At 43.4% G+C, this 505,174-nt stretch overlaps 4 protein-coding genes and 2 long non-coding RNA genes across 27 annotated transcripts; 4 read left to right on the top strand and 2 right to left on the bottom strand.

Moving 5' to 3' along the window:
- Positions 1–25,621: 25,621 nt before the first annotated feature.
- SPIC (Spi-C transcription factor) lies at positions 25,622–36,468 on the bottom strand. 2 transcript variants are annotated; one of them, XM_075082820.1, is made up of 6 exons: positions 36,393–36,468; positions 34,900–34,926; positions 34,178–34,271; positions 32,421–32,533; positions 31,359–31,467; positions 25,622–27,916 (listed from the first exon to the last, which is right to left on the bottom strand). In XM_075082820.1, the coding sequence occupies exons 2-6, from the start codon at positions 34,900–34,902 to the stop codon at positions 27,489–27,491; spliced, it is 747 nt and encodes a 248-aa protein (XP_074938921.1). In that variant the 5' UTR covers positions 34,903–34,926; positions 36,393–36,468; the 3' UTR covers positions 25,622–27,488. The 2 variants fall into 2 exon arrangements, with proteins under 2 accessions (XP_074938921.1, XP_074938083.1); XM_075081982.1 differs by lacking the exons at positions 34,900–34,926; positions 36,393–36,468 and having other exon boundaries at positions 25,646–27,916; positions 34,178–34,328.
- Positions 36,469–59,871: 23,403 nt separating this feature from the next.
- LOC142048087 (protein mono-ADP-ribosyltransferase PARP12-like) lies at positions 59,872–76,335 on the top strand. The gene is made up of 12 exons (XM_075074646.1): positions 59,872–60,315; positions 61,316–61,451; positions 62,561–62,855; positions 63,406–63,504; positions 64,758–64,881; positions 66,533–66,728; positions 67,311–67,431; positions 69,573–69,669; positions 70,667–70,745; positions 72,052–72,182; positions 72,872–73,023; positions 73,854–76,335. The coding sequence occupies exons 1-12, from the start codon at positions 60,002–60,004 to the stop codon at positions 74,126–74,128; spliced, it is 2,019 nt and encodes a 672-aa protein (XP_074930747.1). The 5' UTR covers positions 59,872–60,001; the 3' UTR covers positions 74,129–76,335.
- A 2,180-nt stretch (positions 76,336–78,515) lies between these two features.
- TBXAS1 (thromboxane A synthase 1) lies at positions 78,516–325,283 on the bottom strand. 8 transcript variants are annotated; one of them, XM_075074670.1, is made up of 16 exons: positions 325,126–325,271; positions 323,809–323,892; positions 315,556–315,634; positions 312,438–312,636; positions 259,508–259,601; positions 233,208–233,260; positions 210,670–210,766; positions 183,805–183,921; positions 176,386–176,474; positions 170,730–170,878; positions 168,910–169,040; positions 147,766–148,080; positions 88,394–88,482; positions 85,828–85,965; positions 82,743–82,905; positions 78,516–82,112 (listed from the first exon to the last, which is right to left on the bottom strand). In XM_075074670.1, exons 4-16 carry the CDS (start codon positions 312,533–312,535, stop codon positions 82,038–82,040), a joined length of 1,608 nt encoding a protein of 535 aa, XP_074930771.1. In that variant the 5' UTR covers positions 312,536–312,636; positions 315,556–315,634; positions 323,809–323,892; positions 325,126–325,271; the 3' UTR covers positions 78,516–82,037. The 8 variants fall into 8 exon arrangements, with proteins under 8 accessions (XP_074930771.1, XP_074930761.1, XP_074930819.1 ...); XM_075074660.1 differs by lacking the exon at positions 315,556–315,634 and having other exon boundaries at positions 325,126–325,283; XM_075074718.1 differs by lacking the exons at positions 147,766–148,080; positions 315,556–315,634.
- On the top strand, positions 166,969–170,736 carry LOC142048127 (uncharacterized). Its single transcript, XR_012657413.1, has 3 exons — positions 166,969–167,642; positions 167,834–167,914; positions 169,218–170,736. It is a non-coding gene; the product is annotated as an uncharacterized LOC142048127 (long non-coding RNA).
- Positions 325,284–347,248: 21,965 nt separating the features above from the next.
- On the top strand, positions 347,249–489,552 carry HIPK2 (homeodomain interacting protein kinase 2). 14 transcript variants are annotated; one of them, XR_012657365.1, is made up of 19 exons: positions 347,250–347,825; positions 360,621–360,789; positions 389,529–390,627; positions 443,730–443,853; positions 445,974–446,093; positions 446,821–446,907; positions 447,992–448,176; positions 450,530–450,589; positions 451,976–452,138; positions 454,750–454,969; positions 456,552–456,673; positions 457,809–457,973; positions 461,237–461,379; positions 461,741–461,920; positions 464,589–464,870; positions 474,899–475,146; positions 476,157–476,317; positions 478,061–478,867; positions 486,949–489,552. XR_012657365.1 is itself a non-coding variant. In XM_075074563.1 (18 exons), exons 2-18 carry the CDS (start codon positions 360,747–360,749, stop codon positions 478,526–478,528), a joined length of 3,777 nt encoding a protein of 1,258 aa, XP_074930664.1. In that variant the 5' UTR covers positions 347,249–347,825; positions 360,621–360,746; the 3' UTR covers positions 478,529–489,552. The 14 variants fall into 14 exon arrangements, 13 of the variants coding, with proteins under 13 accessions (XP_074930664.1, XP_074930628.1, XP_074930640.1 ...); XM_075074563.1 differs by having other exon boundaries at positions 347,249–347,825; positions 454,843–454,969; positions 478,061–489,552; XM_075074527.1 differs by having other exon boundaries at positions 478,061–489,552.
- On the top strand, positions 360,813–371,585 carry LOC142048084 (uncharacterized). The gene is made up of 2 exons (XR_012657396.1): positions 360,813–361,272; positions 371,304–371,585. It is a non-coding gene; the product is annotated as an uncharacterized LOC142048084 (long non-coding RNA).
- Positions 489,553–505,174: the final 15,622 nt, after the last annotated feature.

Below are 505,174 nucleotides of genomic sequence, written 5' to 3'. Positions count from 1 at the left end.
TTTACCTGCTCCATCGTACTGAAAACTGTCTAATTGTGAATGCCATATGCAGTGTAACAAACATAAGTTTATTTGGCCCTGATTTGATCTGTTCATTAAGCCTGTGAAATTTACCTCAGAACTTTACAAACAGCACATGATTTGCCCCAGCAGATTATGGTGTATCACGCTGGTATGGTGCCTCCAGCACTGGCCAATGAGGCTTGGGATGAAGAAAATGCCACTTCATCATTATAAACCTAGGACTCTGATCTTGGGTTCTCTCTCAAAATTGCAAATTTTTTTTGTGTTTTCTGATTTGAATATAGCATTTCTCAATTGAACTTGGTGGATTAATTTTAAATTATTTTCAGTGTCTTATTAGAAGTCTGCAGAATTTCAAAAACATGCCTGTAGAATTTTTTCCCTGGAAATTCCTGAAATCCATAACTATCCCAACAACAGCAGAAATTTTCCCAATTTATTTTTTTCCAAGTCTGCTTCCCTCCTGGTTACAACTAGCATGTTCCAGTCTCCATATTCTGCAGGTACCTCTTGTAATCAAAGATGCACACCCTGTATTATGGGAAAACCTAGCACACAGGGGTTCCAAGTAACCTTGATTAATGTTTCTGAGACAGTTTTAGAATTATTGCACTGACAGAGGCAGCATTTGTAATTAGAGCTTATACAATACCAGTCATCTATATTAAAATTGTCACAAGCCTCCAAACTAAAGTACTGGAAATATAGATCAATATTAAAAACTTTTCCTTGGTGTCCTTTAGAATTTTAATTATTGTGGTCTTGCAAACTTTAATTCTTCATAGAGGTAGATAAATATTTGAAACATTCAGAATGAATTAGTAAATCCAAGTGTCATAATTCATCAGCGTTCAAAGAAAAGCATCCAAGTCCCAACCATGGAGGGGCTGAAAATAAAACTTTAAACTTCACTCTATTTATTGCCCTGGAAATGCTGTCAAAGTGGCTGTTAGCAGTCAGATTGCCACCATCTAAGGTCACCTGCACTATATAATGATCACTCTATAGAGGTATTTAACAGAAATACGTTCAATCCACAGATGCCCAAAGGAGTTCATACACATGATCATAAGGAGCTTCCTTAACTGGGGTATACCTCAGTTCTCTTTGTAAAGTGGAGATGATAACCCATCCTTTTACACTATAGCTATCATCATACCTTCTTTGTTTCCTTAGAGAGCCTGTGGAGTGTGCATTAGTACCTATTTGCACAGTGGAACCTTAATCTCAATTACTACTATGATATACTATTACTATTTGCAATGCCTAAAAAATACTGCTGCATATAAATAGATGGAATAAAAAGTATCAAGTTCTGGGGCTGTTATTCTCTTTTATCTATTAAACCACTTGTTCTTAGCATAACTGCAGTATAATTATAACATTATAATACACTGGGTTAATTTGTTTGACATATTAATGGTATGGTTTCCTGACACACGTAATCCAGTGCAGCTGCAGACTGCTGCTAGCAGGATGGGCCCATTCACCCCTTCTTTCTCTCTTCCTCCTCCCTCAGCCAGAAGGTCTTGTTCCCTTCTTGCGTTGGACCTAGTGACTGTGCAGGATGAGTCAGTTCAGCTTACTGATCTGAATGAATCCTACTCATTTGGAGCAGGAGGTACTTTGTTTCTGCTGTCTTAGCTAGCTGAAGCAATACTCTCTAGCAGCCCTGTGATCGCTAGTGATGAGGCAACGGGAGCTCACAGCCGCAGGCGGGGGAGTGGGACTGTCCCTCTTAGCTGCGACCTACACACACATAGTGTTAGGTTTAAGAGGAAATTATATTCTTGTTGTGTCAGAGGTCCACAGTTTATAAACATCCGCTTCCTATTCTGGAAGGTAATTGAGATACGTGTGGAGTACTGCACATTGATCTCTTAATTCCAAAAACGTCTGTTGCGCGGAGATAGATCTTTCTTTAATTTATCCAAATCTTTTTTCCTTTGTATTGGATGAAAAAAATCAAATTCCTTTCAACCTTCAGTGAACCACTGGGAGGTCCCACTGTTTCACTGAGGAGAGTGAACTTGGGCTGCTGGGGACATAGCTGAAAGGAGAGTACCATTCACTGGGAGCACAAAGCAAACCTGCAATAATTAGCTGTGAATCTCTGCTTTGGTGGAGGCCTTTACCTTCTCCCTAAGGAACGAGGGTTGTTCAGTTTTTGTCATTTGCTCTATGAGCCTGACCAGTCCCCATAACTTTGTGGTTCCCCCTGAACTCAATGGGTGCTGAAGATTTACCTTCTTCCTATTACATTATGTAATGAAAGGCATGCCATACTCCCTTTGTGCACTACAAAAAGTAATCTTTTATGTAATATACTTAATATGGATGAATGACAGGAACATGGTGGCACCACCCTAGCTTCGTTTATGAACACCTATTGGCTTTAACATGAATACAGTGCTGGTTTCTACTCGTATTTCCAAATTCTTTGTAACCTCTATTCACTCCGAGTCGGCACTGGACTGGAAATTAGTCATGTTTTTAAAATGAGCTATGAGAAGATTTTCTTGGGGAAAACCCTCTATGTGGAAGATTCTGACTTGAAGATTTTGGAGAACGTCCAGTATAAATTTTAAAGATAGGCTCTAACTCAAAAAGTTACATGAAGTGGTAAGATTAAAGACTAAAAAAGACCGTTAGAATCAGTTAACAAGGGTTTACTGCATTAATTAAGCTTCACAAACAGCCTGGTAAAAGTAGGGTAGAAATAATATTTTATATATAAATGAATAAATGGAGATAAGTAATGGGATTTGAAGATCCATGTGATTTATTGGGTCAAAGAGCAGGACCTCAGATGTATGGTCGTGAGGTTTTGTCCTTGGCTTGTAGCCTAAGTTATATGCTGCTTTTGGGATCTGTGAACCCTGGAAGAGAAATCCTAAGGGGATATATTTCACTTTTGCCATGACTGCACCTATGAAGTTCAGAATAGACACTTGTTTTGACTTTTTGGGTGAGATCCCTTGTGCTTAAGTTTTAGTGAGGGCCGTGCCAGCTTCTGCATCTGAACTTGTCTTTCCCAGCCATGCAGTCAGTGGAGATCTAGTCATCAGGCTCAGTTTAGTTACTTAAAAATGATCACACGCAAGCATCTGAGAGTGACCTCTGCTATCTCTCACGGCCTCCCATTGCCCCTGCACAGCCTGTGGGTCATCAGTAAGCCTGGTGTCAAATCCATCTCTTCCATATGACTAAGTAACTTCAGGCACCTCTGATGGCAGTCCATACATATGTTTAGGGAGCTGAACACTTATCAAATGGGGTTTAGAAGACAATGCAGAAGTGAATTTTAGGATAAGGTAACTCATATCTTGGATTTCAGTGGTGACCACCCCACATGTCAGTGCTCCAGTGTAGACATCCAGAGAGCCCTACCCAATGCATCTGTCACAGAGATTAGTGATTCTGAGAGATTGTTGGGCTCATAACTACAACAATACATTGGATGCCCAAAAGTGCTCAAGCGCTCCCCCCCTCTTCCACAGGCTCCTCTCAGTGGCTGCCTCGTTTACCTGGGCTTGCGCAGCTTCTCCCTAAGCGGCCACAGCAGATCATTTCACCCTTGCAGTGGCTGTGCACCCACAGAATTGCACATTATCCACTCTTTCATCCATGCATATATGACCCACCCAGCTCAATCTCTTTTCCACCACCACGTCTTAGGTATGCTGTTGGCAGTGCAATGCATATGAGTGTACAGGCTTTACAGTCTGGGTTCTGACTATTCCTTTCTCAATTGTACAATGGTGTTTTGGGCCAGTCTTTTTGGTTGAGCCTAAGTTTTACTGTATGGTTTATTTAAAAAAAAAAAAAGTTGGTATTTCAAGCACTCATCTATGGGAAAAAATTTTCTTCTAAAAATAAACCCTTCCTGCTCAAGTTAGAGCCTGAGGCTTAAGGTATTAGCAGTCTGGAACCATAACAATACAAACATATGAGAAGCCCAAATGGGACTGAACAGCATTTATGCACTATGCCATCACTGCTTTCTTATTACCAGTTCAATAACTCTCGTGGGATTGCTTCAGCAGGACTTTTCCCTGCATTTGATCTGCATCTACTGGCACCTAAACAAGCATGACAAACTTTTTTCTTTCATTTCAAGGGCTAAGTTTAAAAAAGTTCAGTGGCTTGAAATGTACCTACAGTAAAATGATCATTTATATGGTTGAAAATGCTTTTTTGTATAAACTTGTCCAGCAGACTGTGGCAGTGCATCCCTTGCCCTGCCCAGCAGGAACCAGCCATGGTCCCAGACTGTCAGTCACAACACTTCTTCCTTGTGAGTCACACAGTGAATCATTCCTAGAGGTATTTTGGCCAAGTCAGCTGGACAGTACTCAACACTCCCTCTACTACTGCCTTCTCGCAGGTATGGGTTAACAGTTGAAGCAGCTACTGTCATCTCAGCTAGTTTCTTCTCACCCTCCTTTGGCAGTTACGGATAGCTTCAGCACTGATATCAGCTAGTGATGCTAACTGCACACTGAAGCGGACCAGTGACACTCACGTTCTGTTGCCTAAAGCTTTGCAATGACAACCTCTCTCTGCCTGGTATTTGGGACTGCCTGAAAATGGCCACTTCTTAAACCCTCCTGTTAGTCTCACCAGCAGCCACTTGGCCAATGTGTCCAGGGACTTCCAGTATATTCCGGGAGAGACTATTAAGTCTCTCCTTCATATTCCTGCTCATGCCTATCTCCTGTCTCAAATCTCTCACCCTCTGTTGTTTCTTTTGTTAGTGTTCTGCAATTATTGTCTGTCATGTGCTTTTGCCAAGGATCAAGCTGCAGAGAACTATAAAAATAGAGGGAAAAAACAAACTATCAGATTTCTGCAATGTCAAAAGGATCAGCTAGTAGGTTGTGCTAAGCACTATCATTTTTCCTTGGCATTAAAATTTATGAATAGGGATAAATGTTACATTAGTGAATGTCACATAATTTCCTGAATATGCTTGTGCCTGGTTTAAAAAATATAGAAAAAGAATTTAAAGGTGACTACCAAACCCAATATTAAAATTTTAGTTTACTTTTCAGGAGCCCTAAATTGTCACAGGGAGCTGCAACCTATGCAGTGCTGTCAAAGTTAGTCACAGTAATCTGAATATGGGGTTAAGAACCCAAGTTCAGGCTCCTAGTTTTTAAAATCCTGGTCTTATTTTACTAAAAATGAGCAGGTATGCCAATGGAGTTCATACTGCTTAATAATGCCTACGCAGACCAGAATTTCTAATCCCATGCTCTACCACTGTCACCCTGAGCAAGACAGTCTCTGCTGTAGTTCTCATATCTAAAGAACTGAGGAATATTAGTGAAAATCTCAATTTCCTTTTGCCAGTGCTAATGAAAATCATTTGGGAGAAGTCCACCTCTGGCTTCCTGGTCACTGAAAGCTGCTAAGCCCACCAACTGGAGTAGACATGGCATCCTCAGGTATTCAGCAAGTTATACAATGGATTAGAAAGTTAAAATCCTATGTATCTTCTCCCTGTTGCTGTGCAGGTCTGTGGCACGCCACACAGGTCAACTTTTATCCTGATTTGGGAGTTGTATAAATGTCAGGATAAGACAGTCTTTGTCCTGATAGTCAAATATCTGTAAGAAGGCTACTGGCACACACAGAGACTTAATTTGGATGGAGTTTTCAGGGCAATAAGAACTTAAGGAAGAATTTAAACAAGAAGATGAAAGAGATATAAACTAGTACTAATTGATAATTAAATTTCTACAGGACACCTCAGAAAAAGAGGGAGTTGTGAAAGAAAACATTTGGATATTGTGATAGGTAGGACGAAAGAGATACATGCAAATAAAGTTAAGGCTGGATTACAGCACCTTCAGGGTTTAGGAGAGTAAGAACATGAAATGCAACTTGGCATCATGAAGAAGGAGGAAACAGTGAAAATATTCAAAATAATGTGAAATACCAAAGAGTAGAGCGATTTTGTTGATAACTTCAGTCTCTTTTGGGTTACAATGTGAAGTTAAAGCACAAAGCGATATTTAGTCTGAAGATGATACGAATGATATGAATAAATGAATAACTAAAATAGCTCTAGTGTAAGCCTTGATGATGCCAGCCAACAGGTTAGATTAGCCATACTCAGTCATACAGTTTTGGTGTATGAACAAACATATTTGCACAGTGGTATGCTTCTCCCCAAGTAGTTATCCTGCTGAACCTAGCAGTGTTCCTCAGTGCAGGTGCTGGTGGGAATGTATGAACAGGCCTCTGGGAATTCAAAGAAAATGCAAAAATCCATAATTCCCTGCGGAAACTCTGCTACCCTCTAGTTAAAGGGTGTCATTTCCTAGCACTTGCAGGAAGAAGGGCAAGTGTGGCTAGCTCTTGATTCTTGCACAGGAAGAAAAGCTTTTGTCAGAACAAATTCAGCTGTCCCTGAAGCTGCCCATTTCTCAGAAGTCTAAATAGTTTCATCCACAGCTGAAAAAAAAAAAAAAAAGAGGGTATATCAGCCATCATGTTTCCGGATGTAAAGGAATACCCAGCTGCCCACAGTTAGACAGACATTGACTTAAACAAGGCTTTAACTCTCTATCTGTAGGATCTCATACTAGCAATCGCTGCAGACTAAATGGCCTCTGACAGGACACAGAGAGTTCCTGTATTCTTAAAAAGCTCGTTTCTAATCCTGTCCTGAACACTAAATTATCCTTCCTGCCCTTAGTGTTTTGCATGGAAAAACTAACTAACTTACTGAGGAAAGGTCCATTGTAAATAATACTAGCCCTGTATTTTGTTGCTATTTAATAAATGGTGCTGCCAGGAGCCAGCAAGCTCACACCAAGTACTATTCTAGTTACTCAGCAAGTGAAAGCATATCAAAGAGCAAAGTGTGCTTGCTGGAGGTGATTTGGGGATCAAAATGTGCTTTCTCCTCAATATCAGCTTAATGCCTAAATTTATAGGAATCCCTAGCTTGGATGCCCTTTGTACAGTTGCATATATATCTCGGATTACAATTATTGAGTTGCTTAGCAGATCGCACATCCCATTTGATAAAAGCTCATAATGCTAAGAACTGAGCAATAATTTTCCAAAACCTCATCATTTTCTAATATTTTCTACATAGCAAAGATTATAGGTTTGTGGCTTTATATTTTCCTGGGTTTAATTCCCTATATGCTGTTCTGTTATTGATGGAATCTATCACGGTTGGTTTTTACACTTTCCCTCCTCTTTTTCGTTAAAGTAAAAAATCTCCATCTTGGAATCTGCTGCCTTGTACGTGCAGCCCACTGCTTTAACACTGTTCATTTGTCTCATTTTCCCAGTCTACCCACATTTCTCTTTTACAACACTATAGGCAGTGAAGCTTCTGGAAGGTGGCACTGGAGGACACATCTCTGAGTCAGTTGGGCCCTTCAAACTCCTTAATCCTGCTACTAGCAGACCCACACGTCTTCGAGTACATTCTCCAGTGAGGGCTGTGTCGCAGGCACGGTCTGCCCATTCAACTGATGAGGCTGACAGTGTCAAACCCAGATGAACAGGTTTAAAGCTACTAACTTCCCTTCTAGGGGATGTAGCTCCTTTCTTGACATCTATCACTGAGGCATATTTTGGCTCAACCTTTCTAGACACCTCCTCTTCACTGTCATTGCTTTCCTCACTGGAGGTATCACGGAGGTTGTATTGCACTGGCAGTATCCCTTGGCACAGGGTCAGTCTGACTCATCTTCCATTTCATTACAGGGTCTGAAAACAGCTGCAGCTGTCAGAGGTTTGTAGTTACTTTGAAGCATTATGATAAAACTATACTTACTAAATTATTTTGGTAAATACAACCTCCATGTTATCAGAAGAAAAGTACAAAAAAATGAAGTCTCTTGCAATGCATTATGGTCACGATTCCCCAGACTTGCTCAGCTTTGAGCAATTGCACAGTAATCAGTAACTGCGAAACAAAAACTAACACCCTGTTGCAGGGTGAAGAGAAAAATAATCAAGACAGAAAATATAATAGTAGAACTGCAAAATATAATGTAGCATAATATCACGCATGGTGTTACGTAGCCATCTTTACAACTTAATCTTTTGCCATTACTTGAATTTATTTTTACTGTGCACTGGGAGTGTCTCACAAGTGTAGCAATTTTTCCTTTAATTTTGTCTTTTTTTTTCTTAAGGGGACAATAACAGGCAACACTTCTTACCTTCTGCATAATTCTTGGAAGCCTTGATACCTTTCTTTTATGTATGGTGAGTACAATTTTTCATATGCATCTAATTTACAGATATGTACCTGCAAAATGCACTCCAAGCACTGACTCTCTCCATTTATTAAGAGGCCCATGCATAATATCAGCACCTAGCAAACATATAAGCATATGAATAACTTGGCTTGCAAGAATAGATCCACTAACTTAAATATAAGTATTTGCACTACAGTGATGAGTGCACTGTAGGTCCTGCCATGTAAGCCTGCCCATTTAAAGGATACCTACCCTGTATTTAAACTGCGTAGTAGTAGCAGATTTAGCTGTGGCAGCCAGGAATACAGCACAGGCTGCTAAACCCATCCAAGAGGTTGGATGGATATTTGGAAGGGCTTTGCAGGCTGCACAGCGCTCCGTGACACTGTGACTATACTACAATCAGTCCTTGAAGTAGTTTTCTTAAAACTGCAGCCATGACAGGTCAGACTTAATCTCTGAATATCCGGTGGTTCAGCTTTAAGCCACTGTTTCTGAACTGTCCTGAGAACGGTCGTGAACCTATTTCCACCATCCCAGCCAGGAACTGAAAAAAAAAGAGATAGGTGTACTGTCAAAGCTAGGAGATAGATTACACCTATTTAAGAGACAATTTTTAAAGCTTGTGTTTTCCTAAGTGCACTCTTTAAAATCAACTGGATTTATCATGTACAATTATTTTGGGATTTTGAACTATGATAATGATGCTGGATCAAACACATCTTTCTGTAAAAAGAACTCATCTTATACTAAATTTTCAAAGGCATTACAGCAATATAAAAAGTCTTTGCTGGAGCATAAAAAGAAGGAGAATCCTTTCATTCAAGCCAAGCCCTGGGTTCCCTTTCTGAAGTTTGATGATAATACAGAGACTGGGTCTCACTTTTTTAATAAGCCGTTTTCCTCAAAAACCAAACAGGGTATCAAGACACCCATTGCAGTGAGGGAGGTAACAACATTTTTTTGTTTTGGTTTGGTTTTTTTTGTTTAGGATTGTGTTATCATCAAACAGACAGAGGTCTGAGACAAATGAATACAGCCTAATGCCAACAACCAGGACCAGCACAAGTGAGGTGAAACTGTCCGGGACCAAGAGGTAAGAATGTATGGAAAATCATCCTAGCAGTGGAAGGGGAGGTGGCACAAGAAATAATAAGCAAATTTCATTTCAGTTATTCCTTGGGTTGCAATATTCTACTTCTATTTAATTTTTTAAAGATATAAGCATTTCAGTTTCCCCACAAAGTTAGAGGCTCAGGGCAATGCTGTTTTCTCTCAGTGTAATAAGTGCAGGCAGCCAGTTGACATTTATGTTGTTTTGGAGTAATATATCACAAGGAAAACAAGCAGTTGTCATTCCTGATGATGTCAAGGCAATGGCATGATGGAAGTCTTCATACTATCCCTGGAATTGCAATACAGGAGGCACTTGCTGTCCGGGCAGCCCTAGGCAAGGGCTACTTTGCAGAGTAGCCACTGTGCTCTTGGAATCGGAGAAAACAGAGGGGATATATCTGAAGTCAGATAAAATAGGAATGGGTTCAAACTTTTGCAACACCCCTTGCTTTCCTACATTCTGTTTTAAAGGTCTTTTTAATTTATATTTATCCCTGTATTCCTCACTGCTGGCTACAGTCAGAGCTCTGGAGGAAGGGTAGCTGTTTCCATCCTCCCTGCTAGAAGCTATAAGCACATACCGTGACAAAACCACAAGACCGACTGTTTCGTGAGAGGTTTCATGATAACTCCAGGCAAGAGGCTGAGACAAGATTTGAATAATCACTGCAGCTTTGGCACTTATGTAAACTAGACACTTCTCTTACTGTCTAAATCAGATTAAATAACTGCTCAGAGAAATGAGAAACCTTTTCCACCCAGCAGGGGCAGTTGGCTCTGTGGGTTCAGATAGCAGGCATCAGTAGGGCCAGCTTGGAGCTGGTGAGTAAGAGACAGGCAATGGTTGGCTCTGTCCCCTCACCACTATCTGCCATGCAGAGTGGCTAAGCTAGTGTGAGAAAGAAGATTAGTAACAAATTATTCCCCTCTTCTCCGTGAGTCCTGGAAGTAAGGATGATGCAAGAAGGATCCTCCTGCTCAGAGGCTCGCCTCCAACTCAGACCGCCAGCTCACTCCTGTCCTAGCCCAGCTTATCCACCACCTGTTCCTCAGAGCTGTGCCTGAAAGTTACCTTCTAGTCCAGTCACATGAAAAAAAGAGGGAGAAAAAGCCAGGGAAACTGTTACATTACACAGGAGCTGGGAAATAGGAAAGGTTTTTGCTGATCTGTAGAGGACAGTACAGCACTGATGCAAGAGGAAAACAGCAACAAGAGATTTAGAATTCATCAACTCTAAATCTTACAAGGGTACAACAATGCAAAAAAGAAGCCAAAGCTCTTATTAAAGAGGTGGGAGCAAACAATTATTCTAGCAACCCTGACACTTCTACACATCTTCAGAAGAACGCTTAAGTTTCTGTAAATTTCAAAAATTTGAGAAGAGACAAAGTGAAAGAACAGAAATGTTGCAATCCTTAAAAAGACTAGAGAGAGAACTGTGTAACTCTAGCTCTGGCAGCCTGACTTCAGTTCCAGGTAAAATATTAGCAAAACCTGAGAGGACAATCTATTTTTAGATGGATAGAGCAGACAAACCTATTGGCTTAAAGCCAAGAGGGATTTGTGAATCAGACAATGCCAAAGAAATCTGATAGCCTTTTTTAATATGGTATCTGAGTGGGTGGGTTTTTATAAAAAAGACCTGTGCCATATGGAAGCAGTTTAAATAATGCCTGGATAAGAATTCAATAAAGTGACAAGCAAGCACTTTACATGCATACCGTGTCCTTACAGAAAGTCCTTGTACTTCTTTAAAGGGCATCCTTTTACCCAGGTGCTTTCTTTACAATAAGGCAAAATGGGGTTTGCTCAATGTAATTCAGAAAATAAACACAAGATAGACATAGTAGAAGACAGCATGCTCTCCCACTTGACGTTTCTATCTCTTTCTTTCCCTCTCGCTTCCTTTCTTGCTGTTTTTCTCGCTTTCACCCCTTCTCTCTCTCTTCCTTTTCTCTCTTTCTCTTTCCTTTTCTCTTTCATTTTTAATTTCTCCCTTCCCTTCTCTGTCCCCAGGTTTCCCTCTCTCACACATACTCTTGCATATAAACACACGCTTTCATGCTTACTGGTTTGTTTGAGATTCTGACTGCAGGCAGTTGAAATGAGCTACACTGAAGGAGCAGACTTAGAAGAACGCAAAAGAAAGAGAAACTCTATATTCAGTGTCTCAAGAGATTAAATCAGTGTGTAATTTACTAATGAATTACACTCAACGGGGTACAAAGTTCACATCAAACTTTTTATTGCAATAAACCCATGGCATTACTGAAGTGACTCAAAACTACATCAGAACAGACAACCTCCACTCCACTCTGTGTGGGATGGGCTCTGTGGGAAGCATTTCTTGGTAAAATCAGAAATTATGTATGTGCCCCTGCATGTGCTTGGACAGAGCTATGGCGAGTTTAGTTTCCTTTTCCTTGTGCATGGGTTTTGAATACAAAATGAGAAACAGACATGGTTCTTCTTGTGTGGGATCAAAAGAAATTCTTCTTTCTTTCCATAAGCCAATAACGCAATGGAATGGCATGGTAATGCCTCCTCTTTTTTCATGTTGGAAGATATTAAAACCACTTTGATTTTTCTTGCAGTTCTAGGGGAGAACACGTTAGAAGCTGCATGCCAGGAAAATTCAATTGAAAAGGAATGTTCTGGCCTCAGCTGCCACCATAGCTCTCCCATGGCCTGGCTAATTTCCCCCTCCCCACTCTCCTCAAACAAAGCTTTATCTATTTGCTGTGGTGGGGCTTCATGCCTCACACAAATCAGTGCGACAGCAGGCTGACCAGGAGGTTGCCATTCTCTCTGCTATGGTCTGCTTTGCTCTCTTCCTACCAGCAATGCAAGGTAATTGCACGTGCATGATCAAGATCCAATACATTTTAGTAAGATTTCCTTGACAACTGAACTTCTCGTATGTCTACAGTTTATCTGACACAACATATTTTCTCTAATACTTTTGCCCAGATAGATTCTGAGATGTATCTCTCTAGGATTTCTGGATACCCGTAATGGCTAGACAGATAGGACCATGGGCGAAATTTCAGGAGAACAGCCATGCTGGTGTTATAGTGCATGTACTCATGTCTCTGTTAGCATACACAGCAGATCCAGACAGAAAGGTTACGGAAATTCTAGAAAACCCCTTGAAATGTCATCATTGCTTATGAATTTGTAGACAGAAATCTAATACATAGAGACTGCCTGATTAGGCATAGTTCTGTGCCTAACTGCTGCCTATCAATTTCTTTGCCCTTTATGATTAAAAAAAAAAAAAAGAAAAGAAATCGAAGGATAAGGTTCTAAAATTGGCTGCGTCTGGCACAGAGAACTTAACCCCTGCTAGCACTGCAAAATTTATGCAGTTACTTCTGTGAGCACTGTGCAGAGCTGCAGAAAGCTCTGAGAAGGAGTTCTCTTGGAAGCATTTCCACCTGCATTGCTTCAAGCACCAGTTTTACTTCCTTGCGGACAATCCTGTGCAAAATCAGCTTTAATGACTCTCTGTGGGAATGAGTACGTTGACTAGAGCAACTGTTTGCAGGATAGTGCCCTCTGTCTTATACTTAATGCAGAACCACAGTATGAGTGGCTGTCACAGCTGTAAGGTATGTAACAATATGTGAAGGAAAGTTCATGCTCTCTGCTCTGGTGTGGACATACAAATGCTGCCTTTGCTTAGCAGTTTTAGAGCAGGACTTGCAACTTAATCAAAATTGAGAGCGACAGTTCAGGCTAGAGGCTGTGGTGAACACTGAATAATTCTGCCGGGGTGGAGATTTTATTGCAGAAGTTGGGAGTGAAGCCAAAACAAGAGTAAGCTGGCAAAAAACATGCAGTTTTTCCCCCTTCTAGGAAATCCTGCAAGCACTTGATTAAGAAAGAATTGTGAACCACACAGGTATGTTGCATTTCCCCTCTCTACCAAGGCCTACTTAATAATGTCTGAGCAGCAGAATCCTTCATTCTCAGCACATTGTCACTTCCAGAGACGACTGATGGAAAATAAATTGTCAAAATCAAGTAGGATCAGGTTGCTTTCTTAGGTTCAGCCTAGCAATGCTTCCCCAAATGACTGAGCCTTCCTCCGCAGCTGATTCCCAACTGTGCCTAAGCAGTTAGAGCCCTGCCAGACTGAACGGAGCCTTCTTTTACATGTATTGCACAGCTAAGTAGAGCAGGGCCTTAGCGTATTTTGAGGACAGAACCAACATTACCCAAATATTCATTTCTCCAGCCTATAATCTAACAATCAGGTTAGTCTCAGAGGTGACTCACAGGGCCTATGTTCATATAATTATGCCCTTACATCCAGGCCAAATAAAGATCCCTATCTATATGTACATATGTTGTATGTGTTGTATGTATATACACACACATATATATCAATGGATGTTTGGACGTGAACAAAAGCACCACTTAATTTGTAATGGTCTCCTCAGAATTTTATTTCAGCTACCTTTGCCTGGATTTAATTCCATTGCATTTAAGTCAGCTACACTAGTAATTTATTTCAGTCTTTTCATATGTTTTGACACTACTTCTCTTGTGCCTAGAGGTTTTGATGGTTATTGATAGTTCCTATCCTGCAATTATTACTATTACTTATTATTCCTCTAAAATATTTACAATAGGAAATGCTATAACAAAAAATTATAAGAAAATAGGGCTAGAAGAAATCTCAAGAGATTGTTTCATGCAACCCCTATGCTAAGGCAAGATCATCTAACCTAGTATGATTCCTGTTTTTTTTCTAACACATCCACAAACACATCCAGGGCTGAAGAATGTGTGCTCTCCCTAGAGATGTATTCCATTGCTTCATTGCCCTCATACTCCCAGAATTTTTCCTAACAACAAAATTGAATCTTCCATGCTAACTATCGGGTACCAGAGAGGCAAATGCTGACTTTTAAGTGGCAGATGTAATAGTTTCAGGGAAAACCTACAGAGGAACTATGAAAGAAAGTAATGCAGTTTTTACTGTATCTCAGCATTTGTGAAATGACTTTTATATACTTTTTATAATGGGAGAAAAATCCTGAAAACCTTCATGAAGATTAGTTTTTCTGAAGTTTATGTTATCACTGATAACATTTAGCGATGAGGTTGGAATAATCTCAGTAAGTCGTGTCACACAAGGAAATTAAAAAGCATCTCCCAAGCTTTTTTATATAAGAACCATCATCTGTTTTATTCCTGCAGGATTTTCAATAGTTATTGTTATTACAGATGAGACCTTGATACTCCTAATAACACCAAATGTTATTTTGGGCATCCATTCACATAATACTTTTATAAGAAAGAGCTATGCCAGATTACCAGTGGGATGTGATTTGATATGAGTTACTTATCAAGAACTGACATCAGTGTTTCTATTTTTATTGCTGAAAAATTTCTATACAAAGCTATAAAACATTCATGTCTAGCAAAAGGAAACAGATGAGGCATACCTTACACACAGATATGTAATGCAGTTACTGGAAAAGTGAAAAGCTGATATGTTAGCATTGCTAGTACACTGAACACTGAGTTGACCTGGATAAAAGGCATGCTAAAACTTGTTTAGGTCCACCCAATGTCAAACATGAACCAATACCATTGAAGGCTGGTAGACAGTGAGACTAGAGGTCTGCAGAGAGAACTTTAGCAAGTGTTGGGGGATGTGGACATGGGACTGGAAAAGGTCAAAGCATGGGAGATGACCAGAGAGGAGGGAAAAGGATGGAGGGAAAGCTGTTAGGAGTAATGTTAACAGCTCAGTGAGCCAAGCACATATTAGCCTAAGGTTCCTTGTAGAAGTGCCATAGGCATGAGCTCGTGGACACAGTTATAACACTACAAAGATTGCTTTATACCAAAAGGGGAGTCTTTCATTCCTATAGATATTTGTGTCCCCAAACCTCTGAAATAAAGCTTTAGCGCTGTTTGCATGCTATCTTTCCTACATACTGGAAATACATTAAAACCAAGGTGGCTGGACAATGGCTTGTAATGGAGCTCTCAGCTCACTACAAGCAGTTGTTGTCAATTAGCTGGCATCTCAACTCTTTTCCTGAAGAGGAAAGCAGAGCAAATTTTCTGTCCGTGTGAGGAAAACAATCTTTTAAAGGTAAAGCTTAAATTGCATACACAAAGAGCATGAAAGAAAAATTATTAGCTCTACTGTGGTCCAATTTTTGCTCCTTATTTGATCATCATTCTGATGATCAAATGATCATTAACCTTTTAAAAAAAAATGAAACTTTAACCAAAAGGATTTAAAGGGGTTTAGTTTGAATTTTACAGACATTGCCAAAGTGTAATCTGAAGTCTTACATTTTTGTTCCCATCTTCAGCATGCCAGAGCTTGAATCATAAAGCTAGCACTCAGCATCTTGGCTGTGGGTCAAGATCAACTGAAGTCACATGCACGATAAAGTGGTGAAGGTGACATTGCTTCTACCTGGCTCGAGAAAAAAAGTAGTGATCCCTGCAGCAACCTGTGAAGGACTTAAGCTCATATGTTTGTGGCAAAGACTCTCTGGTTCCAGTTTTCCACATCTAAATACTCTCTTTAAAATCCAAAGCATGAAAGTGCTAGACAAGACTGGATGTAAATTCATCGCTGACCTGGGACATACAGTGCTGTGGCCTCTGATCATATGATTGACAACTGGCAAGAGCCTGCATTGTTTCTCTGTTACCTAGTGAGTATATTTGCAAGGTATTAGGAGCATGACATGTGTTGGTACAGGGCAAGAGAGAAAAAGGATAAAAAACAAACAGCAATAAATACCCCCATCCAAAAGAGTGCTCCACGGTGACATTAAGCTGAAGAGAGGATCAAATGCAAACACCAATTTTTAATACCCCCCACTCTCATGGAGTAAGAGGGAGGTGGGTCTGAATACAGACTTCACAGTGTGCTCATCCCTTAATGAGCAGACCAAGCAACACCACCTTTTGGAATTTCAAATGCCGATTCTGTGGCTCCTAGGCCAGACTAGTCATAACAAGAGAATTAATCAACTGGGAGTATTCAGATCATGATCAAAGCAGTATATGAAGCCTTTGCGTGCCTCTGATGATGATGAAATGCTCTGATGAAATACTTGTAACTCCTCCAGGACTGGGAAAGAACTTCAACCCTCCAGCAACGCCGTTGCTACCAAACATCACCAAAGAAGAGATGCCCACGAGAGGCAGGCTATCCTCACCATCAACCACTGCCAGCCTTTCTTGCACTTTTCCCCAATCTCTTGGCATAGGCCACTGCTGGAAACAAGAAGCTGAAGCAGCCCTGCCACTTCTCTAATACCCGTCGTGACAGTTGGTTGCAATACGAAGAGGCAGAGTTGCTGACACACAAGAAAAATACTGAAAAATGTCTGTACCCATGTACCCTAACCTGCAGTGACTGACCCCACCAGGCTGCTCTGGGAGCCCTGAGGGTGCTGCTGGGGACTTCAGCGTCCTTCCCCACTCCCATTTCTGCAACCACTGCATGGCAGCCAAGGAGGGGACTTTGCTTGCACAGGTGGATGCATGAAGCACAACAGAATATTTACTACCCCAGGTATTTTTTCCCAAGACATTCCCTGGACTAATAGTTTGGTGCCTACAAAATGCTTAATTAACTGGAGCAAACTCCTACTTCTCTTTTAACTTTTAGTGTGTGAACAAATGTCATTAGGAGGCATTACAGGGTTCAGCTTGCCTTGTCCCCAGCACAGTGTGTCTCAGCACTGCTCAGACCTTTAAACCTCAGAGACACCTTCCCACCTGTGGCAAAGCTGGGATGGGTGAGACCTGTCCCTGCAGAGGTGGGTGACTGGAGTCACTTAGGGGCCACACAGGGCCTGGGGGAACAGGAATTAAACTGGATTTCCCAATGTGATATTAAGTCACTGCTATTTACCTATGTTTGAATCAGGAAATAAATATGAAAACACAAATTTTATTCAGATGTTTTATCTACAATATGATGTAAGTGTGTATGTAAACCTTATGTATGTATTCACTAAAAAGATCCCTTCTATCCTTCATTTAAGTAAAAATATTTCCAATCAATACAAAGCAGCACACTCTTCCACTTCTAGGCAAATATCTAATTATATACTGCTTTATTTCAAACTGCTCTATAAAGCATTTATTAATCTATTATCAAGTATTAGCAAAAGTACTGTTACAAAAATAAAGTTCAGTTGCTTAATTCTTTCTGGTTTATAATGCAAAACCCTCAAAACAATTCAAAGACAATAACTCTGAACAATAGCTCTGTGTGCTACATAAAAGTTGTAATGATAACTGTAGGCAAATTACTGTGTCTCTACAGCCACTCACACCTCTCACTACCTTGAAATTAAAAATTGATCCTGTCAAACAGGCATAAATTATACAAAATTTTAAATAGACTGATTTTCAAAGGGCAACATGATATGAAAAATATTTTCATGAGATACAGTTCACTTACCTGCTGAACTCCTTATATCAACAACTGAATATCAACAATCATATATTATATTAACGGAGTAGAAGTAATTCAAATAGCCCATGCCTTTCTGTTTCAATCTATACAGAAAATTTAAAAATTTACTATAGTGGTGCCCATTTGTGTATATAAACTTTTACGTCCATGTGTATGTTCAGCATCATGCACCACAAATGATACAAATATTCAAAAACATGAAAGGCTAGACAGCAGATGATTGAGTTACACATGCATATATATATATATATATGTATCCCTATCTGTTTGGAAATCTACATATATGCAATAAATGGCATGTTTGGTTGCTTAATTGTATAACTTGTGTATTTCTTGACCTCCTGACTAGCTGGTCTGCATTTAGCCCACGCCGCGGTTGTGGGTGCCTAGATGGATTGACATGAGTGTTACACAATACAATATTAAGACTTACAGACCAAAATCCCTCTAGAACCAGAGCTTAGTCTTCCTTGTCAGGAAGTACTGCATCATTCCAGGCCTCTGAATATCTTTGAACAGCTATTGTTAAAAAAAATAACTATGACACAGTAGTACAAGGGCATGTGTTCATGCCCAGTCCCAGTGCAGGTAGTGCACAATCTTGGCAGATTGAGACTCTGAAATGAGGGCTCCTCTGCTTCCAAATGACTGTGGCCCAAGTCTCAGCCTGATGAAAGAGTCATTTATCTGACCCAAACCCCACATCTGTACCTGGTTCCAGGCCTAAGAAACATACGAAAGGGAGATTTCTTCCACTGGAAAGTAAGAAATTCACCTTCCTCACGGTATATAGTGCTTCTTCCTTCCAACCTCGGAAGACTATTAAATACAAGAGCTTAAGGGAATTGTGAGCACTTCTAGAGGTGTTCGTTTTTCAACTGGGCTAGTTGTTAATTTTTCTTGCAATTAAAATGAATGGAGAGCTTTGCGTGGCAACACCTTTCACACCTAATGCTAGGGAGTCAGGTTGCATGGGTATTTGACTTCCAGCCCAGCACAGGGTGGCAAAAGTCTTAATCTCAACAAAAAGGAAGATTGATGTGGCTTTCCTGGAACACCTGCTGCTGAAGCCATTAGTGTTTGGGGCACTCTCCTGCCTACACTGAAGTTGGTGTGAACTGTCCTCTTGCCCTTCGCAGAAAGAGGATCAGGCCCTTACTAAGCAAGATTAATAGAAGTGAGCCTGCCATTGATTATATGCTGCTGTCCTCACCATGTCAGAGGGCAAGCCAAGGGGTGAATTACAACTAGCTGGGGACTCCAAAACATGAGAAGAAATCAAACCGACAGACACACACTGGAAATTAAAGCATGCTGTATCTGAGAGAAATCAATACAGAAAGCAGAAAGACTTATGTTTCCAGTTACTTGCAGCCTGCAACAGTCCAAATCCTGCAGAGCTGTTTCATTAAAATGTCTCTTTGCTTAGTCCAGATAAGGAAGTGTTGCCACTTATACCACTGACAACTATACTTGTGTAATGCTTATTCCAGAGTAAGTGTGGATTTGGCAGAGACCCCTGAGGAATAACAGCTCACATGAGGAGAGGGGAATACTGGTTTATTGGTTAAACCAATAAACATTGGTTTAAATTCTCAGTTTAGCACATAAGAAGAGAACTTCCCTCTATAGGCAAGAGCTACGTAAGAAGTGGGGGGTTTTTTTGTGCAGAGGTCAGAGAGTGAATTAGATGCTTCCCATATGCCAAACAACACTCTGAAGGACTGATTAGGTACTATTTTCAAGCAATTCCATTTGAGACTGTGTTTCATTACACTTCCCAGGATGTGGTAGTGCCATTCTTTCTTTAGGACTGAAACTTTTAACAGCTTGCACCTCAGCTGCCTTTGTGTCCATGAGCAGCAAAGGCAAGATGCTCCGCAAGGGAAAGGGAGCAGGATGCTGACCATAACAAAGTGGACCAGGCAGAGACCTCGCTGACAAGGGAGCAGTCCCACCACACCCAACCAAGGTGAGCAGAATAGGTTTGGTGACAGTAACCAGGTCAGACACAATCTAGTGATTGCCAGACAAGTCCATAGTGATGAGCAAGGTCTGAGGTAATGTCATGAAGTCAGTCCATGGGTCAGGGTGCAGGTCTGGATCAAGATAGATGGCCAGGCAGGGCATGCATGCAGCACAGCCCAGGCAGGATCCAAGGCAGCCTAAATGCAGCTCTCAAGCAAAGTTGGAGAGCCCCTACAGAGGCTTATTTCAGCTTCTTCTCAAACAGCCTTTTCTTCACATTTTCAAGGCCAGACAGCTGTTTATTGAACATGACCCTGAGCCCAGGCAGTCAAACCCATGGGAGAGGAGGACGTGCACTCAGTGTCCTGATGCTCTGTAGCCAACCCAGCACTTTCCATTTCTAGTGTGCTTTTCACAGGACACAGCAAAATCTCACAGTGACACCAAGCAAACCCTGCAGTTTTCCTGCAGGACTGCTCTTAGTGACGTGCTGAGACCTTCCAAGGTCTTTTGAGATGTTTAAGCCTGATTCTCATCTGTGGACTGTTAAACCAGTGGAATGGACAATTAGACTCTCTGGATTTTGTCCCAGCATGCCGAATACCCTCTAAATCCTTTGCCTTAATCTACAAAGATTGAGAGGCTCTGCAGACCTCAGAGGCCCAAAGTAATCCAGTTGCCTAAAACCAGCCAAGAGGAAACTGAGACAGTAGTAGTTGGGTGAAAATGTGGCTGCCTGTGTGATTGCACAGAATTCCAGTGGCCAGAAACCATCTCACTGCTGCATATTGCTTCCTTCATCTCTGTCTGCAAGTCACTAACCACTTGTAGTTGATGGGTTTGCCTCCATTATGAAGCATGTTGCTGCTTGTACAGAAGATGGAGTCTTCCTCATTATTCTGCATCTCTCCAAATGTGCTGCTTTTTCAACAGCCTTAGCTCTCCCAGTCTTTGGTTCTTGTTTTGAAAAGAGTGTTAGCCTCAACATTGCTGGGTGCAGACTGGAAACCCAAAATCGAGGTTAAAAACTAGGAGGCAAATCAAATCATTCAAGTATTATTATTTTTAAGCCAATCTCATAATTTTTAAGCCATCTCCTGTGCTTTCTGGATCTCAACAAGCCTAATGGGTTTAGCTAAATCTGTAAAGAATTTTGTCTTCTAATTGTGATTGAATTGTGCTCTAATGAGACAGAAAAGTCAACCTAGACCCTTGGACTACTACCCACTGCTAGTACTCCAAATAGATTTGCTGAGTTTTCATTTCCTCTGAAATAAAATATTATATGGCTTCATCAGTGCTCTGCTTGGAGATAGTACTGTAATGATCAGCTACATTCCACTTTAAACTGTCATTAATATTCCCCATATGTAATTAATGCCTCTAATTCTACACAGAGATATGATGACAAACAACCAGCTGTCTGTCGTTTTATTTCATTGTGGTTCTTGAACTCTTGGCTCAGGTTATGTGTTTCTGGAATGTCAAATAAGGAATTTACTTTTCCATCCATCAGTTTACACTCTGTGTGCAGTTTGATGGCATCTTGCTAATACAGCCTGGTTGCACTGTAATTCACCTTATAATCCATTGTATCAACACTGACTGTTCAATGTGCAACTTCCTAACAAGGTGGCTGGTGCTATTAGGCACTATATTGCCTTGGGAGAGTGGTATTTTAAAATGTGTGCCAGGCACCAAGGCTGTCTGGCTTGAAGCTCCCAACTGTCATAATTAGATATAACTTCCTTCACTAGAAAAAAGCAAAAGAAATACTCTGCTCAGGCAAAAAGGTGCTTTTCTGCTTCAGGACTGCCCTTCTGCAGTAGCGCATCCCACATTTCAAATCTGAGGTGTGCCCTTGAGGAATATGAAAAATTTGTGCTGCCTCCAGGCGTGCCTTATGTGTCAGTGGAGCATTGCTTTCTTCTCTTTTGAGCATTTTCAATGCATGGGTTGGATTCTGCTGATTATTTTACTGATTTCTTTGATGCCTCGGAAACAGCAGGAAGATGGACTGGCACAAGGTGGGCCTGGCTGTTGGCTGCAGGACAGGTTCAGGATGCTGGCCTTCTCCTCACCTGCCATTGAGTCCATGGACATCTGACCATAACTCATGTGTGCTCTGCTCTACCTGCAGATGCAGTGGAGATAATGGTACTTTTCCAGAGCCCTTTGGGATATCCTGGTAAAGGTGATATAATAAAAGACATGACAAGACAGCCAGATTATAAGATAGGCACTGTGTTGCTGGTGGTGCACTTTGGTGTTAGAGGTCTAGGCCTCCTTTGAATAAACCAGTGGTGAGTTCATAGGTATTGCTGCCAATTTTTGGTCCAAAATACACCACATGAAATTCACAGCATGTCAGCAGGTAAGACGACTAGAAGTTGGATGAAACAAGGCTCTAAAACAGTGGTAGATTTCAGCAGAGGTCCTTAAACAGGTAGATAGTAACTGCCTGTGAAGTGCTACTTGCAGGAGGCCAGTTGGTAACTCACAGGGAGCTCTTCTGGACCTAAAACCCCAAGAAAACGATGCATTTTGGCAAACGCCCTCTGCTGTCACTATCAACAAGGGATTTCTCTACATAGTCTACTGACTGCAATTTTCCAGGTCTTCTGTAATACATGTGAGGCCTTAATCACATTGTCTAACGGAATATTACAGGAAATGTTTCAGTCTGAAATGCAGAGTCTTTGTAAACCTGACTGAAAGCTGAAAACCATTGTCCAAAAAAATGTTGTTTTATTGTCTCAGACTCTCTCCAGTCCCTCAAGTGAATCTGTTCATGCAAGAAGCAGAAGGCACATGTAATGTTGCCCTCAGCTTGTACACAGGTGTAGGAATCTGCTCATGCAGTTTAGAGAGCCTGGGAATTTGCCTTGACCTTCTTCATAAAAAAAAAGTTTGGAAACTAGGAAAATCACCAAGGTCAGTGATACATAACTAGAAAATAGCCTGAACACCCAACCTGAGCTCCAGTGTTACCCTGATCCACCAGTGAGTGTTTGCAGTCATTCATCTATTAGGCAATTAGCTATGGTTGTTTAGATGTTGCCAGGAATGCAGGGGCAGCTTTTTACCAAAAAAGAAGATGACATAGTTCTGCTAACATCTGGCACTCAGGAGACTTTTTAGGAAATGATCTTTTTTTCTTGCAGAAAAGCCCACCACTTTTTGTAGTATTTTTCATCCTTTTTATGCTCACTAAGCAATGGTAAACCCACACATGCAGCTCTGTGGTATGACAGGAGAAGATCTCAGCCTGTAAAAAGTAGGAATTGGTAACGCAATGCTCTCCATGAGATAACATCCATCTGCACTTGGGATGGTAGGGCAGTCTTACCCATCTGCCATGAGAATGCACGTCTGGTAAGCGTCCGACAAGGTGGAGGCAGGTATTTGATGTGTCTGCAAAGTTCTACCAAAGGGAAAAATTTTATTGGAGCCAAATTAAAATCAAATGAAATAAAATAATTTCTCAGCTGAAAGCTAAGAATCTCTCCTGCTTTTGGTCTGCTGAACAGGATGTATAGATGTAACTATGCCACAGGCTGGGCAAGACGGGGTAGATAAAATATGTTACAAAGATGCTCTAGTTCTGCCTGCTTCACAGGGTCTGTAAGGCTGCCAATGTGATTCCTGCTTATAGAAATTAAGAAGTCTAAATCTGAAAGATCAGCTTTATTTCTTCTTTATTCACCACCCTCAGCAATGTTGGAAGACACTGCAGCCACACTTATTTTGGAGAAGATACTGAGCTGCAGCTGTAAAACTGACTGTTGTCCAGGGTAGTTGACACAGAATTGTGGATCTGCTGACATAATGCATCTGCTTTAATTTGTGGGTTTCATATCATGTTGGTCACGACATTTCCTGTATCTGACACAGCTGGAACTGGCCTGGTAATAATGTCAAAAGGAAAGGTGTTGCTTCTGCCACATCTGCAGCAGCGCTGCACATGCAGATGAAAAAAATTAAACATGGAGAATAAAAAATAAGAAAAAAACAAAAGGGATGTGCAGAGAAGAAATGACCAGAAGGCCTGCAGGCGCCGCAAATTCTGTGTGAAAAGCTGTCCGTTAGTGCCATCTCGTGGGCCCAGGGCCACCCCCGCGCCAAAGAGGCAAAGCTCTTTCCACCATGGTGCAACCCCACCTCATGCCGTCCTGGCCTGTACCGCAGTGACCTTCCATCAGAGGACAACGCGGAAGCTACAGCAGATATACAAGGTGTGATACCTTACCTGTGGTCACCTGAGCAAACAAGAACTGTGTGTTGGGGAGAAACACCAGCCCAGCACTCTCCTGAGACCCTCTGATCTTGTCTGCCATGTATGAACAGAAATCAGGCTGGAAAGTCAGCACACGAGATGAGCAAAGAGACTGCCCAAATGTCTAGCGTCTAGCTACACCTGTGCAAGAGCATTTCTGCCATCCTTTCAGAGGCATACTTCACTCTGAAAGGCCTATGTCCTCATTAAGTGCCTGAAGCACCATGAGGCACAGTATTAGTTACACGCAGGACTTCGGTATGGGATGCCTTGTTCAGACTGGGGTATCCTCTAAAGTGGGGTACTAAGTGTGGAAGCTGGGAAGAACCCAGCTTCCTTCCCCATCCCTAGGTCTTATCCCAGAGCCAAGATGCATCCTCTAAGTCAGAGGTGAATGTGTAATATAAGCAGATGGGTGGCAGGCAGAATGCTTTCTGACCAATTTAGCTGCTGGGGGCGGGGAGAAAAGAGACAGGAGAGAGACAAAGGCAAAGTCAGCAGTGTCAGCAATGGACCAGTTATCAAGAATTATGCAGTTGTATGTGATAAAGCTGCTTTCTTGGGAGCTGCCTTTCATGTTTCCCCTGGGTTCTTGGCACCATCACATCATGTGTCCAAACCTGTGGTGATGGCCGGGAGGAGATGCAACGCAGAGGCTGAGGGTGGGAGGACAGTGATGGAGGGTAAGTTGCGCAGGGGATTGCATTGGGAATCAAAATGCCTTCCAAGAACCTACTGCAGTTCTCTTTAGAGCCCCACATGTAGTCTTGACATTCCTACATGAAGTTACATGACAGGATCCTGCAAATACTGAGACTAGCAGGAGTCTGATTTCCTACATTCAGTCTTGTGGTATGGCTATGACTTTATCGTGATTGTAGATCTTAGGAATTGATATGATCTTGGGTTAAAGATTTGGAGAAACAATGAAACCACCACATCCCTTGGCGTGTTGTTTCAGTGGTTAAACACTCACTCAGTTAAGAACAACTACACCTTATTTCAGACCTCAGTAAGTCTAAGTCTGTGCTTCATATATTTGGTAATCTTGTGCTTCTGCTTATGATTTAAGCATAACCTAGTCTTTACTAGGTTACAGCATTGCTAACAGTCAATAATCTTTTCTGTATGTGAGCCCAATAACAGTGCATTGCACTGTTAAATATCCTTCTTTATAGCCACAGAACTACAGTAGAAGCTTCTAAAATCTCTCCAGGTACATTTGATTGGAAGGGCAAAAGGTGGGGCGGGGGGTCTGGGGGGGAGGGGGGCCAACACTACATTTTTTCAAATAAATATCTTTTCTAACACTGTCAGTCCCCATGGTTACTCCTGTGGCCGAAATATGCCTCTTCCTATCCACAGATATTATGAATCCCTCATTTCTTCTCTGCCTGAATTTCCTTCAGTTCTTCCTACCCCTTATGCTCTTCTCTTTCAGCTCTGTACTGTTCTCCCGGCTACAGCTATAACATCTCACTTGGTTACCAGTTTTATAGGAAACAAATGGTAATGTTTATACCTAAGTTAGCAAGGTAACACAGAATCTGAATAAGTATTTATTTCCTTAACAAGTAGATGAGGCTGAGGAAAGTGAATCTAAACATATCGATAAAGTAAGCATTATACACAAAGCAGACTCTTAACCCGCTCTGTTACCAGCCTTGTAAGTAGCATAAAGTCAGTGTGCAATGGGTGACAGATGTGGAGTAGCTAAACTGTGCAGTTTCTTGGCAAATTTATGTACATTAGGACATTTGAAAAGTTGTCTTTACATATGTGCTTGCATAGTGAAGACTTCCAACTGAAAGACCTCAGTCCTTTTTAAGAGTTGAACTCTCACTGTGTTCAGTGCTACAGCAGGATCCAGATTCAGTTCTGTAAGACCAGAAGCATTCTGGTATCCATTTTGTAGTAATATCTACATTTTACAGGACACTACACTAAAAATGAAATATTAATACCACAGTTATGACCTTCTCATTTTGGCAGATGTTTACTGACTTAAAATCTGGGTCTGTTTTTAGTGCTTTTTAACATGCTTCAGATTTCTAAGAGACACATCTCTCATCTTACTGAAGTGCTAACTCAAAACCTTGAATTTTGCTTGAGCAGAGTGTGTTGCATTGTGTCTATCACATAAAATTATATCCCTGTATAAGTAAGCAGGAGTTAGAGCAAGGGGCAACGATCAAACTCAGTGAATTTCATCAAACATATCAGGCCACAATTTATACCTCTCCATAGAAATTAATTTTGTCTTTATTAATATACAGGCCTGCCCTCACTTGAAGCCAAATGCAGAACTTGGAATTGAATGCGATTGAACGGAAGTATTTTGGCACAACAGCCAACTCATAGGATGGTAAAAGTTGATCAGGTAACAGAAGTATGAGAAGTATGATACCTTATGCCAGGTATCATCCTGGCATAAGAGGCTAGTAATCTCTTTTTAGCTAAATTTAGTCCTTCCCCATAAAGGGCGTGTAAAAGCATGAGCATTTCAGCTACATTTCCATATAGGAAAAGAGCTGGAGAAGTGAAATTGTATTTATATGTATAAAGTTATAACTCCAAAAGAGGTTAAAAATAACAAAGCTATATTTGTTAGGTGAGTACAGAACTGCTGGATAAAAGTGCAGCTTCTGATACTAGTGGGGGAAGAACTGTAAATAACTTCCTGAAAAAGCATAATCCTTCACTAACCCTCTCATGGTATGGTCACTTTCCCAATGAATCCACTGCCAACAGTGAAATGTGCACCTGGCAATGCTGATACCATATGTCGTGATCTGTGCTAAGATATGTTAATTTAAGTGATTAAGGATCAACAACTAGTCCAACAGGTGCACCTTCATGTGGACTCTATCGTTCAGCCAGGCATTCACTCAGAAAATGTCTCTTAACAAAGAACACTGATTAAAAAAGCAGACAGTAGCTTCATGCAGTTGGCAAATCTCTTCCGTTTCTAGTTCACATGCACCCAATTGATAAAGAGCGCATGCACTATGGTACAACAGCATCTAAATTCTGATTGGAAATGTTGGGAACATGCATAAGACATCCAGTGAATGTTGTCAGGATGGGATCTTTGATGTCCACTAACAGACAGAAGCCTTGATCCTGATCTTGGATATACCAGCTTGAATTTGAAGTAATTCCTCTGATTAACATAATGGAGAATAGAGCATGCCCTACAGCTGCTGGTTTTCTTCAATAGTCAATGACCGTTTATCATTAACTTCAAAAGGAACAAAACTAGGCCAACATGATTTTTAAAACCCTCCTCTTCATGTGTTTGTATGATATCTTAAAGGAAAAGCTATGTACAGAGAAGAGTTCCTGTGCTGGAAAGTATTACTAGCTAACAAAAGCCTATTTATGTGAAAGACATACCTAGCTGTTAGCATGCTGTAGTGCATAACCATTGTTATACATGTAATTATTGTAACTGATCCAGTCATCTGCACACTGATATTCTTGATTAGACTGAATGTATGGATGATAAACTGTTTCTTTTCCCAAGAAGTAAGATGGAGCAAGTCTCTGTAAAACAACAGCACTGAATTGGTATGTCAGCTTCCTTCGAATTTTAATGATTTCTCCTGTTCTTCCGTAATTCCTCAGTGCTCTGGCCATTTTCTGATATGTCATGATCTTGCGGTTTCCCTTTCTTTCTCCCCACAGCTCAGCAAGTTTCTCCTTGTTTTTGGAGACAAACTGGAAGACACCATTGGGCTTATCCACCCATTGGATGCAGTTTGCCATAGCTGGGTCATACAGAGATTCATGGAGGTACTCAAACAGTCGAAGTTTTTTTCTGCCTATTAAGAAATAAAGTAGAAAAGGTCAGAACAGTCAGAACAGAACTCATACTCGTTTTAAAAGATGAGCAGTTGTCTTTTTCCTGTAAAAGATCTTACAGATAAAAGCACAGGTAAACCTAATACCCCATCACAAATTAAAAGATCAGCATAAACCATTCAACAGAAGACCAGCAACAGCAAATGGGATGATAGTTCTGAAACATGTACAGCTCTGTGGTGACAGAAAGGGGTTTGGTCATTAGAGTTTCAAGAGCAGGTTACTTGGGGATCATGACAGATATCTGGTGACTTCACGGTGTGGTAGGTCTCAGAATGCACCTTCAGCAGTCTTCAGACACATGCTGTGCAGGTGCCTGGGCCAGGAACTCACTGCAGGAAATTACATCCTCAGACAGTGCAGGGAAGAGGTACTGGAGAGCCAATCTGAATGTTTTTGAATAAATGCTTTCCCTGCATAATCAAAACTCAGAGATTTTGAGATGACTTAATTTTGTCACGTTTGTTTCAGGAACGTTTTGGGGAGGCAAGGCAGTCTCTGATGTAAGAAGCAGTGAGTGGGTGAGTGGGAAGAGCAAGCTAGTTTTGAACAATACACCTCACTAGTCAATAAGAAGCTTGACCCTCTGGTGCACTGTAGTTTTCTAAAAACATGCAGAAATGTCAGCTTGCATTCCCATGCAGAAAAAAGCAAGCTCAGTACTGCAATATTTGTCAGTTAACTAAGGGCTTGTCCCCACAAGCTCAGCTCTCAAACTTAAGTTTACTAGTGAGGCTTATTTAGTTTCACTTAGGTCTTGTGGATCCCTCTCTCTGAAGTACTTCTAGTTCCCTTCACAAAGCCAAGGGTGACCAAGAAGCTGCTGTAAGGAGGAAGAATTGAAGATTATGAGATAAAGAGGAACATTTTGCAGAAAGGAGAGTCTATGCAGAAGAACGGCTTCCACTTTAACCAAAGTGGAAACAAGCAGCTGCACCTAAAGTTCATAAAGTGTTGTCTTGCATGGCTATTTTAAACTAGGAACGGGGAAAAGTGACAGTTGCTAAGGAACACTGAGGTCAAGCCAAGACATCTGTTAGGGATGACAGTAATTCTGCATCTGGTGGTAAGGAAAGAGGAGAGAAGTGACAGTCAGACTAGGAAGAAGAAGAGCCTGAAATCAGAGGTACTTTCCAAAAAATTAATAAAGTTTCATTATCTAAATAAAAATTGGCCTGTAACTAAAAGTATATATTCTATTAGAAATACATATAGTGTTACCAGATAAGAAGCTTAAAACCAAACCAGTGAAGGACACTGCCTGGTCACGGTAAACACTTCTTAGAAGATTACCTCCTTAGGTCCATTCCAACCTGAATTATCCTATAAACCTATGAACCTATGGTAGATCAGGGGAAAATCTGCAGACTGCTGCTGACTGAGTCTCTGCTCTAAACAATAGTGCAGCCATGTCTGCAGCAGCATCCGATTTCATGCTGTCTATCCTCTTAGTTCAGCTGTCATTTCTACCCAAGCTTTTCTTTCTAGACACATTGACTCTAGCTGATGTCTTGGGTTGATAGAGCTTACTGGCTCCTATGTGTTAATGCGGCTATGTTTCTAGAGCCCAGCTGTTATCTCCAGAGTGCTACACAATGTGGACGTACCAGTTCGAGCTGGGGTTAGTTCACAGATATTAGTACTGCACCTCATTGCATGAGCTAATGGTGTTCATTACCAGGCCCTAAACATCAGCCTAAGCTAGCAGGCTAGCATCTGCAGGTCTCTTGTGTGTCCCATGGAGACAGGCAGGTTCCTCCAGAAGATGTTTCAGAGCATCTGCATTAGATTTCTGTGCTGAATTGTCCCAAAGCAGCTTAATTCTCTCTAGGTGCACCTAATTCAGATGCATTTCCAATGTACCTCTCTCGATTGTCTCCACTCACCAAGCTTAAGTTCAGATCATGGAATGGTCTTGATGTGCATGAACTGGACTCCCTTCAGAGGAAACCTACGTCAAAGGCACTTTCCAGAAGCATATCTAAGTCACTGCATCTTTCAGAACTCACAGTCAGCCTAGAGATTGCCCTAAATAAAACCTTGTGAAACACTTCAGACACAGACTTTGGGTCCTCAGTACTGTTAGTTTCATCTACAGATCTGTTCCCAAAGGGCCACACCACTTGCTAGGGTGCAGAAAGCCTCTCATGTTTTAAAAAAAAGCCAAGAGGACGAACTTTATTTAGGTATAGTGGAAATAGTCCCCCAAATCACAGTTTCTGGCAGTAACATCACCATGGACACAAAGAAACCCATAAGAGGAAACAAAAAACCCCATAAGAATAGTCTGTCATTCTGAAAATTTATGCCATATGGCCTTTGGGAAAAGAAGATTGGTAATAATGTAAAAGAAATATGAAATAGGAAATTAAGTTTAACAGAGCAGTAACAACTGATGGTGAATTCAGATACTTACATGTAAAATTCCCCAGTGCTACACTGGGTAAGACTTAGAAAAGCAACATTTCTGGATTGAAAGGTTTTCATTTGCAATGGTGAATTTCAAGTATTAGAAGTACAGAACTTAAAAGGAGAGGTTACTCTTCCCATTGTCCCAAGGAATTTGTGGCGGTAGTAGTGGTAGAAGCTATTAAGCAACAGAAACCGCAGTGTTCAGCATCAATGGGGAGAGATGATACCAAAAACTGACACCATGTGGTTCAAGTTGAGAGAAGGGGATTTCAAAAAGCAACAAAACCAGGAAGCTACTCAAAAGACCCCACAGTCAACAACCCAGAGCGGAAGCTGTGTAAATCTCATCTAGCAGAGTCAGAGAAGGATGCTGAGTCCCAAACAAAAACAAAAAAACCCCAAAGAATGAATGTGATTTAAAAAAAGGTACTGTAACAACCAGTGCCACCCGACCTATTCTTTGCAAAATAGATATCCACTCAAGTAAAGCCAGCCAAAAGAAACACAAAAATAGATATAAAAATGCACACTGGAAGTGACAAAAGCTAAGAGGTGATGTGAAAAGTAAACAAGGAAAGGCATAAAATCAGGTGCAAAAACATTCATGTATGTGAAAAAACCTTCAAGAAAACCATCCCTTGCTGAAAGACATAAAAAAAGTCATTAAAGTGGATAAAGGTGTTATTGATAGCTAGATTTACTTCTCTGCATCAGAATTCATGCCAGACGATTTGGAGTGAAACACGTCTCTGCTTTGTTTTTCCATGTACTAAAAAAGACGACAGAATAAGATAATAGATTTATCTTACCTTATGAGATTTAGCAGTTAGGAATTGAACACTAGCAGTTTTATTCTAGTTACTACTAAGTGTTAACTCATTTTTTTCCTGTTAAAGGTGAAAAAGTTAAGAAAAAGAGAAAGCATGATTTGCCAAGAGATTTTTTTAAAGTAACATAATGTACATATCAAGATATGCTCTTTCTACACACCTTTCCCTGCTTTTGGCTGGGCAGCAGCAGCATGCATCACTTGGCTTTCTGGAGTATTCTGCAGTGTATGGTAGACAGTCTCATCTGCATAAAAATCTGCTGCACTGTTCTTCAAGAATTAAGACAATGAAGAGTTATTAATAGAGTACCTTCTCTGAGGAAAAAGAAACTGGTAGTAATTAGTTGCCTGAAGCCTTCAGAAAGCAACCTGTCATCACCTCACGCATGGAAGACTTCTCAGCCACGAAGGCATGCAGTGTACCGTACCAGTAACAAGCAGCACCAGTTTATGCCCAGTAGGAAGGACTGCCCACCAGGGGAGAAATTAAGAGGGAAAACACAGTAATTTCCTCACTCTGGACCTTCAATCCTTCTGCTAGAAGCAGAGGAGGAAGAGTGGACTTAGTTTCCAGGATTAGCAAAAGACAAGGGCCACCTGGACAGTGGTCTCTACAGATTCTGTAGTTCCTGTGTCACATCGTCACTAATCTGCTGGTTGAAAATGGGCTTTTGTGGAGCCTTAAGTAGACTGAAATTATCTCCCCTGTAATATTCATTTTCCATCATTTTCCATCACTCTTGGGGGCCACACTCCCACTGTTCTTAAGAATTAATATGGACTCTGCGGGCTGAAGCTGAGCTCAGAGTCCAGATAATGCTGGTCTTTCCAGCACTTTTAAAGCAAACTGCTGGAGAAGAAATTAAAGGCCTGGTACTTTCTCACAGCAGCAGAAGCTATGCAGAGGCTGGAAGCTGATGTTCCCTGCCTGTTCCTGGGTAACAGAGAGAAGTCCTTTTCCGTGCTGTACTAGTAGATTTGTTTTTTAGTGGTCATGTTACATGATGAACCATGGAGGACCATGAGGCAAACAGCTAAGATGAATCCTAAAAAAGGACTATTAAACATGTTTTGCAAATATTTCCCGAGGCAGTTTCATTTGAATCATGCCTGGCCAGAATGAGTTTCTGTTAGAATTAGCAGAATGATTCATATTAGAAATCACAAACGGGCAGCCAATTTTCCATTTATGTCTGACTCTTATCAGTCATCAATTCACGTACAATCACATTTCTCCAGCTGTACCCTGGGTCCTCTGTAGATGGTGCTGCAGAGTAGCCGGGACTTGCACGGAGGTGGTGGTGGTGGTTGATCACAGTCAGGCAATTTTTGTAACCTGAGAATTAGGAAGATGGAGCAAAAACTGGGTGAGTAAAAGGGAGAGAAGAGAAACAGCAAACAACTTAATACGCTACGGGGTCTGTCAAAAAGCATGTATCCTGTGGCTGCCTTCTAGATAATAAACTCTTCAGAGCCAAGATGTTTCGTATCAGCAGGTTATCCAACATAATCTGTACTGTTACTGCTAATCACACCCTTAGACTGGTTTTGTTTGCCTTCATGATGAAAAGAAATACTTGTTAATATAAAATGTCAGATATTTCACAGTATTATGAAATAATTTGGTTAATAGAAAAAGGACGGCCAAACAAATCACCAAACATAAGGAATGGGATAATTACAGACTACTGTAATACACCTATTAGAAAGGAAAAGAGAATGCCACTCAGTTCTTCTGCAGGCCATTAGTGCAATGCAAGGAAGAGTCTCCAATCGTGAATGAAGTGAAGGAGCATCAGAGCATCTGCAGCGCTTGAAAAAATGACACAGAAGGAACCCAAGACATTAGGATGTTTAAAAGCAGCAGAGGAGAACGCTGGACTGCGGCACTTGGGGTAACTTACGCACTGCAGGGGGCCGGAAGAAGATTTTGGAAGGTGCATCTATTGCAAGTGGAAGTGTGGGGGCAGCTGTGGGACATACTAAACACTGAGTTGCAAGTGTTTAAAACCTCTCTCCGTTGGCCATAACAACAGATACAGGCAAGAACATTGCACGAAATTATATATAGACCTTCTGCACGTGTAAATTACCAATGCAGCAGAGCCAAGAATTTACTAACAACAGCTAAAGATATGGTCCAGTTGGTCTTATTTGCATTTCAGTATATAATAGATAGTATGTAAATAAACTTCCTTGTATGAAATGCATTCTGCACAGAAGACAGTAGATATTTTGTTCTGGACTTAGACGGTTTGTGATACAGCCTCCTATTTTCTTTTCCTACTATTTATATTTGCAGTGCAAAAACACCAAACATTTTAAATGTGTATTAATAATATAGTAATTTATATAGTCATTTAATTGCCAACACCTTGCCTGAACTGGAACAATTTACAGCTTGCTTGTATTTTAAGTTTTGTAAAGTAGAAAACTCTTGAAACCAAGAAAAACACTTTTCTATTAATTATTCAGACTGAAACTATCATTTCTGCACAAAAATATTTCAAGTTTATACTTTAATGTAAAAAAAGCAATTGTGGAAATTAATTTCACCTGTTGGATTCTTGGTCTTTTAATTTCTTTTGTGTTTTTTTTTTTCCCCCACTGGAATTCATTGTTGTATTAGTTTATTCACAGCATAACAGAAGGGCATTTTTCAATTAAAGCATCAAAACTTGAAAATGGCTGTTGCACTATGGTCATACATCCTCTGATTATAGGAAATCTGATCTCAGTACACCTAATGTTGAGTACTAGGCTAGTACTGGCAGAAGGTAGAGGTTTCCCTATGCTGTGACATGGAAGATGCATGCCCCACTGGGCAGTGCATATTATTCCCCCTTTCATTCTCCCAATGTAACCTTCTGCTGTCCGTTAATCCACCTCTGGGAAATTACTCTCCCACCTACATGTCTTCAGATGTACTTTCCTTAAAAATACGGAATGGTAAGTGAAATGGAATAATGGTCTTTTTTACCTGGTAAATACTGCATTTCTCCGTCAGAGTGCTGCTGCAGTACTTCTAGCGCATCTTCGAAAGCCTGGCCCAGTACGTCTTGGTCAGGAAAACTCTGCAAGAACATTTTTCTGTCAGGAGCCAGGAAAGACCAGGCTGGTTCTTTCAACATTGTCAGTCGGAAAATCCCAAATAAATACAGTGTTTATATAGAATATAGATCCTCCTGGAATATGTATTTTGAAGGCACTGAGGCATTACCATAATCGTTTACTATTATGAGAAAGTTCTCACTCCTTTGAGGAGTCTCTTTGAGGTCAGTGGGACAACTCACACGGGTAACATTACTAACTCGTGCAAATGTTTCAAGGTTCATTTCCTTAATTTGCAGCAGAAGTTTACATAAAGGGTGTTACTGCTATTGGAGTGTTTTATAGTATGTAATACAGAGGTATGTATCACTTGTGTAACATGATTTATGAAGCCAAAGTTACCATTCAATAACATTGAAATGTCAAAAATTATAATGCACAAGTTATGAAGTAGTTATGCAGAGAAAATGCTATACTCTGCCCGTATAGGAAACCAAGTGTGGATTTCCAGAAAACTGTTTATTGTCATTTTAGAGCAACTTGTTCTAAAAAGCTAAAATTTTTCCCCAGAATCTGAGTTTGCCTAAGAGTTTTCTGTAGCAGATTCGATACGCTCAATGATGAAAGAGAAAAAAGCCATTGTAGACTCACCATTCTTTAGATATCAAAACTTGAATCCTGTTTAAAATAAACAGTATTTTAAATTGTATATTTCAAAATAAATGATAATTCACTCAGTATAAATAAAATCAACAAAATGAAATATCTCCACATTATTTCCAGTGATGCAATAAAATATATTTAATAATACAGATAAAAGCAATTTAGGATTGGGAAGTGGTACTTTAATGAAATTGCATAATTGCAACATTGTATTTTGGGGGCTTTTAATTGATACCATTGCTTGTTACTAAAGTTTCCAGTTTCATTAATACTGTAACTTTTAGATTACTATCCACATCTTTGTAAACACATTTTTAAAGACATTATGAAGTGAAAATGTGTTATTGCTGACAGTTGGTCTTAGTTAGCACAACTACTAATTTTCCAAAGAAAGTACTGACCTGAACAAATGAAAGTGTTTAAGTCCTTTTCGTTCTCAGACATAGTTGAAAGTTTTTTTCCATAATAAGGATTAGCATATGACTGTACATTAATATACATAAACTCTCAGACTAATTGTGAGTTCCAGAAGCAAATTTGATTGTTTAATAAACATTGAAAATAGATACATTTTCAGTCAGTTTAATATGGACTATACTTCATATACAACATTACTCAGAAACAATTCCTTAGTACCTCTTTTTTATTTGTTACAGCTTTGTTTGTTAGATTATAATGATCAGTGTTTTTTTTCCTGTTCTTATTTACATTATTATTTCAAAATTGTAACAACAACAATAATAATAGTAATACTACTACTACTAATAATAATAATGTATAATCAGCATTTTACTCATTAAAGGTTTTATTATAATCTATTGAAAATACTGGAAATCTTGTCAATTATTTCAGCAGATGCAAAACTGGTGTCTGTGTGATGTTTTAAAATGCAAAGAAGAGACAAGATACATAAATATAAATATAAATGAGAAAGAATTTTATCCAAGACTCACCACCCCAGATAAGTATGTTCTAAAGTACTGACAAAATTTGTAGAAGTTTTTTTAAATCTTGACCAAGCATAGATGCCTAAAACCTGGTGATTCAGTAAACTGACCTCACTGAATTAGATTTTTCTATTTGACTTCAGTGCAGCAAGTATTTCAATAAACTGACTTAATTTCATTCTAAAACCAGACTGGGCCACATTAATCCTTTAGCTGCAATGGTGGCCACAGATTCTTGGGGTATAGAGCTGTAGAAGTTAAAGACATAAATCTCTTTTGTAACGATCCTCACACAGCGTTCCCCTAATTTTAAGTTATTCACATCTCTTAAATTGCTTTTGTCTAACTCAGACTCCAAACTGATACTTGGTAACCTTGGCAGAACATCTGCAGTCACTGTTGATGCCTTTCAAAGCAAGTACAAGTATCGGCAAGGTAGTGTTGAATGGTCATACCATTTGCACAGCTGAATTCATACCAAAAAAAAAAAAGTCACACCTTAAGCAAGTTTAAAAAAAAAGTCTGAACACTTACCTAGAATTTCAATTCCACGCGCAACACAAAAATCTGTCTGGTTTCATAAATAAATGAAAGACTGAGTTCCCACAGCAATGGGCTGGCAAAGGGGCTGCATTAAATAGCTGATTTTAGGGAAGTGTTTTGGGTAGGGATTTTTTTGAGAGTAAAGGTATAATACACTGCTAGCACAGCCCTTCATTCTGCATGAAAGAAGGGTGATTTATAGTATAAAATAAAATTAAATGTTTTAAGTATTGTCCAAGACATGCAGATTTGAGGCACTGGGAGAGATTCCTTTTGACTATGGCACATCCTAACAAATCTGTCACCAGTATGTATATCTAGGGCAAAAACCTACATCCCTTGTCTGTCCCATATACACTACAGTGGACATTGAGGTTTTATCTGAACCTCCTGCTTAGCAAAGTGTGAGAAGCAGACCAAACTGGACCCCAGAATAAGAGCTTGAGGGAATTTCAGAACTCTGCTTCAAAGCTTATGCTTGTAGCCCAGGCCCAGCTCAAAAGCATTTACTAAATCATTAAGTACAGATTCAGAGAAGCTGTAGTTGCTGATTTGCCACACGCTTTCTGAGCAGTTACAAGCCATGATGTCGCATCCGACAGGATGAGAACTCTTATGTTTTTCTGTACAAAACTTCTTATTGCTGACGTAATCTATCCTGTGCCGTTGCTCTTTGCAACCAAGTCTTTCAGAGGCACATTTTACAAAATCTCCTCAGCATTTGCCATGAAACTGCTGTAAAATAGTAGTTACCTCTTGCAACATTTATATATACTCCCTCAACCAATAACTACAGTCAAGAACTAGCCTGCTATGAATGCTGAGTGGAAGTGATTTGAAGCCAACATTAGCATCAACTATTATCTGCTGGTTTCAGATGCAAGCTGCCTTTTCAAAATTTGGTCCACAAAGTTTCAGAGTATCTTTTTTTTTTTAGTTAAATACATTAATCACGTATGTGGTTTTTTGAACTACAAGTTCAATTTTGTAGCATGGCTGGGGCTTATAAAAGAAAATTAACTGGCAACTGTGCTCTTAAAACATCAAAATGTGACTCTCCTCTGGATTTCAGGCCAAAATACAATTACACAATTCACTTCCTTTCCACATACAGCTACCTTTACTTTGCAACATGAAAAAGCATAGATTTCATGGTTCAGTTCTTTTCTGAAGTAGAAATATGTATCGGATTTAAAATTATGAATGAGCTTCAAGATCCCTCCTGGGTTCCTTCTGATAAATGATGTGCTAATAGGCCGTCTGATGATGCAATCTGACCTGCCTACTCCTGCATCTCTACCTGAAGCTGGGCAGTTACTGTTCTGCTGTCCTGTGCTCCCTACTCATCCTGGCCATGAAATGCAGGGGTGACCTCTCTGGAGGAGGTTAGGGCTGTCCTGTGCTGGTCACAGCCAATTCTAGCTGGCTCTGCAACAGACCCACCATGTGCCAAAGCGGAGCTCATCATCCACGAGTATTGCACCTCTGTGAAAACATACTGAGGAAAGGGCAGAAAATGCCAAGGGTGAAGAGACAAACCTGGGAGGGAACAACAGAGGCGACAAGGAGGGAACAAGGGGACAAGGAGAAAAACAAGGGAATTAGGGACATCAAGGTCAGAGGAGTCGGAGATGTTCCATGACTGAGCAGTCATGCCCTCAAAGGGACTGTGGCCAACTGAGGGCCCACACAGAGGAAACAAATAAGAAGGAAGCAGCAGTAGAAGAAAATGGTGAGAAACAAGGAGAGGCAGAGAGAAACCACTACGTCCTGATCCCAATCTCCTGTGCCACCCATCGCATCACCGAAGGGAACCTGGGGAGATAACAAGAGGGGAGGAGATATGCCTGGAGTGCAGTTGAGCCTGGGAAAGGGGAAGGAAAGATGTTTTAATGTTTGTCTTCTTCGTTTCCCAATACCCAAATCAGCAACTAAATATATTATGGCAATAAATTAACTTACATTCCCAAAGCGCGTGAGCAGCTGTGTGATGTGTGGCTGCTGGCTGGGCCCAACACACCCCAGTAATAAAAGAGGGCGAAGGTTGAGAGATTAAAGCTAATGGTTTTAACATCATTAAAATGATCAATCTTCCTAAATCAAATTGCTCAATCAGAATGCTCTCATCTCAAAGAAGAGGTTACACCATAAGGCAGGTCAGCAAAACATTTGTTTTCAGAGGAAATGGGAAGATGCCATATGTAGCACAAACACACAGCATAAAAACAAGAGCAAATGCTGTCTCAATAGGAAAGATTTAACTCCATAATCCATTTGTACATTGCATCTTTGTCCTGTCACAAGCTCAAAGCGAGGGCTCAAGCTACCTCTCCGGGAAGCCTGTAAGGGTTCGGAAGAGGCAGAGTAAGGTACAGCTCAGGACTGAGCATCAGCTAACACTGACTGCTCACTCCCCAACAAATCACAGCAGTCAAGGTAGGCAGCACATTGGCCTCTGCCAAGAAATGTTATTACAGAAGAAAGCCTGCTTTGATTTTTGCATTGCTTGGGAAGATGGATTCAGATTAAGCCTGAGAAAGAAAACTTGCTATTCACATTTTAATGTCTCAAACAATTGATGTGCCTGATATAAAAATTTTAATATCAGTTAGAAACCACAACATCAAGCTCTTCTCCTTCCCCCATGTTTTAAAAATAAACTTCCAACAACAGAATGATTGTTTAAGTTTCAGAACTTTCTTTTGTCCTTGCTTGGCATTCAAGGCTAGTTCATAGTAATGGTATATAAGAAGCATTTTCACCTCTTTTTGAATAAAAGAACTAAATAATGTATTACAGCACTCTTCAGAGGGCTTGAGAAAGCATAAAGACTCTCACATGAAGCATTGTTTAAATGTAGAATAAAAGCCAGTCTCTCCCTTCCTAAAGGAATGTTAAACTTGAAAGGGCAAGTTTTCTCACCAGGCATTTGTAGCTTTCTCAGATGTTTTTTGAATGACAGGCAATTTGTAACTGCCCAAATAACACAGACAGACCATTCATGACAGAAGGCACTTCATAGGAGAAAAGAAAAAAAACAAACAACTGGTTGTAGAAATGATTTTGTTCCAGGGAGTCATCTGCCCATACAGAACAGTCTGCCTACCAACTCAACAATCTCCAGAAATCAGAAATCGGTGAATGTGATAGCCACAGAGAGCTTCTGTGCTTACATACTTGTTTTGGCCCTTGGCAGACCCCTTTGCCACCCCTCTGCTGGCCATGCAGCTCTGTCATAATCTTTGTCATGAATCCTCATGGGTGTAGGTTCACAATAATTACACAACCACAGATGCTGTCTCCCTGAAAGTGGAAGGGTTGAGAGATTACATGCCTGTGCTCACCTCCTGAGTCTAACCATGTTGCCCAGCGAACTTGCAAATCTCTGCCATTATGATGCTTCTGGTCTGCTCCATTCAAGGTTCAAAAGAAACTGGGAAGTTTCTTGCAGCAAGGATGCAGCCTTTTCTCTACAGAGCAAGAACAGGGATCAACACACGGAGAGCTCTCTTCTTTTACATGTAGCATGCCGTGATAATCCAGGCGTGAGTGTTTCTCAGTGAATCAGTCTGCGATCTGAACTTCAAATTAGTGGGCTCAGAAAATGCCTGAATTAATGTTCCCAGCCCCGGAATACAAGGAAAACTCTCCTTAAAAAAAACAAAAAAACAAAAAACAAACCAAAAAACCCCAGACAAACACAAGAAGGCAATAAATGCTGCTTGGTACCAGGCTAAGTACTATTGTTTACCATGATTTTGGTCAGATAATTTAGTGTAGAATACATACAGGGAAAAAACTGAAAGGGAACATAAAAACCAAAAACACAAATATGGTATCATATCATATAAGCAAATCAGATGATGAAACAGGGTCTAATGATTCCATTTGTGCTGGGAGACTTCAGTCTATGCATTTCAACAAACATGATCATTTATTCAAATACCAGAAGATGAGGATATGTCATAAGTTCAAACTCTTTGCTTGCCTTTACATATCATTCTACAAATGGCAAACTCTCTGCAATGCAAAATATAGACTTCTATTGTAATTGGTGGAGTTATAGTATCAGTTCCTTAGCTGGCGGAAATTGGTGTAGAGCCACCAAAGCCAAAAGATCACTGGTGATTTTACAAACAGAGGTTCTGGCTCATAGTTGACACTAGTATTATTTTCAGAATAGTAAGGGGAAACTTGCCGTGCCAGCACTAATGTTGCACATTCTTCCCTGACTTCCTGATTTGTTTTAATTCTTTGGCTACCTTATAAAGCATTACAGTTGGTTAAACAGATAGAGTGGCATTTTTGCATTTTAATCCTTGCAAGAACTCTTTACAGTTACTTACAGGGTAACATTTTTTTTTAAAAAGAGCTTTGTCCAACCATTATCTCCAAGTACATCTTATGTATGAAGCTTTTTCGCTTCTTAAGGAAGGAAGAAGATATTGAAAATGTTTTATGACTCAAATTTAAGCCTAAAATGAGAGATTATCTCACTCAGACTCATTTCCTTACCTTTGAATATGAAACCTTTGCATATCACATTGGGATTCCCATCTCAGAATCATGTTTTTAATTTTAATATTGCTTTAAAATGCTGTAATCCTTTTAAAATTAATAATTCTCTGGGCTTTATAGGCCCAAAGAAAAAATGTCCTGCTATTTCTTAAGAAGATACTCTCTACTTTTAGATTATTTTGGAATTACATATGATTCTCTTAATGTAAAGGATATAAATGGAACCACTGATATGTTTGAATCTTAATGTCTTTCTGCTTTAAGAACTTATGATCGAATGTTAAAAGATATATTTACTTGGCTAATTTTACATCTGTAACATATTCCACTTAGAACCATCAAATAATTACAGTCATAAAACTAGGTATTTGGACAAACCATTGCAGAGGTTAGGTCTAAACTTTTAATTACCTCTTCTGGGGCCTAAAAAGAGAAGTGCAGCATAAAGGCTGAAGTTGCATGAGTGGGCAGATCAGCTTTTCAATGGAAAACCCACATTTAAAGCCCCCACTTTACAACTCGACCCAATATATTGGTCCAGTTGTCCGTGTCAGCAGGGCTTCTCAGGAAGTTTCTTCTTTGGCTCTATATAACCAAAGGAAGTGACTTTCTGCTGGGAAGCCCCGTGAAGATAGAAAACCAGAAACCACAACAGAAGCACAAGGAACTAATAACAAAAAATGCATTGCAGGGAAAAAACCCACCCTAACTAAAAGAAGATTTTAAAGCAAAATATGAAATACTTACTTCGATTAATGTGCAGGAATAATGAATACTCCCTTAAATATTGGGTAACCTAAACCACCTACAAGCCAATAATAATTCAATGGAAAACTATCAGAGCAAGACAGGAACAATAATATGACAGTATTTTATAAAAATAGCAATGGGTAAAGGAAAGTGTCATTGGTAGGTGAGCCTGATAAAGCATAAAAATGGAAGTCTTTTACTTAAAGAGAAAGCCTATGGAAAGAACATAGTATTTTAATAACCCTCTTAATGGTGAAATTGGGGAAGCCAAATAAGGGCTAATCATTTTCCAAGTAACTGAGCTATTTGTGGAAGAAACACACCTTCAGATTCAAGTGCCATTTAGACCACTCAGGATTCATTCAATACTCCATTCCCCCTAAATCATAAAGCTGAGATTTGACAAATGTTAAGACTAGGTGACAGAGACTTTTGAATTCCAAGGAATGGAAGGAAGAAATTGTGTCTATTTTGGAAAAGCTGAAGAGACAGGCATACAATAGCTGCTGTAGCATCTGCAACCATACTACAACTTAGAAACCCTGGCTTTCCACTGCATAGAATATGGCCAGGCCAATAAAAAGAAGACCTTACAATCAAGGTATGTTTTTGGTGCCTTGTCTCCAGAATGCAATATGTTACTCTCCTTAGGCTCCCTCTGAAGCTTCTGGAGGCAGTTTTGTACCTCAAAATGGAATCGACAGCCACAGCACTGATCACAGGGCTGCCCCAGGCAGTAGTTAAATGGGTTCAGTTCAGAAGTTTAACCCCATGTTCCCCACCATTCAGGGGAAGGCCCTGAGCAGTAGACCTGTTTTTTAAATCCAGGATATGGCACTTCTTCACCTTGAAGCTGTGCCTCAGTGGGACATCTAAATTTGAATCTTCATTAACTATTGAAAGGCTGTTTACAAATCTTTTATTTCCATAGCAAGTGTTCACACCACTGAACCACAACACTAAAAGGAGGCAGCTCTTACCCACATTTTAAAACAAAAAGTGTCTGAAATCACATTAGGTGAAAGGCCTGTTCATTAGCATTAGGAATGATCTTGAAACAGGTGATAGCTTCAGCAATGCAGGGGACCTCAGACAGGAAAAAGTGCAGCATCTGGATCCTGGGCAGCATTAGAAAGAAGGCAGGCACTAGGTCATTTCTAGATATGCATAAAAGCAGCATTGCTTCTTCAGCCCGGAAAAAAATAGAGGGGGGATGGCAGAAATCTGTTAAATCAATATTAACTTAGAGAATATGAATAAAGATATAGTACAGTTCTAATACAGACCTTGTGTTAGAAGGGACACTAAAGGACACCACAGGAGGTAAGTACACAACCAGCAAAGGTTACTGTACTTCACACAATAAATTGTTAATTTACAGATGATACAAGTTATCTACAGGATGTTACAGAAACTAAGAAATAATACCTTTTCAAAAAGAAATTGGAGGAAAAACTTCTCAGGGCTATTAAATATGGATATATTATCAAACTACTTTGTTGCTGTACGCTTCTATGGGAGAACTTATCTTGGGCCGCATATCTCCGGGACACAGGGCTCTACCCACCCTGGGGACAGTGATGCACAGACATCAATATGATGGATACAAAATGTCCGTTTATTTAGCTGCGTCACATGCTTATATAGCTCTTGCGCTTCCTGTTCCTGCCACTCCTATGGGGAGGAGTCTATCTTTCCGTCACATCCCGTGATCTTCCGGTCGCCGATCCCTGTCTATTCCCCTACACTACTTAAGCTACAAATCTTTGGGGAATGCCAGGATGTCTGCACATACTGACCCCTAAGGTGTTTTTTTGTTACATTCAGATCTCTAATCATCTAGAAAACTTGAAAGGCAACCGGAGAGGTGTTGATGAAATTAAATGCTTACGGAGTTAGGCAACTGTAGAACAATGCTTTCTAGCTCAGCTTGTGTAAGATTACAAAACCATTTCCTGACGATAATACTTCCAGGCAGAGCCTAGAAACAAATCTGAGGGGGTCACTCTTTGAGAAAAGGAAATATTCTTGGAATATATACATGCCTTCTAAGAAAAATTATAAAAGAGTGTAATAGTATGGTTGCTGGCTGCAGTGCAAGAATTTGGAACTGTTGGTGGGACTCATTTTGTAGTTCAAAAAACAGAGTATGTAGGGAATGAAAAATGTGTTCCACTTTAGCTGCGAGATGAGGGGAGGTAGCATTTAAGAACAAGGATTAAGAAGGCAAGAATGGCCAAAATGACTCTGACCAAAAGTCCATCCAGCTCAGTATCTTGTATCTGATTATTGCTCACACTGGATGCCTAAGGAAGCACATCAGAACAGAAGCATGGAGACCTAGTTTCCAGCTATCAATTGCACACAGACCTCCTTGTGGCTAACATATTTGCTTCCATGAATTTCTTATTCAAACATTCATATGAAAAAAAGCAGAATAATCACTGATAGCTTTTATCAAGTCTCAGAATAGGTTGACTTTAAAGGACCTGCACCAAGGTTTTGGATACATTGATGATAGTTACCACAAAACAGATGTAATTAATAAAAAAAGAGAGACATTTAAAGAAAAAAGAAAATAAGCTTTTAGAAATTCTGCAGCAGATGAAAAAAACACCCCACTTAAGAGACCAGTAGCAGACTTACATAGAAGCAAACAGTCCAAATGTAATGTAATCCTAACATTTTTAAGACAAGATACATACCAGATTCAGGCAGACAGACCAAGTAAGCATCTCCTGAAGGACCACATCTGTAGGTGAACAAGAAGAAAAATCAACATCTATTATTAAGCAGGCCTTAAATTATCTTTAAATCCTTTGTAAGTTACCAGCAATGGAAAAATATGCCTATAATAAAAAGCAGTGGAAGAAATTCATGGGCCCAGCCTGGGATTCCTAAGTCTGTTGAGCTAGAGACTAGAAATAATGAGTGCACTATTAATGAAAATACTGATGCTTTGCATTACAAGAATACAATGTGCTTTTTTCATTATAAGAAGACAAGCCGACCTGTACCTTAAATGAAATTAAGCTCTCTACAGGATACTAGTATAAGGCCTATGAAGTGTACGCATTTCATTTATAACTTCAAAATAGGCAGAAATAGTTTAAGACACTAAAGAAGAAATAAATTTCCACTTATTATGGGAGGAAAACGTTTTTAACACAAATATGAGTTTTATGCACCACCTTTCATGAAAAATGTGCAATTTCAATGGAAGACCAAGGACTAGAAAAGCAAAATGTATGTTGGCATTAACCTCCTGAAAACTGAGAAGAGAAATCAGTTTGGGCTTTCAACCAGAAGATGTAATGTTGCATATTAATTTTCCTTCAGCTGTTTCTGGTGCAGGTACTTTTGTCTTAAATAATTATAAATAGGGTACCCTGACAGGCTGGCCCAAATTCCTCCATGCATAACAGGAAGGCCAATGTGCCCCAGGCACACTGCAAAATGAATGTGCTCCTATTTTTTCTATTAAGGCACAATGTGGAATCACATTTTGACATCATGCCCATGCAATTTATTACCATACTACATGATTGATACCACAAAGTTAAGAAAATGTTTAAGCGTGCAACCACCAAAAGCACAGCAGTTTAAGCCTCTGACAAAACGTCCATTCTCAGGGGCAGACATCTATATGAAGTCCCACCAAGGAGCTGAACAGATATTCCCTACACAGGGCTGAGATGGAAAAAGTAGAGTAGTGAAGACTTGAAAACAGGTCATCTGAAAGGAAGGAACCTGAATGGTTGGGAGGAAGATAGTAATAAATAGTTGTGAGAGGTAACCGGTTGATCTAGTTCATTTGGAGACGCAAAACCATTTCTGACCTTACAGTCCAATGCTCTGAATAAAAGTAGTTAAAATACAAAAACTATATAAAGCCATTCTTGGTGTTATGATTGTCATATTATAAAAAACCCAAGCATATTCTGACTTTACTGAAGGAGCAGAATGAGGTCAGATTTCTGCCAGAATTCTAGACAACAGAAATACATTTTAAGGAACTGCAGAGCGGTAAAGAAAATTCTTTAAAAATATAATTCCTCTTGCTACTATACTCTGAAGGTGACTAAAAGACAGCTGTCCCAAATAATGGGGCTTTATGCTTTGATGAGGCAAACATTTATGTGGGCATAAAGTGCTATGACTAGCAAATAAATGCTTCCTATATTATCAGGGAAGTGCTGAAGAAGCACTTAGGCTTTGGGGATTTTTACAAACTGGTGTTAAAGAAATCCTGTATCTTGATGGAGGGTAGGAGGCATGTTGGTAAAATTGTTTCCTGGCTTGGAATCTTTTTTGAATGAGAATTTTCTAAAGCTGAGTGGGTTTTGGTTTTAAATTTCACATGAAACTGTCTTTTTGCAATGGCTTCTATTTGGCCACGCTCTTTTTGATTTCTTTTTGAGGTGAAAGAAATTGTAATATCTAACAACTAAGTTGCCTGTGAGGGATTTTTCCCTACGTTCCATTGGGTAAATGTCTAGAAAAGTGAAATATAAGGGGGAAAAGTTATCAGTTAAGATAAAAACTTAGCGGTTTTTTTGGCCACCTTGCCATTCCCACTTCCACTCATCAGTCACAGCAGCCCACAGAATCAAATAAACACTTTAAAATCTAATCCTTTTAAGAGAGGGCTACAACAGAAGAAGGCTAGATGCCTGCACTTAGAATTATCATCAAATTCAGCAAAGAAGCAAGACACCTGACAGTTATGCCACACCTTAGCCTTATATATGTCCTGTAAATGTCTTCCATGGAATTCCCCCAACCCACACCTACAGCATGATCTCAGCGAGTCTAGTTCACTCAAATTTTCTAGGGTGTATCTGATAAAGGTAGGTGCAAAAAACATGAAAAAACACACAGTTAATTGAGAAGTGGAATCATGGCTTTATAAGCTAGGGCTTGTGGTTGCCTGTTTTATGAAATTGTTATTTAGCTGTTGGCCAGCTAAGTGCTTAATTCAGTAATATACAGGAGTCTAGAATAAAGATATGAGAGGTTTAATTTAAAGTGACTTCTTTAAAGATCAGTTCAAACATATTCAGAGCTAGGGACCCAGTTCTGGAAAACATTCAGATATGGTCTTAAACCCGTGTGTAACCAGAAGCACATTTTAACTTAAAACTAAGTATGTGCTTAACAAGCCCGTACAAGTTGAGCTCCTGATTACTGCACAGTAAGAGGTAATGCTTTGTATTTTAATAGCTCCCCCAAAAGATGTCAGACACCTTACAGAAACAAATAGAAAGAGGATTCCAGAGAAGGCAGCTTGCAATTTACATTTTTAACATGATGCAGCAAGGGAAAATGAGAAACATTCTACATCAATCTTCAAATCGAATAGTATTTTTAACCTGTGTCTACTGTACTTTTCTCATTTTAAGCCAAGCTCTTAACATTATCTATGCAAAATATATGTTGGAGGTTTGAACAGCTTTTAGATTCAGGGAATATAGAGCCTACTCAGTTAAATTAAACACAACATAAAAGCTACGCATTTCATAGACGCAACCTAAGACATCAAATTTTACTCCATCCCATGTCAAGAAGTTATACCAATGTGGAGGATGACCTATAATTCTTGCCTGCTTTCAAGGTTGATTCTAAATACACGTTGAGAAAGGTCCATAAATGCAAATCATGACAGAAATAACTGGGTAGATATTATGTTTTTATGCCACTGTGTGCCTCACGTTGAACATTTGCTCAACAGTGTTAGCTTAAATGCACAGCAAGCAGAACTGCATTGTACTTAAAAACCATCTTCAGGACTGTTTAATTAGGCTATTGATCAGACACAGAAAACCTTACAGGTATGATACTGTTTGTGTTGGGGACATGTATTTTTCTGTTCTATAAAAACTCGTCTGAATTTAGATTACATGACAGGCCACTGCAATTCTTCACCCATGGTCAATGAATTTTTATACTTGAGCATCTGAAGCCAGAAAACCCTGGGCAGTGGAGTGTGCTTTGTTCCTTCCCAGCTTCTTCCTAGGCCTGGGACTGTGCATGTACTCCTCCTCCAGCACATGCTGTGAACCAGTGCTGCAGGGGCAAATCAGGACTTGCCTTGTAACTGAAACTTTGTACCAGGACACAGTTGAGCACTAGCAGTCCGAGAACTGTCTTCTCCCTGCTCTTCCAGATCAACTTTTTCTTCTGCCACCACCTGGACAGCACTGAAGCTTCATGGAACAAGCAGCTGCTTGAGTGGAATACAGTCAGAAGAAGGGATGAATTTGGGAGAAAGCAGTACCAGGGACTGCTATGCAGGACTCCAGGAGATGCGTAAGAAGGAAACTGCAATTGGTAATTAGAAGAGCAGAAGATTCTGGGAAGTAAGACTGTGAGCTGGAGGTCATCAGAGATGGAAGGTGGTGGCACAGACACTGGCTCTGAACTCCAGGGTGCTCAGTGGAGTGGTGGAATGAGGTTCCAGAAATAAATTTGACCAGGATTTGAGAAGAGAGGATTGGAACCTATTCGGCAAGAAGGTAAAAGGAAGGCTAAGATTCATAAGAGAATCTGGACTGATTTTGTGGGACCTGGATGAAGAGAGTGGGATTGGGGATGAGAAGCCTGGGCCAACATGTCTTGGGCTGAGAGGGGCAAGAAGAATAGAAGCCAAAGATAGTGGAGAGGGAAGACTGGCTTTGAAAGATAAGGGAAGGAAGGGGCAAACTGGAGGAATGGATAGGGAAAGACCAATGTCATCTTCCTACTCCCAAACTCCCAAGACTGTGGTGGAGTTCATGATTTCACCTGGGCACTTAATGCTTCCCTGGTGCAGCAAATATCTGTGAAATTCTCTGGTGAAGTAGGAAGATAGCAACCTGCTGTTGCCATCAGCTGAGCAAGAAACTCAAATGGTGGCAGACTGAAGGGATTTTTTAATGCGAGGCTTTTTCCAAATATTATTTTTGTTAACTGAGGAATCTGAAAGTGAGGCATGGGGAACCTCTTCCAGGAGAATGTGGAAGCACTCCGAAGACAGAAAATACCAAATCAAAACATAATCATCTCCCTTTCCTCCTTCCTGGGTGTATATTTTATAAATTTTCCTCTGAAGAACCCTACTTTTTTCTGTGCATGGAATAAATCTTGTTCTAATAGTGAACTGGGACTGTTCAGTAAATGAGACTGCCTTTTGCAGAAACCCTGCTGCATCTGGTGCAGAAGTTATAAATTGTCTAGTGAATAAGGAAGAGAGAGGATGCTCTCAAAATTAAAGCAGCTGAATGCTACCCTGGAGAAGTGGGTTCTGACCCTGTCTCTACCACAGAGTTCCCAAATGATGCTAGGCAAGTCCCTTTGAACCAACTTTCACAGGTGGTCACTTACTGTATGTTCCTCATTTTTGGGATTTCTGACTTGAGATCCCAGTATCAGATTTGCAGAAATGCTAAGTAGTACCAGCTGCAACCGTAGTCACTGAGCACTGGCCTGAGCCCACAATCTGCCCACAAATGCTGAACTCTCTAAAACATGAGTTCTTTGGTATCTTACATCAAACACACAAAATTAGTGGGTATTATCTGATTTCATCTCTTTGTGCCTTCATTTCACACCTGTAAAGCAAGGATCATAAAATTTTCTTCTTATCACAAAGCTCTTAGGAATATAAATATCTTCATGCTTATATAGCATTCATATGCTGTAATTGGGGGAGCATAAAAAAGTCCATAAAGAAGTTAGCAATCCTCTTTTGAAAGCAACATCTGACTGGGTAGTAAATAAGGCTCAGGGATGCAATCAGTAATGAATCCCACTGTCTAGTTAGCCGCTAAAAGAGTACTATCCTATACATGTACTGAATAAGGATCTTGTAGCAGAAACTTAATATCCTTTTAAAGGAGTTTTCACTGTGTGCACAGATAGGGGGGTTGCATTTTTACTAGTTTCTTACTTAAGAATATAGTCTCATCTTCCTTTTTTAAAAAAATTATGAACTTCTAAAGGGACTTTTTGATCCTTGCAAGAAGGTGCAGGTATGTAAGTCTTTAACAGCAATTAAAAAATATTTCCCAAATTTTTTAAAGACTTTTGACTCAGATAGAGGTAGTCATATAAAACAACATTAACAAAAATGTAACTAGCTAAAAATTCCTTCCCCTCAATTTTCAGATTCTCAGTGTTCATATCTATTTTAAAAATGACAAAACCCACAAAATCTCAGACGGATTACAGGCACAAAGTACCTACAACATACTTCAGAAAGTTGTGGGAAGGGAAATCTCTGGGAGTGTTTACAGGTCAGAGATGACAATGTTAGTGCCCATTTTGGGAAAGTGGGCTGAGCTTGCAAATAAATTTCTAAGAAACGTCAGCCTCAGCGGCACCACATGAATAATTAGGATTACTAAAGGGCCTCTGTCTTCATACAGACTCCAGCTAGTTATGAGATGCAGTCAGGTCTTGAGATGTGCCTGTGGCTAAGAAGCCACAGCTTTGGCACACCTGTTCTCCTCATTTCATTGTTTCATTCATTTTCTAGTTGTCCATGGTCTTCTAACACAAGCATGACATGAAGATCTTGATAGGTGTAGTGCAAAAATAATGCTTTTATATATATACTGATGAGGAATGAGAGACATCTGGGTTTTTTTTAATAAGCAAAATTTAAAACAGAAAAAAAGCATGGCTATATTTTCCTCCGCATATAATTTCAGAGTAATCAGATTATCTTTTATTCAGTACTATTTGCCTACACTTAAATGTTAAGCATCAGTAATAATAAAACCCACAAGTTGCCTTTTAGAGTTTGTTCTTTGCTATTTCAGTTTACAAAGACTGATGAAAAGACATTTGTTTGTGAAAATGACATAGACAGTAATAACTTGGGAACTGGAAGGAAAATAAGCAAAAAAAAAACCCTCATCAGCTTTGATTAAAATCATCTCTGTTGCAAGTATGGATTTCCCACGAGAATGTTAGGAAACAATTGTAAATCTACTTTCAGAAGACTTATATGACTCAGCATAATGTTTATTACAAATAAGTTCCTCTCTTTCAATAGAACTTGAAACTTGCTAACATATAGTAGCACCATTCTTGCAGAACAAAAGCAATATTTCCACATCCTACATTTCAGCAAACATACTAGCTTTATTTTAAGACTCTTTTGAAGAAGTAAATGCAATCATTACACAAAAAATACATGGAATGTACTTTTATAGAGAAATTTATACAGAAAGGTACTACACAGGTAGATAGCTTGACACATAGCTGGATACAGATAGAGATTTGTGGCAAGAGGGTATACGAGGATAACAGCAATTTGGCTGATCAATGTGCTTGTTCTATGTCAATGTAGAACATTTGCCTTGCACAGATCAATGACAGATAATCCAGATTAGCCAGCCTATCTTGCCTGTTGGAATGGGTATCTGGCTGAGAAACCTCTCTGGTGACTCATCTGACCACAGAACAGAAGATGCAGCAGACTTCTCTGAAATGATGCTGGTTTTCTGCACCAATAGTAAACTGTATTATACAACATATTGTCTTTGGTCCTACTGGAAGTACATTTCTGCCAGAATGCCCTGTATATGGTGAATATCTCTGAATACATTTCCATTTCACTGCTTCAGTTCCAGTTACACTATACACACGTAAATATTATGTATAATTTAGGTCTTCCTTTACCAAGCATCTGGTTTATTTGGGGTTCTAGGTAGCTGTTTAAGACAGTATGAATATATTAGTTATATACCTTAGTATACCATTGCGAGAAGATTTTGAAAGCACAGAGTGTTGCTTGCTTTTGATGACATCCTTTGCTCCTTCTGTTTATCCCCTGTCGCCATAAATAGCTGCTACTGATCTCTGAATCATTTCCCTGACACATTCCAGGTAATGTGTGACACACCACCTGAACGATTGTGCATTTAGCTGATGAACACACAGAGCAGTAAATGAACTCATAGAAGAAAAAGTGACAAGAAAACTTCAGAAAGTTTTCACTGAAGCTAGCTAGGAAGCTTCAATGGAAAGTAGGGTCTAGCAGCTGGGAAATAAAAGTTTCTGATATTTTGCAAAGGTAGGTTTAGGGGGGTTTAATATTTGTTTGAGATGTTTCCCATGTGCAGTTAACTGCTGTCTTCAATGGCTTTGAACAGAATGCCTGAGAAACTTATCAACATCTTTTGAAATCTATTGCCTGCTGCTATGGCTACGAAGATCCTGCTCTTTTCTTGGTGTGTTGAGAGGCTTCAGGTCTTAAATGGGTTGCTAAAGAGCTGTCTGGGCCTCTGGGTGTCTGTTGATCATGCTGTGGATTTCTCTGAATTGGATATCTAAAAAACGAGTTGCTTGTGATTTTGAGTTGAAGATCTGACTGACCCTTTCTGTCGCATGTTCCAAATCAATTTGATGTTATAAAAACACCAATAATCTAGCCATAAAATAGCAAGGCTTTTTTTTTTTTTAAACTACTATGTGCAGACACTGAATTTTTCATTCAGAACTGTTACATGCTGTCATAAACATATATTTTCATACTGCTGGTGGAGACTGATCAGAGGTTAAGTCCTTATCAATGGAATTCCATATTTTGTCTAACTTAGGATGAAACATCGTATGATGAGGCCAACTTCTGCATTGTTGCCGATTGCAGTGCAAAATGAAACATGACATAGGGTTCAATAAGTGTTCTAGTTCCTGACAAATTACATTTTTTTAATCAAAAGAAACTCTGAAAAAGTACTGAGCTTTTAAAAGAACTGTTTGAACTGTTGGAACTACTAGTTTAAATGGTTGCATGTTAACCAAATATTTGTGATCCATAGATAAGTGGTTTGGTGTCAACTCATACCTTAAAGAAAATAGAATTGCTATTCACTAGCTGTCAGCAGGGAGGTCACTCCCACCAGAAAGTGGAAAGCTTAAAGGAGGAATTAACAGACATATTCAGATTCAGTATATTAGGACAGTAGATAATGTAGACAGTGGATAATGTGGTGACAAATGCAAGCAAAACTGTTGTGAGAGAACAAAAGGCTTATAGACTTTGGCCCTCTCTATTTGCATGTTTCAATAAACTTCTTTTAATTTTGGTTGGTCCTGTGCTTCCGCCCCAGCCTTGCACAAGTATCAACCTGAATTTCTAGTCTAACTGAAGAGAAGCAGGAACAAAAAACTTAGCTGAAATCAATGGATTTGGCTTTCTCCCCCATCATAATCACGACACCTTCCCTGTCCTTTACAGGACTGACTTTGTGGGCTAAGGTATTTTCACAGATATAAAAATGGTTGTGGCAAGAAATATAGACAAAACCACCCAGAGCCACTTGTAAGGGCATTCTGTATAGCTGTAGCCAGCATATATATAACCATTCACACAGCTTCTCCATGGGTAAATCAAAATACTGCTGCTCACGATATGGCTCACTTACTGCTAGGACCGTTGTAGTATTAAAGGAGTCATTAACCCTGTTAAGAAGTCCTGGAAGAAAGATGTGCTTCAGAGGCTTAGTTCCAGCAAACACACAAGTTTTAGGGGCATGTCTATATATGAGCACTGCTCTTTTAGCAAGAGATGAGGCCCTAGAAATACTGAATTAGGGAAACAGCCACCAGGAATGAGACCTGTGGCCTCAAAAGTAATGGAAAGATTCTCTTTCACATTTACCCTCATGAGTTTAGGATCAGACCTCTAAATGTATGACTCAGTCCTTACAAGAAAAAAGCGGGGGAGACACATGATCTGTAGAGGAAAGAAGAGTCCAGAAGAGAGGGTCTTAGGAGGTTTCTGAAAGATGGATGAAGCCAGCACAGAACGTAATGGGCCTGTGTGAGTACAATACCTTTTCAAGGGTATGAAGCTGAAAAGAACAAAAGCCTAGAGCTGGCACAATAAACAGGCATCTGCACCCGCACCAGGTAACTAAAATTTCAACAGAATAAAACTGGAGTTATGCCAATGACAAATAACAACATCACTAACTATACTGTGAATTTTCAGCCCCGAAGTTCTTTTGGGGTTATTTTTTGGTTTTTTTTTTTGCTTTGAGAAGCAAGGCCACTTGAAACAAATTAAGCAACAAAACAAACTGTACACAATACAAATTCTTACATACACCATTAGGCTGGCCTATTCTTATAAAATACAGTTTGTCCTATATCCTGTCCAGACTATACTGTTAGTATCTGAAATAAGCTCAGTCCTGAGGTAACAGTAGAAAATGAGGATTTATCCTGCTCTTTGCAGAGGCTACAAGATCTCTGGGACGGCCAACAGCCCCACAGTCTGGTGCTACTCATGTACTGCACCAGAACCAAGTTTCCAGTTTCTTGCTTTTGAGTTGTGGGTGCATGCGTCTTCTGTTGGCTGGTTGATTTTTAGTTTAGTCTGCCATTGGGAAACTCTTTGGTTTGTAGCTGCAAGCTTGGTATGCAGAGATGTTGTCAATTAGTCCAGATTTCAGAAATACAAGTAATAAGTGAAGAAATTAGAGTAGTATACAGGGCTGTGGTATTTCCAACCTCAAGAAGAATAAGATCAGTAACAACTGTGTAGAATTTTTTAGGGGCATTCCCCACAGAAAGCTTATCACTGCATTACAGTTGAGAGCCAATGTCTACCCCACAAGAGAACTTCTAGCAAGGGGTAGACAGGAAAATCAAATTAATCTTGTCAACACTGTCAAGCAGAGAATGATTCCCGTGCACATATTATTGGATACTGTTCAGCAGAACAGGACGCCAGGATTAAAAGACACAATCATTTATGTGAATTGTTGGCTGAAGAGGTGAGAAAGAAGGATTGGGTATTATTCCAAGAGCTGATGGTGAGAGATGAACAGAATGAACTATATAAACCGGACCTGGTATTCATTAAAGAAGGCCAAGCCCTGGTTGTCGACATCACAGTTAGGTATGAAAGTAAATTAACATCTTTGGTGGATGCAGCAGCAGAAAAGATTAAGAAATACCAACACCTAAAAGATCTAGTGCAGGAACTCACTAATGTTAATACCATCAGATTTATGGGATTTCTCCCAGGTGCATGTGGAAAATGGTATCAGGGCAACTGCAAATTATTGAAAGAACGTGGACTCTCTAGTTCCCGGCAGGAAAAGTTAGCTTGTCAACTGTCAAATTGAGCGCTATTCTCTTCAGTAGACATTAATGCATATGTTTGCTAGTAAAGTAAGAACCATTGTAAAATCTTAATGCTTTTTTGTAAATATGTTATATGATGATTTATATATAAACTAACCTTTCCTATCTAAGGTGAGAGCCAGACCCCCCGGAGCTGCTGAGGGTGATAAAAGCTTGTGATAATGAGGGCAAGAGTAAGTAGGGACAAACTGGGTATTGGTATCATGATGTGTCACCATTCCTGCTAAAAAGACAATTATCACTGGTCTTTATACCAAGGTAGATGGGCCACCTATACCTAACCCAGAAAAGGAGCATGTATATAATTATATATGTTTGATAAATAGCAAATACAAGCCATTATAAGCAGACCAGCTGCAGATAAAATTACTGAAGGTTTAGCCAAGTATTTAAAAGTAATCATGTTGTCAGACCATCACTGCGAAAATTATTAGCCCTCCGAACATGCGTTTAAATGTAGGCTGTGAGGCAATCAAAAACATTTGCAAGCAAACATATTACACTTCTAAGCTTCTAAACCCCTGAGAGACAGCAATACAGCTATATCAACCAGAAGGTGAAGTTTCACCAGAGAACATTCTAGCTCAGAACTGTCTAAAATCTGTCTTGCTCTGCCCATCTTCCTTACATCGTCTTCCAGAACAGACAACACAAAGCTATGAGCTTCACCATGCTAGGTACGAGAAGCGATAAAACAGGTGATGGGGTGGGAAGTGGGGGTACCATGCACTATTACGACAATGGATATTTTAAAGATGCAGACAAAAATTCACAGGAAAATCATTAAATTACTATATTTTGAAGATCAATGCATGCATGATTACAACATGATGTCACAATTCAAATTAACACAATTGTCCATCAACTGTTCCTAAAAATAAAGATATTAGTGTAATGATTGACACCTGAAAATTTCTAAAGTTTTCATAGCACAATACATCAGGTGTTAGCAAAGGTGGCTCACTGAAGCTGCAGTACCTGAAGTCCCACAATTATTAAAAATCCATGTGCTCTGACTCCAGCAGCTGTTCAGAAACCACAGGAACTGCTTAAAGGGAGCTTATTACAGGGTCAATGCACAAAGCACTCATAAGCTGTAGGTAGAATAGCTTATATGCAATTATGCTACAACGGTATTTAGGAAAAACAGTTCCAGCCTTACCTTTAATTAGGGTATTTGGGAGATGAAGAGAAGCCACTTGCCTCGTGTGCCCTTGAGGTTTTGTGTAACCCTTTCTTACACTGGAGGTACTTAATTTTACAAATAAGAACTGACTTTTCCATTAGCAGAAAATTCTTCTGAAGAAGGAGAAAATAAAATTTTGCTTATATATAATTCACAGGTGGGGAAGTTCTACCAAATCAAAGAGGTACTTTTTTTCTTCCTGAGGAACATGCCACAAAACAAACTACAAGAAACTTGTGCGAGAAGGAATAAGCTATGATTTACTTCGGTTATGTGTTCAGGGATGGGAAGGTACTTACATTCAAAGGTACCTCAGCAAATCTTCTCTCTGCATCAATCATTGGCTCTTTTCCTAGATTTACTCTTGTTCTCTTGAAAGAGATAGAATGATAGCTCTGCTCCAGAGCCTTGAAAAACTCATTTTAGCTGCAAAGCAGGAACAACGTAAACTTCCTTGTGATACACACACCAACACATTGGAATGAATTGCAGTGGTGTAAAGCTACCTGCAAATACCCCTCCAGCCCTGACCTTATACTGCTGTCCTTTGTACTTCTCCCTCTATAAGGTTAACCTCTGCATTGGCATAGTCGTTCATACCAATTTTAGGACCAAAAAAATGCTGTATTTCTGCCAAATGAGTGTTGTTTTCCAGAAGCATGAGGAAGAAAAGTGTGGAGGGGAGATCCAGTTCAAGCAGCTACCTGGACTGCACAGTGATGCTGGGACTGGTATTTAAGAAGTGAGAGGTTGGGAGCCAGTTAGCTAGGATGGGCCTAGGCCACTGGACAGAAAATGTAAATGGAGGCCTACTGGGAAGAATAGGAGTTGTCTAGTACCATGCTGGGTTCAGCGCTGTTTATGAATGTGGGAGGGTACCCTAAGTGTTGGTTCAGTCAAGATATCTCCTGCTGATGTGTCAGTACATATAGTTATCCAACAATTTGAAAACATTTGACAACATCCAAAATTAGGAGGCTTCCACCCCTGCTATGAACAACTCAGGGAGGAAATAGCTGAATTTGGGTTTGGACCAGATGACATCCTGTGGCCCTTTCCAACCTCAACTGTTCCATGATTCTGTCAATTCTTATCTGTGGTGTGACATCTCTCACTTAGAAGTCACTAGCCACTAGAGGACTTGAAAGTAGCAAATGTGGCACCTGGGTCACAGAGACGATACAGAGAATTGCAGAGCAGGAAGTCAAATCACTGAAACCTACAGTTTGGAACAGAAGGAAACAGAAAATACTAAGGAAAAGCCAGCAAAGTCTTTTTAAATTTATACTTCTGAAACATATTGGAACTATTTGAGGGCATTAACAAGTATGTAGGCAAGGGTCAAAAGAGTTCATACAGTCGACTTTTAGATTTCCAAAAGTTCTCCCCAGCAGAGGGCAGTCCCCCAGCGCACGCCTGCTCAGCCCTGCACTATTCAACATACTCATAAACCATCAGGAGCAGAGGATGAGGCAGTAGGATTTGCCGGGAACACTATTATTTAGGAAGATAGTGATTAAGGCAAATGATAAAGAATTGCTGGAAGACCCTATAGTATACTGGATGATGAAATGGCAGCTGAAATTCAGTGTAGATTTAGACAAGACGGCAGAAACTGTTGTATCTTCATGTGGATGGTGATAGCTTCTGAACTATTAGCAGTCAGGAAGGAGATCTAGGGAAAATGGGGTAATTCTATGAAAACACCAACTTCAATGTGACTGTTCACTTGTACGCTGGGAGCAGCGCCACGCGGTCAAAGCAAAAGCAACGCTAGATAGGACAGGATAGACAGGAAGGTGTAAAGGTGATTATGCAGCTGTTACTACCTGAGGCTTGCTGTCTCCTGCAGCCATCATCCTCTGCATTTTTGTGTATTAATCATCTGGAAGTTTCTTCAGAATCCACTAACTTAAGGAAATGGTACAGATCAAAATTCCAAGCTGGGAGGTATAAATATCCGGGCGGTATAAATACCTCCCAGCTTACCTGAAAAGCTTTTGAAGCTGATCCAACTGCAGCCAAACCGCTGAGGCTTTTGTGCATTCTGGTGTGATACAGGCAACACCCACACCGCAACGAAGGAGGAAGGATGAGCACTCTCACCCTTGGCTAGGTAACTATTTTGCTCATAGTGCATGAGTTACGAGTTATGAATTAAAGAACCTGTGAGTTAGAAACTTCATGAATTAATGAAGTGATGAGTTAGTGAATTCACATTTTAGACATGTCTGTACAAAAGGGGACTAAGCCCTTGTTTGTCTTCTTTCTTAATGAGCTCATAAAATAAAGTTAATTTTACAGAGTATGTTGCCCTGTAAATTTGAGGTATCTAAATGAACTGTAACACTCCAGCCTCAAGAGTAACCAACAGAACTGAACAGTAGGGATTATTAGGAAAGCAACAGAAGACAAAACAAAAAACACTGAAAAGCCACTGTGCACATTTGATGCACTCACTTCTTGTATACCATCTCCAGGTCTGCCCCTTAAGGAAAGACTGTCTTAAGGAACAAAGGAGGATAAAGACAGCCAAAGCTATGGAATTACTTCCGTATAACAAAAGACTAAAATAGACCAAAACTTTTCCTTTTGGAAAAGACACAACAAAGGGCTATATGATCAATGGATATAAAATCAGAAATTGAACCAAGAAAGTGAATAGCACTTTTCCTGTGTTTCAGGAAATCTAATCAGTGGACCCTGGAAGGGAGGGATGAAAGACAGTAACCCACCAGCCTCTCACATTGCCTCCTAGGCATCTGTTGATGGCCTGTTGGAGGCAGGCTACAGATCTATATGAACCTCTAAGTGACCTAGTATAGCTGTTCTTCTGTTCAATGTACTTGTCTAGCTTCTCATTTTGTCACTCCCTTCCTGATCTCACATGGCAAGCAGGAAATAAGACACGACAAGGGGAAAGGCGCAACAGAACCTGAGTGGCAAAAGAAGGAAGCAGGCAGGATTCTTGTTCAATGAGAATCACCATCTGCTTTAACAGTCCCCATGCCTACTGCTGCCAGTCCGACTTAAATAATGGTATTTTACTTAATTGTTTTACCATCATTTAAAGCATGCCTCTGAGACAACATGATGCAGCACCAGGAGCGATGAAATGACCCAAAGAGGAAGGCACTTAAAAGACTGAAAAGGTGGTCCCCCTTCTAAGGAGCTTGTGAGCACCCAGAGGGTGAGCACATAGCTTGGCCATGGGCTGGTGCCGTGGCTGCAGTGCAAGTGTCGTCATGGAACCGACAGAAGTCCAAAACCTTAACTGAGAAGTTTTTCTGGAGCCTAACAGCAGTTCAATTCTCACACTAGCCTTCTTGCTGTAACTGAAGGTGGCAAAGGATACTTGGGAGCAGTCTCTCTTCTCCCCTGGACCACTTATTCCTATAGGAGAGGCGTGAGTTTACAGCTGTCACCCTTTTTGGTCGAATTTCGTTTAAAATGGCCAATATAAATACCAAAAATCAGAAGGAAGAGGGAGTCGAAAGGCCCTCAGGCAGCACCACTGCATATGCCTCACTCTCTCCCTCCAGTCAGGTGTAAAAAACCTCAGAGAATAAACCACACCCCAAACTCCGCTGAAGAGATATCAAAGACTTTTGGGTGACCGTGGGTTTCTGGGAGCGCCTCAGCAGGCGCAGGGAGATCCCGGCCTTGCGGGCAGCGTGGGCACCCCAAGCGCTCGGCGCCGGGCCCTCCCTCAGGACCGTCCCCTCCGGCCGGGGCGGGGCAGTGCGGTGCGGCGCGGCCCGGCCCGGCCCAGCCCCGCCGCCTGGGGGCAGCCCCCGCCCGGGACGGGGCGGGAACGGGCCGCGTCACCGCGACGGGGCAGGAGGGCCGGGAGGGAGACGCCCCCCGCTCCGCCCTCGACCCCTCCCAGGGCCGGCACCACCCGCCCATCCCGTTCGCTGCTGGTTTCGTTTTCGTTTCCTCGCCCCGGGGGCTGGAGCGTCCCCGGGTGGGGCCGCCCGGCGCCGGCAGCCGCGGCGCGGCCATGGCGTTCGCCACCCAAGCGCTGCGGGTGCTGTGCGCTAGCGGCGGCTGCCTGGAGCAGAGCGAGCTCCGGCAGCGGATTCCGGGCCGGCCCACGGAGGAGCAGCTGGCGCTGGTGCTGCGGGACGCGCAGCGCTTCACGCTGGTGCGGCGGCCCGGCGAGGCGGCGGCGGCGGGGGGGGGTGTGGTGGTGGTGGTGGCCACCAGCCCCGTACGGCTGTGCCAGGAGTACGGCGCGGGCTGCGAGGGGCAGTGCGGGCGGCTGCACCTCTGCAAGTTCCACCTGAAGGGGCTGTGCCGCAACCAGCAGGCGAGGTGAGGGGCGTGGGGCGGCCCGGGGCTGCCGGCGGGGGCACCCCCGCCCACCAGCGCTGCCCGGGGCGGGCAGGCGGGGCCGGGCCCCGCGGGGGGCCGCTTGCCCGGGCATCTTGTGCTGCTCCTTGACCCCGGTCGCCGTTGCCGTCCGCGGAGCCCCCTTTCCCCTCGGGGACCGGGGCTTTGGCAGCGCTCAGCAAACGCGTTTCTGAGAAAAAGAAGTGTTTTGGAGGGAAAAGTCTGTGTCTTTCATGAGCCGTGGTGTCGCCGGGTGGGGGCTGCGGCCGCTTCCGCCTCTCCTGGTGCGGGCGGGTGGCGGCCGAGGGCTTGGGCCTGGAGCCGGCTTGTCCTCCGGGGTGAGGGGGCTCGGCCTCGGGTGGCTCGGCCTGGCGCCCCCGTCAGTGAAAGGAGGCTTCTGTAAAGGCCTCGCTTCTCTTTTCTGTGTCGGAAATGCTCCCTTTTCCCCCTTTTTAGTTTCTAAAGGAGAGAGACACGGGCAGTTGTTTGACAGACTTTGGTTTGCAGTGCCGCCTCCCCAGCTCACCGCCCCTCGGGCTGGCGCTTCCCCCCCGCCAGGGCCCCTGCGACGGTAAAAGCTTTGCCCCCTCCCCGCACACTCTCCCGCACGCAGCAAATCTGGGCACACTGTGCTGCTGAAGTTGGGGGATGTGCCACTGACTTCAGTGGCAGGGAGCGTTACCGTGGTGTTTTGGTGCGTTCTCACACATGGTGGTGAGCTGTGGGTCAAAAATGCCGATATCGGCAGGCTACGCTAATGCTGTAACGACTCTAAATCAGAAACAGCATGGCAGTTATCTTCAGAGTAATTAGGTAATCTGCTTAGCAAATCACATCATTGCTTTATAAATGAGTGCTGCAGCTTTTTCTGAAACTAGCTGATTTCTTGTGCTTTTTAAACTGTTTAGTGTAATACCAACGGGGTAGCAAAACAGTGCTAGTCTGTTGTGCTCATTCTGCACTTGGGTTTCTGAACATGTAGGAAGGAATGCAAGTTTGTTCACAACTTCCACTCAGACCACAATCTCTATGTTCTAAAACAAAATGGACTTGAGAAGTTAAACAGCGATGAACTTCGCCAGCTTCTGCTTCAAAATGACCCTTCCCTCTTACCAGAGGTGAGTAGTACTGTGGCAGTTTCTTAGCCTTGCATTCCAGTGAGCATCACAAAGTGGCAAGGCTTGATGATGCTGGCTGGAGATGTTAGGTGTCAGTTTAAGTTGCATAATGCAAATCTAAAACTTCAAATCTGCATCTTCTGTTCTCATCTGTGCTGGATTGACCCCAACTGGCAGATAAGCACTCGCACAGCCCCTCACTCACTCCCTTCTACCATGCCCCTAGCAGGACAGGTGAGAGAAAACAAGAAGAAAGGAAGTGACAAAACTTGTGGATGGAGATAAAGACAGTTTCACAAGGAGTGGAAGGGGGAAGAACACAAGTGTTGCAAAGGAAGTTAAGTTAGTCACCACCTCCCACAAGCAAACCATTGCCCAGAAAATCTCTGATCAAGGGCAACCTTGTAAGAAGGACCCACTCCCTCATCCTTACACACACCCCTTCCCAGCCCTGCCCCCCCCCCCCCCCCCCATTTTGAAGCTTGATATTATATGGCGTGGAATATCCCTTTGGCCAGTTTGGGCTAGCAGTGTCCTCTCTCAGCTTCTTGCCCACCCCCAGCCTACCTGGATGGGAGGGCCAGAGTGGAGAAAAAGAGGAAGCCTTGACACTGTGAGCACTGCTCAGCAGTAGCTGAAACACTGGTGTGTTATCAACACTGTTTTGGTCACAAATCCAAAACATAGCGGAGTATGGTCCGCTATGAAGAAAGGTAACTCCATCCCAGCCATATCCAATACCTCGTACCATCAAATTCAGGTCAAAAAAGTTCACTATTCCAAAACTAGAAAACCAAAGAGTTCGGGTAGTGACACAATAAAATCCATGTTCCTACATTTGTGTGAATTAGAACAAAATCCCATATGCTTGAGAATGTCTGTAAGATGGTGGCTGTCTCTTGAAAGATCTTTCTAGATGTTAGCAGGGAAAAGGAAAAGCTAACAAGTAGTCATTTGGAAAACAACAAGGAAGAAGAAACTTGTGTAAGTCTTTAAAATACAAATGTGGACACGTAGCTGTAAAAAACTAAAAATCGTGAATTCAAACAGTCTATATGAGCACATTGTAATTTAATCTTTAAATACTGTTTTTTTTCCCTCTACCCAAGGTCTGCTTGTATTATAACAAAGGTGATGGACCTTATGGATCTTGTACCTACAAAAAGATGTGTACCAAACTGCATGTTTGCCAGTACTTTTTGCGGGGACAGTGCAGATTTGGCAGCGGCTGCAAGCGATCCCATGACTTACTGAAGTCAGAATGTTATGAGAAACTGGAGAGACAGGGAATAAGCTCAAACATTATTGAGAAACTACCCTCCATTTATAGGAATATGTATGACATAAAAAATGGCAACAGGAGTGTGTATGACATAGAAGATGTCAAGTCTTCACCATGCAAAGGTAAATTATATAATCTTTTGAAAACACCAGAAGAAGAGTCACTATAGTGAATGTAACATTCTCACAGATGTCATTAGGAAAAAGAAAACTGAATTCACATCTTGATGTGTCTTTTAGGAGGGACCTTGCACCTATCTCATTGACAGAGATTTGTGTCTTGCCAGGTGAAGACACAAGGCATTATGGGTTCCTGAGAAATAAAGTGCTTGGTATTATAAAAATTTTTAATTTGGGGTTAGAAAATCATAACAGGAACTGGAAATAGGGAGATCTATATTTTTTTTCTTGGTAAAAAAACATAAACAAGGGTAGATAACTAAGAACTGTATCTGAGGAATTTAGCAGTAACAGGAGGTCCAGAAAGGGTGGATGAAGGGATAGGACTTTTGAGTATACAAGGTTATCAAAGACTTCAGTGTCTTTCTGGAGCTGACTACAGTTATGTAGTTAAAAACACTGTTTTTAGGCATCTTCTCTACCCATAGGTGTACTTTTAAGTGGGCTTGTTGAAACAAAGTGTATTAATTAGTCTTATAATTTCCCCCTCTAGAGAGAAAACACAGTTCTAGCCGAGAGTCCTTGACTACAAATGATGACGAATTGGCACAGATATGTTTATATCATCTGTACAGAAATTGTGGCTTTAAAGGTAGGTTGTGACTATAGCGAGTCAAGTAAATTTTCGTTTTGTCATAAAGAGAAAATGAAAGTGTGAAAGTTTCATAGAAAGGGGAAACTTCAGAGCTTATGTTTATCTTTAGTTAAACGTCATTGTCACCTGGAGTGCTGGTAGGAAAGTGTTTGACCTACCTGGTATACCAAACAAAGGAGCTGTTTTGTTTTACTCTGAAATGTATAATATCTGCCTGTGTTGGAGATTGGCTACTCCACTTGTGTTCACCTAAGGGAGTGCTGAATGATAGCTATTCGGAAATGGGGCAAAAGATACTCGGAATTCTACACTCTTCCTTGTTTCTTCTAGCACTCTTGTGTTCCATCTGTCTGAGCTGTCTTCCTTTCAAAATGTTCCAGCTTGTCCAGGAAAAAGGCTGCTGTGCCAGCTTGCTTGTTGTCCTTTTGCCATCCTTTTCCTTCTTGATGTTCTTGAACTGTAATAGCTCCCTGATGTACAGCACACCTTCTCACATGAACTGTGTGGTGTGGTCTCCCTGACTTTCCCTGTAGTTAAGTTGCCTGTTGTTCTACTATGAAAGCTAGCCTCAAGTTTATGCATATGTGTACTGGTGATGTGATCTTTCCTCCTGTTGAGGAGTGACTGCATACTGACTCTTCGAAAGATTTCTGAGTAACACTTGTGATACCTGGGCCACTGCTAACACTACTCTTGTTCCTGCTGAGGCCTGGACCCTTAGAGACTTCTTGAAGTCTCTAAATGTGAGGTACCTCCTATCCTAAAACTAAGCGCTATTTGGTTTTGTTTGGTCTGTTTTTTTTTTTCTTTTCCCCCCTCAATAATACAACTTTGGGACTAAGTGTTTAAGCATAGATATTTGAGTCTACGCTCTTATTCTATATATGATATAATGGCTTCTTGTGACTTGTGATCATGATTCATTGTAAATTTTTGTCTCTGAAACTGGAAAGACAGAACAGTCCTTCACCACTGAGCTCCTGCTAGCAATTTAGATGCACAAAAAGAACCTAGTAGGTAGGGAAACTGAACTTCTGCCTAAGCTCAAAAATTGATTTTTTGCTTGCTCAACGCTGAAAAATTCTGAACTATTGCTTGTAATGATCCTATAGGTGAAAACTTCCCATACCTACGCATTTGACACTTTCACCAGCTAGGTGTACATTCCTGAAATGTTGGAGTTTTTTCTCATAGCCTGTAAAAATAATGCATCTCTTGCTTTTTTCTTTTTTTTTTTTTAACTTTTATAGATAAGTGTATCAGAACTCATTTTCATTTGCCATACAGATGGCAGATCTCTGATGGTAATACCTGGAAGGACTTGAAGAATATGGAAGAAATAGAAAAAGCATATTGTGACCCTAGTAACACCAGGTATAAACTCTTCTAAAATCTAATTATGTTTGGAGTTTGCTATATTGAACCAGGCCCTTAGTGGCTATAAATTGCTACGATTCTATTGCAGCCATTACATAAGTAGCTTAATTCATTATTCTTCTACTGACCTCACTTTGCTGATATGCTGTTGCTGGAGATCTCATCCACTGTGACTTACACCTGGAGTCTGTATAGGACCCTCTGTGTTACCATACTGGGTTTGGCTGGGATGGAGTTAACTTTCTTCATAGCAGCCCATGTAGTGCTGTGTTCTGGATTTGTGACTAAAACAGTACTGATAATGCACCAGTGTTTTAGCTGTTGCTGAGCAGTGCTTGTGCAGAGTCAAGGCTTTCTCTTTTTCCCACTCTGCCCTGCTCTTCCCTCTCTACCCGCAGCAGGTAGGCTGGGGGTGGGCAAGGGGTTGGGAGAGGATCAGCCAGGACAGCTGACCTGAATTGACCAAAGGGATCTCCCATACCATATAATGTCATACTCCACAGTAAAACCTAGGGCAGAGGAAGAGGAGGGTTGGGGTTTTGGTTTCTCAGGTGGCAGCTATTTGGAGGCTGGCTGGCATTAGACTTCCTGTGGGAGGTGGTGAGCAATTTGCTTTGCATTATTTATTTATTTGTTTATTTACACACACACACACCCCGCTCCACACACCCTTCTTCACCTATTGAACTGCCTTTATATTGACACACAACTTTTCTAGCTTTTGCCCTTCCTATTTTCTACCCTTTGTGCAAAGGAGGGGAGGAAGAATGAATGAGCAGCTGTGTGGGCACTTGGTTGCTGGCCAGGGTCAATCCACCGCAGTTATTGTATGTGACTGACCCATAGATTCTAGTATTCTTTGCTGTGGAAAAATGTATGAATACCTCATACTGCTGCTACCATAGGAAGTCTTAGTCCCCACTAAGAATGGCTGGAAAACTGCAGAGAATGGTGATTTTATCACAAGTACTTGTGGGAATCTGTCTTTGATTAGAGCTTGGCAATACACAGCTTGACCCCATGGTTAGAAGTAACCTTTTCTTTCACCTTTCCAGATGGAATATGGAAAGGTAGCATGATATTTGTCCCTCCTGCCCCTTTTTCCCAGTCCATATTGTGAAACTAGTAGAATACCTTGTGTACCTAGAGAGAGATACTCTTGGGTGCAGAAAACCATTAAGAGTATGGAAATACCTTTAAGAGTTTGGAACTGGTTATGTAGAATAAAGAGGGTATTGGAAGGGGCTCATATCAGTATGCTGTGTCCCATGCTGGAGAATTTACGTAGCCCTCTTATGTTACGTTAGCGGCTCTTTGAAGCCATACTTAAGTTATGACAGTGTTATGTTTAGAATATAGTTGGTTAGCAAGAAGAAGGCAGTGTACATTTTCCACTGTTTCTGTTCATCTTATCTAACTCGCTGATTTACGAGCTGATAATGGTTACTGCACATGGGACCAATGTGAGGCGTAATACTGTAATGCAAAATACGTACAAGTGCAAGACAGAGGAGAGATTGTTGTGGAAACTACAGGTTTGTGTTCTGCTTTTGAGTGATGTTGTCTTTGCAAATTTGTGGTGGGCTTCTGAACCTATGTGTAAAGCTTCACACACAGTTCTGATTTTTTTCTCCTTTTTTTTTTATAGATTTAATAATGGTGTTACTGAAAGTGGCTCTGTCTTGTCATGTATCTGTTTTCTGAATATGTGCTCTGGGTTTGAAAAGGTTAGACGACTTTCTACAGCTTCCTCTGTGACCAAACCCCCTCACTTCATTCTTACAACAGAGTGGATCTGGTACTGGAAAGATGAATATGGCCTGTGGCAGGAGTATGGAAAAAAGGTAAGTGTGGAGAAATGGGGAGACTCTCAATTCTGTGTTAAAAGTGTAGAACTACTGAAAAGTACACAGAGCTTATATCCTCCCTCTCTTCCTCCTTCCCTCTTATACTGTACAGATGGACTTTAGAGGCCTAATGGGATCTTTTCCCTGCAAATTTGATTGGTTCAGGTAGGGGAGTGCTCACTGGTGAGTCACAAATATAACAGATAATTCTTCAGTGAGCCATGTCAGGTAGGATCACATGAATACATTTGTTTCATTGCTCCCGACTAAACCTTCCTTTTCTGAGGCTCCAGTAATACTCTGCATCTTCGCTAAGGTCTAGTTGGTAAATATGCGATCTCAGTAGTTGTGTTCACTGCATGCACCTTGCAAGGTAAGTTTAGGCTTCAGAACACTTCCTGGTTTGTTTTAGTGGCAGTTTCATCTGCTTAATATATGGCTTTTGCCTGAAAACCACTGTCATGCACAAAAGCTGATACATACTGCAGCCACCATACCATATGACAGTTGTTGATTTTTAAACTTACTTGTATATAACAGACCAGGAGACTATTTTTTTCTCTGATTTTGTCCTGACAGGATAATAATCACATAGCTGCCACTATCTCCAGTGATGACCTGGAGAAAGCTTATATAGCCAAAAGTTCTCCAAAGCTGAACTTCAAAGCTGGAAAACATGAATATGAACTCAATTTTGGAGGTATGTCCATTTGCTTTGGGTTTTTTTTGTTTTGTTTTGTTTCCTCCCTCCCTCCCTTTCAGGTATTTTGTGGTTCTAAACTACATTACTACATGAGATAGGAGAGAGAAATTTGAACTTCAAACTGCAAAGCTTACAGAGACAGAGCTTCTGTGAAATTCTCAGAATAACAGCTGTTCACATAAACAAAGTGGCATTCCTATTCTTCCAAACCTTTTATTTTTGCGAAGTTCTTGTGCTAGGTTTCAAAATGTCTGCCAGCAAGTCCAAGTGTGACATGGCCATTGATGCTAGCACCAACACAAACAAATGGTGAGAAACTTCTGGAAGACTTGGCAAGCCAGCTTCTGGTTTGCTTTAATCACTGCCTTGCAGGAAAATGAATACTTGGCAAGGTGTAGGGTCCAGACCGTCCTTAGCATTGCAAAATTTGTGTAACTGTTGTGGTTTAACCCTGGCTGGCAACTAAGCACCACACAGCCACTTGCTCACTGCCACCCGGTGCAGGGGGGAAGAATTAGAAGGATAAAAGTGAGAAAACTTCTGGGTTGAGATAAGAACAGTTCAATAATTGAAATAAAATAATAATAAACATAAACATTGTAATGAGAATGTAAACAACAAAAGAGGAACAAAACCCAGGAAAAAAACAAGTGATCCAACTGCTCACCACCCACCAACTGATGCCCAGCCAGTCCCTAAGCAATGATTGCTGCCCCCCAGGCAACTTCCCCCAGCTTATATACTAGGCATGATGTCATATGCTATAGAATATCCCTTTGGCCAGTTTGGGTCAGCTGTCCTGGCTATGCTGCCTCTTAGCCTGTTGTGCACCTCCTCGCTGGCAGAGCATGGAAAGCTGAGAAGTCCTTGACTTCTTATAAACACTGCTTAGCAACAACTAAAACATCAGTGTGTTATCACATTGTTCTGATGCTAAATCCAAAACATAGCACTATACCAGCTACTAGGAGGAAAATTAACTCTACACCAGCCGAAACTGCAACAATAGCTGTCTTCTTTTCATAGCTCTGCCTGTCTGGAAAGGCTGAGGAAATACCTTGACTACATCAAAGTAGGACGATGTTGTTTCCCAAGAGTTCAGTAAACTTAAGCCATTTGTGATGGCATTGTCCTTTCTGAGCTGTTGCCTTTCCAGGTATCCTTTTCAAAAGTCATGGGGAACAGTAGTGGTGGGAATCAGCCTGCCTAGACTGTCATTTTGTTGTAGTTACCTTTGATCTAACTCTCCATTACTATCCCATTCCTCATGGAAAAAAAGAAAAAACAAATACAGCAAGGAAAGGCATGTGGTATGTTGTTTGTGATTCAATTGAAAGCAATGCTTTAATCTTCTCTATAGGCTGGGGAAACTTTTCTGGCTTAGAAGGGAAAATTGCATAGTAAATCAATCCCTCTTCTAAGGTTTGGGCTTTTTTAGTAACTTAGACAAACATATGCAATGTCAAGGTCTTCCAAAACTTAAGTTTCTAGGCTTGGTGGTGCCAAGAGATTTTCTTCTGTTTGTTTGCTTTCTTCTTGTGTCTCTCCCTGAAGGTGAAGTTTCATTCTCCTGGCTGTTACTGAGTCTTTGTTGCTGGAATACTGTGGCAGTAGCTACAGAGGTTCCAAGATCCAGAAAGAATGTCTCTAAAATTCAGGTTGCTGTGACTTGTAAAAATGTAAAAATGAATGGCCTGTCATAGCTGTTAGGTTGTGTTTATAGGGTTTGAAATCTACAACTACGTGTAGGAAAACAGTATCTTATTGCAAATTGAGGAGGGGATGCAATCCATGGAGCAAAAGTAGATACTTATTTTACAATGATCCTTTTCAGTTAAGTGCGGCTGATGGAACAACGAAGGGAGAATAGCTACTAGTGTCTATCGTTCTTTCTGAAGTTAAGAGCTAAACAGAAACTGCATTGTTTCTTGGTGAGTTATACAGATAAACCATGGATTCCACATCCTGCTCTGACTTCCCTTTACATAGCAAGAAAAAAAGCTCAGTGGCTTTTTGTTAACGTTTTTGATGAAACAACTTTGGGGCAAGTTTTGCTGCAGTGTGAAAGCTTTCTAAAATATATTTCTGATTGTTCAGGGTTGTGTTTTTTTGTTTTGTTTTGTTTTCTTTCCCCCCAGCCATGATTCAGAAAAACCTTCGCTACACAACAGAGAGAGCGATTTGCAGAAGACCTAAATTTGTCTCTCAGACAGAGGTGGAAAAGACAAGAGCCAGGTAAACTGCAACTGCTCATTCTGTGGTGTTGGACTTAGTGCATTGTGAATGCAGTGTCTTCCAGGGGTGTAAATAAAGTGAAGGAGTAGCTGTTAAGGCAATAGTAAAAGAAATTGAGGGGGGAAGGGACATACCTTTCCTACAACATCATCTATCTAGGGCAGTAGTGCGGCCTGGCCAACAGTTTTCAAGCAGCTCGAGAGCTTTGAGGGGTGAAGGAAGTTTCGGCTTGGCCACAGAACATGTGGAAGCATAGAAGATAATTCAACATGTAGCAGTGTTGCAGGGAACGGCTGATTAGAGGGAGCTCTCAGAGCAGCTGATAGATGGAAGCAATAACGTTTATGCATACTAGCCCTTTCTAACATCTGAGATCAGTAATTTTCAAATCTAAGTACAAGTTTAGAAACAATTCTGTTGAGAACAACCGGACAATGTGAGAGAAAAGTAGTAGTTGTTAAAGGTGGAGTAAAAGGTGGGAGTCTGCAAGAGAAGAAGTTTTATCTAATTGCATGTAACAGCCAACGCTTTTTATGCATTCCCTTGCAGCACACAGTGCTTGCTTAAACAACACAGAAAAGAACTGCTAAAAACACTAATTAAAATTGGAATGGAAGTGGAGGAGAGGGCTGTATCTACCCTGTTTCTGACATACTGATGTGATACTAGATGCATTTTTATTTATCTACCCCAGTGTAGCAGAGCTTTTATGTATACATTCAACTCTTCGCAACTAAGAGAACTACTTTCATGTTTAGTTCAGTGTATATCTAATTTTTTTTTCTCATTTGGCATCTTACTTTCTGCCATAAGTCTTGACATGATGATTGAGAACAAATATTTTCATGTACTGAACTGAAAATTTTGAAATATTTCTGAATATGTTGTTGCCTACATTCTCCCTAAACTTGGCAAAAATATTCAGTATCATATATACGTAAAACATAGAGATTTGTTTTGTTTTAATTACCTATTTGTAATGTCTTGTAATGTACAGGGGCTTTAAAAATACAGAGCAGTTTAAGGGCATTCCAGCTCACTGGGACAAATCTGCGCTGCCTGAACTGGGATTCAAGGTTTGGAGCTTTTTGGTTTTTTCTCTCCATAAGTTTTGTCGCATACAGGTTTGTTACATCACAAGTTCAGTGGTTTTTGTGCCTTTGTAGATGACTGTTTTTTATGTAATTTCACACAGAGGTGTTGGTAAATTTGAGCCTGACACCACACTGGGAAGACCTAGAGGTGAAATTAGACCCAAATTTAAACTAACAAATGGTGGCAGTATAACCATTGCAACGTTGACTTTCACTGCTACTATTTATCCCTTTCCTTCGCAAATTTGCCTGAAGCTAATGCCATATTAGAAAGACTGTTACTGGTGCCCAAGATATGTAGTTTTGAAGTCCAACATGTGGTGAAGGATCAGAGATAAGAGATAAATCATGCATCTAAACTCCAGGGTAGCCACTCCCTGAGCTGTGTGTGACTTGTGGAGGATTGCTGAAATCAGCAAGAGTTCAGGCTGGGATCATTTATTAAAACGTGCCATAACTCCAGTGCAGTCAACTTCTTTACCTTTGTAACACACCCAGTTAATATCTGCATGGTTTACCTTTGCTGACTTCCTGCTTGCCTCCACCACCACCTCTGTCAACTCTGGTAACTATACCTACAGAAAAGAGCTTATATGAAGCTTGAAAATTAGTAACTTTCAAAATGCAAATCCTCAAGAAATTGTTAGTAAAAAATAGGGAAGGCTAATGTTGACATTCTTGATGTTCCTAGGGAAAACATGCAAGTAGAAAACTTAGCGTGCTCTCAGGACTGTCATGTAAGGAACTGATTTTTGGCAGTGTGTCCCTATTCTTCCCTAAAATGGTTGATTCAATAAAGCCTTTTCAATTTATTTAAAAACATAACAGGCTGCACAGTTTGTGTTCACTGGCTGTAGGGAGTATAAACTGTAAAGACTTAAAAAGCATGGATGTAGAGGTACTCTTTGCTGCAACATAAATTCTCTGTTCTTTTTTTATGTGCTCGTTTCTACTATGTATTTAGGTACTGTTTGATATATGCATGCAAGTGTATCTTGGCCTAAATATTAAAAGGGGCTGGGTGGCTGCACAAAAGCATGCAGCCCTTTTAATGTCCTGTGAGAGAGCAGCCTGGGTGTCTTAAACCCCAGGAGTTAATGTTCCCTAGGTAAGAGCTCGCTTTTACAGAGCTGAGATCTCTAATCTGCCTTTTTTCCAGGAGTATTTTTGCTGCTCGTACCTCTGCTTCACAGAAAAGACTGTAAAGGTCTGAGTAGTGCACTAGGTGGGGTGGCTTTGTTATGATTTAGTAAAAGATGAGAGTAGCTTTTTAATCTTTTCCTTACAGCTGATTGAGCTTGACAGTTCTTCCGAAGAATACAAGAAAGTCAAGGTGGACTTTCAACGCACCATGCCCAAAACAGTTATTAAAAGGATTTGTAGAGTTCAGAACCCATCTCTCTGGGAACTGTATCAATGGTATGTGTAACATACTGCTCTGGTATGTGTGCATGAAGTTTGTTGTTTCTGCAATTAGCTGCATGCTGAAGATAGACATACTCATTCCTGAAATGCAGCTGTATTTAAGAATCTGCTTCCACTCCTGAACTGAAATCCTAGCCAGGATCAACATGTAGATAAAGAGGTACCAACAAAACCGCAGTCAAGACATGGAGCTTAGAATAGTTAGATGAGCTCTGTGGGAGGAATCCTTGCTCCTGAGTAAGTGGTTCTGACTTGTGCTAGGCCTGTGTCCAAGACAGCTGCCTTCCACTGAAGACTTGAAGCCTGATAATCAGTCACATCTGGAAAAAACACTGGTTTGTAGCTGGTCAAAACTGAAACAGCCTTCAGAACTAGATGCAAAACTCGCTGAGGGAAAGCCTTATTATGAACATGATTTTTTTTAAAAAAAAGATAAGATTCTTCTCCTCTCAGTAGGCAGTGACTGAAACATTAACATATTAAATATCTGGAGGCATTTGCTTATAATGAAAGCATGTTTATATGCATCTAGACAGCAAGATACCCTGCAATTCCGAAGTTTAGGCCTTGACGTAAGGATTTTCAGAAAGTATTCTGTGTAAAATTGTCTCAGTGCTAGTATGGCTGGAACCTGTCTGGGTACAGCTACTGTGGAACTGCAAAGATAGTGGTTCTTATTGCAGGCAAAAGGAACAAATGCAGAAGAGCAATGGTGGAAAGGATGTGGATGAGCGATTTTTGTTTCATGGGACCAGTAAAAAATACATTGATGCCATCTGTCATCAAAACTTTGACTGGAGGATCTGTGGCCTTCATGGGACAGTCTACGGCAAAGGTTTTTTAGCTTTTTCATTAACCCCAGACTTGCTAAAAAATTCTCTAGTTACTCCAGAGGTGTAAAGTTAGAAAGAGGGCACTCAGCCAGTCTAGGGCTTATCTTTGTGGTGATGTGGACAACACAGCTGACTCGGCAATGATCATTTGGAGCTAAGGCGTACTGAAAGGCCTTGGCCTCTATGTTCCACTCTATCCTTGCAAGAACAGACAAGCTTAGGAGCGGCCAGTTCTAGGGACTGTTTCTTCTGGAGTCCAGGCTTACTTCTGTTCCAATTTCTCCAAGCTCCTATGGGAAGGCAACGTGCCATTATTTGGGTTTTTTTTCCAGGAACGTAAATGCCATCCTGTTTACAGGCTTTTTGCCTTGTTAGCAAATTATATTCCTTTACATTGTCCTGTGTACAGGAAAGGATCAACATACCAAGTGGGATAGCCAAGAGACAGGCTGACCCACCTGTTCGACTGAATACTGCTTAACTCTCAGAAATGTTCTAATGAATATTAATTAGTAGCCTCTGTCAGGAGAAGTTGGGCGAGATTGGGGAAGGTGGACATCTAGGGTCAGGAGGAAATCTTCTTGAGGAGTATGTTAACATTTAAAGCACTACTTTTGTGGCTTTTTAATATGTGTGATGTGAAAAATAAAAGTGTAGGTAAAACATAGGGGTCATTTTCACTAAGAAGGACATACAGGGCAAGTAAAGGCTTTGGAAAGGTCATTCATGAGCTGCTTAATGGATTTGCTTATGAATTTGCTTTCCCACTGTCTCACTTCCTTCCCATCACTTTTGGTGTCGTATCAACTCTCTCTTGGTGTCTCTTCTGCAGGAAGCTATTTTGCAAGGGATGCATCTTATTCTGACAACTACTGCTTGGAAGACTCACACTGCAAGACCATGTTTCTGGCACGGGTGCTGGTGGGGGAGTTCACGCTTGGTAGTTCATCTTATGTTCGGCCTCCCTTGAAGGACAACCAGAACTTCTATGACAGTTGTGTGAATAGCTCTTCAAACCCTTCTATCTTTGTCATCTTTGAGAAGCAGCAGATTTATCCAGAGTATCTCATAGAATACATTGACCAGGCATTGGCAAGAATGCTATAGCAGCAGAACTTGTCATCATTATGTTTAGCTGGTACAAACATTTTTTTAGTAGTGGATACAGAGAAAAAAAAAGTGATTTTTAGAAGTTGTGTAATTGGGTAGGTGAGTGTCCAGAAACATTTATTCTCTATCCTTTCTGTGCAATAGAAAACAAGGGGTAAAAATACATGAAGGATGTCTTAAAATTCTTAAAATCCTATGTCTGTCTCCTGTTTTCTAGCAGGTATCATGTTTCCCTGCGTTACTAGGGACTTTTATGCATTTATTAGATGGTTGTAACATAAGGATTGGCTATGACTGACAAGTTTAATCAATATTTAGTTACAATTGTTTCAGGATAGGTCTTTACATGTGCTCATTGGTCAGAGGCTGTATCCTTCTACCTGTTTATCTTTTAACTCAAAATTTTATAAAACCTGCTTTTAAAAATAATGTGTCCTGTAACAGTAGACATTCAAGTGTTTGCAAATGAGACTGTACCATGTTTGTCTCTGTGTGCAACTCGCTGCATAAAATCTTAGCAGCACTGGTTTTTGTCCCTACTTGACCTTCACAAACAAAGCCTCCAAAATTAAACTTGTTTGTTGAAAAGGAACAGAGAGTTATTTTTACCTGTTAATTTTCTCATCCGAAACAAGTACCAAAGACATGAAGCACAGCAAGGGTTGCTTGGTGCTGTGCTACTCTGTTAACTTACTTACTCTGTCAGATAAATGCTGTATTTTAGGTCTGTGAGACCACAAGTTTTTTATGACTTTCACTGTGCCTACAAATGAGAGAATGCTGGCAGGTGCCGGTGGGGAAGAAGAGGAGGCAACTCGCTCTGTCATTTAAGAATATCATACTTAGGAGTGAAATACACTGCTTGCACTGCTTTGTTAGCAATACCTTCTTTTTGTGGAGCGACTTTATGGTTCTCTTACAGCTGTTGGGAAGGACAGTGAGTGACTGACTTCCCTTGGGTGTACTGCCCCTTTGATTGCAGGAGATATGCTGGTTACCTGTGTAATCAAGGTGTCTTTGGACTTTCTTGCAGGAAAAATGTGCTTACCTGGGAGTGGTCTTCAGCCACTGAGCTGAAGATTTAAAAATCTGAAGATTAAGTTGAATATTTCAGTTGTTCCCAGCTGTGATTGTTTTGGCTGGGACAGAGTTAATTTTCTCCATACTAGCTAGTATGGGACTATGTTTTGGATTTGTGCTGAACGCAGTGTTGATAACACAGGAATGTTTTCATTACCTCTGAGCAGGGCTTACACAGAGTCAAGGCCTTTTCTGCCTCTCACCGCACCAGCGAGCAGGCTGGGGGTGCACAAGAAGCTGGGAGGGGACACAGCCGGGACAGCTGACCCCCACTGACCAAAGGGATATTCCATACCATATGTCATCATGCTCAGCATGTAAAGCTGGGGGAAGAAGAAGGAAGGGTAGGACATTTGGAGTGATGGCGTTTTGATGGAGCCCTGCTTTCCTGGAGATGGCTGAACACCTGCCTGCCCATGGGAAGGAGTGAATTAATTCCTTGTTTTGCTTTGCTTGTGCACACGGCTTTTGCTCTACCTATTAAACTGTCTTTGTCTAAACCCACAAGTTTTCTCACTTTTACTCTTCTGATTCTCTCCCCCATCCCACTGGGGGAGAGCAAGCAAGCAGATGTGTGGGTCTTAGTTGCTGGCTGGGGTTATACCACACCAGCAAAAGATGTTATTAATGTTGAGTAGTCAGCATAATTGTATGCAGATGACAAAACGCTTGAACTGTCAAGTATTTCTTAAGAGAGTAAAGTTGCTGATGCATAGGCAGATACTTTATCACAGTTTTAATGCTCCTAAATGAGTACTAGTTATAGTGTACTGCAAAAGCCTTAAGATATACATTGTATAGGACCAAAACCAGCTCATCTCTACCTGTGTTCTAGAAGCACTTCTTTTTAATTCAGCTGGGTGATGACTGACAGGTGTACACTGGATAACTCTCTATTACTTCAGCACTGTGAACCAGAAGCTTAGCCATGTTTAGCTAGAGTAAGGCTGTGCAGAACTCCTTTTTATATGAGCTCTAAAACTAGTAGCACAATATCTGAAGAAAAATACTCCTATTTGTATTTAAACACAGTAAAACACAGGATGTGGAAAAGCAAGTTGGCTGTATTCTTTCTTTTGAAAGATTTGTAATAGAACATACACAATAAATCCTATGTCAGCAAATGAGCTTGTCAGCAAATGCTATGTTCATTGAGGAGGGTAACATTATGTATGAAAGCCTTCATACCTGTGCAGAATAAGATTTTTTCTGCCAAAACAAAACACATGTTCGTTTACATGTTCGCGGCAAATGAGAATACTGGCAGTATGCCTTTCTTCCTCTGAACGTTACCAGCATTTCAGCTAAGGACTGAAATAGCTAAAGTCATGTTAATCTTTTGCCAGAAAATTGAAATAAACATTTTTTTCATGCAAAAAAGTTGAGCTATTTTTCAATAACATTTTTGATGGCTAGTAATATTTTTTAAATCTTTACCTTAGTTCTTGGGGTGGATGTGTGAGTGTGTGTGCGCGCATGCGTAAGTAAAATAAGTGGAGTAAAATGGCTGGTTGTGTTACTTCGTCATCTCTTATTTCTCCATTCACACACAGAAAAGTTACCATGCTTTCCACTTTTGAAACAGCAGTGGTAACTTTCTTGTGCATAGTAGATAAATAGGTATTCAAACCACTTAATTCCTTGTAATGGTTTTCTCTCAATACTAAAACCAATACGTTTCACTACATTTCTGAGTTCTTGGAAACTTCCTTAAAGCTGCTGCTGTTAAGTACCGGGGTCCTGCTGCAGATGTTTGGATTGCATTTGGAAATGAACAGATTAAAGAGTTGATTTGCATTAACTCTAACTTCAGCCAAAAACTGATATTGAACCTTTCTTCTGAGTGAGAAAGCTATCTCTTGGCTATAGGAACAGCGTAATAATCTCTCACTCACTCCTACACCATGTGAGGAGAAAGATAAGCTGTGAAGGCTGTTTCCTTTCTTGATAACAGGTCCATCCTGGCAAGACAGATGGCAAGCCAGCAGAAGCCAAACAACATTGTTATGCTAGTAGTGCAGTATGGAGCACAGTTGTTTATGAACCCCTGATCCCCCCACCCGCCGGTCCATTTAATGAGTTTTACCTGTAATCCGGGTTGTCATGATAGTCTGCCTAGATTTTGTAAGATGTGGGTGTCTATAAGTGGTGGCAGCAAAGGAGCAGCAGTACACTACCCAGTTTGGATACCTGCAGCCTGGCGAATGAGGGGTGGTGGGTAAGAAGAACCTAGGTAGATGGTATGTACCAGCTATGGTAGTGCACTTAGTGCTGCTTGACTTGGAGAAGACTTGCACTTTGCTTCTTAGAAACCATTGCTCAGCGCTGCCTTTGGCTCAAAGGGCAAGAGAAAGTTGTAGAAATGCTGCTTTACTTGGAATACCTCTTCCAGCACAAAATGCAGGAGGATTGCTGTTTTATATGGTCAGGGTTACTGGTGCTTACCTGTTTTACCAGGGCCCAAATAGCTCCCTTGCACTTCTTATTTCAGGTCCGGTCACAGCTTCATCTCTACTTGCAAAAATCCTAGCAACTGAGGGGATTCTGCTCCCTTCTTCACTACTTCCCACTCTACTCAGCGCTTGTCAGGCCACACCTGGAGTACTGTGTATAGTTCTGGTCCCCGCTATAAAAAAAAAATGTGGACAGGCTGGAGAGCATCCAGAGAAGGGCTACCAAGATGATCAAAGGACTGGGAAGCCTGTCATATGAGGATAGGCTGGGAGAAAAGGAGGCTTAGAGGGGATCTCATCACCATGTACCAGCACTTAAGGGGCAGCTACAAAGAAGATGGAGACTCCCTTTTTACAAGGAGTTGCATGGAGAGGACAAGGGGGAATGGACACAAGTTGCTCTGGGGGAGATTCCAACTGGACATGAGAGGGAGATTTTGCACAGTGAGAACTGTCAACCATTGGTATAATCTCCCCAGGGAGGTGGTTGATTCCACCACATTGGACACTCAGCTGGACAGGGTGCTGGGCCAACTTGTCTAGACTGTGCTCTTACCTAGAAAGGTCGGCCTAGATGATCCCTGAGGTTCCTTCCAACCTGGGATTCTGTGATTCTTGAAAGTAGCCATAGCACCCAGATGCAGGGAGCAAACATCTTAAGAGGCTCATCAGACTTTTCACAGAACAAAGAGTGGGCATGTGCGAACCAAGCAATGAAATAAAGTTTGTAAATCAACTTTAAGCTCTTTTAGCATATCCACTACTGTAAATGCACAGAAGAGTCTGGTATTAGGTGAAGCTGTGTCCAAGATAGAAACATCGTTTAACAAAGGGAAATGAGAAGATGGTAATTTCAGGAAGCATGAAATTCTGCAGTTTAATGCCAGGTAAGAATAGATAGTTCAAATTTACAATCAATCAAGCATAACAATTTTTAACACCCAGTTCCATTATTCCGGGAATACTATTTATAAACTACAGAACTGTAAATGCTTTCTAACTCAGCACTGTCATTAAAAATACTACTTTATACTGACAGCTTTCCATAATCATTGCAAAGTCCCAGAAGATGTTTTTAATAGAAGCTTTCCTTTACCAAACAGCGTTTGCTTCATATTGGCTGTCAGAGAATGACTAAAACCCTTTTGTAAAACAGACATGCCCGATTTTAAACAAACCCACAGCTCAGCAATGCAAGACAACACATTTACTGTTTCTGAGGAGAGAAATATTCTAAATCAGCTTCCTTCTTCCTCTCATCTGCTCAGAAACAACTGCTGTTGATTGAAACATGCTGTACCACAAATGCTAACAGTCACCATAACTTAAGGATATAGTTTATTTTGATGGTGCAACTATAAACATAATTACAAAAAAAAAGTTGTATTTTTTAATGAATACTAAAGCCAGATCTGCTCAGGATCAGTTTGGGACTGTGTTATATGGGTGCACAAACACGTGGTGATAAACAGGATATTACCAGTTTCTGGTTTGCAGAGCTGTTGTCAGTCTTCTGTCTTGTTTTCTGCAAATCTGTGCTTCCAGGGGGCTAGAGCGGCGCCAGTCCCTCAGCATGGCTCTTTCTATAGGTATGCTGCTAAGCCCACACCGCCAGGGAGAGTGCCAGCATCATTAAGTATCCTGGTAAAATAGAAGACTGCAGTGTCTGGTGACTCTATCAGCTGCTGTTTAAACAGACTGTTGTTTAGAAGGAAGAAATGGCTTGGGGTTCTTCCTATAGTAATGAAAAGTTGGCAGTTTTTTCTTTGTCTTATATCTCAAGCTGACTCGCTAGGCCTGCATGCAGAATAAGGGATGATGCACTTCTAAAAATGTGGCTTGGCTCACAGCTGCAAAAATAATTCCTCTATTCCATACCGCTACAAACTGACAAGTGAAAATAGGTAATACTTCCTAACCAGAAAACTTTTCGGGACAGTTGAAAAAAACATTAGCTCAGACTCAAACGAGTTTACTCGCACACATACTGTCTGTGTCCAACTTAGAAGCGGCTGGGAAACACTCTTGGTGTAGTGTAGTTTCTAAGTCTGTAAAATGTGATGCACAGCTGCAGCCACCATTTTCTTCCAGTGGAGTCAACATGGTATTCAGGATAATAGTGCTCATTTCAGGCACTGAAATATGCGTTGTTCAACACTCCACACGTTAGTGGCACTCTCTCAGACAAATACTGAGGACACAAACAGCATTCAGACAAGCTGTAGAACAGTTGATACAAAAGCGTATTGAGGAAAGACATAAGCTTGATTTAGTCTTGGAGCATTTGTTCAAAAATGAAGCACATAATGACCTGTTAAGTCATATAAGGAAGAAAAACAGTAAAAAAAAAAATTTGAAGGGACAAACAACCCTGTCACAGCTAACTTCAGACTGGAGTAACCTTCCTGCTCATTCAGGTAGGTGGGATGTTTTTAGGCAAGGCCCATCCAACTTTTTGCCAGTTGTATGGATAAGCTGTACAGTAAATCAGCTGCCAGCACACTACTTTTATGAGGCAAAAATGACGGATAATGTGTAGAGATGAGGGTATATGCACTATATTGCTTTTAAAATAAATAAGAATCATTCCATCAGTAATTCATATAATCGGTGTCTGTAACAGGCCACCTCATTAGCATGCCAGAGATGCTCCATCGAAATAGGAACAATTCCACGACTTCGAGGTCAGTACTTCACCTCTACTCCCTGTACAGTTCTGGTTTAAAAAAAAAAATCCCATGAAAGAGAAAGACAAAATCTTCCAGGAGCAAGAAACAGTAATTTGATCAGTGTTAAGGCAGCATGTGAGAAGAAGGCAGCAAAAGGTGCTTGCTGGAGAGAAACTACAGCTAGGGATCAGTGAGCAGATGGCTCCTTCCAGCAATCCTTGCAGTGAAGCTGAGCAGTCAGTCTCTTCCTACTGCTGCCATGACACTTCCCTGTGCATATCACCAAGAGCGGTGCTAAGGAAACCTCAACCAGAGTATGTCAGGAAGAAGAAAGTCAACGCTTGCAAAGAACTGAAAGGTGCTTCCTTATTCTTATGGTGTGGTAAGAATTTTTGCTATTTATAAAAATTAAAAAAAAAAAAAAAAGAGAAAAAAGAAAAACAAAGGACCCTGAGACTGAGACCATCTTCTCTCATGGTTTTGTTTTACAGCCAACCAGTTTGCAGTGCCCACTGAAGGAAATGCGGTTTTTTTTCAGGTTGAGGAGTAGGAAAGAACATGGAGGGAACAGGAAGTGTGACAGCGCACTGCTGCTTTGGCTGTGAAAAAGCGCATGCACAGCCACACGGCTTGAATGGATCCGTGGTGTTGCTGCAGCTGGCAATCAGACAAGTTCCTTCCGGAGTGGAGTGAGGCACTTGGGACATGATCTGCTCTGAGGTCACATAGGGAATCATCAGAGCCGCTGGGACTGATGATCCTGGATCCCACTCCCTTGCCACTGGCTTTAGTGCATGTAGCACTCGATTTCCTTGAGTCAATGAGCCAGACCAGGATGGTGCCAAGTGCAATGCTTGGAAAGGGAAGGCCTCAAAGCCGTGAAGCAGAGGTTGTACCAACACCTTCTGAATATCCTTAAATTTCCTCTGATTTCCCTGCTTTCATTAAATTTGTATCTTCTTTTCTCCACCTGGCCAACAGCAGTTCAGTAACCAGCAAAACAGCTGCCACTTCATTTCTTTGGTCTTAGCTAATGGAACTTAACTGGTAAATGGGGGAACTCTTAACTCCTTTTCAATCATGTCAATGCAATGTGCCAAGTGCACATTGTTAATCTAAGCGTATTTCAAATCACTTCAAAAGCATGAAGAAGGTGCAACTCCTTCCACTTTACAGACACAGGGATAGGTTAAGCATTGTGCAGGAGATTCCACCTTGATTTTTAGCAGAGTTCAGGATAAAATCCAATGTACTGGATCCCAGGTTGTCTTCTATAACTGTGGTGCCTCTTGGGCTTTTTCTAGAGTAGGGACTTAGAAGTGCATGAGAAGGATGTGTAAGATAATGAATTGAAATTAAAATCTATGCTTAACACCTGTTCCATTCATTGAACTTGAGCATGAAAAAAGCATGCTCAAAGATGAGTGAAAGGAAATGTAATGTAGAAAAGCAAGTGAAAGTGGGATGCTTCTTTACAGATACTATCCACAGCAATTTGAAAACCACCAAAAGACTGTGGAGCCCACATCAAATTTTAAGAAGTGACTGGAGGACCTCCCACAGGAGGGCACTGAGGCAGCACCTACTGACCATCAGTGGGACTTAGTCTTCTACCTGTCTCTGAGGTTTTGAAAAATCATTATACCCAGTGAGTCACTGAAGAAGTGCTCCCATCCCAGAAGTTTTCAGGATGTACATTTTCTTTTAGCGAGATTCTAGTATAATGTAGACTCCATTTTTTGGTCCAAGTGTGGCTGTTGATTTCAGCTGCAAAGGAATCTGAAAAAAAAAAAGAGCATCTTATGTACAGTTGTATGTATTTGTTTATGTGTGTATAACATCCCCACATACAGACAGACCTTTTTTGCTGGGGGGCCAATTCATACCAGGATTACTGTGGAAGCTGTAAAGTACTTGTTTTACAGTCAGCTGTGGTAGTATACTATTAAATAGAATTTACAGCCAGAGGCTGAGGCAGTGGTTGCCCAGGTATATTGTAGATCTGAACAGAAAGAAATTAACTCTGTAAACTCTAGAGCTGCTGAGTAAGTGCCAGGTGCAATATATATAACAGTAGGCATATACTAAAATGCTGAGATCCCATGAAAGATTTATACCCATTCTCACCCCATATAAATCAAGATATTTTGACAGCGGTGTTGCTACACTGCTCTCCACTAAGGCAGGGGTGTGTGACTGTTTGTTTTGCTGGAAGGATCATAAAGGTTAAATCACATTTTGATTAAAACATGCAGTCCAGGCCTCTTATTGCTCTTTATTATGGAAGTGGCTCTAGCAATTTTCTCCAATGAAGAGAAAGTCACAAAGGCAAATAAACTGCCCTGTCTGAGACACACTGCCAACTCACTGAAGTTGACAAGTGTGGCCTTCAAGTCTGCATGTACAAACCTCAGTCTCTGGGCAGGTCTTAAATCGAAACTTCTGCAAAATCCTCAGCAGAGTCATTTTTGTCTCCAGCAAACCCATCTTCATGCCAATGCAGCCACGGGGTCCTGCTCCAAAGGGCAGGTATGCAAAGGGGTGTCGTTCCCTTTTGGCCTCCTCTGTAAACCTAGAAGATGCAGAGATGGAAACTGGTTCAAGAAATGCTTTTTTGCTCCTGATCCCATGTTTTCCATTTACATCTCAAAAGGTGGTTATTTTAATTGGTCTTAATAAACAGGTCAAGGGGACTGTTGAAAGATTATGTCCTGATGGGGCTGACACCCCTAAGCAAACAGATAATCGACTGATGGTCATCAGCCTTTGTCAGCTGGTGATTCCAGGAGAGGACAGACAGACTTTAGTATACTTCCAATCTATCTTCAATGAATTGCCTTCATTCAATGACCATGCTCAGAAGTATGATAACTTCAGGTGCAGACAAGCTAGCTGTGTAGACCTTTGCATGTGTGAGGGAGTGATTACAGCTAAGAGGAACAAATGGGCTGCAATGTGAACTAACTAGAATTAGCAACAGCACTTCCCTGCCGTGCACCACAGAAGCAGATCAATGGGAAGTTCTCTTTGAAGCTTGCAAGGGGAGATGAAATCTGATGGGATTGGACAGGCCATGGAAGACAGCTATTACAATTCAGTACAGCCTTTCTTTCTGCTCTTGGCCCAAAGACACTAGGTTCTCCGTTGGGAAACATTGGAATTGCAGACATTTCTGTTCTTAGAGCTGAGGAACCTCAGTCCAGTTGGAAAGACTGATTAATGTGGTAGTCTGTATGCAGATCTGCATCAACTAGCTAGCTTTAAAATGCTTGATCAACCATTAGAAATTAAGCGCTTTTTTTTCTCATAAGGAAGGAAACAAAATTCCTATTTGAACAGCAGTCCAAAGAAAAAAAAGTAAAATCTCTTTGCCAACATCTGCAAAGATGGATGTATACTGGACAGAGTATGTACAGACAAGAGTACAGAGTATGTACACACAAGAGTACAGAGTATGAGTCAGTACAAGTTATTTGGGCCAATGCATAATCAAGAAGGTGAAGCACACCCTGGCCTGTGCTGAGTCACTGATCAGAGTGGTTCCTTAAAATAAGCAAACCTTTACAGCAGTGGCATTACCCTTGAAATCTACAGAGTCCTCCCATGTAATAAGGTGTTTGGAGCTGTTGTGGTAGTACAGAACTACTTTTCCAGTTCTGTATGTGGATAAAGATTCTGTCCTTCATGTATAGGGTCATCCCTGAAAACCTCTCATCTGTTTGGATACAGGAGTCACCATCCCTGGAGGTATTTAAAAGACATGAAGACGTGGCACTTCAGGGCATGGTATAAGAGATATGGTAGCATTGGGTTGACTGTTGGACTTGATGATGCTAGAGGTCTTTTCCAACCTTAATGATTCTGTGGTTCTATCAACTTTAGACTGCTAAGGCCCAGTGAACTCATGCAGGGTAGAAAGTGATGAGAGGTAATACAGGCTATTTTGAGGTCTGGAAAAAACTAATATTGTGTACTTCTGTTAACACCATCCCCCTGCTTAGATATCCTAAATAAAATTTGAATACTACTGCAGAAAGTACTATAGAAGATTGAAGGACCATTAATTCATGTACTGAGCACTGTTGCATATCCCATGCAAACAGGTTAATGCAATTCTTGTCTTGCTTACCCCCATATATCATTCTGGCAAATTTAAAGACTCCCTCATTATTCCTGAGGCAGATTTCAAAACAAAATATTAGGGGAAAAAAGGCTGTAGCTGACTTAATTTGTTTTTTGTTAAGCTCTTGTTTTATAATTCTTACTAACATTACCAACTGATACAAGCTGGGGAGAGTGTTAGTAATTATGCTTCATTCCTCAGGGAAATTTCAAAAGAGAATTAATCTCAGATACATTACAAACAGCACCATATGAGTCAAGGGGACTTCAGCCCCCACTATCCATTTTACGCTGTAACGTGCTTTCATACTATTGTTAAGTAGTGAATAAACAATTAAGACAGCATTTCTAGATAAGCATTGCTAAAAAAAAAACCCAGACTTCCAGCTCTGGGCCTCTTTAACCCTGGCATTGCTCTTCTTCATGGCCTAAGGTACCTGATAGAGCATATGCCAAGATTTGCTCCAGGAGCATTGGGCAAACCCACCTACACCATACACGTGTTGTCCTGCTGGCAAAGGTGTTTCTGGGCTGCCTGCATCACACCCGGTTTTTTATGGAGGATGCACTTCTTAGTAGGCTTTTTGAATAGTAGTAGCTTAAAATGCAGCCGCCCACAGAACACCTTAAAATGCAGCTGCCCACAAAACAAAATTGTTCTTTCACACAGCACCACATCAGCTGAAACTCTCCCTGCAAGCTCAGCTCAGCACCTGTAAGGTAGGGCAGGGTACATCAACACAACCTGAGAGTGACCCCCTCGGTTGAAGAGAATAAATGCTCCAAGTGAAACTACATCTTGCCAAGCAGAGCCAAGAACCCAGGACCCTAATTTATGGACAGAGAGCAAATTCCCAGTGGGAGATGGGACAGGTTCCCCACTCACAGTGTACCCACACTGTTACAACATCCCAGGTGAAACGGCTGCTCTAAACCAGCCAGGAGCTGGACGAGCCTGTGTAGCTCCATGTCAGTGAATATGCTATCTCACTTCAGAATTTCTGCATCCAGAGGTGACAGTATTTGCAGCATCTGATTCAGAAATGGGTCTGAAAACCTGCACCACATTTCAACCTTGATCAGACCTTATACCTTCTGTGGGATGCGCCACTATCACCACTTGTCTAATTGGGTAGAAATAACATATTTTATGATCTAAATTAAACTGTTTGCCTCTTGGTGGAATATCTGCTTCGGGTGAATAGCAGGTGACTGTGGCTGTGAAGGAGCAGCAGGATCAGGTGTCTCCACTGGACAGGCTGGAGTCTTGTGCCCACCCTAACACAGGAAACAGCATTTAAGGTGGGCCTTTCATCTAAACAGGCCCAAATAAGGACTTCAACCTAAGAATGGAAAGCACTACTCCACATACCTCTCAGGAATGAACTTCTCAGGCTCTGGCCAGAACTCAGGGTTGTGGTGGAGATGTCCAACTGCAGTTTCAATGACAGCCCCAGCTGGAATACGCTGCCCCAGCACTACACAGTCTTTAGCTGCTTCCCGAGTGAACCTGCAACAGTAAGTGTCATGTATCCCAGATGATTAATAAAGGTAAAATCACAGCATGAGGGAACCATAAAAGTAAATCTCTTCAACTGGACCGACCCTGCAATTTCGCGAGTAACACTTTCCCAGAAGATAAATACAGCAACTGTTGCTGATGCTGGTGTCTTCTCAGGTTACAATCATCTCCGCTTAGAAGCACACAGCTCCAACCCAGCCAGCTAACTTTTGCCCTTTTCACAGTAAAGCATTTCTGATTGCTTCAGGTTTTCCAGATTGTTAACTGTTAAACTGCAATTTTGTTGCTAATGTTGGTTTTAGACTCATCTTTTATGAAAACTGCAGATTAGATGTGTCAGTCATCTCTAACAGCAGGCAGAAAGAGTGTTCTAGTTTGCCTTCAGAAAAAAATAAATATAGGTTTTGAGTTTATTTATTTGAGAAGCTCCCCCACGCTGGGACAGCACCTGAAACTTAGCAAAGGACGGTTTTAATGTTAGGGCTAGGTGTTCTGTTGCTGCTACAAAAATACAACCAATTCACAAGCCTTGGAAGACCGCAGCTCGCATATACTCATCTAAGACAGGCATGACGTTAGCAACAAAACTGCAGTTTCCTCCCACCCTGTGGTGACAGGTGGCAGAGTAGGACTGTCCTTAGGAACCTCATTGTGACAAGACGACTGAGAAAAGCCACCTGCCAAAGCTAAGCTTGGGTCTGTAAACTTTGCGGAAAAAAATGGTTTGTGGGTGTGCATGTGTGGTGGCAGATCCTGATTTAGATCTTTTGGTGCTTGGGTGGTTGCTACAGACCCCAAACCAGCCCAGACCCAGGCAAATGCCCTGCTTTCTCAGCCTAGCAGCTATTCCCCAGTACCAGCTGGGAGCACAGGGGTGAGACAATGTGCAGGAGCTCCCTTTGTGGCTCCCCGCGCTGTGCCTAAAAAGTTGAACAAAGATTTCAGTTTCAGGGCTGTCAGTCTGGTATCATTACAGGAACACATTCTTTCCTTGCTGTCACCCATCTCTCTCTTTATCATAGACAAATAAATAACAGAGGCTCCAAACCTGGAACAAAACACTGGCATGCTAAAAAACACATTGACAAGCCATCCTTCTCATCCTTACATGAATTTGGTGATAGTGAAAACATGAGTTCTGGGGAAGAAAGTTCTCTGGGTAGTAAGTTCATTTTTTACAAAAAACAACTCATTTTATAACAGGCTTGGCTGCTACTGAATTTTTCCCTAACTCAGCATTATCCTTGTCATAGGCAATTAGCACCTTTCCGAGGCACTGGGCTCTCCTGTCCATCCCACATCCATCAGAGTGAAAGCCAGATCAATAAACACCACTGACAACGCCAACTGAAACTTCGGAACAACTTTGCTCCATTCTCATTCTGTTTCATATCTGACAAACATTGATTGTTTCCCAGCGTTTCAGCTGAAACTGAAAGATCCCTGACACTTTAACTGGCAAAACAATTTTCATTTGTATACCACGTATAACATAGTAAAGCCCAGTAATCTCATCCGAGAGCAAGTATCTTTGACATTTACTCTCTGAACAATCCTGCAGATGCCCATGGAAAAATCCTGACTTCCAATCTTTGTGAACATACAAAAGATAATATGATTTTAAGCTTTTTTATTTTAAGGTGTTTGCAATTGTGGGGTAAATTTTTCAAAGGCTCTCACAGCAAGCTCAACTTTGGATCCTTTCCAGTCATCTGAATTCTTCCCCTGGCTTCATAAGAAGAAGTGCAACTGGCTGATGGCTTTGAAAAGTTCCACTCTTAACATTTGCCTTTATGCTTGTGATAACTTGGAAATTTGTCAGTCAAACAGTTTTCTAATTTCCTTTCCTCTTGTTTTCAGTTCATCAATAAAACTTAGTAAAATTAGTCTTTTGTGAATTGGGGCAAAACTCCCAAAATTTAATGGATGTAGCCATTAGCTTAGCTATATTAGTGTAACACAGTACTCAGTGCAAAGTGGTAGGGATCCAAGTTAAACACACATGTAAAATACAGCTTTCTGAATGTGCAGCCCTTCCACAGATCAGGGCTGTAATGCCCAACAGGCTATGGTAGGTCTTTGCTCCATATCCCCAAAGCCCAAGGCATTTGGAAGCAGCAGCATCTGGCTCTGTAAGGCCAGTCCTGCTGCAGAATGGCTCCATCCTCTAACCTTGAGGGATGTGAAGAACAGAGAGGAAGCAATCTTGGCCAATCCACTGTAAAAAACTGCTTTAGAAAAACCAGTATTAGCCAGTTTTCTTTCAATAGGCCACGTTATATCTTTCAAATGCACAAGCAGTATTGATGTTGGCACAAAGACCAAGGGCACATTGGTCTTTCAGCAGCAGATTTCCATTTTATAGAGCTAGGGATCTACTCTGTGGAATCAGAAGGGGAGAAAAAAAAACAGATACCTGAAGGCGGGTGGGTACATGCGCAATGTCTCTGCAATCACCATGTCCAGATAAGTGAGCTCTTGTATATTTTGGTAATCAGGGACCATCTGAAAAAGCAGGAAGAGAGGAACAATTACATTTTCTCACATTTAAGTGCCAAACTCATCTCAGATTAGCTTTTAAATCATCTATTTTTTACTGGGCATTTTTCCTGTAGAAGAACTCGATGTCTCATCTAAAACAGTAAATGATAAAATTATACAAAAATGTGGGCAGTAATTAAATGTGTGTATAACATTCCTTTCATCATCAAAATGCTTTGGTGCGCAGCCCAGCTGAAGATATAATAATAAATCAACTTGCTAGGAAGTATTAAAAACAGGGCATTACAGAGAGCATTAATAGCTACAACAGAGCTATTGTTTTATACATCCACCAAAATCTGCACAGGACCCTTGTTTCTTCCCAAAGACAAGAGCGTGGCAGACCACGAGCACTTTGTTCTCAAGAAACAGCAAGTCCTTCAGTCATTCTTGCTGATGTTGGAGCAAACCCTTCACCTTTTCCCAGTTACAGAAATAAAGCAAACTGCTAGTTCTGTAATGCCTGCAGAGGGGTGGGAGACGGCACTGGAAGAAACCAGCACCCTGATGAGGTACGGCACACAGCGGCAAATTGCTCAGCTGAGTAGAGAGGGCTGAAGTATAGCTCAAATCTCACCAGCAGGATTGCAACAGTGCCTGGGGAGAGAAGCCCGTTTCCTCCCGTGCCCACCCCTTGTGTAATGCTGCTTAATTCTGCACGGTGGGAAATGCATGAGTCCACACTTTCATAAGTCTACAAAACCACCCGGCCCTTGACAAGGAGTAGTCGGCACTAAAATCCAAACAGGGCTGTAGCGCAGAAGACTTTGCCCTCTGACAGGCAGCAAACAGACAGCGAGAGACACCAAACCACAGACGACCACCAGCAGCAGTAACATGGCTCACGGTATGGGCAAACGGAGAATTCCTCCCACTGTTAACTTCTTCGGAAAAGGGACATTTTCTCTGTCTTATTCAGTGCTCTCAGCAGAGGGCAGCCAAAGTACATCTAATAACCTCATCAGGAAAGCAGAGTTTTGTTTTAAATTAGAGCATCTCCTAAAAACTGATACAGAGTAAATTGGAGAAAAGCACAGACGTCAGACTAGACTAAACCTTTTATGAAGATTTGGGGCCCCTGCCGTTCACAAAGGGGACTGGATTCTATCCTTCCTTTATTTACTACAGCACTTTTCATGTATAATGCATATTTTATTGAATTTTCATGCAAAAACATATGGTACATACTGAAAATACTAAGCAGAGAACAACTCCAGATGGTATGCAGAAAAGGCGTACAATAGAACGAGGATACCTTGCTGGATTAGGGTATCCCACTTATTCAGCACTAAGCCACCATGCACCATTTCACATTAACTGATCTTTTCTAGGAAGGAAATAGATACATTCTATTATTCCCATTTTTTTGGCTCAGGAAAGAAAAGCAAAACCAGAGAAAGTAATTTGCACAGGCTGAGCAGAACCAGTGTGTCTGCTCCTCTCTTAGGGAAAAAGATGCAACTCAGCTTGTCAACAGATGAAGTATTTTGTCAGTATATGTCAAATATTATCAATACAGGAAGTATAGATTGCAATGACAGCCTTTCAATGCTGCTTTTATATTGCAGTGGTGCCTACTAACTTAAACCTTTGGCTTTGGTCGATGGTTATCAGACAAAGGACGAGGAGACTAAAAGCCACAGACAGCAGCAATGTCACGAGAACCACGGCTGGGCGAGGATCTGTGCTCCAATAATTTGAATAGCTAAAACCAAAGACAGGAGGATGATTCTTATCATCCTCGCTTTGCAGAAAGGGATCCAAAGGCTACCTGATTTTGCACAGGACATCAGTAGCAGAGGCTGGTAAATGAACTGTGATCAGACTCAAATTTCAGGCCTTTGTGGCAAAACTACCCTTCTCCGTGACCACACAGGTGCTCCATGCTTTGATGTAAATACATGCTGTGATCTGTATTAATTTTTTTTTTTAACTAATTTTACATCTTTCTTTCAGAACTTTCCTCTGTCCTTTTTATACTGCTCTCCTGAATCTCTTTGAATCCTTGGTCAGCATCTGAGTCCTGTCCTTGCAATCCCTCCTGATTTCATGGCCAGGCTGGCTGAGGGAAGAGTTCAGGCTCAGAAAAATTGAGTGGTGGAGCCACGAGCACACCATATTTGATTCTCTGAGCCATGCTCTTTCCACTGGGCCTTCCTGTCTCTCTCATAATCCCTCTACTTACTTTTGGAGTCAATAATTAAGATAATTATATGGTAACCTGATATAATAAGTAGCCACTAAATCAAACCATACATCAACAAATAATAAAACACTAAATTATGGGAGCTTTGATTTGCTCTTTCAAATACCTTCTATACCTTCAGGGATTAGCAGTTCAGAAAACAAAACAAAGGTGCAAAAGTAGCTGATTTTCCTTAGAAGAAAATTCCTTTGCTTACATAAAGAAAAAGGGGTTGGTCAAATGGCAGCACAGTGAATTCTGCTATCATCAGCATGGCAGACACATCAGTCATTTCCTACATCTGATGCAACTTAATTATTGGCACTTCCATGCTTTTAACATCAAAGTAGCTGGACCTAATTTAGTAGTTGTTTGCAAGGTCTGACCCAGGGCTGCGTAAAGTAAACACCAGCCAAGTATCTCTATTTAGGAAGGACAGTTCGCTGCTTTTTTTCCCTTTCAAAGAAAATGTTTTCCATTTATTTTTCCACTCCCTCTCTTCAAATTATTCCTTTAGCCAAGCACATTTCAAAGTAACTTAAATATGCTTTTCTCCGTACATGTCCCTAATTATATCTTTCAACTGTTGGCAGGTTTGTGGGGGTGAGGGGTGGTGTTGTGCAAAGATGCCTCTTTAACCCCCTGCCAAAAAAAAAAAAAAGTCTACATCGCCTCTTACTCAGGATTGGGTGTTTTTTTCATTAAGAAAGAGATTCTTTTCTGTAACAAGTACAGATGTAGGGGGAGAAAGGAGGCACCACATTGCATTAATAAAACTTCTTATATTTTAATTTTGCAGCCACTGCTTTGCACAGCGCAAAAAGTGTGCACCTTTGCATGGCAAAAGCAGTTTGTCTTATGCTTTGCATAGCCTTGTAGTATCTTTTCCTGTTGACCTGAAACTGAAATGGCCATGTAACTTCTTGTGGCATTTCTCTGTGTGCATATTTCCCCATTTTGATTTCCAAAGGTGTGGCAGTACGCCCTGACCCATCCCACACTGTTCAATCACTTCTGAGGTCCAGAAATCACCTGGTTTGGCACAAATTCTCCTTTATGACTAACAGCAAATCCCAGGCCTCTATTCCTTAGAAAAAGGTGGGAAATTAATTCTTCACCCCACAGAGTACCCTCAGGTAAAACACCAGCAGTGATTATAAAATTGCCTGTGTGCTACAATGATATGTGTTTTAATCCCCATATAAATTCCAAGAGAGATAACTGCCTTCAGATCCACCTCTGCTTTTCAGTATTGGCTTTAGCATTTTCTAGGCAGGCAAACCTATTTTTTGCCACCACCCTCAGTTAACTTTTAATTCCTCAATGAACACCAAGGGAATCCAAGTGCTGACAGGAGAGGTCTCGCCAATTTTTCTGCTGCAGTTTGAGATGTTACTGTTCCCAGTTGCTCGCTCCTCTTTGCTGGCTGTGGTTAGCACCACCACAGCCAAGTCAGCAGAAGGGAACATATGCCTGCACCTCAGTTGCTTCCATACAACGTCCACTATGAACCCATCTTCAGTGACAGCTTAAGATAAGATACTAACTTTTCCCCAAAGTAGCTGCTGAGTGAGGCACAGATCCCCCTTTACCACCTCTGTTTTGGGAATGGTAATCCAAGTACACATCAGTGAAAAAAAGATTTCCACTTATCCTATTGGTCATGGTCTGGTGGTGCTCAGCAGCCAGAAATGAAAAAAATCAAAGAAAATTTTGTGTAGCTGACAGAGTGTGACGTGCACCTGAAATTGATTTGGAAGCAGCGAAGGCTGCAGAGACCACATTCCTCCATTCCTCATAACTAGCGCTGCTGAGTCATGGGCTGAGACTAAACCGCTGTGGTTTCAGAGAAATTGCAATCCAAATCAAATGCCTCATGGGCAGGTGTGACTGTGACAAAGTCCATGTCAGAGAGATGACGTGCAGATCTGCTAAAGTGCAGATGCAGATCCATGAGTTATCTGTGTGTACGTAACTACACAGCCCACATCAGCTCTCCCCCAAAATGTAGACTTTGGATAGCAATAGGATAGGAGGTGGTGAGTCGAAAGCAAGCCAACATCATCCCCAGTGACTCTTACCCATCCCCCTTTCAATTTGCCAAAAGATCTATTCAGACCACTGCTATAGCTCGGATTCACAAATATGTCAATCACGTTTCTTGATCAAATGGATCAAAAGCTGCTGGTAGATCAAAGAATCTGCTTGGGGTTTTGACCTCTCTTTGGTCACCTCTAGGAGCTGCTCATCCCCTAACAGAACTAGGACCTGTGTGCCATGCTTAGCCTAGGAGAAAGGGAATAAATGCAAGAATCTTGTGTCAAGTTAGGGTTGCCCCACGACAACCTTTCTAACAACCATATCAAGAAAGGAAAGGTTAGAGACAGGACAGCACTCAAGGTGCAGATCAATGAAAAAAAACCAGGTGCGGGGGGGCAGGGGGGATGTGTGGTTCAACAGGCACCTATATTTAACTTGCCTAAAAAAACCTTGCCTCATGTTCGACCACTTCCACAGCAACATGCTGGAATACCTGTAAAGCACCAAAATAAAACCTCCCTACAGTGTCAGGCAGCGAAACAGGGACAAAGTTGATGAAATAAAATTTCTTGGCTTTATCCTCAGAACTTGGACTAAATACTAAAAAAAGGCTTAAGGCAATCCTCAGGCAATAGTTACTGCAAAATATCTCTCTGCTGTCTGTGGTGCAACCTGCGCCTGCCAGTGAGATGTCTCCCTGAGGCTTGGCACCAGGCAGAACCAGCCACTGGAGAAACAGGACCCTGGAGCTCCTGAATCCCACTCATCCCAGGAGGCAGGTCATGGCAAAAGGTCTTGCTTTAAGATACACTGCTTTAGGATAGAGAAGAGCCTATCTAAAATCACCAAGTGTCTGTTGGCCATTTCCAGTGACAGAGGCCTACAGAAGGGTATCTTCTAGCAAAACATTCAGTTCTTGACTATAGAATTGAGAACAAAGTTCAGGAATGAAAAATAGGACAACAAGCCTGATTTCCAGATTAAGATGCAGCAGCCAGAGGCTTCCTGAGCTGCATAGCACCCCTCCTCTTGAATCCTTACAGCACAGCTTGGTAGCACTAAAGCCTCACCATCAGCATTGTGCCTTCTCACATGATCTCAGAAATGAACATTAAAGCAAGTCATCAGCTCCATCCCCTCGTGCTGCTTTCCTCACAAGCAAGCAAAGGCCATCCAAAACATGTACTCCCAAGCTTTCCCTTTACTTCTTTATTCCATGTGGGTTACCGGCCACCTCTCTCATCTGCTTGGGTTATCATTCAAATGGAAATGCAGCACACAGGCTCTCACCCCCACCCTTGGCGGACGCTTGCTGGGTTTGGGAGCATTACTTTGCTCACTGAGGTACTTCCCAAGCTGCAGCAGCACTCAGTGCTTCAGACATCTCAAACAAACACCTCCCAGCTCCTCCTAAAGACCATGTGTGCCAAATAAATTTAGTATTACCGCTTTTTGTTCAAATCACCTGCCATTCACCCTCACACCTCCTCTATACTCCACCCTTCACATTCCCCTCTCACCAGGTCCATCGCCACACAAGTCATGTGAGCCCAGGCAGAGGCAGGTGCTGATTCGCAGACCAAGTTCAGAGGTGGTGGGAAAGGCCAGTGCACCAGTTGCGCGCTGATAACCACATTACACACAGACCTTGCAGCCAAATTCCCTCTGTTACTTTAGTACATATCCATGCAGCTCCCTGGGGTTGTATCAGTGTAAGGGAAAGGAAAATGTGGTTCTAAGTATGTACCCAATAGTGCTGGGGAAAGAGCCAGAAAATATAAGGTTACTCCAATGTCGACTCTCTTTAATGTTACTTTGCTTTTCGAATGAAAGACTTCAGCTCCTGACAGAAGACAGACCTGCAATACCTCCAGTAGCTTTTGTGGTGCTAAAACAAGGTCTTCGTAGCATCGCTGTTCACAAGGAAATTTCTGTGAGATAAAAATACTTCCTGAAACTGAACAGTGCCCCAAATCCAAACAGATAAACACAAAAGCTGCAACCAAAACAGTCAGAAATTCTCTTCCACCTACATTACTACTGACACATGGTGATCAGGAGGAACAGAACGAGTGCCATCAGGTAGAAGATCTGGGAAAAAAAAGGCAGGAAGAGAGAAGAAAATCACTAAAGAAATCCTTTATGAGGCAAGCTACAAATGAAAAGAAAGAAGAAAAAAAAAAAATCTTTCAATCTCGGTTTTGTAAATTTGTCAACTCCACATAGTCCAAGATTCCTGTGCCAAGAGAAGTGGGTGCCCTTAAAAGAAAATTGAATAAAAAACTGGGAGTGAGACAGGGCGTCTGGGGCACTCTGCTGTCCCAAAGAAAGGGGCAGGTCCCCAGTGTGCTGATAGTGCCCAGCCAGGCAGCTTTTAATACACAAGTACCCTCACTATACTGGGCTTTTTTTTCCACTTATATTTGTTGGGGAAGAGTAGCTCCTCTCCAGAAGTGGCTCCCTACCTGTATGCAATGCAGGCCTCGCTGCAGCTATATGTGGATATGATATAATCCCTGGCCATGCATTGTAGCAGGCTAAGCCCATCAGAGGCACGCAGACTGCCCATTTCTCGCCTCCTTAAAATACACTCGGCCCCCAGGAAATCATACCCCGGTTCTCTCCTCTGCCCACTGACGCTCGAAAGTCTCTCTTTCTACACTTGTCTGACACAATCAAAATTTCTACTTGGGTGGCAGAAATGCTGAATGGAGAAGGATCCCGGTGGGAGGGATGCAAGGAGGAAATTAAACAGGAGAAAGGACTGCCAGAGGCCCAAAAGGCTGAAAAAGAGAATTATAAAACTGGGGTAGGTCTGTCCGAAGGGCATGTCACCAGTCCAAAGCACATTAAGCACTGAATTTCGTGCAAGACTTAATCCTTCCTGCTATAGAAGTGTCCCTTGGTGGTTGCTGCAGATCTACAGGAATAAAGAGGAGGGATTTTTTTCCCCTCTCAGCAGACATTCATGGTATCACATAAGAGCCAGATGATTTAATTTAATCATTCCTGCTCCAGCTGGTATTTTCTGTATGGAGGTGACAGTGCTTTAAATTAGGTCCTTGCATATAAAAGGCCCGTGTGTTTAGTTTAATCAAATGTTCATTTCCTCACGTTATGTTTATATTAAAAGGCATCAGCATGAATTTTCATGCTGCAAATAGAGACTATCATATGTGCTACGCAGCGAGGTCCTCTTCGGTCGTTCTTCATCTCTAAGGCCTCATACGCTTGGCAGCCTTACGGACTGAGAAGTGACTCAGACCCAGGCATGCAGTTTGGGGAAATATGCCCTAGAGAGCACGGTTCAATCTATGAGAAGAGCAGAACTTTACACAAAATGAATTACTTCTGTAATTCGCCCTTCTGCAGATACTTAAATATGGGCTTGAGCCAGTGGCTGCTGAAGTCATTGGCTTCAGCAGTTGCTGGATGAGACCTTTTCTGAATTAGTAAACAGGCAAACATTCACAGCAAAGAAATTGCAAGATCCTCCCATCACAAAGAGTAATTATTATTTGCCCTGACAAGGGCAGGCCAGTTTTAATACCATACAACATTTATGTAGTGCCCAATGCCTTGAAAACATTTTATGTACATTAGGTGCAGTACAACAATAATAAAACTTTGCCTTTCCATAGTTGCTTTTCCCCTGAGGCTTACAAAGTGTTTAGCAAACATTAATTAGTTGATCATCTTCCAAATGCATGTGTGAGGTGTTCCTGGTAAATACTCCCTCCCTGTACACAAGGGGCCAGCAGAGGTGCTGAACACTGAGACCAACAATTTACAGCCTTAAGGGTCGAGCACCCACCAACTTGAGCCTTCATAAGTAGCCTGATATTTTTTTTTTAGCCTCAGTGTGACTCCTGTGAGTAAACAGGCAAATGCTGCTCCAAATGCATAGTCTTAAAATGACCAAAAAAGAAAGAAATCCACTGTAAGGCATTTAAATATGTCTCAAACAAAAAGTAGCTTTGTTTGGTTTTAGTTGCCAAGATCATAGCTCAGGGTTCAGCCTGTCCTTGAGAAACTGATGGTACTAAAAGTACAGAAAGTAAAGAAGCTCTTCTAGTGTCAAAGCTCCAATTCTTTGCTGTATACTCCTGCACCTCCTGCCTGATACAGGTAAAATCTTAACCCTTCTCCCCTTACTTTCCCCATAGTGGAGGATCAGAGCCAATGGGAGAAATAATTTTCTAATATATGCTTTAAAACTGATGAGCCACGTGAAGCCTTGGAGCAGAGGACTGCTGGTATGTCCCATCTGCGTGGCAGCTCTTGACCTCCACCTTCCTTTTCTCCCTAATCAGACAGTGCTGGCAAACTTTCCTAAGTGGGACCTGTTATGTGTCCCTCCTGCTTGCTGCCTCATTTCTTGACTGGCAGTGTGGCCTATGCCATGTCCAGTCCTAGCTCTAAATTTTAGCATATGTCCTTTCTACAAGACATGAGGGGAAAGTCTGTTCCTGTTGAAACTTCTTACATTTTAGCTGAAAATATGAAAAATGGAGAAAGGAAGGGGAAAAACTTCTTTTCTGACCAAAGCTATTTAACGACTTTTCTACTCCCTTTAGAAAGTGCTGACTGCCTTGGGTGCAACAAAGCAATTTACAATTGGTATGTGAAAAAACTTGATAGCACTTAAAACAGCTCTTGTGCTTTCTCCCTCCAATGCATGAAGAAGATCTTTCAAAAAAACCTAGTTGCCCGTCCAAAACGCACCACCCCAAGCTCAGCGGGGAGCTGGCTGTGAGCAGGGGTGTCTGCTACCATGACGCTATCCTAAGACAAACCTCTCTAGATATTCAGATAAAGCTGTCTGCGACGAATCCTGGCAGATGCCTATTCAAGTATTTCTTTCCCTTTCTTCCCTTACTCTATCTCTTCTCCATCTGGGAGCACAGAAATTTCCCTAAGCCTGTTCACGCTTAGATTTAGTGAAGCCATCATGGTGTCATGTTCTGGCGCTGTGTCTTTGCTTTCCTCTACCCTTTGTAGAGCAGCATGGCACGGCTGCCCATCTGTTTATGATTTACTTCACACAATGACTTTGTCCCGATTACACTGATAGGCACAGCAGGTTATTTGAGGGCCAACTGGACCTCTGTAACGACACTCAAAGTGTACCCGAATTGTGGGAATGTTTCCAATAAAAAAAGGCTAGTGGAAAAACTCCACTGGCGCCTCCCCCAGGAGAGCCTTCCTGTCCTTAATCCCATGAAGGAAAAACAAAAATTTAGTTTTTTATCTGGAGTTCTGCAATTATCAGTGTCCAAGTGATCCACAAAAACTCAAGAGAAGAGAAACCCAGACCTGGGTCTTTCTGATGTTTAAAGATGCACATTGGAGAAAAGATTATAAAGCACAGCATGCAATTCAGGGGGCCACATCTTTCGTGGTCTCCGTTAGCACAGACCTGTCTGAATCACAGAGTCAGAGGAACTGTACTGATCTGCACCAGCTGAGGATAGACCCAGGAAGCGCAGCCATTTGAGGGGCGTTGCGTCCTGCCACAGGCGGGAAGACCCTCCACGCGTACTGAATCACTGGTCCTCATGAGCACATGGGAGTGAGGGGAAAAAAAGAAACACAACTCAAAAAGCTGCAGGATGAAGTCACAGGGTCAGCAGTGAGAAAATACAGAATTCACTTGTAATCTGAACAAGGTCATTTCTAGCATGTTTTAGGATGATATAAGACTTTATGGGGAAGGCAAATGGAAAGTATTGCTCATGATTTCTTCTGCTTTATGAGTAAGCTGCTTTGGCCTTTATTTATTTATTACCTCACAGCCACACAATGATCCTGGTGTGAAGACCGATTTGCTGTTCTTTCTTGCTTCTCAAGGATATTTTTGCTTCTTGAACCTGACCCTTTCCTGTCTCAGTGTCTGGCCCTCTCTGTATTTCCAAAGACAACCTTATTTTTACAATTCCCCATACCTCACCTCTGTGCTGTCATTTCACTTACAGTCACACTACTTTAATACCCAGTATTTTATCCTTTCTTCTTTGTTTTCAAAGCTCTATCCTGCACCAAGTTGCAAAAGCTCTGGGGTGCAGGGGAACATGGCCAACACAGCAGTACCTACCTGTACTTGAGCCAGCCCTGACATGGAGGCCACTCATTCCAGATGATACTGAGATACAAAGGTGGCACCCAAAAAGTGACATATCTGATGAATCATTCAGCGTGAAAGAACACTTTTAAGCCAGAAAAGTGCATAAATCATAGCATTCTGCAGGGGGTTCACTAGCAATTTTGTCCATATAAAATACCTAATACAAGATGGCATCCTTTGCCCTTTTTAGCATGAGTTGTGGCACAAAGATCTATAGGTATCTATAGATGGGCTAATTTGTGGGGAGGGATTTTCTGAGAGTACAAAGATGGAGCACAGCTGTAGCCTTTTCCTGTAAAGGGCCTGTCACACACCCAAGAGCAGCTAGGCATACTCAGTATATTACCAACCCCAATCACTCAAACATTATGAGCGAGGCCCCAACATAGTTAGAAATTGGCTGGAAAACACATGAGATTTATGGCAAATAATAATATTCTGAACTTCATTTGCCTTCTGGCTTCTGAACTGGGATTCATGTTTTCAGTCTTACTTTTTCAACAAGAAACCTTTTTTCCCTTTTTTTATTGGTTGTTTTTTGTTTTAATAATGAAAGATGAGATTCTGGTTATACACCTGACTTCAGTGTTGAGTGATTTGAGAGAATACAAAACAACTACCCAGAGACTTGCAGTGCGATGGCAGGATGCTGGTAATATTCCATTTACAGAGCACCATGGGCCATCCTTGCCTGCCCTTTGGCCATCTGCTGCTAGTGCTAGGCTAGAATCACACAGACCTTTAAAAAAAAAAAAAAAAAAGAAAAAAAAAAGAAAAAAGTCTGCAAGACCGGGAACTTCATGTGAATAAACATCACACAAGTGTGAGCTGCCCCTCAGAGTGCCCACAGTTTTGTAGCACACGTTTTGGGGTGGGGGGGTGGGGGGATGTTACTGCAAGAGGGACCTTGGGGATTAAGCATCCAACCACCTCCTGAAAATGCCAAACTTGGCAGAGCTTGACACGGAACAACATTGAAACATGCAGACAAAGTAATTGGGGGGGGGAAACTGTGCCGAGTCTATATATAGCATTTGGTTTCTGCTGGGTACAGGGGGTGGTAGGGAGGAGGGAGGAAGTGAGGGGGAGTGAGGGAAAAGAAAGATAAATTTTGGTTGCTGCTGTCATACGCAGATCCACTTATCTATGGCTGAAGCCCAGACAGCTGTGTGACTCCAAATGAGGAAATTTAATTAAAAAGTAAAAAATGAAAATCAGCAAGAAAAAAAAAAACAGAGAAAAAACCAGGACTTCATGCTTCCCACACCTACCCAGATAGAGACTATCTGACTGATGAAGGGTGCTTATTATTTCTTTGACTTCTGTGTGTGTAAAGAAACCTACAATTCTTTCTAGTGAATAAGCAGAATAATCACAAAGCCAATAGCAGGTTGCTGTTATTCCAACTTTGCTGCTCTAGTTTAAATGACATCATGTAACATCTTGGTAGTCCCAGTCATATAATACCTAGGATGCACTAAAAAAAAAATGGGTTTGGATCAATTATGAAGGAAAAGATTTTGAAAAGCAGGTTACTTGGGATCATATTCTGCCTGAGTTACACCCCTTGTAAGAAACACGTTGGGAAAAACTGCAAGTGGATGCGATTCCCTTTTGCACCTCTTGCATACTTGGTCCTGCCTTCTGTCAGTGTAACTTAGAGCAACCTTGCCGTTTTCCCTGCCTTAGCTCCCAAGGCATTTGTGATGCAGCTCAGAAGAGCCAGAGCATCTTGCACTTCTGTCCATACCCACTGCTTTTCCTAACACATTCGCTTCCCATTTCACATTATGGCACAGTAAGAGAGATTGGTATTAGTACTTTTGGCCTCTCTTCATGTACGCACACATGTATGCATGTGTATTTTCTGTAACACATCCATCAATTTGAAATGGTATAAAAATGACTTTAAAAAAAAAAAAAGATCTTTAAATCTCAGAAGATTCAAAGTGTCAGTGCTGCAAAATCAGAAAATTCATTCCAAGTCCTATTTATCTAGGTCAGGATGTGGGAAGACTTTTTTTTTGCATTCTGCATATGCACGTCACCACTTTTGCTCCTTGGTTCTACACAGGCTGGGAGCTGAAGAGCCAGTGAGGTTGACAGTTTGCTCCCTGCTTCCAGTGGACTTGATAGAAAAATCCCTTTTGTGTTCCTTATAATGGAGTCTTGTCTCATCTCCACCACAAAAGACGCTTCGGCCAGTATATTACAAATACCGTGCTGACAGTCAATGCATGTACGTAGCCCTGCCTCAGTGCTGCATCACCACTGCCTCTTCTTTAAACCAGAAGACGAAAGCAGCCTGCAAAGCAACGAATAAGTTAACAAAAGGCTTCATTTATCTCCAGCTGATACCAATGTGACAGCGGGAAATGAGGGGTCATATTCCAGGCACATTATTGCGAGGGCAGGGGGAACGCGGGGAGTAGCCGTTCTGTGGTGAAGCCATGGGGCTTGCAGTCAGGAGGTCAAGTCCTGACGCAGCTTTCCAAGCAAATTTGGAAAAGTATCTTCCTCTCCTCCAGCACTTTTAATAAGACCCATAAACCTTAATCATGAGATTGTGTGGATACTGCTGGCATGCTCAGAGGCAGGCAGCATATGATGCTCCTGTTCAAAGCCTGATCATTACACAGTACTAACAGTAACTCCCCTGCTTCTTTTTTTTTTTTTATTATTTTTTAAATCATGAGTAAGGTAAGTCTTGGCAGTTAATACTGATACTATAAGAAATAAAGGTAAATCTTGAATGGACAACAAAATTGTGGACAGACTACCAGAACAGAAATTTTACACGTTCCGTATGTGTAAATAAAGAAGTGAACTTAACCTGCCATTAAAGCTTTGCTTTACGATGTGCAATTGCTGGGGGAAAAAAGTTGTAATGGGTATTATACACTCACCCACACACCAGGAACAAACACGCAAAGAAACTCATTGTTTGTCTACCTTTGCATGGAAAAAATAGCTGTAATTTGAAGTTTAAGGGATTTGCTTTCAGGGTTTATCTATCTATGATGCCCTTGGGTCCCAAACAGAGGTTGGGATCCATTGCGATACTCCCTGCACCTCTGCCCTCTCAGATTATGAAGAAGGAACTGTGCAGGGAAACTGCTGATGCTACGTGACCTCTGGAAGAGGAGCCGTGCCAAAAGAGCTCCCCCAAGCAGACACCAGGGCAGGCTCCTGCAGCCAGTGTCAGGGTGCAGAAGCCAGGCTGATGCTACCCTCATGTCCCGCAATCCCCAAAATCCAGAGGGGAGACTGTTGGGACAAGGCAACGCTGCTGCACTGCTTGCGGCACAACCAGCCCATTTCTGCCCCAGCCTGGATGCTGCTTCCCTGTTTACTTATTTTTTTCCACCATGCATTTCTTATTTTATTAAGGAGAGTTATTAATCAGGTGACCCAGGAGTAGTGAGGCTTCCCGCAAACCTGGTGTTACCACAGTAAAGGATGGAGCCAGTGCTCTGCTTGGTGTCGGTACGCTCCCTCCTTGCTTGCACTGAAAGATGGCTTGTGTTTAGAGTGCTGCGCACAACCAGGCTCCAGACAGGATGCAGCATGCTCAGCTCGGAGGGAAATGAAAAGGATATATGCTCTTTTGTCAGCTCAACTTGGTCTTAATAATGTTTAAATATCTGAGGTCACTAAATTACAGAGTGCAGAAATTTGGCACAAAGGCCTTTCTCTAAGATTATCTAGGTTTGCTGAAGTAAGACAACGAAAGAGAATAAGCCGAACTGAGCAAACCAACAACTGCTGCTAAGATGTTACTCTTCTCATTAAGCCTATATGCTGAGCCTATAGAGGAGGCAGCATTTCCTGTCCCTCTTGCTGACAGTTCAGTATTAGGGCACAAAGGCAGGTCACTGTCCTTGGCGATACGGTAAACAAAGATAAGAGTTGAAAGCAAAGGAGTATTTTTTTAACCCTGATAATTCACTCAGAATAAATTCCATTGTGGAGAGATTTATTGTTTACTTAGCACTCCTCAAAAAAAGCTCCTCAGGAATGCAATCTCCCATGTGCCAGACAAAAAACACGCATTTCAACTGAAAGCACTGGCCAGGCCTGCTCAGGGCATCTGTTACTCATCCCCAGATTCACGTGTATGAAACGTAAGTGAACCTGTTGGAAAAACGCAGCCCCAAACGTTTGCGCAGATCTGCTTGTTATCCTGGGTTGGGAATTTAAACAGATGTCTTCAACGGGCAGCCGTGCTCATGAAAATGCTCTGCCAAAATGCCGACAAAAAACCCCATTGCTTTCCTTTTCTGCTCGCAAAATGTCTGCAGCAGAGCAGCGCGAGTGAAAAACATTGGTGTATTTTCTGACACTCTTAGTGGAAGAAAGATCAGTCTTCCCTCTACCTGCCCCATTCCCCTCACAGCACATCTCCCCACAGACATACCATCCACCTCTGGGGGAAACATGCGAGGAAGGCATCACTGCCAACAGCAGAGACTGTCTTATCTTTTCCATGTAATGGCTCAGCAGCCTAAAATAAGGTAAGAGTTTAAGTATTTGCTGATTTGGAGCCTAGGGCATCAGGCGAGAATTTGGGAGCTGTGGGGCTGCCACAGAAGTGGCTATTCAGTCCTGACATGGCTCCCCTTCCCACTTGGCAAGCAGCAATAAAAGCCCTCCAAGAGATTGCCTGGGACCTCTCTGAAAAGTGCATTGGGTAGACTTCTCCTAGCAGCAGCAGACATAACTGCAAACCCAACTGGATTAGGTTTAGGCAAACTGTCCTTCAGAAGAGCATAGAGTAGGACTGGAGGAACAACAAGGTATTTCTCATGGTTTGTGTGGTATGTTTGACCTTCCCTACCTTTTCATAGAGCCTCTGGATTTCAACAGAGGCAGGAATCTTTTTTCAGGACACAAGGAGGTTTGTTGCAATGCAGTTCTTAAACATGTGCTTACTGGGGACATCCTAGGATTGGCGGAGATGGATTACCTATGGCCTTGGGCTGCGAGGTAAAGTGGACTGTGAGTTTAAAACGTTTCTGTTTCATTTTCTGAAAGAGCTATAAGCTTAGCTGTTGCTAAAGTTTCCAACAGCGTTCCTGGGGATAGCTTTTGTAACCTGATCTCATCTCCAACGCCTACATTACTCGCCCATTCGGACTAGTCCCTCTATATTTCTTTGAGCAATTAAGAACTCTCTTCGGCTCTCACAGCACTGCAACACCCACAGGAAGTACATGTCCATATTCCTCTTGCATGTTTTCATATCACTACTCCTGCTTGGTGGGTGCCAGTTGCTCTATTGATTGCAGCAGGCATGTACTTGCTCTTTTTCAGCTGTTCTTGTAACCTCTTTTTAGCAGCTCTCTTGCCAGATAATCTGGCAACTCAAAATACAGAAGCGAGTTCTGCTATCTGTTCCAAGGCAAGTTTTTCCAGGGCCACTCAAAGATGCCAAAATCATGGAGGAATTGTTTACAAAGGTTGGTGCATACTGTACCAGCATGCCACCCAGCTTCTGATATTCAGGTCAGTCAGGGTTTATCAACATGAGCGGAGGTTCTTGTTGCAGATATCTTACTGCATTAAGACCAGTCAGCCCAAAAGCAGAAGCTGAGCTCTCATGGAGTCCCGAATAAAACAGCAGTAAAATTAAGCTATTCCTCCGTATTGTAGAGCGCTCATGGAAAAGGAGAGGTATGCCTACCTATGGTCATCACCCCCAAAACACACTGCGGGGCTTATCTGCTGTCTCCTACTCCTCATTTCATGTGCTTAATATCAAACCAGGGCCCTGCACCCACAAACCTATACTCTGTGCTATTTGTATAGCATATAGCACATTTGTATTGATATGCTATTTGACATATGTTACAGTGGTAGGTACTGATTGGTAGAATGTTGCTGGGGCTAAACCTTACTTTCACAGGCGGAGGCAAATTCAAGCATAGTCTACTTAAAAACATTAGATAGCATAATAAATCAGAAAAACCCATGTCAGTACAAGCACACTTTTACTAATTGCTTTCACTGGACCCATTTATCCCAATACAGTGAGAACAAGAAACAATATTACCAGGACACTTTTGCCGGGGAGCTATATCTGTGCTATAATACATCTCAATGCAGATACGTAATAACTAAAGCTCATAAATGAATGCTGGTGGAAGAACCACATGGTACATCTGACCTGTGTAAACATGAGGCTGCTAAAACCAGCAAACAATGTCCCATCCAGATATGTATACGGAACACACTCTACACAAACTAATGTGCTAGGTAGGAGCCTTAGCAGCTGCCACGGGGTATTGCTCCACCATCGCCTACCCGTTCTCATGGATCAACACTGAAACTTGTTGGAGGCCCATGCCTTGTCTGCTATTCCTCAAAAGGTATTTCTTTTTAAAAAGAAACAAAACTTCAAACTTCAGTGCAACATCTGAAAAGAACACAGTAGGTGGATTGATAGAATTTCTCCAACCTGTGTAAGTTATTAGCCTATCTATGCATAGCAGAGAAAAGGAATCAGCCCTCTTTTAAACAGAGGTGACAGAAAAAGAGCCATAGAATACATCCTCTGATGTTAGACTTGCCTGATTTGGCTACTAGACTGGTTTAGAATTTTTATAACTATATTGGATGAGAAACCTTTGTAATTAAACCAAAATTTGAGTATACTAAGATGCTTGTACAGGGAAAAAAAAAGTTAGGCTGATAGCAGTTTTATACTTGTATACTTCCATGTATGCTAGGAAGTTGCATGGCATTAACTGCATTGGTTTCTAAATAAATACTACTATCAGCTCTAGCTATATGATGTGTAGCATGTGTATAGCTATATACACATGCGTACACCCTCTCACATCCTTTTCTCCCTTCAACACTGTGCACAGAAATTTACTGTTCTTTTCTGTAAGAGCAGCCATTTCAGTAATCTGTAATACAGAAAGGGCAATTTATATACATTATTCTTCAACAAAGATCTAATTTGAAAACAAGACCAAAAAACCGATAGATTAATAAAGCACCCATCCACACAGTATTGACTAAAGTTTTCAATCACAAGCCACTTCAGAAATAAGCAACAGAGTCCTACATTAAGACGCACACTCACACAAACACACATGCGTGCACACATGCACACACAAAGGAGAGTCTAATAGTTATTTATATTTCCTACTTTGAGAGACAGGAACCCTCCCTTTGCATCTGCTTTTTTCTCACTAAGAAGAATAATTTTAATTACAGTCACTTGGCAGGAAGCCAATTTTCATTTTTTTTTAATGACATCTGTCTAAGCGTTTTTAAACTTCCTGCTCAATGTAACTTCCTTCATTTTATAGACCAACACCCAGTTACAGCAAAAAAGAAAAGGGAGTAGCAAATGATTTATTCATTTTTCATGTTAACTCTTATCAGGTATATCGAGTGGTTCATTGTTCTGAGAACTCATGGTAGAGAACACAGATTTACAGGGCTAAATTTACAGATTTAGGACTCAAGCAGTCTGGGAAAGGAAAAATAAAAAAAGAAGAAAAACCATGCATGGAAAAAAACAACACAGTTGTAACTTAACCCTAAAAAAACTCAATGGTTCCTGTTCTGTAGACAGATTTTCCTAGGTTTGGCTAGGCTTTTTTTTTTTTTTTGTCCCAGAAAAAAATTGAGGGTTAAGAATAGGGCAAAAGTTGGGGCAACATACTTGAAACTGAGAGCATGTGGTGTCACGGCCAGTGGATGCCGCCTACACCAGCTTAACTCTGGGCAAGTTTCTGCTGCATCAGTGAAGTTTTTTCTGGGTTTGGTCACTGAAAGCAGAAGTAGAGCCTGGACTCAAAGTCTACATCCCAAGCTGGCACAGCCCACTGCTTCAGTCAGGTAACTGGGACAGGAACAAGAACCCCAGAGCCCCTCTAACAAAAATGACTGCAGAAAAAGCAAAAATGTAATTTTCAGATGCTGAGCGTTAAAGCTGCTCTCCCTCCTCTGCCTTTCATTCTGCCTTTAATTGGGGCTTACACGGCTGTATTGCATGGCTTGCTGTTTTCCTCCTGTACAAGGAGTGTGGTGTGCTGAGAGGTGAGAAAGAAGAGGCAAAAACACCACCAGAGAAGCAAAGCTCAATAATGCAAAAGGAGAGAAAAGAGGAGAGCTGAATAAAAAGTGGCTGCTGTGGGATGGAGAGAAGGAGGCACAGACAGAAGCAGTAGTGGATGAAGTGGCAGGGGAGCTACCTCACCAGCGGTCACAGCTTTTCCTTGGCCTTTGGCTGAGATCTAGCAGGGTGCCACAGGTCTGGGGCCCGGGGAAGGCCGGGGGGCCAGGCCATGCCGGGGAGCAGCGAGAGGGAGAGCCAGAGAGCAGCGTGGAGAAGAACATTTTATGTGTCCTTCTGGCCACTCATTCCCTGCTCTGTTGGAGCTCAAGCTACAGGCACGTACCCGCACCTGGCTAACGAAAGTCCCAAAGGGATGGATTTATAACACACATCAGACACGCAGCCAGTGTTAGCTATAAGAGTATCTGCCTCTTGGCTGGCCCCACTGCTGGGACACAGGTAAACCTAAAGAATTGTTAATGCCTTGACACCAAAGCTGCAATTTCATTCTTTGCTCCAGACAACTTAGATTTTACTCTTTTGACTTACACATTTTGTCGAACAGGGTAAATCGTCTTTCAGGATACATGAACAACACAACACAAATGACCTGGGAAAACTAAGTCTTCCTCCTGCACTTTCTGCCTCCATGCAGAACTAACGTGCAGCCATCCTGAAGGCACTGCAAAAGTTTCCATGTGATTTTTAATTTCCTGGTTCTGGCTGGAACCAGAACTGTGAGCGCTGGAAGCCTCTGGAGGAAAAATTGGTATTGTCAGATTCTGCCCTAATTTTCCAAGATTCAGGAGTTTCAAAGGATATCTCAGCTCTTTAAGTGTTTGGAGACTCCACTCTCACAAGTGGCTGACTGCCTTCTGACTTGAGTCAACACAGCTGGAAAATGGAGTAAAAACAACCCCTGAAACCTCACTGAAAACCAGATGTTGCCATTGAGCAGAGCTACTGTGTTAATAAAACACTAGCACCCTGTGCTCCCCGAAACAAAATGAGTAACTCTAATAGATTTCCCAAACTGTGCTTTATGCCAGAAAGAAAGTAGAAGGAAAATATTCTAGGACTTAAAGCAGACTGTGGAGGGGTATGGTTCTGGTGCTGGCACTGGGATTACTGAACAGTAAGAAAGATCTCTATTTTTAGAGTGGACAGGCTGTGTTTGTTATTTGGCAGGAAGCAATCAGGACCACGGATTGCAACATTATTGCTGGACCCGTGGTTGGCTGGATATGAACGATGTGTTATAACACATCGTTTGGTACTGTGGTGCGGAACACACAAATGTTGCTGACATGTGCCCAGTGTCCCATGCCACACAGTTTAAGCAGGGTCAGGAGTTTATGTGTACCCTTGGGGCATACAGTGTTCCCCCAATGGTATTTGCATTGTAGCTGTGAAAGAAACTATCTCAGCATTGTCAGCAGCAAGATTTCGGAGCAGTTTTGCTTAAAAACCAGTGGAATTTCTTTGCATACTCCCATCAAAGATATTTTTCTATATCAACTACATATGCCTCACAGGATGTAGATGCATTATGTGATATGATGCATACACAGCTAAGCTGGAACACAAGCAAGAACTGAAAAACAACAGTGGTTTGTTTAAACACCCTGTTTCATCTCATCCAGCCAGCATCCCATTATGAGCCACAGGGAGCCAGCTTTCTGAGGCCACCAAGATGTCAACAGTTGGAGGAAATGTTCACTCAAATGCCCCTGGGGTTGCTTTGCAAGCAGTCACTGACATGACATCCACAGCCCTCTGCAACAGAAGCAGTGGCGCAGACTTTGTTTGCAGGCTACTTGAAGTTGCCACAAACTAGGGAAAGCTCATGTCTTCGGAGAAGAAAGCTGACCTCTCTCTCGCTCTCCTTCCCATCACACACAACATCCTTATCTTTTCTTCTCCCTCGGCATAGCCGATAAAGGGTCTTTGGAGCCAAGGAAGAGCACAGACAAGATCCACGCACCACGTGTACACAGCCTGTGTGCCTCAGCCACTGCACAAGTAGGCTAATATTGGTTTGGCCTGAACCAGATGCCAAGAGAAAAATGGGTTTCACTCCTCATGCTGCTTTGTTGTGATCAACCCTAAGACCACTGGCTGTACTGACTGGTTATATCACTAAGTTTAGGTTGAATCACTGATATGACTTAGACTACCATGAACACCAATGTCCTTAATCTGTGGGTGGTTTATGTTTAGCAACGATAGCAAAAGTAAAGGCAACATAAAAGTATAAATATGATGAGGTGTTTCAAATGCAGAGCTGTATGTTATAAATAATGTGCTGAATGTGCCCAGTGCTCTGACACTTAACAAAACAAAAATATGACACCTTTCACCTGGTAATCTTCAGCCATCTTTTAAAAAACAGATGGGGAAGCTGACTCATGAAAAAGGTAAAATGTTTTGCGTAAGGTCACAGATCACAAATTCAATGCTAGAAAAGTCAGAGTTCCTTAAGCTAATTCCCTTGCTTTGTCACCAGATAATATTGGCTACAGTACACTTGAGCAATAAATTAGACTTTAAAAAACTCAAGGGCATTAGCAAATTATAATTAAGCACACATTCTGCAATGAGATGAGTTGTTTTTATAATAAGAGGCAGCAAAAACTAGTGCCTATAAATTGCACATTGTAGGAGAACATTGCTCCTTCTTAGAGACAACAACAAATACTTTTGCCAGATTTTGATGACACAGATGTGTGTGTATGCGTGTGCGTGTTTAGAATACAGTAAAAGCAATAACAGCCTGGCCATGCTCACTGCTGTGCACCTTGATGGGGAAGATAAGTGATGCTAGACCCAGAAAACACTTCAGGGCCTGGCTTAATTCAAAAACACACAGTATTTTTTACATTAACACTGCTAAACATGTGACTTGTGTTTCGTGGAGTGGATGATTTAAGCACAAGCCCCAAGGAGACACCAACTGTCTTTGATAACTGCATAAACTGCATTGACACTTAGTTATTGCTTCTTTGCAGTTAGGTGCTGATTACACAATCAGGATGACAAAATCAGCGATGACATACCATATTCAAACTTTGATGCTTAAAATGACATGCCAGCTTAGGAAAACACCCATAAATAAATATTTTGTTTAAAGGGCATTGAACATCTAAAGCTCTCATTCACGTTGGTGGAGAAAGCCAGTGGTAAGGCTTTCTAACGAACTCAGCCATCTATTAGGTGCTTAAATACAGACTTAGGGGCCTAACTTTAGGCACCTGTGACTGAAAATACCACTGCTAAATACTATTTGTGTAGAATGATGCTGAAATACTACTATGAACTTCCCATAATGTCATGAAAATGTAGGAGATATAATAAAATTATAATAATATGTTCTCTTCCCTAATGCTCTTCAGCTGAGAATCTCAAACATCCATTAGGAGAAATATAAGCATGCTCCATTTACCACATGAACAGGCTGTGGTCTTAGAGCAAGTGAGAAGTTAAGAGAAGTCAGAAACAAGGAGTTCAAGTTTGTTAGCCAGCATCCACTCCCCAAACAAGAAATCAGCCTTCCCCATTCTGTTCAGAGGAAGACAAACAGCATGTTTCCTATGGTCCTTCTGAGAAGCCCAACACTGTGGATGCTGACTGCTGTGCCGTAGGTCAGGTCTGAGTGCACGTCAAAGTTGAATCAAAAGGGAACAAGATTTTCAGCTCAGAGTTTGCTAAAAAAAGGCCCCCATACAAATAAAGGAAACAATTGTATTGCTCACTGTGGTCTTTACTGATTTGTTCTCCCTAAATCAGCCCAAGCTACCACCTTCCCCTGGCAGGAGGGCTGGTCAAACATATGCTTCTACAGATGATCTGAGTGCCAGCTGGCACAGGGGAAGAGGGGCAGTCATGCACGAAAAGGCTGGCCCACATCTTCTCCTGACTCTGAAGATGCTGTTATCTCTGTCACCCACTCCAGGTCTTATGTCCTACAACTAAGCCATGGCACAGTGGGTCTGCTTTTTGACTTGCCACTCTTCCATGCAGCTCTTTCTCTTCCTTGGGATTAACCATTTAGCTTCTAGCAGGGTGCAGCATTTAGGACAAGCTTGTTACAGCTTCATGAGCAGTACTGTTGATTAAGCAGTTAAACTACATGCTGTTTTATCAATCTAATAAACAAAGCCCTTGTTGTTCTTTGATATACCAACAGTACCAAGGTGGCACGCATCAGACAGAGAAGAGAGCTAAGGGGTGGCTCATCAATCATTAACTTTATAGCCACACTACTTCTTACAAACTCCAGAACCCTGAGATGCACCTTTCGTTTACACCCCTTGAAACCTTACCCTCTTTCCCCTTGGAGCTGTATGACCAGAGTTTGACTGCCAGGAGCCAACAGCCAAAGCTGCATGCAGGCTCCTGCTCAAGGTCATTGCTGCACCTTCCTTCTGCCAGGAGGAAAGGTTAGGTGCGATGGGCCTCCTGCCTGTGGTCTCCAGGGCTGTCCCTAGCTCAACCTGGGGATAGCCACAGCCCTGCCCAGGCAGCCCTTCTCCATTGCAAACCACCTGGGATCTTCCTGCGGGAGCTTTATCCCTGGCTGGCTCAGGGAGTTAGAAGGAAGACCTGAAATTTTAATTCAGCCCGTTCACTACAGCACCATAGGCCAGAGAGTATTAAGCCCTCGTTCACAGAGTGATGAATACCATCTAATCAGGCAGACCAACAGTGTGATAAACACAAGAAGCTACTGCCTCACTTACCTGTTTTTGCCAGCAGTTGCATTGCTGCTGAGCAGGTCCACTGCCTCTAATAGAAATGGAGAGTCTGAACTCCACAAGACCTGCAGGTGCCCTCAAGCAGCATGGGGAGCGGGCTGCGCACGAGCCCTGGATGGCTCTTGGCGAGCACAGGGCTGCTCCGCACGGCATCTGGCTGCATTTAAAGTGGGGTAGATTGGGATGATGGGGATTGCAGGTGGAAAAGGGTTAGCCCTTCCTTTTCCTCTCCTCTCCGCTCCCCTGGCCTCTTCTGCAACTGCCTATTAACAGCACACACAGCCCCTGCTTAGTGACTGAAACTGCCACAGCAGAAAGATGGAATGAGACAGGGAAAAACTGCTTTTTGCAAATTCAAATACCCGTCTTTTAATAATATAAACAGCTTGCCTTGCTGAAGCAGCAAAGCCGGGTGTTGATGGGAATGTCTTCTTCCATTTCACAGAGGAATTAAAAGATCACTGGCACCACCCTTTGAACAGATGACCGCCTCCTTGTCCACACTGCTGGGGCTGGTACTCTGGGCACTGAGCAGCTGGCACTGAGCTCTGGGGGCTCAGACCCAGGCAACCACTGCCTGACCTGAAAGCTCACCTCACCTGGATCACCCCTGAGCCCCCATATTATTAAATGCTGATAATCCTGCATCCTGCATCCTTTTTCTTACTCCCAGTCTGGATTTGCTCTTACCACCAGCCCCACCAGAACATTACAACCTTCAGTAAAATATCTGTAAGCCCCAATTTCCTTCTTGCTCTGAGTTAGGATGGTGCCCTTGGTAGCACCCAGCCTGGCACCACAACACGCCAGAGAGGGAAGGATGCAGGACCTGTGCAGCATTCCACAGCAGGGATTTCCCAGGCCATTTCCAAGCTTGTAAAGGCAAGCATATGGCGACCTGGGCTGAGTGTAAACCTGGCATGTTGCAAAAAGTTACAAGGTCCTTTACAAGGCAATGAGCTTTTTTTTCCCCTCTGTTTGCCCGTGTATTACAACAAAATACGCTCATCTTGTTTGCACTGTTTGGATAATGAATAACCTGTACCGTTTTTGTTTTGCACAATAATGCTCTCTCAATCCTCCATCACTTTACTTGTGCATTCATACAGACACATCTGCTATAAAATTTTCTGGTGAAATCTCCACTAGTTAAAAATATTAGAGCCACCTCTGCTCCCACATGAACCAGAAAATGTCATATAGGGGTTGGCTCTCCCAGCTGAGCTTTATTCCAGTTGTAAATAAAGTTATTAATACTCCAGACAGCATAAATAGCTACATATCTATTTTTAAATGTCTGTAATTATCAGTCTGCTAACTATTAGTTTGCTTCTTTAGGCTTTTCCAAACGGGCTTAACTATGACACAGGCAGTATTTCTTTCTCATTCAATCCCAGCTATTTCAATTGGAAAAAGGTGGCTGCAAAAAGGATGACTTATCTGCAATGTTACAGTATCTGTCAGAATGACGCTCTGATTTAATATGGAGGTTATAGGGCATGTATGTTTTATTATGGTCTGGCCATTTCACGACACTTGCAATTACAGAATTAATAGTGTTGATGTTAGAAAATAGAAATAAACAATAGTTCATTTAATGATTGATATTCACTGAAAACAAGATTATCTTTAATGTAATTGAATAATTAGTTATTGATGAAGGGCTCATGATTAATTACAATTTACCTGCCTTAGCAGGATTTTAAAGATCCAGTATTCATAATTTTCAATGACAATGAAGAGATAAATAAGGAGAAGTTGCAACTGTTAAATGTCACAATTTCAGCACTATGATTGTTAAAAGTAGTTAAAAGATCTGAAAAACCTTCCTAATACATTAAAATCAAAACCTGCCACAGCAGAGATGGTTGCCCTCTGCCTCTGGGCTACATGTTCCTCTCCATTGTGAACTCTCTAGATTTGAGCCTGGGGCTTTGGGCCAGAGCATCAACTGGCACAAATCAGCATAGCTACTTAGAAGCCAGTGACACAAATAGTAAAAAATTCAATTTAATTGGGTATTTGTACAGGTCACTGAGATACTTTACACTTTGTAAGGACCCTGGATGCTGAAATTGTGGGATCAATTGAAAAATACCAGGTAAATACTTAATAGTCATTGTGTAATCGATCAAAAATGGATGCATAAGGACTGATTTATATGACAACCCATCACAGTATCACAGCTATGTTAATAGTATCCAGGAAGGGCATAAGGAAGCATCCACATTTATGCAAGTAAACATCTTATGAAGACAGATGTTGCTAAAACACTGACTAGGCTTTAGTCCTGTTGCTTTCATTTCTGCTTGCATAAGGGAGTGTGAAGGGACTCTGATACTGGCTGAAGAAGCTGTTAAGAAATTTTTTCAGGCTTACAGATGCTACATGTGCTTTTTTTAAGGCATTCTTTCCTTCATTTTGGCTTGATAATCAGTGTCCCCAGTCTTAATGCTCCTCGATCAGCTCAAAGACCTCAGTGTGTTTTCATGAGAGAGGAGGAAGAATGATAGATGCATCACCACACGGATTTCATCACTGACAGCAAAGCAGTTCTGAGGTGGATCAAATCATTTTAGCACAAAGCATCACTGGTTTTCTGGCTGTATTCAAGAATGCAATGGGTAATAGGATCCCTCACAAGAATATAAGAAATTATCAGCTAGATGGAAAATAAAGGTGCAAACACTATAGGTTTCCAAAAGCACTTAACCTTGCCAACAAAAATAATCCTGATGCAGTTGATCCAAGACCTCTCCTAAAATTCTTTTGTTCTGCATGTCTCCACAGGACACTTTATCCTTACAGAGCCTGCTCTATTCCCTGTATTTGGATGGAAAGGAATTCACTATGCCTCTTTCTTCCCCCCACCCCCTAAACCCTAATTCAGAGGCATACCTTGCCCTTTCCCTCCCCTCTCCTCCCCAGAGCATAATTTTTAAAAAAAAAAAAAGAAAAAAAGAAAAAGAAAATGTAATTTACAAGGTGGAAGTAATATAACAAATGATGCCTTATGGGGAAACCCCACTGCTCTAATAAAGAACTAGTAGGATCTTGGGATCATTCCTTGTTGGGGAGGGTTAATGGAGGCCCTGCTCCTTTGCATCACAGTATTAAGCTTGACATTTTTAAAGGAGAAAACACTCCCCACTAAAACATAAAAGTCTTTGCCTACAGCACTGCCACTTCTCTTACGATGCAAGCTAAAGCATGGGAAGCTATAAACCACTCCGCAGTCACTGCCAGCAGACAAAGGACTTTCTTTAGAGAAAGCCAGAGACTGCAGCAAGAGTTAAAACAAACAGTTAAGATTATACAGCTCACTTCATTTTCCCTTAGGAAACTGAAACATCCCTTTCATTCTACTCCTGCTCCCCCTAAATCAAGTTCAATCCACTCATATGAAAGGGCCGCAATACAATACCCTTAAGGAAAACATATCCCAACTGTGATGTGCACTGTTCCTATCTGAAAACCTTGGAGGTCAGGGCTGTACTAAAAGAGCAACCAAACAACGCATGAGCCTGGAGAAGTTAAGCAAGAATCCTTTGCAGTAGCTGTCTATGGGAATCCAAGGGAAACCTTGCGTAAACTGATGGCTTTGGGGAAGTGACCCTGGATTGTGTGATGGCAGATTCAACCGTTGCCTAATGGGAGCATCCTGAGAAATTCCATTTTCAGAAAAATAAGCACTTGGAAAAGGCCCCCTTGTTATGACTTCCTCTGACATGGTAGGCTGTGAAAATATAATTTCTTTCTATAGTTTAGAAAGATATCATTCACTATTAAAAGGCTAATGTGAAAATGAAAACCATTAAAAAGATATCTGTGCTCACCCATGTACTAATAATTGTTTTGATCATTAAAGATGAGTTTTATTTAACAAATGCCCTGTTACTGCCAGGACTTAAGATCTCGATCTCTCTTTCTTTCTTCCTGTGGTACATTATAATTGCAGCTAGTGATGTTTTAATAGAGGTTTCAAGTTGGCTATGAAGGCCTGGGACACGTTCCATGATCCACAATATGTTGGTAGTGTGTGGAGAAGGTGTTTTGTGGGCCCTTTCAAATGAGACTCCAACCATCTGTCTCCTCATGAAGGTATGTTCTGTGATGACCTGTGTGGCCTCCCTGGGTTCTTAAGAAAGGAGTGAAAAAATCTAAGATTGCACTTTCCCTTCATGCTATTTCTTTAATTTTCTGAATTTTACTCAGAATGGGCAGTGGACTCATTTTAGCAGTCCACGCGCACACAATTGCACCACAGAAGCTGCTGGAAGCAGCTTTATGAAACAGTGCTGCCTTGTGGTAGTAAGCTGGGCAGGTCAGCACATGGCTGTGTTGCAGGCACCCTATGCGTTGTGCCTGTACCTGAGCTGGACAAAGGTACTGCTTCCATTGCTCATCACCACCCTCAAATGCAAGCTACCGGCCCCTCAGATCTTGACAGCAGGTCTGCTCAAGTAATTGCTCTCCACTCATTCAGTCCAAAATCCCTACTACTTTTTGATGAAGTCTTACACTAAATTAAAATTTCTTCATGCTAAAAAGGGTAATTTTGACTGAGGCAGGTGTGTGGGGCAACTACTCGGCCTTGTAGATTTGAAGGGAATGTAAGCTGTGGTACAGTAAAAGGTTGGTTGACCAACTGTTGCTGTCCTCCATCCAACTCAAGGGCATCTAGAGGACTGTATGATCATCGTCAGAAGTTTTGACGGTGACCTTAGGAAACATCCAGCCTCTAGTACCACAGAGGGGATGCTAGGAACCCGAGTACCTATTCAGGGTCCTAATCAGTTCAGTGGTGTTTCACTGAAGAGCAATGGTATACCCATCTGCAGTTCCTGTATTAGAAAAGGAGTAAACGTATCTAACAGCGATACACAACCTTAAATCCACATTGTTTTGTCAGTTTAAGTACATACCACAACCTTTTAAGAATCTATGTCCTATTAGGTTTTTTGAACATCGTATGCCCCAATAAAACCCAGATCTTCAGTGGAAATTTTCAGTGGTACTCTAGCAATAATCACAGGAATAAGGATTGGAGCAACATTCCTTCAGGAAGTCTGCTTTGCTCTCTGGTTCCCATGCAGCAGGGATGTGTAAATTATTCAAATGTACCATGCAGGAAAAGAGGGCTTGTATGAAAATAAGTCCAATTGTTATTTGAGAAGAGAAGGAAACAATGAAGAAGGAGCTTTTTAAAACACATCCGTAATTCTTCCACAGAGCAAGAAGTGGAATTTGTACACAGAACTATTTACTGTGAATGTCTGGTTTGTTTGTTTTCAAAAAACTATATATATTCAATCAGATACACCAGAAACAGGGATACAAAGCAAGTTTGAGGGACTTACAACCAAAATATCACCTTTAAAATATGACAGTAACCAAGAACCCATTCAATTATTTCACTAGCAGAAAAAGCTTTAAATTTAAAAAGTTCAACAAGCTTTGCAAACTTGGGCTCACACCCATGATATGCGTTTCTCTGCTTGTTGTGGCATGCAAGAGAAAAACAGGGAATTACAACTGACCTGGCACAAACCTTCAAACCAAGTTCATGACAGCATTTACAAAGCTAATGCTGTGTGACACGGTTAGCGGGTCAAATGAAAGCAAACGAGCGAGTGGAAGTAAATGATGTAAGAGAATTATGTTTAATTTGGGGAGGTAGAACAAAACTTCAATTGCTGTGTTGTTGCCTTGAAAATAATACCGGATGGATTCAGATCTCTAAATGGAAGAAAAAAACCTGCCAGCGGCAGCTGTACTTTACACTTGAGTAGCCACATGGGGAAACCAGGGGCAGGTCCTCAACCAGGGTAAATTGCCTTAGTTCTGAATGGGACCTGAATTCAGTGGGAGTCTATCTGTTCACCGACTTCAATGAGCTGTGAATTAGACCCAAGAGTGCCGGGTTTCCACAATTTCAGAATGCTCTCTTCCTCATTAAAATGTACTTACTAGTGACAGCAGCCAATGTTAACCTAATGAACAAAGAAGTTCATTACTGACAAAAAGTGCTAATGCATTTTTATGTACCATTCATGACAAAATCATCTTTGAAGAAAGCAGAGCGAGGTCCTCGCCCCTGGCTGGCTTGGACAAATTCCTCATCCAAACACTACAGAAGTTCCCCAACAACTGTCTTGCAAGCCTAAATGCAAGGACTACCTTGGGCTGGGGAAATTTGGGAAGCATCGATCCTGTGAAGAGTTCATCTGACCTTTTCCTGAAGATCCTGCTTTCACTTAAATTTCCCAAGGCTCTCAATATTAAAGGAGGTGCAGCCCTTGCCCCAGGGATGCTGGCATAAGGACAAGGTGCCAACAGGATGTTTCCCAGCTTTTTTACTTTATCATTTTTTAAGGCTCTCCTTTGTCTTGAGAAACCAAGCTTCTCAGAGTAAGTCTACACAGCAGTTAAGGCCACTAACGTGGATGTACCTGGTGAGCTAGCTTCAAGAAAGCCAGGAGTAATGGAAATCACACCACAAGCACAAAGGTCAGTGAGAGCTGAAACCCACCTGAGTAACTAGGTTAATGCTCAGATAATTAATTCATCTGTTGTCTGGGCCAGGGGTACTTAGCCAACCAAAAGCTAAGAAGACTTTGGTTATGCAGCAGCCATACTATCGAACACAGAGTGCATGCACAGCTGGACCAATCCAGCACACTTTTTGTGTCTGGAACTGGTAAAGGTGGGCTCCGTTGAATGCTCCTCACTTGTTCTGTTTGCCCTGTTGACTTCTCATGGCAGACATGTTCTGCCATGAAACCAAGGGTAATGTACATTGCTGGCCCTCAACACACTGCATATGTACCCATAACAGTATTTACACGAGTAGCAGCAAGACCCTTCTGGCTTGTTCAGCAATAAAGCAAGTCAACCAGCCATCTTCAGAAAGAGACTAATGAGGACATTTTGTAAGCAAAAACCAGTATGCAGGTGCCCAGTTTCCACCGAGGGACAGTGAGAGCTAGGCTAGAACATTGCAGGGGATCTTCCAAAGGACAAATGGCAGCTAGCTTGCCCAACTACTACTTCAGCCTTTGAGAAGTAGCTGGCAAAATGTCTGACCTGAACCTTCTCTGTCCAGCACCATGCTAAATTAGTCATGCTTTTACAAATAGAGCATAAAACAAACTGCAAGGTGCTTACCTCAGAGATGCAGAAGAAGGAATTACATAAAAGACAGACCACAGGGCATCAGGCTCACCACCTCTTGAATGGAAAAGGACAGATAACAGCAGGTAGTGAGGGAACCTTAAGAAGAACTTGATTCACCTCAGGACAACCCAATTTGAATGGTCCCTGAGAAGCTGCAGAGTAAGCAAGGATTGCTACATCCAGCCACATCCTTCAGATCTCCAACATGCTTTCAGTACGGAGCACGCCACAGGCAAAAGTGAGGAACAATAGTATTGCACCACACACATCCCACACAGAAGCTGGAGCCACCTTTGAGATACCACTGGCCATATTTTTGGCCCATGTACCAATAATTAAGAATGAAATATAGGACTCTCTTAAATACAAAACAACAAATGCAAAACCCAGCTCCACCCTCCCAACGCCAAACCCTTAAGCAATACTGGAAGTATTAAGAGTGTTAATTGCTCTACAGCTTCAAAAACTCAACCTCCTGAGAGCACTGTATTAAAATATAATCTGGCTGCCATCTCACAGCACTGTGCTGAGCAGGAAAGCTCCATAGTCTGCCATAAATGCAGACAGGAATATAGTATTGCTGTAAATACCATCATGTCTCAGAGCAAAATCATAGTGACAGACACTCTGGTCTGCTGCAGTTTACAATTGCATGAAATAGGGGTGTGGGTAGGGTACAGTAACAAATAACAGGTATAGATTTCAAAACATAGAAACCCATTATTTGTAAGAAAGATGCAGGCAGAAGAACTGGAAGGTGAAGTGTACTGACGGCTCCTTAAGTCTCTGGATGTTGATCTTATTATGCTGAAAAATTACTTACCCCTTTTCCACATTGTCATGTTTACTTAGCAGGCATTAAAAAAGGAGGAGAGGAAAAAGGGTAAAAGAACAAACCCTACAATGACTGAAGCTAAATTTATATGCACAACAGAGATAAAGCATCCCAGGGGAACTTACCAGTTTTACACAATAACCAACAGGCTGTTTCCTGTACACAGCAGCTTAAGGTCGGCGGATGTTTATTAGAGGCAGAGGGGAAAGGAAATGCAGTATCTTTGACTGACACAGCGTGGATATATAAGAAGTGCTATTTATGCTTTTGACTTGAATAAGAACCACAGTGACTCATAGCTGTCTTATACTTAATATTCCAACTAGAGCTCCAGGAATGCTGAGCACCACTGTCCCAAAAATGCGGGGCTTGTTTACTGTTCCTGACAAGAAATATGAGAGGGTAGGAAGAATTTTGGCTTCTTAAACCCATTACCATCTCTCAGTTAAGAACTGCTGGGATAGATCAACCTCTTTCCACCCCCTTTGATTTTTTAAAAAGAGACATTAATTATTAAACATTTGTATCATGTCCAGTGGGAATCCAGTCTAGGTTTGAGGCCACACTAAATACAGCTCTGTGGTATGCTAGAGAAATCAGCTGTCTGTGTGCTAATCCTTTTCATTCCTGGAAGCCGTGTAGAAACATGAGAAGAGAGGTAGGCATTTGGTCCACTGTTTATCTACAAAGCAACCTAACAAAATATTGAATCAGGAGTTTTGGAAACACATCAGGCATGAGGGGAGCAGGGGCAGGGAGCTCTTGTTTAACCATAGCTCTCCCTGCTATCTGGCTATGATGAGGAGCTTTAACCAGAGGTGGGACAGCAAGATGGAAAAATTAGGGACATACTGAGTATTTAATAGAGATCCTTCCCTGGAGAGGCAAACAGGCATTCGCTTGCCATTGTTACACTGCAGTGAGCTCCAAGAGAAGGTCTTCAGGGCTCCATCATGCTGATTTAACTCCGCACTGAGCCTGGGGTACAGCCACAGGTGTAACATTTTGGCCTCAGAGGGGTAAAAGAGCACATGATGGTTCATGTTTCATGAGGAAACAAAGCATGCAGTGAAGCATCTTGGGAAAACAAGGCAACTTGCTTCTTGGATGGAAGAGGAGAGACAAGAAGTTAGTGTCTGCTGGAAACTTTGGAACAAAAGGAACGATATTTCATTCTAGGGAATGTGAACTACCCTGTTGTATGTAACCGAATGCTTCCTTCGCTTTCCCCTCTGGTGTGAGACAGTAAAACATAATTACACTTCTCTTACTTCCTCTCTAAAACAACCATCATTTTCCACAGTGCTGTACATAAAAACAAACAGCGATCACATTGCTTTCAGGGCTTTACCTGCCTTGGCAGAGGAGACAACTTTTGTGACTCCACGCAGAACGGACATAGTCCCTGAGATCAACGGCACACCGGATTTTCTTATTCCCAAAAGCCTTGAGAAGGACACGGTAATGAAGGCAGGGATAAAGGTAAAATGGAACAATCACTCTTCTTCCCTGCCCCCAGGTTTATACAGGCCTCAAAATAAAAAACACTGTATGCCACTCTCAGGGTGGGGGTGGAGGGGGAGCACAGGGGGAGGTGTGTGAAGCTGTACACATTGTACATCATCTGAAGAAAATTGCTGATGATTACTGCTCTCTGCAGAGAACAAAACCCCTCACTCCATCACCCTGGACAAAAGGACAAATATTCACCCTTTGCTCCAATTACCTTTTACCAAAGCTTATGTGTAAAACTGCATAGTTTATCCCTATTCAAATGCATGTTGTTGCAAAACTATCTGCTGGACATGAATCACACTTGCTCATGCCAATTTGGAGATGCATCAAGAGGAGGGAAGGTATAGCTGGACATTTTAAAAATACGCCAAATAATATCCCCAACAAACTGGAACTGAACTTACCTGCCACGCAAGAAGAGCCTCTGCTGAGTTAGGAATAGTGACTTCCAGCGGTAATTCTTCACTATCGATCTGCACATTGTACAATGAGGCTTGGATATTCAGAGGGTTTGATTTCTGTGGTAGGTTTCCAAGGAGAGCTCACCTCCCACCTAGATATCATGCAAGGGACAGTCACACATCTGAGATTCAAACAGCTAGGCATACTGGCATCAGACTGGTATTACTGTGTGCTAGATGCACACAGCTGTCCTGAAAGCATGAGTCTTGGTCGAGTGCCTAAATGGGGAAAACCTTCAGAGGTATCAAGTGCAGTTAGGCACATACCTTTCCTGCTCTGCCCCACAAACTGGACATTGTGTGGGTAAAATGGCAGCAGGAGGAGCTTCAGGCGAGCCTGGAAGCAGCAGTTTGGTTGCTAATGTCTACTCCAGAGATCAAGGACTCTGAGAGGCCCTGCCATCACTCATGCCCTGAAAAGTCCCTCTAGATTCAAGCCTCATTCTATACTAGTGCCCTGCAAGTACTGATTCATGGACACCTCTCTAACATTTAGGCAAGTATTTGTATGATGGAAAGTCCCCAAATAAATGTTTACCAAAAAAATCTATCCTCAATTGCAGATGCCAATCACTGAGTTGAAGGCACCTCCACTGATTGTTTTGGAAAAGGAAGGCAGGTGGAGACCTTTAATTACTGAGAGGTTAACTTCAGCTTTACATCTCCAGCTTTTCAAACAAGGGAGAATCAATGCCTGTCTCGAGCTATGTCCAAGAGCTCAGCCTTAAGGAATACAAGGCAACCAGTAGTAACAGCACTTCTTGCCCCTCACAGGCCTGCTTTGAATAAAAACAGGGATACGCTGAGTTGAAATGATTGAGGTTGGAGATGGGAATGAGTTCACTGTGAATCATATGGCTACAAAAAGGGTATGACATGCACAGCCTTCTGTATGGCACAAGGGAGGGAAGACAGGTGTCTCATGAATTATGAGTAAAGTGGGACAATTTAGGGAAAGTTTTAACTTTAAAAAAAAAAAAAAAAAGAGACCAAAAGCCATTAGATACATAACCTTGTAGTCTAATATGGCCATAAATTAACAGCTGCACTATATTATGTAAATTTATGTTAAATTATTCACTACCTGTCACCATATCCCCATAAAAAATCTACGTACTGACATTTACGAAAAATGACATCTTCTGATAATAGTTTTGCTACATATTTCAGTGGCTGCAATTGCCTTTTAACCATCTTGACTGCTGCTGAGGCAAACACTACTGAAATAGGGATGCTTTAGGAGATTTAATGAATTCATTACTATTCACAGATTCACCCTCCAGGAGGGCACTGTCCATGTAAGCCAGTGTCCTTAGGGCAGTACACTTCTTCCTCTAGTTTCAGAACTTGCTGGAGAGGGGACAGGAAGGATCACACAGGTCCCTGCATCTCTCCAGCTATGAGCTGAAATCAGATACCCTGTAAAGACCCTGGCTACACCCATTAAGGGTTGAATATGCTGGCCACTGAACACAGCAGGGCCATGTTCAAGGGATGCACAGCCCAGCTTGTCCTCCTTCACCTGTAAGGAATCAAAGTGATGCTCCAGTTGTGGAAATCCGAATCAGAGCTCTGCTTGAGATGAGATGCTTCCTGAATGGCACCTGCTTTGAGACTGTCCTTCAGCTTTCCAGCTGTGTGCTTCCACTGACTGTAACTGATATACAAGTGGGACACCACAGCAATCCTGACTGTAGCAAGGCACAGCACACAGGGACACATTATCCACACTTATTCTAAACAGGACATACAGAGAGTTTGGGAACCTGTGCGTCTCATTCTCCACGTCCTCCGAAACAGCAAGGCACATACAGCTTCACGTCATCTTATTTTGGCACCTATGTAAGAAATGCAGCTACCTTAGGCTCCCTTTTTCCCTAGCCCACAGGGAAAGAAAAGTTTGCAGGGGATCATTCAGACCTTAGGACAGGACACATTTCCCTCTACGTGTGTCTTTCCCCACCAACTACAAAGGGAGCCCATGATGTGGGTTCACATGAGCCTCACATGAGTTTACTTGCCCACACTGCCATGCTGCAGAGATGGCGGAGCCTGAAAAGCAGGCTCTAGCTCTTGCCCTCCTCCGTAAGGGCTAGGCATGAAGCTCTGGCTCAGCCCTCCGGTCAAGGAGGGAATCTGACTGGTTTTACTATCCATTTACCAGCTGACCTCTAACATCCATCTTATGCACAAACAGATCTGCACCCAGAGCAGTCATTTGCTAGAGGCAACTGTGTCGTGACTTACTTAAGGTGGCAACAGCAACTGGAGATCACCAAAACACTCCCTCTGATTAACTTTGGGCCAAGCCAAGGATAAGGAAGAAAACTGTGAAGTTCACTGAGAAATGGGAAAGAAGGTCACCTTTTTCTGCTTATTCCTGGTAAATTTTTAGTATAAGCTAAGAAAAGAAGCAGTGGGCAAAAGATAAAAGAAAATTCAGGCACCCTCCTATTAAGCCAAAACCCATGCAATAAACTACTAATGTACTTTGAGGACCACTGTCCCTAATTTGACCTTGCAATTCTGCTCGAAAACATTAAGCCAACATTTCAGAGATGGGAGAATGGGAGAGGGGATATATGTTAAGGAGAAAAAGAACAGAGGGAGGGGAAGGGAAGGCAGAAGAATAAACAATCTTTTGCGACAGCAGGAAGCTCTCTCTTAATTCTGAGATAATGAAACGCTTCTAACCAGGCCCAACTGCTGAATATTACAAGAGCCATCATCTCGTGTGGATTGCATGCAGCTTTATTTTCTACTCCCCTGCATGGAGTGAATATGATTCACAGCACAGTCACAGGAAACAGTCATTACTATTTATTTGGAGCGAGATGAGTGACTGCTCTAAACAGCATCAACTGCACCTGTGATAGTGCAGAGTCTTTTTTTATTAAGCACACCCATGCCCGCTTTTCCCCCCTTCTCCTCTTCACTATTCACTTCACAAAGAGCATTTTATTACAGCACTGGCTGCGTAGTTCAAAAAGGGAAGACACAAATTTACAACAATCATTAGAGAAGATGCAAAAGCGTGGCAGCAAACACTAGCTTCACTACTTTGTGTGCACAGAAACATCCCCACGCCATGCACATTCCACAGAAACAGTATGTACGTGAACATGGAGAGACAATTTATAAAGTACACCCAGTTATAATACAATTATAATCATAAGCCTGGCTGTGGGTGAGCCTCCTTGTCCCCATTTCTTATTTTTGCTGCGACTAGAACATGTCGGAACACCCTGAACTCACTCTGCTCCCAACAGCCCCAAAAAGCAGCTTGTCTCCCTCAACCCCTAGAGCAGCTCCTCCGTTTTCTTTACAAGACACTGCTCACAATTTTGCTGCAGCAATTTATCTCTGGCTACACAGAGAGGTGAGCAGCCTGCTCCCCAGCTTGCTGCTGCTCTTTCTCCTGCTGTACTTTAGCAGCTGATGCTGAAGCCTCCCTGGCCCCCAGAACACTGCACCTATGAGGTGACAGAGCCTCAGCTAATTCCCACCCTACTGTTATTGCCCCCTTCAGCAATCTCTGCCAACGAAGGTATGCTTTTAGACTGCTGTTTTGAATTTAATATACAGCTATAGAAAATTCAGAGTGCTCAAAGCACAGACCTCTCTCCCATCTATAGGCTTTATTGCCCAAGTGCATGCACCTGATGTGCTTACAAAAAATGTCCTTGCTGGCAAAATCTTCTTAAAATGGCACAGCTCTGTTTTCTGTTGGTTTCAGGCCAGCAGTAAGGAGAAGCTAAGACCATTTCATCCCTCTGCTGTAGGTATCAGCGTCTCAAGTACCTGCATCCTGTGATGCCATTAAAAGCTTCAGAGGATTAAAAGTGTGGGTTTACTTGTTTGTCTAACAAAGTAAGGTACTTCACAGTAAAATGGATTGCTCTTGAAAACTAATACTCCTAATAGGAACAGATGCACAGACTGGATTGTTTTTTCTATAGTGAACTTGGGTGTTTATTTTTTGTAAATTGAGGGGCCCCTGGAGCAAGCGTGATTTCAGATCACAATGCTTATGGTAACATCCTATTTCTATATGGTCACTATGGACACTCTATATGGACACATGTGACTGATACAAAGAAAGCTCCCTCACCAAACAAGAGAGGGGTGCAGCGCCCAGCACCCTCATGAATGAGGGACCACAGTGAGACCAACAACACAAAGGAGAGCAAGAAGGAAGTACACAGCGTGGAAGAGGGGACAGGTAACAGAGGGGAGAAGGTGGGGAGCAAGGACTTCGCAGTGACCTGCACTCTGTTTACACTACAGCAGTGTGGTAATCGCCTGTATGTCCAGCATGCAGATGCTAAAGCACCTGATGATAAAAAGATAAAAAGATGGTAGAGAAAGAAAAAGCAAATTAATAGGGTTAATATGTAAACCGCTAAAACCTGCTTTTGACTGGATTACATGACATAAATGTTTCTAGCCATCGCATTGCATGCAATATGCTTTTCCCCAACTGGTTTTAAAAAAAGTCTCTTAATACTGCTTTTCCTACCAGCACCTAGCAAAGGACTATTACAAAACAACTTATTTTCCAACCAAGGGAGGGTTGCACCCACCTTGAGTATCAGCAACTGCAATCGCTGCCCTGTGAGGAGAGCAGCACAACACCCACCATCCACAGTGACAGACTTTGCCGACCAAGAAGTAAGGATTCTCATTTCGTTGCTGCAAGAGTATGTAGAAAAGTGGAAGCAATCTCATATTAGGCAGGTGGGAAATACATCATTCCCAGCACTTGGTCTTCTCCTGATTCCAAAGAGAACATCTTAAAACCCAAGGCAGGAGAACCATCAAAGGCAGTCCCAGTTACGGTCCAGTTCATTTTGCAGCATAGACACTAGCTCTTTAGGACCTGATCCCAAACTATTACCACTTCATTTTTGCCTTTGATAGTCATTAGTCAAGCAATATCTGGGGACAGATTCTCCTCCTGGTTACAGCATAGTAACCCTCTGAGCTGACGAGGTTATTCCATATTTATACCCCCAGAACTGAGAAGCAGGTCTCATACTTTATTTTTTTGCAGCCAGAGGTAGCTGAGGTGAAGGGTGGGAATAGCCTCGCAGAAGCTGTGAGGAAGCAGCCCCTCATGGACAGGAGCAGCATCAGGCTGTCAGTGCTTGCAGGGCCAGGTGGAGAGGAGCTGGCTCTGACCTGGCTGGGGAAGGAGCTGCCCCATGTCCTCAGTGACAGGGACTTCCCAGGTCACCATCATGCCATCACACTGAGGGCTTGAGTGGCCATCGCGCTTGCTGTTGCTGTCAGAGTCCTCCCTCCTTGGCGCCGTCAGCATGGTGCCTTCCCCGCTGAATTATTTTAAGCAAAAGCCAGGGTTTGAGGCAGAAAGTGCTTCTCAACATGTGAACTCTCAGCCTGTGAGCAGAGCGAGAGCTGCGAAAGATTCGTGGGTTCCCCCCTGCCCCCAGTGTTTAAATGATTAATTAACAATTTCTAGAAGCCAATTCACAAAAGGAGAAAGGGCAGATTTTCAAAACTATCAGCTTGTAAATGGAGCAGAGCTGATTCTCTGGCAACTCTTCTAACAAGGTTTCTTTTTTCACAGTATTTGTTTTATGCTTCTTAAAGATCTGTCCCTAGTCTAAATCCCAGCAGGGGGAGATGCCAGCGGAGTTTAATTACATTCCACCTATAGGGAACATTCAAGGAACAGAGCTCCGAAAAAAAGTTGGTCTGAAAAAAAATAAAAATAAAAAAATATTTTAAAAAGGGAAAAAGTAATCTGATTAAAGCAATGATACAAATGTGCTGCGTCTCCTACCCTAGATTTAAAACATTCTCACAAGTCACAAGGCAAAGAGCCAAATTCTCTGCTGAAGTGAATAGGGAATTTATACCATCAATTTACAACAGACATTCATCATTCAGGCCTATGGCTTAAGTAAATAGTTACGAGAAGTGGCATTTTAAAGGGTTTTGGTGTTTTCTTTTTTTTTTTAATTTTATATAAACTAGACATGCCAGGTACTGTGGTGAAAATCCTTGTGATTCAGGACAGGTTATAGCTTGGATATGAACTATTGCTAGTGTTTCAAGGGATTGAAACGGGCCCTGTGCTTTTCTGACTGGGGTGCATGTGTGTACAAGGGGCCTTCGGGGCCCCAAGCAGATGCTGGAGGCACACCTTACCCCGGCCAGGAGGGTGGGCAGGAGCTGAGGACGTGCACTTTAAATGTAAAATGGAGACTCACCGATCCACAGCCATGACATGGGAATCCGCTGCCCTCAGCACAAGTGTGAAGGAGATGGAAAGAAAACTGCAGGCAGCCTCCTCCAGGTATAATTCTTTAAATCTGGAAAAGCCATCTAGCTGAAATATCTTTCTCTGCAGGACTCGGGCAAACGACTCATGTGTTCTGCTGGGACACCTGAATGGTGGACTAGACAGTGGAGGAAAAATACTGCATTCAAAGCTGAGAGGGAAAGCTAGGCTTTTTCACCACTCCCCTTTCTGGTACTCCTAAATCAGCCACCTCACTGTTCTGCAACCAGACACGATCAGACCCAACTTCAGCGCTCATAGAGCCGCTCCCACAAGGGGCTGCAAAAGGGATGGTGAACACCACTTTTCCATTGACTATCTGGAGTCAGTATTATGTCCTGCTGTACACAATGGAAAGACTTTCCACCAGACAAGCACTGAAATATTTAATCATTTGAAACATTCAAGTGCGAGAAAATTATCAATGAAACTAATTAAGAATCTTGAGATAATAAGCACTGATGGCAAAATGTTCCACTCTAGTGCTTGCCATCAGGCAGTCAGGATTTATAATATCTGTCATTTATAAAACTTATACCCTGAAGGATCTCAATATGCTTTCAAAATGTGTGCTTCCGCATACAGATAGTCCTGGTCCCCAAGGTGACTCAAGCTACTCACACACATCCAGCAATGGTCCCCAGACTGGGGGTCAGGACTTCAGAACACAACTGTGGAAATACAAGTATATATGGCACTGCCAGCAGAGAAGCTGGAAAGTGCCAGCTTTGATGTCTGCTGGGCCAGGTCCTGAGGTCTCACCCATCCCAGCTTTATCACGGAGACCCCGAAGGGCAGGCCACAGGAAGGTGAGACGAGAGCACACAGAGCAGACGTGGTGAGGGAGAAGGTCATGGATTCGACGAAAAGCATGGCGCCAGCATTTTACGTGTCGGAATTTTTCAGCAATTTAGGACAGGAAGTGAACCGGTGTCAGGCTGCAGATGGGTCTTTAAGCAGCCAACATGTAAATGGAGTTTGGCAAAGATACCGTGACTAACAGCCTTTTTTTTTTTTTTGTGAGAAATGCCATTTTTAGATACACTCGGAGAAATGTTGCCTTCTGCCTGCTAAGAGCAGGTGTACAGATGTCGACAGCAAGTTCAGGCAAGTGCCAGGTATTTGAGAGTTGTCACTGGGTATGTAAGCTGCCTAACACCATCTCCAAGCTTTTGCAGTAGGAAGGCTTTCATTTTTGCTGAGGTTTCCAACAAACTGCGTCTCTAGCAGACCCTGTCTCTGGGCTCAACAGCTCAGCATAGCCTGGTTTTCATTTTGTCTTTCTTTCTAAGTTAAGCCCTCTACACCAGGCCAACTTCTAAGTGAGGAAAATAGTAGGTCTCTCTGACTCATCAGTGCAGCTCCCGATGAGCTGCCCACGAGACAGGTACAGCTAATCTGAAATGACGCCTGGTAACTGCAACATGTAATTTCAGACTCAAGGCACCAATTTCCCAGTCAGTTTGTAGCTACACTGTGTTACCGTAACGGGTTCTCTGCACAATTATCACAACACTTAGTAAGTTATTCATTTCCAAGAGAGCTAAGAAACGTTGTAAATGATTTTCATTTTAAAGAAGGCAGATATATCCCCCTCTGGAATAAACAAATAGCAAAGTTTGTCCCCCATATTTTGTTTATTATTAATGTTTCACAAATAATAGTATTCCATTATTAGTATTAAAATATCTTTATTTGAAAAAAAAAGACATAAACAGACCAAAATTTAAAGCCCAGGTGTGTGTGCCTTTGTGGCAATGGCACGCATCAGGCACAGGCAGTTTGAATATTTTATACTTCATAATTTTTTTCTTAAATAATTAACTAGCTTTAACTAGTGATTGTCCAGTCCTACCAGTGCTGTGGGTTTAACTGCGCGTTACATCACCGAGTATTCCTTTGGCAGCTCTGCTTCCCCCCACTCTGAATCCAGACAAAATACATCCAGAAGCTCTGCTGGATTTTTAACTTAGAGACCTCTTTTCTACCTCGCTCTGAAGAACAACGTAAATCCATTTCCTACAGCTTTCCATTCTGCAGCAAACCCAGACAGCTCCAGTTAATATATCTTGTGTTCACTGGGTGGACCAGCATTCAGTCCAGTACCTCTTAGCACAGTCGGGGAACCTCCTAGCTCCAGCTGGTAATGTGGGCTCATTTGATTCTCTGTTTGCCCCTTGCAGCCCAGAAATGAAGAGGTTAAAATCCCATAGCTTGGTTTGATTACTGCGTCGCTGACAGTAATGCACAGCTGGACCAGGAGACCAGGCGCACTGCACCACGGACAAGTAGTACCCTTTGGATAACGCATTGAAATTAAACCCTTTCTCCCTATCGCTGGCTTGGAAAAGAAAGTTTCCCCAAGAGTTTTTTCAGAAAAATCTACTACCAAGAATGACCTGGTCTATCATTACCATCCCATAGCACAGCCCTGTGGTGAAGGACATATAAGTGTGTATATATTTAGATGCATAAAGATGCACAAGGGCTTGATAGCATTTGCCAATGCACTGCTTAGAATTTGTATATCTGCCTATGCACAGCAAGTATTTCATGGCTACCACATCTCTTTGCAAAGTCTGAGCATTAGTGGGATTAAAATTATTACATCCTTAATCTGAAATGCTATAACTATAAAAGACAGTATTCAGATTTCAATTTAGTTTCAAGCAACTATTCCAGCAATCAGTTTTGACTTGGTGGGAATCAGGAGGTCTGGTAACACTGTTTTGCTACAAGACAAAACCTTAACCCCCAACTTGTAACAACACTTTACACCTAATTTCTCTTTGTGTATTTGTGGAACTATAGAAACAGGAAAATAATACATTGACAAAAAGATCTAAGAACACTTAGAAACACTTAACTCCACCACCAACTACAAAACTTGACACAAGGGCGCACTGAGCAAAACCAGGCCTGTGAGATAAGGTTGGTAAGATTTCACACACTGGTGGAGATCACTTTTGGAATACTCTATCCAATTCTAATATCCACATTTTCCAAAGGATGTTAAAAACGCATAGGTGAACCTCTGAAAACAGGCACAGATACTGTCCAAATTTAAAAAAAAGAAGAAACAAAAAGAAATAATTTTAGGAACTTACAGTTTTAACACAAGAAAAGAGTAACAGGCGATACCACTGCTGTTTACAATTATAGCACAATGAGGAGAAAATACTCTTCCTACGCAAAGGGTCTTTTGTGCAGCAGTCCAAGAGTGACAGAAGTTCAGGGGACTCAGAGCAATAAGTTGAAAATGAAAACAAACCTAACCTTTATTTAGGAGAAGGATAATTAACTATGGGCAGAGATGAAACAAAATTGTGGTAAATTCACTGTTACCAGAAGGGTTAGGCTAGAAGCAGGAGGTCTCCTTGCATGGCATTCTCAGTCCTGTTTATGCAGCATGTCAGGACTGGTGGCAAGATGAATCCTTACAGCAGGAATGGGGGTGAAATCAGAGCCCAGTTCCAAATGTTGCCAAACATGGAAAAAGTTCACATCTGAATGTTGTGACCTGGATCTATCTATGGTTTTTCTTGTAAAATCAAAGCTAGGAGAGAAAGCAGGATGTTCACTTTACACCAAGTCTCTGTGTCCTTGCATTGTTCTCCATTTAAGTGCACTGCTAAGGCCCCGCTGATAATAAAAAGATTGATTTAAAAGACCATTCTACAACCTAAGCAAACTCTGAGCCTGGTTAATGTTACATATCATATCCTCTTGTCATTTACTGCTACTCCGCGTGTTTACTGTGCCTCTCACTCCTCCTCAGTATCAGCCCCAATTTACAGCAGAGCAGCTGGTCCTCTGGGGCTGAGTATACAACTGTAACCCTGAGCCCAGCAACAGCAGCTTCTTGATTATAAAAGCACAGCACTGATCTACTCAGGATCTGAACCAAAGCAACACTCTCCCAAGGCTTGGGGTCAAGTCTTTGCAGATTTCCTAAATGACAGGCATCTCTATGTTACTACTCTACAAACTGAACTTAATCTCTGGTAAAATCCAAAATTTAATCAAATTATCTGCATTGCTATATCAAGGTTCCTACTTCAGTCCAACAGAGAATATAAAAAAAGGTGGTGTGAACAAAAAAGAATAAAAAAGTTGTTTCCACTCCCACCTTTAACTTTTTAAAGAAAATTATCATTTTGCATGAGATGATACACTTCTTATATCAAAGTCAGTACACACCATGACAAAAACATCCATGTTCTTCCCACTAATAAAGAAGAAAAACTTAATGGAGTGTATCATGTTTTGTCTTTCTCTCATAATTTTCCGAATTACTGATTTGCTTTGTGCTCTTTGCCAGCAAGATGAGTATTGCTCCTTTCCTTTAAATAACTGGATTGCAAGAACAAGAGATATGTCCTTAAAGCCTGATTCTCAGTTGCACTAAGGTCCTACTATGGCAGCATAAACAGGCCTTACCATAGTTGCAAGCGCTTGTTTATATGTTTACAAGAGAGCATCACGCAGGAATGAGGTGATGAGACTACTGCTGCAGATAAAGTGTGAGGATGATGTACACGCACCTTGACAGTCCATTCCCACTACAGCAGTGGTGAAAGAGGGCATAAATGTAAACTGAGAAGCAGCCTCTTGGTTTGCAGTTACCCTGGATGGAGTTTGTAGGATTTATATGTTTAATTAATGCAAAATGTGGAAGGTTCCACAACCCTATAAAGACATTTTTACCCAACATTTCTCGAACAGCGAAACTTGCAAAAATAGAACAAGGATAATTAAAAAGATTACTAAAGCATTTTATTTTGCTTGTTCTTCTTGGGGTCCTTAATTTTCAAAGTCAGGAAAGACATTTTATGGCATCTAATTAAAACAACTGGGAGGGTTTTTTTTAAATAGATATACTAATTTAAACAGAATTAATTCAGTGAAGCCCTATGCCCTTGATTGTACACAAGATTACACTGCACAGAAACAAACTCCTAAACTTAAAATCAACAGTTTAACGAATTTCATAGGCAATACCTTTTTTTTCCTCCTGCAGAATGGAAAGGAGTGTGCTTTGTAGGAACTACTCAAAACACTGACAAAAATACATTTTGAATTTCTGTTCTTGCATAGGGTGATGCATGCACATCCTTTAATTTCTGCACACCAGCAGACCTGTTGACTTCAGTGATTTGGACCTCTGATGAAAACCACTGTATTTTCACTTAAACTCATGGGGAAAACACCAAATTATTTTACAAAGGATTCCTTGTGGGATATAAGTTAACCAGAACATGCAAATATTGCTCGATGAGTTCTTTACTTTCCATGCCAAAACTTTTAAATTCTCTGTGCCTCACCCTGAAAAAGCAGGACCATTAATATTACAAGCCTTGTAGGTACATTTAGAAGTTCGTATTTAGGTATCATTTGGGTGTTATCATATGAGAAGTGCTAAAATAACTTAAAATATTTAGAAAAGATACAGTATCTTGCTCCCACTGGCAGAACGCTGCAGTGCCGAAGTGGCAGAGTACCAAACCTAAAGAAAAGAAAGTCATTCACTTGACAGTCACGGTTTGGGTTAAACATTGTTCAAACCTGTAGGTAAAACAATCACTCGCCCCTCTGGGTCAATTTAAGAAACAGATAAGCTCCATTACAGAATCAAGTAAGGGGTATTACAGCCCCTGTGCGAAGTCACACAGGCGACTGTCGCAATGCAAGATGACAAGCAAGGTTATGCGCAAGGCATCTATGGGCAGAGTGGTTTCTCTGGGTAGTTCTCTGCACAGACCTGTGTGTACAGGAAAGAAGGAAAAGGATCAGAAAAGGAAAACAAAGAAGGAGGCTAGGAAGCACCAGGCATAGTCTCAGAAGTACAGCAATCCTGGCTTGGTGAGGGACTCCCACCTTCCAGGCCGCTCCACAGAGCTGTGAGCGCAGGAACCAAGTCCTGCTTCTCGATTCCTGCTGGGCTGGACAAAAAGTCAGTTTGCACACTCCTTGTAAACAAGTAGGGTCACTTCGAAGGTATTTGGATCCTAGCAGTAAGCCAAACTACCCAAATGCCCTGAAATTTCATCTGGCTGCTCTGCTCAACACAGGTAATCAATGTAAACAGCCAACAAATTATGATACGGCACAAAACCTGACTAATGTTGGACTCTTTCTCAGTTGACGTGGCCACATCTGCAGAGGTATGCCTTTCAGCAACGAAGCTCGCACTTGCACGCTCCCTTGGAGAGGGATCAAGCACTCCCAGTTTGCATCCAAATTGTGCATTTTGTCTCACATTGAGCTTGCTCAGGCGACAGGCAGTATTTTAGGTAACAACCTACTACTTCTTCCTCCTCATATCTCCATAGGAAATTGCTGGTAGTCATGACTTTAAATAAGGTATCAAACACATACAAATGTTTTAAAATAACAAGCCATTGGGGGAAAAACCCACAACCTGTGACGCTATCTGAAGTCACGCATGCAACTGGTGTCAAGCTGTGCCACTTAAAAGCACTTCTGCAGCACCTACCCATGAAAGCCTGGCAGCATGTATTTGTGAATTTCTCACAGGCAGGGAGTAAAAAGCTTTTAAGCATCACCTTATTCCCCCCTGACTTCTCCTCCCAGCAGGGATCTCCACTGGCTGGTTTCTACCAGGCAGGAAGAGCAAGGTCACTTTTAAATAACAATTTCTCCCACTACTTGGTTTCCTCGCCCCAAAGCCTGGGGACATGTGCCTGAGCACTGGGGTGCCAGCACCACAAGGTACCTGCAGCACAAAACCGAATATGCTGGAGTGGGATGTGACACCCCAGGTCACCCCCGGGGTCTGGCAGAAAGTCAGCCGTGGGGTCACCAGAGACTTTGGTGGTGAAATCCAGGGAATCTGGACATTTCTGGAGCATCGACTGCAAGCAAAGCTGCTTGTGAAGACACAATCTTCAAGAGTAAAGGGCAACAGCACAAAGCTGGGAGAGTGCCATAATTTGACAAACCGCAAAGGGGTAGCTAGGCCCTCCTCCTTGGAAAAACAAGGGAAAAACTCACCTTTGGGCAAAGGGCCATTCATACTGCCAGCAAACTGTGAAGTGAAATTCAAGTAAACCCCTCGTGACAACTCCCCCCCCCGGCCCTGACACTGAAACAACATCAGAGCTACCTGCCAGTGGTGTTTAAATGCTTCTGGTTTTCATATCACAGAGGCAGGAGTTTTGGACCCCCTGATTCCTATACTTACATACCTTTGGAAATTAGCATAAACATCTCAGCTGGCTACCGATGTGATTAAGATGTGCCTCCACTTGGCAATTTTTCCTTTGAAACAAAGCAAAGGCTTTCATTTGTTAAGTGAAAATTCCCTGGTGGAAACCCCTCTCTCTTTCCCTCCCAATTCTGACCCCATATTGGGCACTTTAATCTAATTTTGGTTTGAGGTTTTAGAAGCTGAAGGCTGCTTCTGAAGATCACTGAGGGAAAAGAAATCACTGGGAGGAACACCACACTTTGAACTGAACGTCCCTGGCACAATGCACATTGGAAAAAGCACTAAGAGCATTTCCCAATCAATGTAGCTGTATTTTTCACACCCAGTTAGAAGAAATGGAAACCTGTGGTAAATAATGCTGCTTTGCACAAGTCCAATTACCCTAAATGATAAATTGCCTAATTATTTCAGCTCTAGAGTCTCTCCCAAGTTCTTTATCCTTTTCTTTGTAGTCACTGTCTGCAGAACAACAGCATTTGACTGTTACTAATTAGCGAGAGAGAAAGATGCAGGACACTTAGTAAATTCGGTTCCCTTTAAATTCATCTTACAGTTATTTTTCCCCATCATGGAAAAAAATAGTAATAATTTATTTAAAAGCTGCTCTGCTGGAAGAAATTTTTTCTCCATGACTGCACTACGATATTAAAACAGTCAGCTTTTGTTTTTTACATTCTCCAGAACACCAAAAGATTAAAGGCACAGCAAGGTTAGATTAACACCTTGAAATTACCTGTAAGGTTCTCTACTTATCAGGCTATTAAATCTTCATTCCTGACTGCACAAAATCTTCTTCATATTGTATCCTGAGTACGTATGAACTTGACGTATCTTGAAAACAACTTCCAAAAAGCAAGAGCTCTTAAAAGTGTTTTGTTCCAGCTCACAATACGACTTTCTGACATCTTGTTACTTCCTTGTTCCTTCATTTAGATCAACAACAGCAGCAAGAGGCTGTGAATAATTGCCCAATGTTCAGAACTTTTTCACTTCTTTTCAATTTTCTCCTTTAAATTTGAAGTGTAACCTGGAGTATTGAGAAAGATATTAAATTTTATTCAAAACTTCTATTGCCTAGAAGGTCAAAATAATTTTAACATGTTCTTAGTTTTGACCTGAGGGTGTGTTAAGCATTAAAAAAAATTATGTATTTTTTCTCCCACTTATTAACAGAAACTTTTCTGAGATTCAATTTTTGTTTAAGATTCATGTAAAATCAAAATGTTTTATGTTTAAAATGAGTGTTTTGTTGAATTCTTAGAGCACAGATTTCATACAGGTGGAAAGCATTGAGTCAGCAGTACTAAAGAATGAATTCTTCTGCTTGCACAATGTGCCTTAATGCACTATGCCTCAGTGGCAGCCAGGAAGGATAATTCCTAGGACTAAGAAAGTAACTGAGTTTTCAGTCTCATTCCATCTGAGGCCTGACTAAGGAAACCACAGAATTTGGTAACAGTTATTAAATGAATCTTCATTCAAGCACCTATTTATCCACTCAGTGTTGTTACAAATCAGCAGTCCAGTCCATACAAACTCTTGGTGTTTCTAGTGAATAAATGTTCTCAGTCCCCCCTGATCAAGGCCCCAAATGCCTATTCTCAGCATCTGCTACAGCGGTGAAATTCCACTTCTTGCCAGTCCACTTCCATAGAAAGCATTTTGGGGCACTGACAAAAACATTCCAGACATGACTAGTTACACTGAAGTACAAGTTTTTTGGTTGCTTTGAAGGATTTGATTTTGGAAAAGACCCACAACCTTTTGAAATCAAATTAGTTGGTAATACTAGTGAAAAATTGGTATCATCCAGTTCTCTGAGACAGTAAAATCTATTACCTGGTGCGAGATGGAACAGTCTTCAAATAGCATGCATTTCCTACTTTTCTTTGTGTTTTCCTGACTACTCCCTCTGCACCAGTCTTACTATTTGGTTAAGTAAGGAAATGTTCATTCATATCACTGGAAGACCACTACACTTCTAGAGCAAGGGCACACCCAGAAATACCACTTTTTCTTTCTTTCCATATTAAAAGGGAAGCATAAGATGAAGCAGGTCAAAAAAGACAAAAGCCATCTCATGCTGATTAAAAGTAACACACAAACACATTGTTAGAAATGGAAATTATTTAAATACATATGTGCTGCCAGGGTAGTAGAGAAGGAATAAAAAAAGGGGGGGGGGGGGGTCACAAGAAGTTCATTCTACCAAGAACTGCTTTACATAATCATGAAATGCAAACTAGTTTCTATTCTTTCTGGCACAGGCTCATTCTGCCTTCACTTTGAATGCTTATTGACAAATAAATGGACTGGTTACTTCCTATTAACGCTACCTAATTTATGTACACACCTGGAGGAAAAATTCAATTTTGACCTCACGTTCATACAAGATCATTTTTAAGCTATGAATATGTTGAATACAAGCTTAATTTCTTCTTGGTTGCTGCTGGGGATTTGCTGTTTCTTAACAAATTAGGCATGTGTTCTCCTTAGCTCAACTTTCACACCTTATGCATATAATATGTGCAATTCAGGAATCTGTGTTGAACTTTCACATGAAAGACCTTCTTTTTTTCAGCCATGATTCATTCTCTCCCTCCTCCTCACTCTCATATGCAGGCATGTGTGCACACACACGACTTGTTAGTCGTTTCTGTTTTATGAGCTGTTCCCCAATACCTCTCCTTCTCTTCCTCTGCCCATGAAAAATCCTTTCCAAGAAAGTGAGTGATACTTGCTTTCGCTAATCTCAAGAGTTACTGTTGTCCTGACAGGGACACTGCTATTAAAGCAAGATTTTTTACCCCGGAGTCTTGAAGGTATCTCGGAAGTAGACAGGTCAGTGGAGATCCCCACAGCAGACGAGGATGCCAGGGCTGGACCAACATCTTCATCCCCTGAAGAATCTTCCTGTCAAGCTAGGGACATGGAGGGATCTCATTCCACATGGATGTTAACTAACAGAGTTTAAAGATGCTTATTTGTTTAGTTTAGCTTTTATTATTGCCCAGGAGACAAGCTCCTGCCTGATGAATGTGATTGGCTGCTAATACTGAGACACAGCGTGGGGTCCTGACACAGCTGTCCAAGGCCACCCATCTCACTTCTAAGTTCTTTCAGTGCCAGATGGTTTGGTTTCTCTGATTTCTGGCATCTGAGGTTGTGCCTATGGCTGGCTGTCCTCCCTTTCATTGCTAGGTATTTGCAATTCAGCAGCACATACTTTATGGAAAACCTTTTGACACCTAACTTCCATGTAAAAACAAAATATATATATATTTTAGTATAATACCTTCCTGGACTTGACCCCTACTTCACACAGGAGAAAAACTCATGAGTGCTAAACAGACTTCCATCCAAAGATCAGGCACCTAAACCCATGAAGGGCATCCCCATTCCTGAGCAGTCATGCCATGAGCATCTCTCTTCCTCCCATATGTAACTCCTCTGGTAAGATTTGATCTACCAGTTCTACCTGGAACTATGTTCCACCCTGCAAATAACGTTACCTATCTGTAGCTAAAAAGTTAACACTGATACTTGTAGTTAGCATTGATTAACCATTGATAATGATATGAATTTGGTTTCCTCTGTCCCTGGGGTAAGCGTGTTGAGTGCCATGAAATGTCCAGAGTGGTACACAGGAGCAGCTGGGATATGAATCCTGAAGAAAACTGTAACCAGTTTCTTACTCAGCATTGATGTTTTTCCTTAGGTTAAAAGCAAATATGCTCTTTCATCCATAAAAGCCTCAGATGGAAGGCAGAGGGGGGAGAAGGAATAGAAAGAGGGGAAGATGCATCCTTCCCTTTACTTGCTCTTTAAACAAATCTGTCTAATCACATTTAAAGTACTCTATTATTAACATCTTCACCATTAAATGTTCCATGTCACTAGAAAAATTTATTCTTTAACATGAACCCTGTAGCAGTAATAGTGGGTCAATTATTATGAGGATGGCAAAATACCAGGAAAATTCAGGGGTGAAAATGAGTATCTGTCTAGCATATATTACCTAAGACTCAGTTTTGCTCAAGAATAGCAATAAGGCAGAGTCACTGAGCAACATGTGACATTGCAAGCAAAAGATAAATTAGTCTTCATGGGCAAGAGACTGATAAGCTTGAACTGAACAAATGGAAAAATAAAAGTTTTTTGTTTTTTTTTTTTTTACTTTGGTGAAGAGGGGTAAATGAACTCTGCAATGTCAACAACAACAACAAAAGGTTCCTTGGGATATGGGCACATTAATCATCTCAACAACACCTCATTCCAAGCCACATAGAATCAACAGTTCTCCACTGTCGAAGGGATTTCCCCAGAAAAGAAGTGTTTTTCATACCCAGGTTGTCTTTTTGGTACAGTTCTTGGAAAAATCAAGGAAGGGGGACAATGCCAGGATACCACTGGGGTTTAAAACATTGACTTTGTTCCTATAAACTAACAGTAGACTTTTCAAAAAAGAAAGGCCAAAACGTTCCTAAAAGGCATCCTGGACTTACCAGCTGATCGACTCAGCTCTTTCCATATTATAAATAACCTGACTCTCCAGGAAATGCTCATCACCTGTGGAGAGCAGACACCTGTAGATACAGTGTAAGAACTTCAAATACATGGTAGGCAAAAAGAATTGCCCTCATGTGGCTCCTGGCTGGTCACACTCTTCCTGCTTGCCCATGCTTCTGCTGAAGGACAATTGTGGCTGCCTACAAACCACAGCTTCTGTAAAGCGGGAGCAAGCAACAGGGACCATCCAGAAAGGCCTCCAAGACAACTTCTCTGGCTGGCGCTGTGAGGGTGCCTAGAACAGAAGTCAACCCGTGCAAAGAGATGCCTGCTAAGGTTTTCTGAGTGAGCAAACTGAGCCCAAGCTTTCTCCCTAGGTGCTTCCCCTCAGCATTTGTCTCTAGGAACAGGCTTGTGGCAAGGTGGGCGAACATGAGGCAGATTTGGCTCAGAAGCTTTCTCAGGCTACCTCTCCTTGTACAGCAGAGGCACAAGTCAGTAGTGAGACCAAGGGCCCAAGTCTCAGAGGTCCTTAAGTGGTTGAAATTTAGGAAGAGGTAGAAATCAAAATAACCTCTGCCCAAGAAAAGAGACTTTAGGTCTCTGGAGTCCAAAGCCTGCATTCAAATCAGTAGATTCTAGATGGTAAGAGAAGGGGGAAATGAAGGGAAGGGCTTATTGTCCTCTCCTAGCTTAGCAATCTTCAACCTGTCTGTACAGAAGCACCATGAGACAAAGATAATTAACTGATTTCAGACACTGCACAATTGTACAAAGAACTGCAGAAATATAACCTAACAGCATTCAGACTCTATATGCTTAAAAGCAACCTTTCATTTGTTAATGACAAAACTGATTGCTGACAGCTGACACTTTTGAATGATGTGAGGGTCTGCAACATCTTCTTAAACAAATAAAGAAATCAAAGAGGGTTTTTTCCTTCAACAGAATAAACAGCAACACCATACAATATCGCCTGTGCTTACCAGTTTTGTATGTTTTGTGTGTGTATGTGTATGCACATGTAACAGCAATTCTCTTCTGTGGACTTTCTTCTGCAAACTATTTACAATTCAGTCTCCCTTGATAAATGCAAGCCTCCACCGTCAGCAATATTTGCTTAGTGAAGCTTTGACTCTGTAGTTGCAAGCTTCTGAGAGCACAGTGCCTTGAGATACTGCATGAAAGGCACCAAACTCATGCAAATTGTTGTGGTAATTCCCTTACAGTGGCATCTCTCTGACTTTCACCTCTCATTTTCACTAACGCTCAGAGAAAGCAGTCTGTGCTACCAAGGAGATTCTCTGCATAAACAGCTTAAAAATCTGAAGTACTCAATCAGGCACAGAGACACCATAAAAATGGTCCTACCTTTCACTGCTCTCTGGGAATTTTATGGGAAGGGAATATTTTGAAATGGCAAAATCTTTTTACAGTAAGACAATCTCTGTTAGACTGCAGAGGTATTAGTGAAGAAGCTCTTCAATGCGACAAACAGAATCATAAGCCAGTGTAAAATAGTATGATTCCACTCAAGTCAGTGATGGCATGCCACGTTACCCAGATGAGCAACTGCCATACCCAGTATGTTCGATGAATTACAGTGCCAAAGTCCTAAATCATAGAGGAGGAGCTTATCTACCAGTCCGGTTCAGCCCGGCCCATTCACAACTGAGAACACACAGCAGTTAAAATGTAATTAAACTGTACCTTTTCATAAATGAAACTGGATTGCAGTGACTCTGGGCTGGCATCATTCAATATTATTGACATGAAGGAATACAGTTGAAACATAGTCTGGTCAACATTTTCAGTTAGACATATTGAAAATATTCCTAGGCCCCAGAGCAATAGAAAAGCAAATATTTATGGGAACAGGAAAATTTCTTTCCATTAAAGAAAAATTTTGAAATCTCCATTTAAATAGTGAGAGACTTTGGCAGGACTTTGAAGTTTCTTTAAACTTTATGGGCTGTAGCCAGTTTTGAAAATGTTGGTATGTCTCACCAGCACTGAATAGTTATGCTACTGCTTTGTGTGGATAAGAAATTGGATGGAGTAAAGACATGCTGGGGCTTATCCTCCTCTTCATTCCTCCCCAAACTGATGTTCCTAAGTATCATATCAAGCAGTGATAAATAAGAGCTGTACATGGCATTTAAAAAATAGGATGGAAAACCCAGTTGGTCTTGCAGTCTCCAATAAATGTTTAACAGTAATAGCTGCCCTTTAATCTATTTATTTTTATTTACTACTCCTGACTCCTGTGCTCTCCTTCACTTTTGCCAGGGGTCTTGAAAGTATTCCTAGGCGTTAGCAGCAAGGAGTGAGCTGCTACTCTGTCCTTCACCAGACCTCTTCTGGCTAACACAGAGCCCCTGCAGCTTTGTGTATCAGTGCAGCAACATGTCTTAGGTTCTGTAACAGGCACTAGGCCTTTAATGCAATTTTTTCTTGTGGTGCTTTAAGTAATGAGAGGTTTATGTAAATACAAGCTAAAAACCAAAACTTCCCATTTGTTAATGCAAGACACGGTTTTCTATTACTGAAAATGTGCAGTAAATTATTCCTGAAGCTGAGATTAGAATTCAGGGTGCTCCTTGCTCCAGATTTCTCTACGCTCAGCACCTTCAAGTATGCACTTCTTTATTACATGGAGGCAGAGCAGTCCATTCTTATACCTCTCTTGCCCTCCTTAGCTGCCCCGAAGCATACTTGCTTTCCCTCCCTCAAGAAAATGACCTAATTTCAGTGGTTTAACCTGATCTGTTTACTTTGCAACAGATCATGAGCACATACATAGCCACTTATCACATTTCACCAAAGGGCAACAAATAACTTCTTATGAGAAGTTAACTTTATCACCTCTGTTTTTGCAATTTATCTTGTGCCACTCCTCTTCCTGCCTAAAATTGTGCAGTCCAGTAAAACAACAACAACAAATTTATAATTGTAAATGACTCAGGCTTGAGAGGAGGGAGAAGGGAGGGAGGGAGAGAGGTATTTCAATACTGAAAGGGGAAGAGAGGTAAGAAAAAGAGACCTCATATTAAGGGAATTCCCAGCGTGGAAGATGCAGCAATTTTTCTTGCCCTAAGAACTGTGGCTTAGGACAAAACACACAGAGCAGCTCAGTGCAGTGGGGCTCAGAAGCAAGTGTCCATCTGTTCAGAACAAATGAGTGCTGCAGGCTTGCTACGCTTTTGCTAAGCACACACACAAAAATAAATAAAAATCAACTTGCTTTTACAACAAAATAATCAGTCACAAGCGCAAAAACCGTTCATAAATACATATCTTCTGAAGGGCTTTTCAACAACTCCGCACAGGGATCATTTTTGACTGAAATAGAGAGGGCGAAGGCTGTGGGTGTATTCCTTCTCACCTCGTTAATGTGGATAAAAACATCTCTTTCACAACTGTATAGCCTTTAACAGTTTAGGGACGGTTAGCCGCAAACCCTATAAAAATAATCTGGTCTTGAAATAGCAACCTTTTTATTTTTTCCCTTGTCCTCTTTTACTGGTATATACCAGGCTAGCTTCTCAACTGATGCATATCATCATAGCTGCACTAATACCAAACATGTGCCAGTTTACAGCCTTCTGAAGATCTGACCCCTCTGCTGTCCTGGAAACAGATCTGCAGTCTCGGCAGAAAGTAATATTCTTTTATACACACACAGATGTAGGCATCCTGCCCCCACTAGCTCTTATTTAACTCTCTTTTCATCTTGTTTATTTTGTCTTCACAGTATCAAAGCAAGCTGCACACCCAGCAACAAGCTTGCAGCAAATAGGTGCGTCTTATTTTCAGTGGATGGCCCTTCACAGGGCACATACTACACCCTCAAGGGATTAATGAACAGGGCCAGGTCAGAGGCTTTACAATTTTAATTTTGGTTCATCTGTTAGAGGAATAATGCTCAAACTTGTCTTTGCCAGTGCAGATGGAGCAGACACAGGGATTCACAGGTAGAATGAGAAGATGCTGCGTGAGATGACAGCAGATCACCACTCAGTACCCTGTCCCTCTGCTTCCCCAGAGGCGATGAAAATCTGTGCACTCCCTCTCCCTACACCCCAAAGACCCAGACAGAGGTGAGGAGAGCAGTAACCTGTGTGTCCAGCCCTCTACAATAACCAAGGATAGAGGTTTCTCCTGCTTGCCAGACTCTGAAATGGGCTAGATGCCTCTTCTCACTTTCAGGGAAAGAGACAGCATCAAGCCTCCACACTGAGCTATCAGCCAAGACAAGACCTGAAAAGTCCTTTAGTGAACAGATGAGGAAGGTCCTTCAGGTAAAAAAAGGAGATGGCAACCCGTGACTTGCTCCAGGCACTCTTTTCTGAGGACACTTGCCTGGACTTGCCATCTCTACACTGTATCCAGGCAGCGTGGTGGAGAGAGGCAGAGAGGTCTCCCAAGACAGCTCCAAGACAAACTTTGCCGGACATAACACAGTCAGTCAGACCTGCCGCTCCTCTGGGCTCCTGACACCCAGAACAGCACTGGGGCTACACCACTTCCAGCACGTAACCTCGTATTTCTGCACCACACTGTAGCAGCTTGCACAGAGATCTCTAACATAGCAGTGCCTTGGCCTTCTCCTTCATGCTGTCCCGTACTGCTAAGGTAACCACTGTGCAAGCAAGACAGATGAAGATCAGCGCAAACTCAGGGGTATCCTCAAGTACAACACCCAGAGCCAAAAAATACTGCTGTACGCCCAGATAGACCAACCTCCCTCTCCTTACTGGCAATCACAAGGTCACTGTGCTTTGAGTTTTTGACTGGTGTGCCAAAAACCTGGAACTGTGCCTGTCATTTATAGCACCTTCTCTCAGATGGCTCTCACATGTCTTTATAAACTTTAGTAAATGAGTGTATAAATCACTCTGTCCACCACCGAAGTACAGTCATCTCTGGGATGATACACAGCAGCTGCTGTAAAATCAGACCGCAGCTATACACCACAGATTAGGGCAATAAAACATGCTGTATGAGGCAACTGAAAAGGTTGGAGGAAGAAGGGAGGCGTGGTGGAAAGCATTTTGTAGTTATAATTACCTGAGCATAAATTTGGCTGAAGAGGGTACTGTGTTTAACACTTGCATATCTGCAAATCAAAGCAGTCTTCCACCACCTGTCAAAACAACCTCACTGTACCATTCTCCACATTTTGGCCTTCTAAAGTCCTTCCTTTCTGAAAATTGCAAACCACCTTGATATGAGCAAAGCTGATGTGCTGAGCACAAGCAATAAACTAATCAAATTTCTTAGTAACTGACTTGATAACTAACTGTGAGCCCGTAGCTGCTATGCTCCCTCCCTTCCTCTCCCTTGCATGATAACTGAACACAGCATCTATATATTCCTAGTTTTAAAATAGCTTCTGCTCCCGTAACTTGCAAACCGTTCGCATAGATCTTATCTTCTAGGCTAAAAGTAGTTAATTGCAGTCACTAAGGGGACTGAACTGCTGCATCTTTTTCTTTATTCTGGGATGGGCGCCTTGAGCAGTGCCTTGCCCCCCTTCAAATCATGAGCTGTTTGTAACAGGAAATCTTTTGAAGGATGGGGCTGCACAGATGAGATCTATGAATTTACTTGTATCAAGGACAGCAGATGAATAGTTATCCTTCTCTCCCTCTTCTCCTTGGCCATCCAGCCATATATAGATCATCTAAAGCTAAACCTGAAAACTAGTAAAATATGGGGAATTGCTTTGAAAGGTACTTCCAACCAATATATGACACGGGACAGCATGGTTTGGAATGAGGCCACCAGTTTGGGTTGAGGCATCACACAGACTGTGTACAGTACCGACCTGTGAAAATCATTCATTTAATTTGAGTGCCATCTCTCTACACCAAGTTTTAACTTCTCTGCCAGGAATGTTCCTAGCTCCACAACCTCTCCTAGATACTGAAAAAGCTGAAATTATTAGAAAAATATGCCTGTTAGAGAACCAAGAGAGTCAAGCATTATGCATTTGAATTGGATTATTATTGAAATACTACTAATAGTGAGTGACAGCTCAGACAGACTATACACAACCACAGGGTCCACTTAGCTCTCTAGCTTGGATTAGGAGCACGCTGGCATGCACCGGTTCACCCTGCAGTCTCCAGGTGCACAGCAAGGGCTCCTTTACCTGGAACTAAACCAGAAGATTGTCCAGCTACTAAGGGGAATTTGGTACACAGGGCCAGACTCAAACTAACCCAGAATAAACTCCTGAGGTGTGTACAGTGTGCACCCAACAGCCCTCACTACCAACTGTGCTAGGTGATGAATTTGTGTTTACAGGAGCACGCTACTTGCTAACATAGACACAGCTATATACGTGGTCTCCTTATGTGAAATGTCTGCAAGCAATCAGCCAGTTAATGACTGCTTGCAGTCAGCTTTCTATGTACTTACATGGAAAAGTTTACTAATTCATATCCCCATCTACAGACAGATATGAATGACATCGCATACCTATCATATTGGATACCTCTCCCAGCAATTTCAATTAGGCTTCTTAGGCTGTCAGTTTTCAGGAGCTGGCAAATTGATGAACCATATTTTCCTCGAGGCTGCACCATAGGGATTTCTTTGTGCAACCCTGCCACCAGTATTAACCAGTAAACTGTACATACTCCAGGCCAAGTTGCACCTTCCCATCTTTGCAGGCCTTAAGGAAGTCAGCAGAACTAACCAGACCCAAGCGCATAATTAGGTCTGCTGTATTTGAATGAAACAACTAAACACACTCCAGCTGGAGTGTTGTAGAGTTAATAACCTAAGACTATAACCCAAGTCCTATAGGTTAGAACACAACACATCAACGGTTTCATTGTATTAACTCACACCACAGCTATGGAACATGCACCAAGAAAAAGCTCTGCAGATCACACTGTGCAGCCCTAACCTCCACTACTGTCATCCACCTGCACCCTCAGAGCAAAAGCAACCCTAAATGGAGAACCACCATGCTAGGAACCTCACCATGCACGAGAAAAGAAGACATTTTCTGTGTACACAAATCCTGGCTTTTATGTTTGCACAAGCAAAAAGAGGGAAATGGTAGCTTTTGAATGGACACACTTTGCATAGTCGAGAATTTTCTATTACCAGCAAAGCAGAATATTATACAACTCTTTTCTTGTTCTCTAAGTATAACACAAAGGATGGAATGCATAAAAAGTATGAAACTCCCCAAAATGTATAGTTAAGGCTTTGAGCATGCAAATCCAGCAGCTAAAATCCTGCAAGACAGCCATGCCTGGTGTCATTTTATTCCTATTAGGCTTGTGATCCATTATAAAAGCATTCATGAAAAGAAAAAGACCCTCAGTCTGAATTCTCATAACTAACCAGTTGTGCAGAGAGTGTAGGGTGGAAGAATGGCTGCTGCATGGTCTGCTGGATATACAAAATATTGTCAACAGTTATCCAGGAAACATAAATGCCCTTGGTAAAAACAGATAGAGAAGGAGAAGTAATCCGAACATAGTATAAGAGAATTAGATACTGTGGTTGTTTTTTTTTTAAGGTATACACATATATTCTGCTGCTGAAGAAAAAAAAACAGAAGTATGAACATTTAAAGCAAAACTTTGCAGTTTATGGTTTCTAAGAACACTGTTTATCTCCTTACAAATATCAGTAAATAAAACTGACAAATTTTTAAATGCAAGAAAAGTATCTGGGCAAGAGGAAAGAAAGAAATTTATAGTTTTAGAGTCTGGCGACAGCTGGTTTATTTCAATAATGTAAAATATTTTGTAAAGGTTAAGCTTTCACCATGACACAAAGTTTCTGGGCCATCTCTTCAGCTGCTGTAGAGTGACATTATTCAACAGTTTCCAAAAAACCCTAAGCAGTATAGATTAATTTTGAATTTTTGGCTAAAAATATTAATAAACTGTTAATATATGCATACATAACAGAGACAAATAGGGGTCATGCAGGTGCCACAGTGGCATGACGACATTCACATTGCCTTGCTCCCTGCATGAAGCTCCACACCAGCACATTGTACTCACGTGTTTTGCTGAGAACTCATCAACCTCCTGAACCACCTTCTCCTGGCACTCTGGGTTGGTGGCTAGCAAGTATGTGGCAAAGGACAGTGTGCTAGTGGTGGTCTCGTACCCAGCAATCAGGAACAGGAAAGATTGGCCTGCTATCTCATCGTCCGTTAACATCTTCTGAACCTTTTCAGATGAGGTCCTGCCAGCAAGAGGTGTCTCATTCTGACTGGAAGCAGCAGATGGACTGATCACATCAAAACAACCGGCTGCCAGGGAGTCAGCTGAATTGCGAGAGTCAAGCATCCACTGAAGAAAATCTCTGCGCCTCTGCAGAATACAGGATGAGAAGCAGCACAAAGAATGCCTTTACCCATGGGGGATGGAAGGAGAGAGCTGTTTCCTATTTATACTGCCCATTCGGCTCCCACAGAATGGCCACCAGCCTTTCACCAAAAGAGGAGACTTCTATAAATCATCTGGAAATGCCATCACTAAGACCAGGTCACCACTTTCTTCCCAGTGGGATAAGGCTGATCTGCCCCCAATACATAACAGGTACATATATTCACAGAGGATTGCTAATGGCCAGCTCCATAATAGCTTCTTTCATCCTCAGGATGAGTTCTTGGCACTTGCGGGAAGTAAGGCGGTTGACATAGTCAATGCGCAGTCCCACGTGCACCTGCCAAGTGGAGGTGGCACAACTCATGCTTGGAGGAGTTGGCCCATCTGCTTGGAGACACCATCCTCATTTATTCACATGGTCCAAAGACTGAAAGTCACCATCTAGGTTTAGGGTTGCATCTACAATAATTTCTGTGCCAGCTTAACATGACAGGACTAGAAACTGATCTCAGTTAACTGCTGCATCTTTTCCTGCGAAAGTATACTTATGAACACTTGTACCAACATAGCATTTTAATTTTTTTTTAACATTTTCAGAAATGCATTACAACTGTAAGCATTCCTCTACCATAAAACTTGTTTGGGTGGCTTGCCTTTGCAAAATGCCCACTGAATGATTCTACTGTTATGAAAACTGCTTGCTTTCATGTTAGCTTCTGACAGAAAAACTCTAATAAACAGACCTATGGACAAGAGTGAGTTGACTCCAAACCAGTCTGGACAGCAAGCTTGATTAGGCTTTGAAATATAACCCAAAAGGTTCAAATTGACTTTTGGGAGTGGGCATAATAGAATTGTGCTGAACCTAAGCCATAAGGCTATGCGATTGATTTTCAATTCCTCAAATACCAACAGAATACGTGATAGCTCAAGGACTTAGAAAGGACTTCAGTGCCAGAACATGACAACTTGTGCAGTGGGATGGACAAAAGAAGGGACCAAGTCTTTCTTCAAAAGAAAAAGAATGCTGTAAAGCTGCATTTATCTGTTAAAAAGAAATCATTTGAATGATTTTATGGATCCAATGATCGAGAGATAAAGTAGAAAAAGAAAAGCCAGAGAAAAGGACAGGCAAACAAGATAAGAGTAAGGAAGGACTAATTAATTATAAATGTCAAAGGACTTAATCAGATATTTTTTTTTCACACAACATGGGAAAAGAGAGCAGAGAGACGGCAAAAGAGGATAAATACTTAGTGTCCTGCACTTAGCTCTGCTGCCAGCAAACTGTTCTAACCAATCTACAGGCAGAGAGGAATGGTTATTTTGAGGTTTGAGTAATACAAGGGATTGGCACGCTGCCTTTTTAGCAGCTCCTTCCTTCCACCCCGCACAACCTTTTCATTTTGTACGTGTACATTATGCACCTTGTACCCACGACCACAGTGCATCTTGCACCCTGGTACCCCCAAGAATCAATGCTCCAGGAAGTAGCCAGTGCTGGTCGCTGCATGCTGAAGGACTCTACAAATTGGCCAGTCAAACTCCATCACTTCAAAGGCATGGGATATATGCTTTTCCCCCAGTAACTGAAGGCACACAAAGCAACATTATACACATTGTGCTTGGTGAATGAGTTCCAGCTTTGAAAATACTTCCTTGTGCCTAGACATAGGCACAATTTCTGTATTCAAATTGGCCAGGCTTCTTTGGTCTCTCATTTCTAATACAGCAAGCCAAAAGTTGCAACTGTCCTGCCACAGTCATCCTCCTCCAGAGTGATAGGGTACCTCTGCTCTTTTATGTTCCTCTACACCGGAGGAAACAAGACTTCATGCGTACTTCAGCCGAGCATAGCTGAAAATCTCATTTAACTTTTTCAGGTAAGGCTTTATTCACATTCTGGGAGTCCATGTATTGCACAACTCAGAGTCCAAACTCTTCGGTATAGCCTACACTTCAGGGATTTTCCTGGTACATATATTTGGGTTAGGCCATTTTTTAAATAAAAGAAACCACAGAACAGTCCAGTTCCAGTGTTTTCATTAGTGTGTGGATAAACTAGTCCAGTATAGTAATGTACTGCATCCGTACAGATACTCCCTTTTATCCGTAAGACTGGTCATGATCACCTAAACTACCTTTGTAACATAAAAATGTATAATTACATTCATATTCAGTGAAGTTGTAACACTGTAACCTACTATAATTCAAAGGGTATATACCATTTGGTATGGTTCTGCATTCATCCTTCTCTAGCTGTGAATTTTCTTGTAAACAAACCCATTGCTCTCTGAGGGTTTTCAGTTTGCAGTCATGAGCTGTTAGCTGAGCCTGGTCTTATATTTCGGCAACACAGTCTCCAGAGACCCTATAAGATGTTTCTCCAGCCTTAGACAAAATCAGGTCCTGGCCTTATACAAAGCATCTGGTTATTGGTACGATAGTAAAATAATAATCATAATGACTAGTGAATAAAATTTCATTCACAAGAATTTTTGCTGAAAGCAAACTTAATGAATGCTAGCACAAGCGAATATTCCCAAGAATGTGCTCTGGAATGCTTCTGTGGCCATTTTGAGAAGCTCTTTTTATTACTCTCACAATATATTTGGTTAGGAATTTAAAAGCTTTTCTTGTTGCAGAATCTGTTTATAAGGTCACCCTATCAAGAAAGAGCTAGATACCTGATCTGTGCCATGTAATTTGTTCACAGGTGAGCAGGGGTTACTAAGAGGAATGGCTTCATAAACAATCCTTACAAAAACAACATTCATTTGTAAAAACTACTTGAATAATGGGGGGGTGGGGGTGGGGTGGGAGAGCATAAAATTAGAAAGATGGAGCTTTATTCAAGGTTATTCTACACAGTGGAAGGAATTATATTTCTATATTTTAGCTAAGATCCTTCCTTATAGTTCATTCTACTTCACTTTAGGCATCAGTAAAGAATGCAACATAAAAAATCGTCATCAACCCAAGTGAGAGAAAAGATTTCCAGGGTTATAACCAGTCATAATGAAACATATTTTTTTTTCCGCACCATCAGGATGGAAAAATCACTGAGTCAAAAACCTAACAATAGCCACAGAGGCAAACACTAGCATAAAACCAAATATAATTGGATTGTTAAGTGCTGGAAATGAGGAAAAGGTACCTCATGGAAATTCACGGGGGTTTTCTCCACTTCGGTTCACAGCAGGAAAAATAAGAAAAAGGCATTTTTTTAGTTTGACAACAGACCAGGTACTGACAGCGTCACTGCACAAACACATTCTCTGGTCATCACATACTGCTGCTGCCTTCCTTTTTCCATCGGGGACATTTGTTTGATTTTCCTCACAAAAAGGAGAAGCCCATAATAGCCTCTATCCTGTCCTCTGACACTTGCATAGTTATGTTACAATGGCCTCAGAAACAAGTTCCTGCTTCAAAAGAACAGCGTGCCAACTCACTCTTGTTTTGCCCCTGTACACCACAGCCTGTCATTAAGCCAATGAAAATTGAATCGAAAGCTACTATTGGAAAAAATCTAATTTAAATCATGGGACAGGGTGCATGTCTAACTTGGTGGTGACATAGACATCCCCTCTGAAATATATAATAAGACAAGCCCTGCTTTCAGCTTCCCCAAGACAGACACCTTGCAATATATTTCCTGACACCAGTGTTCTGGGCCGTATCATTTCTCTCATTAGTCTCCTTAAACATCACCTGGCCATGCAGAGAAATCATTCTGCACAGAACTGTAACGAGCTGTGCGCTACACACTGGAAGAATAGATGTGTGCTATACTGGGGAAGGCCAATCCGGCGGTATCTATCACCCCTCCTCAAATCACTGCTTTTAAGTTTTGCAGCTGTCAGAAGAAGAGACAGATATCACTCACATGTGTGATGTACCATGACTTTTCTCACAGGGGGCAGGGGTTCTGCGGGGGGCAGGGGATATCTCCAGCTCTTTCCATTCTAAATAGGGAACTGTGTTTTCATATCCAAGATTGACATACTGGCTGACCTTTTGAGAAATTCACTGCTGCTCTGAGGGTCCAGGGGACCCTTGGGTTATGCTTTTGGTAGAGAGATTCAGCCATTCAACTTCTCTGCAAGGTGAAGTCCAAAATTACTTCAGGAAAACTTCCAAATGTATACCAGTTGGAATTTTTGTTCTTAATGCTGTGATTTCAGTTGTGTTTTCTGCAAACTATACTCAAATCTTGCACCACTCTGATCGTTCACCTCCCCATTTTGAGGTCAAAAGAGCCCAGAACTACAAAAAGCAACTTAAACATGAATCAAGGAATCAAACTAGATGACATAGTCGGTTGGTATTCTGCAAAACACTTGCTATGGTGCAAAAGTCATACAAATGTGATGCCGCTAATATAACACCACTCACAAAGTGTGCAGACTCTCCTAGCCTTTCTCAGATGCTCTGATGGCAGCTCAAAAAAGCAGAAGCTAAAGCTTCAGAATCCTTATCTAACAGGTAGAAAGTTCACATATTATTTCAGTTTCCCACAAATGTACTAACGCTGCTATATTAGTTTATATCCGGGTCAGTTTTTGTAAGTTTGGTTTAGCAACCACCTTTTTAGGTGGGACAAACCTGGGTCACCCTGAAGTTATCAGTATCACTGAAGTTATCACTGTGGTAGCTACCCAGATGCTTTTGAAAAAGCAGCACAAAATGCAGTCTCACTAAAACTATCACTTTGGCAAACTGCTTTGAAGGATCAAATTCAACCTCCCCATAACACTTGCAGGTTTCATTTAGCTTCTCGCTGAAATCACTAAAATCCAGTCTCTCTGCCAATACATCCAGTTCCAAAACATTTCAGAGAGAGGGTCCTTTTGCCTTGTGCTGGAACCCAGAAGCTGGAATTAACTGGGAGGCCAGAGCTGACAGCCCTCAAATTTGTGTGTCCAAAGAAGGTTGAGGGCATGGTACCCTCACGGGTGATTTCAGCTCTGGAAGGACCTGGAGTCTGTTGAACTGTAGGGTATGGCCGTTGTTCAAGAGTGGCTGGGAGGCTTTCAGTCCAGCAGAAAAAACTCTTCTGTTTGCATTTGTTAACATCAGCTGGTGAAACCACTGTAACGTTTTTATTGTAAATGGGCTGAATGTCTGAGGGCAGGCATGTCTTACAAAGCAATACAACTTGCATTTAAAATCTGAGTAAATTTAAAGCAAAAAAAAAAAAAAATTCACTGGCTGCCCACTTGGAAAGTGGAGCAGCCTTTTGCCAGCTTGGCCTGATGTTAACATTTGTAGTGAAACCCCAGACTAAGATCATCTTGTATAACTTTGGACTCTTTATGATGTTTTCATATATTATAGTCACTAAACTCTTATGCAAGTTTCTGGCAGCAGTTCAGAGCAATGAGGGAGCACTGTGAGTATTCAATGACACCGTATTTTATGTCAGAAGCCACAGCAATGCCTTTGCTTTCTACTGGAAAGGAAAAAGAAGGGTCCCTACAATAATGTTGCAAAAATGCTACGTGAAATGCTGCGCAGGCCCAGAAGGGGCAGATATGTCAGCAAATTGACGAAAGCACTTGAGCTTGGAAAGTATTAAACACGGTAACAAAACACGTCTTCTATACGTGACAAATGCTATTTTTAAAAAAGTAAAAGTAAAAAACCAAGAGTAAGCATAAATTCAAGTATGACATGGATTTTATTGGCTGAGTTTGCCACTAATCTGCAGAATGGCCGATACAAATTACTGGTTAAAGCACTGACCTCCACAGAATCTGGGATGCTTAAAGCTGCTCTCCCTTTTTTGCCTTTAAAACAGTTATTACTGGTGCAGCTTCTCCATCTGTAAAATCAGTACAACACGCATCAAATCTCATAAAACCCCATGAGGAAAAGCTAATGATGATCTCAGAAAACCCTTTAAGACCTAGGATGAAAACAGATTTACACAGACTCAAAGAGTTTAAGGCAAAAGCACCATCACATGGGGGAAAGAGGCCTGGAAGGAACTCAGCAAGTTATCTACTCCATCCCCTTGCCACGAGGCAGCATCAGCCAAACCAACACTGACAGCTGTTTGTCTAACCTGTTCTTAAAAGCCCAGCCAAACCCTAGCTTCCCACAGCCTCCCCAGGCAGTCCACCCCAGCACTGAACCATTTTCGTCACTGGAGAGATCTTCCCTCCTCCAGTGAGTCACTGCAGATATTGCAGATCGTTGGATTTCACCCATCTATCCCTGTAATGTCTGAGGCTCCACAACACGTACTTGCATATGTGTGTCTACACATATATTACTTCAGTAGGTCTTTAACAAAGTATGCTGGTAACAGAAGAATCATACTGCTGAAAAGTACAAAACTGTTTTCACGTGGTAGTGCCTCTGTTCATGAGGTGAGGGAGAAGAGTGCTCAGGTACTGCTGGTTTCTTCCTCAAAAATTTTGCACTTTTCAAAACACAAAGTTAACGTAAGAGTATTAGTAACCTACAGAGGCATGGGTAAGCCTAATTTGACCTGAAAAGAAAGCTGGGGGGAATTCTTAAAAACAAGATTTTGTTAGGGACCCATCTCCCTTCAGCTTAAACTGATGCAAATGGCACTAGAGAGCTCACATCTTGAAAGACAACAGCCTCCTCCTCGAGATGTTCCCAAACAGTCCAGGAATGAAAATAAATTTGAATTTCAGATCTAATTCTTAGTGAATGGAGAGAGAACAAAAAACCGTTGCTAGTTGGGACAAGTTTAACATAGCTCTTGATGGCTCTTGTAGAAGGAGGCTATTTTTAATCTTAAGTGTGTGGACCTGTTGACTGTGAGCTGCAAAGATCCTAGCCAGAGGCCTAACTTGGCTGAAGTGATATGTAGGATGAAGAGATACTACAATTATAGGAGAGAGAAAATAAGGCTCACACCTATTTGATTGTTTCATTACTTATGTGGGCCCCCAGAGAAACTGAGGGCTTGCCTAGAGAGCTGGAAATCCTTCCAGTAGTTCTTCAATGTAAAACCAAGGGATTGCCTGCAGCCTGGTCCATTTACTGACTCTGGGCATTTTCTTTCCAATACCCGGCTGAGCAGAATGAGCTGGCTGTCTAAAAGGACTAAGTTTCTCCGTGAAATTCAGTGTAATGGCAAACAAGTGTCATGCATTTTGTGGCAGCTGGTTGGCATCTCTGCCCAGAGCACAGCACAACAGTATAACCACAGCTCCCTCCATTGCATGCACACATGGGGAAGGCTCAGAAAACAGTCCAAAATGCAATGGCTAGAGGGTCTCATCCAGCTTTCCCAAACCCTGCATCACGGTGAGCAAGAAACACTAGTAGCAAATAAAGTGGACTGCAACCTCCTTATTCTGTATTTGCAAAACATTTAGGATAACAACACTGCGATAACGACTCCTGGCATTATCAGAGTACAAACAATAAATATTAGATTTGTGTGTGTGGTAGCTGAGCTTCTCTTGCCCCACACGTTTTGCTGCTTGAAGGGGGGAGGAGTGAGGTAATCAGAATACATAGTCGGCAACTACAGCAAGAGAAGAAATAACTGGGGGCTGGGGAAGAACAACAGCTTGGGCTCCCCCTCCCCACCCCATGCATGCCAGTGTGTGGAAGAGTCACTGACTCCCAAATCAGCGGCGAGCTGACCACTCTGCTGCACACTGTATGCACGCATCCTCTCCCAAAGGTTATCTGGCCTCCCAGTAAACCATCCGACACTCCCCCCAACCCCGCTATTTGTGGGAGGAAGGGAGGATGCAGGAAGGGAGTGTTTTAGGCTAAGTGTCTGACACCCAGCAGCTCGACCCTCTGCTGACTCAAACTGCTGACTAAAGGCTGCTGTTGCAGGCAGCCCTCTGTTCCTTTTCTACTTGCCACAGATTATAATTGTATTTGCTTAAATTTAATTCCTGATTAATTACAGTTCTGTTTTTAGCAGTTGCCTGACATTCAAGAAAATGCACAAGAATCTCATTATTGTTTCTTTATCCTTTGTTATTCCTGCCTCATATGCTCTCATTAACATGCTTGCAAAGCCCCACCACCCATTTCGAAGAGCCATCAAGATGTTTGGGGACCATCCTGGGAATTTACTGTTCACATCCTGAGCTCCCTCATCTCTCCCCATGGTTTTTTCAAGATTCTCTCTTTCTGCATCATATTACATATAGATTGCATACATTTTGAGGGAGGTACACCTCATTATTTGGTTTTGTGATGGCTGTAAGTAATTCTGGGTAACCAAAACAAATTTTTTTTTAAACTAAACTAATTATGGCTGTGAGACTGATATAAATGACAGGCACTGTTACAAAGAAAGTACAGTTAATGTTATTTATGTTCTTTATTAACAATATGGAAAAACCACTTGTCTTTTCTATTACTTCCTGAGCAACTGCTCTCTGTCACTGGCGGGCAATCCTACTGCTGGCTTATCCATTCATGATCACACCTGCACCCTACATTAGGATTTATCCTGGATCTTTGGCTATATTAAACTGGCTTTCACCTATAGTACATAAATCACCTCTACATCTGACTCTACTTGTGTGCATGAAGGGGTACAGGTTTCTAAAGCAGTGGGTGAAAGCAGCACTGGGAAGGAAAGGATTATTTTCAGCTACCTGGTGACCAATAACAAATTGTGTTATCCTCTGCTGTCTCATGGATGCTTGTTTCAGTTATGGGTTTTATCCAATAGATGGCTCCTCAGTAGCAGGAAGGATTCTCCCCATGCTCTTCTTTCCTTCACAGAGTTTCAATACGACTTTCTCGTATTTACACAGCTATTATCTTGCAAATATAGGCATTTTGTGCACACTGATCAACACAGAAGAAGCATGTGTGTGTGAAGTAAAGAACGAAAGAAAAATTAGATGGCATTTTATATACTTTGTGCCACTTTGTCATCTGCCAATACAGGCATGCATGAAAAATGACAGTCAGGCAGCCCTGTGGTCTGGAATGCTTCCTAAAGTCAAACTAAAAAAAAACCAAAACACCAACTTCAGAAACACATTAATATTAACAGCATGCCAGAATACCAGATGTCTTTCTCCCCCAAAATAGGAGGACATCTCCCATATCTTATGTATCCCTGACTGAGCAATACTTAAGCAACTTACAGGCATCATTACTCTTCTGTCAACAAAAGATTTTTCACAAGAAAAAAAAAAATCCAATGTGTAATTATTGATATAATGAACCAGGAGAGCTCTGTGTAATAGGCAGGGTGCAAGTTAACATCATTATGAGTAATGCTGCCATTTCTGAGATGGGGAAAGTGAATACGCTTTTGTTGTTTTCCAGAAAAACTTAATCAGAATAATAATAGCAAAACCCGAGACATTAATTACATTCAGACAAATCATGTTTATCCCATATGTGCGCTTGTGACTACTCTGAATCAGAAGAGCAGTTGCCAGTCATTTCTGTCCTGAGATCTACTTTGCATCTTGCTCAGATCTTCTCAAGACCTTGTCAAACACCTGGCAGTAACCCCACTTTGGGGATTGTGACCCTCTGGTCAGACCACATGATCAAGTGGAAAGTGAAAATGCAACACCCACAATAAATAATAAATCTCATAGAAGCCAGACCATGGCTATTTAAATCCCTACAGCTTAACACTTCAGTGGGGCACAACTATAAGCCTACTATACCTGCTGTTAGCATCTAAAATAATAACGTTCCTAATAATAACCTTTACCCTTGAAATATTAAGCTGCTTTGAGAAGGGGGGAAAGGTACCAGTTTACCACAAATATACATCTAAATATATAGCATCTTAACATTAGCACAATTACAGCCATAATAAGTGTCAAGAAAGAAAATAAATGTTTCTTCCCTGTTCAGAGCTGAGCACAATCACTGCTTACATTTCTGTGCTCCAAAAGGACTTGCATAATTCCATACCACAAATCAGCTTTTTGCTAGCTAAAACTTGGAAAATTCGAACCAACTTGCACTTTGCTCTCTCCAAAATAAGCTCATCAGCATGCTTGATTAGGGGCTGTTACACTATTGCTTCCCTTTACTCCTGAGCAGACACCCCAAGCAGTCCTCCAGCCTAATGGGTATTATGCAGAGGAACAGCACATGTAAAGGTAGCTCCGTGCTCTGGTGATGCCACAGCTGGCATAAGGGCCCTTTGCACACCCAAAGAACAGCCACGACATTGCTCTTAAACTGTATAAGGAGCAGATTTAACCCCTGACCAGGCCCAGTACTGGTGAAACACAAAAGCTCCATCTTTCCTCCTGTCTCTCTCTCTGGATGCTGCAGCCAGCAGAACTTACCCAGACCCAAAGCCAAGCCTGCAGGCTTTCACCCACCTCCCCCTTTTAAGGGACCAACTACAAACACACTAAAAATCAGGGTTCACAACTGAAATACTGACAACAATTTTCACTGTGGAGCAGTTTAAAACAGGCAGCAGTGATATTCATTAAGCTGTTAATAATGGATTGTGGCACAAAGCAATTTACCGAGTTTCCATTGTAATTAAGATCACTGAATATTTGGGCACTCGCAATGCACCTAGCTCTCCCTGCTTCTGAAGCTTTACATTTTAATGTGAATTATGGCTTGCTCCCCCGAGAGACCTACTAAAAAGCCCATTTTAATTGGTATGTTTTTAATTGAGATTACATTATTAAAAAGTGTACATTTCTGTTGAAGAGAGAAAGGAGGTGCTCGGCTCCCCTCTAGTCTCCGTCTCTCTTAGATATAGCTTACTTTTATCCCATCAGGAGGGAAAAATGAAGGGTAGTCGCTGTGAAGAAAGTAGAGAAAGCCCCGCACAGTCACAGCCTATGAAGCCAGGGCAAGGCTGCCATTGACTGCTGAGGACACAGGATTTCCTAGGCAGATTTTTGGGGATGGAGAGGAATCGCTGCAGTCGTTCAGGCTGCTCTTTAGCAAAAGGCAGCTGGAAGAACACCATGCAGGGATTCCTGCCTTGCAGCCAGCTGACCTCAAGGGCACACTTTAGAAAGCCTCTCCTCAAGGTATCTAGTGACAGACAATCTGTTGTTTTCCAAAATAAGTAACTCTAATGTTAAATTATCCTCAAAATCCAGATACGGTCATGAGCAGATGGGGTCTAGTGAAGGCCTCTGGCTCTGCTGGCTCCAGCAGACTGGGGGAGGAGAGGCAGCCCCCGGGGCAGCGTGGGCATGGTGGCAAGAAGAAAATTGCCCCAGCAAACAATGTTGGCCACCTTGGTGCATTGAGATGGTCAGACTGACTTGCAACCAGATTCAAAAGAAAAGCAACTTCATGTACTTGGCATCCCAATGCTGGCCACATAAATGGTTCTCCTGTTGGCAAGACAGGCTATCGGTATCTTTTCTAAGTAGGAGTATGGATCTGCTAAGGTAAGCAGACACAAGAGAAAAGGGAGAAATATCAAAGGAGTGCAAAGTAAATACCAACAGTTGAAATAGATCAAGGGAAAAACCTCCAGAGATCAAAACATGCCAACAGCTGGACAAGACGGTTGAACCAGAATGAAATATCATGAAACGGCTTTTTCATAACTGCTTCAGAAAAGGTCATACTGTATTGCAAAAAGAAGGCAGTGCATGGGGCTGAGAGAGGTCACCGTAGGCAAATAGAGAAACAGAGAGGCTAACAGAGACAAATTCGAAGATCACCCACTAATACCACAAAGTGCTGCAACTCCCCTCCTAGTTCTGGGAGTGACTCAGGGAGGAAGGAGGGTGAATCAATAACAGATAAAAGAAAAAAAAAAAGAAGGATGAAATCTGAAAGATAAAACTGACAGAGAAAGGGAAAGCTCTATTATTGCAATTAGGTCAGTAAATCTGTGATTTTTTTCTAAATTAAGAATTTAGATGCTATGCTCTAGTTACATGTGTCAGAAGAAAGTCAGTTTGTAGAGGGGAAAGTACCCAAACATGCTATTGCTCTGAACAGCAAAGTAAAATAAATACATAAAACTCCCAGTCAACAGATCCCTTGCAGATTTAGATCAAGAGTAAGTTAAAAAAAAGGAAAATGGCTATGTAAATGAAGATTAGATCTTATATCACACCTTGGCATAAAAGGCCACCACCCTGTTACACAGAAAATTAATCTCCAGATGATTTCATTTTATGGCAAGATTCCCTGTTTGCTGATTTGAAAACCCCACGCCCTGGATTAAGACCAGATCACAGATTAAGCAGGAAAAAGGAAGGGCTTTCAGTGACCTAAAGTAGGATCTTCTGAGAAACTTGGGAGGGACAGCACGCAAGGGCAATGTAGAGAAGAGACAAGGAACTGCAAGAGAGAGAAGTTACAAAAGAAAGGGAATGTGCACAATTTCAGGGTGACAATTTTTCCTTTCAGCCAAAGGAATGAGTACTGAGATTGTACCATGAAGGAAAGCAAATGACAGGAAGTGGGAAAAGACAGGTTGGAGAATATTTACTTTGTGCTGAGGGAATCACAAAGAGAAACTGCACTTCCAAGCCTACTGGAAAATGACCCTGAAAGACAGACCTCACACTGCTTAGGTTGGATATTTTGCACAGATGAGAACATGCAACACAAAGGCCAGATTACTTACTGATTTGGCATGTATCAACAACAGATATACGACTGCATCAGATTCTGCCCCAAGTGCTAGAAAAGAAAAGCAGCTGGAGATTCTTTACTCCCTTCCCAGAAAACAGATACCTTTTTCTCAGCCCTAGACACAGCAAAGTCTCATTGGGTCTGTGTAACTTCTGTGACCCAACACCCAGGAACATTTCCCCAAAGACACGCAGTGACCCAACAGGTTGCAACAGCCTTGATCCAATTATTTTCTCTGATTGGAGTAGCAGGAGACATGCTAACTAACCAGGGGACAAACTTTATGTCTAAGGTCATGAAACAGCAGTACTGAGTACTAGGTATAAAAAGTATTAAAGCCTATGCCACATCCTCCTCAAACAGATGGCCTTTCAGAAAGGTTTAATCAGACATTGAAATGCATGCTGCGAATACTCATTACTAGCACAGGATCAGGCTGGGACAAGTGGCCAGCACTGACGTTATTGCCTACAGGGAATTATAACAGGCATAAACACTATTTTCAATGTTTGAACTTCACTCCAGATAACAAGCACAGGGTCCCCTTGCCATCATAAGGGAGGGTAAAGCAAAAAAATTCATTATGGGGTGGGCCAGGTCTAGGTTGCAGAGGAGAAGCGAGAGACCCCAGGCCTTTATAAGGAACAACCACCTTTTTTTGGCTTCCTCATCCTCCGGTTTTCACCTGTGCTGGTCAAACCACCACAAAGCTCAGTGACACAGACCCATCTTTGCTGGATCCCACCTTCAAAGCACAATGAGCTCTTGCTGTTCTTATTTTTATGGACATATAAAACAGAACTGTGACATCCCCCCTGCCTTCAGTATGAAGAACAGGAAAAACAGGATATAGCCACAACAACCAGCATCTAGAAAGAGGTGTAAGAGTAGGACTGGCAAAAAAAAAACCCCAAAAAACCACCACCACACCACAAACCTTTGATCTCCCCTTCAATGACAGGGCAGTTTCTTTAAAAAAAGACAAGTTTGCCTTTTAATTTTTTCCTCCTCCAGTTTTGCAGAAAAATTTTACTGTAAACATTATTTGAAAGAGTCCTTAAACTATCTTTTGGCCTGGATTTTTGATAAACAATATTTTAAGTGACTGATTTTACCATTTGAACACAATTTTAAAATGTCACTAAAACCCTTGACATTACCAACAACTGAACATGTGGGTTTATTTATTTTTACTCTGGATGAAAAAGCCTTTTTTCAACACTAAAAATCCCACCCTTCTCAGTTAAAAGATGTTTCTCATATGTTGTAGATCAGCAAAGCCAAATGTGCATCTCCACTTCCTGCACCACCTGGTGAAAACAGAGGAAAATACATGCAAACCTTATTGACAGAAGCATTTAAATCCTCCTTCCCTGTAACTCTGAAGGCATCCTGATGGCCTAATAACTTCCTGGGGATTAACACTGCTATAGGGAGCATCTGAACCTCCCATGCTCTGCCCAGAAAAGAGCAAAAATACCATTTTTTAAAAGGCCCTCTGAAGGAGCTGCCCCACACATCTTTTAGAAGGTGAGGTTAGCTTTTCTTGCATAGATATTCACATTTTCCCAGTCCTGTCTGCAAGATCATTCTTGGCAACTCTGGATACCCAAAAACTTCACCAGCTTGATTAGTATGAACACCCTGGTCCTTTGATTTCACTTCTGTCCTCTGGTACAAGGCTATGTACTTGCAAACTGAAGCACGTGAGCAGTGCTCCAAGAAGTCAATGAGATTGCTCACGTGCATGACAACAGCTTGGACCCCAGATTATAGCTGAGGTGGGACACGTGAACTATGAGATAGGAACACTGCTCCTGTCACCCCCTAAAGAAGAAATGAAGATACGCAGCAGTGGCTGAAAAAGACTAAAAAAGAGAGGGTAGATATGGAGGTATTGGAGAGAGTCCCAGATGCCAAGATTATTTTGTTACAGTTGATGCAAGGTTTGCTGGAGTGGGGCAGATAATATATACATGATACCATCTGTCTGTTCCTTGTCTAGGGTCCATAAAGTACTCAGATCCAAAACCAAGAAGGCAGTAGAAATGGCATGATAAGAGCAAAGGGTGAGTGACAGCAAGCAGACTTGTTACGTGCTTGCTAGCAGCAGGTAACCAAACAGACATTTGCTGTCTTCTTGTGACTGCAGTGCTCATAAAGTGCTGGGCTCACAGGTGTGCTGGGCTGCAGAACTGGGACAGATGCAGCAGTAATGCAAAACTCCTCCTTCTTCTCCATCAACATGCCTCAGGGAGGTGAGAAAGTCACCGCTCTCGTTACTTATTCTGTCCTTGATCTCTTCTGAGCAGAGAGACTGCAGAACTGCATTTCATGATGAAAGCACCTCAGCCAGACACTTCAGCCCAGGCCTGAAACCAAAAGATCACTTTTGCAGGCCTGCAATTCATGGTTGGAAGGATAACAACAGACTGATCAACAAATTTCAACTGGTGACCAAAAGTAAGAGGGATTTCAAGTTCATCTCCATTCAAGGCTTTGAGACCTTGTTATGTTTAAATGCCCACTTAAGAAATCCTGAGGAAGTTATAAAATTAATTACATCTTTAAGAAAAAGAAAAAAAAGCCAAAAAGGATTTTTCTTCAAATGTAGGAAGGAAGGAACACAATTTTAAAAGCAAGTAGTAATGGCTTGATTTTTAAAAGATAATAAATAAAACACCTTTTACCATAAAACCACTTTTTTTTCCCCTTTAAGCACTGTATGCTGTCCAAGCACAAAAACCAGATTTAATGTTCAAAAGATTTTTACTATATACTAGAGAAATTATAACCTTCTGCTTAAAACAGCAGATATATAGGTTTAAGATTTGGGTTCAAACACTATATTTAGCACAAATTCCCTCTGTACATTTAAGATACTCATCTACCTTTCTGGAAAGCCCACTTCACATTTCCTCCTGACAAAGGCAGTGGATAATGAAACGATCAAATCGTGAGAACAGCCCAGAGGAACAGAATCACACCATCCCTCCTACAGACTTAGAAAAACAAAAGGACCAGACTGATCCTTTGCTTTACTGGCTTTATTAATCAGTAGAAATGGGTATTTAATATAGCCATATAGTGTGTATCCTTAAACGGACACCACCTTCTCTCAAATATAAACAAGTTTTGCTTGGTTTTCTACAAAGGCAGGAAAACTGCACACTATTAGAAGGTGTCTAATCCTCCCATCTGCTGTTTCCTTAGAAAAATATTTACTTTTTAACATCTGTACTGCATTTCCACAGTTCAAACACACACATAGCTCCTGGAATGTACATAGTATTTAGCAAAATTTTAACTAAGTTTTCTTAGTAATTGTATAGTTTTCCCCTGACAAGGAGAGGATCAGACTTTTTCAGGAGGATTACCTCTGCTCAACTCATTTCAAGCAGCTCTTGAATAAAATAGTTCATTAGTCCATGAAAAGGAAAAACTCCAGGGAACTGCTGGGGAAGGAAGAGAAAAGAACAGAGTGCCACAGTAATTAGGTTTTCAGATTGTCCCTTATCCTCCAGAATGCAGGTACACACACACATCCCTCTTCCCCTTAGGTAAAGCATTTAGGGGAGCTCATGGCAAGTTTTTCCTTGGAAATCAGTGTTTCAGAGATTAAAGTGGTAACCAGGCCATCATTCCCAGAAAGATATTAAAAGATACCACTTCCTTATACTACATTACTATTGCTACCCTATAGTGAAAGGGCATCTCTCTCCCCTTCACAGTGTTTAAACAGCTTAGTTTCAGCCTTCCTCAAAATTCAGTTTCTCAACCTTTTTAGGCTCCCATTGCTGATGCTAGAAAACCAAAGGATCTCCAGACACCAGGAAGCACTCATGCCTGCTTGGGTGTGCAGGCAGCCAGGGGACAGCAGAGCCCCCTGTGACTGTATCTACCAGGGATGAGGGAAAGGACCAGCGGGAATGAGAATGCAAAGTGGGGAAAACCGGAGGGGGTTGCAGTTGTTCACTGGCAGTTGCTGACCTGAGGAAAGCCTCTTTTGATCTAGACCTAGCACAGTAGAGTAACAGAGCATCCCAGGGCCATACCAATTCATGGCAGGGCAGACGATCACCAGGACTGACAGCACCATACAGCTTCTTCGTGGCTTTACACCACGTGGCTCACAGGCAGCGTGGCTCACTGCAGCACAGCCTTCACAGTCTTCTCCCATTGTTCCTTCTGTCTGCTCTGCACTTACACCAAAAGCATTCAGGTAGTCCGTAGGTCTCCAGACAGATTGACTAAACTGCCAACTGACATGCCAATGAATACAGTTCTGGTGATACTTCTCTGTGCTTTGTCACCCTCTCATTTCAAATCGGCTTGAGAACACCAAGAAACAGCTGGTCATCATGAGAAATATCATCAGGTTACTACCTGCCTGGCATGGATCAGTGACCTTGAATTATGCATTCACAGCAGAGAATATGATTGGAGAAATCAGGAGATGCCAGAAGAACGTGCTGCAGCCTCTGTGATCTCTCCAATTCTCCTTGTTAACAGGGTGCATATTTCAAAAAATTGGATTTTCCCACAGACCTGTTGTGATTTTCCAAAAACATTTTGCAATATCCTTAAATTGTTACATTCCAATTGGTGTTATTTCTATGGATTACAAATAGAATCCCGGCCTTTCATCTGCTGAGGGGGCTTAGTTTCAACCCACAGTTTTAGAAAGAAGTCTCAATTTTGAGCACCATGAAAGACTCCGTCATCTAGATATCATCATTTAAAACAGACTGATGGTTAAGAACTGAGCTATAACATGATAGAAAAACAACTCTTACATGAATAATGATTTGCATATCAGATTATTAAATTAAAATCTATCAAAGTATCATTTATTGAAGTAAACAAACAGTCTATCTGCCCTGTTTCTGGAAACATTTTGCCTAAGGGAAAAATTTAAACCTGGGCAGATAATCAGGATAAGGTATTTGAACACTTACATCCTGCTGGAGTCTTCAAAGTAGGTGTTAAGTGGTGCATTAAATTTGTGCTGGTTCTGCTGAGCAGGGTGAATTTGCTCTTCTGTAAATAGTGGGAAAAGCATTTTACATTTATGCGTGGATTGAAATTATTGTAATATATTAAAATTTCTAAAGTACGACCGCTAAGTGTTTTTGTACATAAGCCAAATGAGTGGAGTATCCAGGACTGAAACTGACTGACCAAAGATAATATATAATTAAAATGACATCTGCAGCACTAACCGATGGGATGAGAGACAGTGACATCACAGATCTCATATAAGGTGCAAGTGTATTATTAGATCTAAACCTGGCTGTAAAATTACTATCTGCCCATGGAATTATGTTTATGCATTCAGAACTATTGTTTCATTTACTGATAGAACAGGGATGATAACAGGCTGACTTTGCTTGTCACGTTGTTTTCTGGCCTTTCTTTATTCTTCGTTCACGTTAGCTGCAGATGAGAGGAAGACAAGCTTCAGCTGAAACACTTCCGTGGAGCTTTTCATTGCTTTATAGTTTGCTCCCAAAGCTTTTTTTTTCCTCCCCCAAAGAAAAAAAAAACAAAAGCAGTTTTAATGGTGATAAAATCAATGAGGAGTAAAAGATGCACACAATGTAACGTCTAGGAATGTGGCAACCTAAGGAATACCCATTGGCCTAATGCAGCACAGGGAGACTGTAAGACTTTGCTTATAGCTCCCATTATTAGCAAGAAGAACCAGTAGCTACCGGTTATATCTTGGCCTCATGAAAATTCAGTGCCAAAACTCCAACTGACTTCAGTGGGTACATTTCATCATTTGTGACCTAGGACACACGATGTAATTCTCCTTCAATGCAGGGCTATCTGGGACACCTAATCTCTACAGATTACATTTCTGCATTAAATTGGACACAGCTGCATTTTGATCTGTTTCACATACCATTTTAATGTTCCTGGCAAATTATTAAGTTGCCTACACTTGTAACGAGACTTGTGTGCCACCAACCTAAAATAGTCAAAATTCTAAGAGCATGTAAGGAGACAGGGAGCAAAAAGGGGGAAAAAAGGAAGCTCCAAACTTTCCGGTCACTTTTGAGAGCCGCATTAATGATCCTGAACCGCAAAGGGGACTTAATGCACTCTCAGAAATCTGTTCTTAAGTGTCTAACTCCCACTGTTTGTAATAGTTCCCATGTGCCAATTTTACAAACTAGGCAAAAGTCCAGGAGCAGGCAGGACCACAGCCAGTCATGGACTTGTGCATACACTGTTAAGGCAAACATGGACCTTGTACTTTCCTCCACACTGCCCTCATACTGGGCAGCTACTGCCACGTGCTATCTCTTACAGCATCTCCCAACGCTGCTTCCAATATAGCCTTAAACTTCTGCTCCATCAACCACTGAAACCTGCAAACAGGCTGCATATGCGGAGAATGCCACCACCTGCTCTTGTCACTACTATCTTGGTTTTCTTTGTGTTTTCTCCTAACCATACACACCTGCTATCCTTTATCTGAGTCCGCAGTTTGACGGAGTGACTCTCTTTAGTATAGTGAGGGATTTAGTCCATGATCAATGCCCTCAGTGCTACTGCCACAGAAACACATCACATTTTATTAATAGTAGTTAATACATTAACTACTTTAATCCTCATTAGATTGTTTCATTGTCCCTTTTATGCTTTTATAATTGATAGACAGAATAGACTTTTCACACAGACCCCTTTGGCATAAACCTTTGATTCTAAACTTTCCATACATACAGCCACACCAGCATGCCATTCGAAGCTCACACTGGACCTGTGCACTAGAAATGAGGTGTCTGCAAGCAGCTTAGATATACCATCCCTGCTAGAAAATATTCCTCCAGCACTGAGCCTGGGCCAGGAACCATGTTTATGAATCATGAATTGTTTATGGCTGGTCAGTGCTGCTTACAATCTTTTGGATGCAACGAAGAACGGAGTAAAGACCTAAAGGCTAGTGGGAGAAAAGACTCATAAAGGTAGGCTGGAGGAAAGACCAGAAGCATGTACCAATAAAGTGCAACTAATAAAGAAGTGAGACTTTACTGCAGAAAAAGTCAAAGAAAAAGAGCAAAACATGCAACAGAGCAAAGAGCAGCAATATCTTTGAAAATAAATTTGATTTTTAAATGTAACATAGGGTAAATCAAAATCCATTTTTTCCTGAAAGGTGACATCCGTGAGAAAAAGTTGGGAGGATCCATTCTTACCTGTGCTATTACCCCATCAAACGGCTCTTCATCTCAAAGTGGTAAGAAACATCTCTTATCTTTCAATATTAACTTCTTAATGTGTACATTGTAGAGTGTTTCATGTCCACTGATATGCAAAACTTGTCTCAGTTACCTTTAAAATGGAATTCTCACTAATGTTCTTTGTTTCTCACTACACATCCACAATTAAGTGGTTAACTTATTTTTAGGGATATTTCGTGCATTCAGAAGTAAAGATTTGTCCAAAAGAACAAGTAGACCTGAAGAACTTTTGTATCACAGAAATGAATCACATGCCTGTATTCCAAATGCTTCATATATCAAAAACAGAGAGATGTTCATAAAAATGCACATGCCTTCCGATACTTTATAGAACAACAGTGATTAAAACAAAACAAAAAAACCCTCCAGAACTGCCTTATGTCCAGATAAAAGAGAAATACATGGGTAACAAACAATTTGCTAATAATGCATACCCATTAGTTTGCATACTTCAGGTAGAATTTACTACTTTTCAGCCATCTCAGTATCAAGTGGCTGCTCTTAACTAGACATTCAGGTTCTTTCCATCTTCAAAAGCAGTAGGAACTGTCACAGGACTGTATAAAACCTAGCTCGGCTCCCAGGTAACGACTGGGTTGAAACACTCAGTGGGGGCTCCCCTTTCTTTGCTCGTTAAGGAAAAGTAGCATAGACAAAACCCCTGATTTCAAGATGAGAAAAAATTCTACAGGGTGAATCCTTCCTTCTCGGCCTAGAAATTGGCTTGGAAAGTCATCTCAGATGTAACATTTTCCGTATCCTTATTGGAACACCAAAACTAAGAGAAGCAGTCTTTCTTGTAATGGGTTAACAATTCTGCATCAACACTAAGCCTGGTTGATAGTATGTAAAGCTAAAAATGAATAAAATCTTTACTAAATTGCATTGAATGTTCAAACAGACTGAGTTTGCTTTCTCAGCTGAGACTTATGCCACTTCCAGTTTTTCATCAAAACATTGACAAAAACATTTATCACAGAAATGGCCTTACCTCAGCTGCATCTTGCTGGTGTCTGAAGACAATTGCATTTTTAATGGTTTGGATGAAAAATCCATTCAGTTCCTTTTGTTTCTTGTTTGGCAAAATCTGGAGCAATGGTATCATTATGAATGGGAAAGAAACTGTAAGAGATTTTAAAGAAGAAAACACAGAATCAGATTGTAAAAGCATATAATGTCCCCATCCTTCATTAATATTATAAAACTCAACAAGTGGGATGTGTTACTTTTACAAAACCTGATTTTTCCCTTTCTCCCTCCCTTCCCCCCTTTTTCTTCCACCCCCATGGGCTGGTAAAGTATTTCCTTTTAGAAATTCCATGTTGGCTGGGACTCCCTTACCAGACGGATGCCTTCCAAGCTTACTTCCACAATGCTTCAGGATTTCAGTTCAGCTTCTTGATGCCACAGAGCCACCACAAAGGGAAGAATTATTTTCTCTGCCTACTCAAACAACTACATACAGAAGATGAGGGACCTTGAACTAGCCTAGCAGCTTATGGCACTGATCCATGAAATTGTGTAGTACTCATTCTCATTTACGCTTCTCAAATATTAGGATATTGGTTTGCTATTTTATTTTGCTTCTCTAAACAGGCCACAGCCTCCTGAAGTGTTATCACAAGGACGGTCTCCAGTTCATGGCCTCTGTAGTCAGGAACTAGAAACCTGAGTGAAGTCTTGCATCTTAGTAAAACCCTTGTTAACTTACGAACAGCTTAAGACAAACAAATCAGTCATCAGAAAACCCCAACAGGGCACTACAGTGTGGAAATTCTGACCACGTAATGTACTAGCAGAAAGAGGTTGACCAAGGAATCCAACCCCAAACCCTACAAAAACGTTCTTTAATGAAGGACATCATCTTAGACATATAGGGGCACATTTCTGCCCCTTCAGAAATTAGTCACAAATCCCACTTTGCAATCAGGTTAAACATTAACCCCAGGACATTTTGGATACACAGAAGGAAACTGTTCATGTGCTGCTAGTACAGGTGCAATCTGTAATGCCAGCAGGATCAGATGGGCACAGGAAACTTTGCCACCTGACACTACTGTGAGCAGGTCTAGATAGCAAGATAGTAAAACCTCAACAACCTCAATTATGCTGTGGCTTCCTCAGCTACAATTCTTACTACCCTTGCATTAACAATGCCACCAGTACCATGAAGCCTTAGCTTTCATGCCCTAGAACCAAATGGCTTTATACCCCATTCCTGCATTCCCTATCTATTCACCTGGAAAAAAAATTTTAAAAAGCATTCTCTTAATGACAGCCTGTGCTGGCACTTACAATTTTTATCCTTTCTAGCCAACTAGTTTGCTGCTGCAATCAAATAAGAATTTGGAGGACTTACACTATCTGCGTATACTTCTCCACCTCTTTCTTTAGTGTGTTATTATCCCACTGTTGTTTATGGGTGGGATTTCAACTTTTACCAAGCAAACCAAATGCACAAAAACTTTATTCTCAGGCTCTGAAGTGCAGTTACTCTGTTTTAATGCAGAAGTGTATTAAAAGAGATACCGTAGAAACTGTAGGTTCCAGAAACCTCCTATTCAGTTCAACCTGGAGCATTACCTTTCCCAGCTCTCAGTTTCTGGAGGAAGTTGCGCTAATGGTGACAAGAGCTGTGGAGGATATGATGGAAATCTCAAGTGTATATTTGGCCTGTAGGTTGCACTCTGAACACCTCTGTAATAAAGTCTACTATACATCTTCCTGCTCCTGCTTCAGCATGTTTTGCAATTTGAGAATGACGTATAGAAAATTACCATAAAGAAGTAGACAAATGTAGACTATACTCACGGATTAGAATGAGGAGAGGCTTAAACAAAGACATTTCAAAGAATGTTCTGCAATTCTCAACAAAGGGGTCATTGGGGTTCTTCTGAGAATCCACCTCAGTACCAAAAGCTACGCTACCAACGACATCCAAGGTAAAGCAGTTGTAACATCTGCATTGAGTTGAAGAATGATAAATCATTAGCTACAAATTACATATCCGTTAATATCTTGCTTCTACAACATCACATAACATTAATTTTTGCCTCTGAATTTCTTTTTGTTTTTACATTTGAGCTTTCCCAACATGACATGTTTCCATCATGCTGACAAATGCTGGTGCTTAATAACAATCACCTTCTTTCCATCCACAAAGTGAACATATTTTCATATAGCTCAATAATTCCACTAAATGTTTATAAAAAATAAACCATTTTATTTGTTATTACCTAGAAATCAAATGCAACAGATCAGAAATTAATAAGCATTTTCTTAGTATGCATCCTAATAAGAGAGATCATTCCTTTCTCATTTTAAACTGCAGAAACCACATCTACTACCAGCCCAGTCTAAACTCTCAGTGACAAGAGGTGCCTAAGTAAAATTTCCTATTAGGGATTTGCTTCATCTTTTTGATAGCTCCTTTGTAACGTAAAATTGTGGCCAAAAACAAAAGGGACCGACACCATGTGAAATCTGTATCTCTGCAGAGGAGCAGCAGATGCTTTGAGAACCACAAATGATCTGTAGACCATGATCTAGAAACTTCATTACTTACTGAGTCTCTCCCCACATATCTAACCGTCTATCCAGTTGTCTCAGAACCTTTATTTCTACTGGCCACCAACAGCCATATTTAGTTTTGAGATAAATGGACTGAGAATGTAAAATATCCTCGGAATTTCATTCTTCTGCTCTGTGGTCAAGGCTGCAATGCCTTTTTTTCTATTTGAAGGGTGAAAGGGATAAAACCAGGCTCACTAGAGATAAGCCTGAGGGCGGCATGCCAATGTTTGAAGGATAGTGGGCTAGTGGTGTCTTTCAGTCTGCTGCCTCAGTGGAGGTAGGGGATGGAGATCCAAGGGTTACGGATGCGTTAGAAACCACAGAAGTGCCTGGGAATGGTAACATTGGAATTAAGGCTTCTTCGCCCCAAAAGGTGGCAGGATCAATAGCCCAACTGAAGTGCATCTACATCAGTGCATGCAGCATGAGCAACAAACAGGAGGAGCTGGAAGCCATTGTGCAGGTGGAAAACTGATATAGCTGCAATGATGGAAATGTGGTGGGATAACTTGTGCAACTGGAGTGCTGCAGTGGATGTCTATAAACTCTTCAGAAGGGATAGGCAAGAAGGGAGAGGTGGTAGGGTAGCCCTCTATTTAGGAAGTGTTTTGATTGTCTAGAGCTTAATGATGATGATGATAGAGTGTTTGTGGGTAAGAATCAAGAGGAAGGCCAAGAAGGCAGATATCATGGTGGGAGTCTGTTATAGACCACCCAACCAGGATGAAGAGACAGATAAAATATTCTACAAGCAGCTGGTGGAAGTCTTACAGTCGCTAGCCATTGTTCTCATGGGGGACATCAAGTTACCAGATGTCTGCTGGAAATACAATATAGCAGAAAGAAAATAGTCTAGGAGGTTCCTGGAGTGCATGTAAGATAACTTCCTGCAGACCTTGTGAGTGAGCCAACTAGGGAAGGTGCCCCACTTGACCTGTTGTTTGCGGACAGAGGAGGACTTGTGGGTGATGTGATGGCTGAAGGCCATCTTGGGCACAGCAATCATGAAATGATAGTTTTTGATTCTTGGAGAAGGAAGGGGGTCAGCAGAACTATTACCTTGGACTTCCGGAGGGCAGATTTTGGCCTGTTTAGGGGCCTGGTTGACAGAGTCCCCTGGGAGGCAGCCCTGAAGGGCAAAGGAGTCCAGGAAGGCTAAACGTTCTTCAGGAAGGAAATCTTAAAGGCACAGGAACAGGCTGTCCCCATGTGCCAGAAGACGAGCCGGTAGAGAAGATGATCAGCTTGGCTAAACACAGAGCTTTGTCTAGAACTTAGGAAAAAAGGAGAGTTTATGACCTTTGGAAGAAGGGGCAGGCAACTCAGGAGCACTACAAGGATAATGTGAGGTTTATAGAGGGAGAAAATTAGAAGGGCCAAAGCCCAACTAGAACTTAATCTGGCTACTCCTGTAAAAAATAGTAAAACAAATGTTTCTATAAATACATTAGCAACAAAAGGAAGGCTGCTGAGAATCTCCATCCTTTATTGGATGCGGGGAGAAACATAGTGACAAAGGATGAGGAAAAGGCTGAGGTACTTAATATCTTGTTTGTCTCAGTCTTTAATAGTAAGACCAGTTGTTCTTTGGATGCCCAGCCCCCTGAGCTGGAAGACAGGTACGGGGAGCAGAATCAAGCCCCCATAATCCAAGGGGAAAGAGTTAGGAACCTGCTACACCACTTAGACACAGACAAGTCTATGGGGCCAGATGGAATCCAGCCAAGGGTACTGAGGGAGCTCACCAAGCCACTTTCCATCATTTATCAGCAGTCCTGGCTAACCGGGGAGATCCCAGTTGACTGGAGATCAGCAAATGTGACACCCATTTACAAGAAGCATGGGAAGGAGGATCTGGGAAACTACAGGCCTGTCAGTCTGACCTCGGTGCTGGGTGAGGTTATGGAGCAGATCATCTCGAGTGCTATCGCACAGTACATACAGGACAACCAGGTGATCAAGCCAGGCAGCATAGGTTTAGGAAAGGCAGGTCCTGCTTGACTAACCCGATCTCCTTCTATGACAAGGTGACCCGCTTAGTAGATGAAGGAAAGCCTGTGGATGTCTACCTGGACTTCAGTAAACCCTTTGACACCATTTTCCATGGTATTCTCCTGGAATAACTGGCTGCTAATGGCTTGGAAAGGTGTACTCTTCACTGGATAAAAAACTGGCTGGCTGGCAGGGCCCAAAGAGTTGTGGTGAATGGAGTTAAATCCAGTTGGCGGCTGGTCACAAGTATTCTGGGATCAGTATTGGGGCCAGTTCTGTTTAATATCTTTATCAATGACGTGGACAAGGGGATTGAGTGCACCCTCACTAAGTTTGCATATGACACCAAGTTGGGCAGGAGGGTCGGTCTGCTTGAGGGAAGGAAGGCTTTACAGAGGGACCTGGACAGGCTGGATCAATGGCTGAGGCCAAGTGTACAAGGTTCAACACGTGCTGGGTCCTGCACTTCGGTCACAACAACCCCATGCAACGCTACAGGCATGGGGACAAATGGCTGGAAAGCTGCCCAGCAGAGAAGGATCCAGGGCTGCTAGTTGACAGCCAGCTGAATACAAGCCAGCAGTGTGCCCAGGTGGCCAAGAAGGCCAACAACATCCTGGCTTGTATCAGAAATAGTGTGGCCAGCAGGACTAAGGAAGAGATTGTCCCCCTGTACTTGGCACTGGTGAGGCCGCACCTTGAATGCTATGTTCAGTTTTGGGCCCCTCAGTACAAGAAAGACATTGAGGTGCTGGAGCGTGTCCAGAGAAGGGCAACAAAGCCAGTGAAGGGTCTGGAGCACAAGTCTGATGAGGAGCAGCTGAGGGAACTGGGGTCATTTAGCCTGGAGAAAGGGAGGCTGAGGGGAGACATTATTGCTCTCTACGACTACCTGAAAGGAGGTTATAGTGAGCTGGGTGTTGGTCTCTTTTCCCAAGTAACAGGCGATAGGACAAGAGAAAACGGCCTCAAGTTGCACCAGGGGAGGTTTAGGTTGGATAGTAGTAAATATTACTTCACTGGAAGGGTTGTCAAGCATTGGAACAGGCTGCCCAGGAAAGTGGTTCAGTCACCATCCCTGGAGGTATTTAAAAGATGTTTGGATGTGGTGCTTAGGGACATGGTTTTGTGGTGGACTTGGAAGTGTTAGGTTAACGGTTGGATTTGATGATCTTAAAGATCTTTTCCAACCTGAATGATTCCACGATTCTGTGTTCCCTTACAAAAGGCTAATATCAGATTCTCTGGTGTTTTAACCTGATTGAGCACATATTAAGAGAAGGACAGGACTCAGGCCCAGTATATCCTTTATATGTGTGTGTATATATATATAGTGAAGCAGCATTTCTAAACTACGATCTTCAGGCACTGTCATTCTGGTGACACCAGAACAGATCTGGAAGATAACAATCAACAGTACTCAAAGCTAAGTAACTTCTTCAGGTTTTCAACTCTTACACACACACACACACAAAGCGTTATTAGAAGTTGAAATGCACTGCAATAACACAATAATTTCAGAAGCACTCGATCATCTACCTCTCCAAGGTACTGAAAAAGCTTAAAAACTAAATTTCCAGTTATTAGCAAAATACAAATCGGCTAAAGGCAACTAACATACAAGATGACAGAAGGTTGCAGATAGGGTATTTACATCCAAAAAAAATAGCTCCCAAGGCAATTCTGGGAAACCGAAGTGCAATGAGAATCACATATATATATGCCAAACCTGGTGAAATGGTAGTATGACATAACAACTGGAAGATCATATTCTGAGGTGGTCAACATCATTCATTTATACTTTTAAAGGGTCTTTTCCAAAGTACCTCTTGAGAGGTGAAACCCTATCATGGATCAATGGCTAGAAGACGAGGCAAAGAAAGAGGACAAATGGAAAAAAGGGAAAAGCCTGGAAGGACTCAAAAGGTCAATTTTCATCAGAGCACTAGGCTAAGCGTAATGATTCTCAAGGTTTCATAACATCTCTTCAGATGTTTAATAAAGACATCTCTGTGTACACACATACACTTGTACTTGAAAAGAGGTGGATGACTTGTGGCTAATATCTATTTCTTTAGATGAAACAAAATTATTTGCTCTGTTCCAGTTTGGGGGAAATCATGAAAAACTTCAGAGGGCACTGACCAACCTAGGAAATGAAGTGTATGCAAAATACTGCCTATTAGAAAGAATGCACTTGAACTACTCATGTGCCATATGGAGTCCTAGAAGAAACGCGTCTGCTTAGAGAAGGGGCTAGACAGTGTTTTGAACAGTGCAGTGAAGACCTCTGCTGAAAGAGCAACAAAAAAGATAATAGGATATTAAATGCATAACAAATGGAAGAAAGCACAGTATGGAAAATATTAAAGTGTCATTTTATAAATCAATGGTGCATTCTCATCTGGATTGCTGATCCCATCGTTTCACAAAAGGCTAGTGTGCCATTAGAGGAGGTTAGGAGGAATGTGGCAAGAATGATTAAGTGCTCAAAAAACCTCATATAAAAAGAGCAAGAGGGTGATGGACTAGAGGGATTTGATACTAGATCAGTTCCTATATTTGTACAGTATTGGCAGACTGTAGAGAGCAGACTGGACAGGGACTGGATGCAGCTTCCCTTTCTGCTTCCAGCTGTTAAACCTTCATTAAACAACAGCTAGAAATACATTAGATGCTTTTCCAAAATTACTTTTCAAGTATGCAATGGCTGCCCCCAGGAAGAAAAGGCATCTATCAGACACATCCTCTATTAAACTACGAGCTCCACTAATAAAAGCGAGGGAGGAAAAAAAAATTATTTCATACAGTAAGCACATATTTAGAATAACTGCTGCTATTGACTTTTTTTTTTTTTTTTTTAAAAAAAATCTGCTACTAATTTCTGGCATGTTGAACATACCTCTGGATATCAAAAGCTTTGCCAGAATCTGCATAGACTTTCAAGTTACACAGCAGGACGTTGCAGGCCTGGTTTATTAGTGGTGTCATCTAGAAAGGAACACATTGTATTGTGAAAAAAAATTAAATGTTAAAAAAACAAAAGTCAATTATTCTAAACTAGTTTTATCCAGTACATGGGACGGAGCTCTCAGGATCCTCTGCAGCTGTGGTCAGGCACTTTTGCACAGGTAAGATGAAATGTTGGGAATATCTGCAAAAAACAGACCTACACATTACAGGGATGCCCTTCTGCAGTTCTGGGCCTAAACACAAGAGGCCCTGTCACTTACCTGACCTTTGGTTCTTGCCCACCTGTGGCTATATACACAGAGACCTATCACGCAAAGACATCCCCTTCTCTTTTCAATCACCCTCTGTTCCAACTGATGATTTATCACAATCTACATTTACAGTACATTACATTTAGGCTACATACGCTCCAGGGCAGAAGGAGTAATATTTTCCACAGTCCTAAAGTCCTGTAAAGATATTAACATCAGAGTAATTCCATCCTGCTGTCCCTCAGTTTGAGGGATTTAACATGTACATTAGAAAAGCACCACATATACCACTACAGGTTGCTGAGGGCAAGCTGTTATTGCTACTAGAGGAACAGGTTTTCTGGAGTGGTGACACCGTTATACGGGCATTCGCGTGAATTTATTCAGCTAATGGTTCTTTCCAGTCACTGACATGTGATGGTCAGGTACACTTACCCACAGCCTGGCTGTAGCTATCAGTGCAATAGTCTCCTTTTTAGCGCTTCATGGAAACCATGACATAGGCAACCATCAACACCTTACTGAAGTCTCTCTCTTTCTCTTTACCTTTTTGCGTATGAAAGGCATCAGGCACTTGCCTTGATTACACCTACCAGGGGGACAGAGGAAGGACGTAGCAACAATTCTCAAGGCATTATCTGCTATGGCTGTTTCGCCATATAGCCTGCCGAAAGATCCTTATAGACTACAATTTAATACCACAGTCTTGCCTCAATAACTACACCAAACATCAGCAGACATACACACTGAAACCTGTCTTTCCTTCCTGAACAACCTCCTTCGGCGTACAGATGTCAGCAAACATGAGAACAGACTTGTCCTACTCTTCTGACATTCTTGTTACCAAAAAAGACTTACTGCAACCTCTCAGCACACTCCGAGAGCTATTAAGCCTGCCCAGCCAAGTCCATTTTGCTTGGCACTTCTACCTCTGTGAAACTGGCATAACACTGTGCACAGGCACGCTGCCATCCTAACACATGGGCAAGACTATACGCAGTCAAAAGGCCAACACAGGAGCATCCAACATGTTTTCCAAAGGCAGAAGTCTGAGTCAAGAATGTGTCTAGCTGCTCTCGAGGTCCCGTACCTATATGGGACGGAGCAGGTTGTCATTATTTCAGTTCAAAGCTGGATTGATTTGGGCTTTGCCACAGTCTCACAAGACAATTCTGAAGCTGGATTAATATTTGGTAAAAGTAGCTGGTATGTGTTTGGGAGGTACACACCATGTTATGTGGCAGTTTTCTTCCCCTTTTGGCTTTCTAAAGAAGGTCCCCTGCAGTGAGCTGCTTCTCAAATGGTTCAACAAAATTAACACATTTCTGTTCAACAGATTGAATCAGGGTGAAATGCTTTATAATCTCTGGGTCCAGCCCCTCCAATGAACTGAACCAGTCAAGGAGAACAAAATGAAAATCTGTATTTTAACAGGTATGATGCTTCCTAAACAGATGGTGATCATTTCAGAATTTCCTTTTATTGCCTTATTTTCTCTTTTATTCTTCATCACATCACCAGACCTGCAGCCACCCAGCTGGTTGGTATTGCTTTCCAACAGCTGGCAGAGATGGCAGACACACACACGCCTGGCCAGGACATCTCATAGCACCTCTGCACTTTCCAAATTCCACCAGCCTTTCAAAATATCATTGCAATTCATTTCTAGCCATAAGATATTTTTATTAGCAAATATAACCAGGAAAATGGGGAGAACGACACATGGATTTGATTTATTGTTAGCATGATAGGACAGAGTCATATCAACAAGACAATTATTTGCATATGAAAGCTATGGGGGATATCTACTCAGGAATCTTGGGTTTGGGTTTGGATTTTTATTCCCCAGAGGGACATAAATTACTCCAGGATTGCTAACTACAAAGACCACAGACCAAAAGATTCTCAAGTCCCTTAACACTTTAAACGTTATTCAATTGTCAAGAAAAATAAAGCAGTGTTGGCGGAGGTGCATTATAAACTTTGAAAACCGGCACAGAAACAGGCATGTTGATCTGCACCACCTTGGGTATCACTAACTTCCTATACATTATCGTTTGCCAGTCAGAATATAAAAGCTGCATAACCTGCCTGAGATTCAGTTCTTGGTGGGTAAACAAACCCCAGCTGCTCTGTGTTCAGATTGGCTGAGAGTAACAGGATGAAGAAAAATCTAAACAATATGGTCCCTGTAAATATTTGATCTGCCAGTTATCTAATAGCAAGAGTAGCCCAGAGTCCAAATTTCTTTCTTTCTGCCAAAGAAGAGCATTTGGGGTTAGGGTTTTCATGATGCCAGGAGCTTTGCTCTATAAATCCTGCCAATATGCTATTTGGCACATAGCAACAATTAGTTTCTGATTCTGCATATGCAGAGTGCATGGGGATGTTTGCGCTCTTTAAAGGCATCAGTGTCATGTTCCTCTAGTTAGATGTGGTCCTAAGTATTCGCTATTATTATTCATCTTATTAGCACCCAAACTATAAAGTAGAGGGCTGGATCATATTCACTGTAGACAGACACATTGAAGACTTTACTGTTCAGATATAGTACGCAGGTGTCATGCTGGGCCTCTTGTCCCACAAATGGGATGAAATATAAAGGAAGGAGAAGGAAAAAGGATACATCCCTAACATAAGAATTGCTTCTGTACTAGATTTCAAGTCCCTGACTAAAAGCAGGAAAAGGACGGAGCATGAGGAAGATGTTTGTGAGAGGATTTGTTTCCATCACCTCACAGTGAGGTCCTGCTATTCATAGGCATAACTTACCAAAGTGAGCAGCTCAACTGGACTCTGACTTGTAGCTCAACGACGTGCACATTTCACATATCAACTTTTACATTAGTGATATGCTTTGTCTCAGGTGAGCACACTCGCTTTGCTAATTAACAGCAATTTCCAGAGACCCTTCCAAAATGCTTCTGGCCAATGTGCAAAAGCAGAGTGAGAACAAATCAAGGAAGCCTCAATGGTTGGAGTGTCAAGTCTTACATCCTAGTGGGACCTGGAAAATCTACATGCCTGAGAGCAACACTAGAGGATTTTCCTGCACTGTTCTGCCATGTTATCACAAGTTCTGCTTTGTGTCTCCCTTTGTTTGAAAGAAAATGCCTCAACACAAACTCAACCTGCAAAGTAATTTAGGACAATGCTACATTATGCTGTACTCTCTTCTTTAATTTTTGTGTTCTGTTTTGTTTTAATGGTTGGTTAATGGAGGAGAGGATTCCTGGCATACTGATAGGAGATGACAAGACTACTGCAGCACAATCAGAATAAATAAAAATCAATAGGTTTTTCTGCTAGTGTTGGCTGTAAAAAGAGAGCAAAGCCATTTATCAAGTCTGACAAGGGGTCCAGAACTGCAGGATCATCACAGGCACCACAGCAAAAAGAAGAGGAACAAAATAAGAAATACTAAATAGGGAATCAAGATCAGTACAGCAAGATCACTAACATATTAGCTTGTTTCAATACATAATAGCTGAGGAGAGCATGACAGAAACACCGGGAAATGCATCTTTTACTTAAGGACCTCCAGGTATATTACTTCACCAGTTCCTCGTGAATTACATCTTGGATCAACTTTCAGTGGTCAGTATTATTCCCTTTTAACAGATTAAAGTAATTTCATACAAAAAGAATTTAAGTAGCTTCTACCAGATTACCTACAGGCAGTCAATGGCAGAGCTGGAAGTGAAGCTTCTTGGGTCTCCTGCCTCCTGTCTCTCATTTCTTGTTCGTAGTCTTCCCATAGCAATGGCACTATAAGGTCCATTCAGGGGTCTCACTGGAAAGAGCTTATTATCAGATCTGCTACCAGCTCCAGTGGCATCTTATGTGGGATGCTACTAAATCTTACACTTAGAGTCTATTGATTTATGTTATGCTCACCACTACAGTATTTGAATTTAATGTTATCTGGAGCCAAACCTTCCTTCAGCTGGAGTGGACTGCTTTACTAATCTTTACATACTCATTAGAAAAAGAAAATTAAAAAGAAAGAACACACAATGTATAGAAATCCATAAAAGCAACAGTGAAATGGTACATGGCTTTTAAAGAGACATTGCAGAGGCAGAGAAAGCTGGAGAAGATGCCAGAATATCTTGAAAAATGTTAGGAAAATTACTCTCTGCATACACACAGCAATCATTACACTGGCCACCCAACAGCTCGGTAACCTTTAGTTTCAGTTAATTGCTCATAACTTTGCAAACTTCAAAATTTCTGGGATCAACTTTTCCTCATTCGGTGACTAGCTGTTGGAGATTTTTGCCAAACTAAGGGGAAATTCCTCAAGCTTAGTGAACTTCTCAGTGACATTACACTACTTCCATGGAGAGACAAGGGCAAAGTACGCCTCTGCCCCCAGCCACAGCACCTAGATGCCTCCTTGGGGCATTACGGGTCAAACCTTAGCAACATACATTAGCTCTGTCTTGGGTTTTGTCCTCCAGCAGCCAGGCTGAAGAACGGATGACCAGCTTCCTGTTGTTTCTAGTGCTGAAGCTGTCCTTCAGCCTAGTAATAGATTCTTGTGCCTCTGAAATGGACATATCAGGAACCTACACTCAACTCTCCAGCCCTCTGTGCATCTTTTATCCGAAGTGATTGCTATGGGGAGCGCAAGGAGTTGTTAACATTTATTGCTCTGTCACAAACTAATAGCTCCCAGTTCTCCCAGACCATCCAGATAGACATGTCTATGAGCAGAGTGGCACTAGGGGCTGTGGTGCTCAAGGGGAATCACTCTCCAAAGACAACATCTGCAGTCTCTCCAGCATCACTTCGCATAGGGGAACTAAGGCAAGGCAGACATCCAGAGTGAACAGAGAGGAAGACTTTGGTGTGGGGTTTTGTAAGAGCTCAGATCTCTGTGGCAAAGGAATCAATGTCTTAGGAGAAGAAATGAGGAATGTGTCTAGCAATATTTACAAATATGTAGAAAACAACATATCCAGGTTCTTATGCAATAAATTAATACCAAAACTAGTTTATTTGTAACGCCTTTGAGGTAGAGGGGAAGAGTTTATTATAAACAGGATGTCTTCTACTTATCTCTGAATGCTCTGTAGTATGGCCAATACTAGAACATGTTATTTTTATTTTCATGCTGTGGTACAGGTTCTGAGAGAGTACTAAATATGGGAGAGTTAAAAACTGAGATAATAGTTAACGAGCACTAACTTCCTTTGAGAAGTATTGATATGGCTTCTAAGTTAAGCAACAGCAAGAGAAGCACATGGGCAAGGATTTAAGTTCCATTAACTTCAAATACCAGGACTGTTCATGCATTTGGGTAGAAAACGAAATGCAAGGCTGAGGAGCGCATCCTTTCAAAAAAGGTTCTTAATCTCACGTGGGCTAACTGCAAGCATCTCTCTGTGTAGGGATGGATGGTTTTCTCGTGAAGACATGGGACAGAAGAACAAACTTGCGCCTTTCAGAGAGACCTTCCCCACTCCTTGTTTTCCTTTCTGTAGCCTAGGAGGAGAAAGTGACCGTTTCCAGGTCACCCTGAGCCCATGCACAAACGCACCCCTTCCACAGAGTTTGGAAGAGGCAGCACAGGGAAAGCTGATTATCAGGCTAAAAATAAGGATCTCAACTTTTGCATGTGAGACAGCTACCAAGCACTAGCCAGCTTCCATTTTAGCTGCTACCACTACCCTCCTCCTGCGTTGCAGCTCCACCAGCAAGCAGTGCAAACTGAGCACCGTGACTTCTCCTCCCACCCTGGTTTAATTGGTCAAACCCTGTAAACCTGTGTGTGCCCAGCCCCAAAGCACGATGACCAGGGCCTCCACCTGCTCACCCTCACCACTCTCCTCTGTCAAGCCTGCCCAGCTAGTGCCGGCAGAGGTTGCTCTCCACAAATTGAGGGGAGCATGGCTTTATCTTTTGTTAGTCCGCCAGCAAAGCGCCGATGACCTGCAGTAAGGCAGATTAATTTGCACTAGGAAAATGCAAAACTCTCCTCTCCCCACAACACCATGAGCAACTAATCGCTTGCATATTTAAACATCCTCGCCTTACTAAAATTCACGATGGAGCTGGTGACAGAGCAAATGTCGGGGCGCATAACCAATGGCATTGTCAGTCGTGATTAATCAGCATCTCCGCCAGGCTGGCGGCCAATTAGAATTTACCATAATAAGGAGGTGACAGCCAGCGTTGCTAAGCGACCGCTGTCTATAGAGCTGGGAGAGCCAGACACATTTAGATGTTACTGTGGATTTCGACAGCGGCATGTCAAAACAACACAAGCGTCTGCCCAGTGGAAAATTTTACAACCCAGGACTGGGCACTGGAGTGAGGCACGGTTCCCTTTCAGAATAAAATACATAAAGGAAGAGGTGGTTTTCTGTTGTAGTGATTGTGGTGTTTTTTAATTTTCCTTGAAAGAAGACTTTAACCAGTCAATCATTTACCTGCATTTAATTAAGAGATATCGTGTCACTGGAATAGGACTTTGTTACCGGTTAATGGGTTCCCATGACTAAGTAAATGCTGGGACATTTATAGGAAATTAGCAGCAGGTCAGCACGGAGACATTTATTTTCAGTCAGAGGTATTTATCTGGCAATGACATTCTGTTCCAGTGACTTATTTTATTATATGAAAGGATTAAAGAATAAAAGGAGGAGGGGGGTGAGAAGATGGAGAAATGAAAATAGACTGACAGCAGTTCCCATGTTAACATGAGAGCTGCTGACTCTGCAGATCACAAAAAGCTATGTTCCAACTGGGAGCAATAACCTTTCCTGTACTTTAGCTTATTCCTAACAGGGCAGGGGGAGGAAGGTGTAAGGGTCCTTTTTGAGTTTGCTACACTTTTATGGACAAACTGGCTTATACAGGGAAAGACAGAGGATCATATCCTCAGATAAGCTATTCTGATTTTCACCAGTCTATAGCCTGGACCACACCGTACTTACGCTCTACTGCACGTGCTCTTCAAGCCTAAATAAACTGGCACAAAGTAGCAGGTTTTACCTATCCTTAATATGGACCTATATAAAATAGATGCCTGCACAAAAGCAAACGATTCTGTCTTCTTAATTATGAAAGCAGCACTGTCTACACCTTACCTCTTTCAGTTTGGTATCACTGAAGACTGGGGTCAGGAGGCTCCGGACGTACTTCCATCTGTCACCACGAAGACAAAGGATGCTGTCAAGCATCGGCTTGGAAATCAATTTCGGCTTCTAAGTCAAAAGAAAACATGATTCAGTTTTAACACAGATGCGACTAGGGCTACTCGAGACTCTGGAACTTGGAAAAATTGGCCGTGAATGGCATTGCACTGTTGTCCCACGACGAGGGAGGTTTGAATTAGTCCCAAACACCAAGCTAAACATGGATGATGCTGGAGAAAATTTCTCTTTTGCTGCATACATTTCCTCTGGGGCTTGCAAAAGCCCCAGGCCAGTCCAGTAACTCCTTGCTCAGACTGTTCTGCTTCTGCCATTCCTGGTGTTGTCCTGCAATTGCTAGTTCTCCTTTGCTGAACCCTGGCTTCTTTCCTCCCTTTCTGAGGTGACTAGCAAGAGGACCTGTCAACACTCCCTTTCCGTGTGACATGAGTGCCAACATACCACACGCGGGTGTCAGTGGGGGACACAGTTTCTGGTGACAGCTGGTATGTCAGACTGTTACATGCATTTTAAAAGCCTTCAGAAAATATGATGATTAAAAAGCAAGTCACAGTCCTTACTCTTTCTATAAGGAACACTCTCACTAAGAAGTTGTGGCCTAGGAACAGCTTCAGCAGTTGGTCAAACACAGTAGTTTAAAGCACTGCCCCATGAAGTTCTGTACCAAGAATACTGCTATGAATTTGCTAAATTTTAATCCCCCCCCACAAGAAATCCCTATCAAGATAGTGATATTCGCCAGGGAGTAAAAGGATAAAAAGGATGAAAGCGGAAGCATGCCAGAAAACAACACAATTACACCTAGAAGAGGCATCAGGAGATGTCCAGACCCATAGCAGAACCTACCTACAACTTATATTATTGCCAGAGAATGTTTCCTAACTGTTCTTGAAGGCCTCCAACAATGAAGAGTCAATAACCTCCCCATGCAAACTCTTCTAGTGCTGGACTACTCTTACCATGGTAGCACCATCTCTCTTGCTGGAACTTAACGGTATTTAGTCTTTGTGCTATCATAGGCATAGAACACAGGTTATTCTCTCCCTCTTTGTAGCAGCCCATATATACAGAAGTCTATAATAACCACTAATCATATTGCTGCTATCTACCCCAAATAACACCAATTCGCTCAATATATACTTATCCGTCATCTTATCTGGGACCATTTGTTTAGTCTTGTTGCTGTCCCTCTGCATAGTCTTGTTGATTTACATCTTTCTCAAGGCATAATCCCTGTGACTTGGTACTGCAGACAGGAAGGATTATTTTTTTTTCATACGTTCTGCAGGCTATATTCTTCTTTATTCACTGCAGAATACTACACACCACAGCACGACAATGTTAATTATGTACTGGCTTGTGGGTCCTGCAACTCAGACTTTTTCCTGAATAATTGCTCCCTAGGAAGTTATTCCCCAACCTTTATCATTGAAGTTGGTTACTCCCAAGAGTGGTATGTAGAACATGTCCTTATTGAACTGCAACCATTCTTTTTATGAGTACTTCTCCAACTGACCAAGACTACTTTGAATTGTAGCCCTTTTTTCATAGCATCTTTCATCCTTGCCAGCTTAGTGTCTTCTACATACATGCCTATCTATCTCACTCAGTGCCATCACCTAAACCATTAGCAAAAGTATAGAATAGTACTAGCAAAGAAGCCACCTCTGGGATCCTCCAAGCTCATGCTTCCCTTCTGACAGTGGACTGTTCTTAAACACTTTCCAAGTCACCTTCAATTAGTATTTCAGGTATTGGTCAACAATGACCTCCAGACAAACCATCCTAAAATTAGTGGGTGGGGGCAGAAGGTGTACATATCTGTAGATATCAGGCCGCACAGAGACAATCATTTATGCATGTGAGATCTGGCAAGCAGGCACCAGCCTACCTGTCCAGGGTAGCAGTGGCATTACAGTCCCTCATGTTATCAGTAGCAGCAGTATCCACCTTACTGGGAAAGACCAAAACAAACCAAAGACACTTTGGCCTTCCCAATGCCATCTGTTGATCCCTTTCACCCTCTAACACTTTCTTTCAGTTCTCTTTTTATTACTAATGCACGTGAAAAGTAAGTTCTTACCACCTGTTACACACCTGGATACTTTCATCCCTTTTGTGCTTCGAGACTGCCGATGTTATTGTCCCTACATGTTATTTTTTTACCCTTGTTTTTGGAAATCTGACCTACTTCCCACTCTAAAAAAAAACAACCAACTTTTTCTCTTCAGGGGCCATGAAGAGCTGACAATTTAGCTACACTGGTCTTCTACTGCATTTCCTTAACTCTCTTCCTTATTGGAAGAGTTTGCACTTAATATCTTTTCTTTAAGGAGCTGCCAGCTCTCCTTAACACCTTTTCCCTTTACACTTGCCAGAATCTTGCTACACCGCATAAGCTTGTAAAATGCAGAAGCCTATTTTATATTGCAAACAGACTAATGGGATAGTTTTACATTCTCAGCAACACCACCCAGTGTAGTAAACTAATGTCACTGAGCTGACACTACAGACCAGTTCTGAGCAAAGATGAGCTGTTTTCAAGTAGAAAAGTATGTAACAGGATATTAAGCTGAAGGAAGAGACTGACTCAGGTACTTTCATCATATGACTACTGTAAGATAAAATATGGGCATATTTTTAAAACATAGAATATCCTATTTCATGCAATAACAAGGAAAATTTGGGACTGTCTATCAAAGCTGAAGTGGTTTGGACTGTTTGAGTATCCTCTTTAAATAAATTATCTTGTTTCTAACTTGCCAGTAGGTATCTGTTCTGAGGATCAGAAGTGCAGCTAGAGAGACCATCCCTCAATGGAGTGCTCCTTCATTTGTTACAGATATTCAAAGGCATAGTAGAATTGGAATAAAGAGGCTCCAGACAACTGGAAATGAGCATCATCCTTGGAGAAAGTACTGTATGCTAGCCTCTGCTCCACAGTTCTTGCATGCTGCTAGCACATAGTTCTTATGTGCTTCTTTGCACTAAATCTTGACTCATCTGGTCACCAAATAAGTACTCCTTATTTCTTTGTTCTTCAGTTTCAAACCAGAGGCCTACTGCGGAGCTCCTGAGCACTCACTAATACCGCTGAAATCGACAACAGGGAATGTGCCTTGATCACACAAAATGCATTAGTCCAAGAAATCAGGTCATTGAACGGGGCCCCCAAATTAGCAAACACTCTCGGTCCTGTGCTTCAACCACCAGTCTTCGCTCCTGATTTATAAAGTGGAGATATCACATCACCTCCTCAGAACTGCTAACGATACAGTAACATTTCTGAGGCACTCAAACTACAGTGAAAAAGCAGAATAACAACTCCCACAAGGAAATAACTGATTTTGTCCTCCAAGCAAGGTTTAAATAGTGTACAGAAAAAAAAAAAGTTAAAAATTATAGGGCAACCACTTGGAAAAGTATTTTGTATCCACTCCTAAATTGAAGGCTGCCCAACCTGTGCACCTCTATAAGACAAATCTTCTCTGGAAGACAAGGCTCCACGTAGATAATAACAGATGTGATATAAATCTGACTGCGTTTGCCTTGAAAGCAAAAACTTTAAACCAAACATTCACCCTAAAAAAATGCTCCTAATTGCATAAAGATTGTATATAGCACATTCACAGAGAGAAGCCCAGTTACTGAACAAAAAGCCTGTTAACTATAATGCTATAACTATGGCACTAACCATAGCGTTGCATTTTTAGCACTCTACTTGATGGCAGTAATGCTCCCTTAACATATTTTTAGTGTGTATAGTATTATATACATATAAATGCTGCAAGGAAGGAAAGACAATTTTGGCCATAGATTATTTTACTCTGTCTCTTTAAACCAAGTACACAAAAACATGTTTGTATTTATTGGAAAAGCATCAGCATGACTGACAGGGTATACGGATTTCATTTATCAGGTTTTCCTTACCGTTTCTGCAAACACTTTCCTCCTAATTGCATAACCTATGTTACAGGTTCATATAGCAGGAATGAAAATGGATTTGGTATGAGAATGATCCTGAAGTATCTTAGTGAAAGATGAAGTGCCACCTCTCTCCGAATGGACAAAGTACTAGCTGTATCTGAGAATTCTTGAGCCTATAAAAATCACTAAAAAATTACCATGGGAGGCAGCTGTAATATTTTCAGGGGTGAGGTTTTGTTTTTTTAGGTGGGGAAGGAGGTTGCTTTTAAGTCAAATACAATCAGACTGATGTTCCATCCAGCATTATCTAAATACTCAACAACTGCTCTGCGCTTCCTTCTCCTGTGTAATCAACCATTTCTGACCACGGTACAGTAATGCTGCATGAAAACTACTGGCAGCATGGTAATCAGCTGCAGCATACCTGCACAGTGCTACCGAGTTCCCACAATCACAGACATGCCATCAGAAACAACAAAGAAAATTGGAGGGATTTCCTTCCAAACAAATCCTTTAAAACCCCAGTGCTTTTAAAACAGAGAACAAAATAATGTTTGCAGATGCGCAGCATCTTTGCAATTGATGCAAGAATTCCTTCCCCATTAAGCTGTTCCTTAGGCTGACTCTTCAGACCCAGTTATTGGCTTGTTTGTCCCTGAGTCAATTTGGATTGCTGTGTATTACTAAATAATTCAGGCAAGAGACTCCTCTCTGGCTTCGAGGCCAAGTGGTACAGAACACCTCCTGTCCCCGAGGTTAAATGACTTTCCCAAAGAGAATGGCCATATCCTAACTGCTTATGGGCGTGGTGCATGTTCATCTCCTGAACTGTGCCCAGACCATGCCTGGGGGACAACTAATCGATACAGGACAAAACCATGCTAAGCAGCATGTCAACGTGGACATCTGTAGGACTGACTCACACACTAATATCCTGTCCCTGCTTTATTCTGGAGTGTAACTGTAACCTTGTGTGATTCATAAATCATTTGCTCCTTTTCTGAGTTTGTCAACTAGCAGGCTAGACTGAACATCTGGCAAGCAGCAATGACTGCCTGGAGCAGAAGGAAGGGTAGCAACACCACAATGTTCCCTCAGAAACCTCTTCTTCCTTTGGTAGAAAAATGAGGGATGAAGGTTTGCAACCAGCAGAAGACATTTAATGCAGCCAACACTCTTAAAATATTCTGAATAAGTGAACCTTCAAAGAATCTAAAAGGCACCTCTAAAGACCTTTAAAAACCTACTAACTCCAAAACCTACAATATAAACCATTCACCTCCACAGAACCAGCTGTTAATCTGCTCCACATGCTTTGACAACACAGCAAGAAATGAAACGCTATAAAACAAGATCTCAGAAATTTTGTTATCTTAGACTTAGACTTAATCATAGCATAGTGCTAACAAAACCAATCAAAAAAGATTTACTTCTCCTGGAGCCAACCCTCAGCACTGAAATCCTGGTGAGATTCAAACAAGGAACTAATCTCTAGAGCACCCAAAATCCCAAATCTTAACAGTAACTCCAACATTAATTCTATCTGTGGTCATACCTAGCAAACACCATTTTCCTTCATGTAAGTCCTTGGCTTTCTTCTAGCTCTGCAGGCTTTGCAGGATCCAGCTTTAAAACTGGAAACCCATGCCCACATTCCCCTGAACTCTAGCCCTACTCTCAACCCTACGACCCATGCTACCAAAAGCCATTTGCTCCTCTCACCTCCAGCCTTTCTTCTGTCCTTATGGGCACTGCAGTATCTAGTGTTAAGACTGGCTCTGGGTTCCCCCCACCCCCACACTTTTCCCTTTTTGGGGAAATTTCTGGGGTATGTTCCCAACGCGAGCAGTTGTCCTCCCAGCCCTCAGGCATGTCATGCAGTATCTGAGAGAGTTCTAGGGGGAACAGGTCTGGGCTTTCTCTCCCCAGGTGAGCTTCAGAAGTGATGAGCAGGCAGCAGCACTGGCACATCAGTGGTTAACTTGTTCATCGTCTTATTTTCAAAGAGGGTTGCTGTTCTTGTCTTGCTAAACGTGCACTTGTGATTAGGTATTGCCATCCTGCTTAAGAAACTGCATTTTAAAATTAAATTTAATGAAATTAAATCTAACAAAAAACACACAAAGTTTGTAGCACAAAGACAAGACTGTCCCCATCCCTCAGAGAGGAATTATTCATAAAATATTTTTATAAGATTACTCAGACACCTGCATGTAGACAACCTTTGTTTCAGTGTAATTCCTCTCCTGTGTGTTTTCTTTTTCCTAAAGCTCAACCTTGCTTGTACCACTTGATTGACAGGTCATCACCACCAGTTCAGCCAGCAGGTGGAACCAGTACGCCCATGAACTGCTCAAATAGCATTTCATCCAGCCAGTGGCGTGACATTTACAGATCAACATAACACTTCCTATTAAAAAAAGTAATAGAAAAAAAACCTACTGAGATATCTCCAGGATCACATCTTACAAAGCCTGCAGGAAGGGGATCATGAAAGCGGGAAGGCAGAAGATGCCTCCATATATGTAGTTTTAAAAATTCCCTGTTGGTAAACTGATACAGAATATTCCTTCAAAATTGCTTGGTGTTTTCTAAGAGGTAAAGTCATGCTCAGCTCTCCTTGCATCCATGACATTCAAAGACACATTGTGTAGTGGCTTCTGGTTGAACCAGGACAGCACTGTGTTGCATGTTATTAAAAAGCAAAACAGAGTTGATTTATGTCATATAGCCTGTAGTTTGTTATCATTTCCACCTAGCAGGTACCTGCTTACACAGCTGTTATAGCTACATCTTTTCAAAACGTGTATCACTTTTATTTTCACAACTCATGATTATGCTGGAGCAAGACTCAACTCCTTACCCAAAGACCACAGCCTTCATGGAGGGCATGGCATTGTGCACTGAGCACCATGCCCCCGTGTGGGAGACCACGAGGTCTGTCTCACCCTTCTCCTCCACCTGCAAGGTGCCCCCACCCATACACCACCAGAGGCGATCGCTACACACAGGTGTTTTATCTCCCAGAGTAGGCTCGCTCTTCATTTGCCTTCCCAAAACTCCATATCCAAGTCCTCAGATGCCACAAACTCCTCACTGCCACTCCCAGGTGACTTAAGTCAGTCCTTCCTTGACCACTAAAACTGTGCACACACATTTCTTCACAAATATTTTCCCAAAAACCCTCCCAGATCACCACGAACCCTGCTGATAGTCTATTACAATTTCTCCCCCCTCTATAAAAGGCCACTTAAAACAAGTTTAACTTTAATATCAATGAGTTAGGACATGTTCTTATGGCTACAGAGGGAAAAAGAAAATCACCGCACTAACTCCAAAAAGTTTATGCTGCTTTGCAATTAGAAGTGTCTAGTAGAAGTTTTTAGCTTAATTTGAAACCAACATGCTTGTGGAGAAGGGGAGAAAATACCCAGGCATTAGCTATTTCATTAAGCTTTTAGGTTCTCCTTGGTCATTCAGATACTTCAAAAATGTGTTACAAGGTAGAATTGGTTTCAGTGATTACAGCAATTGTCTTCCACTCTACTGTGTAGATCAGACTATACAAAAAGGTATCTCCAAGCCCATTCCTTTGTCCTCAAGTCAGGATCTCCAGCAACTAATTGCTACTGTTCATCATTACTCATTGGAAAAATGGCACAGCCAACACCAGCTTACAAGTCAATACTGGATTTTTTCCTCTCTGTGGCAAGCAGCCTGGAAACATCTGTTCTTGTCTTCGCAAATATTCTCTTAACTCATAGTTTTGTCAATAGAAACCAAAGCGAGTCATTGCAATGAGGTAAATTTAACCATTCATAAATGCTAAAACAAACACATATGGCCTCCTGCAGTCTGACCCAGACTGATGCAAGTCACACATCATTCCATTTGTTGGTATAAGCGAGATCAAAATTAAGCCCACGCCTTCATCATTTTGCAAATGGCAGTCAGTTTGCATATTTGGGGTCAAAACAATAAAACCAAACAAAAAAAAAGTGTTTACTATTAATTAATTAGGAGTTTTGGTATTGCAAACAAATTCAGGTTGTACTAGATAACCTGTGCTCTATACGCAGTTTCTGCTGTGCTGAGCAGCAGTTTTTAAACACAATGTTTAAATCTACTTCCCAGCTGACATAACTGGACCTTTTAATATTGGATAAAGTCATAAGACTATTAAAAGCCTCTCTGTTTATGCACACTTTAGCTAGAGGAGAGGTTGAGGACCAGAAGGTTACTTTTACAGATTGTAAGAATTTGGAGAAAAGCAGTCCCCAATAACTTTTGCTACAGATATATTCCCATACTTTCAATCATTGGCTTACATAGGAATGGCAGGCAATGCCCGCAAGAACTTAGGCTAGATCTTTCTGTCACATAGAAATATCATATTCCATAGTCTGCTGATTCAGAGACATCACAGCAGCACCCTTGCAACTTCTAGAGAATACCAAGAGAGATTTAAAGTACTACCCAACCTCCCACTGCCTGTCCCCTAGGCTGCTGACCCCTGTCATAATCCTGTCCCAATTGCCGTGGTCTGCAGTTAAATACCTTAGAAGAGGATTCACCAAAGCTGAGAATGGAGTTGTCCAAGCTGTCGTGACAGCAATGTAGGACGAGTCCCACACCTCCCTAAGGCCCCTTTGCCTCCCTTCTCACAGACATCATAAGACAATGCACTCCAGAATACAGGCCACTACAGCTGCGATGAGGGATTACTCCCTTTATTTCAACTGAAAGGTGAAGGAAGTCATGGTGGTGATGCCTTCCAAAATGTCACTGAGGGAACCTAACCCACAGATGTGAGAAAGTTGTAATTCCTTCCTGGGGAAAAGGATGGGGAGAAGAATAAGAATATAAGAATAATGAAGCAGCAAATAACTATCACAGCAGGAGTACAGGCTAGGGGAAGGTGCAGGGAGGGATAGTCCCAAACCCTCCTGCCCTTTCCAGGGAATACTTTGGAGCGAACAGACTGGACTGAGAGCATTCATTCCGCTTGTGAAATGGGCTAAAGTACCAGTCCCTCTCCAAGGTCTGTTTATATAAAATTATCATTAGATAAAGATATGTAAGTAATTTTTCATAGTAGTATCTGAAACCTTGGCCTTCCTGATCCAGATGACTACCCGATTAAGCTGCAGATATTCACTAACTTTTCTAGCATGAATGCCAATGACCGCATGGAATGTGGAGTAACTTCAACACATAAGGCTGCAAGTGCATCTTCCCCAAGAATCACCTAGAGGTTGCTAGGTAGGGCACTTCCCAGAGAGATGAGATGAGCACCTTGGAATGATTTCCAGGAGAAAAATGCATACAAGCTTTTTTTTCATGCAGTCTGGGCAGCTGCCCTTGTCACCGGGGACTGTAGTGAAGAGGCCCAGCTCCATCACCTTCTTCTGTGACTTGAAGGAACATGCTTGCTGCTGCTATTTTTCCTTCAGCGCCTGAACCATCAGCCAGTTTCAAAGGTAACTGTGAGGTCTGCCTCCTCTTGAAACATCATATGCATAGGTCTCCTAGGCTGAACACAAGGTAGGGCTCAAAATTGCTAAGCACTTTGGCACCAAAGTGCTTTTGATGATGCTTAGAAAAAAAATTGCAGGTGCCTGAAAAATATCAGTGTTGAAATCAGCAGCTCCAAAGGACTCAAGACACTTCCAAGCGCTAGGTATGGCTAAGCAAGGGTTTTTAATCTGTATTTTCAAAATAAGCTCCTCAAACGGGGGTTAAATGCTTAAGACTTTCTGATTACTAGTAGAGGCAAACTAGCCAGGTGAAGGCGAGACTTCTCAATGGCTTAGTTTAAAAATATTACTTGTATGCAAAACTTTTCTTCAGAGCAGAGGATATATTTAAAAAGTCACTTTTTCATGTATTTCATATTTTATTGACAATTTTGGTTTGACCTTTTTCACTCAAATGTTGTAATAGAGAAGTAAAACTATAAACAGACTAGTTTAGCTTAAAATCTCAAAGCACTGAGAAACACAAGTAAATGAGTATGTAGTAAACTATGACCAAAAGCTGAGTCTTCAAAGGGTCTCCATCAGTCTTCCAAGTTCCCATGCAGCACCTAAAACTTGTTGCCTAATATCCCATTTCCTGTGTGACAACATCCTGATAAACAAAATGTATTTCAAACTGCCATTTGTCGTCTAATTTGAAACAGAACATTTGGAATCAGTACTTCAATCCAATGATCTCCAATATGTGTGAAACAACTCAAGGAAAAAGTATTTCACCTTTATTCCCCCGCAACGCCAAAATGGAAATTTGAAAATAACATCAAACTAAGAAAACATAAAATCTACTTTTGAAGACTCCTCATGGTTTTCAAAAATACAAATGGGTTCAAGACGCTATTTAAATCAAACTATTAGAAGAAAAGGGCTATTGAAAATAAAAAACATGGATGCAACCTCCAGCTCAGGAAGTCCAAAAGCCATGAACAGTCAGACATTAGGGGGCTATTCGATAGGAAATACCACTCTGCAATTGCCCTGTTCTGCTCTATCTCCAAGTATATGCTGCTAGGCAGAGACAGAGCACTCCCTGGCCAAATCTGCCTTTTTTTCATGTTAGTTTTCCTTTGAACAGTCATTCAGAAAGAAAACTCCAGGTCAACTGTAATGGTAGCAAAACAAGCTGTCAACAAACCACATTTGCAATATCCGCTTAACTGAAGAGTTTTAATTCCCTGCCTGCTACTTCACAATTGTTTCTAATTACATTAAGTGTATATTTACACATCAGGGAAAAGAACAAACTTCGTATATTAAGATCTCCACATCTATCTGTCAAAACACTAATGCATTTTCCTGATAGTAGTAGCAACTTTCGTTCCTCGTTTATTTGTCCCTCAAGAAGAGCTGGGTTATAAAACTTTGTAAGGAGTTGCATAGTACACTTCCAGGATTTTATCTTCCAAGATTTCATATTTGTGGTTATTTGTCTGGTTTCAATCAAGCAAAAAAAAGAAATCCTAATTTATCAAAGCATGTCAAAACATGCTTATAACGCTTGTATGAAATAGCGTTTGTTCATTTGACTCTCACAAATTAATTTGAGCACATCGAGAATTAAGTGCTTGTCATAAGATAATTTCAACAATAGAGTCCTATTGCGTACAGATAATATTACAGGACTTATCATGAGTTCCCTGGAGCTCGCAATTTCAGTAAACCAGCCTCACTTCTCAAACAACCTGTAACCAGACTGTTCCTCACATTGCTCTTATTTGATTTCTTCCAGGAGAGCAGCTAAAATGCTCCTCTGAGTATCAGCAAGTACCTTGTTCAAAATAAATTAACAGTATCAGCTACTTTTGCATTTGCAAACATATTAGGCTTGTAATACCAAGCAGTATGGATTACGAAGCGTGAAGCACATCACCATATCCTGTCATCTTAAGAGTTCTAGGATAAGATAAAATTTAAAAACAACCAAAAACCCCACAGATTGGAACCCACGCCCCAGAGCTCACCGATCCCTTTCTTGCAATATAGGCCTCCTTCAGGTGACACAGCATTTGGAGGGCCTGTCTCACCACGCCATTGCTTCAGTTTTACTGCGTCGTCACCGTGACATGGAACTAGAGGGATGGGTCAGATCCTGAATTCTCCCCCCTTTATGTTGTCCAAAAAGCCAGCGCTAGCATTTCAGGCATAGACAAGCTGAAAGCTCAGCAAATGTGCACTGGGACAGAGCAGTATTTGGGATTTAGATTCTCTTTTATCGAGTGCCCAGGGAAGGAGCGTGTGCCAGCTGTGAGAATGAAACACCTGCAACCTTTCACTGAGTTTTAACCCCACAACAGCCAGGCGCACATGGAAAAACAATGGGGAACTTGAGTGGAGGTTGCCATAGTCCCGCCTGCTGGGACCTCCCATCTGAAGGAGAAAAGAGGACTCACTCTCTAGACCACACATCCAGGGAAATTGCCAGGCTGCACCTATACTCAGCGTGTACTTGATTGCTGTAACTTGATTGCATGCGCCTAGTATTTTTGCAAGTTATCGGTATCTGCACTTCCAAGCCCAGCTTTACGGGGTGGGTGGGAGAAGGAATAAGGAAGGGGTTTTCATTTCCAGCCATCAGTGCTGGCCAGTGCAGCATCCACTCCTACATCACAAGAAGTCATTTTGCATCTGCACAGCTGCTTCTCCCACATCTGAGGTCGGTGCTGAATCCCTCCAGCTTCCCACAGCCTGATAAATAAAAGGGATCTTGAAATTTAAAAAATAACCCTCTGCAACATGTCTAAAACCCGGCTGAAATTTTTACTTAGAATAAATCTTAACCTTGGGACCAGCCTAAGTTGTTACAGCCAAATCTGACTGTCAACATAATATAAAAGCTACCACAAGCACCAAGGGAGCAGCTGAAAAAAAGTGAGGAAAAGAGACCTGCACCACTTGACCACTGAGGAGGGAAAAACCAAGGCTGCACCATCCAGCAGCTGGGGCATCCAGAGGACATCTAATCTGACGTGCTGAAACACCAATTAGGGAGGGTACATTCCCTCTAACTCAAATGAAATATTAAAAATAATACATCCAGAGCTGGTTAGAGAAACTTAAATAAAGCCATGTGGTTGAGAGGAACTGGAAATACTGCAAAATCAATTTGTTTTTCCAGGTTTTCTGGAAAAAAATGGCACAAAAGTTCCAATATCTTGTTACATAAGTTTTTGGAACAAGATAACGTTCCTTTGCAAAATGAAACAACTTTGAATTTCCATTCGAAGTTGTAACTGAAACAAAACCTTCTATTTAACTTTTTATTTTTGTTTTGGCATTTGACTATTCAAAGTCAGCCACAACATGAAACTTCCATCTTCCACACATTTCCTAATCAATTCTCAGAAAACATTAAGGGCCATGTAAGGTATATATATTTTTTTAATTCTTGATGCTGGTAATATAGCATGCCATCTATTCCTACTGCAGTCAAATACAATTATATTACGATGAAATTATGAGAGCAAGATAAAACATTAAAAGATTTGAAAGTCTTAGACTGAGTGCAGTCTTTGTATCCTAAAGCATATGCAAAAATTGCTCCAGTTCTTCAGTTATGTTACCCTATACTATCCTATTTTTCCCCCACAGGATCTCAATTTGATTTTGCAAATGTAACATTTATAAAGAAAATAATGTCCTGACAGGTTTTAATATTACATATAGCAAACAAAAAGTCTTTCATGTGAAACGAATCAGTCACAAACTCAGGATTCTCAACTTTTAGACATAAAGCTCACATGGCAACTTGTAGAAGAAGTTGGTGATCTGTAGAGCCCTGTCACCAGAGACCGATATTAGCTAGTGAGTTTCCTTGTTCTTTAACTATTTTTGTTGAGTGTGTGTTTACTGAGATTCTTCAGGGGCTTATAAACTTAAGCAGTTTGGTCAGATTTTCAAAGTGGTTTTTCTATGCAGCCCTTACACTAGAGGGAACAAAGCCAAAGTTAAAGAAAAAGACTTTGGGTTTATTTTTCGCCACAATGGATAAATAACCCTATCTTTTTCCTAGGCTGCTTCTGCAAAATAGCGAGACCATTTTGACTGAAAAATTCTAAATGAAAACTATTAATTGAAGTAGTTAAAATGTGAGAATCTACTGAGACGTAAATATTGTAATGGAAGACATTGGGCAACTTTAATTATAGATATCACCATTGTCTCTGCTACTACACGGTTTCTTTAGAACTGATTAAATACCAGTATAGTCCTGACGACATTAAAATGAGACTGAAGGTCAACGACTGGTTAAACTGGGATGTTTCTGAGCCATTGTTAAATTATTCAGAATTATTTTAGGAAAGCTGCATAAAAAGTGCAAGAGTGCAGTTTTAGCTTCATCTAAATGCGCATACTGAAAATGGAAAAGGAAATGGGGAAACTGTCCTTTGCAATTGCCTTGAAAAGGGAAAAAAAGAATATCCTGTGTATCTTCAACTTAAAATTAATCTAGCAGAGGAGAACAGTGCAAGACAGTTCTTGTTTTTACTACGTATTTCCCCAAACCTTTTTCTGCAAGAGCAAGCGTGAAAGGAAAAGAAGAAGAATGGGACATTATTTCAGTAAAGAATGTAGTTATTTTAGTTTCTATTGCTTAACATCAGTGACAGGAGACTGGTAGAAGTAAATAATTAACAATGATCAACAATCCTTTTCTTTTGCTTCAGGATAGCTGTTTCCTGATCTGCGTATATATCTGTTGCTGCGTACATGTCCATGGGGCTAAATGGAGCCTCCTCTAACCGTCATGGAGCCTTCAGAAACAGGTGAATCAACATGAAAATGAGCAGTGGCCAGGTGTGCTCAGAGTAGGGAGCACTTGTTATGCTAGAGAGCTGGGAGCAAGCCATGCAGTGTGAAGACTTGAATGCTACACCCCTCCTCCTCTTCCCTTTTTCTTTTAAGTGTGGGGGAATTTAACGCTGACGAAAAGTCAGCGGCACTGGCAAGTACTCCGCAACTTTCCTTGGTCGTGGTTGGGAGCATTGTGTGCACAGTGCAGCGCTTCCCCACCACCTGCATAACACACTGCAGCATGTTCCCTTCCTAAGGATCAGACCAGCCAACTATTTGCTATCAACTATTTACAACAAATGGTGCCAAGATATGTGGTTGCTATATAAACAAAGAAGAATTCTCACTAGAGACTAAAAGAAGACCTGCCGACTCATTTTTCACTTATGATCTGTAAGATTTATAGCTGAAACACACTGTCTGTTGTAAGGAGCACATAGTCTCTAAACATCCTTTCCCATGGAGGTTTCACCCTTGCAGACTGAACATTACACAGCGTACAATCACAAGCAAAAAAACAGGGTGGCAAAAAATCTTGCTTGAACAAATCTACTGGAATTAATTGCCAGGTAGCTTTGTAAAGGTCAGAATACAACTTTCCAGGCTCCGGTCAGAGAACCACTACAAAAACAGCTGCATCAATTTAAGATGCTACTACCCCATCAGCTGTTCACCACCCCTCATCTGTTGGAGGTTACCACCTTTGAAATGGAGCTGGAGAGTCCATGTGAGCACTCATCATCTGCTTCAGTGCCAAGTCAGCCTGCATAGTTTTGAAAAAGTCCTCATTGGTACGTAAACTAAGATGGATTAGCTTCTGAGCTGAACCAGATGAGGAATGCTCACATGATCCATTCGGTGGGCCTTGCCATAGAAATGGTAAGTCCAGCTAAGACATCTTAACACAAGGTTGTTAGCAGTGTGCTGGATAAGAATATTATCATTACATAAAAAAAAAAAGAAAAAACCTTTCATATGTTTAAGTTCAAATATAAACATAAAGGCAGGTAAATGGATTAAGCTATCTGAATGAATGGCTAAAGAGAGAATTATGCCCACTGCTTCTGAGATGACAATACTCCTTTTAAAACACTTCAGATGAAGAGCAAAGGCTTGCAAGGATTAGTATAATAATGTCCACGTGTATCACATTAACTCTCACTGAAGAGGAATGAACTTCACTTGCACATGCACAAGTCCCCAAATATAACTCCTATCACATTCAAAACAAAAAGGTCATCCCTGAAAAAAAGTCACTTGCTTGTGTAATAGTTAATAGAAAGGATTCAAAAGTGGTGGAGGGAAACTGATTTGTAGCCAGCGGAACCATTAGGAGAAATGATGCCCAGATGCAATCTCTGGCACTGGAAGTCACCGCAGCACCTTTTGCCCGGAGGCTGGGCAGATAAGCCAGAAGGAAGATTACTGTCACTGTTCGTCTTGCTATTATGCTAGTCTTTTGACTTCTGCTGCTGACCACCTTTGAAAGAGGACACTCAGCTAGGCTACACAGATCCTAGGCATGATGCGTGACAACCATTCAAACTATCATATATTGCCATGCCACATCTGCTCCAATGCTCAGTGCTGAACTTCTAGGCTTCGGGGTAGATACATGTAAATCGCTCCTCTGCTGTGAAACATCACTTGCCCAGACCTGAACGGGTTCCTCTACCATCCAACTCTTCAAAAGGACTTTCTGTTTGTGAGCCGGTGAGTTATCTGCAAATGTGGATAAAGACGTGAAAATAAAGCAAAGTACTATGTCTGAACTCTGATTGTTCAAGTATGTAAAAAGGCCAACCTGAATGTTGTGATCTGAGCTTATATCAGTTCTGGAACAAGTGACAAACTAATTACTCTTCTCCTAACAAAAGCAGACTGGGAAAGGCAGGAATCAAAGGACGTGATGCTCTACTATATGTCAAGAGTACGGAAAAGGGAGAAAACTATAAACAAAACAACCAGTCTGCTACTGACAAATAACAGTTTCAGAAGTCAGAAATGAGGGACTGTTGAAAACCTGTGCTATTAGACTGAATAAGCTTCAGAAAAAATATCCCCACAGCATGTGCCCAAAGAAGTAAGATAAGTTGAACTTCCCTTTAAAAAGCAACAAATCAACAGAAATCAAAGGTCAGGACCAGCAAAGACCAGCATGAACTGCATCTCCACTCCACATGCATCACACCTACTCATAACACAGTCAGCTAAGGTCAGGATTAGATAAGGAAGCAATACTGTATTTAAACAGGAAAAAATATTTATCAGCCTTAAGATTTCACATATTTTATCCACCAATAAAACATGTGCTTTAAACAAGGAAGAGAGCCCTGGGAATAGATAGTCCTTTCCTGTCTAGAAGTGTTGTTTTTCTTCAGGGTTGCAGTATTAAAAAGAATAGTGCTGCAAAATCAGTAAATAAATAGCCAATGTAAGTTTGATGAAAGATTGGCTCAGAAGACTGCTTTTGGCCTGAATAGAAAGATATGCTTTCATCCTGTTTTGACTATACTCATACGTTTACCTAACATAATTGGATGTAGTTAATATTGCAGGAGCCTTCAAGCAGCGCACATTTCCCTCATTAGTGGGTTTAAAGCCTTAATGATATCTCCTGTGCTGCAGAAAAGCCCAATGTAAGCTTTAAAAGTGATTGGCAAGTTTCAACAGGAGAAAAACTGGGGGAAGGGAAGGCAAAACCTAATAAAACTCTGACCTTGTTTTCTTCAGTTGTTTAGAAAAGGAAATTTTGCAGAATGATTGAAGAAAGAAGAAAAAGGTGAAGGTAAACAAGCCAAAAAATATAGTTTCAAAAGTTGATCTTACAGTAAGTCAAAAAAAGGTGAAAGAGGCAGAAAGAGGGAATGTCCCTTCACATACTTGCAATGCACTAAGACACATACACACTTAGTCCTACACAAACTCCTCCTGACGCAAACAAGTGCATAGACACAGCATATTGTCAAATCAGCATCTTCCTACACCTGCAGCAAAACCACCTTTTTGTAGTTTCATTATGCAGAAAGTTTTTTCTCCCCTTTTAAGTCTCAATAGAATTGGCAGGGAAGCCTTACATCTAAGAAACAGAATGTCACAATATACCATTAACTAAGTACATGCAAAGGGTTTGGGGTTTTGTTGTTTGTTTTGTTTTTGTTATTGACTAATTTTGACCATTTTCCAGGAACAGAAATTTCACAGGCTGGTTTAGTTTCAAAAGAAGCATAATTATGTACAGCTGTATTCAGGATTTCTTAACTGCCTTGAACAATCAGTGAAAGGGAGATTTGCACACATTATCAGCCACTATCATTAGCGCTTTAAAGTATGTAATCCATCTGGTGTTCTGGTGTCTACCTAGGAGCAGGTATTGAACCCATGATGGCTGCAGTATACTAGCATAAAAAAAGAGCATTAAAAACAAACAAAACAACACAGCAACCCTAGTAATTTCTCTATACCAGACTGTCCTTGTGTTTGTGTTCCCCCATGGGTTTGCAAGCCATTTTTATAGATACAGGCAGAGAGTGGAGCATTAAAAATGTAAAATTCATCAACATGCAGTTCTGCAGTCTTCACAGAGGAAGAGGTAGCAGGATACCATGGTGATGGCAGCACTGCAGCCCATTAATAAACCAGAGAAGGACTCAGGGATAGATTCAAATACTTAGACCTATCCTGAAAAATACGTCTCTTCATAATAAATCCTATAAAAGATAAGATGACTGTGCATCTCAACATCAGCCGTGGTCTCAACCTATTGATTCATCATGTCTTGATGGGGGGCAAGGGAGGAGAAAACTTGTTTTTAAGCCTTCTAGCCTCCTTCAGTCAATTGCATTGCTTTCATATTGCCTAGGTTTATGGCCCATAGCATCTGAAAACAGACAAGCCATGTCTGGAAAAGAGAAAAAATGGGAAGGTTTTATTTTGTATTCCATCTCTGCGTAACCCATCTATTTCTACCATCACTGCTAGTCCTTCATACAGGAGGGATCAGCCAGTTCTATTTACTCTCACCTGGAAATGTAACAAATATTAGTGTTTGCTTACTCAATTAGAGATTCATAAATCTCAAGCAAACAAATTCACATGACCTACCTGGACAACAATACATTAGCCAGTTAAAATAGCACCCTTAGAGGAAATGTGGCTTTCTCCAAGCCCAACTACGGTCTGACTGCTACTGCTGGGGACATGCTGACCTCTTGCAGGAGAGCTCCCTCCAGCCACAACAACACAGAAAACCTTCCTCAGACAGCAAACCATCTAAGTAACCACTCAGAGGAAATAAAACGTCATTTAGAGAGTCTTGTCTTTGAGGATCTTCCCAAGTCAGTCAACTAGACCATCCTCAAACTAATTGGACTCAACTACAGTCAGCATTTTGATATTGATTGCTTGTAAGCCATTCTGTGGCACTCCAAACTATTGTGATTGATATCTTCCTAAACTTTCAGAAGTCTTTATCAAATACTTAAATGTGTGAGAAGGGACTGTTTGCCCTCTTTACCATGCGAGGCAGAGAAAACCAAAGGCTCCTATTTAAGGAAATGTCCCCATTCTGCACAGATTATTAATAAACATACTTAGGTAAATACACACTCGTGGCCCACTGAATTAAATGAGACGTAAGAATGTGCACAGAAGTAAGTAAATGTTAAGATCTTTTTATGAATAGTAGTCAGCAGAGGCAAATGACAGGTGTTCAAGGTAGAGTACAAATGAGCTTTCCCACTTTGCAGGACAGAGATTTTACTTGGTTTCCTGTTCTGCATTAGAATTACAAATAAAAATGACAAACTTGAGAAGATAATCCTCAAAATACACTCAACTGAATCTGTTAATATTAACATTACTATTCAGGTTTTTTTTTTAATACTTCAAAATAGGAAGTTACTGAAAAGGAAAAACAAAAAAAAGCTTTTCAATAAAACTTTTCCCTCTATATTTCTGAAGCTTCTTTTAAGAAAAAACAAAAAGGCCTCCCACCACAACCATTTGAATTAACAGATAAACCAAATCCCAACCCTTTGCCATCAGTTCTGAAGCACTAACATCCACGAATGATAATGTTCAGCTGGAAATTCCCAACATACTCTTTTACATTTGTTAAGGTGACAAAGCACTTCCTAAATGATTTGCCCTTGTGAATACAGGAATTCTGCAGCAAAGCCAAATACTGAGCTCAGAGCTCCTAAATCCCAACCTAGAGCCCTAATCACAAAACCAGACTTCATCCCACTGGGATTCAGAGGATCAGGTGGTTCCCAGAACACAGTCTACTAATATGTCAAGTCTTTCTTTAAGGCTAACTGAAGCCAAAGTCTGATTAATTTTACAGTCAACAACAGTGATCATTTGACAACATTAGTTTTGTGCTATTAGCTTCAGCATATGGGGAATATGGGGCAATTTGTTGTGCATGCATAAGACGACGTACAGTCTGAAAGAAATGACCCCCTCAATATTTATTATTTTAATTTTAAAGTGCCTGTTGCAAGCATATGCACTGCTACTTTAAAACGTTTAAACAAAACTGGATTTAATTGCGCAGAAAAATTAACCAACAAGCTCTGAAAGCAAAAAAAAGGAACGAAAAAAGAAATGCAGAATTAAAAGCTATTTTACCAGGTAAGGAAGACAACAAAATAGTTACATATGCATTGACCAAGCTAGAAAGGTACCCTACTATGTCTAGAAGACAGCCACGGAGGCACACTGGGGGAAGAAAGGAGATACATCATTATGGTTGTTGAGCCTGGGAGCTCCTGCTCTGGCACATCCTAGTGAGAACCATCAGTTCAAGACAAGGGTAAGAGCCCTTGCTCAGCTCCCTGGCAGGGTCTGACACTGGAAAATCGTTCAGGCATCTGGGCTTACATGGCTGTACAACAGCACCCACAAAAATGCAGTTAAACAAATTAATATTTAACAGTTAAGTGCTATACAGCTGAATGCATTCCCTGTTAGCATATTTCCCTTTCTATAATGATGCTGTACCAGCCAAGATTTCAACCAACTATGATCTAGCAGCTGTAGAAAACTGCTAGGCAAAAAAGTAAATCTTAATACATTCACTGCTTGGACACCTTTTCACATATCCTTGTAAGGAAGGATTTTTGGAACCACTGAATATTCTAAGCTCAATGAGACTGAGCCTTATTGTACATGTGGCAGGATCGACACTTACTTGAATTTGTCCTACAAAGGGAGGGAGGGAGGAAGCGAGGGAGGGAGGAGAGAACATCGCAGCTCTGGATCACAAAGAACTGGATGTTCAAAGCACAGCCTGCCATCAGGTGCGATGGTTTTGCTGCATCAAGAACTGAAATGTCACCACGACATGTACAAAGAGGCACATTTCGTGAAGTTCCCATCATAAGATATGGCACAATTGACACCTGCAAGGCTCTAGTGAGGACTAGAGATTCAGCACCTCCTCAAATTATAGAGATGCCAAATCAATATGCGTGCATCTGTATGCATCCATAAATATATACAAATATGCATGCATGCACACATGTAGGTGTAACAACTAATCCTGAGACAAGTTGGCTCCAGAGTGTTATGCTGGTCACCTTCCATGTCCTATGTGAACCCAACAAAAACCAAGATGAAGGAATGGGAAAATGAAAAAAAAAAAACGTACCTAAAAACACTGAGGCAGTGAACAAATTTAAAGCACATTCCTTCCCTCTGCTGCCATAAAAACCAGATTGTTTTCAAAACTAAATAGCACAATCAGATTATTAGCACACACTGGAACATCACTCATGTACTAAACCATCCCAATGAAGAGTCATTTTAAAGGGTGGAAAAATGAAGATCTCATTATATGTATTTCATCCTTTTTTCCTCATTTGTTTGAATCATCTTCCAAATATTGACTTACCCACCATCATACTGTGGGTCACTAGTGGTCCAAACTACACGCCCATGTGGAGGTGAGCCTCTAACGAAGCACACTCATCATCTGTTTACAAACTGAGTTCATCACACTTTGCAACAACAATTTGGAAATAAACTAAGAAATTCACATGAAAGGATGATGATGGCATTGTCACAACCGGAAATAATCCTAGGACATTTAATTTGAAGAAAAGAAACCTTTCTAAGCCAAACAACCAAGGGTACAGGGTCAAGACAGCATGTATACACGTCTTTTGGCAACACTACACAACTTTTCATTCCTTAACTATTTTTACATGATGTGTCTCCAAACGAACATGTTAGTGGGTTTATTTTTCAAAACAATAAACTGCATTTGTGAGAAAGGGACTGAAGAAACTGCCCAGCCCATAAGCTGGATCAGACTATGGGTTTGGATACACAACTAAGTTACCACAGTTTACTGAATGACAGCACATCAGTTGGGCTGCTGCATACAGGCAATGCCTGTACTCTAAAAATCAAGGCAGAAGTCATCAAGTACAACCTTGCTCAAGACACACAACTGACCTTTTATTTGCAAAAGGCCAAGGACACACACCCAGAGTCAGTTCCTGAGGCACCACACTGAGCTGTTTGAAGTCAGTTGTGCATCCCAGCCCCACACTGGAGATACATAATCACTACCAGCCGGTGTAGGGTTGTCTGAAGTTAATGGAAGTAGGCTGATTTATGCTGGCTGAGGGCCTAACCCCAAATTCACGGAATTACAGGATGGTTGAGGTTGGAAGGGACCTCTGGAGGGCATCTTGGATCAAATTTGGGTAGACGTTTTGCCAGAGCAATATACACAGGCATTTTTCTTGCCAGTACTGTGTCCCCTAACAAGAGACCAGGAAGAACAGCCGATTCAGGGGTATGGCAGCCAACCTGGACCACAGCTGAACAAGATGCAGAAAATAGGCTCCTTCCTATTTGATGGCTGTATTTTATTTGTTTAATGCCACAGCTAGGCCTGAAGAATTACAGATTTAACAAATTTTTACAGATTTGGCAAATTTTACACAGGAAAAGAATCATCATGTCCCACACAGAAGAACTAGGAGAAAGGGAAGGGGAAGGACAGACAGAAGCAAAAAGAAAAGCAGCAAGGGCAACTGTCTTTTCCTTCAAGAGGGATACAGGGAATTTGTACTGCCATGTTATATCAGCTTCCATGCTACTCTTTGGTTCTTACTTTTACCACTTTATTATTAGTTGTTGTTAAACCATTGTTACTTTTTCCACCGTAGCAGCAACGCTCCTGATGAGAAAGCAGTGATGTTTCCTTACAGCTATTGGAATTGGTGTAGATTTTTCAAATCTACATCAAGATATCACCCTCCTCCAGCTGGTTGGCATGCAGATTTAAGGATTTGGTCTGGATCAACTACTAGTTTCCACCTGTGATAGCCACATGGATCCTGGCAGAGCACTGACTCCAAAAGCCTGACAAACCTTGACTAGCCAGTACTTACCTTTGCCTTTGGGCTCACTGATCCACATTTTTAGCAAATCTTTGGCCTACAACTTCTCAATTATTTAAATGACATACCAGGTAATATCTCTCTTCACATTGCTCCATCTTAACATTCTGCTCCTACATTTTTAAAAGTATGGTTTGATGATTCTCAAGCACTAATTCAAAAACAAATTTTCAATGCAGAAATCAAAAACAATCTGAAAACAGATTATGTATCATTATCCTGCCTGGCAGAATGCAACAAACATCATAAACCTATCTCACTCACAACACAGTAATGCAGCTAAAAACAGTCTTGATGCTCTTAAAAGAAAACTTCTATTCAAGGGACGACTTACCATAGTTGTGAGAAAAAGGTATCACTTACTGCAGCACAGCCCTGCCTAGAATGCTGGCTGAGGTTTCCATGGTTAACCTAAATTAAAATCAATTCCATATTTTTTGGCAGAAGGTCTATAAGCTAATTTTCATCTTTTCTTCTTCAACGATAATTAAAAACATAGCAAAAAGGCTTCACATGCCTCAAGTATGAAGGTACGTTACAGTAGACATTTTTGTTTTTAAATGGCTACCTTAAGTCAGAATTAAGTGGGGAATTAAAATGTCGTTATTGCCTTCTTGTGATTATACAGTTAACAATAGATGTACCCCATGCCTACAGGGGAATAACACGCTGTGTGCTAGACTTGGTTGTTTGTTCTGAAAGGAAGTAAACCTTAATGCAGATTTGACCTGCAGTCACCATACATTTCTGTTGCAAGAATTACTAATCAGTAACTCAGAAACAGGGGAAGAGGGCAAGGGAGCCTAAATGGCTTTTCACAGCAATATTTGAAAGATATTCATAGTAAAGATGTGAGATGTATAATATCAAAGGGAAACATAATTGCATAAAATTAACAGAAATTTGGCTTCTGTTCACATGCAAAATCTACTTTGTCCATATAATGAGTGAGCAGACAGGTTCCATGTGAGAGAAGTGTACAAGTGGTCCAGGTCTCTCTGGGTGCGGAGACAGGACACAAGATGCTTCCAAAAGGGTCCTCTCAGCACATTAAAACCACCCTGATTCCATAAATGTCTTCTGATGACTCTCCAGCAAGCAGCCAGCAAGTGCACAATCCCAGATTAAGGTCATTCTTCTGAGAGCTCAAAGGCATGACATCACATTACAGACCGCTTTAATAAAAGCTCAGAGTTCACTGAATCATCATCTTATCCCCTTCTATCAAGTACATCATCCACTGTTTGCAACCTTTCACAAGTTCTATTTCCCACTGTCTCTTACTCTAATATATATATTTTAACATTAATTTAAAGAACAGCAAAATAAACATGGTATATAAACTTTTTCTACACCCTAATACACTTAACTTTTAGAATTAGTCCTGCACAGCCTGCAATTTGGTAACATTTTGTTAACATATGATTGCTACAACTGCTACAGAGCGTGGCGAATAATCTCTTTTTGTGGAATTCTGGGTTAGATAACTCAGATTTCACCTCTCGTAGATGAGGTACAAATCTTGATTTTGGAAATGGATTTGGGGAGGTGGGGAAGAAAAGCCCAGTGGTTTCTCCCAAGGCCTACTCAAACCCAGTGGTCTCACCTCCCTTCCTATCCTTCTCACCCTGAAAGACTGACACTCTTAAGGTAAAAAAAAGGCTTTGGGTTGAAATAATACGGATGTGCCATGTCTGGACTGAAAGATATTAGCCTAGCTTTGTGAACAGCACTGCCTCCGAAGTCAATTTTATAACCACTCATCAGTAGATCATCTGGGAAAGGAATGGGTAAAATAAGGTAGGGTGATCTGTTTTGCATTTTTAATTCTCCACTGGCAAATAGAAACCCTCACTTAAAGTAGGGGAGCTTGCTTTGAGTAATTTTAAAATATACAACCAGAAGCAACCCAATTAAAAGTCTTAAAATGACATTTATCCAGTCAATATGAGAAGAGAGAATTCTATTACTTGGAAAGTGCTTTTCTCATTCGCACCCTTCAACCGTTACTCACATGCAACCAAAATCACATCTTAATAAATTCCACTGGCCTTCATTACAAACCATCCAGCATTATTTACTTTCATATAGAATAATTAGTGTACAGGATAGCCAAACACTTTGCTGAGAGAGCTGATTGTGAATTAAAAAGGAGCTGCAGTTTCAAGTGTGAAAAATCAAGAGGGGAAAAAGATCCCCAGGTTAGATGTGGAAGGACCCAGAAACAGAAGGCTCCTTATCTTCAGTAGGTGAAAAGCAATGGCTAGAACAGGGGGAACAAAGTGGAAAGTGAGAAATAACAATGCTCAAAGATTGCAGCTGTGTGAGAAGACCATGGAACAAGCAGATAAAAGCACATAAGATGAAGCAAGTTCATTTGAATTAGACTCATGGGCATTAAGCAAGCCAGAAATAGCAACAGTGCACAGGGGAGAAACTGTTCATTTTGTTAAAGAGAAGGCTAGGGCTTACATTTCCTCATCTGCCACAGACTTTCTGGTTAGTGGCAGGGATGTCACTCAGTCTGTGACTCAGTTCCTCATCCATAAAGCAGGATGTTGTGAGAAAAGCCACAGATGTTTCAGGGGACAGTCAAGTGATAAGGGCAACATATGAACCTACACAGATCCCTGATGGAGAAAAAAAACGGAGAGAGACTGGCTATGGTGACCTGGCCTACCTGAATCTTAGAGAGGAACACAAATGTTACAGACCATGACACATAGATGTACAACCACAAGAGAGAGACATAAACCTCTGACCATAAAAGCCTAGAGAGAAAGAAAAATTTCACCAAACAAGGGTGACAATGCACAGACGTATTCAAATGACAAGGCTGACTAAAATTAAGAGCAGAATGAATATCTGAATGTACCCTCAAAGGAATGCTCTCCGATTTCAGGGAGGTATTATTTGGGCACCAGCTACTGCTATGAATAGTGGGTGCAGTCTATTCCTATCAAAAATACAAGAGAAAAGCATGGGAAAGTTGTAGACAGGAAGAAAAATGGTTCCTGCTTGGGGGTGGAAGAAAGGAAGAGGTGGGGAATTCCCCCAAATACGGAAAAATGGGGAAAAGGCCCTTGCCGCACACAACAACTTCAGCCTCAGAAGCTTGCACACAGGAATTCTTCCATTCAGATGTGAGTTATAGGCAGAACTGGTACAAGTGGTTATTAAATAAGATACAGGTAGTCACAAGATGAACTTCATGTACCAAAAGAAGCAAGCAAAGTTGACGAGCAGTCTGCAAACAGACTGTCTGGTTGCAGAAAGGATCAGAGGAGCAGAGGAGACAGGCAGCTGATCAGAGATGAAATTTTCCCTGAGGGCGCAAACAACCCTCCTGAATACATGTGAGTTTATTTGAGCAGGTTTGAGCATATAAAGGGGCCAGGAGAAAGCAGGGAATGTATGGCACTGAGGCAGCGTGCAGTCACGGTGACAGTATTTCCTTGTAAAATGCTGAGGAACTGCCAGAAATCTTTACTATCCCTCTGGCCATTCCCCCCTCATTATTTGTTCTAACTGGTACATGAAAAAGGGCTTTTTAATATATATATGTGTACATAGATAAGTAAAATAAGTAACTAACAGCATATGTATAAGTCCTTGCTAACGGCAAATTCATTCTTTGCTATTTGTTATCTTCAGAGCGGTAAGTAGGACAAAGCAATGCATGTTAGCTGCAGGGGGCATGTCCCTGTCCCAAGCAGCCCACTCCTGCCTTAGAAAGTCTAAAAACACAAAACTGACCATGGGTGGGAGAAAGCAAATAGCACTGTCCCCACGTTACAGACTGAGAACAAGGAAGACAGCTAGTAAGTGATTTTCCCAGGATTTTGCAGGAGGTCAGTGGCAAAACTCGATATTGAAAGCCTCTCTCTTCAGCATCCATCTGATGCCTCAGTCACAAGGGTGTTGTATCTCTTAAGGACATTCTGTTTCATCCTCAATACATCTTGGCAAGAGGAGTCTTTGAAGTGTATACAGTGAGTTTATATACCTTCAAGTTTAATTGAACCACGTAGTACTTTTTCCCCCTATTTCCAGCACACCTTCAGTCTGAGCTCATACTAACAGTACTACCACCTCCCTCCACAAAGCCAACCTTTCTATCTACTCACAGTTCTGTTGGTGAAGTTACTGAAGTCTGTCACTAAGATTTGCTTGATCATCTCTGGCGTGGAGACCACCACAAACGCCTGGCGACCAATGTAGTATCTACAAGGAAAGAAAGTAGAGGGTCATTTTAGCAGATAACATCAACTAGAGAACCGTCACCTTTCCTAAAATACCTCTGTTGGCTTGAAAACACTTGCCATGAACAAATATCCCAAATATTCCTTTGGGTAAATCAGTATCTTTCCCCATTCCTCTCAACTATTAAATTAAGATGCATGGTCCTGGAATTTAAAGGAAACAGCTTAAAACCTTTTACTGATTAATCGATACTCAGCCAACATTCTAACATACAGTTTACACGCTCTGCGCTCACTGTGAATTCTATACAAAGTGATGTAGTATCACTAACCCAAACTACAAAGGAGCAAAACATTAGTAACCAACAACCCAAGCAATCATGAAAGACCTACAAAATCAATTATCCTGCAGTTAGCCACATGAAATGTCTTTCCAAGGCAAAACCCTCTCTACAATGACCCTTTCCAGAAGTCTGTCCAGCGTGGCTGCAGCAAAAGCATACTTCCACCACTTCTACAAACACTGGAATCAAGTGCATCTCAGACCCCAAGCTCTGCGTTACCACAAACATGACCATCTAACAGATGTCATCTATACCTTACATAAAACTAATGAGAAAAAAAAGAAACAAAAAAGGAAAAACTAAAAAAAAAAGTCCACCAAGTTTAAAGACATTAATAAAACTTTAGAAGAAAACTGGGGCCTCTCACTCTCTGCTCGTACAACCTTTATCTCTCGCTTCCAGTTTTATCTGATCCTTAGAGCCAGCGTCTGTCCTTGGGTGACTTCACAAACTGTGGATGCCGCAGAGGTACTGGGACTCCCCCAACCCCACGATTCCTAGGGGTGCAGAGCTCCCTTCTCCAGCAGCATTCCCCCCAAGGCCCACAGGTGCTCCGTGCTTGGCTGTGCTGCAGGGGGAGGAAGGAGTACATCAGCAAGCAGAGGTCCAGGTCCCTTGCAGTCCCTACCTTTGCTGATTGCTGGACCAGAAAGACTATGCAGGCGGTGCTGCCATTGGTCTGCCAGGAGAGAGGAAGGGGAGGCTGGAGGCAGGCACAGGAGGGCTGGGCAGCTCAGAGCAGAACACAAGAGCAATACCACAGATGCTGTAATACTGTGGAAATGTCAATGCCTAATCATTTTGGTTTGATATAGCTTAGTATCAATATATTGCTTATCACCTGTCTACATTGTAGCAACAGAACAGACAAGCAAACCCTGAGCTGAATTAAATTTAGTAACTGGAGGTTCCCATGGCAATGAAGCTGCAGCAGCACTGATTTCACCGGGGGCAAACAAGTCAGACAAATATCTTGATTCCAAAGCAGGGTTTCGCAGTCCACCTTGACCCCTGTACGACCAAAACTCATAACAAACAAATGGCAGAGAAGAACAGAAAATAATTTTCTTCAGGAAGGAAGACATTTCTTTTCTTCTCTGGTGGGTTTCAAGAGGTAACTGTTATTTCCCAAATCCAACCCACAGGCTCCACTTGAACCTTAGATACAGATTGTACATTCTGTTAAAATAAAACTTTTTTTACCTCTCCCAGCTTGCTAAACCACAGCAAAGTCAAACTTTTCTTCAGAATCCTAATAGGTGCATAAGAAAGAGCTGAGGCCTCTTTTTAAAGAGTGCTTTGGTCGCAAAAGAGGATAATGGCCTACATGCCCCTTTTGCCTGGACTTTGTACAATTTCTCTAGCATTAGAGAGGCAAAGCAAGCTCCCAAGGTGAAGACCTGTGCTGCTCCAAACCTACCTGGGATGATCAGCCATGAATACTGACCTCTCATACTCACACCTTGCTTTTCTCTTCCCCTATCCAAGTTGATCAAGTTCCTTGCCTCATTTAATGGGTAGTGAGCGATGGTCCTCCAACACAGATTTTCATAGGGACCAAAGCCCTAACACCAGATTCCAAATCTGAATCAGAAGCTGATTACGTCTATCCAGACAGCTTAACCCTGACCACCAAGAGGCATCAAAAAGGGCACAGCATGCAAAGCACATGTATATGTGTGTGTGTATGTGTGAGAGAAAGAGAGATACACAGACACACTTGTAGTTTATTTCAAACTTGGGAAGCTGCAGAGCTCCAGCTCCAGTCCACTGGAATAACAGGACAGTACTCTCAGTTGGAGCCCTTACGTCCCAGTGCACTTTGTGCTTGAAAGCATTCAGGACTAAAATTTGGGACAGGAGCATCTCCTACTCAAGCTGCTTTTATGAGAAAGTGAGTCACAAGCCAAGTTTATGCAAACAAATCTATTTATCATCCTCCAACTCAGACCAGGCACCCGAACTCCCAGTTCTGCTTCCACAGCTAAGCTCTTTCTCTTTCATTTACTCTTCTCTAACTTTCTATCTATAGGTACTGTTTTTTCTTTCCTTACCCAGTTATAAATAAGGGCAGAAAAGGAGAAAGAAGAGAAGGAGAAAAAAATCTCCTAAAATTAATAAACTGAAAATACTGAAAAAAATCGTAAACTGCTTTTTAAGCAAAGTTCTGCTTACTTTTAAGGAATGACTGCTGTAAAGCACACACAGACAGCCATCTTTTATTGTGTCCCAAACAGTAGAAGCTCTCTATCTGGCCTTCCTCCATTCTCCTACTTTCTGTATATAATCTTTCTAACCTTTTCTAGTAAGTCAAAATCCACAGGCTAGGAGCATGACTTCCATGATCTTCCCTTGAAGTTAAGCAAAAAAAGGACAAGAACAGCTAAGTATGAAACAAGATCATCTGAGCTACTTCATTTAGCAAACACAGGTCCAGAACCTGCAAAGCCACCAGAAATATGCTTAACTAAGTTTCAACATATTTAAAATCCTTAGAAGGATCAAGGCCTCAGTCACAAACCAAGAAGGTAGCTCCCAACTAGGTTTTTTTTTTTTTACATGTTCCAAAATGGCAAATATCAGATAAAATCCTCCTGAATAATAATCTATTCTTCCCAAGTAAATAACATAGTCACCCCTACCATGTAACTTCATTTTGATTCTGTATTACTACATGTGGATATCACCAGCCTCCCATAGACCTAGATTTATTATTGAACAAAACCTGATATTCTTGTCAGATTTTAATAAATAAGAGTTTGAGAAAAACAAAAGCCTCCCGGCAAGTGCATTACAAATGGATTCATGAATAATTTAGGACAGCACTTTTTAATAACTTTCTCTAGGTTAATCTTTTCACAGGGCTTGTCCACACACAAAAGTCCTACCTTTAACTACAGTGATACAGTACCATTCCACTGCTTGACCCAACCCTTTGTAATATTTTCATGTAGGGCATTCAGGATGTAATACATAAGCTCGTGACTCCTGCCCAGCAACAAGAATGTATGAATGTAGTACGGCATCCTCAGAGCGATGCAACTCTTTTCACGTGGGCACCTGTTGTAACACTGACATACCGGTAAAAATAAATTTCATGACCCACGTATGAGTGTAATTTTCAAGTGTAGATGAGACCTCAGTTATTTAAGCTATTCCATGAGGGCAATTTCTACTAAATTTCAGTTTAAACTGCAGCCCTTCAAAAATAGAGAAAAAAAAAAATCCGCATTTTTACACCAGCAGCTCTACTGGAAGGTGAGGCAGGAAAGACCTGGTACCAGTATATCAGCAGCCTGAGGAGAGCTTCCATCAGCAGTTGAAAGGGTGGACAATGAGCCATCTGCCCAGCGGGCTGCCGGTGCAGAAGCGGGCAGCCGGAGGGCCAGGCAAAAAGTTTTTCAGAAGCATTTGACAGAGGGCATGGATTTGCTCCCACAAGTTATGGGAAAGGCAGGCTGCCCTCCAGTGCGTTTCACAAAGGGCTTGCAGATCAAAGGGGTGGTTAAATTACAGAATATTGAAGAAAAAAAGTCAGTCTATATTCGGAGTGTTTTAATAACAGCACCCAACACACTCAGCTGCAGCAGTTTGGTTCGTAAGAGCAGACAAGCACCACTCTTAGGGCAATCAATGAAAGGGACAGAGACTTCCGCCTCATGTCCAGGTTTCACCCAGGATGTTTTGGTCCCCTCGGCAAATTTTTAGTCACTTAGCAAATGCCTCTTTTCTTTTATCAGCAAGAATAAGCAGCAATCCAGCAATCATTTCTGCTGTTTTGTGTGTGCCCCACCATTGCTTTCTGCAGAGGTGTGGCCCAGATGTCTGAACCCCCACCTTGTGCCTGCCATGGCCATGGCCACAGAAGTTACCCCATGGAGGTAAGAGGTATCTGAGAGATGAGCTGCTGGTCCCAACCATGAGCTGAGGTAGGAGCAGTGAGACGAGAGGCAGCTTGGACTGCCTCATCCCTCCTGCAACACCAAGCACACCATCTCCCTTTCCAACATTTGCCAGGGACCTCCCCCCGACCCAGGAATGCAGATTTCTCTTCTCACGCAATGTAGCAGAACGATCAGCTACTTTTAATTTGAAGGACCAATTTAGCATTATCCTTTCTGTTCCCCCAAGATTTCTCTGGACACACTGTATGGTCATCCGATGCCAACAGCATCCCCCACATCCTGAGCCACGGGCGTGCTCTCTGAGCAAAGCTCACAGCAACGTTGCCTTGCTGCACAGGAAAAGATGGAGCACGCACACTGTACATCATGGCAAAAGGCCATATGTTTTTGTGTAACACCCGTGTGGGAAACACCTGCAAACCTCTCACCTTGTTTATAGTGCTGCTGTCAATTCACAGAAGACTTTGATCTCCCTATCTATTAACAGTCCCATGTATTACAAATACATCACATTAATCATAAAACACATATATGCTGTTAGGCAATAAACAAGGCTTTGTTTTCTATGCTGCAGTCTGGTAAAGTACACAAAGATCATCTGGAAATCTAAATGAAAACAGAAAATTTTATCATCCCTATCTTCCTCAGGGAAAAGCAAGAACAAAAAAAACAAAAACAAAAACAAAAGCAAAACAAACAAAAAAAGAAAAAACCCACAACACTAACACAGGAAAAAAGGAGAGGTATGCAAAAACAGAGAAATACAAGGGAAAAGGCTAATTTTCTTAGGAGATAGTTCCTTAAAAAAAAAAAAAAAAAGAAAGAAAAAAGAGTTTCTCAATCACTCTACCTCTTTTGTTTACAGACACCCATTCACTGCAGGCAGAGAAATGCAAAAAAAGAATAGCACACTGCTTAAAGTTTAAAATAGGACTCAAGCCTGGAATTTCTTGCTTAATTATTTCAGAGATCAGCAAATTGATTTGTCTTGAGCACTGTCCCCTTCCAGCTCTTGCAGGCAATTCAGACTCTGTAGGACTAAGTGATAAGTAACATACCGTGAGTCCCGTTATTATTTGGTTTATACTAGCAGCTAGAGGCCTCCAAGGTCCCCGGGCCCTAATTTGGCAAGAGTTACACATAAGTAAGAGGCTTATTCTAGGCCCGTGGAGCCTACAGTTTAAATAATGTGGAGCAACAACCAGTGGAGAAAAAGTTCTCCATTTTCAGCTGAGGGACCGGGGCACAGGCAGGAACACAGGAGCTGGAGGTTGCCAGCAATCACTTTTTTTTTTTTTCACTCCTTGCGGGAACAGAGCTCCTCAGCCACCATTTACACCTGGAAATCCCATGCCAGCTTTCTTCAGGCAGGGGGAAGTCTGCTGGAAAGTTGGGAGCCAACTCCTCTGCCACTTCTCCTGCGTCCCAGGCTGTGACTCTAGCTGGCAGGGTGCCTTCCTGGACTATTTTTATAAAGCACTGACAATCTGAGCGTCTCCAGATTAGAGAACTGAGAAATGCACATTACTGCTTAAGAGGGAGGGGGAAAAAAAAACCCACCACCAAAAAAAAAATACCCCACAACACCCTAGAAACAGGTGAACGTATTGCACATAGAAATGAAGCCCCAGTAGCACTGAGCAGTCTCAGACACAAAGAACAGTTTCGAAGCACAGCTCTACCAACACACACATATGCCTCAGCCAGAGACTAATCCAACCCATTGTGTAAACTCATGAAAAAGAAGACATGGCCACAGTGATTCCTATTTAAGAATAAATTGTTCCTCATTTCCTTTCTCAGTTAACTACGCTTCTTTTCATGTTGTGAAAGCTTTAAAATAAGCACAGAGAACTATTAATTTAATTCCTGACCGTATTCAAAATATCATGTAACAAGGCGCCCAGACACTCATGCACACTTTCTGTGCCACTCTGTATTGCTATGCATCCACCTTTGTCCACATACCCGGGATTAAAAATGCTATCTTCTACGTGCAAGAACCTCTGCGCTATCTCAAACTTGCACCTTGACAAAAGTCCTCTGCTTTCTGACATGCTTAAGGAAGTATCAAAAAAGGAAGAAAATTCCAGGATTATTTATATTCTCCCCACCACTAAAAGCACAGCTATTTTTAAAAGGAGCTCCTCCCTTGTCAGGTGCAGTGAGAGACTCGTGGTACAAAAGTAATATATTTAGGGTTGACAATAAGGAGAGGGAGGGCTGACTGGGGCCACTACAAGGTACAGAGCTGGTAGAGTCTTTCAAGTACCTTACACGAGGGTGCAAACAAGATCTATTTCTGGGCATCTCTAACCCCAGCTGGGGTTTAGCAACTTGAGGGTGCCACACACATTAACTAATCCCTTCCCCCCCTCCAAGTGAGCAATGCAGGAGACGCAGACTCTGCATGGCTGTGTTAATTCATTCATGAAATGAAGTAGATGACATTTACCCACATATAAGGAATGACAGGGATTAAATTAAGCTCACAAAGTGCCATGAAGAGAAAAAAAAACACCTCTGAATTATACAAGCATATTTGGCAATCTACGTCCATTTGTTTTTCTGAGGAAATCTGAGTCCAGATCCAAGCACAAGTACAGAAACTCATGCCCACATTCAGGGGTTCAGAAGAGAAGCAGCAAAGGGCATGGACATGGATAACAGACTTGATTCTTTTCTTGCTCCAGGTGGGCTGCAGGAGAAGCCGGGCACCAGGGCAGCGCAGAGCCCCGGGATCCCAGGCTGGGCTCCTCTGCAGCAGGGGAGCTGCCACTTCCCAAGGCTGGCGGGGGTTATTTTTATCCTGGCAACTGGGCTAAGATGATTGCCACCACCACCGCTCCGTGTGCTTGCATCACACCGCTAGCGCTGATTAGCTACATCAGTATTCGACTTCATTAATGTGAAACGAAAGCTGTAAATAGGGTACTGCTTTCACAGGATGCTACTGGAAATAAGTAGTACTGTGATATTAACAAGAAACCAGTCGCTCCTCCCGCCTGCGTGTGCGGTGCTATTGCTTACTGGGTGACACTGAGAGTGCTCATAGCTCTTTGCCTCGGCAAGATTACCAGGAGAAGGTTTCTAAATCTTTTCCCATGGTGTTTCCCACCAAGCTTGGACTGCATTAGTCTGTGTTTTGTTACCCATGTTTAGACTGTGACATTTTCACCAAAGCTTGTTTTGTCTGCGCTCATTAAGCACAGTATGCCTGACCGACCTCATGTGATGGTGCAGCAGACGTTTCCTGTGGATTTCAGCATATTTCTGTGCCTGGCCTTTCTGTGGGTTTGCGAGACATGGCGTGCGAGCAGTCTCATCTCGGGCTCTTTGCACCTAGTGCACTACCAATGTACTCCTTTGCCATACACCCTGAGAGAAAAACCACCAGGTTACTATTTCCAGAACACTGGATTACTCTTTCTAGGGAAAGCTACCTCTGGGAGACAGCAAACTTTGTGTCTCCAAACTTTACTTGCTACCGTCTACACAGTGTTCATTTGTATGGATTTGTATAAATCTATTATTTACATTCAACAGTGTTACCTATTTTTATCAGTACAGTGGGAAAAGAAAAAAAAAAAAGGCTACAAGATGGCTGAGGAGGATAAGCAGACAATGTTACTTGGGCTAAACAAGGGCAGCCTTTCCTCTATCTTTTTTTCCCACGCAAGGGAGCTGCAGCTAAGCAGCTTCCCTTGACAGACAGGTAAGCAATTTCTGGGAAACAACAGGCAGTATTACCCTGGCAGGGCTACAGCCATTTCGTACAAGATAAATGGATACAGAGCAGCGCACTTGAAGAAGATGAGGGATATGACTATGATGCTACATCAAATAACGTGGCTGAGAGAACACGTAGAAGAGGGGCATGCAGCACAGGGCTGCTTTCTAGCACAGCAAGGGGGACCCATCCAAACAGGTCACCACGAAGCCAGGGAGGATCCTCAGTGTCCCAGAAAAAAAGGAAAGCATCTGCATGTCATGGTGCATGCTCCAAGGAAAATTTGGGGACAGGGGACAAAAAGAGGAGAGCATATGTGTAACCGTATGGAGAAAATGAAACAGAGGAAGGTCGTCAAAGGATTTAAATATAATTTGTGCTACTATGACATCGCAAGATACAGCATGCTATAAAACAGACTATAATAAAACCACAAGTGTAAGAAAGTTGCTAGTTACATGCCCATCACTAAACTTCATATAAGCAAACACACTTCAAGATGACTACAACAAAATCTGTGTGATCTGAATTCTGCTTCTCAAAGCATTTCTGACCATGATAAAATTGAGGTTTGTATTATTTTTCCTCCCTGAGAGCTGACATCAGGGTACAAAGAAAAGCCATCCATAAGTCTGCATTTCTGCAACCTTCATATCATATATACTTTACTTATCATGGCCAGGACTCAAGTGTGACTAAAGTTTTTCACACCTCCGGTTTTGGTTAGCCATTTTAGCCCTGAAGGAAAGAAAAGGCTTTCAGAAAAGACTGAGTATCTCTATCTGCTGAAAAGTCATGTCCTCACACATCTCTTCAAAAGAGGCATTCAGAACAGAGGCATTCAAAATCAGTAGGCTGTTTCTGTTTGTTTTAAATCTGCACTTTATCTTTGATTTCTTCGTAGGCAAGACAGCTCATCTGCCTCCTGTAAATACAATCAGCAGTGGTGGATGATACCATATTTTTTTTTGCATGTCTTTGAAATAAACATATACATAATTTTCTTTCCATCTACTCCTCCTTACTGGCATTTTGATCTTAAATCAATAAGAGAGTTACAGTATATTGCACACCATCCCTTTTTATTCCTTTGCTCTGTTTATGTTAATGCAGATGCATGCATTTCTGAAATAATACTGTCTTAATATTACAATATTTTAATTCCTCAATAATAGGTAGGACTCAATATACTGGGTTTTTTTGCATGATAAAAATAACATGATGAAATGAGTAAGGCAAACTGAGTTTTGTGTAACTACACACGCATACACCTTTTTGCTGAATAAGGAACAAGACACTTTGACTTGGTCATGGCTACCAGCCTGAAGATATCTGAAGTTTAAGCAAATGAAAGCAGGGTTTCACAAGCGGGAAGCAATGGGCAACCCATTCACCTGGTTTGTATGCAATGAAGACACAGATCACAGCCAGCACAGGACAGCTTTACTCAGGCAAAAAAGGTTTGCCAGGCTGGCCACGAGGGGGACGGTCATTGGGACTCACTTTTCTTTCCAGATCTGCCTTAAAAAAATATGTTGAAACAAAGGAAAAAAGGATAGTAACTACCTACTGAGCTCCTGGGAATATATTTTTTTTTTATGCTACAGCATACAAAATGCACACAGGAAAGATTAATTTTTTTTAAATCCTTGCATATCTATGGTAGTGTGTACTTTTTCTATACATCCTTAAGATCTAGACACATACACAAAAAATAATTTAATTTTGTTAATGCATTATTAAATGCACACTAAGCCCAATAAAAGTCATTTCCCAGCGCTTTATGCATTTATCATGAAACCACTCACAGAATTCTTTACAATAAAAATGCTAGCTGTACACATGACCAAACTAAATTATCTAGGGAAATGGCTAATATCTGACCATGTGGAAACATTAGGAAGCAGGGCTTTGTTATAGGACTAGAAGAAAAAAAATAGATGTATTTTCTTACAGAAGAATTGCAATGATAAAAATATTTTTAATAGTAAAATACACTGCAGCTCCAGGAAATTTTCCTGAATCAATTCAATCTGTGTCATGCCGGACTTTAAAAACCCATTAAAAATAACCATGATAAATTTCCTAACCTCTTTCAATGCACCACGCAGAAGACAAAGGAGACTGCAATTCAACAGAGATAGAAAAGAAAAAAGAATAGAAAAACCTGATAGCTTGTGTATCAGCGGTAACATCCGCGCTAACAACAGGCAAACCTGCACCACAAAGGACAAGAGGAGCAGGAGTGATGTGTACAGCTGACAATAGCACTCCAAAGTAATGATTTCCAGGAAAATCTGCTGTTACAAATGGACGACACGCTGCTGAGAAGTAGTTGAGTCACGACTTTCATAACATGGCAAATTGTTTCAGCCTAAAAATGGATGTACTGAAAAACAGGATGTATACAGTTCTGGTAAGGCAACTATGGAGATAACATCCTACAAACAGCTAATAAACTCACCTGGTTTAAATTACTAATCCTTGCTGAAATCCATGCACATTCAGGGACTTTTCCCAATATTTAATGTGCAGTCATAAGTCACAGATCAAGTTTCAAACAGTAATATTAGTAAGAGCACTGCTTAGTTGACCTATTTTCCATTTACCACATTGTACATACTATGAGTTGTAACAAACACACTTTTGTTGCTCCCTTTTTTGGAAGGGGGAGAAAGGGGCAATTGTATAACAAATGGCACATATGCCACCATATCCTGAAACCCAAACGCCTGAGGATGGAAGAGTACATTTAGCCCTCTCTTCTTCCATGGACATACCATTTCACCATGGAGCAGCAGGCCCTGTTCACCCACCTCCTTCTTCTGACAGCCAGCCAGGGCACAGCATATTATACCGGTGCTGACACCCAATTCCCATGTGCACATCGCACACATTTGAGCTCTCTTCACAGCTGCATTAAACAGTTGTCCTGGGCCCACATCTGGCTGCCTGGGAACACGAGTGAGATGTGGACTGGAGAATTTCTCCTCTTCAGCTCGCTCACAGCTTCTTGGCTAAAGACCTCAGGACTCCCATGGACCTGCCTCATTTCTGAGTTGTCTGAATAAATGTTACCGTCCAACAACGCTTTGCTATGTTACTCCCCAAACCCTCTGGATTGCTGGGGTCTGCTGGAGTGGTTTCCTAGAGCCCTTCTCTCCAAATGGTTGAGCATACACGAAACACCAGCAGTTGTACTTTGGGTTTCTGAGAAGAACATTTCTGAACCAAAAATTGCATTTTTAGTCGCTCAAAGTCTATCTAGAAGAAAGGGAAAACAAGTAGATTTGAAAGCAGACCAATGTAAACACTTTGTATTCCTTCTAAACGTACAGGTATAGGGGCAAGATCAAGCAACTTGATCCCCACACAACGACAGAGGTAGAGCACAGATACAACCCACTAAATCTATTCATAACCCCTATAAACAAAGAAAAAAAAATACCCCAAGCACAACTGTAGGATGAACCATCACTGAAGTAAATATATTGATCTATCAAAAATGATTGAAGTCTGACAATAAAAGGGTTATAAATGCTTAGAAGACAGAGGAAGCAAAACCACAAAACCAACCCATTGAAAAACTCCCACCTGCATTCACAGGGAAAAATGGACTGGAACAATGAAACACAATGGCAGTGTCTGTGTGCCTTTGATAGCTGCCCCTCCCAAAAGCTGGAACAATCCTGCTATAAACCAAGCAAATGAAAATGCAAATGCATGAGCAATCGTCTGGGGGATTCAGATGCTTCGTGTCCTGTAGGCAAAGAAGAAAAGGGAAAAATGTAGGAAAGAAAGAGAAGGCACCACTTTTAATATTTGTAATTATTGATCATTCTCTCCTCACCTGGAGCCTTTTTAATCCAGCAGAGACCTTACAGTTAAATATGCAACGTTGCCTGCATGGCAGTTTTAGCCCTGCCAGCAACACCTGCTTGTCCTCTGACCTCAGTGCAAACCGCTGCCTCGACTCCTCCGGCAGGAGGTGGCAGGCAGGGACAGCCTGTGGATTTTGTGGGTGCCAGCCAGAGCAAATCATGTAAACAGCTGCCTGCAGAAATCCAATATTCAAAATGGCAAGCTCAAGAGAGGCATGGGATGGGGAATTAGGCTGAATGCAACGCAGAGAGAACTCCTGTGAGTAGGTATAAACACAGTGGTGTACCAAAGGGGTATCAGGGTCTACTTGAAGGCTTACAAATATTTTGCTAAGGAAATGAACATGAGGAAAATTACAATAGTTTTACAAACTTGATTCTGTTCTTCACTGTTGATGAAAATCCAATTGCATTAGTTATTGGGCAAAAGCAAATAAAATGCCACTGATGGGAAAAAAGTTGGGTATGTAGTAAGAATAAATTTAGGTACTTCAAGTATTAATCTTCCTGTTTTGCAGTATACTTCTCTGCCTCAAAAAATCAGAATTTAAATTATTGTAATAGAAAATAATTTAATATTTAATGGCTTATGCCTTTCCACGTGACATTTTGTTACCATCTGACCTATTTTAACATTTACCTCTGTGCTGCACTTGTAGACCTACTTTCTCTTTCTCCTTCCCCATGCATAGCTTATATCCTACTGGGCCAAATGGGCAGCCACTGGACATACAAAATTGTTAGGCTGCTTTGGTAATATTTTACTATGGCCCTTCACACAGAGCATTTCATAAGATGTTCCATGTGATAAAAGGTCCCAAAGAAGCAAGATCCTCTCATAATGTCACTTTGAAAGACTCCGCAGCAATTCCCAGTGTCCTTGCCAAGGTCCTTTTTCAATAAAATAGATTCCAACATTGACAGAAAAGCTTGGATTATTGCTGAGTGATAAAATGTCTACTGCTAGCCCTTACAGAGCCAGAACATTGCTCCCAACTCACTCCTTTTTCTGTAAACTACTTTAAGACGTCTGGATGCATCTTAAAATTTGCTGTACAAAACCTAATTTTATTCAATAGGCACCATCATCCAAAAATCGAAGTTATATAACATGAGACACCTAAAAACATTGGGTCAAGATCCTCAAATAGTCATGGCTCTATGCCTTTAATGGAGCTACAGTGAAGTAAACAACAGCTTGAAGGTCCAGACCACTATTTTCAGGCTTGTTTACATGGGGGAGAGAGGAGATTCTGTGAAAAGACATGATTTGAATCTTAATAAAGTTAGACTAGAAAAAACCTCCTATGGGAGCACACCCCTGTAGATACAATAATTGCTGGGGGAGATGGTCAGTTTTTTGCCTGATGTAGTTTGTGTCGTTCCAGAACTGCTGTGTCTGTGCATGGGAGGTTTTTTGACATTACTATAGCCGTTTAATTATACCAGTACAATTTTATCAGTCTGACTAAAATAAATCTTCCTTTAAGACAAACCTTCAGGTTTAGCCACCAAATTTAATGACAGAAAGAAAGATTCACAATCCCCAGGGTAATGGTGGCTCAGCTCATTCCATGCTCCCCAAGCTAGAAAAAAAAAAAGCAGCATAGAATAACAGCTGAAAACAACTTCTTCCTCTGCAGTGGGGTATACTTTTGCCTATTGCCTGATGAAATCAAACCCAGTTCACTACCAGCAGAAGGCCTGACATAAAGCAGACTCTCCAGGGAAAGAGAGGTAGTCAAACAGAGAAAAAGGGTAATTTGAAGATGGTGCCAAACCAACAAAGGAAAAGGAGATATTTTGTTCCCCTTACTACTAATAAAACATAGTAGACCAAAATTGATCCCCAGACTAATAAGGTAGAGGAAATACTAAAACCTATATAAGACAAAACAATAAAAAAGTAATGAAGAGATTTATGGAAGTACATAAAAACCTTGGAATGACGTAAAAATTGTCAGGTCATGTTAGTGTTTTCAGCTCAACATGGATAAGAAAAACAGGGAGGAATAAAAATTAGAGCATGGAAGAAAGAAAGCGTAGGGCTAAAGAGGGAAAAACATCACAGCAAGAAGCATGAATACAAAGCCCACAAGACAAGGTTTTCAACATGAAAAGAAAAAGCAGAACAAACCCCAGAGCCAAAGTGGTGGCACCACCGCAGGACAAAAGGCAGCAATTGATGGGAAGCACCTCTGTAGATTGCTGGCAAAGTGTGGTCATCCTCAAAGAGGAAGATATGACTACTCCTAAGAAACTAAATAAGAGCCATCCCAATCCATTCCTGTGCAACACTTTGATGTCCTAAGGGGCAGAAGCCCCACAAGGTCTTGTCTAAGGACTCCCCCAGCATGGGGAGAGAGGGCCTAAACAGCATCTGCATCCTGGAGCTCTTAGCAGGTGGCATGAGGAGAGGACAGAGCTATGGATGCTCCAGCCTGTGCTAGGGCTCAACAGAGAAAGGGGACATGCAACAGGCTGCTGATTTGCAGTTTCTTCTCTGCAACCTTCCTCTCCAGCCCCCAGTAGGGGGTATGTGGGGGAAATCCCTTTTGCTTGATGCTGCTCATGGCACACAAGAAAGCAGTCACAAGCTGCTTTTGGATTTCTTCGGGCTGCCACAAAGAAGGGTGAACTGGCAGCAGGGAGTCACCTGGAGAGGCAGTAACCTGACTCTCCTGTGAAGCACTGGGCAACCAAGGAGGGTAGGAGAAGCTCCTGAGTTGCAGCATTAGTTTAAAGCTGATCTGCTTCAAAGGCTGCCAAGAAAGGGAAGGGGACACATGCACACATGTTGGGAGGAATGACACATTTTCCTCCCTCTGTGTAGAGTGGGGGGAAATGATTCAGGAACTTCATTTTACAATTACCATGCATGGCACTGGGAACACCAGTGCATAATCACATACATAGCGGATGAAGCCAGAGACCATTAATAGCTACTGAACATTACGTACTGTATGTATCCACTTCAGGTATGCATCAATACTTCTGGATGCTGTCGGAAATTCTAATGAAAGCATTTAATATGCACAGCAAAATCTACAATACTGCTGTTTTCCCATACTTTCTAGTAGGATTGGTATACTGAAATAATTAATACCTCCGATTTTTCAGCCTTTTAAAAGCTCTCAGCCTGCTTCTTCCCAAATGGTGGAAAGGGGGAAAAAAATTACAAGGTGGACTTTACAGACTGTTAAGACAATTAATAAATGCAGGCTCTGGTAGATGGTGAAGAGGGTAGATCAAGGTGAAATTAAGTCTAGGAAACTAGATTTTATAACTGTGGTGTTCACTCAGAATATTTCCTCCCCCTGCCTTGAATTAGGATGACAGTCTGGTATGCAGGTGCTGATGATGATGGTGTTACATGACAAGAAGAGGCAATCTGTTTAACAGTCCCACCCCAAGCCCTTTAAAATTATTATTTTAAGTATTAATTAGCTAAGAAGCAGGCAGTACAGATCAAAGATCACCTGTGCTGTATATTAGGTGTAAAACACTCCTCAGGCAGCATGTTTTCAAAAGAAGCATCAGTTTTCAAATAATCTTAACCTGGAGCTCACAAGGACTATGCTTTAACAGCGAAGTGCAGCACTACTTATGTGCAAGGGAACAGGGGAACGAAGAAACATCTGCCCGGGAGCAAATGGAGGTGGAACCTCCTCCTAGCCAAAGCTGCTACCTGCACGTGCAGAAGCGGTCCAACATTTAATCAGGTTCCTCAAATGCTAAGGTATGGTACAAGGGCCTGCTCTCTGCTTCTTCAATCAATCTTAGGAGCTGACACAGTTCTGGCCTTTCTGTGTCCAGCCAACGCCATCTCAGTGGAGCCGTACCAGGGGATTTCCCCTCTATACAAGCACTAATTTGCTGAAGCTATGACCACAGCAGTTTGCACATGCCGTGAGTACAGAAACATGCATCAGGAACATCAAATCATAGAATCGTTTAGGTTGGAAAAGACCCATAAGATCATCGAGTCCAGGTGACAGGCACTGTCTTTTACTGCCTTGCCAAGAGCATATAAAATGTCGTCTGTCTCATTTGGTTGGATTTCATGCTCACTTTCCAGAGGTGTAAAAGATTACATCAGATCTTTGACTTACGTTGGCTTGAACAGCTGCAGTAGAATCATGGAGCAGTCATGGATGGAAGAAACTTGGAAAAAGTGCAGCAGTGAGCACACGCCTGCAGGTCAGCCACGCCAGGGCAATGTCTGGCGTCTCAGAGAAGAGACAGAGAGCTTTGCACACAGACGAGTTTACCGGTTGCATCAAACATTTCCATCCCAATGGCTTTGCCTGTGCTGAGGGCTGGGACTGGGACATTTCAGTGGGCCTTTAAGTCTCTGTCTGTGAATACCTAGAACACAAGTGTCGCTGGACCTGACTGGGACAGCAAGAGGCTACAGTAACTAATCAACAGCCCTCACAGAGTAGACAAGCTCAAGTTGCATTGCTCTTATGGGAGGTCATAGTCCACACAAGATTTGTCCACGGCTACGAAGAGCTCATTAATGAATACCTTCAACATTACTAGTACGCTAAGCATCAATTTCCAGTGTTCCGAAGACCTAAGTACATTTGAAACGTGCCAGAATTAAACTAGTCAACTAATTTACCATAAATTCTGCCTATAAACTGCATCCCACAGGTCCCTGTATGCAGAATGTAAAATGCTCCATAACGATCAGGCAGCCCACAAGAACTATTACCACTCCAATTCTAAAAACAGTGTGGTATGCCACTTTTTGGGTAAATCTTCAGGCATCAGTCCCATAAAAGGCTATGTTTTTAAGACCAATTAGCTCTAGAGAGAAGGAAGTAAACTGGTGGTGATATACCCATAAGTAACTCACAGGACTTGTTCCAGCAGCTTGATTTAACCACTGGAACTAACAATAACCAATACTGAAGTATGGTTAAGTGCAGGGAGTCAGATGGAAATGTAGCATTGCACCATGACACTACATTTCTGCCAGGAATATTGTTGGGTTTCAGTTCTTTTTTAAAAGACAACTTTCAAAAAAACAGGTTACTATTAACAAATTCTGAAAGTGTTAATTAAAAAAAAAAAAAAAAGAAAGAAGGGGTCTGAAAGTATAATTTAAGAATGTTAAGATTCTCCTATTGTTCAGTCAATTTTTGAGATAATTCTTTCCATTTCGGAGAGAATGGCTAGCACCTTACACCAAGGAGCAATAAAATTGCCTACATGCAAAATGCTGTCAAAAGAGAGAGTGGGGAGTGGGAAGACATATTTTTCTCCCCATTAACTTCTTTCAGCTACAATAAACTTAGGTGTTTATGTGTACCAACAGCAGTAAAAATATTTTTCAGGCACAAATGCAATTGTTTCTTTTATGGCCCTGATTCAGCAAGGTAGATAAACTTCTGCCTAACCTGAAGCATGTTGAGCAATACTATTGACTTTAATGGAATTACTCATGTGCTCTAAGTTAGGCACATGTTTAAGGGTTCTGCTGTACTCTACCCACAGTTTGCAGGTATTTGAAGGAAGAAGAGAACTCATTCACAATAGCAATTCTGGGGCTGATCATCCATCCTATAGAGTCAAAGGACCTTATCACAACACATAAATGAAAAAACACAGTGAGAAGATAAAAATCTTGATGGAATATGAAAGACTTGATGCTGGTCAAAACAATATATTGCTTTTTAGGAAAACAAAAATCAAGGCTAGTGAGGCTACCAAAAATCTTTATCAGGTTAAATGTGAAACAGAAGTTATGAAGAGCTATAAATCAGAAATAGGGAGCCTGTTTTTTCTTTCCTCACCTCCAAGTATGTTTTTCTCTAGTTGAAACATGAAAAGTAAATTGTTTAAAATATCAAAATAAAGGAAGGACCACAGGAGAGGTAGTAAGTCCATTAGACCCCCAGTACAAAAGAGGAAATCAAACAGGATAAGATTGTTTCATAAAACTAAATTATTTCTTTACATGAGCCTTCAGAGACAGAGATGAGAATATCTGTCCTGGGATTGCTCTTTCCACATAAAGCAGAATAAAGCTAGAAACAGAGAGGTTAAAAAAAAAAAAAAAAGCTTGCAAAATTAAAATGGCAATAAGACACTGTTTCTTCAAGTAAATTAACCGCATGATGAAGACATCAGCTGTTCCCTGCAGGAGGAGATCCTACCCCTATCCACCTTAGGTTTGCCCTGAGGTGTTTGAGGAGGGCAGAAGGAAGGACAGGGCTTTGAGAAAAGTTCTAGATGCCCAGATCCAGAGAAACGCATGTCCCTCTTCTGTCCACAAAAGGGGAAAGCCCCAAACCTCCACAGTGACTAACCAATGAGTCTCAGCCCTGATGCAGAAGCCAGGAGCAGCGGTGAGAAAAGCCTGCTTGTTGTCCACAACTGTTTGATTACGGACATATCTACAGAAATGCTAAATAGTGCCATCTGCAGTGACTTTTTTGGGGAGAGGAGAAGTGAAGCGTTAAGACAGAACCAACTCTGGCTGCATAGACTTCTGAAAAGCTGTCAGCTGCCAGCATAGCTTACAATCACAACTCACCCCTGGACGCATTTCAAGTCAGCGACTGGCTCCATGATCCATCCTAATCCTTTAAACCACCCCATCTTGGTTCCAATAATGACTTATTAGGAAATAATTTAAGGACTATTAGGAAGTCGTTAAGGAAAAAAAACCCACCACCCACAGATCAGACATTGAGTAATCCCATAGACACCTTAAGAAAAAATTGCGTTCCAAGTTGCTTTCTGCGTATTACTTAAAAACGAGTTGAAGTAGCCCACTGCAAAACAAGATACTCTTACATGGAAATGGAACTCCATTCACATCTGTGTTTCACAAGATGCTTCAGGGGTGCCTGCACCTTGACGTGCATTCTGTGGTACTGTGCTGATCCTGGTACGCTTATGCTGGAGCCCAGCAGAGGCTCAGCACGGGTAGACGCAGTTTGCTGCTGGTGGTTTTACTAGGGACTGAGAATGGTTTACAACTGGATCTTGTCAGAAATATTCTTATTAATTCCTCCCCCCATTAGAAAATGTAGATTTTGAGCTTGCTGCCTCCCTTTGCCAGTTCACAGCCTGACAACCCTGAGCTCAAACACCCTGACTGTCCACTGCTTCCTAGAGGTGGTTTAATCCAAAGTCCATCCTCTTGCTACTCCTAGACTCATCAGTCAGTCTCTGCCTTACTTTGTTCTTGTCCTCTTTAGCACGTATTCTACTACATAGCTATTCAGACTTCTCACCGCAGGTTGAAGTTGAGAGTTCAACTGAAGGAAGAGTGAAAATAGGGTTTGGCCTGCTGCAAGCTGTTTCAGATCCAGAAGAACATGAAGAAAGAGTGTCACGCTACAAATTGCACTGAATTTCAATCTTCTGTTCCTACTCTTTGATTACACGCAATAAGGTCTATGTTATGAACTCTTACACTCTCACCCACATCCAAATGCATTGCTACAGTTGAAGGCAGAAAAGGTTCATTCATTCCAGAGGCCATCACCTGCCCGCTTGGGTCTGTATCGTATTTTCTGTTCCTTCCCTGGTAGCGTTGTTGGGCCAAGAATATATTACTTATTTTGGCACTATTCTCTAACTCCAAATCAGCCATACATGCTTACAGTGCTGTAAAGCCATAATGACACAATTGCAGTAGAGTGGTCAAATGCATAAGAAGTGTGTATATGAAGCAAAATTTACTCACTGCCTCTACAGCTCTGCTCATGTTGTAGCTGTTGTTTTACTGATTCCATAAAGTATACTCTCCTCCTTTATTTCTCCTCTTCAACCCAGAAGCTTGTTGTTTCTCTGTCTGCTCTTACCACCTATTTCCTATATTCCTATTTCAGTAGCCATAACCTACAATCTAAATGGAAAAAACTGGATATGATAGGGGTGAAAATAAAGTATCAAAACATCCAAATTCATCCAAAAAATGAGTGACTAATTTCCACAGAAATCAGGATTATTTTCCCGCAAAAAACTTATCATAAAAAGGAGACTATTCAGGACAAATCTTAACATATACCAGTACATTGCTTTCCAAATAGTATATTTTTCACTTTTAATTTGTGTTATGGAGAACCAGCATGCATATTTTAGAGGAGGTATTTTTTACAGAAGGTAGTCCAGACTATACCTGAACCAAAGACTACCTCCCTGTTGCACGATGTCTTCAGAAGTCACGTCAGTGGCTGGGATTCCCCCATTGAACAGAAATGCTCCAACTCTGCTTTTGCACCAGAGCTGCTTGTTTCTGCCTTGGCCTCCATCTTGGGCCATCTCTGTATGAAAACAGACAGTTTTCACAGCACACACTCACAACTGAAGACTATTTGCATTGTCTCTCTCTATAAAAGAGTAATACCATCACCTCTCCTTTGGATCCACACACAGGAGCGAAGAAGAAAAAAAAATGCTTTTGTGACCTACAAAAGCCTTACTTGAAATAATTCTCTACGACTTGAGGCCTTTTGGAATGGAAGGGATATATTGTTTTGACTTGATTAAAGCTGAAAAGTTGATTTGACATCCTGTTGTCAAGGAAACCAATTCACACACAAAAGAAAACAGTTGTGATGGTATCATTCAGACTATTCAAGTGACCTTAAAAAGAAAAAAAAAGGCTTCAGTTCCAAAGATTTGTATTCAACTCACTTCACCACTGTAGAAATAAAGATCATTGCTCTTTATGCTTATTGGAAAGCAGTTTTCAATCTGGAAAAAGCAAAATGCCACATCTTCTTCCAACTGCCAGATCCAATACTTTACTGGGACCATACACATAAACGCACCTACCATTTATTGCCTATTTCAAAGAACCATAGAAAGAATCACACGGAAGATGTACAGGGAAGGAGAAGGAATTTCTTTAGTTGACAGGACTGTGATAAATACCCCCTGACACATACAGCACCTATTGAACAGCAGCTCGCGAGCCAGGTTTTAAAAAAATCCTCCTTCAACTACAAATAAAGCTTACCTCAAGCACAGCAATGTTTGAGCCCAGCTTTGTTTTCCTGGGAGATATCAAAAAGCAGCATTTTTTTCTTTGCCAGCCTCCTAGGTCCCTCACTAATTGAGTTCTTCATGCATGTGATAAATGGGATGTAGTTATGCTCGATTTGCTCGCTTCTACCTACAGGATCCCAAAAAGGCAGAACTGTCCTGGCTGACCACTACCACCATCATCCAGCTTTGCAGCCCGTGCAGGTCTCACAGAGGTTTCATTCCCTAACAGCTGTGAGTAGACTGGAAAAAATGAAACTTTCTATCTATCTGCTTGCATACTGTAATTATACATCTCTTTCCCCGATGACATAGCCTCTGCCTGGCCGAGCGAGCAGACAAGACGGCTAAACAGCAACTTGTCTCAAATTCAGCTTAGAAAAAAATAGGCATGATATTAATAAGGAGGGAAATACACTGAGGAATGAATGCCAGTGTTCTTACATTATTGACATTTAAGGGCATCACACCAAAGGTCATGGAGATAATAAGCCTCAGTCATTTTCCATTTGTTACACAACATACAAATTGCCACAGTGTTAATGAATATCTTTCTCCATACCTGGCCAGCCAAGACACTATATCATTTCCTCTTAGACAAGTACCTAACCCTTGGAATTCATTATTTCCATCACTTCTTGCAGCACTTTGTCCTTAGGGCTGAGCATAAATGCCACAAGGCGGCTGTGACTGGAGCATCAAATGCTTCATATGGCTGAGCCTGACTTCTTTTTGATACAGCTTTTTTGCTGGGAGAGCATAAAAAGCATATTTATATCATTTACGATCAAATATGCATGCACACACACATTCATATATGCTCTGTTACAAGTATCTTAAACCCCTTGCAGAACACAGGAAAAAAATTTGACGTCTGTACTTTGTGGATATTGCTTGATACTTATATATTGAAATAATAGTTATGCTAAAAACACCAACTGACCACAACAATAGAAGCTACCATGAAATAACTGCATTTCCACTTAAAATGATGACAACTGGAAAGTAGTTCTTGGAACAGAAATGACATTCACAGAAATGTGGAAGGGCTTGTGTGAAGGGATATACTGCTTAAGCCCTCTTTTCTCCTAATGAACTAAGCACAGCTGAGCTATAGAGAGAGGGGGATGCCTCATTTCTAATGTGTACTTCATTGTATTTTAAGTTTAGGAATTTTGCATAAATATAGATAGCAACAGCTGAACCAAATTCATACTATTTCATAAACTGAGGTTTTTTTAAGATGATAAATTATTATTTCCACCGTTCACCATAAGTATAAAGAATATGCAGATGAAAAGAGAATATTGAAGGCTGGTAGCTTTGTACAGTTCTGAAAAAGACTAAACTTTATGTGCATAATTAAAATTAGAAATGGAAGAATGAAGTCCAACACCAAATGCTGAACTAAAATAAGCCAACGTTACTTTCTGCATGTAATCAAACAACCTCCACCTCTGTCCCCCAGACTGAAACACTGCACTCTGCATTTTGATGAACACCTTATCGTGGCACTTCCTCCTCTCCCACCTAACAAACCCGAACAGCAAGAGCCAGAAAAGAAGAAAGCTGATGGTACCGCTAAGCTTACCCACAAACAGGTCCGTACTCCGTTATGAGTTTTGTGTGGTTTTCCCAAAAACCCTGGATAAAAGAAAAATAACACCATATTTTAGAACAGTACTTAACAGAAACTGTATTACACAGTGTTGCTAACACTCTCACCAAAGCTTTGAACCTCAGCTAGGAGAACCATGGTATTAACTCATAACCTCATCTTTCTCTCATTGTCCAGCTGGGACAGCAGAGTCTAGAAATTATGACCAAAAAAAAATCCCAGCCCCAAGAAACAGCTGGAAAGCCATGAAACATGTTTTCATCACTCACATGTTTCAACACTCCAAAAATTTGTTACCATTTCATAATTTTAAAAAAAAAAAAAAAAAACCAAAACTAATTTCATGATTGGGGTCCTGACTGATAATTTCTTTTCTGATGTGTGTGGATGGAAAAACTGACAGAGAAATTAGTAACAGAATACATATATGACTTACTGTACACAACAGAAACACAGGGAACGTGGAAAGGTTGCCTTGTTTTGGCTTTAGTTATATTCTTAAAAAAAAACCAGACCTGCCAAGTCGGAGTTTAGCATGAGGCGGTCACCTGGGACACCTCTGCAGAATAGTAAGCAGATTTATTTTAACAAACTTTTAGAATTTTTACTGTGTTTCATTTTCATAATTGATGAAAATTGGTATCCATTTATCTAAATAAACCTGCCACTATACTAAACTGTTAGTGTCCTAAATGAATTCAAATTGATTAATCTGAAAGAAGGTGCGCAAAAAGGTATCCCCAAAAGCAAATATATATATTAAAAAAAGTCTGTTTTAACAAAACTGTGATATTTGAGAGTCATACTGCATTGTGTTTGCAACTTGTCTATGGAAAAATAACACATTTGAGTACATTAATCTGCATTTATATTAATCCAAGAAAGACGATTGTGATCTATCTTCATTCTTCAGAGAAAATTCACTAACACAGTAGAATACTTATGCCTCATATTGAATCTTTCTTATTTTTTATGTCATAACACAGAATATTAGCTAGAACAATATGAACTCTTGTAAATACATTAACCACAGACATAAACAGACAAGACCATGTAATGTGTGTATGCTTTGGGAGCATTTTACCACACTAAACAAAAGAAAATTTAGTAATCAAAAGTAGTTACCCTACTTATCACCCAAATTAGCAAAGCACTTGCCACCACCTACAGTCCTCCTATTACAGAGCCCTTCAATTGTTTTTAATTCTTAATACAGTTGTGCCTTTTTTTTTTTTTTTAATCCTGGACTTGCAATATGTTTATTCTACAGGACAATATGTCTCCAGTTAAGGCAAGAACTTTAGGTTTTCCTTATAAAGCACTGGATGGTGTATAAGAAAACACACTAAAGATAAAATTGTGAAAGAGGTGGTTCAGATGATTGCCTGAAAAAAGTATATATTCTCACCTGAAAAATACTTTACTACTAAGGTAAGCAGAAAAGCCTTATCCATTAGCACACAGAAACTGAGGTGGTCAAAACCTTTGTGATACCACAAATACACACAGCTAACTCAAAAAGGCTTTTATCTGCAGACACCGAGGGAGGGGAAAAGGTACACACGCATTCACGCCGACCTGCATTTTAGAATAGAGACACTTCAGCAGTAGCGGGATTTCAGCCTGCAATTGCTATGATTTCAGCATTACAAAGGTTGCCTACTGCCTTCCCCCGCTGATACAAGGCGAAATCCTGGGGCCAAATTCCCCCCAGTGCTATTCTCCAGGCAGACATCTAAGACTCTGTAAAGCAGGCTCAGCTCATCGGAGCACTCTGACCACTTTGCCTGGGAGGGTGACTCCAACCTGCATAAACACAGCTGACATTTACAGCCATGCTGAAACACCAGCGTGAAACAGGGCACTGCTCGAGGTTACCAGGCAGAGTCAAACACAGGGTGCAAAGCACTGCTGAATCACAACGGTATCGGTTGCACGGGGTAGGAGGGTCTTCCAGTCTTGTGAGATGATGCCAAATCAGGACTGCCTTCCAGCCCACTTTCTTCCTAGCCTAAGCTTTCAGTGAGGACATCCCAAACTACAGCCTGAACCTTGACTGCTAAGTTTTGCTTTGGATTGCAAGCACGCACAGAGGTATTGCACTTGCTGTATCCACCAGCTGCATTCCAGGGAGCCAGCAGGATATTAACATTTACAAGAAGCCTAGCCTTTAAATGATTCAGTGAAAAAGCCTTCCAGAAAGTCAGCTTCTTGGAAGCGCTGCTCCTGGCTCACTACAGTAGAGGGGTCAGGCAGAACACATTTCAAATGAGGCCTGTTAACCAATAACTGGTTTTCCACCTCCAGGTCTCCTAAATGATTGCACTGGCTTAAAATTAACCACACTTAGTTTCTCTTCCCAGTGTGAGAACTACAAGCCTGCAGGATAAGGGGAGAGAAGGAGCTGAAAAGTATCTAGGAGAGATTGTGTGAAAGCATCCTCAGGAGTAAAAAAAAAGCACTCGTTCTCTACACTCCGGGACACTTTCTCACATCCTGCACCACCGCACACACATACACACCACTGTCTGCCTCTGCTATCCACCCCCAGGACCTGCTGCTATCCAACATGCCCTTCACAGGTATGGTGAGCACCTGGGAGCAGGTCTCGGTGGGCTGCCTGGGAAAGATGAGCAAACAGCACATGCAGAGCCCTCCAAGGCTGCAGTGGCCTGAGCACAGGAAAGGCACAGGGAATGTGTGTACGCATCCCTTACAAGCCAAGGCACACCCTTCAGCTGAAGGAAGCCAAGGTTGCACAAAGGCACTCGTGTTTCTTCTCAGTAGCCACGAGGAAGGCCAATGAACCTGTGATGGTCTCAGTACATAGTGAGGGGATATGCCACATCCACATAGCTCTGCTAGTTTTGCAGCATCATCCCTGAACACAGCTTCCAGTAGACAGGTACCTTGAAAACATCATCCTCCTCCTATGAGTCACGTTGGAAGCACAGCAAGCCTCATAAGTGTGTCTGGTAACTTATTTACACTAGCTGAGGTCGATCTGCTCCAAGGCTCATTATTGCAGGTTTGTCCAGGTTTATAATTGCAATTGTACTTCGTACTCACAGGATAACTAAGCACCTTCCCACCAGCAGAAACTGTTTTACGAGAAAATGGAGGTAAAGACCCCTCTTTAACTCAAGATCACCCAGTGGGTAAACACAAGGAGAGGCAGCGAACTCAGAAATGGTGCCTGCTGACACATACCCAGTGGCTTAAGCAGCCATAATACAGGAGCTGTAATGAAGCAATATGGGGGTTAAGAAGGGGATGATCGAAGAAGAATGGAAACGTATGTATTCTGATTTTTTAAGACAACCGAAAAGCAAAACAACGCACGGTGTCACGAGATGACACCATGTGCATCAGGAGGAACCGTAGCACATTAAACAGTCACTCATAATGATGAAGCGTAAAAGCATAGTCAGTAATGCTGTTCCAAGTCAAAAAAATCACATAGCTTCTTTGTTTAGAAGCTGTGGAATATGAATTGTCATCAGCAGTAACTCAGAAAAGGGTTGGGGCAGGGGGGGACTTGCTGTGTGTGGCCCCTACAGTGAGGTACCAGCCTGACGACAGCCCATTATCAGACAAGATAATGCAGCAGTATGAAAAGCTTCTTTCCCTGAAGAAAGCATATTTTACAGCATCTGGTACACCATGGAAACAGCAGCTCAAGTGGGCTGACTGCTGCACACCCAGAAGGCTTCTTTGTTTACATGGCTGGCAGTTGCCTCCCTACAGGGAATTTGCATTCTCCCCTTCCTCTGAGTGTGTATCATCAGCTGCATCCGTGGGTAGGACCACTCGGAAGACCAAATCTGCTCTCAGGGATACAGGTGCAACCCCTGTGGAAGGGAACCAGGTTTGGGTCTGCATCAGTCAGAGCCAAGTCTAGCCATTGCCAACCATCTATCTTGAGATATCCAAACGTTAAGACTTCAGCCTGAGCAGCACATACATGAAAGAGCTTCGGAAAGGACTCTGTTGGCTCTATGTATCCCCTTTCCTTTTTTCAATAGATTCTGCTACTGCAAGACAGATCCTTCAGAAATTTCCTCCATGTTGCCTATTCACCTTGCTAGTTCCTCACAGCAGAGAAAAATCTGCAGCAATGTCATCTTCCCTCCTTGCTGAAAATGGGTGTAGGCACTAAGCCAAAGTTTTCAGAAAGAGGCAGTAGTACCATGCATTTCGATTTTTGGGGTGTCTAACATGAGGCATATCCGACCTATTCTTTCTCAATAACTTGCAGATCTCATGGCTGCAAACGGGGACTTAAGTGACTTTAAGCTGAAGCTCAAGCTTAAAGTGGCCCAGACTGCATGGAGGATGCTTTGTAACAGTTCAGGTTGCTGCAGCTGGAAAACAAATCATGTTGTTCATGAACTTAGCTATAGTCTTTAAGGGTCACTAGATAAAATGAAGGGGGCCAAGTAGTTGGGATCCCGCAGATGCATGCTCCTGACAGTAGCTCAAAATTTGGACTCCAAAAAAGTGACTTCCAGAATGTGTGAGGGTAGACCTTGAATTTTGTAGAGTACTGAATCCTACAAAAGCTACTGAGCTGTGTGGAGAGCAATGTGGTGTACCCACCAAAATTCATTTCAAGGGGGAAACATTACCCATGCAAGAACAGCCAAGGGAAAAAGGCTTCTTTTGTTGGCTTTTCTGAAAAGCATCACACATTTACCTGATGTCAGTCACTCACCAAGACAGCCTGGATTCAAACCTGTTACTCAGAAGCCAAAGATGCTACATCCCATCACTAGTCCTATACACGCTCCACCCTCACCACCCTGTAAGTCAGACATGATGTTCTGTTTCACTATGGTATTAATAACCAAAGCATCATTGTTTGAGTGCACACCTCATATCAAGAGACAAAAATCTATACAGTTATTTATGGTACATAATGACAATGAATGATATTTATGGATCAGAATTTTAGTATTCAATGGGCTTCACATATCTTTTTTCCTTAGACCACCTAGAAAAACAAAAACAATTGTTAATAACCTAGTACCCAAATAGATTTTTTTTAATGCATGCTAACATTTAATTAAAGCAACCTTGTATTAGACTGCAGCCCAATTTGAAGGATTGACCCCAGACTACATCATCTCCAGTATAATCCTAGTGAAAACACTAGGATGCCAGCAGACAAGAGGAGGAAAACAGCATGAACTTCTAACCAGCCTGATTCTGAGCCATGTACATAGTTTGTTTCCTTTGATCGTTACCCTTAATTGTTGTCCTCTGTGTGTAATTTGGTTTAATTTATGTGTATGCCATTTCAGATTTAAAAAACACATAGAGTCCTTCCAAATTTATTAAAAGCAGCCTTCCTACCCTTAATAGTTATTAAGAGAGGTTAGTGTTATGTAATTAAGTTAATCCTCATCTGTAAAAGCTAATTAACTGAACACTAATTGAATCTGCATATGAAAATTTGGACAATGTGTTCTCATTACACAATTTTTTAAAAATTACCTGAACTAAATACCAAACAAATTGTAAATTTTTTCCTTCTACCTTTCCAGGTCTTTAATAAAAACTAAGCAGGCAGGTTTATTTCTGTGCGCTGTATTAGCCTCACTGCCTGGAACAAGGAGCTGTCACATCAGTGTGTGGAGAAACTGGTCTTTCCTTGAAAGATGTTCGTTTTCCCTCTTGCATGAGCTCTCCCTTTCTCTCTGCCCTTACTCCAAGCCTTTCATCACCCTCTTCTCCTTTCGCTGCCCATCATCTGCCCCAGTCAGAGAGGGAAGAGGCTCTTGGGACCAAGTCGTATCACACAAAGTATCAGATGGCATTGAGATATCACCTCAACAGATCATACCACCCAAAAGGATCAGATGGCACAATACAATTCAGTCCTGCCAATTCACCACCCCAAAGCCTGCACACAGCCAGCTCAAAGCCACCTGGACAGTTTTCGCAGGGCACTACCCTCTCACCCCCAAAAGGTCACTTCCCAGTGAAATCCTAAGGAGGAAACAGCCTCATCTCATTCTCCTCTGCCTGGGTGTGCCTGCATTACAAAAGCAAGACATGTTTTGGACCCTTTTCAGCCCTTGCTTGAGACATTTACAGTTTAAAACAGTCAGGTTTCCAAGAGGAAATTAAGAAAAGCACATCATCCTTTCTGATATTTACTGTCTCTCCCCATTAACCAGGTTAATGGCCGATTCCAATAGGCTGGTAACTGAAGAGTCGGCGGGAGGGAGGGGAAGCCAAGCAAGTAAATATACAATTGCAAGCCTGACCTCAATAGCACGCAAGATTTCCCAGTGCATGGAACACACGCAGTCCTCAGATTTTTCTCACAAATCCCACCATATGTTTTTAACATTGGAGTCGTAAGCACCAGCACTGTGTAAGTGGCATGGCTGGATAGAGCAGCTGCAGCCAGTTAACAGTCCCTCAGGCACCACTTCTGGCCCACCACTAACAACCTGGCACCCTGCTTCACAGCAAATACCTAAAGGAAAGAGGGTCAGAGGAATGGGAAATGGCATACGCAGCACGTTATCTTTGTTTGGGAAGGTAACACATCTTGTAGGTGAGGGAACAGTGGAAGATGTACGCAGACTTCCGTAATGCATTTGGTCCGGTGGCCGGCAAACAGTCATCATGCCCAAAAGGATGAAGATCAGGATAAAAACCGAGACACAGTAAACATGCAAGCTGTAGGGAAATGAGTATGGACTGGGTTGAAAGAAAAAGTACAGGTATGGAAGGACAAAACCCGTAGATTTCCCAAGGGTCAGTCTTGGGACAAGCCTTGTTCAATGTTTTGAGGAATGACTTTGGCACAAAAAGCAGACAGACTTTAGTGAAGTACGTTCGTGATTTTGGGTTGAAAGACAGATTCTTTCCTCAGCAGGCAGAGAGACTGAGATTGTCATATCAGAAGAATTGGATGACCTAAAGAACCTGAACAACTGCAACAGAGGAGAGTCTTATAATGAAGGCAAAGCTTCATGCTCTGGGAGGGACTATATTAATTCCAAGAATTTCTGCAGTAGTAGATTATTGTTGGAAAATGACAGAAAAGGATAACACCTGGATGGACATATAAACCACAGGATAATGATGAACAACAAGTATGATGGAAAGTACAAATGTAGAATATCTAGGATACACTTTCTCTGGAATGCTGCATGCAAATCTGATGAGCCATGTTCAAAAGGAATGAATTAAAAATGGAATGAGTGGAGAAAAGGGTTATAAGGATCCTCAGGGAACAGAAGACCAGTCTTACAAGTAGTGATTAGGAGAGTTCATTTTAGCAAACCAAAGGTTCATTTTAGCAGACCAAAGGGATGAGATATGCTTGCTGTCTATAAATGTTCTGGGAGTAATCATCAGGGAAGGAAAAATATCTATTTAATATGAAGGTCTATGTTACTAAAAGATCAAATGAGTATAAACTGGCTATGGATAAATGTTGCTAGAAATTAGATGAAAGTTATTGACTATCAAAGTAGTAAAATTTTAGAACAGCCCCCACTATTCTTACTGGAAGGCAAGAATCTCAAGGAGGCTTTTGATGCACAGGGGCTAAGATGTGGATATTTAGAACAAAAAAATGGAGCGCAGGATGAATAACCCAGCCCATCTACGCCAGCCCCTCAAGGTGATACACAGCCATTTCCTGAATGAGAGGGACTCTTCTCTATTGGAAAAGATCTACTGCACTTTCATATGTGCACGCTGCATTGACACTTCTAGTTGATTCACCTTAACTTTCCAAAGCATTCCCACATAGATATGGCCTCAGACGCTAATTTGGCATCCTGCAATGAGACTCTTGCTTTCTTTTCGTCTTTATTTTCAATCTCATTTCACTTTACAAACTTCATTTCCACAACATCTCTGGGATGAAAAATGCCCATCTGTCGCAGGTGGGGAATTGGAAGTACACAAGATTAAGCAGTTTGCCAAATACCACACAAGAAGTCAATGGTAGAGCCAGAGACAAGTTGCAGATTTCTCAGTCCTCCTTCTTGGTATCTTACAAAACTATTCCTTCTCTGCCACAGAAACACAGACAGTATATGAGATAGGAATATCAACAAATTCGATCTATTTCAAGCTTTCAGACACATCACATGCCTGAGGCTTCAGAGAAAGGCAAGAGGAAAACAACCCTACATACACGGTTAACTCTTAAATCCTTTAAATGGAGGTTTCTTCCTCACCCAACTGTTAGCTTAAGATTCAATTACTTTTATCGTGATATGCACAGCTACAAATTTAATTAGTCATAAAATTATCCAGACCTTCAAATAATTCCAGCTGCTGCATTCAACTCTCTGATTCTTGCGATGATGAATTCTCCAGACTGATTGCACTGGCTAAAATAGTATTTCTTTTTATCTATTTGGAAGTTGCCTGCCATTAGCTTAGACCTTGTTTATATCTACTGTAGAGCTATAATTGCAACCTTACTATTTTTATTAGGACTATTGCCTAGATAACACTTAAATCTGCTAGGCCCTTATTTTACTTAATAGTAAATGTCACAGAAGACACCTATTCAGGCTTCTAGGAACCTTTATCAAAAACAGAAAACATGTCATTATGAAGACATGTACAAAGAGAAATACAATTTGTGCAATGTGTGTTCATGAAAGGCTCCACATGAGGTCTTACATACTCACTGCAATTTCTGATCCTGTGATAAACATATATTTATAATAAGTCAAGAAACGAGAAAAAAAGAGAAAGGAATGATGGATTTTTTTTTTACTAGACTATGTGATTTCCACTAAATCTCTTCCAAGTTGTCTTCTTTCCAAACTGAGTATAATTCCCTCCTACAGCACCTCTCTGTACAGCACCAGATCATTAACCATCTTTGTTGCCCTTCTTAATATTACCACATCCTCAAATTACAACAGGAAAAGAGAGAATTACAGTGCTCTCTATAGGAGGGAATCCATTGTGCAACAGAAGACCACTGCAATGTGTATTTTCACTGTGTGTTCAACGTCTCTCAGATGGATTAGCGTAAGCATTCAGCACATCTTACTAATGGTGAATGAATTTTATTACTTTTCTTTGCTGGTCTCCCTTAAGGGAAGCAAAGCAGTAACTGCATAATTTAAAGAAATGGAAACAATTTCTTGTAGGACAGACAGGCATGCTAGCTAGATCTAAGGAAAACAAACATTTTGGTAGTACTCCGACAACACAGCGCTGTTTTAGGGGCAACAAATTGGCATTTGGAGAAATGAAAGTTAACTTCTTCCTCGAGAAAGGGAGACAGGGACTTTTTTTTTTCCCCAGGTGTTCCCCTCCTTCTCGGGTCCATCAACAGTACACTCCTTCAGATCATGACAATGTTGTTTTTAAGTATAAAAGATACTAACCGATCCCATTGCGCAATACCCTCTCAGGTGCCATAGAGCACAAACAGGCTTTGAAATAAGTACTGGAAAAATTACACGTCCATGTGCAAATCTTGTATCTTCACCTACAGAATTAGGATGACAGCGTTTAAGCTTTCTTTTCTGATGCAAACTCTGGCCTATCTCATATTGAGTTAACTCACTAGTGTCTAAGTTGATACTCTTTAGACAGGTGAGTTTCAAGAAAACAGCTTTAGGAAGCAACATTACTCATTCAGTGGGCGACAATGTTCTGGTCTCCTCAAAGACATTTCCCTTGTATAGCGCTAGGGATCTCTACCATTGTTTATGAACTGATTATAAAATCAATGCCCCTGAATTATCTGTAACAACCAAGTTTGAAACTCTGAAACATACATTTGAAAGAACTAAAGATTGTCACAGATTCCATCTGTGTTCATCTCCCAAATTTTGATCTTTTATCCTGACAACATTAAGTCACAAAACAGTGCCCAAATCAAAGCATGCTGCACGCAGAGCACTCTGTCAAGTGAAGAGACCTGGAAAGAGCATTACATGTGACAGACATTAATCATAGAATCATAGAATAGTATGGGTTGGAAGGGACCTTTAGAGGTCATCTAGTCCACCCCCCCTGCAATAAGCAGGGACATCTTCGACTAGATCAGGTTGCTCAGAGCCCTGTCCAACCTGACCTTGAATGTTTCTAGGAATGGGGCGTCTTCCACCTCTCTGGGCAACCTCTTCCAGTCTTTCACTATCCTCATTGTAAAAATTTTTTTTTTCCTTATATACAGTCTAAGTCTACCCTCTTTTAGTTTACAACAATTACCCTTTGTCCTAGGCCCTGCTAAAAAGTTTGTTCCCATCTTTCTTATAAGCCTCCTTTAAGTAATCATGCCACTTAGTGCATTACTGAAAGATACTAGGACTATTTCTGTTAACCTAGCCGGACAAGCCCAGCTTCCTCTTGTCTAATTCCCACCTTGTATGGATGCAGGCTCTCAAGCATGAAAGAAGAAAAATGTCCCTATAGATTGTACTGGCCTCTGATGCAGAACAGAGCATGCTGCTATCTGTAGCATGGACAGGCCAGGCATAGGCCTGACAGGTCCCTTTTTACTACCATCTATCACATGGCACCTCTGTAAAAGCCACAAGGTTAAGAGCAGACAAGTCAGCTTGACACACACAAGCCTTGAGGTGAGCCCATACATTCAGCAGGGCACAAGGGGGCATGTGGCTGCTGAGCTACAAGAATCTTCATCCTAGCCATGTGAATAAACACTCTGTGTGCTTCACCCGGCTCCCAGACCAACATCCCACCAGGTAGGACAGATCTACTCTAAACCACTATGGACAAAAATGTGTTGTGAGATCCTATGCAGAACAGAATAGTTTTATCCCTTCGGGAATAAAACAAGCTGCAGCCCTAACAGCCACATCACACCAGGCAGTTGACTCTTTGCCTAGCTTAAAATAATTATTCCAACAAAATCTCCTTGTTTTCACAAGGTAAGTTACTCTTGATGTTCTGTCCTGGAGCCAAACACCATTTAAGACCCAAGCCACCCATGCAGTAGTTGGTAGGATCCAAGCACGGAAACCAGACACTCCAGAGAACCATATCAGGCCTCGCTGGAACGAGGGATTAGGAAGATGACAGAGAAAAACACATAGTGCCAATGCCTGCATGGGCTGGAGAGAGGATCCCTGAGGGCAGCAGAAGCTGAGGTAGCACAAGGAAACTAAATGGGATGCTGCAGTGGAACAAAAATGTGGGACAGCTCTAGGGATCAGCAAGGCCACTGGCCAGCACTCAGGGCAAGCACAGGGGGTGCCAAGCAAAAGCACAGTCATAGCTTCAATTGTGACAATTTCATAGAGAGGACAGCTTGGTTTTGGAGGTGGGGACTGAATTGGCTCATGTCAGCCATTCAGTTCTGTTTCTAGATCACCAGTCAGGGCTGGATTCTGCAGCAGCATCAGAAACCACCTTGTCAATCCACCTGGACTTTTTTGTTTTTTTAAAATGAATGATACTACGCACCTACAAAAATCAGATATTTTCCAGAGGAACTGATGCATTTAGCTGCCCTTTCATTACTGTATTCATCTGCACCCAGAAAAGGAGAGGGAGGCTTGGCACCCTCATTCAGTACAACAGCTATACAGAACTAGATGCTTTGGCACAAGGCACGAAGTTAAGAGCAACCACTGCTCCTCCCTCTCCCTGTGAATTAACCACATTCCTACGGGATTAGGCCACTGGCAGAAAGTAACCACTGCCTGGGACAGAAAACAACTCTTCTATCACACCCTCCCCATAAAGTAACAACCTGGAGGGACTGCAGAGGAAAACAACAGCAGGGGACAACAGCGCAATCAAGCTCTTTATGAAGACGTCATCTCAAACGGAAAACTGTCAGCACTACTGCATTTCTTATGTATACAGTACCAAAATGCCTACAGAGTTGAGAATTTGCTCATTCCTGGGTCCTAGATGGTCACGTATTGTGAACAGTAGTTCCAAAGCAGGGTCTTTCTCTTGGGGGTCCTCAAAGAAGAGGAAACCCCTATCTGGTAAATCGTAAGAAATCAAATTATGAGCCATTTGAAGGATAAATTCTGTCCAGAAGTAAGAATCAAAATAATATGAAACACTCTTAAGAAGTGGTGCTAAAAGTTTAAGCTGTCTGACATCGCTGTCAGACCAGAGGAGCAACTATGGGAGAATGTGGCATCCACTCCTGCCCACAGAAGTAAAGGGTCATCCCACCATACCACTGGGGATAGTACGGGGCACCCTACAAAAGCTATGGAGAATCTCAGGCCGGTGCAAGATCTGGCAGCAGCCTACTCTCTGCTGGCTGATCTCTAAACCCGGCCCTTGCACAACAGGTACATCAGGAAATAGTGGCATGACCAGAAGGTGATTGGACGCCTGATCACTGCTAGGTCCTTGAAGGCTTTCATAGAGACAGGACAGTTTTAGGGCTGCTTAAACTTCAGGGATTAAACTGGGGTTTCTTGACCACTCTAAAAACTTGGCCTCTCCATCATAGATTTGGGTCAACACCCCTTTTTAATTCAAGATCAAAATTACAGGGTTGGTCTGGAAGTAAAAATAAAAGCAAGACCAAATAAAGAGTGTATATATCTATACCTCTGACTCTCCTGCTAAAATTTCAAGCTAAAAATGTTATACACACCCCCCTACTTATACATAAGGAAAAAAAATTATTTATTTATTCATAACAACCTCAGGTTATTTATATGGCAATGCAGGATGTACAAGAGAATCAGGTCCTCCAAAATACAGGCAAATAGCTCAGCTCCTGAGGAACTGGTCATTCCTAGAGGATGACAGATTAAATTTAATTAAAGGAACAGCTTTGAAGCATTGTCTTTAGAGCAAAGTTCCTCTCTCCCCCACATCCTTAACGCAGTAGCTGGACATGTAGTTTTGTGACACGCCAAAATCTCTGTGCCTTGTAAAGAAAGATGCAGGAGAAGGAATGTTAATGGTCTCTTTTTACAGTAGCCAGTTGTCAGAGAAGGTGGGAGAAAACAAACCACATAGAAAACAAATGCCAATTTGTGGTCTTGACCATTTAAAAATGGATCCCAAAATAGCCTGCTAAATTGTTTCACCCAGAGCAAAATTACCCATGTATACATATGCATGCACACAAAAAAAGCATCTCTTGACGCAGTGCTGATGGTGACTGCAGTCAAGGAAGAAGTGTTATTGCATTCCACGTTGTGAAAAGACCACAATGCAGTAATTATTCTGAAAGGTTTTCACAAAGCACAATTATTAAGCTAAAATTATCCCATTATTGTTTGTTGCTATGGAGATAATATAATCAATATATTTTCTGGATTGATTTTTTTTAATACTACTAGCACGTTGCACAATACAGCAAGATTTAACTCAATGCATTAACTGATTTTAGTTTATGATTGGCAAAGTCTTGAGGCAATAGATTGCAATCCATCTCACGCCTATTATTCTATCAAGACACTTAATGTCAAAATCTCTGCTGCAAAAGCAAGTTTTCCTTGTTGAAAATGAGAGAAAGGATAACAAATTTCTCTGAAGAGAGGCAATATTTTAAGCACGAATTTAACACTTATTCCTATTTTTCCTAAGCCAAACAAAAATTACCAGACTGACTACAGAAGCAGTAGAAAAGCAAGTTGTGTTGGAAATCTCACTTAAGATGCTTATTTATTCCGGTGGGGATGTTCTGAGGCATTATTGTCCTCCACGTACTATAAACTTTTCCTGCAGCAACAGGAGACACTGAGAAGGTGGCAGCGACTGCAGCGCTGAGCCAGAGACCATTGGATACACTTTGCAGCCTTGCCACCACCTCTTGCTGCGCAAGCTTGGAGGAGTCACACGCTACCTGCTGCTGTGCCCAGCAAAGACAGCGGGCACTTGGCCATTGGTCTCAACAGGTGGTGAAGCAGAACGGTTACAGCTGCAGCGCTTAAGTTTCCTTGCCCATAAAACGGCAAGAACACTTCCTTTCTTCCAGGTCTGCCCTTGCAGATGATAAGCTTTTAGCAAATCAAGCGACTGCTCCTGTGTGTGGAAGGTCTGCACAAACCTGAGCCTCAGATCTTTGCAAGACAGCAATAATATATTTAGAGGTTTCAATTCTGACACTGTTGTTTCAGCCTGTTACCTCTCCCAGTAAGTGATGGGCTCATCATTGTGCAAGGTCTCAAAGCCTTTTAACATATATTTGCCATAATTGTCCATAGAAGGATTATTAACAGGTTTTCCCCTCCCATATGGCCATACTGTGGTAAAATGCCTTCACCTCGTTCCCAGAGGTGACCATATTTTGTCAGCATGGTTTATGGTTAGGCCAAAATTTACAAGTGCAGCATGCTAGACTTTGCATAACAAAATAAAAGGAGTTATAGCAACATTTGAAAATGACGACGACTATTAACTCCTGTGAGAATCATACGGTTATACTTCTGGGTGCCGCAGTGTGGCTTTAGCTGCCTTGGGTTAGGCACCAGTATATAAGCATTTTGGCCATAGAATGTACAACTGCTTGCATAAAATGTGAAATTATTAATTTATGTAATCACAGTAATTCTACCTCCTCCCTTCCCTGAAGGCACCAGATTGGGTGGTCTTGTCTTTCATGTAAAGTGGGCTGGGGCCCAGTAATGTAACTCTTGGACTGGCTAAAAGGCCTCTATCAGGAATGATCATTCACAGATTAGACACGTTGCCTATGCAACACATCTGGCCCTTCTGGCCCAGGGGACAAGCAAGAGAGTTAGGAATGCACATTCACAACCCACCCCATGTAAGACTGCTGCACTGCCACTAACCCAAGCAGAGCTAGGGCTAGTTTATAAGCCACCTCCACTCTCCTTGCTCCACATGGTACAGGTAATTCTCTTCCATTCCATTTCTCGGTGATGCCACTTTAATCAAAATGCCTCTGAACTGTTATGTGGGCATAACGATGTGGCACAGCGTTTAAGATAAGCACATACATAGGGTTGCTTGCTTTGTTTACTTGTATGCTATTTTATAAAGGATTTTTCTGCTAGACAGAGCTTAGACAAGTAGCTATGATACTTATTCAAACAGGCTAATGTCACATGTGCAGCCTTAAAGGACACTACCTGCTAGTTCATCAGCACAGTAATGCATTGCTTAATAGACATCACTGTTTCAAATATGAAGAAAAACTTCATTTGTTTCTAACAACAGACTGCGTGCTGTTTACCACAATGCCTTAACATGCAACAGCCCAGAAATTCTGCAGAAATAAAACATCATTTAGCTGCTGTCAGTCAGGGGATATCAATTTTGGTAACATGAATGATACAATTACATTCCTAAGCAATTGGTCTCAATAACAGACAGCACCTCTGGTAAATTGGCTGCAGGCCTGATGTTACCTCTCTCGTTCATACCAAGTAGAGCCTACCAGTGAGACCCCCTTCATTTCAGTGCTAGAGGACTAAGATACCACTTAGCAAAAGTAAAGTAACCAGTGTCCTGCTGCAAAGGTTGAGGCTAATCACACTTTGCTTAGTTACATTCTGTAATTGCTGTGTATCTTCTTCCAGCCAAAGATGACAATTTTCTTTCCTTTTTTTTTTTAATTAATCAAGTCGTTTTAAAAAATTATCATTACTCCACAAGACAGAGATTGAACTTTGCTGCTGGAGGTTGAGCTCACATGTAGCAGAGTGTCATGCAGCAGCAAGAGGCATGGCACAGAGGCACCTGGCAAGGGGGAGTCCTGTCCCCGTGCAGCAGGACTTCTGGCGCTCAGCTTTGCCCACCCCCTGTCCCTGGCTAGTACATTGACCCAGGCTACTATAGGAAGATACTGGGGTCCTACAGCCTCACCTTCCTGACTTTTCCTCACATATACAACACAGCCTTAGTGGGAACAGAGAAAGGACAGTCCTCACATAGGTGACACCATGGTGCAAAAGGCTTTCACAAACCTCCTTCTCTGCTCCCACCACAACTAAATATAATTTAACCTGAAGCAGTTTCCCCTTAATTATGCAAAAAGGTGGATTTGAGACGGGAGGTTGGAGGGGAAGCTGGCACTGCCGTGTGGCAGAGCTCCTTTTGCCGGCTCTGCAGCAGCGCTGTGCTCCGGGAGACGGGAGCTGTTCAAATGTTTTGACAGAACATGCCGATTCCTTGGGAATGTTTTTATTCTAGTCAATGTGCCAGTTCTGCACAGATTTCCAGTGGAAAGCAGGCAGACAGTCTGGGTCTGCTGAAAAAAAAACGACTGCACCCAGAAAGAAGAAAAAGTTGCGTTTTTCAGACTATTTTTACTCAATTCGTGATTGTATTTGTTTTAGTCAGTTTGTTGGATTGTTTTCAACTTTACCTGGAAACTCCATTTTCTAGCAGGCTCTAAAGACAGGCCAAAAAAAGCACCAAAACACTGTAGAAAAATCAAGCTTAAGAGAAAAACCTCAGAGGACTTCTGAGATATAGGTTGTAAGTAAACAGCACTCAGATAAACAGGGAAACTCAGAAAAACTTTACACTGAAGTAATGATGTCCTAACTAAAGCTGCATAGTCTGGTTCTGCAAGAACCCAAACACCTCCATTTTTGCATTTGCGGTTGTCTTTCAAAGGCTTTCTTTTTTCCTTTTGCCTTAGGGAGTTATTTATAGGGCTATTATAATTTGAGGTCTGGTCTTCTCATGGCAGGTCCTCCATCCAGGAAATGAAATAGCATTAGAAAATGAAATCTCGCGTTTATGAGGTCTTTGAGATGGCTCCCTGGAGCATCGGGGGGAAAAAAAAAGGTAGTGAAAAATATAAACACAAATATAACTACAGGATACTTGCATGGTCCCTAATTCTATCTGTCATGAACTATATGAGACTTTTTATTAAAATGGGGACCACTGGTATAAGGTCACCAACTGCAGCTTTTTTCCCCAAAGCTCTCCCATTTCCTCCTTGCATGTGATCAAGCACCTTTTCCACCCCACCCTGGCTGCAAGGGCCTTGTGTCCAAGGCTGTCCACAGATGTGGAACACAAAGAAGGATAACTCAAATGTCACTCTTCCTTCAGCTGCCTTGCCACATGCTTTTCACAACACATTACATATTGCAGCATATTAACTGATCAAGATAGATTTGTTCATCCCTTTGCAAGCTGTAACCTTTGCAAAAATCATATATCAATCACCAATTTCTTGTTCATACCTCTTTGTACTTCTTTCCTAGACTACGCTCCAGAGCCACAAGGTGCCTTATCCTATCCAGGGCTTATCACCTGCTCTTTCCTCTCAACACATAAACATAAAAGCAAATAGAGGCAAATCAATGGAGACTTTGGGGTGCCCCAACCCCTTTTTCTGTGTATCCCTCCAACCCCTGCTGTTGCCATATATCTTTTTGCCCTTTTCTTGAGTGTAACATGATCACCGTGTTTAAAGTTCCACTCAGCTTCCCAGAGAATGCTTAAACTCCTTAACTCATCATCACGTGATTTCTAACAGCTCCTGTAACCCAGCTTTCACTAATCCTATCTAGATCACATCTGGTATCATAGTACCTATGAAAAGTTAACAGCTTTGCATATGCTCATAATTGAAATAAGGCATCAGATATAATGCACAAAAACTACAGAAGTTCATAATATAGTGAAGACTAATTTGCAATTACTTTAATGTGGTTTTGCATCACTTATTATGAAAATTATGTATTTGAGAATATTGTTAACATATATCTATGTTTCAATTTTTTCTCTTGTTTATAATTTTCATTTTTCTTGTCATAGGATAAAATAAAAATCACCGATGTTCAGTAAGTTGGGTTTTTTGCCTGAATATTTTAAAGTGCCCCAGTGCAACTGTCTAAAGAACATTTCACTTTTCTCTCTGCCTTATTAGAAATCATCTAAGATTCATGGAATATTTAAAAATTATTAAATGGAAGCAGGAAAAAACAGTTAATAACAAAGAAACATAATGAAAAGTTAAAAAGTACAAGGACAAGCCAAGACTGTATCATCCATTTTACTGCAATGCATGGTGAAAGCAGAAAGAAAAAACCCAGCAACTTTTGAAATACATGCTTTTAAAGCACACAGGTTTGTTTAAACTTCCTGTTGAAAAACCTTTTTTTCTTTTTCTTTTCTAAAAAAACAAAAACAAAACAAAACAAAACACCGAGCAAACAAAAAAACCCCAGCCAGTTCTCAGACCTGATCAGAATCCAGCACTAGTTGATTCTGGTTTGATATTATCATCTACACTTAGATATATGCTAAGGCCTCTGAGGACATGGAGAATTAGATTAACTTTTCATCTCTGTATCTCTCTGACACTTCCATGTCTTTCTAGGCAACTTGCATTTCTGGATCAAATTGTTTATGTATTTATCCATAAAAGAGTGCTCCAGAAAATAACGTTTCACTTATTTCTGACAGATTAAGAGAATCCCGAGCACACAACAGCTGCTTTACATCTGTCCCGCATCCGCAGCTACTGAAGCCCTCACAGCCTTGTCCCAGTGCCCAATCCTGCAAACCCACACTGACCTTCCCAGCACTGCATCCATTTGACTATGGGCCATGACCAAGACCCAGTTCATACTCAGCCCCTCTTAGAGAAAGTTATATTTCATCTCTACGTCCTGCCTGGGGAGGGGAGGAAGCAGGGGAGAACCCAGACGGTCATGAGACTTGCATCCAGATAAATCTGCCAGGAGGTGATGCCACCCAAGGTGCACCATAGGCAGCCAGAAGACAGCCCACAATGACTACCAGGAATTTAGTGGCATGTGTTTGAACAGGCAGTTCTCCAAAGCCTTCTATTACGCATTTTAATAGAAAGCCTTGCAGAAACCAAGCCTGGCTAGCTGCAGCAGATCAGACCCACAGCAGCTGTACCTTCCTGCTCTCAGAAAGGGTGGGGGAAGTATCTTGCTTGCCACCTTTTCAGGATGACTTGATGTACAGAAGGCCAGCTTCTTATTTGAAGAGACATGTCATGTTGTAAACATTCCTAGTGGAGCTTGGGTTAGCAGCACTTGTAAGAAAACCCTAATGAAAATAAATTGTTATGTATTTACCCATATGCTGAGGAGCATATGGCTAATGCATTTAGACACTGCTAATGAAGTTAAGACTCAGCTAAATTTGTTGGCTCATGGATAACAACTGTTCTCAACAACCAATCTAAGCCTGCTATAATTTTAGCATTACAACTGATACCTGGCCATTATCATTGGTACTGATCCTGCTGACATAAAAGAACTGGTTTTCTGAATATGGATATCTCCACAGCACAATAAGGTGAGCAGCATATGATGCCACTAAACTCCAGATTTACATATAATGTGAACAAGTTACAACTTCATTTAAAACAACAGAGATTGCTCTTATTCATTGTAGCCCTGATTCTATTGCTTTCTTTTCTAATTTCAAGGACTAGAAGATTTTATTTAGTCCAACCCCATTCTCTCCAGTGCCACACTCTTGTGACTACAGCCAAAATCGAACAGAAGACAATCACACCTAAGAAATATTCTTGGTTTTTTAAGTCTATGTGTAGAAGCCCATTAAGTTTACAACAGCTACATGAGACCTCCTGTTCAGTCATATCACTAATGTGCTGCTCTTCAAGGTGAAGGTCCTTCCTTCTTGTGGGAATCCTACTCCTTGTGCATGATCACAGGGATCCTTGAGTTCAATGTAAATTCCAGTTTAAGTGATTACACTGGGCCTATCTGAATGCAACTACCATTATCATCATTCTCAGCCCAGCTACTACACAGTGTGGCTGGTTTATGTTCTCTGTTGCTACATGTCATGCCAGAGTTGGCTTGAATATAGCAGTACATGCTGCTTAAAGAGCAGGCTACATAGCAAATTCCAGAAGGTTATGTGATGAACATGCAAATATAGTCTCCAAAAGGCATGACACACAGCAAACTTCCCCTACACCACTCTTGGAAGCCAAGCGTCATTTACGATGTAGACTTCTGCTCTGATGGATATTGGGTAGCCATTTCTCAGTTAACCCCAAAAACCCATCAAAAAGCAGCAGTTTTGGTCAAGCATGGAATGGAACATCAGAGAAGTGTTGTTCAGTGCTGTTATCTTGGAGACCCACCTTACTCAGACACCTTCATTTACAGACTAGAGCTCAGACCTGGTATTGATTCACAGTCCCACTTGCTCTGTGACTATTGCCAAATCATTCAATCTCCCTCCAGCCTTCAAACTGCTCAGACTATTAAAGACAGCAGTGATATCAGCCTCCGCAAATCTACCAGAGAAAGTCCCCAGAGAAGTTGTTCAAAGTGTTTCACCACAACCTGAAGAAAAAGCAAGACCTATCTATTCCAGAATACCATCTACGTCATTTTGCAGGTGGGTAAAAAGAAGCACAAAGTCAAGAAGCAGAAGAAAGAGATTTGCTTACCCAGAAAATAAGAAACACTTGCTCCACTCAGACTTGCCCATAATCACATTGGGAGCCTGGGGAAAGCTGGAAGCACGGCTGGAGAGTCTCTATTCTCACTTGCTGCACTGCCACAGAGAACATAATCCCTTTAACAGGTAAGGCCCTTCACATACAGCTAATAATTGCATCAGCTGTTGCCTCTGCACCTAATGCAGTGTTTAATAAAGCAAGCAAAAGGAACCACCAAAACATAGCTTAAAGAATATCTCATCAGCGAAGTCTGCACCTCCTTCTAGGGGCAACTGCTGAGGTCTACAGGAAACACCCAACCAGCCCTGAACAGAAAATAGATGTGGGAGCTGCTCTAGGCAGAAGCCACACAGTCAACACACCATTCCTTGGAGTACAAAAGGGACCTGCTTCTTCCCTCAGAGGAAAAGAGTATAGTCCAAAAGACCAAAAGCATCTGTCATGACTACAACCACCTTCACAGCTTGGGTCACCATTATTCACCAGCAAAGCAGCCGGCAATTCACCCCCCTTCTTCAGTCACGTAAGACCTGCCGGTTGCTTTGTGTCACCAGCTTCCATAAAGGTTATTTAGAGTTGACATCACGTATGTTCCTTGCAAACACAGCTATCAGAAACACCGAGTGCAAAAAAGCCAGGGGCATTGTGCCTCTACAGAAGGGTCTCTGAGGAGTACGCTCTGCTCCCCCAGAGGCAGGCTCACCCTGCTGAGACCCCACAAGCTCAGGGAGAAGCTGTGGTGAGCCACAGCACAGCTCCACCCAACACTCTTCTGAGAAACCAGCTGTCCAGCTCTCGCTGAAGAGTGAAAATAGCATTTAGTCAAGTGAGAGTCTGTTAATTGCGATGTCTTGATTTCCTGCATTAGGTTCCCACAGACAGATACTGCACCAACTTTGTCACGGTATCTGACAACACTAACATCTGATCAAAGGAGGTAGCACAGACTATCAGCTGAAACTAGGAATATACACGTATTTGAAGGGGAGAGAAACTGGCTTTACAGAAGTGTGAATATACACACAAAAACACACCTAACCCGAGGTTTTCTGTCATGTTGCAGACTGTGACATGGCTAGGTTTAGATCTGCACCACATGTATTCACGTCACATGAAATTCATGCATAGAAAGGCCCTCCAATCAAGGGAGGTTTCCCAGGACATAAGACCTGTAGCACCCTGTGAAGTCTGTTCAGGCAGTCAGCAGCCCGCGGTGGACACGCACAGCTGACTGGGGGAGATAAAGCCAGGTTGGTTGGCGATGCCACAGCCGCCCTTTCTGGTTCCATGCAGATAGCTATCAAGTGGCAAACCACATGCTCCCTAGCCCATTCCTCTCTTGTTTATCTGTGTGAAGCAACACAAAACCATATGCAGGCTCTCACTGTCAGTGTAAGGCATATTATTCTTGTAATTAAAACCAGGTCCACAGCCTATCTGAGAGCTCCTCTTCTTCCCTTCCTCCCCTCTTCGCTCCTGTCACCGTTTGCCCCTCTCCAACCTTGTTTGGGTTTATATGCTGTGTCATTAAAATCCAGAACAGTAAACGCTGCAGCCTTTCTAAGCACTGACACACTGCTTTCTAGGCTGAAAATTAGACATGGGGTTAATTTCATTCCTGCAAGGACTCCGCCTTTTATTTTTCTTTACGTCCAACTCAAAGGATGCTTTTGGCAAATGCGTAGTGGAAAAAGATCATGTTTGCTCTCTGCTTCCTCCCTGCACTCCCCCCTTCTCCACTCCCACCCATCAGCCATAAAACAACACAGCCCAGCCAGATCCCAAACTGAAAGCAAGACAAAGCAGCCACACAGCCCCCACTTCCACTCAGCAGAAATGGGCCGCGCCAGGGTAGCCCAGGATCTACAAGTAGGCCAGGCAGAAATAAACAGAGTAAACAAAGAGTACCCTGTCCAAGCAGAGAGGGGCTAGAGAGAGTGATGTCTTTCATTAAAATGCAAGGCAGGGATACAAGCACACAGCCAGTCAAAAGCATCACTGGAGCTTGCTAGGAGTAACAGGAGGAAAGCAGCACACGATCACGCCTTTATAAGGACCCAAAGCACATAACCCAACTGTACACAGGGCGCAACTGCATATCCCGCCTACCAAGTACCAAAACAAGGCAGCCAACCACACACGTACCACCACCCCAAAACACCAGAGATGCCAGCCCCAAGGCTGCTGCAGCAGCACAGTGCTGCTCTCCGGAAGGCTGGGCAGGGAGCAGTGCACACAGGTACAGTATCACGCGACCAGAGCCATTCAAATGTCGGAGCCAATGACATTTAAAAACAGCATAGCTGCCTTTTTAGAAAAGGGATGAGAAAGGAGGAGAAAAACACAGTACAGCCATAGCAACAGGTCAAGTGTTTGCTGTGGTTCTTTGGGAGGAAGGGTAATGCAGCACACGTGCCTTCTCAGTTTTCAGAGCATTTGTCACGTAATAAAATCATTAGTCTGGGAACTAATAGGAGAGTTTTGCTTAGTTTTTCTGCAACCTGCTGCTCCAAAGCCCATGCAGATCCATGTGTGAAAGTCCATGCTGTGTATATCCTTGCGTGTCCCATTATGCAGCTACCACAAAAACTCGTGTGTTTCCACAGACTGGTAGGAAAAATGCGGTACATGGAGAGGTGGCAGAACAGTCAGGAGTTTCTAGCAAAACAGCGGTCTGTCTGCTGCAAGTCTGCTCAGTTATTGGGAAAATTGAACATACTGCTTTTTTTTTTTTTTTTAAAATAGCCTAATCATATTTACTATTACATCAGACTTACCCACCACAAATTGTTCTCATGCAATGGATGATTTTTTAATCTAATATCTTGGACTTGGATAATTTCCCAGCTGCAGAACTGTAATAATTTCCTATCTTCTCATTTTTTAGGTAAGCTGATTAACTTGGATATGTTTTAGTTTCAGGGTGCGATTATCTCCCTTTATTGGACTTGAGAGAGAAGGGGTGACTTACAGTAAAATAACTTTGTTTTCCCCAAGTCAGCTCGTAAAGTCTCTTTCTCTGTGATGGAAATAGGTCTTTCCTGTTGCGTTTCCCTTAGCCCCTTAACTTTCAACACTTCCTCTCTCAGAAACAGTATATTAAGAGCAACTCTCATTGTACTCAAAGAAAACACCCTGTTCGATAAATCCCTGAAATAACACTTTAAAAAAAAATCTCCTGGATAAAACATTTTCTTGTTTAAAATACATTTGAAAGTTTATTAGAAACGTCACAACCCAGCATTACTGGTCAAATCCTGCTTGCATTGTTCATTTGCTTTCAGGCACGCTTACAGGGGAAGAATAATAGCAAAAAAGGATGATAAGGCCTGATGCTCTGTTCACATATACAGTGGAGCAAAACTAGAACCTCCGTTCACTTCAGTAGAACTGATTTAAATGCAAGTAAGGGAGAAGACAAACAAATCCTTGAATTTATGCCATTACAGAACGAAAAATACTGCTTATTCCCATAATTTTGTTGAGAGCTTTTAATAGTTAATATATTTTCTTAAATCCCCATGTCCTAGATTTACTTGATTATGTCAAAGGGACTCCCTCTCCTCCTTTGTTTTTTCCTTAAGTTTCTAGAAATCATATTCTAGAATGGAAGCCTGAAACCATGAAATGAGGACACTTTTTGGACTGGAAGGCTGTATATGTTGAAGTGTTTTGATTTCCCTTTCTCTTCTAGATCTCATTGCTCCACAGAGCTTTTCAACCTATGTTATTTTGCAGACCAAATTCAACACTGGTAACCTATGAATTACACATATGCAGATTCCCATACAGCACATATCAATTCATTCCTCTTAGTCACCATTCATTAATTCCTTTGAAATAAATGTTCATGGGTCGGAAACCGCTAGTCTTATGATTTAGTGGGGGTGTGGCTCGTGTTTTTCCCTGTACAACATTGGAAATACCAAGAAGAAGCTGGTTTACTTAAAAGAGAGGCTCTCTAAAAAGCCAGTTCAGTGAAAAGACATGGTTGCATAAACATGCAAGCGCAAGAACTTCTTAACATTACAGATGTAGCAACAAATTAATATTTTACTACTTCCTGTAAAGAAAAAGTAACCCCAGCCCCTACCAAACCACTGCTCATGCACAGCTGTGCCCCTAAAACCATCCCCGTCCCCAGGAAAGTGATGGGCAACCTTTGATTTTCCCCTGCTGGGGAAGGGAAAGTGGAAGTTGTCTTCTACAGACTGCAGCGAGAGCACTTCTCTCCCTGAAAACATTCTAGTAGAGAACAGCCTGCAGTATAAAAGCAGCCCTCCTATTACCGGCACGTTGCTATGGGCACTATTTCTAAGAAAGCAGTCACAGAAGCAGCTCCAGAAAACATGGGAAAATATATGAGGGAAGAAAGGAAAATTACAAAGAGCCTGGACTTATCCCTGCCTGTTCCTACTGGCAGCAACAGGACGGTAGAGAAGACAGACAGTGAAGTGTTATAGTGCTGGACATAGAGCCTGGTGGGGCTTGTGGTTTTCCATCACTCAGCTGCGTTTAACAACCCTGTTTGGAATTCTTATTTCTTGGTACTCTGACCTACAATTTCACAGCTACCTTTAATTGTTGGTTTGGGGTTTTTTTCCTAAAAGTTAGTTAAATCAAGTTTATCTTTTCTCTTCATTAGCCTGCTTTAAGTGTATTTAATGAATGCAACTCTGGTAACAAAAGTTGCCTAACAGATCATAGATAACAGTTCACAAAGCCTTTTCACTTGTACAGGGCAAGCCTATCTACAACATACCAAAATAACTTAGTCTTTAGGCACCTTTTCCTACAGCAAGTGGTAGCAGGTGTCTAATGATAACTGGATTTTGTCACCAAAGAGCTACAGAACTAGTAGCTTCACACCGTCCAGCCAAATTGAAACCAGCAGAGTGAGGGTGAACTGGTTTGTATTCCACACCACCAGCATTCTCCGTATGTTAAAGTCAACCTGTCAATTCCAGTTCAAATTAATCAAGAAAGGATCAAGTCTACCTTTTACGCTATTTTCTAAATGAAATCAGATGTACATGTAAAACTGGTATTTAAATGGGTTTTACCTAATAATGAGTCAGATATTGACAGAACAGTCACAGTGAAGATCAAGGTAAGCGGCACTGTATTCTCATTAATAATTCAAATCTCAGCATGGATATTGATGACCATGCACTTAAAAAAGGAAATTGAGCAGCAGCTGGAGTTAGCCCAGATTCCCTGAAAAGTTCTTGGAACACAAGAGAGATACACAAGAAAGATCCAACCAGAGAAATGGCAGCTCTTGGACCCTCAGAAGCATTACTGAAATAAAGTAAGGAACAAAAACACAGTATTAGCAGACTAAAGAAAGGGGATAGGTGAGAAAAATAAGGGAATGAAATCTGGAGGCAGAATCCCAATACTTCCACTTCCTCCCTCCTCTCAGTGCCAACATTTAGGGCACAGAGCAACAGCATTGAGTGGTACCTAATTCCAGTTACTGCTTAGGAGCAGGCAATGTTACAAGCTTTAAAATAAATGTGTACAATCAGCAAAAGCACAAACAAACAGAAAGGTCATAGGAGCCAAAAGCACTCAGAACAAACCAGTTGGGGCTAGTTACCATAATCTGCTCTATTCACATAACTAAGTTTGTTTCACTGAGGGCATGAACTTTCTTGGAAAAGCTCAAGTAATTAACTGCAGGAGCTTACACATTTTCTTTCCCTCAAGTTTACTTTACCCTGAAATTAGAGCTGCTTGCACACAACTGCTTCTACCAATTCACTCAAAAAGCTGAGTTTTGCTTGTTATTTCTAGGAGGAGATGCTTGAAGAGATGGTATTGCTGAAGTATAGGATTCCCTTCAATTTCTCCTACCTCCTCTCCAGTCTTCCCATCACTTTGGACAGATACAAAGAAAACTCTACCTTACCTCACGGAAAAAGAGCAGGTTTCCAATGAAAGGAAGAGGTGGAGGATGTCGGATCCCTACTTCGCTTAGTTTGGAGAACGCAGAGGTGGAGTACCTGGAAAAAATAAGGTAGTAAGTTAATTTTGGATCTTGTCATGATAGGACTTACCATAGTAAGTGGTTCAGATGAATTCCCTGGATTCCGAGGGAGAAGGTGTTTTCTGTCTTGGCCAAACAGAACTGCCAACTTGACGACATTGCTCAGCAGTTCCTTAGGTCACAGAAATAAATGCAATACAGTTGTGCTTCCGAGGGGGCAAAAGAATAAAGGGACTCAAACACAGGCCTGCAAATTGAGCTGTGGAAATAGAGAGCTGCTTTTCTTCCCACAGAGGGTCTTGTAAGTCAGAAGCTACGTGAGATTATAAACGAGATCAAAATAGGCATTTGGGTTTTGACTACTGTGGCGCAGCTGGGAAGGAAGCAAGATAGATCTTCAGACTATTATTTTCTTATTCTTCCATCACCACTACCTATACAGATCACAGAACAAGAATTCAAACTAGTCTCAGTTGTGCATGAGCCAAGACACTGTCAGTATGTTCAAGTCAAGTCGAGTATTTGGGCCAGATATGCTGATTAAGTGATTTTCCAGCTGCCAGTCAGCAAATTAAACAAAGATAAAAAATACAGGGAAACAAAACCCAGACTGAAAAGCTTCATGCGTCCCTTGTTTCAGATGAAACTGTGGCATGTTGACAAGGACAATACCGGAAAAAAGAAAAACCCAACCCCAAATTCTTTCTCTTTTCCTCCCCTCCCCCTTTCTTAATACAAACAATGGATTTAAGTCAATGGACTTCAATTAGTGAAACCTGAAAGAGCAGGAGCTAACAGGAGCAGCTTTGATTAGCCAAAGACACAATAATGCTGAATACTATCACGCTGAACACTGTCACCAGGAGGACCAGGGCAAAAGATCTCTAAGATTAATAAAGGCTGTTAACCCTTAGCTCAGAGCAATAATACAGTCTTAAAGCTCTCCCCCTGCACAACGGTTCCGTGTCTGGGGCAGTTTTGGCACATGCAACCACACTTTTTTGACAGCAAACTGAACTTGCAGCTCTGCTCAAATCCTTCATCTCTTACCAGGGTAGGTCTGAACTAACAAGCAGTCCTTTAACTTTGAGGCCCAAGTGCGATGAGGCTGTTTAGTCCTGGGCAGCAAATAAAATCTAGCCCAAAATAAAACTGTAAACTGCATATAGTGTACGGGTTGTGAGTCCAACTGCTTTAGTCTATTGAGCCTACAAGTCATCTGAGTGCCGTAACAGACAGACAGCAGAAGCAGTGCTCTCAGATCCAGATGGGCTGACTCCCTCTTAAACCCAGTGTACGGCCTTGCTGACTCTGAAAACTATGCTAACCCATTGCTATGACTTGGACTTCTCCTCCTTGAGGTCCAGTAATCAATACATGCCTCATTCAAAATGCCCCACATCATACAGGCAGGAGTATTCTGGTTTAAACTAATGGGCAAACAGTGCACAGTTCTTGGGGGTCACGGAGGAGTAGGGAGAGAAAAGAAGAGAGAAAGGACCAGGAAATGGTCCTTTCCTCCAGCAGAGGGGGAAGCAAAGGAAAGTACGACGTTGCGAAATGAAATATATAAAATTAAGACAATTAAATCTCACATGACCAGCAAAGCAGAATGAGACTTCAGTATTGGGTTAGTAGCTTTTTGTACTTGTTTCCTGAGAAGATTTCTTGCAGCACTGCACCTATTCTCTTAATAGGTTTTCTTTTGTGATGATATTTTTTAAAAATCATGATCAGAAGATACAGATTTGATAATTTTTAAATAGCAACAATGGGGTCTTTTTTTATGGGGCAGTACAAACCTTCACACACACAAATGCTCTCAGTAGAAATGATCTGTCTTCAGTCTACGCAAGGGCACTATTTCAGTATGACAGGGTATTGTGGAATAAAGGCACAGAAGTTGACATTTATTACACATTTTATACATATTATTGACTTTTTGGTTACTTAACTGCCTTAAAAAATAAGAGTTTTTCTTTACTGAAACTGGTAATACTCCTGGGGAAAAAAAGTGTTTTAACTTCAAAACGACAAACAGCCTACACGATACATTTTCTTCCCCAAAGAGAGGATTTTTTCCTGTTGTTTGAAATCTTCCTAAAGTGTCTTTGTGTCATAGCAAAGTCCTCATCTTCAGTACGTAAACAGTGGAAAAGATTAAAATCTCTCTCAATGGAAACCCGTCAGTTTTATGGCATTTTATCCTGGATGTTTCCCCTGTAAAATACATGGCAGATCACAAGACACCAGGCTGGGGTACAGTCAGCTGCTAATTCCACTGTACACCAGACACTCTGAAGAGTCCTGGTCTTCATGCACTGCAAAGCAAAAAGCGACTGCAACAGAGCCTTACACTACACAAAGTAAACTATGCGATCGCCAAATATTTAAAAAGAAGCAGAACTAATGAGTACAGTGCGCCCAGTTTCACAAGCCAAGAAACACCCAGACTCCGAAGACTATTTATACTAGATGAGCAGTTCATCTTTGTCAGCTTCTGAACATTACTGGCAGCTCCATACAGCTGAGGATTTGCTTTCCTTTTTTCCCCTCCTAACGTGGTTTTCTCTGATGCTTTTTATTCAGTTACATTTGAAGTAGGTTTTCAAAAGGTAAGGAAACACGGTTTACAATGAGATGAGAAACAGAAGCACCATAGTCAAGCTACACACTAAAATATTACAACGAAAAGGTAGCACCAGCAGGAAAAAAAAGAAATCGCATCAATAAACACATCTAGCTCTACCCTATGATTCTACAGTATTTCTGCTATTGTTGAAATATCTGCAGTTTTGCAGAAAAGAACAGTATACAAGTGCTTAAAGACTGACGGTGCTGCATGCGCAAAAGAAGGAAGATCTAACATTGCACAGGTAATCCTGACTTTGGCTATTTCTAACATAACAGCTTACGTTCTGCAACCTTAAATATTATTTTAAGAGCCTTTTCCCCACCTCTGCAATTTTTCAGCTCATTCCCACCATTTTGGGTGGGGGAGAGAGAGGAAGGAGTGACTTGGGGGCTTCTTTTAAAAGAGAAAAAAATGAAGACTGTCCTGTATAACACACAATGAACATCAGCAATACATGAATCTGACAGCTTCATGGCACAAACCTTTGCCTTTTCAGCCAGAAGCAACCGATAACTCGAACAGGCTAATTTATGTGATTCGGCTACTCAGCACGCCCACGACACACACTTGGCCAGTAACTCACAGAGCTGTGTGCTAAGCGCACTGGGAAAACAGCGGCTGGGTTTTGTTCCTGGGAAGGGGAGGTGGGCTAGAAGCTGGAAGAGTGCAAACAGGCCGGGTTGCCTTGCAGGCAGTCACAAGATGTTCATTTGGAAAAGCTGTACATCTAAATGAAACAGTTCTAAGCCTGCCTTATCACCAGTGGGAAGTCTTATTTCTCACTCTGCCACTTAACATGCTTCTGTGTTAATTTATCGCAAAAATTAATCTGATAGCAGGCAGGCTCCTCCTGTTGCTGTGGGTGCACAGTAAGGGTAGAAGACCAGCCAATGGACTAGAAGGGCTAAGTCAAATGCTATCTTGAAATAGAAGAGATACTGAGAGGTGACCAAGATGACCAAAGATATGGAACAATTCTGTACAAGGAACAAGCAAACAGGCTATAATCTTAATCCTGGAAAAAGAAGCAACTGATGCAGGATATGACAAATATATTTAGGATCCTGCATAGCTTAGAAAAAAAAAAATATTACCCGCTATTAAAAAAAAAAATTAAAATCCACCAATGAATATTCAGGTGGCAGGATTAAAAATGAAGCACTTTTCCAAGTGATCAATATACTAACTATGGAACTCCTTGCCATGGGATGTTGTCTATTCCAGAAACCTAAAAAGCTTCACAAAATCATTCAGCAAATTAATGAAAAGAAAAAAAAATCAGCAGGCACTTTTAATTCATGAATTTCACAAACATAAGACACATGGAAAAAATTAAAGGGAAGGAGGGAAAAATAATCAAATTTATTTCCCTAAGCAGGGAACTAGTCTGTAAACTTCCAATGGCAGAATAAGAGATTAGACTGTTATAAAACCTAAAAGATAAAACTTCAGACACTTCAGTTTTCTTAAGCGGAAGAGAGGAAGGAGTCTTTGTGCAAAGGGAGGGGCATGAAAAGGATAAAACTCTGATGGCAGCAATATTTACTGGACAATCTAGCACGTCCTCACTCAAAGGAGAAACATACCCTAATATTTACACATGTAAGGCTTCCTGCTCAACTATTAATTTAAAACCCTGGCATTATATTTTGAACAAAGTGACAAGACATCAAAAGGAACCAGAGGAACAGCAGTAATGAAGTAGATCAATAAACAATTCAATAACTCTTTGAAGACGTTCAAATGGCCTCTCAGAGCTAGATGCTCTCTATATATATTAAACACAACTGTTAAAAGAAAGTTAACATGCCAAATATATTCCCATAGGCCAGCAGGGCAGATTTCAGCTCTCTGAAATATCAACTTCTCTCCACAAAATACCGTGCAAAAAATAAAGAGAAAGAGTTAAAATCAACAGATAATTAACATAAGTTATGGTGGATATATAATCAACAGAACTAGCCATCTGCCCAGCCAGACCAGTGTTGATCACTACTGCAAGAAAAAGTATTATACAGTCTACCATTAAGTGCAATTAATTTGTGTAGCACATAACATTACAGAGTTGCCAATTCTGCATCATAGAGTTCAACATACCACTGAAATTACCCTAAACTTCTCTCCGTAGAGAAAATGCATCATTCTTTCTACATCTAAGTAATGCACAACCTAATAATATCTGAAAGCTATAAACCAGGACACTCAGAGATAAAAACGTGATGTTATTTAATCTCATTGTTGGGAGCTGGGAGGTGCATCATTTTGGAAGACTGAGTGGGAAAACCATGTATTTTTCTGAGATAATAGAAATCATTCCTGCCAAACGAGAGATAATCAACATGCATTTTCACCTATTTGCCTGTATTTACATACGCCCATACCAGATCCCAGTTAACACTGGGATGTGTTTTGCTCACAAAGTAGTGATAATATGCAAAATAATGGTAGCCTCTCCAACATTACAATGATAGCTCATGTAAAAATATACAAGCAATCATGGGAGCACTGCCCAGGCAGCGCAGTCTCACCAAAACTTTGATGATATCCCCAGGCTGGCTACAGAGTTAGACTTTCTGCTCTTGCACCTCTCTGGGAAATTTTGCATTCTGAATACTGCAGCAGGGTCACTGGAAAGTTGCCATCACACAAGTCTTTCCTCTAGCCTGATGCTCAGGATATTTAAGATAGAAAATCATTATCTGGTCCCATTCTGATAGAGGAAATTGCAGAACCCAGGTCTTCCAAGTGACCGAGTATTACAGCCAAAGTGTAGACCACCCCAGATGGATACAACCACCTCTGGTTATTACTTCCAAAAAGTTTACTTACTAAAAGTACAAACAAAACAAAACACAAAATTAAATCAGCTGTCCACCCCCAAAAGACAGATAAGTCCTGAAGCACTCTCTCACAAAGCAGAAGAGAGAAAAAATGGGGAAAGTAAATCCCTCTTATAACCTGTTCTAACCTTGATCAACAAAGGTTACCAAATTGCCCTTTACTGTTACCTAGCAGTACCCCAGTGAAAATGGAGTGTTTTGCTGAAAGGAAGTATACTCGGTTGTGTAGAATACCAGGCTCAGAGTAAGGAATTATTACTATTCCTCAAAAAAAAAAAAAAAAAAGATACAGAATATCCACAAGTATCATTTCAGTACATTCTAGAGGTAAGCTTCAAAAGAGACTTTAGCCATTTCGGGATGAGGCTGTTTGAATAATGCAATTTCATTTTCAAGCTCAACAAATCTATACTTTTTAACTATGAATTTGTAGGGCTGTAATACCAGTTTCAGAGATAATGAGAACTTCCATGTAACACTTGCTCTCCTTAATCACTTGCATGCACTCCCAGTGTTTTAATTTTGACATAATTGCACAAGAAAAAGACAGACATTACACACATTTGCACCATCTGCCTCCACAGAGGCAGATGTTTTCCAGCTGCAAAACCTAAATGACCACAGGATTATTATTTCATTGAAACCTTTGCTAATGCACCAGGAATAATGTGAACAAAAGGCCAAATTATATACCCAATATTAAATTTATACCTCATCTATCTGCTAACAATATTTTTTTAATCCTTACTGTTCTGGCCTGCTGAACAATTTTTTTAGCATCTCTTATCTTAAGAGAGAACTGATAGGCTCAAGGGACTGGTTGTAATAAGGCTGCAGGTTGTCACAGTGTGTTTAAAGTTTTGCTTTGATTTAAAAAAAGAAAAAAATTAGCAGTGAATCGAGGCCAATTAAATGAAAAAGCCAATACAGAAAAGCAACATGCTTCACCATGCTCTAGAGTAGCCCTGGGAGAGACAGATGGCCCATCCAGCAGGCCAATAACAATATTTCATCACCTCTCTCAGAGTGCAGCCCCTCCACACTAGGCGGTCACTCTTCCAAATAAAGAGCTTAAGAACAAGATTCATAAATCTACAGCTTCAGCCCTTCATCATTGGCTCAACACCTTTAAACAAAATGATGGAGGTCAACATCAGCAGAGTCTGTTGTGTCCTTATAGCAACACATATCCTTGGGAAAGGAGGTGGGACCTCCACCCCATGTGGATGTAAAGGGTGGTCTCCTCACCAGGAGAGCCCAGAGCATCCCACTGCGGGGGTAGTGAGCGCGCAGCTGTATGGTCCTTAGTCACCGGCTGGGGTTAAACCACGACCTTGACACAGATATTGTGAGGCACACAGAAAAAAATGGTACCACCTCAAGGCCATGAGTGTTCTTGCTGCAACCAGGAAGACTGAAGCTTGCGTAAACAGGTGCATTGCTAGAAACACAGTTTTCAGAAAACAGAGTACAATTTTGTAAAGTTTTTTTCTTCCTCCCCACATAATTACATCTCTTAATTTTTTAATTGGACATCTTAATTGCGTAATTAAAAGGACATGAAGTTTCAGCTTAATTAGCCTTCCTAATTGTTATGCAAGTTCATAGCCTAGTGATGCAGCTCCATTTGCAGAAAACATGGCACCTCTTTCTGTATGCATCTCAATCATTCCTACATACCAGGAATAATGGTACAGATGAGGGATGTAGTTTCATGTTTAAATTGAGGGAGGAAAATCTGCTTGGGCAGACCTAATGGACACAAGCTGCCCTCAGGAAGATTCTGATTGGGCACAAGAGGAAAATTTCTTACAGTGAGAACAGCCAACCATTGGAGTAATCTCCCCAGGGAAGTGGCTGACTCCACCTCATTGGACAATTTTAAGACTCAGCTGGACAGGGTGCTGGGCCATCTTGTCTAGACTGCTCTTCCTAGAAAGGTTGGAATAGATGATCCCTGAGGTCCCTTCCAACCTGGGATTCTGTGACTAGGAACCTGATCATTCTGACTTTTTATTGCCATAAAGGAGGTACTTACTAGGCCACTGGCCCATTATTTCATAGGGTCAAAAAGGGGTTGTAATGCTATGGTGGATGTAGTCCTGACATGTTATCTAGCATACACATCAAGTAGTGATGCACTGTGCAGGCAAAGCCAAGTTGTATTCCCACTAGCGCATATGTACCTCAGCTGCCTTTCAGTTTTTAATCCATGCAGTTCTGTTCTATCAGACAACTTGCTTGATGTCTCTTGCTGTCAGGCAGCTTGTTTTAGAGTTCAGGTCTTGTACCACATTCCTCAACAGCAACAGAGCCACCCAGTGCTATTAAAAAACAGCTGGCACAAGGGCTGTATGCAGTCACAGCCTGCCAGGGAAAGCCCTAAGAAAGGCAAAATTGCTTCAAGAGGCTCAATGCCTCCCAGTGCTTTTGGGCCTGAGACATCTTCCTTGACTGAAGGTGAGGTGGGGAATACAATCCTTCCTCCTTTTTTGAGATCAGCCTGCCAGTGTACATATGGCAGGGTGGCAGGCACCAAAGCATAGACAAAAAGAGTTACTGGAATAAACCTCCAGGCATCTTCCCCACTTGTAATCTCAAATGAGCGGCTCTGACAAACTGCAGGGACAATTCACCTCCCTTTAGACAGTTCTGGATAAACGCAGACTGGCCTCATGATTACACTGCACATGAAATAATTTATTTATTTTTAAGTTGACAGCAAGGGGCCACCATCCATCCAGGGCATGAACGTGGCAGAGGTCCTGCCAACCAGAAACAGATGTGATCAGGGCACCAGAGATCATTTCATAGTATACAAAGAGCCTGAATTAATAGTCCACAGACCAGCATTTCCTAACTTGTGTGTGCTTGACTTTACAACCTCAGTAATGTGCCTTTAATGCAATTTTCTGTGCAAGTTCTCAGGTTTTTCAAAAACTCATTAAAAATCCATCACATTGCGTCATTTTGCATCCCCGGGGTCATCAAAAGACCCTAGGACTATGGCAGAGACCTTTGCCAAGTGAGCTAATGGCGGATCTGACAGAAAAAGCAGGTTGTCTTACACGCAAGGGAGCTGCAAGACAGAGCCTGCCAGAGGGCCTCTAATACTTTCTAAAAGAGAAAAACTAGCAAAATTTAAGAGTTCCTAAATCAAAATGCTAGGCTCCTTGCTGGGTGCTCACATTTTACCAGTGAGCCTTTGTCTGCTCCTCTGGAAGCACCGCCACATCCCTGCTCTTGCTCATCCATGGTCCTGCCACCACTCCCAATCCCAATGCTTGCTTCTCACTTGAGCAGACCTGCACTGTTCCCCCCACCCAGCCTCTGCCTCACCTCCCATTGTGAGGTCCCCAACTGATCCCTTCCCAGCACAGTCCCATGCTGTTTTGTGTCAGCCATTCACCATCCCCCATGCAGCTATCTATCCCAGGACCACTTGCACAAGTCCTCTCTCCTTTCTTATCACTTCAACACCCACAGTACACAACGTTTTTCTCCTCCCTGGCTGTGCTGCACACAGGTGGTGGGTGAGTCAAGGGGTGCTGGTGGAGAGGTGAGACAGGCCTCTGCAGTTCTTGTGCCCAGTCCTCATTGATGCTATCACATGGGGGATCCATTACACAAATGCTTTTCACAATCCTTGTAATTGGAGTAAGCTGAACTGCTCTGAGACTCTTGCTGCCTGGTCAACCCTCAGCACAGAGAAAGGGTGAGAATATGCTTAGCAAAGACAGAATCAGAAATATTAGCTTAATATCATATATAAACATAAGAGATTCTAGTGAATGTGTGCTAACTTCAATTTTTCAAAGACTTACAATTTGTCCAAGTTTGCCTGAGAAAAGCAAAAATTACATCCACTGACACAAAAGACCTCCCCTCACCAAATACTGAATTCTTGCATCAAAGATAATATAAAAATCAAACACCACTTCTAAAGAGTAATAATAAAAACCAGAAAGATTCCAAATATAAAACAAACCAACTAACATTTTTCTTTAGCCTTTGTCTCAGAAATTATGGAGCTCACTTTAACTGAAATTTTTCAATAATTCCACCTAAGGCAGACACCAGCCCAGGAAACTTCAACCCAGCTGCTTCAAGTGTGATAAAGCAATAGGCAATTGAAAATAGAGTTGTATAATGGGAGCATCACACAACCTTAATTTGTGGTGCTCTCAGACCCGCCTATAATTAAGTATGCCAGATTAAAAATAAAGGAATTGCTGTCTTTCAGTCTGAGAGTACATATAAAATCTCGGCTCATAGCTAGTTATTTTATGCAAGTTCTCATCCATTATAGTGGAGGGTAACAGTGACAATGTTGTCTGACCCTTAATTACAGGAATGATGCTATAATACTGAACATACCAGACAGCCTATGATAAACTTCAAATTAATACTGGAAACTCTGCCTGCTCCCCATGACTTGAAAACTGGGAGTATTCTGATGCCACAAGGCAAAGAATGCCCCCTCATTTTTTCTTTTCTTGCTCAGATTTTCATTCCTTTGTTTGGGAGAATGATGGAAAATGAAACAAAACCACCACAAATTATTAAATTACACTTCACACACACACACACACACACACTGGATTTCCACACCATACAGGTACAAAGGAGGCACAAACACCTCTAGAGGAGTGATCCCATGGCCTGGCGGGTGGCTGAACCAGCCACACGAAGCAGCACAGAAGGACCCACTGGAAGTGAGAATGCTCCAGGAAACAAATGACAATCTGCTACATCACGAAATAGCAGCAGTGCTGGCTGCAAAGCCCCAGAATTAAACAAGAGAAGCTACCATAAATACATATAAATAGTGCAAGTCCAGAGCTCTGCATTTTGCTCCGTGTCTTAATACCACTAGAATTTAAGCAAAGGGTGTCCGGAGCTCCCTTCGTGAAAAGCAGCAAGGTGTGGTCACCAAGGAACATCACTAATTTCTGAAGCGAAGAAGAGACAATCCTTCTAACCTCAAGGCTCCTGCACACTGGAACAGTTACTGGAAGTACAGAAGTGAGTTCAAAGGCTTGTGGAAATACAGAAAATAAACTCAGCCTCCTCTTTTTCTTTGCACCTTACGCATGACTTCTTGAGTACCTATGGACTGACAAGAGTTGAGCCCACAGGAAAGAGGAGTAACTCAGTCCTTTTCATAATGTGAATTCATCTTGTAAGAGACAAAGTAGATAGAGCAAGGAATATGCATAACACTTATTCCCTACCACAGTACTAGCAGAACACCCTTTAACAACCACAGCTATGAGACAGGAAGAGCAGTGAAATTATTTCAACCACTTTTCAGTGTGCTTGAGCAGTCATTCACCATCACCAGCCCAAGTAAGCTATCATGGGCCACTAACAAAGGCTGATACCTACTACAAAACAGAAGGTAGTTGAATAGATGCCAAACAAAGCCAAAGGAAAAGCAGAATTTCAAAGAGACTGGATGAAAGGATCGCAGGAAGCAAACTTCAAGGAGAGTCTCCGAACTCGAAAAACTGCCTAAAAGAAGTGGGCTTAAGTGTTGCTCCCAAGTGCCACCCAGATTAAATGCAAAACAAAAAGCAATCGGGGTTTCCTGGAGCTCTGAATCACACATTCAAGCCATAAAGAGATTGAGCAACCAACTACACACAGGAACAGCAACACTGAGTATTCACAAAGTGTCAAACCCAGAGCAGAATGGACTGAGAAGTATTTTCCTTCTTTAATCACTGAAAAATGCAGTAATACCACACGTTACTTGTAAAACAGAATGTTGGACTGTTCAGATAGAAATATACTTTTTAAGCTGACATGTTTCTCTCTGAGCTTCTGGTTATAAAAAAAAGTGCTTGTTGCACATTATCTCATCTTCAGGCTGCACTTTGAAGTCCATTCTGGTCATTCCTCCACGACACAGACAAATTCCAATCCTTAAGAATAATTCTCTTAACTTTAAAAAGAAACCCTTGTTCAAGTCAGATGATTTTCATGTAGAGGCTGACATGGAAATGGCTTTCCTGGAACAGAGTTGATTTGCATTACTCGGTGTCATAGCACACGACAGCTTACTCTGCAGCCTGCTTTTCTGGATCTTCCATAATCCACACAGCCAGAGTCCTCCTCTCCATGAAGCAGTTGTGCACATGACAGGAAGAGCTAATTTTAATGAAGTGTCTTTGCTCTCATATCAGTCATGTTCTTTCTCGAACTGTTTATCTGGCAGGCTCTTGGACACAATTTGTAATCATTGCTCCCTGCTAACAAAGGAAAGACCATTACTGTTGCCTGTTCTTTTGACTCTTGGGTTTTTAACATCTGACATACTGTTGCACAAGTAATGTTCCGAATTAATCTGTTAAAGACCCTCTTCACAGCATCTCTCAAAGGACCTGCTACTGCACCCCTGTCCCAGCTCACCCTCCCTCCTTCAGTTAAACAGTCTCAAATGCTCCTGGCACATGAAAGCAAAACGCTTCAACGCCTCAACTGCAAATTCACTGAGACAGCGACCATCTTTCCATTATATCGCACAGCCTTCATGTGCTCAGTAGAGTCCTGATCTCTGACAGGGGTTCATAGCTCCTGCTGAAATGAAAACAATAAATAAATCATCATCATGGGGTCCCCTAAAGCAGAGGGAAGTCTGCTCACTGTCATTCGATTACTTTTTAACTACCACAATGAACAAAAATTCCACAGGGGGGTAACAATAGCAAGTCATTGCCATGAACGATTCACCTTCAGAGAGGCAAGAGGACAGCTGAAGCCGGAGAAGCCAGATTTCTTCACCCTCTCTGCCTGGGTGCAGATCAGTGATATTTTCCAGAGGCAGAACAAAGAAACTAGATGCTGATACACAGAGGTTTTAAAAGAGGTTAAGATGTTGATAAAAATAAAAGGACTGACAACAGAATTGGGATTGAGAGCAGAAGAGAATAAGAGCAAAGCACGACACAAATTACAAAAATCCTGGCAGGAAGAACGAGGCTTGTCAAAAGAAAAGGGTCTCTCAGCGAGCTAAAGTTTCAGAGAAGTCAAATACTGGAGATGGGATGCAGGATCCTCAACACTACCTTGAGCCACAAATAAGGAAGAGACCCTAATGCAAGGAAACATATTTGTCAGTTATTACAGTTGGATTTATTTCTTGTGCGAAAATATTTTTTTTTTTGGGGGGGGGGGGAAGCTTATTACAGATCTGCATTGTTATTTTCAGCTTTAATTTGTCTCTAAGGAGCTAACCATAAGACAAAGCTGGAGGCCTGAAGACAAATACTTTTACTTACTGCCAAGCAGTTCGAATTTAGTGCCTGTCCTAAGTGAAGCTAGATTGGAATATCCAGTCGTGGCAAAAGGCAGTTGATAAAATCTTATAATTAGAAGAATACAAAAAAGACACTCAGGAAAGCATTAGCACGATCCAGTCAAACCAAGTAAAGTGTAGTAGTGCACAAATCTTACACACCATGTGCCAGCATGGCAATCTGGAAAAAGGTGACCCTCGCTGGCCACTATCAGAGCTATGAAGATAAGCTTTAATTTTAATGTCTCCCCCAAGTGGTAAGTGAAACAGCGGTTGTAATTTAAAGGCCCAGGTAAGGTGATGCATTCCCATACTGGCATACCAACACTGCATAGCGGCTGCTTTATTTACTTTGTCACTACACTAGGACTAGCTAACTCAAGCTAATGTACTTTCAAATCCTTTAGGAAACCATACTTCTATATTTATGTATACATCCACATACGTCCATTCGTGTGCATGCATATATACACACTAAATCTGTTCATTTCCACAAAGAACAAAATTAATATCTAACAATTTTGTATGTTTCAGATACTGTTCATCTTCCACAAGGGGTTCTGTACATCATGCTTTTGTTCACACTGAGCATCCATCTTTCACAAGCATCTATCCCTTGAAGGTGCATCTGCAGCGGAGGTGAGTTAAGATGACACCCTGCCATTGAGCAGCACCCTTCAGAAAGGGCTGTTTTCCTCCTCCTTGGGAAGCTCCCCTACTGAACAACACTCAGGGAAAGCCTAACATACAATGCTGAAGATTTTCTATGCTACTGATCCACCAGTTGCAGCTGGTTTTGTTTTCTTCTATTGTTTGGGCTGCCTGTTGGAGAACCTAGCCCTCCTCAACTCCATTTACTTCAAATCCCTGCAAAGGGCCAGAACCCACCCATGACTGCCACAGTAGCCTAAGGACCTGCGAGTTGGTGTAATGGCTTTCTGCTGTGGCAATTTCCCTTTCTTTGAGATGAAATACAAAACAATAACAAACTTCAAGGATACTTGGAAGAGGAAAGAGGAAAATGGAAGTTATGTGAGGAAGGAATTGGGTGGCTTCCTACTTGAATGGTTCAGAAGATTGATTGGCTTCACTTTTGCATCCACAGGTATCAGTACTTGGACAAACAATACTCTGAAAAAGCATTTCTTAAATTTAACACAATGGAAAAGGTGCAATTTCTAACTGAAGAAAAGATGAGGCAGCATCCTGCTGAAGGGGAACATTTTGAAAATTAAGTAGTGTCACATAACACATGCTTAACAAAATGGATAAGATATTCTGTGCTAACAATACTGATTTTTAACAAACCCTGGAACACTAGCGCAACTCAGAGCATTTGAAGGATTGCCAGCATAATCCCAAAATGTAAAGGGACAACAGGAAAGCAAAGTTAATGATAAGTCAATTAGCCTGACATCATCCTTACATAAAATAATGGAACTATCAATTTGGGATGCCATCAACAAGGAATTTGGGACAAGCTAAAATTTAATTAATGCCTTTCAGTATTGTCAAACAAGCCTCTCATTTTGGGCTGGGGTGGTGATTTTTGGCAGAGGTATAGGCATGGTTGATAAATACAACTCTTCCAGTAGCACCTACTGGGGCTAGTCTAATGTGCTAGAATCACTAGACCATGTAATGTCTTGCCTAAGAGACCTCACTCTACATGAACAACTAACGTGACACCAAACCAGACAAACAAAAAAGTTGGCTCAATACTTGACCACAAAACATGGCTGATAATGGTGAGGTATTAATCAGAGGGACTCTTACTAGGGGTATTTTCAGGGACAGTTTCTTATTCTTTAATAAAAGGAATCATGAGTTACAAACACTTAAATCTGACCCAGATTTTCTGTGTTAAGGAATGTGCCCACAGGTCTTTCTCTGGCATCCTGCTGCCATAGAGCCGTTGGAGTGTCCATCAGACTTGATGCTTGGAAATCTGTCCCTACAGCTATTTGACAGCTGTTGGGCATCACACACCACCAGCAATGATCTCACCCCCCTGAACTACAACAAACCCATCCTGGCCATGACATTTATATCGGTACAGTCCAGCCACCAGCTTATCTATTTGAGTAGGGCTGCAGGAGGCAGCTGAGACAATCTGAGAGATAACTGTGGCTGAAAAAAGTGGTTCCCTTCCCCCTACCACTCACCTCCACATATTCCCCCTTGCTGCTTTCTCTCTGTTCATCTGATCCCTGCCTGAGCTGATGCAGCCACTAAACCAGCAAACCAGCCCAGCAGAAATGAACTTATTTTGCTGGTGGTTTTGTATCCAAAAGGAGACAGAAGGGTGCCTGCGTAGTTAGCTAGATATGCCCACTGAGGCGTCAAATGAGTGCCAGAGTCAGCACCAGCAAGTGGGTGACGGGAAGGGGAACATCCCTTTTGGCAGCTGCAAGCTATTAGGTCAGCTCAGTCACTATGTGAAACGTTTCCCTTAAACAGAATGACTCTAAAGCTCTTTCCTGGCAAAGTTAACCACTGACGCAAAGACGGGTAGGATAGCACAGAGCAAAAAGGACAGGCTGCAGCTATAGAACAGGGAAGTGAAGTCATTTGGCAGCCTGATGATACATCTAGGAAGCAGAAACAGAGGTCATACCTCCAGGATAGAAGGCTTTCCTTGGAAAGGTAACAGACATGTCCTAGGTCACTGCTGCAATTAGAGCTGGAAGCATAGCTGCTGGGGCTAGAAGCACCAGCCTAATCCCCAGGTGTATCAAAAGGCTATACTAGGCAGAAGTGAGGAAATAACATGTAGTGCATAGGCAAGACAGCTGTCCAAGAGTTGCACACAGTCCTGTCCCACTGCTGTTCAGGAAAGGTGTGGGAATACTGGGTGGAGCTTGAAGGATGCTTGTAGAAAGAGACCTAAGGATGGGAAAGAAAAAAACAGAACAACTTTTAAGCGGGAAGCTTAAGGAGCTCAGCACAGTGTATTGAACAGAAAGCTGAAAGGTGCCTTGACTGCTGCCTGCAAATACTTACACAGGAACAAGCTCTGACAGCAAGCAGCTTTCCATCCTCCCTGACAATGCCAAAATACTCACAGAGCTGCATATAGACATTACAGAAATGTAATCCTGACCCTGAATTCAGATGCCATTTCTTGGGATGGAGGGCATGTAAAGATTAAGACAGTTTACCAGGGAAGTAGGTGGACCCATTATAGCTTTCAGAAGAAAGCTCCCCTTTATTTTTAAAGACAAAAAAGACCCCCAACAAATAAAGGACAACCAAACAAAAACCCACAGCACTTCCCCCTAGAAAGTCTAAAGGGAAACACACAGCCTGAATACACAGGAAGTCAAACTAGATAGAAGCATAGCTCATTCTGGTCTATAAATAAACAAGTGATTAACTATTGCTCTAATTGTTGTTTGCTATTGATGGAAGAAGGACTATTTTCCTCCTCTTCCATCAGGGAGGGATTTGTGCTACCAATAGAAATCAGTGACAAAGTCATGGAACTGGCCCTTTCCACACCAATACAGTCACACAGCTAAAGACAGCAACAAAAAGGCTTTGGTTAGAAATTGCCCACAGCTTATCTGCAAAGACAAATACTTTGCCTCTTTAAATAGGAGCCTAAGCAAAAATACCAAGCCAGGTAACAATTAGCCAAACAGTCCCAGACATGTTTAGGCTTTTCTCTATTAAAAGGTTTATTAGAATCTAGCACTTGGCTTTTATCTTAGTACCTTATCCTACCATGCAGTTTTATTAAATATGTTTTAGAGCACTGAGACTTCTGTCGAAAGACATCACAAAGATCTCTCTGAAGAAAGGCATGTCTCCCTTCCCCATACCAAATAAAGCCTATTTGGGAAACCAATCATCCCATAAGTCTTCCACTTCTAAAAAAATATAAAAAATAATCATCATAATTAAAAAAAAAAAACAGGCAACTATTGTGAACAGTATTCTTTCAAAGAAAGGGGGAAAAACAACAGAAGAAGCTCTTCTACATATGCTTGGGGAATGTCTATTATTAAACAGCACAATCACAGACAGAGATGCAAGACCACAACACAGCCATCATTTTGAACCATACAACTACAGCATAACATCATTAGAGGATGTTGTGCAACCCTCTGCATGTACAGAGAGATGAGCATGTGCGGACATATGAACAACTGTAAAGAACGGTTTCCAACTTATAGTAACTGCCAGGAACCTAAAGCATCTTTTAAGAAAGAAGGAAAAAAGATGCAAAACCTACTGCTTCAAAGTCAGCACACCCAAACACATCCCTGAATAAGTACAGCACTTTTTAAAAAATAGTAACATAATGAACTTCTAACCAAGTCCCCTCTTCAACATAAACTAACAAACAACTCATTTGTCTATCCTGCTCCTAAATACTAGACCTCATAAGGTTTATTTCAACTTGACAACACTCGCATCCAGAGGACACCACATACCCTTCAGCAACAATGCCTGCACTGGTTTACCACTCTATGAGAGGCAGGCAGGATTACTTATTCCATCAGCAACATACAAAGCACCTGAGACTTACTACTATGGGCAGGCCACCTGTGGGCTTAGACTTCCTGAAAATTAAAGTTGTGCTATTACTTTTTTCTCCTGACAGATCAGAGGTAGAAGAACAGCTGCCTTTTTGATTCTGAAGCAAGCATATTTGAATGAAGCTGTATTTCACAGCAGAGCATAGCCTTTTTCAGTGTGTGTGCACAATTTGCCTCCTGTTGCTTGACCACTGGCACAGCCTTTCACATACACCCTATCATAGCTTTTCTACAGAGCAAACCCGTGAGAGACTGACATGTGATGTTAGAAACTAGCATTCGAGAAGGAAGAAGAAAAAGGGAAAGAAAAAGAAGAGTTTGGTGGCAGTACATGGTGATGGGACAAAATTTGGGGACTTAGGTTATCTGAAGTGCTTGTGACCAAGCTTAGACAAAGAGGTTTTTACAGTTATAGCTGCTGGCATGTTGGCAAAAGGGCAGATGAGTCTTTTACTTGCCTGCACCTGGTTGGTGAAACATTGCAGCAAATAGATGGGAGATGACTCAGAGGCCTTATGAAACATCCTCAGACCAGTCATTTGAGGCTACGGTGGTTCCTATTGTTCCATTAGCAAGTTGCAGCTGGTGATAAAATAGGTTGCCCGCCTCTAAAATGGTGTAAGCGTGTCGTAGTTTTTGTTTCTTTTTAAAGATAATTTAGTACTTATGAAAGATGGTATGTGAGCTCAGGCAGCTGAGGCACCCTAAAAACACAGTAATTACAGCACCCATGTTAGCTGCTCAGTCTTCTCCACCTTACCAGTGAATTGGCCATGGTCTTGTTTCCGTTCAAGCAGCAAAAGAGCAGTTCTGCACATAACCAGTACTCCAAAACTCTCAGCTTACAAAGTTCTTAAACAAAACAAACTTTCCTGGATTTAATTAAAAAACAAGAAGTAACCCAGAGGCAGCATATTCTACATCACATTATCCTCACCTATTAGAAACACATTTCAGTGTTTCTCTCATTATAAAGGAGAAAGATTATATAGTTTGCGTCGCTGCCTGCAGCCACATTTTTCAGACTTGGGTGTCAAAAGACAAAGCTCCTAAACCTGCATTTAGCTACTCAAATAAAGGGGTCTATCTTAACTAGCCATTGCACAGAAATCCTACGCAAACAACGTGAAGTGGCAGACACCCAAATTCTTCTAAAGAAAAAGAGATACCATCACATTATGTACACGTAAGTGTCCAAATACGGACACCTGAAGATAGCAGAGGAAAGAAGTTTTGACCACATTGGGCAGAAGAGTTAAGATGACAGGAACACCCAGCTGAAACTGTTTGTTGCTGTGCTAGTAACAGAAGGAAGAAGTAATAGTGTAGAGAAGGAGTGGAAAATAGAAGAAAGGAAGGATGAGATGAACAATGAGGGATTTGTTAAGTGTGCATCTTACAAAGGGGGCCGGGGCTTCGAGAGAGCACAGGGAATGGGATGCCCCATCCCACCGACACACAGACCCATAGGTCAGCCCTGAGAAACGCCAAGTTGGCAAGAAGCAGACTGCTGCACGTCTGCTGTGCGTCTTGCACGGCAACAACTGAACTGCGGGGTTTGCCCTACCTGTTCTGTGTAGAAAATTTCTTTAGCCCTCAAAAGCTGTAATTTGAAGAATAGAGACACAATTTTTACACAGCTAAGACGCACAACTGTCTGTACAATTTTTCTAAGTGTGTGCCCACACAAACCCCTAATTATCTGCACTGTCATGTATAATTAGTCAGTCTGAACATGTAGTAATCGCAAATATGTGAATGTTAGGCACACTTCATACATTCAATAGCACCCTGTGTTTGTACACAGGCAACTCCCAGTAAGTATAACTAAGATCATACCATGAAAGGGGCAAGCAAACAAAAGATTTAGTGTATATGTCATTTATCTCAGGACCTTACATGAAAACAGAAAATTCCTTTCCAAAATAGATAATCAAGCATTTTTTCTGTGTTCTTTCTTTTAAATAATTGGACACAGTGCTTCCATGGCCTGCACTAATGACAGAAATTGAAGCTCATTATTCAAGCTTGCTGTGATCAATATAGAGAAAACACGAGGACAGTCATGAGCAGGCAGTCCTAGCACACAATTTTTGAGGTCAGTGAAAGTTATTGTGTGATTATCTTGAAAAATGGGCATTCTCATAGAAATATAAATGTGGAAATAGAGGAAGGATGCAGTCAAGAAATATCACTGTGCACATCTCAGCACACCTAAACAGTCTTTCATGTAGCTAAGCCTCACATTTGCAAAAATCTGGAACTACTCAATCACGAAACTCTGCATATAAAACAGGGTTAACTTAACCCAAGCATGAAAAGGCTGGCTAAATCTACAACAGCCCAATCTCATCCATCTCTTTCTCTTATTCTAGGTATCAGAAAGATTGAAGTATTAATAGCTGTCTTATTGACTCATTACCTTACAGGCTTTAAAATCTGCATAAAAATAGATTTAAAAAGAATCTCTTATTCAAATCAAGCACATTTGACTGCAGCTACATCAAACAGAGTCCCAGTTTTATCAGAGATATGCTGCTTCATGTCAGTTAGTTGACACAACCACGCATCTGCCTCGGTGCTAAATACATGTGCATGCAGAGAGGAGGGGGAGAGAAAGGAGGAGAGCACAAGCCCGTATGCAAACATGCTGTTATCTATTTTTTTCCAGTTGGAAAAAACTGTTAGCACAGCTCAATCAAATCTATTGAAAAGAGCTAGGGACTCATTCAACCACCCTATTTCAACAAGCTGTTTATCCTGGGCCTTATCCCAAATGTGCTGAAGACCATGGGAGTTCCTTAGCTGACCTCAGTGGGGTTTGGATCAGACCCACTCTGCAAGTAATCTCATTTGATATGGTTGTGTTAATTGGCTGTATTGCTGGAATAAAATGTATTGCAGGCCATGAGAAGGGCTGACAAAATCTGACTTTGGAAAGCAGCAGCAAAGCTTGAGCATGATAAAGGCAATGTAAGGGTTTTGCTCTTGCTGTACAGGCACTAGTATGATCCACGGTAAAGCACATAAATAATTTGCACAACATGAAGGTTATGTCTCAGCTACCAACTAAGTGATTTAACCCTCTTCTTAAATTTACTGTGACAACACTGATCCTGTTCCCAACGCCCCCTCCTTTGTAAATGCTTTAGCCAGATGTAGAAATAGGCAACACCGATTCTCCAGCTTCACTGTCATGCTCAGCCGCATCCCAAATCAACACGAAGAGCTCTTGTAGCTCTGGCCTTCTCTGATGGAGGAACATCACTGTGCAAGACCTTCAGAGCAGTAATGTCTGCAGCACACTGTAGGTTTGCATTAAAAAATGTATTGCCCAAGTTGTCAGACTGTATTTTATCAATTAATTTGCTACATTTGCTGTTTCTAAGGGCTCCATAGAGCAGTGATCTCCAAACCTTTTTGATCGTGCAACCCTAAAGGTAGAATGTTTTTGAGCACACACCCCCCCAATATATGTATATGTACTTATTTATAAATTATACATGTGTACTAATGTACTAATAAATTCTGTACATTACAAAGCATACACAAAAGTAGAAATTAAGAAAGGATGAGATAAAGATGTAGTAAACTTTTTTTTTAATTAATGGTACAAAATATGTTTTCTTCCTTCTCTCTAATGGATTACCTTGTGCATCCCTTGGTGTGCATCCCACTTTGGTGCTATAGAGGACCACTCTATGGAGGTGCCACAGAGGACTCAGATATGTTCCCTTCCTCATTGCCAATGACATTTCAAAGTCTTAACCGCATACATGCAGACCCTGGCCTGTTCTTCAGTTCTTCAGTTCTTCAGTTCTTCAGAAGTGGGCCTGTGAGTGCTGGGCAGCACAACAGATGTTTGCTTTCTGCATCTGCTGGTTGTCACTGTATCACACAACTGCTCAGCACTGCTGCCTTCTGCTCAGTGCTTAAGGCTCTCCCCAAATTTCCAGTTGCAATCAGTCAATGAAAAACCCCCTCACCTTTAAATAGTATTTATATTATGCAAACAGAATTAAAAATTTAAGTCTTCTCATCTTTGTTTTTATGGACTGAGAAGTCGCACAATGCTTTCCTACATCTTTCACTTAGTCTCATTTTGTGTCTCCCCTCCTTTCTGTCCTACCGAAGACATCAGTCTTCCCATCTTTTCTTTTTCCTGTTTTCATAAATATGAGTAAGCCATCCACCCCCTCACCCCTCTGCAAAAGTTTTTCTATAATCTGGCCACCAAGGTGAACTTTTTGGCTCCTTTACTTATTTCCTAACAACATCTCTTACTGGTCTCCTAAAAAAAAATTCCTCAAATTAATGAGTTCTGTGGCACGAAGACCGGCATGTGTTACTGAGCTTATTCACATAGGGGAGCCAAAATCGCCTAATAAGATAGAGCTTTAAAGCTTTATCAGTTTATGAAAAGGCTTAGGGGATAACACAGGTGCATGTGGTCGCAGGGGATTGGGCTCAGCGTCTCAGGAGCCCCCTTTCCAGACTTCGGCTGTCACCCACCTTTGCCTTGCTTTCTTCTGTTTATTGCTGGGCTGCACTATAAGCAGTGGAAAGCAGAAAACATGCCTCCGTTTATTTTTTGACAGGCCTATCCATTCCTGTATTTCACAAGCTGTAAAAAAGCCATGTCAAATTTAGAGCACCACACCTATTATGATTTCCAGTCAAAGGTAGGGCCTCCACGCTTGTCTTCATGCTGACTGCTTTCCCTGTAAGCCATCCCCTTATTAACATCAATTGCAAATCAAACTGTAGAGGTGAAATTCATCACTGTGCAAAGAGTCAGCAGGTATCCTACTTCAGCCCATCAAAACAGGGCTTACATTAAACTCTAAGTAGCGCTTAGGTCTTATATTAAGCCTTCATAGAGGGTGTACTGCACTTTTTCTGAGTTACATTTCATGCAAACCATAACACTAGGAAAATGCACTTCAACACTTAGGCACTGTGCAAATAGATATTACAAGGGAAGAAAAAGCCCTTCAACAGATAGGCTAAGGGGCACTATATTAGGAAACACTTGAATGTTTTTTTTCAGTGCCATTTTATTCTAAGAAATTGATCGCTTTTCTGAGAAAATTATAAGTGATGTGATCTGATAACCTGTAATAAACACATTATGTTCTCATAAAGAGACCTTATCAAGTGGAAAGTACCTTTAAAGCTTCTCAAACTACATGAGATTCAAAATGCCCATCTTTGTTACTGACATACCAACAAGAAAACAATTTTAGGAAGGACCCAGAAAACCCCACTAAAACCAGAAGCCAGTGTTCAAGTATGATTTTTCTTAATAGGATTTTATAGCAACACAGTTCCACTGACTTCTATGGAAAAAAAAAAAAACAACACCCAAACAAACCACCAACAAATTTGTGTTTAAGGGAAAACAAAACCATAACTGCTTCTTGAGAAATGCTACAACCCTCATATTATCTAAGTCACTGACCTGACCAGTCTTTCCTCTTCTGCTGAGGGTTCAACGCAGAACTGCAGCTGTCCTGGGCCTGGGATAGGAGGGGAGGCACCACGGGGCTCTTAAAATGGTTGCATCCAAAAGACTGAAGCTACGCTGTTTTACTGTTCTCCTTCACACAGCCATGGCAAAACTATGACTGTAGTACAAAATCCATACTGTTACCAGACTACCAGTAGAACCACATCAACCACACACGCTGCACTAGCAAAGACGTGCTCCACAGCGGCATAGCAAAGCCATGGTACCCAGGACCATGTGGAGCTCTACGAGTGGAATCAGAGCACTCAAGGCCCTGCCAACAGGGCTGTATGTATCAAGGACCATGCTTCTTCGTACTCCCTGCACATCACCGTCTTGTAGTACAGAGTCATACATTAAGCTCAGTTTATTTCTCTGAGAGCAAGGAAGGAGCATTGCTATGGAAAGGTGGGACACATCCTACCCTGGCCAGATGGTGCTTCTCTTCTGGCAGAGGGGAGAAAAAATCCACAGCTCTTTTAATCACTTCACCTCATATTAAAGTACTCCTCCATCAAAGTTTGAGCTCACACTAGATGGGTGGCACATCACTGCAGAGCTTCAGGCTTGTGCCCAGCTTCCAGTCAGTGGAGGCAATGTTGGCCTGTGTGTTGGCTCTTGGGGATTTCACTACCACAATCCCTCACTGCCCCTTCCAGAAACAGACTCTGCTGCCCAACAGCAGCAGCACCAGCTCTCTCTGTAGAAGGAGAAATGTCCGCAATGGTGCTCTGGAGGATACACAAGCAGGCTGTTTCGTCTGGGCTGCTAACAATCTGCACTGGTTACTGATTACAGAATTACCACCCCTCAGTTAATGAATCATCTTGACTGCAAGCAAGACAATCCCACCAATCTTAAAATAAGGGTTACCTGCAGTAATTAATTCAGTATAAAGTATTAATTATTAAAGTATTAATTAAGTATAAAAACATCAAACTTCCAGATAAACCCGTACAGGTGTGTGTGCATACCTGCAGGAACAGAAAGCTTCCATGAACTATTTTCCCTGTTTACATGTTCCCCTATTTATGTGCCAAAAAAGAAAGAGCAAAGCACAACAAATAATATTACTGCCCTGTTTGACTGCCAATGCAGAAGCATGACTCTGTGCACAGAAAGTCAGAAATAGCGTCCCACCACCACCTCTCTCAAGCACGTGCAGCGGCAGGAGGACAGCCTCTTCCCAGAAGGAACAGGACAGCAGCAAGAGCTGACGGCTGCATTTGCCCTTTACGCGTACATCCAGAGGGGAGCATGATCTATGGGCAAGAATGTGCGTGTATGTGGGAGTGAGTTGCGGTTCGTGGCAGGGGTGAGTGCTTGCCTTCATCAATCAGTAGAAAGTACACAAAAGAGGCCTCAACTCAAAAAATCCCCTCACCCTGCCTCCCGCACTCCTCGTAGTTTCTCCCATAAGCACGCGTTCAGTATTTCCTCCTGCTCCATTTATACTTATTCCTCGTCTCTGTGCCGAGTGCTGCGCAAGCCCATCAGATGAATAAGACCTTTATAAAACTCACAGGTGCTGTTGTGCATTGCTGTTCGTGTAATAAATATGGCAGTAAGCCAGGAAAGCCAAATGATTATATATGCCTTTAACGCATTTAGGAAGGATGGAAGGGTGTGGGAGAAGGGGAAGGAGAGAGGGATAGAAGTTTAACACTATGGCATTGTTTTAATGGCTACTTTTGTTTAAAAAAACCCCATACTGATGTGTATGTGCAACAGAGCAAATGAAAACAAGGCAGGTTTCTGGATTTTTTCAGCACATGATGTGCTAGGTGAGGGTTGACACTATGCATACAATGAAAGAAATGCACAAAAGGATTAATCGCACAGGCAATTGCAAACCAGAGCTCCTACAGCTGGATGACAGCAAAGACTAAATTGAGTTGTAGCAAAAATATGTTAAATCAATATTAACCACCGACAGCAGGAACAAATCTTTATTTGGATACAGTTTAAACAACCCTCCCCACTCTCTCCCTCCACCCCATCCCCCCCATACAGATGCTGTTTCTGAAAAGGTCTCTCAGGACTGTGAGGTATGGCTGGAAGTGTACCACCAGATCCCTCAAAGGGACAGGTGAAGCAGGATTCATGCTGAGCTAGCAGTCACACCACGGTAGTGAGGGACTGATGCTGCTGTGCCAGAGCTGCGAGAGCCAACAAGTACACGGGCACGGCGCAAAGGACACCTTGGAGGGTCTGTGGCGGCTCCGCTGTGCACCTGCACGGCTGAGGAAACACAAAGTGTAGCAGCAAACCTCAGGCCACAGGCTCCTCCTTTTCCCATCGTGGTTCCAGACCACCTCTCCTGGGTACCTGCCCCAGTCTGCAAGGGCAAATAACTGTGTTAAAGCATTCAGCGTGGGGGCCCTCATGTGAAACAAGCTACACAGAGCAGCAGCTGATAGGCAGGCCATCGCTGAGAAGAACAGGAGAAGAAGCTATGTTTTCTCTAACAGTACAGAATAACAGCAGCCATCTAACACTTCAGACTGTCTTTTCAAAAACAGCCCAAGTCGGGCATGAAGTTGTGATGAACGCTGCATATTCTTCCTTGCAGTCCAAGTCATTCATGTAGGAGACCACGTGTGCATCAGGCTAGCTAAGAACTTGGCTTAGTCCACATGATGCAGGGCAGGAAAGGCGCTGACAAACCAAGTCAGCTTTCAGAGAGTTGACAAGGCATTCATTGCTACCACAACTTTCCCCTTGTTCTGTAATCACCGCCTGCAGAACAATTGAAATAAGTTTCCTGGAATTTATTTTAGAAGCTTCATTTTGTTATCAATATGCAGGAAACACTGCAGCTACACTGGGGAGGAGAGATAGTTCCATGGCACTCATTTTTCACACAAGCACAATATAATGCATAAGAGCTAGCACACTGCCAAGACAGCCTAAAAATTTAGGTCCACTCTTAGCTCTGGCATGGACTTGTACACCAGTGGCAAATCATTTCTCTGTGCTCAGGGTCTCCCATCTTTAGATGGGAAAAACAACGCTCTTCCAAGAATTCCAGGTTTGTTTATTGAACAGCTGAAGTCTTAAAGCAAAAGGTGATGCAGACACTGGTATAAGAAGTACAACTCTGTGCTAAAGTTGTGTTGGAGTAACTCCTCTTCCATGAAGGACAGCCACTTCTCTCTTCTTTCTCAATGACCACACTTTCAAACCTGTTCTGTAGTTGATTCAGTTTTTAGGATCAATAACTCGGAACTGTGGATGAAACTGGTGAAGCCTCTTCCTCCATGGATATTCCTCTTAAGCTCTTGACATTTGTCATAAGTATCCATTTATGAAGTGTTATTTAAATGTAGTCTTCTGGTTGGACAAGACAGACTGCAAGCCAGAATCAGACCCAGACAAAGCCTATGCAAAATGTAACCTAGATAGAATAGCGAGTTTGAATTTGGACCTGTTGCAAGGTGGTTTGTTTCTGATGCTGGGGTTTTCTTGGGAGAGGAGAAAAGGTAGTCAGGGAAGGAGATTAATAAAGGTATTTGTAAATATACCGGGTTGCTGGCTTTAATAGCTAAATTCAGGACAACACTGCAACCAGCAAGTCCAGATGACACACACCTGAGCTAACGGAAGGAGTTTTCCACATTGCATTAGTGTCCCAGCTTTTGAAAGCAAAGGCTTGCAGGGGTTGGATTAGCTTGGCTGGCAAAATAAAAGTACAGTAGGAATGTGATTTACTTTTTGGGAAACAGAATTAACTTTAACATACCTCTCTTCATTTGTCAGTGCTTACTAGCAAGCGGTATCTCCTGTCCACCTCACCCTTTCCTTTCCAAGTTGTGCTTCTAGGAAGGCTTCACTGAGGAATGTGGAGGGTACAGATGGATTGCTTCCATGTTTATTCTTTTATTAGGAATTTGTTTCAGTGAGCACTTCTATCATAACACAGTCTGATTTATGCTTACCTTGCAGCAGGAAAGACAAATGCACTAAACTTTCCACAGAACAAGATGATCTCATGCTTTTAAAAGCAAATTTTTAAAGGATTCTTGTAAGGGACAAGACTTTGCCCTTAACAGCAAGCTGCAGCCCAGAACCTATGTCAGTCCAAGTGACTCAATACATTACAATCTACTGACAAATTCTTATTTCAAAGCTCTTCATTTCAAGAATCACCTTTATGGTTTACATATTTCTTGGGGGCAAGCCAGTCACTTCCTTTGGGGCACTGGCAATCTTCATTCCAGCAGGACAAGGTGGCGATTACACTTCATTAAGAGGTGGGATAGAGAAAGAATGCAAAGACTTTTCATTTACCTTTATGTGAGCACCAAGCAGAGGCTTCTACGCTTTCTTTGCAGCAATTGAATTTCAGAGGCGAAATAGATGAGGGAGAGGAACCTGTACTGGGCTGGTGGATCTAAGTTTCGTGGGGGGTCCCAGAGCTACTTTGGAGAAAAGAGCCGTGTTGCTAGTAGGCTCACAGTTAAAGACTGCAATGGAAAATCTAGATCAGCTCCACTGACTGAGGGAATGAATTCTTCCCTACACCCCTCAGCACTACGTGCAGAGATAAAGGTTTGCCCCTTGATGCTTAGCAGAAGTCTGACTTTCGAGTCAAAACAGTACTGTGTCATCTGGCTGTCTGGGCTACACTATACATGTGGCGTCTGCTTGATCTTCTCAGACTGAAGAAATGCTGGAGATAAAGTATGTGCAAATAAAAATAGTTTGAAGAAGAATGCTAATGATAACACCCAGTAGTACCTTGTTGCTTCATGCTTCCAAACGTTCTTAAAGAGTTGCTCATGTTTCACGGGGAAACAGGCAGCGCTTTCTGCTTACAAAAATAACTGACACTCCAAATTTCCTCCTCCCTAACGCTATTAGGGGAGATATTGGCATATAAACAGGATGCAGACATCCAAGAGGCTTTTTGACCGGTAACAGACCCTGATCCCAAGTACACCAGTAGCCCTCGTCCTCCCTTTGTAGCCCAGGCTCTGCAGCAAAGGGTCAAAATGGGAAAAACAACCATCACGATTATCTGTAGCCAAGATGACTGTAAGGTCTGAGGGCTCAGATTTCAGATGGGAAAATGAGAAGTACATGACCCACAAAACCCTCAAGCAGTCCAATTTCTATTTTAAAGAGTGAAGGGGAATGCAGGCTGTGTAGAGACACCTGAAAACTGAAAAGAGGTGCAGTCGGACCCACCTTTCAAGAAAAACAAGAGCTGTGTTGCATCATGTGCAAAATAATGCCTTGCCTGTATAGCCTCCAACACCATGAAGCAATAGAAAGGGGAAAAAACAAACTATCCAGCTACCCCAGTGGAGAAAAATATTGAATTATTCTTTTTAAAGTCTTCAAACACCAAAAGAGCTCAGGTAGGTCAACAGCAATAAAAAATAAATATAGGAGAGAGAGAATCATACGAACCCCTTTGATGACGTGCTTTTCTAAAAATAACCATGGGCACTTATTTTGCCCCCGAACCCAACGAGCTGAATAAGATTGCGTTACAGCTGCAGAGTCACATTGCAAGATAATACAGGATGCGAGCCAGATTCTCACCTCACGTAAATCAGCACAGCGCCACTGGAGTCACTGCAGTTATTTTGAACAGCCCCAGAGGAGGATCTAGCCTCACATTTTTGTGTGATATACACAGCTCACAAGCAGCGTGACCAGCTTTATTAAAGTTCATATTTTTCCAATCACAAGTGTCTCACATGCTTCATTATTCAAATTTTCTATAAAAAAAATTTAAGATCTCAGGGTGCCCTGAGGACCAAACACATTTTAAAGGAAAGCAGTCAGAAGTAAGGCAATGGGTATTTAAAGTTGGGTTTTGTTTGTTTTTTTTTCCCGCTTGTCCTACTTAATGGGTCAGGAGAGCTAGTAGGTTAAGAACAGGGTTACAAAGAGGCCCCCTGAAACTGTCCTTTCTCTTTCTTCCTGGCTAGATCAGAGGGAATCTGGTTTGTTTATTTTTTCCTGTTGTAACATAGGTCAAAGTATTAAAAAGCCTGAGAATCACCGACCTCTTGCTTACAATCTTTGGGCTCACACATATGACAAGACTGGGCAGAAAAGGTTAAGTTCAAAGCAGCTTGGACCTCTAGGGACACTTTGAAGTACTTTAGCATAATCTAAATTCATAAGGACCTCTTTAATGTCTAAGTAAACTAACAAACGCTTTTGGAACAGTCTAGCATCCCCTAAGGAAAAAGAGCTGTGCAGTAATAATCACTGAATTACCCAAAGAGTCTAAAAAAATAGTCTGATAAAAAATCCTATTAGAGCTGGTCCATTCCTTTGGTAAAGGTAATTGCATTTTTTGCTTTCTAAAAACAGCAGCCATCATCTTCATCCCAAACAGAGTTAGTCTTCAAAGAGAAGTGCCATTCCTGATAACTGGTGACAGACCACCGTGAGGAAGTTAACCGTTTAGGGCTGAACTGTGCTCCTACCACCAGCCAGGGATGATGCTGTGCCACCTTGATCCAGCCATCAGAGAACTATGAAGAATTAAAACTCCTCAAGCAGAGTGCACAACCGACGTGCTGCATCCTGGTTTTGGACAAAAATATACTTGAAAAGGAACTGGATAAGCACCTACTTTGAAGGACGAGCTCCTTCAGAGCTTCACTGCTGTGTGCTTTGTACATGCACATTTCTAGAAGCAACGGAGGGCACTCTGTTGTATCTCCAGAAGAGAAACAACAGAATATTTCTACAACCAAATGACCCACAACACACTGCAGCTGGGAATGATGCTTCCACCTCAGAACAAACTCCTCTGATGTTGTCAGTAGTTACTCATAGTTACTAGAAATAAAAAGGGCAACTTCCCACCAACTTGGAATTGCGTTTCTTAAAAAAAAGAGATTACTTTGGGTGTGGAAGTGAAATTAGGCTATCTTATGCTACCACAGGAGCATTATTCTACATCATTAATTTTTTGTCATTTCAGAAGGGATCTACTGACCTGCCAACATGTGGTCAGGAAGGAAAATTTCCTTTCTTATTATGTACAAGTAGAAAGCATAGAGAGGCTTGTTTTTTCCATTTTCCACAGCAGTGTTAATTCATTTAGGATGAGGCAAAGAAGTCATACATCACAGGCTGTTTCTGGGAGATCAGCATGACATTTTCTCACAGCCTCTCTCTTGCTTAATCCAGTATTTACCCAAATTGGATGGATGTCAGTACAGCAGGCAAAGCCTTCATCCAGGACACTGGCCAACAGCTATTAGCTGATAATGAATACAGCAGTACCAGCAGTCCTCTGTTTTAGACCATAGGATCTGCAGACCAGGAAGGTCTCTCTGCTTTGTGCCTTGCATGATCAGACACATGGGGCTGAGAGGATCCCGATTCTTCCCAGGAGGGGCTGAAGACAGCTCTGGGAGCTAGTCCTGTCAGCAGGGGCTCTCACTTGGCCACCTGACATAGGGGACCTTGAAGAGGAGGAAAATACAACAAATAGACTTCCTGTGGCTAGATCATTGCAAAGTGGTAACTAGGGGATGAAAGCAATACACTGATGCCCTACGTGGTGGAGCACAGTAGTGGTGCAGGAAGAGCACATTATGGAGCAGAGCCTTGAGGTGTGAGTGAAACAGAGACACGGAAGTTTTGCTGCTTTCCTCCCTCAGGTAACATCAAGGCTTCCACTCCTTCAGCTGAAGGTGAAAGAAAAGGGGTTGGTAATAATGGCCTGGATCAGGTTCCCGTTTAAAGTAGCCTCTAGAGAAGTACAAGTGTACTCAATGACCAAAGCAGCTGTGGAGCTAATTGCAACACTTTGCCCAACATTTCATCAAGCACAGTAAAGACCCTGTCTCCATATGCCATTAATAAAAGGCAAAAAGAATCAACAATTAGCACTCAAGGAAGTTAACAGCTGGGGGGAGGTATTTTTTTTGCTGGACATAGGGTCCTGGTAAATTCAAGGGGTGGCTTGTAACTAATTAAACGATCTGAAGAGGGAACTCTGATGTAGCCAGAGACAGTGGCTAAATCAGTAGAAGGACGTCTAAGTGTGCCGGGTTTGCGTGCGCGTACAGTAGCAGTCCCCACTGTGCATGAGCTGTTCAAAGCAAGGAGCACAAACTCTGCCAGATGTCCCGTCTGTCCCATGGCCTAGCGTGGAGCAGCAATGTCATGTATCCACAATAGTTGTGCAACTCACACACAGTATCAGTGCTGGAATTACTCCCAGGCTCAGCCCTGGTCATTCATAAATATGGACAGAACCCAAGTCCTTGATTATAAACACTCTTACACACAGTTATGCAAGTGACTGAATAATTCAGGCTTTCTTCCCAGATACGGCATAATATTGAGCTATGTAAGAACACAACTCTGCTCTGGCACAGTCTGACATCTCTGTACATCAGCCCTTCTCTCCAGCACAGCTTGTAAGCTGGCAAAGAGCAAAGCTTACAGAAAAGCTTACAGAAATGTGACCTCTCATGGCAGCACCCTCTCCCTCTTGAGCATCCCCCCCTCTCCTGCCCAGCTCCCATCGTGTGTTTTGCACTTTGCCTTAATGCCTAATCCCAAGAAAAGAGAAACTGTTCCAACAGCCTACTGGGGTAACACAAGCTCCACAGCTGGCAGCGTTACGCCAGAAAGACTGTGGCATTGTGAACTCCAGGGAGAGTTTGAGCAGGAGCGTACCCATATCCAGGTACAGGAGGCAAAAACACAGCCCAGAGTGAGAGGATCACTGTGGGAAAGTGAACTCTAATCCCATAGTCTCCATCACAACCCATCTAATCCATCCCAGTATTACATACGTGCTTCATGGGGTTGCTATAAGAACTAGATAGCTAAAAGTTAAAGGCCTTAAATTTAACACAGTGTTTCCATCTTTAGTAAAGCAGAAAATACTACCATCATTCCCCACAGCTACCTAACCCCCTCTACTGAAACAGCGTTTTCTCAGTGACTTGTTCATGCACCTCAGTATTGACTTCCTTCCTCCTTCCAGTTTTCCCTTGACTAAACCATCTTTAAAATCCGTTTCCTTGACTTGTACTGGGCCACGATACCGTGTGAGACAGACAGGTACCTCGCTCCACAAAAGCTCCCATTGACTCCGGCGAGAGGCCTCCTGAGCAGACCAGCCTCACCCTGAACTGCATCAGGAGCCAGCTCCAATTTCTTGTGTTGCAGAGTTCAAGGTGCTGGCTGATTTAACACGTCAAGAACCACATGTGAAAATGCTCCAGCCATACTTTCCTTGCTATACATATGTGTGTGTTTTCAGTTTGCATACAAGTAACAAAGCAAGTAAATATGAACTGCTCAACGCTTTGCAAAGTGCCTTTCTGGTCCCCTTCAAATTTGGTTATTTCAGAATTTTCTTTGAGAAGTACTCTATTACCTACAAGCATCATATCAGAAGAACAGAAAACAGCTTTTTACAGGTTTAGTTATTTGATCCCTGCAGCAACACACTCCTGACAGAGTTTTATAGCACTCTGTGGAGTTTTCTAGCAATGCTTCTTCCATCTCTTCAACTGACAGTGGAATTGGAGCACACCTCTTGTATGGGTGTAAGCGTGCTTCCAGTCTTTACAGCCAATTCACAGCTGCACAATATTAAACACAAAAGTAAATTATCATTCCCTATTGCATTATATGAAAGGGCAGAATACAGCTAGCTAATTAAGCCTCTGCATAATACTTTTAACCTAGAACAGAGAGAAAGTGCATGCTTTGAAAGCTATTTTTCTTTCAAATATTCAACTAGGTCTTCTGTTCTAGGTGAGTATTTCATACAGATAATGCTAAGCAGCAGAAATAATTCCTTCCACACTTATTCATTATACAAATTCTGATATAAATCCGCATTAGAAATCAACCCGACAAAAGCTCAGACAAGTACTTCACAAATGCTTAGCTGATTTCTCAGATATCCACAATAAAAAAAATATACATATACTTGTTGCCTTACTATGAATTTGGACCATATTTGGCAGTTTTTCTTTGCTGTTGCACTATGTTTAGCAGTTTGGTTTGGTGCTTGATGGGTAACCACAGCAAGGTACAAACACAAACACAAACACAAGAAGAGGAAGACCAGAGCATTTAAATTACTTGGTTTTACCATAAAATATCTACACTCTCATGCAAAAAGAAAAAGCCCCCACATTAAAGTAATTTCTTTTTCTGTGGCTAGGGGACATTCTGTGGCAGGAGGGAAGACATTCCCAGAACTGCTTCTTCCAGACCTTTGTGCTCACAGCAAAAATGTGCCACTGCCTAGAGTGACTGTTCTCCCACTCACCTTTTATGCATGTACTGTGCAAACATTACATACAGAGTTGGAGAGGCAGTGGTTTTTAAAAATAAACAGAAAAATCATATAAAGAAGGTGCTTCAATTCTTCAGTGCGGATGAAAAGTTTGAAGTACTGCCTGTCTTCCTCCAAAGACAACCATCTCCCTACTAATCACAAAACATTCTTTAAGGATCTGAACCTTACTGCTTACTGCACACACGAAAGAGACTATGAACTAAACTGGACTCCAATGGTTTCAAGATTATTAAGCCAGCAAACATCTTCTCATCTTTTGTTCAGCATCCAGTACTGTGGGGCTGGGTTTCTGTACCCCACACCAGTCTCTGTGGAAGAGTGTATGTATGTGGGGGGAAGGAAATCATCATGGGATTATTTCTGTTTGACTTTGTAGGGAGTTGTGGTGCCTCTCTGGATGCACTTTGTATTTCTGATGCCAGTCCATATGTCTAATCATCTCCAAACTTCCCCAGTGCATACTTTTGAATCATGCTCAGAGGGACATACACAGTGGCACTCCAGGCTGCCTTCATATTTATTTTTCAATGCATCTACTCTCATGCCTGTGGAGAAAGGAGACCAGTCAGCATGCCTGCAGAGAGACCGCTGGGGGCTTCCATCCCCTGCTGAGCTCGGCAGCAGCCTGGCTCTTTAGCCTGGCTCCGGCTGAGCTCTCACCATTCACCCTCTTGGAGCGCCGGCTGCTACTGCTTAGCTCATAAAGGTCTCAAATGAAGAGTTAAATGCTGTACAGGAAAGTTGGAGCAAGCCTGCAAAAACATTTTGATAAGCTTGTGTGCAAGTGGAAAGGCAACAGTACACAATAGTCAAGAGCCCACGTGCTCTGCCCTGGGCTAGACATAAATTCTCCATCCCGCTCCTCTGCTCTAAGTGATTCCAGGTCATATCCATACATCACGAAACTTTACTATTGTGCTCACGGTGTTTAAACTTGGGGCAGGAAGCAGCTGGGCTCCAGTGTATGATCTCATACGGATCTGGGTAGGTATTTCCCTGGGAGCATGGTACAGCTTTTAGCAGGCTTAACTTCTGCTCCGTACCTGTGTTTTCCTGCCTGGGGAAGGAAATACCATTGGACTCTGGCACCGGCAGTGGAGAGTTGATGGCAGAGTATCTCCAGAGGGAACCATTGTGTTGCAGAGTTGTTGAAAAACAAACAGCTATCCAAAAGCGAGTGAAATATAAAGACTGGCAAGGTTAAAACACAGGTTCATCCCTGAACAGACCTATACTACGGGCAGTTTTATGCAGAGGCGGAGCCCAGAGCAGACCCAAGTCTCGTGCTGGAGGCTTCACCTTGCCTGCTGAACACTGGTACTATGGGCTGGGATGGGGGAAAGCAGACACCGAGGATTAAGCACTGAGCATGGGAATGGGGCATCAATGAATCTCTTCATGCAAAGCCTATGAGCTAGAGGCTTCTCTTTCAGCACCCACTGCACAAGTCACAGTGATCTGAAGGCACCCATCTGTTAAAAGAAACTTTGATCTAGGGCTAGTCCTTAAGCAAAGCTGCCAGGATTGAGAATAGCAGTAATTTCACCCCCTGTCCCCACCAACACCTTTCTAGAAGACTGTGGAGGTCTTGCTCCATGTCTTATTCAGGAGGATGTTTTTCCACCTTCCCCCATCACCCCCAGGTCAGATGGGGGAGTATGTCACAGACCCTGCATGGTTGTCTTCTTACTAGAGATACCAATGGAGAGCAAAACAGGGCTCTAACAGATAAGGCTGGACAGGTGGGTGATAATAATTTTTATAATTTGACCCTAGAATAATTAAAGTAAATGTCACAAAAAGTTACCCTAACGCCTACATACATACTAACATGTGATATCCAGTAAGCAGCTGTGTTTTCACATAGTTAGATCAAAGGGGCTGCAGAATAAGAAGGTCATGGTTTGGTTACAGTGTCTAAACAACTAAATCAGTGGGTACCACTGGGCCTGTCACTTGATCTCATTACCCTGACCTCATCAGCTCTGGAATTTAGTGACCTTCCCAGATCAATATTTCAGAAATGACTGAAGTTTTAGAGTATGCAGAGATTCTCTCAGTGTTGGCTAGATAATTATATCAAAAGTCCAGGAAAGGGGAAAACTTGTTCACCCTTTCCCGTTAACATGCATTTCTCAATTGCTCTGGAATACAGCACACACCCGGCGGGGAGCAGCAATTTTCCTCTGCAATTTGCATCGGAGTATTTTTTTTCATTAGAACATTTTGGAGATATTTATTTATTTATTTATTTATTTAAAACCAGATTGCTGTTACAGGCTTTCTTACATTTTTTTCCCAGCTCATATTTTCCAGGACTCTGGAAAGCTTTACTCCCCAACTTTTTTGTCATTTTTACCTCTGTAAACAGAAAGCCAAGCTCCTCAGCTGTCAACATTTAATCACGTGCAATCATATTTCCTTTTGCCAGCTTTCATCATCATACTATGCATGTAAGGAGGAGGAAGCAGGGCTCAGTTTATAGCCAACATACTGATACTACTTTGTTTTCTATGCACCTGACACCTGTTTGTCTGGTTCCAGCTCACCAAAAAGCCTACACTGGCCACATGAATTAAATTAAGTTCAATCTCCAAGCTTCGGGTTGTTTTGGTTTTTTTTTTTAATTTTGTTTTTCATAATAAAAATAGCCTACTTTTAAAAACTTGGCTAAGGCTTCTTCCTTAAAGTTTTATTAGTTCTGCTCTGCAAGAATAAACCTGGCAGCAAAATCTCACAGCTTTATCATGAATCCCTCATTATTTGGATTTTTCTGAAAGCATCAGTATTAAAGCTGCATGATTGCCTAAGGAAGTGGTGTCTGGGCATGGATAAAGGGCTCCAGCTAAAACTTACTTCTAGGCTTGTGGTTGCTAGGTAGAACTGAAAGCAATCTCAAAGTCCGGAAACCTGTGAGCAAGTAAAGAGTTGTTTATGGTTATGCTTAAATAGCAAAAGTGAAAGTCATCAGGATTAGGGTTCCCCCCTAAAAAAAAAATTGTACAATATTTTGGAGTTTGAATAAAGCATTTAAGCATTCAAAATCCTTCAGTTGTGCATTCTGCCCATAGCGATGGCATGCAAGCATAAGAGGTTTTCCTAGCCACCTGGAAAGATAACACCTACCCCCAGTACCAATGTGCCACAAACCTCCATCCCTCTGAGATGGCCAGATGGTTGTCCCAGCAAAGAGACAGGTCTCAAAGTAAGGACTTGTGCCAGTGGAAAGTCCCCTATTCTTCGAGAGACACATTTTCTGCCAGAACTGCAAAATGTTCCCCCAGCACTTCTGTTCCCAGCATTCACATGCTGAACAGTAGGGATGACGATTATTTAGGAGGTTTGGCCATTAGCGGAGCATTCTGTGGAAGAGCAGTGACATTTCTACTGCAAAATAAGCTTCCCAAGCCTACCTACGATGCTGGGATATACAAGCCCTGAAATTGATTGAATGCTGGTGATCTTGCTAGGACTGCCACAGAGACTTGTCTTCTTCAAGTGAATTTATTCTGCTCTGTATTTCAGAGATCACACTTCAATTTAGAGCAACTCCATGGAGTTCAGTGGTGCTTCTCTTGCATTACAGCAAGGTAATAAAGATCATAATCAAGCCTTCTATGTTCCTAAGATATTTCTTACTTGGTTTTGTTAGGAAAGGTCTATTCCTCTCATCACAAAGGCATGCATAGTTAGATAGCACATTGTGTAAAGATTATTTCTCCTGATGTGGCTGGCTCTGATTTTAACTGGGTCATTTGAGCACCTTTACATACTAAACATGAACAACAAAATGTTCTTCAGAGACGAAAACTAATTTAAGCATCCATTTACCTTGCATTTGTCAGTTAGAGGAATGCTGTTTGCTTGCTTGCTTTCTTTTAGATAGTGAGGTTAATGGCCCTTCAAAAACAACTCCAAAATATGCTGTGGTGACATACCATACATAGTGAGGGCTAGGAGTTCCTTTTTAAATCCTGTTTGGTAGTTAACAGTAAGGGAAATGGAGGTTCCAGGAACTTACCTCCTCTTCCTCCTCTCGTGCATTGTACATGCAAGTGGCATGCTTGATGCACTAAAGCAAAGCCAGAGCTGTACCCACATTCACCTGTGGTGCTGCTGATCTCCCTTTTCTGCCTAGGGATTCCTCACCCAAATCATGAATATCTAGTGGTTAAAAAAAATCATATGCTTGCATATCTAAGTTTATGAACTCAGAATTAGTCTGTAATAAGCTGTAAAAGTCTGAGGTAAAGGAAATGATGCTATAAATGAACAGCACGACTAAACTAATGAAAAGATACGCTGTTCATGTAAGTGCTCCTTGTAATATTGAAAGAAAAAAAGAAGTGGGCCAACAACCATTTGTTAGAAACGTGTCTGTTAAGAGACACATTTGCAAGAATTAGTATTTTAAACAACATTTTAAGGCCAAATTTCAAGTTTCAGTTTACACGGGCCTTCACTAGGGTAAGACTTCAACCAATCTTCTAAACCATAACTGAGTTTATGCCTTCTTCTGAAAAACAGTCAAGATTAAACATATAATAAATTCAGAAGCTGAAGAAGCAACCAGACAAAAAATGATGCACCAGCTGGGACTTTGGCTGAGGACAATCCCAATTTGTTCTTTGCTTCTCCAAAGAGATTAACTCATAGCTGAAGGGATGGCCCTAATTACTGGGCCTCTTATTTGATTTATTTTTAGATACAGCATGCACAAAAGTATTTTAAAAAAAGAGAGAGAGAGATTTGCTCATAGGAAATGTAAACAACAGCCAGCTAATAACTGGAAGGAAATAAGTGTTTCCGATTATTTCCAACATGCAAATCCTAGATTTAAAGTGAAATTGCAAAAACACAGATTATGGAAGACATGGCTTCTATCTGAGAAAAAGAAGCCAATTTCTCTGAATGTTGCAGTTTCAGAGTTGAGTGAATCCACCTTGGGAGAAGTTGCTAGCCAAGTTGGATCAATTCCCATTGGTCCAACTCAATTGGACTCTGATGTCCCATTCATTTCTGAGGACTGCTAAGGATGCATTTGATCTTCAACCAACTGGTAGCCAATGCACACTTTTGATATAAAATATATTACCCAATTTGAAAACCCCACTATCCTGTGAGATACTACCCTGCACTTTCAACTGAATGAGGTTTCATAAGCAGTTGAGGTAGAGGAAGGCTGGTGTGAAACTAGTTGAAAGGGAATAAAGCCTCTGTAAATAATTAATTACACCATGTAATACCAAAATCCCCTAATAAAAGCAAGGCAGTCAAAATGTGTCAACTGGCTAGAGCAAAGCAGCCAGCGGATACCCCAGGGAAGGATTCTGGCCCCAGGAACTATGGCCTGGTTGCCCAATAGGCAAGTGCTTTCAGATGCTGAGGAGCTGTGCAAGAGGACACGCAGGCATGATCAGACTCTGCAAGATTAGGTCAAGTGAAACATCACATAAACATGATTGCACAAATCACATCACTGACAGTGTCCATCAATTTATCGTCAGCCTGAGCATTCAGAGTTTTGCTGTCCTTGTGCAGATCCCCAGGTGAACAAATAGGCATGACCCACTGAGATACGGTCCTGTGGCTCTAACAGTGCCTGTGTCACCTGCAGTTGCATAAGTGAAATGCTTTTCCCAGGTGCAGAGAATACAGACGAGCACCTACCTTGGATCCTGCCTGGAAAAAACAACCACTACCAGAGGGTTGACTTAGATGGGTTGAAGGTCATTGCCTTACCTCTGCAAATGGAAGCACTGAGCTCTGTGCTTGGGCTGTTTAACCAACCTCCTGCTCAAGCACAGACTCCTAGTTCTTCCAAGTCAGTAGTGACCTAAAGTTCCTGAAGTTTTAATAGCTTGTACAAAAAAAAAAAAAATCAAGCAAAGGTCTTAGCCCACTGTTTAGCACCTGGTTACGCTTTAGCTCAGTTCTAGGCAGAAACTGCTAGGTCAGGACAGACCATGGGGAAAGCCATTATTGATTAATTGGTCTTTTGGAGATCTTTTAATATCCAGGCCCCAGAATGTCTGCAATACTCAGGAGCTGCTGTCTAGATTCAGTGTGACAAGACTCAGTGATGTGCTTTTGTCAATAAGTACATACGCTTCATGCTAAGTTGCTTTATTTAAAGTACGAATCATAAATAGTTGTATGTGACAAATTCCCCAGTATTGAACCTTCACGGCTGCCAAGCAGCATCCTGCAGAACAGAACAAGGAGAGCTATAATTTTCTTTTCTTCGTTTTGTTATTTGACCTTCAGTTTTTCAGTTGTCCTTGGATCAGTCTGGAACTAAATATAGTCCTTTCAGCATTATTTATATGTTTAACCCAAAGCTACCCATGTGTGTCAAGGGACTATCGTAACACTGTTCTAAATTATTTTAACAGCTTATTTTAAATTGGAAAATGTGGTTTTTGAAAAACCATTGTCAATTAATTATGATTCCACAAACTCCTACCAAGTCTCTTGTGTTTTGTAACAATTTGCTCACAGCCTACAAGACAAAGCCTCCAACTTGCTCAGAGAAAGCTCTTGAAACTGTCCAGCCTTTGAAAACGCTGACTGATCTTTAAATTAACACATTGATAATGATTTTGGCCACCAGCTATTTACAAATGCAATGCAATTTACAAATAAAAAACCCCATAGATGGATCCGCTGCATCCTTGGGGATCAACAGTCATCAGGGCTGAAACGTCCCTTAGTGCACTATATCTCTACAAACTCTTTGGAATGGGAACCAAACCCCACCACATTCAACTGAAAGTCCTTAGTGTCTCACTACATACAGCAATATATTCTTCAGGCTTTTTACTTGCTAAGCAAATAAAAGACAAAACAGCCACTGTAATGATCTTCCCTGAAACCTTCAGGAAGGACATGGCCCCTGGTAGTGGTTCTGTGGTACGTATGCCAGCTACAGAGCTAACTAAGCCAACAAAGAGTTGGGTGGGTGGACAGATCGGTGGGCACACATAGGTGCACACAATTTCTACCAAGCAAGAGCATTTTCCCCTCTATCATCACAATTCTGCAAACTGCATCAATTTTCTTTTATTTACATAACCAGTGTGAGCAACTTCAGCGAAGGATTTACGGTGCAGCTTTTGCTCTTTTACTGTATAATATTATGTTTAACAACATTTTTCAGCCAACAAAAGATCCATGTGAAAGTTGAAAGGTGAGAAAATTATTTCTAACTGTTCTCAGGTAAGAAAGAAAAAAAACGAACACTGTTTTATCACTGGTCTAAGCAATGCAAGCCAAATTCAGCCTATGAATTTAAAGGGCTTGCACTAGTAAATCAGCTTAGAGCAGTTATTTAAGAGTTCAGAATTTCTTGGATAATGAATGAGACAAGCTGTCCGCATAAACTTTAGCAAAACGTTTTTAAATTTTACAGTCAGCTCTATAACTTAACATAAAATAGTGTCACACAGAAAAACAACCAGCTGTTGACACCAACAACTGGGACAAGATTTCTGACTGTTAACCACCCCATTTAAAGCCAAATTTTCAAAAGAAATGAGCACCTAAAATATTTTGCTGCTTTGGAAAAAAAGTCAGCTATGTTACAACGCTTACCTTTCATTTCCTTAAAGCTCTGAGTTCAAGCTCCTTAGATGCTACAAGCCTGAATGCTCAGACATAAGCAGATCACCTTGGGAAACCAATACAAGTTTTAAAAAATTGATTCATGTGCAGTTGGCAGTCAGCGAAATTTCTACTGAACTTTTGTTGCTGCTCCCTAACTTTACCAGGCCAATTGCACAAAGTAAATGGAACAGAGTTCTCAAGTGAATTTCAGACCCTGTTTTTTTAATGATAAAGTAAATCCAGGTGTAGAGGAAGAAGCCTCTGTTCAAAACCATCCCAGCCACACCTCCCAAAGCATTGATCTGGTAGAAACATGCTCTGTTAACTCTAAATTTGTTAATACTAAAAAGTGAACTTTGAACCATCAGGTACAGCCTATCTTCTCCCATTAGCATAGTGGAAATGGTATAAATTATTTGTCTTGCAGTCCAATTAAATCAGAACGGTCTCATGTGCCTGGCCCAGTCCAGATCAGATCTGCCTTAGAGTATGATCCAGTGCTGATGAGTGTGAACCTGCAGCCAGAGTGCTGCAATGACAGATATCGGAGTGGTGTGGAGAGACTGCAGTTTTTCAAAAATGCAGAACAACATATCAACAATGGAATGAAGATATACAAGGCAAAGCCAAGGCGGTGTCATAAAAATACATTCAGGGTCAATAGCTAACGTCCCTGTTATAAAAGTCCTATTGGTTTTACCCAAGGTTATTTCCTTAGCTGCCAGAAGTCATTTGGCTAGAGATGGGATAAGGGGGTTGCTTTGGGCGCTGAGCACGATCTGTCCAAGGATCAGATCAGTTATATTCTGCTGCTCAGTTTAGAAGCTGTTTGTTCTAGTCACTTGCTTTGTATTTATGTATAAATATAAACGTATATATATGTGTGTCCATACATGTATACTTACAGTGTGTTTCCTTAAAAGCTCTTGGGAGCTTTTTTGGGTGAGAAACCACAGTATTTTCCTTTTGTTCTACGCCACGCTTTATCAAGACAACCAGAAGAAATGTTACCAAATTTTACTGCCTCCTGCCCCCAATAGCTCCAAGTTTCTCCACGTCTCAGAAGCTACTGACTATTTATGGCAAAAAGACAGTCCATTAACCTAGCAATGCTCAAACTTTTATCACCTTTCCCTGCCCCTGCAAGGATAAATACTACTCCCCCAGGCCCCAGTTTAGGAACATCTGGCTTAGCCGCCCTCCTGTACAGAAGCACATCTCAGGAGGGGGAGATGAGCAGATAGATGCTGCTGAGATAAGAGATACCTGCAGCTGCACCTCTGCCAAGGGCTGACCTGCAACTGTTCCCAAGCATGTAAGACCTCACTTTCTCTACCAGCTCCTAATCCAGCACTGTCTGCTCTTTCCCATGCATGATCTCCTTCCACGGTGCTGGTGGTTCTCACCCCCCACCCCCCTGCACCTTTTGGCCATTTACCTGAGGCTCTCAATGTTCACCAGGGCCAAACAAAAGCAGGAAAGCAAGAACAGCCATCAACGGAGGGCTTCCAACAAGCTGGAGGGGCCATTTCTCATTGCCTTCCACCAGGCTTGTTCCTGCAACAGGCTTGTGCCCGGCCACAAAGCTGCTGCAGCACCGCAGAGGAGCTCTTCACTGACACAGGGACACACAGAAGCACATGCAGAGCAGCAAACTCCAAACAGGCGTTTTGGCTGTACCATCATCCCCCCCCAGCCATGTTTATAATGCACTCAAACTCACTCAGATTATTTCTGCCCCTCATCCTCCCACGACAACAGTCCAAACCCATTCAGAGTGAAGACACAGCAGCTGTGACTGCAGAGCCCCTCCAACATATCTTCTTGCCTTGCTAAGCTATACGCTATTAAACAACCCAACATCTCAACTCTATTAGTAATCTTATTATTACAGCATTGTAAAAGAAAAAATGTGGGTTGTTTTTTTTTTATGAGGGAGCTGCCACTGTCTGGAGGAAACCTGCGTTTTGCACACACAGAAAAGCACACACGTATTTCATACGGTGCACTGCAAGCTGCACAGAATAGAAAGCAGCTGGAGGAAAATGGCTATAGAGAAATGGTTCTCCTGGGCATCATCTGTTGATTTGTTTTGTTTATAGAAGGAATGAGATTTTATCTCTGCTCAAAATATAAAATGCTTCTATGGCACTGAGCTCACTGCTTGGCTACGCTCTCACTCAGGAACGTAAATAAAAAGGGGGGAAGGGGGGAGAAAAGGCTTTACTGCACGGAATCCCTAGAAATGTTAAAAATTAAATAGAAGAATGTCCATCAGTGATACAGTCAAGGTGTGAAACAGGAACTGAGTCACCAGCTATCATGGAAATGAGGGCCTCCTTACCATGCTTGTTAATAGCTTGCTTCTACTAAAGCTGAGGAGGCAGGTTAGGGACAAACTACTCAAATCCCAAGTCTCCAATCCCAGCCTGACTCCTGGCAGGATGAACATCTTTACACTGTAAATACACAAGTCCTTACAAGACACATGGCCAGAGAAGGCACAGATTCTTACAGTCTTTCCACCGTCTTGTGCCCACAGTTGATAATCCAAGCTCTCTCTGCAACCTTGCTCTGTGGAGGCTCCTCACTCCTCTGTGCCTGACACCCAAGACCTGATGGTCTCTTTCATTTAACAACAGGGCTCTGTGTCCTGGAAGGACACCAGACGGCTGGTTTTCCACTCAAGTTGATAGCATTTCCTTTTGTATTAAGCAAAAGTCATATCTCAGGAAAGGAAATAAATTGTGAAACCACTACGTAATTAACTACTGCTAATCATTTTAACTTTTTAAAGTTTAAAAACATAACTACAGAGGCTGGTGTCCAAACTGGGAGAATTGCTTGAAGTCTGTTTGTCTACCAGAAAGTTTCAAAGTTTAAAATACTATTCTTCTGAAATCTGAAGGGCTCAAAACTGATGATCCTTTATCTTTGCACCACCTATTCTTAGCTCTTAAGAGGACGTTAGGGACATCAGCCCAGTTACGTATCTAGAAGTGAAGGCTGCTGAACGTCACTCCAGAACAGCCCAGTTTCATTAGCTACAGAGTGGATCTGGAGTCTTTCTGGAACCATCAAGGGGTGTTTGCTTTTCTTAAAGATGTCTGGCCTGGCTACTGAGGAGACATTTGGGCAACCCGGAGTGCCATGCTGGGTACAGTACATCATAACTTTCAGTCATGAAACCATCCAGAACATTAGTGTTTGTTATACTCACTGAAATCCACCCTAACATAAACATACAGCTTCTCAGTTTTCCTACCATGAAGCTTATGCTAAGGTCTCTCTTGGAGAGATTGCTGCATCTCAACCCGTGACAAGTATTTCAGAAAACGTTAAAACTAAGGTTTGTTAAAGTCTTTGGAGAGCAAACAGACCATATTGATATTTTAAGAGTGGGAAGAAGGCCCTTGCAGTCTTGACCACCATCACTCTCTATCCCTCATGCTTGCACGCAACACACTGAAGATCCTTTAGCTGCTCCTTCCTCTCCCAGGGTGGCTATATTTCACATCTTTCCCACATTTCAAACCACATGCTTCGATGACCTCTTCATCTTGTTATAGCTCTACTGAGAGGGTGTTTGCATAAAAGCGCTTTGGAGCTTTTTGGATGAGAAACTACAAACATGCATGCACAGATTGCATCAGATTTATTGCTACTGAGTAAGTTAAAGGAATACTTAGGGTTGCAGGTTCAAAACCCTGCCAATAGTTCTCATCCAAGAGCATTCATACAGCAGGAGCCTGTGATCATAGTTACCAATTACTCATCGCCTTTAAAGTCCACTGCCTTTTCATCCTTCCTGTACCCCTCAACTCCTAACAACTATCACAAGGTTTCTATTAGCTGAAAGGAACTATTATTTCCAAGGAAGCAGACTTTACTTTGTGTGTCAACCCAAGCATATAGCCACTGCTCCATGCCCTACTCCCAACATATATCTCAGTTCAGCTCCTTTCCTCCAGCCCCAACTTTCCCAAACATACTTGTGTAACGACCCACTTCAAATTCATATGGAGCCATATCCTTATGTCCCCACCTATTCTTCCCAGTCCTTCTCCAGCCATTGCTGGGCATCCAGCTTCTTTGCCTATCGAAGCAACAAACGAATAAAACAGATTTTGCCCTTTCCCTGGTTTGCTGCTTCCTTAATAAACTTCCCCAACAACTCCACAGGTTCTGCAGAACCATGAAAGAAGGGACTGGCCAGGGAAGAAACTACCAAAGGAATGGATATGGAGAATCTACCACACGCTAGATGACCCCTGGATTAAAACACTAGTATCCCGACTGACCTGCACAGTCAATCCAGCCATAGAAAATACATGTAAAATAAACAAGCAGAATTTGAAAGAAACGGTCACAAGTGTAAGCAGTGGCACATAAAGCAAGGGTATGAAGAAACAGACATTGAACATAATTTGCTTAAGCTCCTCCACTATTCCTGTGAAAGTGAAATAAATGCATTTCCAGACCCAAGCCAGAAAATACTCTTTCTGCTGGCTGTTTCTCAGCAGTTAGCACACTCTGAGCTCATGGAACAGTAAACTTTGTTTTCAATGGGGAAAAAAGCCAAAAACAAACGTAGGAAGATAGCAGACAGAAAAATCCATCTAAAGATTTCGGGTATGTCAAGGGGAACTGATAAAAGACAATCTCTCAATAATATGTCAATATTTTACTTTAAAATAGTTGTCAGACATCTCCATTAAATACTGTATAAAACTCCCCTACAGAAGAACAAGGCATGGCAAACAAAGGCATTAATTACCAGTGAGCCAGCAATGAGGACAAAACACACTGTACATTGTTATTGACTAACCCTGATGAAAAGGCAAAAAGGACTGAAGAAGAATAGAGGCGACTTTCTTTTAATGATGGGAGCAGCGGTGAAGGAGACAAGAGAAGGGGGAACACATTTACTTTTCAGCACTCTGAGGAAGTCTAACCTGTCAAAACTGCCCATTGATTTAACTTTCCATTTAAAAAGCACAGCCAGGCTGGCAAGACACTTGGTCCACTATCTGAAAGATGTGGAGTTACAAGTCCACGCCCCTTGGAGAACATGAGGATGCAAAACTAGTCACCCTAGTGCAGGGCAGTCACAGGAACTGTCAATATGCTCCCCTGGGGTTCAGGGTAGAGCAGAGTTCATAGCACTGTTTGGAGGAGTTACAGCAGTCCTGAGAGGTCCCTCTAAGCCTGACAATTAAATGCACAAACACAGCAAAAGACAGCCCGAGCAATGTGATGGACTGCCCCACCACACACACAGGCAGAGCCTTCTCTTTAAGGAAGTTGTTTACATTACCTTCTTTCATCATCTAATTTCAATTCCATTTCATGCAGCGTGTTAAGTTCCTCACGTTCCTCATACAGTCAGTAGATGGAGGCAGGAGCTTCTACAAGCTAATGCAGCACACCCAAAATTAGTTTGCGAGGTGCCTGAATACCCCCAAGATAAATAAAGCAACCTGCCCCACGGCAAACTGCAGATCAGAAGTTAAAACCAAAGTGCTAGTCCAGAAGAGCTGAATGAAGCTCCAGAGAAGACTCTCAGGCAGAAGCTGCCTGATGGAGAAGCCAGAGTAATTCCCCACCCTTGCCAGTCCCTCCTGCCTATGCAACCCAGTCCAGGCCAGATCTAGTCCACTCCAGGCCCTGCAGGACAGGACAGCAGAAAGGGGATTGCTCAAGGCCTGCATCCAGCTCCTGCTGACCTAGTGGCATTTGTGAGCATCAGCCAGCTTTGCAACATTCTCCATTGGACACTAGATCTGGAGACCAGGCCAGAAGATAGGTATATATACTTGTTTCGTGAATAGAAGCTAACATATCTTTATAGGGTCTATCTTAACATACTATTAACACTATAATCTCCATGCACTAAAAACAAATTGTGCTTGAGGGAGAGGCATGAAAAAGTTTAGGGAAAAACAAAGACCATGAGGAATGAATAGGCTGGAGATTTACTCCTTTACACAGAGTTGTTAGGGTAAAATGCACCTTCATGAAAGCAAAAAAAAACCAGGAAGTACTTGAGGATCTTCAAATAAACATGGCTGGCCATGTAATCTCTAAATTTAAAAAAAAAAAAAAACCAAAACCAAACAAACTTGAACATAAGAGGCCTCTGAGTTTTGCAGAGAAGTTCAAGCATGCAAAACCAAAGCTGTACAGCACTAGAGGCTGAGCTACATTTATCAGGATAACCAAGGTGTTGTAACAGCCTCTGAGGCCATCCCAGAGAATTTAACTCTGAAGCTGCAAAAGCAATGATGGAAAATTATTCTACCTCTCCTCAGAAAATAAGAGAACTTTGTTTACCTAAAAGCAGCATAATCAGGGCACTGAGTGAACTTCATTCTGATTATCAGATCTACCTTGTTTTCAGAGAAAGTATTTAGTGACTTGTGGTGTGGCATTTTTCCAAATTATAATTCAGTATCTTACTCTGCTCCTTCTCAGGCTCACCTAGAGATGCTTGATTTAGCTCAAAGAGGAGGCCATATATTGCGCAGCTGTGGGATCAAATTATGTTTGACACGTTAGTGGGAATTCCAGATTTGCTTGATGTAAAGCTGCATGACAAAGACAGTTCTGAATCTGTTAGATTTTTCTGTCATCAACAGCAGTTTGCTGATGTTTCCTGTTGAATCAGATCCTTCCAGCTTTCATAAGCCATTTGAATGAAGGGGAGGGAAACAGAATGACTTCCACTGACATAATGGCCATTTCAGGAAAAAACCAGCTGGGGTTAATAGAATATAAAAAAACCCCAAACTTCCCTGCCATCTGACCCTGTAAACCTGATGTGGGGTTCACTGCAACCTGAGAAGCTACGAGGCTGTAATAGGGGAAGACTCATTAGGGACCGTAACCTTAGAGCCCAGCTCTGAGGTCAGCCACTGCTGTGGGAGGGACGTGCAAGACCAAGGAGCGTTCAGCAGGCAGAGCCCAGCAGCAGTACCGCAGTACCAGCCCCTGAGCACTCGCCGTCTGTTGAGGAGCTGTGCTTTCTGCCAGCGGGGGGAAACAAGCATGCTTTAACATCCAAGGATTAGGATGCCTCTCTGAACTTCTCAGCTCAATGAGCCTGACATAAGAACGAGCAGAGCTGTACATCTTCATGGATAAACATTGATGCTCCACACCAGGCCTGTTTCCTGCCGTAGCGGTCCTTGCAGACCTGTGCCTCTGATGGCAGCAGTGACAGCTGGAAAAGTTTGGGCCTACCCACCCACAGTTGGTGCTTCTTTCAGAAAGGATCCAACTTTTGTACTGCCTGATACTGGATCTGTCCAGATGCATTATCTGGATGCTTTAGGGAGAATAACCGCCTCACCCTAAACCTGCACTCAAACCATAAGCCTAGAGCTCTAGCAATCAAACAACTTCCATAAATATTGACTTTCTGAGGAGCAAAACATGGTGCAAGATCTAGTTTTAGGTGGCATCTAGTTGGGGAAAAAAAATCCAGCTGAGTTCTATTTGATCTGTTTTGCCTAACTCAAGCCCAAATAGCAAGGTTCTGTAAAACTAGAATGAAGTTTTACTTGGAGACAGATTATCTCTAAACTTGCTCTTTTAGAGTCCTTTCCAAAACCACAGATGCAAAGTAACGCCAAATAAGGAAGAGTATTGAAGTCACCTGTATCAAAATACTGCCTGCCTGGAGATTAACTTCTGATGTGGTTTAGTACCAGTATGGTAGCAACTGATGAACTCTAACACATGTTGTCACCCATGTCTAAGTGTATGCAATGTCTAGGCTTAAGGCCAGGGGAAAAAAATATTAAGTTTAGTTTTCATTCTTTTTGATCAAAGACTGCAAATGCTTTGGGTCAGGATTGACTTGTTATGCAATGGGCGGACAGTATCTAGATCCAGCGGAACCCAAATCTCTCAATCTATCTATACATTTCTGTAACACAAATGATCATTAATATTACTTCGATGTAAAAAATGACATCTTTCTGAACGATTTATCTTTTCAGAAACAGACAAGAACACTGCTAGTATATGTTTTGCTGTGTTTGAAAGCACGCAATTAGACTTGTATCTTACAAACATAAACAAACACCTCCCATCCAACCTCCATGTTTCTAAAAAAACCCAGGTTTGTTTAGACAAGGGGTTGATAATCCAGTCTGAACAGAGGTATCTGAATGCTGTGACAGCTTCTTCATAATGCTAAGCTTATGGTACATTAAACTTTAAAGCAAGATAAACTCCTGCTTTCATTTTATCAAACATCTTCCCAGACAGCAAAAAGAAAGACACAAAGCAATGTTTGTAGCTACAACCAAGCATGGGATACCCAACTCAGCGTCTGTTTGAAATGAAAATGAACAATATGTTGCATAGATATAATACTGTATTTTTCAGTAGAGAATATCACTGGGATTTGTAAATGTTAACCTCATTCCTCCCTTAAGTGTTTGTTTTTATTTCATGCCTGAAAAATACCTGAAATTCACAGAGATTAAGTGAATAGAGACAGCAGTCCTCTCAACTGAGAAAGAAAGTGCTCTTAAAAAAACCTGTTCTATTAATCAGTTTGGCTAGTAGAAATCACAGGGGATGGGAGAGACATGGACAAGAGATTTTTTTTTTAAGACTGTTCAGTGTTGTGCTCGCTTGTATTACTGAACTTTATGTATTTAGCCATATTACGCCTTTTTGTGGTCAGTAAAGCAGTAATTTCACTGTCTATCACAATAGTAATGAGGTAGCAAGAGCCATTGAAGAATCCATGATATGAGGTCTGCAAGAAGAGACTTTGACCTACTGAGAGCAAGTAGGAAGGATGTGGAGGGTAGTGGACAACTAAGTCCTTCAGGAATGGGGGACACTAAGCAGGCTTGAGCACATCAGTTAAATTCACAAATTACCAAAAAAGCAACCTCAGGTTTGTTCTTCCCATTTCAAATCTGAAGAGTCCATGTACCCAAAAGCTCCTCTATTCTTTCTATTCCCAACATTAAATCAACTACCTTAAAAAGCCTCGCCTTATAGCTAACTTAAGGTCATGTGGAGGATAAACACTGAGAGATTCTAGTCGCTGAATTTTCCACTGATTTAAAATTGACACAATACACTACAAGCATCACCTTCATATTACACTGATAACAACGCATGAGAAATCAGAGGTATGCTATTAGAGGATTTGTTATAAAGAGTTATTGACAATCTTCATTGTGCCATAAATAACAGGCTAAAAAAAATGACCATCCAAGTTTCCTCCTAAGACATGTATCTTCTGTAGAAGTTTATTTTTATGCAGCTACAGCCTCTCCTCCCTTTCCCAATCAACCTTCGCTTCTCTCCCTGCTTCAAATGACCTCACCTTACTCAAAAATGTGAAGAGATTGGTTTTATCACAACTTAGCAAGATACCACCTGCCAGCTGAACTGTGATAAATCACAGCTGGCCTTACAATACACATGCTAGCATCAACTGAGGCTGAGCCGACGGGCAGCAGCTCAAGGGTGTCATTTAAACCACTGAGTATCTCCATCCACGAAAATCATGCTAAGGAAATAGCTCAATAACACGACAGTTGCCATAACAGCGTTACTATTCTAGTGTGGATTAGATCTATTGACTCTCTTCTTTACCTGCAACTGCCTTCTGTTTAGCCTGGAAGCCTTTTACAGCCAACAAGGTGAACAAACTGCCTAGTCTTTGTACTCGCACAACAGTGGACACAATATGACCCTGATCAATCATAAGCTACTATCATAACAAAATTTACAACAGCGAATATTCATTCCTCCCTTCCCCCATGACTGCCCTTCATAAAAGGTACAATGCTTGTAGAAAAAGATAGAAAAAGAATTCATAAGTTATTAAAAAACAAGAATAAGGCTTAGAATGAAAAAGTCAAAGGAACTCAAAGAGTTATTACTTTATTATTACTCCTGCCATACGTAACAGTTGTGTTTTCTGGCTCCTAGATGAGCCAGACAAATGGGTATGCAACATGATTGTAATAAAAACATTCTTTATAATTCGGGACCTGCATTTCTATAAGCAACCCTTTACAAACCCTTTAAATAATTCCTTGAACCCAAGGTTTAATGGATGAATACAGGAAGCTGTGAGGACATATTGGTTCTACTCACTTGTTTAAACAGACATGCAGTATGAAAAAACTGTATTAAAAATACTCTCAAGTGAATAGATTGACAGGCTTGAACAACAACTACTGCACTTGCAGATGTGCTTCAAGCCATTAACCTTACAGGCTCAGTCACTGCATTTTACTGAAATAAATGGATCTGAATAGCTTAACCACCAGGCAAACCTACCAACAGCCCACAGATGTTGCCCTGCATATTTTACTGAAAGTTTAAGAAACACCAGCTTCTCATTGGAAGAGTGACCTTTAGGCACCTGTACCTAATAAGCTACTTAAAATCAACCTGTATCTGTAGATCAACAAGACTGGTTAGTAATAACCATCTGCAGGTAAGAGTATAAAACACTTTCCCATAGAAAACTCCAGCTTCCTTTACATGTTGCCTTCACAGTACTCACCTTTAGCCAGGAAAGGAGAAACACTGAATGGGGTATCTCTACTGTAAGGCAATTTCCCACCTGACTCCTAAACTGGACTTTTTGAAACTTATGTGGTAGGCACTCAATTCAGCAGCTGACTGTCCACAGCCAGGAGCCTCGTTTTACTTTGACTTCAGTCTGCAATTAGAGCTAGGTTTGTTTATGGCAAGACCAAATTCTGCACTGAACTCCTATGTCTTTACTTCAAGGGGAGGAACAGCCTTCCTTGAATTGAACCAGAAAATGAGGCTCTGGAGAAGCGTGCATCAGAACACACCCTACATTTACATGGACCAGTTCTGTGTCTTCAGAGACCTCAGCACATCTTGACATGTGGAAACATCACACTCTTTCAGCTCTCTGACAGGCAGCCAGATTTCACCAGCAGGTCTGCTGCATTTCTGAACTGTGGATGTGCCTCTGCACTCCTCTCATCCCCTTAAGCTTACAGACATCCACGGGTCAGCAGCTAAACAGCACGGTTTTACTGAAAGATCTAGTGCTGCCATTCTTTTTCCCAGTAAAATTCAAAGGAAGTAGGACTTGAACCTTTGTTATGATTTGGGCAGATCTTATTAAGAAAGTAGGCTCACCCACCTACTTGATATGGCAACGCACATCAAATATGGGCTTGACTTGACCTTTTTAGCCTCTCTAGACCCTCCCTTGACACACAAGGAAGTTGGACAATGATCAACAGGATCAAAGAATGAAGAAATACGTGCAGAAGTGATCTCTCATTTACACTGTTACAACAGTTGTGGTAAACTCACGGTACCATCACTATTCTCTTCTAGATTAGCTTTGGGCTTTTGTCAGAGGTTCTTTTTCTACCACCGTCCCTGAAACTGTTTCTTGAACACACATACAAATGAGAAAAAACATTGGTTGACTGGAAGGCAGGATTTGAAGAGGTATTCAAGTAAAAACAGTCAGAAAAGCACTCCCAGTTCGGCTAATTTAATTTCTGAAATAAATTATCCAGACAGGGTGGTTTGTTTTTTTTTTCATTTCAGCACAGCTCAGTGCAATGCCTACTGTGCTAAGCATTAGGGCTGCTGTTATTCTGATTTGTATCCACTACCCAGTGTGGAAAGAACAAGAGAGTAAATTCAAGCAGCAGTTAATGTGTCTGTACACTTAAGCCAAGAAACCTGTCAAGGGACAAGTGTGGAGTGTAGTACAGAGAAGAGGTCCAACAAGACCCTACAACAAGTACTCGGTTTCTTTCTGACCAGCACCAACGTTCCTGCTGCCTAAAGAAATTAGTAAGAAACCAACAATAATAAGTTCTTAATTCTGAAGACAATTTTTGTTAGCAGTTTGTTGGAAAAGCACTTGCGAGAAAATATTTCAAGGAGAGATTTCTCTAAAAAGCATCATGAGCTTTGTGAATGTTTATTTCAACCTCTGCACCCAAACCATGTCCCTTCTATCCAGCTATCTTCCAGTTTCCCCTTATGAATAAAAGACTAGATGTTGGGGGAGCTTCAGAAGGCTTTGTGTCTGATGTGCAGCCCGTATCATTGTTATCACTTACCAATACAGCAGAACCAGGAAGACAGCCAGCAAAGCCAGGGTAACCGTTGTACTATTCATTTCTGTGGATGCAAATGCCAGGAGATCTACAGGCTCCATTTTCCTCCACTACAGCTCCAGTCTTGAGTGGTGTGAGCGTGTGTGCAGGGGAAAGTTTCCGCAAGAGCTGATAAAGCCTTCCACAGCTATATAAATGACATCTGCAACAAAACAGGAACCAAGAGAGCAAAAACACATCAAGTCAAGTACAAACTGCAAACCTTTCCTGTTCTCATCGACTGCACTCACTGAAAGCGAACTTGAAGGTTCCCTGAATGGTAGAATGGAGCAATTCCCCCCACCCCCACACCCCTCCTGCTGTTGTTGATTGTCATGACAGTAAATATTTACATACCCACCGCTTGAGACATCAGTCTGTTGAATAGGTTTTTAGACATCAAGTATGGGAAACTGTGGAAAGTGTGGGGGAAAAAAGAGGGGGAGAAAGCCTGACCATGGTACAGATCATGGAAGAAGAATATATAGACCCTTCAGGGGTGCCCTGGCAGACACACAGTGGCATTCTCTGAAGTAATAAAAATAGAGGATTTCTGCCACATTAAACTTCATCAGCAGTTCATCTCCAAACTGGTTATACCTTAAAAGAATGGAAGAAAGTAACCTTTAAATTATTACCACTAAAAGGATGAATTAGGGGAAAATTCTTCTAATGTGACTACTAGAAGGCATATATAGAAAGAAAACGAGCAGAAAAACCCAACTGTGGTACCAGGGTCTGTATGTCAGCATCTGTCACACCAGTTAACCCACACAGACCAGTCATCACTGTTTGGCTGTATCATCTGAGGTTCATAAGCACTACAGCAAATTTTCCTAGATCAATACAGTGCCTCCCATCGAGGTACCATTAACTAGCCTCTCCAGAGATACTTTGGCTACCCCTGCACTGTATTTCTAGTATCAGGGTTAACATCTACTATCTCTGCATTGTGGCACAGTCAAACTGTCACACTCCTTTGAACAACCTACACATGAACAGTCAAGTTTTGACTGCAGTTTGGGAAATGGTTTGTCCACAGTATATTAATTCCTCAGCTTTCCTCCATATTTTCCTGCCTGCAAACCTCAATCCTGTTTCAAGCATCTGATCTGGTCCAATTAGAAAACTCAGCCAGAAAGCAAACCTTGAAGCACTTCTATGAGAGAAGACCATCAACCTGTAACCCTCGAGTTACCAAATGCCATTACCAAAAACATCTTCAGAATTACAAGAGCAGCAGCAGCTTGCAAGTAAATACTCTTTCCCCTGACAAAATTCCCCTAACTGTCCGGTATCGTTTGTTACTTATGAAACTAGAAATACCCATATATGTACTGCAGCTTTCCCACCTATTCCGTACAACCTATTTGAAAGTTAAGGAAATCAAAACTACCCAAAAAACTAGGTTTGGGCATTATATGGTAACCTTCAGAAACAGAAATTCTGCAACATCTGATTCACATAACACACCAGATGAAGAGTGGTTTCTTCTCATACAATCCCAAGATAATAGCGTAGATTTAATGTGCAATGCTTCTTCAATATCACTGTATTACATTTTCAGCTCTTATCAGAGAAGTTAATAATATAGGTATCAAAAAAGTAAAGTCTCTAACACAATGGAGTTTAATTTTAAGAAGATTTGGCTCTACTCTAACTGAATCACTGCTATTTTGGTTCTCTGTGCTTCACAACTGCATTAATTCCCTTCCAGCCTCAGATCCGTGCAGAATAAGTAAAAGGTGTTAACCAGCTCATCAGCTCCATAGAATAGCATGGTAGTTCACAGAAAACCTTGCTTATTGTATTAACAATGCTATTGCTATTCTGGGTCAATAACAGCTCTGCTGGTTTGCTGCTGCTGCCAAGTTCTCCAAGAACAACTGCAAAAAGATTCAGGACCAGTGACGCAAGGAATTAATCAGTGGGCACAAGCCAATCCCTACCAGCAACTGATCCTGCGGGACTTTAAGAAAAGAAAATAAAAATCAAATATCCATATGCACTGAAGTCTTCTCAAAAAAGAAACCCAATCACCACAAGTGTAGAAGGTAAGAAATAACATTCCAATTTCACTGTGCTTTAATTTACTTGGCTTTTTAATTAAAGGACATATTTATCTGCACATAGAGAACTGATGCCTCCTATTAAAGTCAACAGCAAAACTCCTATCAGCAAATACAGAGTCAAGTACAGACCTCACTAATTTTTTAAGAAGTGTGCTGGAGCCTTTTCCCAGTTACACTGGGAGGTAGGTGGGATGAATAGTTCTTGAACACACACATTATGAAAGAAAATAGGCTCTCACATCAGCATCCAATTTGAAAGAAAGCACATAATCAAGCTCCCAACAACCACCACCATCCTTTTCTGTTGTTGATGTTGGCGTTTTCTTTTTGTTTTGTTTTTTAAGCCTCAGCACCTCCACCCATTAAGAAGGGCGGTGTGCAGCATCCACTCTAAAACCCACCTGGAGTACTCCTCACCGCAGACCCACAGGCTCGCAGTTATCATCCCAGAGTTAAGGATCTCAGCTCCACGGAAAGTCACAAAAATCCACATGATGCTTTGCGGGGGTGGGGGGAAAGGAATCAGGGATGCAGGTAGCAATGGAAACAGACTATATATCAGACTATTTATCACTCCTTTGTCCAGTGTTCCCTCTCTCTTTACAGGTCCTTTACGTGAGAAACACCATCCTAATTAACTAGTTAATTGCACAGATATTTTTCACCAATGTCCCAGTTTTTTGTGGAGCCTCACTGGTAAAGCTGATTATGATAATGGTATCAACGAACTACAGAGACAGATACGAAGTCCTCACTAACTACATGCTGGAGGAAGCCAGAGACAAGCAGAAGTGGAAGGGAGCCTCTTCCTGTCAGCCTGCTATGAGTCAGCAGCACTGTCTGTGTTTGCCTCCACAAGGCTTCACTCAAGATTGCATCTACCAACGTTCACAGCTCCTTCATGCAGTGCTATCTGAGCTCTTCTCTTCCACAGCAAGAAAAATGCACAGATCACCACGTTGTTCAACATAAACATCAACAGCAAAAAGGCATGTTCAACACAAACTTACACTCAAGACACCCATTTCATCCTTCAATCACCAGCACTGCTGTAACCACAGCCTTGGAGCTCCCCAGCAAATGGCAGACCTACAAGACAGAAGCAGTTCAATCCCAACCAGCCGGAGCTTCAACTTGCACTGAAGTTAGCAGCAGTAAATATTAAATAAAGGAAGTACATTACAGAAAAAAGCCCGGCACACAGACAATCCAGGTTGTCCAGGAAGCCTTCATGCCTTCAAGCCCTGTCTGTTCCATCTCCAGGAATACCATCTGTAAATGCTCTTCCAAAACAATGCATTTCAACTTCAGAATGAATGCAAGTGTGGCAATCAGCCTCAGCAAGGCTTGACATACACAGGTATCATTCGGACATGAACCATACAGCTTATTAAAAAGCAGGATTATAGACCTCCTCAGTAGACCTAAATCATGTTAAGGATTTTGACCTGTCTTCAAAGCATATCAAATGAAAATGTAGCCTCGTGTATTTCAGAGGCTAATGACTAACTGGCTAGACTAACAAGAAACTCCTGCTAATGACTAAATTCAACTCCTCTCATGCTATTTTACCTCATATGTTTTAGGTCTATAATAATCTAATTAAGGCTGAGCCACACTAACTTTACGATAGATGAAGGAAGTCTAGAAAGGTGTAAAGTTTTAATTTTATAGCAGTTCTTCTCTATATAAATTTGTAATCTTCAGGTCAAGGAAATTCTGTTATATAGCCAGCTTAGCCACAAAATACTGCAAATTAAATACCACAGAACAACTTAAAAAAACATTATATTAATCATAGACTAGTTTATGTGTAAGCTTTAACAAAGCCTATGTACAAAACTGTTAAGTATATATGATACTAATTTTTCTTAAAGAAAAAAAAACTTTCCAAGGCCAAAATGAGTTCTTAACATCTTTAAGGTAGACCAAACAAAAAGATCAAAGGCACATTTCAGAGAGATTTTTTTATATTTGAAACAACCTTAATAGCCAAGGTACTGGGAATATTAATGTATTGGAATAGAGGGATTTACAGTGGCTGTCTATGACTTCATTATTACTACCCCTGTTCAAGGATTGACCAAGCAGATTAATCAGACGATTTTGTACTCCTGCATAAACTATGACAAACTACTCAACAGATGGACCACCGAGGCATCAGAGTCCATTCATAAAGATTCTGATCCTCATTCAAAACAGACGGGAGCACCAAAAGGACACCCTGGGCTCATGGAATATTCTTGAACTATCTTGAATAAAATCACTGCAGTGAACTGGATCTGGAAAGGCAAACATGGTAGCTGTGAAACCACACTGAGGAAGCCACTTTCATGACACTTCTTACCGAGAAACAGAAAGACACATTTTTATACTTAAATTGTTTTCCCAATTCAGAGCCTGGTTATATTAACCTAAATGCTTCTCAGAAAACAGGCATCCAGCTTAAGACTCTAGGAAAGATAAAATATTGTATAAACTTGTACTTCACTAACAAATTTAATCTTAGCTGTCTGAAAGTTATGGTACTTCAAACTCAGTCAATATCACAGGGGCTAAAAAACTCATTATGCTAACTAAATGTAGTGCCGCTATACTAAGTCCCCTCTAAAGCAACAAGCTGTGAGATATCCTAGTTATTTCAAAGAACTCCACTTAGAAATAGCACAGATTTTGTGGTCAAAAGGAATGACAGTTTTTTTCCTCTTGCCACGACAGCTTGGAATGAGTTTCTAAAATAAAGTTACCTTTGCTAATAGTGACATTAAGATCTTGCAGCCCTGGTGAAATTCCAGAGAAAGCAGAAATTAATGTAACATCTGCTGCCCATGGCCAGGCATTTCTAAGCAAATTGACTTTATTAAATAATCGGTAACTTGTTTATATTTCTATAGCTTGCTTTAGAAACATTGATTGATTCAAGCAATCCTATAATTTCATTGTCCTATAAACTTGGCTGGAGATAAGTAAGGATTTATGTTCATGGATCAATAGCTCCATATTGACAGCAAAAGCCAAAGAACCCTGCCTAGGCTAGTCTTGTAGTTGCAGAGAGCCATATAAATGTTTGCCTTTGTAACAGTATCATGGTAAGAACCAGTAAGTTATAATTTCTTCTGTGAAGTTCAGTTTTTAAACACCATGAAAAAACTCCAGCCTTCTTTGATTGAAAAGCTACTCTAGATAGCAAACTCAAGGCTTGAATTCTCCAAACTGTGTTTCAGTGCTGGACTGCCGGTCAAAAGAACTGTGAAAAACTTCACAGAAGCACCTTGTTCTTTAACTTAATTAACTAAATGTGCTTATCAACTTCTCTTTCATCCATTAGCTTATGGGATTGACACCAAAACATATAAAACCCAGTCCTTTTCTGCACTTTGCAAATAGGAAGGTGTAGAACGCTGGTTTTCCCCAATTAACGGAAATATTTTGAGAGCTCAGTGTGCTATCTGTAGCTACTACATTCCCCACCTTACCTCTCCAGTTTGCAGTTCAATAATTTTATTGTGGAATCCTTTCAATATGACACAAAGAGATTTCTTTACAGAAAGATTACACGCAGCCTCCTTAAAAGCGGGGCAGCCGCCTCGGAGGCAATTAGCTGCAGCGATACGTGTTGCACAGAGCAGTGCCATGGCTCCTGGATTGCCAGCTGGAGAAACCCTGGCCATTGCATCCTTTGAGTTACCCTAACGGGAGAAGGGGAGTCAAAGAAGAAATAGAAATGACAAAGGGGAGAATAGCAGCCAAGAAGAGGCAGATCTGACTATCCTGCTGCAGGAGAACAGCCGCGGCCATCCGCCTTGCATTCTGCTTGTGAAAAGGACAAGCCAAAAGCTGGATGAATGTGCTGCTCAGTACCTCTTTCAAAAGGATTGTTGATACAGACCATCAGCAGCCTGCACACGTGCCCCAGAGACAGGCTGCCAGGGCCAGGAGGGAGGACGGCATGAGACCTGAGAGCAACCCCCATGTAGACCAGCCCTCACCAAGGGGTGCAGGCCCACTGAGCTGAATGTAGGAGGCAGGTAACAGGGTCCATCGGCATAGCAAGAGGTGAGTCAGGGGCCGCCCAGGGGGTCAAGTCAGCAATGGAAGCCCCAACGCAACCTTCAATGGGGTTCCTGGGCCCATGGGCAGAGTGTGAAGGTGAGGGGGCTCAAGTGAGGCCAGTCAGGACAATTAAGATCTATTGGTGCCCTCAAGGACGTGGCAGGCTCAGTATTAAGGACTGGAACAGGTAAAAAGATAATGGCAGGTACAAGGGAGCAGGAAATTTGAAAACGTAAATTCGTTAATACAACACATTTGTCAATACCCTGTCAAAGCTCAAAATGACAAAAGGGGGAAAGCACCAAAAGTCACAAAACCCTTGAACCTCAGATGAGGTAAAGAAGCATTCTTCACCTGAGGCCCACCACTGTTTTTTCAAATAGCACATGCTTCCAGAAGAAGCCCCGCAGGCGTGAATGGAGAACATTCCCATGAGTTATGGCCCATAGGCTGACCAAGAATGGTAGAATCAGGTTTCATCTGGGAACTGTGGGCAGTATTAGCTCTGCCTTTATGCTTTATCTCTAACTGTCTAAAATCAGAGGGATTGGATGCAATCACCCCTCCAAGATGAATAAGAAAGCAAAAAGAAAGAGCAAAAGAATGTACCGTGGATTAGACAATACAAACATGCCAAAACCAGGACAGGCATTACAACTTGGGTACTGCCACCACCTAACCTCAGCACAGAAGAGGTGATAAGCTGGCACAAAGGAAGAAGAAAGGTCAAAATCAAGCAAGTCAGACTAATACTATTACCACAGTAATGATTTTCATACTTCAAGAATCCTAGAAGCTGTTAGTCTACATCCACATGTAGAAAGGTAAAACGACTGCAGAGACCCAAGCTGGCAGTTCGAAGTAGTCACTGAGGACCAACACCGATTCTTCAGCAACTCTTTAGCAGCATCCAAAAAGCCTCTCTGTTAGGCTGCAAAAACATCCCTTCACAGAAAAAGTGCTCCCAGAGAGCACCACGTGCAGGGTTTGGTAATGCTGCTCTGACTCCTGTAGATAGGCACGGGGAGGTTGGTGCCCTGTTGCCTCCCTTGCCTTTGAAAATGTTCCCCCTAATAAATATTTCAAAATGCCAATAATTGCAGTGTGAACAATCATGCTGGATGTTTTCAGGTGGCAGTAAGAACACAAAAGGTATGGTGCACTGGAGGACACAGAGCTGTGACAGGAAGACATATAAGACCTTCACACTGTGAGGCAAATCTAGGACCAACATAAAATACATTGCAAAGCCTTATCTTTACTCATGCCCCTATCCAGGGGATATTCACTGCCTAATTTTATGCATCACATGATGAATAATTCCTGGTAGGTCGTGCCCAATATTCCCAAAGGTCTTCTTACCCTTATGAAAGGGAGCACAGATAACGACAAGCAAATTGCAGCCCCTTATGTGCTGCAGAAGAGTACATGTAACATATGGATGGCTTTACTCTACTTCAGCCTTTTGTGCTCTCCCATTCATCACTTTTTTTTTCTGCAGTCCTTTCTGCTGACCCCTTGTACACTCATTTGCCAAATCAGAAATCTGTTCAGCTCTCTCAGTCTCAGCAGATATGTTGTAACACGGACATGCATAACTGGTGAGGGGGCAGAAAAAAGAAAAAGTGAAAAACCAAACTTACACAATCACGAAACCAGCATTTCCAAATCTCGAGTTCTTACTGCAAATCTTGGCTTAGTTCAGGTTTTTGCTAAAGCACTAGTTCTTCATTTGCGCAGTTGTGACAAATACAGGTTTTACTGGGGGCAAAGACAATCAAGCCATTGAGGCATGGAAAAAAAATGTTCCAAAGCTGTGAAACTCAAAGGATCAGAGCTAAAACACAAATTAAACTATTTTAATTGCTCAGTAAATTAAAAAAACGCATGTTTTTCCTGCAGTCTCATGAATCTGAGAGTAAATTTGTGATTTCTGAATGCTTGAGGTTAGCTATACTTGCAAAAGGGCGTGAACCCAATAAGCTCACCTGTTAGCCATGGGAAGAGAGGTTAAGTGGGAGACTGAATAATGTGACATGTGAGTTGAAACAGCATGAAGAATTTAGTCTCAACAAGATTTCAACCCTGCTGACACTCACGTTAAGTTGCTCTCTCAAACTGAAGCGTACATGGAATCTGAGCCTACGGTTCACAGTGAGACCAACCTCCTACCTCCTTCCTACCTTCTCCTGCCTTCTACTGAGTGGCAGATAAGCACAACCTCAGACTGTGGCTGGGCTAGTGCCAAAATGAAATATGTATCCTTCTCAGTTTCACTGAAATACAAAAAAAAAAAATCCATGAAACAAAACTTTTAGCCATTGTACTTTATCTTTTTACTGGCTGCTGATCAGAGCTAAGGTTTGTGGAAACCATGGCTCTGTGACAATCTGAGAGGACCGCTTTGCACTCACCACAGAGCCGAACAAAGTCTTCAAGCTCCAAGATTCTCGGGGGGTTTTTTGAACAATTCTTAGAAGTTTCTTTCAACTCTGAACATGCTGCTGCTTTCTTTACCTTCAGCCAATTAAGTCCAACAAGCTCAAGTGAGCAATTGCAATGATAAATCAGCTCTAGTATGAGCATGGCCAAAAGCCCTGGCAACTGTCCACTTTTGACTTCAGCTCTTCTTCCTCATCATCCATTTTAAAGTATTCATTTTAACTCTAACACCACGACCTACAGACACTTCCCCCTCGCCCAACTCTGACGGTCACACTTAGAGATCAGCTGAACTGGCATGATGGGATCTCTGGCCCAGCACAGAGTCCTATAGCCATCAATATAAATTTAAACCAGGTGCATTGGAAGAGATGCAGCTTAGAGAGCCAGACCTGTCAGACAGATACCCCAGTGTTTGGGGTACTTTCTCCTTAACAGCTCCTGCTCTGTCTGTGGCAGTTCAGGCTAACTAGAGAAGCCAGCAACTACCCAGATGCATGGCAAAGGAGCTGGGACTACTTCAGACAGCCCAGGGACAGTGGGATGTTATTCATTTACCTCATATTCATAAGCAAAGTGACACATGAATGCAAGATGCCAGATGGAGTAAGCTGACTGGAAATGGAGAAGAGCCTGGGGTTTCAGATGGGACCTATATTTATGCAAGACTAGAAGCCGAGGACAGAAACAGCAGAGACACCCCACAGGACAAAAGCCTCACCATACATTTGACAAAATATAGTTTCTTCCAGTCACCTTTACCTTGGTTTCCCTTGGCCAAACCTGTAAAGCAGTGAGTCATCAAATAGAGGAAGCGGGTGCTGAGAAGGGCCTCTGCAGATGCAAATGGGTATTTTAATGGTGTAGCAACGAATGGCATGTTTCTAAGTCTGGTGCAGGTAGATGCACTCTGTCCCTGTGTGATGCTCTCAGCTCTCTGGATAGGAAGCACCAACTCCAAGGGTAAAATATTGTTTTTCTCTTAGTATATGTAACTCCAATTAACCTTATTGGAGCATTGTGGGTACACTGAGAAGATTACACTCGTTAATGTGCAGTTACAGCTGTATTGTAAATGCAACATTACATGCTTTCTATTATGGTTCAAGACCGCTACGCTCTTCAAGACTGTTATAAACCTCAGAAAACAGGGGTTTATAATGGAAACACAGAAACACTCAACTCTAAAAGCCCCAGCAGAGAGGAAATATAGCTATAAATTCAGCTTCTGTTTTCCAGCATGTACATTGACAAGGTATGAATAATATGCATTTCTACAGCTAGAACAGACAGATGTACACATTGCTCAGGATAACCTTTGCTGTAAATGCAGAGGATGGAAAGAGCTCAAAGTGGAAAGGGCAACCTTTTATCCTGTCTTTACAGAGTTACTGCAATCGCAATAATGACATAAAAACAGCAATTGAAATTTAGTAGCCTGCACACTGGGGTTGGATTCTGAATGCATTTTTTTCAAAAGGCTGGGTTGTGTTTCCACAGTCAACAAGAAAATGATATAACACACAGCCCCCCAAAACTCCTTCAGCCTCTTTAAAAAAAAAAAAAAAATTGGCTATTTGGGTACTGTTCAAATGACATTGCAAATCAGCTTGCTATCCATTGCAAAAATGGATATTCTCTATATATTCCCTTATATATATAATCTGGTCCCTAGCTTCTTAACATTGCCAAGGAGCAAAATTTGGCCTAGCTATTACTGGACTTTCTAATGTAAGAAAACCTTGATCTGTCTGGCAAGAGAAGGACAGGCAGGCAACTGTACTATCATTGGGGCTGTGGCATTTGGGAATTTCTTCAGATATTAATAGCAACGGCAGAGGTGGGTCAATATAATCCCATTAGCCACATCATGCTGTTTGACTTCTGATATGTACGAGGAAAGGAAAACAAAACCGACACAATCGCTTTTTGGGAGGTACGCTGATGTTGGGTAGACAAGAAAATCCATGCCTGTTTTAGACATTGCAGCCCGACTGTCACGTAGGGAAAGGTGGAGTAGGGAGGTCCATGCATTTTTCTGGCACAGCCCTCACCTGCTGCTGCCCACACGGGGCTCAGCGCAGCAGGAGGTCCCACCACCACCATCCTCCTCCTCCCTCCCCCAGGGTTTCAGCGGCATCCCTGGCCATGCTGCTGCTCTGAAGACAGAGCTGCTAGTCCTGCAGCAGCTGCCATCGCCTGGGTTAAGCTGGCATATGTGGTGTCAGTGCACAGGGAAATATCCAGAACTCAGCGAGGCTGCACACAGATATGGTCTCTGTTTTTTATATAAGTGCTGCTCACATTTGGAAAAGTTTCTTGAATGTGTAGGGAATGTTTTCAGATTCAGTGCCACTGCCCCCATAAATTATTTTCTATTACCTACATATTAGCAATGTCTCTTATGCTGTAAACAGGGAGAACATCAGATATGCCAGAAGTCTACAAGGTGTATGAAAAACTTCAGGTGAAAAGCAGCCCACAAAACCTCCCCACTACAGCAGTTGGGCTTTTTTTTTTAAGGTAATGGATTAATTCACAGAAAGTTTAGCAATTCTTACCAACACCTCTAACATTAGCTATAGCATCCTCATTTTAGATGTATATCCCCTCCTTGTGGGTAACCATTCAAGGGCACTGTGTTTAACATTTCTGCGTGTTTGATTCATGAAGGACACCTGCTCATTAGCTTTCTGCTCTCTGCCTTTCTGTATGACAGCAGCCCTGGTGCTCAGGGTGCATAAACCCAACACGCCCAAGAGCCGTACCTCGATGTTGACCCAGAGGTGCCAACTCTCCGAGCAAGATGGGAATTGCCTCATTGTCCAGACCTGTTCATCATTTGGCAGCGTCTGTGGAGATTAACAGCAAAGCTACTTTATTACCATTAAAAGGGCAACGCAATTTCCAGCAGAACTGAGAACTGTCTCTTGCATCTTCTCTTGGGTGAGACCTTTACTTGGATTGACTCCTGTCTTTGCCTCCACTTTTTTCATTCACACAGGGCTTTGCATCAGTAGCCTTAGCTAAAAACTTCTACTCTGCTCCCGCAGTCTTCAGCATGCCCACTGCTTGCTGTCCCTCCCCGCAAGCAGCGGCTGAGAACCAGTGTCACTGGCTGCAAGTAGAGCAGACAGCAAATCTGCAGTCTTCACCATAATTAGTAAACTACTTGTAGGAGAGGACCATCAGGGTATAACTCTGTCACTGAACCCAGTCCCTGTGCATTGGGGATCACCACATGATGTACATTCAGCCCCAGAAGGCTTGCAGAGCATCCTCGTGCAAAGACTTTCCCAAAACTCTCTGGCAAATTTACACTCGGGTGTAAGTACCAGCAGCATCCCAGGCAGCTATTTGTCAGAGGATCACAGCCAAAATGTGCAGGAGCATTTTACCTGACCCACACAAAGCTGTTTCTCCTCCCTGCGCTATCCTGACTGCTGCTCTGTTTTATTAAGCAGCAGCATGAAACCAGAGCATGTCCAAGGATTTTCACTGAAGTGATCTGCACAGCCTGAGACTTTCAGTTCAGCAAACAGCAGAAACACCGGAACGAGGAAACGTACACAGGCACAGCCTGTTGCAGCCACTTATGCAAAATTTGTATTTGGCTATTTCTCTCTACTAAGACCTAGAAAGTCACCTTAAAAGGAAAAAGAAAATAAAAATAATTTTAAAAGCAAGATTAAATTCAGCAAGAAGCTGGATGTTACAAGACCCTTATTCACTAGAGAAACATTTCCAGTCCCTATAGGGAGTGGGATTCCTTCCCGCACCTTCTTCTAGGATTAAGTGATTACTTATTCCCGCCAACCCTTCCATAAAGGAGCCAACAGCCGCACTTCTAACCACAGCTGCGAGGGAGAATGACACCCCTACACGACCGGTCCCACGTGCTAATGCCACGGACGTTTCCGCAAGCCAGCCCAAACCCAGGCGACTTGCCCAACGATGTGCCACGGGAGCGACATGGCAAAACCTCCCAGCCAAAAGCACGGGGCGACGAAGACCAGGGAGGGGGCACCCGGATTTACAGCCCACTTCCTCCACCAACTCCACAGCAGATACTAGGAGATTCTTACCTTTAGATTTCTCCCTCTGCTTCCTCCACCGGTTCCTGGTCAGGCTGCTGGCAGGCAGCTGCCCTGCAGCACCCCGAGGCGAGCGGTGGGGAGCGGAGTCATCGCTGCCTCCCACGGCACAGACAGGTGCTTGGAAAGGTGCCCTCGGCCCGGCCGCGGGGCCGAGCCCGCGGGACTACAACTCCCAGAAGCCCCCGCGCCCCCCCGCCCTTCTCCCCCCCGGCCGCCCCTCGCCACCCGCTCTGGGGGTTGTAGTTCCTCCGGGGCTCCACCGCCGCACTCCCCCCCCCCCCGGCCTGCCCTTGCGGGGGAGGGAGGCTTCGCGGGCTGCAAAGGAAACAAACACTCTGAAACCTATTGTTTAAACGAGAAAAGCATGTGTACATATGTACATATTTTTATATGTATGTATATGTACATGTGTTTGTACGTGTATATACATGTACATGTATATGTATAAAAAAGTAAAGCTCAGCAAATATTTTTGTCTACAGCAAGGGGAAAATATGAAGTTAGTGTACACACTAATTTCTGATTCTGGCAGGCATTTGGTTTGCTGGGAAGAGAAGGGGGAAAAATCAAAAAAAAAAAAAAGGCTCACAAGCAAGTATTGCCAAATAACTTTGCAAAATCAGATGGGAAAAACTTAAATGTTCCCATACACCAATTAGTTAATGACTGGCCTCAAGCCTACAAACGTGCCCATACTTAACTGTATCCTCCACTGAAGTGAATGCAATTGAATCTCATACTCCAGTTGTTCCAGAAACTCGAGGCCTCTAGAAATTATAAGCATGGCTTAGTAATAGTGAGATTTTAGAAGTAATTAAGGGCTTATCCACATTGGGAGCTGCTGCAGAGTAGCTTCAGTTGCGTAACTCCCCTCTCCTGTGCTGGACGTACATTTCACACTAACCCTGCTTTCTTCTGAGTTAGTTGCATTCTGAATGCACCGTTCAGTCTTTCAGTTCACAAGATACCTTTGCCTGAATCAATGAACTTGTGCAAGGTGAGCCTACACTGCATGTGCTTTTTTACCTTGTCTTTTCCATTTTACCATGGGCATTTCCTCCCAAAAGCTAAGCATTTCTTTTGGAAACTGGAAGTGAAGTTTCTCACACAATCACTGCTGTCCTGATTTTGGGAGATCAATAGGAACACTAAATTCCATGAGACACACAAAAAACCTTCGGGAACATGGTCCTATTTACCTAACTGGGAAAGTTTGTTTTTCTAACACCAACGGGAAGGCTGTGCAGAGGAAAGCTCTCCTTTCAGAGCAAAATCTCCTTAGTAATTAGTCCTTGTGGGTAGCAAATTTTAACAATACTTCTTGGAGAACATAAAATTCGTAATCTGTCCAGAGTATAGTCAAAGCTTTGAAGCTTTGCCCAAATTTTATTAATTGTATATGCATCAAAAATGTGAGCAATGTTAATGTACAACGAGCCAGGGGAGTTCTTCCAAGACCAGTAGGTATTAAGCTCATGGATATACAAACAGCTCCCCTGTTTGTGAAGAGGAGAATGTAAGGTCCTAGATAATGGAAAATAATAATACATGAGTGATGCAGGAGGTTTTAGTCCACAGACAGGCAGGTGGTACCTATGAAGACTTCTTACCTTCCACACAGTGCCATGCCAAAGGCAGCTCTGTGCAGCTGTATGGCAATGTTCCTAAATGAAGACTTCCCAGAGCTCGTGATGTGATGTGGAGGCAGACACAAAGTCCTGCCAGAGCTGCAGAGGACGCACGTGGCTCCGTGGCGTGTAACACTGAGGCACAGCCCAGCTCTGCACAGGGCTGGCAGGCAGCTGCAGGGCTTCTTCACTCGCGTCAAACCACTGAACTGCTTCTCAACTCCGTCTGGCCCAGGGAAGAGTTTAGCTGTTTTGCAAGGCACTAAAGCCCATCTTATACTTCTAGAACAAGCTGGCAGCACATGAATAGCATACTTAAGCCATAACCCGATAAGCCTTCCAGGATAATTGAGATTCTACAGTATACAACTTTTAAAAGTAAGTTTTCATAGACTTGCTAGAAAAATGTGAGTTTTGACCTAGCACTTTTCATTCCAAGATTTCTGAATAATCTTTTTAATGCAGGTTTAGAAAAGAAAAAAAAATGAAAAAAGAAAGAGTATGTTCTTTTGACTTCAGTTCAAGTTCAATTGATAGAAGATCTATTAATCAATGGCATACAATTTACATCGAGAATGCCTGTACTAAAGCAGAGACATAGAAGACCTGGAATGGATTGCTTCCTAAGATCGTCTGCCATAAGGAGTCGACCTATATTTGTTTTCTTTTTTTTTTGTTCTAGACTCTCTAGCATTTGGTTGGCTAAGGCAGTATGTCTTATTACAAATGAGCTGTAAGAGAGCTGCTTTTGTGAACATACAGGATTATTACTTATTCCAACAGGTATTCTGTTAGTTCCTGACTCTGCAAAGACTTGCATAACTAAATACACCATGAATAAGTCCATTGAAATTGCTACGGTCTGTCTAACGTTTTCATCTTCCTATTTCCCAGAACAATAATGGTCTCAGTCATCTATTATTTGCAAGAATTCACAGATAAAATCTGAATAAAGAGGAAGCATGGATAATATAGCACCAGACCCTCCTATTGTTTTGTTGGAGTAGGGAAATCCACTGGAGACTAAACTTTCTGTAAACATCGGTCTGACACTGGCTGCCCTTCTTCCCTCCCCAAGGGAACGGCTGACGTGGGGAACCTGAGCCCACCCCACTCACCTGACCGCCTCTAATGCAGAGCTGAAAGAGATGCCATCTGTAAGGACCGCAGGAGGATGAACATGACGCTTTTCCCATACGGAAACGAGAAGCAAAATTCAGGTGCAGCTGATTTCCCAATAGCAGAAGGCAGGACAAGAGGAAAAAAGATTTAGTGCCAATGATGCCAGAGCTAAAAATCCCACTGCCTTTCACAGGGGAGCTTTCTTAAAACCCCTGCACAGCACAGCACAGCAGAGCACGGCACTGGAGCTCCAGCCTGCGTCTCCTCGCGCAGTGAGTCAAGTCTGCAGTGCAATTCATTCATGGCAAAAGCTTTCTGTGTTGCTTCTTTATTTTGAAAAGACCAGAGCTTTCCTCAGCATGTTCTCTTAAACACCTAGTAAGCAAGGGGAAAATGGAGGTAAAGCCAAAACATTAACCTTGCAAAGTGCTGAGCAGCAAACCAGAGAGCCAAAGTGCTCATGCTTTCCCTGAATACCTTTCACAGCTGCACCCTGGTTTCCTGGGCACTTGCTGAGAGAGGAGCTGATGCAGCCATCTCACCCTGTCACCAGCAGTATCCCACCCTGCCACTCAGTCTCGGGGGATTTCCAGGACATTTTCACTGGGGCTTGACTGACCACAAGTGAGCAGCAAAATCAGGTTCCCAACCAGTAGATCAGATGGCGAATATGCAATGTGCACGATACTTAATTTGCTCCTTTGTAACCTTGATGACACGTTAGAAGCAAAAGTAGAGGGAAGCTCATGAGAGGGCAGTTCCTCATCCTGTGACCCAAAAGAAAGGGTTGTTCTCCCTCCTCTGCCTGGGAAAGGCTCTGCTCTTGGCAGAGCCTTTGGCCTGCCAAAGAACCACCCTTGGCCCTTGTGGCAGATTAAATGAGGCCATGGAGGGAACTTGGGCTGGGGAAGCCGCAGGAGGAGCTGGATCCTGGAGGGCAAGAACAATGCTGAAGGCTCCGCATTGTTCTTGCCAGCAGATGGAGCAGGGCTGGCATGGGAAGAGCAAGCTGCAGGGGCAGGAAGCCCTCCAGCCTCCATCCACACCTGCCCCTCTCCCAGGAGGGGCGTCTCCTGCCCTGCCCCTGCCCTAGAGGGGTCTCACCTTTCTTGCCAGAGGTCTTTCTCCTTTCCTTGTCTGGCTGGAGGATCCATCCCAAGCCTCTCTAGAGATGAAGGTAAACCTCTCCCATGAACTGCTTCCTCGCACCGATGCCTGCAGAAAGCTGAACACAGCAAGGAGCATTGATGAGCTCCTCCACTGCTGCATGCATGTCCATGCTTACACGTCCACAGACACCCACCCACCGTTTTGCTGTTTAGTTGTGGACCAACTTGAGTAGCTGGAGAGCTTCCACTTACCGGTGCTCACCTTCCTGTTCTCCTAAACTGGTTCAGTGTCATTGTCTGTAGTGGCCAGCTAGGTTATTTTCCACTCTTATTTCTGTTTCTACTAAGTTTAAGCCAGGACCAACATGAAAGATGGATATGTTTATGTCAGGTCAGCAAATTAAACCTACTGAGCTACGAATGACCAGATGCCCAAGGTGAAAAATCAGAAATGGAGGTGGAGATGAAGAACTTTTTTCCTGCTTAGCCCTGGACACAGGAATGAATGGAAAATTAACACATAGCCTTCCCCCTCCCACCCTCTTGCCTTGGGGCCCCTCTCTGAGACTGAGTCCCCATCAATACCCATTTCTTCATGTCTTTCACTTGCTTTTGTGGTGAGATTGTGTGTGAGACACAAGTCCTTCTGCAGCTCCCACCCATTCTATATGCTTCAAGCTTTGAAAATCAGAGATAACAGTCTTTCCTTGATAAGCACACTTCAGAGTGCTGTTCCCATCACATGACTGCTGCGGATGTGGATAAGACAGTGGATGAAAGTGAGCAGGTTACTGACCACTGCATTTTCATCTGCCAATTTGAAGAGGGACGTGTCAGACCCCAGCATGCTGTGCTTTCTCAGTGGGTCAGTTCTGCACAGGTAACTCCTCCACAGGTATCAGCCTCCTCATGGCAAAGCTGCTTGTGAAATAAGGAGGTCCATGCACAAGAAGGGACAGCAGGCTCTGATTCCTCCTCAGCAGGCAGCGCTCAGTGGTCATTATACTGAGCTAGTGGATAATACAGATACAGTGCTGCTAATGTGGGCATGGTTCAATGCAAATGTAAAGACAGACAGGTTATCTTATGAGTAATGTGAAGTACTGTGCATGTTATAACATACTGTACAGAATAAATACTGTCTTGTTTGCAGAAGGAGACATTTGCAGGTAACTCCAACATTTATCTGCATTCTTCCCTCTTTTGCCTTTTGGTTTTCATTAATCTGCTTTTTGGACTCCCTTCATTCATCTTCCTTAAGGGAGTGGGATTTTCTCTTTTTTATTATTTTTAAGAAGCAGCTGGTTTTTTTTTAATGTCATATATATGATCTTCACCATCTTTAATTAAGGCATCACCTGGTGTTATGCCCACAGGGACAAATACAAGCTTTGTAAATGAAAAAGTACATCAGTATCCCATTTGCTTAATAATAGTCTACACATTTGAAGGCAAAAGGTAGTTGTGTAGCCCCAGCATGTTCCAAAACCGCCATACCGGTGTCACATATTTTAGCCTGTTGTAGAAAAAATAGAGATGATCAAAAATCCTAAAGCTCATACCTGAGAAAGGACAGCAAGAAATCAGCATGATTTGTATTCTTACACTTTTTTAAGGGCAGAAAGAGACCCTGCTGCAGAAAATGCCTTTGACATAGATGTTTGAGTGATGTGCTACATAGACAGTAAGGAATAGCATTTTATAAGCTTTTTATGGGGTATTAAAAATCCAAAGGGGCCAAGTTTTCTAATGGAAAAAGCAAAATATTTCAGGGTTTGAACAGAGGCACCATCTGCATCACAGCAACCCCAGACTAATTGACTCTGTGTGTGCACGCGTGTGTGTGCATGCATATGTGTGTGTTTCAGAGGGACATTCTTTGCTTCAGTTCCGTTATAATTCCTTTAAATATTTATTACTGGAATGTAAATTCTGTTGAAAACTGAGGTCTTTGCTTTGGAAAAACCAGACCATTGCCTACCACGGGTGTCGACGCTCAGTGGAATATCCAAGTCCCTTTTGGAGAAACAAAAGGATTCGGTTATATAAACAAGTCTCTGCATTGAATTATAAAAGTAGGGGGGGGAATGAACAAAAACCTGCTGACTGCTTGTTGAACTGCTCCTTGGCTACGTGTGAACTGAAGTTCTGCAGATCTAGCAAGAAGCAGGAGCAATATTAAAATGAATTGGTTACAAATAGTGGAAATAGTCCATCAAGCATATTTAGAATATGCAGCCCTAAGGATGGCTTTGTTTTCAGATTGGTTTGTCTTTATTTTGAATGTAAAGCATTAATAAGCTTCTTATGGAGACTGGGGATGGGAGAAAACATTGGCTGATCACCTTAAAGCCCAGGAAAATAAAAAAAGTTCTCAAGTTGCTGGATGAAATAACAAACTAGAATGGGTTTATACTCCTTATATTGCTATGAAAGCTTTACTTCTTGATCATTTCCAGACACCAGAAGGTTATTAAAAATCCACAAAGGGAAAAGAAATTCTACATTTATATGAGCTTTAAAACTTATTTTGGGACCTCAGCTTGTTACCAGTGTAACACAGAGTAAACCTGTAACATTAGAAGTATTGCTCATCAGAAAGAGGGACCAAGGACCAGTCTAGCACTACCAACACTTGGGAAGGGATTTATCACATCATCTTTGGGGTTACACAAAGAGGGTCAAAACTGGAGTAGGCTAGTGTGGACAGTACCAATGCTTAGGCTCAGGTATTTGTATCACTTTAAAACCCACTGTCATTTCAAGGATATAAATAGGCTTGGAAAAATCAGATTATTGAAAGGATTAAATTGGGATCAGTGTCAGTAATAATCTATTCCTTTGTGGTGACACCAATTGAAAGAAGGAAAGTTTGGGGGAGGGGAGTAATGCTGTACAATACTGCCTATGGGTTGTGTGGGAACAGGGAATACAAACGAGGGGAAGGAAGGTTAAATAGCACAGCCCCCACATGCCTGGCAGGCCGGGCAAGCACAAGGACAAGAAAATCCTCCTTAGATATAGCATTGGCTGAAGACCCTGTCACACTGAAGGCTAGTTACAGTGATGGAGTATCAAAATATGCTAGTCGCTCTATTTTATCAACCTAATAAAGTCTGTTTGTGCCTGTGTTCCTGTACTTCCAGCCCCACCATCCAGCGTGCTCAAAGAGCCACAAAGTCATACAGGGGATTTTTACTTTGTTTCTCCTTTTTTTTTTAAATCGCATTCCCGGAACCTTCTCCCTACAGTGTCACTCCTACTGTCTCCTAACTGGGCTGGAAAAAGGGCAACACATGCTGGAATACCGTGTCTCCGGGGACTCTGGAGTGTCCCAGGCTGAGGAATGTAGTGTGATCTCCAAGCAGCAGCCCCTCTGTCTCCAGCAAGCTCATGGCACTGCAATTCCCCTGGCCAGCCCTCAGTCAGCCAGTCTTCGACTGGAACCTGTGCAGCTGTTGCCTACATAAGAACTAAGTGAGAAGCAGCTGGTCCAGGCTCTTTATCATTGCCCGGAATACGTTTCTACAAGTGAGACCAAATGCTCTTGGATCCAGAACGATTTTGATAGCGGTGACTTTAATTTGGTGATAAATTGTCTGCTGAGTTTTCTTTCATCCAGAAACATGAGAGAGCAGAGTACAGAAGGTACCTTGTGATGATGAGCAAAGAAAGCGTATTTAGACTTGTTTTCCATCTAGCCTTTTGGAAGAAAGTTAAAGGCTGGATTTTCAGTTCAGGAGCTCTGTAAGTGAGATCCTGCTTCCCTGACAAACCATTTTTTACTTATCTCCTTGCCACAGTCTCACCCGCCACGAGCTTCACCATTTAACGGGGTAGGACATCCCTCTAGGAAGGGACTAGGAACCATCTTCTGTATCTGAGTCCAAGGGAGATTTGTCATTGGAAGCTGTTGGCTCTTGGGATATGCTGTAAGGCCTATCCTTTTTTCCAGTTTTTCCTTAATTAAGAAGAATGAAGGGATGACAATATGCACTCCCAGCTCAGAAAGCCAACCGTATCCTGGGCTGGATAAAAAGAAGCGTGACCAGCAGGTTGACAGAGGTGATTCTGTCCCTCTGTTCTGCTCTGGTGAGACCCCACCAGGAGTACTGCATCCAGTGCTGGAGTCCTCAGCACAGGAAAGACATGGACGTGTTGGAGCGGGTCCAGAGGAGGGCCACAAAAATGATGAGAGAGCTGGAAGACCTCACCTATGAAGAAAGGCTGAGAGAGTTGGTGTTGTCCAGCCTGGAGACGAGAAGGCTTGGGGAAGACCTTATTGCAGCCTTTCAATACTTAAAGGGCCCTTATAAGAAAGATGGGGACAGACATTTTAGTATGGCCTGTTGCGACAGGACAAGGGGTAATGGTTTTAAACTAAAAAAGGGTAGATTTAGACTATATATACAGAAGAAATTTTCTACAGTGAAGGTAGTGAAACTGGAACAGGTTGCCCAGAGAGGTGGTAGATGCCCCATCCCTGGAAAGATTCAAGGCCAGATTGGACGGGGCTCTGAGCAACCTGATCTGGTTAAAGATGTCCCTGCTCACTGCAGGGGGGTTGGACTAGATGACCTTTAAAGGCCCCTTCCAACCCAAACTATTCTATGATTCTATGGGGAGGAAGGGTGTCTCACTGGACAGGGGTCTTTTATCCTTCTGCTAGCTGGCTGAGCGGACAGTGCTGCGATACTGATGGTAGAGCAGCTCAGGGCTTTGAGCACATTTCATTAAATACACCTGACTTTAAGCAAGGAGGTGGTGAGAAGAAAGGAATGCAGTGTTTCTTGGAATAAATAACACTTCTAATAACTACTTCACTTATACTGCCCAATGACTGGAACAAAAATAACAGGGTAAGCAATTCCCAGCACTGTCTTTGGGTGTTTTCCCAAAAGTTTACTTTCACTCTGTACTAAATGTATTATTTGGTTTTTTACTGTTGAGGAACAAAAGCTGATATTTGGATTTTTGCCTTCATAGCTCTGTCTCTTGAGTGTCTTCCTCACAAAAGCGTGTTGTTCTTCTCACATTTCCCATCTGATTTTTTTTTTCCTAAGTACGTATTTAAATTTCTTCCCCTATTTCTCAAGGCACAAAATGCAAACCTCTGCATCTACAAAAAATCTCTGACGCTTTGCTTTTCCTTCTGTCTTTCAGTCCTGCTTCTGCTTTCCATTTTTACTTCTGCTCAGTTAATCAGTCATTTATAATTATTTCCCTCTTTATTTACCCGGGCATGTATTTTTCCTAGGAAGCTGCTGCCTGGTCCTTGGGAGTCAGTGTAACCTGACTCCAGCCCTGATGGTTCTCTGCGAACCTAGTGGCGTCATGGAGCAGCCCTCAGCAATCAAGGGGCAGGATCGCTGGCTCACTTGACCCTGGGTACTGGGCGCTGGGCGCTGGGTGCCCACTCGCTGTCAGCCCGGTGCACCACAGCATCTGGCAATGCATGCTCATCCGGACAGACCTTGCCCTCAGGTGGGTTGTGAGGCCAGAAACCCATGCAGGGCAAAGCAGGAGAGGCAGGAGAGACTTGGGAGAGTGAGGAAGGTGAGGGCATCCTGGCGCCACAGGCTCAGTCCCCTCACCTCCCGCCACCACTTCTATTCTGCTGGGGAAACCAAGCTGGCAGCAATAGCTGCTACTACCTGCTTCAAAGGGCTCCTGCCAAGCACGTCACTGCTATTTGTGTAATGGGCTGAAAGTCTTGAGTGAGCGGTGATACATAAAGGAAAAGTCTTTGCGTAATTACTGATCCTTACAGCTTCTCATTCCAGAAAATTTGAGGGTAAGGAAATAGCTGTAAGGGTAAGCAGGAGATAAATCTCCGTTCATGGCACCTTCCTTATTTATGAATTTTCAGCATGTCCCAGTGTTGTTGTCCCACAGGCAGGGCTTACCAAGGGCGCAATCCCTTTTTTCTGCGTTTCAGCATAATTTCCAGCTTTATCCTTGGACATCAATTAGAACCATCAGAGCTGATCAAAAAGCAGAGAAAACATCTTCACAGATATTTAATTTCAATTTCCTTCCTATTTCTTTTTTAATTTCAGATGTTTTAAAAATGTGTTTTGAACACTTCTTTCTTAAGGTTGTGAGCGAATTTCCCTCTGCTCTCCCATAATCAGGTAATAATAGAAACATATGTCCCCTTCTATATCCATATTAAAGAAGTTTATGCCTGTCCCACTTAGGAACTAGCTGCTGCTGTGACCTGCACTTTTTTCATCTCATCTCCACTTTCATGTGGGATCATTTTAATTTCTCTGTAGTGGCAGGAAGGGAGTTCCAGGCATCTGTTTTTCTCAGAATCAGGCTGAGACTCAGCCTCTGGCCACAGCTGGTGGTCAAGCTGGTCAAAGGCTCTAGTTTGTCTGAGCGGCAAACTGTCTCTTCAGTACTGGTAGCCAGAAGAAATTCTTCACATTAATGCCAGTCAGGCTCCAGTGACTCTCTGCTCACTTCTAGGCAGCTCCTGGCCCAAAGAATTTAAAACTTTCCATGCTCTCTGACCAGGACACCTTCTGTGACCATGCACAGGCTGGGAAGCAGCACCTGGTTTGATTTCAGCTCCCCTATTTGCCACAGTTTGCTGGGTTTTGGAAAACTTCCTATGGGAAACAATTCAGCAGCAGCCATCGCACAGGCTACAGGCAAAGCAGACCTAGGCTGCTGTGGGCTCTGCTCCTGGTGCCGGTGGCCGCAGCGTCGGCACCTTGGGTCATCTGCCAGCGTGAGGGCCAGAAGCACAATATGGTCCGAGAGGGAGCCATGGGCAGCAGGTACCCCCCGGGGGAGCTCACAACCCAGGGTTGTTTCACAGTGGAGCACAAAACTCATTTTTTCTCAGATGCCTTACAAATATGAAAAGGAGTGGGAGGGAGTGGGCAAAGAAATGTATTCAAGTCAAAGGGGCCAAGCACTAGGGTGGGAGGAGCAGAGTCCATGTTCAATAACATCTATGCTTATCTCAATATTGTACCTGGTGCCTAGGTACTGTAGCAATTGGAACCTCATAAATACCAATGACAGATAGTAATTAGCACCCCATAAATACCATCAGCAGATAATCTTGCCGTTAGGAAACAAGAACAAGCTTTTCATATCCAACTGGCCAAGCAAGCTTGAAGGTGAAAATAATAAGAAGATGGAAAAAACACCATTTGAAAACAAAGGTCTTCCTCTGAAGTCAAACGTTTTTAATGGAAATAAAGCCTAAACCAGCAGCCTTATACTAGCCTTAGGGTCTGAAGTGCCCCAAGTCAGTTTATATCTCTCTGATAAAAGGGTAGTTGATTGATTCATTACAGCCAAAGGCTCAGCTCCTAGGAATGCACGGTGCTTAATTTTTTTTGTGGGATCCCTTTGATCTCTGCTGGAGGTTGAGGAACAGGCTCCAAATTATGAAGTATTTTTTGAATTATATTGAGACCATTTCACAGAAAAGTCACCTTCAAGACTCCAAGACTCTCTCTAGAGACACAGGAATGGTGGAACACTTCTAGTGTGACATTTTTATCTGAGAGAAAAGGAACACAGCAGAACTTAAAGCAGTGGTGATCCAATCACATTTGGACAAACATTAAGATCTGGATGTGGGACCTCAAGTTTTCCACATACTAAACTGAAACCACAAGTTTCTGTGAGGGTATCTGGAAGCAGTAACAGATTTACAGATCTCTGTAGAACAGCTAGAGGATGAATACAGGCATCCTACACAACCTAAAAAAACAGCATTTGGCACATGGGAGAAACTCACCTTTCAATTCAGTGTGTTAAAATCCACAGCAGTATTTATGCCAGGTTAACAAAAGGCATCAGAGGTACAGCATCTGCTCCCTACCATTCCCCTCTACACAGAGCCTTCTCCGTCTCCTCGTGTACCTTAGAGTCCAGAGGGTCTTTCACCTGGTTCTGCCTGCCAGAGTTTTGTCACATTTGCTACCCTGCTGTAGAGCTCCTGCAGCCAGACCAGTAGCTAAGAGTCTGCCAGAGTCTGGGGGTCTTCTCATCACAGCTGGTGGTCAGCAGGAGTGGAACCTGCAGTTTAGTATCTGACAAGCTCTCTGGCAAAGCAAGTCACGTAAGGAAACTTCCTTCAGTGTAACTCTAATAACATCCTCCATAATAATGTAGAAATGTGGAAGGCTCCTCGTCCACTGACTGTATTTACCTGAGCATTGCAAAATATTAAAGAGCATATTTAGCAAAACAGGAGCTTTCAGGTATTCTCTTCAGTATGCAATTGTCAAGGGCAGAGCTGCACATCGAGTTTGTATCTGTGTTGAAACCTCCACTGACTTAATTATAGTAAAATGCATGAAGTGTAGTCATTATAATCTGCTTTGCAGTGACACGAACATATATAAGCCTTGTTTATATGACAGGAATGTCCAGATCTTGCATCCAAGCCTTTGCCAAGAAAAGCCAGGTTTGAGGAGGGAAGAGGGGAGGAGGGGAGAAGGGAAGACCATAAAAATTGCTCAGCTGATACTGCTAAAACGCATGGAAACAGCCACTAAGCCTTTCACTGCCTCCACCCTTCCCAGTGTTCTCATTATGGTAAATAAAGTTGCACTTATTTGAAAACTCAGGTTTCATAAGGCTGGCTGCACCGGGGGAGCCAGCAGTGCAAGCGGCCTTGAAGATTTCTGCTCCTAAATGCCAAACCCCAGTGCTCGTGCCCCTTCGGTTCCTAGGAGCATCTCTGTTTGCTTTCAGAGAACAGATTGAACTTCTGCCTTAAAGTAAAAGCATATCGTGGCAGATACTCTAATCACAATGTCTAAATATAATACAAGGGAAAACAATTTAAGAGAGCTCAGCTACACTTTTTTTAAGCAACTGTCAGGAAACTGCCTCTGTGGCTTGCTGCTTTAGAGTAAGATTAAATGAATCAGTCTCACCATTTGAATGCGTAGGAAGTCAGAGACAGCAAAGTGACAACTAAGGACGGTTTATTTATAATTGGGCCCTCCTCCTATAGCTATTTGTATAGCTATAGCACCAGTCCTGTGCACTAAGTTCAAAAGTACCTGCCCTTTATGTAAAATTACTCACAAATGCTACGTCTGGGCCAGGTGGATGCCTACGCTGGTTTGGCTGATTATAAAGTTCATGTAATTATTATTGAATCTCTAGTGATGTTTGGAAAAAAAATACAGTTTATTATGCAGCAGCTTCAAAAGGCTCTGACTCCCCAGCCCTTCAGCCAGGAGTTTTTCACAACAAGGAAAAGCCTGAGCTGGGCATCCCTCCCAGGAGAAGTCTTGGGGGACATCAGGGGGACTGGGGCACCACCTGAGCAGCAGCTTTGCAGCCAAGGCAGGTCTGTATGGGCTGGAGGGTGATGTGGATGTGATATTTAACCTGCTGATCCCCACTTCTTGAGCAAAAACACCTCTGACTCTAACCCAGAGGTTTAGAGGTTTCCAAAACAAGACTTGCCAAAGACAGGTAGGAGCACTGTAGCTTCAGCTGCAATCACAAGCCTGACAGAAATTCAGTAGTTATGGTACTATCTAATTAATGAGCCCAACTGAAGCGGCATTGCAATGAGAAATGGGCTTTCCAAGGGAAAAGTGTGGGTTTCTCATGTCCACCACCTCAGGATGTGGCCCCAAACTTTTGAAGCGTCCTTCTGAGAGAGGAAATGCAATATCCACAAATCTGAGATAAAGTTGCCGAGAGGAGGACCTGGGAGTGGCTGAGTCTCTTGTAAGGAGAGTGGCATTGCTCTTTGCCCAGCCTCCAAGTGGGTAAGTCAATGGAGTTGAGCTGACCTCAGTCCACAAGCTTTCCCTCCTCCCCACGTTGGCAGGCTTGGCCTTTAGTCTGTAGCATCAGCCTGTGCCCCTAACTGGGAAATATTATTAAAATGGCATTAAATATTAAGAGAGACAACACAGCACCTCTCACAGTGAGGGAGCTCCTGACACAGCAATGCTTTTCCTAATAAACTGCCTTGACAAACAGTTTACTTATATTCTTATTTCAATTAGATTAACTACTCTGCAGCGGCAAGGATGAGTGCGGCTGGGTGTTATTACGAGAAGTAGTAAATATTTATTTGGCTCTCTCAGCATGGAAGTGGGTGGGCGGCAGGGTCTCAAGACAAGACCTCCTCAACACAATTTTTAAAGTCATAGGCTCAGGCTGCAGCTAACCAGCAAGGCATGACACTGTTGTGTGAACCCATCACTGACTGCTTAGCCGTTAATATTGGTACAGCATTAACAGTGATGGACACCATGGCCAGGTTTGGATCTTACAGAGATCTGGACTGGAAAAGGAGGTGACCTCCATTAAATAGTCAAATAAGTGCAAATATTACAAGGGTTTCCCATTCCTGGCCAAGAGGTTCCCGCCAAGCTCAGGGCTGTGTCGTGGCAGGCATGGCATGTACCACAAGTATTCCTCAGCCCAAACTACCTAAATGCACAAAAACCCCGAGCAGATCGGTGGTCAAGTCATAGGCTCAGATCTCCAGGTTCCCAGCTGAGCAAGAGAGCCCTGCGAAGGCAGGAAAAGGACTGCTGAAAGGTACTGGGACATTTAACCAAAGCAAAAAAAATCTCCATCTCTGCTTTCTTGGGAACTTGGCCTGCAATTTCAAGTATTTTCTGCTGACAGCATGAAAGTCATGGAAGTAAACATCCATGCTTGTCTTTGAAACACTGCTAGTCTTCTGGCCATTTGGGGAGGGGGGATAAGAATGTTTAGCTTAGAAAAAGCCGTTGCTTTCCAGAAAGCCCCAGAAGGCTCTCTGCATTGTGTGGGTTGGAAGCCACGAGGCTCCTGTCAGCACATCTGTACTTATCCCTGAAGTATGGAAGATCAGCTTCGGCAAAGTGCGACGTAAGGTTTTATTACCTTAAGGTCACTAAGTTTGTCTTAAAAGGCCTGACTAAAATTTTACCTCAGTCTGTATAAATTTTCTCCCTTATCATAACTTCAAGTATAATAAAATAATTAACATTACTGTTCTGATACCTTTATTTGAAAAGGCTGTTTTGGAGGCCGAAGGGTAGAGGGAAGTCCCTTCCCTTGCTGTTGAAGCCAAGCCATGTCTGAGATCAAATATAGCTGTTCTGCGCTCATGTGGACACACAATGGGTCTTTTTGAGCTGGAGAGTAGAGAATGGGATAAATAAACTGAGTGGTAAGGTGGGGTAGGTGAGTGGGCCAGGCAGGCGTTGCCCAGTGGGAATTTGGCTTGTAACTCAGCTGGTGAATAACTCCATAGAGTCTATAATGATAGGGGACCTCACCTAATGCCTCATTAAAAAGACAACAAGCTTTGCAGAACAGAGCATCCCTCACGCAGTCCTCCACAGCACTTCACACAGCGCTATAATCACAGCCTGCCCATATGTGACTTTTTTTTTTTACATGTGTTGCCCTTTTAATCTGAAATAGTTTCCTCCTTCCCCTTTGCCTGGTGTTCAGGTATTGATTTTAAATGGGCATTAAATCTAAAATTTCAGATCCAGAAGCACAGGATTCGGAGTGCAAGATGATTCCTCATGTGCGTGTACACATCCCTATAGAAATTATTTGGAGTCTGGAGCAGCTGATTTAAAAGGCTGGGCCAAATTGTCCTTCCGAGTGGCTGTGTTTAGAGATGCATATCTGCCTGTGGGCATCATAGCATCACTGGTACCAGCAGAGCTGCAATTGCTGGTGGCAGCTGAGGGTCTGCCCGTGGGGCCCTGCTGATGCCACTGGCCACCAAAAAGATTGAGTTTATGCTGGCAGAGACTGCCCCTTCCTCAGGAATGGCATTTTGGGTAAGACAGAGTATGTGAGATGGAGTTTAGGGGATGCATTGGTAGCTTCACCAAAGGAAGTTGAGGAATTACAAAGTGAAGTCAGTGCAAAATTTAGAAGAGAATCGTTTGAAAATTTTCTTCTTTAAAAATTGGGAAAATAATGGGGGGATAAAAAATATTGAAATAATATGTTACACCCTGGGTTGTTTTGGGCAGGATATAGGGACTACATTTAATATTTGTTGTACATTTAATATTTGTTGTGTAGAATGGTTTGGGTTTTTTTTTTCCTTGCTCTAAGTGTCTCTCTTAATACAGCCTTACTGGTGGAATAATTCACAAAGCCTGCATCACAAATGTGGTGCTCTCAGGAGCTAGGTACTGATGTGCCCTTTCCCACTGCAGTGAAGGTAGGAGGGTTTCTACTGAGCTCAGGGAAGCAGGAGTCTCTTAGGAATTTCTGAGCACAGAAAATGCACGACTAGGTGCTGTTGGCGATTTTCACCAAGAGGATTTTCTTCAGTGAATTTTTCCTTATTCCAGCCAAGGACAAACCTCTGACACTAGCCCACATTATTGTTTGAAGGCAAATTGAAATCTTGTGATTCTGACATCGTTTTATTTTTAATTTCCACACTGCAAATGTCAGGGGAAAAAATACCCTAAAAATTATACTTCAGAAAAGACTATAATTACTTCCAATTAAATCATGGCCCTGGTTGTTTGAAAGACTTGACCACAGCTAGAATTTCATTATCTGATAAGTACTTTTTTTTATATATTTCAAAGTTCCTTTTTTAATAATAAGAAGAAAAGGATCCAAGACCCTGACAACAATACCTGAGCCAACTGCAAGAGCTCGATGATGGGAAATTGTGTTTAACCCCTCAAATGGAGAGGCCACATCATTTTGAGGGCATTTATTTCAGCGATACTCCTGATGGGGAAGTAAGCTTTGGAAATGTGATCCAATATGGTGGTAGGCATGGATGAGGTGACCCAGATCCCTGCCTTCCCCGGGGCGCTAATCAGACTGTGCGCTTTCATCGCACCTTTCTTCCATCCATGGTACCTAAAGCGTTTTACCAACATCTGTCCTGTTTCTCATTGCCACACTCCTGTCTATATTGGAGTACATCTATTGAAGCCACTGAGGCTTTATCAGCACCATCTGGTTTCATAGCAGGAATTAAGTCTCATCCCTCTGTACGTCTGCACAATAAAACCAACTGTTACCCCTGAAAGAGGTATTTGCATCACATGAGCTGCACTGAGGATGCCACTGATGTGCAGGCTGAGTAAAAATGTCTATGTTCTTACAGAGTTCCACTTGCTGGTGCACGGGATAATTTTTCTGGCGTTTTTTGTGGCCTTATTTTGATCTTCAGCTATGACAGAGCCATCAGTCCCCAACCCCACTCAGGTATGCAGTGTATTTTCCATATGTGTTCAAAGATAATGGCCTTTGCTCAGAACATTAAAAAATAAGCAAGCGTGGTCCCAGCCCAGTACGCTGACTGTTTTCTGACATGGTTCGGAGTCAGTCTGTATCTTTGGTCATGCTTGAAGAGGGAGGTGTGGGCTGGAGGGAAGGGCAGGGGGGTTCCTGCAAAACATCTGCCCGTGGAAAGGGGTGCATGTGGAAGGATGGGTGGTGCTGAAGGGAGCTGAGTCTAGCAACAGCGCAGCAGCAAGGTATAGCCAGTTAATACTGTGGCCCCTTTCCTTTAGCATCCCAGCCAGCTGTAAGGCCAAGTGTTTCAGTCACTAGCAGCGACCCAAAATCCCAGTCATAAAGGACAGGATTTTCTCCAGGTGATGCCACATAGGCAGCCTATAGCGAGTGTTTGCTAATGATTAGAAGAGATGTAAGGCTGGGAATGGACATACCATAGCAGGCTGCCTGGGCACCCGCAACTTGCACACAGAGCAGACATTCCTGCTATCCATGGAAAAATCCTCTCCCAAATATTCCACATCACAGTGGTTAGTCTCTGAGCTGATCATATTAGGAGGAAAGAAATTAAAAATTGCAATTGACTCACCAGTAAAAATATGTGAGTGTACCCAGCAAATAAAGTAGATTCCCTCAGCACTTACCTAATAATTTTGCTTTTAATTAAACTGTCCATTCCCGCACTGATTTACATTTAAAAAGAAAACATCTGTGTCTATTTCACTGGGAAACCTTCCCCTGTGTTTACAAAAATATTTTGCTTTGCTTAATGCAAAAGATTTGGGGCCTGATTCTGCTTAACAACATGCTGCCTTCCAGCTCCATCCATAAAGACAACCAGGTATCAAAGGTTGCACTGAAGGGGATGTGCTCGCCCTGTGTGCTTACAGCCTTTCTTTCCATTTGTTTTTTTTTTATTGTTGTTGTTTGGTTTTTTAATGTACTTTACAGTCTTTTATTAGTACGTTTTTAGGCTCAATCTTTTTGAGGAAGAAAATACAGCTGATGGACAATGAGCTGAGAAAGCTGGGAGTCACAAACACCCTTGGCTTTCTTTGGGACAAGGAGGAAGAAATTGCACCTCAGCAGCAGGCACCTCTGGCATTTCCCCTTGCATGCTCTTAGCACAGAGGCAGGGGTCTGGCAGAGGCAGGAGAGAAGAGGAGGTGATGCCACCATAGCATTTCTTCCTCTGAGAGACATAAAGGCACTGCGTGTCCATTCATGAAATCCCCCTAAAATGGGAATGGTGCCCAAGAACTATGTTTTAAAACTTGCTTGCCTTCCTTCTTGCACCTTGACCTCCAAAATCTGTATTAACTTTAAAAAATAAAGATAAAGAACCGCAAACTCTCATAATTTCCAGCAAGAAACAGTAACTTCTGCTTCTCCCACTGCAGTTGAGTATAGGCATGGGTTGCTACCAGCAGCTCCCTGAGACAAAACAGTCGAACACCATGTGCCTTTCTGGAGAAGTGAGTGACATGCCCAAGACCACCACAATTTGCATGTGTGGGTCAGAAATGGAAATGAGTCCCCAAGTGCCAGCTCATGGCTGTAAAAAGGCCACCCCTCCTTTCCTTGGCTTAGTGTCTGCCACCACTGTCCAGAAGTCACAGTGGATGTAGCTGAAGATGCTGCTGCCTCAGTGGTACACAACATTCCCTGACAAGGCTGAGCATGCTGTGTACTTGCACCCAGACCATGGGTGTGTTTATGGCAGACCTAAAGATGCAAATGGAGAAATGAAAAATCATAAGATGAGACATTAAAATGTGCTTCTCCAGTGTTGGTTCATGATCGTCTCCCAGGTGAAGGGGCCAAAGAGAAGAGATGGTCTGTTGGGGTGGGAAAGTCTTCCTGGATTCAACATTTTAGTGACGTGTCTTGTGGTCTCAGGCACGCAGAAGAGCAGACCACCATCTCTCCCGCAGAGAGATGGTCTTGCCCCAGGGCTGCTGTGGCCTCTCTGCCGGTGCCTGGCTCCTGACAGGTATGTTCACTCCACAGAGGGGCCTAGATGAGCAAGGGTGTAGCATCCTTGCACGTATGCTCAATTTGGGGGAGAATGGAAAGAAGGTGGTAGGCTCAGAGCTGGGCCATCTCCGGAGTGCATCCCTGGCTGTGCATAGCAGTGGGAAAGCACAGCAAGGGGTTGTACCCCTGGCTCCAAACCACATGCCCCAAAGTCCCTTCTGAAGAAGACACTCACGGGAGACCCCAGTGATCCAAGGAAGAAAGAAACCCTGCTCCCTCTGCATGCCTGCACACCACAAGTTTCCTCCATGCACTGGGTTTTAGCAGCTGATGTGGGCTGAGGTCAGGACCTGTTGAAGCTGTTTTTTGTTTACCAAATGTGCTGTGACCTGATTTAGCAGCAGTATTTAAAAATATGAAAGACCTGAATGGTCCTAGGTGGTGAAAATATCCCCATTAATTTTCCTATCTTTGGACGCATTATCAGCAGATGAGAATCTGTAATGTCCTTGGCATTACCGAGCCTGAAAGGCAACCAGGAATTGCTGTCCTGGGCCAGCCAAAAGGCCATCAAGTTCAGCACCTTGACCCTAAAAGAGCCAGAATATGCTGTGCTTGGAAGCCTGGCAGTTTTAGCATTTTCATAGGTACATCACACATTTGCATAGGTTTGGCTACTCGTGCATCCCCCTATGTGTTCCACCAGCCAGCCACAGGGCCAGGAGGCACCATTGCCATGCCCAGGCCACACACAGGGAGTCCTGCAGACCCCTCCGCCAACCCCTTCCTCTTTTCTTCTGGTGGGGAAGTGAGTTTGGTTTACATTTTAAGCTCCTGCATCATGCTAGCTTTGATGGACATGGAGTTAATGCAGGCCCGATGGCTACAGGATAGCTCAGGGTGAAATGGAGAGGTAGAAGAACACATCAAAGCAGATTCATGCAGCAGAGGCTGGTATCCTTGCCTCCATTTCACAGCTGAGGAGAGCAAGGGTGATGTGGCTAACTGGGAGCCACACTGCAACAAAATGCAGTGACAAGAAGTGAAGCTGGTTCCTTTAGCGGCCTGCTCCTCTCTGGTTTTGTCCTCTGCTCTTCTCCGATACTTCTCCATGTCTCCTCCTTAGCTCTGAGACGGGGATCCACGGCTGGCACTCTGATCAAGGGCAAGGAGGCAGGATGGAATCAGAGGCATCAGTAGCCTCGGAAAGCAGATAATGTCCTCCGTCATAAAGGAAGAGAGCAGTGCAGAATTACAATGACCAGAAACGTGTTTCTGGAAAATGTGAGGTTATTAACTAAGTGCCTAGAGCTGAACCTTGAGCGTCGCCATGGCTAAATAAAAGAGGGGCAAGAAACAAGTTCAAATACTGTGCCCGCTGCCATCTGCGCTGCTTGCCCTCCAGGTCTGGCCTGGACTTGCCCAGTGGTCCAGCTGGAGGCGGCTCCATTTCTTCTCAAGATTTTGTGGTGGTTGGTCTTGGGATCACTCTCAAAATGAAGCAAGGATGAGACAGCAGCAGGTTTTGCTCCCTCTGCTGTACACAGTCCTTCAGTGCTGTCCCAGCCGACTGCGCCCTCAACCACCTACACCTGCCCTGCATGCCACTCCCCGACACATTTAACACGTATCCTCAGTTTCGTGTTGTAAACAGAATGCTAATGGGCCGTGAGACAGCTCTCCTGTTATTTCAGGCATTTTTCAGTGGGAAAGAAAATAATGCAAAACACTGAAGATATACCTTGCAAACAAGGATGACCTGCAGGAGCCTGGGGATCACGTCTTCCACAGTGCAGACACGGCCATCCTGCTCTATCAGCCAGTCAATATGCGCTGCTCCCTGGCCCGCTTTTATCTGTCAGCGCAGGCATCCTCTGAGCACCCTGAGATGAGGGGCCAGGCTGGCTGGAGCACTTGGCTTTCACTGAAATCCCCAAATAAAAGTTACCTCTTGTCTCTTCCTCCTCCTCGAGACATCAACAAGGAGCTGCTGGGTGTTGAGCCCTGCTGCAATGAGGTCTGGGCTGGCACCAGCAGCAGCAAAAGGCAGCTTTTTTTGGGACTGGCTGTAACAGCAGGCGCAAAGAGAGTACATCTTCACCTGCCTGGTCCCAGGCTGCTCGCTGGTAAGGAGCTCCAGGCGGGCAGATCCAGACGGGAGTTAATGCAGGATCACAGCCCAAGGTTTCATTTCCACCTTTGCCAGAGGCTTTGCATGATTCTCAGCCCCCTTGCCTAGGTAATGGGTACCTGGTGACTGACCTTCCTTTGTAAAGCCCCTGCAGGCAAAGGGGGCTCCGGATAATGTGGCTTCACCTACAGCTTTCCTGTATCCACCAGCAAAAACGATACTGGTCGGGTTGATGTTTTTACAGCAAGAGCTCAACCAGAGCGCTGGATCTTTTAAAATAAAAATGGGGGGGGGGGGGGGGGGGGAAGGAGGAGTGGTGCCTGTCAATCTCAGTAAGTAAACTCTTCTTTGATGTGGTTCCTTTTTTTAAAAAACAAAAACACAACCCGAATCCTAAAAGCAACAGTGTATGTTTATTTTAAATGCATCCGCTAAATATTTACACCGCAAGCAAGCTAAATGAAAAAAAAAAAAAAGGATAAATTGGAACTTTTGTCAGTGAACCAGATTGTGAAATGCCTTGAGGGAATAGAAGATTTATTTGGGGAGAGGGGGAGAGGTAGGAATTTTCCATGCTATTGTAAAACATGAGCTCAAATTATATGATCCCCACAGCCAGTGAATTGCAAAGCTTCAATCAGCTGCCTTTTTAATTTTTTTTTTCCTTCCTCTCTTTTCTATAAAGAGGAGGGGGGGGGAAGACAGAAGTGTTTCACCAACTTCTGTTGACTGTTCCTTTTTTCTCCTGATTGAAATGTGTTGTTAAACAAGATCCCACATAATCTCAGCAGAGGGTTTCTCTCGCTCGCTCCCTCTCCTTCTGGGAAGCCGCGATCAGTGCCATCGGCGCTTGATTATTTGCAAACTCCCTTCGCTGCTTTTTTTTTTTTTTTTTGCCTTTTTTTTTCCTCCCCTCCTCTCCGTCTCGGTCTCCGTCTCCCTCTCTCTCCCTCCGTCTCTCTCTCCCTTTCTTTCACCCCCGGTGCAACTTTTGCAGGCGCCCCGGCACACGCAGCCATGCCGCGCTGAGAGCGGGGGCACCGCGCCAGCCCCCCTCCTTCCCTCCCTCCCTCCCTCCTTTCCTCCCTCCCTCCCTCTCTCCTTCCCTCCCTCCCTCCCTCCCTCCCCAGCGCCGCCGTCCCGAGCCGGGGGGGCCCCGCCGCCCGCCGCCCCTGCCCGGCCCCGCGCCTCGCCCCGGCCCCGGCCCCGGCCCGGCCCGGCCCGGCCCGGCGCCGCCGCCCCCCGCCCGCTCGCCCGCCCGCCCCGGCCGCGTCGGAGGGCCGGCAGCGGGGCTGGATGTGCCCGGCTCCCCCCGCGCTGAGGCGGGCAGCGATGCAGAAGGCAGGCGGCAGCTTCGCCTCCGCCGAGAGACACCCGCTCAAGATGGCAGATGTGTGTTGAGTTTGGGGGGCTGCGATCTCGCGTCGTTCGTGGCGGCGTTGCCATGAATAACAGGCGTCCTTGCACCGATGGCCCCCATGTACGAAGGTAAGCCCCGGCCCGGCACGGTCCGCCCTGCCGGCACCCCTATCCCTGCTGCGGGGGGGGGGACACGACACACACGACACACGGACGGACACACACACGGGGGGGACGACACGGCCCCGGGGGTCCCCGGCCGCCCGCCGTTCGCCGTCCCCCCGGCGTTGTTGCGGGGAGGCTGGCGGCGGAGCACCCCCGCCCTGCCCGGCGCCTGGCGGGGGGAGCGGGGCGAGGCGCGGGTCGCCGCCCGGCTCTGCCCCCCCCCCCCCCCCCGCCCCAGCGCCCCCCAGGCCCCGCGTCCCGGGCGCTCGGGCCCCGGCGGGGGGCGGTGGGTGAAGTCCGTGCCGGTGCCGAGCAGAACAATGAGGTGGACGGAGCTTGCCCTGCGCCTCCGTGCGTGTGTGTGTGTGTGTGTGCCTGCCTGCCTGCCTGCCCCTCGCCGCCGCTCTCATTTCCAGGACCGGCCACCCGGCTCCCTTCGCCCATTTCCCAAGAGTTTCCCCCCGCCGGGGCTCCGCTTTTCTCCGGGGCGCGGAGACCCCGCGGCCGGCGGCGGGGTCGGGGCTGCCGGCAGCCGCCTGTCAGCTCCACCGGCTTCTCCTCCAGCCCAGCCCAGCCCGGGCTGCGGCGAGAAGCCCAAGTGCCCCAACTTAGTTTTTTCGGTTTGGAAAAAAAACCCAAAAAACGGGGGGCGGGGGGTGAGTGTTAGGTCGGTGCGTATTTTGGGGTGTGTGTTTAAAAAAAATGAAAAAAATATATCGGGGTTAATTTAAATCGCCTCGCCATGCGTTTATCCTTCCCGGTCACCCCTCCCGGCTCGGCGCCGGCCGGGGAGCGTTACATAAACCGGAGGGGCAGCCAGCCGGCGGGTGCCTTATGGGACCGGTGGGTCCGTGGCGGCAGAGACCCGGGCGCCCGGCGGGGGGGGGGCGGGACGACACACGACACAGAACACACACACGACACGGGGACAGGGCACTTTTCTCCCTATGGCGAAGCCGGTAAAACTTATCTGAGGAGAAAATCGAGCCCGGGCTGCAGCGCCCGGGAGGAGGGCGCTCGGCGGGCGGTGTAAAGTTACCGGCCTGCCGGGTTATTTCTGGGCAGCCCCGGTCTCACCGGCGGTGCGGAGTTCGGACCCCGCGAAAGGCAGGCAGACAAAGAGGAGTGTTTTCGGCAGCGGAGGCAGGACGGCCGTCCCTCCCCGCCCTCGCCGCTGCCGGGCACCGGGCTGCCGGAGCCCGGGGGTGGCGGCGGCGCCGCCGGGGGTGGCGTTGGGGGGCCGCGGCGGGGCCGTGGCGGCGGCGGGGCCCTGCGCAGCGGGAGCGGCGGCGGCGGGCCGGTGCCGGCGGAGGGGCCGCGGCGGGCCCGGGGTGCCGGTGGGGGCCGGCCCACCGGCAGCGCCCTCTGCCGGCCGCGCCGAGCGGCCTCGGCCCCCGGGCCCGGCCCCCCCCCCCCAATCTCCGTCTCCGTCCCTGCTCCCGGGCCGCCCCCGGCGCCGCCGACCGCAGCCGGCGGCCGCGGGGGCCTGCCGCGGGCGGGGGGAGGCCGCCGCCGCCTGCCCGCCGCCCCCCGTCCCTGCCCACGGCGGGGGCTCGCAGGGCCGGCGCGTACCTGCCCGGCCCCCGCCCGCGGCCCCCGCGCCGGGCCGGGCCTGTGTGTGTCGCCGTCCCCCCCCAGCCCGGCGCGGCCCCCGGCGGACTGGTGAGGCCTGGCCGGCACCGCACCGCCCGCCGCTGAGCCTGCCCAGCCCCTCCCGCTTGGGCGCCGCCGGCAGGGTGGGTAATGCGGCGATCGCCCTGAAGTTCGCTCCTCGCCGGGCCGCATCCCCCGGGCGGTGCGGGCGGTGCGGTGCCCGGCGGCGGCGCCGGCGCCCGGCGGCTCCGCAGCGGCCGGGGGCGGAGTGAGGCGCGGGGCCTTGCGGTCAGCCCGGCCGCGCTCCCCTTCCCGGAGCGCCGCAGCGGGCGCCCGCCGAGCGCCGGCACGGCCGCCTCCCCGGAGCCGGGCAGGGCAGGGCAGAGGAAGGGAGGAAGGGAAGGGAGCGGAGGCCTCGGCCGCAACCGGGGCGGGAGGGCGCGGGGTTCCTCCCGGGGAGGAGGCGGCGGTGCGGTGCTGCACCGAAGCGTGCGGTGGAAGTTTAGCGGTTCCTTAGAGCATCCTAACTTCAGCGGCGCCCGTGCCTGTGCGTGACTCGAAAAAAAGAGGGCGGATGGAAAAAAAAAATGACCGTAAAAACAAATTTCCTGCAACTGATACAGAAGGGTCCACGGCCAGGCTCTGCAGCACGCCTCAAGCCTTACAGTAGGTGAATATCCCAAACTGCAGGAGCCACTGGATAGTGTGAAGGCTGATAGGGATTGTTTTATCTGTTTTGTGTTGCAGTATGTTTGCGGGTTAAATTGCTGCTGGATGGCTTCGAGGGAGGCGGTGGAGGGGTTAATGAATGTTTTTTGCTTCCTAGTTCCCGTGAGAGGCCCTTAGAATTCCCTGCAATATCACAGTGCATAGATAAAAACTTACTTATCGCAGGGGATGCGATTTCCTCCTTGGCAGGAGGCAGGGACTGCCATCCTCACTCACGTTATGTGCATAACCAGTCTGGCTGTAGCCCTCGCCTGGAGCATCAGGTACAGTCAGGCCGCAGAGGAGAGCACAGGAGCCGAGGGGTTGGATCAGCCCTGCGGCGGGCAGGCGCTTCTCTGTCCCTGCCTTGACAGAGACTGGAGCGGTCTCGGGTGGCACACACACGCATGCACGCCCACTGCCACCACCACCACCGCCGCAAGGCAGGACAGGGTGGGTGAAACAGGATCTCCACCGTACGGATTTCAGAACCTAGACTCTTTGACAGAAGAGGTGCCCCGGGAGGAAATTTGACACCTCGAGGCCTTATGAAATGGGTTCCAAGTAGAAATTTAAGTGAGTGATAACATAGAGCACATGCACAAAGTCACCCGTGATTCTCAATGTGGAAGTGAGAGCAGTGTGTGCCTGTGCTGAGCAGCTGGCTTAGATACTGGTTCTGGGAAGCAGAACGATGCCTCACCTGATATTAATAGGCAAGGCATGATAAAAAAATGAGTTATCTGGTATGAAATCTTCCCCCCCACATTCTATTCAGGGAGAATTTTCACATTCTTTTTAAGGATTTCAGAGTCATCTTCTCCTCTACCGGGTTTTTCTCATTCATTTTTTTCCAAGTGTTGCAGAGCTGAGTGGTAAAATGAAGGACATAAAAACCTACCAAGTAAAATAAAACAGAAGTAACACCTCTGTGCGATGTTTGACCTGGATTTCAGTTTCAGTTGTGAGCCACACGGGGACATGTGTTGGGCTTCAAAGTGGGCCTCATCAGTTATAATCCTGCATGGCCGCTGCTCCGGAGTTGGGGCAAAATGATGGCCTCCGTCCCATCAGGCACTGGAGATGTGGCTTCCTCAGAGGCAGCTGTATCGGCTTCAGAGGAGGCGAATGGCTTGAGGCAGGCAAGAATCTGGTTCCCTGGACAGTTCTCTAGGCAATGTTGCCCTTGCTGTGGAAAATCATCATCAGCACACTTGTTGTGAGAGACGTTTCCTTCTGTGCAGAGAACAGAGCCCAGCTCTGTGGACCAGGGAGACCCCATTTTAAGAGGGCTTACTGCTAGACATCACCGGTGCTTGGGCTATGCGTAGCTTTCTGCCCCGGGTGGGTGTCTCCAGTGATTTCCTGGGTGCCTCATGCTTGGCATCCTTGAGAGTTGGGTAAAAAGAGGTGTTTATATGCTTTAACCTTTATTTTCTAAACGGTGATTACCTCTGTTTTGGTTTTGTTCCTCTTTGCTTTACTTCTTACTTATTCCTGACAACTTCGTTGCAACTCGTGGTGTATTTTTAGCAGCCGCGTTGGTAGTTTTCTATGTGGGTGGCTTATGGAATTAATCTCAGTAATATTTGTAAATTGCACCTTGCCACCGGTGCCGCTGCTGGAGCTCGGTGCAGGCAGGGACCTGCCTGCACGCCGTCCCTGTCACACGAAGGGCTGGGAAGCCTGAAACTCTAACCCCGGATGCGCCGTGGATCAGATCCTGTTTAATGCCAGAAACAGGCCAGCCCTGCTGGGTTTTGAATGCATCCTCAAATCTCGTTAAAATGCACAAAACTCCCTCATGAGGGAGGCGGCACCAGTGAGGTGGAGTAAAGGTCTTTACCCCAAAGTTTGTGCAGGGAGATGATAACTCAGAGGCGCTTCCTGTTTATGAATTAATAACCAGAACTTAAGCTAAGTCAATGCTGGGACCAAAAGCGTAAGTTTTTATTAGCTCAGGATATGGCTTCAGCCAGGATAACAGGAAGCCCCCTCCAGTTATAATTATTGTTCTTATCATGCTGCCATGTCTAGTGATTAAATAGGTTTGAGATGTAATGGGTGAAAAATGCGGTTTTATTTTCGGAAGTGGAAAGAGCACTGCCAGGACCAGAGGCTGGGGCGAGCAGACAAACAACGTGCTTGGACAAAGAGGCAAGCACAGTTACTCGCCACAGTCGTCAGCCCTTGGACTCTGTGCAGCCTGTTCCTCTGCATGGCTCTATCAGGTGGGGAAAAACCCTGTTGGCTTCGGCTGGCCTGGAAAATGAAGTTATTTTAATTTTCCCGTGCCTCGGTTTCCCCATTTACCCAGTGGTTGCTATTTACCACCCGCTTTCACACAGTGCTTTGAAACCACCGGATGTGGTTTCATCCAGACTGGGTAAGAGCTGCCACTGGATCCTGATCGAGGTAGATGTTCCACTGATGAGGGACAACCCAGAGACTTCCTTGATGCCTGTGAGGGTTTTGAATTCCTGTCAACACCTGGAACTTAGCCCATTTCTTCAGAGGTGGATAACGTACTTGGGTGGCTAAACGAATAAGCCTCAGTTTTGGCCACATTGCAGCAATGGCGTGCAAAAATATGTGGATATTCAGTCAGGAAGAAAGTTCTGGGAAGACAAATCATGGCAGGCTTAGTGACCTGGGTGTGGAGGTAAATTCCTGTCCTGGTTGTGGGCCTCACCAGGTGGGTCCCAGGTGATGGTGTTAGAGCAGTCCTGCCAGATGGCGAGGTCAAGGGCAGGTTCAGCCACCTTCTGCTCAGACTGGGCTGAGACACCAGTATGAGGCAGATCAGACCGCTTCTCTTAGGTGCAGGACTCGAGGCAACTGGGATAGCACGCACCTTTGGGCAAGACTCCCGAGAAGGGGAGTTTGCAAAGGCATTGAGGGATGGGCTGATAGCTATTACAGTGTCCTCATCCCTGTATCTGTAGAGGTCAGGTAGGCTGGGACTGGATGTTTTTCAGAGTTCCACCCTTTTCCTCTCTGATCCCAATTTAAGAAGATATTTTAAGGTCTGTGCCTAAATTTAAGCTCACAGGCAGTGCTGCTGACTTCATTAGAATTGTTTATGTCTTTAAAGCTGGCCACACGCTGAAGTACCTTTCTGACTCATGGCCTCTATAGCTTAATCAGTCCATTTATAAAAATGAGGTTGTTTCCTCACCCTTAATAGGAAATTTCTGCCCTCCGAATGTGAAATATTATTTATAGTGCTTTTTCTTGCTTTTGGAAGGTTAACTGGTGGATAACAAGAAGTGAGAATTAAACACTATTTAGAGAAAAGGTTGTTTCTTCAGCTATTTACATACCCTAATACGGACCTAGGTGTTTAACAGGAGGCCTTCTCTTTCGAAACTATTCCCCCTGGCAGTACAGAGTTCAGCTTTTGTTTTGAAAATAAATCCAGGTGATGATTTCACTCCAGATAGGGCATTTAGCAATTTGTCTGTTTGTCGTGGGGAAGAGTAGAGGCATGTTACTGCTTCCCCCCGTTTACAGCACAGAGCACACCTGAATCCTCCCTCATTTGGCCACATCAGCAAATGAGGTCCTTCCCCTGGAAAGCATGAGTGCGTGTATTTTGGGACCAGTCTTGAGTTGAGGTAGCCTTCTGAGTTGGGTAACTTTGGTGGTAGAAATCATTCTTCTAAGACTTACCCATACAGGTGAGTGGAGGAGCAGCCCCCGTCTCTGTAGGCTGGCAAAGGCATTGCCACATCTCAAAATACCTTGGAGAGTCTGGAGTCAGGGCTAAAACAATTAAATAGCTGTACCATTAGAATTTATTTATTTAATGGAAGTAATGAGTTGTAGTAGTGCGTGTTTATACAGTGCTGTGTATGTTCAAGGTGCTATACAGAGGGTAGCTGTCTGATCAAGCCACTGATGGAATGATGCCAAGGAACGGAGTCTTTCACTTACTCACAAGGAGGGTACAAAATAGCCGGTGGGAGGCAAGCATCCTCGAGATGTGAGCTCCTCGAGCTGCTCCTGGGCTCAATTCTCATGTCAGGGATCATAGTCTAGATCAGCAACAGTGACACTGAAACCCGGGGAGCTTTAGCCCACCAGCATCACGTTCTGGAGGGAGAGGGAGTTTTATGCTGGTGAAGTATGTCCCTTGGTTTTCTTCAGTGTTTCCCACTGAATGGGACGTTTGCTTGGAGAAGCTGAAGCTCACTCTTTATTCACGCGTCGATCTCTGTCCTGCTCACCTTCCAGGGCCTGTGCTGACATCTGTCTTTGAAAGGATGAAGTAAGACCAATCGCTTACAGCTCCTACCCTGAAAAGCAGGAAAGGTCACCCCTCAAGGCAGTGGTATTTGCCAGAGATACTTGGGAAACTCAGAAGGGCAGCTGTCTTCCCTGTTCATTATAACCTTTAATCCTTAAGGCATTAGCAAGACCTGGAACAATGGTGTTACACAGTGGTATCCTGCAGGCTAACATCTCGCCCGATTCTAAACACTGACAGGTTTATCTTGGTCTGTGGGCTATGCTGAAATGCCACAGAAGCTTAGCTCTCATCAGAATCATTGAAATCATAGGAAGTGGGCATAGGAGAGACTTCAAAAAGGTTTTAAAAGCAAGATGTACTATACCAGATGTGTGCTTGTCCAGCATGTTCCCTAACATGCTTGTCCAGAGTATTCCCCATGTGTGGAGGGTCCACAGCCTGCCCAGGCTGTCATCACTGCCTTTAGCTATCTTTGTCATTGAAAAGATTTTACCTCCTCTGTAATTCCACTCTGCTTTGCTTGCTGTGATTCCTTGTCCTGTTGACAGTGGGTGTGGAAAAACTATTCTTTCCTCTTTGTCATGTCTCTCATTGGCTTTATGTTCCTTAGGCTAGATCCATTCTCAAACACATCCTTCAGCTTTCTCCCGGGTCTTGTTTTCTGCAGCTCCAACCATCCTCCTCCTTCTCTGAGTTCCCTTCAGCTAGTCTGCCTCTCTCTTGAATGGCACCGCTAGAGCACAGTGCTTTACCTGGGGTCCTGTGCTGGTCAAGTACAGTAGAAGTTTTCCTTCATGTCTTTTACAGGCACTATTCCTCTTTGGTTTAACTTTTGCACCGTGACATCGTTCATCTGTGTGTAGCTTGTGATGCACCGTGGCTCCCAGATCCTGCCCAAGAGGTCTGATGCATTGTGAGCCATTTGCTATGCTGTATGTGTGGAGCTAGCCTTTCCTACCTAAGCATTTGATTTTAATATTCATCCTGTTTGAATTTCATCCTGTACCTTTCAATTTGTTAAGATAGTTTTGAATTCTAATCTAACTCCTCTGACTTTGCAGTCCCTTCCTCCTGGGTGTCACCTGCCAACCGCTGTTTCTTCACCACGATCAGCTTTGGTTTTCACTCCACAGCCCCAAATAGAAAGCACAGAAGAGAAGGAACTGTTTCATAAAAAATAGGAGCAGAACCTTGCCCCCAAAATAAGAAAGAAACTGAAAAAAACACAAAACACGTGTCATTGTTTTCACACCTCCTATTCTTTTACTCTCTGGTGCTTTTGAAGTATTCCTAAGAACAGTTGTATTTGCTATAGTAGCGCCAGTGCCAAACAAAAGCAGGACCTTACTGCACTAGGCGTGACATTGACATGAAGGGGTAGATAGTTCCCACCCCAAAGGATTTGCATTTTATGTAGATGAAGGCACAGGAGGCTGGATTATACAAACCAGCTGGGCCCTTTGGGGAGAGGAAATCACAATGTGTGGGTTTCCTTAAACATTTTTTGACAGGGATTCGTTTGGGGAAGGGAAGGGTGGGCTGGAGCTTGAGAAGAAGTGAGAAAATAGGTCAGGAACAAGAGAGATGAGTATGAGAGAGGCAGGTCGGGAAGGAAGATGAGGGCAAGTGACTGTAACAGGAGAGACGGAGGTGATCCCTGAAAAGTACAGGGGCTGAGGCTGTCGCAGCCAAGGCCAACAGGAACAGAAAGTTGGGTGGATTGCTGAAGATACTGACTTGGACTGTTTTTGCAGCTGCCCTTACTGATTTCAGTCTCTCCCAGGTTTTCACCCGGCGGTTGTCTCTAACGTCTTTGGCAGGGAAGGTGGGCAAGGACGGGAGATACCACCTATATACTAATGCTCATAGGCAGGAGGGAGAGTCTGCCTGGGGATTCCCCGGCTGGAGCTGAGACCAGAGGCAAAACTGGTGCTATAGCATTCCCGTAAGATCTCTGATCCTGCTCTCCATCTCCATGCTCAGGAAATCCTGACAGGGCAGAGATTAGCTGAAACATCAGCGCTTTTCATTGATCTAAGATCCTTGTGGTTTCCTCCCTCGCTGCCATTGCCCTTCCCACGATGAAGGCGTCTGTGCAGGATGAATTTGATCTGCCATCCTCCCTCCTCCTCTCCGGCAGGCCCTGCATGCTGAATTTTCCCACAGCCTGCACGTGATGTCTTTAAGGGCATGTGTGACTGTCCCACCCTCTGTCCCTGTGTCTGCCCTACTCTCACCATCAGCCTGGGTGACTGAAATGGGTACGAGCACGGAGGCAGAGTCATCAGCGCCTGAGCTCATGGGTGAGAACTGCACGTGCATCGTGCCGCACACAGATGTCCACGGCCTGAAGGCTGGGCGCGTTTCAAGTGTATGAGGCTCAACATACTGTTCTCTCTAGCAGCAGGTCAGGTATGTCAGTATGTTTGGCAGCGAGTTTATAAGGTTATGGTTTTTCTCTTGGGTGAAGAGAGCAAGAAAAGCTTTTTTTTTTTTTTTTTTTGCTTATAGTTTGGGGTCAGGGCGTATAGTTGCTACTGGATGTGATCCAGTGGATTCAGTGCATCTCTGTTTATTTTTGCTTGAGGACATGGCTTTTTTTTTTTTCTAGTTACAGATCGTAAAGGCACACAGGATGGTGGGTAGCCAGTAAGCTCCCCTAACTATTAGCTGCATTGGTGGGGTGTTACGCTAGCAATTCTGGAAGGAATGTTACAGCAGACGATGGAGTGGGTTGATGGAGGCTTGGACTCTAGCAGCAAGGCTCAGAAAATATCCAGTCCCAGAAAACTTGCAGAACATTTCAAAGAAAGTTTGGTTTTTCAGGAAGCTCCTGTAGCTTTCCCAGAATATTTTTACTTGTAGGCAAAATTTGTAAGCGTTCTTTATTTTTAAAACGCAGTTTGTATTCTGCTCCTGTCTGCAGCAGCGCCAGCACTGTCAATGTATTTATCTTTTCCCTGTTAACACTTGCTGTTCCTGGAACGTCTTCTGCTCAGCAGCTGTTAGTAGGTGTTTTTTTTTCTCTCCCATCATCATGTACCTTTCCTTCCTGTTCAAGGCATCCATAAACCTCTCGTAGTGACATCATAGCTGTTTCCATAGCAACAGATTATGATACTAGAACAGAGGATCATATCAAACAGGAGGAGGAAGAGATAAATTATGGTGTTTGTGTGCGTGTGTCTGAGGGCTTGATTATATTCCTACATCTCTTCCGAGGATGTTGTCTGCCTGGTTTCTCCTCTGTTTATCTTAGATGCCTTTTAAAGGTTAGGAAAAAGCAAAGCAAAAAAAAAAAAGATCTGAAGGTCAGAACAATACAGACGCCTATTTTTGATGGTCTCTGTGTAAACCTAGTAGCCTAAGATTTATTTTTTTAGCTCAGTGGTACCTCTCCTGTGTCTCCTGAGAGTAATCTAGTTTGGAGAAAACTTGGAGGCACAACGATCTCCTGGTGCAGCTTCACTTGTTATTTTAATTACGAATTATTCATAGCCACTAGCAGCTGGGATCCCAAGTCAAGGGTCTCTGTGCTGCAAATTTTCCAAAAGATGGACGAAAGTGGCATGGCATTGCCCCAGGGAGCTCGCAACCTCTATTTGAGAAAGGATGCCACAGGTGCTCAAATCAGCCAACTCTGGCGTGGGGCGAAGAGGGAGAAGTACCCAAAAGAAAAGTATCAGCAGAAGTATGATCTCTAGACAATGCTCCAGCCTGCCCAGAGGTCATGGCAGATGAGGTCTGAGCCTCACCCCAGTGTTAGCTTTTCACAGTGGTGTTTCTGGAGGTGCTGTGCTGGCAGTGCAGGCTGGGAGCCTGGTTTGTGACCATCTGCATGGTTCTTCCATGGCTTCAGGCTTTCACTCCAACAGGACCTGGAAGTAGCAGGACTGCAGAAGGATGAGTATCCATGTTGCTCCGTGCTTACATTGGTAGGAAGGCTATCTGTTTGCTTAAAGCTTGAGGCTGGAGGTGAAGTATGTTCAGCTAAAATGCATGAGGTTTTATTTTCTCCTAGGCAGCGTTTAGTGTTGACAAATTCCAAATAGTTTGGCAAGGGTTTTCAGCAGGTCTCTGTTTTGCCTCTAAATAGCGGTAATTTCTGGCCACCATTGCTACTTTCCTGTTTAGATGATTGACTTCAGAAGCTGGAGGAAAATTTCCAAGAAAATCCTCTTAGATATCCTCGTAACTCTGTGTGTGTGCTTGCAATCTTTAATCTTTCTCTTTTGGCAGAATTTCTGGGGAGTTAAAGGCCATTGCTAGTCTTTAAAATACCCAGAGCAGGGTCATCTCTAACATGTCAAATCTCTGGTGATGCTCTCGAGCATGCTAACGTTGACAAACACTTTTGATCCCACGCTTAGGCACTCTAGTGCCCCAGGGAGGGGTGCAGGGTAAGGATCTGAGCAGAGCAGTAACCCGTAACGTGTCAGCTAGGTTTAGCGATGCCGTGGGGCAGAGGAGTATGTAATGGGGCTCTTTGCATTATGGCAATTCTGTGCCATGCTGCAGGGTGAGCCCTTGGTCAGCAGCGGAGCAGCACTGGGATTTGGTGATGCCCAGCTTCCATCTCCAAAGGCATCTGTGCGCAGAAGCTTTCCAGGATCTGCTAGTGGGCTTGGTGGCCGTGTTGAGCAAAGAGTTTTTTGTCTGACTTAGTGCCAACAGAATGGAGAGAAGTTGGCAAGTAGGAGGAATCGCATGTGTCTCTCAAACTCGGCAATGCCGTCAGGGGTTAAAGTTACTCAAAAGATATGTGAGCACAGAACACCTCGACGGGAATTAATAGTTAGGTCAAACTCCCTCTCTGCATTCTCTCAACATCAGAGTATGTATGTATTTAGCAAGTGGGGATAAGAAGCACGTTGCAAACCCCATTTAAAATAGCTGCACCACCTGACATGGATATGTGAAACCCAGACACGAGCATACCCTGTTGATGGTGACAATACTTCTCTTGCAGTGTCATTTTCTCATCGTTTATCAGAGGCTGTGAGCACCTGGATAATGAAAATGTGGCTTCCAAGTGCCTGTGCTGCCTGAAAGCCCATGCAAGTCAGAAGGGATGGTAGATGCTGTTATAGAGCTGTGTGTGTGAGAATACAGGTGAACAAGTATAGGTGTGTATAGAGTATATATATATGTATGTGGGACTCTTTCAATGTTTACAGGCATGTGTAGGAGCAGGCATATGTGTTTCCATGTGGCTGTATCCCCTTTGTCTACAGAAGGCAACGTGGGCCTGATTCTCCTTAGAGCTGTTACACCGTTCTCTCAGCAAATTGCATTTGTACCAGGGCTCTTTTCCACTGCGGGGAATGAAGAAGGGAGATTTATTATAAATATAAATTAGGCCTTCTGTGTGTTTGTGAGCTGTCGCAGCCTGTACAGGAGGAAATATAAGCAAGGTGAATGCAGGGTGTTTATGTGGAGTGATGCTGTGACAGCATACGCGTTGGCAGAAGTGCTGGCTGCAGTCTCTGCATAAGGGGTTGTGTCGCCGGTGTGAGTGTGGAAGGCTGTAAATCACAGTGTGTTCAGGAGGGGACACTGCCATGCTGCCGGTAAAAGGCAGGGAGAAATTTCTGAAGCAACGTGACTCTTCTCAGGCTGAACAAAAGGGTTACTAGAAATCCAAGCTTGAGAAAAATATCATCCAAGGTATTTCGACTGGGAGTGATCTGTAATCCACATCCACCAGCTTGTCTCCATCCTGACCTGGAACAGCTGCCTGGCCGGCATCTTTTACACATCTCTCCCAGTGCCAGGTTTTGGTAGCCCTGCTAGACCAGTTTGTTGGTATCTCTGCAGTTCTGCTAATGTGTTTCAGGTCTGTCCTGCTGTATCCTCAGTTATTTCAGTCTTGACCTAGTCTGGTGATGTAGCTGGCATCTGTATGCAAATGCAATATCTCCTGGAGAATATGTACCCATGTAGATGTGTTTACCGTATTACTCACAATGTATGTAATGCAGGTGAGACCACCTCAATAAAGTATCTGTATCTTTTTCAGCATCCCTGCAGGTAGGTGCCTGAGCCCTGGATTTGTTCTCGCTCAGCTGTGAACTTGAGCTACGGACTGTGGAGTTACCCTCTTCAGGACTGGGCTTGGCTTAAAAGTTATTTTGTGTTCTTCCAAAATCCTTGCTGTTTCCCAAGGGAGCACTTGAGTCACTATCAATCCCTGCATTTCCTCTCAGCCAGGAAGAGTTGAAGGGATTTCAGGAAGAGGATGCTTTACAAGGAGACATCTGCTTTCCCTTGCCATGCCCTGTCGCAGACAGACACCGAGACTCCTGCCAAAAAGCTGCTGCCTGTAGAAAATAATGTACGAGGGGAGAAGAAGACAGGTTGTGAGTGAACGACAGGGTAGGGCAGGGTTTCAGGTGGGGATGCGTTTGATACCAGGCACAATAAAACCGGTGTTTGTGGCAGCACTGGGGGTGAGCTGGGAAATGTGCTTATGTCATTTGGCATCACTGGAGCAAGCTGCAGGTCATAGTTTTTCGTTTGGATTTCATTGTGGTTGGTACTCCTGTCCAGCTCACCCTCTGTCATTGTAGAGCTTGTAGAGGGGATGGGGCTTTTACTTTGCTTGTGTATTTTGTGTCCTTTCTCCTGTCCCCGCCAGCTTCTTCCCCTCTGCTGCCCCCTCCCCAGCACAGCCCTGTCTTGTTCAGTTGTGCCTGGCTGAAGATGACCAGCCCACCTGAGGTGTTTGTGGCTGAGGACATAGCGCACCACTTATCGAGAACACGCCGACTTCCAGTGGAAGCTGAATGCTGCATGTCAGATGTCCCAAGCCATGGGCCAGCAAGTGCAGGGGCTCTGCGGTCACCCCTGGGGCTTGGGGTGAGCCTTGGAGGGCCAGCGGGCGCACAGGGGAAGAAAAGTGCAGGCAGAGTCGTGTAGGTAAAACACTCTGTGATTACTATGAAATGCTTGCTGAAAAGGCAGATATTTGGAGTTATTTGGCTAAACGAGGCAAGGGAAGTGGGAGCCTTTCCCGGTGATCTCGGCCTGCCCGCCTTGTCTGCTGAGGATGTGGAGAGGGCTGCGGGGTGCAGGTGCTCCCCATCGCCTGCCTGGGGTGTCCAGGCAGATGGGCTGGCTGCCAGCCAGCCTGCGGGGCATTTGTCCCCTTTTTGGTTGGAGGTGGCAACCCAGCAACATGCGAGAACTGTGAAATCCAGCCCTGTGTTGGGACAGGCTGCCCTTAAGCCCCGTGGAAACCCTAATTTGAAGGCCTAAAGGGAACTGAAGTGCGGCACTGGCTGCTGTGGCTGAGCTTCACCCTTCCTGAGCCGTGACAGCCTACCAGGAGGGGAGATGAGGGGCAGGATGGCCTCTGCCTTCCCAGCAGGGCCAGGAAGCTCCAGCCAAACTTCTTGTTCCCAGCAGAAGTATTGGATTTGGTCGGGTTTTAAACTGTGAATGTGATTAATCGTGGGTGGCGGTTCTGACCTCTGTGGTTTTCACTGGATGCACAAAGAAGTTGTGGCAGTTAATGGCCCTGTTCTGCCTGCAGCCCAGCCGGCCTCCATACAGCTGGTTACATATGTTCATCCCTATAGTTCTGCCCCAGATAACCGCTCTCCATCTCCCCAGCCTCATCACTGCTTCTCTTTGCGGGCAGCTGGCTCAGCTTGCAGCTGGTAGCACGTAGCACCACCCCTTGTGCCAGGCTCCTGAAGGCCACGTAGCCATTGCGGTGGGCCTCCATTGGGGGAGCCCCCCACTTCCCTCTCATGCCTGTGTCCCCTCCTGCTCATGCTTGCTCTCTGCACAGGGACCCAGTTCATCTGGTGCTCCTCAAGGGATGCCGGGCTCCATGTGCTGTGGGAGTGGGTGAGCTGCTCAGCACACGGGTAGTCACAGCTGGCTGAGACTTCCTTTTCGTTGTGACTGTGATTCTGTGTTTATTTATTTGTTACAATTGTTGTTGCACTCACTTAGGTACACTTCAGCATTGGATGCTTTCATTTATTTCTGAGACCTGTCACTGCATAAAACACAGGCGTAGCTTTAGGAAAGCCCTGGAGTGTGCCATACTATACCTGGGCTTGGGAGCGGGGATTCAGATAGGTCCTGAAGGTGGCCCCCAGCACTGTGCCTGCTGTATCGCTGGGAGGCACACGTGTACACCTGTGTGCCCATACAGACCTGTGCCTGCGGATGTCCCTGGGAGCATCCTGCCCACCTTCCTCCCCCAGTCAGGTCCACGGGACTTTGGCCAGTACAGCGGAGAAAGGATCACTGGTGTTTGTCAACCTTTACAAGATGGTTTTTAAGCCAAAGCCAAGATTGTAGCACATGCTAGAGGCTGGAAGGTAACTGTAAATCCTATGTCTCATTTGCACAAATATATTTGGTTCCAATCCTAAGGGCATTTTGCCTTCCCCTGCCTATACGTTCATTTCAGAAACATGTAAATTTAGTTTGACTTCATTTTTTCAAAACACCACAAAATGTGGCTGGGGGTGGGGGGGCTTTTAAATTATGTTTGGCACAGAGGGGATAAGGAGGATTCTGGATGCTTCAGAGAGTAGGAAGCTGTGGATGTTTGTCATTTAGACGCTATCAGAGGGGAACACTGAAGAGACTGGATACACTAGGAGAACAGTAGTGATATTTGCAGCCTCTTACTTGTAGGTCTGCTGCACAGGTCAGACCTCTCGGCTTTCTTCTGGCCCAGTATATGAGACCCCCCCACACTGGGTCATGTTTCAGGCATGAACCTTATGTGTAGGGTCATCTGGTGGATAAATGTTCTGCCATGAAGGGGGATGGGCTCTGTGGCAAGGTTGCTGCAGGAGTGGGAAGCGATGCTGGCCAGTTAGGCTCCTTCCAGGGCAGAAACCTGCAAGATGCCCCTGCCTCTCCAAAGAGGCCTCCCTTTTGCAGCAGGGTCAGTGGAGCAAAGAAGAGGGACTTGGTTTCTGCCATGAAGATGTGGGAGGCGCAGATCTACCTGAGAGCTCATGAGGAGGCAGATGTGGCAGTGATTCCCGGGTTTGCTGGGGGTCAGCAGTGATGGAACGTTTGTACCACAGAAGGCTTTACTCGTAGCAAAGTTTTTGTTCGCGTTTACTGGCTGCTTACCAGATCTCAAAATTGTTACAAAGAGCAACAAAACAGCTAAGACAGCCCGCGGGGCAGCCTCCCTCCAGGAGGCTGGAGGACTGACACACACACACTGACCACAGCTCTGTGCTGTTTGCACTTGGTGCTCTGTTCCCAGAGCTGCCAGTTCAGTATCTTTCACCTGCACCTGTTCCCTAGGAGGAAGAAACCAAAGAAGAGTTGGAGGCTTGTCCACGCAGAGTCTGGCTGCTGGAGGAAAGCTCCCAGCCCTCCTGTTACTGTCGGCAGAGGAGAGGGAGAGGTTTGTGTCCTCTCCTGCCTTTCAGCCAGAAGGAATGCATGTGCTTGGGGGCTTCCTGCCATGCTCTCTTGCCACACTGATGGGTTTCATGACACCACTTTTAGCACCTGAGGATAGGTGTGAAAAGGGAGGAGGTGGAGGTGGTGGTGGTGGTGTGAGTTAATACAAGACCCAGTGGGAAGCAGCGGCAGGCAGTATTATTTCAGTGGTTTGAGCCAAAACTTCTCTCTCTCTCTCTCTCTCTCTCTCTCTCTCTCTCTCTCTCTCTCATTAAATTACAACTAATGCAAGTAGCATTGTGAAGGAGGAATTTGGGAACTGTTGTTCATCATCCAATCACTTGTAACGAATGTGATGCTCAGTGCCATAGCCCATAGCCTAGCTGAGAAGTAATTCACTTGGTATTTGCAGGCATGACATGCATGCCATAAGAATTCTGCTGTTAGCATTATTCCAGCATTAGCAAGAGCGGATATGAAAATAAATGATGAGCTATTGTTTTTCATGATTAAGTCCAGGCTTTTCTATCCCTGGTCTTTTTTCCTTCCTCCATCTGTGGAAGGAGGGGCCTCTCCATTCCTTTCTCTTTCAAAGCAGGCAGGTTGTGCCCTCACTTATCCCAGCTCCCCCGTCCCCATTCCAGACCCGTGCCATTCCACTGCACTCTCCGCCTCTCTCCTCCTGGGTTTGGAGACTAGCCACAGTGGTCCTTTAAATTGCTGTAGGATATCACCGCAGAATGATACGACATCAAAGGGGACCTCAGCATTTTGTTATGGGTCTACAAAGCTGGTTTGCCCTCACCATCCCTCAAGGGGACCAAACCCTGCTCTCCATGGTTGCACTGGCACGCTCAGAGTTCAGTGGCGGGTCAGCGATTTGGTACTTTGAGGTCATCCGCAACCCTTAAGTACTCCTCTATTATTTAAAAAAAAAAAAAAAAAAAGATGAGGGAGAGCTCTTGAGGCAGCTGTCAATCTGGATGTGCAGGAGCAAGGCTGAGCAGCCTCTGCTTGGGTCTGCTGACAGGGGCCAGCACTTAAAAAGAGAAGTCCACAGGGCAAACAAGGGGGATCTGTGACCCGCGGTTGTGAGGCGCATCCCTGTCCATTCCAGAGGGCTTTCCTGTGTTTCCTGTGGAGCTTTAGAAGTGTGAAGGAGTTAAACATTACAGGGGAGTGAAGTAGTTAAGTATTATTTATCCCCAGTTTGTAGTGGGGACGACCAAAGAAGAAAGCGTAGCAGTTTCAGAGATGACCCCTGTTTCTGGGATCATCTGTTCATGGTGCCAGTTCAAGCAGGCACGCGAACACCCACCTACGCAAAATAAAAGGCTTCTTTCGAAAACTGGGCTTAAATATCCCCATGAAACCCCCAGACTGAGTCAGTACCAGAACTATACAGGATTCCTACGCTCTTAATCTTATTCTTAATCAACTAACCCAGGCAGTCTTTCATGTCATTGAGTTGCTGCTCACTCCAGTGGCCCCAGCCTGTGTTGGCTGTTCAGCAGAAGGCCTGGCTGAGCTGAAGGCAGATGGCAGGGTAGGAGCTTGTGCTGATCCTACTACTATTAACTCTACCACTCCTCTGCACAGCAAGCTGCTCCCTTTGAACATCAGCAGAACCGTTTTTAAAAGCCTTGCAGCCCAGCCTTGTGCAACAGAACAGCTCATTTTGTCAGGGAAAAAGATACCTTGGCAAACTTTGAGTGTAGGCTGTCAGGGGTAACCTCAAGACGCTGGAAGAAGCAGCCGTAGGCTTTGAGGAAAGAGCAGCAGCCAGCTGCAGGTGTCACATTCTCACCTGAGGGAATGTGTGAAAGCCATTGCTTTTCCCCCCATGTTCTTTATTCATCCTCTCACAGGAGAAGTGTTCTGTGACGTTGATTTGCACGTTATCATGGTTATGAAATCCAAAGCTGCTGGGTCACACTACTTGTCCCGCCCTGCGCCGTGCTGCCAGCATACCTTAGCACACAGCAACCTGCAGTACGTTGTGGTTATCCCAGTGTAGCCCTGACCTGTGGGTCTCCTAAAATGTCTCAGGCCAGGTACCTCCCTCTTCACCACCAACTGCACCTGCTTGCACGCATGCACACACATGTGCAATGCACAGCGTTTAGCACCGATAGCGTGTGTGGCTCTTGCCAGTTCACTTCAGGGCTTTTGCGAAGTCCCATGTCTCAGAACTGGGGAGGCCGTGTCCCTCTGCCCGAGCTCCTCCATGCAGCCGTCTCACAGCTCTCGCGGTGATTGCCAAGGCCCTTTTCACTGTACTCGGTTCTTCTCGGATTTTGCAATATGCGTAAATGGGGTGGTGGTGACACTGGGCGTGAAGCCATCAACTCATATTTACTTGTGATCTAAGAAAGCGATTTCAGTTCAGAACCTCAAAGGGCAAGCTGCTGTGTGATTTAAAATTGTGCTACCAGCAGAAGCATATGACCTCATCATATGAAAAAGCAGGAGGAGATTAGCAAAGAAGTAAGTTTCTAAGGTACACAAATGTCCACAGGAGAAATAAAAGAAATGTCTTAGTAGAAGGTTCAGTTGTCTGCGTAAGAGAAGGCTGGGGAAATGACTAATTTCTGGTTCTGTTATATGTGCAATCTGATGCAGTTGTTCCTTCTTTGATTCAGGCCCCCTCCTTCGCTTTCTGTACCCCCTACCTCGCCTTGTTTTTTTCTGCCTTTTAAGAGAGAGCGGGCGAGGGAGGTTGGAAGGGCTCAGTGAGGAAGGAGTTAAGGGAATGCTCAGTGGGGATTATAAAACAGCCAGGCACTTGGAAACAGTTAAGAAGAGAGAAACAGATCTGCCAGGAGGGAGTGTGGCACTGGAGCCGGTGGTTTATTTTCATGCCTCCCTACACAGCGACGCAGAAGGCTCTCCTACAATGGGGACGGAGGTAACAGCGGGGGGAGCAGGGTCGGTGCTGGGGTGGGGGCGGCAAGGTCAAATGGGGAACAGACTTCCCCGGCGCAAAGTTGGCAAGCCTTCCCACTGCTCCTTACTCACATGCTCTGCTCTGGATGTGGGTCGTTCCCATTAAAGGTGGCAGGAGTTAGCATCTACCGTAGCCTGAGGGCATGGCCTTGCCCTGGGGACAAGGTGTCCTCTTTGCATGTTGGATGTAGGGGAGGGTGGTCTGTACACTCTTGGCATTGCCTTGGAAAGGTGAATGCAACAACTTCACCGTCTGCTCAAGCGTGGTGCTGAGAGCAAAGTGTGGGCAGGTCTGTGGGTATGCCTACGTGAGCGTGAGTTGCATGCGAGGTCTCCTGTGAGCGTGGCTGTGGGTGGACATCTTGTGCAAGCCCACCTGGCCAGGAAGAGCCTTCCGTCATGCTCTGATGAGGCGGCCTTGAGTCACGAGGAGATATGTTTTTACTCACCCCACATTTGTGCTTCAGAAGCCCAGCTGAGATCTCCTGCGCTGTGTCAGGCACCGGGTGCCTTGACGAGGGCAGAGAGTCTCGGTCCTGGGAAGGAAGGGCTAGTACAGGCACCTGGAGGCAATGTGACCTGACAGACCAGGTTACTGGCAGGGCCACCAAGAGAAGCTAGGTTGGTCAAGTCTTCCTCCATTGTGTTGGGGCTATAGCTTGGGGCAGTAGCTAACTACTTCCCAGTTTGAGGGACACTACTACTGTGATGGCAAGTTAAGAAGTGACCTGTATGCAGGCCCTGCCATCCTCTCCTGGCTCTTCAGCTCTGTGCATAAAACATCATGGTGTTTGCAGCCGTGTGGCAGCGGGAACGTATGTGGGAGTGACCATAGTGGAGTACTGCATGTGTGCAATGTGGAGTCCCATTTTCCTTTGGGGGAAAAAAACAGAAGCAACTGTTGGAGCCAAAGTGTGTGGAGAGAAGGTTAGTCACTCTGCAAGTGTCAGGGGCTCATGGAGGAAGTAGCAGGAGTTTGCTGACTAATGCCGATGATGATGATGTTCAAGGAATAAATGAGAAAAGAGGGAAAACCCTCTGTTTCTGAATTTGGAAGGGAAAAAAAAAAAAGGAATATGTACAGAGTTACTAATCAGCCCCCAAAGTCTCTGACCTATATCTCCCTCCTTTCCCTAGAGCCATTTTTGAAATGAAAAATTAATAGAGAACAACCAGATTTTACCTCCAGGGTACCCTTTTAGGCTGCCATGTACTGCAGGCTGAGACCAGCAGATAGGACTTTGGTGTCCCTCAGCATGACCGAGAAAGCAGAGTGGTCTCAGTCCAGGGTGTTGTGAGGGCATCCAGAGAGACGGAAAGCGAGAAGGTAATCTCCTCTCTGGGAAGGACGGTCTCTGGCTTTAGATGGTTGGGAAGGGGATGTTGAGCTGACATGCTAGGTTAAAGTAGACCAGTAAAGAAGGATAGTCCTTGAAGTTACAGTAACTTTATCAGGGGAAATGGAAGTAAGAAGGAAAAAAAAAGTATATCAGGTCATTAGCCCTCTGAGGGCCAAGTTCATTGTGTCTACAGAATATTCCTCCCCCTCTTCCCATTTTTAGTTTTTTAATGAGGAAAGAGAATCCTTATTTAAGAAGCTAAAACCGAGGGTTGTGGGTCAGGAGGTTTCATTTCCCAGTTCTGCTGCTGCCTCGCTCTTGAAGCTTGAGCGGGTCGCTTTACTTTCTTCTGGCTCCATCTTTGTCTCTGTAGGATGTGGTTTGTTGTACCCTTTGCAAAGCATTTTCAAACCTGTAGAAGAAAGGAAGGGCTACACTTTCCAAGGAGACCAGGGCTGGGGCTTCACAATGACAGCCCTGTGCAGTGCCGGAGAAGGAAGGATGATGCTGGGAGGGTTTCTGCCTGCACTGGAATAGGCTGTGTGCCTCCACAGCACACCCATGGCTTTGTGCACTGCCGGATTCACCCTCCCCCATGGCAGGGGCAGGGTGGGACCATGTAACTGTCGAGTGCCATGAGAAGAGGTGTGTCACCCTCTGTGGCAGCAGAGCTAGGCTAGATTTGAGGGGATCTGAGTATGCGAAAATCTGGTCCTTTCCCATGTCCTCATGTTGGATGACCTCAACTTAGATGCCCAAGATCTCTAGCCATATTTAACGCATAGGTCTGGATGCATCGTGTTGTCTTTGTTGTGCTCCTTCAGAGCCTAGCTCCTTAGGTGTTTGCAAGATACCTCACTCACTGCTATATTTTGTGATAAATATCCTCCATAACCCTGAGGGGCCAGAAGCTGAGCCATTCCGGCTGTCTTTGCATGGACTTCTGCCTCTCCAATATTAGGATGCCTCATGCAGCTTGAAAAACTAGGTTATATAGCAGCTTTAATGGGGCTTTTTCCAGACACCGATTGACCTGATTCTTCAGACCAGCTGTTTTATTTATTAAGCAAAATAGGAGAAAAAGAATGCACCTCCTACATAAAATTGATTCATTGTGGAGAATGTTTAAACTATTTTTGGGGGGTTTTCGTAAATCAATGTGGAGCTCTTACTTCATGTTGGTTTTGGAGATATTAATTTATACACTAGCAATGAGGAAGATTTGCCTCTTCACCTAATCCTGTTTCTAGAGAGAGATTTACTTAATGTGCAGTGTAATTTGTCTAATGTGCAACTTTGTATGTAGAGAGTACCCAGATCCAGTAGAAACAGTGGGTATAATAAAAGAGAGCACTGTAGTGCAGTGCTGTAAATCCCCCTGTGATTAAAAATACTAAATTAGTCAATGGTAGTGCAGTCAGGAGACATTGCTAGCTGAAAAGCAGGGATATATGGCGAGAGTTTTCAGTGCAGAACAGAGAAACTGGGTCTGCGTTCATCTCTGTGTGCGTGTGGTATGTGTCTGGGGGAGGGACAGTTTAGAACATCATTTGCCAGGAATACAGCTTGGGTGGCAAAGGGGAATCATCCAGAGTTATCCCAGGGTTGTCCTTGCATGTTCACAAGGTGATGGAGGATCTGATTCTCCTGCCAATTCCCATATTGTCTCACTCTGTTTCTCCCCTCAAGTCCTGTGTGTGCTTGGTGGAAAGTTGCAAGGTTGAATTTTACACTTCTACAAAAGTGTCTCTAAAAATAATTTATTGCTCTGAAGAAGGCTGGCACCATAGATTGGTTGATTTTTTTCATTTTTTCCCCCCCATCTGTCTTTTTGTCTGTCTGTCTTTCTTTCCTAGTGTTAACACAGACAAGTCACTGTCTAGAATTTTCAGATGGGTCTTTTTTTAGTATTTTGTGAATATCCCTGTATATAAACAGGGAAAGGATGCGTTTATTGCAATGTAAGAGTCACTACCTTTGAGTACGCTCCATCTGTCCTATATCCAGCTTATGACCGCTGCTGCCTACCATACCTGATACTTAACTTGCTTCCTCTTTCTGAGACAAGAGGAGGAAAAGTGGGGCTCGTGCAAAAGTTGCTGTTTGGAACTGAGGAACAGGACTTTGTTGTGCATTACGATTAAAAATAAATGAATTTTATTTATCTGAACAGAACCAGGATATGAAATAAAGCTTTAGATACAGTTTGCATTTAAGTTTGATGTGATTTTGTTAGTGTAACATCTGGCATGTGTGGTTTCTTCCACAGCTGGATAATATAATCCAAAGGAAAGAAAAGTGTATGTCATCACAATGACCTGCTGTTGAGGCCATCCAACAGCTTCTGTATTATAAGAACCTCTTTCTGGTTGTTGACAACTTTACCAAACTTAAACTCTCTGGGCTAAAATTTTCCATCCCAGCTACCTGCCTCAGAATGTGTATTTAGAAAACAGCTCTTTCATACCTCTGTTGAAACTTCTGATGAATGTTAAATATAACAACTGTACCAAAAAGTGAGCAAGCAACCCCCCACCTTAACAACCCAATAAAATTTGCATGGTGTATATGTCAGAAGCACCACTTCTGCTGTCTTCAAGAACATCAGCCCAAACTTGGCCAAATTTTAAGCCTTAAAAAAAATAGTTGTTCGTCACATCCTCAGCAGACAAAACAAATCTCCGAAGAATTTGGACCTAAGAGTTTCAATTAGGCAATTAAAATTAGTGGAAGCTTTTCATGTTAATCTCTCTGTGCCTCAATTCCCTGCCTATCACATAGGGATAATACAGTGTGTTACTTTATGAGGGCATTGTGAAAGTACATTCCTTTATGTTTGTGAAACAGTTACTCTGATGATGTGTACTGTAGGAAAGCCCGTGAGTAAATTACTAATTCCATCTGCAGAGCAGAGTGTGGCTGGTACCTAGTAAAGAAGGCTTGGGGCCGCACCTCAAACAGTGCAGAGAAGACTAAACAGTGAGTCTTTGCTCGCTAAGTGAGCACCGTGTATCCTGTACTGGGTGAGGCCAAGTCCCATAGAAAGGTAGCCTGTGATTACATGATTAACAGCTCTGCCACCGTATGTAGGCAAGAAAGGGGGCTGAAGGAAGGTTGCACAGGCGATGATAAAGCTGAGGTTTCCTAAGCCTTGCATTCTTGATTTGCAGCTTTAAATAGTCTTGCTTTCACCTTTTTCTGTTTTCTGTGTAGTTGTCTATCATGTGGAGTGGGCATGAGGAATAACAAACGGCCGTTGCTCCTGGAAGAAGAGACAGGGAAACGCCTGGTGCCATCGATCATCAGAGAGGAAAATTCTTGGTGGAGCCTTGCATTCAGGCATCGCGTATAGGAGCATGTGTGACCCTTGAGATAGAAGTCAGGGATGGAGGGAAAAAGCAAACAGAGATGTCTTTTTTTCCCTTATGACAACTGTTCGGTTTATGCTGTTTTTCTACAATAATGCTGCGTACCATTAAACAGCAATGCCACAAACCAACAGACTTGGAAGTTATTTTAAAGAAGGACAAGACCATCCCATTGCTTTTTTGCTGTGGGTCTTGTGGGAAGGCGTATCCTGGTTTTACCCCGGGTACTCATAGTTCTGGTCACTCCCTCTCCTGGCTCCTGCCCTGTGGAAATCCTAAGTGATACATGCACAAGACTGTCATCCTTAAGTTTGGGAAAATGATCCAGTCCTGACTCACAGGCAGAATCACCCCCAAATCCCTCTGCTTTTGTTCACTTTCTTATATTTTGCTTTTCTACCCATATGTGTTCCCCAGGTGGGCAGTAGCAGGGGAGGAGGAGGCTTTGGTTGAAGGTTTGAAGTAGAAATTGTGATCGTGCCACCAATGAGCAAGCTACCGGGTGGCTGGGATGCACACTTCACCAGAATTTTGCCCCTGTATTATTGGCTGTTTCCTCTGCAGTAACTTAGGACGGGAATAAGCCGGTCACTCTGATGCTGCAGAGGAGGTGGGAGTGGAGAGCAAAGATTGCCATGAGCCAGGAGCTATGAGCTGCAGGAAAGTTGTATAGATACACTGACTTTAAAGGGTTACAGTTCAGCACAGGAACATACTCACTGAGCTGTACAAGTTGAGGAAACTTGCTCATTCTCTGCCTACGTTATGAGTCAAACCAGGATGCACATTTTCTTCAAATCCCTAAACCCTAAAGCCTGTGCACAAGAGCCTCTTCTTGATGTGGTTTTCATAATTGATGTTTGGCTATTTCACAGTTGCTTTTCCCCATGGAGTTTCTCTTAAAAATGGCCTATATTTCTTTTTAATTTTGACTGTGCATGGCAAGTTTATATTTCAGAAAAAACATTCAAGCGTCATTTTTTGTAAAGCTAGGATGCCATTAGGGTACTTTGGGGAGGGAACTGCTTATTATTTATGGTGTCCCCTGAGAAGCTGATAACTGAAGTCCTACTGATATTTCCCCTTCTTCTGCATGTGAATTTTCAGAAAGGTTTGTCAAGACAGGCATTGGTCTGCCAGCACTGGCTGGTTATTACAGTTGTTCAAGCATTAGGCAATGGTGTTTTAGCAAGCAACGATAGTTTCTCTTTCTCCTTCTTTCTGGTTTTTTTTGTTTCTTTTTCTTTTAATAGCAAATGCCTTTCACATCCCCTGCCACTGACTCCTCCGAAAGGAGGCATGCCTTTTAACTGGCAGCTTTCAGTGTCCAGCTCTGAGCTGAGATCTCTCAGCCCTGTCGAAACCCTGGAGAAGCAGCTGGGGTAGAGCAGGTGGTCCTGCTTCAGCTGAGGGCTCTGCGAGGGAGGAATGAGCAGGCTGTCGTCCCCTGGTCTCGCTTCATGCGGTGTCTGCCTGCACACAGGGGCAACCAGTGGTGCGGGCGTCTTTGGTCACCTCCAGGTTGTACCTGTGCTCAGTGTGGATCACCACCAGCGTTTCTCACAACCCTAGCGAGGGAAACACAGAGTTGCTCCGGAGCAGGGATTCTGGAGGAAAGGGGCTGTTACCATGGGAGGGGCTCGTCTCCTCTGAAAGATGGCATCAAGCCATGCGAGCGAAGGGCTCAGACCTCGCCTGCCTGGGAGTCTGCTGCGATGCATCAGTCTGTTGCCCCGACCTCTGGTGTTTCACACCCAAACTGAGGGGTGTTGACTTCGTCACAGTGCGCTACTTTTTAAATAATCCTTACTAAGAGGTGGAAAGTGTCTAACCCATGAAGGTCCTGCGTCCTCCCTCCTGCTCCCCTCCGCAGAGCTCCTGGGGTACCACAGCTTGAAGATGTCCTGGGCAGCAGAAGGGAGGTAGTGAAGATAATGTCCCCCTCTGAATATCTGGTATGTGTTAGGATGTGGGATGCGTTACTCCGTTTCTGACCTCTGAAAATGACCTCATTTTCATTTCTGACCTCATGAAAACCTACTCTTTGCACCTTTGCCTGCCAGCCAACCCTGTTCTGAGTTAGTGCACATAAGGCAGGGTAGACAGGATCACCTTTCTTTCCGAAAAAGAGTACAAGGCAGCACCAGCACTTGTTTTAATTTATTCCTGCTCCTGGGTGTAATTATAACCTCTGGGTTTCAGCATAAAGGTGGAAGGGGATGTGATTGAATGGGGTTAAGTTTTTTTTTTTTTTCAAATTGCATTAATACGTGACTTATATGAAAAACAACCACCCTCACGCAGGAATGCAGGCACTATTTGCAAGCTGCCTGTGGATTTATGAAGCGTTTGGAAACACACTGCACATTATTTCCTGAGACCTGTTTCTTTACACAGCAATGCTGTTTGCGTATTCTGGGACAACGATGAGACATGAAGGTTTTAAAAACAAAATTAAAACAAGGATAGAAAATGTTTATTTCAAAAGCTAATAAGGGCCCTGTTTCTTAACAGAACAGAAACAAAATGACAAACCTTTCAGTACCTAGTAGGGACTTTGAGAGATCTGCCTAGAGAAAACTCTTTTTATCATCTATATATATTATTCTTTTTTAATTTTTTCTCCTCTTTTCTGTGAAGGCTGTTTACACCAAAACAATATCTTTGTTTTCAGAGTTCATCTGCTCCCGCTGCTCCTTTTCCAGCTGAAGTCACAATACTCGGTTTGTGACATCATCACTGGCTCCTCACAAAGAGGAGTTTTCAGTCCAGGTGGAGAATGTGCAGCAGCAGCAGCAGACGAACTGCTGAGAGCAGAGAACATGTTTGACTCAGAAGTTCATAAAGAAGGGAAGAAAAAATCCGCAAGAAAATCCAGGACAAGAAAGCCCACAGAATGCCCACGTAGGTCTTCTGAGAGTGTGCGTCTTCTGAGGGTGTGCATGTTCTGGGGTGGGCACGGGTGTTGGACGCTCTACCTTCCACAGGATTTCTTTTGAAATCAGTTAACAGCAGACCAAATACTTAACTGGTAGAAAATTACTTACTTTTAAAAAACGGAGAGTGGGAGAAAGGAGTTGAATTCAGATTCAGGTATGACTTGGATACCTGAACTATGTCCAGAAGTTTTGTGGGGGCTTTTTTTTTTCTACACAAACCCCCTTGCAGAAAACAAGGGAAGAGGACTAATGCCCTGATCCTGCTAATGCTTACATATGTGGTTAGCTTTCAGTGCGCGAGTTGTCCTGCCGAAGTCAGTTAAGACAATTCATGTGCTTAAACTCAGACACAGGCCCACATGCCTGTAGCTTGAGGGTCTAGCTGGCTGCCCTAGGGGAACAGTTAAATAAAGAATTTATAGAATATTTTCTGATGCAGACGCTCCCTTGACCTGGGGAAGCTGAAGTCTCTGGCCTGAATCCAAACTGGCCTTACGCCTTTCCCCTTTGCTTTTGTCTGATTCATCTCTTGGGTCACAGGCTTGCAGCTGCTGGTTAGGTGAGGCATGTCTGCGAGTGTTTGAAGGGCTGTGGCTTAAGAGGTGACACAGTGAGATTATTAAAGAGGAAGGGGAAAAGAAGAATGGCAAAACAGTCAATGTCCCCATTGACTGCATCACAAGTGATACAAGTGAAAAATATATGTACATCCACAGACATCCTATAGCTCGATATGACTAGACATCCAAGCTCTAGTTATTAGTGACTGGTTCATTTGTTGGTTGTCTTGAAGAACAGCATGTCCAGGTGGCCCACAAGCATGGATGGAGCAGTCACCTCACATCAGTGAGATGACTGAAGGGTAGGGGCAGCGTGGAAACCCCTCAGATGCATTTGTAGCATTGTTTCCATGCTTCAGTCTCGTGGCTGCACCAGGAGGACCTTGAGCAGGAAAAGGCATTACTACCGTTCCTCCAACATAACTTCCCTGCCAGTGTAAGACGGGCAGCACCTCCAGCTGGCTAAGTGCACTTTGTCGTGTGGCTTTCAAAAGACCCTGAGCAACCTCTGCAGCCACAGCCCTCGGTGACTGATGAGCAGCCTTTGCTACAAGTGTTTTCTCACACCTCCAGCATCCCGGGCAACCCAGGCATCTGCTTGGTCAATGTCCAGGTTCCCATCGAGAAGAGGCTGAGCATTACTCTTGCTTTCCCCTGGCTCTCTGCTACGGCCATGCTGAAGCATTTCTGAAGTGTCACACATCAGGAGGATATATATTTTTCAGGCAAGCCTTGTAGCATAACTGTACTGGCAGCCTCAGGAGAGTGGCCATTTACCTACATTTGTGTTTTGGGATGTCTTAGGAATTCTTTTTGTTTGTTTGTTTGTTTTAAGGAGACCTGCACATGCTGTGTGGCTGTTGTGGCAATCCATATGATTCATGTCTTGCAGTCTGACAAGTTTATTGTAGCTTGCATGTGCTGAGCTGCACACTGCGTTTGCTGCCCTGCTCGTGGTTGGTACCAGGGCAGCCCATCGTGCTGGTCCTGCACTGTGAGCAAGCACCAGGACGCAGAGGGTGCTGTGCATGGGAGGGCCGCTCAAGCAAGCTGCTTGTGTTGGCTTTGTGTTGGCTTTGGGAAGTGGAGAGGACATGAGAACACTTGCTTGGGCTTTATTTTTTAAAACTCCTCCAGGAATAGCATGTTCCTTTGAACAAGCAGAGCAGAAAGCGGGAGGGTCAATTTTGGGATCTATATTGATGCTGCCAAGATCCAGTTTCATTTTTATTTTCTGACCCTGCAGAGCATGGAGTAAGTTATCATTTAATTTGAACAGCTTGGAGTCTCTACCACTGAGCCTTTAAAAGACCAGATGTCCAGTTACATGTGCTTCTGTTTGACATCTGTCTTCCCTAAGGTTCAAATGTTACACTGGCTTGTTGGGTGTTTCATTCATTGATGCCCATCTGAACCTCTCAGCTCTTCTTTTTTTTTTTTTTTTTGTAAAGGAAAAAGGCGTGAAGGTGCAGAGGGCTGGGAGTGGAGGCACAGCAAGGTGGATGCATCATGGTCTTACTGAAACCCAGGGATGAGCTGGAGGGAAGCACCAAGACAAAACAGGAGTGACATCATTAGTTGGGAAATTTAGAGCAGTTTCATGAAAACCTGTTTGGTGCCATCTCGCTTGCAGTCCTCAGTGCCATTCGCTGCTGCTAGGGCACGTGAGAGGATTGTAGTCGGGGGCCTCAAGCCAGCAGGTTTTCTGAGTGAGCCACAGCAGGACCTGCACTGTTGATCTGGCACACATGCTGTCCCCATAACCACCCGCTGCTTTGGAGCCCCCACGCTCGGCTTGGTGGTAGCTTGTGGGCATGAGGTTTGCAGGGTGATGGCAAGCTGGCAGAGACAGGTTTCCCTGAGCACCTGTGCAACGCAACCCAGCCCTTCCAAGTGAGTGTTGCTCTTCCATGACAGCATAGAGAGAACACGCGTTTACCCTAGAGATCTACTGACTGTTCATTTTGCTCTGGAGCTACATCTTCTCCCTTTTATTTGTCTCTTCTGTAGAGTAAATATTTCCATAATAGTTAATATTTGGGGTTTCCATGGCCCTCCGCAGCTTTTGTTACTCAGCTACATCTTCTTTTCTGTTTTTGCCAGATTTCCATAAGGAGGACAGATAAAGGCAAGCTCTGTGTTGCAGGATCCTGATTTTTGTGGGTGCTGGTATAAATACATCTGGTATAAAAACTTAACACCTGTGACTAATGCTTGTAGGACCGAGGTCCCACTCGGCATTTTTAGCCTGTTCAGATGTGTCAGAGACGTGCCTGATGGGGTGTGCTGATTGACAGCAGGTTCAGGAGGGCTGGACAGCAGGTTCAGGAGGGCTGGGCAGCCGGTGAGAATCAGCATCATTTGGTGCCCAAATGCAAGCTTGTGGTTTGTTGTCTGAGTGATGTGTGGGGCAAAGGAGCTTGCACCACATCTGCTTAGAGTGTGACCAGCTCCTTAGGACTGGTCTAACAGTCACCCACTGTCTTGAACACTGAATTCACTTGCTAAACTTTTGTAATCACCATAAAAGAATTGTTAGGTAAATATATTTTCTGTGCCCAAAAGCAATTGCCCCACTTCCTTTTGATCTGAAGATAATAGACATAAAAATGAAATGCGGACCTATGTTCCTAAAACGTCATAGTTAGTTGGTCCTGAGCGAGATTCATATTAAAACAGGTTTTGTTAAGATTTGATGATTCTGTAAAGAAATGGAATGAATTAGGACTTTGCTTTGTAGAAGTTGGAAAATTGTCTAGACATTGCCCATGATCTGGAAGATGGAGGTGGCCATTTCTGAGATAAGGAACTCCCTTTTTCTTAATGCAACGGGGGTGGGGAAACTGAATGGAGAAGGGCATTGTGTCAGATGCAGAACCAGCAGTCAGCACTTGCCTTGCATTGTACTGGGTTCATTCAAGGGTTTCTTCTGTCTGGCTTAAAATAATGGCTCATACTGGCAGTGGTCTCCAACCCTTGCTGCCTTATGCATGGTTGGTTGCTAGGAGGGCTGCTGTCATCCATGTTTTAGTCGTGGATGTGATGACCAATTTTGCATCGCTTTCCAAGCTTTGGCTAGATGACTCAGCTAGTCCTCTGGTGACACATTTCAGTCTCCCATGAGCCCAGGAAAGACTGAAGAGGGAAGCGTGGCTATTTTCAGACACGAAAAATGACCAAAGCCGAGAAGTATGTCCACAAAGGAGTACTGCAAACTTCGCATGAATTGGGTGTTTATATAGGGGTAAACTTGTCCCTTCCCACTGAAATTCTTCCCCAGTTACTGTATTTCTGCTGAATCTAGTTTCCAGTCTCTTCTTACTCTTCATCCATACATATATTGGAAAGTTCTCTGTGAGTTTTGAGTACATAAGGTCTGATGAAAGTTCACAGGACTTTTGGTACTAAATTCCCTTAGCTGGTTTTGTTTTTGTTTTTTTGACAGTTCCCCCCTCATCATTTACTAGGATTATCACAATCGCTCTACCAGCTATAGGCCCACTCCAGCCCAGTTTCTTCCCCAGTTGTTTCTATGTTAGACAATGCTAAGATGCTGAAGGTTCTCCTAGATCTATTGAAAGCTCTTGTGATTGACCGTGAGATGCTACTAATTTGTTTTTTTTCTGGATCCTGTGCAAACAGTGATATATTTGCTTCTTGTCAGAAAATCATACAGAGCTTACTTTCCCAGAAATTCTGCTATCCCCGTGAGTTTGGCCAGACTTCGTTTTCATCATTGGTTGAAACCCATTGCGGGGAGTGTGGACAGCTTGGCTGAGGTATCACCGGTGTGGTGATGATTCTGAACTCGTCATCCTCTAGCATCGAGGCTGAATCCTTGAAATTCCTTGCTGTAGGAAAAGGAAAGAGCTGAGTGTCCAGGTTGAAAGGACATGGCTGCAAAACAGCTGTAACAGTGCCACGAAGGTGGTTATGGAAGGGATGGAGTAAGCGCATAGTGACATGTAATTTCACAAACGTAAGATCATGGATGAGAAGGAGGCCTGACAGCGCCTTTAGTTAGTCTGTCGTCTGTAGTCAGCTGTCCTTTCTTATGTGGAGTTTTGATAGTGTAGGTTTGGCTTCAGTGATGGTGCCATACCCGTGAGTGCCGCACAGCCGTTACTGGTAGTGAAAAGTGAGTACAGTTGTACACGGCGTGAGGGGTGCTCAGGCGCCTGTGTCTCTGCAGTGTGCTGTTCAGGATCTCCAAAGCATGAAGTGATCTGGAGCAAAGTTACACCAGGCGTTGTCTTTCACTGTACCTCCTACTGAAGGTGTCACCTGCTTGCTCTGTCTTGGTCGAAGAGGAGCATGTATGCCCAGTCTGTGGGGCTGTCTCCACCTAGAGCCTGCTTTTGAAGCTCAGTCCCCCCCTTCTAGCCCATCACAGCAGTAATAAGCCTCAGGCTGCACTGCAGAAGGCTTTTGGCATGTATTGTATGTACTGGATCTCCAGGTTCGGCTTTTCTCCTCTTCTGTCATGCTCTAGTCTTGCCAGCACAAGAAGTGCAGCAGCCATGGTGTTAAGCACTGTAGAACTGAGTAAATAAATATGTCAATAAATAATCATATCCTGCAGAAAAGAGAAACCTGGGGGAGAGACTGGTGGTATCTAGGGAGTTCTGCTTATACAGGTGGAGGTTTTTATTGTTTTCTTTCTCTTAATGACTTCCCTTCCTCTTGATTTCTTTTCTTTTAGAGCATTGAGGGGGAGTAGGCAGTCACTGGTGTCCCTGAGCTGCTTCATCACACACGGGGGCCTTATATCTTTCTTTTTCAAGTAGATATCCTTTGCTGAGCTCCTGAATGTTTACTCTTCAAGGCTCTGAAAGCCTATTTATCCCCACGCCTAAACTGGGTTTTCTTTCTGTGTTAGCAAGAGCTTCCTGTATCACCTAGACTGTCCTTCCTTGGCCAGACAAGCTGCTTCTCTGCATGCTGAACTAGCCTCTGTCCTATTAGACCTTGCTTAAAAAGCAAGTTGCTGTGAAGGCAGCGGGAGATCAGGCATGTACCACCAGCTCCCAGTCCCAGCAGCTAGCCGGCAGTGGGGCAGGAGGCATCCAGAGGCATTTCTGTGGGATTGCTTGGGGCAGCATCACTCATTTCTTTTGGAAAAGAGATTTTTTGCCTTCATCCTCTGGCTGTGCAAGTGCTGGTATGTCTATATGTGGCTGAGAGTGACTGTGTGTTTCGTGTGACAGAGGTCTGTACAACCTCAAGTACAGCAAAACCAGTCATTGGAATTTCCGAGGCATCGGAATGTTCAAGGCATCGTAGTTGCCGGGGAACCCGAGGACACATCCATTAACTCCCCACCTTCTCATGGAGAGGGCTGCAGTTCCCTCTCACTGTGGACTCCTACGAGCTACTCACCGCTCTTGGAGGAGAACGGATGGAGAGAGACAGTTAAGTGGTGCTTTTCTACAGGGTTACTCTTCTGGGGTGTAGCCTGTGAATTTCAGAGGGGTTTTGAGGGAGAAATGAGTCCACACCCCAGCCCTAAACCCTGTGTCTCCCCGATAGCCTTTCTTTGGGCCAGGTGGCTGTGCCAGTCCTGCTGAGCCTATTCTGGTCCCAGCTAATGGCTCCCCGATGGCCTTTCTTTGGGCCAGGTGGCTGTGCCAGTCCTGCTGAGCCTATTCTGGTCCCAGCTAACGGCCCCAGCCAGTTTCATGTCATAGATTTCTGGGTTTATAGTCTTTGGAATGCAAACCAAAAGGCATGAGTGACAGCCAAGCATTTTTCTGACTGTTTGGCCGTCACTTTGGGGATGTTTTTTTGGCCCTAAGTGATGAGGAAGATAAAGTTTGGAAGACAGGGTGAAAAACTAATGTTCAAGATGTGTTTTCCTGAGGAACTGAAGGACTTTTCTCTGTGCTGGATTGTGTTGTTGTGCCTATGTGAGGACAGGTTATTTACAGAATTGTTTTAACTACCTAAAGTGCAGGTCAGGTGATTAACCTGCAGCATCTTTTCTCTTAATTTCCTAAAACACTGCATAGCCCTCCATGTATTAGAGTGCTGTTAAATCCTGTGTTTGGTCATTCTTATTTGAAAGGATTTCTTATTCTCCAGCAAAGGGAGGTGTTGCTGGAGAAGAGAGGAGATGTAGTTAACCCTGGCTTTGGGATAGCTGGGAGATCATCAAATCAGTCTATCTCAATTTTCTGCTTTGGCAGAGCCCCTGCCTGGCTTCCCCACCTTTCTCCTTGCATCTTCATCTTCCTTTGCAGCCGAGATCCTGTGTATTTCATACAGACCTCACCAGGGCTTGTTTCTCTCCAACAGGTCTGTATCCTGATGGAAATGAAATGAAGGGAGGGACTTTGCAAACAGGCAAACTGACCTTTTCAGCCCAACTAGTGCTTGATCTGAGTTTCAGATTTCGTAAACAAAGCAAGGGCTGAATGTCATGCAATGGCCTCTTTGCAAATGAAACACTTAAGAAAAAATCCTGTGGGAGTGAGAGGCTCAGCCTGAGACTCCTGCAAGCCTTGCCCATATCCTGCCTTCACAAGCAGGGTTGCGTCTAACGAGTGAGGTATGCAAGGTGCCAGCCATTCCCTGTGGTTTCACCACACTTGCAGGCCAGTTGGAGTCATTGACATTATAAAGCTAATATTTACAGGTGGGAAGTCATCCAGGTGGGGAGGCAGCTGTGGTGGAAAAAGCCAAAATATCCTTTCCACTAGGCAGTTGTGGGAAGCCACGAGTGTGCCAGTGCAGCGTGGGTGAAGGGGGCACAGCCAGGGCAGCAGAGGGAAACACTAATTCATTTTGGTCCCTTTTCCAGAGGCCCTGGCACCCTTTCCCAGGAGCTAAGATCATGGAGGGCCAGGTGGGGTGGCCAGTGAAGGCTATAGGACCTGGGCCCAGGAACTGAGGAAGTCTTATGTTTCCCCTGTAAGATGGGGATACTGTGGTTCATCCCTGTTTGGCAGATGGAAACTGAAGTGACCCGGCTGAGTGACTTGATCCACACTGCCTGGAAAGCAGAGCCATGCCGAGATCCTTCTTTTTTTCAGTTCTGCTTTCAGGATCCAACTCTGTCAGCAAGTAGCAATCAGAGATGGAACTTGTGGGTACCTAAAGGCTCTTGCATTACAGATTAGTTTGGAGGTTAAATGCATGGACCCACATGCATGCTAAACTGGACTACAAGGCAAGCTCTGGCCAGTTTCATATTTACTGCTTAGGCTATCTTGTATAGTTCTCCTAAGGGAACTTTGGGTGCCCTAGAAACGCCATTATTAAAGTTTGTTCCACGTTCCCTCCATGGAGGATGTGATGGGAGGGAGGAAGGTGGCCAGAACACATATTCTGTTGCCAGCTACCTGGCTCATTGATCTGAATAACTGCTTTTAGGCTCATCTGGTGCCATTTCAGCGTCAGAATGGGAAAGCCACAAAATATTCCTTGGTAGCTAGCTTGCTTTCCCCATCTCCTGGCCTTTAAGGAGATGTGGTGCTGCTCATGAGTCCCCCAGCAGCCTGCAGCAGAGCCCCAGCTGGGCACCTGGCAAGTGCCTCAGGTCTGCTGGGCCCCTCTCCGAGAAAAATGAAAGAGGGATTTCTTTGGCAAAGCATTTTGCTAACAAAATGTCTAAACATCCTTCAGTGTCCTCCAAAGATAAAGCTTCAAAGCAGGGCTTCTGTCGATCCTGCCTGTCTGACTTCAGCTTGTTCTTTTTCTCTCATTCCATCTCTGACTCCAAAGCAGACTTTCTTTTCCTCCAAGGCCCTTGGGAGTACTGAGTGGTTGTAAAACTTGTTTCTGACTTCATTGACACCTACTTTTCTAAAACGTTTTTACACTGAGATTGTGCATAAGTTCCTTAGAACTCTCACGCAGACTTTGAAGGCTTTCAGGTGCTGCCATTGCCTCTGTCTTTATTGTTTATTGCCTCATTTTGCTCTTGGGACTACAGAAGCTGTCGCAGGAGCTGATGGCTTTGCTCCCTGGCTTGGGAGGACTGTTGCTCAGCGACGTCCACCCAGCAGGACTATCCATCAGCCTTCTCAAGCCACCAAGACCTGCCATGGGCACAGCGGACTCCCAGGTTTCTTACATTATGTCTGGAGAGCACTTTGATGTATTGGTAGAGTGTTTGCAGCATCATTTCATGATTTCCATAGAGGTGACAGTCTTCCTGTCAGCTTTGACAGGTATGCTGAAGGGGTTTTACTTACTGGGTCTGGCTCTGTTTTGTCAAGCCTGTTGCCTATCAAATGTATTCTCTTGCTGCCTTCATTTGCTTTCCGCTCAGTGATGCTGAGGTGTCCTGGAGAGTACCTAGGTATTCTTCCAGTTCAGGGGAGCACGGACTTGACTGCTGGACTTTCTTACACCAAGATCTAGAAACTGGTGTCAGGTCCAGTGGCTGCAGCACCTGCAGGGAAGTAATGAGGCAGCCTCTGGTGAGGTGTATTTTAACCTGCATTCTCAGGTGTTGCATCGTTAATTAACTATAATGTGAAACATAAACTAGTCACATGATTTACTGAGGAAATCTGTAATATTTCTTGTCATTACTGCAATTCATTAAAGTGGGCGTTGGAGGTGACCCTGAAAGAATCCTCCACTGAGGTGTAATCAGGGACTTAAATGTAACTGTATATATTTGTCCCTGAGATTTTGCTTCATGTGCCTAAAACCTGGAATATGTCAGAGGAGCCCACGGCTTGTTACTCAGGCTTGTGGGCACCTGAACCCACATGAAAAGGATGAATAAGAATTGTGGTGTTTCTAGACTACAGAAGATATCTAATAGTAGGGCTTTGTGGCTTATAGTGGATATGGAAGAGTGGAGTTTTGTAGTGGCGCGATGTGAAATTGTGGTCACTGAGCACTGAAAGAAAGGCTTAATATTACAGGGACTTGACTCCTTTGTCTACAGAGGCAAAATAAAAGCACAGTTGGTTCAAAGGGAGATCTGTCGCTGGTAATGCCTGGTATTCCCTAATTCCTAAGAGTTTGCGGTTTCAGATGTATAGCATGCTTATTTAAGTGGTTGCTGTGTGCGTGGGGTAGAAGGATGCTTGGCTTTGTTTGGTTGGTTTTGTTTATGGCTACTCTGCATTGGAAAGGTGCTTTTTTGTCTGTTCAGGGGATGTGGGTCAAACGTGGCAGCTAGGAGCTGTGTGAAGCCAGGTCTGGAGCACTACAGGGGACAGGCTCTGTCACATCTTTAAGAACTGCTACGTGCTACATAAGCATTTAGGAAACTGCTAATTACGACGAGACAGTTTTACTAGCAGGACGGGAAAAGCAGAGCAGGAAGTCAGGGAGATTTTCACCTGGAACAAAGGCTCCCTTGACATCTTCTTCTCACCAGGAGCAGGAAGGAGCTGAGGCTGTTGAGGTCTGAACTCCACTTTGAGGTTGTCTCCAAACAGTCGGTAGCACATGGGAAGGAATTTGTGTAGCCTCCAGGGACATATATTTTAAGGAAGTTCCAAGAGCGCAGTGGTACTGGGGACGGTGCCTCAAAAGAGGCCATGCAGAGGCCACCATGAAGAAGAGTGCTGTGCTTGAGACACAGCAATTTTGAAGGTGCAGTATGTTAGCCATACCTGGCAGATCCCCTTTTCATTGCCTTCTTAACCCAGGTGTGCATATGATTTTGCAGGCTTGTGCCTCTCTGGGGAGAAGTGGAAGATATTTATTTCAGGAGTGTCTTGTGTGCATCATTTATATGCTGAACACATGCCATGTGCTTTCGACGGTATTTTTCAAGCAGGCACTGTCGTTCTGGCAGCAGTCAACAAGCAGCCTCTGGTTACTGTGTACTGCCAGCTCTGCAGGTACTGCAAAAGGTCTTACTGACTACTTAATACAGGGCAGGGGCTTGGTCTCTTGCCACCGCAAAGGCCACGTTTATAAATCAGCAGTAAGTGCTAGGAGTAAAGCAGAAGAAAACATCAGTGACTTTCAAACTGTTCCTTCTTTAGTCCCCAAAGTGCCTTTTTTGCCCTTTGGGGTGAGGGGGTGGATAGGGGACTTTACCTCATTTGCTTTCCTGAAACCTGTTGGAAGTACAAGTGAGGCGGCTGCGTGATTTGTGTATGCATGTAGAAGAGGGCCATCTGAATTGTAAATAGCACCTGCTAAATTATTATTAAGTGAAAGCTGACGTGGGAGGAGTTCTTAGAAAAAAAATGCCAAGTCTTTTAATAAAAGTCATTCAGGCTGTTTTAACATTGTCCCCCGGCTGCACTCTACATACTTCTGCTCATGTGGATGCTGCAGGGAGTTACGTGAGTCGTATCAAGGACAGGGGAGGCCCCATTAAATCCAGTTACTGTCAATTGTGTGAGAGCTTTAAATGGCTACACTAAAACTCATTATTAAAGAAAGGAACTATCAATTTTATTTAATGCATGGTGCCCAACCTTGATTCTTCTCCCAGCCCAGAGACCCACCGTGCACAGGGGTGTTATAAAAATTAGACCTGCACTCCCCAGCGCTCGTATTAGCTGTTGCAGAGTTCTGGCTGCAGCCTGACTGGCTAACTGGGGCTGCAGGAGGCTGCCCTGCACCCCTGCCAAGGCGGGACCAAGCCTGAGCCCAGGAGGGTTCAGTCCGTGTTGACACTTGCCTAAGTCCAGACAAAGCTTTTGCTAGCACAGGTGGGGCTGCTGAGCCACGCTTGAGGCAAGCAGGAGAACTCAGCGGGCAGGGCTGCTTGTCCTGAGCATCCTCACCCCCTCTGCTGCTGTCAGAGAGCAAAAAGGGGAGGAAACAGGGGCCAGCCTCAGGCCATCCCACGCAAAGTGGCAAGGTGTCTGCTAGGATCTTCCTGGGTCACAGGAAGGCAGCAAGAAAGGCTCAGCCTCTCACAGGAGGTGTCTTGGCAGACCCGAGTTCAAGAGGACTTCTCCCAGGTGAAACCACCTGTATCCCTCCCTCCATGGCTTATGGCCCCTCTGCCTCTCCAGGAGCCCTGGAGTGAGGATGCTCCTTCCCCAGAGACCGGCTCTGGGGGATACTCAGAGGGCATCTCTGTCACAAGGCTTGGCTGGCATGGATTGCCCCATTACTGCAAGTATGTTTCTTCATGGACATTGTGGCAAGCCATTGTTGGCCTATGTAATCAAAAGGCTGAAACTGTAAATCATATTACAGGCTGTAATGAGGAATTTGATCCCTGTAATGAACCATCCAAGTTTGATTCACATTTATTACTATTTCTGCTATTGCTATGGAGTAAAGCTCCTTTATAAAGGAAAGAACATGCCACCAGCACAATTTGATAGTGTCTTCAGGAAACTTAGATTTGTGTTTTTCTCACATTAGCTGCACAGGCAAATTCGCAATAAAAATGACTTCGCTGCAGAAGCCTTCTTTTCCCATCACCAAGCTGTCAGTCAGCCTGTAATTTCTTGGTATCGGACTATGCTGAAGAGCTGGCCGAGTTATTCGCCTTACAACGTGTGCTCCTAAAACCTCAAATGTGAGAAAATAATTTTGGATGGAAGGAAGAAGATTTCATACTTCTTTTTTTAGGGAAAAAAATATTTCTCCTTCCATGAGGTATAACCTCTGAGGAGGGCGGAAGTGGCAGCTGAGGAGTCCAAAGTCCTCCCTTTAGTCACAAGACAGCCCTGCTTCCTCCACCTCCTCCATTTTTGGGGTACCAGAGTGGGTCAGTGTTTGTCCCCTGTTCCTGTCCCCCTCCTGAGGCTGCCAGTAGTGTTCCAGGGACAGCAAGAGGCTGGTTGTTGATGTGGAAACCGGTCCCAAACAACAACTCGTTTCACCAAGGGGCACAGGCGGCCATCTGACGTTGACAATGTTGAGTGACTGCTGACCTTGTTTTTAGCATCAGCTGATACCAACTGGAGCCCTGCCAGTTTGCACCAGTTGAAAGTCTGCCTCTTAATGGTGGCGATTATCCTCATTTTTAGAGCAGTGCTGAGAGAGCTGCAGCTGCTGTGCTTCACATCCCTGACTTTAATTCGGGGTGCCTGGGTCTTCTGGTGTTATCTTTAGGGGAGCATGTGAGAAGAACCTCTCTCTCCTTGTTCTGCATCAATCATTTTTTTCCTTCTTATCTGTATGAAGAGATATCGCTCAAGCACACCATGTAATGAAAGCCATAAAGCTATAAATTACACCTCTGCTACGTCCACAATATGTTACCAATTACATCTGCTTTATTATTCGCGTCCAGGGAAAAACATATATCAAACCAACCCCACTCTCCAGGCAGGTCGGTACTGTACTAGAAGGAACACCGTGACTCTTCTTAATCAGTGGAAAAACAAACACAGTTTCAGCTCACTCACATACGATATTTGTGTCCAGGATGACAAGTTGAGTAATATTGCTGCGGTTCTCCAAGCTTGCCACGTGACACATGCTACAGCGTTTGTGGCAACGTCATCACCCTGTGGAAAGGAGAGAGGAGAGAAAGCACTTAGAGGGGCAGGGAGCTGGGGGAGTCCAAGGACCCAGTTGCAGGGACCTTGGAAATTGCTGCCAAGGAGGTTGGCAGGGGGGGAGTTAATATGAATTAATATGAATTGAAGCAAGCAGCATCAGAAAGCCAGGGGTCATGTCTACAAAGGACACACTGTGTGGTTTGCAGGGCTTCGTTGCTAGATGAGGGTTAGTGGAGTTTTGCTTTGCGTGTTCCAGCAGGGGTGAGGGTTTCCCCACGTGTCCTGATAGGGGTTTTCTTCTCCGTCTGCCCTGTCTTCACAAATTCATCACTGCGGCAGGGATGAAGGTGAGGGTGTTGAAGCAAACCGGAGTGATTGCTTTGCTGGTTACTTCTGTATAGCTATGTACAGTGGGTTTTGGCTCACCACAGCACCCTTGTCCTGAGCAGTTCCTGGGCTTTGGGCTGCTGGGAATTAACTGAAAAATGGGTGTTGGGTTTGTTCAGGTGTGTTTGCTTAACGACGCCACTCAGCACTGGAAGTGTGGAGTAATGTTCATATTTTTCTATATGGGTGTATATGTTTATGCATGCATGTGTGTGAGCATGTGTGTGTACACATGAGCTCCAGAAAGTCTTCGGAAGAGCAACACAGACTAGTGGAGAATGTTTTGGGGTTTTTTTAGGAAAGGGAGTCGAGTGTTAGATACTCTCAGGTCTCCACATGAGGAAGTCATCCATGGGCACTGCGGAGTTAGTTGTGCTTCTGTCACTGAAGCATTCATTCAGCTTTTAACTTTTTAAAGTTGAAAACAAGTCAAGGTTATGTTTGTGCTTAATAATTCAGCAACAGTGCCAGCTCAGCATATTGTCTTTTTCTTCCCTAGTCATTCTGGTTTATTAAAAAGAAACACTGATGACAGACAGAAGGGTGAAGGAGGCTGTGCCTTTCTGCTTTAACTCCCACTGGGCGCTGACTCCTTCACCAGGAATCCCCATAGATTTTTGCCATTCACAATACTTTTGCCCCAGCAGCACCATCCCTACCCTGGGCAGGGAAAGCTGGCATTAAGTCAGGACTTCGATGTCCTCTTCTCTGTGGACCACATCTTTTCTTCTGAACAGGAGCATTTCTGTTTCAGTGGAATATTACTCAGAACCCTTCAGTAAGTCTGCCTCAGTGATACTTTATTTTCACTTTGGTTATGAAGTTGTAGGTTTCATTTTTGTTTGTTTGGTGGGTTTTTTTTTAAGAAGATGTAGAAGATCATTAACTCTTCTAGAACCAGAGAAGCTTGCAGTAAAATAGGTTTTTTGTCTTTCCTCAAAAAGTATAGTTATATTAGGTCCTAGTTCTGCCACATGCTGATGTGTATGTTACTTCATTAACAATGCCATTCACTTCCAGGGGATCTGCTTTCCAGTGATGGTATTGTCACTGTGAATAAGAATAGATGAACACGTTTTTATAAATCTGGGAGAACTGAGACTACACAGTGAAGCTCATGTCATGTAACTCACATCTCCAGTGTCCCTGAGCACAGACCAGCATTGTGCACGATTCCCGCGTGCAGACTTGGCAAGCAACCTGAAACATCATCTGCTTCTTCTGTCCTGGCTTGTCAACTTTGTCCGTGCACCTCCATTTTGTCATGGTGTATCATCTCTGGGTCCGATCCTCGCTCTCTGCAGGCCAGAAGCTACACAGTGGTTTTAGGGGAATAAATGGAGGGCTTAAGTCAGATCCACCAAACTGTTTAAAATAGGATGAGCCTGAGGATTTGAGATTTGGTCTCCCCAGGCAGAATACTTTGCGGTATTTGACATCAGTTCTTCCTGAGAGCTAGATATATTCATGGAGACCATGAGAATAGGAGTCTCTTTAGGCAGAGGAGATAAAAATAACATTTACATTCCTGTTATTAAAAATGAGAAGGGGGAGAGCAATAAAGCAGGAATCTGTTGTTGTTGTTAGTATAGTTGAATCGGGGATAATGATTTATTTTAGAGCATAATATTTTATTTGTGTTGAATACATATTTCTGGAAGAACTTGATTTTTGTGTGTGTGCATGTGCTGTATCTGAAGTCTGTATCCCATTTTTCCTTACTGCCACTGAAAAAATGAAAAAAGCTGGGGAAAGCATCTTGACATTGTGGTTTCATTCTGATCTTGTATTGCAGGTATGGCCTCGCATGTGCAAGTTTTCTCTCCTCACACCCTTCAGTCAAGTGCCTTCTGTAGCGTGAAGAAACTGAAAGTGGAGCCGAGTTCAAACTGGGATATGACTGGGTACGGCACACACAGCAAAGTCTACAGCCAGAGCAAGAACGTGCAGTCATCCCAAGCAGCCGCCGCAGCAGCCGTCAACGCCTCCCTCCAGATCCCCAATCCGAGCATCCCTTACGAACAGACCATCATCTTCCCAGCAAGCACGGGGCACATCGTGGTGACATCCGCCAACAGCACTTCTGGTGTGGTTGCAGTGTCTGGGCAAACACTGGGCGGGCCACACAACCTGATGCGTCGCAGCACTGTGAGCCTTCTGGACACCTACCAAAAATGTGGACTTAAGCGCAAGAGTGAGGAGATCGAGAACACAAGCAGCGTGCAGATCATCGAAGAGCATCCACCAATGATTCAGAACAATGCCAGTGGAGCCACTGTAGCCACCGCCACCACTTCCACGGCCACCTCCAAAAACAGTGGCTCCAACAGTGAAGGGGATTACCAGCTGGTGCAACATGAGGTGCTCTGTTCCATGACCAACACTTACGAAGTGTTAGAGTTTCTTGGCCGTGGAACTTTCGGACAAGTAGTGAAATGCTGGAAACGTGGCACTAATGAGATTGTGGCTATCAAGATCCTAAAGAACCATCCTTCCTATGCCCGGCAAGGCCAGATTGAAGTGAGCATCCTGGCTCGGCTGAGCACAGAAAGTGCGGATGACTACAACTTCGTCCGTGCATATGAGTGCTTCCAGCACAAGAATCACACGTGCTTGGTCTTTGAAATGTTGGAGCAGAACCTCTATGACTTCCTAAAACAAAACAAATTCAGTCCCTTGCCCCTGAAGTACATTCGACCAATTCTCCAGCAGGTAGCAACTGCCCTAATGAAGCTGAAAAGCCTAGGACTTATTCATGCTGATCTCAAACCAGAGAACATCATGTTGGTAGACCCATCCCGACAGCCATACAGGGTCAAGGTCATAGACTTTGGTTCAGCTAGCCATGTGTCTAAAGCTGTGTGTTCTACCTACCTTCAATCCAGATATTACAGGTAAGAGACTGGGCTCATGTAACATTACTAGGAGAAATATTTTACGTATGGGAATTTTCTTACATTCCTGTAAATGAATGGGAGTCATCCCTCAATCTTAAACTGGGATGGCTCTTAGAAAGGCTTGTTGGTGATAGAAAAAATAGCATCCTAACCTCTTGGAGTTTACTTGCATTGCAAATTTGTAAATAACCATAAAATGTAAAAACAGAGTTTGCCAGTTATGATTTAGAAAGCCTTTCACCTCTGTCAGTACTTTGTTCTCTCCTCAACTGTTTCCAGAAGAGACGATGGCTGTGGAGAGTCCACATTTCCTTTCCAAGTCAATGCAAGTAGGTTCTTGGTTTCAGAAAGACTTTAACCTAAACAATCAATCGTATTTTGCTGTGTCTTCCAGTCTTTATTCATATGTGAAACCAGGGACTTTACAAGAATAAGGTTGTCCCACAGGAAAACTGTATGGATGCAGAAGATGCTTTGCCAAGGATTAGTTTTCACTCAGACTGCAGAGCTTACTAGAGTCAATGGGAGTATTCTGGCTGGCTCCTGTCGGCTCTGCTCCAGGAGAGTGGGCAGTCTGGCCAGGCTGGAAACACCTTTCTTCATGTGGGAAGCTGTTGGTGGGGATGCATGAGTATTGGTAGTAATTTGGTGTTGGACTGAGGATCTGTCATGGACAGTTGATTCCTACTCACAGTGCTTTTAACTACAGGTATATTATGCGCTAGGATGGAGTTCTTCCCTCCTGTGTAGGTGTGCCCAAAGCGAAACGTGTGAAGCAGCTATATCCCTCTTCAGTCTATTAAACCGTTTCAGCAAAGCAGCCTCTGTAACCCCTGGAAGGCCATCCTCTCCCTCTGTCTTGACTCACAAGATGCAAAGTCTCTCTGTAGGTGTTCTCCTTGGACCTTCTCTTTGGTACCAGTCAGCTTGGTTCAACATCCCAAGGACCAAGAAAAGCAGTTCTACTGCTACCTCAGGAGTGGGAGAAAATAAGGGGGGGAAAAATAGGAATTTGTCTTTAGGTGACAGCTGAATTTAGAAATGTTCAGGGCATGCTTTTGTTGTTGTAATTCTGTGAAACAGGGGCAAAGAGGGAAAATGTGATCCTTCTTGATGACCGATTTAATGAAAATCAGTCCTGGCAGCACCCATAGCTCATGAGATGGGTTACAGAAAAGCAGGGTAGTTGCTTTGTTTGTAAATAGGAAATAAATCTGTCTTATACATGGGGAGGACTGGGGACAAAAAAACAACATGAGTTGATAAAAGACCCTTTTCCTACTTTATAAACCTCACAGTGGCAAAGCCCACCTGAGGTCTGAGCTTGGGAAGAGTTAATTTTCACAGGAGCAGGAACTTTGACAGTGTAGCACCACAGCAGCTGATTTTTATCTGCTTGTCCTTTGCTCTGAAGGAGGCCAGAAAAAAAATCCTCAACCCTAGTTTATACCTCAGAAGAGGCTTATTAAATGAAATATTCTACCTGATGACAGTCCTATCCTCCAGGAGAGACATGTTTCTGTGGTAAATATGCAAAAGCTTTTAGGGTTGCAATTACCTGGCAGACTAGAAGGGAAAAAAAAAAAAGGATAATACAGGCATTTTGTTGTTGAGTTATCTGTGATTCTGCATTAGCAGCCTAGGTCCCTAGCTGAAAGACGGAAGGGGCAGCCAAAATGAAATATGTGACAGAAAGCAGAAATGAAAGAGAAAAATGGTTCATTCTCAGCGACAAACAAGGAATATTTTTGTGGCAGTCTCTAGGGAGGAAAAGGCTTGATAAAATTTGCTTCTTATATTTTAAATGTTATTCCTGCCCAGTCTGAAGTTGCAGCTTGTTAGATAATAAGTTCTGTCTAATTCCTTCCTTGTTTTCCATACCTGAATTGATGGGAGGAAGGGAAAAGGGGCAGCAGCTCACCAGGAAAAAAAATAAGAAAAAGAAAAATCTCGTTGGGTTGAATTACATCAGCAGGGGGCTGCTGATGAAGCTAAATTCAAGTCATGAGGAAAATTTATATTCTTCTTCATTTTCTGATGGGGGGAAAATACAGCAGAAAGACCCATTCCGCTCCAGAGAGAAGGAACTTTCATGCTAGGGGAAGCACAGGGCTTTATAAAGATTTCATGGGTCTTCCATTTAATTTACACTTGTTTTGCTTGCTAGAGTATAAAAGACAAGAGGATGATTTCAAGAAATGGCACGTTTAAGCTGAACGTGAGGCAAAAGCTTCTTTGGAGTAAAACCTCTCAGACTCTAAGCAGGCATGCCAAAGAAGTGACAGAAGCCCTGTGCCCCACGCATTTAAAGAAGGACACGGCAGATTGCTGGGGAATATAATGTAGAGGTCGGCTCCCAGCTGGAGATTTTTTATCATGGGCATTTGGGAGCAAATTTTCAGGTCGTCCCCATATTTTCTTAACAACTTGCATTTTCTTTTCCTTTTTTTTTGTTTTTTTTTTTTTTTTTTTTTGTTTGTTTTTTGTTTTTTTTTTGTTTAACGCTACTCTCAAGAATGTGATGGCCAAATCCTTTCAAGTGAGGAAAGTTGTGTGGGATCCTGCTCATTCTCAGAGCAATATAAGGCATTTCCTCTTCCTATAAATGATAGGCCTATTTTCTCTGCCTGGAGGTGGAAGACAAAGTATCTTTAAAAAAACTCCATGCTCTTTCTCGTCCCATATCTTCATAGCCCAGCATAAGCTAAGACAATCCCAGGGCTGCTTGCAGACTTTATGTGAGCAATTTGCCGTTGCTGCTGTGTAAAGTGGCCTGAAGATGAACTGGATCCCTCAGCCCAGTTTCTTGTGAGAGGAACGGACTTGGTTTTGTGCTGCTGGTGCAGCTTGGGGGCCCTCGCTGGGCGCCCCAACATCAGGACCTCGCTGTGCCAGCAGGGCTATTTCTGTCAAGCTAAGCCAGTGCTCTTTGGAAGGGTCTGGAATGCCTCCTGACTGTAGAGGGGCCCGAGAGGGGCAGGACACGCCAGGCTAAGGTGGGCCTTGCAGGAACTCCCCCTCACTGCCAAGAGGGTCCCTCTGGGAGAGCTGCCCCTCACACCCCCAGTGCCTGCCCCAGGCCTGCGCCTCTGCTGAGGGGCACGAGCACCAGAGCCTGGCAGGGTGTGGGGACAGGGCGCATCTGGGCCCTGCCACGGCTCTGCACCAAAATGTTGCGAGAGCTTAAGGCTCTGAGTCCTTTGCTAAAGGGGAGCAACCCCAGAGCAGACTGGGAGCCAGAGGTAGGGTCCTCTCACCCACCAGGCCTGCACCAGCATGTTGTTATCTGCCCTGGCCCCGATGGCTGTGCAGTTCTGGCGCTGTTGCGCTCCCCCTGCTCCCCACCAGCAGTGGTGGGGTGCCCGGGGACTCTCCCGCCCCGTCCCGATTTCGTCAGCTGTTCCTTGCACCGCTGCTCCAGCCGAGTCAGAGATTTTGTCAGTACTGTGGTCAGAGTTGCCATCTCAAAGGTTGGGGGGTGAAGAGAATCAGCCTCATTCCTCCCACCCATCTTCACCCTGTGGTGCAAAACTCACTGTGGTGCAAAGCATTTCTCATGTAGCATCCTTAGCCTGCACGTATAGGACCTGGCTGGTAGCCATGCAAGCGGTCCCCCTTGTTTGGGACAGTGGTCCCAGCCTGCCCCCCAGTCACCATAGTCCTTTGTCTTGTCACTTATTGCTAGCTGAGTTGGCCTGGGCGTGATCAGTGACCCTTCATGGAAGTACATGGTCGTGTAGCCAAGGTCTGGAGTTGCCTGTGTGAGGAATCAAAGCTGCTGATGGAGGGTCGCTTTGCCCGGCTCGCAGAGCAGGAGCTTTGCAGCTGGAAGTTTTAGCCAGGCCTGCTTATGCTAGAAATGAAGCCCTGTTCACAAGAGCAACCGATTAAAAAGCTGCAACAGCCAGCGCGTCACGGGGTATCTTCATGGGATTTTATTTTTCCCTTTTTTATACCGCATTTTGAAGGGGAGATCACTGAGGTAGGCTTTGTGATCTCCAATTTGCAGGAGGTCAGAGGGATGAATGACCAGAGAGATCCCTTCTGGGTTGATAATCCATGTATGAACAGCTTCCCAGGAAAACCCACATCCTGAGAAACGCAGGGCTCAGGCTGCAACAGAAGCCCCCTCTTTCAGAGCCCACATTCATGCACCCAGGCAAAATAGGGGGTAGTACCCTCTCGGAGACAGGGTGGGTGGGGTGGTGGGTAGAGCTGCAGTCCTCCCTTGCTGGAACCAAAGCGGTTCTCTAGTGTGGGGTGGCAGCGCTGGGGCGTTCAAAGCATGAGGGCTTCCCCTGGGGGCACTACCACCAAGCTACCTTGCCCTCTTGGCTTTTCTTTACTGCTCAGATGAAACAGCTGTTGTGTTGCTCCCCAGGGATGAGTGTGTTTCACTAATAATGGCATAATCACTTTATGAGATTTAAGTCTTTTAGAATTTGCAAAATACTGCAGGTATAAAATAATGGCTGTCACCCCTGCACTATTAAGGGATAAATGTAGTTTTGGTGCCTTGTTTTCAAAAGGCTTTGGCATGTGGCATGTCTGGTCATGGGTTGAGATGTCTGCTTTGTAGGTAACCAGCTTCCGATGAAGTGTTTGGATAACAGGGAATGGAGCTGAGTATCAGTTTGAAGAAGTGTTTATCAGTCTAGTTTCAGACACTGCAAGACAATATGCAAGCATAAAAGCCTACGCACGTGTTGTCAGCTGCCCATACAGAGTATATAGTGAGGCTGTGTGCAGGTGTGTTTTTTAACTGGGTGTGCATGCTTAGCTGGGTGAGTCTGGGTCCTGAGGGATACAGGGGACTAAAGTGGATCAGTCTTGCCACACATGGACATCGTTCCACAACAGGTATCAGTCCTTTAGCCGTGCTGACAGGGAGCCAAAGCAAGTTAGATTCCCGAGCAGTCACGACTTCTTCCCCATTGTGTGACTCAGAGCATGCGTCATTCTGGCCAAAACTGGCCTTTAAATGAGGCAGTAGTAACGGCAGCAGGGATAGGCTGTGCTTATTAATTTACTCAGTGAATTGGCATCTGTTACATCCTTGTATAACAGTGTTAGTGCACTTATATTTCAAAATCTTGTGCCATTCTGGACTTGCAAAAACATCTCTATCTCAGACTTGACTGCTTTTGCAGCTGTGGGAGCCTCTTTGCTCTGCCAGTCTGTTTCAATCCTACCTGCAACATTCACTGCTTTACTGACTCTGCCTCTCCAAGGTAAAGAGCAGGATAGCTAGGTGGTTTGAGGAGGAATATTTCTTCTGGGAACTGGAGCGAAACCACCAAGTTCATTGCTGAAGTCTAAGCTCAGTTTCACGTAGTGATGATCACGCCTGGTGATCAGTCGTAGTAGGACTACAGGCTTGCAGAACAGGCAATACATTGTAAAAGACTTTGTGGAGGAAAGCAGACTTCACACTCTACTATTTTAAGCAGTTCTTCATTTCTTTCCCAACAACATTTGGAGTTTGGAGTTGTTTTTTTCAGAACCAAAATTCAGCAGAATTCTTTTTTTGCAAAACCAATGCCAGGATTAATTGAATCTCGGTTTCATTGTATCCAGACCACCAAATCTTGGAAGGGAACAGCCATTCAGCTGAAAGCTTTTGGCTTTGTCCCATCTGTGTGATAGTCAGGCCAGGTTAGTTTCTGTTTTTACAAAACTCAAGCAAAGATAGTTCTTTGCCAAGTTCCTTTGTGTATAAATCACCCCGGAGCAGGGATGGTAAACCGGCATTTTGCCTGTGGCGCATCCAACAGAGGATACACACACACTGTATATTCTGAAATAACTCCCTTTCTAATTTAAAACAGAAAAGCCTATATTTCAGCCTAAACAATCTCTTCAGACCAGAGTCTCCCTAGGGTTTTCTCTACTGAAACCTCTTACTGTTTCCTTAGGTGTTTTTTATTTTGCTCTGAGCAGACATGCCAGCTCCTCCTTTATCTTGTCAAAGTTAGCGATCTGCCCCTTTCACTGTGGTGCTCCAACACCTCCCGGCCCAGCTCCAGCACATGATGCTGTCCTCACTCTGAGAGGAGCCCTGCATCCCTGTGTGGAGTCGGAAAGGCTGTCACAGGAGAGCTTTGTTTATTTATTAACCAAGTGTGTAAAATATATCCAGTTATGGGCCTCTGGGCCCAAGAATATTTGGAACAAAGGGCTGTTTGCAAGGAACCTGGCAGAGAGGCTGCCCCAGCTAAGAGAAGTCATCAATAGGCCGAGGAAGGGGAGAGGGCTTGTGCTGCTTCTTTTTGGCTCATCTATGTCTGACTGATGGAAAATCAAACATGTCAGCTGAGTGCTGAACCAGTTCTCCTGTCCCCTCTCCCCGCTCTGAAAACAGCTCCTATATGGCAAAGACAGGGGACTGATAGTAATTATTCCTTGTGCAGATCTCAGTTGTGTCTTGGTCACTAGAAAGGAAGGAACCTGTGTGTGCACAGGCAGGGCTCAATCCATTAGGGGCATAGTAGATCAGAGACAAGTATGTGAAAGGCAGCCAGAGGCAGGTACCAGGGTTGGGAGCACTGGTTTTCCAGCAGCAGGTGCCACCCCATGGGTGAGGGGCTCTGGTCCTCCCCAGTCAGCTGGAGTTGCAAAATCTCTGCCATAGTCCAATGAGGTAAAACACCACAGGGAACTGGTTGGCAAAGTCCCACTGAGCACAGATTAACAACAACAACAACAAATTAAATAAAAATATTTTTGGCTGCCACACTCACTGTTAATTGTTGGAACAACCAGAGACTCTAAGAGCACTCTGAAATCTGGGCTTTGGGCCACCTGTTAACCATACCCTGTTGTTCTCGTGTTGCTTTTCCCTTGTTCATCACTGTTAGAGATACTTGGGTGAAAAGGCGTGTTTGTTTCTTAGGAGTACCTAATTTCCAGCAGTTCCCCTTCCCCACCTGAAGTTACAATCTGCCTTTAGATATGGAAAGGAGACAGGATTGCCAGTGTGACCAATGCAAGCGGCAGGACTATGGCTTTAGGTGAGGGGATGAGCACTGGGAGCGGGTGAACAGCTAAACAAAGATCCCTCTTTTAGGAAAATGTCAGTTGTGCAAAAGAGCAAGCAAAACACAGGGAAAAGAAGGTAAATCCAAATTTGCTTCTAAAAAAAGAGCATTTTCCCAAGGCTGCCACAGCTTTTAAGGGTGTCAGTGGTCCCCATAGAGGGAAGGGCAGCCCTGTTCACCCCCAGTGGCGCACCCATGGCCCTGGGCAGTGCTGTGCTGGCAGGGAGCAGGAGCAGAGCCGTGGTGGCAGGGCTGCTCAGTGGTCAGCCATCAGCTCTGACACAGGTGTCCTGCCCACGCTGGGACAGCTCACCTCACTGTTCTCCACATCAGCTCTGGAGGGACATGATTGTGGAGAACAGTACTTTTATTCCCCTCCACCCCCTCTACTCCATAACTTTTGCATTTAAGCATGCCTTCCCGCTGTGGGCATTCACACCACCCAGTGCCACACAGTCCCAGGTCTGGAGCTGACCTCCTGGAAAGCACCACTTTCTGGTTTGGAAACAAATATGTTTCCAATCTAGCTGACTTGGAGTTCCTGTGTGGTTTCAAGAGGGCTAGCAGAGAGGAGGCAGCGTGCACATACACTCCATTACCTGTCTGTGTGCTGCTACCTGGAGTCATCTGGGCACTCCTGACATAAACATCCATGAACTTCTATTTTTTTTAAACTCAGTGCTGAATCCTAGATAGTGCCTTATCTATACTCGCTGCCAAAGTCATTTTGGGAATGCCAGGAGAATCAGCAAGAGGCTTGGAAGTCCCAGTCTCCCCACTTGCAGGTTGGCCACAGGTGTTCTTGTGTTCAGGCATTTTTGGTGTTTTTTTTTCTCTTGCTACCATCTCTCTCACATGATCACCAAAACAAGCCTGTCACAGGATTTCCTGCTGCCTATTTTCCTTCTCAAGCTTCATAAGCACAGTAAGTCCCTTTAAGGCTGCAGCCTGGTGAAATGATGTGAAAAATCAAGGTCACTCTTGCATTTACTGTACCAGGACAGGTCTGAAACAGTTACAAATGGCTAGCTTGTTTTACTTAAAAAGAGCTATTTACCTAAGAGAAATCAAACCCCTCCTATTGCAGCTATTGGCTGTAGTGCTTGAGACTCCATCTCTGTAGTACATAAAAGACATACTGTCTTTTGGTAAAGATACCTGTGCTCAGAGCATGGTCTGGGAAATAACTTAGCTCAATACAGTGACAAGCAGTGATATTTGTGAGTGATGGTACAATTAGCGGGGCTAGAACACAGGCCAGCTGCAGTCAGAGTCTGCTGTTTGCATGTATATGAGAGACAAAGTTTGGTCTCTTCTCCTAGTTGCTTACTTCTGTGGTTTTGTGTTTGCTCTCCTTTCTCTCCTCTCACTCATGTCGCTTCCTCACCAAGTGCAAAGGAAACAGAACAGGGGAAAGGGTGCTCTTTTTTTTTCAGCTCCAATGACAGACCAGCAGTGGCTGCTCATAGGAACAGTGGTGTGGTGACCCATGGATGTTACTCCAGCAGTAGGTGGTCAGTGAAGGAGAAGGCACTGCAGTCACACACTGGAGAGTGATTTTCCATGTCCCTCTCCACTTATTTCAACACTTGTTTGGGTCAAGGTAGTAGCTGGCTAATGGTGGTGGTGGCTGCTGAGAAGTAGAATGAGGTGAGGGGCTGTTGGCGTGAGATCAGTGCTCCAAGTGTGAAAATAAGAAGAATTACAAGTAGCAAGATTAATCATCCACACTTCTGAATATGAAAAGCAGCATTAGCAACACAGTTTGCACAGGATTTCAGGGATGCTTTGCTCAAGTACCACGTATTTAAATCCTATCAGGTTTTTGCCTCCCCCTGTATGCTTGCTTGGCAAGAGATTTAAGTGTAACATGGAGGAAGCTTACTGCATACGTCTGTGCATTCATTAGGTTCACAAGTTTTAGGCCCCAGCACAGTGGGACTGAAAAGCTGCATTACACTGAAGAGCATTTTCTGATTGGGAAGTGTTTCTGCTCTGCTGTTTATTGGCAATGAGGTTAGAAAAGTGACTGACGTTGGTTTATAAATGAATGAGTCATTACCAGAAGAGAGGAGTTACCTAAAGATGCTATGATTAATATAGGTTTACACAATCCCCAGCTTCAGCCCCCTGAATGCTGTGATTTCAGTCCCCAAAGTTTCTGTCTTCTTGAGCCACTTGCTGCACTGATCCTTCAAATTAACCCAAGCAAATGTAAAGGCACCTAATTCTCACGTGGGGGCTCAGTAGCTGCCTCCTTGTCCAGGTCACGCTGGGGAAAGGAGCAACTCTCAAGCAGTTGAGAGTGGTTATCTTGCTTGAAAAACACTGATCTTGTGGTGTGACTTAAGCTGAGTTAGAACCACAGCTGTTACCTGTTTAAGAAGGAAGGTCAAGGAAATGTCCTTTGCCTTTTAGGCCAGGTCATACAATGATTATTCTGTGGCACTTTACAGGGGGGAGCAAAAAAAGGGGGCAGAAAAGAGACACATATATATACACTGTGAGAAATTTTCAGTTCCAAGAGGAATAAATAGAAGGGAAGTGGCTCTAGAAACTGAGAGAGTAGACGGGCAGAGGTGAAATCCTCTTACAGGTGATAGCTACCTGGAAGTTGCTATTTCCCTTGTAAGGAAAGATGTGGGAGGAAAGAAGATGAGATTTTACCCTTCTCACTATTGAGACTTCAAAACCAGAGATAGCCGATTTCCAAACAGGACAGCATGCTTCTCCTGCAGTGGGCTGGAAAGTAATCTGTGAGTCCCTGAGTGGCAGCTTGACCTCTGCCTTCTACTTATCGAAGGACAGAAGTAATCACAGCCCTTGTTTTACTTGCACAGGCATGGTTTATTCTGTGCTGACAGATTTTGCCTTTATTTTGTTGTGACTGCATGGGATCGGTGCTTGGGTGCACGTTCAGGTTCTGTCCCCTCCACCCCTGCAAGGGCTGGTTTGCATGAGCCAGGGAGTAGGAGGCTTCCACCCACTACCAAATCTACTGTTTGTCTTCAAAGGCTCCCACTCAGGCGTGGAGGCAGGGTAGATGTGTGGGATTTACCTGAATCTAACCAAAGTGACTCTGGATTAAAAACCCTATGGTTCAAAGAGCTGGGTTAACTCTTTGTGGTTATTTTTCTCTTTGCCAACCATTGCCATTCCTAGCTGGTTTGAAGCAGAAGTTCTCAACTGCGAGCGTAGTACCCCAGGCCTGGTGAGACATGAAAAGAGCCAAAAGTTTTGTAGTGTCATCACTGAACTTCTGCCTTTGTGGGAGGCTTGGGACAGTTTTCAGAAAACGCTGGTGATTTGTGCAGCTCCCAAGCTCACCAGCTGAACCCTGTAGAGGAGAAGAAGAATCCTCCATTCCAGCAGCTGGTGCTTGTGCTTATGTAGAGACAGACAAGAAAAAGTTAGCGATGTTTCAGTTAACTTGACGACAAGAGGAGCAGTACTGTAATGAGTTGTGTTTTAACTTCAGATTGTACGATTAGATCAGTTGTGGTAATAATGCTGAGCAACATTGTGTTTTCTCCCTGTACTCCCCAGTCTAGCTGTAGGTGTCTGTTGCTGTTTACCTTATGTTGTTCTCCGTTGGATGCCGCATTTTCTGAAGCAGGGCTGTGTTTACAGCACCTAACACAAAGATTTTTGTGGCTGAGGCCCTTACACAAAAGGGTAATAGAGAGTATAATGGTCCACATGACCGTGAGGGCTAGCATGCACGTTAATGTGACAGCTGGCTTACAGAAGGAAAGCTGACGGCCTTTTTTGGATCCACCATGGTAAGAATTCATGTTTCAACTAGTTGCTTCCATGTAGAGCTCTGCTCTCAAAAGAAAGTCCAGGGCGGTGAAGTGGAAGGAGTATCTGATGGCTTAAAAAAAGCTTCAGTTTATTTTATTTAAGAGTGTTTTACTTGCCAGTGGGAGACTGCAAACAGAGAATAATCATCCAAGAGGAAAATGGAGTATTTCTTTGATGCTCACAACAACATTAAGAGGGACAGATGAAATCTAAATTGTAAACAGGTTCAGCTGAGGCTAGCTGAATTTCCTGATTACTGTGCTAAAAAGTTAATGAAGAAATACAGCTAGTTGAGTTCAGCAGGTAAAAGGAAGTAATGGTGAAGGCCTGTACCAAAAATAAAAGCATACCTAAGCGATCTCATTCCTGTAGTTGTCAAAAACACAGCTCCTGCTGTTGTTAGCACCTTCAATTAGTGGACTGGATTCTGGAGGGTTGCATGCGCAGGAGATAGCCATGTTGTTGTTTCTGGAAATGCTTTTCTGGAGGCTCATTTGATAACCTATCTCCTTTTGGCAGGTGTGTGAGGGACCAGGGAGAGGAAAGGTAGCGTGAGTGGGTTCTGCTTAGCAATGCCAATATGCATACGGAGATGTGGCGGCTCCAAATGTATTCCTTTGTAAGTGGGGCCAAAATACAGCTTGATGTGTAAGATACATAATGAGCGAGAGAAAGAAAGGCATGTTAACTGGGTTGGAAGATAACATTCTGTCTTTTGAATGGATTCTTGTTATTGTCACTGATGTTACTTTCGGCAAAAAAATGATGTTGAAATTATTCTTTTTTTCTCTATTGTTTAGCTCTTGTTCTCAGCTTTGTTATGGCCACAAAGAGATGATAAAAATGGATTGGCACAAAGTTGGGTTTCCTGTATCATTTAGAGTCATGTTTTCAGCCCATAGCACTTTGATAGGGTCTGTTCTTCATTTTGAAAATAGCAATAAAAGAGCAGAGAACATAAGAAAACACAAATTTTTTTTAAATGAAATTGTCAGTGCTAGTCTGAACTTTGCTTCTGATCTGTATGAAGTCTCTGAACTATGCAGTTGGAAGAAAGAAGATACAAAAGAGAGATAAAATATCCATGTGCCTGGCTACTTTAGAAGGTAATAAAAAGCCCCCAAAGTCTTGCTTGTTTTTAATCTGTATATTTATGTCTACATAAATCTTTTGGGAATAAACTTAAACATTTACGCTGGATTTAGAGAATTACCTTCCAGCATCAGTACCTATGATCTAGCAAAAGAAACTAAGCTTAAGCTTATATGTGAATGGCCCTCGGCTTCCAGAGGCATGGGTAACATTAAAGCTTGTGTTGAATTGCTACACTAAAACGAGGAATGGTGGTAATGGGTATGAAGCATTGCAGTGTATTTGCTGTTCCTGTGTGGTTATCGGAGGCCCTGGGCATGCATGGGGTGATAGCTCACATCTTAGAAAAAGGATCAATCTGCAGTGTTTGGCAGCTGGGTGTTGAGACACAGTTGACAGCCTCCCCACACTTTGGTAGGGAGGGTCCTGTTACGTACACCTTGAAGGAGCCCAAGCCTTCAGCCTTCTCATCAGATAGGGATGAAAAGTCACCAGCTGCTTCCCCCCAGCAGCTTGAGAAGTGCAGCAGTGCCTAACCCACCTGTAAGTTGTCAGGGCATTTTCCTAGCAGGCTTGATGCCCTTCTCAGGCTCTGAAGGGCAGCCAAAGTAGAAGTTGGAGAGAAGAAGCAGGAGCAAACCCGGAGCATGAGAGGTTGGTTCAGGTGAAAGATGAGGATCGTAAAGGCTAGAGTTCCCCAATACAGCCATGTGGACTGCTTCTCTCAGCCCAGTTCTGCAGTGTGGTATTACGTGGGATTTGAAGAGACTCATTTCCAGTTCAAGGTCTGTGCTTTTGAGCAACCCTGGAGCTTTAGCTCCTAGGCATGCTCACAGCTTTTACCTTAGCCTGGGGCTACAGGATCTGATTACTGCCTTCAAAATGGTGTTTTAAGTCCTGTAAGAATCCTGTGTGCAGAATATAAAATAGCCCTTAGTTTTGTGAGGGGGTTGTCTCGGCAGCCCAGTGACAGGGCAGAAAGAAGGGGATGCTGCTTGGTTTTCGGCAGAGAATGCTCCTGATTTTCTGTATCACACAGGTCAAATTGAATGGTGAGTGAGGGCTGGAGGGGTGGGGACGGTTGCAAGTCATCAGAGCCATTGGTATTCTCAAGCAGCTTGTGAACTAGCTGCTTCCATTGTATTTCCCCATGTTTTTGCCTCCCAAGAAAGATCCAAACTGTTGCACGTTTCCCTCCCGCACCAGGAGCAGTGTGTTTGCCTGACACTGCGTTGCTTTGCATAGCTTCCAGGTTATGCTTGAAGCTGTGATGCAGTATTGTATGTGCTGCTGTCATGGTTTTTGTCAGTGGTGTGGCCAGGCACTGGGGTACATTTCCTCATTATGCTTTGAAACACCTGCTATGCTCTTGTTGCATGTACCCATGTGCACACACATGCACCTCTCTGTTGAGCCAGGGTTTCTGCATGCTGCCCGGCAGGGTGGCAGGAGGGCCAGCAGACCCTGTGGCACCCAGAGGGGAGAGAGGACTGAGGTACTGCAGGAACCATAGCATGGTAGAGAGGGCAAGAGGCTGCTGTGGCTACAGTCTGAGCTTGCTCTCCTTGAAGCTGGTGGGAGATTTTCCAAGGAGGCCTTGACTGACCAGGAGCTTAAAGGCTTTATCTGCGGAGTGTGACACAGGTTGGTGGCAGCCCGTAATTAATAATGATACTAACCCTCCTTATGCAACCAGGAGATGTCTGACAGCGTTAGGTAGTTGCTCAACAACAAGGCATGTTACAACTAACCAGCTGGGACCAATTATTAAAGCCTTGCTAATGCTAGCAAGCACTTGCCTGTTCACGTCGTCGGACTGAAGTTGAAGAGATGAGTGACTGCTCTGCAGCACTCAGGCAGGCTTGTCGTTGGGTGGTGCACGCTGATGAGCTGAAGCACAGCCGCCGATGAGCTGCGGTGCCCTAAGTTGCCACTGTTTGTAGCTCGTGGCCCTGGATCTGGGCTGAGGAAGTACCCCCAGGACGGTAGCACCACCTCCCTTCCTACCCTCAGCTTCTTCCTCCCCCTCGCTGCTGCAGCAGCACTGATATATGCCCAGTACCTACTTAGCTGCTTGCTATGGTTAGAAAAAGGAGGGGGTGGGGGCTCCTACCTAAGGCTTCCTCATGAATTTGTAGTCATTACATGAAGATTTCAAGAGTGTGCAAATAAAAAATAAAACGAAGCAAAAGACTAAGTGGCACTGCACAAAAGGAGGAGGAAGAAAAATCACTGAATCATTGTCCAAAAGGTGCAGCCATTAGAGAATAATAATAGTTTTTGTGTGCAGTGCAGCTGGGGCCACAGTTGCAGAAGGAAGGTCCTTGGTGACCTGTGCGATGGCTCTGTTTGTTTAATGTGCTAAAACAAAGAACTGAAAAGCAGACAGGACCCTTGCAGATACTCGCAGGGCTTCTCGCTCGGTTCCTGTGTCCGTGCCCTCTCTCGCTGCGTGCGTGTGTGTCTTCATGCTCCAAATGCAACTAATCACAGCTACATGCTCTTGGATGCCTTCCGTTGTGCATCCCTTGTCTCTGTGCCTGGGCACTCCCTTGTTGTTGAATTGCTATTTTTGTAATTTAGAAACTACAACAAATAATGTAAAGTCAAATGGTTACTATTTTATTGTCTGGTTTTGTAATTCTCCGTCCTTCAGAACGAGCTCGGGGTAATGACATTATTCCCACCCCTCCACCCTGACCTCAGTCTTTTTCTATCCATTTAGCAAATACTGCAGCTTGCTCTGTTTTTAATGGGTGGGAATCAATGTGGCTTTTTAAAATTGGATTCTCTCTGCCTGCACAAACAAAATCAATGATGTTATTGAGCATGTGCAGGGCTGTGTGAACAGGAGCGAGCCAGCAGGGTTTGCCGCCTCAGCGAGGCAGGGGCAAAGCCCGTACCTCACACGGGGAGGTTCACTCTTTATTTCTCTGTCATTTTGGTAAGGGCTGACGAGCAGCTTGGTACTGTTTAGAAAGTAGGGCCTAGGAAGCACTTTTCACTGGGTTAATAAGATTTTTAAGGTGGCCGGCATGAGGCTGTAAAAATGGGCTAAAACCAGACTGGTCTGAAGATGTCAGTAAAATGAGATTTAATCTGAACTGGGCTTTAGTTCAATATGACTTTACGATTGGGTTTGTCCCATCTTTCAGGGGACTCCCACTGTGGCCTGGTCGGAGACCTTTGCTCTCAGAAGTGAGTTTCAGAGGGAGCTACAGCAGCAGGGATGTGGTTTTGCTTCAAGCTAAGCATTTGTACGCTAACAAATGGGATGGGGAATTTATGCATCCGTGTTTATCTTTTGTGGGGGAATAAGTTTACTAATTTGAGCTGTTGTGGGAAACTTGACTTACAGAATTGGTCATGGCCTTGGGAGATGGAGGGAAGGACAGATTACAGATGGGTGGTATTGGGGTTTTGGTGGGGTTGGGTTTTTTATTACTTCTTCAGGGATGATCTTCAGTTTTTAACATTAGTAGGATTCTGTTGTATGGGAGGAATGGACTCTTCCAGCATGTTCTCTTGGAAACATCAGCATTATCTGTAAGCCCTGGTTCATGAGGCTATGGTAGATGGTTTACAGGACTGGATGAAATGGTAGCATGGAGGGTATTTCCAATTACAGTTTGGCTGTGGAGGATGTATCGCAATCCAGGAAAGGCACTGTATCTGCTTGAAGAGCCTACCAGCTGCCACAGCAGGCTGCATTTGGTGGGACAAACAGCATACGTGAAAAGGAACTTCATAATTCATTCCTTTTCGAGTCTTGACTTCTCTGTGTAAAGTACCCCAAACAGCTTGTATATTTGTCTTCCAGGAGTTAGAGCGATACTACCAACTCTGTTAGATAGGACCCCAGCAGTCTTCCAGCTGCAGCCAGTTTCAGACACCACTGATACGGGTCAGGTTCAAACCGACGACTTTAGTTTTATGTGAAAGACTCCAGAACCCTTTTTCAACCTGCGGGGCCATTCAGTCATTTCGCATAAACGCACATGCCAACACTTGTTTTGAACACCACTTTATTAAGAGCACAGCAAGCCTGGTGTTTTGAGTGAGAGCAGAAATTTCTGGCCGTGCAACAGAAGGGGTTTTCTAATGCTCCAGTCGGCTGAGGAGCTCCAAGTCCTGAGAGGGAAGGGGTGGCAAGAAGAGACCTTTCATCAGTGACTGTACCACCAGAAGATGTGTTTGTTCAGCGCCCTACGTTTTCGTGGCTAAATGGAGTTCATTTTGAAATGCTCTTAGCTCTGAGGATGGAGTACTGATGAGCGGAAAGGAAGAGTTGTGTTTACAATGGTTTCATATCTCCATAGCAAAGCAAAAAAAAAATGAGCTGGCATTTGGTTCCTGACAGTGATGACTGCTGCGGTGCCGACCCTCGGTTTGCGTGCGTGACTTTCCAGTGAAATCCTCTGAGTTTGCTTTTCCCAACCCACTTCAGATTTCTTGATTTCTCAGTGCTGAAAATCCCCATTGCCCCGGATTTCACTTGTAAATGGGGTGGGCACATTTCTAACAAACAAGAAAATTAACCTTCTCCTGCTGCCTGTGGTTCGAGTAAGGCTTGCTTTATGGCCATCTTTTAATTATGTGATTGTGACTGGCCTGGACAAATGAGGCAGTTTCAGTATCCTGCATTCGGTATAGCTTATCCATGCATGCATTATGAAGTACGTAGAGTAGCTATAAATGATGCAGGAATCATTTCTCAGCACAGGGTTTGGTACATGCATGTAGGTACTGGTGGACACCTTCTTCATTGTGTGGACACAGTTTTATCCATGCAAGAAGATTGTGATCATCAAATCTCCTTTAAAAGAAGCTAAAAATGTGTCTTTACTGGCTTCTTTTCACAGACAGCAAAGGTCCTACTTAATTATTCTCAAATGTTGGCAGCAGTGGGGTTTTCTGCAACTTGCAAATCAGTGCAAGAAGCTTCCCCTAGCCGAAATGTGTTCAGCTAAGGGCCCAGTCAAACACCAGTTCATTATCCACCTAATTTCCACATGTAAAATATTTTTTAATCAACACATTGGGTTTTTTTCATATATTCTGGTGTGCTGATTGGAGCTCTGCAAAAAAAATTGGTGTACTCTAGCATGTGCCAGGACAGGCTTTTTCCTCTTGCTTTATGAAGTCCCTGGGACAGGTGGGTCATTTTTTTGTGGAGAAGCCTCTGTAACTGTGAAGGCAGGAAACTTCTCATGCTGCTTTGATCCAGCCCTTTGCTCCAGTGTCAGCAGTGTGCTGGGAGGGCTGGACCTTTGCAGTGGTTGGTGGGACCTGGGCAGAGACTTCCAAATGTCCAGGCAGGAGTTCTGCTCCCTCCCAGGGGCTCCTGCTGTCCCTGCTTCCCCTGTGTGCTGCCATGGGAAGGGGTGAAATATGTTGGTCAGGCTGCAGGGAAAAAAAGCCCCAACAGATACTTCTTTATTTTGGGTTGGGATTTTTTAGATTTTAGGGTTGATACTCTAAAGATTTGAGTTGGAGCCTTGATGATTAGAAACTTAATTAAAACGGAAAGCTAACGTTCTTAGATGAATCCACAGCTGAGAATTAAAGAAAAAAAAGTATTGACTGAAAGAGCCATCAAATAAGAATGGTATTTGGAATTCCCTGGCTTGTTTTGATGTGGATAACAGATCTCATTTAGGACTAATCAGAGCATGATTTCCCTCCACAATTCCACTTCTCCAAATTTTTAGCAAAAAAGAACCCAAACCTTTTTTCCGTTCTAATTGAAAACTTGCCACTCTGAAATTTTGGTGTTGGGCTTTATTGTAACATTTTTGGTGATTGAAAAATCAATCTGATTTTACTTTATATAGAGGACAGTTTTTGCCCTTTTTAAAATTTTTCTTCAAAACAAAGCAAACCAAAACCATGTCCCCTTACTATTCTCCAGACTGTATCCTTAAACAGTCTTCAACATTCTTCCTTTTTTCTTATTTTCAGTTTTATTTTTTTTACAGTGGAGTAAAAATAATAAGCTATAGTCTGAAATAGAATTGTTGCTCTTCAACTTTCCAAAGCAGTAAGGGAAAATAGATCACACAGTGAGCTTTAAAAATCAGCCAGTGTGTGGGATATGCTACACTGAACCTCCTTTCAGAAAAGAACTGGATTGCAGTCTTTAGGAACTGTGTTTACTGTACGAGAAAGTGAATTTATACCAAGTAAAGGATGTGGGAAGCACCAGCTTGGTACCGCTGTGATGACTGCAAAGCAAAAACTAAAAAAAAAAAAAAAAAAAAAAAAAAAGCACAGCCAGAACAGGGATTTTCCACCGTGTGGATAAATTACTGGAAATGTCTGAAATCCATTTGTTCTGGGAAGGTGCACCGCAGAAGTAATTTCTCCTCTCCGGCAATCTAGTAATCTAGTGAAGGGTTAAAAGTTTGAGCGAGAATCGATTGGGGGAGCAGACTGCTGCCACAATGCTAAAGACTCATTTATTGGGAGAGCGCTACGCTGCTTACTGTAATTGCAAGAAAATTAAAAGAAAGCAAATTAGCTGGGAGCTTTTCAGAACTCTTCCTCCTTTTGCTGACGTTAATGAGATTTTCCCCATACCAAAGCGGCGTTAATAACTTCCGCCGAGTGGCTTCTGTAAGCCTTTGCTTGCAAAATGAAACAAACCTGGGGTGACAGCGAGGGGGAGAGCGCAGAGGGGGAAGGGTACCGAGCACAAGGGGTGGTGGGGAAGGGGATGAATCCTTAGGATAGTTATATTATGGTCTCGCACATCCACACGCGAGGTAGCTCCACGCTGAGGCTTGTGCCGATGGTCTGCGTGCGGATCGCCTGCTGCCACCCGCGCCGCTTCTCCGGCAAAGCGCAGCTTTCCCTGGTTTATATTCTGCAGTGGCTTTTGTTGGGATGATTTCAGCAAGCGGAAAGTTTATGTAGTAAAAGGAAAAATGTCACAAGCTGTTCTTAGGGTTGTATTTATAGTCAAGGCATTTCCAGGAAGGTGAATTTCCTAAACTGGGGTGGAGGTCGGGGCAGAAGGGAAGGGCTCGATCAGGATCAGCTTCCTTAACAGGAATCCCTATCTTAAGCAAGAATGTGCTGCTTTCCAAGAAACTGGGCTTTTCCACAGTTAGCAGAAGGGATGCTTCCGAGGCAGGGAAAGAGAAGAGCGAAATTATCCGTGCATTTGGAGGCCCCTCTGTGGGGAAATGCTGAGTTGCAAGCAAGTTGCATTGCAGGGAAAGGCTTTCAGCAGGGCAGGACCCCTTTTTGCTCCTCCATCTGCCCCGGGAGAGAGGTGACCGGCAGGGCTGTGCTGAGCGTGGCTCCTTTGGAAGTTAGGCACGGAGACATTGGGATCCCAAAGTGCTGCTGGGATGAGGGGGATGGGTGAAAGCGGTGAGGCTGTAGCATCTCTTCCTCGCTTTGGGTGCAGTACTTTCCTGCAAAAGGATGGAAAAATACCTTTGTCTTCCTGAAAGCTCATGGATGCAAATGTTTGTTTATGGTGGGCATCTCTATAGCTATGTACACACAAACCCAGTGTATACATACACAAGTGCATGTTGAGTGGGAGTAATATTTTGTAATTTCTAAGGCACTCCTACATGAAGAGACGTGGGTGCCTAAGAAAACATAGCTGAAAGCAAAATCAGCATGACCTAGTAAACAACAGCTATCTAGCACATGTGTGCCTTCTGTAAAGCAGATCCTGCCTGTGCGGGCTGTGTGCGCTTCTCTGGACAGTGAGAAGTTAATGTCATTTGAACTGAGAGCTCTCTGTAAGGTTATACTGAATTCAGATAATTATACCGCAGATTTGCTTTTGCATTTAATACCCCACTGTCCAGGTACAACAAAGTGACACCCAACAGCTACGACGCCTGCTTTGTGGGAAACGGTACCTGCTCGGTGCAGCAAAAGCGGAGCTGTTTTTTGGCTGTTGCTGCTTGGCACAGGCACCTTCCTGGTGCTGTCCTGTGGGTGACAGCACGATTTGCAAGTTATTAAAAGTTTAGGAGGATTCAGAACATCCTATTCCAACGGTTTCTAAATATTTCATGCCTGTCATCTAAAGCAGTTTCAATGCTTCAAAACAGCAGGAGAAAAAAAATTATGCATTGTATATTTATAATACATGATTGTTGATCTCTGCTGACATTTATCTTCACTCTAGAGAAGAGACCGGATAACTTGCTTGTGGCGGGGAAGGTAAATGTCATAACCAGGATAGCCTATTACAGATGTGTATTAACCCTTTAAATTAATTTTCTTACTGCTTTAATGGGCTTAACGAAGGGCTATATGATAAATCAGGCCCGTGCTTTTGTCCTCCATGTAAAGGGATGCATGATGACACTTGCACTGTTCCAGGCATGGACACAGAGATGTGAACCATAAAATGACTCTCAGTGGATGACAGCAGAGAACAAGCTACCCACGCAGGAGCCACGAGATGGTGGTTCTCTGTGCCCTAGCAAGCAGGGTGGCCTGGTGGGAGCTGGCCTGCAGAGTAAATCAATTGGTGCTGAGGACCTGACAGCCATGTTTGGGGCATTTTGGTGGGGGGGCTGTTTTGGGCTAGGTCTTTTCAGTGAGTGCATGCCTGTTCGTGCACTCTGAGACCACTGTGTAATGTGAGCACAGCACAAGCAGGAGCGACTGGGAGGTTTGCCTCAAAAGGGCCCAACTGAAACGCTGGCGTTAGATGCACCCAGTATTGTTAGTTCCTTACATTTTCATCAAGTCTTAAAATTATTTTTTTTTAATGACATCCTATCTACCTGGGAGAATCTGGTTTTTAACTTAAAAAAAGGGGGGAGGCATTTTTAGACTTCAGTGCTATTGCAAGAAAGAGTTTGAAAACAAGTTAAATTTAAAAGAGACCGAATACATTTTTTAAAAAAAAAATAAACGTCTCATACAATTTTGGAGGTTGGCAGGCAACTTCTTAGGTTATCCTTTCCTGGGAAGAAATCTGTAGGAACAGTCTGGGTGGGAGAATACCTCTGTGACTCTCCGTGATACTGAAGTGAGGGGAGCTGCTTCTCTCTTGATTTAAATCCTTGCATCTCCAGTGCAACAGCTGTGGAGTTATTTGTGGTTCAGGTTCACTGCAGTGACAGCTCTGGGAAAATCTGCTTCCAAAATTTCCCTAAATTCTGACAAGGAGCTGCCGAGGAAGTCTAGGCTACGTTTGTGGGTTGCTTTTTTTTTTCTTTTTTTCCCCCCCATGCTTTCCTAATTTTTACAGGCCCAGCCTGCACTTTCCTCTCTGGGGCCAGCACTCTTTCTATACATCTTGCTTTGAGCAGGCTCTGGGGCATCCCCTATGCAAAGGGGTGGTTGGTGTTACGTGCAAGGCCTGGCCCTGGGGAGCAGAGAGCTGCCCAAGTGGACATCCTCTCTCCGTGCACAGCTGCCCAGATCCTTTTGGCCCTTTGAAATCCTCAGCACCCCCTGGGGGAAGAAACTGGGAAGAACCAGAGGGAAAGGTGTGCCAGGAAGCCCTCATGATGGGCAGCCTGGTGCAAGACAAAACGCTGGAGCGGGAGGGAAGCACAAGGTCATTCCCATTCTGATCTTTCCCTCAAACCTCCTTGTTTTCAAATGCTGAATATGAAACCCTCCACCACCTCCCTGTACGCTCGCCCCTGCTGCGCTCGGAAATGTGTTTGCAGTAAGAGGGAGTTGAAGAGATCAAAGCAATAAAACACAGAAAGCGCCGGTACCCGGGAGGGATGGCAAGTGCAAAACCATGCCGCAGTTGGCAAACCGGTTGGGAAGGAGGGATTTGGATGAGTGCAGTGTTATTTCATCTCCGGGCTGGCCATGCCAGGCAACACATGGCTTAAAACAGAGAGGAGAAAAACATAAGGCGGAGTAGTGGCTTTGAGGAGTGTCGTTGCTGCGTAGAGAGGTGCGGCTAGCCATTGGAAATTCTAGAGGGGGAGAGGCTGGATTACCATCATCTGAATGGTGAAGAGATTACCAGTGAGTTAAAAAATACATGAAAATCCCGCTAGTCCCTGAGGTATGACAGGTTACTAGAATCGTCAGTGCTCTGCTGGAGATGAGTTTGCCACCAATAAGATGAATCTGTATGTAAAGAAAATGTTAGGCTTGACACTTGAGGAAAATTTGCTCCAGTTGGATGTTGGATGCTTGTCTTTTTTTTTTTTTCCCCCCTCCTTCTTCTTTTCCCCCAATACTTGGAAAATGGGGATTTCCACATCTAAGATTTCAGTCTGGTTTGTAGCTTCCTTAAGCAATAGAGTAAAATAGAAGTCTGAACAGCTTTCCGTAGGAATAAAAGATCAACACCCGCCTGCTCAGATGATTTCTAGAAAACTGTATGTTACGGCCAGGTATTTTTAAGTATCTCCATGTACAATTTTTAATGGGTGCTGGTAGTTCAGACTCAAAATTCATCCCACCTTCTAACTGCCTGGCGAGTTCAGTGTCTTAAGAATCTAAATGCATAATATATAGCTTAGATATTTTATTTTAAAATATATATTAAATATTTTATATATTTAGAGAATTTAGATTTTTTTTTCAGATGAAACTTCGTTTGAGGGCTAACCTGAAAAAATGATCATATGCCATTGACTTTTTTGTCTATGTGCAAGGGCAGTTAATTAATAATATGCATTCTCAGAATAGATTCTAGTATATTGCAGTGGTTTAAACTACAAAGCAGTCCAAACCTTCATATCGAACTGGACGAAAAGCACAGGCAGAGTACAGATGTTTGCCAAATGAAGAATGAAATGAAGCTGAATTTTGAAAATTCCCAGAGCATCTTAGAGGTAATGCTGAAAAGTTAAACAACAGAAAAGAGCATATTTGCACCAGAAAGGAGGGCAGTTCCCTTTGACTTATATCTCCATTAGCCCTGTTGAAGGCAGTGTGACTGTGGGAAGTATAAATCCACACTGAATTTGGATTAGGCATCTTCTGGATTCGGCGCAAGCATTTCCACATCTGCAGTCTCTATTAATTCATTCCATTAATAGTGGAATAAAGGCGAGGGTTCATGCTGCTGTTGCCAGCGCAGCTACCGTCTGCCAGGCTGCACGTCCCCCACTCTTCATTCTTGTGTCTTTTTCCTTTTTTCCCTTTAATTCTCATTTCTGACTCAAGAAAGGGAAAACTTAAGAGTGCAGCCCATTGTCGCTGGAGCACCTGCCCGCACCGATGGGGCATGAAACCTTGCTTGGTTTCACTGGTTTTCACTTGCTTTTTCTGTGGGCAGTGGGAACTGCCTCTTGCTTTGGAATGAGCACCCGCCCTTTGTGGCACCTTAGCTTGCTCAGCTCCGTCCATCGCCTTATGATCCTTGGGAGTCCAGAGTGAAGGCTGGGGCTAACACCGACCTGGACTGCAGAGTCAACAGGCAGTTACCTGCTATTTTATCCGCTCTCATCCCATGTGGATAAAATAGTACATGGCAACAAGTGCCTTGTGCTCCTCCTCCAGTGTTGCAGGAAGGTGGGCATGCCGTGGCCAGCCACTTCCCGGGCAGCACTGCTGCCCGGGGGTCTGGTGGCCCAGCTCCTGCGGGGGTCACTGGTGGCCCGGGGGGAGAGTGGGGACACTGCACCCTGGAGCAGGAGCAGCTCACGAGTGGCTGCTGGGCTCAATATTAGTATTGGCTCTTGCAAGAAGCTCAGGGAAAAAGGAGACAAGTGTAAGATGAAGAAGGAGCTAATCCTTCAGATTACCTCTGCCTTTGAGTTTTGTTAATCAGATAGAAAAGGGAAGTAATACAGACGTTGCAAGTTTATTCAGTAGTTACCAGTCTGGAAAGGGCCCTGCCTAAATTGAAAATAGCTTCCCTTTGCGGAAGAGGCTTCCTTGCTTGTTCTTTATGTATTTATATCTGACCTGGGCTGGCTCGATGGACAAAATGTTCTGTACTTATTTCCTCTTCTTTTTTCGGAAGAAGGCAGCCATCAGGTGCCGGAGAACAGCACCAGGGCTGGCTGGTCTGCACTGACAGGGGACAAACACCCTGTTTCTAGGGCAAGAGCTGGCACCCAATGGGCATCTTTTGTGTGTACCTTTGCTTTGCTGTAGTAGGAAGAGAAAAGAGCTGTTCCTTTGCCTCCTTCTCTAAGCTTTTTGCTTTCATTAAGCAGAGGGCATTGGCCTCCACTGTGGTGGAAACAAGGGCAGAGGTGAAGGACGGTGAGACTGGCAAGGCCAGCGTGAAATAACCCTACAGGACTTCAGGAGAACATACGGAAATCTCCCCCTGACTTTTATCAATTAAAGGGAAAAGGGGAATAGTATAGGCGTTGCAATTAAGAAAGGTAATAGAGTCTGATTTACATTTGAGAATGTATTAGCTTGGTTTTAATTGGAAAATAATTTGAATTGCAAGTGAAATAATTAGATTAGAAAGCCACTCGGCAATTTACTGCTCATATTCCCCAGAACCGGACTCCTGGTTCATAGAGTAATTGTGAACATTATGGGAGCTGCATTTAGTTTCCCCCTTTTTGCCCTCCCCTTTAGTCCTCTCCTAACAAATTGCATTCTGGAAGTAGAGGCACATCTTCATTAATGGCCACGTTTTACATCTCAGCTCTCAGCTGGTTGCAGGGGCTTTTTTGAGGTATGAAATTTGTGAGTGCTTGTGAGAAAAGGGCTAAGGGAGTTATTCTGGATTCCTAGAAGCCATTTATTCCAAATCTAGGTTATAAAAGGAAAATGTCAGGTCCACCTTGGTATCCCTTCTTGAAATGGTCGGGGGCATTCTGGAGTTGTTAAATGCAGGAAAACTGGCGCCAGAGATATGCAATGCTTGCAAGGAATACATTATTTATCCAGGGACATAGATGTATAGCTGGTGCTTTATTTACAAAAGGCATAGCGCATCCCCAAGCACCTCGCAACCCAGGAGCCCTAGTTCTGCAGACTTGTATGCGTGAGTGAGCCCAGCCATCGTTTCCCTCCTCCTTGCTCCGGGGCGAGCTCTTGGGGACGGGGTCGGGGACAAAGGCAGGCTGCAACTGGGGCTGGTGTCCCTCACAAGCACAGGACTTGCTTTTGTAGTTATTGGATGTCACTAATGCTTTTGTGAGGTTCAATCTTTGTATTAGAAAGGAAAATCATTTCCATCCCTGTCGTGGAGGAGTACACAAGGGAATCGTATTTGGGGAACTTACCTATTGCGGTTTATTAATGTTATAAATCATTGTTTACTGGCTCATAAAAACAATCTGTCATAAATTACAGATCTTGAAAAAAATCCTCACAGATGTGAGACAGAAAGCAATGCATTACTGCTGCTTTTTCTTGTTTCTTCTCTGATAGACCCCAGCAACTGCACCATCAGACTATGGTTATTTCTAATTATTTATTTACACATAAAGCCCTTGCCTTCTCTTCCAGGTCAGGAATGCTTCTTTCACTTGAGGGATAACTTAAAACTAATTTGATTGGGCATGAAGAGTAATTGGACGTCATTTTGAGAAGCAATCCCTCTATGTAATCCATCACTGTTGTCACGCTAGCCTGTTTCTGAGACAGGGCAGCATTCGCACATCTCTGGTAGTCTGAGGCTGTTGTTTCTCCAAAATAGAGGCCCCTTTTCCATACTGACTCCTTTCCAGCCTCTGTTTATTTCCTTAATGACTGAAGCGAAAGCAGATATTGTTAGATAAGTGGCTATAAATGATTCTGGCAGCTTTGTATAAAGGCATGTGATAAATTTTCAGGAAAGAATTTGTTGCCAGGATAGCTTCTGGAGCCAAAATGTTGGTGCCAAACTAAATGGGAAGAGTGCATGTGAGAGACCCGTCAGGGTGCTACCCTGTGGGGTTGCAGCCTTTCTTCTGGTGGGCCCCCCTCTTGCAGCGGTGAGGTGAGGGGTGGTGCGATCCCCTGGGCCCTGACCTCTTCACCAAATCTGTCCCCCATGCTTCCTGCCATTTCCACACCCTGTTCAGTATGTGCAGTCCCATCTCATTCTTGTGGCTTTGTTTTTTCCTTTTTTTCTTTTCTTTTTTTTCCTCCTTTTCTGAGCAACCCTTAACACTCTAATTCAGTCTTGGAGGTTGTGCAAGGAACCCTATGGATTTGCTGGTGGGACTTCATATACCTGTATGTACACAGTGGATGTCCTGCCCGCATGATGGGGACGCGGTTGGGGCAAGTGCCATGTGGTGTGAGGACACCTGCAGAAGCTCCACAGGAGCTGGGCAGAGCTGAAGGAGGTCCCAGCAAAGGGCAGCAGCTGGGCTTCGACCCGAGCCTGGGGTTCCTTCAGCAGGAGCTGCTCCTCCTGCCTTCCCTTACATCAGCACCATTGCCCGAACCTCCACACGCCTCATGTGAGGCAGCGATTTGAATTCCCAAGCTCACAAGCTGCAGATTCCTCCATCTTAAAGAGCTATTCTTCCATCTGTAAGCTGGCTACTTGTTTGATTTTTAAATCATGTTTTCCTGTTGAAAGCAGGGACCGAGGGGAAGGGCCCCTGTGGCAGGACCCTCCCCCCTGGCAGTAATGCGCACGCACCCTAGTTCCGCACCCTAGTTCCGATTAGTTCCTGTCCGCTCCAAGTGGATTTAACTTTCATTTTTAAATGGCAGCACTTGAAAGGCATATAGGACTGAGCTAACCATGTAAGTAATTAGGCTAGGAATGCAAGCAGAGGGGGCCATCAGCACTCATTATTTAAGAGCCAGCTTCATTATTTTTACTGCTTGGATACTTATCTTAACATCAGCAGCCACTTTTATTTAAAGGGACTTTGCCTTACAGACTTGACGTTCCTTGCTAGGCTCTCCTGGAAGGGCGCTCAGAGATCACAGTTTCCTCAGAGAGGTGAAACTAAAGTAGTTTGCTCAAAAAAGGATGCTTCCCGGTGCTGACACTCCCAAAGTACTTATGCCCTGTGCAGGCTTCCCAGGGATTCCTGTCCCCATCTCTGCTGCCACCACCATAAAAGTGAGATGTTCTTTGACAGTGCACGGTATTTTTTGTTAGGTCAGAGCATGAAAACTGTCCCAGGCATCTAAAATTAGAAGACGATGAGGACTGTAGGGAAATGCAGTGTCAAATCACACAGTTACAGTCCCTGCCCCAAAGCGCTTGCAGTTAAACACCCACCTTGGTCCAAGCTTTCACTGAATACAACTTACTATAAGGGAGCTGAGGAAAATGCACAATCCAACATGAGCCCAAGCGCAGTGGTGACTTTTTTTTCCTGACTCTTTTTATTAAATATGTATATGCCTAGGGCTGTATTTTGGTGGGAGGTTTGTGAAGGGGACAAATAGCTCAATATCATATACCAAGTGATCATACCTGTCTGCTGCTGCATCCCTTCCCTGAGCCCTTTCATTCTTTTTGCTGCTTTTTATCATTCTTGTGTGTGTGGTGGATGCCCAGACTCTGCTCTGGTAAATAACCCTTACAGAAGGGTGGGCCACATGGGAAGAGGGATGTACTGTCAGACTTTGGAAAGAAAGATTAGTCCGAGATGCTGAACTCTTTTGTGAGGGGCTTTGAGATGTATAAGCGGGTGTGCTGCTCTAGAGCTCTTCCATGCCACCCAAAACTGCCTGGAAATTTGAAGACATCTCACAGGAGATGGCCTAGCCGTTCTCTCGGCAAACCCCTGGGCACTGAGCAGTGTATTTCCCCAGGCACCTGGGGAAAGGAGAGAAGATACTATCTTCTACCTTTGCAGTTTCCCATGGCTCTGGTCTTTCTTGCAAATTTGTGCCCAGGCCGTCAGAGTTAAACGCTGCCGCTGCTGCCGCAGCCGTTGCGTGCAGGGCTGCTTTGTTGCCATGTCAACTGTGCATGTCATTTGTTTACATTTGATTTGGCAGAACATTTCATGATAAGAACCAAGGCCTCCAGCGACTTTGAACTGGGGGGCGGCTGGGCAGGGGCGCGGCAGGATAGGGAGCGAGGGAGAGGGTCTGCATCCACCTTCTGCTGGTTGCCCTCCAAACGAGCAGGTGAAGCCGCCTGGGGCCTTGTCTTCGTAGTTAGTTTCCAGGAAAGTAGGAGCAGGGGAAATAAGTGTTGATTCTCATATTAATATCGATAACGGCGTACATTAATTATCAGGTGGCTTCTTGTAGTTCAACCCACGGAGTGTGAAGGTTATTTCCACAGCCTGTTGCAGCCACAGTTGCCACAGCAAGGTAATTTCTGTGATCCTACCAAATTCCTGGCAAACAGATCTGGATTGTTTTCACATGTTAGTCAGCGATGGGAAGAGATGAATCCTTACAGGCAAAGACCCATAATTTGAGACAAATCTGTGACAGACTTTCCTGAGGACTTTCCCCAAGTAAAAAGAATACCAGGGTTTGGCCCAAAGCCAGGCAGAAAATATGTCTTAAAGAAAATCTGCAAAGACTGAAGTAGTATGTGGTCTCCTCAGCCAGCGCAAAAGCAATGCAAGAAGAGTTGGTGCAAAACTAATTTTTGAAAATTACTTCAATAACAATGGATATTTTTTTTCTGATTTTATTTTCCTAAATAGGAACAAGCTAGGATGAGGTTGGTAAAGCATAAGAGATTTTCTCCCGAGTCCTTCTGACTGTTTGCTAGGGATGTTTTCCCCATATGTTACCTGATCAGGAGTGATAAATTCTCCATTTCCCTTTATATGCTGTTCTCTGCCTTCTGGACATGAGACACTGTGTATGGTGTTGGTAGGAGACACATTCAGGTTTCAAGTGCTGGGAAACTGGGGAGGTGATAAAATTCCCCCTTCATAAAAGAAAAAGATTAATTTACTGTGTGTTAATATGGAAAGCAAAGCTCGTCTCCCTGGCAGCTCCACAGGCGAGGACAGGAGACGGTGTAAAGTCCGTGATCCTTTAGGAGGGGTGTGTCTCTGCCAGCCCCTCCTCAGCACCCGGTGAGTCACAGTGACCGCACTGGTAGGCTGCCTTCTGGGGGGTTTCTGCTTTCATGTGAGAGAAGATACCCTTCATCTGTGATTAATGTCCAAACTACCAAGCACCACCTGAAAGACCACTCTGCCCGGAGTGCAGGGGAAATGAGTCGTGGGCCAGCAGTGTACTCCCCCACTTTGATCTCCGTCGCTCTGCTTGTTGCTCTGGCTGGATTTTTACATGCCTGTGTGTGATAGCTTGGTCCTGAGCTCACCAAGGCAGCAGTTATCTTCTCGGGGCATGCTCACATATGTGCCCTTTTGTGACAGCAGCTGCCTGAGCAGTGCTGCCTCCCTCTCCCTGTCTTACCACCTTCGTGTGTCAGAGCTGGTTCACCCCTGTGTGACCCAGTGAGCAATTGTACCAGCTTGTCCTAAGGGAGAGCAAAGGGGTCAGACCTTGGGTTTGGGGCAGAGACTGGTTAAACCAGCAGTCCCACCAGGAGGTGCACCTGGAGAACGCAGCCTCCACAACAGCCAAGGCAGCTGGGGGTGTGCTTCCCTGTGCCTCCCATGCAGGTGGGACTGCAGGTCTGCAGATGGTGCGTGCTGCTGACGATGGCCTTGAGCTGTGCAGAAGTTGCCCATATTGGTACCTGCTTTGTTACTCATTCCCAGTAATCGGGGTGTCTCCCTCCGATCAAGAACAGTTAGGCCCATGTTGGGGAAGTAGACAGGGAAGGTGAGCAGTGTGGTAGCATGACTAGTGTTGAAGCAGGGGTGAAATGCCCATTCCCCTTTTTCCATTTGCGTGGCCTGGAGACATCATAACTAGGCTAAGCCAACCTCATGACTCTCTTGGTCTTTGGCCTCCCTAGGGCTGTGCAACCATACTGCCGAAAGAGACTGTTTTTGTAAGGTGAATCCAGCTCCTGACTGCTGACCAACCATTTTTGAACTCCATTCATGCAGACCTTGAAACAAACCACTGAAAAATAAAGCCCGTCAGGTACTACCAACATGCGTAGGATTTTATCTGGCTCCCAACCTGTGTAAGGTTTTTATAGGGCACTAATAATCACATGGTGTACTCCAGTTCTTGCTTTTTAATTTTCTACTTAAGGGCGAGACTAGGTGCTTTCCTCAGAACATGAGATTCTTTAATTTTAGACATGAGGTCTGGCACCCTTTGTGGAAGCCAGCTGTCTTCTCATTTTCCTAGCAGTGCTTTCATTCTTCTGCATTGCAAGCCAGCTCTTTTTCTGTGTGGGATCCTTCTCACCTCAGCCCTTTCCCAGTTACATAAAGAAGAAAGAGCACTAAAAGACTGGCCGTGCTGAAATTAAACAAACAAACAAAAAAATCATTGAGGCCCTTTCTGATGTGTTGCTACATGCCAGATGTCTGCCTATGGTTATTTCCAAATAAAAGCACTGCCAGGCAGCAGGCATGGATCTATAGTGTTATCTGTAACAATGAGTAGTAATAGTACGGAGTACAGTTGAGGGCAAAGTAACACGCCTTGGGCTTGAATCAAAGATCACTAAAGACAGGACATCACTTTGCAAAGACTTCAGCTGTTATATTGTTTTGGAACCTTCCTCTCTCCCTCATATTGAAGTTGGTATTTGCATAACACCTGAAACCCAATGTGTGGAGGAAGCATGTGGAGATAACTTCTACAAATAGGTCCCAGTAGTTTTGTTTGAGGAAAAAGAGGCATTTTCCCTTGCTAAATCCAGAAGGAAGCCTTATTCCTTCCTCTGGGCTTGCTGCTGAAGTGGTGTTGGCTGGAAGAGGTGCCAGTGAGGGCTGCAAGGTTCTCCAGCTTGGTCTTGGGCTTTAATTGTTTCCTGAACTCCAGCTCCTTGGAGTCTCATGATTCCTATGCTAAGAGCAGGGACATGTTGTTTCGGTATTTACTGGGCAAGGCAGATGCCCTCAGTCCTTTGTCACTTCTAGCAGATGAGCTTTCCAGATGGGAACCTCATTTCCAAATAGTTCTTCAAGAAAAATGGCATTCCTTGGATGGCTTCTTCTCAAAAAGTGTTCCAAGTGACCTTAATGCTTTCTCAGCTGTCCTTTACAGCCGAAATATTTCTGAATGCAAGGTCACCAATTGCAGTGATATGCATTACTAATAAACTTGGCGCTTGTATCTGAAGATGGTCTTGTGGCTAACATACAAGGTTGAGACAAAGGAAGTTATTTTCTTTTTGCTTGTGTGAACTTGTTGAAATTGTTTTTCTGCTACATCTCTTAGTCTTCCCAGCTATAAAGTAGGTTAATAAACTGTGTTTGCCTTAGCTGGGTGTATTAAAGTTTCTGAAAGGCCGACAGCTGGCTTTATGGAAATACAAAGTGCCTGGGTCTTTCTGATACCACCCACACCCTAATGGCTGACCCACAGGCTTGCGTGTCACAGCTAGAGTCAAATGGAGGTTCATTCTGATTGCAGGCAAGTATGGTAGTTATCAGCAGCTCTTGTGAACATCCTTGACCTAGATCCTGCTCCAAGGGGCCAGACAGCTTATGCATCAAAGTATAACTTTCATTCTGTTAGGTATCTCTTCAAAACCCTTGGTAGAAATACTTCTGCCCCTCATCAGCATCAGACCTGGGGACCTGTTGATTGCCAGCAGCAATTAATGCAATGCAGGTAGCAGTTCTTGGGGAGGAATGGAAGTGATTGACTTTCAAATGCAGGTCTGTTGTTTGCAGGACAGTGCTTAGGGGAAAACCTGTAAAAAGGTTTCTGTCTAGAAACTAAGCGTATCTGATGTGGAATTACAGAGAAACAATGAACAGGGAAGTTGACAGTACTGCTTTTACTGAGAGGAGTTGCACTTTTAAGTCCACTTTAGAAGTAGGTTTTGCAAGACAGAGCCTTAGACACTTAGGAGGGCAATCCTTTAGGCGTCCCAAAAAGAACATTGCAGCCTCTAATTAAGCACAGCATTAACTACCTTATCTCCTTGATGAAACTTGGTAAACTGTGCTCTGACAGATGCACACACATGGCTTTCTCCCTGGAAATTTGGAAGTTAAGACATGCTTTCTCTATCATCTACATGATTTATTTTAACCCCTGGCTATTCCTCTGGAGTTGTGCTAACGCACTGAACTAAGTGCAGCTGTCTGTGTTGAGCCGTATTTGCATAGAGCTCTATTTGCATGTTGGCTTGTGCTGGCGTACAATATTAATAAGGTATTAAAGGAGAGCAGGGGAAGGGGGAGGGGCAAGTTAAGATTTCAGTTTTGCCTAAGCAGGACCGTGCAAATAAATTTCCTTGTATCCAGAATTAATAACTAATACGTTAACTGGCCTCAGACTGGGATTTTGCTTGCCTGGGAACAACGTCTGCAGCAAGAGGCTGTGCTTCCTCCTCTGTCTTCCACGCCTCCAGAGACACGAGTGGGTTTGTCCACCTTCGGCTGGAAGCTGCAAGGCTGCTTGCACAAGGAAATCTCTCTGGTTACAACTATGCATGTCTGGAAATAAATGCAGCCCACTGGAAAGCATGGGAATAGGTGAGAGGGAGAAAGGGGAGGGGGAGAGGAAACAAAAGAAAAAGGGAAAAAGAACAAGTTCTTTACCAAAAGAAAGCTACAGCCTTGAACTTGGACCTGAGTTGCTCTTACCTGAAAGAGCATGCCTGTAACAAATGGCTCGGTAAGAGGGTAAATCCCTCAGAGCTGGAGAGTTGGGGCTACCTGCCATCATTCAGCAAGGCGGCCGTGCTCAGCATCTAGATCCATACTTGCCCTGGAGTTAGCCTGGGCTGGGCATCTGTTCTGCCTCAAGTGCAGGGCTCAGCAGCAGCACACACTAACTGAGCTAATGGAGCTAGCACGTTACGTTACACTGCGATCTGGGGAGCTATCGTCTGTGTGGTGAGGTGACAGTGAGCAGGAGGAGAGATGGATCCCCTGCCTGCCAGGTTCCCAAGGAGCAGGCAAGAGGGGCACACTGCTGCAGCTAGGAGAGCCGGGGTGGGACCTTGGGAGACTCAACATTTTGCACGTAGTTAGCTCTTAGTGATAATAATCTGATTGCAGGACCCCAAGAGCCCAAGTAGTAATGGCTGCTGTGGGGAAAGCTGATTAGCGTGATCTCCAGAGAGAGGTTGCCTTCACTCTGGAGGGTAAGGAGTACTTCTGGAGCTTGCACACCTGGTACCTTTTTATCAACCACATCTACAAAAGGGAAGCTGTTCTAGAAGGACCTGTTTGTAATCAGGGTTTTATCGGGTTGGTCTGTCCCGGATATATGGGGGAGGACAGGAGGGCCAGAATTCCTGTGCTGAGGAAGAGAGGTGCCTTAGCCCCAAGCAGGTTTTCAGTGCCTGTCCTTGGGTATTCTGAGCCAGAAGTCTTTCAAACCTCGGCTTGCCACTAGTCTAATTGCCTCCTGTGGTAATTCTGAGTCAGCTTTCCCTGGGGTGCCATACAGCTGAGCTAGATCACCTTTTCCCTAAGTTTTGGTGTTTCAGCTTACAATGGAAGAATAAGCAAGGTGGTAGTGGGGCTGCAATGCTTCTGTCTCTGTGCTCAGCACCCCGCTGTAGACGTTTTGGTGATAAAACTGATAATCCCACAAGCCGCTTGGGGGGAACAGTTTGATCTTGCTGTGGGGATGCTGCCACGTTATGGGGGAAGCTCTGTTCTTAATCAGTGCAGAAGCTGCAAGGGGAAAAACAAGTCTGCAACATCACTTGGCAACACAATTATTATAATAGGGTTTGCTTCTTCCTACACTGCCCAACTGAATTATTTTCTCCATATGGTGGAGCTACTCTGTTTTTAACTGGTTCTTCCTGCCCCTTCACCAGATGGCTGTTTTTATGCAGGACCTTGCAGCTCTTGTGCGTTGTGCCTTGCTGAGCTGAGAACAGGGAAAGAATCTACAAGTGAAAGCAGACTCAGGACAGATGCTGCTAGCCCTGGCCATGGAGAAATGAACGTGTCTGGAGCTGGACATTTAGGCATCATCATTAAGCTGAATATTTAGGTGTTATCTAACAGGATAACTCAAAGCTAGCATCCTGTTTATTTTTGGTGGTCATGAGATTTTGATGAGAGCACGGAGTTGAAGAAGCTGTAACGGGATGTACATCGTAAAGTCTTCCCTTCTGGGTTGTCAGCTAACTTTGGGCCTGACCTGTAACAGCTCTTTGTCATCCTTTTCTTAAGTGTTAAGCACAGCTTTGCTAATACGTTGCAATCCTGGCTGTCTTCTTGCTATTCTTGTCTTCCTAGAGCAGGGTACCCACCTGTAAGCTTCTTGTTGCTCTCCAGCTGTCAGGGGATCCTTGTCCTGCATCACAGCATGCCTCTGCTTTGAGTGCATCCTCGTGATGCCAAGGACACGGGGAGCAAAGTCTCCCCCCCCAAATGCAAAAAATAAAAGGGACATTCAGAAATTCCAACAGTAGGTGCAAAGTATTTAAAAAAGAGAAATAACATCTTTAATTTACACCTCAGGAAAAAATAGTTCACCTGGGTTCTGGGTAGCCAGGCATTCTGTGTCTGTATTCAAGTGCCTTCCTCATGTGCTTTTGGTCTGCTTTTCTAAGGAAATGACGTGTGTGATCACACCGCCTCTGTGTTCCCCTTAACTCTTGAATCCGGTGGACAAATTCAAGCAAATTTGATGCAGAGGGAGCGGTCTCAGTGGTACTGAGTTCTACATGTTTCATGAAAATAGGCAGCTGGGCAGAGACCCTGTTAATGCATGCCCCGAGGGAAGGGCTGCAGTGTCAGCTTGCCAGTTAATATATACTGTTGGAGTGTCTCCGTACAGGAGCTCAGCCCTGAGACCCCTGTCGGTAGGAAACAGCAGAAGTCTTTCTCTGGCCTTTTCTTTTTTAATCTTTTTTTTTTTCCTTTGATGAGACTTGAAAATAAAATAACACTTTTCATCTTCAAAGAGCTTTACAAACATCAGCTAATTAATCTTTCCCTCATCTGGTTTGCTGCTTCAAGGGAGAGTGGAAAAGCAGCGATTTTTCTAAAAGTGAGTGAGATGGATCCTCAGAGGGCCCGTCTGAATCCTGGAGGGTCTGCGGCTCTTGCTCCACTCCAGAGCGTGCGGCTCTGTACCATGTTGCTGTTTATTCTTTAGTTCTGTAGCAAATAAATAAACACTGTAATTCAAAGAAACAACCAAGGGATGTCCCCTAACATGTATGCCCCAGCCTATGGGCAAATGATCAACCTGAAAAAACTGTAAATTGGCTTAATCAGGAGGGGAAGAAAATTCCCATTATTCAATTTTAGATCTTTAAAATTGATCACATGTGAGATTCTCACATTTACTCATAAATTGCCTTGAAAACAAAATAAAAGCACTTCCTGTTCTTCTCTTGATGTCCCTGAGGATCTTGCGGGCATTGTCAAAACCGGAAGCTTTAGACATCTCTTGGTCCAGTCCTCCTCCCCCTTGGTCTAGCAAACTGTACTTGGGTACAATGTCAGTCCTGCTGCTGATGTGATGAGAAAACATTGCCTAGTGGATTCAGGGAAGGATGAGCGCTGCACTGACACTGGCCCTCTCCGCTGGATGGAAGGAGATAACTATAAACCGGGCCTGGCTCTGGAGAAGTCAGCACAATGGGTGTGGATGGGAGGAGGGCACAGAGCACAGCCCTCAGTGGGTGTAGGTGGATTTTACTCTGTTAGCTTCAAATGAGCTCTGGCTGCTCTTCCCCAGCCGGATCCAGGTCTGATACCGATGGTAGCTCCGACACCTGGTCAGGAGCCACCCCTGCCTTGGTTGTGCGCAGGACGGGCATCAGTGCAAAAAGCCAGTGCTCCTGGTGGGTTTTCCCTTGATCTCAGCCGCCAGCCAGGCACGGCAGAGGTGCTGGGATCACCTCTAGTCGCAGGGATGCAGTGTGGAACACTGCAAGGGTTCAGTAATGAGATACGGCATTGAGTGGAGGGGGGAGCTATGAAGAGGGGATGAGAGCTGAACTGAAGGTGCCTGTAGCTGTTCCATGGTCAACACCAAAGACAGCAGGTCACTGTTACAGCCATCCCTTGTTGCTTTCAGGAGGGCTTGGCTGGGAGAAGCCTCATCTGAACGCAGTACGTGCTCATAGGCATTGGGAGCAAGGAGTTTGGCTGAGAAAGGCTTTGGCTCTTGCAGCATGTGGAGTAGGAGAGGTTTTGCATGGCACCTCTGGGACATGGGAACCAATGTCCGTTGTGGCCCATGTGGGTTTTTTCCAGCATCCTTTCCACTGTCTGTTGTGAGTCCAACTCAGAAATAAAGCTTAAGGGGTGGGATGACACGCTATGATGGGTTGGGTTTTGGGTTTTTTTTGGACCCTTCACAAACTTTTGGAAACACATCCAAGTATTTTGATGTGATTGAGCATGGTTACATTCAATACAGTGGGTTAGTCTCAGAGGGGAGCAGGTGTCGTGCTTGTGGCTTTCCTTGCCAGTGTGAAGGAGGCCTACACCTCCTTGTTTTTTCTGGATCCTACCTGTGCCTAGTTTTGTATCAGGATCCTGAGGTGAGCATCTCAGAGCTCAGCAGCCTCAAGTGCACTGCAAAACCTCTCACCTTTCTAGGTTTCTTTCTCAAGAGAAATTATGGATTGTATTTCCTCTTGAGACTACTTGTACTGGTTTTTCCAGGGTGATTCCCTCTTCGTTAGTGTTCAATGGGTGCAATCTCTTCTGGGGTCCAAAACAGGACATGCATACCACTTTGTATCATTGCGTGACTTTTGTCGTGCAAGCTTTTCACTCTTCTCAGCAAATTTTTTTTCTATTCCACTTTGCCTTAACATGGAGTTCTATTTCAGATATGGTTACAATTAGAAAATAATTATTTTAGTATTGTTAGAGCATGGATTAATTATAATTTCTGGTGGGATAGAAAAAAGCAAGAACATAAAATACTTCTCAGATCTAGGGCTTAAAGTGTTTCTCACTGGTGTTGCTGCAGCAGCAGTTCTCTTTATTTTATACATATTTACTATTATTCTACAACTGAAAAGCCTGGATCCAGAAATACTGCAGAAGGAAGCACTGGTGATTTCTTACAGAGCGCAGGTTCTCAAAGGAAGCTATTTTAGGTTTCCCCAAAGCAAAAAAAAAAAAAAAAAAACAAACCCAAAAAACCCCTCAGGCTTCCCTGCATCAGAAACGTGATGCTCTACTTTGAGTAGAAACATACCGAGTTCCCTACAAATTCATTGTCTTGAAATCATTGCCTTGTGCTTCCCCTGCCCATTTCTGCATAACTCTAATTTGGCTGCCCGTGTCTGCATGCATAAATGTGTGAGAAATGAGTCCAGAGTGGCTCTTGAAGCCCTGCTTGGGTTTGCTGGACTGGTAGATAGGGTGGTGGGCGGGGGGAGGGAAGCCATTCTTCTTTTAAACTGAGAAATTCAGATCAGGCATCAGGGAGACGCAGTAAACAAGGAGCCTGGCAATGCTGTTTTTAGACAGGCACTGTTCAGAGTAGGATTGTGCTTTAGGAGGTGCTTAGTATGTTCAGCAGTATTGGCATTTTGTTTCAGTTGGATGAAGATCCAAAAGTAAATCTGAGTCCTTCGTGAATGGAAACAGTCTTCCCGTGCACACCCCTACCTTGCTTCTCCATCTCACATGGCGGGTGTAAAGACCTGCATCCCTCCTACCGTCATCCCACCTCAGCCTCTGCTGAGAGGTGGCAGCTTCTCATGTCAGGTGAAGGAAAGGCGGGAAAGCCCTCGAGCTGCCTTTCCCCAGCCATGCCACTCTGTGGGCGTCACAGAAGTTGTGCCATTTAATCCTTCAGCCGCCGTGGCATGTTGCGGGGCGGTAACAATGAGTGTAAACAAATATACATAATTAATAAAGCAGCGGTGGTTTGTGTTTGGTGCTTGGCGATGGGTGGGACGTGAGGAGAAGCAGCGGGGTAATTACAGATGTGAAAAATGAGGCAGGAACATGCGGTAACCTTTCTAGGTTAGCTGTCCCTGTGATCGATGGTCTACATTGTTTTCTTGCTAACCTCTTAGTGAACCTCCCCGTAGAATAACAGGGGAAATACAGTTATTCCCTTCCCCGTTTTGTTTGTTGGTAAAGCACTGATGTACCACCTTATTCTTGCACCCTGAATATTGCTGTGTGTTGGTAGTAAATCATACGGCGGGTAATGAGCTGCACCTCATGTAGGGGCCTTTCCGTCCTCCCCCTGCCCAGCTGGAGGCTGCCGGCCCATCATGGTGTGGGCAACAGCACCGACTCTGTCGTGGTCCTGGTTAAACCAAAACGACCACTTTCCACAACTGAAGTAGGTGTTGGGAGAGTTGCAGGGACAGAGGTGGCAAAGGGTGCAGTGAAGGAGGTGATGAAACCAAAGATGTACCCTAAGGTTTTTGGTGGAAGGACGGGAAAGCTCCAAGATGTTGTTGGGGTGATAAATGCATGGGCTTACAACTGGTGGCACAGGCCTGGGTGAAGGTGTATTTAAGGGGAGGCGTTGGTCCATTTGCATCCTCTGCTGCCTGAATATACTCTGGTTTTACCTATCAAAGCCTTACCCTATTTTTAGTAATTTTAAACATGGCCCTCAAACGATGAGGTTTCTGAGAGCTGCAGCCAAGTTTATGAACCCCAAACTTCTCTGTCAGGAGGAAGATGGCTCAGTTCAGGCATTTTGGGGGGAAACATATGATATATGCCAGATAAAACTGCAACATATAAAAAAATGTAAAGAATGCCAGGAAATGTTTTTAAACCCTGCAGTTGACTTAGCAGAGGGCTAAATGGTTACAGACAGTCATAATAATTGAAGAGAGCTCCCCTCTTTCAAGAAAGGGTGGGTTTTTGCTTTCATGTCCTGAGAAATATTTTTATTGTTGTATTTATTCCTCTGGAATAATTACGGTACTTCCCCTTCGCCAAAAGCATTCCTGATATATGGGGATTTCTTCACCCTTTACAAGGACAGTACTGGCTACTTGCAAAACAGTCAAATTAACAAATGTCATCCATACTGCAGTGCGATCCAAGGACGAATTAGAAGTTAAAATTAATCAGATGGGAAATCATTCCAAATTCCCCTTGTGTGTGGCAAAGAGGAAGAAAAGTTTCTTCTGAATTATGTTATTTTTTTCCTGCGAGTTTTGTCCCTCCAAAATTTCTGTCATGGCCACCTAAAATTTTAACATGCAGGAAATGTTTATATTTTTTTAGAACATTGGGCTAGCTTTAAGAATTTGTTTTGGCAAGAAAAAAATAAAACTGTAAAGGGAGACATTTGAAGAGTCCCAGAAACAAATATATGACTATGTGTTGACATGTTATGAAGGTGTTGGGAGCGACTCCTTACTTAAGATTATGTTGAAATTTGCACTTACTATGGATTTAAATTCATCAGTTTCACACTTTAATGATAGAATTTAGTCTCCTGATTTGGTACCGAGATGCGTTGGAGAACAATTGAATTTTCCGTGTGATGGTTTTAAATAAAGAATGAACTTAACTTTGCAGAAGACTTTATTTTAAAAGTCTTGCTTCTGAAGCATTCCCTGTCTCCCTGCAAGCATCATGGTCCCTTTGAGACTATTTGCACACCACACGTGCATTCTTGCTTGTATTCTGGCTTTCTGTTCAGCTCCAGTAAGATATGTGATATTGAAGGTTAAAGTCAGAGTTGCTCTGCTGCTAACAGCTGCAAGGGATCTCTTCCATGTCTGGACAATCAGGGAACTGTAGTCTTTGGTCCTAAAATGTAGTAGCCCCCATTTCTGTGTGAGATAAGGTGTGGTGGGAGCAGAGGGCATTCATGGAAAACACCATTCCAGAGCTGGCGTTTTGGGCTTGCCCTGTCCATCCCTTTGCTCCCTAGGCACTGGACCAGCAGGAGTTCAGCCTGGGAAGGGTGAATCCTAGGAGGAGGGGTGGGGAAGGGCGGGATCTCAGGAGGAAATAAATTGGTGTTCGGAGTGAGCAGGTGAGCTGAGTGGAGTTCTGAAGTGGAGCAAGGGCTGGTGGGGACAGCAGGAAGAGTGGCAGGGAAGGTCAGGGACTAGGGGAGCTGGCATGGGAGATGTGACATGGGGGGAGCAGGGCCCGACTTGCTGCAGACAAAGCACTGGTCTGTCCAAGTCCTTGGGGTGCTGCTTGCCACTATCGCTGTGCCCAGGGCTCCCCGAGGAGCAGGGGGTACCCAGTTACCCTTTGGTGCTCAGGTTTGAGCTCGATAGCCTTGGGCAGTTATCACAGAGTCATAGAATATCTCACGTTGGAAAGGACCCATAAGAATCATCAAATCCAGCTCCCTGCTCCTCGCAGGATACCACGCTGAGGTCCACACTGACGTGGTGCATGCTGGAAGGGTGTTCATGTGCTGGCTTGTTGAGAGCGGCCATGTGTTATCAGCAGCCTGAGATATTAGTGCTGATCCTGTGTCCTTCCTGCAGATTTGCTTAAGCTTTACTTTATTGTACTCTTTACATAACCGACAGTGGGATACCAGTAGCCCAGGCTGCTGGGGCTTCCCAGTGGGGCTGGTCACATCTGTGGGCTTGCTTCTGTCCCCATTGGCTGCAGCACCCAGACTGCCAGTGGTCACCCTGGTGGGCCAGGGACTGTTTTGTGCATGCTTGGTTGCAGATCCTGGATTAGCAGATGCTGAGCAGCAAGTCCCAGAGTTTATATTTCCAGGGTGACTGGGGATCCCAAATTAGGTTGCAAGTCTTGTAGAGCAGGAACTGTTTTCTTATGCTTTTTTACAGCACCTAGTATAGTAGGGTCCTGCTTAAACCTTCCAGATTTTAGCCTTAGTATAAATACAATAAAAATAAGTTAAATTCTGAGTGGACTCATGTTTCTGCAATTCTATGGAAGAGGAATGTTTTTCCATGGAGCTGTGCCCTGCTGCTTGTACAGGGGGCTCTTGTCACCCACTCTGCGGGTCACTCTGTGACCAGTGTTGATTCAAGTAGGTCTTGAGTTAAAGGTGGAAACTTGCAGCAGGAATAGCCAGCTGGGGCAGCTCCGGGGTGCCCCTGCTGTTCCCAGCCATGCATACCTGCACGTGCCGGTGGGCAGGCATTCCCAAGGCTTATCCTAGAACCTGTTTGTAGACTAGGCAGGTCCTCACAGCATAAGCAGGATGCTGTGACTCACCGAGTGGGGCATTAAAGCAGGCCTTGGATTTCATGAGCTGTTCCCGACACACTGTCTTGCTGGGTGACATCCACAGGTCATTTAGCCTCAGAATCTGCCTTGCCTCAGTAATAACCATCTCTTTTGAAAGAGCTTTTGAATCCATGTATTATTATTGCTGTTGCCAAATACCATAGTAGAAGATGTTGTGGTCTAATAGATACAGCACGCTGTTCGCAAGGGCCCCGTTTTTTTCCTTGGCTTTGCTACGCTTTCTCCGTATGATCTTGGGTGAACTGCTCCACCAATCTGTCCTCCCGTCACCACATATCACCTTGGATCATCAATTCTCTGGAGCAGACGCAGTCCGTTAGCACGTCATCTTTTAGCGTCTAGCATCATGGGCTGCAGTCACCACCAGGACTTCTGCGTGCTACAGTAATACAAATAGTTGCTGCTCATAATAATATTAAATCTGCGTGGCTCTTCAGAGATAAGTAAAGGGCAATGCTTCTTTCTCTGAGGAGCAGGCAGGATAAGTCCTTTATTTTTGTCTTTGTCTTTTTCTAATTAAAAAACAAAAGTGGCCAGCAGACATGATTAAAAGAAGAAAAAAAAGAGGCTGCAGTAATTTGATATTTTTAGCCTCAGACCTGCTATGTGCTCTGAGAAGGCAATCTTAGGATCATGGCCTGAGTCTGGTTCGTATCCGTGTTTGCCAGGTAGAAGTCATTTGGAGCCTTATATTGGCAATTGGCTCGGTATTCGGGCTAATTCCATAAACCCACTGCGCAGCTTGGTGCAACTTTCAGTGTCTGCTGTGAACAAAAGTCTCGGGGAATGTTACAGATCTGACGCAAAGAGCTTCACTTGGCTGATAAGTGGAAGGGCTCTGGGCGGGAACGATAAAGGTTTGGGAAGGAGCTGAATGTGACAGAATGGGAGGCTGTCGGAGACGAGAAGTCAACTCTTGACTGTCTCTGTGTGCTTTGGGATTTTTTTAATTATTATTTCATTTCCAAAGAAACACAACAGCAACAACAAAAGGTCTTAAATATTCAACAGTGAAAACAATAGATTTGAAAAAGAAAACAAGAAGTTAGAGCCAGCTCTGGCATTGGTGGACATTTGGCTCTGAGGGAAGCGAGAACAGCTTGGATTTGCATAAATTGCATACTGCGGGTCAGAAAGCGGAGTCAGAATTATGCTTTCATTGCGGTGGCATGAATGGGAGCACATAATTGGCATTCTTCCCTTCTTGATCAGATGCCTCCTTCAGGGGATCTCTGCACCCAATACGTTGCGGCTCATCCATTCACTGCCTGGCATGGATAGGGCTTTTGTTTTCAAATTATGATTTGCCTATTCTCTGATTTCTTCCATAACCTGGGAAAGCCCCAGCCCTCCCCCCTCGTGCATTACACTTTGTTTCGGAGAACAACCAGAGGTCACGCTGTGCTGAAGGTAACTGTTGTTGCATCACCCCTCCACCCCCCCCCGGCCCGGGCATGTTTCTGCACTTCTGGGTCAGCGTGGAGCTGACGAACCCCGGGGGCAGTGGTCATGGTGCTGAGCGTTGTGCACCTCCTCTGGAGTTTATTGAGTCCTGCTTTTCTAAATCGGAAGAGATGAGCGTGACTGTGATCTGTCCAGTAGGACTTCCTCCAGGCATGTATGAAGATGCACTTCAGGCTGGGACAAGCTTAGTATGTCTCTTGGCTGACCCAGGGCCTGGCATGCTTTTCCATTATTGGGCTTAATAGCTTTTCTTGCCTCTTAATATTTCCAGCTCAAATGCAACAAAGGCTTGCTAACAGATTCAGATTCAACAAAGCACTTAAATGTATGCTTAACTTTAGCTGCATCCAGTGCCCTCACTGGGAGTTGGGGACATATTTGCTTCAGGTGATGCACGTGGTAAAGGGTTTCGCTGAACCAGAGCCGCAGCCTCCAGCAAGTGCATGGAGTGCTGCTAAAAAGTTATGTCCATTCAGACATTGGCAGCCACGTGGAAGCCTTCCCATCTGGGTGTCGGGTCCTGGTCCTCCTCCCCGCGTGGTTCCCTGTCAGCACTGCCCACTCCAGGGCTTCCTCTCTCATCCTGGATGTATGTTTGCAGTTTCTCTCTCCACAGAGTCACTGGCCAGACCAAATGCCACGTGTCACTTGGCCACATCCCGTCCTTTCCTGGGACCATACCCACCGTGACGTTGATACCAGATCTGCCCAGCAGCAAAGGCGAATGGCAACTAACAGCTATTGATGGCTGGGGCCTGCCTCTTCATTTATCCACAGACAAATTTTTTAACCTGTCGGCTCTAAAAAATAATTTTGATTGGAGAGTCTTTGTTTTATTCCTTGGTTTTGATAATCGAAAGGGCGAGGAGTCCTTTAATATCTTCCTGTCATGGGCTTGGTTCTACTCTACCTTGTCCGAAAAAGCTTTTATTTTCAAGGCACAGGGAAAATGATGTTTATAAAATATAAACTATGAGAATTTTCATTCCCCTCTGGCTTTAGGAGGAGGAGAGCAGCTGGTAGAGAGTGGATGAGAAAGGCTTTATCTGCTATATTTTGGTTACTGCGCTTTGAGTGATGGGTTTAATAATTGATAGAGCAATTTAGCAATGATCCATAATCCTGAAAGAAGCCTACGCTCCCCTCCCTCTCCCCCTCCCTTCCTCCCTCCCTCTGAGACTGACAGGCTGCTCTCAGTGTTTTTGTCTGCAAAATTTCATCCCTTGGTTTCTGTAAACAGCCTGACATGGGAGAGGGGGGAAAAAGCAACTGTTCCTAAATCTTTTGTCTTCTTTCTGCAAACAGCTGCGCTGCCTCCTCCAGCTCAGGGCTTCAGTCATTTGCCCGCACGCTTTTGCTGAAGAGAGCAGGAGGTTTTCTTTCAGGCCCTAACCTAAATGGAATGTATATATGCAATGGATATAAGAGAACAGAGCGATGCAGAGCCTCCAGGCAGGGACCCCTCCCTCCCCATTTAAACCCAGGCTTTGTTCATGGCTGAATCCAGCTTTCTTAATCCCAGGAAAGGTGCATAGCGAACACAAGTGCTTGGGGTACGGCAGTGTGCTTTGCTTGAAACTCTTCCAGGATTAACCCGTGGAAAATGCTTTCTCCAAGAGCCTTGTGCTGATGGTCGCAGTGAGCGTTGGGATCCCATTGGGGTGCTAGTATGTGAGTGTCTGTGTGAAACCTCATTTTTAAGGACGGATGCACATGATCTGCACTTGCCCAGCTCACCCCCGTAGCGGCACAGGGCTCTGTTTGCAGGCACGTGGTGTGCACCCCCGCCGTGGGGTAGGGAGTGTTAGCTCTCCTGTGTGTGATGTCCACCTCTCTCTTCATCCACAATAAGTGCAGGAAGAGAGCAGAAGAGACAGAAAAAGGAGACAGGTAAGCAGGAGAGAAAATGAGATAAGGTTATAAGTACTGAATATGTGTTGAGGCCAAGGCAGGGTAAAGAGAGGGAGGAGGTGCGGCCTGGCAGAAAGCTGGGTATAGGTGAAGTCAAGTGAGATGTATTAAGATACGTTTTTTCCATATGTATTATACAGAAGCCAGATTGACAACAAGTTGTAATTAAGCATGATATAAAGTCAACTTCAGGTATGACATACATACAGCCCAGTTGTGTATTATTCCTTAAAATTACAAGGGGTGAGGTCCTTTGGGGCACAGCGAAGTTTATGGATGCTCCGCCATGGGAGGTCTGTAAGACAAGCTGGCTGAATGTTTGCCAGGAGTGACATAGGCACGGATGGCCTGATATCAGGGCAGGGGGGGAGTGGGTGACTTCCCCAGGTCTGGGCTAGCCCTGTCAGACTCTGACACCATCCTCTGGAGTATTTTCATCCTTCCCAGTCAGCACCCTGGTGGAACATGAGCAGTGTCATGGGGCGGGTAGTTTAGTCTGCTTCTATGATTTATTTGCTATTAAATACCCTTAGTAATGATAGGCTCCCAAAGCTTGTTTGATAATTATGCCAATCAAGTCCAGAAGTAATTCTTGTGTAACTTGCTCTCTGTTTTTAAAAGAACTGTGTGTTTACAATTGCTAAAAATACCCTGGGACCTGCACCTGTACCCCCTAAAACACTCCCAGCTACTTAGTATTTTGCCTGCGTGTAGGAGGATCGTGGTGACCTTCTTACTGACAAATGTATAGTTACTGTATCATATACAGTCAGAGTAGTTCAGGTGGGAGGGGGCCTTGGGAGGTCAGTTAGCCCAACCTGCTGCTCAAGACAGGGTCAGCCATGAGATCAAGATCAAGACTTTGTCTTGTTTATCCTTGAAAGCCTCCAAAGGATAGCAACTCTGCAGCCACTCAGGGCAGCCTATGCTGGTGGTTCATTTATTGGCACAGTAGAGGTGTTTTCCATGTCCCTGGTGGGAACGTCCCCTGTTTCAGTTTGTCTATCATCTCCACCTCCTGCTGCCCACCCAAGCAAAGAGCCTGGCACCATCTTTTCCATGTGGCAGCGGGGAAGGGGGCAGGCTGCTGTCCGGTCCCCCACGGCTGTCTCTCCTCCTGCTGAGGTTTCCTATGGTTTGCCCATGCACTAGGGTCCCCAGGCTGAACATGTTATCCAGATGTGGTCTCACAAGTATGGCTGGAGGTGGGTCATTGCATTCCTTGGTCTGCTGGTCCTGCTCCAGGGAGGCTGTTGGTCCAGCTGCTACCAGGGTCCTCGTTTCAGCCCACTGCCCCGCAAGTCAAGGTGTTCATGGCCTTTCCCACCAAGTGGTTCCCCAGGTATTGTGACCAGGGCTCACCCATCCCAGGGGCAGGGCTCTGCGGTTGTCCTGGCTGCATTTCAGAAGGTCCTGACTGGCCCATGCCTCCTGCCTGTTCAGCGGTCTCTGGGTGGCAGTCCTGCCCTCAAGCGCATCGCCAGGTCTCTCCAGTTTGGCAACACCCATAAACTGGATGAGAGTGCACTCTGCCTTCTCCCAGGGGTCAGTGATAAAGATGTTAAACAAGACTGGTCTCGGGATAAACCCCCACAGTACCTCACTTGTTACCAGCCTCCAGTTTATATTTATGTCCTGTAACATAAACCATCACCAAAGGCTGAGTGGATCCAGCTTCCAGTCCTCTGAGCTGATACAGATATTTTTTGATGCATTGCAAATTAATCTTGAGGGATGGGCGAGGGCAATGTGAGCAATGCAGTGTTGGAGCTACCCTCTAGTGGTGGTTGTGCTAGTGGTCTGGCAGCCCTGGAAGCGGCTCCGGCTACATCCATAGTCCTTTCCAGAAACTGGGCGTAGCTGTGTTTGGCCTGTGAAATAGGGAGTGTGTTAGTATGCCCTTCAGAGATACTGTCCCTCCTTACAACTGAAACCAAAACATCTTTGTGAGTAAACAGTGTGCTCTGATAGATCGAGTGATATTCCTCAATGGCCCTTTCCCTCCCTCATGAATATCCCTGTGTTGACTAAACTCTCTGGGTTTTGAACTTTATGCTGGATTTGAATGGCATGGCATGCCTCCATGTCCTGGGATGAGTCCTGACTCTTAGGATTGTCCCTTGCTGTGATTCTGCTGGATTGGTGCTTCCCAACATGGTCCAGAGATCATGGCAGTCCTTGAAGCCCTAGCGAGTGGTCTACAGAGGTGTACCACTTCTGTATGGGCTTCAGCTGAGCATCCTAGCAAACTCCAGTGCTCAGGGATGCAGGAGAAGAGTAGAGGTCCTGCAGCGAGGCCAGCAATGAGGGTGAGCCTGGCTTTCCCTGGCTGTGAGCAGCACAGGTGGGATCTGGAGCTGCTGTCCTGCCCACTGCACAGGACGGGGAGTGAGCGAGCAAGCAGGAGCTGTCAGGGCCTTTACGTGGTAAGCTCTGGCCCTGATGGAAGGCTTTCTCACAGGGAAGTCTGCAACTGGGCAGCCCTGGAGCAGAGGAAGGCCTTGAGTCTGGGGTCATCCATATTAGATGCCTGCATCCCTTCCAGGTGTCTCTGCAAGTGGAGAGGGGGAGGGGGGAGGGAAATAGCAACTACAACCTTTTACTCCCAGAATGTGAGCCTGTCTCCTTTTATAGCCCTGCACTTAAGAAGTGATTTGGGGCCTGAGAGGTACAGAGGGCCAAAAAAAGGTGCTGTATGCTCTCCATCTCCATTAACTAAGAGTTAAGGGTACTCTGCATGCTACAGTACATGGCAATAAAAAGTGAATACCTTCCCAAAGTACAAAAGGGTCAAGTGAGCAGGTATGAGAAAGGGTCCATAAAGATGCCAAAGAAAGGGCTCAGCTGAGAGGAAGATGGAGCCCCATTGTTTCAATAAAAGCTTCTTTGTAAGACATGTGAAGGGTGCAGCGCCTCCTCCTCACAGGAGGTATCCTGGTGCGTGGGAGAGCACAATGCTGAGAGGGGTCAAGCCCTGGGCGTGCAGCCAGTCAGTGCGTGCCCGCTCAGGCCAAGGGGTTCGGCTCCTGCCTCTCTGCTTCTGCCCAGCGCTTTCTGGAAGGAGATGTGAAAGCTGCTGCTTCCTGAAGTTCAGGCTTTGGCATGGGAGACTAATAGGTAGAAGAAGACAGGAGCTGTGTATATCAACTCAACAGACAGCATCACTGTAGGTCTGTCTGTCTGCACTGCCTGCAGCTGCCCACAACCTTCTTCTAGAAGCGTCACCCCGAAGGTGAGAAGCAGGCACACTCTCGGCTCAAGGTGCCAGCAAGTATCAAGTTTTGAGTTATATTTTTGTCTGATATGTATACTTGTCCATGAAGGACTCTGCTGAGGCAGTCATGCTCAGCCACGGGACCCTACCAGAGGTGGTAAATTATCCCCAAGGAGGGCAGTTTGCAGGGGAGTTTTAAAATTCAGAAAGAGCTCAGCTCTCCGAATCCAAGACTGTGGAAATGAATTTTTTTGGCATTTGTTTTTAATGTCCTGTGATGTGTGGGTGAAAAAGCCAGCGAGCTAGACTGGTAATTAATTTTCCTGACAGAAACACCAGACAATGAAATTACCCTGCCACGAAGCAGGGTTGCTAAAGTAAATACTCTGCCAGCGGCAGGCCTGAAAGCAGGACGGGGTCATATGTGAGGTGCAAGCAAATGATGAGATGGCACTTCTGCCTCTGGGGACCTGTGGATGCTGCCAGCACAGGGACCCTCATACCTACCCTGGGTCCACAGCTCCCATCACCAGCAGCTCTCTGGTATTCACAGGCACGTTCAAGATGGGCTCCAAGGTGGTGGGGTACTTGCCAAACCCAGCACTGAGCCGAAGAGCAGGTCACCCGTTGCTGGCCAGGGGAGTAATTTAGTCTGGGAAAGGGGTAGGAGATGTGAGAAGCAGGAATGGGCTGGCTGCTTCTCTCTTGGAGATACAGGCTCCTGGGGGGGTGTTAGCTCTCTCCCAGGTTGGTGGTGAGTGTTTTCTAAATCCTTGGTCTATGGTACCAAACTCTATGTGAGCTGTAGAGCAGGTCGTGCCTGCACATACAGAAGGGGAATGCCTTTCACTGGGAGACATCGAAGGCAGCTCATGGAAGGGGAAGGATGGGAGGGCAGAGTTTTCTAGTTTCCCGTTGTACCAGAGGCTGTAACTGCTGTGCCGAGGACGTTGTGGATGGACAGCCAAAAACCGGTAGAGAGCGGTAAATGAGGACATTCCCGCACACACCGAGGTATCTGGCAATGGGCTGCCTTTGTGTGGTTTCAAACAAGATCCCCACCACAACTGAAAGGTTTGATGAGTGTGTTAAAACAAGTGGTATTACTGATATGGAAAACACTTCCCTGTGCAGCCATGAAGAGTCTGCTGAAGACCTCAGTGCTGTTCTGGGAGGACCTGCCGCCATGTGAATCATCCTTCCGATTTGTACTTGCAGCACTCTGGTGCGCACAGTTTAATAGGGCACCTTCCCCTGTGACATAGTGTTACCAGCTGCAGAATGGAGAAATCCCACTAAGAACTGGCTAAGACATGGAACTGTTTTCTTTCCCTTTGGAAAGAGAATTACACTGTTCTTAGAGCTGAGCTAAATCTGAGTGCTTTTAGGAATAAAAGGGTCAGTTGTGGAGTGGACTGCATGTACGTTTTAGGACCAGAGTTATTTAATGTATTAATTATCTGTAAAAAGAGGTGGGCCAGCAATGAAGTGCTGAGTGTGCAGATACCACAGACTTGCTTAGGTTAGGCTGCAGAAAGGAGTGAGCAACATGTAAGGGGCTCAATCTAGCTTACATACAACACTATGCCAGATCAGTGCAGTACTGAAAGGCAGTAGACATTGGAAGAGGAAAACCGAACCATTTCTACATAATTCTACATCCTAAATTAACTGCAGCTCCTCCAGAGAAAGGACTGCATGTCTCACAGGATCTCCCAGATAAAACATCTGCTGAAATGCCTCATGTCACTCCAAAAGCAAACAAAATATTAAGCTCAGGGAAGACTGGAACGCAAAAGCATTTTGCAAATACTGTAAAATAAGTCTGGGGAATATCCTCGTGTTTAACTGTTTCTAGGTCTGTTTAGCCTGTCTCCAAGCAGTCATGTCAGGAAGAGGAGTTGTAGGGCCAGGCGGTGGAAGTGGATTGAGACATCCATGGGATGGAACACTGAGAAGCCAGAAGCTGCTGCAGACAAGGGAGGACAGGGCAGAGATATAAAAATAGCTTGTGCTAAAAGAAAGGTGATTCAAGTGCTTCTGTCTTCACCTCTAGGCCAGTCCATGTGAACATGAAGTGAGAGGTAACAAATTTAAACCTGATGAAAGAAAACCAGGCTTTAAACAACTGAGTTAAGATGCTATTGAAAGCAGAAGGTTGTCTGTGGAACTCCGTGCCACAATGTGTGACTGAAGTCAGGATCTCATCTTGTCTTAAAAAATTGACATGTTTATGTTAAGAAAGAGGGGAGTTCCAAGTGTTAGATAAAGGTCTATGTGCAGAAGGATCTACGCATCTATAGCTGAGCATACAGAACAATTTCCACGCGTTAGAGGTTTGGAAGGCATTTTATCAGTGGATGAGTTGTTTCACTTCAGAACGTGTAGCATCCTTCACCAAAACACTTGGCATTGGCCGTTACCAGAGAGTGCCAGCAGGCAGGCAGACCACTGCTCCTCCTGGGGTGACTCCAGCTCTCTCTTACGCATGGCAAATAGGAGGTATCTGCTAGCTGAAAATCTGGAGGCCTCTGTGGTGTCTGATACCTTGGTGTCTTAATGATGGCTTAATTAGGTTAACAAGGTCTTTTTGTCTTAAGGCCACTCCCTTGCCACGGAAAAATTGTAGTCATGGTGCAAAGGCAGGGCTGGGAGAAAGCTGCAGCGAACGCTGGCTGACATGTATGTAGGGCACCCGATCACTTTGAGCCTGGCCCCGTTCTCACAAGGATTCTCATTGCTGTTCCAAAATCATCATCTACTTGGGGCTGAATGGGTAAAGATTGCAACCAATGTTTAGGCTTGATTGAGTAATACCAGCTTTCAAAAAGGTAAAATAAAATAAAACCATCTCACCACCTCCCCTCCCTACAATGATAGGTCTGATTTAATATAATGAATTAAATTCCATTTAGTTGCCTTTTATGCATCTAAATGGTATGGACACTGGTTTTGTGCTTTTCTTCCCAACAGTGGAGGTGCGAAACTTCTTTTGTGTGTGAAAAAGAAATTCTGTCCTACTTGCTGCACTCCAGAAACTGGATCTTTAAGGAAAACCTGCTGGACAGCTGAAGACTCATGAGAAAAAAAAAAAAAAAATTAGAAATTTTGGAGCCTCAAATTCTAGGTCATCCCTTTTTGCAGGGGTCTGGGGGTGTTGGCAGCCTAAGTGTGGGGAGAGAGGGGAGGAGGTGTGTGCTGCATATGACAGCAATGCAAGCAATTTTTATAAACAGGGGGGTTTCTAAACAATATCATGTTGGGAATATCCCACCGATAGTCCACCCCTCCGCTCCCTCCACTTGAGTTAGTGGGAGGGGTTTGAAGTTCAGGCGGTGCGTGGCTGAGCTCTCATTAGTGACCAGGGACATTTCGTTCACAATGTGGAAGGCAGACAGGGAGAGGCAGATGGCTTTGAATGTAGGATTTACATAGTAATGAGATTCAGGTCACTATAGCTGTCTTTTTCTCTCTGCATTTTGTCTAGGTGTCGAGTAGTGTGCAGGGATGATGGAATGGGGAGGAAAGGAGGAAAATTAACCCCTTGTTCTTAAGGAGAGATTGGTGTTAATAAAAAGTTTGTCACAATAGGCTAAAGAGCAGTGGGGTATGAGAACAACAAACACAGATGAAGCTAGAAGGGCTAAGGGTAGCTGCTTTTTAAGTCTATGGCATGTTTTCTGTGGGAATGGCACAAAGGATCCTAGCCTTAAAATCCCAGATTTTCCCGTAATTTTTACATTCTGCATTGCTGGTTTGAGAACAGATAGCTTAGAGCTTTTTATCATTACCAGTCAACCCAAAATTGGGGAAGTCTGTGGGCTGAAGATGGGGCATGGAGTCTTGCTACAGGGCCTTTGCTTGTTTCCATGGAAAAAATTACCCATTTTGCTTGGTTTCTTGGCTAAAGACTTGTCTTCACGTGACTATGTAATGGCATGATTAAAATGTAATATTTTCCACTGCAGTTGTAATCCTTAACGTGATCTCACTAGTGCCAGATCTTATTCTGATGACAGATGGGAAACTGGGAACCATGGTCCCTATTTCCAGCTCTGGATGGTGGCACTTGATTTGCTCAATAGTCAACCCCCGGCATTCCCAAATTACGCATCACGGCCCAAGAAATCCCAAGGCTATTTTTAATATGATGAAAGTTCTAAAGCAATGGATGTTTGTTTCTTTTATCTGTCTTCTGCTTATAATAGTTAGAAGAGTATGGGAAAGTAAGTTTTTCTTTCTGTTGTACATCACCTGACTCCAGAAGCTGGGGCTTTAGAAGAAAGTGTTGCAAGATCTGCAAGAAGAGCAGGAGAGAAGCCTTAGGTGATCCCTGTGCAAAATAGGAACTATGGCACTAAACTGCATGTAGAAGTCTGGGCTGAGGCAGGGAAAGTAAGGAAGGTGTTTGTTTGCGGTGGTGGGTTTTGTGTAAGGTTTTAGGTATTTGTGAGATACTTTTGATTCTTCCACATAGAAGTTGCTTTTGAAATGCAAAGTATTTGGGGTGCTAAGGGCAGGGTTCATCTTATCTCACCTTGGCCACTGGAGTTTAGGGAGCTTGTTTAGCCTCAGTGAAGAAAGAGTCAAACAATCCCAAGACAGTGGGACAAATCCCCCTTGGGGGGAGGCTAAGATTTGACACCAGCTTCTACCTGGCTGAAAGGTGAAAAGACCCTCACCTTAAGGTCCTGTGGAAGTCTGAGCTGAGACTGGTCTTGCTTATTTGGGCGTCTCCTCCATGCCCCAGCTGGGGATCCTCCTGGAAAGCTGAAGTAAAGCTTTTACCTTGTTCTCCCCTTCCTCAGCAGGGCTAACGCCAAAACTCACCAAGCAGAGGTGCCTCAGTGGGCATCTCCTGAAGCCAGCAGTAAAGGCATAGCGGGAGCGCTGCCGTATTCAGGCTGGAAGGGAAGAGGAAATCTAATTAGGTGCCTGGGACAGACTGGGAAGTGAAGGCTTCTTGGCTACTTCCTCCTGCGGAAAAGGCTTAGGTCTAATAGATCTAATTACATTATTTTTCTGTTTTATCGTTACATCCATTTGTTTAAAAAGTCAGTAATCCTTTTGTACCGGTCCTGTAATGATTATTTAATGTCTGGCTGTTTGTGAAGCCCGCCGAGCTGCATGAAGAGAGGATGCTTCACCACAGGGAGTCCACACAGTTCCTCCACAAGGCAGCAAGCTGGGCCCGAGAGCCTCGAGTGGGCCTTAATTGGGTGGTCTTGAACGCACAACGTTCATTTTGTCCTTCATTTTCCCACCTGCTGAATGAAAACAATGGTAGTTCTCTCCTTTGCAAACCACTGTGAAACGTAGCACTGTCTCTTGGTGAAATGCCACCAGAGGACTCTTCTACAAGGATAAATATTCACCAACTAATGCTTGGTTAGCAGACACTTTGCTGGTGGCCAGTGGGGCCCTCGGCTCCATAGGAGCAATGACACATGTTGGCAGCAGGCAGCTTTGTGAGCATCGCACTCTGCATGGGCCTCTTTACATCACCTGAGCAGATCTGCGCCCATTGCTGACATTTTCTACCCTCTTCCTTTGCAGAGCCCCTGAAATCATCCTTGGATTACCGTTTTGTGAAGCAATCGATATGTGGTCGTTGGGATGTGTCATTGCAGAGCTGTTCTTGGGCTGGCCGTTGTACCCGGGAGCTTCGGAGTATGATCAGGTGGGTACAGATATTGCCCTGGATGCTGGTAAAAGCATGTTCGTCGGTTGGAATTTTTTCCCTTCTTTTCTCAGAGTGAACAGATGCCAACTTTTTCTGTTTTGCTAATAAGGGATGTGTGATTCTTACCCCTGCCCCAAGTCAACTTTTCCATTATCCACCTGGGGTAGTTACTCTAGGTAACCAGTGTGCTGTTTGATAGGCTGGCTTTTAAGACCTGACTGCCTAAGTGAAATCTCAATCAAGAGTCAACGCTGCTGTTGACTACAGAGCTCCGTACATGTCTCTCCCCACTGAGCAGAGCAGGCACCCTTTCTCTGCTGTAACAGCAAGTGTTGAATAAAGGTTTATTTGTTAGAAGAAACTCACAAACTATGCTGCATTTCATAATCCCTTTTATGAGGGTGCATGTTAAAAGCAATGACAAGAAGGAGAATGTTCACAGTGGTGTACGTTTCCAGTTAATATAAGATGTCATACTTCTCTCCCTATAGGCTTTTACACTCCTTTTGTAGTCCTAAAAATGATAGTGCAGCAGCTGCTAGAGCCAGGGCTGCAGAACACTTTCCATTCCCATAGTCTTCTTCAGGGTGATCTTAGCTGTCTGCAAATGTGGCCTGAAAAGGCTTTTTTTTCTTTTAGAAAATTACAAAAAAAAAGAGCAGGGTAATAAATAAGTGTTTCATATATGAAAATGTTTCTTCAAATCTTCTTTTGTAACTAGTATTTTTTTTACTCAGAGCTTTAAAGATGAAATTTACCTGGGGAAATAACCCACAGTAAAGAGCAGGGCCATTAGCGACTCCAAAGGAAGTTGGACATATCTGAAAAACTTAGAAGCATTTGAAAATCACATACAAAGCATGAAGAGTAGATTTCTTTCTCCTCTCTGCCCAAAAGCCTTTAAAACACACAGCTGAAAAAGAAATCACCGTACCTACCTGCCCAGCTTAATTGCCCAGCACAAAGCTTCCTCCAGTGAAGTACACTGAGGGCTCCTGGGGAGCTGGGAAAGGGGTAGGAGCTGATCCTGGCCCCTCGCTGCAGCCTGAGCCGTCCTGCAGGACTAGAGCTGGCTGCAGGCAGGGTCCTGGTGCTTCTCAGGAGTACGAGCTCCGATGGACCTAAGGAGCTGCAGAGCCAAGCAAGCCATGCTCAGTGAACTGGGTCCTAAGTGCTTGCAAGTCTTTGAAACCACAGCTGCTTTTCATGCATTTATTTATTTATTTATTTACTTATTTTTACCCCTCTCTGTCTCCTCACTCAAAAACACTTCCTATTCTTCCCTAGAATTTTCTGAAGTAGATGACTATTTTTATTAGTCATGCAGAGTTTGCAGCAATTTTGCAGAGTGAAATATTCAGGAGTCAGGAGATGCCAAAGTTAAGGTTTCGTGTGGCACCCCAGGTGTGTGTGATATCAGTCTCTAATTGTGTAATCACAGGCCCTTTCTCCTTTGATAAATAAATTTAAGTCTGAGATCCTGGAAACACATGTGTAGCATCTTTTAGCTGTGTGAGTGCCAGCAAGGTCATACTCATGGAAGTAACCCAAATAACAAATGAAGTCATGTAGGCAATAGAGATGAAGTGCTTTACATACCATGAGGGTGTTGGTTTGTTTGAGTGTATATTTCATCTAAGTTCAAAGATAGTCACTTCACAGTTCTCCGTTTTAAACTTCAAACTGCTCCTAGGAAAGGCTGTGCACTCAGCTGGGCGTAAAAACAGCAGAAGTTAGAGCGCAAATATCAAGTTGTTGAAATTACCTCCTGGAGAGGAGACCGTGACATAAAAAGGTGCAAAGCGGTGAAACACCCCATTGAAATCTCTGTGTGGGTCTTCCTCTTTGAACTCTAAAACCTAGGGACTTTCCTCCCTTTATCCATAGGCTTTGTGGGAGTTTCCAGTGACGTACGTGATGAACAGAGGGATGCCACGTGGGAATTCTCTTTCCTCTTATTCCTTGCAATGGGGGTTTTTGGGGCAAAGTCTAACTACGTGCTGCATCTCCCCTTTCTTTCTTTCTTCTGTTGTTTTAAATGCCTCCTGCCCTCATTCAAGGAAGACCTCCAGCAATCGTCACAGGACAAACAGTGACCTCTCATCCTTCTCTTACAGATTCGCTATATTTCACAGACGCAGGGCTTACCAGCAGAGTATTTGTTAAGTGCAGGGACAAAGACTACAAGGTTTTTCAACAGGGATACAGACTCACCCTATCCTTTGTGGAGACTGAAGGTAGGAAGACGTTCCCTTGTTTCTTTTACCTTGCAGTTGTTGGTTGAAAGTGAGGAGACATTCAGGTCACCTCAGAGCCTAGGTCTGCTGTTTGCAATGCAGCAGACATTGGGGTGGGTATAGCCGGAGGTAAAACTGCCATCCCCAAAGTCTGCAGCCCTTATCCCACCTGCTTGGCACTGCCTTGTGGGAAATTTCAGTCTGGAATTGACTGGGAAATCACCCTCTAAGTAGTCAATGAATTGATGTGTAGTTTAAATGAAACATGCCCTGGGCAGACTTTGCTCTAATATCTAATGCACTGGGGGGAAAAAAAAAAAGAAAACATTTTAATTCTGACAATCAAAACAGCTAGTAATGCAGGTGAGCCCTGAGTCTCCTGTACCAGTGTGTTTGGCTGCATTGAGTCCCCAAGGAGTGAGGCCAGTGGGCTTCTGGCTGTAAGGATGGGAGGCTGAGTGTCACACTGGGGTAGGTATAAGAGACCTTTGGGACTCCCACCATAGTTGAGAGGATCATCCGAAGTGAAAAAGAAGAGATAAATCATCTTGTGACACAAAAGCTGTCATATAACCATAGCAGAGATAGCGTAAATGTTATCTGGTCAGGCAAGAGACACACCGTGGTCTCTGATGAGGGCAGGATAAGGCACAAGCTGGAAGTGGCACATAACCCACAGCTGATTGCAGGGCAGTTCTGATCAATGCCTGTCTCCTGTTTTGAGCAGACGCCAGATGATCATGAGGCAGAGACGGGGATTAAGTCGAAGGAAGCAAGAAAGTACATTTTCAACTGTTTGGATGATATGGCACAGGTAAGAACATTGGTGAGTAACCAGCAAGACTGCTTCACATGCTTTCAGGCAATGCTAACAAAGGGGAACTATATGGTTTCTCTCTGTATCCTAGTCTTGTGCTAGCTCCTGAGAAATACCAGCATTATGCCTACCAAATCAGCTCGTTCTCTGCTGCTTTGTAGGGGAAACTGCACATAGGGGCAAGTGGGCTCAATGTGTTGTGGTAAAGCAGCCTTGGAACATGGCTAAGTTATATCTCTGACTGTCAAAATCCTGCGTTTCCTCATGTCTCTCCGGTGCTCCTCTGTGTAACCGCTGGCAAGTCACTTACTTCTCTGTGCTTTAATATTTCCATTTGTAAAACAGTGACATTGGAAATAATTACCGTGGCTGCGGAAGAGTGTGCTCTCTGTAAAACATGGCTATCTGAGGAAACGGGGAGTACTAATTCACTGTGTTGATTCCGTGTGGTTGTGAAAGTCAGTTCCAGCATAACCACTCCTGCAACTGGAGTTTGTGCTGGCAAACAAACCAGTGCACAAAACTGGCACAATGCTAGCGCAAACTGGAGTTTGTGCTAGAAAAGTCTAGATGTTGTAGCATCTGCAGGCAAACCTGCAGAAATGGAGGAGTGTATAAATGGATAAAATAACACAAAGGGTTTTTTTCCTGGCACCTGATACATGAATGGGATGTTTCCCATAAACCTACTGACAGTTTTTATTTATTTTGTATATCTTTTTTTGTTTGCAGGACACATAGTTAAGTATCTGATAGGACAGTCCTTTATATGATAAATATACTGATTATCAGAGCTTGCCTGCTACAACATGGAAGCTGTTCATCTTCAGTGGAGGGTGACTAAGTATTTCATTAGCCATTGACCCAAGCAAGCTGAACACTTAACAGTCTGTCTAGAGATCTGACATGCACAAGGCAGATGACTAGCCACTGCGGAGTCTGCTGTGTGGCTTCTGCAACTACCCCGTTAGCCGGGGAGGCTTGCAGGGCATGTGCTCCAATGGGAAGTAAACACAGTTCGCTGGAGACCTGACCATCTGCTCTTTCCCTTTAGCGCTCACCCTTCTCCTTTCTCCTCTAGGTGAACATGACAACAGATTTGGAAGGAAGTGATATGTTGGTGGAAAAGGCAGACCGGCGGGAGTTTATAGATCTGTTAAAGAAGATGTTGACGATAGATGCAGATAAGAGAATAACACCCATTGAAACTCTGAACCACCCCTTTGTCACCATGACACACTTGCTGGATTTCCCTCACAGCACACAGTACGTGGCTTTCATTCTTTGGGGGTTTTGAATTGAGGGGTGAAGAGGAGAGCTGATTGTGGCGGAGACCAAATGTATCTGAGGGGCATTATTAAGGTGCTTAAGCCTTAATTTTTCATCTTTTTCTGGTTAGAAGAAAGAGGATTACCAACTCTTAAGGTTGCAAGAATTGTGTTGTAGGTGCTTGGCATTTAAAACACTGCAGACTGAGCTACATTCATTATGTAAATATTCAATAATTACATATGTTTGCATTAAGATGCAGAAGAAATTATGCAATTAGTCCTGAAAGTATCAGTATATCTCAAAGTAATATAGTCCTGATTGTTACTGCAGTAATCAACATTATCTGCAGTGGGAAGCCGACCCTTCTTTCCAGAACCTTCCCATCTTGCGGAGGTCAATTTGGGGCTGTTTGCTTTTTAAGGGAAGAGTTTTTTCTGCAGCAGGCTGGTTTACAGGCACAGGCAGCAGCAAAGAAGTTCAGTTTTTGGCTTCTTTGTTGCCCGCCTGGGTAACCTTAAACACCGCGCTCTGACCTCAGCTGACACATTTGTGGAAAGGAGATGGACTCCGCTGCCCGATGGAGATGTGAAGTGTCATGCCTTCAAGCCTGACTCCTGTTTCTCCTAAGGCTGCATCACCACAGCAGCCTGAAATGCAGGAAACCTGCGCCCAGCACATTGCTTTTGTTCCCTGGGTAGTTCACGTAGGGCCATGCTTCTCAGGTGCAAGTGAAGGCAGACACATGGGAGTTTTCCAAAGCCTTCAGACACCTAGCTTTGAACATCCAGCTCTCCAGCACTTTGCAGTTGAAGGTGCTGTTGCAGGCTGTCCCTTGACCTCATCAGAACAGAGTTACCAGCACAGCACTGTACTTCATTGGGTGCCATGTGCGTGGGTGTTTAAAGGCTGTGAGGAACTCAGGTATGAAAATAAAGGGGATGGCTTAAAAACCTGTAGAGTATGTTTGTGTGGGTGCTGCAAAGCAACAGGTTATTGTGTCACCTCTCCTGCCTGTATGTGTGGTCTTACCTGCGGTATTTCAAGTTCATTTAGGGTAGTTTTCCCTCTGTGAAGGATCTGTCACTGACTTTTTGTTATATTTATCACAAGATAAGAGCAGCTGCTTACCAAAAGGTACACGATCTGTGTAGACCCAGACTTAGCGTGCACAGACATCTTTGAGTATTGCTGTCCATAAGTAAACAATAAGTGATAAATGTAACAAAAACAAGATGGAAGATTGTTGTGCCAAACAGAGAGGAAGTAAGTTTCATATAAAAACATTCATAAATTTAAAAAGACAATATTTTCTAACAGTGTTAGCATTTTATACTAAAGGCTTTTAATTTGCAACAGTCCTCCTTATTGTGCAACAACCAATTGTGTAAGATAGGAGAGATTTGTGGCATAATGCATTGCGATCAGAAATCATTTCGCTAACACAACAGACCATAATCGCATCTTTATTTTTGAAGTGCTCACTTGTGGCTGCTCAGGCAAAGCCCCAGAAAGGTTGAAAATATCATTGGGGCCAACAGCAGTGAGAATTTTACCCGAATAAAAAATTCAGCATCAGGTCTCTGAATACTAAATGCTGCGCCAGCCGGGTGCGTAACCCCACGCAGCCCCTCTGTGTTGGAAGCGGTGATTGGTAAAGAGAGCAATAAGCTGTAACCAGCATGGCAGGTTGATGGAAATTTTGTCTGTGATTGCCTGTGGTTTTGAGAATAGAAACTTCAAAGCCTCGAGAGATGCAGGGAGTTGTAATCTCTCTTGAAAGTAAATCAGGCAGCAGAGAAAGTGAAAATATATGGAAGATGTAGCTTCTGGAAGGAATCTCTGCTGTGGTGTGCCTCAGAGAGGCTGCAAGTTTGAGCAGCCCAAGAGGGACTGTTCTGCTTACTTCCAGGCAAACAGCAAAGTGAGTTTAGCTCCCTGTTTCACATATTTAACTGTTTGGCTCTTAAACTGTTGGGTACTCCTTAGTCTTTCTGTCCTGTTTTGCTCTGTCCCTGCCTTCTTTTTTTTTTTCCTTTTTTTAAAGTAAAGACAGAGAAAACAATATTGCTTTAGTAGAGATTATACCTTGCATATAAAACTGTTTGGTAACACACAGTGTTTACCATATACAGAATATATACTCTCTCCAGTGCTTTCTGCTTTTTGGAGGGAGAATTATATTCATACCCGACTGGAAAAAAAGCAATCCCATAGTCATCTGTATTCATTTGATAAATGTGTTTGATTTTTCTGAATGTTCTACAACTTACAGGTATTTCATAGTTCTTTAAATGAATGCACATAATGCACAGCTATGCACAGTGTCCTGAGCCTGTCTTGTCTGCAGGTGTTTATGGCACAGATCCAGTTATCAAGATATTACCGGTAGGAGAAGAAAGATGACCATGTGAGTAAGAGACAAGACAGGGATAAAAAGAACTAGGTCCTCTTCCTGACCAACCCTAGGGATCATTTGAGCTTGTTTCTTTTGAAGGGACATTTTGTTTCTTAAAAATTTTGTGAGGATGGGTTTACCTCTCCTACCTCTAACAGCGTAGGTCATTACAAAGGAAATTTTGCATGCAGCTGACTTTTTACAGCTACAGCTGAATTTCACTGCTTGGATTTTCTATTTTTCTGGGTTGGGATAATGGAAATAAAATAAATGCCTTTATACTTTTTTGAGTTGTGTTTCAGACTCTGAGGTCACATTTGTAAAAACAATTACTGTGGAAGAATTGTGGAAAACCTGTATTGGTTTTTAGACCTCAGAAAAGGGGGAGATTTTATTAAAAATACAGTTTTGCGCAAGATTGCTATGGTTTTATCTCTTAAACCTCTGTTTACTTTGGTATCCCAATTATAAAAATGAGATACCGGCAGTTTCATGTGGCAGACACCTAGAGTGCTCTAGCAATGCAGAGAGTATTTCATCTCCTTTACTGGGGATACGAAATATGATACTTCTCAAAATTTCCATTGCTATATCAATAACATTTAACGGAAAGTCTGTGTAGAGAAAGAGGCTGTAATCTTCCCCCCCCAGAGATCCAATTCTCAATCTGAGATAACCTCAGAACCTGATTCCCTTGGGACATTGATGAATCTGCTTTGGCATAACCTTTTGTGATACGAATCGTCCCATTGACTGCAAGAGGACAGCTCATGTGCTTTAAGATAAGCATCTGTGGAAATGTTTAGCCAGACAGGGGCAATGTTTTAACCACTTGGCTGGACTCAGCTCTCAGTGCACTACTTTTTAAAAGGAACAAGGAAGTTTTTTCAGGGGTCTCAGTGACCAAGAACAGTAAAATTCTTCCTTGCAAAAGACTTGTAAAACTACCTTTAGGCTCACACTGAGGCAGAAAGCATGAGTTGTCTTTTCCTCTCCGGCTCAGTTATCAGAAAAAAAACAGTATCTATCTTTCTTGCTCTCAGTCTCCTTCACTCTTTTAAAATAGTCACTTTGCATTTCTGGATGTGCCACCTAAAGAGCAACCAATGTGCTTGCTTTTTGTGACTTACACTGCCCACATGCAGTGCATGAGGGCACCCAGGAGTCCCAGAGCAGCCACTGTCATTTTGACACCCATTTGGCCCTCTTCGGTATGGGGTTAATCTGACTCTCACTGATTAAGAGAGACCTGCATAAAATAGCGAAGGGCTTTACGAGCCTAGAAGGTGCCAAGCCTGCTGTTGAGACCTAATGCAGGGCCACTGTGATGAACTGTTACCTGTGTTGGTTGGTTGGTTGATTTTCTGTCTCTTCCTTGTCCCCCCTTTCCTTACACAGTGTCAAGTCCTGCTTCCAGAATATGGAGATTTGCAAGCGGCGGGTGAATATGTATGACACAGTGAACCAGAGCAAGACACCATTCATCACCCATGTAGCCCCGAGCACATCAACCAACCTGACCATGACTTTTAACAACCAGCTGAATACAGTTCACAACCAGGTAAGGGCATTGATCAGAAGCAGCCAGTGCTTGAAATGTTTACGTCAGCAGGGTCTAGAAGATGAAAAGCGAACTAGCATCCCATTTAACATGCTTGCAAAAAGGTGGTACTTTTTAACTCTCTTTTACTCTCCTTCCTCCGCTCTTCCTCATTCTCTTTTCTTCAGGCAAGCGGTAATCTTGTGGCATTTTGTGCAACGGTGAAATGTTGCCCTCATTGTTTATGTTGTTGCTGGGGGTGATAAATCCTGCTTGCTTGGGAAGTTACTATGGGGAAAAGCTCATTAGTCCCTTATGCAGCAAGTAGGACTGTGCTCCCTGGGTCAGGCAGAAGTATTTGTGATCTTACAGCACTTCTTCAAATGGAAGTAGAAGAATTTAAACCCTTCTATAACAGACACAGCTCTGTAACCGATCAACAGGAAGGAAGAGTTTAGTGGTAATGTTTATTCTTATCTCTCATTGGTTTTACTCCAGGTGCTACAGTTGACGTGGGGACCCTGTGCACGTATTCCCCACTCTGAACACATTGCACTCTACATTGGTGGGCTCCAGCTTTGTAACCATGCTTTGGACTCTTGTATTAGTTTTACATGCCCCAGTGTTGGGGGATACTGGGCTGACTTATTGACTAGCAGGCTAAGTTGTTTACTGCAGTACTGTATTACAACAGTGAAAGGAAAGTCTTGAGGGACAGCACTCTAGGGGACTGAAGCTCAAGAAATAGCTACTGTCTTTTAAGCCTATTGGGAACAGGCTGCTCAAGATTCACTCTAGAGATTGCAGGTGGCGTAGTGGAAATGGTGCTTGGAAAGCAAGGGAGCTAAAGGAGTCTGTGTAGATATACAGGGTGTTCCTGTGTCACTTGGAAAACTAGACTTTGTGACTCAGTTCTTGATACATGTGATCACAGAAGGTCCTTGGGAACAATTCATTAAGCAAATTCAGACAGAGATAGGTCATGCCTTGGCGTGATAGAGTATTAGTTACAAACACTGGTTCCCTTTCTTGGCTGTTTCTGAGATGCTGACTAAAGAAACGTGTGCTACATGTTCCCCTAGGCCCCAGCTGCAGGGCAGAGACACCATTTGTACCACAATTACTAGTAGGAAATGCAGACTTGCTTTCGTTTCCTTACAACTCACTTGATGTTAATATCGGTTGCTGGCTGGAGAGGCCCGTGGTAATCTCTGAATTCTCATAAGGGGTGTGTGTTGTGAGCAGAATCGGTATCTCCCGTGTTCCTAGAAGAAGTGTTAGAAGCATTTCCAGGAAGGGTGTTTTAATTTGAACAAGCTCTAAACCTTTCACCATTCTCTTTGACATACCAGTCATCTTGGCTCTCTGGTGCTCCCTGTCTCTGCAAAGTGTCTGGGGATTGCCTCCTTCTGGTTATGACTCCTGAGATTAGGAGTGTGGGAGCTGTCATGGTTGCTGCTTGGTGTGTTGCACAGGGGAACAGATTATACTTCTTTGCCTCTGCACAGAGAGGGGAGGAGGAGGAGGAGGAGGAGGAGGAAGACATGTTTTGCTGTTGCATCCCTCATGGCTGTGGTTGTGGCTGTGGCAGTGCAGCGTGGGTACTCTTCTGGACGCAGTGGCAATCAGGGCAGCACAAAATGCTGAGCCTGCTGCCTCCTGCAGCCTTGATCAAAGCCTCATCCTGGGTTCGTACGTTCACCATGAGAAAGTGTTGTCTCATGTATCTCCAGCAGTGACGCTGGTGCGTTTGGGTAGAGGGGAAAGGTGGGCTTTGGTCTGGTAGAGCCTAGTTGCCTAGACATGAATGCTAAGGGCATATTACTGTAGAGCAATGGCAGAGCTGTTTAGGGGTTGTTTGTCTGCAACTTACAGACTCAGCCCAAATGAAAACCATACCACCCTAAGATTTCTAGGTGTCTTGCAGAATACTGGGCTGATTTTTGCAGCTTTGCAACATCCCCTGCTGGAGTTTCTGCTCTGAAAGATTTTAAAGTCAAGCCAAGCAAAGTTTGGACTTTGAAAGTATTATTATTGCCTACTGTTATGCCTTATGATCCCTTCAAAACATAATCCAAGGACCATATGCCGTCTTAGATAGAAGGTAGAGGAAAGGGTGGAATGAGTCTCCCCTCTCAGGATGAGGCTTCACAGGGCATGGAGGTGCTGAGTTTCTTCTACCTAAGAAATGTGAGCTGTTTCTAGAGCCATGTGCATGATGACAGAACAATGTGATTTGGGGATAGTAGCATCTTCTGAACCCATCTTCTGTATGCTGCAAATCAGAGCCAGTTGGGTGATAAATGGGGCTATGGTTCTGCTTAGGAGGTCGTGCTATGTCTCCGAGCATTACACAGCACTTCTGCGTGGCTGGAGGTCCAATGGCATGGTACAGCTGCAGTTACTCAGGCAGATCGTGCTCCTTACCCCGTCACTGCCCTTGCCTCTGTGCTCCTCAGTGTCCCGTTCTACACCTTGTTTGGTTTTGGTTTGCGGTTTTGTTTTGTTTTGTTTTAATTTTTGCTTTATCTTACGCTGGTTTACTTTTTTATTTTATTTTTGGATTTTGCTTCTTCCAACGTACCCATCTCCCTCATTTTTTGTTTTTGTTTAATTCCCGTCATTCCTTTAGACCACCAACCTGGCTCCCACCTCCTCCAGTGCCACTATTTCCTTAGCCAACCCTGAGGTCTCCATACTAAATTACCAATCTGCACTCTACCAGCCCTCAGCGGCGTCCATGGCTGCGGTGGCCCAGCGGAGCATGCCCCTGCAGACAGGAACGGCGCAGATCTGTGCCCGGCCCGATCCCTTCCAGCAAGCTCTCATTGTCTGCCCACCAGGCTTCCAAGGTAAGTAGCAGCCTTGCCAAATCTTGTCCAGTCGCTGCTCTCTCCCCACTGCTGTTTCATCTAGCTTTTGGTGGAAACAAGCTTCCTTAGTGCAGAGAACATTTACAGGCCAGCAATTTTTCTACCATAAGAGCAATGAGATTGTTGCAGATGGAGACCTTTGCAGCAGCAGAAGATCTTGCAGGCACCTCCAACATCATGGGCTGGAGGTGGCTGGTCTAAAACAATGGGGCAGGCACCGAGAAGGGGTTGGGGAGAATAAATGATATTTGTCATCCTTTGCCATGAACAGAGTTTAAGGCTTTTCTGCCTCACTTTGGTAAACTTGAAAACTTTCCCCCACAACACTGATAAATCAGTACGTAAATAATGGGTTCATCCCTTCTCAGAGATTCAGTTGTTAAAAGGAGGACTCAGGAGCTTAATGCAACAGGGAGTGCCGTGTTGGTGGAGATGGGGGTTTGGCCCCATAACAGATGCTCATGACCATTTGTCAGTACAATTCCTTCAGCTCCAGCCCTGCTGCAAACAGCTCTGCCTGTGTATACCAGTGGCAGGCACCATTGTCAGATAACTTGGGTGATGATCAGATTTAGCCACTTGTCCTTCTCTTGACTTTACATGCTGTAGTAATTTGGAAAAACTAGCCAGGTATCTGTAGGAAGTGGACTAAACAGACCTTGGTTCAGCTGGTGCAACTTCATTTCTACAAGCCTGTCTGTGCAGCAGTCTCTAGGCACTTGTTAAATGTTCTGCAAGATTATCAAAGCTGTTTTGAACTAAGGGAGTTTAGCTAGACCTCTTCTACATAGTTAAAATGCATCTCAAGGGTTTGACTTCAGAAGTGTATTGCTAGAATATATAAGCTAACATCTTCCGCTGGCGGTCTTGAGAAAGCTCTAAAGCAGAGGAGGTAGCACAGGCTGTGTCATGCACTAAGGTGGTGGAGAAGAAAGTTTCTTCCAGTTCATTTAGGCTAATGTGTGGCTGAGTCAGCAATGGTTGGAGTTTGGGGTATGCTAGATTATATGGTCAAATCAGAGCCTTTTAAATATGAGTCCTGAGAAGCTGTGCAAGAGAAAATCACCTGTTCCCGTCAAAGCTGAGTGAGTGCACATTTCTGGATTCCCATCCCACTGTCCCGCTTGGGTCACAAGAGAGCATTCCCATATAGCAATGTGTTTTGGCTGGCAAGAACCATTTTCTGTTGTCAAACCAGAGAACATGGGGGAAGAGAAGCCATTCCCTCCCCTCTCTTCCTTTTCTCCCTGTGTACATTGTATTGTGATGTTTCCCGTGGATTCACAGTACCCTGAAAATAGGAATTCAGTTAATCACTTTATGCCTTTTAAAATGTCTTTTCTGCTCCCTTATGCATGTATCGTGTTTATCAACATTTGATGTACATCTTTGGGCTGGAGTGGAATATGGGGGACTCCGAGAGCGCAATTTTTCCAGAGGGACTGAACACTGCAATTTAAGTGGACATTAATGAGTGCCCTTAGGCACCTCTGAAAACCAGACCCCATTCCTAGCAATGCTGTTGATGGCTAATGCTGTACCTTCTGTGCTGCTGGAACAGGGTTACAAGCCTCCCCTTCGAAGCATGCTGGGTATTCAGTTCGGATGGAGAACGCCGTTCCCATTGTCACTCAGGCTCCTGGAGCCCAGCCTCTTCAGATCCAGCCAGGACTCCTTGCACAGGTAAGGAGCAATGAAGACAGTGAGCTCAGCAGGTATTTGTTGCGTTGTTTAGCTCTTGGAGGCTGAGGAGAGTAGCTTTCTGTGAGGGCCTTCTGTGGTGCAGTTCAGAAGCTTGGGCAGCCATATAAGGGTCTCCAGCTTTCTCTGAAAAGTCCAAAACTCCCCCAGTACATTATTCAGCTCAAAGGCTATGTCAGAGTTGCAAAAGTCTCTGGAGAGACCTTCTTTCCATTTGCTTCTCCGCTGAAATCAGTGGGAAGCTGCAGGGGAAGCTGTGTCAGGCTTCTGCTGAGGAGGAACCAGTAATAACCTTCCTGTATCCTCCTAAACTCGCAGTCTCAGTGGTAGTTTGTGGCCAGGAGTTGCACTGGTGAATTGCATGTTGCCGATAAATATCTTCCATGCTTTAAGTTTGCACCCTTCTGTTTTATGAGACGCCACTCTGCTCTTAAGTTATGCCTCTACACCTTAAGAGATGTAAGGGGCAGAGGCAAGGGCCCCACAGCCAAGGAGCTCTCCTTGTCAGCAGCATTTGTTGGCACAATTGTCCAAAATACCCTCACAGGAAAAGCATGGTTCCTCCCAGGAAAAAATTCCAAACAGGAATGGGTACCACCGATCACGTGCACATCCTCAAGGGGAACCACAGCTCCTCAAAAAGGAGGAGCAGTTCATGCCTCCTTATGCTGGCTTCAGTGAATCTGCCCCTACTGGTTTTCAGCTGGTGCCATTGTACCTCTGCCAATATCGACCATGCTTCAGGCAGAGAAAAAAAAAAAGTGCCTAGTAAACTTAGTATTGTGCAGCCTGGAAAAGATGACCTACAAGTCAAAAATGCCTGCCTCTGAGTCAGAGTTGGTTAATCTGCCATGCTTTCATTAATGCCAGTGCATTCCTACACAGGCAGGTGCCAGCAGACTTCAGGGTTTATGCCTGTGTATTGCATTGCCAGGGTAAAACTGTTGGTGCAATGGCCTTTCTTTACCAGCTGCCAGTTGCGCTCTTCTGGTAAAGGCATATCAAAACACAACTTGTAGCCTATATGATTTTCATTAGCTAACGTACCCTGCCCCTTCCCGATAGCAGAGTCTTTGCTAGAGGGCTGTCTGAAACATCAAACCTATCTCTGTTGCAGCCTGTCATTACAACCTACGTGGGCCGGCGCTGTTGTTTGGTAGGAAAGGAGAGCCTAAGAGGCAGGGGAAACAAAAACAATGGCAAAGCGAGAAGCAGTCTGCAGGCACGGTTGCAGGCACGTATTGCTTGTGCAAGAAGTCAGCCAAGGCAGTGGGTGAAGGAGGTGAGAGAGCTTTGCACGGTCCGCCATTCTGACGGGCCTCCTGAGGTGTGCTGTTATATGGGGCTCCAAGGGGTGAGGATCAGGTCTGAAGTGTCCCAAAGGCAGCAAGATCCTGAAAGATCTTGAGACCTCCAGTCCCTTCTTTATTCTCAAGGTGGCCTTGTCAGGGTCACAACGCAGTCTGTGGGAGGGAGGGAGTGTTCAGAAGAACCTTTGCTACCAATTTCTGTGCTGCCCCCTCTACATGAACTCCCATTTTATGGACTGCCTGTGTTATACTTTCTACTGAAGTTTTATTCGCTGTCACTTCCACAGGGGAATTTAAGCTGTTTCTGAGAAACTCGCCTCACTTGCATAGATTTTTGATTTAATAAAAGAGAGGCAGTCTGCCTGTTGATATATCTGTCTCATGCAATGAGAAATGCTAGCTGCTGCTCTGATGGTAAGGCTCTCTGATTGATGCCGGTGGCATCTGGTGTCCGCGGGCCTCACTCAGTTCGGGCTGAGCAGCTGGTCTGATAAACAAATATCTCCCAATTCCAGTTTCCTGAATGGAAAAACACAGCTTCTTTGTAATGTATTGTAGTCGCATCTGATCTCTGAGCGGCTGCGTGTGTCTCTTTCAGCAGAGAGCCATTCCTCTCATGCACAGCTGCTTATCTAATGCTCTTCAGACCAGACCATGCAATTGCTCCAACTACTACTGTCCCCCGCAGAGAGCATAGCGCCTCCGGAGCCCAATTCTGTCTTTTCACCCACCTTATTTAACCCCCTGATTAGGCATGATGCCACTCCTTGTGCTCCCAGCACTGTGTAGTGCCATCAAGCTTTCTCCCCTGCCCAGCACACTGCACAGGTCGCTGTGCCTGCCCACATCAGGATGGCTGTGGCTGGCAAAGCCTTACTGCGTCCCAGCACAGCCGCCACCCAGCTCTCCCTGTGCATTTTGTATGAGACCAGCAGTCCTGGAGGAGGGATGAGGAAAGTAGCTCCAGGAGCTGCTGGGACCCAGGGCAGAGGCAGTGATGGATTTTGAGCATCATCTCTGGCAGCTGTGTGTCTGCAGCCCATGGTGTGGAGCTAGACGGAGCAAGCAGCCTGCAAGATGCAGAGCCAGTGGTGAAAGTAACTTATTTGTAACTTCTCTGGGTCTATTTTCACCCTCTCAAGCAAGTGTAGTCCACATACTGTATGCACAGAGACCAGTGAAAGGAGGCTGATCCTGTCTTTACTAATAGCTCTTTGCAGCTTCAGATCTCAGAAGAGACAAAGCTGTACAGTTTTCTGGCAGGCTTCCATGATGTGACCCAGAACTATCCCCTGTCCTTGAATAATGCCCTGAATTCTTGATTTCTCTCTTTTTAACTCCTTCCCAAAAACACTTCTTCCCATGGAGGTCCTGCCATCGGTGTTCAGAGCAAACATGCTTATTCCATTAGTCGTTCTTGCTCTACATCTGAAGCGGGAGCTCCGTCGCACCGGGGGACACACCACCTCCTGAGCACCGGGGCCAGTGTGGTGCTCCACCACGGCGGCACAATTTTGTAGGAATGCAATAACTGAGAACAGGCTGTGGCTGCCGGCACAAGCCTCCCGTGTGTAAGCATGGTGCAGTGTGCTAGTGGATCAGCCTAGACAAGTCTTATCTGCAGATTAAATGATTCAGTGGTCCTTACTAATAAGTGAGGAATTTGTGCCTGGACCCTGACACTGCATCTAAATTTATGCCCTGCAGTTGGGAAAGGAGCTTAGATTTGTTCAGTTCTCTTCCTGAAAAGGGAGGAAGCAGTTTTCTCTGCAAGTAAATCCAGAGTAGTTTAGCCTCCTCTTTTGAATCAAAGCTGGGAAGAAAAGGGAAAAAAAGAAAAGAAAAAAAAAGGCGTTCTTCCTCCCTGATCTCTTTCGTGTCTTTGCCTCCTCCTCCTACCTGCTCCGAGCAGCACCAGCCCATGGTTGTGGCCCCTTAGATGAAGAGCTCTCAGGAGCCCTCTGACTATCCACCCTTTGCAGATGTTGCTGAGAGGCCTCACCATAGCAGCCTTTTCATCTAACTCAGCAACGTGGAAAATTATAAGACAGTCAGACTTCAGGGCAGAACAGGGAAAAGGGGTTTTTCTTTTTGCGGGGGTGGAGGGGGAGTTACTGGGGGATAGGAGGGGATTATGGCGTTAGTTAACAGGATTCTTGTGAGAATGGAGATGGGGGAAAATGCATGCATGGAAGAAGTCTCCCCTCTTTATAATTTAGCCTCCTTAGAGATGTGAGGTAACACAATACAGGTCCAATGTAGTGGTGCTGTTTGGGACTAAGGAGGGCTGTAGCCGGTACCTCTGCATTCCCCAGCCCGGGCAGTGAGAAGCTGCTGGAGCTGCCTTCAGGCAACACATAGCAAAGAAAGTTTCCCAAGTCAAAAAACCAATGATTTGACTTGTGTGTGGAGCCACCGGAGCAGGACGACCTGAGTCATGCCTGTGGCAGCGCAGCTGGAGGGATGGTTGCATAGCAGAGTGATGGCTCAACTCACAGGGCAGATTTCCACCCCAGCAAAGGGGGCACACACTCAGAAAAAGCCAGAGAGCACACGGAGAAGACAGGCACGTGATGTGTAGGCGTGCATGGCTCCGCTCTGCTTTGGCCAGGTGGCTCCTGGTGAGCTGGAAGCAGGCGACTGAGCTCCTTGGCACATGCAGTAAGATGTTCTTCCTGAGGAGCACTTCGTGACCAATGCATATTCCCTTTTGGTATCCCCAAATTCACCTTTTTTTCCCACCTCACAAAAGCCTTTCACCCCCTGTTCTCTTTTCTCATCCTTGAGAAGTTCATTCTTCTTTTTAGTTCCTTTAAGTTCTTGAAGTCCTTTAGGTCCCGTTGGGGTGGGAAGGAAAATTGGCTGCAGGAGGGGGAAAATAATAATGGGACCATAGTGCCGAGCTGATCTGGAGAGTCAAAATTAAAAGGTGCTAAAGAGTTTTTGATGTTTGGGTTGAAATCCTGACCACTTTTGATCCATCCCATTCCCAGTTTAACCTAAAACACAGCTGCCACTTTGAGTGGCAGGGTTTTTTTTTTTCCCCTCCTTTATGCTGTCTATATTGATAACCTCTACTGTGGTTTCCTAACAGTATTTGTCATCTATGACTGAAAAGTGGTAAGATGTAGGTAGTATGACCATGATCATTATTAGGAGCCCCAGCTGAGCATGGACTCACTCATGCTCAGTGTATGATGGCTCTTGTTAAGAAATGGTTTTCTCTGTCCGACAGCAAGCGTGGCCCAGTGGCACTCAGCAGATCCTGCTCCCTCCCGCCTGGCAGCAGCTCACCGGGGTGGCCACCCACACTTCTGTCCAACATGCGACCGTCATCCCGGAGTCCATGGCAGGCACCCAACCGCTGGCAGACTGGAGGTAAACTGGAGGCGCTTGGAGGCTCCCTGAAGTACCCACCAGTGCTGGCGTGAGAAGAGCTGGGGCAGGAGGGATGGGGTCCCGTGACTGTGGAGCAGAGGGAGAAGGGCAGGAGGCTGCGGCCTGCAGTGCCCTCAGGAGCCTTGGGGGTTCCCTGTTCCCTGTCTGTGAAGTGGAGTGTCATGCCCATGCTGTTCCCTTCAGTCACTTCCCTGGGGGAAACGCTCCTTCCTGGGTGGACTGGGAGCCCAACAGGCCATGGAGGAGGGTGCCTTGGTGAAGGTGGTGGGAGTCTATGAAAGAGCCTGCTGAAGAGCCGCCAGTTGCATTTTAAACATGTGCCTGTCTCCCCCCTTTGCAGGAACACCCATGCTCATGGCAGCCATTATAACCCGATCATGCAGCAGCCCACGCTGTTAGCTAGCCATGTGACTCTCCCCGCAGCCCAGCCCGTCAACGTGGGTGTTGCTCACGTCATGCGCCAGCCACCCACCGCCGCCACCTCCACCAGGAAGAGTAAGCAGCACCAGTCGGCGACCCGGTGAGTATGCATGGCTCCCGGCGCTGGCGCTGGTCGTGGCGTCGGTGAGGCAGGGGTCTGTACCTGGGTTGCTCTGAACGCAGCCCTGCAATGCAAGCGTGCTGACGAGTGTGGTGTTCACTGACAGCTGTGGGGCAAAATAAAATTTGTTCCATGGCCCGCGAGTGATTAGATCAGGCTTTTTGTGACTGGACTCTTTGCTGCTTCACCTCCTCTGTACCCAGGTCAGGAGAGCAGGGGTTAAGAGAGGTAGTCGGGTGCATTTTATACCCAGTGAGCATAATTTTGTGCAGGAGTTAGTGGCTGGAGGGGATGCAGGATGGGAGACTGAGGACCCGTTCATGCAGCTTATTATGCTGCTGTGATTACCTGAGGCCTCGTAGTCACTGAAATTAAAAATGTAACTCTATTCTCAGGTCAGCATGGTGCAACGCCCAGTTGCTACACCTTTCTTCCCACATCATCTCAAAGAAGCACTCCTGAGGTGCAGTGTCTGCATTTCCACAGGGTGGTGCACCTCCAGGGGACCGCATCTTCAGGAACATATGCCTGATGGGTGCATGCAAGATCTGCCCTTTCAAAAGCAATGGGATGATAACCAATCTTCTGAACTTTAATGCCATGTAGAGTGGAGGACTGGGTTGGCTTTAGGCCGCCTTCAAGCTCTCTAGCTCCTAACATAGATGGTTGGCCCCTATCTTCAACAGTGCATACCAGCAACAGATACTCACGCTGGCCTTTTTATAATCATGGCAGTATAAAACAGTGAGCATTTTATAAGGACATCTCATACAGGGACAGTCCTTAGACAACTAAATCTTTCAAATCTTAGTAGGACCATTTAGCTCTGCAAGGAGGAGACTGGATTTTGGTTCATACTATGTTACGTGGCACAACTCAAACGACAGGATGCATGCAGTGCCTGTCACAGCCCTGTAATCTTGCCTAGTGGGCAAGGCTGTTTAAGATGTATGTGCAGCTGTTCTGAGAAAGTCCTCTGGGCTGTCAAACTAGCACATTTCTTTAAAAAAAACAGAACAGAAGAGTGCAGGGGAGAGAACCAAAATGGGTCACCACTTGAGCAGTGGCAAAAACAGAGGAGCTCGTGGTATTCTTGGGTCACTAGACTGGGGCCAGAGGACCTCTGAGTTCACAACCAATTTGACTCTAGTTAAGAGGCCACTATTTAAATCCTCCCCATTTATGTGCTCTCTAATGTTGCATTTACTTTGGGTGGGCTCCAGCTGTCTTAGTCCTTCCCTAATGTAGAGCAGAGGCAGCTACGTCCCCAGCAAGCCAGCAAAAGAGAGCACCTGTTGCAACCAGTGTGCCTGTGTAGGGCCCCCCCTCTGCTTTCCCTATCCAGGGGCAGGGTGGCAGTGTCCAGGAGGAATTGGACACTTTCAGAGCAATGGGTTTCTACAGCTTCATTAATTGTTATGCTTTTGTAGCCAAATGAGGAACACGCTCCTTTGGAGAGGAGGGTACTCCACGCTGCTCATTGGTATTCAAAAAGCACTGCAAATGCTACTGTGCAGCCATTTGTTATGCAAAAGACCCTGTGTAAGTTGGTATAGTGCGATACCTCCATAATGACTTCCTTTTGATGGATGCCACCTATTCCTTTTGTTAGCTTTCTGGCCCAGCTGAACATGGAGCCCAGGCCCCACTGTAGAACAAAACCAGAACTTTGTTTGCTTCCTTTTGAAATCTGCAAATGTTCTGCAATAGGCAGAATAAAGAAAAGTTTTTTTTTTAAAAAAAAAAAAAGGAAAGAAAATGTGGGAAATGAGTGAAATGGGCTTTAGTCAGTGTGCTTTGGTAAATATTTCCATCTGCAGACCTGTGCTGCACTGTTTGGTGGACAGGTTCTGTGTTCAGATCCCTGATCCAAGCGGGCCCTTTCCAACTGTCAGGCAGGGAAGCTGAAGTAGGAAGACTGAGAGAAAAACAAGACTTGAGAATGTTTTTCCACTGCATGATAAAATGGTTGTTCTTTTATTTGTGATTTTTATATGCTGTATCTGCTGCCTCACATGGGAATGAAACGGAACTGAGTATATGTCCTCTCGTCTGTGTGCTCTCATCCACGGGACTCCGCTATCCTAGGGGATGAAGCATTGGGCAGGAAACGTTCATTGAAAAGATTCTTAACAGAAAATCAAATCTTCAACTGAGAAAAGCAATTTTCCTGATAAATTATTGTTGTTTTCCACAACAAATTCTGATTTTACCTTTTGCTTTTTCTAGCCAAAAAATATCTGGTCATGATGCATCCATGCAGGATACAGGAGAAAGAGATTATCATTCGGGTTCTTCTTCCTTCTGCCACAGCCATACTGTGCCTGCCTGTGTTTTGTATGTCTCGGCTGTGTGACTAGCCTCTACCTCCCGGCTCAAACTCCTGGGAGGCAGCATTTCTCATCTGGAAATTCCTAGGGAAAATAAAATTGAATTTTTTACTAAAAGAAACTACTTTTCAGCCAATTATATGAAGAAATCATGTGAGGCACTCTGTCCTTTGAAGAGGTGACTACGCCAACTTTGCAGTTTTCCTAGACACCATAAATCAGTGCCACTAAACCAGAGGCCAGGAATCAAAAGCCATGGTGAGGGGCAACTTAAGGAAACCAAGTTTTAACCAGTTAACAACCTTTCCCATTTCCAGAAATGCATCCACCTATGAAGTGTCATCCTCTCAATCCATTGGCTCGCCTCAGCGGTCAAAACGAGTGAAGGAAAACACGCCTCCCCGCTGTGCCATGGTGCACAACAGCCCTGCCTGCAGCACCTCGGTCACATGCGGCTGGGGAGATGTGGCGACCAGCACCACGCGGGAGCGGCAGCGGCAGACGATAATCATTCCTGACACCCCTAGCCCCGCAGTGAGTGTCATCACTATCAGCAGCGACACAGATGAAGAGGAGGAGCAGAAGCATGCACCCACCAGGTGAGCTGCGTCTCTCTGCTCTTCTCTGTGTGCAGGAGAGAGACACAGAGGCAGAGAAATTGCTGGAGCATCCCAGGAGTTGCTGTAGGGACCCAGGAGCTACAGCTGGGTCTCGGCACTCAGGTCATCTTTCTTTTGAGAGGAAGGATGACGGTGAGGCTAAAATACTAGCTGGGGACTCCACAGACTTAGATGATGTTCCCTACCATGCTGTACATTTGCTGTGTGACCTTGGAGAAGTGTAGTACGCTCTCTGTGCCATAGTCTCATCTGTAAGAGGAAATAATAGTTTTTCTCTATCTCACAAGACTGTTGAAAGGAGACTTCAGAGATCTTTTGGTGATAAGCGTCTTTAGGTCAAATAGCTGTTTAAAACAAAGACAAAAGGAAGGTTTTGGAAGTAAGATAGCTTAAAATTGCCTTTTTCTCTTTCTAAGTGATCAAGGCATCTGTAAAGAGCACTAAATGACACCTTCCATATGTGCTATTTTCCATAAAAAGGTCCTGAAAAACAGTCAGTGGTTGCATCATAAACACTCAGTAGTGGTAAATACATTGCAAGAGGTTTGCTCAGTTCTGGTTGTGTTGCCAACACATCCCTGAACTATTATCTTAAGTGGTGGAAACTGATGGCTTTTTGACTGACTCTGCAGAGAGGCATAGATGAGGCTAAGACGACCGTGGTGACTGAGTTTGCTCCTCATAGAATTAACTCACCTGAGTGAACAGTGTGGCCCAGGACAGCAGCCACTGCTGATCATCTACTGTGGATGAGAGGGGGCTTAATTTTCCAGGACTGTCTTTTCAGCACCTTTCATCAGTTGCAAGCACTCTAGGTTTCCCATCTGATGCCAGTCACAAGACATCACTCTGCTTTATAAGTTGTAGAGAAGTAGCCTTGCAAAAAGCGGAATAATTATACCATCTTCATGTTGGTAACTGAGCTAAGAATTGTTTAACCTTATCCTTCCAGTATTGTCAAGAGATAATTAGGGTTTTTTATTTAGTTAGGACACGCTCCATGGCAGATTTTCCTTTAATCACTGGAGATATCTATCTATATCTCTGCATCTCTGTGCTGTGGTGATAAGTGGAGCACTGCAAATGTGCACAGAACAGATGAGATGCATTTGGCCTCAAGGAGCTAAAAATCTGTAAAGAGGAGCCACATGATGCAGGGCTGCAATTTCAGCCTGCCTCCCGCCAGCCGCTGCCACTTCCCATTCCACTTCTTCCATCCAGTGAACTCCACTGGGCAGTGAGAGCTCAGTGCCTTTCACATTCAGGCTTGCCGTGAATGCAGTGATTATCGTGGGGAATTGATCACAGGACAGCATAACATACTCCGCTTTAAAGAAATAAATTTGCTACAGTATTCCTTAGTTTGGTAGGAAGAAGAAAGTGTGTTTGCAGAAAATGTTGAACGAAGGTCAGTGTGGGAGTCACGTGGACTATAAATAAGGAGCTCCCACTTCCAGGGTTCTTGTGGGAATGGAAGGGCAAGACAAAAGAGATGCTAAAAACTAAGGTTGTGAGGTGGGGCAGCATGAAGAGAGCAGGTATCTCAAGGGTCATGGGAGCTATTTGCAAGCATGTTTACCCATGGTGCTGAGCCCAGGCTTTGGGAAATTACGTGCAAATACTTATACTTACTGCCTGGATATCAACTTGGGTCCAGAGCAGGGTGGAGGGAAGAGCTGGGATCCTGCAGCCACTTCAGCTAATGGTTGTCTCCTCTGCTTCAACTTTGCTGCCATCTGACCAGTTTCTTCACTCGGCACCTTTCCAGGGAGACAAACGGAACAAAGTTCTGGAAAATGTCTGGAAATTTTGTTGGGAGTTTGGGGTATTTAAATACTTGGGCAAGGTCTGCCGAGGGGTTAGGAAAGTAGTCCCAGGAGCCAGGCTTATATAAACAAACTGGCTTTGATATAACTAAAGCATATTCAGGACACGTTCCTGCCTGGGATCAGATCCCTGGCTACTTTTTGTACCCATATGGCATATCTATACAGAGTGCCAGGGTGACAGCATTCCTGGAAGGCCAAAGCTTAACAGCTAGATTTAATTTCTGAGCCATGTAGAGACATTTTGCGTGGACACGGGCTGTTCTCGAGCACCTTTTGCAATTCCGGAGTGAGTTAAATTACCTGTGCAGATGTAACCAGAGCAGGTGGAGAATTAGGGGCAGGGGCACAGGTGGAAAACAGCGTGTCCAGAATGAGAATTTTTGGTTTAAGTCTCCAGGAGAGTGAAATCAACTCAATCAGTATCTTTTGGTCTGGGCATATCTAAGACCAGATTCTCAGCTGGGGTAGGAATGTAGCTTCCAGTCAAGGAAGCTGTATCTGCATTTAATACCAATGAACTTTGCCCTGCTGAAGTTGGGGTCTTTTTCACCGAAAGCACATCACATTTAGGAAAGTACCTCCAATTTTTCGTAGATATTTTTGTGGCTCCAAGAAAAATGGGAGTGACAAGTATGTTCTTTACTGTAATCAGTGCCCAAATGTTAAGGAGCTGAGCTGAAAAGGAAATCGTGCAAAGAATGCATTGTCTCACCCATATTTATGCAAATATTACCCTGTTGGGCAATATTACCCTGTGGTGTGGGGGTGAAAAATAAAGAATAATTTGAAACACACTATTGGTCACATCCTAACGTATTAGCTTTTTCTAGATTAGAATACAGAAATTATACCGCACATAACAGATCAAAGTTAATCACTGATCCCATCTTATTGATAGCAGTGGTATCTTTGCATTGACTTCACTGACGTTGGATCAGCTCCTGCGTTTGCTACAGCACTTCCTTCTCTTATTTCCTGTGGGACTGGAAATTTCTCTTCAACCCATGAGACTAAAAGTATTTATTTTATTGATTGCTCAGTGAAGAGAGATTAGAGCTACCTGTGATGGTGAGAAGTAGTAGATCCTTTGACAATATAAGAGTTTGTAAGTCTCAGTTTAAGAAGGACTGGTAATGCTGATAAAATATCATACTGCTGATGCAGTAAAGGAGCCCTACAGCTTGGATTTACTCTGACAGAAAAGCCTCTCTGTAATACCAGAGCAGCAGAGAGAGCTTTTCTAGTACAGGGGATGCAACTTTTTTATTGGCGAAAGAAAAATCTGAAGAATTCAGTGTGATATGGGCAGAATTTTCCTTTTCCTAATGAAAAGCAGATGTTCAAGTAGGATGTTTATGAAATACCAGCTGACCGGTCAGGCAGGCCAGCATGTTACTCATTCTTTGCTCGCATGTGTTTTGCACTGTTGATGAGTGTAGCTTGATGTGATCTTTTTAAAATCAGTAGTCATCTGGAAATGTTGGGCTCCTGTTGGGTAAAGATGCTGGGGAGGTAGTGCAAGGTGGGCTCTGGAGGACCTGCTGGATGGAGTCTTATCAAAGGGGGCCATCTACTGGGCCCCGGCCCTGTGTCTGGGGTGAAATCACAGAGAAAGGGACCTCAGGTGCAGTTCGGCAGCTACAGTCAGTCCTCAGAGGAATGGTCAGAGATTTTCAGGGGACAAATTCCTGATTTAAAAAGTCAGTTTGTCAAAGCCAAGGCATTTTGCAGGCTACACTGAGATTTTTCAAGTAATATCCCCAACACAGTAAAATCTGGGGAAGCTTGAAAACTGCAAAAAGTTTTGACTTTTATTTACGGGGGAGAAGGTGTTAGGGGATTAACTAATCAAGGGGAAGACTTCTCTTTTCTGGTTTAATGGAGGGGATCTTTCTCTTTCAAAATGTAAGCAAATAATAGGGGAAAAATGCAATGGTCAAAATAAAAAGGGAACATTTTCACTGAATTAAATTGTTTTAACCTGGTTTCTGATGTCCACAAAGTTTTCCATGTGATACTTTGTCCCGTAGAACAGCATTAAAAATATTTGCATATGAAAAGCATTATATGAACTGGAAACAATTTTGTGACCCTGTTTATTTATCACCAGTGAATTTCTAGACTCTCAGTTCAGTATCCTTTACAAAGGGACTCCGTAGGCCAAAGAGATGTTTACTGCTATGCTGTAAGATAATATCCTGACTGTTATTTATTCTGGAAAGAAGAATTTAGGTCTAACTGTTACCTGTAAAGCACAGAAGAGAGTAAAAACAGGGAGTAGACTTGATAGTTTTCTTACAGATTTATTCCTCTGAAGTTTCTCTACTTGCTCTAGCGAGAAAGTCAAGCAGGCAGGCAGGCAGACTGACAGTGCAACTGCAGTTGCAGTAATCAGAGCACGTGTTCAGCAAGTAGCAGGGGTTCAGTACTCCCCAGTATGCACCTTCACATTGTGCAGTGGTTTAAATGTAAATCCTTCCTTGATTAAATATTTCTGAAGCTTAGAAGTGGAGAAGAATAAAGCAACAGTTGTTGCTTTAAGTTTAACACAGAGCAGAGAGCCACAAGCGCTCCCTGGGGTGGCTGAATTGTGGGTGGGAGGGAGAGCACACATGGTCCTGCGGGAGAGACGCCCCAGGCTGTACTGGTGGTGCAGTGAGGGGTATTTCCATGCCCTACCAAGGGCCGTGTTGCAGAGCGTGGCATAAGGAAGGGCTGGAAGGAAAGGCAGTGGAGGTAGCTATTGTGACGTGCCTAGATGACTTCCCATCTCGAGCAATAAATGCAACAGCCAAGGAAAACATGACTGTTTTCTTGAAACTATACAGTGATGGCCTTGAGGTGGGTGGTTTTGATGGTGCTTCCAGCTCAGCTAGGCAGGAGAGACCCTCACTTCCCTACTGCCTGCTCTTGTCTGTGCTGGTTTCAGAAGGTAACACCTCTCCAGCTTGGCTTTCCATGGGATCCTTGCAGTAATCACTGTCTTTCTGGGCAAAAGACTGACCACAGCTGTCATGTGGGTGTACTGAGTAACTGCCTCATGGGCCATCTTCACGGGCACAAAATTCTTGCAGGGTTGGGGTTTTTTTCCTTTTTCTTAAAATGGTAAACTGCCCAGTGAAGTTTCTGTATGAGTCTCACCTTTATAACTGAGTGTGAGCTGATGCAAGTTGTTAATTCACCTTATTCACATTGTAGTGCAATGGTGGTGGAGCCTACCTCAGAGGACTTTCATTCCCCTTATGCACAGAAATTGCTGGCAGGCACAAACCAGGTGTTTTTGCCAATTTGCTGGTGTGTGCGTGTGAGGGTCGAATTATCATTTGTAGTTCTCTTTTGACATCTAGCCTATTGTGGCTATTTTATGCTGTGCATAGTAATGCAGTGACTCTGCATAGCAATACATAGACTAACCACAGTCATCTGGTAAAAAGATTGCTGCCTTCCATCTCCAGAAGACACACCGACATGCAACTAATACTTAAAATAACAGAGAGACAGTAGCTCTCTCAGCAAACCTTCAGCAGCAGAACCTTTACAACCTGCTAAGCAATTCAGTATATATGACTTAAATAGCTACAGCACGTGCTGTATGGCCTAGTAAAATGGGCTCAGTGTAGTACTTGATAAATATTTCTTACCATCGCAAATTCACAAAGAAGGTGAGAGCAGATTAACAGGTCGGGATGGAGGTTGAGCTGAAAAGAGAGGGGCATGTTCTCAGCACTGAGCTATGCATGGCATAAGATTTCAATGTGAAGAGAGCGATTGCAGCCATAGTTTGAGTTTTTGTTGGCTGACTCTGCACTTTCCTAGAATAGGTGAATTATTCTGAAGCAGCAAAATGAAAAGGTTGCATGTTATTACGTTTTCAGAGACTTGGAATGGAATTTTTGTGATGTGATGTAAAGCTAACGTGCCACAGTATATACGCGCACCAGTTCAAAGGCACAGTTGTGGGATAGATGCCTTCTTCCTCCAAACTAGAAGGCCATCTTGGTGACCTTGAGAGCTGAAAGCCTCTGTTGCTATAGCATCAGCCACACTGAGAGGTTTTTATCTCTGTGGGTTAACCGCATGCTGAAGAATTGCCCCTACTAGACTCCAATTGGGTTTTCTGGGATTCTAGTGCAACTTGAGATATTCAGGGAATAAAGATCCTGTTCATGCAATGCTATCACATACCAAGCTTTCAGGCTGGGCCTTCAGCAAGTAGAAATCAGCTCAGGTTTTACTGTTACAAGAGATGTTGTCCCGGTCCTTGTCCTTGGCTGTTCAGAGGGTTCCAGTGTTGTTTTAACACCTAATTCAGCATGTTCTTTTCCTTCATTTCCTCTCACTTTTCGTTCTCATCATCTGCCTTTGGCATCTTTCCATTAACAGTATCTGAGATGTCCACCTTAGTTTCTTGCCCCGTGTGTGTGCACAAACTATCTTCTCTTTCCTCCATCAGACTTTTCCTTGAGATCTTTCCTTGCTGTGGAGAATAGAGACCCGCAGCCGTCTGTCCGCTGTGCACTCACAAGGGTGGTATATGATAGAGAGCTGTCTCTGAGAGCTACTCTGCGTGCTGGAAGGCACAGTCATGCTCTGTGTCTGCACATCGGACAGCCATGAATTGTTTTGTGTCCAAGTTTGAGAACAAGCTCTTTGGGACCAGGTGGGAATGGACTACCACTCATAAACTAATAATAAACTTACAAAGCAATGCATGTTTTTTCCAGCTGCTGTTCTGAAAGGAAGGATGCAGCTCCAGCCAGTAAGGGTTAAAAAGCCTTCCTGGCTTACTGCTTTTCAGTCTGTGTAGATGGATTTGATGCCACTTTGGTAATCTTCCCCCGTCCCTCCTCTAGAGATTTAAAATACACCTACCCACATAATACAGGCAGGCACACAAGCTGACCAGGAACACATGCCGACTCTCGACACTACTAAATCACCTATGCTGCTGCTACCGTGCTTGCAGGAGGGAAAGCAATTACCAGGCTTGGAGTCAGCTTAATAGGAAGGGGGCAAGACTTTTAATAGTATTTTTCTGTGTAAGCACAAACATCCCCAAAAGCTGTGGCTGAGTTATAGGAATACAGTAAGCTTGCTGAGTAGGCAAGTGCTGTGTCAACAGGTAAAAGCTCTCAGTCCTGATAGTTTGTGAGCAGGGAAGGCAATACATCAGCCTGGACCTCACACAGATAACTCCTGCATTACTGCGAGGTGGGGAGAGCAGCTGAGTCTTCGGAGGGAGCTGTAAGGAGGACAGTTGCTGGCCTGCAAGAAGGCTTTGAGAAGGGGGAGCGCTGGCTCTTCTGGGTTGAATTTTCAGAAGTCCCCATTTCGGCTTAAGGTGTATCTCTAAGCCTGTGAATCAGATTTTCAGCATGAATTGGGCCTTTGATGCTTTTGAAATTCCCACTCTTTGTCTCTCAGGCAGGCTGCGGTACAGCAGGTACCGAGCTCTGGGTGTGTGAACTGTCCCTGCTGACTTTTCTGCCTGCTCTGACATTAACCACAGTCGTTACCTTTCCTAAAGACAAAAATCCATCTGCTTTCCACGGGCCTCCTCGTACGCTTGAAATGATGCAGCCTGCTGAATCGAGAGGCTAATCACTTAGGCCCTGATCCTGCAAATATTTACCCACGTGCTTTAGCTCTGCTGCTGGAATAGACCAGCTGACTCTGGTGGGTGGCACATACTAGTAATGCTAAGCACTTGCGGACAGCCTGGCAGGACCATAGCTCTTGTCCCTTTTGGTTTCTCACCCATGAAATGAGTTTAATATCCTGCTATGGTCCCTTTCTCAGGAAAGGTTTGGGTTTTGGGTCACTTATTTGTTCAACCAAACATATTTACTTGATTTTGTTATTGTAACCAAGGAGCTATAAGACTTTGAAGGGGAAGACTCTTCATGGTCCTTGCTTTGACAAGCCCTCAATCAAACTAGTGAAAAATATGACCAGTCTAAACAATAAATAGCACAGATTACACAGAAAAATACCTTTCTGGTTCTACAGCGCAGCCTTCCCATGGCAAGTGTCAGCCGAGAGCAAGTATTTCCAGTTCAGCAGCTCAGCCACTTATGTAAGGAAGGTACTGTAAAAGAATAGCTAGACCTTATCACTTGTCAGAAAACTCTTTAGTGACTTGATTTTTCTTTATAAAATGTAATAACTGTCAGAGGTAGAGAATATATATCTCTTCCCAACTGGCAGCCAAGGGTAGCTGCAAAGGGCAAGCAGTGTCGATACTCATAAATGTGTGATTACAGGCATTTCTACTGAAGGAGAGAGGAATATTGATGCAATATTTGTCATTTTTATTGGCTTAATATTCTTCTTTTGTAGCACTATATCCAAACTGCTACATCTTTCTTCTCATACAGTAGTTGTCCATCTAAGATACTCTGTTGCTCTTTCCATTTCTAATCCAACGGTCTCCAGCTCCTTGTGGAAAGCCAGAATACAAGGGTTTGCTGTAGTACACCTTCCCCATCAAAAAGATCCCTGCCCCTGCAAGGCTTGCTTTCAACTTCCAGATGCAGTGCAATAGCTTCCCCTCCTTCTCCATCACCTGCCCTGGTGCAGATGTTAATGCTTTAGGATAGCACAGGCCCCTCGAGACGTATCTTTCACTGTGCGTAGAACAACATGGTCTTGCGTCCTCTCTGGGGCACGCCAGGATCCTGTGATGATAGCCCAGGGAAAGGCTGCATGATGGTAACTTGTTTGTGAATGCAGCACCCCAAGGCATTCTTTAATGGAGGAGATGACAGCTTTTCAGTTACAAGTCTTGGGAGCAAGGTGGTGAGTTGCAGCCTGTGAATGTCGATGGAGAGGCTTTGGGGTGGGCAAGCTGAAGGGAACCCACCAGTGCTCCTTTAGCACTTCAAAAATAAATAAGGCAAAATATGTCCTTGGAAGGAAACTGTTCTCAGTGTCCGTTCCACCTTTCCCTAGGTAAGAAGTGATGCTGGGACAAGGGAAGGAATAGCTCCATCACAGACTAAGACCAGAGGAATCAGCTTTTCCCTGGACTGGGCCAGCCAGAGTGAGAGAAAGGAGCGGAGACTCCATGGGAAAGGGATCTCTCTCTTTTTAAAGTGCACGCTCAAGAAGTTAAGAGATGGATTCCTTTTTCTCCATGGCATTTCTGTTCCTGTTGGGGCTGTTTTCACCATTAAGCCTAATTACTTAGCTTTTTATGTGCTATCCATTTCTTTTCATCATTTTAAAAACTTCAGTTGCCATAACAACATAATGCAATCAGTGAAACACAGCAGCTATTTTCTGTAGTCAAGGTCTGTGCACTGTCAAGGATGTGAGCCATTTAAGCAAATCTTCACCATCCCCCTTCCTTCGTCCTTTTTCTCGCTCTCTCTTTTTCTCCCTAAACAAGCTCATAACAGGAAGGAGAAACCATCAGGAATAATTAGACACAATAGCAGAGCAAATCCCAATTGTACTCATGCAGTCTAGTCTAATGAACTTCTAGCACTAATCTTGGAAGTGTTGATGTTCCTTTTTAATCACTTTTTTGATGTCATAGATAGATTAGCTGCAGCAGGACCTTGATAATCCATGCTAGAGTCAGGAGATCCAGTGTTTATTTAGAGAGAAAAGAAAACCAAAAGCTTTACACCCTTTTCTCATTTTTTCTTCATTTGTTCCTCAGTTTCAAATGCTTATTGAGAATATATGCCCATTGTACCATATTAGTAAATAGAAGGGAGTGTATTTTGTAGATTCATGGGATTTAATCATGAAAAGTCATAGCATCTATTATTAAATCATTGCTGGAAGGCTGGGAGAAACCACCACGTTTTTGTGTGGGTGGTGAGACTTGCAACAAAGCATAGTATAACTGCTGGGTTTCTACTGCACACGTATATAAAAAGCAGTCTGAAAATAAATCTGGCAGTCTGGTTCAGTGCTATTCTAAGCAGTGTGAATATAAGAACTATCCACAATGCCTTACTCACTCCTTGACCTCCGCAAAGGCTTTCCCAGAATAGCAACGAGTGAGTTTTAAAGCCTGGGATTTGGCTTAAGCAGCCTCTATCTGGCAGAGGGCTGAAGGGTGTGCTTTGCCTTTACGGAGCTAGTCTGCCGCGGGCAGAGTCTTCTGGTGGCTTCCAAGTTGATCGTTGCCCGTTCACTCTTTCCCCTTGTGTGCTTGTGTTTCAGCACCTTGTCCAAGCAAAGGAAGAACGTCATCAGCTGTGTCACCGTGCATGACTCCCCTTACTCCGATTCCTCCAGCAACAACAGCCCTTATGCCGTGCAGCATCGCGCAGGGCAGAATAACGGGAACACCTACGACACCAAAGGGGTTCCAGAGACTCACTGCAGTGGGAACCCCCGAACGATCATCGTGCCACCACTGAAAACCCAGGCCAGTGAGGTGTTGGTAGAGTGCGATAGCCTGGCACCAGGTAAATTGCACCTCTTCCGTCAAGAAAATTAGTAAGAAATAAATGATTTATCTTGGAAGAATCTCATTGTTCGGTTTCATTTTGTTTGTTTGTTTGTTTTGTTTTCCAAAGAAACTGTGCTCCTGCCCTTCTCTCAAGTGACACATCTGTTCTTGGGAGCCATAATGCATTATTTATGTGCCCTGGTACACTCAGGAGTCACGGGGGCAAGTGTCATTCCCAGTTACTTCTGTACAAACCCAAGAACAGAATGCAGCCTTTAGCTCAACATTTGACGTGAAAGGCTCACAAATGCAAGTGCGAACCTTTGCTGCCTTGCCTTTCCATAGGTTTACTTTAAAACGGGTAAGAGATTGAAAACACATGTGCATTTCCATCCAAACTTGTTGACGTTTCTGGGAAGAACATTTCCCCAGGATCTTCATTATGGGCTGAGGAGGTTTGCTCATCCAGAGCCTCCGCAATGCTACGTAGGACGATGTGTTGAAAAGGGGATTTTGGTGGAAATTTGGCCCAAAGCAATTGGCTTTGAGCTACTTGGCAGTCCTTACTTTTGATGCACTGCTGGTGAACACAAAGGCTCAGAGGGTGAGCTCCCCGCTAGCTCCTTCTCCCTCCCTTCCTACTCACCATGAGGTCAGCCAAGCCAGGGCTTTTTTGTGCTGTGCACACTATACTTTCCTTCCTTTCCTCAGGATTTTTACCTGCATCGTACAGTTCTGGTGGCAGAACAGTTTCTCACACTTCTGAAGGATGTGTAAAGCCTTCTCCGGGCCCAGTTTGGGTCCGGATATCAGGTCTGCTTGTCTGCCTCTAGGATAACAGGCTGGCCGTGTATTTGAAGCACTGCTGAGATATGCTGTTAATTAAGAGAAATCATTTTCTTATCCTGCTTCTGTTGTATGTCTCCTCCCAAAAGCGACTCTGGAGGAGGTTCAGTGAGGAAAAGGTAGGGTGAGCAATTAAAGAATGTGATGTAAGCTACAAATGTGTTTCCTTTCCTGGCACAGTCACCACCAGTCACCACTCATCCTCCTACAAGTCCAAGTCCTCCAGCACCGTGACCTCCACCAGCGGTCACTCTTCAGGGAGCTCGTCTGGAGCCGTTGCCTATAGGCAGCAGCGACCAGGAGCACATTTCCAGCAGCAGCAGCCTCTTAATCTAAGTCAGGTAAGTCAACTGAAATAAATTTTGGTGGTGCGTCATCCAGCTGTAACCGTCCACTCCTCCAGCGTGGGCTGGCCTGTTCCAGTCTAATGATGATAGTTGGGCCCCACGTCGAGCTTGGTCGACTTCTTTCAACTTCACTGCAGACCTTGATCTTCCAGCTCAGGCAGTAGAGGTAGCGCAGGCTGGCAGTACTCTGTGTGTTTTGAAGTCAGATGGTCTAACAATGTGAATGGGAATGAGAGAGAAGGTGCAGTGGCTCAGACACAAAGGAGTAGAGCAAGACCTTGTAGGAAGGAGCGAATTCTCCTTAGCTATAGGTAACCATGGAGAAAGTATCTTCCAAGTGAAGGGAGTGCATCAGCCCAGCTGCAGGATTGGGAAAGAAGTCCCCATCAGATGTGACAAGGCAAAGCAGAGCCTCTATGCATATACATCACCTCATATAATGAGTTTGATCCCTCCCGTGATAAACCTGGGCTGAGATCTGGGCAAATCTCGTTACTTGGCAGCATGCAGTACTCAAGATGTTCCATAGTCTGTGATCAAAACACCCAGGAAGCTCCCCAGGAGCTTCAGTAAATAATGCCCGTTTCATGTACTGCACCTGGGGCCTCTCTACTCTGAGGTGAGGTCATGAGAGTAGAAAAGCTACAGCACAGTTACCACCATTTCAAGAGGAGAAAGCTCAGAAGACAGCGATGGTTTGCATCCAGAGCTGGATATGAGCAGAACTAGTTTGTTGGGGTTTTTTTTAAAATAATCTGGGGGAGAAGAATGTCCCCTCCCCCTCAAAATGTAGTTGAAATTTAAAAATTCAAGCAAACTTGAAATAAAAGTGAGTGAAAATGGAGGAAGTGGGCAAAATGCTGTTTCCAAGAGCGCGGGAGGAGTGTGGCTGCCGCATTTCAGACCGCAATGACAGCACAGGGAATGCTTACAAAGAGGATGAGAAAGCTTGGGAGAATAGAAAGGGAAAACATCAAGCATTGCACTTTCTTTCATTCTAATTCCTACTTTTTGGGTTATTTAATATTTTGACTACAAATGACTGGGAAAACTCCTTGGCATTATTGTGCAGGGGAAAAAAAAACCTTAGAAAATCCCTGGGAAAGTACATTGCTCCTGTCCCACTTCAAGAAAATTGCCTGTGCTCAAGGAGTTATAGCTGATTACAGGAGGGTGCCAGGCACTTGCAGGATCTGATCAAGCCAAGGGCTTTATCTTTAAAAAATAAAGTAGTTATTTTACTAACTGAGGAAATGATAACCACAGAGACCTGAGCAAAAATAAATTGCCTGTTCCAGGCATAGTTAGGCAACCTCACTCCCCTGAGCTATCAGCACGCCACATTTCATCAGCAGAGAGTTCACTAACAAAAGCTGTGTGTTGTGCGAGCGACTGGACTTGTGGAAGATGTTCTTAGGAGCCAGGCATCCAAGGTTGGGTCTTCATGTTAGCTGTGCCGGCAGGTGATGGCTCAAAGTTGGGGACTCCTTTGTCCTTTTGGGGGCCATTTTGGTGAATGTATGAAACTACAGGGTCTTCCTAGGCTTGGGAGGGATTCTTTGCCATCGCCCGTTTCCAAGGGGAAGACTTGTGGTGGTGCTGAGGGTGTCAGGAGGAGCGCAAGGGACTTTCCTGAGGCTGTCCTGGTGTCGTAGGGAGGCTCCCAGGCACCACTGAGGAGGTAAAGAGCCGTCTCTTGTCTTGTAACTGCTTATCACTGTTGCTGTCTTTATCCAGGCCCAGCAGCACATCACGACCGATCGCACAGGGAGTCACCGGAGACAGCAAGCCTACATCACTCCAACGATAGCTCAGGCCCCGTACTCTTTCCCGCACAATAGTCCCAGCCATGGTACAGTTCATCCTCACTTGGCCGCGGCTGCCGCTGCTCACCTGCCCACCCAACCCCACCTCTACACATACACCGCCCCTGCCGCCCTGGGCTCCACGGGCACCGTCGCGCACCTGGTGGCCTCCCAAGGGTCTGCGCGGCACGCCGTGCAGCACACCACCTACCCCGCCAGCATCGTCCACCAGGTCCCTGTCAGCATGGGCCCGCGGGTTCTGCCCTCACCCACCATCCACCCGAGTCAGTACCAGGCTCAGTTTGCCCATCAGACCTATATCAGTGCTTCTCCAGCCTCCACAGTCTACACTGGATACCCACTGAGCCCCACCAAGGTCAACCAGTACCCTTACATCTAAACACTGGAATAAGGAGCGAGAGACGCACCCATCCCAGGGGAGTGAGGCGGCCGCTTTTGTACTGAAGAACATGACAAACTAACAATGCAATGGGAGGCTCGCGTGAAACTTGAACGAAGGAGACTTTAAGGAAGAAATGAAAAAGAGGAAAGAAGGGGGAGAACCAATTCTACACTTTTTATTTAAAAAAAAAAAAAGAAAATGGAAAAAAAGAACAGAAAAAAAATAAACCACAAAAAAACAACCATTCTGCACCAAACTAGAGAGAGAGAGAGAGAAGCAGAAGGACCCTGCAGCGGGTCCTGTCTTTTGAAGAACTTCACCAATAGACTTTAAAAGGTTATTTTCATCCAATAGTGAGCTACATTTAGAAATTTGTTGTCCAGAACACCTAAAATTAAATCCATTAGGTTTTTAATCCAATAGGTATATGGATTAGGGATTTATCCAGTATTTTTCAAAGGGTTTATGCCCCATCTTTGCAGTGGTCTCTGTATCCCAAAGCACACATAAGGGTTTTGGGGTTTTTTCCTGGAAATGGAAAGTGGGTAAGGGAGGATGAGGGAGGAGGAGAAAATGTTGTCCCAGTGCTCTAAATTCGGATCTAGCACTGCTAGACTTAAATCCACGTGGGCAAAACAGGCCATGCAACACTGGTCGAGAGCAGACGCAATGGGGATGTTTCTCCCTTTCCTTGAACACACTGGATAAATCCCTGAGAAATGCTATTCCTAAACGAGATCTCTAATAATGTATGTTGGATTTCAGTTGCATTTCATTTTATTTTATTTGGAAATTTTCGTTTTCAATCCCTAGCCGTTTTAGTATAGGAGGAGACATTTTAGCTGCCCCCCCACCCCAACCCCGGTAGAATGTAGCACTATACAGGTCATATGCCGTTTTTACTCTTTTGTGTTGAACTTCAACGATACCAATAGACTATTCCTCAATGTGATTGCACAAAGAAAAGTGATATAACATAGGCATGTAACAAATGTGATTGTCCAGGTGTGTGCGTGTGTGTGTGTGCGTGCGTGCGTGCGTGTGTGTGCAGATGCTGCCTTCTCTCTGTGGTGTGTTCCTCGGCACAGCCATTACAACTGTCACAGTCTTAGTTTTACATCATTCCCTCGTAGTGCCTTACCAAACTACAGATGCGGTTTAAGGGTTTACTTCCACTGGTACTCCTAGAAACTGACTGAGGCTAGTCGGAATTTACTCTCAGCTCTTTCTTTTTTTTTTTTTTTTTTGGGGGTTGTTATTGCCGATTTTCTTCTTCTGCTGGTGGTGTTTTGGGTATTTTTTTCCCACGTTGTCAATCTTGGCTCACTTGGCGAGGTGTTGGGGAGGCTCGTCAGGGTTGGAAGTGCATCTAACTGGGTGTTTTGTTGAGCACTGGATGGGCTGGAAGTGACCAGGTTGGCTGTGAGACCCAGGGTGACTCCCAGAGGGTCTGGGGATTCGTTTGTGGACTGGTCTGTTTCTATCCTGTTGAAATAGCAGGTTTCCTCCCCAGAAACTGAATTCTCATTCTGCTGTTTGCTGACATTCTTGGTGGACCGGGAGGACAGCGTCCTCCCAAGTTGTCAGGTTGTCCTGGTTGTGTGTCTGAAATGGGAACAAAACTTTAGCCCGTGAAAGGGGGAAACACTAGTTGTTGCCAACATCTCTCACTACGTCTGTCAATGGGAGGGGGTCAGGAAAGGGCTGGAGTCCCAAAGCAAGCATGAGAAAATCCAGTTGAGAGAGTCAAACTCAGGTTTCTTAAGTGAAAAGAATATTGTAATACATCTGGCCTTACCCACTCTATTGTAGCTGTGACAGCGTGCACTTCCCCTCCACCCTTCTCACCTATGCCCAGAAAGAGTGACCCTGGAACCAGAGAGCACGGTGGGCCTGTGGGTCCTCCACGCCCAAGAACGCTACGTGGTCGTCCTGTTTTCCGACAGGTTTCTAAAGAGAGCCTTTCCTAGAGTTGGGTTTGGTTCAGAGGGGAGTTTCACTGGTAATGGCAGTTGCACTGGTGCATCAGTATTTGGAAGTGTCTCTAGAGTACCCATGTCTGTGGATGGCCTGGGGAGGAAGGAGAGAAGAGAGTTTGATATAATGTTTCCATGTTTCTGTGAAAGCTGAAGTCTACATGGCTGCTCGGTTCTACTCTACATCATTTCCCTGTAATTAGATCATGAAGTATTCAGGTATTTCACAAGATGCTGGAAAACAGCAGGTTTGTCGGCAGGGTGCTGAGGGATAGTTTCCCTGGTGGCAGTAAGGAAGGAGGTTCTCTCACGTAGGAAAAGCTGACAGAAAGACCAGCATAAGTATATTGTCTTGCGGTAAGTGCTTGGCTGGCCTGGAAGAAGAAGGGATCCCGCTACACATAGGCTGTTCAACAAGGCTGTTGTCTTCTGGCAAACCACCAAATAACCTCCCCGGTTGCCAGCTCTGGTTCCTAGGCTACCCTTGCACAGTTTTTTTCTCCTGCCTGTCCTTCATTCCAGCTCAATATACTGTAGATGAGGATGCAATCTCCCAGCAGCCTATGCACCTTACCCCCCCCTTCCTTTGGAAAGACAACACATCCCCTTTCGTCTGAGGCAGGAAAATAAAGCCCTGCTCTCTCTGTTGCATTCCTCTCCTCTCCCACCAGTTCGGGAGCGAGAGTGTCATGCTGCTTGTGTCATGAAAAGGAAAGATGTTGTTATTTTATTGTATGGTTGTTATGATTATGATTATTATTTTATTATTATTATATTTTACTCTGGGTTTTAATTGCACACGCATTCCTTAATCTTTGTGTTATTTTTTTTCTCTTAGTATTGTTATTGTTGTTAATTTTATTTCTCTTCATCGGTGGCATCAGAAGGGTTGCTGTGTTTGTGAAAACTGCAGGAGGAAGGGGAAATGAGATTGTTCCGAGGATGAAAACTCTGCCTTTAACCTAGGGGGAGTGGGGCCGCTCTGTGAGAGTGGTTACAGCCTTGAGGGACAGGAGTTACCCTCCGTGTCACATCTGCATTTCAGAGTAAGTCCAGAAACGTTCATTCAGAGGCCAAAACCAAACAGCAGCTAACATAATGATCTATTAGGAGAGCTGGACCAAAGGCAGGTAAGAACCTTGGTGCCCTAGGATCCAGCTCACCGCTTTGTTTGATAGAAGTTTATATGAGATCAAGACCTCAAGACCTATTCGTGCACCAGGCTGTGATCACTGGGCCTTTTCACTGAACCCAAGATCACGCTACATGTTAAGAGTTTGGTTTTCCTAAAGGAGAAAGCAGATAGATGGCTCTCCAGAAACAGGGCTATCGGAGGAGCCGCGGCAGAGGCGCAAGCACAGCTCTCAGTCCCGTCACTGGATAAAGGACACTGGCGCGCAGGGACGGCGTTAGCTGGGTAAAGAACGGCCGCAGGCAGGGCAGGGTTCCTCACCTGCTCTTCCACTCTCACTGAAGGTTGATCAGGTGTCCGCATGGCCAGGATGCTTGGCTTGCTTTTTTTTTTTCCTCCTTGTCCCTGATGTAGATTTTCTCTTCTTTTATAATTATTTGTTGTGGAATTTTATTAAGCTATTCTGGTTCCTAGACTTCAGGCATTTACATTTTCATTTGCATCTCCTGCTCTGTTAGAATGGGGGGAAGCAGTAACTGAATTCAAACTCCATAAAAAAATGATAGGACTTCAGCGGAGACTTAAAGTTAATCATGCACTTGAGTGCTTTGCTAAGGAACAGATTTAAACCCTTCAAGTTAATTACTTGTTTATGTGCTTCTCTGGCCTAGGACTGGCGAAGCGTGGAAGGTTGCAGTCTCAATCACAGTAATGTTTTACTTGTATTAATTGCGTTTTCCCTGTGTACCCATCTGACCTGCTCTCCTATGCGGGCTTGAATCTGATTTTGGGAGGCGTTTGGCAGCAGAGCTGTTAGAACGGCAGATGTTTGCAGCGAGAAGGGGTGTGGTGCGTGCCGGATTCACGTTGTCTGTCCTGGAGTGGCTGACCTGCCAGCTAGATGATCGTGGCCATGGGACGCTGTGATTGCAAGAGATGCACAGCACAGCCATCAAATTGCTTTGATGGTGTGACACTGCATGTTTTCTGGTGGGTATGGGGGAGCTGGGCAACACCTCCTCCCTCACACCTGTTTAAAGGCATAGTATGGAAAAAAGTGTGGTATGGTTAGTCACAGGGTAAACCCAATCGTTTTAGCAGGGGAGGAGAAAGCTTTGCATGTTGTCAGTGCCACATACATAACAACAGCCAGCTTGTTTTGCTCTCAGAGTCCTTTGGAGAGGAAATGGGATTGGCGCAGTTGGGTTGGGTTCGTGTTCTTCGTGTGTGTGGGGTAAACAGCATGGAAACTTGAGAGGGGAGGGGAATGTTTAGACACTGGAAGTTTTATGGGCGGCTTATGGTTGGCACAGTGAAAAAGTGGTCCCTTTCCCCATCATCTCATCTTGCATTCTTCTCGTGCGGGGAGCAGAAGGAAGGAAGCACGGATGTTGCCTCTCCTCAGAGATGGATGTTCAAATTCCTGCTGTGAAACTAGAATGCAGGGGGGAGCAGAGAGAACCACTAACATGAGCAGAATTGAAAACCCAAATGGAAGCACTTCTCACTGCAGACTGGGCCAGTTGCAGTTGTTTGAGAGCAAATGCAATTGCATCTTCCTCGGCAGAGTTGTACCTGCTTGCACCTGACAAATTGGGCTTTGGCGGGTCTCTCTCTCTCTCTTTAGTAGTTTTGTCCTAATACGTAAAACATTCCAATAAAAGGGACATTTTTCCTTTTTTTATACTTTCAGGGGATTATGTCATGTAATTTGGTTTGAAGGCAATTCCATTAACAAACTTGAAGGGCAATAAACATGTTTTTTTCTTTAACCAAAGAAACTTTTTTTTAAGGGAGAGAGAAAAAGACCCCCACCCACTGCAGACATTAAATTAAGCCACATGTCATGACCGCCGGGGCAGTGGGGTTAAGCTGTAGAGTTCTGTCTTTCCTTTCTCTTCTTTTTCTTTTTCTCTCTCAAGTTTCTGTCACTGTTTTGAGTAGCTAGCTTGACAAGCAGAGAAATTCACACTAAATATTGCTGCTATCCTAAACTGTAGGGGATGTCCAAAACTTTATTTTTCTCTCATTATTGTTCACATTGATTGAAGTGTTTCAGTGGTGACAATACAGTGTGGAAATGGTGAGCCGCGTAGTGGGATAAGCTGCTGGGTGCTCTGCATGCTTCTGTAGGATCTCCTTTTCTGGATTTAGGATGCTGGCTTTGTTCCATGGGTCGGACCCCAAACAGTGCTGCCGTGGTCAGGCCAGGCACAGCTGGGCAAGGGTGTTGGACTTAGGTGTGTGTTTTTCCATGGCTTGGCAATCAGCCCACCAGAGATGTGCAGTGCTACCTGTGGGCCAGATCGTGGGTACTTGTATGCAAGGTCTGCAGAAATAATCTTTGTTAAGGGTAGGCAATGCAGAAGGGGAAAACGTGGGAAGGGAACGATTTCCCCCTTCCTGCTGACAGAGCTGTCGCTGCTGTGGTCCCATTTCTCATAGGAGCTTCAAAGCAATGGATCTGCAGTCCCGGGCACTCATCCATGTCATCCCCTCTCTGTCCCTGAGTCTTGCCGGCACTCCCGTGGGGAGAGCCTGTGTCCAAAGTATGTGGCGTCCCCGACTTACTTCTTGTGGCTCACTCCTGTGCCTATAAATCATTTTGCTCCTGCCGTACTCGGGGAGGAGAAGATGGGTCTGTGCTGCTGGGGTTCCCCCACTGCCATACTCGAGCAAAACTGCCTCTGACAACGGTGAGAATGTCACCCTGGGCTGCAGATGTTGAGCAAGGTACAACATTTTACAGTGGTGCTGCAAGCCATGGTGGCGGTCTTGTTGTAAATGGCCGTGCGTGGGCTCCTTGCTGGAGTACTGTGTTGGACAGGAGGTGCTGGGCTGTCCAGGCTGGTCCACGTCTCTGTGGTCCATCCTTCCCACCACCTGGGAATGCCACTACCTGTGAGGGACACCGTGATGCCACCGTGCTCACCTCCTGCCCCAGGCACGCAGCGGGACCCACTGCAGGGGCTGGCCCCTTGAAGTATGTCCGGGCAGCGTGCAGAGGAGCACCACTAACTGAGGGCTCTGTGCTGAAGGTGTCTTTCCCCGTGACAAATGTAATTGCTGGGAGTGACCCCAGAGGCTGTAGTTACCTGCGAAGAGCTGCTGATGCAGGTGAAGGTGTAAGAACCGGGCTGGAGGTAAAGCAGGCTGAGATCTGCGTGTGTCAAATGCCTTCATGGGAAGATATGGTTTAGAGCATTTGCCTGTGTCAAGAGTGAAATTTGAACAGTAGATTGGCTTGGTTCTTCAGAAGTCTTAGGAAGCATACTAGGAGGGTTTGCGATCAGCATTTATGGTCTAAAACTCCTGTTTCTCATTTACGGGTTAGCTTCGTCCTTCCAGTTTTAGCAGTGCTGCTATAACAGACTATTCATGTGTGTTTGAAGATGAAGTTTTTGGTTTTAATCTTTTGCTTATCATAGTTAATCTAAGAAAGGCAATACTAAAGGTATATTTTTTTCCAAAAATGATATTTTTTACTGCACTGATAAATATTGTGACATCTCTGTTCTTAACTCTTTCGCTGTGAGGGGAACTGTGTGCAGATTCACACAAACCTTGTAAATACTTGCGTGTACTTCTGACAGCCAGGGATTTTTTTTAATTTTTTTACCTTCCTTTCTTTCTTTCTTTCTTTCTTTCTTTCTTTCTTTCTTTCTTTCTTTCTTTCTTTCTTTCTTTCTTTCTTTCTTTCTTTCTTTCTTTCTTTCTTTCTTTCTTTCTTTCTTTCTTTCTTTCTTTCTTTCCTTTCTTTCTTTCCTTCTTTCTTTCCTTCTTTCTTTCCTTCTTTCTTTCCTTCTTTCCTTCTTTCCTTCTTTCCTTCTTTCTTTCCTTCCTTCTTTCCTTCTTTCTTTCCTTCCTTCCTTCCTTCCTTCCTTCCTTCCTTCCTTCCTTCCTTCCTTCCTTCCTTCCTTCCTTCCTTCCTTCCTTCCTTCCTTCCTTCCTTCCTTCCTTCCTTCCTTCCTTCCTTCCTTCCTTCCTTCCTTCCTTCCTCCTTCCTGTCCTTTCTCTTCTTTCTCTTCTTTCTTTCAAACAAGCTTTCCTCTTTGAAACAGAAAGCAATGGGGCAACAATGCTCAGAGCAAAATCAAAGCTTATCCCACTTTCAGAACCTAGCCAAGGAGTTTTTGCAGTGCTGGCATAGAGTTAATATTTAATGCTGATGTATTTGGATTTTTTTTTTTTCAGCAAACTGTTTGGAAAGGAATAAGACAGATAGAAAAGCTCCAGTCTGGAATTCTGATCAGAAATGTTACCCATCTATTTTATGGCACCTCCAATTTTTCTTTTGTTTTCCTTTTTTCTATAAAAAATAAAAAATAAAAAAAATTAAAAAGGCTTGTTATCGCCTGAGCTCTAGGCTGGCCAGCAGCTGTACTCAGGGGCACCTGGTGCTCTGGGACTGCTGGCTCCTTTGGAAGCAAACCCACTGATCAGGATTCTGGATTCTGATTGCTACAAAGGGTATCCCCCCAGTACCGCGGGATACCTTCGTTTTTTTTAAAGAAGGATTTAGATACACTTATATTACGCAAACTGTGACCTAATCGCAATAATTACCTCAAATGTGGGCATTCATCCTGGTTTTAGCCTTTTTGAAAACATGTAGCCAGCTTGAACTTTGATTCAAAGACTCTGAACTCCGTAGGGGCGGAATAGCGATAAATGCCCACCCTGGTCATTGTTGCTTGAGTGAATTCTGAAGACAGTGAATCTTTAAAAAGAAAAAAAAAATTAAACCAAGGAATAGATTACTCTTTTATGTATTTTAATCAATTGTGATGTTAAAATGCACATGTAAGTATATATGTTTATAGCTACTGTAAAATGCTTTGGCCTTCGAGAAGATATTTAATGAGTCACATTTTAAACCAATATGAACTGAATAATAGACTGTGGCTACTTAAACAGTTTTCTGGCTACATTTTATAGTTATTACAGTGTTTTATAGTTTACATTTAAACTGGTACTTTTTAAGGGAAATCTTGTGTTTATAAGTTACACCTTCAAAAACTCAATACAGCTGCCTCTTTCTAATTTTGCCCGTTAAAAATGGAAAAGTACAAGTGTGTCTTTAATATGTATATTCTGTTTTGAGATATAACATAGTGTTGGAAAGTCAGTCCAGAGATCAAGTAATCCACTGTATTCCAAAGTCTGCTCGAAAAAAACACTCCACCCACTTAGAAGATTTAGTCCAATAGCTAAACTCTTTGTTTGTTCGCCTGTTTTAGTAACATACTTTTATCAGGCTCCTTGGGTTGAAGCAGGGAGCACGATACTAATTTCACTGTTCTATGTAGGATCCTCATCTGGATGAAGATACCCGCGTCAGGAGAATGAAGGATACTCAAAGGAAGGATTGTATTGTACTGTTGATAAATCATTAGCCAAATGATTAATTCCTGAGCTAGTGAATGCTTGTTTTGTTTTTGGGGGGGTGGGGGGGAAGTGGGGGGCGGGGTGGGGTGTGTGTGACAGCCACTCAGAGGCAATGCTGTAATTTGGCTTCCATCTGTTCACCCTTTCCTACAAACGATGCTTACCACCACAGAAATGTTTTGAACCAGTAAACGAAATACAAAGTTCCCTGACCATCTCCTTGTCAGCTCTGTTTTCTTGGCCCATGCCTGTTCCCGTCGATGCTGTTTCCCCGCTGCTGTTACCCTGGACTTTGCATTTTGATATATCACATTCCCCCCTCCCCAGTGTCGCTTAGCTGTCTAGTTTTGTCTGTTGTGTTCTTTCACTTGGGTAACCAATGAACATGGTATAAATGTCTGCTGAGCAAAATGGTACTTTGAGGTCACGGAAGTACAGGAATTGGCATTTAAAGATATGTATATGTACATCTGAAGAACCGAGCTTTAGTCATGAAGCTCGGGTACTATCGGGAGGGCTCCTTACGTGTTTCCATCATGCCTGATGGGGCTGTATCAGTCAGCTTAGAGCAGAGGTAGTGAAAAGGAGCGACCAGCGATGCTTTGCAGTTGGGTGCCTGTGCTGCTCCCAGTACAATCAGCAGCGGTGGGGCTGGGGGGAGTGCAACCTGCCTCCTCCTCCTCCCTCAGCACCATTCCGGGCTGCCGTGCCCACCCCGTCATCCACATTACCAAAGCGATAACGTATCATACGGCAAGCCAGGACTGTCAGCAGCACTCGGGCCAACTGGAAAACGTCTACCCTTTCTCATCACGTACCGCCACCCAACCTACAGGCTTTGCCGCCCTCGGCGCCTGACCGGTCTTCTGTTCTTGTGGGGGGAGTCAGACCAGCAAATACCAGCACACTCAAATGGAGGAGCCCCAGAGTCTTGCTGAATACCTGTTAGGCAAGAAGGGGGTTCTGACACCGGCAACTCACATCCCGTAGGATTTGGATGGTTACATATAGCACCTCTGCCCTCAGCATGGAAATAAAACACTTCTGCAATGCTTCCACCTCACGTGGTTACGTACAACACTTCTGGCTTTTCTTTTTCCCCCCTTTATCCCTTATGTGTTTGATTCTTTATTTTATTTTAGATTTTTTTGCTCTGTATTATTCTCAAAACAAAACTTCCACGGATATTCCAGGGCACAACCATTTCAGGTGTAAAAAAGGATCTCTTCATCCCATGTTTCACCAACAGAGCAATCAAGGCGTTTTGGGTACCATATTCTACTTGGGCAGAACCAGAATGTAGCCTGTATCTTTCATACCAAATCAAATTTTTGAAAGGAGGGGAAGTGTCATTAATAGCTTTATTAAAGGAGTGTGTGTGAGAGAAAGAGAGAAAGAGAGGGAGCGAGAAAGAGAGAAGAAGGAGGGGCATCTCGGAAGGTGAAGAGTCTAGACTTCGGGTAGTTAAAAACAAACCAACGGGTGAAACATTTTTTTTTTTTATGAGCCGTAAAATCCTTTTAAAAACAGGAGGGGGGACATGGAGAGAATGTTTTATGCCTTTTGACTGCCCACAAGCCCAGCATACTCTTGATGGAAAGTGGAAGTTAATATACACTGCACCAAAATTATTAAGGGGAAGGGCAGGGAGGGGGGAAGCTGTGAAACACTATCGCAATCACAAGGGAAAAGATGCCCCTGCCCCAGCTCTGGATCTCGAGTGGTTCTTTCTCTACAGTATCATCTCAGCCCAGTAACCCCATGAAAGCCCTGAGCCGTTGTGTTCCTTCACTGTACGGTTTCTGTAATAAGAGTGTTAATCCATGTTAATCTTTGTGAAAATTATTGTGTGCAACAGTATTTTCTTGTGTACTGCTTTTTTCCTATGTGAATTGTCCCTTTCTTTTTTCTTTTTTGGTTTTTTTTTTTTCCTTCTTTTTTTTTCTTTTTTCTTTTGGTAATACGTCTTCTTTTAAAAGAAAAAACAAAAACAAACTGATGTGTTGTAGACCTATATGTAACCTATTCCTTAGTCTCATATTATAGGTATGTTATAAGAATGGATATTTTACTTGGCTTTAGAATGTTTTACAAGAAAACTAATTCTTAACCAATCAAGTTCTTGCTACTAAAAAAAAATGCTTGTGTTTTTCATCATGACGTTGTGTGCTTCTAATTAATAATCATTTTCGTTGTAGAAAAATGGAGTGAATTTATATTAGTCTTGGAAACTAATAATAGCATTGTAAATTTATGAGATGATTTTAACAGAAAATACATTATAGAAGAATATAGTTATTTTAATTGTAATATTACTAACTGTAGGGTGAGAAAGGAGGTCCCGTTGTGGTGAACTATGTTATAGCTTGTTACTCACGGTTTCTTTTTGATCATTTTTTCGGTCTCTGAGGTGAAACGAGTTATTAATCAGAATTTGTAAACTCACATATGCATATTGTATATGTGTAGAAATGTAATCACACTTTGTCTTGGAATTACATTAAACTGTTTTAAGTCACTGCAAAGTTTGTTTGCCTGTATGTCTTCTGCTGGTTAAAGTTTGGTCTGAACATTCGGTTAGTTTTCAGTTACTATTATTTAATCTCCTCAGTCTATTGGAAAAACAGCACTAATGGTATCATCAATAATAAATAGTTTTCCCTTTGAGGTGACATGTTTAGATTTGTGAGATGTATTTTTTTTCCCCCAGGGCAGAAAGAGCATCTGCATTCAGATGTTCAGATCTGGGCTTCACTGAAGTACAGAAGGCTGCTCAGAGCTGCTCTGCTCAGCTCCACCGAGAGCACCCTGCTACGTCCCGCTGCGCTGACTGAAGTGCGGGGATCAGCTACAAATATCAGTCTAGTTTTTCTTTTCATTATGCCTGAGCCCTCAATTCATTTGCTCCCTTTCCTCTCTTCACCAAGTCCCAGCTAACCTTTGAAAGGTTTATATAGACAATAAGATGCTTAAACCACCACCTATTGCCAATAGCGGTACCTGCCGTTTGGGCTGTGCCTGATTTTTACCGTGAGGTTTGCTCAGGAGCAAGCTGGAGGTGTGTTTGCAAAGGGACCCCTATTATATCATGGTATTACCTTGGAGGAGGCAAATGGCTTTTCAACAATTCCTCTTAATGGAGGGAGAACAGACCTACCTGGTTTGTTGCTGACCCTTCCCAGCATAGTGGGTAATGTGCAAGCCACCAGGTTTACTGGCCTGAGGGGATTCATAGAATCATAGAATGGTTTGGGTTGGAAAGGACCTTTAGAGATCATCTAGCCCAATCCCCCTGCATTGAGCAGGGACATCTTCAACTAGAACAGGTTGCTCAGAGCCCTGTCCAACCCGACCTTGAATGTTTCTAGGGATGGGGCATCTACCACCTCTCTGGGCAACCTGTTCTGGTCTTTCACCACCCTCATTGTAAAATTAATCTCATTAGTTCAGCCTCTCGGTTCCTGGGGATGGCCAGAGGGACGTTCAATGGGTCAAAAGAGGCTGCCAACAGCGCGGGGCCATGCTTTGCATTAGGTGTCTGACAAATGGCTTCTGCAAACACGTGATAACTGCTTGACAGCGCTGCGTAACACCACCAGGCAATGGACTTGCATCAGGGCATAAACCTTCAGGTAGAGCAGGAAGCTTGTTGTATCGGTGAGTGCTTGCAGTGAGGCAAAGGCCCCCTTTCATCAGCTTGGTTTTCCAGCTTTCTGTCTCAGGAATCCCCAGAATAAGCAGCAAGCATTGCAGAAACTGTTGCTATGAATTACGATTAGATACGAAACTTGGTAACAAGATCATTGGACCTTTCTCTTAGCTGCCTTAAACTGGCTGAGACCCCCAACTCAGCAAAAGAAATTAAAGCTGCAATGCCTGCACCTGTTCAGCAAACCAATTAAGTCTGTGTTGAATTTAAAATCATGTGTCCTATTAAACATCAAACCTTTTAAACATATGCTAACAGGTAATTGCATGCCTAGGTGCTCTACTGGAAATGGGGAGTTTACCAGGTCATGATCTAAGGGAGACAACTGAATGATCTAACCTCAGGAACAGCTGTAAATCCAGAAAAGCTCAATTAATTAGTGCAGCATTTATCCATGTTTGTATTGTGTTACAGTGTCTTCTTTTTTGTTCCTTTGTTTTGTAAAATTTATCTATAAAAGTGTAAAAAATATTTGTCGTTCTGTCATCCAAGACCAAAACAGATTAAAAATACATTGTAGTTGGCGAATGTACTTTCTGACTATTTTTTCCCAGGAGGGGAAAATAATTTCTCAATTTAAGCAGGGCTGCTTCTAAGGGAGCCTGCAATACCTTGCGAGAGGAAACAGTGAGGGTTTTCAGCCAACAGATAAAAGGATGAGAATGGTCTTAGACAACCCAGCACCATCAGTGGCCCAAGCCTGGCCTCCAGAATGCCTAACACCAAGGAATGGTCTGCAAGTGCAGCCATTTCCCAGGTTTCTCCTTGGATCAGTCATTTATCTGCATATCCACTTGTAAATACTCCTGAGTCCTATTAAATCTAACTTGGCAGGCATTTTACTATAACCCAAAGGAGGGCTTCCTAGACTAGCAGGAGGCCAGGACTGTCCATGCATCTTCCACTGGCATGGTGCTTGCAAGGAATTCTTCCCCCCATTGCTCTGAGATGGCTCAAAAGATACTAAGTGCGACTTGCACAAGGCTTACACTGCCTGGGAGGACTTGCAAAGCCCAGCCCACTGTGGAGCTGAGGTCAGACATGTCTCTCCTGGTAGCACAAACCCACTAGAGCTGCAATAACGTCAGCACCTGGAAAGCATGAGCCTGAGCAGCTGGTACAAATTACAACCACCAAGCTTGGGCTGGTCTAGCTCTTTCTGGGCCAGAAGGAATCTTTGCTGCTGCTCTGAGAGTGTTCACCTCAGCCAAACCGATTTATTCAAGGTGGGTATGGCTTTTACTTAAAATTGGGAGGGCAGGGGGACACACCGACATGACATATGCACAGCAGTGCAGCTGTTCCTGACATGTGCCGCTTGTGCTTTCCAACACAGCAACTATGTTTTAATTCTTTGGCATCCAAAGTTTGGTACCTAAACTTGTATTTATCCATATGAGGAGAACTTGTCTGAATTCCAACACTGTTCTGCCCTCCCAGTTGCTATTCACTTCAAATGGAACTGGAAAGGGGGACTGGGAGAGAGGGGAAACGTCCTCCTCTACGAAGCACAACTGTTGCCTTTTAGTCACCTATGCATGCGTGTCAGATCTCCAGAGCAAACCTGTTCTGGAGCTGTGGACCTGCATCTTGTAAATTCTTGTGTCTTCTCTTTCTTACTATGCTGGTCAGGGCAGGGCAAACATGCCTGCATCAGCATTTCCTGCAACACGCATCCTTTTTATGTTTTCTCCTGCGAGGTGGCTGTGCAAATAATGAGTAATAAAGGCTGTTATTTAAAGGCCCCCGCACCGCACTGTATATCGAAGTCTCTCCTGTTTTGAGCTTTTGCTCAAAGGGAAGCAGCCGAGGGAGGAGCTCGACATGTGGCTCCTGAGCCATGCTAAAACCCATTTGTCAAAGCAGCAGGCCGGGACAGGAGCAGGCCGCTCCAGGCAGCGCTGCCACCGCCACGCCAGCCCTGGGGGCCCAGCACAGAGCAGGGAGCAGCACTCCAGCCCCACGGGGACTCATCGCCCCTGTGTTAATCCTACAACAAGGTCTAATGAAAAGGCGCAGCAGGTAGCTTAAGTATACTTAACTCCAGGCTGCGTTTGTGCACAGGCCTTTCCGGGCACATCCAGATGTGTGGTGTTGGGGTGCAGCAGGCCCGGCAGGCATCTGGGATGCTTTCCGTTTGTGCTTGGACAGCACGCTGCCTCTGGTGTGTGAGCTCCTTAAATACAGAAAAGTTACTTTATGCCCCCTTTTTAATTCAAAGCTCATTAAAAAAAATTAATTTTAAAACTTGTAGTAACGTCACAGTGAAAAAAAAAGGCAGGGGGAAGTATGGTTAAAAAGGACTTACTGTAGTTCACAATACTGTGAATGGACCCTGAGACAAAAATTCCCACCCCTTCCAAACACTCAAGGGCAGTCTGGAAACCACAGATTGGAATTTATGAACACACAAACAAAAAGCGAGGCTGCTACTGAATTGCTCCCCCACAGACTGGGGTCTGGGTCACAGCTCCCTCGAGGCGCTGCTGGGCTGCTCGAGAAAAGCTCGCTTCGGCTCTCTGAGGGTGTTTCTTCCACACCCAAATATCCTTGATCTGCCTCTCTCCTTCAGGCAGCAACAGGCCTCCTCAGGAGTTTATGGATAGGAGCGATAGGAATAATAAAGGCAGGTCTGGGAGGAGACCGCAGGAGGCATCGATGAGGGTTCAGCCATACTTCTGCACGTGCCAGATTGTTTGTCTGTCCTGTTCTTAAAAATGCTATGTGACATGGAGTCCCCAGATACCAGAGCTCTTCTCTCGTCTGTGTCAGTGAGCCGGCACTCCGTTGCTAGTCACGTCTCGCTCCTTATCCCTGCCTTCCCCATGTTCAGAATACCCCCTCCTCTTTTTTTAATGACCCTTGTCCTGCATGATCCCATTTCCTCACCTCTCCCCTCGCTGCCTTTATTTTCTCTCAATATTGGTTTGACCCCAGCATGTGTGTGCATAATTTAGCAGGGCGGGTGAAAGCCGAGGGGTGCCGGGTGGGCTGTTACAGCTTGTGAGAGGCAACAGTGTGTAGTGGAGGGTGACGGGAAAAGCAAATTCCAATAGGTTGGGTTTTTTTTTTTAAGGCTTTAAAATAATATCAGGAATGACTGTGTTTGCATAGAGGCAAGGCCTTAGAGCCACTGATGGTGATGGCTCATCATTCAGCCTTGCGATAAGCAGCTTTTCCTTAGCGTGTTTGTTTTAACCCTTCACGTGTGTGTGTGCCCCACTGGTGTTAAAACACTGGCAGGGAAGAAACAAAGCAGTAGGGTTTCCTTTCCCCACATCTGTGCAATCTCCCTGGCTGTGTCACTTGCCCCAGTCTGTCATTCTCTCCACCCCCTGCCCTTTGTGCTGCCTGCTAAAATATGGAAATGGGGGTGTACAATGCGGACAGATAAAACAAAGGAGGTAAAAAAGACCATAAGAAGCAGGAGAGGGGCACACAACAAGATGGGAGAGGGTTTGGTTTTACTGGGAAAGGTGGATAAAGGGGATGAAATATTCTGAGACCAGACATGACAGGAAATGAAAGAGAGCTGAGTGGAAAACAGGCAGTGGGTCAAAGAGGAGAAGAGTGATGCAGATATGAAAGAGCAAAGAAATTATTTTCAGAAGCAATGAGTCTCCACTGCTCTAACTAAAATATAGAAGACTGGGTGGGGATGCTCAACCCCTTGAAAAACTCAGGTCCTCTCTCAAACAGGTTTTTCCCTCAAGTCCCTGGAGCAGTGGTCCCCAAAGTGGGGTGTGCAAAAGACAGTCCAGTGGGGTGCAGGAAGAAAATATTCTTCCATCAGGTCTAATAGTGGAACCCCGGCCCCACCGCCCTGAGCTCTGCATCTAATAACCATCGCCTGCAGGCACCCAGCCCTGCCGAGGCGCGGGGACCCGGCGGCCAGCAGAGGGCACCCGGCGCCCGCAGCCTCGGCGCTGCTCGGCCCTGCTAGGCTCGGCTCGGCCCTGCTAGGCTCGGCTCGGCCCTGCTAGGCTCGGCTCGGCCCTGCTAGGCTCGGCTCGGCCCTGCTAGGCTCGGCTCCCCCAGTACACACTCGCAGTATCAAGAAGTGAAGGGGTTCAAAAATCCTGTCTTACTCCTGCAATTTAACTGCACTTCGGTGGCACTGAAAAGTTGGTCGCCGCCACTGTACTACATGCTGTACATCCATATGAAATAAAGCAGTTTGGGTGCTGGATGACATTTTTAAGTGCTGATCACAGTAGAAATATTCAAATATATATGTGTGAATGGAGGCTGGGTTGAGTTTAAGGCAGCTTAATAAGTAACGAAGAAAACCCACTAGTGATGCAAAGGCAATCACTCACCACCCCCCACCAGCAGACCCGTCCGTGCTCAGCCTGTCCCTCAGCAACAGCAGCACCCCTTTCCCCTCAGTTTTTATTGCTGAATATGATGTTATATGGTATGAAATATCCTTTTGGTCAGTTTGGGTCAGCTGTCTCACCCCAGGCTCTTGCCCACGCCCAGCCTACTCGCTGGGGGAGCAGAGTGAGAAACGGGGAAGGCCTTGACCCTGCGCAAGCACTGCTCAGAAATAGCTAAAACACTGGTGCATTATCAGCACTGTTTTGGACATTAATCCAAAACACAGGACTATATGGGCTGCTTGAAGAAAATTAACTCCATCCCAGCCAGACCTGGCAGAACTAGGAAACCTTGTGAGAAATATTGTAATTCAGGTGCTTTGAAACAGAGGTAGCAGAATTCAGACATTATAGAGACAGTAACAAAAAAGTACTCAAAGATTTCCATTTAAAAAATAGTTGGCACTAGAGTTAAAGCAAAAGTAAGGAGAATATTCATTCAGCACTCAAGTAAGGATATCATCAGTGCTTTTCTCTAGGAGTCAAAGATCCTCAAACACCTACCTTTGATCGCAGGGCTTGCCTTTGATGTAAGGGAACAGGCTGTGCCTGCGCAGAGGATTTTATAATACCTCGGTTGGATATAAAGTTTTAACAGCTCCAACATATCCAGTGCTGGAATCAGTGATTGTGAGATTCCCAGCAAATTGATGGAACTACTTGAACGTAAAATCTGGATGGCAAAAGGTCACAGGGGCCCATTCATCCATCTCAGTTGCCCTTCCTTTAAACAAAAATGGGAGTCCTCTGGCTTCTTAAATCCATGGCTCTCGAGAGGCTTCTGGCTACAGCAAGAGAGATGAAGAATACCACTTCTCAGGAAGGTGAGGGGCTGTTTGGATTGGGTTTGGGTTTTTTTTATACACCCTGCCCTCAGGATATTTCACCTCAGTTGAAAAGGCAGCAGTCTGATTTCTGCGCCATGAGAAGAAAAGTGACCAGAGAAGGGTGTCTGTTTTGTCTTTCCTCATCACAACTTTTGGAGTTTTCAAAGGAGAGAGGGCTTTCATCAAGAAATACTCCAAGGTTTTCAGCTATGTGCAGGTGCTCAAGAAGCCAATGATCTGCTTTGCAGAAAAAGAATAACTGATAAGCAATCTCTGAGAAGTAAAAGACCTGCAGTTTACAACAGAAACAATGCTTGTGTTCCTTTCATAATGTTTTATTACCCCTGTGTTTAATGAAAACTTTGAGAAAATTTTCCTGAACCACATTTGTCATTTATGACCTTAGTTCACTCAAGTGGAGGTTACAGAGAAAGGATTTTTTTTTTAAAAGAGATTTTTAATAGGGTATGTGCCTCCTTGTCCTCAAACTATAGGCAGACAGGGTCACAGGGCAACGCACACACTTATTATAAGCTCAGTTTTCTGTGGCTGCCTTCTCTTTCACTTTTCTTCTTCCTTGTTTTCTTTATTTTCTCCCATCATCCTGATTTTCCTCTTTGCGATGAGCAGAGTTACCAATGGTCCTAACTGGTCTGTGCTGAGCTCTCTCTCACTGAGCCATCCATCCCTCTTGCTTGCCCAGGGCACTATATTTACTCTCTGAACTGTGAAGCAGTTGATCTTTAGTTTATTACAGCATCTGTCTCCATTTATTAATAGGCCTCCTCAGCAAATGGCACTCGAAGTACGTTGCTGAATACAATAACGATCATCTGAAACCAATTCTGCTGCATTAACCTCTGAAGAGTGCAATGCGTGTTTCTTTTGTGCTCTCCATGGCTGGCTTATACGACAGGTTACCCTGGCAGGACAGCCGTATGATCTTGAATCTGCTTCCTGGTGAGTAAACACAGATTTCTTTAAGGACTTGTGGGAAAAATCTATTTTAATTCTCTGGGGAATCCTGCGATCAGAGAATCTGGCTTGGTGGGAAGGAGCCCTGTCAGTGGCTTCAAAACTGAAGGCTGCGTGAAGGTGGCCTGGTGAGCAGAAAGAAGCCCTGTAACTTCTCTGGAGAAGCAAATGCAACTGCTACCACTCTCCTGCAGAGGAGACCCTCTGATCATGCTGAGCATCCCAAAAGGGGAGAGAATGATTGTGACACATCTTTTACACCTCCAGGGAAATGCAGTCATAAACTCTGCTCTGATTCTAATTGATGTTAATGAAAAGACTCCAGAAGACTTTAGAGTCTGGTAAGGTAAGGAGAAATTATACCACTTGAGCCTTGCTGCCAACAACAACCGAAAGGATGGTATCATCATAGAATCATAGAATGGTTTGGGTTGGAAAGGACCTTCAGAAGTCATCTAGTCCAATCCCCTGCATTGAGCAGGGACATCTTCAACTAGATCAGGTTGCTCAGAGCCCCATCCAACCTGACCTTGAATGTTTCTAGGGATGGGGCATCTACCACCTATCTGGGCAACCTCTTCCAGTCTTTCACCATCCTCATTGTAAAAAATATCTTCCTTATACCCAGTATAAAGCTACTGTCCTTTAGTTTAAAACCATCACCCCTTGTCCTGTCACAACAGGCCTTGGTAAAGACGTCATCCCCATCTTTCCTATAGTCCCCCCTTTAAGTACTGAAAGGCTGCAATAATGTCTTTCCACAGCCTTCTCTTCTCCAGGCAGAACAACCTCAGCTCTCTCAGCCTGTCTTCATAGGAGAAGGTGCTCCAGCCCTCGGATCATTTTTGTGGCCCTCCTCTGGACCAGCTCCAATAGTTCCATGTCCTTTCTGTGCTGAGGGTTCCAGAGCTGGACGCAGTACTCCAGGTGGGGTCTCACCAGACATCACCATCAACCAGGGCAGTACTGTTAAACTTTTTAGGACAAAGGTTAGGAGAAGTGTAAGCAGGGGCAGGAAAGCTCTCCAGCTCTGCCCTCCCCACTTGCCCCTCATTTCTCAGGCAGTCTGGTCTCTCTTGTGACCCGGGGCTGTTTCTGTGGGACTGACTAACACATTGTGGAGGTACTGAGTTGGTACTGTGGGTGTGCAGATCCCCATGGCCCTCTCTTTTGCCCAGAACCCTGAGTTTCATAGATGCGGTAGCTCCTCAGTGCTCTGCAATGGAGAGAAAGAAGCCTCAATCCCTTCTCCAAAGCCTCTTCAGGAGCAAAAGGGGATGTGCTACTCTGTGAAGGCAGTCAGGGCAGAGACAGTCAGAGAAAAGTGGGGTCAGGACACAATAAGGGCACAGAGCAGAGCAAAAGACTAGTATTAATTTTGCCCCAAAGAATGAGCTCAGTAATTGCAGGCTGGCTAGGCTTAGCTCATTTCCAGGGAAAATAAAGGACAGCTTGTATGGGATTCACTCAAGAAAGAATTAAGGGAAAGAATATGATTAATGCCACTGATATGGTTTTATGGTGACTATCATCAAACTTGTCAAACAAACCTGATTTTCTTGCCTTGATGAGACTCTGTATTTGGTTGACAAAGGTAATTGCATAGTGATAATGTATGCAAAAGTGTGTTGGGCATATGAGTCAGTAGTGCATTGCATTTTGGGTCTAAAAATTAACACTGTGCAATATCAATACAACTTGTGTGAACGGCAGTGAGAGGAGGCCAACTGACAGACCTCAAAGAGCTGGTGAGGAGTCCAGGAGAGGCTTGTGGAGATTAGGGCAATACTGGAAGCTGTTTAATCCATTAATGTAACAATTTAATCTATGATTCAAATGAATATGAAATCACTACTGAGAACAGCGGGGGTTGGCAATGATTAGCAGGATGGAAGACAGTGATGAAGACAGTCATGCAGAGTGATCAGACGTGCTCTGATAGCAATGGGCTACTTAGTGTTGAAAAGGCAGAGGCTGTCAATAGGAGTAGATTGGGATTTTTAGCTTAGTGAATGGCATTGACAAGTCTGAAATATCCAAGATCTTAGAGGAGATTTGGCAAAATGAGCTATTTTTGATTCTGAGGCCATAAAGGGCCGGTCTGGGATCCAGAAGCAAGCAGTAGAGCCTCTCATGGATACAACATCTCCACGACCAGAGCCCTTCCTGACTCCCTCCCAGGCTTGCCAAGCAGTGGAGAGCCTTTTCCTCCCCAGTACATCTCCAGCCAGGGCTGTGGAGAGGACCCCACTGCTTGCACCCCACTGCCAAGCTGTCCCACAGTGTGAACAAGAGTTGAGTAGTTTAAAGCCCATGCAGACAGCAGAAGAGCTAACCTTCAGGTTCTGCCTCCTGGTGCCATTTTCTCAATTAATATGCTCAGGTCTGCTCTATGGGAAGATTGTGGTATTTCTGCGTGGAGTGGGATCACTCTCTTTCTGCAAACTGATAGCCTCTTCCCTGTCATCAGCCTGGCAGGGGCAGGCAGCAGCAGGGGAGCGGTTGCCTGGGAACTATGCAGCACACCTTGGTGGGAGAAACAGTAGGGTCAAGTGACAGTTCCCTTCTCAGGTTTACCTGTTTGTTGGGTATTTTTTTCTTGGGTGTCTGGGGTTGGAGTTTGTTTGGTTTGGTTTTTCGTTATGGAGTTGTTGTTGCTTTTCTCCTCTGGGAATAATGAGTTCTCACATTTGTGTACTGCTGCTGAGGGGAGGAAGCACAGGCTTGCGAAGCTGCCGGCACACTAAGTCACCTCATGTCACTGCCAGCCAGCGATGGTTTTTTTCCCTCCACATAATCTTCGCCAGGGTAGTTGAGTCCAGCACTCAACATGTGAACAGAGAAGCCAGCAGGCCGTGCTCTGAACCACGCTGACCCAATATGCTTTGGGCCAGCAGCTGATCCAGGGGGCTCAAGAACACCTTTTTTGAAACAAAAGATATTTCTTCAGCCAAAGGAAAAAAAAATCAGAAGATGAAATGTGAGATGAAACAAAGAAAGAGCATTTTTACACAAGTTTTACCAGAAAACATGGTTGTTTCAAGAGCTTCCACTGAGCATAAACATACCTGTTTGAGGTCAAGTGCCAAAACCAACTCTCTCTTAAAGGCTGGCTTTTTCTGACTCATCCCAACACTGCTGTTCATCCATTCCTCTTTGTCTAGCTGTGGTTTTCAGCAGTACAGTGTCTTCTTTATTCTCCTCGGACTTAGGAGAAATTAACACTTGCCTGCCTGAAGGTATGTGGGTAGATATTCCCCGATGTACTTCTTTTAACAGCTCTGTGATATTTGAAATTATACTGGTATGTTGACACTGTTTTCTTCCTATTTGCTTTCCTCTAACATTCTTCTGTACAGCCTGGCAGGAAAATAGCCGACAGGAAAACTGAGATATTGTTGACATTCATAAAAATAACTTGTTTTCTCCATCGTTTTTCACACATAGATTTATCTTACTACTTCTGTTACAACCCCTAAACCATCAGCAAGTGATTTCTGTGGAAAAAGTACCAGGGATTTCAGTAGCTGTCTATCCTGCTGGGATACGTTTAGATGTAACATCTTAAATAAATGGACTCAAATGGCCAACAGGTCCAGATTTCCCAGGCTTATAGTGAGCAATGCCACAGGCCTGTCCTGAGTTGTGGGCTCGTGGAGGTCCCAGCAGGGACACAGTGGCTCTGGTGCCAGATCTACTGGACATGCACTGAGTGTTTCCACCGTGGTTTATGTACGACATAACATCTGTGTACACATGCATGGTTTGTCGATCCTCAAAACCATCCTGTTATGTCTTTCACAGACACAGAGCAAAAAAAACCTTCAGCAAGCTCCAAAAATGAGTGTCCAGAAGAGGAAGGGCTGAAATATCACTCCCTGACCATAAGCAGGAATTGTCTTATTAATGTGGTCTGCCTTGTTTCACTCTCCCTAGGAGCTTACCCTGAGGAATGATTCTCTTTCTACGTAACCCTGACTTTCTTTGATCATCTGATATTCCTGAGGTTTACAAGGTAAGTCTGCTTTCCCTTATGTGAGCTACTGTTAGGTGACTTATAAAAGGGGACAATTACTCTAAGTCATAAATTATCAAAACATGCCAAATGGAAGCCCTCATCCCCTAAACTTTTTGTGAGTACATGGCTCTTCTTTCCCTCCCTGCAGTTGGTGTGTTCATCCTTCCTCCTGTGCACACTGAGGAACTGATTATTCTGATATAATTCCACTGAATTTGAGGGAATTACCTTTCAAATTACATCGGTGAGACACCCTTCTGTCCTTCAAACAGTCACCCTGATCAGAGTTGTGTTTAAGGGCAGAAAATCAGTGCAACTGTGAGAAGCTATGAATTATACAGGTGGGACTCATTAGATCTTAGGGAACCATGCAGATCTCCTGTAACTTGCCTGAAGGTACCTGAGTTTAACCTCCTGAGACTCCAAAAGTTTATCTCTGGCTCTGACTGCATCTAATTTATTCTCTAGTTGAGGCAGGGGCTTTGCCTTCTATTGTCCTCTCACATGGTTTTCCATCTCTTTGTATCTTCCTTCCTTTTCCTCATTATTGCTTTTGCTCTTTAGCTGCATATTACAATAAAGTGTGGGTTTTCTTTTTTTTCCCAAAGCATCTCTGCATCAGGCTGTAGTGGAGCTAAGGCTGTGGTGAAAGGAAACATACCAAAAATATATGGAGTGGTACACTGCTGGGTAATTTAAAAAATAATATGCCTTGCATTAGCCAAACAATACAGCATTTGATAAGCTATCTGCAGCTGAGAGGACCGTTTACAAAGGGTCATCTACCTGCAGCACGGAATCCAAGGATAAGAGGTAAGTTTCTGGCTGAACTCCCAGCCAAGGATTCTCACCACCCTTTCCTGTTCTTTCTTTGGGGTAGACATGAGGATGCTAGAGCTAAGGACTAGGAAATTCGACAAGATTTTATTATTGTAGCAAGAAATGACAAAATGAAAAGGAGGGATAGGGATGATGAGGGATGGAAGAGATTGATAATTGTTTCCTTGGCAACTGAAACTGTGAAGCCTCATGCAAGAATCCCTGAGAAAAATCCTAGAGGAAGCCAGACTAAATGATCATAATGGTCTCTTCTGCTTTCAGACTCTGTTTCAGGCTAAGTTTACACATCACAGTGTGGTGCTGCATAAAGAGATCGAGTTAGTGCTAAATGGAAACCAGAGGCTTTATAGTTGTAAGAAATCCTCAGAAAGAAGAGAAGCACTATTGTCTCCCTTTCATAAAATGGGGAACATTTTACCCTGCAAAAGATGAAAAGATTTAATAACTTGGCAAAGATTATCAAAATGTCTTTTGCAGCACAGAGGACAGGCACGTTACAAGTTCCTGCCTACCATCTCATCACTGCAATGATGCAACCCCCCCTCAACTGAGGGTGTGCTGAAGATGTTCAAGGAATTAGCAGAAGGGGTAAGGGAGCAGAAAGTGGGTGAAGCGACTGCTGTTTAATGAACACCGTTTACCCACCACGCAGTTCAGTGCTCCGTGGGGGCTGTTGGCACAAAAGGGTCCCGGTCCTGCACAGCGTTCAGCTGCGGCAGCAGTGAATCTCCATTAGTGGATTTAAGTGTAAGAACTGGGGCATGTATATGAATATTAATGAAAGAAAGATTGACTAACTTCATACTATTAAAAGATTTCTAGTCCCAGTGAGTAGGTGGAGCCTTTTAAAAAATGTATAATGAAATATAATATGTAATACAACTTTTAGGGCACTAAGAATGTGGATTTTGTTCCCTTCTACTTTTCTGTTTATATAAAGCTTTGCAAGTGTGAAATGGAAATATGCCTTCATTTGAATATTTTTCTTTCTCCTCTACGCCCCATGTACCAGTGTTTGTTAATGCAGAATTTCATGGCCATGCATTCTGGGGAGCCACTTGGCAGTAGACAGCTAGTATTGATTTCTGCTCCAAAAATAGAGCATCAAATGCTTGTATATTTATAAATGTACGTGTGCATGCATATATATGCATGTGTGTGTATATATATATATATATAAAAATGGGTGTTGCAAAGATATAAAAGACATAGGAAGGTTAAATCAAAATTGTAATTAATAAACTTCCCAGTTTCAATGTAAACTTTTGTGCCAGCAGTGCATATAACACATAAATGGTGGAAGGCATAATATACTGTACCACACCTGTGAAAGGTATCCCCAGGCAAGAGGCTGGTGCATTACTATACGTTCACTAGAAACCAGAGATTCTGGGCAACAGAATTTCCAGACAGTCATGTGAGAAAGAAGTATTGCAGCATCAAGGCAGCCGGTCCACTTATTTCTGTCTCTTCAAGATGTTAAGTAATTGCTGAGGCCTGCATCGCTATCAGTTACTTCTTCGAGTAGCTTAGTGATAGGAAACCAGCTTTGTGAGTGATTCCCTGTACAAGTGAGTAGAGATGTTACATGTGTCTGTCTGATCCTCTGCAAGGAGGATCTGAGTGACTGTGGCAGCTCTAACAAAGCAGGCGAAGAAAATGAAAGGATCCTTAGGGAGACGATATATATATATTTTTACTCTTCGGTGTCTGCGATGGAGATGGCTGGCATATAGCACAAAATGAGACTTTCTTCAGGGCTTGAACTAATATTCACAAATACAATACCTTGTAAGTAAAGTGCCAGAATTGCCATGTTCTCAGGTACAATGAGAAGGGGCTACTATAAAGCATGCCAGCCAAAATAAGATGGGAGAATCCTGCCTTACTGTCTGAAGTATTTCTTAAAGGTAATTAATAACAGGGTATCTATGTGTGTGACTATATGATTAATATGTAAAAGGTGAAATGCAAAGCTAAAAACTGTGAGTTCATTCTTTATTACTCTCCTGTTTAAATCTTACTTGTTTATTCCCCTCTTTTTCTGCTTATTTTACACCCTTTAATATCCAAAATATCATGTCTTCAGTCTTTTTTTTTTTTAATGAATGTAATTTGGAGACCTAAATAATGACGTCAGATAAATGTGTAGCTTTTATAAGGAGCAGGAATTTCACTGCCTGGAGGGGCAGCTGTTCCTTTAGGGCAAAAAAGATGGAAGATATTTAAGGCAGCAAAAATGAGAAAGGAATTTAATTTTATTATTTTGATTCATGGATACCCAAAATGTGACATCAAGGTTGGGATTCGTCTCATCTAATGTTATCCATCGACAAGAAAGGACCTAGTTATCAAAGGCTTGCTCTATAGGCAAAGGAGAGAGCCAGACAAGGCTGGAGACTGATGTCTGCCTCATCTTATCAGGAAATGCATATTTTTTCTTTCCATTCACAACAAAGGAATGGTGCTTAGAGACTGAGTTTCAAAGAAATGTACGCATGTAACTTCAGCTAAAAAGGATCTGTTACATTTGTCCTGGCTAAGCCAAGGAATTTGAGTTCTTTCCAAAGTGCATGAAGGAATGGTTTCCTCCTACCACAAAGGGGAGAGGTCTATAAGCAATCAAGGATGCCGGTCATTGAGCACAAATAAGGACATGCAGGGTAGTTTTTCAGAGGAATAGAAAGAGATGTATTAGGGCAAGGGTCAAGCCTTCTGAAGCTTCAAGGACATATACTCCACAGTATGATGTTCTCCACATTTTTCAAGATGTACCAAATGTGCTTCCTTCCAGAGAGGCAGGTCAGTTGGCTAGGCTAATCCATTAACTTCATTTGGGGAACTTGGCACATCGTCGCCGACTAATAAGTCTCAACTTCTTTGGTATTTTACTTTAAGTCCTAGATCCTGGAGTCATGTGATTTAATAAAAACTTGGACCTAAAAAGAAAAAACCTCTTTTTTTTTTTTTTTTCCCCTAGATGGTGAAGTAAAACTTGAAACTGCAAACTGTAAAGTCTCCAAGAAGAGAAAAGCAAATACAAAACCAGACACGTGCGATCCCCTAGTCAGCCTTATGATTTCTGAGTACTCAGACTTGACCATCATGTTGGCATTAATGTAGCGTTAACACCATCCATTGCCTGCCTTCCAAAACTGTGTTAGCTGTTGCACGTGGAAGGAAAAAAGGATGTAATTCTCTGTACGGCCTTCCTCTTTTCTTACCCTTCCCCTGTGTATTCATAAAGCCACGCTTTGCCCCATATGTGCAGCTCAAGAGACATTTAGAGGTACAATTATGGCGCAAACATAACTGGGTTATTACCACAATAACACAACAAACCACTCTAGCTAAAGTATATGTATTGCAGGCCTGTGATGTTAAAATCAGGTTTCCTTA

The sequence above is a fragment of the Phalacrocorax aristotelis genome, chromosome 1 (assembly GCF_949628215.1).
Source record: "Phalacrocorax aristotelis chromosome 1, bGulAri2.1, whole genome shotgun sequence".
Classification (NCBI taxonomy): domain Eukaryota; kingdom Metazoa; phylum Chordata; class Aves; order Suliformes; family Phalacrocoracidae; genus Phalacrocorax; species Phalacrocorax aristotelis.
Note: the sequence above shows the minus strand (reverse complement) of the source record. Positions and strands in the feature narration are given on the sequence as shown.

Bases quoted from the DNA above. Each gene is read 5' to 3' on its own strand.
- SPIC (XM_075081982.1), bottom strand. From the start codon at position 34,328: ATGTTGAAAGAACCAGCCTGGTCTTTCCTGGCTCCTGACAGAAAAATG. The intron at 32,534-34,177 runs GTAAAAAAGACC...CCTAATTCTCAG, and splicing joins AGAAATGCAGTATTTACCAG to GTTACAAAAATTGCCTGACT. The intron at 31,468-32,420 runs GTACGTGAATTG...TAATTCTTGAAG, and splicing joins ACAGCTGGAGAAATGTGATT to AACAGTGCAGCAGATTTTTA.
- LOC142048087 (XM_075074646.1), top strand. From the start codon at position 60,002: ATGGCGTTCGCCACCCAAGCGCTGCGGGTGCTGTGCGCTAGCGGCGGC. The intron at 64,882-66,532 runs GTATAAACTCTT...TTTTTTTTATAG, and splicing joins TGTGACCCTAGTAACACCAG to ATTTAATAATGGTGTTACTG. The intron at 72,183-72,871 runs GTATGTGTAACA...TTCTTATTGCAG, and splicing joins CTCTGGGAACTGTATCAATG to GCAAAAGGAACAAATGCAGA.
- TBXAS1 (XM_075074660.1), bottom strand. From the start codon at position 312,535: ATGGAGCCTGTAGATCTCCTGGCATTTGCATCCACAGAAATGAATAGT. The intron at 210,767-233,207 runs GTAAGCTTAGCG...CTTTCCTTGTAG, and splicing joins GAGTACGGACCTGTTTGTGG to ATACTACATTGGTCGCCAGG. The intron at 88,483-147,765 runs GTGAGTACAATG...CTGCTTTTTCAG, and splicing joins ATGAGTTCTCAGCAAAACAC to ATGGTCCCTGATTACCAAAA.
- HIPK2 (XM_075074527.1), top strand. From the start codon at position 360,747: ATGTACGAGGGGAGAAGAAGACAGGTTGTGAGTGAACGACAGG. The intron at 446,094-446,820 runs GTAGGAAGACGT...TGTTTTGAGCAG, and splicing joins ATCCTTTGTGGAGACTGAAG to ACGCCAGATGATCATGAGGC. The intron at 461,380-461,740 runs GTAAACTGGAGG...CCCCCTTTGCAG, and splicing joins CAACCGCTGGCAGACTGGAG to GAACACCCATGCTCATGGCA.